At 40.6% G+C, this 545,816-nt stretch overlaps 3 protein-coding genes and 1 pseudogene across 16 annotated transcripts; 2 read left to right on the top strand and 2 right to left on the bottom strand.

Moving 5' to 3' along the window:
* Positions 1-34,980: 34,980 nt before the first annotated feature.
* Positions 34,981-49,180, bottom strand: LHX9 (LIM homeobox 9). Its single transcript, XM_036909443.2, has 5 exons — positions 48,515-49,180; positions 46,755-46,957; positions 45,592-45,947; positions 39,707-39,909; positions 34,981-36,210 (listed from the first exon to the last, which is right to left on the bottom strand). The coding sequence occupies exons 1-5, from the start codon at positions 48,686-48,688 to the stop codon at positions 36,154-36,156; spliced, it is 993 nt and encodes a 330-aa protein (XP_036765338.1). The 5' UTR covers positions 48,689-49,180; the 3' UTR covers positions 34,981-36,153.
* Positions 49,181-57,434: 8,254 nt separating this feature from the next.
* C9H1orf53 (chromosome 9 C1orf53 homolog) lies at positions 57,435-61,894 on the bottom strand. The gene is made up of 3 exons (XM_036909860.2): positions 61,632-61,894; positions 58,900-59,001; positions 57,435-57,669 (listed from the first exon to the last, which is right to left on the bottom strand). Exons 1-3 carry the CDS (start codon positions 61,848-61,850, stop codon positions 57,598-57,600), a joined length of 393 nt encoding a protein of 130 aa, XP_036765755.2. The 5' UTR covers positions 61,851-61,894; the 3' UTR covers positions 57,435-57,597.
* Positions 61,895-121,600: 59,706 nt separating this feature from the next.
* Positions 121,601-401,046, top strand: DENND1B (DENN domain containing 1B). 14 transcript variants are annotated; one of them, XR_008999472.1, is made up of 26 exons: positions 121,606-121,977; positions 128,936-129,000; positions 148,176-148,220; positions 193,084-193,127; positions 227,117-227,166; positions 229,114-229,233; positions 245,737-245,806; positions 262,493-262,573; positions 272,956-273,009; positions 275,519-275,629; positions 292,181-292,281; positions 298,418-298,463; positions 303,179-303,280; positions 313,856-313,981; positions 325,366-325,467; positions 346,321-346,411; positions 352,539-352,579; positions 353,279-353,347; positions 357,743-357,799; positions 359,006-359,113; positions 380,348-380,427; positions 381,245-381,461; positions 382,228-384,332; positions 394,393-394,593; positions 399,005-399,120; positions 399,488-401,046. XR_008999472.1 is itself a non-coding variant. In XM_057508156.1 (23 exons), the coding sequence occupies exons 1-23, from the start codon at positions 121,922-121,924 to the stop codon at positions 382,759-382,761; spliced, it is 2,370 nt and encodes a 789-aa protein (XP_057364139.1). In that variant the 5' UTR covers positions 121,606-121,921; the 3' UTR covers positions 382,762-385,429. The 14 variants fall into 14 exon arrangements, 12 of the variants coding, with proteins under 12 accessions (XP_057364148.1, XP_057364141.1, XP_057364143.1 ...); XR_008999473.1 differs by lacking the exons at positions 394,393-394,593; positions 399,005-399,120; positions 399,488-401,046 and adding an exon at positions 386,113-388,354; XM_057508156.1 differs by lacking the exons at positions 394,393-394,593; positions 399,005-399,120; positions 399,488-401,046 and having other exon boundaries at positions 382,228-385,429.
* Positions 401,047-467,955: 66,909 nt separating this feature from the next.
* Positions 467,956-468,483, top strand: LOC118924551 (guanine nucleotide exchange factor VAV3-like; annotated as a pseudogene).
* The last annotated feature ends 77,333 nt before the right edge of the window (positions 468,484-545,816 follow it).

Consider the following 545,816-nt stretch of genomic DNA (forward strand, 5'->3'; position numbering starts at 1 on the left):
CTCTGATGCCACAGTCACCAGGCAACATCCCACCTATTAATATGTCCTCCCTCGTGACTGACTTCCAGAAACCAGAACCCCTGAATGGCGGAAACAAATACCTGGATACTGGAAGGGCATATTCTCTGGAAATTAATAGATTGTCGCTTTTAGTCAAGTCAGATGTTTCTTGTACCTCTTGCTGTTCGGTCAGTTAACATGAGCCGACAAGAGCAGCCTGATTGTTTTGAAGACACAGCAAAAACCAAGACGCTCCGCTGTCAGACCAGGGGGCAGAGAAGCCCCGCTGGATGACTGTTTGCCTTGAAAACCTAACTGGCTGGCCGGCTCACCTGCCTGCCCCTCTCCACTCTGACTGGGTGTCACGAACATCAGCCATCAGCACGCAGAGGAATGGCTCAGCTTGATGGTTTTCAGCCTGATATGGTCGGCCATTAGATGCTGTTCTCCTTGCACACAGAAGGGGAAGAATCTCACAATAATATCACATATGTTGCGTAAGTCCCTTCCTCAAGGGTTAATGGAGCATGGATGAAAATCCTTAGTACCATCCTAGACTGACATTATCTCAAAACACTTTCATATTTACAGTCACTTTCCCCTACAAAATGTTATCCACTATTGCTAACAGACCAATAGTAGGAAAAATTACATTAATAATACCTATACAGGTATATTACCCTTGGTATATAATGAAACGACCTGCATACTTCATAAAGTTTTTTAATAAAATAAAGGACAGCTGTGCTTTATGTATCCAATCTGGTCCTCACTGAGATGCTCTGATAATTCACCCACAAGACACATTTTAAGTTGTTTAAAAGAAAATGAATCTAGCATTCAATTTTTAAAAGAGTCATACCAGCACAAACTAAATGCATTCCAAGTGTTTTAAATTAAAGAATTACAGAAAATGTCATGGTTTACTTCTTGGTTGAGGTTGGTTATCTCAAAATATGGACCATTTGGTTTTGAAAAGCCTGGCAAGATAAACACACATGCCAAAAGGTATGTAATACTTGAAGAAGAAAAACGAGCCCTGAATTTTACTTCCAAATCTACTAATTGAAAACATATATTATATTAAGAACAGAGAGAGATGCTCCCCTACCCATCTGACTCTCCAAAGGGGGATGTGTGAAATACCGCAGCCCCCAGGGAGCAACACTCAGCTCACAGCAGACTGCAGAGTTCCACACGTTTGTTACTCTACTAGTCCAAACAGATGAAGAAATGCACCGCCCCCGGTTCAGGAAAGAGTTTCTAGGTTACTTAGGAAATCCAGAAATCTTCCCGAAAAGTGCAAATTTTTTGTAACCATGATTGTAGCTTGTAAGCATGCTAGGAAATGGACCTGTGGTCACATTCATTGAAAGTCTTTTGTGCTGCAATTTCCTCAAGTATTTAAAAATGTAATGAAACTGATACATTTCAATAAATACTAAGTTAGTGTTAATATGTTCAGAGATAAAACAAACATGAACTCCACCTTAGTACCACCCATGATTCCGGTCCATCACACTCAAGACAGAGAGGGGTCCAGAAGGCAGCTGGACTCTTGTTTGTCCGCGGCGAGCTCTGCGCCTTCACACCGTGTCACCCAGAAGGCTGCAGATATGTCCGCAGGGTGACGCGCAAGGAGCGCAAGGAGCCAGACCGACCAGCGATCAGTGTGATGCGCGATGCTCCCCCCACCCCGGTCCCTCAGGCCTCGGGGAGAGGCTGCCCAACATGTCACAGGGACACAGTCGTGCAAAAACCAGCCGCTATGCAAACTGTCCATCTGCCAAAGTCCCATGCAAGCCCAGTGGTATGAGGCGCTCCGCACTCAGCCCCCCGGCTGCCCTGGCCCACAGCCTCCTCAGAGGACTTCCCCTGCCCACTCGCCACAGGAGAGGAATTCAGCCTCCCCGTTGGTGCCACTGAACCTGCCGCACAGGGGCAGCGCCAGCACCGTGGGCCTAACCCCTGCGGGCCTTTGGACTCAGGACAGAGGCCAGCCGGCCACTGGGGTGCCCGGTCTCAGCGCCTGCGCGCACAGGGCTGCGGGGCCTCCTGGGGACCGTGTGTTGGGCAGCAGGGCCGCCAGCTCCCCCTGGAGGAGGGGCGGGGAGAGGAGGGCCGCGCTTGGGTGGGGCCGGGAGGGCCGGGCGGGAGACGCGGCCCAGGCCCCAGCGCCCTTCCTCCTCCTGGTCCCGCAGACCTGGCGCATTGCCCTCCCGGCGCAGGGGGCACACCAGCTTGAGTCCCGTCTCTCTTCTTCCCGGCGGCTGCTTCCCGGCAGTTCTCAGAATTGCTTGAAAATGTTCCCATAGCTGTCTGACTGCTGCAGTGAATGAGGCAGCTTTGAAGTAGTCAGTGTGTCCTGACGTCTCTCTTGCGTGTGGGGGGGCTTTTAAGACCCTTCATTAAAAAGCGCTCGCTTTTCCAGCCCACTCCCTCTTGATCAGAACCAGGAACACACAACCAATAGGCACAACGATGTCCCAGCCACTCCGAGGCCCTAAGAAGGACCTGTTCTCCCTTCACTTGGTTTCTGGTTAGGCTCATGTCCCTGTTTCCAGCCTTTAAAAAACAAAAGAAAAGACCTTCTATCTGACTTGCCGTATTTTTTCATGATTTAGCACACCGACCTGCCAAAAGCCCAACGCTCAAAAACCCCCATAAGGCCTTATAATAACAGAGCTCCTCCTGAGCACGAACCTCCCTCCAGGGGACCCGAGCCGGCCGGTTCTCTGCGCAGCAAGTCCCCTGACACGCTGTCCCGCCACAAACCCCGGCAAAACCAGGGACAGGGCTGCGCCCCAGGGCGGGCGGCCAGAAAATCCCGCGTGCCACTCATGCCAAAGCTGACTCAGCAAACAGGCAGCTCCAGCCTCTGACACGATATCGGTTGTTTTTAAAAATATATTAACACTGGAATTTTGGAAATTTGAATCTTACCTTTTCTTTAGATGTGGGGCTCGTGGTTGTTCTGAGTAAGATTTCAGGCTATTCCTGTAAGTGGACGTAAAGGTCGTGAGGCCATTTTCTTTCTTGTAACAGGGACAAGTGAGGCAGCCCCACGTCAGCGCCGCCCTGATTCCTCACGCGACCTTGGCCCAGAGCCGTCTTTCTGCTGGGCGACACCTTGTGCACATCAGCGTCTAACTGGAGATGGCCTTCCAGTGATTAAGGGCAGGTAAGCAGATGACTTTGACTGGTTCTTCTCTCTCTCTCTCTCTCCCCTAAAGGAAAAAAAACGTACATAGGTTTAAATTTAATCAAAGCATTTCAAAATTAATTAAACATCAATATATATTATTATATATTTTAATATAAAATAAATATAAATAAATTTAATTCATTGATTTAAAAGTCTTTTTTTTTATTATAAGCTGATAGAGTTTTAGAGCAAAGGCCTGATCTAGCTGGTGGTGGCGTTTCTTCTCCAAGGTGTTTGAAATCGGTGGGAGAATGTGAGGTAATCTGAACCACGACCTCCTGAAGTCACTTCCAGGCATATGGTTTTAGTATTAATAACTTCCAGGAATATGTTAACCTCTTTATTTGCCTGCCCTCTGTTTGTGGAACTTGTCACAAATAGAAGTCACAGCCATGGGGTGCCTCGAGACTTGCTTTAAAACTTGTGTTAATTAATGGATTTTACCTGTTAGTAAAAGGCCTTTCTCTCAACTGGATTTTGGGCACTGGGGATGTGACGCACACAGTCTCCGCCGAGCGCATCTCACCCTGCCTCCAGCCCCTCAGCCAGCTCCCTGACTCGGGTGCCACGACTCCCGGGACATGGTGCGTGCAGGGGGCCCCACCTGTGTGCAAGGCGCCCAGCACCTCATGCCATCGCACGCCTCCTCCCAGCTCAGCTGCCCCTCCCTGGTCAGGACCACTCCCTGCACCCTCCCACTTTGTCTTCCTCCCTTGGCACAACTCCAGCCTCCTCCTGATCCCTGCTGGCACCTGCTCGGCGGGTTGCGCCGGAGACAGGCTGGGCTCTGTTTAAATTCACCAGCATGACCCTGCATGCGGCCCCTCACTGGCAGGCATCCCTGCCTTTCCTCGGCCACGCAGCCCCAAGCCTAGACCTCGGTTTCACACCTCCTTCTCCTCAAGCCTCTGACACCTCCATACCTATTTTCTCTCTCAGCTGATCACCTCACTTTCCTTTCCTCTGTCGTCCGTCCGCAGGGAATGCCCAGCAGCCCCCATCCCACCCCCCAGCCCTGCCTCTGGGCTGCAGGCATTTCAAAGAAAGGGCCTTTGCTCCTTCGGTGTGCTCCACGCCACTGCCCTCCCCTGCTGAAGAGCAGCTCACCTCTCCCACACCACGAGGCACCCCACTTCTGTGGCCACTGCCCAGGAGACACGCGTGGCCTGTTCGCCCCACGTAGCTGGATGTTGTGGGTCATCAGGGCAGCTGCCACCCAGCATCGCCACTCGAGCATTGGTGTGGGCAAACGCAGGCTCCCCGGCCCCCAGCCCAGTCCCAGCCTCTCTGCCCACAGCTTCCCCACCTCAGCAGATGGCATCTCCATCCCTCCAAGGGCTGAGATGATAACTTTTTGGATAATCCTTAATTCCTCTCTTTCACATCCCATATCCAGTCTGCCAACAAATCTTTTTGCACTTACCTTGCATGTACTTCCAAATCTGACTACTGCTTCTGCCCTCATGCTGGGGCCTGCTGAACCCTCCGCCATTTCTCAATGGACAATCACCACGGTCCCTACGGCCTCACCACGGTCCCTACAGGCCTCACCACGGTCCCTACAGCCTCACCACGGTCCCTACAGGCCTCACCACGGTCCCTACGGCCTCACCACGGTCCCTACAGCCTCACCACGGTCCCTACGGCCTCACCACGGTCCCTACAGGCCTCACCACGGTCCCTACAGCCTCACCACGGTCCCTACAGGCCTCACCACGGTCCCTACGGCCTCACCACGGTCCCTACGGCCTCCCCACGGTCCCTATGGCCTCACCACGGTCCCTACAGGCCTCACCATGGTTCGTACAGCCTCCTAGTCCCTTTCAGGTTCTTTTCCGTCACAGCCCACGTGACTGTGCTAAAACCTTAGACATTGGACATACCGTGTCACACCTCTGCTGCCGACTTCCAGAGGCTCACATCTCGCACAGTTAACACTAGGGTCAGCAAATGCACGACTGCCCGGGGCTTCTGAGCCTGTCTCCTCGGCCTCCTGCTCCTTCTGTGCCTGGAGAACACTGGGTCTTCTTGGGCCAGGACCCTCCCCAACCTCAGCCCTCCATGCTCCCGGTGTCCTCCTTCAGGGAGCCATGTAGGAAGTTCTCTGCTCCCTGCACCCCCACCCCTCCTTGCTGTCTGCTCTGCCCTGTGATGCAGCTGTCATGTAGAACTTGTTTGCATTACGCTCTTTGTCACACAGCCATTCAGTCCTTACATGGCCCACTGAACTGTCTTCCTCAGGCTTCGCACAGAGTAAACCAACTTCAGTTTTTCTTCGTGAGTCATGGTGCATGTGGGATTCAGTTCCTAGGATATCCTCTTGTTTGACCTCACACGCAATATCCTTTGATGGATATAATTGTGTTTTTCCTCCCTGATATGATTATTGTGGGTCTATTTAATGCTCAACTCTGTCATAATGTCTCATTCTCAAAAACAAAATTAAAACTCTACCTGGTAATTGAGTTTCAAGGCTTTACTCATGATCCAATTCCTTAGCAATAAACAAACGGCCCACTATGTGCAAGTGGCTATTCTCACCCCATGAACCATGACATGGACCAGCTCGTGCTGCACTCAGGCACGGATACGGGCCACAGGAGCCACCGCGGAAATAGGCAGCACTGCCCATGGGCGCAAGTGGCTTGTGGTCTCGGATGGGAGAGAAGATTTACACAGAGCACAAGCTAAAAGGCAAGACATGATGGAGGTAAGGCCAGCAAGATGCCACAGTCGAGAGCTGTAGAATGTCAGGCACTTCCTGCACAGTTTGAGCAAAGTGGAGCCGCTTGGTGGCATTGCTATGGATGAAAATAGTGTTGGTTGTTTAATCTCAGGGAACTTTGATCAAATACTCCATGTGAATTTCAAAAGAAACAAACCGTCTTGATTAGGAGAAGGAAACACCCCACACTGTTTTCTATTGCTGGAGAGGACGTGGGGACCCCTGTTGTGGCACGGGTTGGATTTAAGGGCGAGAAAAGGGCTTAGGCGGCTGCCTTTGACCGCACACCCAGCTTTTAAATTGGAACACAGGGGAATTTACACCTTAGACAAACCAGTGGCCGAGTAGGTATGTGGGAGGGCAGAATTTTTCCTTCAATATTGCTCTCACCCTTGGGAACTGCAATGGAGTTTTTGAAGCCTTTCAAGGGGGAAAAACATTTTTCCAACTTAACTTATGGGAACAAACGCAGAATACTCAGTCACTTTTGTAGTGTGATGCTGACTGTGTGACCTGCATGAACATGTGAGGTAAAACATGCCTGAATTACCCAATCCTATTTTAAAAAGCCCTATATTTATTTAATTGAATTCTCTGTCTGTTGAGTGTTCATTACACAAAGGAAGTGATACAAAATTTTATATTTCATTGTATGGAAAAATAACCTACTCATGAAATGACATATTTTAAAGCCAAAAACTTCCCCTGCGTGTAAGTACAAAGACTATGTTTTTGAAGATACTGACAAGCAGCTCTGTCAACAGTTTGCTGCTCCATCTCCTGGTTGTGAGTATGAGTGAGAGTTTTTGTCACTTGTCAAGGCACAGGACTTACTTATGACCTCAGTCCTTGTGTCCTAAGCAGAGCACATTCGGCAGCCCCTCGTAATTTGTAATTTATCTTTGAAAGTGGCTTGAGACGATGGCTCTAAGAATCTGCTCGATTAATGATGCTTTTAGCACCTTTAATAACAAAGCAGAATTTTAATAGGCTAAGATAACTTGTGCCAGGATCTGCTTTTATCACCCAAAAATCAAGTCCTATAAAAATTTTGACACTCTAGTTCCAAAATTTTGTTTCTGTCAACATCACACTAGAAATTGTAGTGATAGAAGTGAAGTACATACTAGCTCACAGTACCCACGGCCTTCAGAAGGAGTGTTTAGTTTTTCTTAGGATCCCTGTTACCCCATAAATGAGGCAGGTAATGAACAGGGAATGGAAAATCAATATAGACACACTTCGGCCCCCCACAAAGACTGTTACTAGTCCATCTTGTCTTACACGAGGGCTGTTCTCGCCGCTCAAAGCCCTCCCCCCTCCTCTCCACTTTCTGCCCAGCTGTACGCATCCCTTCACACGAATCCTGGGCTCCAGAGAAACCAGTTTATTCTCTCCACCTCCAGGCACAGGGCTTGTCTCATCTCCTCAGCACTACTGTGCCAACCGTCCCTCGGGGTCTCCCCATCCTGTGCCACCCTGAGAATTCAACCTCTCAGCCCTTCTTAAATCCCCTGTAAGCCTCACTTTAAATCCCATGAACTATTTCTATAATCATTTCAGTCTGAAATGATCTTTCTTTTTCATAAACACCAATAGCAAATACTGGCCATAAAACTGATGTAGCAATCAATTACAAATACCAACAACACAGCAGAACATGGCATGTCTTCTCTATTCCTGGCTTACACAAATTTTAAATACTGTATTTTTTTTACTCATGTTTCCCTTGCTTGCTATTTGCACCTGAACAAAATTGTAAATTTCTTGAAGACAGTGACTTTGTCACAATCGCATTTAATTCCCTAAAACAATGGTTCTCAAATTGTGGCCCACAACATGAGCATTGCCTTGGAATCTGTTAGAAATGTAAATTCTTCAGTGACATCCAAGACCTACTGATCAGAAATTCTGGAGTTGAGGCCCAGCAACTTGCTTTAACAAGCCTTCAGGTCGTTCTGGGGCTCAAGTTTAAGAACACATGCTGTAGAGCGTTTGAAACAGCGCCCTGAACATACTATTTATACAATCCACATTCATTCAATAAATATTTATGGAGTGCCTACTACATGCCAGGCATCATGCTACGGATACATGCACGAACAGAAATGTCCCTGCCTTCATGAGTTTGTAGGCTAGATAGGGACACAGACACTTAATTAAGTAATCTCACAAATAAATATAAAGTGGCAGCTGTCATAAGTTGTATAAAGGAAAGCCACGTGATACTATGAAACCTTATAGTGGAGAATTAGGCTTGTCTAAGCTGTGCTTCTGAAAAGGTGTCACTTAGGCCAGAAATGAAGGATGAGTATGTTTCGAACAGGTGCAGAGGGGCCAAAGCATGTTTGGGCTGAGGGAACGGCATGTCCAGGGGCCTGCGCCAAGGGGGAGTGTGGCGGCTGTGGCTGGTGCACAGGGAACCAGAAAAGCACAGGGAAGGGAAGACCTTCCCTCCCAAATTTAAAAGGTTTTTTTTTTTTAATGGTGGAGAGCAATTTAAAACAGGTTGAAAGAAGGACTGGAGTGGGTCAGTGGGTCAGGTTGGCGTCACGAGGAGAGTTATGTTTTGGAGGGATCACAGGGCATGGACAGTGAGTGAAAGGGTGCTGGAGGGGCCGTGGCAGGACCTGCCCCCCAAACGAGGAAAGACGCCGGCTTAGAGCGCAGAGGGGGAAAGGGCGGGAGGTGCATGCGAAAGACATTCAGGAGTACAGATTGCCAGAAGGGGACGGGGGCTTGGATATTAAAGAAAACGAGGCATCATGGATTCAGCATTTCCAGTTTGCACAATGGATAAATGATGATCCCATTCCCTAAAAGAAAAAAAAATTACTAAAGATGAGATCGGTTGACAAACAAGAAAGAAGATGAAGGAACTGTGTGTGGCTCTTGGAAACACGAGAGAACGCGGATCCACGCACGGGAGGGTCTCATACGGAGAGGGAGGCCGCCCGGGCAGCAGCCGGAGAGGAGAGGCCGGCTCCGCACGGCGCGAGGCGGGTGTGTTCCAGCAGGAGTCGGCTCGGCTCCGTCTCCCGGATCCCATTTCCCAGGAAGTAAGCGGGTCCTCTGTTCAGGGCGCGGGCATCCGGCTGGGTGGTGTCACTGGGATGGCAGAGGTTTGACGGGAGCGGGGCGGACCTGAATCACTGTAAAAGGTCAGCGGTCAGAGGAAGCACGGACGCTAACGCTGAATGCCTCCCTGCGGCCGCGTGACCTGTCGTCCGAGCGTCTCCGGCGGAGCGCAGGTGTTCTCCGGCGACGGTGGAAAGAACGCACTCAGGCCGTCGGAGTTGGAATGATTGCCACTCAAATGCGACGGAACGACGGGGTGGGAGGACCGGGGGTATCGGCGGAGCATGCGGACGGGAATGAAGGGCGGTGATGAGGAAGGATCCCGTCGCACCGCCCTGAATGTGGTCCCGGGAACGCGCGGACGTGCGGTGGCCTGCAGGGCCCTCTGCCCTGCTCGGGGCCCTCTTCTCGCCGCCCCGACCCTGCTGAGGATTTCAGGGCTCACCTCCCCTTCGTGTGCCATCCGACGAGCTGGACCTGCAGCGCGCGGGGCCCTCCCGTCGGGGGCTGCCTGGGGAGAGGCTCCCGGTCTCGCCCCTGGAGACCTGGTGGGCACGAAGGGGCCTGAGTCCCGTCCGTGGTGCTGGGAAGCCGCTGCGTTCCCCCAAAGCCCCTGCATCGGGCGGAGCTGAGAGCGCCCCCCACCCCACCCCTGCCTCACCTCCGGGACGGGCGCCCGCCCTCTGGGTGGGGCAGAAATGGGAAGGTGGCCCTGGGAGGCCCAAAAGCAGAAAGACCAAAATGAGAGTGAGAGTGAAGTGGCGAAACTTAGGACGCGGGGACCCTGACAGGCCGGTGGCCTGGGAACCCCTTGGGGAGTGACTCAGAAGCACAGGCACCGGGTCCCTGCAGGCGCGGCCCCGGCCTTCCCCTCTGACTCCTGCTCGTGAAGAGCCAGGTGGAGAATTATTTTTGAGAGACAGGGAGGGAGGAAGCCAAGTTGTGCGGCATTTCCGATGGATGCAGGGGCCGGGGGCCCGAGGCTCTGCGGGGCCATCACAAGCAGGTCCTCCCTGGGCGACCCGGGCCCCCAAGACAGATCCCGCCGTGATCCAGGCACCTCCCGACCGAACACCTGCTCCTCCTACGTCCTCGTCCCGGGGATCCAGGCGGGTGCTGCCTGCGTTCCCTTTCCCCAGATCTCAGACCTGCACTTGGGGCGCTGCGCACCACCCTCAGCTGGGCCTCCACCTCGACATTCCACTTGCACCCCTGGAAGCTCAACAATTATCCTACCATTTTGCTCTTACAGATTTCCTAAAGAATTCCCTTAATCAAAACAAAACTCAGGCAAAAACTTCCATTGAAGGGACTCATGTCACAGCTTCAATTAAATCAAAATACAGGAACTCAGAGAGGACTACAGGCTTTACAGGTGATCACTTTTCAAATCCCTGACGGACACACGTGTGAACAAATGTGGACAGGAAAGGAGGGGCCGAGAGTGACTGTAGTTCACCTGCGGGAGGACCTTTTGCTGTCTTGATGACCCGGTAGAGCACGGGTTCTCAAATGTCCTGGTCTGTCATTCTTACACTTGTACTATTTACTGAGGGCCCCAGAGATCTTTGCTTTTTTGTATTGTATCAGAAACTAAAGGTGATTCTCGTATCTGCTTCTGTTGGCAGTCTGTTCCAGTAAGTTGTTTGGGCTGTGGTTTATGAAGAAAGTGGCCTCATTAGGATATGTGATTGGAAGAGAGGAATGTTTAATAGCCTTTCAGATAATCGTGAAGTCTTCTGTCACACTACCCCAAACCTGCAGTAAGGGTCCTGGAAACATCACTGCAGACCCACCCTCCGTGCTCTTCTGGGAGGGTGAGAGTGTGAAGGGCAAATAGCGAGCAGTATCAGTGTGCATATGACTTTGACCTTGTGGAAGTGTCCTGGGAACCCCAGGCTCCCGGCGCCGTACTCTGAGAACCTTGCTTTATTCTCCCCAAAGAGCTGCATGACTCTAACGCAGAATAATGGGTGGATTCAATTATAATATAACGAGCTATGTATTACGTCTTCCATCTCTAAAAAAACATGTTTTCCACTGACTGAAAACTAGCATAGAATCCTAAAGCGTCAAAGTCGAGAGGCACCCTGAGATCCCCCATCTGAACCCCTTGTTTTTAGGGTGCAGAAACTACCAAGGAAGGTCCGAGCTGCGGTAAATGATTTGGGAGAGTCAGACTTAACGATTCATCTCCTCCGTGGACTGTGGGCGGGACGCCCGTGACCCCATTCTCATTGCCTCAGTCACTCTTATCACACCCCGAGAACTTAACACACCCAGGTGTCACTATGATCCTTCAAATACGGAAGGAACCAATATCCTTCCCTAAAGTTCATACCACTTTCCAGCCGTCCCCATTGTGTATGTCTGACCTCCTAGGGTTTTTCATGGCAATCTAAGGGAAAAATGTGAAAAAACGAAGAGGAACCTTTACAGTCCCCACAGTCTCTGAGGACAGTGCCCTTGGGTCCTGCAGTGCGCGGCTTGGCAGCCACATGTGACACCGCTGGCCAAGCCCCCAAGTAAAAAAATGTTTATGAAAAGGCAAGATGCAAAATTATCGCTTCCAGATGACCCCAGGGGCATGAGAACAGTGCCCCTGCGCGGTCTGACCTGCAGACACGCCCCCGCCCACCGCTCCGAGCCCATCCGCCCAGCCCGGGGCCCCGCGGCTCGGCCCGGAACCGGAACCGACCCGGTCCCTCTCGCGTCCGCAGCGCCCTGGCAGCGCTCTGTGCCCCCGGGCTCCCCCGCCCCCGCGGTGTCCAGTTTTCTATGTCTTTTGGCATCTTCGGTGCCCAGGTCCCCACCCCATCCCCCGTCCACCAGCACAGACCTTATCTCACCTGTGAGAAGTCCAGTGAAGTTTTATTTGCTCAAAGAATTACACAGAAAAATAAACGTGAAGATCACAACCATAACTTGTAGCTGTGCAGGTGGATTCGGGGGCCTTACACTGTCTTCTGACTACTCTTCATCTCCCAGGTTCAAGCACCGGGCCTACATCTCAGCCCCTCCTCACTTCTGATCTCACCAGCCACTGTGTTCTGTCCCCCCAGCTTTGTGCGCCTGAAGGCGTGATGGCCCTGACAGCTCTGTCCTCGAACTAATCTGGTAACAAAAACGTTGACTGAACGGCGTCCTTGGGCAAGCCCCTGGACACCTCCCGCGGGGCATATTAATTCATTGATTGGTCCCCTCAGGGATTGATTTTTCAAATCAGTTGTGCATCTACACAGCTATCTATAGTGGCTTTCTCACCCTGAGCCAGAAATGAGATTCAAATATGTCGAATCATGTGTGGCAAAGTGGACAGGCCCAGGAAGAGAAGATTTGCAGGAGTTAGTTGTTTGGGGACTTTTTGGGGGGGCTACAGGGAAAAAGGATGCCCGGGGTGAGGGGGGCGATGTTGAAGGGGTCTTTCTCCCACACACAGTCATGCAGGCTGGCATCAAGCTCTGGAATAGGGGTGGCCAAGAGCAGAAATAGAGGGAAGGCCTGTAGCTCCGGGCTTCCCACAGCACTGGTCAGGTCCCAGGTGAGGCCCGAGTGGTCAGGGAGAAGATGCCTCCTTCTTTAGGAAAAAACAGCACCTTTGCATTAAAGTTTCATCCCCAGGGTGGCACCTTGCCTAGCATTACCAGCCAAAGACACCGGGAAAACCAGAGCAGGGGGAACACACGGGTACCCCCTACTCTGTACCTGACAGACCCTCAAGCACCACAGGAGTCAGAGGCACTGACCCCCGTGCAGCCCAAAAGCCCCAAACAAGTTTTGGCTCCCCCGAAACTTAACTACAAATAGGCTAATGTTGACCAGAAGCCTTCCTGACCACATAAACAGTCTTTTAACACGTATTTCTTCTGTTATGTGTTTTTTATACTGCATCCTTACAATAAAGCCAGCTGGAGAAAAGAAAATGTGTTTTTCAAATTGTTGCAAATCTCCAAAAATTTTGCCAATATATTTATTGGATAAATTCGGCACCTAAGTGGACCCTAACAGTTGGAAACCATGTTGTTCAAGGGTCAGCTGGTCATCTGAAAGTCCCCTGCCTTCCAGACCTTCACAGCGGGGGTGTGAGGAGAGAGGTGGAGGCTGCCAGGGGCAATGAGCAGGGGACCATTGAGGTTCAGGGGCTGTGTGACGCCTCTGTGCCCCCAGACTGAGGGGGCCTGGAGAGAATCGCAAATAACGTATTTCATTACCCAGTGCACATTGCACCCAAAGGGTCCTGCAAAAATCCCCAACAGCTTATCGAACAAATATGGGCTTCCAACAACCAGCCTAGGTTTGCTTCCTTCTGAGATTCCTGACTCTGCGTGGGCAAGACTTCTGGGATCAAAATGCTTCCCAGCACGGCCACTGCTGCCTCCCACAGTTACGGTGCCCTCAGCGGCCTGAAGCGCCAGCCCTGCCACAGAGGCCGTGGAGAAGGAGCGGAGCCGCGCGGTGCCCTCAGAGAGGCTGGTGATGAACTTCACTGTGGGAAGTGTCTGAGACTGTTTCCCCACACTCACCCACCTGCTTGGGCGTAATTACGAAATAACAGGTTTCAGGCCTCATGCGGAATCGGGCTAGGGCGAGACCCCCGTTTGTTAACAAGCTCTCCAGCGAACATAAGGATCAAGAAAGTTTTAGAAGCAGCGATTTAGGGCAGCGTCTCTTTTTATGGGCGATGAAATTCAGACCGACAGAGTTTCAGGTGATCCGCTCAAGGGCACTCACACCATTTTGTCATGTTTACATTTTCCCTCATCTAACTGGTCACCGCAAGAGTATTACTTTTGTTCCTCTCTACTCTTCATCAAAATCTTTAACAGGATCTCAGGACTGGATCCAAAATAGTGTTTTCCAAAGCGAGCACCTAGAAGCCACCAGATTCCATGTCCAGGCTCAGGGCTGCTGCGTCACTGAGACTGGAGGCAGAAGGTGGAGCCGCAGCACCCCACGTGCCTTCTCTCAGCAGAACAACCTTATTCCTATCTGATTTATGTGTTCCATTCTGAGAAAAAGGTCGGCAAGCAAGGTTTTGTTATTTACAATAAGAATTTGAGAGCAAGTTGTCTAAAAGACTCCCATCTGTAAACTTGATCATATTTTGAAAGTTCACCTATCTCAAAAAAAAAAAGAAGGCTTCAGAACCTCTTATTTCAATGTTCATCAATCCTCAATGCTAGTAACACCTACATAGGTATATCTAAAGGTACTATTTATTTTATTAATGTAAAGATGGCCAATTACTGGTCACCATTATCTAAAAAAGTTCACTTGTAATAAGGACCATTAGTATAGATATGGTGGAGGAAATTAATAGCTGTTTTCTAATAGCACAACAACCCTCCTTGGAAAATAAGAAGATATATGAACACAGCGCACTGTGGTCTCTCGAGGGAAAACAGCATGCCACCTTCTACAACAGAGATTCTCTGCTGAATTGAGGCAGCGTGTGGAAGCTCTGTGAGCCCCTCACAGCTATGCTGTGAACACAGCAAAGGTTTGATGCCAAATTTCAATCAATGTGTAAAATGCATTTTTACTCTGAGTTTACATACTGATAAGGTAATGCTGTTGGTTGAGTTTTGTGAAGCCAGATACACGTGGCGCCTGCAGGAGGGGAAAATACAGCTCAACACTCAGTTGGCACCAAAGAAACACACCCTTCATTAAGTGTGAAGTTGGCTCTGCGCATGCGTGCTGTCAGGGCGGTGCACATTCACCCAAACTCAGAACTGAAGGGCAGGCACGGGAGCGGCCCGGCCTCTAACCGCCTCTGTGTGAGCGTGAGGCGTGTGCGGCAGCGTTTGACCGCATTGTTATCAGCAGGGACATGTGCCCCACTGAGTTTAATTATTTTAAAGTGTGCCTCTAGAACATAAGGGTTGTAAGTCTTCATAACAAAATGGAAAGAACTACTATAGTAACACAATCAAAAGATTTAGGGCAAGGAGACCCTGCACTTCCCAGTCAGGGAACTAGAAAAGTTCTCACATTTCAGACATTTACAGTGATGACAGGTGCCGTATATGCTGCGTTACATGTGCCCCATTCTGGAGATTGACTCCAAGCAGCACTATGGGTGTCAGAGAAGGAGAGTAAGGCTTGAACTAGTCCTGCAGGCCCCATGCCTGTAACCTCTCCCCTGACTTCCACCACGAGGACTATGACTGTCACTAGTAGCTCTTCATAATGAAAGCTTCTCTTTCCCCCAGAGTTCAAGACAAAATGCCTTCTTTTTTTATTGAAGTATTGTTGATATACAATCTTCTCTTGGTCTAAAACATACAACACTATGGTTCCACAGTTACCCGTGTTATTAAATCCTCACCGCCTCCAGTGCAGTCACTATCTGGCAACAAAGGAAGATGTTACAGAACCATTGGCTATATTCTCCATGCTGTACCACCATCCCTGTGACCAACTTATACTGTGATTGAGAATTTTTGTGCCCTTTTACCCCCCTACCCTCCCACCTCTCCTGCATGGTAACTACTAGTCCCTTCTCAGTGTCTATGAGTCTATTGCTGTTTTGTTCCTTCTGTCTTTGTTTTTATGTTTGAAAAATAAGTGAAATTATATGGTATTTGTCTTTCTCCACCTGGCCTATTTCACTGAGCCTAATACCCTCTAGCTCCATCCATGTTGTTGTAAATGGTAGGATTTCTTTTCTATGGCTGAATGACATTCCATTGTGTATATGTACCACATCTTCCTTATCCATTCATCCATTGATGGACATATAGGTTGCTTCCATATGTGGGCTATTGTAAATAATGCAGTGATAAACATAGGGGTGCATATGTCTTTTCAAATCAGGAATTTTGTTTTCTTTGGGTTAATTCCTAGACACAGAATTACTTGGTCATATGGTATTTCTATTTCTAGTTTCTTGAGGAACCTCCATACTGCTTTCCACAGCAGTTGCACAACTTTACATTCCCACCAAAAGTGTAGGAGGGTTCCCCTTTCTCCGCATCCTCACCAGCATTTGTTGTTTCTTGACTTTTGGATAGTGGCCATTCTAACAGGTATGAAGTGATATCTCACTGTGGATTTGATTTGCATTTCCCTGATGATTAGTGATGTGGAACATATTTCCACATACCTTCTTTAGAGAAATGTCTATTCAGGTACTCTGCCCATATTTTAATTGGCCATTTATTTTTTAGGTGTTGAGGCATATGAGTTCTTTATATATTTTGGATGTTAACCCCTTATCAGATGAATCACTTGTGAATATATTCTCTCATACTGTAGATTGCCTTTTTGTTCTGCTGATAGCAGAAGCTTTTTAGTTTGACGTAGTCCCACTTGTTCATTTTTTATTTTGTTTCCCTTGCCCAAGGAGATGTGTCTTTTCCCCACCATATATTCAAGACTCTTTTATTGTACTAATTGACCATATAAGTGTGGGCTTATATCTGGGCTCTATTCTGTTCCATTGATCTATGGGTCTGTTCTCGTGCCAGTGCCACACTGTTTTGATTACTGTAGCTTTGTAGTAGAGCTTGAAGTCAGGGAATGTAATCCCCCCAGCTTTGTCCTTATTTCTCGGGATTGCTTTGGCTATTTTGGGTTTATTGTGGTTCTATATGAATTTTAGAACTATTTGTTCTTGTTCATTGAAATATGCTATTGGTATTTTAGTAGGGATTGCATTGACACTATAAATTGCTTTGTGCAGGATGGTCATTTTCAGTATCAATTCTTTCTGTCCATGAGCATGGGATAAATTTCCATTTATTGGTGTCTTCTTTAATTTCTCTCATGAATGTCTTACAGTACAGGTCTTTCACCTCCTTGATTAGGTTTATTCCTAGATATTTTTTTCTTTTTGATGCAATTGTAAATGGAATTGTTTCCCTGATTTCTCTTTCTGCTAGTTCATTGTTAGTATATAGGAATGCAACAGATTTCTTTGTATTAATTTGGTATCCTGCAACTTTGATGAATCCAGTTATTACTTCTAATAGTCTTTTGGTGGAGTCTTTAGGGTTTCCTATGTATAATATCATGTCACCTGCAAATAGTGACAGTTTAAATTCTTCCTTGCCAATTTTGTTGCCTTTTATCTCTTTGTCTTGTCTGATTTCTGTGGCTAGGACCTCCAGCACTACATTAAATAAAAGTGGTGAGAGTGAACATCCTTGTCTTGTTCCTGATCTTAGAGGAAAAGCTTTCAGCTTTTCACCATCAAGTATGATGATACCTATGGGTTTATCATATATAGCCTTTATTATTTTGAGGTATAGGGTATTCTCTATACCCATTTTGTTTAGAGTTTTATCATGAATGGATGTTGAATTTTGTCAAATGCTTTCTCAGCATCTATTGAGATGATCATGTGGTTTTTATCCTTTTTGTTAATGTGGTATATGATATTGATGGATTTGAAATATGCTATTGGTACCATCCTTGAATCCCTGGAATAAATCCCACTTGGTCTTCATGGATGATCCTTTTGATTCTTGTTTGAATTGGTTTGCTAATATTTTGTTGAGAATTTTTGCATCTATGTTCATCAGGAATATGGGTCTGTAATTTTCTTTCTTTGTAGTCATTGCCTGATTGTGCCATTAGAGTGATGCTGGCCTCAGAGAATGAATTTGGAAATATTCCCTCCTCTTCTTTTTTGGGGGGGGAATACTTTAAGAAGGATGGGTATTAGCTCTTCTTTAAATGTTTGGTAGAATTCAGCTGTGAAGCCATCTGGTAATGGACTTTCGTTTGTTGGGAGTTTTTTACTACCAGTTCAATTTCATTGCCAGTGATTGGTCTGTTCAGATTTTTCTGTGTCTTCCTGGGTCAGTCTTAGAAGGTTGTATTTTTCTAGGAATATGTCCATTTCTTCTAGGTTGTCTAATTTATTGGTATATGATTTTTCATAGAATTCTCTAATAATCCTTTGTATTTCTGTGGTACCCATTGTGACTGTTCCTTCTTCATTTCTGATTTTGTTTCTGTTTGTACTCTCTCTTTTAAGTCTGCTTAGGGGTTTATCTCTTTCATTTATTTTCTCAAAGAACCAGCTCCTGGTATCATTGGTTTTTTTTAATTGTTTTATTCTACTCTATTTGATTTATTTCTGCTCTGATCTTTATTATGTCCCTCCTTCTCTAACCTTGGGTTTCATTTGTTCTTTTTCTAGTTTCTTTGCTCTGAGTTTAGACTGTTTATTTTGGATTGTTCTTGTTTTTTGAGGTAAGTCTATGTTGTTATGTACTTTCCTCTTAGAACTGCCTTTGCTGCATCCCACATATTTTGGACTGTTGAATTTTTGTTTTCATTTGTCTCCATGGACTGCTTAACTTCTATTTTAATTTGTTCACGGGTCCATTGATTATTTCGAAGCATTTTGTTTAGCCTTCATGTGTTTGTAAGTCTTTTTGTTTTCTTTGTGTAATTTATTTCTAGTTTCATACCATTGTGGTCTAAGAAGTTGCTTGATACAACATCAATCTTTTTTAATTTATTGAGGCTTTTTTTGTGGCCTAGTATGTGCTCTATTCTGGGGAACATTCCATGTACACTTGAGAAAAATGTGTATCCTGTTGCTTTGAGGAGTGTTCTGTAGATTTCTCTTAAGTCCATCTGATCTAATGTGTTGTTCAGTGCCTCCGTTTCCTTATTTATTTTCTGTCTGGTTGATCTATTGCTGTGAGTTGTGTTAAGTCTCCTAAAATGAATGTGTTGCATTCTATTTTCCCCTTGAATTCTGTTAACATTTGTTTTACATATTTAGGTGCTCTTATGTTGGGTGCATGGATACTTATAAAGGTTATATCTTCCTATGGGACTGACCCCTATATCATCATGTAATGTCCTTCTTTGTCTCTTGTTACTTGCTTTGTTTTGAAGTCTATTTTGTCTGACACAAGTACTGCCAGTCCTGCTTTTCTCTCCCTATTATTTGCATGAAATAACTTTTTCTATCTCTTCACTTTCAGTGTGTGTATGTCTTTGGATCTGAAATGAGTCTCTCGGAGGCAGCATATAGAAGGATCTTTTTCTTCATCCATTCTGCCACTCTGTCTTTTGATTGGTACATTCAGTCCATTCACATTTAAGGCAATTATTGATAGGTATGCACTTATTGTCATTTTTTTTTTTAGATAATTATTTTTTATTGAAGGGTAGTTGACGCACAGTATTACATTACATTAGTTTCAAGTGTACAACACAGTGATAAAACATTTATATACATAATTCTAGGTTCCAGCTATCACCCTACCAAGCTGTTACAATATCTTGACTATACTCCTTATGCTATACATTACATCCCGGTTACTTATTTATTTTACCATTGGAAGTCTGTCCTTTTTTTTTTTCTTCTGAGGGCATCTCTCATATTTATTAATCAAATGGTTGTTAACGACAATAAAATTCTATATAGGGGAGTCAATGCTCAATGCACAATCATTAATCCACCCCAAGCCTAATTTTCGTCAGTCTCCAAACTTCTGAGGCATAACAAACAAGTTCTTACATGGAGAACAAATTCTTACATAATGAATAAGTTACATAGTGAACATTACAAGGGCAGTCATCACAGAAACTTTCGGTTTTGCTCATGCATTATGAACTATAAACAGTTCAAATATGAATACTCATTTGGTTTTTATACTTGATTTATATGTGGATACCACATTTCTCTCTTTATTATTATTATTTTTAATAAAATGCTGAAGTGGTAGGTAGATACAAGATAAAGGTAGAAAACATAGTTTAGTGCTGTAAGAGAGCAAATGTAGATGATCAGGTGTGTGCCTGTAGACTATGTGTTAATCCAAGCTAGACCAGGGCAATAAAACATCCACGTATACAGAAGATTTCTCTCAGAACGGGGGGGTGAGGTTCTAAGCATCACCTCTGTTGATCCCCAATTTCTCACCTGATGGCCCCCCTGCGACTGTGCCTGTCTTAGGTTGTTCCTCCCTTGAGGAATCTTACCCGTCTCTGGCTAACCAGTCATCTTCCGGGGCCATACAGGGAAATGTAGAGTTGGTAAGTGAGAGAGAAGCCTTATTGTTTGAAATGGTTAGCTTTTTATTTCTTTGCATATTTATGCCCTGTAGCTTCTGTGCCCAGCATTTGTCTTGAGGTATCTTTACCACTTGGAAGAATTATGATACTCGGTAAATTTGATACGAGGCACGAATTCTATTTAAGGGTTGTAATTAGGAAGGAAGAAGAAAAGCTATAGAAGTAGCAGGCGGAAGAAAACATGGGAAGATTGATGATTTCTTTGACATTATCTTCTTGTAGAGTAACTTCAGCATGTATAGGTTTTAAGCTACTACTTAAATTGCGCACGCACATTAACATAATAGGAGTATAGTTACATAACCAAAGCATACCTGTAATTACCAGCCATCTCCAGTGAAACCAAGAAAACCAGTTAGGCACCTTAGGCATTTGTGAAAACTTATCTATGATATGGTGGATATTGTCCAACTGAACTTGAACAGTCTGAGAGAAATCAGACAAATTAAAACAACCCATTCCTGGGGAATGTTCACATTCCTTATGTTCTTTTAACAGTAAATAGTCTGTAGTTGTAAGATTTTGGAGCGCTACAATTTGCACTTCTCCTAATTCTTGGTTGAGTTCCAACAGTATAGATCCAGTCAAATTTGTTGTTTTACTGTATGCACAGGCCAGCTTAGATATCTCCTTCATTCCCATGGCAAGTCCAGGAGCTGGTGGGATGAGTGCATCTACAGCTGTAGCAGTGCGTGGATCTTTGTTGGGGTTTTTTGATGACATTCTTCTGGCATGAGTCTTCCAGAGAGTGCTGATGTTGGAAGTTCTTTTTCATATCGTATCTTAGTTCATTTTCGGGGTAGCCCAATTAGGCTTTGATCCTCTGTATAAACACAAACAGACCCTTTGCCTACACTTTTATATGCCCTTTATACCCTTGTGTAGAACTCATTGGAGGTTACCACACAGGAACTGCCCTTTTTTTTTTTGTTTTGTTTTGTTTTTGGTATCACTAATCTACACTTACATGACGAATATTATGTTTACTAGGCTCTCCCCTATACCAGGTCTCCCCTATAAACCCCTTTACAGTCACTGTCCATCAGCATAGCAAAATGTTGTAGAATCACTACTTGCCTTCTCTGTGTTGTACAGCCCTCCCTTTTCTCCTACCCCCCCATGCATGTTAATCTTAATACCCCCCTACTTCTCCCCCCTCCTTATCCCTCCCTACCCACCCATCCTCCCCAGTCCCTTTCCCTTTGGTACCTGTTAGTCCATTCTTGAGTTCTGTGATTCTGCTGCTGTTTTGTTCCTTCAGTTCTTCCTTTGTTCTTATATTCCACAGATAAGTGAAATCATTTGGTATTTCTCTTTCTCTGCTTGGCTTGTTTCACTGAGCATAATACCCTCCAGCTCCATCCATGTTGCTGCAAATGATTGGATTTGCCCTTTTCTTATGGCTGAGTAGTATTCCATTGTGTATATGTACCACCTCTTCTTTATCCATTCATCTATCGATGGACATTTAGGTTGCTTCCAATTTTTGGCTATTGTAAATAGTGCTGCGATAAACATAGGGGTGCACTGATCTTTCTCATACTTGATTGCTGCATTCTTAGGGTAAATTCCTATGAGTGCAATTCCTGGGTCAAATGGTAAGTCTGTTTTGAGCATTTTGATGTACCTCCATACTGCTTTCCACAATGGTTGAACTAACTTACATTCCCACCAGCAGTGTAGGAGGGTTCCCCTTTCTCCACAGCCTCGCCAACATTTGTTGTTGTTTGTCTTTTGGATGGCAGCCATCCTTACTGGTGTGAGGTGATACCTCATTGTAGTTTTAATTTGCATTTCTCTGATAATTAGCGATGTGGAGCATCTTTTCATGTGTCTGTTGGCCATCTGTATTTCTTTTTTGGAGAACTGTCTGTTCAGTTCCTCTGCCCATTTTTTAATTGGGTTATTTGTTTTTTGTTTGTTGAGGCGTGTGAGCTCTTTATATATTCTGGACATCAAGCCTTTATCGGATGTGTCATTTTCAAATATATTCTCCCATACTGTAGGGATCCTTCTTGTTCTATTGATGGTGTCTTTTGCTGTACAGAAGCTTTCAGCTTAATATAGTCCCACTTACTCATTTTTGCTGTTGTTTTCCTTGCCCGGGGAGATATGTTCAAGAAGAGGTCACTCATGTTTATGTCTAAGAGGTTTTTGCCTATGTTTTCTTCCAAGAGTTTAATGGTTTCATGACTTACATTCAGGTCTTTGATCCATTTTGAGTTTACTTTTTTATATGGGGTTAGACAATGGTGCAGTTTCATTCTCCTACATGTAGCTGTCCAGTTTTGCCAGCACCACCTGTTGAAGAGACTGTCATTTTGCCATTGTATGTCCATGGCTCCTTTATCAAATATTAATTGACCATATATGTCTGGGTTAATGTCTGGATTCTCTAGTCTGTTCCATTGGTCTGTGGCTCTGCTCTTGTGCCAGTACCAAATTGTCTTGATTACTATGGCTTTATAGTAGAGCTTGAAGTTGGGGAGTGAGATCCCCCCTACTTTATTCTTCTTTCTCAGGATTGCTTTGGCTATTCGGGGTCTTTGGTGTTTCCATATGAATTTTTGAATTATTTGTTCCAGTTCATTGAAGAATGTTGCTGATAGTTTCATAGGGATTGCATCAAATCTGTATATTGCTTTGGGCAGGATGGCCATTTTGACGATATTAATTCTTCCTAGCCACGAGCATGGGATGAGTTTCCATCTGTTAGTGTCCCCTTTAATTTCTCTTAAGAGTGACTTGTAGTTTTCAGAGTATAAGTCTTTCACTTCTTTGGTTAGGTTTATTCCTAGGTATTTTTTTTTTTTTTGGATGCAATTGTGAATGGAGTTGTTTTCCTGATTTCTCTCTCTGTTGTTTCATTGTTAGTATATAGGAAAGGCACAGATTTCTGTGTGTTGATTTTGTATCCTGCAACTTTGCTGTATTCCGATATCAGTTCTAGTAGTTTTGGGGTGGAGTCTTTAGGGTTTTTGATGTACAGTATCATGTCATCTGCAAATAGTGACAGTTTAACTTCTTCTTTACCAATCTGGATTCCTTGTATTTCGTTGTTTTGTCTGATTGCTGTGGCTAGGACCTCCAGTACTATGTTAAATATCAGTGGGGAGAGTGGGCATCCCTGTCTAGTTCCCGATCTCAGAGGAAATGCTTTCAGCGTCTCGCTCTTCAATATAATGTTGGCTGTGGGTTTATCATGGATGGCCTTTATTATGTTGAGGTACTTGCCCTCTATTCCCATTTTGCTGAGAGTTTTTATCATGAATGGATGTTGAACTTTGTCAAATGCTTTTTCAGCATCTATGGAGATGATCATGTGGTTTTTGTCTTTCTTTTTGTTGATGTGGTGGATGATGTTGATGGACTTTCGAATGTTGTACCATCCTTGCATCCCTGGGATGAATCCCACTTGGTCATGGTGTATGATCCTTTTGATGTATTTTTGAATTCGGTTTGCTAAAATTTTGTTGAGTATTTTTGCATCTACGTTCATCAGGGATATTGGTCTGTAGTTTTCTTTTTTGGTGGGGTCTTTGCCTGGTTTTCGTATTAGGGTGATGTTAGCTTCATAGAATGAGTTTGGGAGTATCCCCTCCTCCTCTATTTTTTGGAAAACTTTAAGGAGAATGGGTATTATGTCTTCCCTGTATGTCTGATAAAATTTCGAGGTAAATCCATCTGGCCCGGGAGTTTTGTTCTTTGGTAGTTTTTTGATTACCGCTTCAATTTCGTTGCTGGTAATTGGTCTGTTTAGATTTTCTGTTTCTTCCTGGGTCAATCTTGGAAGGTTGTATTTTTCTAGGAAGTTGTCCATTTCTCCTAGGTTTCCCAGCTTGTTAGCATATAGGTTTTCATAGTATTCTCTAATAATTCTTTGTATTTCTGTGGGGTCCGTTGTAATTTTTCCTTTCTCGTTTCTGATACTGTTGATTTGTGTTGATTCTCTTTTCTTCTTAATAAGTCTGGCTAGAGGCTTATCTATTTTGTTTATTTTCTCGAAGAACCAGCTCTTGGTTTCATTGATTTTTGCTATTGTTTTATTCTCCTCAATTTTATTTATTTCTTCTCTGATCTTTATTATGTCCCTCCTTCTGCTGACCTTAGGCCTCGTCTGTTCTTCTTTTTCCAATTTCTATAATTGTGACATTAGACCATTCATTTGGGATTGCTCTTCCTTTTTTAAATATGCTTGGATTGATATATACTTTCCTCTTAAGACTGCTTTTGCTGTGTCCCACAGAAGTTGGGGCTTAGTGTTGTTGTTGTCATTTGTTTCCATATATTGCTGGATCTCCATTTTGATTTGGTCATTGATCCATTGATTATTTAGGAGCGTGTTGTTAAGCCTCCATGTGTTTGTGAGCCTCTTTGCTTTCTTTGTACAGTTTATTTCTAGTTTTATGCCTTTGTGGTCTGAAAAGTTGGTTGGTAGGATTTCAATCTTTTGGAATTTTCTGAGGCTCTTTTTGTGGGCTAGTATGTGGTCTATTCTGGAGAATGTTCCATGTGCACTTGAGAAGAATGTATACCCTGTTGCTTTTGGATGTAGAGTTCTATAGATGTCTATTAGGTCCATCTGCTCTACTGTGTTGTTCAGTGCTTCCGTGTCCTTACTTATTTTCTGCCCAGTGGATCTATCCTTTGGGGTGAGAGGCATGTTGAAGTCTCCTAGAATGAATGCATTGCAGTCTATATCCCCCTTTAGTTCTGTTAGTATTTGTTTCACATATGCTGGTGCTCCTGTGTTGGGTGCATATATATTTAGAATGGTTATATCCTCTTGTTTGACTGAGCCCTTTATCATTATGTAGTGTCCTTCTTTATCTCTTGTTACTTTCTTTGTTTTGAAGTCTATTTTGTCTGATATTAGTACTGCAACCCCTGCTTTCTTCTCACTGTTGTTTGCTTGAAATATGTTTTACCATCCCTTGACTTTTAGTCTGTACATGTGTTGGGTTTGAGGTGAGTTTCTTGTAAGCAGCATATAGATGGGTCTTGCTTTTTTATCCATTCTGTTACTCTGTGTCTTTTGATTGGTGCATTCAACCCATTAACATTTAGGGTGACTATTGAAAGATATGTACTTATTGCCATTGCAGGCTTTAAATTCGTGGTTACCAAAGGTTCAAGGTTAGCCTCTTTAGTATCTTACTGCCTAACTTAGCTCGCTTATTGAGCTGTTATATACACTGTCTGGAGATTCTTTTCTTCTCTCCCTTCTTGTTCCTCCTCCTCGATTCTTCATATGTTGGGTGTTTTGTGCTGTGCTCTTTCTAGGAGTGCTCCCATCTAGAGCAGTCCCTGTAAGATGTCCTGTAGAGGTGGTTTGTGGGAAGCAAATTCCCTCAGCTTTTGTTTGTCTGGGAATTGTTTAATCCCACCGTCATATTTGAATGATAGTCATGCTGGATACAGTATCCTTGGTTCAAGGCCCTTCTGTTTCATTGTATTAAATATATCATGCCATTCTCTTCTGGCCTGTAGGGTTTCTGTTGAGAAATCTGATGTTAGCCTGATGGGTTTCCCTTTATAGGTGACCTTTTTCTCTCTAGCTGCCTTTAACACTCTTTCCTTGTCCTTGATCTTTGCCATTTTAATTATTATGTGTCTTGGTGTTGCCCTTCTTGGATCCTTTCTGTTGGGGGTTCTGTGTATTTCCGTGGTCTGTTTGATTACTTCCTCCCCCAGTGTGGGGAAGTTTTCAGCAATTATTTCTTCTAAGATACTTTCCATCTCTTTTCCTCTCTCTTCTTCTTCTGGGACCCCTATACTACGGATATTGTTCCTTTTGGATTGGTCACACAGTTCTCTTAATATTGTTTCATTCCTGGAGATCCTTTTGTCTCTCTCTATGTCAGCTTCTATGCGTTCCTGTTCTCTGATTTCAATTCCATCAATGGCCTCTTGCATCCTCTCCATTCTGCTTATAAACCCTTCCAGAGTTTGTTTCATTTCTGCAGTCTCCTTTCTGGCATCTGTGATCTCCCTCCGGACTTCATCCCATTTCTCTTGCGTATTTCTCTGCATCTCTGTCAGCATGTTTATGATTCTTATTTTGAATTCTTTGTCAGGAAGACTGGTTAGGTCTGTCTCCTTCTCTGGTGTTGTCTCTGTGATCTTTGTCTGCCTGTAGCTTTGCCTTTTCATGGTGATAGGAATAGTCTGCAGAACTGGGACGAGTGACGGCTGGAAGGACTTCCTTTCTTGTTGGTTTGTGGCCCTCCTCTCCTGGGAGAACAGCGGCCTCTAGTGGCTTGTGCTGCGCAGCTGCGCGCAGACAGGGTTTCTGCTTCCTGCCCGGCTGCTATGGAGTTAATCTCCGCTGTTGCTGTGGGCGTGGCCTGGCTCTGGCAGCTGCTCCAAAGTGGTGGAGTCGCGTTGGAGCAGGAGCAGCTGGGAGGCTATTTATCTCCGTAAGGGGCCTCCCTGCTCCCTGCAGCCCAGGGGTTAGGGTGCCCAGAGATCCCGGATTCCCTACCTCTGGATTAAGTGACCCGCCCTGCCCCTTTAAGACTTCCAAAAAGCACCTGCCAAAACAAAACAACGACCACAAAAAAAAAAAAAAGAAAAAAATTTTTAAATTAAAAAAAAAATTTTTTTTAATTAAAAAAAAAGGTGGTCGCTCGTTTTTCTTTATTCTCCAGTGCCAGCCTCGGGCCTCTGCTAACCGGTCTTGCTGCCCTGTTTCCCTAGTATTGGGGTCCCTATCCCTTTAAGACTTCCAAAAAGCGCTCGCCAAAACAAAGCAGCAAAAAGCAAAAAAAAAAAAAAATGTTCGCACGCTTTTCTTATGTCCTCCGACGCTAGGCCTCCGGTTCCCGCTCACTGTTCTTGCTGCCCTGTTTCCCTAGCATCCAGGGTCCCCTGGGCACGTACTGTGCACTCTGGCCCGGATGCCTGGGGCTGGGTGTTTGGCAGCCCTGGGCTCCGTCTCCCTCCCGCTCCGCCTGCTCTTCTCCCGCCGGGAGCTGGGGGGAGGGGCGCTCGGCTCCCGCGGGGCCGGGGCTTGTATCTTACCCCCTTCGCGAGGCGCTGGGTTCCCTCAGGTGCGGATGTGGTCTGGATATTGTCCTGTGTCCTCTGGTCTTTATTCTAGGAAGGGTTGTCTTTGTTATATTTTCATAAATATATGTGGTTTTGGGAGGAGATTTCCGCTGCTCTACTCACGCCACCATCTTGTGTGTCTTATTGCCATTTTATTAATTGTTTTCTGTTTGTTTTTATAGCTCCTCTCTGTTCCTTTTTTCCTCTCTTATACTCTTGTATTTTGGTGGTTTTCTTTAGTATGTAGTTAGATTTCTCTTTTTTTATTTTTGTGTCTCTAATATAGGCTTTATGTTTATTGTTACCAAGGTTCAAAGATAGCTCCCTGACTATAGAACAGTCTATGTTAAGTTGCTGATTGCTCTATTTCAAACACAATCTAAAAGTTCATTTTTTCTTCTTCTTCCTCTACACTTTGTGTATTAGATATCATAAACAAAACTATTTAGCCTTAGGAACACTTCCATCTACAGAAGTCCCTACAGCATATCCTGTAATGTTGGTTTTGTTGTTACAAATTCTTTGAGCCTTTGATTATCTGGAAATTGTTTAATCCCTGCTTCAATTTAAATGATAATCTTGCTGGGCAGAGGATTCTTGATTGAAGGTCCTTATGTTTCAGTACATTAAATATTTCATGCCACTCCCTTCTGGCCTGTAAAATTTCTGGCCAGCAATGGCAGGGCTGCGGGGTTAATGGGTGGGTGAGGCAGTCACATGGCAAGTAACATAGTGGCAGGGTGTGTGGGCATGCAGAAGCAGTGAGTCACAGGGTGGCAGAGCGCATGGGTGTAGGGTGGCAGGATGCACTGCCAGCAAGTTGCACGTGCGTCCCCTAGCGACAGGAAGGCATGCCGCACTGGGCCTGGCCACCCGCTGGGAGGGAGGGGTGCTGGGAGCTGCCTCCTGCAGGCACCTCTCTAACTGGGCTGAGACAGGGCCGAGAAGGCTGGGAGAATCTCCCTCTGCCTGCCAGGCAGCAAAGTCTGACACTGCTGGGCCAGGTGGGACGGCACACTGGTGGTGCACAGGGAATCCCCTTGAGGCTGAGCTGCTGGTGAGGGGGACGGAGCATCTGGGGTCCTGGGAGAACCCAAACTGCTGGGCTGAGGGAAGGCTGGGAAGGTACCGCCCCTTCTCTTGCAAAGAGGGCTGCACCTGACTTGCCCCACCGGCTCCCGTCCCACTGCTGGCAAGCCTTTCAAGCTGCCGCCTCTGTGTTTGGTCTTGGTAGGACCAGCAGAGCATGCCTGTTCTCCAAAGTGGACAGAGCCTCAGCCTCCCAGAGTGCCCAAGCTGTCCCTCGTGTCCAGCCCCACTAATCACCAGAACCCAGTATAACCTGGACTCATGTTCCTGGAGCAGATCTCCAGGGCCAGGTGTGCAGAATTCCTGGGCTCCTGTCCCCTCCCTGCCCTTTTCCTCTTCCTCCTGCCTGGGATGGGATGGGGGAAGGGATTGGGTCCTGCTCAATCATGGCTCTGCGCCTTTTTCCCTCTCTGCATGGTCTTCCCTTCTTTGCCAGGTGTCGTGGTCTGTTCTGCAGCCTTCAGGGTTCGTTGTATTTGATGTAGTTTCTTCCTTGGGGGGGGGTGTGGGGAGAAGATTCCAGCTTGCCTTCCTATTCCACCATCTATTTCCTCCTTCCAAAATGCCTTCTTCCACCTCTCCCATTCACTCATGCATAAAGCATTACTGCTTCACAACTCAGTTTTTTAAAATGGTCTCTGAACAACTACTATTTTCCTAGAACCTTCTGAAAGACAGTGGAGGGATGAGACACCATTCCTTTTCTCAAGCTGTAGTATTTGCAGGAGACATCAGAAATAGACTTGTGATGTAATGAAGGCCTGACACTGCCCATGTCAGGTGTATGGGACACACTGCGGGACTTGCACGGTGGTCCGGAAGGAAGACATGGATTATCCCAGGTGTTAAGGAAGACAGCTTTCATGGAGATACAATTAGAATAATTCAAATAAATGATAGTTTAGAGATTCAAACCAATTATCATTTACCGAGTGCTTATCACATCCCAGACTCCACACAATGAGCTTTTACAAAATCACTACAATTATGGGAAAAATACCAGGACTGGAAGAAAACTTGGAAAAAATTTATATACATGCCTTATGATAGTTTAGGGACTATAAGTGATTTTTATTTCTTCTGAAAAATTTTCTTTATTAGTATTATGTATGCAATAAGTAAAGAAGGAAAAAGAACTCATAAGAGTTAGGCAGACACAAAGTAAAGAACAGTGTTTTGTAATTAGAGGTGAGATGGTGCAAAAACATGGCAGTGACAATTTAACCTGAGCTTCAGACACTGCAGGGCAGGAGGTAGGAAGGAACAAAAAGTAGGTAAAAATGTCAAACACTCGTGACAAAGAACCTGACTGTCTCGGGGAGGGGTTTACATTTAATCATAGCCACCGTGTGACCCCATTAAGGCTCCTGAGAGAAACGGAGAGACTCCACTTAGAAAAAGTATCCTTGTTATGTACAGGAAGGATTTTAGCTAGAGAAATTAGGAGTAAATGGATCCACAAAGCTGCAAGTGCAGTAGGAGGACAGTGAGCGACCGTGGGCTTGGGACAAAATCTTGGTGGGAGAGGTAGGATCCCAGGTCTGTCTGTGCAAAGCCCAGGATTCTTCTGATTTTCACACCCCCTAAGGCTCCCCTAAGGACCTGGGGTCCAACCACAAACCAGAAGTTTCCTTGAAATAGAAGATTTTATCTTGTCAATTCAAACATCACTTTATTTTCTTCTACTGTGTATCTCCTTTGTTTTAGTATGTAATTAATATTCAAAATTTTTATCAAGTAAAATTAAAGAAGAGCATATTCTTTCCAATTAGACATAGATGGAGAAAGTTCCCCTCCAGGGCCTCCCAATAACTGACGAGGCTTTTTTTAAATCCCCACAGAGAATGTTCACCATCTTCTAGGTCATATGCTTTTACATTAATAAGAAAGTTATTTCAAATAACTAGTAAGTGTAATCTTTAAACATTTTCTGACCATTGGGATATTTTTATGGGGGAATCTTCCTACAGAGAATATCTTCCCACAAGTTAAGGAAACCTAGTTCTGAGTATAGTAGTAAAGGGCATGGCAAAAACAAAGAGGTAGATGAAGAGGGTTGGTCAAAGATATACAATAAAAAAGGATATATAGGACTTGGTAACAGAATAATACAGAGTAATTTTTTTTAAAGGAGAAAGCAATAGAGAAATTGATGACTCCATGACGCCCAGTCTGGATAACCAGGAGATGAGTAATCTCACCAGCAGAAATGGAAATGTTTTTCAGCAAAAATGAAAATGGAATGAAAAGTAAGGTTTGTCAAAGAGAAAAGAAGTCGCTCTATTTCATGTATGCTGCATTTCCACTAACAGAGCAGCCCAGAGGAGCCATCCCAGGAAGTCTACTCTAGTGAGTCATCGCTAAAAACCTGAACCCGCAGAAAGAAGGTGTTTCAGGAGGCACGCGCGAGATCGGAGCTGGACTTGGGCTCCCTTTGAGTCAGCGGAGCCCCAGGCCAATGCCATCGGGGACATTGTCTTAAAGCAAGTAATCAGGGTGTAAACCTTGGCTGAAAAGCAAAGGTGAATAAAGACAGGGAACATGCCATGATTTGGGTAAGGAAAAGATCGCTACTAACTTGAAGGAAAATGGTTTCAAAGTGTGCTGGAAACAGAACTGACGTGAAGGGGGAGTTGGCAGGGCTGGGAGGGGGCAGCTAATGAGCTGTGGGCACTGAACACTGGCAGAAACTTCCAAGAGTAACAACCGTCAGGGTTTTGCAGTAACCGCGGTCTTCCTCGACGGAATGTAATCGCAACAACAACGCAGCAATGAGAGGTAAACAGCGGCACGGCGCTGCTTCAGCAAGGGCAGAAAGGACAAAGGAAACCTCATAGACTAAACGGAAGCTCCTGATATCCGTATTTTCTAAGGAAGGCCCACAATTGCTTCTGAACCAGAAACAATACACATCTATCTGGGTATTTTCTGTTTTTCCAGCAAAAGAAAGTGAGGTGGGGAGTGTATTTGAACCTGACAACCTAGGAAGGCTGTCCACTGCACATAGCGAGTCCATGAGCTCACCCAGATCTGAGTCAGAACAAAAACAGGAACAAAGCCCATGGCAATGCCTTTTATTGGTGATACGTCAAACCCCAGATGATACCAACTCTCCACAAGCCAACATGAATAGGTATTCAGGCTACCGACACCGTGTCCGCGGGAGGGTCTCCTGAGCAGCCTCAGACCCCAGCTCTGTCCACAATGTGCCCGGTCAGTGAGCTGCAGGCTGACCGGGCCGCACGTTCACGGGGACTTGGACGCGCTCACTTCACGTTCACTGACGAGCTCGCTGAGGTCTGGCCCCCTTCACAGACTGAGCATCGCAAATTAAACCAAAAGTTTACAAACTTTGAATTGTAAAAGAAACTTTTGTTTCTAATGTGCCCGTTTGAATAGATGAAGTAAACTAAGCTATTTATTCCCACAAAATTTGCCCCATTTTGTTGTGGCAGTTGTTTATATTGACATTAGTCAAACTCTGGCGAACGAAAAAGTTGAAAACAGCAGCCTCATTCCAGTAAAAAGCAGCGACAGCCCACCTGCATACCCACAGCAGCCTACGCGGCACCTGGGGAGGTGGGCATCGCGGGAAAGCACACAGGCGGAGCTGGCAACGAGCAGGTCTGCCATAACTGGTCCAGCTGAGGAAAACTGCCATTTTTGCCTTATTTCTGCTTTTACTTAAGACTTAGTTTAAAAGACATGAGCCTTCTTTCTTAAAAATATGTATCTTTTCATGGGTGTTATGAAGAAAATATACAACACACACACACATACACACACGCACACTGGCTCTTAAGATGCTTGAGAAGAAAACTGAATAGAGATCGGAACCCTTGAAAGTATAAACATCTCCTTGTCATTAAAATATTGAGGAGACCTCAAATCTGGGCTGAAATATTAAAATAACTGTGTAATTGTATTTATAAAATAAACTGTCTCAATTTATATCACAGAAAAATATCATCAATTAATTATTTACATCATAGCATTTTGGAGGCTTTTATAGCTCTTTAACATTCCTGCAGAGCATCTAGGCCAGTCTGGTAAAATGCTACAAATATGGTATTTAAGATAATTTTCCACTGTATTTTCTTTAGAAAAACCACTGTTTGTAGAATTCAAGCAGCTTCAGCTCCTGAAATAGTGAAATACCTTTGTACCTTTTAAAAATTGCATTTCATAAATGGCATTTGTTCTGTAGAATTAAAGTTCACTGAATAATAACTGTAACTTTAAATGATGCAAGCTGTCAAAACCCCTGAATGTCAAGGTTAAAATAAATAGCTCTTTCTGATTTCTGCTGCTTCAGCAAAGGGAAAGAATCAGGATGAGAGAAGCCAAGACAATCTCGCCTGTGAATTTCTTCATCTTTGTGTATTTGTCATGAGTAACAATTCAAATATCCTTTGAGGTTAATATTTTCTGGTTCAATGGGAAAGTGCAGGAAAAATTAATATATTCATGCATAATATGAGGCAACAGAGACTGGAGCATCTCATTTGTAGCAAATTTTATTTCCAGTCCATGAAAGGTATCCAGTTCCTCTTCAGATTAATTTATAAGATCATGCAAAATGTAAACAAAGTTTCAAGGAAAAACTCATTCCTGACAATTCTAATATGTGAGAAAGTACACAGAAATGCATGCCAGGAATTTTCTACATATGGCTAATCCCTGGATCTTAATTTTTGCCCGCTTTTTGTCTTTCAGCACAAGATAAATGTAGTGCAAAGAAGCAAAAATTACTAATCTAAGGGAAGAAAGGCATGTTGATGCGATGCATAAATATTACTATATTAATAGTCACAAAGAAATGTTAAATGAGGAGAGATGTTAGATTAAAATATCTATTTTGCAACACAGTTAATAAGAAATCTAGTTGCAATGTTCTACTTACATCATATTCACAGGCATTTCCTTGAATACCATTCACAGTTCTGAACTTTTTTCCTTTGCTATGGAAACAGGGAAAATGAGATGGAAATCTTCCCAAAGGGTGTTCAGAAAAATGTATTAACCTAGAATTAAAATTTACTTTGAACACAAGGTAAGTGGTATAGTGTATGATATAATGGTAAATGGTATAATGGTATAACATCAACATAAATGAAAAAACTGTTTAAGGGCAGATTATTATAAAAATGTTTCAAAAATCAATAGCATACCATAAAGAAAATAACTTCCTTCTTTTGACATTACCTGTAAAGCAAAGACCTGTGGCTTACATCAGAGGGTCTATTTATTTGAATATTCAGGATTGGTTCCCAATTACTAAATTATACAATAGTTCTAAAAAACCAATCCAGAGTTCATCTATATTGTTTCAAAGAAAATACGATGCCCTTTCTCCAATTTGGACTTAGTCTTAGTGTCCTTATTTAACCCTGGGGTCCAGAGGCCATAAAGGGTAAAAGTAAAGAGCGCACAAACTCTCTACAAGCAAAGTTTTGTTTACAATATAGTTGAAAATTAAATAGCAAACTCCATACAAAATTAGGTGTTCACATTTATCTTCTGTAACAGTGGCATTACCTCTAGCATCCTCCTTAAGGACCTAGAATGACAGGACTCCAAGTTTCCATCCCAGAACTTCCAACTCCTGGTGCACCCCACCACAATACCCCTTGCAAGCTCACAGTAACAGAAAACGAAATGATATCGTATGTGGATTATAAAATGCTGTGACTCCACAGAAAGGTTATTGTGAAAGAAGGTACAGTAGATTCTGCTGGGGTTTTGTTAAATAAAGCTATCTATTTTTTTAGGTGATTAAAAATCACCAAGATCCTAAAAGTGTTCACCTTAGGTCCTTTATTGTGGGGTTTTATCCTTTTTTGAGGTATGAAAGAAGCCTACCCACTCTGTAAGTCAGCATTAAGGTGGTTAAATCAAAGCTGATGGATGCTAACTCTCAATAAAACTTTTTTTTTTTTTTGCCCAGGATCAATTTGCCAGAAGTTAGACTAAGCCAGGCATCTGGGAGATAGAAACTATGAAAATGCAGTGCCCTGCTCCCTACCAAGAAACCCATGTCCTTCCCCTCCATGCCAAACAGTAAGTGTGCAGATGCCCAGACTCCAAGACCCACACTGTACATCCAGGAAAGCTTGGCAGACCTTTCAACTCTGCATCACATGCTTTCTTCTCTTCCCACTCACTTAATTAGTGTGCCTTTCTTTTATTTTTAAAAATTGTGCCTGTTTCAAATTTGTATTATATTTTTCAGATGTCTAATTTCAGATATGTTTTTTCCCTCGTTAGTCTCTTCCTGCATTCCATATACCAGACAAATATTAAAGGTCTGTAAAGCCAGGCAAGGTTCCAAAATATTTCTAAATGAAACCGCCATAGGTTGAGAGCATAGCAGAAGAAGGCGAAGCTGTAGGACAAGGATTTGAACAAACTGGCTAGAAATGTATTGGAAAATCTATTTAAGTTGCCATAGCCATGGATGAGGTTTCAATGAGGCATAAACATCCAAGTTACTGACAAAAACAATATATTTCATGATCACTCGAAATAGTCTAGTTGTCATGGTGCATTGGTTTTTTTTTTATTAGTAAGTTGCTCCCTCTTAATTTTTGTTTCCTTTTTTAGTATTCAGGAATTGAAAGCATTTAAGAAAACATTCAAAATTCTGAGACTACATGTAAGTGAAATATTTAATGTATGTATTCATACAAGTTACATCATTTACATAGGCTTCATTTGTATATAATAAAAATTTCATCATAATGAAAAATTTTCTGGAAAGTTATAGGTCAATTTGTTTAACATATGCTTTGGATATACAGCTAAATAGGAATCATTAAAAAATTTTTTTAATATTCCCTTTAACGATTAAAAAAACCTCATTTCTAAATGTTTGTTTTTTCTTCCACTTGCTTCATTTGTAATCTATTTAATTTGAACTGTGCAAAGATTGGATCTTTTCATAGTTAAGAATATATTTGTATACTTCAATAAATTTGTTCATTGCATAGTGAACATGTAAACTTACAGAGGATCTATAAATTTTAACCTAATAATCTAAAAGTTGTGAAAGTTTATATAATAGTTGGTTCTAAGGTTGTTTTTGTTGTAATTTAGATTTACTTTGATTTTTTTATTTTTAATACATGTCTCAATTGAAAGCAACAAATAAAAAGTCATGAAAAGTTAAAAACCAAGTAATGTTATCCTGACTATGAGAATTTAACCTCACTATATTGTTTGAATTTTTCTCCTAAATGTAACGAGTTGCAAATGTATTGTGCTGCCTCTTAAGACTGTTCAAAATTAATTTCAACAGTGTGCATTTAACATAAAGTTAACTATGTTTGCATCAAATAAAATGTTTATTAATGAAAGCTATTTATCATACAAGAAACAGCAAAGATAAGTCATCATACAGAAATGTACACTAGAAGTGACAGATGTAAAAGTGCATGCAGAGATTTCTGTTTAAAAAAGGAAGTAATAAACAATATCACTAAAATTACTGGGTTTTGATCCCTATACTCTTAAATGAGTAATAGCTTTTCTTTGAATTTACAACTAGAAAATGCCATAACAGATAGGACTAATACACATTAGCAAGCAGGTGAAATGGATGTTCTTGGACTTTATCTTTACAACTACTGTGCTTGACAAATGTGTGGGGTTTTTTTTCCAATAATAACTTTCTTCAAATATGGGGTGGGCATATTACTGCCAGGTTGCTCTGGTTTATACATGGTTTATCTAACTTTGTTTTAAACCACAATTATTTTAGCCTCCATTTGTGTTAGACACCATAAAGAACAGAATTTTTGTTAACATTCAGTAAATGACATTTAAGTCTTTCTCTCTCTCTCTCTTATTTTTTTATTTTTGGCTCAATAAATTTTAAAATGTGTGGTTATCATAACCTAATATTGTCTTTGTCTTCACTGCAGTGGATTTCCGATCAAACTTTTCCCCTTCTTTTAATACTTTAGGGAATTTTCAAACGTCGGGATGTTTGGCTGTAATGCCCCAAGATTTGTTCTCCCTGAAAAAAATCATAGTGACAATTTATTAACTACAGAGCAACGTGGCTTTTAGGGGTCTGCAATTTCTATTTAGATTTACAAATAATCATCTGTGCTCAATAGACCTAACATTAAATCTTAATCATAGTTAAGGTTTCTTTCCATGCAAGTACTTTATCTGCTAATTATCTTTTTTTAAGTCTAAAAATTGGGCTGAGTCAAATTGGTGGGGCATTACTTTTATTATAAGAAAATATATTTAAAAGTAATTCTACATTGAATTACATTGCATATGCAATGGTGTGTACATTTAAAATGAATCAGAAGTTGGAAATGTAAAAACTATTTGTATGTTTGAATATTTAAAACTTTTGTATTACCACTTTAATAACTTTTACAGAAAGATATTGGAACACACTAGTACAGTTAAAACCTTAAATAAAACTGATGGGAAATAAAACTCCTTAGATTCAAAATGGTTTATTCACACAAATTTAATAGGATATATCACAATTGTTTGGTCCATAAATATTTAGGGGAAATAGTTTCTATACAATGCATTTATCAATAAACAAAGAAACATGGACAATTTTGCTAGACCACTTACTGTACTATAAACACGAAGCTCAATATATAAGATTATTGAATTTATCAACTATTTTTGAAAGAGTGCACAACTGCTTTCTATGACATGTTTGTCCCTCTAACAGGATACACCATAAAAAGAGTTTCAGAAATAAGAGGTAAAACAGTACAAAACTAGTGAGGTGTCAAAAGGGCTTAAAACAGTTAATTTAACAAACAACACATATATCCTGATTTTTCACAAACTTACTTCCAAGTTATATCATAAGGCACATAGGAGAACTGAGTTATAATTAGTCTACTTAATAAAGTAGATCTATAGTACCATACATTGTTCTGTCAAAGAACAAAATTTATAAGTATCAATATTTTACCTGTAAAAGTGTATTAATAAAATCTCAGCCTTACCAAGGTTGTTTGGTCTGGTTAGTGGTAAATGCCCAAAATGTAATAGAAATATGAAAAGTCAAGATTTAAGCTCCATATAAGATGATAACCACACTTGCTAAATATATAATGGCAATCACACCTTTCTTCTGTTACAGTGTTAACTTATCTTCCATCATCTTTTTTAAAAAATAAGCTACTTTCTGTGCTAAATTTCTAAAGACCCTGAGCAAAAGTTACAATAATGCACTTTAATGTGGGCAGTGAACTGTCAATATGTAACCACACATTTATACAGCCAGAAGGACACCTTTAAAGTCTATTAAATAGCCACTTTGACCACCAGAGGAGATTTAAGGGGTCCACAAAGTGGAGAATATGTGCAAAGTTATTCTTAACAATCCACTAAAGCAAGACATATATCTTGACTTCTTTTTTAGTTTTATTTTTTTTAGGAAATCCACAATCTAATCGGTACTTAACTACAACAGAAGCATATAGATGAACATTCACCACTGCCCAGACCATTAAGATTTTAGCTTTAAATTAAAAGAAAAAAATGCTACTGTAAACTAGGAAATATATTCAGATCAACATCCACCAGGCTTCTGAGTTTATCTAAGATTAATAATTTCAAATCTTAAAGCCAGAAAAGCTGTTTTTTCTGACAAATGTATCAACCCGTGCCAAAATAAAATAAAGCAAAACAAAACCAAAGAATTCTCGTTGTTGGTTTTAGTCCACTAAGTTTTTTTTAAATGTTATTCATATAGAATGCCAGATACAATATTATGGTACAGCTGAAGCCAATTAATAGAGCTCGCAATTAAATTATACTGATCTTTTTAACTTCTTAAAAAATTATATTTTGCTTATTTCCATTTTCTTGGGAAAAAAGCCAATTTAGAAAGAGTGGTTTTACAACTATCATTTTTAGCTTTGGAAGATTAAAAGTACAGAATTTCAAATTCTATATGGAATTTTCAGGATACACAGGGAGTTTTAAGTGTTTTTCAAGTGTTTAAAGGCAAATAGAGTTCTGTTGGGAAGTATCCCTAAGAAAGGGAAAGTCACATTCCTGGAATCCATCTCCCACCTAATTAATCCTAAATGTTTACAGTTGCTACAGTTAACGATTTTGTTCAATCATATTCTTCAAATGCAAGAAAAAAATAATCGAAACACTTGTTCAGTTTTAAAGTAAAGGAGTGGAGTTTTCAAAATTCCATAAAAACACAATTGCAAGATTTAAAGAATTACTTATCTGATTCTTTATTAACCTAATCACTTAACTGGGAATATGCTTATTTGCCTATCAAAATACCATCCTTTTTTGTTTTCTTCAAGATTCTGGAAATAAGCAACATACAATTTTAAGAGGCACTTAAGCTAACGGTTCAAAACTCGCTTTATCGACTGAAAGATCTATTTAATTTTTTAAAAATCCGAATACACTTTGTAGACAAAAAAAAAAGGAGGAGGAAACCTTTGTAAACTCATGCGCCAAGTGGCTGTAGATGCGACACATCGCGCTGCCGCCTCTATTTCCCAAGCATCTTGCGGGTTGGGGGAGAGCGTCTTGTCGGTAATAAAATAATAATGAGAGCGACGGCAAAGGGAGGAACAGTGGACGACCGTCGTTAGAAAAGGCTGGTGAGCGCGCGCGGGGGGCTCCCGGGCTCGCCGTCCCCGCGGCCCGGGCCGGCGGCCGGGGGGCTGGAGGGCGCGGCGGGCGCGGCGGGCGGCGAGCGGGCGCCGGGCGGGGGCGCGCCGGCCGCGGGGTCTGCGCCCCCGGTCTCCTGCCGCAAAAGGTTCCGTCTGAATTTGGCTCGTGCGTTTTGGAACCAAACCTGCAAACCAACCCCAACGATCTCTTTACCGGCGCCGACCCTCCCTCTCCTTTGCTGTCTTCGGGGGGCTCTCGTTTTAGGTGCGGCTGCCTCCTGGGGGAGGGGGGCCTTTCTGCTTTTGCGGGCTTTTTTTTTTTTTTTTGCTTTCTTTTGAAACAAGGCGCCTGGGCGCCTCCCGGGGCCGGGGCCCCGCGCAGCGGCGACGGGAAGGCGTCCCGCCCCGGGTGCCCTCCGACCCCGCTCCCCGGGGAGAATTCGCGGATTCCCGCCGGAGAGCGAGGCGGCCCCGGAGGGCCCCGCGGGCGGGCGCCCCGCGGGCAGAGGCGGCGCCCACAGCCAGAGGCCCGCTCGGCTCAGCAGGCGGCGGCCCCGGGGGCTCAGCGCGACCCGCCGCGGCGCCTCGGGAGCCGCGCAAAGGGCGGCCCGGGCGGCGGGTGGCGCGCGCGAGGCGGGGCCCAGGCCGCAGCCCAGCAGGCGGCGCCCGTCCGCGGGGCGGGGAGGCTGCGGCCCGTGTGCGGAGCCCCGGGCGCCTGGGCCCTGCGGGCGGCCCCGGGAACCCCAGTGCGCCTCGGGGAGACGACTAGGCGGGGCGCCCCGCGGCGGCCCGGGGCTGCGGTCGGTCTGCACAGGGAAGACACGGTTTCACCGGCAGGGGGAGGGCGGTGTACGCAGAGCCAACGAGGAGGTTCCTTACCTGCAAGACTCTCTTGGTCAGGCCCGTTTTCTGGGCGAGCTGCTTGAGGTCCTTGGCGTCCGGGTTGTGGTTGATGGCGAAGTAGGACTTCATGGTCCGGAGCTGGTGGTGCTTGAAGGAGGTGCGCATGCGCTTGGTCTTCTGCGAGGGCGGGTAAGGCTGCTGATCCCGGTCCAGGTGGTCGGCCTCGTTCTCGTTACAGCCTGTTGCGGTGACGGGGAACAAACAGCTCAGTGCAAGCTCTTGCATTAGCCCAGGTGCTGGCGGGCTGCATGATGATGCTGCCCTAATGAAGCGGCCGTGCAAACGGCTGTGGGCCCAGTTAGGAGCAGTATGTAGACAAAATAAAAGAGGTTACTGCCAAAGTCAGCCAAGCTAGTCTTAATATGGACACAATCAAAGTTTATATGTAATTTAAAAATACTAGATCAATCCTCTTTTGCTTAACAGTTGCTAGAAAAACTTGGGAAAATGAGTAAGCTGTGAGCCTGAGAGAAACCTCCTAGATAGAAAGAAAAAACGTGTGAATTACTCTTAGTCTATCAGCACACTGCCCCCACCCACACAGAGTGCTTGCAGACCCCACATTTTGTCTGTATTTGTGAAATGAGCCGCACTCTCTGAAGGCACCGCGTCTCATTGTAAGGGATGTGCAGGCAAGCGGCCGCAGCCCCCCAACACCTGGAGTTCCTGATCCCACCTAGTAAGGGAGAGTCCAGGTCAGTTCCGCCTTTCAGCCCTTCCGACATTCCTAGAACCTTCTCAACCAGGAAAAAGTGAGTGCTGGAGAGGGTGGAGAAGTTACAGACAAACATTTGTAGATTTCTTATGGAATCATAAGAGCATTATTTTGGAAAGCTTTTAGCTGCAACTGGTTAACACGGGGCTATGCCAGGAAGAAAACAGTTTTTCCTTAAAGAGTCATTTTAGTAAGTGTTTCTGGACGAGAACGAGCCCGGGCTTCTGCTTGCCCACTTCATGCCTGAGGCACTCCCCACAGCTCTCAGTTCAGAGACGCTGATGGGGCTTGTTTCCAGACTCAGCTATTGGCCCTTCTTGCTCAGGATGTGTGCGAGTGCGGTTTGAGCTGTGCCCCTGGCAGGCCTGACAGAAAGATTGTGGCATCTCCTCTCCCCTTGCCAAGCCCTCCTCAGTACCGAGGGCAAAACATCCCAGCCTTTGAAACCGGCCTGAAAGTCACTATCCCCAGGATGTAAAGCTGTGCATTTAAAAGGTCATTTCTACTAACCTACTGGCTCTGCCTGAGAAATATGATTATGAAATGAAAACATTTTGCTTAATATTTACTGATTCAGCCAACTTCACAACTTAAAGGGCATGGCAACTTCTTATTTCTTTAAACCCTTACTTCAGATATTTATCTGATGCACATTCAGATCTGACCATACTTCATTTTAGTGCATTACAATAAAATATTCAAAACCAACCTGATCATGTCACTGGGGTGGGGAGGAAAAAACTGAATCTTAAAGAAAGTGAGGAAAGTCTTAATGTTAGCTCTTCCATTCTGCTTGATACAATATTGGCCTGCTATGCTCTAGCTAGAATTACTTTTTACAAAGTATTTTCAGTAAATCAGCATATACACAGAAACACAGCAATTTTAGTCATAACCAAAAGGTCAGCCACATCACATCCATTTTACAGTTCTCCCTAATGTAAGAAGTCCAGGCATGAACTAATGTTTCCTTTGTGTATATTTCCCTAAGAGGGCACACATGGCAAAAGAATAGCTGAGTTGACCGAGGGAAAAACTATATCATGTTCACCTTCAATCCCCTAAGTCAAGCACAAGGCCAGGAGCTCAAGAAGCATTCAATCACAATTTTGAATCTTTGACTATTAATGCAAAATCAAATCAACTTGAAACAAAATCCAAGTTAGATACAAATTTTGGACATAGACTTCTTAGACCCCACCAGAAAGGGTAACATATCCAGAGACAAGAGACAGAATATACTTTACATTTTATCCTATTTCAGCTCAGTGGGGATATGTCAAGTTCAAATATTCTACAGAATTGCACTTTCATATCCTCAAATGGATGAAACAGCCTCTTATGACCTACTATAAAACTAAACTTATCCCAGTAAACTGAACTATACTTCACAACCAGACTGTGAATATACCCACAGCAAATGGTCCGGGAGGCACACCTTAGCCACTGAAGGCTTCTTCAAATAAGATTCAAGTCCCATCATATGTGGGTAATGTGAGTAATATTTTTCTTGAACAGCATATCAAACTGAATACTACACTTGGGATAGAAGACTTAAATTGGTGTTTAATAATGCCCTTAGCCATCTCCCCCACCTCCACCCCACCACACATTAAGGTAATATTTCTTAGAAATGAATATAATTCTTAATCTATATGCCCATTAGTATTTAAAATGAAGTTTATGAAAAATAATATAGAATGGTTTGGTAAAACTGCTGTTCTGAATATGTATTCTACATCCATTATTGCTAATTAAAAACTCAACCGAGAATTTTAATGCATTAAACACAATTAAGGAAAATGTTTCCACATAGTATACAATTCAGTGTGTAAGGAGTTAAAGTTAGCTCTTTATTGAACATATATTATTGTACATGATCTTCCTGTGACTCTTATCACTTGTATTATTCAACCTAATAGAGCAATCTGTTTCTCCTACAAAGTAACTCAGTGCATTATCTAAATTACTTGTGTTTAGCTACAAATGCATTATGCAAGATTGGAAGTCATTGTGTTTCCCTATGGTCTACTTCTAAAGCTATAGGAGTTTTTCCCCCTGAATTATGAGATGGAATGGGAACTCACTTAAAACTGTCTCAAACATATACCTATAAGTATGCATCTGGCATTATAAGGTTAATGGGAATATTATATATTTTAGTTTCCAATCACTTACAAAATGGTCACCTGTAACACTACAGAAGGTGTGTACCCTTCTGAGAGCTAACCGATCCCTGGGAGACCACTAGGGGTCAGTGCCAGGCTAATTTAACAGCTACCCGGAGATTTTTGAAGTTTAGAAGCCAAGAAAGAAGCTGAAGGAAGGGAGATTTTGAGAAGTGGCCAAAATTTGGTCTCTCAATTAATGCTAAATTACCCAGAGAAGAGCCATCTATTCTTCTCACCCTTGGAGGGCTGTATTTCAATCCAGCATTCCAAACAAAACCTCCCATGTCTTTCTCTTAAATATCTGCACCAAGAGGGATACAAATTAGGAATATTCTCATTAGAAGGCATTTGCCTTATGCCAAGCACTAACTGGTATTTGCCAAGTTTCACATCTTCTCTGGAGGTCTTTGAGCCATAAATGTATCGTGTGCACATGTTTTTAAAAATCTATCAATGTAGAGATCATATTTGTTTAGTACTCATGTTACTCTTTCTGAGACTAATTTACACTTAAACAGAGCTGCCAACATAAGATCCAAAGAAAGCTAAAAGGAAGAGCTAAAACTGTGGGTCTACTTTATTTCCTACCTTTTAACATGTTTTCTAATTCACTGAAGATTTTATTTTGCTAGTTTTGTATCCAACCAGCATTAGATCCACAAACTTTTCGTTTTTTTCACGGTGGGTTGATTTCTGGTCAGGCATCTATGACTCAATTTCTCCTGGTTATTTTCATCTGACCTTAAAGAAATAAATACTATTTACTTGTATCTCTGAGAAAAGTCCAGAAAGAATGGTGTGGATGTTAATTAAAAGGCATCCAGTCTGCAGTGTGTGATGTACAAGCCCCTTCAGGTTAAGGAGGCCTCCGCAACTTTTTCCTCCTGCGTGAGCAAGACAGCAATAACCTCCGAGCAGCATTTTAATGTGCAAACTAAAGACCTAAGTGGACGATTTTCATTATTTTTAAGAAGTAAATTTGTGCTCTCTAGTTCTGCTCAGAGAAGCAGGAGCTCAATCTTAATGTCCTTAAAGCTCTCTAATCTAACTTAAAGTAAGATCCCAGATGAAATCAAATTTAGTTAATTAGCTTAAATAAACGAGAGAAAACAGGCTTGCCGTTTGGCTGGAAATCTCCGTCCTTCTGGACTCTCTCCAGCTGAGGGATTCCCTCGCTCCAAAGGTTACGTGGACTCCCCAGTTTTCTCTCTCTCTTTCTCTCTCCCTCTCTCTCGTTAGAGGCTTGGTGAGTGGCTGGACATTCTAATGTCATCTTCTGTTCATAAAGAATAATCAGTGCCCTGCCTGCCCTGACCCGGGGACCACACGTCAGAGGACATGAAGTAAGCCCACTGGGCCAACTGGCCGCGAACCAGAGCCCCGGACGAAGCTGGGGACTGGAGAAACCCGAGGCTGCGCCTGCTGCCCCCACACGATCCGGCCCTACTGTGGTCTGCAGAGAGCCGACTGGCCCTTTCCCCCAGTCCACCGACCTTGGCATAATCTCCTAGGGACAGGTGCACAGGTGCGGGGCTCTCCCCTCCTAGCTGCCCTGGGGGTACTGCCCGCTGTGCCTGTCCAGAACCGATCCATCCCCACTCCCCTCAGTCAGGGGAGAACCCCAGGCGAGAGACGTGCAGAGGCTGGGGAGGCCGCTCACCCTGCACAGCCTTCCCTGCACTCCGGGCTCAGGGCAGGGCTCCTAGTCCGCATGGTCACACTGACTGTGTGACCTTGGGCAAATCCCTTATCTGGCTGAACGCTGTTCCTACGCCTGAGCAACAGCGGTCCTGCCCCACACCAGGCCCTGGGCACAGAAGAGAAAAACAAGCAAGATCTGGGCCCTGGAGTGCCCCTGCTTTGGCTGGAGTCTGGGAGGTGACAGTAACAGCCTGGGGCTGCACAGTCAGGTCCCCAAGACACACACCCCTCCCCCGCCTCCGCCAACAGAATGGACCCCCCTAGCCTGAGCCTCCTGCCCGCTGAGAGTCCCAGCCAGGGCTGGCTGGATAGGCGAGTCAGAGCAGCTGAGCCAGTCCTTAGGCCTCCCCAAGTTAGCCTAGGGCTTTTCGGACCCCTTTTCCCAGTGACCCGCAGGTTACCATCTGAAAGGCCTGTCGGCATCCTCACTTGGGGATGAGTGTGGGGGTGAGCTTGCCGGTGAGGGGCGAGACTGATAAATGGTAGGTGTGTCCCCCAAAGCCAGGGGGAAAGCTTGCTGTCTGGCCTGCCGCCTGCGTCTTGTTGGTGAGAAGGCTGGAGCGGGACAGAGGGCCTCCTGGGCGGGCCTGACCTGGCGGCACCTTCAGTCTTCGGTGTTGGGGGGCGGGGGTTCTGGATGTCCCGAAGGCTCGTTCCCCGGGGAACGGGCTGGCTGGACGTGCATGCTGACCCTCAGAAGGGGCAGGCCAGCTCAGCTGTGGAGAGCAATTCCCTCACAGCTTTTTTTCACCAAGATCAGCCATTTGTGGTTGCAACACCCTTGCCAACTGGTTCCTGCTCAACTCCGGGCTGGCACCCACAGCCTCTGCCCCCTCCACAGACTGTGGTTGGGCTCTCGAGGGTTTTTTTTGTTCAGTGTGTAGGAAAACCTCCTCCAGGACCTATGGTTTGGCTTCCACACAGGAATTGCCCTGGGGCTGTTCTGCTCCAACAGGAGTCAGAAACTAATGGGCTCATTAGCTAATGGGCAGCAAGGATTTGGCTCTGCCCGTTCGGGGGAAGTCATTGAAGCCCCATGGTTATGAGCGTGTTTTTGCCACGAGCTAAATAAAGGTCTCGCTCCTCCCCTCTGCCTCTCCCACCCCCTCAGCCCTTCACCCCATCTTCCCCTTCCTTCCGAGTGAAGCGAGTGGTGGTGAGAAGAGGCCTGTCCAGCGAAGCACCCTTCCTGCTACCAGATCTTGGGCGGGAAGGGGCTCCACGGACTCCAGCCCAGGGCGCGGGGGCTAGGCTGGGCGACACGCGGGGCGCACCTGAGCTGTAGTTGACGATGTCCACTCCCAGCGCCGGGCTCTTGCGCTTCCGGGGCCGCCCCTTCTGCACGGTGCCGGTGCCGTTGAAGTAAGGCAGGGCCAGGCCGCCGCTTTTGGCCGCCAACTCGGTGTAGCTCAGCTGCGCGGGGTACTCCCCTTGCAAGAGGGTCTCGAAGTGGGCGCGGCAGTACACCAGGCTGTCCTTCATGCCGAAGTGGTCCCCTGTGGTCAGGGTCTTGTTGCAGGTGGAGCAGGTGAAGCAGCTCAGGTGGTAGACGGAGTCTCGGGCACGCATGACCATCTCCGACGCGGAGATGCCAAGGTGGCAGCGGGCACATCTCTGCACAGAGAACCTTCTGGAAGAAAACAGGGTGCGGGCTGAGGCACAGGCGGGGCCATCGCCGCCTCGGTCAGCCGTGGCCGAGGCCGAGCCCCGCGGCCGCCGGGACGCGCCCTCGTTGCTTACGGGGCCCTGCTGGGGACGCAGGACCGGAGCCCTGACGTTAGAGCCGGGAGAGGCGGGCAGCGCCCCGCTCCCTCTCTTTCAGGCGGAGACGAAAACAAGTCCGCGCGCAGTGGCGCAGCCGTCGGACACCGAGTGCAAACGCTTCACCCGCCCCGCCGCATCCTGTGCGGCGGCCCCGGGCCGGTTACGGGCGTGTGAGCGTGCGCGGGGCGGACGGGGCCCGGGCGAACACGGCGCTGCTGCAGCGCACGCCCGGCTTTCCGGCCGCCTTCGGCCGAGCGGAGCCGGGCCCTGCACGGCGCTCCCCGGGGCAGAGGCCGCCGGCTCTCTGTGCGCCCCGCGCGGGTCTCTGCGACCGCGACCGTCCCTGGCACGGTCGTCTACCTGGTTTCCCGCCACCCTCCAGAAACGCGACCCCCGGGCCCTGCTGCCCGGCCACCAGTTCCGTTCCGGCGCACGGACGCTGCCCAGTTCGTGGCAAACGGAACGAAACCCGCTTCAGCCTCGGTGGCCGGAGACACGTTCTCAGCCCGTTCCCGGATTTCCCCAGGTGGCCTCAGGCGAGCTGCGAAGTGCTCGGGGGATCTGGCGCCCCTCCACCGCCCTCGCCAGGTGCACGGGGCCTCCGGTCTCGGCCCTGAGAACCGCGCGGCGGAGAGGGCGGGGGCCCCGCCGGGTGAGGCGGGCGCGCGAGTACCTGTAGTAGTCCTCCTTGCAGTAAATGCTGCCGTCCTTGGCGAAGCAGGTGAGCTCGGACTCGAGGGCCAGCTTGCATTCACAGCACTTCAGGCACCTCAGGTGCCACTGTTTGTCCACGGCCAGCAGGTAGTACCTGTCCGAGATCTTGCCCCCGCAGCCGGCGCACAGAGCGGGCTTCTCGGGGCTCAGCGGCGGCAGGCCCTGCAAGGCAAGCACGCGGCGCGCCTGAGACGCGCGGGGAGCCCCGGGGGTCGGGCCTCCGCGCCCAGCAAACGCCGGCCAAGCGTCCGCGCGTCCTCCCGGGCCCGAAGCCTCAGGGCGCGCCAGCCCCTCCGGCCTCCCAAAGCCGGCTGGGCGCGCGTTCCCCTTACAGCTGTGGATGTTCCCAGCTTGAGTGATTACGAGCCAAAAATTGTGGCTTTCAACGCACGCAAAATAAAACGACGGAAATTGTTGTGGGGGTGGAAAGGAGACGTGAGCGAACACAGGTTGTTTTTCAACACACGACGTCACGATGCCATTTCCCTGAACTCTCACGGGCAGCGCTGACATTAAAAGGAAGGCAGGGGCCAGACCTGCGCCCGGCCTCCGGTCGGGATGTGCCCGGCAGGCCTCGCCGCCGTCTGACCGTCGGGGGCCCCGGCTCCCTGCCTGGTAAGGGTGCCAGTGCCGGGCCGGCCCCTCCGCACAGCCCCCGCCTCCCTGGCACCGACACGCCGGGGGATCTTTGTCCTGGAAACCTGTCCGGCGCGCTCAGCGACCCCTGGCGTCCCTCCCGCGCGGCCGAAGCGGGCAAACCTCACCTTGACCACCAGCCCCGCCGCGAAACTGGGGCTTGGCGGACGCTCTTTGTTCTTAGACGACTTAGCCACGTTTAGGGGAAAAGAGCAGCTAACCGCGGGCCTGCCCTCCCGACTGGCGGGGGTGGGCGGACTCCCCCGCCTCTGGGCCTGGACAAGGGAAGGCTGTCTCGCCCCCGACCCAGACCAGGAGCGCCGCCCAGAATACGAGCAGCCGACCTGCACGCGTCCGCGTCGCCTACCCGCGGCCTCGGACCGCGCTGCCCGCCCGCCGGGGACCTGGGCTGCTGCATCCGCGCCTCCCGAGCGCGCGGCCCCGTCGGGCTGCAGCCGTTCCCGAGACTCTGCAGTTTTTGTCTCCGTTAGGTGAGGAAGGGAAGCGCATGGATTATTCATTGGTTTTCATTATTAAGCGGACAAGACGTTTATTAATATGAAGCGCGGCAACAGCTGTACTTATTCCTTCGTCTAAGGTTGGAAAGGCCCCGCTCCTCCGGATTTCTGCCAGGGCCCCCCACCCGACACCGCGTCCGGAGGCTGCACGCAGCGCTGTTCCGGAGAGGGGCCGGGCCGTGCCGCCCAGACCCGGGAACCGCTGGGCCGGTCCGCGAGCTCCGTGCGCCCGGAGGCCTGGAGGCGGCCCACTGCGAAGAGCCCTCGGGGCCCCGGGGCGGCTCTGCCGCCCGCCGCCCGCTGGCTCGCCTGCCTCCCGGCCGCCCACCCTCTCCGGAGGCCCGCGGTCGGGGGCCCGGGAGACTGGGAGGGCGGCGGAGGGACGCGCGCGCCTCCCCTGCTCTCCCTGCCGTCCCGGAACGGCGGCGAGGTCTCAGGAGCGCAGGCGATTCAAATCAGAAGGGGGCCTTTGCTCGCCGCGCAGACGGGCCGGAGGGAGCCCGCCCGCCGCCCGCGGGAGGCGCCCCACGCCCGCCTTCCGCCCGGCCGGCCGGGCCCTCCTTACCGCGTCGCGGCCGCCGAGCGCGGCGCCTTTGGCCAGGCGGGCCTCGGTCTTCGATCTGCGCTCCATCTCCTCCATGATGCCTTGGATGTGGCCTCCGGAGATCCCGTGGAAGAGCATGGCTGGGGGGCGGAAAGGACACGAGTTGTCTTCTGCTCGGCACCCCACTATTTCCATACACACTCGCCCGGGGCGCTCAGCTCATCCGAGTGAACCGGCAGACGGGGCCGCGGAGGCGCTCGGGGACGCAGGGCCGGAAGGAGCGGGAGGCGGATGGACACCGGTCAGCTCGGAAAGGAGGGCGAGCGCGGAGAGCGCGGCGGCTCCTGCAGGAGATGCGCAGGAAACAAACCCGGGCGGAGGGCGAGGAGACCGCGGAGGCCAGTCTTGCTGCGCGGAGAGATCGAGTTACTAATGGGAAACAACTGCAGCGGGGGAGGAAAACAAAGTCTGGCGGAGAAGAAAAATAGTTTTGAACACAAAGAAAGAAAAGAAGTGCTATTTCCAGCGGTCCCTGGCTGCTTGCAAGTTCCCAGCGCCGGTAGGTCGGGTCGGGGACCGCTCCTGCCGTAGCCGCGTCCAATTTGTTGAAGACTAGAGCCAGCCCATTTTTGATAATCTGGTAGGAGGAGTTCTCTCCCCGGAGCTCCACGGATTTTTATTCAGACAACAAAGACCTGTCATACTCCTCTCAACCCCCTGGTGATGGGCAAGCGGGGACAAACATTACTAAGGGGGGCGGAGGGGGAGGCAGTAGGGGGGGCATTCACTCCCCCCCAACACACACACACACACACACACACACACACAGTTCCCAGCAATCATGTTTTAAAGGGGAAAAGGAGCCTTTATCGTCCCCGCCCTGGCACAGGAGCCAGAGAGCTCCGCTATTTGGTTCAAGTTCAAGATCAGACTCCAGCTCAAGGCATAAAGAATGTCAGCTCCAAACTTTGGGTTTCCTCCTTGTAGACTTTCTGCACGAACCCGCCCTTACAGGGGACCCCCAAATAAAATATAGAGAGAGAGTACAGAAATTCTCTACTCCTCATCCTCTCTCAACGCACTTTTAAAAAGCAGGTTGCCTTACCTCCATAGGGGTCCACCTGGCCCTGTCAGGGGCTGAGCATCTCCCAAAGGGAAAAGGAGGCTAGAGGAGCCTGTTTCTGGAGTTCATTTTTGACAAAAAGATCTTTCAAAAATTAGTATCCCCAGGGCCTGAGCTTGTAGGCAGGAGTATGCAACTGAGCGGTGATCGCTCATGGGCGATGTGTTCTCTTACCCAATCCAGGTTTGCAGGGAATCTGCTGGCGATACTGTGCCCTGTTTGGAATTGGTCAATGTGGCCAGGGACTGGGGGCCCTACGGTGTGCTGTTTCCCACCGCCCTTGTAGGACAGGGGACTTGAATACTGGACGCCCCACACATTTAGGCAGATGTGAAAGGGGCTTCTCGCTGCGGAGGAGAGAAGGCAAAGCTGACAAGCAGAATGGCCGACCTGTGCCTCACAAGAGGCAGGATTGTTCTGTCTCCCTCTGTTCCCATTGCAACAGCCCCTCCTTGGCCCTATTAAAAAAGTGTCCACAATACTCTGATATTGTCGATTCATGCAAACCCTGCAGGAGCCCTAAGCACAAGAATAGAAGCAGCCACCAGCCCCGCTTTATCCAGAGAGAGGAGGAAGCCCACCTGCTCTCCCCTGGGATCCTCCCTCTCACCTGCCTCAGTTTCCCACCGCGCCCCAACGGTGGCTTTCCTAGGAACTGTGGCACTCGTCTCCTGACACCTCCTGGTTACCCGGGAGGAGTGCCTGGTGCAGACTCCCTGCCCCTGTGGGAACAGCCGGCGCTTGGCCATGTCTGCAAAGGTGAAGGGAGAGCAGGAAGGGAAGAGGCCGGCGTGAGGACGAGAAGGGGAAGGACGGAAGACAAGGCCCCAGGGAGGGAGAGGCTGCCCTGCAGCAGCCGGACTGCCCGTCTCCCAGCAGCGCCTCCTGATGCCGCTGGGGTCACCTCTCCCGTGAAACCCAAGACTGCGCCGCTTCCCCTTGCTCTCTCTCCAGGGTTACAAATGATGTTATTTGCAGACTGGACGCCGTTACAGTCCTCCGGGTGCCAGTACAGCTCATAAAACACAATTTCACACAAAAATGAAGCCAATCAAGTGAACTAAGCTGGAGACCTCCCCCTCACTTTGGCAGCCCTACCGGACAGCAGGGCTGCTATTTACTGTAAGTAATGTAATTAGCTCCTTTGGATGGAAATCAATGAGCTTTGCAAACCCACGTGTATAAATGAAGGGGCCCAGGGAGGGCCGGGGGCAGCAGCCCTTTCAGAGACAGCAGGTCCTCTCACAAAGGGGCAGAATGCCTTCCCACAGGTCAGCAGTGAAATGGACTCGGACCCCAAGAAGGGCAAGAAAGAGGAGGGAGCTCGAGAACGTCAGTCAGTTAACCCAAAGGAACTCCAAGGAAAACGTAAATATTGAATCTGAGGACCCACTTTGTCTAGTTTCTAAGCTAAACTCTCCCCCCTCCAATGGTGGCATTTGGAATTAGTTGGCTATTGTTGGGTTTTGACCCCAGACCACCACTCCCTCTTAGCAAGAGATGAAATTTGGAGACTTCACGAAGTGAAAGTTTAACAAACATCTAGGAAAAAGCCAGAACTTTCTGAAGAGTCTCCAGGGAAGCCCCACACAGAAATCCTGCCAGCCCTCCAATCTTTCATTCATTCGTCCGTCCCACACCTATTTGCTAACACTCTTTCAGGACCAAGCAGGGCACAGCACTTGCTGCACTCGGCTTCTGGGTGGGATCCCAGCTATGCCTGCTTTTCCTTATAAAACTCAGATGATAAATTCCTGCACCCAGTGAGATTTGCTACTTCCCATAAAGAAGCCAGCTGCCAGGATCCTCCCTTCTCCGCCAGTGCAGGAAGTGTGCAGAAACCTCGGGGTGGGGCACGGGCTCTGCGGCAGTTTGGGATGACCCCGTTAGTTCTGCAGAAATTGCTCCCCTTAGGTCCAGCCCAGCCACAGTCCCTTAAAGAGAAAGCAGAGGCCAGGGCAGAGGAGGAGGAAAGGGTGCCCCGAGAGCTGGGTGTGTGCCCTGGGCTGTCCTAACCTTTTGTCTTGGAGCCTCGGGAAATTCGCTAAGAGGGGCTCCCTCGCTCTCCACGGACAGTAAGCACGCTGAAGCGTCTTTGTGGCGCTGCCTTCTTTTGCCTTGCAGGAGGACGGCTGGGATCCCGCACCCCGGGATGCCCGTGGGCGCTCCACAGAAGTCGAGCCCTCGCCTCTCGCAGCAGGACAGGTGCACAGGGCTCGCCCGCCCGCCGCTCGGACACAATCTCCTCGAGTCCCCTCTGAACTCAAAGCTCCGCTCAGAGCAGCGGAGCAGGGCCCTGGCCAGGCACTGCCCCACCTCCCGGCCGCGCGACCGGACACAAGCAACCCACTCTTCTTTCTGCTCTGCAGCCACCCATCCAGCTACTGCGGGCGCTTCCAGGAAAGCAGGCGGCTAGATCCGGCGCAGCCGAAGAGTCGGGACTGAGGTCGCAGGGGCCGGGGATCCCCAGGAGGGCAGCAACGTTGGGCAGGCGGCGGCCCAAACTCCCCAGACGGGAGGAGGAGGGGAGCTGAAGGGAATGCAGGGCTCAGGGTTCGGAGGAGAAAAAAACCCAGCCGACCTGCGTCTGTTGAGAGCACAGGCCACTCAAGGTCTTTGGACCTGGATTTTGGAGGCCAAGATCTTGTGTCCCTTGATTTGTCCTCAAAAGGACAGGGGTCACCTTTCCTCCTGACCTTATTAAGTTGCTTGAGGAGCCCTGGGTCTGAAAGGTGCAGCTCCTGAACAGGTTTCCGGGTTTCGGCCCAGGAGTGAGCCCCTCAGGGCCGGGGACACCAGGGCTGGGAACCGCACGCCCAGCGCCCCAGGCCGGAGGTGAGCGGGTGGCCCCAGGCCAGTGTCCACCAGTGGGTTAGGGAGCCTCGATCTACCACCACCGAGGCGAGCAGGTCCAGGCTGAGCCACCAGTCCGCTGGGCTCCGTCCCTGTCACCCTGTATCTTCCATAGAGCCGCGCGCCAGACCAGATGGAGGGGCCCGCGCCCCGCGTCCCCGGGCTCACCTCTGCGGGCCGCCGCCCCACCCGGGCCCTCCCTTCACACCTGGGGCCCCGGGGGCCCTGGGCCTGACGGGGAGGCGCGCTTCTGAACCCGAAGCCCTGCACCTGACGGCCGCGAGGGTGGGACGGAGCCGGGCAATGCGGGAGAAGCCAGCCTGCGGCCCAGCTCTCCGCAGGTCAGAAGCCGCGTCTCCCCGCGGCCCTCTGGCGGCTGGGCCCCGCGGCTCCGTGACCCCCGGCCCCGCGCCCCGCCCGAGGCGTTCCCGGAGAGGCCGTGCGTTAGCGCCTGAGGGGCGCGACTCAATTTCCGAGACCAACGAGCATCCCTCCGCTTGCCACCCAACGAAGACGCGCACACGCACGTGCAGACTCGCACTCCCACGCGTGCGCTCCGGCCCACGGCGGAGGGCCGCGGACACGGGAGGGCAGCTGGCGTGCCACTCACCTGCCTCCAGAGGGGTGCCGGCCAGCATCCCGGGAGCGCGGGCGGGGCGCGGCGCGGCGGACGCTGCAGGGCGCGGAAGAGCCGCAGTCAGCAGCGGGGCCGGGCGGGCCTCCTCCGCGCGCCCCAGACGCGCGCCAACCGCCAGGCGCGCCGCGAGCCCAGGTGCCGAGCGCTCCGGTGGGGCCGGCCTGCCTCGCCAGCTGCCCGGCGCGCGTGCCTCCCACAGACGGCCGCTGGGGTCCTGCCTTGGGGTGCAGTTCCCCCCAGAACCCGGCCCTGGGCGGGCGAGGGCGGGAGGCGGCGGCCCGCAGACGGTTCCGCTGTTAATCCAAGTAAATAAAGCGATGGATGGAAAACAGTCTCCCCCTGGGTCTCTGTCGGATTGACCCGAATCCCTCACCTCTGACCCGCAGGCCCCTCCACCTGCCTTTTATTTTCTGTTTACGCTTCCAAACTGAAGGGGGGAGGCGGGGGCGGGCAGAGGGCACAGGCGCGGGCCGGTGCCGGGGACACACTCCGGGCCGCGCCCGGCCTCCCAGCCTCCCAACAGGCGGGGAGGTGTTAATGGGGGCCTGGGCGTCGCGCGGCCTCATAAAGCCCGGGGCGTCCCGAGGCTGCGGCGCCCCGGCCTCCCGGCCTCCCGGGTCCCGCCGCCTTTGCCCGCCCGGAGCCCGAGCCTCAGGGACGCCGCGCCAGCTGGGGCCGCATAGACGGCCGGCGGCGGCCCCGCGGGGAGGGATCCGAGCCGCCCCCTCCCCTTCGGGCTGCGCGCCTGCCTCCCGGGCCCGGGGACGCGCCCTGCGCCCGGGGCGGCCCCTCCGCCGGGTCCGGCTGGAAGGTGAGGATGCGACTCACCCAACCCGGGGCGACGAGCTCGCCGGGGACGCGGAGCGCCGGCCCAGCCGCCCGGTCTCAGGCTCCCAGGGCGCAGTCGAGCGGCGAGGAGGCGGAAGAGGGGCCGGGACGCGTGGCGCGGGCCGTTTCCCCGCACAGCCCCGCCCCGCGGCGCCCCGGCTGCGGCGGCCGGGCTCCGGGAGGGGGTCCGGCGCGGGCCCCGAGGGCGCGCGCTCTGAGCCCCCCCTTCCATCCCAGGTCCGGACCGGGGTTCGGGCGCGGGGCCGGGGCCCTCCTTCCCCAGGACACGGTCTTCACTGCGGTTGCCACCAGCCACCGCGGCCCGCGAGGTCACCTTCTCAGTTCGCCTCATTCCGGTGTCCGTTCTCACCCCGCCTCTAGCTGCGAGACGCCCCCCCAAGCCCCATTTCGGTCGTTTTCGCAGCCAGTCGTGGGGGGACAAGCCTCGGGGGCGGCGTCGGGGCTCCTAGCGAGGCCGTCGGGGGACGGGCGGCAACACCGCCCCAAAGCGCTTCACGGCTCCACTCTGCCCCGTGCGAGGCGGCGGGTTCCATCCTCTTCGGGCTCATGAACCATTTTAGGTATTTGATTAAAACATACATTCTGCACACGCACATACACACACACACACACACACACACACACACACACACAAGCACACGCACGCGCACACGCGAGCGCTCCCTCCCTGAGGCGACACCGAAGCTCGCACTTCAAGCACAGATTTCGGGTGGGAAGATGCGGCCGTCACGAGTCCCCATCCCTCCGGAGCCAGGATTCTCGGGTTTACCCTCCGTGACCCATTATCTCAGAAAGGGGCGCCATGAGCCCAAACTTGAACCCGTTTGTGGGGCGGGGACGCCCCGGCGCGACGCACAGCAGCGGAGACCCTGGGGCCGGGCTCTGCGGGCTCCCCGTGGGGCGCCGCCCACCCCGCACGCAGTCACACTCACACACGCTCGGGCATCCTTCTAACTTTTTCCTACTGGGAGGGGATAGCTTTGAAACCCTCAGAAATGCCATTTAATCGTTTGTTGCAGAAGAGTGAAAAACAGCCCCGATTTGTGAACCCTCCTTCCAGGACAGACGTCTGTCCACCGTCCACGCCTGTGCCCCGGTGTAGAGACGATTGAACGGCAGGTGTTGGCGCGGAGGACGAGGCTCCTTCCGAGCTACCCCGGGACTGGGAGGTCTCCACGTGCCCACACGACGGCCAGGGGCCGGTTGCCGGGTAGCGGGCCCCCTTGCCCAACCTTTGGAAACGAGCTGCGCCCCGTTGGTCTCCGGCGGCGGAGCAGGCGGACCGGCTAAGCACAGGCGCCCCGCCAGGGACCAGTTCCCTTCGCGCGGTCCCCTCTGTCCAAACACACCCGGTTCGGGAGCTCCAAGTTTCACGGGGGAGAAAATAAAAGCTCTTCCCTTCGTTGCTCCCAAAATCCTGGGGCCAGCGTGGCTTCTGCAGTCGGAAGTGCGCGCGGTGACCCACCTGCTGCGAGGACTGGCGGGCAGGGCTCTGCCCCTGGGGAAGGCCCACCTGCAGGGGCAGTGCCTTCTCCACCCCCTGCACCCTACAGGGCTCCCCAGCTTCCGTGGGTCCTTCCACGACAATATAGAAACCAGCCTCTCCTGATTTATGGTGCCTTGTGGTGGGAGTCCCCAGAAACTGTGGAAGTGGAACAGCATCGGGGTTCATTTAAATGGGGAGGTCTCGATTTCTCGGCATCCACGTGTTTGTATACACACACCCACTAAGAAACCTGGATTTTTACTTTACAATGTGCGAATACAATATAGTTTGAAGCTCCCGCAGCGAGCCCCATTTATGTGGCCATATTGTGTTTAATGTGGGAGCACCTGCCCGCCGGTATCCTTGACGTGATGCTGGCTCACCAGCATCTCCCCAGAACCACAGCGAACTTCAGACCTTGGCTGCCCGCCCCAGACGCAGAAAGACTACGAGGGCCGCCCTCCCCGCCAGAGGCTCCTTTGCTGTTACCAGCAAGGCCTGAAGTTCTGCCGGGGTGAGCCTCACGCGGGGGTCCTCCGTGATGGACATGGAGCCCTTTGGGGAGACCTGCACTGGAAGGAAGAAAGAGCCGCCTCCAGGCAGGAGGCATGCCGTGCTATTTCCGCCTGCCAAAGGGCTTTCTCAAAAGCCTGCCTCACATCTGGGCCCCTTTGTGAAATGAGTTTCTTTTCCTCTTTCTCTTGTTCCTCCAGAAAGATGGACTTCTAGGGCTCCATGTCTCTCTGCGCCCGCTCTAGACTGCTGAGGCCCCGACCCAGAAAACAGCCTTGGTAATCTCCAAAGCTAGTGGGAGACAGGCAGCCAGCTGTCTTATTGTTTGTCCTTGAACTGAGGATGGAAAGGAAATCGGCTCCAGGAGCTCGTCAGCCTTCCTGGACAAACTGCCTCCACAAGCACAACGCTGATCGCCTTCCGATTCCCCTCATAGTAATTCCTGGAGAGGACCACCAGCCGGCCACAGGGACTGCTTTTTACATCCTCGGGGGTTGGGCACATGGGCACCACAGAGTGCCTACCAAACCAGGGCACCAAAAAATGCCAACAACCTGGGGAACAATTTAATATTTGACATACAAAGAACGTAGGTCACAATCAAGGGGAAAACCAGACTCTTACTGAGCTTCTTTTTCACTTATTTTGCAGCTTAGAAGTGCATTTACATTGAGTTGAATGTGGGAGAATTAAGATATCTGAAACTTCAGGCCACTGGCAGAGACTCACACAGCCCCCCGAGATGTTTGGGAACCTTTTAGGTTCTGCAGGGAGAAAAGGCGGATGGTCAGGTCTGAGCAGAGCCAGCCTTCCAAGCAGGCAGCAGCCTCATGTTACCGAACAGCTTCCACTGGTAAGGGAAGGGTCTCCTGGGCCACAGCAGCCTCAGAGGACAGGGAGGAAGGTGTGCAGACAATGGTCCCTGTGAGGAACTATTGGCCCAGGCTGGAGACAGATGCCCACGGGGCTTCCATGAGGCTGCAGCGCTGGGCACAGATGCACAGCTACCCAGAATGCTCTAGGGATGGATTGGCTGGGCTGTTCCACAAGAAATGGAGGAGGTAAGTGTGGGAGGGAGAAGCGTCTAAGCGGCCTGACCCCAAGTCAGAATGATTTAAAGTTTTTATTGAGAGAACAGATGGAAGATGAGAACATTTCTTGATGCAGGATGGCACTTCCTGGGCACTCATATGCTGCATAGTTTAGCATTATATCAATCTCCTCACAGCTGAAGATAAAAATAAAATGAAGGATGTATTCGTAGCCTATTTGCCAGCAACCTCCCTCGGGTTGCTAACACTGAGGAGAAAACAGGAGAACTGAGGTTATGTGAAAAATCAAGAATGACTAATGTGACCTGATCGCTACTATTTATTTAATGGAACAGTCATTATTTTCTTTCTTCAACATATGTGTGTGGTAATGAAGCAAAAAGAAAGGGAAATAGCTATCAATGTGCCACTTCAGAAACACACAAACATTTGCTAGCTTTTTCATTTTATTGATGTTCTTTTAATATATGTACTTAAGATTAAACTAGTGCTCAAGGACTAGCACCCCACAGAGCATTCTGGATTAGGGTTTTATTTTATTTTTTTAAAATAAAGTCTCAGCTAGAAGGTGAAACAGAGATGAATTTGTGGTCAAACATAAAAATATGAATTGAATTGTTTCTTTTTAGATGGATCTTTAACGTTCACTTGACCATATGGACACTGCAAAAGAAACAGAGCAAATTATTATTGAATTGTATGACAATCATCTTTAAAAAGTACACTTCTCCTCGTGAAAAAAAGAGACTGCCAATGCTGTTATATAGATCATTTGATCTATCAGGTCCTGCAGACTAAGATGAGGATAATGGCAACTTCTGGCAAATGGTCCTAATTAGGGGTCAAAAATTCTTAAATGCATCCTTCCAACTTTATATCTTCCAATGATGATGTAAATAGAATGAAGAATTTCACTGTCAAAAACTCAGTCTCAGGAGATCCCCACTCCCTCAGTTATGTAAGCTCTTCTGCAGTGACCTGGTGTGCGGCAGGTAGGGAGAGACACAAGGTGAAGACTTAATTCTTCAATACTGGCCACAGTTAATGTATGCACTTACTGCCCATTCCTTAATTACAAAGTGGGTCACTTAAGAAAATAATACCTTCTTGCCCCAAAACATATAATCAAAGTGGTCTGTAAATAGAGGTTGTTATCTTTATAATCTTAACTCTGCAACAATTTATCCAACTAGTGTGCCATTAAAAAGGTATAGTGAATAACCCATCCCATACCTTTTTTTCTCAAAATAGGGAAGGATTAGTTAGTTCATCTTAATCAGTGAATACAGAGAAATACAGTCACTGAAATATACATTTTAGGTGATGCACAGCACTAAGTTTGGGGTGCTAGTTTCATGGTTATTTTAAAGGCAGAGAAGAAAACAACCACAGAAAGAATGAGAGACAGAAAAAGAGAGAAAGGAGGAGGAGAAAAGGAGGGAAGGAGGGAAGGAATAAAGAAAGAAAATTATCATTTAAATGAAACCTACTTCTCATTACTGGAAAAATACTCAGCTAATAATAAAGAAAAAATTTATTCCAGGATCTAATTTGCAATATTCTGGATTTCTTTTCCTGACTTCTTTGTGCTTGCCTAGTAAACACAACTTATTTGAAAACTCATGGAAAGTTTCCTTATATCAAAGAACTGCCATCATTTTCAAATCACAGCATTTCAAGAAATTGATGCTCACAGTGAAATGTTACAAAATTCTGTGAACTTTAAAGGTCCTATGTTGGTCCTAAGGACTTCGTTGTCCTTGACTAAAGTAGCTTGTGAAAAATGTACTCCAGGTCTACTTAGTTTTTTATTTGACTTGTTTTTCAACTAATAGGTATTTATGAAGTTACAGAAGCAGAACTACTGCCGTAATGAGAGAATTTGCTACTCACATGTCTGCAGGCAGAGCCACAACATCCGCCTCTCTCCAAGTGGGCGAGCTTTGTGAGCACCACGTGCCCAGTGGCCGGATCCACGTAGGTCAGCTGGCCAGCCTGAAGAATAATGAAATGAAACAATTCCTTAATCTCAGTCTTCATCATATCTCCTCACCACAACTTCTACTCATTAAATATTGCAAAATTTTCCTTAAACAGTATTTAACTTCTTCCCAGGCAATTTTGGTGGCACTTGCAATTAAAGACTGAATGTATTCCAACATTATACACAGTCCAACTTTATGTGACATAAGAAGAAAATACACCATTTGAGAAAAATGAGAAGTTGATGGAAAAACAAGAACTCCTCTATACCCAGTAACTATGTAGCCACTGCTCAGGTATTTTTCACTCAGTGTCTAGGTAACAAGTTTAAAACAAGTGATTTAGATTACTTTAAGAGCTTAAGAGGCTGAAAATGAACTTTCACTCAGAAGTTGCAGTTGCAATTTCACTACTTAAAATATGTGGATAATGATTTAAACATACAGAAGGTGCTAATTAAAACCAGCAGTCCTTATAGAAAAGCGTTACTTTTGCTATTACTGAACACTTTTCTTTACCTTCATGATGTCGCACATTTTACACTATTTTCTTTTTTTTGGATTGTTGTTTTTAAGTGAAAAAAGTACTGTTTTGACATATTAATACTCACTGCTTTCATAAATTTGATCAAAAGCAACTTTTGCTTCACCAGTGCAGATGTCAAGGAAGCACACTCTCCATTCGAGCCTGGTTTTACAAAAGTGTCCCACTACATTGGGTTAAATAAGTAACACAACCTTTTCTGTGGATTTGGGCCATGTGAGCAACATTATTTAGCCTTGATATTTCATAGAGGAACTTTCTCCTGGGCTTTTTATACAACCTTTTTACCATGCAGTCATCTGCATCGCCTTTGTGTAGGGTCGTTTCACTAAAATATGCATGAAACTTGAATGTCTTCTATCATAAAGTTTTGCATTTGCCACAAATTACTTGCTCAGAGTCTTCCTTAATGGATGAATATTTTATTCTGGTTGAGGTTTTAACCAACTATGTTTCATGAGTAAAGCGTGGAGCGAAAGGACAAACTAGTTCAAGTGTAGCTCTACCCTAAGGTGCCCAGCAAAGCCAGCCTCGGGCAGCAGCAGCCCTGCGGGCAGGGCCCAGGGCCCCCTGAGGGGCCTCCCAAGCCCTCGCGGAGCACAGAGGCGACGGCAGGAAACCAGAAGCACTGAGCACCGCCTCAGAATGACCGGTCGTCAAGGCCTCACTTCTTTACTTACAAAGCCCATATTTGAAGACCTGTTAGAAAGAAAACCAAAACAAAGCCTGGGAGCTCTGAGCAGCCTTCTCTTCCCTCTCCACAGCGCTGGGAGCCTTCGAAGGTGATGCTCCGGCACCAGGAGCCTAGCAGCCCGCTTCAGGCCCCCTGCCTGTCCTGCCTCTCGTGTCCATGGAGGAACTCTGAGCTCACTGGTGCCCAAACTTAATTCGTCCTCAGTAAATGAGCCTCAGGCAACGGTAGCGACCCACAAAGATGTGGCACGAGTGCTGACAGTCTGCGTGGAGAACCAGCTGTCCAGTGACAGGATCGGCGTGGGAAAAGGCCAGAGAGCGGCCGTTGTGAGGGGCTCTGATTTGTTAGAAAAGAAAAAACAAGAAACTTGTTACTGGGTTTACTTAGGGTCTGGGACAGGCATTTAATCTATGATCCAGACAACTGATGAAACAAGTGTGGATTCCCACTTGGGAGAAAAAGTTTCTTTCTTTTCCCAGGTTGATTGAACCTGTCTTCACACGCTGCTGGTGTTTGATCCAGCAATGAAAACACAATGAAAATAAAATATAATGGTGAACAAACTTCACAAGTAACTTCTAAGGGTATACACAAGAACAATCAAAAGCTGCCAGTCATTTCCTGATGAAATCTTTTGTGGAAGTTTGAACACTTGAAGGAGTCAGGCAGATTCTCAGGGCCGACTGTCGGTCGGAAAACCAGCCACCCTGAGGCAGCCTCCAGGGAGCTCTCTACCCGCTCGGCTCAGGCGGCACGCGGCGACGCGCCTCTGACACGTACTGCTCACACAGGTGTGAACTAGGACACTTGCACACCGTTTTTGTGTCTTTACCACAGAATTCACTTGCTTTCTCAATACAACAAAAAATATAAATATGCTACCTTTAAATTCACATAGTCTGAGGTGTTAGAAACTAGGAGGGGAGATGACAAGGTTTGGCTTCGGGACTCACAAGCAGCTGTCACACCCACAAACAGAAGAAAGCACAGCTCAAGGTTGCCCAGGAAGAATGTAAACAAACGCCTGATGCTAGTTTCCTTTGCAATTGTGCTTTGTCAGGGCGGAGGAAAAGGCTGAAAACGCGGTAGCAAGAATTAAAATAGATTAAAAATAAGTTTGTTTTATTTTTCATTAAAATCGGTGGATGGCGAGATAAACACACACCTATTGTTCCTGACTCCTCAGCCCCCTACCAATTCCCTGACACGCCGCCCCAACCCACGCACCACGCACGCGCGCCCGCCCATCGCGCGCACATGAGGCGGCCCCGACGCGGAAGCACACGCGGGTCCCGGCCCGCGCTCCCGGTGCGGTCGCGCCGCTCTGCCGGAACAGGAAGCCGCGGCGGGCTCAGGGCCAGGCCCGAGGCGGGCGCGCGCGCCGGGCCGGGCGGAGGGGCCTCACCGCGCAGGCTGCCGCGTGCAGCTCCGCGACCCTCCGCTCCGCGGTCGTGAGCCCCCCGCTCGCCGGAAGCCCTTCCTCCGCGTCCGGCCTGCCCGGCGGGCGGCCTCCCTCAGCGGCGGAGCCGAGGGTCACGCCGGGCTGCTGTCGGAGCCGCGCTGCCTCCCAGACAGGCTTCGGGGGCTGGGCCGCGGCGGGCGTCCTCCGGAGCGCGGCGCCCATGCGCGCGGGAATCCGCCTGGCCGCCACGGGAGGCGACGGCGGGGCGGGGCGGAGGCCGGGGGGGCGGGGCCAGATTGTGGGCGGGAAGGAGACTGTGGGGTCAGTGGCGGGCGGGACCAGAGGTAGAACCCGCGGGCCGAGCCCCCTGCGCCCACGCGCGGTCGCGAAGTGAGTTCTCTGCGCAGCCGACGCGGGGCCGCGGACAACGTGCGGCTCCTAGTCTGCGGGCCTGCGTTCTCAGTATCCCATTTTTTTCCAAGTGAAAGGTGACCGTTGGGCTCTGGGATCCGTCCGCAGAACCAGCGATGGGCAGGCCGCTCGCTGTGCCCCCAGGCTGCGCGAAACGCAGTTCTCGCGGTCGTGTCCGAAGGGCCCCCAGCGGCCGGGATCCCCTCCGGGGCCAGAGCGCAGCGAGCAGCGCGGCCGCCTCGCCAGGCTCCGGGGCGCGAAGACCTGCGCGCAGTGGGTTCCCGAGCCCCGCAGGAGGCCTGGGCCCGCAGACCCTCTCCGCCCGTTTTCCCGGTGTCCGAACTGACCGCACGACCCTGTGACCCCATCTGGGCCCTCTACGTAGGTACTGACTGAAACGACCCTATCGTCCAGTGTGAATCCCGTAGTGAATTAGTACATTGGGAACTTACTTTGCAAACCTGTTCCCTTTGTGTTGGGATGATTAATTAATTATCGGGATATAAAGACTGCTGGCTGCTGTGAGAAGCGTCTAAAACCTGGAAGGCTAAGGAGGGACCCTTGGGGGAATCTACACCAGAAGAATGATTAGAAACGGGGATTCTCCGTACATCAGGCGTGTATGTGTGTGTGTGTGTGTTTGCCAAACGAAGTTCTCGAATAAAGGAAGTAAGTTTGGAAGTTGAAGTTTATTGCGTTGTTTTTAAAATTGAGGAGGAAGACTATTAATGGGTCATGACTTTAATTCAAGGGTGGGGACCAAATAGAAGACAGGCGCCTTGTCTAAGAAGAGTCAGTATTGCCACGTGAAACTTGTTTCGGTGGGTGATGGGGTGGGTGTGAATGCAGAGGCTGGGGAGAGAGATCTCTGTGATAATACGATAGGTCTGTATTCCAGTCGTCATGGTTACACACATTATACATGCGATAAGATGTAGAACTACATACACCTTGTTCCAATGTCAAATTCCTGGTTTTGATATTGTGCTACAAGAATATAAGATGGATACACCGGGGGAAACCAGGTGAAGGCCAGCACTCTATTACCTTTGTAACTTACATTATTTCAAAATTTAAAAGCAACTTTTTAAAAAGGTAAAAATAGTATTCAGATTACTTGGTAAGGCAGACCACTAAATTAACCAGAACCTTTCCCTATCTCCTTCATTCCCAGGGTTAAAAATAATCCTGTTTGGTTAAGGCCTTTGGGCGTTTAGGCTGAGAAAGCTGCTTCGTTCTATTCACATGTTACCTGTGTATGCATTCTTACAGGCAGATGTCTTAAAAATATAATCAAAGATGACAATCTGCACACTTGAGTTGATAAAGTATTGTGGTACAGTTTCCAAACGTGATAATTATAGTATCATCTAGACATTGAATAGATTATCTGCCCCCTTCAGTTTTCATTTGACCTTCCATACTTTAGAGCCAGTGTCATTTCACATCAAGTAACTTTCATTCATTGTGTCTCTTGTTTTAAAAAGCCTCCTCTGGGCTTGACCCTTACCTTACTCTGGGGGTGTTGGTTTCTTTTCAGATTTGTCTGCACTCACAGAATGCAAAAACATTTGGAATTGGGGCACAAAATTCCCCTTTAGAATGCAGATTTAAGTCCACTTTATTTACAAAATTCTGCACCTAGGTTTGCTCTAAAAAGAGTTGCTTTGTGCTGCATCTCTGCACATAACATGTTATTAGATATATTTCATAATCCTTCCCATCATTTCAGGTGCTTATGTTGATATTAAACATGCTTGTTATTTTGAGGGGAGGAGAGGAGCTCAGAGAATTGCAAACCCAGTAGGTTTCATTTTTATTAATTTTTAAATAGGTTAGGCCTCTCTATGTTGCATGATGTAGATCATGCAACTTAATCTCTATATGATAAAAGGAATTTGCTCTCATAACCATGAAGCATGATTTGATTCAGAGCTCATGGTGGACCTGGGCTCATCCCTGCATGTTTCAGCCATGCCCCCTCACTGCTGATTCCCCGCCCGGCAGGCAGAGAGGTGCAAGATGGTGCAAACAGCTCCCAGGGCTCCATCCTTTCTTATCCTTGTCTAGCTGAGAAGAGGGTCTCGTTAGGGTGCTCCTGGACATGAAGAAGTCCCCGCAAGTCTTAGCAGCCTTCTCTTCACCATGTCTTCTTTCCTGAACCAGCCGTTATGGGTATAGGTGATCCTTAAACCTACTGCAACTCCACCCAAACCCATGGCTGAGAATGGCCTGTCCTGGGGGTGTGTTGGGGACACAGTTAACAAATACCCCCCACAGTGTGACTTGTGCAAAGGCAGAATAAATTCCACCAGCCCTCTCAATCCTTTTAGTATTTGATTGCTTATCATTTAAAACATTTTTTCATTTTTCCTCTGGTTCCCTCTAGATGACCTTCAATTTCCTGTAATTATTTGCTCCATTTTAGTTTTTTTATGTGTATTAGTTTTTTTGCATTGTTTTCCCAATATCATAAACAAGACAGTAGGGAACATGTCATCTTCATCTTTGTATCTCCACAGTCTACTTTATTTTTGTACATAGCACTGTAACACTTAGTGAATAATAAACAATGTTTCTGAATGGATAAATGAGTCAGCATTTCTTCATTCTCAAATATATATTCTTTATTGGACAAAAATTCTATATGAAAATTTAAAATTACCATTCTGTACATAATGCAGATTTGAAATTACAGTAATTGTTGCAAATAAATACTTGAAAAATGAGTTGATGAAGATAAATCTTACTAACCTATTTATTAAATAACATTGGGCATTTCACTGGCAAACAGTACAGATGCATACATTATCAAATTATCTGATATGAGCCCCTGAAATGCTGTTTTTAATTGACTTGAAGTGTTATTGTTGATGAATTATGAATGTTTGGCACCATTAGGGGACAAATTAGAGCTGGCGTCTCAGGGCTACCTACAGATTTCTTGTCCATATACTGCCTGTTTTGCACAGTTCTGTTTGGACACTGATTTATGTATTTGATGTTTTTCAAATAGCTGGACAGTGTGTGACATGTCACACCCCATGCAGAGCACATTTTCACTACCAACTCTTGTGATTGAGAGCAAATGTTCCATGCCTCTGAGGACGCCTACAGGGAGTCTTCGTTTCATTTAATCAGATAGCCAATAGCACACTGTTTCACAGAGCTGGTCTTAGAAAATTCTTCTGGGAATTATAACCACTTCTATTTGCAAGCCCTGCGACTCTCTGCTAACTTCACAGCGGACACCACATGCCCAGATCCCGCCATGTTGGCTCTTACCTTTCCACTTTTTGTCCCCGTGGACAAACTGTAGGTGGGCTACAGGATATGAAGTCCACTAGCACTTTTGCCTCCTCCTCCACCCTCTTGATCCATCCTGAGTAACTGTAGTCTGGCTTCTCTTTCCACGGCCAGGCAGAGCACCAGGGATGGTGTGAGGGTTCCTGGCAGCACGCCTCCGTAGCACTTACCTGACTGAGCTCCGTGCTGCACTCCGCAGCATCTCCCCATCAGCAGTCCTCAGCCCCGCTCACAGTACAGTACCTCCCTGAGGGACTTGCGATGCTTGTTTTTTGCCTTTTACCTGTAATGCTAATGGTCAGATCTCTGATCAGGGCCAATGCTTGTGAGAGCTGTCCATCCACCTGCTTTAAAAATACCCCTAAACGTGCCATGACCAAGGACTCAATCTTCATTCTTTTTGAAATACTCCGCTCATTTTCTACTTTAAAGGCATAGCTGTCCTCTATTCATCTCATTCAGAGATCTTCGAATGCTCTGCATATCTCCATCTAGACAATCACCAAACCCTCCTGGTTTTGCTTATCTGTGTCTTATCGTTGCTTCTATCATTGTTCTAGTTCAGCTCGTGAACATTTCTCCCTCCATGACTACAACTAGAACAGAACAGTTCATTGATGTAACTAATAAACAGTGCAGACTCATTCTGTACCAGGGCCCTGTGCTAGGGGCTGGAGACCTGTTGTTTATACTTATGTGCCATTTATTCCAACAAGAATATCCCTCATCTCCTTGGAGTGGTGTCCTGTCCTTGAAGCCTCAGCCCATACCTCCTCTGCTTGTTAACTCTCCTTGCTGCTCACGTTTCTGGCCACTTCCCCCATGTCCTCTGCATGCTGAGCTGCCGGCACTGACATCAATGCTCCCATGGTATCCAGAGCAGGTCTCTATTGTACCTACTGTGTAGTTTATGAGGACTCTTTACTACCAGACTGAGGTCTTTAAGGGTGAAGACTGTGGTGATTCTTCTTGTATTGGTAGTAGCACAACTACGTAGGGAAGGCCAGAAAAGAAATGCTTGTAGAAATGAGTGGATGAATGAACAATGGCAGCAAACACCCACATCTGAATCGCATGCAAATCCATTTTCCCTTCATATTTCATGGTTAAGAATCAGTATTGGGTTCATCAGCGTGCGCTGTTCTCAGGCTATCGTTCTGGACACAATATCCTGAGGTAACAAGGTAACTGTGATTTTATTTGGCAATCTATTTAGTAAGTTCCCCCAAATGGTCACTGAATTAATGACGAGTGCACTGTTCGGGCCGCATTTCAAATGAAGTAGGTTTATGTTGACAGTTAGGTGCTGCCTTGTTAACTCTGAACAATCATTCCAATTATAAACTACATGCACACAATCACTGTCACATAAAATATCCAGACTAATTACTTCTAGCCCTTTTGCTACGCAAGCATTAGAAATGAAATCTCCTTTTTTGCATATGCAATATTAACAGTGTAATTTCCAGAAAGAACATAGTTAAAAAAATAGCAAGAATGTAATTACATTTTTACCTTGTTACCATAAATGGATTAGTATTGTGCTTTTAAAATGTAAGGGCAACCACTGATTTGTAGGATTTCCCACATGCCAACATAGTTGTGAAAGGATCTTGGATAAGGCCATAAAACGACATACAAATCAGAGCGTTGTTCTCTGCAATCCTGTTGCTGCCTGAGGGAGAAATGCGTGTCCACTGTTCCATGACTGGAATGAAAGGCACACTGAGTCTCAGGTCAAATACCATGACATTGACACGTATGACTAGTCTACTGAGTATGACACGTGTTAATATTCTCCCAGCGGCGGGCACGCATGACATGCCTCAGTGATCAGCACAGCACGTATGACCCCAGTAGGTTTTCTGCAGGTGTAAAATGATTGCATCTTTGAAGTGCTATGGAATGTGAATCTTTTTCATGCAGAAAACTGTAATATTCCTGCCTGGATTGTATCTTATTTGTATGATCCTGTGAGGATATCATCACCAACTGCTCTATCTAATCACATTTCTTAATGGCATGTTTTGGATAGTATTACTGTGAGCTAAACCTGTTTGTACTACATCATGGGACCAATAATAACAGGAAAATTGAAGCATCATGACTGATAGAGCACTACAGAATAACAGTGCTCTATCCATATTATGATCTTTGAAATTGTGGTGCATTTGGAACACAATCAGGTAATTCATCCACCAGATTAAGTTCCATGATAACAGGAACATATATACTCTGCCTGCCATTTTATTCAGTGAATGAATAAATCCTTGAGTGGTTAGCACATCAGGGGAAGAGAGCATTGTCTTTGAGGGCGTACAGACCTGGAGCTGAATCTCCAGCTGTCTACTTTGTAGTTCAGTGACATTGAGATCATTTACATTCTGTAAGCCTGGGTTTCCTCTGTAGAATGTGAATAACACCTCAGAGCTGAATCACTGTGGACATTAAGTGAGATGCAGCACACAGAACCTCCAGCACGGTCCCCGGCTCACCAATGTCGGCTGTTATTATGCTGAACTAGGAAACCTCTGTGCCTTTTGCTCTCCTGGGTCTCAGCCCTCAGCCGCTTAGTGGTCCAGCTGCCTGTTTTACCATCAGCTCTTCATGGCATGAGGCTTAGCATGGTTGAGTGATTACTACTTTTTACTAGTTAACTTGTAGATATGTGCATAATTAAACAGATTTTAGAAAAGAAAAACCTACATCAAACTAAAAACCTTTTGTATAGCAAAGAAACATCAATAAAATGAAAAGGCAACCCACGGATAGGGAGAAAATATTCTCAAACCATATATTGGATGAGGAGTTGATATCCAAAATATATATGGAACTCAGAAAACTCAATAACCAACAAATAACCCAATTAAGAAATGGCAAAGGACCCAAATAGACATTTTTCCAAAGAAGACACACCAATGGCCAACAGCTATATGAAAAGTCCCTCAGCATCACCAATCACCAGGGAGATGCAAATCAAAACCACAGTGAGATACCACCTCACACCCAATAGGAAAGCTAATATCACAAAAACAAGAGATAAGTGTCAGAGAGGGTGGGGGCTAAAAGGATCCCCCGTGCACTGTTAGCAAAAACGTAAATTGGTGCAGCTACTATGGAAAACAATATGGAGTTTCCTCAATAAATTAAAAATAGAAATACTGTATGGTCCAGCATTCTCACGTCTTGGTATATTTCCAAAAGAAGTGAACAGTACCTTAAAGATATGTCTGTGCTCAGTGAGGCTTGTGCACAGCAGCCAAGATAAGGGAACAACTGAAGAGACGGCCAGCAGGTGAGTGGCTGAAGAGGCCACAGAAAAGGAGGGAACCTGCCATTTGTGACAACATGAATGAACTTGGAGGGCATAATGCTAAATGAAATAAGCCGGACACAGAAACACAAATAACATATGATCTCACTACATGTGGAATCTTTTTTTTCAAAAGTCAAACTCATAGAACCAAAGTGGAATGGTGGCTGCCAGGGGCTGGTAGGGTAGGAGAAGTGCGGAGATGTTGGACAAAGGACACACACTCTCAGCTATAAGAGGTAAGTTCCAGGGCTCTGACGTACAGCACGGTGACTGGGGTCAGTGACACTGTATCGCACACTGGAAATTTGCTGAGAGTAGCCGGCAAGTGTGTGCCGCCCCACCGCTTGCCAGCTGCCTGGTGAGGCCGGCAGATGTGCACAACGCACACCCCCAGCCTCCGGGTCTGGGTCAGGAGGGCCGGTGTTCAGTGGCTCCACAGGAACGTAACAACCGCAGGACAGCTGCTGGCAGGCAGTCCTTTCCAAGACACCGCTCAGAAAGTCGACTGGAATGCAACCTCAGTCTTGTTGTGAGAAAGGCCTAATTACTTAGCCTGGAGCTTCAGCCTGAGAGACAGACTTCAGGACACCCAGACGCCCAAAGGCTATGGAGGGACTCCTGGGGAGTGCAAGCAGGGAGACACTGTGCTTATGTCCCCATTGGCCTCACTACGACTAGACGAGACTTCTCAGAAAGGGGTTTGTACATTCATCTGGAGCCCTGACTTCCAAAGAATTCTTACAAAGAATTATAAGAGACTACTATGAACAATTACACAGCAGCAAAAAACCTAGAATAAATTGATAAATTACTAGAAATTTACCTTTCAAACTGAATCATGAAGAAATAGAAAATCTGAATGAACCTACTATGAGTAAGAAGACTGGAAAAGTAACCCCAAACCTCCCAACAAACAGAAGTCCAAGGTGAGTTCTACCAGACACTCAAAGATGATTCACTACCTGTCATTCTCAAACACTTCCAAAGAACTGAAGAGGAGGGAAAGCTTCCAAGCCCATTTTATGAGGCCAGCATTACCCTGAAACCAAAGCCAGACAAAGACACTACAAAAAATATATATATATATATTACAGGCCGATATCTTGGATGAGCATAGATACAAAAAAAAAACTTGAAAAGATATTGGAAAACTGAATTCAACAGCACATGAAAAGGATCACACACCATGACCGAGTGGGATTTAAGAGATGTAGTGCAACACCTACAAATCAATCAATGTGATAGTCTGCATTAACAGGAAAGATAAAGATCATATGATCATCGTGATAGATGCAGAAAAAGCATGACAAAATTCAACATCCATTTATGATAAAAACTCTCAACAAAGTGGGTATAAAGGGAAGATACTTCCACTTTAATAAAGGCCATATATGGCAAAGCCTCTGCTAATATCATACTAAACAGTGAAAAGCTGAAAAATAACCCACTTGTATTCAACACAGTATTGGATGTCCCAGCACAGCAATTACACAAGAAAAACAAAAGACAGAGAGACTGGAGAGGAAGAAGTAAAAGCCTCACTCTTTGCAGATGATATGGTGCTATATACAGAAAACCTTAGAGTCTCCACCAAAAAACTGCTAGAATAAATGAACTCAGCAAAATTGCAGAATCCAAAATTAGTATACAAAACTCTGTTGTTTCTCTACACTAATAACTATCATAAAATCAAGAAAACAATCCCATTTATAAACATATCAAAAGAATAAAAAACCTAGGAAAAAATTTAACCAAGGAGATAAAAGACCTTCAGAGAACTATAAGACATTGATGAAAGAATGAAGAAGGTACAAATAAATGGAAAGATACTTTGTGCTTATGGATTGCAAGAACTAATATTTTCAAAATGTCTGTACTACCCAAAGCAATCTACAGATTCATTGCAATATCTATCAAAATTGCAATAGCATTTTTCATAGAGTCAAAACAAATAATTCTAAAATTTGTATGGAACCACAAAAGACCTTGAATAGCCAAAGCAATCTTGAGAAAGAAGAACAAAGCTAGAGGTATTACACACCCTGATTTCAAACTATACTATGAAGCTACAGTAATCAAAATAGTATGGTATTGGCACAAAAACAAACACAGAAATCAGTGGAACAGATTACAGAACCCAGAAATAAATCCATGCATATTAGTTAACTAACTAGTGACAAAGGATGCAAGAATATGCAATGGGGAAAGAACATTCTTGCCAATAAACATTGTTGGGAAGACTGGGCAGTTAATGTAAAAGAATGAAACTGGACCACCATCTTATACAGTATACAAAAATTAACTCAAAATGGGTAAAGACTTGAATGTAAGACCAGAAACCATAAAACTCCTGAAAGAAAACACGAGCAGTAAGCTCCTCAACATTGTCTTGGTAATATTTTTTTGAATTTGACTCCAAAGTTAAAGGGAAACAAAAGCAAAACTAAACAAATGGGACTGTATCAAACTCAAAGCTTCTGCCCAGCAAAGGAAATGTCAGCAAAATGGAAAGGCAACCTCCTAACAGAGAAGGTATTTGCAAATCATCTCTCTGATAAGGAGTTAATATCCAAAACATATAAAAAGCTTATGCAACTCAACAACAAAAAACAGTCTGATTAAAAAATAGACATTTTCCCAAAGAAGAGATATAAAAAGCCAAGAGATACATGAAAAGGTACTGAACATCACTAATCTCCAGGGAAATGCAAACCCAAACCACAGTGAGACATCACCTCACACCAGTCAGAATGGCTCATATCACAAACATAAGCAATGACAAGTGCTGGTGAGAATGTGGGGAAAACAGAACCCTTGTGCATTGTTGGTAGAAATGTAAACCGGTGCAGTCACTATGGAAAACAGTATGGCAGTTACTCAAAAATTAAAAACAGAGCTACCATATGATCCAGCAATTTCACTACTGGGTATCTAGCCAAAGAAATTAAAAACACTAATTCAAAAAGACATATACACCCCTATGTTCACTGCAGCACTATTTGCAATATCCAAGATATGGAAGCAACTTAAGTGTCCATTGGTAGATGAATGGATAAAGAACATGTGGCACACATGTACACAATGGATTATTACTCAGCCATAAAACATAGAATGAAATCTTGCCATTTGCAACAATATGGGTGGACCTTGAGTATACTATGCTAAGTGAAATGCGCCAGACAGAGACAGATACTGCTAGATTTCACTTATATGTGGATCTAAAAAGCAAAACAAAACACAGACTCATAGATACAGATTACAGATTGACAGTTGCTAGACGGGAGGGTGTTAGTTAGGTGTGAAATGAGTAAAAGGGGTTAAGAGGTACAAACATCCAGTTATAAGAATAAGTCATGGGGGATGTAATGTACAACATGGGAAATATAGTCAATAATATTTGATTTTGTAAGGTGACAGATGGTAACTAGACTTATTGTGATAACTACTTTGCAACATATACAAATGTTGAATCACTATGTTTGCATATGAAACTAATAACACTATATGTCAATTATACCTCAATTAAGACCAAATATAATGTGAGTAAAATCCTTAAGAAAACAACTAAAATCTCCATGAGTGAGTGAAAGAGCAGATTAAACACAATTGAAGTGAGAATAGTTAAGTAAAATGAGAATTAGCAGATAATAATATATATATATTATGTATAAATTATCTAAATTGAAACAGAAAGATCAAGAGATGGGAGATTTGAAGTAGGAATAAAAAGATACAGAAGATAGAAAGAAGATAGAATTATAAGGTCTATCGTATATCTAATAGCAGTTCCAGAAGTAGATAAGAGATAATGGGAAATAACAAATAAAATATTTCCCTTGTAACTGATAGAAGGGCCAAACCTCAGAATCAGAAAGTACAATGAATCCCAATCAGGATGAATAAAACAGCACTAATGAACATCATGGTGAATGTGCAAAATATTAAACAAAGAGAAGATCTTAAAAAAAGCCAGAGAGAAAAGGCAGATTATCTGCTCAAGAATTAAAATTACACTAACAGCTGGCTTGAAATCAGCTGCAGTGCAAACCAGCAACAGAGGAAGAGTTTCAAAACCTAGAGGTAAACCCCTGTCTACCAAGCACCATAAACCAAAGCGAACTACCCTTTGAGCAGAAGGATGAAATATTTTTTCAGACAAAAATCTTAAAATATTTACCCAGTAGAAACTTAGTAAAGGAACTCCTTAATCACGCACTGCAGAAAGAAAAACAGCTGTGAGAAGGGAACATAAGCAATTAAAATGGTGTATCTGTGAGTAAAGCTCAACGAAGACTGATTATTTGAAATTATAATACTAATGTCTAATTAATGGGATTTAAAAACACTAAGTATTACATAAAGCTAAAACAATGGTCAGTGGTAGGATGTAAACCATGAGAGGAATAAGCTGAATTAAAGAATTCATTAAACTGCTACTTGACATATACAAACAACAAAAATGGCGGGAGGGGAAGCACATGGTGCGCAGGGCGGCCGCTCCAGTACGGGGTTCCCTCCCCTGTGCTGCTGCTGGGTCTGGGCCGGTTCCCGGGCCTGGAACCCACTGACTGAAGGGCAGCCAACTTTCTAGGAAGAAGAAACACGCAACCCTGGGACGCACGTACCCTGGAAGGATCCCCTTCCCTAACGGGACCACTTCCCTGCGTGCGGGTGCACTGGGCAGAGGTGAGGATCTGCAAGTACTGAGGGTCCGCTGCACGCGGAGTCCGAGCTGACGCTGGTCCTTCCACCTGAAGCAGCGCTGCGGCCGCGTGGACCGGAGCGAATAACCGGCTGGCAGCCGCAGCGGCTGAGCTACAAAATCCGTCGCCATATTCACGGCAAGGACGCGCTTTCCCTGCGCCGCTCCCAGCCGGGGTCTAAGCATGTGAGGCCTGACGGGCAACTGCTGGACGGCGGATTCTCAGCCTTCCAGCCTTCCTGCCCTTCTCCTTCACTCGGGGGTCAGAACTGCACGGCGGGCGGATATTTCTCCCAGCTTCTCCTGCCCCTTCTGTATTATTTCTCACACGTTTTCTCCCAAAATAAAGTTTTCACATGTCTAATATCAACTTGGTTTCTGCCTCAGGGGCTGAACCAATGCCCCCACCATGTCCCAGCAGACCCGATGGCGTTAAAGGTGTCAGTAGTGGGAAAAGACGCCTTGTGGTACTAATGGCAACCCCCCGGGGAGGACTGGCGCGTAGGCCTCTGGGATTATGGAACAAGGTAACGTTTGCAGCAGAGCGTGATGTCGTTTTGGAAAAGAGCTTCGGGCACATTCCTGGACTCTGATAGAGAAGCACCACCTGAGCTTGGGCACCAACGGAGTGAGCACCCAGGCTGCCCTTTATGCGCTGTGGTAGGTCAGACCCACCAAGTCCCAAATCAGATGGGCCCAGCAGCAGGGCAGTAGTGACACGCCTGAGACCAGCGTGAGCCCGCACAGGCATGAGCAAGCCGCGTGACCAGATCACCCAGACCTACGCCGCCACCGCAGTTGCACCTTCCACAGCTGGTACCTAGGCCATATAGCAGGTTTCATCTGACCAGATGAAGAACCTAAGAAGTCCTGAGAATTGTCTTTATTTATTTTTTATTTTTATTTTTTGTTTTCATTGTGTTTATTTATTTTTTTTTATTTTGTTATCATTAATCTACAATTACATGAAGAACATTATGTTCTACATGTTGCTGGCTGAGAATTGTCTTTAGATGGATCACCTTGTTATGTGAGTATGAACAGAAGATGGAGGGTGGCTACACTGCAGCCACATTTTAGGGATGGCCTTGAATGACAGTAAAGAGTAAAAATCTTCCTCAGGAGCAAAACTGTGCACAGTACACCTGAGGTGGGACTGTATGCAGACGCGGGGGCTGGCCTGGCGTCTGCTCGTGAGCCAAGAAGGGAAAGAAGGGAAGACTGGAGACAGGGAGACCTGGGCTGGAGGCCGTGGACGTAGGGAGTGAGCACGGAGGATGGAGGTCTTTTTACAATGACCATGAGAGCGTCCGGCAGGGAAGAGACCCTGAACAACCCAGCAGACAAAACGACAGCCAACTGATGGAGCTGGTGTGATGGGCACATGGCTGAGGTGCCGAGCTGGCGAGCCAGAGGCCATGCAGGCGGGCCCAGCAGGACACTCACAGGGCTGATCCCGCTCCTGGGGCCTCCGGGTGTCCAGCCTGTGGTAACAGACCAGCCTGAGACCCTGTTCTGGGCGTGAGCTTGCCTTCCTGCCCTCTGAGCCTCAGCCAGCACCCCATCCAGAGGCGGACAGAATGCCTGATCCACAGGCACGGACTCCTGTACAACACGGTGCCCAACCCAGGGACCCAGTTCACAGGGCAGGAGGCGCAGGGCTGGGACCAGAGACAGGACCCATCGGAATGGTCCGTGGAAGGTGAGCTGTGGGCCACCAGGTGCCACAATGGGGGCTAGACTTTGTCTCACTACCCTCCCTTTTCTAAGTTTACCCTTAGAAGACCCCAGGAAGCACGGACTAGCTGGCGCCTCCTTGAACTTGCCTGGAGCCGCATGCCTCTGAGGCACAGGGCTGGGCTGCTCAGCCATGGAGGTGGGCAGCTTGGGTCTCCGGCTGCAGGGACCACGACTGACTGACTCCCCAGGCTGCTGCTCCACTGAGCAGACTCCTGTGCTGGCACAGGCGCCACAGTCACCGCAAGTGCCTCCTAGCCAGTGACTGAGCACAGCGGACACAGCAAGGCGAGCCCAGGGCAGGGAGGCGAGGGGCCCCTCCAGCGCGCAGCCCTGGCCCAAGGACAGCCCATCAGCCATCCGAGCTCTCCGTGGAGCTGAGCTGCAGCCTTCCCACCCACTCCTTCTCTCTCTCCTTTCCCTCTAGTCAAACCAGCATCTACCCTCCCCCAATAAACCTCTCGCGCATCTAATTCGGCCTCAGCAGCTGCTTCTAGGGGCAACCTGAACCAGTGCGCCCACACGCACCACGCACCTCACAGTTCCACACACAGGCCAAGCAAGAGCTGACTTTCGGAGGGATCAGATGAGTCGCCTGTTGTCACTCAAGCCCAGATGCACCACAGACCTCTTTCCAGCATTCTTAGTTGACGTTTAAAAGAGGCTGTTAATGTGATAGAAACACCACTTAATTTGTTCAGAAAAATAGGATTCTTTTACCACTAATATGTCAGTAATTGGATGTCTTAAAATGAAATCTTGGGTTTGTTCCCTTCTGTACCTTCCAGTCCTGACAGCTTATGATGTTTTCTTATAGGTGAAGATAGGGTTTTTATTTTAATTTTTTTCACTATTCTAATAAATGGATCTCATTACTATAGACTAAATCCCTAAAATGACCCAGAAAAAGGAAGACTTCATTTCCAACACAATATAGTTCCATGCTCTGGTTTTCTATTTTTTTATTTTTGCTGTTTGGTTGGAGTGTGTGGTGTTGGGTTCTGAGTTATTTCAATGCAAGACAATACATAGTTTGGCACCTTGAATTAAAGAACTGAGAATGAACACACAGAGAAATGAGCGGTGAGAAAATGCAGGGTACTCAGCAAAGCTCCTTGAGCTCCTGACCTCATATTTGTGCAAATAATTCAGCAAAATAAAAGAGCTATAATGTTAATATGGCCTGGACTTCAAGGGAATAATTTTTTTACCCTTGCTGAAAGTGCAAAGGATAGAGAAAAAGTAAAAAACATAATACTGTGATATAAGAGATTATAAATGGAAAATACAACCTAAATCATAGGTGTTTTGTCAGTAAGAGGAATGCAGTTAGAGAAAGACCTTACATTAGTATATCCTTGCTCAACATTTGACTGATAGGCCAGGTATTTATCACTAGCATATTTTACTTCCCTTGCGCCATCTGATTTTGTTTTCCATTTGAATTTCTACTGAATCCACTCTTTTGTGAGAAATATGGCAAGTTTGGGTGGTTTTGATGAATGCTAATTTTCTTATTGTATGTTCCATGTATCCCCCATTAATGAAAGATAGTAACTGGAACATTATTAAACTTGTCTCTTGTGCCATACTCTGATTTGTCACTGTATTCCTAAAAGATTAATCCTTAGATATGTGAGATATTCTATGGGAGTCTTTAGAAACAAGCATTTCACTGATGGATTGCACTGAAACTTTGTAAAAATAATGGTATTCTATTAATCTTTCCCACTAATGTTTTGTATTTTAATGCTGGGTACTTGGTCCCTTCTCAGGAAATTTTTAGCCCTATTTCTTACAACGACTCATAGTGGCCTTGACTTGGGGCCTGTAATATGGAAGAGATGTGGACACTACCATTTTCTCACCCTTGCCATTGATGAGTTCTGTAAGCTGGTCTTTCTCAGGCTTCCATTACAGATACTCTGGTTCCTAGAACTGAGGACTAACAGAGAAACTCATAGCTACTATCAAATATTTGTAGTATTTTTCTATGAAAAAGAAGTTAGGAGAATTCATGGAAATAAGAGAAGTGGAAGTAGGAACAGTGAAACATAGCTACAGGAAGAATTGTTTAGATCTGTGTAAAGAAAAAGGGTTGGCATTCACAGCTTTACAATCCTGCCTCTGGGAGGCAGTAGGGGGCAGAGGCTGAGTATGGCAGGCCCCTGATTCCAAACCAAGGACGTCCTTGTTCCAGCCCTGTGATCTGGGTGGATCACCCGTCCTGTGAAATAGGAGCAATAGTAATGCCTCCCCCACAGGGTTTTTCTAAGGATTAAGTGAGATGCTTCCTGCTGGGCACTTTTAATTGTGTCTAGTACAGAATAGACATTCAATAAAAGTTAGTTTTATTATTATGGAATAGGCTGTCTGCTTTTGTAGGTTCCCCATTATCAGAATAATTTAAGCAGAAGCAGAATAATAAATTGGTGGGGTTTTACAGGTAAGATTTAAGCATTGGATAGCCTGTTCAAACCCTGAGATTCACTATTATTTTGTTTCCAGTGAATATCAAGTTATCTTTCATATATGACAACGGTGGTTTTAACCTATATATGGTCTCATGCTTTCTTGCTGGTATGTAGTTCCAGTGGCACAATGTCCTGTAGGTGACCTACGGCCACAGAGCCGGGCAAAGCACTTCCCTGCTTCAGTCCGGTCTGCACACCGACCACGTGGAGCAAACCACCTCTAGACTCCAGAGACCTAAACAGACAGACTGTGAATTCAATTCAGGGAAAACCCCAAGGAACGGTTCTTGTGATAATTTAGAATCTTTCTTCTGTGAATGTAAAATTTTAAAAGGGTCATACATTCATTGTTGGTGAGACATACATGGGAAAATGGACACTGTGATATATTGCTAGTGAGAGTATAAATGGCAAACATTTTGAAAAGAAATCTGGCAAATCTATTGTAATTTAAAATACACATTCTCTTCAATCTACCAACACCACTTTTGAATACCATTTCTGTAGAAATATAAGCATCATTTTTTTCATTTTATTTATTTATTTTTATTTATTTGTTTAGGTATCATTAATGTACAATTACATGAACAACATTATGGTTACTAGACTCCCCCTATTATCAAGTCCCCACCACATACCCCATTACAGTCACTGTCCGTCAGTGTAGTAAGATGTTGTAGACTCACTACTTGTCTTCTCTGTGTTGCACAGTCCTCCCCGTGCCCCCCCCACATTATACGTGCTAATCATAATGCCCCCTTTCTTCCCCCCACCCCCCTTCTCCCTCCCTTCCCACCCTCCCTCCCCAGCCCCTTTCCCTTTGGCAACTGTTAGTCCATTCTTGGGTTCTGTGAGTCTGCTGCCATTTTGTTCCTTCAGTTTTTGCTTTGTTCTTATACTCCACAGATGAGTGAAATCATTTGATACTTGTCTTTCTCTGCCTGGCTTATTTCACTGAGCATAATACCCTCTATATAAGCATCATTTTTTTAATGTCACATTAAAAAAATCTTTACTGTAGCACTGACTGTGGTGGATAAAAGGGATACAATCTCACTGTCTATCAATAGGGCAATTGAAATGTAGTACATTTTTACTATGGAATATTATGCAACTGCTTAAAACAGTGATTTAGATTTCTGTTTATTGACTTGAGATGTCCATGATGTATTGTTATTCTTTTGTAGATAAGATTTAAGCATTGGAAAATCTCAACAATGCCTGAGATTTTGTTTCTATCATTTTGTTTCCAGTGAATATCAAGGTACCTCTCATATATGAAAATGGTGTAGGTCTATCTATCTATCTATCTATCTATCATCTACCTACCTAACCTATGTAAATGTGTAAAGCAAGCCCCAGCATAATATTTACAGTATCATCTAATATTCTGAACAGCAAACAAACAAAAACCTTGCAAATATCCTTCAAATATTTTTATATATAAGGGAGAGGTGGAGACCTCCCCTGGCACCTGATGACAGTTACCCTGGACTAGATCTAGGAGGGAATCAGTGTTTGCATATATGTTAATGCCTTGATTTACATACTGCTTTTGGAATGAAGGAAACTAAAAAGTGTTTAAAGAAGAACCTAATAATTACAAAAATGTACCTACTTCAAGCACAATGCAAATTATTTGAGAAAAATACTCCTACTTTCCTATCTTTATTTTTTATTCCTTTTTTCTTTTTTTTCCCTCATGTTTTTCTTTGTCCTTTTTCATCCTCCACTTCCCCTCAAAAACAAAAGTATTTCTATGGAAATGGGACTGCATGGCAGGTCACGTGCTTTGCCAGGCGGGGAGGGAATGAAGCAGCTGCTCCCCCACCCATCCCACCCCAGCTCCTGGACTTCGCCATTTCCAGTGGAATGGGATTTCCTGCGACTACGCCAGAGAGAACACAAAACTATGCCTCCAAGATGCATGTGTAAGGAGGAGGGCAGGAGCCCGTCTTACGGGGAGCGGTAGTGGCAAGTGTTCTAAAAGGAAAGTCAAACCTTTTGACTCTGACCTTATGTGGACAAGAGCAAAAAAGAATAAACTATATTAATTAGTCAAAAAAAAAGGGACAAATAAAGCCAAGATTTCTCTCATACAGTAACAATTAGCTATTGTTAAACATTGGTGTAGATCAACCTTTTAAAATTTCTCTTCCTGAAATAGTATATCTTTAAAGTTTTTAATGAATTATGTGAATTCCATAGTTGAACAAATTTATGTTTCTGAAGGATCTGAGCCCTGGCTGGCCTCCTCGTTAAGACTGCTCATATAAACTTTTCTTTCCAGAGTTCTGTTGGTGTCCTTCATTATCTTAAACTATTCTTTGCCAAATATATAAAACAAATGCAAATATATACAGAAAAAATCTAATGACTCCCCCTGTATTCATCACCTAGCTTGACCAGCATGCACCTTGGCAGCTCATCTCACCCACAGCACATCTGGTCCTCCGGTCATTGTTTTGTAACCAGTGACAAATACAATAAATGTTTTAGTTCTTATGGCTAAAGGATGCGAACTCTTCCAAATACAACCACAAAGCTATTACCACACCTATAAGAAGGATATGTTCTGAACATCAACAAATATGGTGCTACTGTTAGAATTGCTGATTGTCTCTTAAATTGCACTTTTTTCTTAAAGTTTTTAATCTATAGGTTCTTCTTCAATATATTTTTCCCCTTTGAAATGTATTTGCTGAAGAAACTGGGTTGTTTAATACTTCCTGTGAATTGGAAATTGGATCTAGAGACTTGATCAGATTGAGATTACCTTTTTTTTTGCCAAGACATATTATGTTCTATTAGGAGGTACAAAATGCTTGATTGTCTCTCTTCATGATGATAAAGCTTAATATCTAGATTCACTAATTACTTGAAGTTGCAAAATAGTGAGATTCTAATTGTAGCTAGCATTCCTTCCTTATTTATTTGCTAGGATATTTCTCTAAACAGAAAATTCTACTTATCTATCATTTTAGTTACCCAGTGTTACAGTTCACATAGAGAAAGAAGGATAAAGGTTTGATGAAGGCTTTTCTTACCAGTTTTCAAAATAATAGGTGTGTTTCCTAGAATCATCCAACAGTGATCCATTAGGTTTTTGGATTTTTGTTTGTTTAGCATCACTACAAACACATGGATTTAAACATATTTGCTCAGTTTCAAGACATTAAAGCTATTGTTGTTTTGGTGCGCTGTGTGGCTAGTGTCCTAACTGGCTGACCCTGGTAATCTGTGATGTCTTCCCTGCTATTTGGTATGACAAGGTGTTCCCCACACATTGTACATTTTCTACTGTAGACTTGGAACTAGCCAAGGCCCCTTTAGGTGGGTCCTTAGTTTTGTGGAGGTGGTCATTACTTCTAGGCCTCTTCAGTGGACAGAATAGGGAAGATTTCCTCAGATAAATGTATCATTACATCAAGAGCTTATATTTATGTTTTAAATTCTAAGTGAGGGCTATCTTCTATCTGTATCTCTTGTATTTTATATCTATATATCCTTTGCTCTGCTGAAAATCCCAGTTCTCAAGGTCATCATGGATGATATAATTATCACATACTTGCCTAAGTGTTTGACCCACAAAACAGAACAAATATCAGAATAATGTACCCCTAGCAACAATAGTTACTGAAAACAATTAATTTTTTTTACAGTTTTAATTTTTTGCATTCTGGTGGTTGTGTAGAGGTATCTCACTGTAGTGTTCTCATTTTATCTTTAGTCTTCAACCCTCCAGCTTTTAGGATTTTCTCTTTTTCACTAGTTTTCAGAAGTTTAACTATAATGTTTTTGGTGTGATTTTCTTCATGTTTTCTCATTTTGGTTTCACTGAACTTCTTGCATCTGTAGACTTGTATTTTTCATTAAATTTGGGGAAATTTCTGCATTATTTTTTCATATTTTCTTCCTGTTCACCTCACCCCTCTTTCTTAGACTCCAATTACCTGTATAATAGATTGCTGAATATTGATTAAAAAATTATGAATACTTTCTATAATTTGTCTTTTGCATTTGTTTCATTTTAGATGTTCTTATTGCTATGTTTTCAAGTTCAGTAATCTTTCCTTCCACTATATCTAATCTGCTATTAGTCCCATGGGGCATATTTTTCATTTCTGATATTGTATTTTTTATCTCTAGAACAGCAATTTTAGTCTTTTTAAGTCTTTGAATATCCTTCTCATTAAGATGATATTTTTCTCTGTTTTCTTGGGCATAAGGAGGATATTTATAATACTTAAAAAAAATTCCTCTTCTGATGATTCTATCCTCTGTCATTTGAGGTCTGTTTCTATTGATAGATTTTCTCCTAGTTAGGGATTACATTTTCTTGCTTCCTCATATGTATGCAAATATTTTATCAGATGCCAAACATCAAAAATTACTACATAGTTAGTATTGTATTTTGCATCCTTTCCTTAAATGTTGTTGGATTTTGTTCTAGAATGCTGATAATCAGTTTGACCCTTTTGTCTTGTTCTTAAGTATTGTTAGGATGGGTCCAGAGCAGTGTTTTGTGCAGGGCTTATTTGATTCCAAACTGAGGTAATCACCTTCTAAGGACTTGACTTAATGCCCTAATAATTCAGGGTTCTTCCTACTCTGATTAGAATCTGAAATACTCCTCACCCTGTAAATCTAGAGGGAATATTGCTAGTCGTCCTTTCTGGCGGTCCTTTCTCAGTCTGTGTGTCCTTTCCTCCCATGCATATGCCGATCAGCCCTCAGCCATAGACTTGGACAATTTCTTGGTAGATCCTTGGACTATTCTTATGCACATGTCTCCTTCTTGGAGTTATACCCAGAGCATTTAGCCATTTTGGCCTCCCTTAATTTTGAACTGTTTCTTCCACTCAGCAAGACTGCCAGGCATTTTTTGGAGGCCTCTTCCCACGGCAGCCTGGGAGCTATAAGCAAGATGCTGGGATAATTGCAGGACTTAGACCTCTTGTTTCCCTTTTCTCAGAGATTTATTATTCTGCACTGTTCATTGTTCTGGGTCTGAAAACCAGTGTTTCATGCAATATTACCCAGTTTTCTAGCTGTTTAACTTTGGAGGGTGAAATTGGCTCTATTACTTAATTATAGTCAGAATTGAAATTTCATTAATTTTTAACACTGAACATTGAAGACCCCTCTAGCATTTTCTCTCTCTGCTTCTGTCTATACAGCTCCATATCCCACCAATATTCCTTTTCTTCTTAATAATGATTCTTTACCCAAACCAATAACGAAACTCACTTTTGTTTGTTTAAAGGCATGAAAAATCTGAAATACCCAGGTGGTAGCCGTGACTTCCGACTCAGTAGCGTCGTTTTACGTACCTAGAGGACACATTACTTCCTCTAGTCCTGAAGTTTCAAAAACATCAGACCCCCGATGCCCAAGAATAGGAGTATGTGTCACCTGCAAACTTCTAGTCCTTAACATGGAGGCTCCAACTAAGTTTCCCGCTCTGACCACCACCTTGATGATGGGACAGACTCTGCCCCTCCAGAACAAGCCTAGGAGGCAGAGATTCCTCAATGAAAGAAAAACTTGCATTTTTGCCTAAGGCTCTTTCTCCTTAAAGGCAAGTGAACAAGATAAACCATTAAAAGGATTTGTCTTCCCTTTCTCCCATGCATACTTTTTAAAGGGTTAACCCTGAAGGGAGGTGGGGTAAAGTTCCAGTTGTCCATTTCTGTTCTGTGCCAGCAAATTACACAGTGATACCTATAAATAAGGCTTGAGGTTCCTCTCCTGGTCAGTTAACTATAAAAAAGGCACCCCCCCTTAGATAAAAACAGAGATTGAGGGAGGGGCAGCAGAGCAAAACATACAGGCACGCTGGAAATGACAGTCAGTTTGTAATGCAATTTGTGTTTTTAGGGTCTGCTTCCATTAGGCCCATGATTTTATTCCCACTTCAAAAACAGGGTGGCACTGGGTAGGCCTAACTCTGACCAGGAAGTCAGATAAGCAGGTTCGTGACAGTGACGGTATCCCGTTGTCACCTGATGCTCCACGGTCAGACTTCCATACCATCAGGGACAAATCGCGTCAAGAGCTCTCAAAGGAGGGCTGTCACTGCTAAAGACATGTGGCTTTGCTGGCGGACCTTGGGAGCCAACCTCAGATTTTGCTCCAGTCCTTGACAAAAGCATCGTTAACTGGTCGCAGATTCCTGAGCACAAATGGTTCTGGGCCATAGGGCCCCTTGTGGTACATTTTCACTTAGTTTCCATGTGCTCTGGGACCCATTAAAACTATTCAGCCTTTTAGCAAATCTGATGAACGGGCGGGCAGGAACAGTACGCTTAAATGTGGTGCTAGAAAGGAAAGGAACGGGCCAAACGTGGGGGTCACTGTACTGGGCTCACTGCCAAGCCTGCCTGCAGTTCCCACCTCCCCCAGAAATGCAGCGCTGGTCAATCAAGAATCTTCTGACCAGCACACATGAGGTAATAGGGCGCACGAGCCCTCTGCATCCCTCCAAGATGATGAGGCGACCTGCAGGATGGGGCCCCTGCTCTTCCTCCAAGGGGAGGGCCACCTGGCCTGAAACAAACCCTCCTTTTCTTTGGTCAGTAACGTTTTACCCCACCCTCCTGTCTACAAAAACTTTCTTTTGTATGACTCCTTAGATCATCTCTGCTTCTTAGATGGGATGCTGCCTGATACATTAATCACTTAATACAGTCAATTAGATCTGTAATTCGTTTAACTGGATTGTTTCTTAACAGTGGTATATGTTGTCTCCAAAATCAAAATATGTTTACCAAACACAGTGACTCTTGTATTACCGTAGAGAGTGCAAAGGTGTAGAGACTTCTCTTTCCCTTTGGAAGGGGTATATAGAAATATTTAATTTCACTGCATCCCCAGTTTCACTCAAGTGGCAAATCTCTGTGTTTTCATGGAACTAACATCCTATCCTTGGAACCCAGGTATTTCATCACGGAATCGTGCACAGCCGCCCTTACATGCTGTGCATGTCCTATCAGCATATGGTCATCAGCGGGGAACCAGCATGAACTCCTATGGGATGATGAGACCATCACGGTCTTGCTGAATTTGGCAGTGGCACAGGACGGTGAGTCGTTACCACCTGGAGCCAGGCAGTAAAGGCGCCCTGCCACCCTGCCAGGTGAAAGGAAACCGCCTCTGCGTTCTGTTCTGTGACTGACGGAGAAATGCGTGGTGGTCCCAGAGCCACAGGCCCCATGCCGGTGTCAGTTTGTTTCAGAACGAAGGCTTAGATCAGGCAGCTGCTGTTTTTGGGGCCACATATCAATGAAAATGATGATTTACATATTACAGAAACACTCAAATGTGATAGGAATTTTAAATAGCTAGGTACTTGAATTTTTACTTCTTGACTTTTCTCTCATGCGTGAGACCATTAATTTGAAAGTTTTGAGAATAAATCACATTTGATAGAAATTGATAATAATTGAATTTAACAAATAGAAAACAAATACAGTCTAGGGCACTTTTATGTCATCTGTTCATATTTGTGTGACTCTGGAAGCCTTTTATAAGAGGCTATCTTTAATATCTCTTTGGAAATGATAACTAAATGTACAATAAATTGTATCTCACAATACAAAAGGATTAAATGATCTTTTCTTGCTTTTATTTTCTGATTAATTTTAAACATGTAATTAAAGAGTTAAAATATCAACCAGATAATGAACTTTAATTAGGAATTTTAAGAAACACTGTATTTTTAGGGCAGAAGTCTTTTGTTTCTGTATTCAATAATGAAAAATCTGGTTGTTATTTATCTAGACCTTTAACATAATGCAATTTACAACAGAATGGGTTTCTTCCCTGTGAAAGATGAATACATATCTGTGCCAATTTTTATGAAAATACACTGTAATCTGTAATACTTCATGAAAATACACTTTAACATGTAATATGACTGCTTGTACTTTGTTAAAAGACTTCTAACTAGATTCACTGGATTATTAAACAATAAGAAATCTTTCATTTTCTCTGTTACTAATTCTCTTCATTTCAATTGCAACTCATGGTCATGAAAATGCAAATTTAATATGCAAATTATATTCACTTAAAAATATATTCACAGCAGCTTTAGGTGAAAACACAACTGTCTTTCAGATAATGCCAAAAGTAAATCATGCCACTTCATAAAATGAGTATCTGTAATTCTTTTTTAGAAAAAAGTATATATGCCCAAAACAAGTAACTCTGATTTGTCTTGAGACTGTGACATTGTGAGCAAAAGGGCACAGGTTGAAAATTTAGGTGAATTGAACACTATGGATAGAAACTCTTGGCTTCAGTGAATCTCAGCACAATATTATACTTAATGTAACATTGAGCTGTTACAGGGATATAAGCAAGCAATGGTTCAACAAACATAAAATACCTAGAAGACAAAACTTCTATAAAAACTGCCAAATATGTAGGCTTTAAGGTGCTCTGAATAGTTTCACATGGTTATACTAATTACAAATATTTATTGAACACCTACTAGGTGCTGAACTGTGCTAGATGCTGGGGATTCAAAGATGAAAAGGCTGTAAGTTCTGGTTCTGAACAGCTTAGTTATCTACTTAGAGAAGCACGTAACACTTAGAAGTCAGTGTGTGCAACAGAGACAAGTGTTTGCGGCTGTTGGAGGAGAGACCAGCAGGTTTGCATTGGGAAGTTGGTGAAGGCTCTGTAGAGAATGTGGGTTTGTGCACTGGAGGATATAAAAATATGGTAAGTTGACTACATGTTGGTATTCACGAAGTTGCTTATAAGGTATGGGGGATGTGACATGGTGAAGTATATCCACCATTCACTGCTGCCTAACAAACTGTCACCAGCTGTGTGCATCGTGTTCTCTCCACCCTTGTCTTCTCGAAGGAAGGAATCCAATCAGACAGACTCAGGACAGTCTTAAGGGGCAGGAGCTTATTAGGCAAAGCAAACATACATGGGGAGGGTGGAGAGCGGCTGTCTGGAAACCAGAAGCACCCCGCTATTACAGTTAGGGCTGACTTTTAAAATGGTGGGAAGTCCCTCCCCAAGTCTTCATTTAACTGGCATGCAGATCGACAATTCCAGGTCATAGAACCTTACTCCTAGTGTGCAGATGCTCACCCCTGAGTACCCGAGTTAAACCCACAGGGGGTGGGGGAGCCAGACCCTGATGTATATTCATTATAATCACAGTACAATGAACTCTGTGGCAGTTCCGGTCACCTTCTGGGCCTTGTGTGCCTGGGGCCAGCCTGCGTCAGGGTCTGGAAGCCCTGCTGGACTTTTCACATCTTGTTTGGTCCTGATAAGGCAGGAGACTGAACCAGAAGCAGGAGGGATTTGGGGCAAGTTCTGCCACCTGGTGATGGGGGGCAGGTGCAGGGGGAAGACCTGGTTGGGACAGAGCAGGGCCCACTCATGTCTGCCTGGCTACCCGACCAAATCACCCAGAGGTCAGTGGCTGAAACAAAAGTCACTTATTCTTACAGGTAAAGTATCCATGAAGCCTGAATGCCCACAGAGAAGCAGTCACTCTGTTCATTGTGACAGCCTGACACCATGGCAAGTTCTTTCTCCAGATGAGGCTTAGCAAACTATGGTCCACAGGACACATCTGCTGGGCTGCCTATTTTTTGTAAATAAAGATTTATTGGAACACAGCCATTCCCATTTGTTTATCTGTCGCCTGTGGCTGCTTTCACACAACAGCAGATCTGAGCAGGAACCCCGCAAACCAGGCGGAGTGACGGGCAGAGCGGAAGGGCACTTGGAGGCCCTGCCCAGGCCCTACGGTCCAGTGGCCCACCCAAAGCGCTGGGCGGGTGGCTGCCGTGGCTGGATCTCAAGTTTTATTTGATTTTAATCATTTGAAATTAATTAGCTACATGTAGCTGGTGGCTACCCTTGGACAGCCTGGTTCTAGACATTAAGTTCCCTGAGGCTGGGGACAGGTTTTTCTTTCTTTTTTGCTCAGTTTTATCCCTTCATGCCCCAAATGCTGCCTCACACTTAGCAGATACAACAATCGTCCCAACAAATATTTACTGACTTAAATTTATCATGGTCATTTTCCCCTGTTTCTGTCAAATTTTATGAGAGACGTAAAGCTAAACTACTTTCCTCAGGATGGTCAGTATTGGGTGCAGTTCAGACGCCCAACGGCTTCTTCAAAGTATCTCCAAATGTTCTAGTCTAGGGATTTTTGCTCCTGAAGGAGGAGCCGTTTTTGAGGGTCTCCTTGTTGGCACGCAGAATCCCATCGCGGCTGGCTACCCGCTCAGATGCGAGGGCAAGGCCTTGGGGGGAAGGCGGCTCCTGGGGTCACAGGCCTGTCCCTCGAGACCAGGACCTGCCCCGGGGCTGCAACGACAGTTCTTTTTCTCAGACTCAGATGCTGTCGTGGGGCTGGCTTGTTCTGCAGGAACTTTACTTCAGGAGCTTGACCTCGGTGCTCTACTGCTGGGCCCCGGGGGGACCCCACGTCTTTTCCCACAGCTCTTGCAGACATTGAAGGCGAGGGAGTAGATCTCAGGTCAGTCCTTGGAGGTGCATAATGCAAACCGGTTTTTATGCATCGAGGGGAGAGGCAGCCTTGCCTCAAACAAAAGGTGCTGTTATGCTTTCTGACTCCGGGTACTTCCTCCTTCACATTCGTGTAGCTAAATGCTGTCGCTCAAGGCACGTCTGAAGGTGAAGGGGGCCCCAAGGCAGCCTCTTTTGGGTCTACGTTACCGATCGTTTACGGAGTGGAACACAGCTGCTTCTTTCATCCCAGAAAAGGGACAGACTGACAGAAGGGAGGAAAGAAGAGAAGAAGAGGGAAGGGAAGGAAAGGAAAAGGGAAAGAGAAAATTAAAAATACTTTGATAGGCATGTTCCTGTATTTTTCCCCATTTGGTGGGGAATACAACTTGTTTACTCAGTCCCTTATTGAGGGGCCTTTACTTCTTCCCCCCACTCCCACTTTCACTGCTAAAAATAACTGCAATTCTGCATGTATCTCTGTGTACTTGATAGGGATTTTCTATAAGCTACATTAAAAGTATGGACATTTTATAATTTTATAATTAAAAATTATAATTGACTTCCAATTGTCACATAAAAAACCGTATTTCTGTTTTCTTTTGGAAAATTGGAAGTTTGGCCATTCTGGGTCTTCAGTTCTACCAATTACAACAACCTGGGGTTAAGCAAGAGCTGCAGCCTGCAGGCTGGGCCTGTGCGGCCCGTCCCACCACTGCCCCAGGTCCCTGCCGCCTGCCTCTTTAACTGGAGAACCCACCAGGCAGGAAGAACCTCTTAGTTTGCACCCCCTGCCTTGGCACATGGCTGGGAAGCAACAAGTTCTAAATATGAGATTATTTTCTGAATAACTAGAAAAAAAGAAGGGTCTTTTACTCCTCCCTAACTTTACTTTTAAGCAATAGGAGAAAGTAGGTAAGTCCATAGATGATTTTAAAATTAAAACTTGATTTTGAAAGCCAGACTACTAATCAAGGAGGATATGGAAATTATGATTCAAGGGTCATGAGATAATTTACCTTCCATCAATTTACTACTAGGTAAATGTTGAAGTAAGGACTTCTCTGCTGTGGTCTGAGGAATGCAGAGACCAGGGGACTCACTGCCTACGAAGCAAAGCACTACAGTTATTAGTTCAAACTCAGAAGCTCTTCCTTAAAAAATTTGATTTATTTGAAAATGTAGAGTTATCAATAGTTATGATGCAAATAAATATATGTGGAAACAAAGAAATGAGATAATAGAGGATATAGAAAGTGCTTTTCCTCCCCACTTTACAAGTGGGCTGGTATAAAATTGTCACTTTTAAGGAGCTAGGAGTATATCTTACCTAGAGAGCAATGTTAGCCCATCTGGCAAAAACCTTCCTAATCCTTCGTAGTTGACTGAAGCACCGACTCTTAACTCTTGAGAGCCTTCAGCCCTTCTTGTTACATGAGTGAGAGCAGGTGGAGGCTGGCAGAGTCTGGCGGTGGGTCCTCTCCAGCAGACAGCACTGAGGGTGGCATCTGCAGAGGGCAGAGAGGAGTGAGAATATGGAGAGAGGTTGCAGGAGAGGGAGAGGAAGGGGTCACAGTAGTGTGACAGGAGAGCTGTAAGTTTCAGTATGTGTAGCCATGAACTCTGCTCAGATCTGCCTTTAAGAAAAAAGGTAATTTAGGTAAAAGGAGTGCTGTTAACTGCCAGCCTGCAGTCGCAGTGCATTCAGGATATCCCTCAGTAGGTGTGATGAGGCCATGCTCTTCCTGCGGAGCCTCCAGTTCACAGGCAAGCCCTACATGGGCACTAAAACCTTGACATTTCTGCCCAAAGTGGTCTCCCCTAACCAGGCAATGTCTCCTCCAAGTTCCCCGTTGGATTGGCCGACGTGCGGTCAGACCTGCCTCCTGCTTTGAGGTTCTTCCTGCCAAATTTCCTTCCTTTCCCCATTTCCTTGCACAGGTGTCAGATCAGCATTGTATTTTGAAGGCTTTCCCTGCCCAGTTTTCCAGCCGCCTCCTTTTATTTTTCCCTGGCATTATTCCCCAATAAACTGCTGGCTTTCCTAACTCTGTGTCAGCATCTGCTTCCTGGAAGACCCAACAGACACAGTAATTATCAGTTGTTCATAAACCCAGTGTTGCTAAGAAAGGTACTCCTTTTATATATACTTATAAATATTCACTAAATAAATCTAATGCAAATGCTGTGAGTGTAAGGGACTGAATTAATTGTATGCAAGTGCTATGGGCATTTTTTCCTGAATTAATCATATACTTCTACTTAACACTGTTTAATTTCTCTTAATGGAAGAAAGAAAATAAGTTCATGTATTTTCAGTTTTCCACTGTAATTTCAGAAAAACCATTTACATAATGTTTTATTCATATTATTTTTTTAACAGAATATGCTTGATATGTTGCTGATGTCTTAAATTGCATAGATTAGCATCCTCTGATTTTGAGATTGTAATATTTACTGAAATGAAGGTTTTAGATCTGTATTTTGCTATCCTTTAGAATTCATGAACCCAATGTCTCCTAATAATTGGATTTGAATCCCTAAGACATTTGTTTATAATTTTTTTCTCTCTTGTTCTAATGAGTTTTCTATTTCTTTATTGAAAATATTAGAGGTATTCTATCACTGGCTCATTAAATAAGCAACTAAAGGATTGATTTGAGAAAAATTACAATGAGATATCACCTCACACATGTCAGGATGGCTTTTATCAAAAAAACAAGGGATGAAGGATGTGGCGAAAAGGGAACACTTCTGCACTGTTGGTGGGATGGTACATTGGCGCAGCCATTACAGAAAACAGTAGGGAGATTCCTCCAAACATTGAAACATAATTACCATATGATCTAGCAATTCTACTTCTAGGTATTTATCCAAAGAAAATGAAATCATTATCTTGAAAAGGTATCTGTACCCCATGATCACTGTAGCATTATTTACAACAGCCAAGACATGGAGGCAACCTAACTGTCCATTAATGGATGAATGGATAAAGAAGATATATCTCTCTATATAATGGAATATTATTCAGCCATAAAAAGGAAATCCTTCCATTTGTGAGAACATGGGTGAACCTTGAGGGTATTATGCTAAGTGAAATAAGTCAGAGAAAGTCAAATATATATGCTGTCACTTATATATGTGTAATGTAAAAACAAAAACCTAAACTCAGAAAAAGAGATCAGATTGATGGTTCCCTGAGGTGGGGGGTGGGGACAGGGAATTGGAGGAAGGTGGTCAAAAGGTACAAACTTCTGATTTTAAGATAAGTAAGTACTAGGGATGTAAAGCACAACATGAAGACTACACTTAACACCACTGTATGATACAGAGGAAAGCTGGTAAGAGAGTAAGTCCTAAGAGTTCTCACCACAAGGAGAAATGTTTTTTATTCTTTTTTTGCTTTTTCATTTTATTGAACCTATAGGAGGTAATGGATGTTAACTGAACTTACTGTGGTTGTCATTTCACGACCCATGCGTATCGGACCATTATGCCGCCCACCTAAAACTCAGTGATATGTGTCAATTACATCTTGATAAAATGTGGGGGAGAAAAGACATCCTCAAGTAATTGCCTATTTTCTGTCAGCAGGTAGTTTGGTCTTTTTAAAAAGATGTTGTGTTTGTGATTCTTCTCAGCATATTTTAATTATTTGGTACATGGTACATGTTTAATATAAGTGGTGATTTAAGTGTCAAATCATGATTTCTGTTATTTCTTTGGTTTTTGTGTGCCATTTTTATGTGTATATGTACATCTATGTGATTTAAGCTATTTTGACATAGTTCAAACAAGAACAGCTAAAAATATTCTGTTAAAGAACAGTATGGCTAGCACAGAAATATTTCTATTAAGTCATTTATCATTTATTTACATGGTCTTTGAAGTAACTTCTGTATGTATATTAGTTTCCCAAGGAGGCCCTAGCAAAGTACCATGAACTGGATGGCTTAAAAAACAGAAATTTATTCCCTCACAGTTCTGGAGACTAGAAGCCCAGGTCCAGATGCTGGCAGGGAGACCCCTTCCAGAGGCTCCGAGGGAGACGGTTCCAGGTGTACATCCTAGGCTCTGGCGTTGGCCTGAGAACCCTGGCAGCCCTTGGCTGACACATGCATCCCTCCAGTGTCTGCCTCTCTCACCAAGGGTGTTTTCATTTTCCTCTGTGGCTATCTCTGTGTTTCTTCTCTTCTTATAAGGGTATGAGCCAGATTGGGTCCAGGTCCACCCTGATTCAGCGGGACCTCATCTTAAGTTGATTACATCTGTGAAGATCCTATTTCCAGACAAGATCGTATTCACAGGTGTCCACCAGGGTTAGGACTTCAACACATCTTTTTGAAAGACAAGATCCAACACACAGCAATATGTAAAACTAAATTTTTGTTATTACTTTTAAGTTTATAGATGACTTTACCTCATATTTTATTTGCTTCCAAATATATCCCTTTTTTCACATTACATGTTTCTTCTCATGATGACTTGAAAATAATTATTGTGACTCATGTTTCATATTTGATCCTAGAACCATTAATATTTATTATCAATATGTGAGATACTACTACTTAACTAATTAAAATAGTACAATGTGAAGTAATTTAAATATTCTGAACAATTACATCCAAAAAATGTTAATTATCTGATACTCTAACCTAACACAGGACCTGACAATTATGTCTTACTATTTTCAATTTCCTAATTCTGAAAGATCCCAAAGTCATGTAGGTTTTAGATAAAACTTCATGTCCTATTATAAACATGGCTTTCTTATTAACACAGGAGCTTGGTATGTACTCACGAACACATGCAAGATGGTGTGAGTGCAAAGAATACAGGCTTTGGACAGAACTTGAATTCAAGACCTTGTTCTTCTATTAACTTTTAACATTGACCATATTTAAGTTCCTCTTTAAAATGGTGCAAGTTGTTATGTGGCTTAAATGGCAATAGCTAACAGAGCTCACTGCATTATATATTAGTATAGTATATAGCTAATATACCAGTTTCTGTAGCACTTATTTGCCAAGCATTGTTCTAGGTGCTTCACATATACTAAGTACTTTTTTACACAACTGTACCTATGAAGTAAGTACTATTACTACTCCCATTGTAAAGAAGGTTTTAAAGAAGACATGAAAAGGTTCAGGAACTTTCCTGAGGTCCATTAGCTAGTAATGATACCGCTGGAATTTGAACATGAGCATTCTGGTTTCAAAGTCCACACCCTTAGCAACACCATACTGCCTTTCCAGTAGATGCTTTTGTTGCAGAGCCCGCTCAGTGGTCTGTGTGCCTACATCTCATGTAGAGACGTAGTCATTTACCTCTGAATCTGGATTAATGGAAATTCTCTTTTTACTGGAAAACTTGAGCTAGCAAGGCACTGAAGATCCTGAGTTCAGAGAAAAAGCTTTACATTAAAAAAAAATCAAGCATAATGTCTTTGGAATAATCTAGAAACTGTTGTCTGCCTCTGACCAGTACTGATTTCTTTTTAATTAATTTTGAAGATGCACAACTTCTTCCAGGCCCTTTGTGAGCAGCTACCAATAGAGTACTTTATAGTTTTTAATATGCAGTAATGAACATAAGGGGGAGAGAGAGAGAGAGAGAGAGAGAGAGAGAGAGAGAGAGAGAGTGTGTGTGTGTGTGTGTGTAAACCTGGCACTGGGAGGACAGACAGTCTGCGTGGGGGATATTTAAACCACTCTCAAGGGTTGGAAACTGTTAAGAAACACTTAAGCGGCCTGATAACACTGTAAACACAACAGAACATGAAAATATTCTCATCACAGGCACAAGATTGAGGTGTATACTCTAGGAATTAAACACTGTCTTTGTTGACTAATCTTGTAACTTCAGCATCCCCAGGAAAAAAATGTAAATTGGAAAGGAAATGTGACTAGAAGTGACAGTCTAGCCACTCATACATGTGGAGCAGCAGAAGTAAGCCTTGTTTGTTTAAATGGATGTGAAGAGTTAATTTCTGGCTCATGGCACCAGAGTGGGGGTCCACTATCTGGGGAGGAGCAGAGGGAATCTGGTAGGAGGGTAAATCAAGTGTCTGGCACACGCAAGCAGCAGGCTGTGGGAAGCCCCAGTCTCCCTGCCGATAACTTATCTCTCTCCTTCCTCTGAAGCTTGGTCATGGTCTTTAAAATATAGTCAGAGTATATTTTATGTTTGTGGCATGATGGAGGTGCTCGTACAAATTTAAACCTTTAAATATTTTAAATTATGTCATATTATAAATTTACCAAAATATACAGAAAATATAATGACACTGAGTTAGATCTAACAGATGTTAAGCCATCTAGTTAGAACATGTTTATTTTTTTCTTGTGTGCTTGCATTTTTCCTTCCTTCTCCTCCTCCTCTAAAAGTAACTTATTTATATACAATTTCAAACACATAAAAGAAGAAATAACAATCTTGTTTCGTCTACACCTCTACTTGCTTCCCCAACTCCCTAGATGATTTGGAGTCAAGTCCTAGGCATTGCATTACTCCATTCATACATTTTTTAACATTAATATCAAAAGATTAAGATTATTTAAATAGTCCGATCACTTCATCACCTCACATGAACTATTAATAGAAACTCTTTAATATCTGTATGTAGTCATTCAGTAGTCAGACTTTCCTGTTTTGTCTATAATTGCAATTGTGGAAATTAGAACCAAAGGAATTAATGTTCATACATTGCAGTTGACAGATCTCTTCCCTCTTTTAATCTGTAGGTCCCTCATCCCTCTCTCTTTTCTTCCTTGCAATTTTTTTGAAGAAATCCATACTGTAGATTTGTTGATTACATTTTAGGGACTCCATTTAATATTTTTCCTTGTCTGCTGTTTTTCCATACATTAGGAGTTGGTTCCAGGAGCTTAAGCAGATATAAATTACATTTTTTAGCAAGAATATTTCACAGTTCTTTTGTGTACTCCTATCAGAGGCTCATAATGTGCATTGTGTCTTCTGTGATGGTTTCAGATTGCCATCTTCTCTTTAGAGAGGTAAAATGTTACAGATGTTAAAATTCCATTGCCCCCTCATTCCCTCCTCAGAGGTAAGTACCATCCTGAACTTCTTGTGTTTTATTTTCATACATATTCTTACACTAATTATATATGCATATTTTAAAAACTAGACTTAAAGTGTTTGTGTGTTTTAACTTTTTACACAATTAGTATCACACTGCATGAATGTATTTACAGCTTTCTTTGATCTATGGTGGTATGAAGATCTAATTCATTTTATTTTAACAATATTGCCTTGTATGAATGAATTCCAGTTTATTTATTAATTTACCTATTTATGGACAGGCGTATCATTTTCACTTTCCTCCCTTAAAATCAGCACTGTGATGAGCGTTCTGTGCCTGTCTCTGCGCGTCTGCGCTGACATGCCCTGGGTGAGGCGCCTGCAAGGGGGACCTCTGGCTCGTGTGGGTGCCTTGCTGCCGACTTGCGCTGGCTCAGGAGAGCCTATTGTTAGGTTTTCAAAAATTTTGTGAGTTTTAATAACAGGCTTTATTAAAACCTAAATTATATAAACTTACGATTAAAAGAGTTATACTGCAAACAAAAGTAATAAATACCAAAAGTTCATCACTTACTAATTATTTTACTATAATTTACTATGTTGTTACTACACATACTATGATTATCTATGCTCTTGAGGTTATTTATGCCTGTTTTATCCGAATGAGGAAATACTATATAATAGTGTGATACGGCTTATCTCTTTCCAGCTCTGCTCCAAGTGGCACCACATTAGACTGAAATCAGTCATGGTGGGAGTAGTCACAGCATAGAAATTGAATGCTACTACAATCAGAGCTTAATTTATTGCTTTATTGATGGTCTAGGCTTAAGAAAGTAAGGGGAAAATGTTAATAATGCAGATTGGTCTTGAAAGTGTATTGTGTCTACAACACTTACATTGTGAATAGCCCAAAAAGTGAAGAAACACTCTTCCAATATCCAGAAACTATTACCCAATAACACACCCAATGTCACATTAAATGGTCACATTAAAATTCTTTGGGACGTGATGTACTATTCAGTGAATGCTGCAACAATTTAGAGGCCTAACTCACACTGTATTCAGAAACAAACTCCTCGTGGATTAAAAATCTCAATACACAGAGCACTTTCTTTTGAAAGAAAATGTAAGGGATTATCTTTGTGGCTGAGAGAGGCACCACCCAGATGCATTTTCAAGAAAGGGCTCATGTTGTACAAGCAGTGAGGACAGCTGTCTGCTGACGGCTGTTAGCCTTGCCTGGATCCAGCTAGCTGCTCCTGAGGGACCACCAGCCAATGACTGAGCAAGGTGGCACTTCAAGGTTCAGGCCATTCCCACCCAACAAGGGACCCCTTCTAGGGGGGGCCTTTGCTCTGAAGCCCCCACTGGACTGCGGGCGACTTTGTCTGATCTGTGCTGTGGTCTGACAACCCCCTGCTCTCTCTCTCTTTCTTCCTTAGATACTAGCCTCCAACAAAACATGCACACCTGACTTCATCTCAGGGCTGCTGCTTGGGGAACCCATCTGCAATGCTTTGATGACTTTTGATTTAGGAAAAGCTCTACAGTGAGTCCATCATATTTTTGTTGCAATTACTGATTATGGTATGGTTTGCATACAAGTGCACTGAATTTGGAATTCTCAATGCTGAATTCAGACTGGGCTCTAAAAGGACAAATTTGCTGAAATATTAAAAGTGGTTGTCTTGGGGGTGGTTAGGTATGGGTGAAACTTTTATGTTTATCTGTATTTTTTCAATTAAAAAAACATTTGCTGAGAAACCTATGCGTTGCCAGGCATTGCTCTAAAACAGCAGAAATTTCAAACCTAAGATTGTCGTTGCTCTGAAGGATCACACAAACGAGGACAAAGCAGGGACACCCTACAGGAGTGTTTTGGTCAATTGGTTATATCCTCTCTTAATTTGTTTTGGCTAAATTAGCTTTGTTGAGAAACTTTTTAGGTTTCAATTGTGGGTGATAGAATCATTAGCTCTAGAAACTTACCTTTCAATTGATTTGAGGGGAGAAATCATTCATTTTTTGGTAACACGGGTCTTTCTCACCTTATTTCAAAATGGTACTACAATGTATCTATTGTGCGAATGGGAAAATTTCTGCCAGCACTTAGCTGATTAGCTGGCCCTCACCTGTGTACATCAGCCACATCCCGTTAGCTGGGGGCAACACGTAAGAGTGGCAACTAAGTGGAAAGGCTGGGCGAACGCGCAAGTGCTCCCCCCTCCTACCCCACAGGCGCTTGCCCCATCCGCTCCTTGATCTCTGACAGGCAGTGCTTTTTTCACTACAGCGGGAAGACGAGCACCATATGTCTAGAAATTGGAGTAGGAATGAACATTGCAGCTATTCTGACTCCTCATTGCAGCATTACTTGGCCGTAGACTGAGACAATTTTTAAAAAGCTATTTAGATTAATATTGAATGAAGAATGTGTAGGAATGAAAAGGAAACAGTTGTGTTCTGAGACTTTGAAATAAGCTGGCTCAAATCCCTTCTGACAGAGAGAAATATGTGTCTAATGAGGCCAGTGGCACTAGACTAAACTCAGTGATAACGATGATTTAGAATCTGGCGTTGCAAAGTTTTGAGTTCTGTGTGAATTGTAACACCCCCCACGTCCACTAGTCCTGACTTAGAAGAGACACTAACTCATCTCAGCCAGCCTTCAAAGGACCCCTAATTGGATGAGGGGCTGGGGGGAGGGCAGAGGACTAGCTTTATGTGCAACCTGTCAGGGATGTAGTCTCTGAATTTAGTCTTTCCAAACAGAAAAGATTGCTTACTGTTTTCCTTGTGAACCTATCACACATCTGGCAATGTCCCAAAGACTCAATTTATTCTCTAGGGTCTTAGAACCAGAAAAAGACAAAGAAGATACTTTTCTCATGGTCACTCAGAGGAAATGGAATGAAATCTTGTGCAGCTGTAGTTAGAAAGGAAAAGCCTTAAAGACTAAGAAAATGTCTATGCCATTTGGGTTATTTTTTAAATTTAAAGTGGAGAGGCCTGAGAAAAGACAATAATAAAAATTCTTCACAGTCAGTTTAGTTTTGTTTTATTTTATTGAAACTCTTATGGCCAGATATTTGGGGAAGAAAGAGGAGACTATGTGAAGCCATGATTTCCTAGGCTTTCTGTAGTGCCCATGGGAATCAGAGTAATAAGCTCTCATACAGCCACGCCTGAAATCTAAGAACTCAGGGCCTGAAATCCTTAAGCTAAGGGCTGCCCTTGACCCACTTCTTCACACCATCTCCTTCTCCCAGACCATGGAGACTCCATGGGAGATTAGCTATTCTGACTCCTCATTTAGCAAAACTAGCATTTTTTATCTAAGCCGCTTTTTTTTACAACTTTATCTGAATATTGAATATATCATATCTTGGTATATAATTGGCAGCATTTCTTTCTTTCTTGGTGGTAAATAAAATAATGGGCCATTGTATAATATATTCAATAATGACAGCTCCTTTTTGAGGACCTTCTATGTACTAGTCACTCTGCTAAGTGTTCTGCAATCAGTATTCCACCTAATGTAATTCTCACAAAAATGTATGAGGATTCGCTAGATCTTATGTGTGAGAAAGACGGGAGACCTAACCCTGAAGGAAGGCGTTCAGCGGGCAGGTCTGCCTGAATCCAAACTCCGTCCTCTCCCCCCAGGATCACCACAGCCTCTCTGTGCCCAGCTCAACAGCGGAACAGCCACGGCGCAGTGATAACAGCAGAAATACTCCCGCGGCATCGACATTGAGTGTGTGTAGATTGTGAAACAACAAAAATTCAGCTGAGTAATTTCAGAGATCAAATTGGCTTTACTGAATGATTTATGAATTGGGCAGCATCCCATCCAGTGAGCAGGAGGAGCTCCAATGAGCTGAAGAAAAGAAAGGGTGTTTAAATGCAGAGAAGGAGCGGAAAAAAGGAAATCATGAGCCAAGAAGCATTGCTTCAGATAAGGTTGCCCTCCTGAGGGGATGGAAATGGCCTGTCAGTGACGATCCTCTTGCTGGCGGGCTGGCGGTCACACTTCTGGGGGGCTGGAACTAGTCAGGTCAGGTACTGAGTTTTGGTTTGCTGACGTGGGGCCTTCACATGAGTGACTCTATTTTGGGACTGTGGTTATTTTTCTAACCAAACACACACACACACACACACGCAACACGGCGTGCCTATAAAGCAGGTATTCACCATCAGCACTCATGTCACAGAAGCGGCAGCACAGAGACACTGTCCAGGGCACACAGCTCACCGGTGGCAGAACTAGCGCCGGTCCAGGCGGGCGGCTCCAGGGCCCTGACGGAGCCGTCCTGCCCCCACGCCGGGATCGACAGTTGACACCGGGAGCTCCCCTCCCAGTAAAAGCTCAGGGCCGAGTGTCCATGGGCTCTGACCACGATTCAGTCCTGCTCCCCGGAAGCGGGTCGGTCTGCGGTCTAGTCCATCAGCCCGTTCCCTCAGGTCCTCCGTGCCTCACGGCACAGCAGCCTTTCTGTGGGTCGCAGAGGGAGGTATAGACGTGGCTCCTTCAGCATTGCTCACTGAAGTGCCAGGGCCTGGCCGTATAAGACACTGAAGTAAATGACAGGGTAAAAGAGAATGGACCTCACAGTCTGTACCAGACAGGAGCCAAGCATTTTGCTTAAGTTACCCATATAATCCTCACAATAATCTGTCACTGTCCTCTTGTCATAGAGGAAGCTGCTGAGTGAGGCGAGATGTGAAATAATGCGAACCAAGTCACCTTCGTGATGACAGAACGGGTCTGTCTGTGGGCCAAAGTCAATACTCGGTTATGGGCCAAAGCTTAAGTGGTCAATAAAGGGAAGGAGAGGAAGGGAGGAAATCTGAGCTGAAATAGAAAATGAGCCTGCGCTGCGGCACACACATTGGTCTAGAGGTCAGGGGGGATGTGCTAGGAAGCGGCAGAAACTGCCTGAGGAAAAGCACGGGAGCAGGAGCGACCTGCCGTGTCGGGGGGACCATGGCCCTGGAAGGGGAGAAGAGGATCACATCTCATTTCATAATGCTCAGCTTTAAAAGGCCATAGGAAAAATCTGAACCTGGCCAGGAGCTAGTGGGAGGCCAAGTCCCCAAGAAGTGTCTGAAGGACAATATCATAATTATTAAGTGAAATGATTAGTGAACATGCGAAAGTATATCCCATTAAACTGCAGTTGAGATTAATGAAAATCCTACAGTTAAAATTCAAACCCTGGCAAATGATATAGAACATTTAGCCAAGCTTCTATCACAAATCTGCTGCTTTTAAAAAATACTCAAAAGATCTCCAAAATAAAGCTGCGGCAATGGAAAAAGCCAGCGTGTGATTTACAATATGCCATTGAATTTGAAGAGCATTGGAGGGAGGTTTACTTAAACCTCATGAAGACCATGATTTAGAGCATGGGATGAGCCACCAGTGTGGGCAGAAGTGAGAAAGGTTATTGAAAAAACAGCCTGTCTTCTCTTCCGTGGAAAAAAACCAGAAGCAGGGAGGATCTGCAGTCAATCAACACGTCCAAACGACTCCACCACACTAAAACACGCAGGTCAGCCCCGGCTCTCAAAGGTAAGGTGGGTTTCACCTCCCCCTGCCCACCCCCAAGACTCTGCACCACCATCCTTTGTAATCACTACAGGATAGATTCAGCAATGGGCTGAACTGAGATTTGGAACAGAGCACAGAGAAATCATATCACCAGCTGGAGCACAAAGTCCAAGAAACATAAATTTCTTGGAAAATGGCCCTATATTTTGGCAATTATCACTGTGAACGAGAATATTTTAGAATCTCAACTTAGAACAAAGTAGCAGGATTTTTTTCCTCCAAACTCCTCAACAATATGTTTTATTCTTGTGTTTACCCCTGACTCACAAGTGCAGGAATGTTTTTATGTTTATTCCTGAATGATGTAAAGCATTCTATTCTGTAAAGTAATATCAGACTTTATTGTAAACTACTTATTGAAACTTTAAAGTTTTTTTCTCCCTATAAAGGCTTTTCTTTTGAAAGAGAATATCGTAAATGTATTTCTGTAAAATGCATTAAGAACACAATACTACCAGAGTTGAATCTATTAATGTTGACAGTTTAAACATTTCCATTTTCAAGCATAGACTTGGTATAGTCAGTCAGCCTAACCTAAAACCTCCTGTAATTATGAGTCCATCCAATAGAAAACAGAGACAAATGATAAGAGAAACACTTCTGGCATTATTCCTGGGTGTACAGTAAAGAACCTGAACAATTCCAGCTCATTCTATAGTAAATAGACTGTGCGAGCTCTAGGGTCTTGCTCCCACAGAATTTAGTGTTCCTCATTAAAAGTCTGATATGATTTGGTTGTGACCTGGGGTCTGGGCAATCAGACAGAATAAAAGAGCCATTTCACATTTTTTCAGTGTGGGGATTTCATTTTTTACCACTATGTAATCTTGTATTCTCTCAAACAATCTCTGAGAAGCAAGTAGTAAATATAAATGGAAATAACTTGGGAATGGGAACTCTTCTTGGAGTTAAAGACCCAAGTTCTAGTCAGACTTCTGCCATTTAACACTTGGACAACCTTAACCTCTTAGCCTCAGTTTTGATTTTTTGGATTTTTTTGTTTTTTGTTAGCTCATTTATTCAAGCCAATTTTACTGTGTGTCTGCTATTGTGCTAGACTCTGGGTTAGACACTGGAGGTACAAAAATTAACCCTGTACCCACAAACTCTGCCCTCCTGAAACTTAATAGATCATCAAAGAAAACAGACATTCAACAAAAAAATTGCACTAATTGTTGACTATAGTTTGGTAAGTGTTAAGAAGGAACAGTCGAGTATAGATGGCTAACTAATAATGGAGGTTCCTAATCTTCCTTTTGTGGGTCCTAAATGACGAAATGTGGCTGGTGCATAGAAGCTTCAATAAATGGCAGCTGAATCTGAAAAGGTGTTTCTAAACAGGAGAAACTGGCAAAAAAACCAGCATCAGAGTCTCTGATTCCTATTTTAGTCTTCTTGCCTATTAGAAAACTTGCCTAACAAAAACCTTATCAGTGGGTTGGCAGAGGGAAAAGGAGAAATTTCTTTCAGCATATGTTTACCTTGAGGAGAGAGAAATAAAACATTTCAAGGACTCAAATTTAATGTATCTGTTGGTATATATAAACCTTAAAGGATTCATGTAATTCGTTTCTTTTTCTTTTTGCATACTGCTTTGGTTTCTCACTCTTTTGACAAGTGATTTTTTTTTTTTAAGAGGCAGAGAACATCAAGTAATGGGTCAAGAACCGGTGGGTAAGGGATTTAACTGAAATGAATGTAATTTAATTTTGTGCAATTCACCACATTTTGATGTAGAAAAAAATAAAAGGAATCCGGGCTGCTAACTGAATGGAGCCTTGTTCTGACACCATTCATCACATACGATGACGATTCTGCTACAAGCTAAACTAAAAATGGAATATTATAGACCCCAGAGGCAGCTTAGGAAGTTTCATAATGGCTTCACTCCATGACCTCTAAATCTTAACAGTAAAAATATCACTTTATATGCAATGCCTCTATTTGCATATCATTGGTTGAGATACTTGTATTACTGTAGCCATCTTTAAGATCAAGAAACTAAAACAAAATAAAGGAGGAAGTTACTTCCTCAGGGAAATGTTATTAGTCAGAAGTAAAGCCAGAAATACAGCTGCCTGACTCACCTCAGCTGGGCTGGGCTCCAGGGGACAGTGGGGTACGAGGGGAAGGGGCAGCATGAAGAGCGGGGATGGGAGGAAAAAAGCCCAGATGGAAAGAGAAGGGGAAAAAGAAGCTGAAAGGGAGAAACTGTAAAAGGAGTGCTTCCTCCATGCTGATTAGGAGAGGCTGACGATGCTTCCGATGCTTCTGTAGACATTTCAGGGAAAATACAATCTTGTGAAAGGTTTCCTTTGTTTGTTTTGAATGAAAATGCAAATTCTGATAAAGGTTCATAAGATCAAAACCTGGAAGGGATAACTCAATAGGATAGAAAGTAGAAATCAAGATTCAAAAAATTTTACAGATTGGAAACTGGGTCAAAACAAAGAATATACAATGTAGACCTGATCAGTTAAAATTCAACATTTAGATTCTCATTCTAAAGACAGACCCTTGCCCAACACCCATGGCTAAAGAAAACTGGATTTGTCCGTACATTTGTTAACTCCCTCCCAACAACCTGAAATTAGTATAGGTCAATTTGCCAGAGGAGGTGCCACATTATAACCATTAAGAGTATGGGCTTTGTTTTTAAAAGAACTTTGAGTTCAGGATCTATATCCTGACCTTGTAATTTGCTGTATGATCTTGAGAAAATTGTTACGACCTTTCTAAGTTGCAGTTCCCTCATCTAGAAAATGTGCATAATAATAGTACCTAACTTAGAGGGTTGCTGTGGAGATTAAATGGGGATAAACACTGTAGTTAAAAGCAGACTTTGGAGTCAAAGTGCCTGAATTGAATTCTAACTCTGCTTATTATTATCCATTTGAGTCTACATAAGTTGCACACCTTCTTCATGTCTTGGTTTCATATGCAATATAGGGGTGATGTATATTGTCTACCTTATACATTGTAAGTGGTAAATAAATGAACACAAGTACTTAGAACAGTGCCTGGTATACAGAAAGCATCTGGTGAGAAATATTACTATTATGTAATTATGTATAAAATTAGCTACCATCATGTGTCTTCATTTTTAATATTATTATTCCCCCAACTCGTGTCACCTCCCTGAGCACTAGTGGGAGCAGTGACCCAAAGTCTCCCTATCTAATGACTACATGGCAAATTCCAAACATTTATTTCTGATTTAAATTCAGATGTCTTCTGTCCAGCAGCCTTGCTGTGAAGCTCAGTTCTTGTTCTCTCTGTTTGGCCAGGATCTCAGTTTTCCTTATCCCAGTTCCAGATGCTAATCTCAGGGTCCTCCAACCATGGGTGGGCCCCACACCCCTGCAGACAGATTTCCGTGGGACACTGAGCTCATACTGTTCCTTCCAACCCAATCCCATTGCCGTATAGCTCATTCCAGCCTCTGTCCCTGGCTCCTCTGCAAACTCCCACTTGAGAGTGAGAGGCCTGGGTCCCTACACAGACATCTTCAAGTCTTCAGCTGCAGTGCACACGAGCACCTGTTCAGAATTGTCAGCCTGGACCTGCCCCCTCCTCCTGGCAAACAATTTGATAAGTGAGAGCATATATAGCTCGTAGTTCCTCTTGACTCTAATCCTACAGACTTGTCATGCCCAGAGATGTTTAGAGCAGTGCCTTTCTCCTCAGCCCTTTCAGTGAGGCTGTTCTACACATTCACACTCAGTCTCTTTCAGTCACATTCTGCAAAAGGTTTTTAAAATTTGACATCCGCGAAGGTTCACTCTTTGTGCTGTAAAGTTCTATGGGTTTGGACAAATGCAGAGAGTCATGCACTCACCATTACAGTATCATACAGATCGGTTTCCCTACCCTAAAAAAATTCCCATGCTTCACCTACTGACCCCGCACCCCCATGAGCCCCTGACCACCACTGCTCTGTCTGCCATCTCTACAGCTGTGCCTTTTCCAGAATGTCATATAGATGGTATCAAACTGGGGAGCTTTTTTGGACTGGCTTCTCTCCCTCAGCAACACGCATCTCAGACGCAGGCCTGTCGTCTGGCGACAGGACTAGTCAGCACTTCCTGGGCATCGTTTGCTCATTCACGTTTCGGTCTCGCCCATGACACGGTGAGAGGACAAAGACTGTCTTTCTTGTTCCTCATTTTATCCCCAGTGCCTAGCACATGCCTAGTAGATTCAAAGAAAGATCAGTAGCTATTTGCCGAATGAATGAACCCATTCAAGTCCTCTTGGACATTGTTGTGTAAAAGCATTTTGCTCACATCTACTGCACGAATATTAACATCATAATTGTTTATATCTGGATTAGAACAATAGAATTTGTTGTCCAATTTATTTCCTAGTTCTTAAAAATTTCTTAGAATTTCCATACATTTCATATTTAAAGTCTTATTTCTCTGTAGCCTTATTTGTGATTAGCATGAAACTGCAATAGTTAATTTGTTTACTTCTCTTGGTATAATTTGAATATATAAAAACAGCATTTAAAAAGTCTAAGTAATAACCTTTGGCATTAATTTTTACAACCTGAGGGAAGTCTTTCTGTGTATTTACTTACATTTCAAGAAAAATGAGAACATTAGTTTTAAATTATGTAAACTTTATCAAAATAAAAAGTACACACAGAATAATGCATGAATCATAACTATACATCTTGATAGATTTCCCAAAATGAACATATTCAGGTAACTTTCCCTAGACCAAGAAATAGTATATTATAGCCAGAACCTCAGAAGTTCCTGTCGCTTCACTACCTCCTATTAAGGTTAATCACCATTCTGATTGATTTTACCTGTTTTTAAACTTTATATAAATGGAATCATACATTACATATTGTTTCTGTGTTTGACTTCTTTTGCTCAACATGAGCTTATGAGATTCGTCCATGTCAAGGTGCATATGTTTAGATATTTTTCATTACTAGATAATAATCCCTTGTGTGATTATACTGCTACTTATTCATTAAATTGTTTGTGGGAATTTAGGTAGTTTCTAGTTTGGGGCTATTATTTACAGGGCTGCTGTGACCACTTAAGTATATGGTTTTGATGAACGTAACATACATAATGTTTTAAGCATATCCTAAGAGTGCGAAGGTGGGGCCATAGAGTATGTGTAATGTTGTGATATAATCTGTTTTCAAACTATCAGGACTTTACTGATTATCCTTGAAAGCTCGAGTTGAATGTTCAAAATTTATAGTATTTAATAAAATCATATTGTATTTTATTTAAGAATATGAATATACCTGTGGTGGGCAGAATAATGATCACCCTTCCACAAAGATTCTGCATTATAATCCCCAGGATCTGTTTAATATGTTGCCTTACATAGCAGAAGGGACTTGACAAGTATTATCAAGCTAAGGATGTGGAGATGGGAAGATGGTCCCGGGTTGTCCAGGTGGCCCCATGTGATCACCAGGGCCTTTCCTAAGGAAGCAGGAAGGTCAGAGTCAGAGAAGGAGACGTGATGGCAGAGAAGACATCAGAGAGAGGGGTAGATTCAAAGGCGTTACACTGCTGGCTTTGAAGACCGAAGAACGGGGTCATGAGCCGAGGGGGCTCTGGAAGCTGGAAATGAGAGGGACACATTCTCCCCAGAAGGACCATCGGCAAGAGAACAGACTCTCCCTGGAGCACCCAAGAGGCAAGCAAACCTGTCAACACTGATTTTAGCTCTATATGACCCATTTCAGACCTCGGATGCCCAGAACTATAAGATAACAAACTTACGTTGCTCTAAGCTACTAAATTTGTAATTTGTTACAGCAACAATAGGAACTAATACAATATCAAGTGTGGTCTTCTAAAAATGAGCTATGTTAAGTTCTACTTATATATTTATTTAAAAATAAAATCTACTTAATTTTAGTACATAGTTTCATTTTAACACTAAAGATGACTTATATTTTGTATTTTAATTCTATTGCATGAGAATAGACAGGTTAATTTCAACTAAGTACTTATACAAGCTTTTTAAATGTCACTATTTTAGTGATAGCTCATTTATCACTAAAGCTGGTCTTTCTTACCAGCTTTATTTTCCCATTTGCTCTTTGTTCTTTATTTTGTTCTGGTACCCATCATTTTTTAAGCTCTTTCCATCTAGTTCACTCTATATTTCAAGATCACATTTTTTTCTTGGGAGAGGCAAGTTTGTGCTGAAATTCAGGAAACCAGTAATTCATGGGTCTCTTTTACTTACATTTGAAAAATGTGGTTTAGTAAATTAATTAGTGGACATATATCATGTAGAGAATTTTAGATGACAAAAATTATTTCATTAACCTCCTTGATCTATTTTAATTAAACTTGTTTTTTATCTAAATTTGGACAAGATCCATTTGATCAGCTAAGTAGATAGAAAAAAAGGACAAGAACAAACAAATATAAAACCTATTAATGTTCTCCGGATTCCATCTTTCCCTGATTTCCCTAAATATTTCCATCTATGTTCTATGATATTCCTTTTTCACTAGAACATAGCCCCCTGTTAGCCTAGCAAAGAAACATTTAACACATGGATTAGGACCAGAAATATAAAAAAGCCTGAGAATCAACTGAAAGTCCAGGAATTTTGACTACTAGCAAGCGATTCCTTAAATTAGAATATGGCCACAGCCCCCACTGTTAAATCTGAACTCCCACAGCAGCAGCATATTAGCAACTGGGTGGGGATTATCCGATCCTGGGGTTTATGTGGAAATCTGTCCCAGGGAAATTAGATCCACTTCAGAGACTCTGAGGCCATGTGTAAACTGTAATGAAGACTCTAATAGCAAGATTTAAAAAACTACAAATATTGTACTATTTTTGTATAGATAGGAAATATTTAAGCTCTGTCTTAAAGTAGAAAGTATGTGAATACTTTGACCATTACAATATTGCCAGTTCTAGATCTAATGTATCAGTTGTACAGATGAGTCATAAAATTGTAAAACACTATGTATAATAATTTATGAAAGAGATAAATCAGGGACTGATTATTTGTGTGCATATTATATATATATATATTTATTTATTTATATACACACACACATACTTTTGTTTTACAAAAGGATTCATAGAAAGTCAGATATGTTTGAAATGTGACTCTTGCTTAACTGGAAAACAGCATCTGAAACTCCCCTTCCCTGTCTTTCCTGCTCCTGGGCTTGCCGTCTTGTCTCCCATTGTGGGCTGGTCAGGGTGAGCGTGCGACCTGCTATTGCACACTAGCTCTAAGTTATACCCCTGAGATGTCCCCCTGCTCCAGAAGCATCTTGTTGAATATGTAGTCTTGGTCAAAAGGAGAAGTAACAGGAGGACAGTGTATCAGGGTTAATTACTGGAAAGAAAATGTGTAAATTCAAAGGAATATGAATGAGTTACCAAGTTGGGGGAGAAACCAACAAAATCAGGAGGAGAAACTCTAGAACATCTACTTTCTCTGAACCACAGAGATAAAGTGAGCCAAATATCAAAGGAGGTTAAGGTTTCAGTAAAGGTTGAATCAAGAATCCTCTGTTTCCAGTTGCCTTGGCAGAGGCCCTGTCCCTGTGTTAATGACACAAAAATGACAAAAAATAAAACTGCAGCATTATTCACATAGATACGGAAATAACCTGTGTCAACAGATGAATGGATGAAGAGGATGTGGTCTGTATAAGCCGTGGAATATTATTCAGTCATGAAAAAGAATGTTTGCCACAACATGGACAAAACTTGAGGGCGTTACACAAGTGAGGTAAGTCAGACAGAGACAGAAAAATACTGTATAGTATTACTTCTATGTGGAATCTAAACAAGAGGAACTTATAGAAACAGAGAGTAAAATAGTGCTAACCAGGAGCTGGGGTGAGGGTGGGGAAATGGGGAGATGTCAAAGGGTACAAGCTTCCATTTATAATACCAATAAGTTCTATGGATCTAATGCACAGCATGGTGACTACAGTTAGTAATACTGCATTATACGCTTGAGAGCTGCTAAGAGTAGATCTTAAATGTTCTTACCTCAAAAAAGACACATGTAAATTAAGTAAGTAGTAACTAGAAGCAGAGCAATGTACGGTTTACTTAGCTCCATCCTGGGAGAGTCTTGGTAGCAGAGTGAGTCTGAGAGAGGGTGGTGCTGGGTGCTGCAGACAGAATATCAGATCATGAAGCAAATAATTCAGGTTACAGATAAAGAGGTAAAATGAAGCCTGCATACTCAGGGCCTCTGGGATACTTCAGACTTTGGCTAAGGAGTATTAATAACAAATCTTTTGGTTCAATATGCATATACTGGCCTGGTCTGGCTATCTGCATTGCTCTTTGGGAGTAATCCCCTGCTACCCCAGAATGAAACAAGCGTAAGAATCATCTCACCCTGGAAGACTTGGGTATTTTGGAAGCCTTGCTGGGCTGGGTAAGCTGCAAAGTATCCTTGAGGGTCATAGCAGACTCTGTGGTGATGGTGAGACCACAGAAGGGACAGAGAGCCTTGGAAAAGCCTCACAGGGACAGGTCAAACTCCACTGAAGATGAGGGAAAATAAAATGTGTAACAGTGTAGGAAGGAAACAATTTAAAACTATAGACCTTAGCTAAAACTTCTTCCCATGTTCAAGGGACCAAACACTATTTCCTACATTCAAACACTGAAGAGTTGACCAGTTTATCTAGAGTACCTTGAGGATGCTCTCAGCTCCTTACTCGAGTGTTTTCTGTCCTTGTCCCCTGCCAGAGGGTTTCTGTCTTTTAAATTCTGTACTAAAACTTCACCTACCTTTTGAGAACTCCTGATCTCACACTCACCAGCTCGTCATCACCCCAGGATCTGGTCTCTTTGGCCTCGTAGTCAGCCCCTGCAAACCTGGTGTCCAGTTCTAGAATCTCAGCAGGCCACGCCGGCATAGGCTCTGGCCCTCCAAATCGCACCAAGACGCTGGAGTTGAGAAAAGCTCACCATGAGTATGAGTGCGGTGCAGGCCCGAGGGTGATCGCTGAGGCAAGGCGAATGTTAGTCTGAAGGAGTATAGCTTCTTGAACCCTCAGTGAGAGGAGAATCACCTTACAAGTCGCCTCTTCCTTGCAAAGCTCTCTACTCTGCCTTATGCAGTGGGCCTTCCCCATGAGTATGCAGAAGGCTGAAGTTACTCATTTCCTCCTTCCCCAAACTATACCTCTGTCCGTTTCCACACTGACCTCAGTCCTACCAGGATGAGGACCACACTTTTTATAGAGTGATGTACATCGTAATGGCTATTTTATTAGACACCCCCCGCCCCCACACACCCCTAAGCTCTGATCTCAAAGCTTTTAATCTCAAAGTCCTATGTACTTCCAAACTTACCATGAAAAACAGCAGTACCTGTACCATTACTCCACCCGCTATTCCCATCCCCTCAGCACCCCTTTTCTAGCTGCTTTGTCTTGTGCATTTACCTAATTTAGTCTGAAATTTCTGGATTTTCCTTTATCCAGCGTTACTGATTGTGGACACTCTGATGATCTGCTCCTTTTGGAGTGAAGGACTTAGTCCCCAAGTGCTGCTGGCAGACAACCCTTGGGAATTGTCTCTGCTGAGAGAAACGCCTCCCTGCCGAGGACACAGCCCCCTCCCAAGGAGGCCCCATCCAGTGAGCTCTACACACAGGGCACAAGCCGTCAGCCCCCTTGTCCTGACATGGCTCACACACCTTTGAAGGGCTGTCCAGTGTCAGAGCTCCCCGAAGGGTCGGCTCAGGCCTTCTTTGAGACTCCATTACAGCCTGACCTCTTCTGCCCATCCTCCTCTTCCTCCTTTTCCGAAGAATAGTCCCTAATACACTTCCAGCAGCTCGTCCCATCTCGGGGGCAGCTTCTGGGGAACCCACCCAGAGCACTGCCCATTCTTCGGGCTATGACTCCACTGAGGACTTCTCTCCCTGCACAGCTCCACCCTGTCCCTGTCCCAGCCACCCCCACTTCACCTTCCCCCTGGTTACGTCACTACTTTTAGATAAATCAGTGGGCAGAACAATGACAACATAGCCATTATTCACAGCTAAGGCATATCATTTACTATATTTGTCTCATCAACTTTTTCTTTCTCCTGATGCCAATAGCTGCCTCGCATTTTTATTTCCTTGGTTTTTTTTTTTATCAATTGTCTCATTTCAATCTTAAGACTAATTCTCCTTTGAACATGGTCACACATATTAGCTAGACAATCAGTCCTATACTGTTTTTAGAAAATACTCGAACAGTCTTCCACCACTCTTCTTGCCCTTGGGGGTCTCTCTGCTGATCTGGCTGTTTCCTGTGCCCGATGATGGCCAGTATCTTGGTGTTTCTGTTCACTGTCATTCTGGGAACACCTTTTCCCAGTGCTGTTACCCGTTTCCTGGATCTGGTATCTTCCTCTTTCTTGCTTTACTCCTGCAGTCCAGTGGGGGCACACGCTCTAGCAGCTTTCTAGAAAGGATGTATGGAGATAAACTTTTTAAGACTTTGCAGTTCTGAAAATGCATTTTCTCCTCATATGTGGCTGATAGTTAGGCTGAATTTAGAATTTTAGACCAGGAATCATTTCCTCAGTGTTTTGAAGGCATTGTTCTTTTGTCTTCCAGTTTCTGGGGATGCTGGTGGGAGGATCCTGTCCTTTCTGTGTGGTTTGCATTTCATTTGTTTGCGTTCTGATCCCTGAAAGCTTTTAGGATCTTCACAGTGGCCCTGGTGTTCTGAATCTTCCTGGTAATGTGACATGAGTCTCTAGTCTGAACTGAGAATGAGCCTCCAGTTTTGAACCTCATGTTCTTTAGTTCTAGGAAATTTTCTCTCACTATTCCTTTGATAGTTCTTTCCATCTTTGTTCTCTGTCAGATGTTGGACTTCCTGACTTGCTAGTCTGGTGTTCTTGTCTGTTCTCTTTCTCTTTCCATTTCTGACTTTTTAATGCTAATTAGGGATATTTTTTCAACTTTTTGTTCTAATCTCTTTGCCGATAACTTTTTCACTTCACTTTCACTCTTATTTCCTAGTGTTCTTTCTTATTCTCTGAATGTTCCTTTTTTTTTTTCAAACAGTACCTAGTTTTTATTTCAAAGACTTGTAACTTGTCTGAGTATAACTGTTATAGGGTTTTTCTTAGTTTTTTTTCCCTTGTTTCTTTCTTTTGCTTATGTTGCCTCTGCCTTTAATGTTAGAGACTTTCGGCAAACACTGGTGAAACTTGGCTATCCAATTTTGATTACTTTTTATCTTTAAGAGCAAGACAGTAAAAACTGATCAGCTCAGGTGGAGCTTGTCCACTGGTGAGCTTCACCACCTGGCTGTTTTGTGGGGCTCGATAGAGTACCTGTAGTTCTTCCTTCTTGGGCTAGTCAGTTTTCCTGGAGAATAATCTTCCCTTTTTCTGCTTGGAGGTTTATATATCTTGGCTGCTAGAGCTGGGGTAAGGGGGCTGGCGACACAGTGCTCAACACGCGACTTGGTCAGGTCCTCCCCCTTCTCCCCTCTCCCCAAGCTGGCCTTGCCTCGGCTCCCCGTGGGTCATGCTTCGGAGATGAGATGTTTGAGGAGGTGTATTTGCTTTGTCGCCTGAGGTGGAGAAGGGTTAGAACACCATTTGTAAAAGACTTTCAAAGAGTGCTCTTTTCAGTCTCACCCATGATGCTGTTTCCGGCAGTTCCATGGCCACTGATCCCTTTGTCCCTCCACAGATGGGTTGTGGGAGGTGGTGTGCATCAGTTGGACTTAGCTGCTTAGACTTTGGCTCTCTCTAGACTGCAAAGTCACCCTTTTCTGTTTCCAAGAAGAGTTCTTCTTTTGTATGCTGGCACCTATTTTCCTAGGTCAATGTGTGTGTGAGTGTGTGTGTGTGTGAGTGTGTGTGTGCCGTGTTTCTTCTTTGCAATCACTGGTGTAGGCTTTGGGGAGGGAATAGAAATATGTTTTTAATCTTTCTTCTATGACTAAATGAATTTTCCTTAGTCCCCCTTTCCTTCCATATTTAAATGACAGTCTGAGGGAGCACGAGGGACTCTCATTCTTTCAGCTACATGCACACAAACATTATAGTATCATTTCCATTGAAATGACATGGACACTAAGAGCTGGTGACCAGCCTGGTGACACAGTATAACCCAGTGTTAGTTAACTGTTACCCAAGAAGGCCCAGAGGTGGGGAAATTAAGCATCAGTGGAGGATGGCATATGTTTGACATTCTTTGGGTGATTCAAATGAAGTGTATGGGGCATGGGGACACAGAAATGGGAAGGGCAGGTCGGGCCTGAAGAGACATATGATCACGCATGCCAACAAGACTTTTTGCCTTTAAATGCTTTCCCTGGGGGCTGCCTTGGTGATGAGTGGAGAGGATGAAGGTAAATGAGTAAGTGTGTGGCTCCTACTCAGTTTAGATTTTAGGATTTATAGCTTGTCTTCTTCAAAAGGATAAGAGACAGTTCAGTATGATTGATAACAAATGGGTGGAAGGGCTGAGTGCCTTCCGCCGGTCCCTCCAGATCACTCCTCCACGATTTGCTCTGCTATCGGCCTTGGGAGACGGCTCGGACAGGCTGCCCCAGCCCAGCTCTCAGGCCGGCTGGCTTCTGCTGGCTCCGAGCCAAGGAAGCTACAGCGGGAGACATAAGGATGGGAGCAGAATGAGCTCAGGGCCCCTCTTCCCCTGCGTCCCCCTTTGCGATGATCTTCATCTTTCTCACCAAAATGGCCCTTCTCCAACCACTAAACCTACATGACTCCCTCCTTGCTGGCTACTCCCCTTTCCCTTACCATGCAGCAGGGGTCCCCTCTTGCTCTGTGATTTTGGTACAGCTATGATTACACCTAAACTTCCAGACAGGATGCATAATGTCAAAACATAAAAATACAAGTTTTAAAACAACCTGAGCTGTGTGCCTTTGGGGCCAACGTGCTAAGGGGAGTGGTTTTGTTTCCTTCACTGTTTGTGCCACTGGGTTCATGGCTGAGGGGTTCTACCTGCTGGTGTGTGAATCTCCGGCCACTTGGCAGCGTGAGACTCACTGACGTGGCAGGACTACAAGGCCGAGATGTCTCTCTTCTTGAGAATGTGTCCTATTCCAATGAGGAAGTTTTTCCCCTATTTCCATGTTCACTGTCTGCTTAGAGGCTCAGAGGGGAGGCTGGACACTCACTGACCCACATCAATTATGTGGTGTAGCTTGAGGTTTTACCATGATGATAATGAAGCAAACATATTTATGGATTGGTCTTTAGGCAAAGAAGTATGAGCGTATAACACAGGGTCATGGGAAGGTAAGGTCGGGCAGCTTAAAATAAAACAATGGTAAAATTGCTGTGAGCTCACAAGTTATTTAAATCATTAAATACTATTTCTGTATTTAAAATATGCCTTAAAATGCCTGTACCTTAAAAACTATTTCATGTTATTTTTCTAGGCTCAATTCAGTATCACAGTTTTTTTTTTTTTAAGTGTTAATTTCAAAAAATTTCCTAAAAAATATCTGGTAATTATTAAGCCCTAACAAATCATCTAAGAGCAGAAAGGGTAGCATTAAAATTGGTAATTTTCAGTCTGAAAATGTTGAGTTCAGGCCCCAATAAAAATACTGCTTTTCAGGGGTGGTTTATTAAAGAAACATTGACAGGAAAACACCAGGTGTCTGATACACTGTTTTTGCATGGTAACCTGATGGGTGATGGGTTAAGAGACTGTATTCATCCTGCCCATTTGTGAGCAGATACTCCACTGACCTTACACAGGAGCTGTCGGCGCGCAAGGGCTTTGAGTGTTGGTGTCAAGCACTGCAGGCCGCAGGGGCGCTGGAAGCGTGTCAACAGCGGGACCGGCCTGGCCAGAGGTGGGGGCTCCTGGGCCTTCTTGTTGGGCCACACGGGCAGCACAGACTCAGCTGTAGCTGCAAAAGAAGGTCCTACATAGTGAAATGCTGAAGAGGAGGTGCTTCGGTGGCACACTAGTTGGCACCAGGAGGACTGGCGTTTTTGTGCCTTAAGAACAAACCATGTCTATGTCAAGGCCCAAACTGCTGTTGGTCATATTGGTCAAAGTTATGTGCAGAAATGTGCCACTTTAGCGAAATCTTAAACATCAGGGCTAAACTACTCGATCCTAAACTCACGATTGTCCACAGGAAACCACGAAGGAAAAGCTGCTGCGAGTTCTGAGACCCAACTTCATGAACGCCCTGCGAGGGGCCGGGGGGCCGCAGGGCGCTGCGGGTAATGCCCGCGGGACCGGAGGAGGCCGGGGACAGCGCCGCCTCCGCCCACGCCCTGCCCGAGAGGCTTACGGTGCACTCGCTGCTTATGGCGATGCACACAAGCTACTTTTCAAATAAACGTGACTGTTCTCTAAGACCAAACACTACCTCTGGGCAGTCTGGTCACCGTGGCCTTTACATACGAGAAGCTAGAATAAGCACTCAAAATATTTGTTGAATAGATGAGTGAATAAATTAGGAAATAGGTTTGGTAAAATCTGGGGGAGAACAGGAACAGGAGAGTCTGGGAAGCACAGGACCTTCCATTAGATGAGGTTGGTTCATCTGACACCCCTTGGAAAATCTATTACCTGCCGAGGGGAGCCCTTCTCCCATTCCCTTCCTCAGATTACTGGAGTAATAAAGTGACTCATCAAGCACTCATATTCTCAGCTGTTTAAACTTTCTTTTCATAGGAAAATTATTATTCAGTTAATATTAATGTTAAATTATTTTTCATTTCCTCTTTTAGCTTTTTATTCTTTGTAGCATAATTTTATATATTGAGCCAAATACCTTTTCTCTATGAGGATCTTACAGAAACAAAGTTTTATAGATGAACCCACCCTGAAAGTAGTAAAATCCAGAGCTTAAGACTTCTAGACTGACAATAATATGCAGTTTATCATTCTTCCCTTTTTTACCTGTGGTCATCCCATCATTTACTAATTAGTAAATACTTATTGAATACTAAATGGCCCCCAAATTACATGGGGGTATTACAGAGGGGACACACACACACAAAGTAGAACCCATACTTCCTGCCCTTAAGGTATTTATAGTTGGAAGAGCTTAAATTACTATATGTAAAAAAAGCAAAAAGCAGTTAAATAGTAAACAGCTGGAAATTGGCTCAAAGTGCCGTGGAAACACCAAGGAAAGACATTATTGTGGACCAAACCCAGTGGGGGGGGATTTTCTGAGGCGGCAGGACTTGAGCTGGACTTGACCTTGAAGGACAGGTAGGAGGGAGATGGAGTCTTCCAGATGGGACAGAGAAGCAGGAACGCAGCCATAAAAGCTGGAGGGAAAATGAGGCTGACACCTGCTTACATCCCAAGTTAAGCCAAAGGTGGGACTCAGGTGAGCACCAGGTTGCAGGTACCAGGCCCGCGTTTCTTGAGGAGAAGGGCTGCCTCAGGACCCAGACGGCGGCACTACTGTAGGGTTTGCGTCCTGATGTTTCGTGCCTGCCGGGGCTGCTGCAGGGACTTTAACTGGACGATCAAAGGACCTTATGGGAAGTAGCTGAGCAGCTGGGGATTCCTGTTTAAAAAATGGTTAGGATGGTCAGAGTGCTGGCAAGTTTTTAGGAATTTAGGGAATCTATTTCTTAATTTTTGCTACAATTTGACTTATTTAGTCTAGCTGTGCTGCACCTAGTAAAATCCTGTCCTTTGATAGCTTAGCATCCAGAAAGATGTGAGTTTGAAGCCCATTTGTGTGGCTGTGGGAAACTTATCTTTCTGAATCCAGTCTGTAAGAGAGGGAGGAAAATGGCCTCAGCGACTACGAAGTGAAAAAGCATATCCAACGTATGTCGTGATTCCTTGGCACATATTTTTCCTCTTTCCTTCTTTCCCTTTCTCAGTTCAAGTAATAGGCTGCCATAACTTGTGGCTTCTTGGAGCAAAAGGAAGCATTACTGAAAATTACACTGGGCACAGTAGTAAATGGACACCAACTCTTACAATATTTCTCTATGAAAAGAAAAAAAATCCAATAAATCATTGAAAAAGGAGCTTGCATCACAAGAGGTGTTCTTGGGTTTTCTCTACATGTCTCAAAGTCACAATCTTCTTGCAGTGTACTTGACGGTGTCAGTAAGACAGTGACGCACACGATATTAGATATGCAAACGGCCACTCCTGCTCTCTCATGACAGTCACATCTTTATCATAATCTTCCTTGACAAACTTCCTGGCTGATGCATTCTGGCTGTTCAGGGAAATTCAGGAGACAAGTGACTGGGCCTAAAAGGGCCAGGTTTATGTACATCTAGATTCCAGAGTGAGTAAGTTCCAGTGGGGGTAAAACTGAATTCATGTGATGGCATTTGTTGAGAGGTGGTCCCAGGGGTGGCACTGTGGCACAATGTGTGTGATAATCATGGGAATCGTTGGACTTGTCAGTGGAGAGTTTTCGACACTTCATCATTTTAAATTACTTTATTTTAACGCTTTGAATTCCTTCACTAAAAGGTGATGCTGGCATTGAAATATTACTACCCTCTTTCATAGGTGACTTGAGCCTCATCTATGCAAGCCTTAATATTTGGTAACAATTAATACCGTGTTTGCAACTTACCCTTTAAACTTGATTCTAGACTTGCAAACTAAATGGAGAACCTCAGCCCAAGAAGTTTCAGTCCTAACACATTAATTCGCACATATTCCAGTCTGATTGGATAGCCTAGGGCAAATTGAATCAACAGAGCTTGAGTTCTAATCTACTCTAGGCTTTCTGCAGGAATCATTTGTAACCAGGGACATCTATTACAGTGGGGGACTGCAGGGAAATGGACATTCCACAGCCAGGATCCTCACCTGGCCCTGGTCTGCTTGTCCACTCAGCATGTGCAATGCTTGCAGGAGCAGAACTGCACACATGTGGGCAGTGAGCTATTACTGACTCTATGTAAAGAGCTCTGCTTGGGGTTCTGGGATTGTAAGGCTGTGGAGAGTCTCAGAGGTGGCACTTGGCTTGCTGCATTCAGAATTCCCTGGAGGAGACAGGATTCTAACATGCAACCTGTCATCACGAGAATGAAGCTTGGTGCAAGACCTTTCACCCCCAAACCATTCTGTTGTCATTTCTTGGTCCCACCAAATCCAGAGTGAACTTGCCAGGGGCTGAAACCCTCAGGTGAGACAGAGACGCCCACTGGAGTGCTCACGGGCCTTCAGGTGAGTTAGTGGTGTGTTGCTCTTACATGTCATTACAGCAGTTTTGCAGATGCTGTCCTGGCCTCACTGAGCTCCCAGGCTCCTCCTGCAGGGCTCCTGAACCAGTGACACAGAATGTGACAACTTAATGCCTCCCTGGTGAGTGTAAGGATACAGCTCTCCTCTGGTTCCATTTATGCACACTTTTCTCATGGTTTAGACTTTTTGGTACATATTACCAAAATAACAGGACTCTATTTTTCACTTCTGCATAGAGTCTTCCAGGGCAATGAGTTATTAAAGGCCGAAGATGATGAAGCTGGTGACCTAGGCTTGAAGTTCATCATGGGGCTCCCGGCATGCCAGTCATCTCTACTCATAGGTGGGCTGAGAGCATGCTGCCACAGCCTTCGTTGTCTGACTGGGTGTGGTGATGGTGATGGTAAGGTTCACAGGGTACAGGTGATAGACTAGCTCCTCCAAGCCTCAACTGCTGAGGTGCCATCTCCACCTGGGAGTCTGATGGCCACCTCCATGTACCCTTTAATGGTCAATGCAGATCAGCTCCCTCTTCACCCTAACATTTGTCCTTCCCTCTGTCCCTCACCAAATGACCATAAAGCTAATGGCCACATGCATTTGAAACCTGACAATTTCTTATTGTTTCCACAACAGTGATGCTTCTGCACTACCATGATTTGTCTCCTGGATTACAGCAGCTGCCTTATGAACACCTTCCTTAAATCCCTTCTTTGCTCCCATGCTTATTTTCCTCTATTATCATCCCACAGCAAGGAGAATAAAATACATAGTCTTTGCTATGCTTTGCAAACACCCTCAATCTGGCCCCTGCCTATCTTTCTAACTTTACCTCCTACACTTCTGCCAGCCACCTTAGCTTTCCTTAAATGTGCCAAGCTTCTTCCAGCCTCAGGGACTTTGCATGACTTATTCTCCTGTCTAGGAAGACTCCCTGGCTCTCCACACAGCTGTGGACTTCCCACTGTAGCTACAGTTCAAATGTCCTCATCCTGGACTGCCTTGTGGATCCTAGCTAAACTCCACCCATCACTCTATCTCACTGTGTTTATTTTCTTTTTAACACTCATTATTAAAGATATTAGTATTTACATACTTATATGTTTATTCTCTATTAACAAGACTTAGGCCCTATGAGGGCAGGAATGGTATGTGGTCTCTAGTGAAAAAATATTAGTCAAAGAAACTGATATTCACTAAACAGTAGTACTAGCCTTTACAACCAGCTAGAGAACATGTGCCAGGTATTCCACCTAAGTCAGTATGAGAGCCAAGACATCAAGTTCTCAAAGTGGAGGCATGCAGGAAACGTGCAAGATACTTTAAAACAATAGGACACATCTTTGAAGGGTTTGCTCATTCAAAGGAAGAGGGTAGGTCTAGACAGGAAAATGGTGACTGTACAGCAGGAGACAGCATAGCCTGGAGCCAGAGGCAGCAACCTGGAGTAGAAAGCACATGTGTAGACGAGAAGATATGATTTGAATGTAGGTTCAGGGGGCAAGGGATGGAGCCCATAACAAAACAATTGCCCAGTCAAATCTATCCAGGAAGCTGTTTCTCGCATTCATTCCTTATGTGTGTAGCTTGACTGCAGACACCTTATCTTCATCAGCATTGTTTTATCTTTCTCTAGGCCCCCACCTTGTGTGAAAAAATCCCTACCACATAATTTTTTTCCCGAAGTGTAGTTTTAATGTAATGGGTTAAAAACTATACGTTAAATGGAAACTCCTACCATGCATATATATAATATAAAATAATTAAGAATCATAATGTAAGGTTGATGTCAATTTTTATGAATGCTCTTGGAGAATTATACATTAGCTTTGTTTCTTCATCTTTGGGAATCATAAAATCCAATTTCCAGACCAAGGCTTTCCCTAAAGATGCCATTTGTCTGTTGACTAATTATGTTAGGAAAGTTTATTTCAACTTAGTTTTTATTATCTGTAAAATGAGAGAATAATAACAAGTCTTTTAGTTTCAAATAAGAAATTCTTTGTTGTATAAATATTTTTGTTTATTCTACAATTTGTAAAAAGGACTTTAAAGAAAGTCTACAAAGACTACAAAAATATTTAATTCTGCTTGTAATTTGGGTATTTAGACATATCAAGGGAGATGCCATATGATACTTTTGAATTGATCTAAAGACCTGCTTGAGGCTCACTCACTTTTGTTGAGCAAGTGAGTGAGAGAGATAAGACACGTATGTGTTTTATGAAGAAAAAGACTTCTAAAAATGGCTCAGCAGTATTCTGCAGGCTATTTCCTGGTGCCTCTGGCAAACAGAGGAAAGTACATTCTTCCACACAGGCATTCTTGAAATAAAATGTCCCTAAAGAGTTCATTTCCTGCTTCATCATACATAGTACCTGTTTTATCTACTGATCTATATATACATCACTGGACTATGGAGAATTGGTTAATAAAAAAATGATCATAAAGCATGTGGCAAAATCACAACAACTATAAAAAAGGGTACAGGCAAATGTGGTAAGGCTTGTTTTTCTGGTAAGTATGTGAAGTCCTTATGTATGAATGACACAGTGATTCAAATGTCGAGTTTTTTTCACTTCCACAAATTGGAAGTAGTTTTGCCCAGTTGGTTTGCTGGAGTGAGTTGTTTCTAACTCAATATTAGGCCACTTAATTTAAAACCTTCCTTCTAATATTAGGCCTCTCTTCATAAATTCATGCACACATTACTTAAGAATTCATGCCTGCTTATTTAAAGGGGAGGAGCAACATGTTTGTGTTAAAAATCATAGAAGGAAATAAATGGGTGGTGTGATCAATGGCTTATGTCATCACAGTGGGAATGAGTAGCACCTGTCTGGTAGTTTTCTTAAGCAACCATACTAAGAACATAGTATAATTACTGTGCACAGTGCATACTAAAGTCTGATCCAAATTCAACCCAAAAGGAAGGGAAGGGCAGGACCCAGGAAGTGCTGGGCAGCACATAGGAGGGCAGTCAGTGCACTGATGCGGGGATTCCAAGTCACAGTCTGCCAGGCCAAGTCATGGTGCAGATGCCCCGTCCCACACACGCCAAATTCAGTATTCTGATTAGTAGTCTGGAGAGGACAGAAGACTCCTGGAACCGTGCACAGTGAATGAAGAAAGGCAGGCAAGACAGTCCTTTTTACAGAGGAAGCAAATTTCCACCCAGCCACTTTGATCAGTTTCATTCTGCTGCTCCAGATGACAAGCAGAGGTTGTCTTTCCAGACACTTGCCTATGTTTTGGGTCTGTGATATCAAAAACAACAGCGGAGAGATAACATGATGTCCATACCCTAAGCCTAGGAGACCTCTAAGTCATTGTTTAGTTTTCTCTTGTCCTTGTTTGCAATAATAAGGAAAGGGGAACTGGTCAAATGTTTTGGAATTTTAAATCTCTGTTTATCACTCCAAGGAATTTTGCTGTGGAATTATACTTTTTAATCTGGTATTTAACTGAGTTCTATTAACTGGCATGTAGTGTTTTTTCCTTTTCCCCCTAGAATTGATCAGTTGTAAGTGCATATGGTGTTTGCCTAGTCATTCTCTTCAATTTTAGGAAAGTAGAACTTGGAATGGATTTATTTTGATTATCTCTCTGTTTACATCAGGATTAACATTGCCTATTGGGGTTACTGACTTGGTCTAATTATTAACATCATGTTGTCTTCTTATATTTCCTTACAGTGAATTCTAATGTCATTGCTCACTGGATGTAACTACTCACTCTCCTGAGAGTCTTAGGTGGGTGTGAGCAGAGTTGCCATGCAGTGGTAATGTTTTCATTTATGTGGGGTGTCTGGAGGGCAGAGTTAGATTCTTGCCCATGCAGAGCCGCAGGGCTACACAGACACTGCTCTGTTTCTTAACCCAGCGAGGCTCTCCAAAGGGCCCATGAAGAAAATCTGTCTTCTCTGATTAGTCTGTTGGTGCTACTCTGCTTGAAATACTTTTTTCTTAACTCCAAGGACTCTGAAGTTTCCCAATGTCTGGCAGATTGAAGACCAAAAATAAAGGTGAACTAGGAGAAGCTGGTTGGAGGTAAGAGAATTTGATTCTACAGTTTTGGGCAAGTCACCTAAAATGGGGGTATGGGGGTGAATGAGAATCTCTTTGCTGTTGTATTTTTGAGAATTTTACTATTTTACTATCTTAAAAAGCTTAGCAGCAAAAGAAACAAATATCATCACTTCCCAGTTGAATTTTATAAATATCTGGATATTTTCAGAGGAGGTAAAATGATGTTAAGAATGATATGAAACTTTCTGTCTCCAAACTGGAAGATGGCTTTTCCCTCGGGGCTGGCTCTCCCGTAAACACAGGCTGCTGACTCCAGATGCCACAAGGTGCGGAGGCGGCCGGGAGCGTGCTTTCCGGGATACGCGAGATGCTTTCCAGGAAAGACACTGCTCCCAAATCTCCTCTACCGTATATATTAAACGCGTTTCATATGTCATTTTGAAGAATTTTACCTTTAGATTAAAATTCATCATATTGCTGCTAAATGTAAAATAATATACTTGGGGAATGTTCTTTTAACAATACTATCTCAGACGATACTAAAAGGCAGGTTCTGCTAAAATATTTTCCAGGTGGTTTTTTAAGGATTTCAAGAAATTTGACTTGTTAAATACTCTCCATAAAGGATTATCCTTCCATAATAAATGAAGGCGGTGATGCTTTTGATAATTTCACCCGAGAACAATAGTAGGAGGCACTGCAGATTTAGATTCTAGGGGTGCCTGACTTGGATACTTGCCGACTGTAACTCACAAGAGAGTTGTCTGAAAGTTCGTTTCTAAGTTACTGGTTTGGAACTCAAAACCTTGATATAGACTGGTGACTCTCAGAGCCCATATAAGTCTAGCTAAGTTATACTGAACTGGCAGCATTATTAATGGTATTATTTCAAAAAAACCATTCTAGAACTTACAATATTGTTCTTCTTCCCACACTTAACATGGAAGGAGCTGCCAATTAGTCAGGTACTCGTGGGTAGGTAACTCTTCATTTCTGTTTAAGGCATATCTCCACATGGATACACTGCACAGACGAGGGTTGGGGACCAGGGGTCACCTTCGTGGCCATCACAGAATGTTGGCGTGCCGGACAGTTGGCTCACTGAAGGTCCTTGGGTTTCCCTCATCATTGATACATAAGGATACATAAGCAGGGACTATTTGAGTATGGCTTGAGGAAGGTGGATATTTGGTGGATAAAAAGTTGTTACTAGTTCATTTTACATGACAGTATACAGTCAAAATGAGGCTATCATGATTGTCTAGTCAAAACTTCTATTGAAATTAATTGAAATTAAAGATCTATTAGTCCAAGAGTAGTCAGGGAAGTAAGGAATACTTAGTGATGGTGAGGGATGTTGTCGGAGGAGCAAGTGAAAGTAGCCCCCAGAGTTGCCTTTCATCTTGAGGGTAATTTAAGCTGGATGAACCAGAGCTTCTATCACAGCCTTACCGGGCTTGAGGCCCTTCCGAATGTGAGGAATCTAATAGGATATTCCTTGCAATGTGGCACTCCAAAGGGATCCAGGGGAAATTGTCTCAAGTTCTGGAACAGAGTTAAGGGGGGAAATTCCTCCTGGAGCATCATAATACAAGCCAGGTTTCACAGGGGTGGGCTGAATGATTTCTGGCTGAGAATTTAGTATGAAAGGATCTTAAGCAGGTAGTGCCCCCCGGACATCAATCTACCAGCAGTGAATGAATATTGTCTCCTGGGAGCTCACCTTCCTTTTAGATCTCACTGAACTTCCACATATAAAGCTCCAAGGATCAGGTAACAAAAAGAAATTGCCAAATGTAGGAGAACACAAGGAACCATAAGTAAAGAGCCAGCAGAAAAAATCAGATAGTAGAATCAGACCCACAAACGCTTCAGACATGCAAATTATGAAAATAGAATGTAATATATATGTTAAATATATCTTAAGAAATTAAAACAGGAGGCTTAAAATGTGAATTAAGGGAAAGCAGATTTAAAAATAACCAAACAGAACTTCAGAAATAAAAATAATACAAATCAAAAACTAAATGAATGGCTTTAACCAAAGAGAAGACAAAGCCAGAGAAAGAATTAATGAACAGGAAGATACATATGGAATTATCCAGAATTAAGCCTTGACAGTAAAGAAAAAAAAAAACTATGAAAAAATGTTAAGAGACATGGCGGGTAGAACAAGAATATATGCATAATCAGAGTTATAGAAGGAAAGGGGAGGAAGAATGGAGTTCAGAATTTTCCAGAACTAATGAAAGTCACGAGTACAGAGTCAAGGAAACTAAAGAAACCAAAAAGGATGGATTAAAAAAAATCTTTACCTAGATACTTCACAGTGACAAACTAAAGACAAATGAGAAATCTTAAAAGCAGTCAGAGTAAAAACATTACATTTCAAGATTACTTTCAAAATTGATATTGACTAGGGAAGCTTGAAGACAGTACAATGATATTGAAAATATACAGAAGGAAATAATTGTTGACTTAGAATTCTTTATCAGTGACAATATTTTTCATGAATGAGGGTGAAATACATACATTCTCATTCAAACAAAAAGTGAGAGAATATGTTGGTGCCTGTAAGCATATGTTTTAGGTCAAAGGAAAGTAATCATAAATGGAAGATTAAAGATGAAAGAAGAGTAAAATAGATTGTAAACTTCTGGGTCAACCTAAGCAACAACGATTGTACAAAACGATATTAATGATGTATTGTAGTTTTGACAGCTAGGAAGGTGGTGTACAAGTAATAATTCCCATTTTACAAATGTGGGAACCGAGAAACTGAAGGGCCTCACCCGAGTGAAGTACGTTGATGGACTGGTAAACTCTGGATTTAATCAGTTAAAATTTGCCTGTTGAAATCTCTGGGATAAGCACTAAATGAAGAGTATATAACTTCTAAACCAGAGTGGGGGAAAAGTAAAAGGATTAAAAAAAAAATCAATCAATCAGTCCTTAAGAAAGTAAAGGTTAAAGAAAAAAAAACTCCACAGGATCAGAAGAAAACAAATGGGTAACACACAGAGATGGCAAACATAAATTAAAATATATCAGCAATTATAATACATGCAATGGTCTAAATGCTTGATCTAACAATGATTGAGACCAGATTAAAACTCAAAATTAACATTAGATAAATCTGAAACATAATGACTTAAAAAGTTTTCATGTAATAGGAAAAGAGATATATGAATGCTAGGTAAACTAAGGAGAAGAAAGCTGTTTAGATGCTAAGGCAAAAGCCTTACTAGAGTTAAAGTCACAACATAATGATAAATTCACCAGGCCAATATAACAATGATCAACTGGTATGCATATTATAACACAGCCCCAAACTATACAAACTAAAAATAGACAGAAATACAGGTTGAGATAGACAAATCCACCATCGCATTAGGAGATTTTTACCTCATCTCTCCCACTAGTTGAATTGTGTCAAGAAGATACAAATTCAGTAATAGGAGGTAACAACACAATCATAATATTTGATCAAGGACATATTTTAGGACACCTTACCCAAGAGCTGTAGAGTATACACAGTATTCTTTATAAACACATGGAAAAATTTTAAAAGAAGCTCAAACCATTTCAAAAGATCAATAGCTTACAGACTATGTTCTTTGACTATTGTGATCCTGAAAAATGTTAATGTCAGTTATTGGGTAGGAAATATTATTGCTGAAATATGATCTTGTGAAGGTCTAACAGCAACTTGAAGGCTTGCCCTTTGTACACGTCCATCAGTCGTATCAGAAGTTCTGTATGGAATGAGTTGCTAAAACTGTATCATTGGTTTAATAAGCCTATCACCAAGAAGTGTACAACCATTCTTTTTCCAGTGATTTTTAACAAATCATGCAAACTGCCCATCTGTGCTTCTATCCCTTTTACCTCAGTAATATCAGAATAAATAAATCTCTCCAGTATGGTCAGCCTAATAGCTGTTTTAAAAAGATTTGTTTTGTGTGGGCCTGTGGAGTGTTTTCTCCTCACATGCCTAAACCAAAATGAAAAAATAGCAATGTTATATTATGCAGGGGTATGACCGCCACTTAAAGCAAATGGACAGGGAAAATCATTGTGTCAATGTTTCCTCACAACAGATTAACCGCTCCTGATGTAGGAATCCCAGGCGGGGTTCCTCTCTCTGGAGAACTACTAATTATAATGAAAGAAGAAGTTTGAGAAATTTAGTTACACTTGGAGCAGAAGTGGTTTTTAGTTTACAGAATTTTTTTCAAGAGTTGGTCTATGGTGACTTTTTAAGCAGAAAAAAGTCTTGTTTGGAAGAAGAATTTAGTGGTGTGGAGTGCCTAATTGTGAAACTGAAATCCACAGTCATTTCTCCAAAGATCACACAAATTTATAGCACTTTTCAACGTCCATGTCACATTATTCATGTGCCGTCCAAGTAATAATTCCCGTTTTACAAATGTGGGAACTGAGAAACTGGAGCGCAGCCAGGGAAGCACCCGATGCTGAGACTCAAGGGCGTCGTTCCCCCTCCAGTCCCGCCCGCATTTCCGCCCGTCGGGTCCGTGGCAAACGTCTTTCGCCCCCCGAGTGACACACCTGTGGTAGGAAGGGGAGTCTAGGGTCGGCCCTGGGGCCACTTCCAGGCAGACTCTGAATCCGCGAAGGCCGAGACTCGCCGTCCGACTCGGGCGCGGACTCTCTCCTCTCACCTCACCTGCTCCCGCCGCCTCGCCTTCCGCGGGACGCACGCGCGCCGCCGTCCCAGCCCGCCCCGCCCGGTCCGCAGTCGGCCCCGCGCGGGAGGCCGCGGAAGGGCGGCGGGAGCAGGTGCGGGCGGCGCCGCGCACCCCGCAGCCCACGCGAGGCCCTGCCCGCCCCTGAAGCGCGGCCGGAAGCCGGGGCCGCAGGTGCGCGGGGCGGGGGCGGCGGGGCTTCGGAGCTCGCGTCGCGGGGCTGCGGCCCGGCCCGGCCTGGGCGGGACCCGGCGCGCCTCCTCCGCAGGCGAGGCGGCCGGCGGCGGCCCAGGTGAGGTGGCCGCGCGCGCCCCGCCCCCCGGCGACTTCCTCGTTCGCGGGCGCTGCCGGAGCGGCTGCGGCGGCCGCGCTCGCCGGAACCCAGAGGCGCGGCCCGGCGGCGGAGGGCGGAGGGCGCCGCGGTCGCAGAGGCCGCGGGGGGCGGGGACGCGCCGGGCGCCGCCGACACGGAGCCGCCGCGCTCGTAGCCGCCTTCCCGCCGGGCGGGCGGCGGGCGGCGCGGGACGGACCGGCCCGACATGAAGCCATGGACCGCAGGACCAGGTGAGCGGGCGCTAGGCCGCAGAGCGCGGCGGGGCCGTCGGCCCGCGCTGCGCGCCCCGTCCCGGCGCTGCCGGCGTGCGGAGGCCGCCCCCCGCCTCCCCTCGCGACCGCCCGGGCTGCGGGCTGCGCGCGCCGAGCCGCCCCGGGTCCCCGGAGAGCGTGTCGGGTGTCGGCAGCAATGGCCGTTCTGCGGAGGCTGCGTGGTAAAGGCGGTTGGAAGGAGCCTGCTGGTTTTGTTTTGGGGTCCCAGGGGCACGAGCCCTACGTTTTCTTCCCGAAACTTTCTTTGCAAAGAGCCCCCCGCCCCCGCCAGCCCCCGCGCCTCCCCCTGTTAAAAATAATGCCTATCGTGTAGATTTGTATTAGCGTGAAAGGCGTTTTGAATTTCACAGTGTAATTGAATCGGCATTTCATATCTAAACTTAAGAAAGATTTGAAGAATATTAGGAAAATGACGTGATTCAGAATTAGTTTCTCCGGTGTCAGGCATCATGCGTGGGTGGGGCTCTGAGGCTGTGGGGTGAGATAAATGATTTTAAAAAGACGTACTTTTTTTTTTTTTAACGTAAACTGGATTATGAGGGAGAAGGTCACTTCAGTCCATATTATTCCCATAGAAACAAGATTGATAGTCGGAGGGCTGAGGCAATGTATATTTACAAAGTAGCTTATGTGGCTTGTCACTTCTTACAGTTTTAGATTCTTATAATAAATTTTTAAAAAGTTAATATTTAGAAGCCATAAATGACATTAGTTTCTTGAAGGAAGTACATGCTAAAAATAGCCAAGATACAAAGACACTAAGGTCGTCTTAGCAGGAATAACAAATATGTTAACACTTGGGTCATATGGACGTTGTGTTCTAAGACTTTGCTTCACCTTTTATCTTCTGGCAAAAAGATTAAAACAACTATTTTTTTTTAAAAAATGTGTCTCAATACGTTTCAACTTGCATTTTAAACCAATGAATGGGTTGAATGTGTGAGAACTTAATAAAGAAATTAAATGAATGAATCAAGACAGCCTTATTTGTTCCAAGTGGGAAAATCTAATTTTGAGATAAATGTCCCGTTTCCCTAACGATAATTGACATAACACAAGGCTTTTTTTTAGCCTTGGAGTCTGTGTATAGTTTGCCACTTTAAGCATAATTGGTAGGTGATTCCATCAGAAGAAAAATGTATGCAGTGTTATCACATTGAAGGAGCGTTGACTTTTATGGTGACCTGGAACGTGGCAGGTGGAACCGCATACTCATCATTCACCCTCACATTGCAAGTCCTCTGAAGAAACCAGAGAACCAGCTCTGTTGGCAGGGAAGCTAGAAACAGTTGGGGATGGATGGCTTCCCAATTTTGATTCAGTACGATAAGGACAATGCTTTACATTTTTACAACGCTTAATACTTCCACACATGTTATTTAACTTATAATCCTCAATTATTCTGTGATGTGAACAAGACACTTTATAAGTAAGAAAGCAGGCGTAGAGGTTAAATGTTTTGCCTCAGATCTCAGAACTCATAAGCCTCGGCATTCTTAAATTGCCGAGCTGAGAAAACTGGTTTTTCTGCTACGTTGTGCTCATGTATCTACATGGAATTGAGACAAGAATAAGATGAGTTTTAGAGTTAAGAAAATACAGACTTTAAATAGATGCTTATTTATTTGTCATAGGAAATAAATACAACAAAATTTGTTTTCTTTTAGGGAAAATCCAGAGAGAACCTTTGACTTGGTATTGAAAGTGAAATGTCATGCCTCAGAAAATGAAGGTATGTATTTTATTGATTCTTAAAGTGATAGAATCTTTCAAAACAAATGTTAGTGTTGTAGACTACTGGAACACCGTAGTATCAGGATATACTGAGCATTTATTTTGCATCTTGTATCTCATGTTGCTGGTGATAAAATAGATGCTAGGTCTTCTCCGTTAATTCGTGAGGAACACAAATGTTATCTGTGCAGCTTAAGTTTTACGCATGTGTTAAGGCCATTAAGCTCACAGCTCAGCTCTGCCTTCATTAAGAGTTAAAAGCTAGTTTTTGGGGAAGGGCACACCTTTTTCATTTTCTTCCACTCGTCTTTGAAAATTCAGCTCTTTTTCTAAACATTAGTAAAAATTTTCCTGCCAATACAAATGGGAGCCACACCAATTCCCTTTGAATGTTTCCTGAATGCAGAGTGAGTGGCCCCTTCTTTTGGATTTGCTCCAGAAGCATAGCACTTCCAGAGGGAGGCAAACAGTAAGCGTGACGTGACTTGGACGTGCTTCAACTGTCAGTTCTATGTAATTTCCTCAAGATAAGAACACTTCAGTATCGTGATTTTTGTCAGTTTTCCCCTCACTTTTGTCCTATGTATGTATGTGTGGGGTAGGCGTGGGGATGGGTGGTAGAAAGACTAAGGGCTGTTTGCTCCTGCATTTTTCCTTGTTACTGTGTCCTGGTGTGACGTCTCCATGGCTCCCCAGTGTATGACTGTACTTGCAGTACTTACACCCTAGAGAGCACACGTGGATTGTGTGGTGTCAGAGGTAAGTTGTCCTCACCAAAGGCTTGCTGGAAAGTCTGCTGACATGCTTCACTCCAGAAATTTCCCAGCAAGGGTAGTTTAGCAGTTTGGAGCTGCACACCTTAAAGTAGGGGAGCCCAGCCCAGCTGTGGTGAAATGGGCATGTCTGATTTCAGGTAGGGAGTCACACACTCCTGCTTTACCAGCCTTGCCTCCTGTACTTCTGGCCTGTTTGAACTACAGCTTTTGTCAGCTTTGTCCCTGGTCAGGGAGAGCCTAGGTTGTAGGGAGCTCTTTCCAATTACAAAGGTTCTCTTTTGTTCTATGTGTATTAAAATTACTCTGTTTACATTCTTCCAGGCTAACCAAGTTCTCTTCGAAGACTCACATGTATACCTTACTTTTTCAGCTCCAATTAAATCTATTCTGTAGTGTATTTATGATGTGAATAAATCTTCAAAACACCTACCATAATGTTAGCTAAGGCTTGTGAAGTAATGCTCCCCTGATGTGTTTGTGTTTGTAAAAAGGGTAAATTCCTCTGGAAAACGTGGTTTCACCCTAACTTTAAATGCATGCTGACATGATCTTGAGAAAAGGATCAGTTGACTTCCTATGTCACCTGACCTGTGTAAGTGTCAGAGAGACTGAGGCCTTTCCATCTAGACTTCTGAGTCTACTTTGTTCCTCCCTCTGCCCTTTTCCGTTTTTCAGGAACTTGTTATTCCAGTTTGTATCCTTTACTCCTGACCTTTTATTACTTTGACTTTCGCTGTTATTCTTTAAGTCACTGCTCATTGGAAACACTGTATTTTAACAATTTGTCTAGCATAGTGAAATCAGAAACATGTTAAATGGTTAAAATAACCACTTTTGCCCCTCTAGGTTGCAGTCAATCCATTCTTTCCATGTATCCGATTAGTATGGCTCATTGGCAGCACATTCTGAAGATTTTTTAAAAAGCTGAACTCAACTGTGAAAAGTATTAACAAGTTCTTTTGATTGTTGCTTAATAGTGTGAGTATGACTAGTATTTTAGGGTCCAACAAGTTGACTTTTTTATATTCTAAAAAATAATATTACTATATACCTAAAATTTTATGTCAAATTGAGTTTGACGTCTCTAAATGTTTTTATTAATTTTCTACTTCATTGATAAGTATTAAAGGGAACATGTCCAGAAATTATTAAAGAAGGTTATTGGAAATTCTTAACTGTCAATAAAACCTTTTATTTTAATGAGCCTGGTATGTGCATCAGTTTGTTTAAAGTGGGATACTTTTTTTTTGTGGCTAACCTTTAAGTGAAACAGATGACATTCTCATGTGGGAATAGGCCTGGAAAAAAACCAAAATATGTGGATTAGGATGCATTAGGGTACAAATATAAAACCAATTTCAGTCATAAGGAAACTTGATAGTTCATGTAAGAGGAAGTCAAGAGGTAGGTATGTCTTGGCTCTGCTGCCCAAGTACTGGCATCCTGGGGAAGCTTAGATTGCTTGTGGCTGGAGAATGGCTGTCAGAGGAGAAACTCTGCTTTCCATGTATGCCTAGGAGGGGTGACGGGGAAGGACTTTCCACGATGCTGCCTTCAGAACCAGGAAGTTTCTTTCCCAGAATCCCCCACGACATTGGATCCCAGTGGCTCGAGTAGGCACGGGCCTGACCATTTGTAAAAAGTCATTGGTGGGGGACCAGTAGATGTAGACGGGCGAGTGGCAAGATTATCATGATTGATTATTACTAAACAACTGGCAAGGAATAGATACTGGGCAATTTGCATTTCTCAGAATATTGACTGACTTTCTGAATGGACTGTTTCTCAGCATATTGGTTTCTTTGTTGATAACTATCTGATCTTGTGGAAAATAAATGCTCGAGGCAAACTTGGTTTATGCTAAGTTTGGTAACATTACATTAAGATATTTGGGATGTTTCTCTTGTTCACTTTTTAATAGGGAAGTATTGAATACTTTCCTTCATCCTGAATAATTTAGATCATAGCAGCCTTCAAAGACAAACTATTAACTAAGTTTTAGTTAGTGATTTGAAATGGTACTAGTTTTTGAAATGTAGCTTGACAGCTCTGGGAAGGTGATAGGGACTTGTTTCAGAGGCATTACATTGATTTGTTGAACACAACACATTTTAAGATGCTGAATTTCACATAGAGGGCTCCACAGACTTCAGAATTGCGGTGAGAGGGATTCATAGTGTTTCCTGCTGGTCCCTTTGTGTTGGACTTGGCTCTGGTGATGTCCCACAGACTGCTTGGGGCTGTTTCCCTGGCAGGACCCCTCCCCTGTGACTTCTGCGAACACCCAAGACTCAAGTGCCCACAGTCTGGATCCTAGTGCTTGTCCCACTGGTGAGCACCAGGCTCATGGCTGTTGTCTTTGCTGCTGTTCTGTGGGCAACAGGGGTGGCCTCTCCTCAGTCCTGGCAGCAGAACTGTTACCACCACCGGCTGTCCCCTAGTGATGCAGGATCTCAGGGAAATGAGAAGCACTTCCTCGGCGCAGGACTGGGGAGGCCTCCTCTTAGGGCCTTTCTCTCAGGCAGTGGCCTTGCGGCTCCAGCTTTCTCATTTGTATTTTGTGGGTAGCTTACCCCGAGGAGCAGCAGCTGTGAATACTTCCGTTGTACCTTGTGTCACGCACAGTCCTGGGTACTTTACATGTACAAGCTACTTGAGTCTCACAGAAATCCTGTGGGACAGGAAGTATTTATCTTCATCTTGTGCATAAAGAAACTGAAGCACAGAGTGGTCTGTCTCTCGTGTTTGTTTTAATTTATTGCCTTTTATAGATTAATCTGTTTTTTTAAAAGTCTGCTCTGTTGCCTCCCATTGTTTAGCAACCTCTCAAGATCAGGATAGGCTGCTTTATTATCATGTGAGGAAATATTGGAGTGTAAACTGTATGTGGTTTTCCTTAAACAGGAATGCAGTGTCTTCCCTGAGATTACTGAATTGAGAATAATTCCACATAAAATAATTACTTAGCCTTTTCCTTGTGGTCCTTGATGCTGACTCAGGAGACACACCCTCCCCCCATCCTTTCTAGGATTTACAACTCCGTATTTAGTGAATATTCGATTTTACAGTTTCAGCTATTTATTAGTAGTTTTTAATACATCTTTAGCAAATCTTTTTTTCTTCATTCCTTTTCTTTAGTTAGAATAATTTCTCATAGGAACAAATCCCTCCTTGCTATTGACTTTCTGTTTTTATCAGCCCATCAGAGCCAGTATCAAATTATCAGTCTTCCTGATTTTTAGCTTATATTCATAGTTTAACTGCTTTACTCTTCTTAAATCAGAACCTTGGGCCAAAGAATCCTAACTTAGTATCCCCCATGACTGTCACAAAAAGTTATTCCTATGCTCACTTTTCATTTGATAACTGTTTATTTGTAGCAATGCTCTTCACACAGAATTTGCAGCACTTCTGCATTTGAGTGCTTCTGTGTTCTTGGAGACAGGTCTGACATAGTGGTGTGAGGCGTCTGAGTGTCTGTCTGCCCTGCTCAGGGTGAGTCCTTGAAAACTGGGCCATACTTTATTAACCTGTATCTTTAAAGAAAAGCTGAACACAGTGTTTGGCATGTCTGATGAATATTTACAGCATGAAGAAAAGAAACTGGGGCTAGCATAGTGCCTGGTCATTGATCAAATGAATGTTTGTCAAAGTGATTCAGAGATCTGCTTTTTACAGATGCGATCTGAAGCATGTGCCACTATGACATTAGCAAGGGCATTAGAAATAAATGACCATATATGTTTTGGACTGCTGAGCTGTTTTGGGATACCCTGTGGTCATGCTCCTCCCATTTGGGATCCAGTCAGCACTCCTCTCTTCCCATATTACAGGATTTGTTGTGACAGTTGCTATGTATGTATGTTTGTGGAGGCTGCCTTACCACTTTTACACCTGTCCACATATTCCATAGGCCCAATAAAACCCTGGCATTGTATAAAGTGGAACTTTGACGAATCACACCTACAATAAAGTGGTTTAGGAGATTTTACATATTGCCCAGCATGGAAAAAATCTGTGAGTAAAATGTGGTTACCATGTTCTCACTCTAGTTTTGTGTTCATTAAAGAACTCTTTCTGAGCTCCTCTCAGTCCAGAGGCAGTAGAATAAATTAATCTTGACTGACACTGTCAACATTATATCTTAGGTTGCAGAATAAAGTGAAACATTTATTTTCTTAGTTGCTAACCAGGGATAAAGCAGCATGACTCTGTAGTGCCCAGTCTTTGAGATGTGCTGTTTGCTTGACACAGAGAATAGTTCTGAGCTTTGGAGCCTCCTGTCCTTCGTGCGTCGCCCGCTGTGTAGGAAGCTAATCAGATTCCAGTTCAGTTTGCTGTCACTTTGCTAGGGATGCTGCGGAGTGCGCACCTTAGTAGCTTGACTCGGCCCTGTCTCATCAGCTGCTTGTGTTTACAACTTCTCTAGCTATGTCTGCTTCCTTAACCCAGGCGACCTCCTGGTTTTCGATGTTAGTAATTCCCACTGCTCCACGTGAGAGGCGGTGCCCACTCTGGGTCTTCGTGGTGATGTGCTCTCAGACTGTTGTGTGGCCACCACCGTGTTGCCTCAGTCACAAGTTTGTTCAGGTTTTTTTCTTGGAACTTTTGTTTTCTTGACTTACAAGATAATATGGTCCTGGTACTCTTTTGATGCTAATCTCTCATACAGAGGATTTATGGTCAAATAATATCCCCCTTTGTTTCCCTTCAAATTTTAATTTTCAATTTGCAAGTTAGAGGGCAGAAATTTATCTTTTAAAGTATACATTTTAAAGCATATATAAGATATTAGCAATAAGCATTTTTGGGGTGCCTTGAGCAGGTAACCATAGTATTATTTTAGATAATTATGACAGTGAAAGGGAGTAAGTAGGAAGCATGTCCTCAGTCCATTCCAAAACAATCCTTCCCTGGAAATAAGTTTTAACATGAACAGTCAAAACCTTTTCCCATTTTCGAACTCTGAGGCTCATATTGACGAGACATTATGGGAACTAGGAGAGGTTTCTGTTTTAACGTTTTTATTTGAGCTATAGAAAGCATTAAAGATAGCTTTGCGAAGCCCCTGAAACACCATGCTGTTCCTGTGTTCTGAGTTGAACGGTTTTCCTGTTACTGTATTTCCTTTGGGCGTAGTTAGACTCTTAGTTTATATTTATTCCAGGTAGTGATTTAATATCTATGGAAAAGGTGCTTTGTTTCGCATTTCTGAGGCAGTTCAGTCACTGGCCTTGTGGGGGACCCTCCCCCCAGATGCTCTGAAGTGATCCTTACAGATATTTCAGAGGTCAGTGGCCCCTGGGGTCTGGGGCATGTTATAGAACCGAGCAGCAGGGTAGTGGAGCACTGGAGGGGATTGCTCTGCTATCTGCCGCCCTCCCTGAGCCCTTGGCTCCCACACGCAGTCACCTTGCTGCCCTGCTGCGGGCCTCAGCCTCTCCAGGGAGAATCACCCCAGGCCTGTCCCACGCCAAGCACACCCGGCCTCTCACTGCTGTAGTGGAAAGATCTCTGGACCTAGAGCTCAGTTGTACTTCTCACTTTCTAGTTGGGTTTTACCATTTTCCCCCATCTTTGTAATTTGTTATTAACAGCTTTACTAAGTGTGTGAGAATATTTAGGGTATTTGTTTGATCAATTTAATTAAGACTTTCTTTTTGTTTTCTGTTAAGATCTCAGTTAATGAAATAAAGCTATGGCATCATTTTTGTAGAGACTTATTTATTTATTGTCTCTGATTAGGCTTCCAGATAGATGTTTTACAGAAATAGTAGTAAGAACTACTATTTATTTACTATTTACAATATGTCAGTAAATGTGCCAAGAACCTCTATTTCCTGTTTATCTTCACAGCCATATGAAGTAGAGACTCTTTTCATAAAGATGAGACAATTGAAGTGCAGTGAGTTAATTAAAATTAATTAAAGTTAAATAACTTGTCTAACCCACACAGCTGTAAGAGGTGGGACTGGGATTTGAGCCTGCTTTTCTGCTTCTGGAGCTGAACTCAACCATTACATTGTGCTGCCTTTAAAACATATTTTTTGAATAGCGCTGAAATTTTGTGCAGCAGTTTCAGATAGCCACCCTTTTATAAAACCCCTGGCTAATTCTGAGCTTGACCAGAGTTGTGAAATTCTTTAATTCTTAATGGACATCAGAAAATGACAATGGGAAGAAGAACGTAAATACCACAGAGAATATCCAGCCCTCTTTGATTCATTCACTGAGTTTCCTGAGTGTCAGTTATATGTCAGGCACAGATGAAAAACAGTTAACAAGATGATGTTCTCAGTTCCAAATCTAAGATCGTGGTAGTGCAGTGAGGGCTGTTAGGCTGCCCGGTAGATAGCCCTGAGCATGAAGAGGGCCCTAACTCAGCTCTTGTGTGGGGCACGGTGGTGCAAAGGGGGAGAGGCGTGGAGAGTCGGGGGTCGTCCTGAGGTGATGGAGGGAGAGACAGATAACCTGTCTGCTCTCAGTTGGGCACCAGGTGGTTATCTTTTTTTAAAGTCACTTGAAGGTTTATTTCATACTCAAAATCTTGTGTAAACAAGTGTATTGCTTTTGGTATAAATATTTATATCTCATGAAGATGATCAAGAAGCATTCTCTCTGCTACAGTGTAATCTGCGTGGCAGGGGGCTGTTGGGTTTAGTTCTGTTTACTCAGAGCCTAAAACAGTGTCTGACCCAGGGTATGTGTTCAGTGAGTATTGAATTGTTGAAGCACTATTTTAAAGGTATCAATATGGCTTTTAAAGAAATGGAATGGAAATTGTAAGGGGTCTTGAGAGTTTTCAATTCATTTCTTCTTTAAGGGAACAGGTGAAATTTGTAAAAGTGAAGATGAAGAAGTAATAGATGAAGAACTTGCTGAGTAATAATCCTTTAGATTTCTGCCTGGGTTATATTCTATGTGAAACTTGGTTTTCATCACCCTGACTTACACTTGTTGCTTTTAGGTTTTGGAGGAGTAATATCTCTTCAGATCTTGTAGATACATTTTCAAGTGTCTTCTGTGTGGATGATATTCAGTAATTACTTGTTAAGTTATACTGTTATTAAAGTGAATTAATAGAAAGTTGTGCTGATTTCCAAAATCAGATTTAGATTTCTTGAATCTTTTAAAAACCTTTAATGTGAAGAGCTTTGAAAGGCTGTAGGCTTTTATCGTCACAAGCAATTATTTTAAAAAGATTTTTAAAGAATAGAACTCTTGATAAACCACAAACTGTAGCTTCATAGGCAGACTTGGTAAAGATCAGATAGGGCCTTTTCCTCTTTCAGTTCCTTCTTATTTATCACTTGCATCTGAAAATAAAGCATAGAACTATCAGTGCAGTACATCTGATGGTCTTCCGTAAATGTATAAGCATCCAGAAAGCAGTCATTTCAAAAGTAATTTTGTCTTGGTTTGGTAGCAGATAGTAGCATAAGATGTGTTTAGTATTCAAATGTATCATCAGGTTAAAATTAAGGAGTCCTTTAAAATTTTGTCACCTGGCTAGTTGTAAAATTTAGAATTTTTATTTTGATAAAGATTATTTGTGTGCAGAAAACATTGATTGAAATGAAACTCAAAGAAATCCAGATATGTTTTAATATACTGAGTATGGATACTGTATGTCCTCAGGTTTAATAGGCACTAAAAATACAGTTGCTCTGAAATAAACTTTTGTGGAAGTGTTTCAGAAAGGATTCTTTTTTTTTTTTTTTTTTTATTGAAGGGTTGTTGACACACAGTATTACATTACATTAGTTTCAGGTGTACAACACAGTGATTCAACATTTATATACATGATAATTCTAGGTACCAGCTATCACCATACCAAGTTGTTACAATATTTTGACTATATTCCTTATGCTATACATTACATCCCAGTTACTTATTTATTTTACAATTGGAAGTGTGTTTATATATATATATATATATATATTTTTTTTTTTTTGTGAGGGCATCTCTCATATTTGTTGATCAAATAGTTGTTAACAACAATAAAATTCTGTATAGGGGGGTCAATACTCAATGCACAATCATTAATCCACCCCAAGCCTAATTTTCGTCAGTCTCCAATCTTCTGATGCATAACAAACAAGTTCTTACATGGAGAACAAATTCTTACATAGTGAATAAGTTACATGGTGAACAGTGCAAGGGCAGTCATCACAGAAGCTTTCGGTTTTGTTCATGCATTATGAACTATAAACAGTCAGTTCAAATATGAATATTCATTTGATTTTTAAACTTGATTTATATGTGGATACCACATTTCTCTCTTTATTATTATTATTTTTAATAAAATGCTGAAGTGGTAGGTAGATACGAGATAAAGGTAGAAAACATAGTTTAGTGTTGTAAGAGAGCACATGTAGATGATCAGGTGTGTGCCTGTAGACTATGTGTTAATCCAAGCTAGACCAGGGCAATAAAACATCCACGTATGCAGAAGATTTCTCTCAGAACATGAGGGGGGAGGTTCAGAAAGGATTCTTAAGCGTTTTTTTTTTTTTTTGAGATTCCTATGTATTTTGGATATGATGTTTAGAAGGGAAAGTTGTGTAATATTTGGGGAATATTTTTTCAAGGTCTTGATCATTGTTGCTCTTTTATATAATTAAAATAGTATTTTCTGTTTAATACTTATAAGCCATGAGGTTAGTTTGTTTTTTAATGAAATAATGTATTGTTTTATTTCATTTTTATTACTATGAGAACCTAAGCTAAATTTTGGGAGTGGTAGTTTTGCTATGAAATGTGTGATTTTTGAGATGAGTATCTCCATAATAATCATTGACAATAAGGGGCAACACACTTTCATCAGGATTACATGTTAGTTTTTTTTCACTGTGTGCATGTCTAGACTGTTTACAGAAATGGTAACCTGAGAATTGTTATGTTAAAAAACTAGTTTCCAAGTTTTTAATGGTTACTGTTCTGTTTGTTAATGACAGTGGTTGCTCTGAAAAGTGGAAATATTAAAATGAATACTAATTAAAAGCCAAAATTTTAATTTGTAAATATTTACTTCATTTTTAGTTTGATAATTGAAGGCACAAATGAATCTACAGTATACTTTGTGTATGTCACTGTCCTAAATTTGACCTTTTAGGCTAATGTAGCTGTACAAAATTCTTATAAAGCCATTACAAAATCCATTTTGAAATCCAATTTGGGGATTTATAACATCTCTTGATAATTTCACTCATTTCCCTCAAATACTGTTCAGATTCGCAATGAACATTTTGTTTATACATGGATGTGAACAGAAGAGAGGAGATGGCCCTCATATCAGATCTTCTACCTGAAACCTTGTATCATTTACTACCACTTTCTTAACTGCAAATATTTGAAATGCTGGTCAGAGTATTAAAAATGAAGTCGCTAAGCACTTCTGAATTGCCTTCTAGATCGTCATAGTAAAACTAAATTATATTTGGCATAGTTTGCCATTTACGTTTTTATAGTATTCAAATACTTTGAAAATGTATGGTTTGTATTATGTTTAGTATATATGATAGATTTAACATAATTTATATCTAATTTAAAACATAACTTAAAATATGACTAGAATTTAGCTTTTTTAGATACAGCTAAATTTAATTCAGTCAAAATACAAAGATTATGTATTGTTATTCTGAGTTAAAACTTTTAATTTAAAAACTAGCATTGAGGAGAGTGGATGATGGGTGTTCGCTCTGTGGGTTGGAGGAGATGACTCAGCTGGAGCTCGGAGCTCTCTTGAGAGACGTCTTCCTCCCACACAGACACTTTAAACCAAGGACAGGATGGGGACAGACCAAAGGCCCTGTTTTCTGCCTCTGGGATCTGTTGGCTCAGTGGGAGTCTGTGGGCTGTTGGCCCCTCATGCTCTCTGCATGGAGGTGTTAAATTTTGGAATTTGTGTTTTTGCCTTGTTTCACTTTTACTTTTTGGTGTATGTGGTGTTTATTCTTTCATACATTAGTCATTTAGTATTTTTATCTTCCTTTGAACTGTTTTAGCTGATTTCTTTAGTTTTTAATTCTACCTTTAATTGTACTTTGCTTTTTTATTATTTCATTTGGTTTTTGAAAAGTTTTTATTTATTGTTTAAAAAATCATTTGAAGAAATTCTTTTGTCTGGAAAAAGGAATGTTCTTTCTTGTTCTGTGCCCATTGAACCTCTTTTCTTTTTCTAATGAACAGACAAGGAAAGCTAGTAGAGGAGGGTGAATATCACAAAAAGTGATTGTTGTGGAAACTCTCAGAGTCGACATAGTCCAGAACTAATGCTTACTTTTTGATTGAATGTGAAAAGGTAGTTTGTTTCTAAGTGAACAGAAGGAGATGGGTTTGGTGACGTGATATTCTCAAAACCTGGAGTGTGGAATCTTTCAGAATGTCTTACCTCGTAGACATCATGGTGGAGTGGAAGGATGTTGCACTAAGAGTTGAAACATGGCTTTTGTCCAGGCTTTACTACTTAACCAGTTGTGTGACTTGGTCATGTCATTTAACTTTTCGCAGTTATAAAAAGTTTGCACTGTGTATCTGCAGAATTGCTGCCGCAGTCAGATACAAAACAGCATGGAAGTGCTTTGTGAACAGCACAGTAGCGCTGTTCAAACTTGATTTGGTTTCTGTATCGAGGTCACAAAGTATTCAAGAAAAGGCATGATTTCTTCAACAGAAGTTAGGTGTCCATGATGAACATTCCTGCTGCTGTGATGCATGTGAATAGTTTGGGAGAAGGACTGCTGAACGGGAAGGTCCCTGGTGACCTCCAGGTCCCCCATTCAGATTGAGAGAGTCTGAAGCAAGGAGGGTGGAAGATGCTGATGTATTTTGGGCTGATGGGTTAGAAGGTTTGGTGGAGAATAAAAATTTGTAGTCCTGGATCTGTATTCATTGCTAGGCTGGTGGCATCTCGGGGGAGGGAGTTACAATGTGACCTGACTTTGCACTCCTTCCTTCCACACATTTCACATGCATGAACTTTAGCAGGGAAGTTGGAATTCCACATATGTGTGAATGTTCAAACTTCTAAGAGTAAATGTTGACAAGCTAGAAGGTTGTTAGAATGGGAATAAAATAAGGGTTAACGTCTCAGGGAATGATGACGGGGTGAGATTAAGGGTTGTATTGTACAAGTGCAGGTTCCCAGTGGAAAGGGCTATTGTGCACTTAGTTATGAGTTCTCTGTGAACTGATATTGAGTATTACAATGTGTGAATGGTTAAAAGTTACAGCACATCCAAGCTGTTCTGTAATGACGTCTCTGTTTCTTATTTGCATTCCTGTATAACTTTCTTGAGTGAGTGCTGAAGAAATAGTGTAGCTATAGTTACCACTAGAAATGGTGTGCACACCACAGGCTGTCTTATCAGTGTGACAGAGTAGAGTAAGCTGCTCTTAGGGTGATTAACAATCTCCCCAGGTTTAATTACTTGAAAATGTTATTTAGACATTGTGCATAAGTTAGGTTATGTGCATAAGAGTGTATTGTGAATATGAACATTGTCTTTTATATGAGTAGCAATGTATACAACTTGAGAATCACTGTGTTATAGATTTAAGTCCAGCAACTAACCTTGAAATGGAATTCTGTTATTCCATTTATGTAAATCTCCTTTTTAAAAGTCATTTGATAAAGTTTATGAAGGTTATAATTTTCAAACTATAAGACCATTCTATATATTCCTGAGCTCTCAGTAGCAGTATTTCTCAACTTAAAAAAAAAAATTGAGGTATCGTTGATGTAATGTTTCTCAACTTTATTCATGTTATGACACACAAAGAAAATAACAGTATTTGTATGGACATCTGGCCAACTGGACTTCATTTAGGGGTAAGGAAGTAACCAGTGTGGTAGTTCCCAGGATTGAGGGAATCATCATATTCTCATTCGTAACCATCAGAGGGACTCAGGCTGGGATGTTCTCTTTATGGTGTTTTGTTGAGAAGAGAATCTGCTGTTTTATTCACCACTTTTTTTCATTGCTGTTTTATGCTAGCTTGGATGGCAGAACTCTAAAATTATATTGGATTTAGAAGAACCTGGTTGGAGTTCTAGCTTTGTAGTATAACTCAACCTCTGAGCCTCAGTTTCTTCATCTTTAAAATGAGAACAATAACAATCCTTTTCTTTCTACCATAAATCTGTGATGATCAGTAGAGATAATAAAAATATGAATATGCTTTTAAGCAATGGTTATTTTTATTATAGTTTAAGCAAACTGTGAGTATATGCCTTTAATAACTCACAAGAGGAAATAATCCAGTGGTTTTGTTTGATGTGTATGTATATCTAATATACAGTGATGAGTGTCTATCAGTGAGGGCCTTTGTCTCTAGAGCTGGAGAGTAGATGGCAGGGTTTAAGGATGACTCTAAAAATCAAAGATTAATGAGGGATGTAGAACATTTATCCAAGTATTGCTTTCCATTTCAGGCTAAGGCCTAACATATTCTTTTAATAATTAGTTTTAATTAGGAGTTTAAATATAAACAATTTTCATATTTATCTAGTTTAATGAATTTTTTTAAATAAAAAGTATAATAAAATTCACTGTTAGCAACTCACACTTACTGAAAGTCTGGATATTCATACCATTTTTTCCCTAAATAATAAAGCTAAGTGTGTAATGGCGGCATATTTTAATTGCTGGGAAAACACTTAGTAATAAACAGCTGCTGGCCTTGCAGACTAAAACCAGAAAGTAGCAGGTGAATATGTAAATTCTGTCCATCACAACTGACTAATCAAAATACTCTCCTTTATCATGTTAAGACTCTAGGTTTAGGATAATTCCTAGTACTTTCATTGAAGAATTAGTCTGATGCTGTTGATGAAAATGAGGCGCTTGGTTTTACCATACATCTGTAGTGTTCCTGCGGAACCTAAGGGAGCCTCACGCTCTTGTTACAGGAGGCTGGCCGTTCTGACCATGTGCCCAGTGTATGTGGCAGTTTTGTCCAGCCAAGGAGCTTTTAATTTCTATTGCTAACTGTACTTTTTCTCAAACTGGGGACTGCAAGTTTTTATGTTTTAAGAGACCCTGATTCCCAGAATAAGGTCTACATTTAAGTCTAATATTGTAGATCCTCCATGACCTGGACTCAGATGACCATTTCAGACTGATTTTATTGCCCCAGATCACTCACCACTCAAATCTTAGATGATTCTATACCATGCACTTTCTGCTAGAGTGCCACTATGTTCCTCTTCTTTACAGTCTTCTTGTACTCGTAATTAAAGCTCAGCTCACAAGTCTGCCTTCATGATGATTGTATCAGGCATCTCTAAATGCGTGTTAGTGTATTAAACCTAATAAAATCAGGCTATGCATTTGTTTTAATGGTATTTATATTTGTTTTGATGACAATTATTTAAAATATTTTTTATTTATGGTCTTTTAAATAAAAAACACAAATGATAAAAATAATTATTACCATTATACAAAGAGGATTACCAAAAAAGCAAGTCTCCTGGCACCTTGGATCTAAGTACTGTGAACCCCTTCCTAGAGAATACATAGCTAACTGTTTCCTGTACAGCCCTTCAGAAAACTTGAGGGTGTTTGCTAGCATGATAGATAAATGTTCCTGTAGACATATATGGATACATTCCATGCAAACTGTTTTCTCTTTGCTTTATTTAACTGAGCTTGCAGATTCTTCTAATTCAGCACACAGAGCTCCAGCCAGTGCTACACAGTTACGCTCAGGCTGTGATGTACTGTGAGCTGCTTCAACTTTCCAATTTCTTCCCTGTATATACAACAGCTTTTCCATCTTAGGTTAACTTTGATGTAAGTGATGTGTTAAAATTCTTGAAGACTTTTGTTTTCACTTTTTCCCTCTTTGTTCTTAATGCCACTACTTCTATAAAGTGGAAATGCTTACCCTTGCTTTGATGAATAGAAAAATTTCACTTGCCTATCTCTTATTTATTTTCTCCACAGTATATGTATATATTGTAAAGACCCTTTTCTACTAAAATTACACTTTGAAAATATTATGCTTTCATTAATAGCATTAATTTATTATAAAATTTGGAAAATCTAGGTTCAAAATCCTTGTGCTTCCTCTATTGTCTATGTGACTTTGGTCAAAAATAGTATTTGTCATCAAATTTTTTCTCTTCATTTTCAAATAGTGCACAGCTATTTATTTTTTACCTTAATGTCCAACATAACTTTTAATGCTTCTCCATCAGTTCTGAAAGTCAGTTGGTAAAATGGTTTGTGTTATCCTGGGTTTAATTTTTTAATAATGCCAATTCTCTTCTGCATTTGTGAACACAGCATACTATTTTTATTGAGAGAGCCATTATTAAATCCTTAATAATATTAAAAAAAAACATGTCTTTTGCTCTGAAGACGTGTAAGACTGCTGATTATGTTTAGATTTCTCAATATTGCTCTGTTTGCTTTTAATGTCTCAACTTGTTTTGTCTTTTTGCCTGTTTTCCTCCATTAGTTCACGTTTCTTGTATCTTCCTCCTGACCTTCCTATCACCTCCTTTCTGGAGCAGAGGCTATGTTGTCGTGATCACCTCTTTCTCCCATCCATTGTCTTACACATGCCATGTAATTTCTATAGTCCCAGAACCTGTTTTTAATAACCAGTTTGTTTGTCTCCCAAACATTCAAAGTATCCTGTTAAACTTAATTTCTGTGACATGCATCTATTTGTTCCATGGCTTATTTGTCTCTATGTATACATATATTCATCTGAATGTTAAAAAGGAATGTAGAGTTGATACCAGCTCCGGCCATCAAGGAATTTACAATCTAGTGAGAGAAGACATATATAGGATTTATTAAATTTGTTAGATTTTGGACTCTTTTTAAGCCCCATCTGTGGCTGCTACTCTCAGTAAAAAATTGAATGCTTGAGAATCCGGTAACCAGATATGATAGTTTTAATTTTGTTTTTACTTTACGGAAGTGCCTGGATTAATATCTGCTCTGAGTGTGATCACTTCTAATTTGAATTCATTTATTAATAAGAAGGTATTGAGAAGTGCTATTCTGAATCAGTCAATGGAAAGTATTGGGTCACAACTGGTCTTTGGTTTTACCAAGTTTTTTTTGGTTTTAATATATATACAGAGAGAGAGTTTTTGGGAAGTTCTCCAGGTTGTTAAAAAAAGTCACCCCTTCAACCATTTTTTTTTTAAATGAATGCATGAGTGAGCTCAGTGTCAGGCTGATAGAGACAGCTATTATTTCCTGATGACTTCCCTTTCCTGTCAGTTTTGGCAGCATTTCAGCAGGCGTCCAACATTGACCAGGTGGTATACTGAATGACTGCTTACTTATTGTTTAATATACTATTGCCAGTGAAGTAATACCCTGGCCCTGTCATGGTCAGAGGCAGGAGGTCCTTTGCCCCATTTTCAGAGTCTGTGTTCCAGCATCTAGTTACGCTTACTGCTGGCACAACGCAGATAGAGAGGGGTGACTCAGCATCTCTTATTCCTGGGTTATAATTCCATTCTTCTGCTGTCTGCCATGTGTGCCCCAGTTCTACAATTGGTTTTTGTTTGTGTTGGTACTTTAGTTCCTTCCTCAAATAAATTGTGAGTTTTTCAAAAGCAAGAAATAATGTCACATATACCATTGAGTTCCATATACCTAGCATAGTTCTTTGTGTTTAGTAGGCATTGAAATGAATGCATACTAAAAGAGGGTGATAATGTCTATTTATATTTTATAGAGTAACCATAAGTTCCTTTGATGGCCGGTGCCAAGTATCACTTCATCTTATTCATTAAAAATGTAGAAGATGCTTTTTATAGGGAACTTAAATTTGAAATACTTTAGGTCTCAACATGTGATGTATCAAACTTTTTATTCTCTATTTTGCCCAGTTATAAGTTATTATTATTTTTTCTTCGAGGAGATACATTCAATTATCAGTTTTTTAAAATAGAAATTCGTATTAGTTTAAGCTCATTTTCTTTCCTTAGTTTCTCTATATATCTATTCATGTACTTACCTGTTACTGATTTTCTTCCCATTTTTAAAAGTCTGATTTCTTCCCCTTTTCATTATTTTGGTATCCTGTGACATCGTATTTTTTGTTTTATAATATATATTCATTGGAAAAGATTTTAGAAAGTATTTTCCACATGAATTACTGTCAAGATCAAATAATCTTGTGGCAGGGTGCATACTAATATTCTCACTTGACTGTTGAGGAAACTGAGCACAGAAAAGCGAGTTGCCAGGATCACACAGGTGATTGGCAGACCTGAACAAGACTTAGACCCTAAAACCCTCTGTTCCCAGTACACCTGGATTGTGTATAGGAGAAGTAAAGTGAGGAACTTGCCCCAAATTACAGAATGACGTGAATGGTTTCTTAGGCAGAACGGACTTTGTCCTTAGCAGGGTGCATGGGAGTGAGGAGAGCTGAGGCAGCCTGTGTGCCTCAGTAGGGCTGAGGGTGTAAATTCCCTTATGTTTCAGGAAGGGAGATCCAGGCCAATTGTAAAAAATCATCACCTCTCATCACCTAGAGAATGCCATGATTCATGCTGTGTCTGTCCACCCACGACACATCTCTGTGTGGCTGTGTGTGCATTAATATTACCTGCTTCCTCAGGAGCTGGCTCATCTGTTCAAGTATCCTATAATCTGACCTTTACCAATTGACAGTTTATCATGAATGTCTTCCTGTGTCTAAAAATAGCAGTCTACTTCATCAGATTTAATAGTTTCATAGAATTCCATTGTGTGGTCAGCTGCATACATCTCATTGTACTTCTGTTATTATCTACTTCAAACAAATTCTTAGACCGTTTTTGGACCTTTGATATGTATGGCAGATTGTCATACAAAAAGATATATATTCTTATCACTCCTGTTAGACAATGTCTGTCTACCACAGCTCTCAACAATACTAGGTATTACTCTTATTAAGAAAATTAACAATGTATTTTATTGGTAATGTAAACATATCCAAACCATCTTTATTATAATATACAGTCAATATTAAAACATTATCAAGATAATTTATAGTGTTTTTTCCAATTTAATCTTTGAAGTCCTATATGTATTTTTTTAAAAATAGGCTGTATTTTAGAGCAATTTTAGGTTTATAGCAAAATTGAGTGGAAAATATAGTTTCCACCCCTCTCCCACTCCCCCGCTTCCTCCTTCAGCTTTCCCCACATCAACATCCCCAGCAGATGGTACATTTGTTATTGTCCCATAAGTGAACCCACATGGACCACAACTATTATTGCCGAAAGTCCACAGTTTACGTTAGGGTCCCTTTGGTGGTGTGTATTCTGTGGATTGGGAGGGATGTCTAATGACACGTATCTACACCCTAATGCGCACATGGTAGTTTCACTGCCCTAAAAATCCTGTGCTCTGCCTGTTCACCCCTCTTTCCCCCCAGTCTCTAGCAACCACTGATCTTTTACTGTCCCCACAATTTTGCTCTTTCCAGAGATATCGTCACTCTTTTAAATTTTTGAAAACATTTTTTGCCTATCTAGATTTGTATTTCTTTTGGTGTTTAGAAAAGTTGGTTATTGGTTTCTTGGCATTAATATTTCTTTGGTGCATTTCCTGTGCTTGTCTTTTGCATATTTGATAAAGGCTTTCATTGCACGTATATCAGTCATTTGTCAATTATTTTTTTCCAATTTAATGTTTACCTTTTAATTTTGTTTATGAAGTCTTTTATTCAAAAATTTAGCTTTTTTTCTAGTCAAATTATTTTTTTTAATGATTTCTGTTTTTGGTATTTTTGCCAAAGATCTACTGAATGCAAGGTGTCAGTATTTTCAGTACATTTCTGATATAAGTCAGCTTTATTACAATTACATTCATATTAGGACATAGAGAAAAATCAAGTTAATTGAATTACACTGATATTATTTCCTTAAGTGTTTGATAAGAATTCACCAGTGAAGGCACATGAGCCTGGAGTTTTTATGTAGGAAGATATAATTATGGATTCAGGTCTGTTAATATAAATGGCTATTCAGAGTTTTTGGTTCTTGTTAGTTTTGATAACTTGCATCCTTCAGGGGATTTTTCTTTACATCTAATTACAAAATGTATTTGCACAAGGCTGTTCTTAATGTTTCTCATTATCTTTTTAATTTCAGCACAATCTGTAGTGATTAGCCTCTGTTTTCATCAGTGTTGGTATTTGTATATTCTCTCTTGTTTTTCTTGTTCATTCTCGCGAAGAGTTTACCAGTGTCAGTGATATTTTCATAGAACCAGTTTTGGATGTTGTTGATTTCTCCATTATTTGTTCATTTTATTTTCTGATTTCTGCTCTTTATTGCTTTCCTCTTACGTATTTTGGATTTAATTTCCTCTGGCTTCTTAATGTGGAAAGTTAGAGTGTTGATTTTTGAACCTCATTTTTTCTAAAATAGGCACACCTTGGAGATGCTGTGAGTCTGGTTCCAGACTACCACAGAGTGAATATTGCAATAAAGTGACTCAAATGAATTTTTGGTTTCTCAGTGCATATGGAAGTTATGTTCACACTGCAGTCTATTAAGTGTGCAATAGCATTATGTCTAAAACAAAACAAAACAAAACAAAACAGTGTACATGCTAGAGAATGCTGCCCACCTTCTGAACTCTCAGTGAGTCATAAACTTTTTGCTGGGGGAGGCTCTTGCCTTAATGCTGACGGCTGCTGACTGATCAGGGTATTGCTGAAGGCTGCGGGGCTGTGGCAACATCCTAAGACAACAATAAAGTTTGCTGCATTCATCGACTCTTCCTCTCACAAAAATGAATTATGTGGCATGTGATGTTGTCTGATAGCAGTGTACCCATAGTAGAACTCAGAATTAGAGTAAATCCTCTCAAATGATGCCCTTGCTTTATCAGCTATGTTTGTGGAGTATTCTAAATCCTTAGTGGTCATTTTGACAATTTTAGATGTCTAATTTTAGAAAGTTGGATGTTCATTTTCACAGCGTTTTTACCAGGAGTAGATTTCATCTCAAGAAACCACTTTTCTTGCTCATCCATAAGAACTCCTCACTCATTAGAGGTTTATCATGGAATGCAGCCATTCAGTCCCATCTTCAGACTCCACTTCTAATTCTAGTTCTCTTGCTGTTTCCACCACATCTGCAGTTACTTCCTCCATGAAGTCTTGAACCCCCTCAAAGTCACCCATGGGGTTGGAATCAACTTCTTCCAAACTCCTGTTCATGTTGGTGCTTTGACAAAACTTCCCAAGAATCACAGATGTTCTCAGTGGCATCTAGAGGGGCGAATCTTTTCCAGAAGGTTTTCAAGGTACTTTGCCCAGATCCATCAGCGGAATCACACTGTGGCAGCTGTAGCCTTACGAAATGGGTTTCCTCAGGGAAAACACTTGAAAGTCAACATGAGTCCTTGATCCATGGGCCGCAGAACTGACTTGTGTCAGCAGCATGAAAACAGCAGGAACCTCACTGTCCATCTCCATCCGAGCTCTTGGGGGACCAGGTGAATGGTCAATGAGCGGGAATATTTTTAAAGGAATCTTTCTGAGCAGCAGTGCTCAACTGTGGGCTTAAAATATTCAGTAAGCCATGTTGTAAGCAGATGTGCTGTCAGCCAGGCATTGTTGTTCCACTTCCAGAGCACAGGCAGGGTAGATTTAGCACAATTCTTGAGGTCCCCGGGATTCTCAGAATGGTCAGTGCGCATTGGCTTCAACTTCAAGTCACCCTTTGCGTTAGCCCCTGACAAGAGAGTCAGCCAGTCCTTGAAGCTGTGAAGCCAGGCATTGACTTCTCCTCTCTAGCTGTCAAAGTTCTGGGTGGCATCTTCATCCAAATACAAGGCTGTTTCATTACACTGAAAATATGTTGTTTAGTGTATCCATCTGCATTAACGATCTTAGCTGGATCTTCTGGGTAACTTGCTGCAGCCTCTCCATCAGCACCTGCTGCTTCACCTGCACTTTTATGTTATGGAGACGCTTCTTTCCTAAACCTCATGAACCAGCCTCTGCTGGCTTCCAACTTTTCTTCTGCAGCCTCCTCTCCTCTCTCAGCCTTCACAGAATTGCAGAGAATTAGGGCCTTGCTCTGGATTAGGCTTTGTCTTAAGGCAGAGTTGTGGCTGGTTTGATCTTCTATCCAGACCACTAGAACTTTCTCTGTATCAGCGATAAAACTGTTTCACTTTCTTACCATTTGTGTGCACTGGAGCAATTGTAATTTCCCTCAAGAACTTCTCCTTTGTGTTCACAACTTTGCTGAAATGTTTGGGCTAAGCGGCCTAGATTTTGACCTGTCTTGGCTCTCAACACACCTTTCCTCACTAAGCTGAATCATTTCTAGCTTTTGATTTAAAGTGAGAGGTGTGTGACTTTTCCTTTTATTTGAACAGTTTGGGTCCACTGTAGGGTCATTAATTGGCCTAATTTCAGTATTTTGTCTTGGGATAGGGAGGCCTGAGGAGAAAGAGATGGGAGGACGGTGGAGCAGTTGAAACACACACAACATCTACCAAGTTTGCCATCTTACACGGGTGCCCCAAAACAGTTACAATCAGTGATCAGAAATATAATAGTAGCGAAAAGTTTAAAATATTGCATGAATTACCCAGATGTCACATAGATACATGAAGCGAGCAAATGCTGTTGGAAAAATGGGCACCAGAAGACTTGCCCAGTGCAGGGTTGCAAACTTTCAATTTGTAAGAAAGTATAATAACTGCAGAGTGCAGTAGAGCACAGAGCAATAAATTGTGTTACGCCTGTATAATCATAAATGTATAAATTTGCCTTTATGCATTTTAGCTTTGTCCCACAAATTCTGGCATACTATGTTTTCATTATTATGTTGAAAGTATTTTCTACTCTCTGATTTCTGTCTTGATCATCAGGTTATTTAGACATTGTTGCTTAATTTCTAACTTGGGATTCTTTCTGATATATTGTGTTTATTGATTTTTTTTTAAAGTAGCACCTTTAAGAATTATTGTTTTTATTCTCAGCTACTTTGTAAATTCATCCAAAACAGGCACTTTAAACCTCATTATATCGCCATTGCTCTGTATATCACTTTTCCATAATTTTAAAAATCCCAGCCCCATCTCCGGTAACACTCCACAGCAACTGTGTTCACTTTGTCCCGGTCTGTGTGTCTCAGGTGATTCAGGACAGCTGTGTGGTAACCATTCGCCTTTGGACTTGGGAGTCAGAATTTTTGACTCCAGAATGAATTATGTAACTTAAACTAGACTCTTTTATAAAATGAGAAAAACCTTTCAGATTCGTGGTAAAGCCACATGAGACACTTGCAGAAGGAGCTGTCACAGTCCCAGTCACGTCGTGCCCTTGTGAAGGCCAGGTTGGTTGAGGAGCTGCTTTGCAAGTGGCCCTTGAGTGGAAATGTGAGCAGGGTTCCTTGCTCTTGCACTAGTGCCCTTTGCAGTCGGCCTCTGCTTAGCCCTACAGTTGCCACCCAGCCTGCCTCCCTGCCCAGTTCTGCTTCCAGACCCTGAGTCAGTCCACCGCAGCGAGTCCAAGGCCAGACGTGGACTGAGCGCAGAGCTGCCCCTAGCAGCCGGAGTGCAGACTCCACTTATTTTTAAGTTACCTCTGTTTAGGTCAGAGAACATATTCCATATGACTTCAATACTTGAAAATGCAGGGTTTGGTTTACGGCCTGTAATGTGGTCAGTCTTGGTAAATGTTCAATGTGTGCTTAAACAGAGTGTATATTCTGCAGTTGTTGGATGTATTGTATAAATGCCAGTTAGGTAAAGTTGATCGATAATGCTTTTTAAATTTCTTATGTCTGTACTGATTTTCTGTGGTCTCTTTCTTTCAGTTACTGGAACAGGAGTGTTAATATCAACTGTAATTATGGATTTGTTGATTTTCTCTTCATGTTTTTTGCTTTATGTATTTTAAAGGTCCATTGTAAGATACATAGACATTTTTTATTATGTCTTCTTTATGAAAAAAGCCTTTAAACATGGGATTTCTTTGTCTCTGGTAATGCTTTTTGTCTTTAAGTTTACTTTGAGGAGTAGAACTGTTCTACTTTTCTGATGACTAGTGTTTCCTTGAAATTCTTTTTCTCTTTTTTAAAACTGTCTGTATTTATATCTATATTTAATATCTACAGCCTTAGGTTTTCCTTTTGTGCCCAGTCTGACCATTCCTGCCTTTAGAGTGTTTAGCACATTCAATGTAATTATTGATATGTTTAGGTTTAAAACTGTCATCTTGTTTTCTTGTACTACTCATTAAAAAAATTTTTTCTTTCCTTTTTTTCTTCCTTCCTACCTTCTTTAATGGTTTTAAAAAGTATTTTATAGCTTTCTCTTCTATTGGCTTTGTTTTCAGTGGCTCTAAGGATCATGTTATACATTATTAAATTATCAGTCTATCATAAATCAGGTTAAAGCTATACCACTGAGTGTAAGAACCTTCTAACAGTAAAATGATGTTCACTTCCTCTCTTCCTTTTTACTTCTACATAGGTTATAAATCCCACAATAAATTGTTATTATTGTAGTTTAGTCAATTGCTCTTTAAAGAAATCAGAAAGTATGAAAAACAGTCTTTCGTATTTACTCGTATTGGACACCCTTTTTCTCTTGGGGCTACAATTCATGTGGGTGTCAGATTGTTTCACTGATCACAAACTGTTTTTTATTTCTGAGTGTTTTTTCCCTCTCTGTACTTCAATTTGTATAATTTGAACAATTCTGTACTTAGGTTCTCTAATCTTTTATTCTTGTAGTATCCTATCTGCTGTTAAGCCGTACAGTGAATTTTTTGTTTCAAAAAAATGTATTTTTCAGTTATAGATTTTCCATTTGGTTCTTTTTAGTAGTTTCTGTTTTTCTACTGAGATTCTCACTTTACTCATTCTATCTTTTCCTGTAAATCCTTAGACATATTTTTAGTAATCTGTGTTCATTTCTTGCTGCTGTATCAGATTACCACAAATATAGTGCATAAAACATCATAGATTTATTATCTTTTAGTTCTGGAGGTCAGAGGTCTGAAATGGGTCTCTCTGTGCTAACACCAGAGTATCAGCAGAACTGTGTTTCTTCCTGGAGGCTCTGGCAGACAACCTGTTCTTTGCCTTTTTAGCGCGTGAGGGCTGCCTGCATTCCTTGGTTCATGGCCTCTTCTGTTATATTGGGATCACCAAATAATCTAGGATACCCTCCAATTTTAAGGTCAGCTAATTAGCAACTTTAATTCCATCTGCAACCTTACCCTTTGTCTTGTTACCTGACATATTGACAGATTCTAGGGATTAGGACATAGACATCTTTTAGGGGTTGTGTGTCTTCCCTATAGCTATTCTAAAATTTTCTGCTAATTCTAATATCTGGTTCATTTTGGCATTTGTTTCTACATACTGTCCCCTCCCATCTGGTCATGGGCTACATTTTATTGCATTTATGCATATCTGATAACTTTTGATTATATACTACTATGCATATTATATCATTGATGGTTTGAAAACTTGTTAAAAACCTTCTTTTAGTAAATATTGAGTTTTGTTTTGTAAGCCATTTTGTGATGAAGCAGCTTGATCCATTCAGCATTTGTTTTTAATCTTTGTTTGGGTGCGTCTGAAATATTTTACTTCTAAGGTTTATGTCCAGAACTGTGCAGGGTCTAAGATTTTACCCTATTTAAATGCTAATTAGTTAACCTGTTGTAGTTGTTGGGTACTCTGAGATGACATGAGTTCCTGAGTCAGAAACAGAGGACTGTGCTACTTGAGGAAGATCAAGCAGCATCAGCGTCGTCATGTTTACATCTGTTTTCCTTGCCTCTGAGTTACATGAGGGTGGTGTGCATGGCCTATATGGATGACCTGCAAATGCAGTTTGCACCGTGGGAGAGGAACCCTGAGCCTGTCGGACACAAAGAGTATGTAATATTCAGTAAACTGTCCTTTGCTCTGCTCCCGGAGGGAGACACTCTGTCTTCCAAAGCTGTGAGTTAGCATGGCCTTTGCTCAGTCTCTGTCTTCCAAGGCTTTTTGCTTTAATCATATTAGTATCAGGTTAATAGTTTAACGGTTCTTAAATGTTTACTTGCCTTACTAATTGAACATCCTGGAAAGGTGGTCTGTAATAAAACCTAATAAACAAAAAAAGCCTCTGCTTCCAAGAAATGACAAAATTTGAGAGACTTCTGGGATTGTCTCCCAATGGTGTGCCCTCTTTGGGGTAGTCTCACTTGAATTTCCTATGTCCTCTGTGTTTTATCTGTGTGCTGTATCTCTCAGTACTACGTGATCTAGAATCTCTATTCAGCCAGATTTTGTGGAGTGTCACTTGGCACACTTGCAACCTAATGTTGGCTAAAGACTTAATATGACCTCACGCACATTGCTGGAGCTCCATGCATTTGGTATCCTGTCCCCAATTTTGCTGTATCCTCCAACTTTATTTTCTGCTCAGCAAGATTGCTGTGCTTTGCTCATGTGCTACAGTCTTGAAAATGACTATAAACAGAAAGCTAGGGAGATTGGAGGGCTCTTTGTGTATATTTTTCCCTTTTTCTCAGGGAAAATCCTGCTTTGCTTATTGCCAACGTCTAAAAACATTTGTTTCAGACATTCTGTAGAGTTCTTTTTAATTTTACATTGTTTGTGGTGGGCTGGCTGGTTTGCATCTGTTCCTGCCTCTTGGCCAGCGGTGGACGTCCCCTATCATTTTAATTGGATGGCTTATGCGTGTACAGTATTGTGGCATCCAGACTGTGAGACTGCTAAAGGCAGGCATGTTACCTTTTCTGCGTTTTCGTTCTGCAGGCTATTACATAAGTAGGTGCTCCTGTGTCATGTTCCCCAAAACATATGGTAGAAATAGAGACTGAAGTACAGAGTTTGTTCTAACGTACAAAAACCTGTCCCTTGATATTATTGTTACTATAATGTGAGAACAAGGATGTTACGTGACAGGCTAGTTAATTAGCCGCTCTTTTGGACCTCATTTTACTGAGACTTGAAATAGTGCCTTTTTATTATATTTAATATTTCTCTGCAAGTGTAAATATAGTAATTTACATGTCACAAAGGAATTTTATATACATTTAAGTTACTTTTGACTTTCTCAACAACTCTCTTTGTAGGTTCAGCAGCTATCCCATTTTACTGATGAGGGAATTAAAAATTGTTCAAGCTTGTTCATTCTTAAGGTTCCAAAGCTGTGAAGTGGAATATCTAGGACTGAAATTGGGTCTCTAGATGAAGTTTAGTGCTCCTTCTGCATGCCATACTGTGGTCAATGAGTTTTATTTATTCATTTTTTTTTGTGTGTACAGTTTGTGCTTATTTTATGTACTCTGATTTGTATATGGGGTCATGGAACTAAAAATGTAAATTCTTAATCTGGTGAGATTGTGAGGCTCTAATGTCAGCTTTCTCTGTGTAATTGCTAAGCATTCAAATGACTCTTAAAGGCTTTTATTAGTAGTGAACTCTTGTAAAGGCACAAAATATGTTTTGTATTATGCCTAAATAACACAATTTCAGTCCATAATTATTTTAAATTGTAAACTTGATAATTAGGCTCAAACTGTGGTACAAAATATATTAAGGATTGTATATTGACATGTTTTGGCTCATTCCACTGTAGATATTAGTATTCCAACATTGGAATCTGCTATAAAACATGTTAATAGTTTAAGACTGCTTTAATAATTATTCATTTTATTAATATGTATAAATAAAGATGGCATCATTGTAATCACCTTTTATACCTGCTTGGATAATGTGTCCTTAGTTGGATTGAGTTGGAAATGCTATTTGGAATATATACTTGAATTATATTGATTACTCTTATCTCAGGGTATGTCAAAAGTACTACTACTTCAGTGAGAGGACTTTTTGGCATGAGATGTTGTTTTTTACCAGTCAGTGGTGTTTGTACTTGATTTGAGAGAGACTAGCTCTATCAACATATAGGATAATGATTTGCTTGCCTTATCCTTTTTCTTTGTAGCCCTGAGAAATTCTAGAAAACAGAGTCTCTTTGTCAGGGAGAAAATACAGTCTTTATTTGAAAAGCTTTGAATGCTTTTCTTATCAGAATACAGAAGGCTCTTTATCTTTCCATCTACTGGATTTACTTATCAACACAGGTATCAGCTTTGCTTTTCACTCCTCCCTCAGAATTATAGGGCAAATCTTTGGGGCAAGTGAGCAGCTGGGTTCTTTGGAAATCGTAACAGCAAGTCAATGTGAAATTGTTTATCTGGTTTGCAAGAGTGCTTTATAAAGGTGGCCTTTTCTTCAGCTCATCCTTCCTTCCATTGCTGTGCTGGGCTCTGAATGTAAGAAAACTTATTTCTAGTTCTACTTGAACTAGTAACTAGTTATACACTGTGCATAAGTCATTCTCCCTTTCTTGGTTCAGTTTCCTTTGGTTAAACAAAGCTACAGACTAACGGACCTAAAGCTCCTTAACTTTTGTTATTTTGAGGGTATTTGTGTTTTACTTCTTCAAATAGATTATCAGCTCACTGTGGCTTTTACCTTACTTTTGGCAATTTGCACATTGGACAGAGTAACAGAAACTTGTCCTGTAAACCTCATTTTTCCAGGAATCGGCTTTCCCATACAGGGGGTCCTTCTCTTAGTGCTCTTTTCTCCATCCCTCTGCTTTTCAGATCATTCACATAAAAACTAAAAACCTTCGAGGAACCTACCAATGCTTTATATAATCTAGTTCAAATCCCTTCTTTTTAATCTTTAACCTTACCCTCTACCATTCTTTCTTCTTACTCCAACTACAGCCAGACTGGCCTCTTTGCAGTCACAGAAACGTGAAAAATGTCCTTCAAGCCTGTGTGCTTTCTGTTTACTCTGCCTCTAATGCTCTGCCCCAAGATACCTGCATCACTAGTTACTGTAGCTTCTCCATCTTTTTTGCTCATTCTCCATGAGACCCACTTTGACCAACTTAATCAAAATTAAGCACTTCTTTAGCACTCAAGATTAAGTTATGTGCCCATGCCCAGTTCTGAATCAAACACAAGTTTGGGGCTGTGGTGATTGGATTTGCTAATATAAAATGAAATTTGATAGTAAAAAATTCCTCTATGATTGAATGGAACTATTAGCAATATCTTAGCACATTGCACATTCTAATTTAGAAGTAGAGTTCTGATTTCCTAGACATTGGTAGATGCATTTGTGGACTCAGTATGGTCTATTGGAATGGACTCCATTCCTGGAATTGGGAGTGATGCTAGCTTCTTGGGACCACATGGTTCCCCAAATGGAAATCAGGAGCCTTTGGAAAGGACGTTAGGGGTTCTGGTGACAGAGCTATAGATGTCCTCACATCTCCACATGTATGTGACAGTTAAGAAATGCTTTTTCAGTCATGAAGTTGATAAGAAATTTGAGATGCTGTTTACCTGATGAATGCCATAGTAGGCTGTATGTACATACATATTTACATATATATTCATATTCTTCATTGAGTTGCTGATATAAAATGAAATTTCATAGTAGGAAATTACTTAAGGTAATTAAATGGAATTGCTAGCAGTAGCTTATTAGCACATTACCCATTCTCACAAATTAAGTCTGATTTCTTAGAGATTGGTAGAAGCATTTTGGAGACTCCTCTGTAGGAGGTGTTGCATGTCTCTTGGTATGTGGCCTGATATCTGGCTGCAGGAGAGGGCGGTGTCTCTTACAGTTCCTTCTGTGTAACTGAAACAACTGGGGTGTGGCTGGGGATTGGCAAGGGCTGAGAGTGGCTAATAGTATCATGTAACAAAGAGGATTTAGTATGGTTTGGAGTGATAACAGGCCTGTGAATGGGTAACTAGGCAGTCTTGGGTGATTTTCAAGAGAGATGGCAACAGATTTTTGATGTCTTAAGTGAATGCTAGTATTGAGAAATCTCATTTATGAATTAAGTCTTAAAGACATTGAGAGGGGTAGAGGCTTGGGTGTATACTCAGCAGTTACAAAAAAAGAGGAAGTTTTTTTCAGAATGAGTGGTACAAAAATATGGAAAGCAGTCGAAGAGACAATTATTCAAGATCAGTTTGTTGAAGCTAATCATCAGCCATTCTAGTACAACAGGCCTGGTGTGTGAGCATTTGTAGAGAAAATACAACAAATTTTCACTAACAAATTTATCACTAATCATCTCAGGGATAATTTCTATGACATATAGAATCTTATCACTGTGATTTAAAATATGAGAATTAGGCAAAACATTTAATCTCCTGAGTCTCAAAATGAGTGGATTAGATTAGGTAATATATTTAGTTCCCTTTAACTCAAATGTTTTGCTATTCAAAGTCAATAAAAATTTAACCTGTAGCTGACGAATTCTATAGGGTGAGTTGTTTTACAGTTACTCCAACCTATATTTTCTAATATTTTTTAAATTAATAAGTCTGAATACTCATTGTCAATTGAGCACAGAATATGCCCCAAGAATAAATACATTTCTTTTGTTAAGCATGTTGGTTATGACCTCTTGAAGTTGTCAGGTTAATCATCTTTATAGGCTTAAAGAGAAAGCACATTTATATTTCTCCTAAAACAGTGAAATAATTTATATTCCTATGTGGGTTATCTAACAGAAATGATTGATTCCTTAATTCTAAATACTTTATACAGTCGTTGTACACCTGTTATTAATTGTTATCCATTTGTAGTCTTTTGAACTACTCTGATTATTCTGCAGTTTCTTCTATTTCTTAAATAATATACTATATTATGGATAATTTTGAAAAAAGTAAAAAGATTATTCTTTTCATACCAATAACATAAAAACATCTATTTTTGTGCATTCCCTTTCAGATTTCAATATGAGCTTACCTAACATGATTGTAATCATATATAATAGTTTTTACTAAATAATTTTCAAACTGGTTGCTGCCATGGATGTGAATTATAAGATTACGTTAAATTAAATATTAAATTAAATATATTTAAAAAACTGCACTCCTTCCCACAGCCATTGTAAAATATTCGTGAACTCACCCATAAGCTAATATGCTTGAGAGAAATCTTTTATTGCCATGGTAGGACCACATATAAACTTGTCTGATATGTTTAATATTTAGAGGTTAAAAAAATATGCAAATAGTTTTTATAAGTATGACTGGTCTGTGTACCATTATACTTGCATTTCTAAATTTTAATCAAGTACTTTGTGGTTTAGTATTTCTTGTTTGTTCAACATTTAAAAAGTGAAATAAATGTGAAATGTGAAAAGGTATGTTTCATTTTAACTTCTGCATTTTGAACAGTTCCTTCAGTGTTATATTTATTAGTAAAATTTCTAATGAGAAATAACTAACACAAAAATTGCAAATACAAAAATAATCTATTGTAATTTTTTTGATGTGTTCTTTAGTAAGGCAAATTTTTAAATGCCAGAGATTAGGATGTCATAAATGAGCTGCGCATCATTGTAAGAGACTGTATAGAGGGAAGGGGTTGTGTGTTAGTAAAATGCACTTACTGACCCATGTGTGAATTGGTGACCAGGGCTGTTAAAGCATTGAGTCTAACAGTTCTTCTCTTACCTTTATGTGAAACAATGCAAAGTTTTACCGTATGGCCAAATGACATCTTCATCAGGTTCTCCACAGGACACTGCAGTAGTTTTCAGCTGAGTGCCTGACAGGATTTTCTCCTCAGCTAGCTGGTTGTATGAGAGTCAAGACACAGAAGCCAGGCTTTCTGGGGCCTCACAATATTGTTTCTGTGCCCATTGAGTGGGAGCAGCTTCCTTGATGTTGGGCTCCCTGCCCAAACCGTGGGGACAAAGGCACAGCTTTTGTTCTCAAGAGGGACTAATCCAACCACTGCACACTGTGAAAACTCTTTATGAGAGAGGAAAAAAACTTTCCTGGAAGGTGAAGGGTTAGCATTTTAACCTCTGACCATAAAATAAAAAGCCAGTAAGGGGGAAAAAGTATTGGGAGTGGGGTAAAGGTAACAGAATAGAGGAGAAACACTCATTGAAGTCTGTATGCTGTTTGTAAAACAGGTCAAGCAGATGACTGTCAGAGATGGATACTTGGGCTCTAATAGTACCTGCATATTATAAATGTGTCTTGTAACAATGTTCTGAAACATAGGTGTTTAACTTTTTATTTGAAGATTAAATCTTGTGGACCACAATATAAATGCAGGAAACACTAAAAGTGTAATATTTTTCTTTTACTCTTCCTCCCTAAATTAGGAAGCTCCATTACAAACTTATGCCAAGTTCTGAATATTTATTTTCTTGCTCTGTGAGGATAAGAGCCTGTCATTCTTTTTTCTTGGTTGTTTTCCCTCCATTTCCTTGTTTAATATGAACATGTATCTTTACAGACATAGAGAAGTAGGATGGTGCACATCTCTGGTACCTATGAAGGCTCCCTGCCATTTGACCTGTGGCACTTTGTGCCTATTTTGTTAATACACAGGTCTTTGGGTGGCCAGTATTCCTGCACAACTCCAGGGGAGAGCTAAGTTGTCTCCAGAGAAGTCTCCAGATCCTCATGTAAAAAGCATCTGAGACTTCTGTCTCCCAGGATTATCAATACAGGGAAATTAGGTATAATGCACATGGAACGGATGGAAGTTAAATTGTTATTTAATCATTGAGTCACCTGCTTTCTAGGATTTACCAGCCTGGACCACTGGCTTCCTCTTCTGTCACGCAGATGTCAATCCGGGATAATAATTATGGTCTTAGGCATCTAGGCTCCTTGCCTGACTGTGCTAATGTATATAACTTATTCCTGAAAATAATCAGGTGTAAAACGGGTGAACAGCTGCTTACATTGTGCTATGTGGTATATGTTCTAAGGCTCAGTCTGCCATGGTGTCATGTTTTAATTAAATATTTCTTCTGTTACTTGGATTTCCTTTGTTAACCAGTTACCCAGCTCCACTTTTACCCTGACAGAAAACTGGGAAAGAGATAGGGAAGGTGTGAAAAGAGGAGAGAGAGTGTGCTGGCTAGACAGTGATAATGAGGTAAGGGATACGTGAGAAGGTTGGGAAGGAGAAGTCGAGAGTGAGTTGAGGGGGAGAGAGGAGGTTGAACAGAAGTGGCAGGAATGGGTGGTGAGCTATGGTGCCCTGCTCTCAGTTTGAAACTGATAAATAGTTGAAGACCATAAGTATAGAAATTTGATAGGAATTATTCCTTAGGACAGAAGTATAGAAGGGTTGTGTTACAAAGCAAGTAACCAGACTTGGGAAGGTCCTTGATGAGGGGAGTAGATTAATGTGAAGAGAAAGAAATAGCTAGTAATAGGCTATCATTTTGGCAAATGCATTATCTTCAGCACAGCTCACCATGGCCACGTTTCTGCACCTGTATCTGCCTTACAATAATGAATACTTATGACGTCTTATACTGACCTAAGGTTTCCTGTGTTTTAGGCACTGTTGTAAGCAGTGTGTGTATGTGTGTATGTATGTATGTTTGTAATCCTCATTCATCCAGAGAATATCCCCCCAGGTGGATACGTTATCATCACTGCTTTTCCGGGAGAAAACAGGCCCAGAGCATTGAGTACCCGAAGAAGGGCCCCCCCAGGCCAGTGTGTGGCAGTGTGTGGCATGAGAATTTAGCCACTTAGCCTCTTAACTACTATGCTAAATAAACTTCTTTAAAATTTCACTAAAGGTGTGATTGTATACCGCCCAAAGTCTTACCCTGATGAAGATCCCCCAGCCCTTTAGTGTGTTACGCCTCCTTAGTACTTAAAGAGTAACCTAAGCAGGAATCAACTGTCGACTTTCTTACTGGGGAACCTGGTATTCAGGTACACAAACAAATACAAGTACACTTTTGGTCTGTATGTCATGGACTTGACTTTTATTTTTTTCTTCCAGTTTGTCTTTTCTTCCTCCTATAGTTTCTCAGTTAATTATTTTTCTAAATATGTAATTCTGTTTGTTCCAAATGACATAATTCTCCTCTTTCTGATTCTTCTATTAATCTGTTTTAATCTTTGGCTCTGGTTTTGTCATTATTTCTTCCACGTTGTGATGTGAGTACTCTGAGGAAGTTACCAGAAAAGCAGCATCTGTGTTCTTGAGGTAGCTGGTACCCTTCTGAGATTTCAGGGGCCCTTCATGCTGAACTGTGGGGTTATCAGAGGGTGACATCAACATTTATGAGCTTTAGTAAGTTCCTTTAAAAGCACTTAACTGTTCTATTTTGAGACTGTATTTTCTTTTCATAGTGTGCGTATAAAATCCAGACATCTCAAAAACAAATATTTATTATGTTTATATGGACCGGTTATGATTAAACAACCTATATCTGAACTTGTTCTGAAAAAAAAAACAACTGTGGTTCTTATGTTCAAGGAGACTGGCATGTTGATGCCATGCATTTTCATTTTACTTTAAAATATTACCTTGGAATCAGTGAAATTAGGAGGTATTCTACATTTTATTGTGGCACACCTGGGCTTTGCTAAACGACAACCGTATGGATTCTAAAAGCTACCAGAACAGGTAAAACCATTTCTAAGTAGTGGTTTACTTTAAACATATGCTTAACCTTAAAGAAGTTTTTTCTTTTCTAATTTAAATCTCATGCCTCTGTATTAGGTTAAAATTAAATTAACCTCTGTATTAGGTTAAAAAAATAATGGCCCCCTGACACACCTTATTTAGCTCACACAGTATGGAATGTTCAATTATTTTTCCCCATTTAAAATAAGGAAACTTCTTTTTCATGAAAATGGTGGTTTCTCTTGAAAAGAAGAGTATCTGTCAACACTGAGCCCACATTCCTCTGGAGAGGGGGCCAGGGGTCTGTTGGTCACGACATGTCCCTGCATTTCCTCTTGTCCTCCTATGACTTCACTCATTGTATTACCTGTATATCCCCTGAAGGCCTTCAACCTTGAAATACAATTTTCCCTTTTATAAAGAGAGAATATATTTGTGTAATGAATAATTATGCTTTGACTTTTTCTCAGATTTTTAAGAACATTTAAGTTTTTTTAAAGCTTTATGCCACATTTAAACATTGGCACAGATGCTTGGTCCATTATATTCCCTTTCAATCAGAGTTAATCAGGGTTATGTTAGACTAGGCTGGCTACTTCTCAAAATAAGCAAATTCATGAAATTTACTCTGAAGAAATTGATACAATAGGGAAGAATTTTATATGCAGTATGTATGTACATTGAATGGAGAGAATGAAGAATTAATAAAGAACTGGAAAAGCTACCTTTATGCAGTGTACCTCAAGAATCTGAAACATGATTTCCGCCTTCAGGAGCTTTATTTAAATGGGGAGTTTAGTAGTAGTGTAAAGCAGTGTGTTTCAGAATAACTGGCTCAGATATGTTGCCCAGAAGTGGGACAGTCTGGGTAGTTGTTGTAATGTGGGCAGGCCTCGTTGCCTAGGTCCAGACTAGTGCATAGATTTTGGAAAGATGGAGAGAAAGAACATAGGGTTTCAGGAGATGAGTAGAGCATGTGCTGGAGCATGTGAGGAACTGCGTGGCCTTGGGAATCAACTTCCTTTGTATGGAAGGCAGGAGGCCTGGAGGAGTAGACAGTTTGTATTGGCCTGTGGTGGGCAGGATGTAATCGGATATGCAGCGCAGACTTCTTCAGGGACTAGTCTTAACATATGGAGCTCTTTGTTGTGTTAAAGTGGAGATATTTTGTTTGGGCACAATTTGAGGACTTGGGTTGTTCATGGGGAGCTGCTGAAATGTTTCTGGGGAGAGAGACTATGAAAAAAATTAAAGTTCCTATGGCCAGGATTCTCACCTGCCCCTGGTTGGCTAGCTCACTACACATGTGTGGGCAATACGTTGCTATTGACTCTGTATAAAGAGCTCCGCCCAATTCTCTGCATGACATGGCAGCACGGCTGCATGGCTGCATGGCTGCAGGAGAGCGGAACAGAGGCTGGAGTGGTGGCAGTGCTGAGGATAGAGACTGGGACATCTGTGCAGGCTGAGGGGCCCAGAGGCAGAGACCAGCGTGCAGACTCGCTCTGAGTGGATGCGATTCTAGTGATTGACCTGCCACCATGTAAATAAAGTTGGTGTGGATAAAATGAGAGTTCCTGTGGCCAGGATTCTCACCTGGCAATGGTTGACTAGCTCACTGCACACCTGTGGGCAATATGTGGCTGTTGACTCTATAAAAAGAGCTCTGCCCAGTGCTCTGCCCGTGACACGGTGGCAGGACTGCAAGGCTGCAGGAGAGCAGAGCAGAGGACAGAGACCCAGGGGATTACTTTGCAGACAGCTGTACAGGACGGCTGTGCAGAGAAGCCCAGAGGACAGCTGTGCGGACAGAGGGGTCCAGAGGCAGAGACTGGCTTGCTGCAGGCAGACTTGCTCTGAGTGAACGGGATTTTAGTGACTGATCTGCCACTGTGAGAATAAAGTTGGGTATAACCCTTTCAGCACGAAAACGTTTTGCTGTCTTTTTCTTTGGTCACACTGAATCCATAGTGGACTTGCCCGGGGCTGAAACCCATTGGCAAGACAGTTGGGTATAACTCTTTCACCCCAAGAATGTTCTACTGTCATTTCTTTGGTCATATTGAATCCACAGTGAGCTTGCCTGGGGATGAAACCCATTGGCAAGACAATTGACGACAGTTGGCCGGGGTCATTGGTGACTGAGGAATGGAAGAGGCTCCCCTCATGGGAGGAGTGTTTCAGCGGCTGCCCCTATGGATGAGACACTTGGGTGTCCCCTGTAGACATGTACTGGGAAGGGGTGGAGGACCAGAAGAAAGCTGACTGAAATGGCATCACTATGAAGTGCTGTGGCCTGAGAAAGCACTAGAAGCAGCAGCACGCAGGCTGCCAGGTGCCGTGGGGCAAGAGAAGAATGTAGTGGAGCCGTCAGCCCCAGAAATGGGGGAGCGGAGGTCTGACGAACAGGTGGGGGTGGAGGCCCTGCGGTGCCAGAGGCATCGGCCCCTCCTCAGTTGAGACCCCACCTGGCTGAAAGCTGGGGGAGAGCCAGAAGGACTCTGCAGCCGCCGGTTCCTCCAGGAGAGGTACGGCCCCTCCTCAGGCTGTGGAGCATCCACGCTCTGCTCCCATCCTCAGGCTCAAGCACAAAGGAACTACGGTCTGCTTCTCAGATGAAGGATTTAAAGGGCCCCATGAAGGTCGTGAGGACCCAGATGGGTTGGTTTGAAAAGGCAGGAGCAGACAGAAAGAAATTGGACTGGAGCTGTGGCAGTTGAGACCGGAGCAGCGGTTCCAGCTGCTGAGGACAAAGCAGAAGGCAGAGGTAAAGCAACAAGATTGGCCTGTGTGTCTGCCAGACTTCCTGCAGGAGAGGCTGTAGAAGGTGGGTGGTGTAAGCCCCACTCATTGTTCTCTTGGGTAACTCCTTTGAGCGGAACTGGTTTGAATGCAGGATGCAATGGAGCTCAGGTTTGAGGGTTATTTTAATTTGTTGTAATTTTTGTTATTTGTATATTGTCATAGCTTCTGTTATTATGGAATTTGGTTACAGTGCTCCAGCTTTCTCGCACAGGGGCCATTGCAGAGGACTGAGGGCACATAGATTGAGAAGAGAGAATCCTGGAGGGGTGGAGTGTGGATAAAATGAAAGTTCCTGTGGCCAGGATTCTTACCTGGCCCTGGCTGGCTAGCTCACTACACACACTGCTGTTGACTCTATATAAAGACCTCTGCCCAGGGTTCTGGGTGACATGGTGGCATGGCTGCAGGGTTGCAGGAGAGCAGAGCAGAGGCTGGAGTGGTGGCAGCACCGAGGACAGAGGCCCAGAGGACAGCTGTGCAGGTAGAGGCCCAGAGGCGGAGACCAGCTTGCTGCATGCAGACTCGCTCTGAGTGAATGGGATTTTAGTGATTGACCTGCCACTGTGAGAATAAAGTTGGGTATAACCCTTTCACCCCAAGAATGTTCTACTGTCATTTCTTTGGTCACATTGAATCCATAGTGAACTTGCCCGGGACTGAAACCTACTGGCAAAACCTACTAGAGACCTAATAAAGAAGTGAGTTTAGTGGTAGTGGGTTGAGAAGAGCTGAATGGCAGGAAAGCTGGTTAGGTAATAAGGTGTGGAGTAGGATGAATATGGAGGAGGAGGAATGGAGGAGAGCTGAATTTCAAAGCAAGAACGGGCATGATTGGGAGGTTGATGAGATACAGAGGATGTAGGGAGCATGTTAAGGCCAACTCTGAGGTTTTGAGAAAGTTTGGTACCTGGGTTCTATTAATAGGATTCAGCTTTAGGTACTAGTTTGACATGCCAGTGTAATGAAGTCATTGGTAAAGTGGGACATAAGATACAGAATTTTGCTTTATTGATGCTTATGAGCAACTTCATAAAGCACTTATGTATTACATATGTCACTATATATTACATTCTAATTATGAGTCTGTTTGAAACAGTATTTGAAACTTGAAAAAAGCTGGAAGATTTTAAGAGGCTTGAAAAAATTTCTTTACAGAAAGATTGAGGCAGTGATTCTTAGCCCAGGTTGCACATTGGAGTCACCTGGGGAGTCTTAAAAACATGCAGATACCTTGTATGGTCTGGGATGTGGCCAAAGGATTCATCTTTGGTTGTTAATGTTCCTTAGCTAACTCTGATGAGCAGGAGTTGAGAACCACATTTATATAGAGGAAATACTTTATGATGGATGGGAAACAAAGTGTCAGTCACAGTTTTTGAGTTTTTGTTTTGTTTTGTTTTAAATTATATGTGGAGATAACCCATTTTTTCCCAGCTTTTCAACAAGAGAGAAGTTCTCTTATGAGGGATTTAGTTGGACATTGGGAAGAACTTTGAGCTGTTAGGTTCATTGGACACTTTAGGAGGGAAGCTAGGAGATTTGGGGCAGTCCTTGTGTATGTGGAGAATATTAACATGTATGTCTGTTTCAGTGGAACGTAAGGGAGCCTGGCATCCAGGGAGAGGAGACGAGGCCCAGCCTGTGACCCGCACGCGTTTGTCTGCACTCTTGCAGGACATGTCATCCTTGTGAGACTGTTTGCTCCTCTAGTCTACCTAGAAATAGAATCCAGCCCAATTGGCCCCAAAACTAGATTGTTGTTTTCTATTTGAAATAGACAGCTAAGTCTTTAATACATCCCCAATAAATTGATAATTATATGTTTTAAGGAAAGAGAGTGAAAATTGCTCTAGGACTTAATTATTTGCAAGCAAGTTCAGACTAATAGCTTTCTGCCCCTTCTAGGAAATGTTTCTTGCCATTATTGGTGTTATATTTACCAATCATAATATTGACCTCAAAGGTTAATGATATGTAGTCATTTTTAGTTCAAGGAAATTTTGGATACCATCAGGGAAGACTTCAGAAATAAAACAACATAATTCAGTTAAATGAAATGTCTATTCACATCTCTACTTCTTTCATTTTTTCTTTCATAGTTTATCAAGAAAGACCTAAAATTTATCTCTTGTAGTTGAAAACTGAAATGTAGTTTCAAGATTATGCCCATTTTGCTTATCATTACACTTCCTCATGAACAAGTTTCTTAATTTTTACTGTGGACATTTTAAAGGTGTTACCTAGAGGTCCTTAGACAGGTACAGCTGCTGTCACACTGATAGTTAGCCTCAAATGTCGTCTGGTATCCCTATCTGAGAAACTTCCAGGTCTCTGTCCCATTTTAAAGTGTTCATCCCTTTAAAATATTTCTCTGGGTCCCCCAGATATCAGGTGTTGAGGAATTGCCCATCTGCCTTACCTGCTTTACTTCATCCCTGTGTTCTTGGTGTCTCCCTGCAGTCACTTCCTCATCACTGATGCAGTCATTTCTCCAGGCCTTTTAGGGCTTCGCCTCGGATAATGCTCTGGTGCGGTCGATGCTGACAGGGACAGGGACAGGGACAGTCGCTCCCAACCTGGGCTGCTGTGGGCTCCTGGACTGCCTCCATTGCCAGTCACAGCTCTCGCCACTTTCAGTGTTACCTGATTTTTCACAGCCTGGATCTATAGTCTGCAAACTGGGTCAGGAGGTGGTTCCTCATCATCTGTGTTAAAAAGAGTACTGCAGAACTAGAGCTCATTTCATTTTTATAAAACTGATCTCTCCTTCTCAGAGTACCCACATGCCACCAAGACCACTGGGTCAGGTTAGGTTCATAAAGTGTCCGCTACAATCTGTTACGAGATTTCCTTTGACTCTTAGGCCCTGTTGCATTCTCTCAGGAGTAGAGGTCATCATGTAAGTTTTATTTCATCTGCATCCTTCCCTTCTATCTTACCGCAAATTGTCCACATATGTCTGACTCTCAATTCCAATAATATATAAGATCTAAGGTCTTTTCCTAGGAGTTTCATTTTATATGTTATCTGAATTATTGCAGTAGCCCCTTACCTGGTTTCATTATTTTGTTGTCTTTCAGTTTACACTCAGTACAGCAGCCAGGTGATCCTGTTAAAATACATCAGTTTCTCTGCTTAGATTTTCATATGAATTCCTTTCCAAAAGTGGAAACCAAGTTCTTTTTTAGGACTCATCAGGTGCTCATGTTCTGCCTGCTCCAACTTGTCTCTCTGCCCTCATTTTGCCTCCTTGTCTTTAACACCTTAAGAAATTTTCTTTTCATATGAACAAATACAAAATTTCCAAGACTTTAGTCTTTTTTTAAGGCTGCATAGTATTTCATAGAATAATAATATAACCTTTTGCATACTGATGGACATACAGCTTATTTCCAGGACCTTGTTAGTGCAGTGTTTCAGTAAATTGTTGTACATTTTTATCTGGTACGTGAATATCATTTCTTGCATTTCACACTCTCCTTTTAGAGAATTATGCTTTTTTTCTGATGCTATAGTCCTTAGATTAGATGTTTCCTCAGCAAGGACCTGTTTTGGCTAATCTCTGTTTTGTCTTTCTAAAAATATTATGTCTACATTCCTGTTTATAGAGTTCTTAAAAGACATACATACTTTTTCAAAAGTTTCAAATATATTCTTCCACTGTCTTCTGGATTCCATTGCTGCTATTAAGAAGTCTGCTGTCTATAATGAATATCTGTATTTTTAGAGATTTAGAGTTATCTTTGTCCTCTAGGATGATTTTAAGGTTATGTATGTCTTCTTGTACCATGTAATTTCATTATAATGCCTCTAGATGTGTCTTTCTTTAGATCTTTCTTGAATTTGTTGTGATTTCTAACTCTAAAGATTTGTCTTTCACTTTTCAGTTATTTCTTCCAATATTATCTGTGTCCTTCCCTTGTTTTTTACACTCGAGTCTCTTAATTTTCATCTTTTAGAACTCCAAGTAGACTTATCATTCTAATCACCATTTTTCTTAATCTCCTTTATATTTCTCTTGATTTTTGGGGCTTTCTCTGTGCCTCATTCTGTATAATACCTTGTGTCTGAGTCAGTTCACTGTGTCTCTCTTCAATTGTATATTATCTGTATATTCCATCTAATAAGCTCTTAATGAATAGATTATATATTTTTTATTTCTTACAGTTCTAGTTTCCATGATTTGATTTTTTTAAAAAAATCAGTTTACTCAAGGTTTGAATCCTTAGCTTATTGTTTAACTATTTAAAACATCCTTATATATGCTGTTTCAGATAATTTTAGTATCTAAGCCTTTGAATGGGAGGGACTCTAAATTTTTTTGCTTATTTCTGAACATTTAGGCTTTCTTTAGTAATTTTGAATTACATGCTCATGTTTGGCAAAAACTGGGTTGAGTGTTTCTCCTTCCAGAGGGCAGACGTGCTCTCCTCTGTCTCATGCCTGAGGGTGCTGTCTCTCTGGGGTCACATGATCTGTTCCTAGGTGCAGGAGATACAAAGATAAGTAAGATAAGGAGTTACTGTATTGACAGTAAGTCTAGGTGAATTTGTTTGAGTCTTAGACTACATTTTTTTTTTTCTGAAGAAGTCTTAAATTTTAATGTCAGTTATCAGTTTTCCTCTGTCCTGCCTTTTTTTTTTTTGGTATCATTAATCTACAATTACATGAGGAACATTATGTTTACTAGGCTCCCCCCTTCACCAACCCTTCACCAAGTCCCCCCCACTAACCCCATAAACTACATTTTTTTACATTTGATTCCAACTTGAAAACATTCTGAAAAAACAGATGCATGGTTTAATTTGGTTTTTAATATTTTGTTTCCTAGTTGTAGGGTTTAAATGTTTTTAGTAGTTACTAATAAAGCTTACACAGTTTCATTTTGTGTCATTTTTTGTCATTAGTATGTTCTACTCATAATTTTGGCTTATTCCCAAATGATGAAGAATGTGTCCATTATATCTGAGAGTATTACTGTACTTCAAGCTGTTTATTAAACCAGAAAGTTTCCCCTAGTTTGCACTTCTCCTAGTAATTATTTTTGGTGTAATATGAAAGTTATTTTAAATTAAATGAAATGAGACTGTCTTATAAAGTTCAATTAATTATGTATTTCTGAGGTTTTATATTGTTTCCACAATGGTTTATATTTCTGAGGTTTAGTATTAATACTGTTATTTCTTGAAATCTTAGTTTAAAGAGTTAAATATTGAATACTGTTAACATAAACATATCTCATTTACTTATGTAATTGTAGAAAGAATATACAAAGACAGCAGTCTCAAATGCTAGTCTGAGAGCCAACTTTAAGCTTGGCCTTTGCTTCCTCTTTATGGAGATAATAAAAGCTACTGCTTTAGGGTTATGACAAACATCTCAGATGACTAAAAGGCATTTCAGATTTTCTAGGAAAGATCATCTTTCTATAAGCAACTGATGAACCCTCCCTGTGTTCTTATAAAAACTTTTGTGTTGGCTTTTAATGATTGGTATCTGAAAAACGTCAAAACATTGATTCTCAGTTGTAAGTTCCTTGTCAGAGATTAATCAAGGTGGAGCATCTGTGGTACAGCGTTTCAGCTCTCCTGAAGGGCCCTTGGGACAGACGGCCCCTCACGGCTGGTGGGCCGGCTGCCGTGGTCGCCCACAGCTTCTGAGGAGTGCGAAGAAAAGAAATTGCTTTCTTTGTCAAGGTGTTTTCAATTCAATTCTCACCCATTAGCCCTGTTTGGTTAAGTTTGGAATTAGTCTATCAGGTGATTGATGAGTTTTCTTTTTATTATAATAGTATTGCTTAAAAGGCATGGATGTAACAAAATGATAAATCTTAACCTACTATGGATTATATTTTTTAAGATTCTTTGAAGTTCCATTTTCATTACCTTAGCTAGAATTTTCTTATATATGAGCAAAAAGAGCTTCCTCCTTTGAGTTTGATGCTAATTTTAGATTATTCTGGGAAGAGACATTTAGAAAGGCTAGGATTATCCATTAAATTGCTTATGGTGTTTGAGTTTCAAAAAGCACCAAAATAATGATACAGTAGGAGTTGTTTGATTCTCTATGCGAAGATGATCACAGTGGGAACATTGCATTAGATATTTCTGCACCACTGTTTCATTTTTACATTTTTAAGAGGGTGAACAACCTGACGAATTTCCAAAATTGTGTGCTTTTAATTTTAAATGTAAAGCAATAGTAGCAGCACTATCTTTGCTGTTTTTGCAACTTATTATAAAATAAAACATCTTGAAATAATAATTTCATGTCCTTAAGGTGTTTTGTGTATATAACCTAAACTCAAATGATTAAGAATGGTTTTAATTTTATAATGAGAGGAAATTGATTTGAATGTATTTGTAATTAGTATCCCTTTCTAAGTTTCTTTGCATAGAAATTTCCACAGGTATTGTTCAGCGGCAGTTTATAGGGTTTAGGCCATTATTATTATTACTATTATTATTTTAATTAAGATGTCATTGATATACAATCTTATGCTTAGGTTTCACGCAAGCAACATTGTGGTTACTACATTCGCCCTATTATCAAGTCCCCACGACATACCCCATTACAGTCACTGTCCATCAGCATAGTAAGATGCTACAGAGTCACTACTTGTCTTCTCTGTGCTATACTTCCTTCCCTGTGCCCCCCCTATATTATGTGTGCTAATCATAATGCCCCTTACTCCCCTTATTCCTTCCTTCCCACCCACCCTCCCCAGTCCCTTTCCCTTTGGTAACTGTTAGTCCATTCTTGAGTTTTTGAATCTGTGATCCTGTTTTCTTAGGGTAAATTCCTAGGAGTGGAATTTCTGGGTCAAGTCGTATTTCTATTTTGAGTTTTTCGAGGAACCTCCATACTGCTTTCCACAATGGTTGAACTAATTTACATTCCCACCAGCGGTGTAGTAGGGTTCCCCTATCTCCACATCCTTGCCAGCATTTGTTGTTTCTAGACTTTTGGATGCTGGCCATCCTAACTGGTGTGAGGTGATATCTCATTGTGGTTTTGATTTGCATTTCTCTGATGATTAGCGATGTGGAGCATCTTTTCATGTGCCCGTTGACTATCTGAATTTCTTCTTTGGACAAGTGTCTGTTCATATCCTCTGCCCAGTTTTTAATCGGGTTATTTGCTTTTTGGTTGTTGAGGCACATGAGCTCTTTATATAATTTGAATGTCAACCCCTTATCGGATATGTGATTTATGAATATAGTCTCCCATACTATAGGATGCCTTTTTGTTCCACTTACTGATGGTGTCCTTTGCTGTACAGAAGCTTTTTAGTTTGATATAATCCCACTTGTTTATTTTTGCTTTTGTTTCCCTTGCCCAGGGAGATGTGTTCATGAAAAAGTTGTTCATGTTTATATTCAAGAGAGTTTTGCCTATGTTTTCTTCTAAGAGTTTTATGGTTTCATGACTTATATTCAGGTCTTTGATCCATTTTGAATTTACTTTTGTGTATGGAGTTAGACAGTAATCCATTTTCATTCTCTTGCATGAAGCTGTCTAGTTTTGCCAACACCAGCTGTTGAAGAGGCTGTCATTTCCCCACTGTATGTCCATGGCTCCTTTTTCATATATTAATTGGCCATACATGTGTGAGTTTATATCTGGGCTCTCTATTCTGTTCCATTGATCTATGAGTGTGTTCTTGTGGGGTTTAGGCCATTATTTTATAAAAATTTTTAATACTTGGTTTGCTGAAATAATCTTCCTATAGATAATAAGGAAAATTTCTAAACTTGTGAATATGCCTTATGCTACTATCTACTCAATGAACAATAAAATTCAGAGATCAATAAAGTTGAGCAAATTAGGCTTATTTATAGTGTCCTTTTATAGGCAAAGGCATATTTTAGAAAGGATGTCATATTAGGAATAAGAATATCTGGATTTCAGCCATAGCTTCAATAGTTACTATCTCCAGACATGGAAGACAATGTAACTTCCTGAGTATGGGTGGTAAAAAAGAGTCCTTAAGGTCTTCTTCCATTCAGAAAGCTCTATGATTCTATTCATACATAATGGACCCTTTTTGTATGAGTCAAAAAGAAAAAAAAAAAACAGAGAACAGAGGGCTCAGATAAGTTGTTACATTCACAGACATTGGCATTTATTCTTTCTGTTTTTCAAATTGAAATTGCTTAAATTTCCATGAAAGAAAGCATTGTAAGAAAGCACAACAAAAAATATTTTCTTACAGATATCTTATATGGCAAGATGCAAAAAGACATATATCTTAATTAGATATGGACTACCAGTGTGTATATACGGCATAGAGAAGGAATAATAGTATATCTTATGTAACTATAGCAATAGTTCCCCAACATTGTTCCTTAAGTCATATAGTTCCAGTGTTATAAAACACTGAATTTTGAAATAAAATTATTTCCACCGTGATATAGAGGTAGAATTATGGCATTAATAGCAATTAGTAGCATAGAATGTTTTTTTGAAAAATTTGTTAACATTTTTCTGGCTTAAATTTCCTCCCACTGTAACCATCATGGTTGACCTTTCTTTCTAGCCCTCTGAAGATATTCCTGTTGCCAAATAAAATATATATGTAATAAAGGGAATTGTGAATTCTTCATTGTCATATTTTAAAGAATATTTTCAGTCAACAAATATTAATTTTTTTAACATGGGATACATGATGTTAATCATTGTGAGCAATATATGTCTATGCTCTTTGTTCCCAAAGTAGCCCTTAAATCAATAGCATCTATATCACTTGGTAAGTTTTAAAAAATTTAACAGTCTAAATTTAATGTTTTTCAGCAATGAATTTATTTTTACTTTCTTTGTTGCTAGTAAAGTTTGTAATGTAATATAATCTAAAATACTATCTTTTTGGGTGGATCAGTAGATTTTTATTAATATCTTGTTGGAAGGAGTGGTATCTTTCCACCATTGCTGTAAATCTGTGTTTTGCTGGGGTGCAAGCCAAAGAAAAATGACAAAATATTGTTTTTCTGGATCTCTGTCTTTGGCCCTAAAACGAGAGAATGCATTCCTTCCTTAAATTCTTTTTTTGCAGTCAGGCTGTATATAGAATTACAATAATTAATGAGTTTGTAACTATTTTCACAGATGCAGTGAAAATTATAACTTAGGGGTATGTCTGCAAGTTGGCAGAGTAGGAGACTCCAGCCTCCATCTCCCTCCATGAAGATCAACAATTAGACAGCTGTCCATGAACAAAAACATCTTTGGGAGAGCTCTGGAGTAGACTTAAGAAACTTAGCAGCACAGTGGAACAAAAGACTTGAGAATAATCACACTGGGGAAACTAGAACAGCTTATTTTACCAGCATCATCCCATCGTTCAAGCTGTCGCTGCTCAGTGTCTTGGTGGGGTGAGTGACCAGCTTCCCCAGCCTTTTGGGGCACCACACAAATGTCCTGCTTCAGTCTCACCCCATCCAGAGACTGGCAAAGCTGAGGCATCTAGAGATGATTAGGGTAGGAGGAAAACAAACTGCAGCAGCAGCTGTGCCGTGGGAGCACCTGCAGTTCCCAGTGACTTGCTCTGCAGATCGCCCTGGCTGGTCTGAGCCCTCTGTGGATTTTCGCTGATGCCAGGTGCCTGAGTCCTTCCCTGCTCCCCTCATTCCATTCCCTACTGAAACCCAGGAACCAGCTCATCCCAGCAACCAGCTCAGGTCTCTCTGGCTCTGCAAGTGTACGGTACCAGCCTGCACCCTCCACAGCTGTGTGAGGGCTCAGGATTAGGTCCTCAAGTTGTGTACTTACATTCCAGTGGTCTGATGCTCATCTCCGGCACCCACTGCCACGCACGGGCCTGGGGGAAGACTGCAGCCGTGGAAGGACATGTCGAGAGCCAGAGCTCCCACAACGGGTCGTGGGCTCGAATTAGGCCCTGTGTAATGTCATCAGCCTGCACCATTATGCTCAGCTGGTGCTAGCCCGTCCAGCTCTGTACCTGTGTGTCCTTGGCTAGACCTGTCACCACCTCCCCACCTCACTGGTGTGGAGGTGAGACCCAGCACGCCACTGGTACTGGCCACTGCTGCTGCTTGCCCTGGTCCTTTGTGGGTCCCCCATAGCACTTGCCAAGGACAATGCAGTTGTAGCTGCTGTTTACCTGAGCGGCTGAGCTGATCAGCCATCATGTCCCACCAGACCTGGTGGACACATGACCCTGCACGTGGTACCCTGCACCACTACACCTGGTCACAGCACATCCAATGTGCTCTCACCTGCAGGTAAAAGCCCTCCCTTACAGAAGTCAGTCTGTAACATTTGTTAGAAATCACTGCTGCTTCATGGGCAAGGCTACAGGGGTCACAAGGAATCAGGGGAACACAACTCCACCAAAGTCGTACAGTAAATGTTCAGTAACTGGCTCCAAAGCACTGGAGACTCAGGAACTGCCTCCCTAAGATGTCAGAATAATTGTTCTAAAGTGTTCAGAGAGCTAAAAGAGCACACAGGTGCACAACTCAGATATATCAGGAAAACAGTATGAGAGCAAAATGAGAAGTACAACAAAGATAGAAAACCTGAAGGAGGACCAAATAGACATTTTGGAGCTGAAGACTGTGGTGAGTGAACTGAAGAATTCAGTAGAGGGCTTCAGCAGCAGACTAGACCAAGCAGAATGACCTTGAAGACATCATTTGAAATTAACCATTCAGAGAAAAGAATGAAAGGGAATGATGAAAACCTATGAATCTTATGAGACTACATTAAGACAATCTATATACCACTGAAGTCCAAGAAGGAGAAGAGGGAGAAAGGCGTAGAAAACTTAAAATAAATAGTGGCAAAAAACTTCCCAAACTTGGGAAAAGATTTGTACATCCAGTTCATGAAGTTAATAGGTCACCCATAAATTTCAATCCAAAATGATATTCTCTAAAACATAATAATGAAACTCTAAAATCAAAGATAATGCAAGGTTTTTAAAATGCCAAGAGAAGAATATTGCCCTCATGGGAGGACTGTCAGCTGATGCCTTGGCAGAGATCTTACAGGCCAGCAGAAGATGGAATGATATATTCAAGGTGCTGAAAGAAAGACTGCCAACCAAGTATACTTCACACAGCAGAGCTGTCCTTCAGAAATGAAGGCAAGACATCTTCCCAAATAAATAAAAGTTAAGGCAGTTCATCACCACTCTACCCACCTTACACGAAATGTTGAAAGGACTTCTTCAAGCTGAAATGAAAGGATACTAATTGTGAAAACATTTGAAAAGAAACAACAGTCTGATAAAGACAAGCATATAGTTAAATTCAGAGTGCTCTAATACTGTAATATGGTGGTATGTTAACCACTTAACTCTAGTATAAATGCTGAAACACAGAAATATTACAGATAGCTATAGCTTCAATAATTTAATGGATGTGCAATATAAAAATACATAAATCGTGACATCAAAAACAATGTGTGTGGAATAAATGGGTGGATTTTTTGCATGTGATTAAAGTTAAGTTGTTATCAGGTTAAAATAGACTGTTGTATCTCTAAGATATTTCAAGTAAGCCTTAGGATAACCACAAAACAATAATCTGTAGTAGATACACATAAGATAAAGAGAAGGGAATCAAAGTATTCCGTTATGGAAAATCATCAATTCATAAAAGAAGACAGTAAGAGAAGTATAAGGGAACAACCAAACAACCAGAAAACAATTATCAAGATGGCTATAGTATGTCCTTACCTATAAATAATTACTTTAAATGTAAATGGACTAAATTCTCCAATCAAAAGGCATACAGTGGTGAAAAAATAAGAAAACAAGAGACCTAATTATATGCTGCCTACAGGAGACTCACTTTAGCTCAAAGATATTCACAGGCTCAAAATGAAGCAATGAAAAAAGATATTCAATGCAAATAGAAACCAAAAGAGAGCAGAGGTAGTTATATTTATGTCAGATAAAATAGACTAAGGCAAAAACTGTAACAAGAAACAAAGAAGGTCAGTATATAATGATAAAGCGGTCAATTCATTAAGAAGATAGAACAATTTTAAATATGTATATATGCATCCTACATCAGAACACTAAAATATATCAAGCAAATACAGATCTGAAAGGATTAATAGACAACAATGTAATAATAAAGGTCTCCAGTACCATGTTTTTAACAACGGATAAATCATCCAGACAAAATCAATAAGGAAACGTTTGACTGAACCATACTTCAGATCAAGTGGACCTAACACGTACAGAACATTCCATCCAATAATGGCAGTATATGCATTCTTCTTAAGCACACTGGAACATAGATCATATGTTAGGTCAAAAAATGAGTCTCAGTAAATTTAAAAAAGGTTGAAATTATACCAAGTATCTTTTTCAACCTTAATGGTATGAAACTAGAAATAACAAAGAACAAAGTTGAAGGCATCACACTTCCAGATTTCAAACTATATTACAAACTTGTAATCAAAACAGTATGGTACTGGATACATAGATCAATAGAACAGAATTCAGAGTCAAGAAATAAACCTGTGCATATTTGGTCAACTAATACTTGACAAGAGAACCAAGAATGTACAGTGGGGAAAGGACTTCTCTCCAATAAATTGCATTGGGAAAACTGGATTGCCAAATACAAACAGAATTAGACTCCTGTCTTATACCATTCATAGAAATTAACTTGAAATGGACTAAGGACTTAAACATAAGACCTGAAACCATAGAACTCCAGAAGAAAACACAGGTGGTAAGCTCCTTGACATCGGTTTTGGCAATGATTTTTTTGGATTTGACACGAAAAGCACAAGGAATCAAAGCAAAAATTAACAAGTGGGACTACACCAAACTAAAAAGCCTTTGCACAGCAAAGGAAACAATCAGGAAAATAAAAAGGCAACCTACAGAATGAACAAGATATTTGCAAACCATGTATGTGATAAGGGCTTAGTATCCAAAATGTTTAAGGAATTTATATAGTTCGTATAATAGTAAAAAAGAAAAAACAAAAAACCCTAAATAATCTGATTGAAAAATAGGCAGAAGACTTTAAACATTTTTCCAAAGCAGAGATACAGTAGCCAAGTATATGAAAAGGTGCTCAACATTGCTAATTTGATATCATATGTGCAAATCAAAATTATAATTTAATATTATCTCACACCTCTTAAAATGGCTGTTATAAAGATAAGAGAGAACACATTCTGGCAAGAATGTGGAGAAAAAGGACTCTTGTTCACTGTTGGTAGGAATGCAAATTTATACAGCCACCATGGAAAACCATATGGAGGTTCCTCAAAACATCAAAAATAGAATTGCCATATGATCCAGCAATCCCACTTCTAGGTTTATGTCTCAAGAAGATGAAATCACTATCTTGAAGAGATGTCTGAGCTCCTACATTCATTGAAGCATTATTCACAATAGTCAAGATATAGAAACAACCTAAATGTCCATCATGGATGAATGGTTAAAGAAAAATGTTATATGTATACACACATACACATATATGTACACACAGATGCACATACATACATGCCATGAAATATTACTCAGCCCAAAAAAGATATATTGCCATTTGCAACACATGAATCTTGAGGGCATTATGCATATGAAATAAGTCAGATAATGAAAGACAGATACTGAGTGATCTCATCCATCTGTGGAATCTCAAAACTTAAAAACACAGAGTAGAATTGTAATTGCTGGGACCTGACAGGTGGGGGTGGGTTGGACCAGAAAATGTTGGTCAGAGGTTCTAGACTTTCAGTTATAGGTGCATTCCAGGGGCCTACTGTACGGTGTGGTGTCTGCAGTTAACAATGCTGTATTTTGTACTTGCAAGTTGCTATTAGAATAGAGCTTTAACATTCTCACCAGAACAGCAACAAAAACAATCAGTTAGTACTTATGTGATGTAAAGGATGTGCTAACTAACCTTACTGTGATTATTTTGCTAAACATTTTGCAACATGTATGTTTATCAAATCGTTGCATCATATTTCTTAATAAACTTGCACAATGTTGTCAGTTATATTTCAGTAAAGCTGAAAATATAATTTTAACTGTAGTCATCTAATTCTATGCCTTTCAATCTTTTTCACATAATAGCCTATGTAAAACATGATATTTATATAGTAAACTCAGTTAAACAGATGAAACTTCTTTTTTTAAAATATATCATTGATACACATTCTTATGAAGATTTCACATGAACAACACGTGGTTACTACATTCACCCATACTATCAAGTTCCTCCCACACCCCACTGAAGACTGTCTTTCAGCATGGTAAGATGCCATAGAGTCACTATTTGTCTTCTCTGTGCTGTACTGCCTTCCCCTTGCCCCCCCTATATTGTGTATACCAGTCATAATACCCCTAAGTCCCCTTTTCCCTCTCTTCCCACCCACCTCCCCAACCCCTTCCCTTTCGTAACTGCTAGTCCCTTCTCTGAGGCTGTGAGTCTGCTGCTGTTTTGTTCCTTCAGTTTTGCTTTGTTGTTATATTCCACAGATGAGTGAAGTCATTTAGTACCTGTCTTTTTCCACCAGGCTTATTTCACTGAGCATATAATACCCTCTAGCTCCATCCATGTTGTTGCAAATAGTAGGCTTTGTTTTCTTCTTACTGCTGAATAATATTCCATTGTGTATATGTACCACCTCTTCTTTATCCATTCATCTATTATTAATGGGCATTTAGGTTGCTTCCATATGTTGGCTGTTGTGAATAGTGCTGCGATAAACATAGCAGTGCATCTGTCCTTTTGAATCAGGGATCTTGTTTTCTTGAGGTGAATTGAAACTGTTCTTTCAAATCATCCTAGAGAGAGGGAGCGTGGGGGAGAGAGAGGGGGAGGAGAGGGGAAAACTGATTTTATCTTTTTCAATACCTGCCTCTGATCACAGACAGAAAGCATTTTTATTCATAGGTATAAGACCAGAGAACTCAGGCACCCAATTTCATTATTACAAATGCACCATATATTTATTTTACCTTTTTCTCTGTCCTGCAGTCTTCAGATACACAGTAGATTTTCTACTGAAAGTATACTGTTTTAAATACATTAACATGATTTGGTATAACATCTAGTTGTAATGGATTTTACAGAGAAAAGCCACTTCTCTTTTGATTAACTTTAGATCATCAGTTCATATCTAGGTTAACCACTCTTGTGTTTAAATTTCTTTTCATCATACATGCCACACAAATGCCAACCCTGACTGAACCTACCAATTATCTCTTGCACCTAGGCTGTTGGATGATGGAGAAAATACCACATTGTTGCCACTAAACACTAGGTTGGACACCTACCAAATTAAGTACCCAGCAGTGCCTGAAATAGTTATTTCATACCTCCTTAAACTTCCAACAACCTTTTTTTTTTTTTTTTTTTTTTTTTTAAATAATTATTTTTTATTGAAGGGTAGTTGACACACAGTATTACATTACATGAGTTTCAAGTGTACAACACAGTGGTAGAACATTTATATACATAATTCTAGGTTCCAGCTATCACCCTACCAGGCTGTTACAATATCTTGACTATATTCCTTATGCTATACATTACATCCCGGTTACTAATTTATTTTACCATTGGAAGTCTGTCCTTTTTTTTTTTTTTTTTTTTTTTTTTTGTGAGGGCATCTCTCATATTTATTGATCAAATGGTTGTTAATGACAATAAAATTCTGTATAGGAGAGTCAATGCTCAATGCACAATCATTAATCCACCCCAACCCTAATTTTTGTCAGTCTCCAATCTTCTGAGGCATAACAAACAAGTTTTTACATGTAGAACAAATTCTTACATAATGAATAAGTTACATAGTGAACAGTACAAGGGCAGTCATCACAGAAACTTTCGGTTTTGCTCATGCATTATGAACTCTAAACAGTCAGTTCAAATATGAATACTCATTTGGTTTTTATACTTGATTTATATGTGGATACCACATTTCTCTCTTTATTATTATTATTTTTAATAAAATGCTGAAGTGGTAGGTAGATACAAGATAAAGGTAGAAAACATAGTTTAGTGTTGTAAGAGAGCAAATGTAGATGATCAGGTGTGTGCCTGTAGACTATGTGTTAATCCAAGCTAGACCAGGGCAATAAAACATCCACGTATGCAGAAGATTTCTCTCAGAACGGGGGGGTGAGGTTCTAAGCCTCACCTCTGTTGATCCCCAATTTCTCACCTGATGGCCCCCCTGCGACTGTGCCTGTCTTAGGTTGTTCCTCCCTTGAGGAATCTTACCCGTCTCTGGCTAACCAGTCATCTTCCGGGGCCATACAGGGAAATGTGAAGTTGGTAAGTGAGAGAGAAGCCTTATTGTTTGAAAAAGTTAGCTTTTTACTTCTTTGCATATTTATGCCCTGTGGCTTCTATGCCCAGCATTTGTCTTGAGGTATCTTTACCACTTGGAAGAATTATGATACTCGGTAAATTTGATATGAGGCACGAATTCTATTTAAGGGTTGTAATTAGGAAGGAAGAAGAAAAGCTATAGAAGTAGCAGGCGGAAGAAAACATGGGAAGATTGATTATTTCTTTGACCTATCTTCTTGTAGAGTAACTTCAGCATGTACAGGTTTTAAGCTACTACTTAAATTGCACACACACATTAACATAATAGGAGTATAGTTACATAACCAAAGCATATCTGTAATTACCAGCCGTCTGCAGTGAAACCAAGAAAACCAGTTAGGCACCTTAGGCATTTGTGAAAACTTATCTATGATATGGTGGATATTGTCCAACTGAACTTGAACAGTATGAGAGAAATCAGACAAATTAAAACAACCCATTCCTGGGGACTGTTCACATGCCATATGTTCTTTTAACAGTAAATAGTTTGTAGTTGTAAGACTTTGGAGTGCTACAATTTGCACTTCTCCAAATTCTTGGTTGAGTTCCAACACTATAGATCCAGTCCAATTTTGTTGTTTTACTGTATGCACAGGCCAGCTTAGATATCTCCTTTCTCATTCCCATGGCAAGTCCAGGAACTGGTGGGATGAGTGCATCTACAGCTGTAGCAGTGCGTGGATCTTTGTTGCGGTTTTTTGATGATCATCTTCTGGCATGAGTCTTCCAGAGAGTGCTGATGTTGGAAGTTCTCTTTCATATCGTATCTTAGTTCATTTTCGGGGTAGCCCAATTAGGCTTTGATCCTCTGTATAAACACAAACAGACCCTTTGCCTACACTTTTATATGCCCTTTATACCCTTGTGTAGAACTCGTTGGAGGTTACCACACAGGAACTGCCCTTTTTTTTTTTCTATCACTAATCTACACTTACATGACGAATATTATGTTTACTAGGCTCTCCCCTATAAACCCCTTTACAGTCACTGTCGATCAGCATAGCAAAATGTTGTAGAATCACTACTTGCCTTCTCTGTGTTGTACAGCCCTCCCTTTTCTCCTACCCCCCCATGCATGTTAATCTTAATACCCCCCTACTTCTCCCCCCCTTATCCCTCCCTACCCACCCATCCTCCCCAGTCCCTTTCCCTTTGGTACCTGTTAGTCCATTCTTGAGTTCTGTGATTCTGCTGCTGTTTTGTTCCTTCAGTTTTTCCTTTGTTCTTATATTCCACAGATAAGTGAAATCATTTGGTATTTCTCTTTCTCCGCTTGGCTTGTTTCACTGAGCATAATACCCTCCAGCTCCATCCATGTTGCTGCAAATGATTGGATTTGCCCTTTTCTTATGGCTGAGTAGTATTCCATTGTGTATATGTACCACATCTTCTTTATCCATTCATCTATTGATGGACATTTAGGTTGCTTCCAATTCTTGGCTATTGTAAATAGTGCTGCGATAAACATAGGGGTGCATCTGTCTTTCTCAAACTTGATTGCTGCGTTCTTAGGGTAAATTCCTAGGAGTGGAATTCCTGGGTCAAATGGTAAGTCTGTTTTGAGCATTTTGATGTACCTCCATACTGCTTTCCACAATGGTTGAACTAACTTACATTCCCACCAGCAGTGTAGGAGGGTTCCCCTTTCTCCACAGCCTCGCCAACATTTGTTGTTGTTTGTCTTTTGGATGGCAGCCATCCTTACTGGTGTGAGGTGATACCTCATTGTAGTTTTAATTTGCATTTCTCTGATAATTAGTGATGTGGAGCATCTTTTCATGTGTCTGTTGGCCATCTGTATTTCTTTTTTGGAGAACTGTCTGTTCAGTTCCTCTGCCCATTTTTTAATTGGGTTATTTGTTTTTTGTTTGTTGAGGCGTGAGAGCTCCTTATATATTCTGGACGTCAAGCCTTTATCGGATGTGTCATTTTCAAATATATTCTCCCATACTGTAGGGATCCTTCTTGTTCTATTGATGGTGTCTTTTGCTGTACAGAAGCTTTTCAGCTTAATATAGTCCCACTTACTCATTTTTGCTGTTGTTTTCCTTGCCCGGGGAGATATGTTCAAGAAGAGGTCACTCATGTTTATGTCTAAGAGGTTTTTGCCTATGTTTTCTTCCAAGAGTTTAATGGTTTCATGACTTACATTCAGGTCTTTGATCCATTTTGAGTTTACTTTTGTATATGGGGTTAGACAATGGTCCAGTTTCATTCTCCTACATGTAGCTGTCCAGTTTTGCCAGCACCACCTGTTGAAGAGACTGTCATTTTGCCATTGTATGTCCATGGCTCCTTTATCAAATATTAATTGACCATATATGTCTGGGTTAATGTCTGGATTCTCTAGTCTGTTCCATTGGTCTGTGGCTCTGCTCCTGTGCCAGTACCAAATTGTCTTGATTACTATGGCTTTATAGTAGAGCTTGAAGTTGGGGAGTGAGATCCCCCCTACTTTATTCTTCTTTCTCAGGATTGCTTTGGCTATTCGGGGTCTTTGGTGTTTCCATATGAATTTTTGAATTATTTGTTCCAGTTCATTGAAGAATGTTGCTGGTAGTTTCATAGGGATTGCATCAAATCTGTATTTTGCTTTGGGCAGGATGGCCATTTTAACGATATTAATTCTTCCTAGCCACGAGCATGGGATGAGTTTCCATCTGTTAGTGTCCCCTTTAATTTCTCTTAAGAGTGACTTGTAGTTTTCAGAGTATAAGTCTTTCACTTCTTTGGTTAGGTTTATTCCTAGGTATTTTATTTTTTTTTGATGCAATTGTGAATGGAGTTGTTTTCCTGATTTCTCTTTCTGTTGGTTCATTGTTAGTGTATAGGAAAGCCACAGATTTCTGTGTGTTGATTTTGTATCCTGCAACTTTGCTGTATTCCGATATCAGTTCTAGTAGTTTTGGGGTGGAGTCTTTAGGGTTTTTTATGTACAGTATCATGTCATCTGCAAATAGTGACAGTTTAACTTCTTCTTTACCAATCTGGATTCCTTGTATTTCTTTATTTTGTCTGATTGCCGTAGCTAGGACCTCCAGTACTATGTTAAATAACAGTGGAGAGAGTGGGCATCCCTGTCTAGTTCCCGATCTCAGCGGAAATGCTTTCAGCTTCTCGCTGTTCAATATAATGTTGGCTGTGGGTTTATCATAGATGGCCTTTATTATGTTGAGGTACTTGCCCTCTATTCCCATTTTGCTGAGAGTTTTTAACATGAATGGATGTTGAACTTTGTCAAATGCTTTTTCAGCATCTATGGAGATGATCATGTGGTTTTTGTCTTTCTTTTTGTTGATGTGGTGGATGATGTTGATGGACTTTCGAATGTTGTACCATCCTTGCATCCCTGGGATGAATCCCACTTGGTCATGGTGTATGATCCTTTTGATGTATTTTTGAATTCGGTTTGCTAATATTTTGTTGAGTATTTTTGCATCTACGTTCATCAGGGATATTGGTCTGTAGTTTTCTTTTTTGGTGGGGTCTTTGCCTGGTTTTGGTATTAGGGTGATGTTAGCTTCATAGAATGAGTTTGGGAGTATCCCCTCCTCCTCTATTTTTTGGAAAACTCTAAGGAGAATGGGTATTATGTCTTCCCTGTATGTCTGATAAAATTTCGAGGTAAATCCATCTGGCCCGGGGGTTTTGTTCTTTGGTAGTTTTTTGATTACCTCTTCAATTTCGTTGCTGGTAATTGGTCTGTTTAGATTTTCTGTTTCTTCCTGGGTCAATCTTGGAAGGTTATATTTTTCTAGGAAGTTGTCCATTTCTCCTAGGTTTCCCAGCTTGTTAGCATATAGGTTTTCATAGTATTCTCCAATAATTCTTTGCATTTCCGTGGGGTCCGTCGTGATTTTTCCTTTCTCGTTTCTGATACTGTTGATTTGTGTTGACTCTCTTTTCTTCTTAATAAGTCTGGCTAGAGGCTTATCTATTTTGTTTATTTTCTCGAAGAACCAGCTCTTGGTTTCATTGATTTTTGCTATTGTTTTATTCTTCTCAATTTTATTTATTTCTTCTCTGGTCTTTATTATGTCCCTCCTTCTGCTGACCTTAGGCCTCATCTGTTCTTCTTTTTCCAATTTGATAATTGTGACATTAGACCATTCATTTAGGATTGCTCTTCCTTTTTTAAATATGCTTGGATTGCTATATACTTTCCTCTTAAGACTGCTTTTGCTGTGTCCCACAGAAGTTGGGGCTTAGTGTTGTTGTTGTCATTTGTTTCCATATATTGCTGGATCTCCATTTTGATTTGGTCATTGATCCATTGATTATTTAGGAGCGTGTTGTTAAGCCTCCATGTGTTTGTGAGCCTCTTTGCTTTCTTTGTACAGTTTATTTCTAGTTTTATGCCTTTGTGGTCTGAAAAGTTGGTTGGTAGGATTTCAATCTTTTGGAATTTTCTGAGGCTCTTTTTGTGGCCTAGTATGTGGTCTATTCTGGAGAATGTTCCATGTGCACTTGAGAAGAATGTATATCCTGTTGCTTTTGGATATAGAGTTCTATAGATGTCTATTAGGTCCATCTGCTCTACTGTGTTGTTCAGTGCTTCCGTGTCCTTACTTATTTTCTGCCCAGTGGATCTATCCTTTGGGGTGAGTGGTGTGTTGAAGTCTCCTAGAATGAATGCATTGCAGTCTATATCCCCCTTTAGTTCTGTTAGTATTTGTTTCACATATGCTGGTGCTCCTGTGTTGGGTGCATATATATTTAGAATGGTTATATCCTCTTGTTTGACTGAGCCCTTTATCATTATGTAGTGTCCTTCTTTATCTCTTGTTACTTTCTTTGTTTTGAAGTCTAATTTGTCTGATATTAGTACTGCAACCCCTGCTTTCTTCTCACTGTTGTTTGCTTGAAATATGTTTTTCCATCCCTTGACTTTTAGTCTGTACATGTCTTTGGGTTTGAGGTGAGTTTCTTGTAAGCAGCATATAGATGGGTCTTGCTTTTTTATCCATTCTGTTACTCTGTGTCTTTTGATTGGTGCATTCAACACATTAACATTTAGGGTGACTATTGAAAGATATGTACTTATTGCCATTGCAGGCTTTAAATTCGTGGTTACCAAAGGTTCAAGGTTAGCCTCTTTAGTATCTTACTGCCTAACTTAGCTCGCTTATTGAGCTGTTATATACACTGTCTGGAGATTCTTTTCTTCTCTCCCTTCTTGTTCCTCCTCCTCGATTCTTCATATGTTGGGTGTTTTGTGCTGTGCTCCTTCTAGGAGTGCTCCCATCTAGAGCAGTCCCTGTAAGTTGTTCTGTAGAGGTGGTTTGTGGAAAGCAAATTCCCTCAGCTTTTGTTTGTCTGGGAATTGTTTAATCCCACCGTCATATTTGAATGATAGTCGTGCTGGATACAGTATCCTTGGTTCAAGGCCCTTCTGTTTCATTGTATTAAATATATCATGCCATTCTCTTCTGGCCTGTAGGGTTTCTGTTGAGAAATCTGACGTTAGCCTGATGGGTTTCCCTTTATAGGTGACCTTTTTCTCTCTAGCTGCCTTTAACACTCTTTCCTTGTCCTTGATCTTTGCCATTTTAATTATTATGTGTCTTGGTGTTGCCCTTCTTGGATCCTTTCTGTTGGGGGTTCTGTGTATTTCCGTGGTCTGTTCGATTACTTCCTCCCCCAGTGTGGGGAAGTTTTCAGCAATTATTTCTTCTAAGATACTTTCCATCTCTTTTCCTCTCTCTTCTTCTTCTGGGACCCCTATAATACGGATATTGTTCCTTTTAGATTGGTCACACAGTTCTCTTAATATTGTTTCATTCCTGGAGATCCTTTTGTCTCTCTCTATGTCAGCTTCTATGCGTTCCTGTTCTCTGATTTCAATTCCATCAATGGCCTCTTGCATTCTATCCATTCTGCTTATAAACCCTTCCAGAGTTTGTTTCATTTCTGCGATCTCCTTTCTGGCATCTGTGATCTCCCTCCGGACTTCATCCCATTTCTCTTGCGTATTTCTCTGCATCTCTGTCAGCATGTTTATGATTCTTATTTTGAATTCTTTGTCAGGAAGACTGGTTAGGTCTGTCTCCTTCTCTGGTGTTGTCTCTGTGATCTTTGTCTGCCTGTAGCTTTGCCTTTTCATGGTGATAGGAATAGTCTGCAGAACTGGGACGAGTGATGGCTGGAAGGACTTCCTTTCTTGTTGGTTTGTGGCCCTCCTCTCCTGGGAGAACAGCGGCCTCTAGTGGCTTGTGCTGCGCAGCTGCGCGCAGACAGGGCTTCTGCTTCCTGCCCGGCTGCTATGGAGTTAATCTCCGCTGTTGCCGTGGGCGTGGCCTGGTTCGGGCCACTGCTCCAAAGTGGTGGAGTCGCGTTGGGGCAGGAGCGGCTGGGAGGCTATTTATCTCCGTAAGGGGCCTCCCTGCTCCCTGCAGCCCAGGGGTTAGGGTGCCCAGAGATCCCGGATTCCCTACCTCTGGATTAAGTGACCCGCCCTGCCCCTTTAAGACTTCCAAAAAGCACCCGCCAAAACAAAACAACGACCAAAAAAAAAACAAGAAAAAAAATTTTTTTTAATTAAAAAAAAAAAAAATTTTTTTTAATTAAAAAAAAAGGTGGTCTTTCATTTTTCTTTATTCTCCGGTGCCAGCCTCAGGCCTCTGCTCACCGGTCTTTCTGCCCTGTTTCCCTAGTATTGGGGTCCCTGTCCCTTTAAGACTTCCAAAAAGCGCTCCCCAAAACAAAGCAGCAAAAAAGCAAAAAAAAAAAATGGTCGCGCGCTTTTCTTATGTCCTCTGTCGCCCAGCCTCCAGTGCCCGCTCACTGTTCTTGCTGCCCAGTTTTCCCAGGATCGGGGGCCCTGCACTCTGGCCCGGATGGCTGGGGCTGGGTGTTCGGCAGTCCTGGGCTCCGTCCCTCCCGCTCTGCCTGCTCTTCTCCCGCCGGGAGCTGGGGGGAGGGGCGCTCGGCTCCCGCGGGGCCGGGGCTTGTATCTTAACCCCTTCGCGAGGCGCTGGGTTCTCTCAGGTGTGGATGTGGTCTGGATATTGTCCTGTGTCCTCTGATCTTTATTCTAGGAAGGGTTGTCTTTGTTATATTTTCATAGATATATGTTGTTTTGGGAGGAGATTTCCGCTGCTCTACTCACGCCGCCATCTTCCGCCCCTCCCCCTCCAACAACCTTTTTTTTAGCAGAGCTTTGCTCCTACTATACCGAAAATAATTAGCGACTTTTACTCAAAACTCTGATCTTTGCATCACAAATTTTGCAATCTCCTTGAATTCATATTTCTCTCTTGCTTTTTTTCTCCTATAACAATGGAAAACATTTTCCAGCTTCTACTCAAGGCTCACCTAACTGTCTGGATGAGAATCCCATTCCTGCCTTGTGGTGATAGCATTTCCCTCTTTTCTGGCTTTCTGGTGTCTCATTAATTCCCATTATCATTTAAACTCGTTCAAGTCCATGCCAGTTTAAAAGAGAAAAAAAAAAAGTCTGTCTAGTTCCATCTCTCTCCTTCTACCTTATTTCTTCCTGGTACAGTCTTTCTTAAATAAGTTGCCTCCATACACTCTGTCTTTACTCATACTCATTGCGTAATCTTTTAAAATATGCCTTCTGCTTCCCAACTACCATTGTAGCTTACTTTACTGTGGCTTTATGCTTTAGATATAGTTTCCACTTTTAAGTCATCATCTTGCTTAATGTTTAACTACATTTGTTTGAGAACTTTTTAGATACGTTCTGTTCCCTTGATTTTTACAACACTGCACTCTGGATGTGTACTTTGTACATTTCTAGTTGTTTCTCTTGGTTTATGTCACCGTCTGCTTTCCGGGCTTCCTGTTATACTTAGGACACATTTTAAATTCTGGTCTGGCTTCTGCCTCTCCGGCTTCATCCCCTGACATTCTTTCTAATCTCCTATACATTCTAGATATATTTCATTTTTTACTTTTGGGAGTTTCTAAAATGTATTCTGCTTTCTTTTTACCTCCAAGACTTCATGCATTTGGTCTGACCCGTCTGGAATGCTCTTCCTTGCCCACATTATATATAGCTCAGATCAGCTTTTTGCTTGTCTAACTTAAGTGTTAGTTGACATGTACTTTCCTTCCTGAGTAGTTTGGTGACTCTAAATTAGATTGATTTCCTTATGTTGTCCTGTATGTAGTATCCTGTCCTTTTAGTATAACACTCATTAGATTAGATTGCATTATATGTTTGGATTCCCTTGTTTATTATTATTTGTAGAGACCCTGTTTTGTTTAGTTCACTGTTCTATTTCCATAGGTGAAAGAATAAAAATTACACATTTTCAGTAATGATTCTTGCTCAACTATATTCAAGAGACATTATTATTCCTTCATTAGGAACATTTTTTGAAATTATTAAACCATTGAATTTTCAAGTTGAGTTCAAGTGTTCCTGCAGGGCACCTTGTTTAAAACAGTACTTGGACCAAAACTAAATGGGTCTTTGACATTTTTCTCTATGTAAGCTACAGGGCTTTGGATACAAGGAATCTCCCAGTTTTCTTTAACACTGCATAGAGTTTTGAATGAAATAAGTTGAACTAAAGTTAATTGGGACAGGAATTATGGAAATTTAAAATAACTGCTTTCTAGGTCTCAACAAAGGAGGTTCTAGTGTTCGACATTAGCGTTAGGGCTAAGGCAAACCTCATTGTTTTGGCTTCAGCTGCTTCATTCATACAGTCCTGATTCTGCAATGTGGGTAGATTAAGCACTGAAACCTGTAATCAAACAGATGACTTACAAATGTTAAATATTCTTCCTTTTTAAAAGCATATAGTCTCTGAACTATGATTCTGCAAAAGCATAATTTTAAATTCATCTATTAATTGTACAGAATTAAGTAATTATTATTCATTAATGCAGATTAGAAAGTTATCCCTGCATTTTTTTGACAGTGTAGTTGAATCATACTAATATTTTAAGTTTTTTTATTTTTGTTTTCAATTAAGGGCTGGAAAATGTGAAAGGTCTGATTGATTACAAAGGACAATATGAACAGAAGTTATTTCACTTTACATTTTTAAAAAGCCTTAATTATGAATTTGGAATACTTGTGATAGTGATGTACAAATAATACTTTAAATGTTCTCCTTCAAAATTCTCTGATTTAATAAAAATTTGTAGATTTTTCTTATTATACTGTCACATCTCTTACTAGGAGAGATTAACTATATGTAAAAATCAAGTTACTTATTCTTCCTTTCATATTTGGTTTTTAGACTGTTGGTGGCAAAGGTTCTTTTTTAAATTTAAGATATGGAATCTCCTTAAGATACTGGGTCTCTTTCCTAGTAAACACTGGAAAGAAGAGAAACTGTCTCAGCCAATCACTGGCTCTGAGGATTCCCGCCAACAGTTCTCATTCTTCACCCATAAAATCAGCATAAAATTGACCTAACGTTGCCAGATGAGATCTCATGTCTGGAAAGTAATCCTTCGGGAACAGAATATTCAGTCTTTGTGCATAAATTTGACAATCAGATTATTATTATTTTTTTCAGAGCCCCTTTGTTTCTTCCTTTGCAGAACTTTGAAAAGTTGCAACAAACGTGTCAAATGTGTGCATCTAACAACATAGGCAGTAACTAAGTCCATTTAAAAATATGGTTGCACTTGATTACAATAAATTTTTGGGTACTGAAGTGTAAAATTCATGTAATGAAAAGAAAAGAAATAGGTTATTTTCTACTATGTGACTAAGCCAGTAGATGATATTTGCAGGTATTCACTTGCTGGTCCTCTGTGAAAGAACAGATAATGCAGGAAAAAACCAGGATAGTAAGGGGTGAAGAAAAGTGAGGTAGCAAAACATAGGTAAATGCTACAGACAATAGGAGCAAACTGTTAGGGCTGTTCAAGAAGGTAAGTGTCCTGGTTTTAAGTTAAAGGTATAAGAAATTTGTTAACATTTTCTCAAATGATAACTGTAAATTTGAGGTTGTTTAAAAGGGATATTTTAAATATTCACACTGAAACTCTAACCCTATTTTTTTATAAGAAAGGACTATTCTACATTTCTGCATGGTGATTTGTTTATATGACTGTTAGTTGTAATAACTTGTTTAATATTCATGAAGATTCCTTCATATACTTTTGGTTTGTGAGAGTCACATCTTAATAATACCATTTTGGTAAAACTGCCACACACACACACACACACACACACTTGCCAATAATAGCATTTTGGTAAAACTGCCACACACACACACACACACACACACACACTCTTGCCAGTAATAGCATTTTGGTAAAACTGCCACACACACACACACACACTCTTGCCAGTAATAGCATTTTGGTAAAACTGCCACACACACACACACACACACACACACACACACACACACACACACGCCAATATAATCTTCCACAGGACATTAATGTCAGTATTCTTAGATGATCTATAATGCATGTCACATTCATTTTAGGAATGTGTACATTTTGTTTTACAGGAAGGCATAATTTAATATTACATTCATAAATTTGTAATGCATTATTCTTGTATGTTTTAGCTGATGTATTATTTATTTTAATTTATATAGAAACTTTTTATTCATTAAGGAAAAAGGTTAATTGTAGAAAGAAAGCTTTCCTTTCTCTTTAAGTTAGAATATTTGAAGAAAATTCTTTTGAACTTAATAAGTAATACAGCTTATGAAAGGAACCAGCTTATGCTAAAAATGTTGCTAGGTGATTATTGAGTGTTGGAATAAAAAACTTATACAGAAATTATACATCTTTGGACTATTTTTTGAAAACAATATGAAATAGTGGAAGTCTTGTCATATTGGTGGTACTTGTTAACTTATATTATCTTGTTATATTGTTATATTAGGATCTCAAAGGTTTTTCAGAAGTATTATTACCCAGCATACACTATTCTTTTAAATCAAATCTGCAAAAGTTTGTTTTTGACTGAATTAAAAAATAAGTACATGATCAAAACATTTATTAGTGTTAGCTTAAAGGACTTCTTTTTATTATGCTAAGTAGAAGAGAAATAGTGTGAGAAATAATGAAAATGAAAAGCCAATAGGAATGCTTATAAAACAGCATTGATTTTTATATGTAAATATCTAGATTAATATTAGAAAAACTTCTCTGAAATACACTGCAAATATCATTTGTGTTTTAAGTAAACTTGAATCCTTACACCTTCCCACTTATCTATTATTCTTAAAAATGCTTTATACAGCTACAAATAAGGAACTTCAAAAGTGAACTTTGATATAAAAAAACTTTATTACAGTCTGTAAATTTTTATTTAGGATTTTAAATGGAAATTTAGGGTGATATATTTTTGTATAACCTCTGAGGGCCATAATGTATTTGATTGCATATTTACCACATTTATATTTTCTTTTCAAATTAAAACCAATATGTTAAGTGTGGTTAAATCTGAAAATTCATTTTCCAGAATCTTAAAATCTGAAGTATATAAACAAAGTGAGTTGGTAAAAGGAATGATTTTTAATAATTTGACCAAGTTCTTTTATTTGTCCCTGTTTCCAAAGGTCATTAAAACCCTTACAAGATCAAAAGACTTAAGTTTGAACCTCATCAATGTAAATGCTTAATGAAAACCTTAAAAATTATTTAAAAATTAGCTTTGACAATTTGAAGAGTATTTTAAAAAGACTGTTGCTGTAAATGTGTTCTTTTGCCTATGTTTAATGCAATGTGTCAATTATTTACAGATCCGATGGTTTTGTGGAAATTTCCAGAGGACTTTGGAGATCAGGTTGGAACCACGTAATTTTTAAAAAAACATTTAAAATTGGAATGTTATGATCATTATTATTGTTACTGCTGCTATACTACTACACATGAATTGCTTAAGTATTTTCTATTGATCAGCTGTCAGGAAAAAAGATGTGCAGAATATATGTGGAAAATCTTGTAGTACCAAGTAGATGGGTGAAGAAGCCCTAATGTTGAAACTAAGAAGAGCTGAATGTTTACAGTTTCAACATATTTAACACTCTTTTATTGTCGATGGAATACATACTTGGAAACATTTAAAAATTTGCCCATCAAAAAACCTGACAATACCACACTTTGTTGAATACCCACCTATTATTTCTGTCTACTTAGAAGTAAATAGTAACTGCTGTAAATAAGCAATCAGTTATCTCCTGTTATATCTGAATCACTTATATATGTAAGTTGAATTGACAATATTTTATTTTTAAATAGTTCTTATCTATAGCTTTATTTCTTAAAAGAAAATGGGAGAATTCAGAATGAATTTATACCATTTGTATTTTTAATTAATCTTTATGGTTCCTTAAGTATTTAGTATGAACAAAATTATTCATACTTGTATGATTAATTATTTTGACATGATGTATGTAAATAGAAAAACCTTTAAAAATTATAGGCTTATTTTAAAGTGCATTACATAATGGTTCACAGTACAAATTTAAATTTTTGTAGAAATAAACACTATCTGGAAATCTGATAAACAGATACCTTTTTTGTGTGTGTCTACAAAGACATGGGATAAAACAATCCTGTCACTGTTAAAATTATAAAATTGTAATAGTACAAGCTTAACTGAAAGCTGATAGAAGTTTTGTTTGAAGCAGTTCAGAAATAAGTATACAGATGTGATTTCAGTATACATGGAAGAAGAATTTTCTACATGTGAAAATCAATATATAAGACTAGGAAATTACACTGAAAAAGTCAGTTGAATGGGTGTTAAATTAATTAGATCTAGTTCAATCCTGGACTATTGTTTCATATAAAAAGAGGGTATATACTCTTAATTTGCTTTTTAGCCCTTTAGAGAAGAATAGATTTTTTAATATGTTAGGTATAAAAAAGAAGCCCCTACAGTGAAGACCTAGTTTGGACATATGAAGCTTAACTGGTTTGTTTCCAAATAATGTGTGCTTAGGTTAGAGCCTTACTGACTCATTTTGCCGTTTTGAAATACTGTTTTTCTTGGTCTTCTCAATACTCTCTTGTGCACTGATCCAAGAACAAACCTCCTATCCAGGTAGCCAGGTCTCTCTCTTTCTTCTTCTTCTTCTTTTTTTAATCTCTACCTCTTAAACTACGCCTGTGAATTCCTAGGGGTCTGAAGACTCCTGAGCTCACACTCCTGTGTGGGCGACAGTGCACATGTCCAGTTCAGTCACGGGGATTCTCAGTGAGACCGACTATTGCCATTCCTCATTGTGACTCATGAGCTAGTGATAGGAATTTTTTATCTGGGGCTGCATTATTTCTTTTTTCCCCAAATTGTGAGGTCAGTGGAACATTAATAAGCTCTCACACACTTAGTAAAACACAAAGTAGTTAACCATGTGATGGTGATGAACATTCTTAAAGACTTTCTGAAGGTACACACTGACAAGAGCTTTAGAAACGTTTGTCTAACTACCTCACTTTAGATTTAAGAAACCAAACTGAATATAGGATTCTAGCCAAGGGCCTTGAAGAATGGCTTTGCTGTAACTTTTTGGTGAATAATCTGAATATGCAGGTAACAAAAAGACTGTGTATTTCTCAACCTGCTTACTACCTTCATGAACTGCTCCTTCCCCAACAGCCTTTTCACTGGATCTGAGACTGCTTTGGTAATAATACTATTTAGTAGGCTCTTTATTTAGCTCTCACCATGTTCTGGACACTGTACTGGGAGCTTTATGTGTGTAATTCATTTTATCTGCAAATCCTCCCAGTACTGCTAGGATACGAGATAGTACCATTCTTGAAACTAAGGCTTCAGTTAGGAACTTGCCTGAGCTCACGCTGCTTGTAAGCGGCAGAGCTAAGATCTGAAGGCAGGTGTCTCTCACTGGAAAGCAATTAAGATACATTGTTTTCTTCTGTTTGGGATGCTGGCCCAAACCCTACTCATTTATTTTAGCTCTTTAAAAAAAGTTTATCATAGTGTTTTATTCCTCAGTATTTTTGTAATATGAAAGCAGTATGTTACTTTATCCAAAGAAATAGTACCAACCCACTGCCATTTGGTTCTACCACTTGGAGTTACAGATCCATCAGAGGCACTGGCTTATTACATGCCTCTTTGAGTATGTTTTCCTTCTTTTGGAAATAGGAGAAGAGCCCAAGTCACATTTCAGGAGTAGTAATTAGAATTTTTTGGGTGGGAGGTACAGTGAAGAATTGTGTATAGGGTAGTAGAAGATTATAAATGTAAATGGGGCTGTGCCTTGGCAACAATTAAAGGCCTTGCTGAAAAGTTGGTCCCTTAAATGAACTTGGGGAGAGTGTGATACAATAAAATTAATCTGTTAGGAGGACTGATCTGGCAGAGATTTCAGTATGGGTTGGTCGTGGGAGAGACTGGCCGAGGAAATCCCTTGGCGTTGTAGTGGTTGAGCTGAGGCGTAAGGGAAGAGTTGGTTACACTGAGAATGAAAGAGGATGAGTACGAGGGGCTGGAGGGAGACTGCATGCGAAGGTGTTTTGGGGGCCTGGCGTGGAGTAGAGTAATGACGAGGGGATGAGTCTGATTTTTTCACTTCAAGAAATGCTGAATGGTCTCCACGCAAGTGATGGGAGGGGATCTGAGGAGTTTGAGAAGAATGAAGAGTGTTACAGCCTCAGGGAACACAAAGGTGTGAATGAATTAGGGCTGCTAAACAGACTTACTTGAGGTCAGATTTGTGTTTTATGAGTATTTTCAGGGCCCTGCTGAGATGAGGGCCCTGGCCCTATCTTCCCATCCATGCCCCTGATATGCAGTACCTCGTCTTACATTTGCAAGAGGTTTACTGCTGCTATATAAAATGAGTAGTTTTGTTTCTTTTTTGCTGCTGTCAAGTTAATCTCTCCATTGCACTTATTTCCCTATAGTTCACACTACGCTTAATGGCTTGAGGCTGTTTTTCAGAATACTTATTTTCCCTGCTCTGCTTGTCATTTTCGTGCCTCGCTTTTCTGTAGTATTTCCGCTTTGCACGCATCGCTTAGTCTGGTTCTTAGGTGAGAGAAGTCAGCCTTTGTGAGAAAAAGACTTTTAGAGAGGGGATTAGTAGTCAAGTCTTACAAACACTGGAGTCAGATTTGTGTTTGAATCATGACTGAGTTTACAGATTGTGTGAAGTGTTGCTTTGGAAAAGGGATCTAATCTCTCTGAATTCCTCACTTACAAAATGGGGCTGATTTTATTGATCTGACAGATTATGATAATGAAATGATCCAAACACTATAGAGCACTCAGCATAGCGGCTGACACATAGAAAACCAGTAGCTTTATTATTACATTGCAAGGCCATGAATGTTCATTAATTTTTGATGAGGACTAGATAATGCTTCTTTATGTGAATGGTTTAATGAAAGTTTGAAAATTTCACTGCTTTATGGACCTTCAGGAAGATTTATAATTTAGTAGCCTAAGAGGTACTAACATTTAAAAATTCTTCTCTAATTTATGCTTTCTGGCTTAATTTGTTTCTGTGCCATTAGTTGATGACTAGAGTGGATATATTCTGTGTAATTGGCAAACTTTGTTACAGCTTTTAGTTAGTTATTCTTGATGAAAATCTTAAACTGTATTTAAGATTTCTTTTTTTCAAGATGGCTCCAAGCAGAGGTCATAGGACCATGAGCATAATCTTTTAGTAATGGCCAAGACCTCAGAAATTAAGACTATTTGCTCAGCTTTTAGATAGGAAAAATATGATTATAAAGAACTGGCCCAGGGTCATACTTCTTATTTACTTTTAACCCTTCAGTCTTACAGTACTTTTCCCATTTTCACACAAACTATAGGACTTTCATGCTTCTGGGCCATTTCATGAGCCTCGGATACCTTTCCCATTTCTCTAGTGTACTTGCTCCATAATGCAACTTAAATGTTTATCTGCTGTGACAAATTTAGGCATTTCTGTTTTTGTGTTCCGTATGCATTCCATACATGGAGTCATTGTTTCTGTGTGTCTTATTTCAATGAATGTTCCACTTATGATGCTTTCCCAAGCCAGGGACTTTATATTATTTTTGACTTATCTTCTTTCCACTCAATTGCTGTAACCAATCTGTCATCAAATCCTATTGCTTGTACCTCTTTTATCTCTTGTAAATCTATCTACTTCTCTTTATTTCTAGGGTCCTGTCCTTAATTTACATCCTCCTAACCCTTCCTTTCCCCTCCATTTTCATCCTTCTGTACTCTCCACATGAAGCTGGGGTGACCTGAAAGACAACAGGCCGATCCCCAGAAGACAGCTCAGTGCCCCCACTGTCACTGGTCCCTCGGCGTGCTGGGCTGTTTGGAGTGTCACCTACATCAGGCCATTTGATCCTCGTGATACCCCTCTAAGTTCAGGGGCCACTGTACTTCCCGTTTTACAGAAGGAGGAACAGGCACAAAGAACTTACTTTACGTGGCAGAAGTCACACAACTAGTAAGTGGCGTTGTTCCAGACAGTGTGGTGCAGAGCCTGCAGTCTGGATATACTTAAACTCAGTGTTCCCCATTCACACCTTCGCAATACAGTTCAGCCTTCTTAACATGATCACATCCCTGTTTCAAGTCCTGTGTTTACATCTTTAGTCTCATATTTGTCAGTCTTCCTTTTTTCTCATTTTAAAAAATAGTCAGTACTTCATAGTGAACTTTTCCTTATATACCATTCATTTACATTCTCTTTGAACATATGAGTCTTTCTGTCTGAAAAGCTAATCTCCAACTGACACTTCTCTGTTTGACTATCTTTCTGATATGTTTCCCACATTATGGCACTTATTAGATCTGTTAGTCTCTTTACTTTCTATTTTACCCCATTAACTAAATATCTCTAAGATTAGTATTAAAGAATAACTTTAAAAGAAGATGTAATCATGACTTTAATACAAATAAAAGATTTTATTTTTGTTGAGGTTTTTAAATTCATTAATTGATGAGGATACCAGTAAAATGTTACAACCTATTCAAAGGAGAGTTCAAAGTATCACACTTATATAGATAAATCTGGAGTGCTGTAAGAAATTTACAAGTAAACATAAAAGTAGTTTTTTTCATTGGGGGGCTGAAGAAGGAGGGAAATTTGTTGTCCTTCCACCAGACATGTCTGTGGACAATTATTATTTGCTATCATTTAGCTATAATTTACAGAGTTGTAAAATCGCTTAAAGACAATGAAAGGCACAAGAGCCCTTTCATTAAGCACAGAACACCATTTCAGAAGGGTGTGCCTGACTAAGGCTTGCTTTCCATTGAGGACAACCATTCATCTTTTGGTCCATTTCAACCTTTAACAGTTTTTCCCTCTAGTCTTCCTCTCCCTCTTGCAAGCACAATAATAACAAAGAAAGGTTATTCTAGATAACAAGACAAGTCCCTAATGATCTGGCATGATTATTTACACGGGTACCTCAAGAGTGTTAATTTAGCTTGTAAGCCTCCATGAATTTAATTTACATATCTAGAACCATGCAGTATAAAACAATTATTATAGCTACACAATTAACTTCTTTTTGGAAGTTTCATAAGGAATTTCAGATTGGACTTTAGTAACTCCTGTTATTTGCTATCCCAAAGCTAGAAAACCAAGTCCAAGAAAATAATCTTTCCCAGATTTTTACATGTATTGTCTATAATTTCGGTAGTTCTTCTCAAGGTTCGCAAAATTTGCTAAGGGCCCTTGTTTAGTACCTACCTGTAAGGCTGGACCCTGTCAGCCAGGCATCAAGCCAGTTGTCCTGGGAGGGCTTTGTAGGCTCCATAAGCATAGCTAACCTTTGTTCCTTAAGCATGCTTTGACGTGGCTGATTAAACAAGAGTCTTTCTCAAATATGATGCTTGGTTGTGTGATTGGTTTTTCCAGGTATATTCTGGTAAAGGAAGGACAGATTTTTATTGAACTGATGCAAATGACTGTGTTGTCATGAAAAGTAAAGGGACTTGGTAAAAGTTTCTGATTTGGGGAGGGAGGGAATTGGTGAGAATCAGATATAATTTAAAAATTATATTTCAGTTTATAGAAGCAAAGTTTACTGAGTTGTTTTTGGGTTACAGACAACGTAGGAGGACATAGAAGAGCTTCCTTATGTGTCCAGAAAATCAAACATTAAGACAGCATCGACAGCATTTTACATAACGTTTACGTCATTAGTTTACTAAGTAGAGGGCATTCAATCATTTTTCTCCTGGACCTGGCTTAACAGTCTCATGAAACTTTCTGCTTCTTGACTGAAAAGGGAGTGTTGAAGTCCTTACTCCATCCCTGGAATGGCATGGAAGTTGCCTCAGTGATGTTAGTTCAAAGGCCTGGACCTGTCTACTCTTCGAGGTGTCAGGAGTGTGAAATACCTGATGCAACCACTTTCCACAGGCTCTCTGAGGCTGAGCCACTCTGTTGAAAGCAGTGGCCTGTAGCTCTTAGCAGAGCCTTCAGGCACGTATCAGAAGTTAAACTATCTGTATATAACAGAGATTTAATGGCTATATGATTAATTTATTACTGATAATTTTCAAGTATGAAAGATCTGATGAGGGTTCATAATAAAAATAAAATGTGGAAAAGGAAATTTGATTTCTTCTATTGTATGAGAAATGAAGAAAAAAGCCACTCAAAAAAAGTTTTAGACAAAATGTCTCCAAGAAGATGAGTAAGCCTATTTTCAAAGGAGTTGGTTAAAGTTATATTTGATGTGTAAAAAAGGGTGAACAAAATTTGTATACAGAAACATTAAAAAAATACAGCATGCAATAATCTGAGACATATTATAACAAAAATATACCAAGAATATTAAGTAAAGAGATTAAGTACATGTGGAGTAAGCCTGGAGAAATGTTATTTTTTTTTTTTTTAACTTCATGGGTAAGTCTGATGTGCATACAGTTGAGAAACACTGGCCTAGAAGATGCCAGGGATTTAAGATAAAGAAAGTCACAGTGTCTAAGCACTTTGGTAATAACTGAAATTATAACTGGCAATATTTACTTTGGTTGCCTGTTGTCATCAGGCAGAGCAGTGATAAGTATGGAACATTCAACAGAACCATTTCATGAGAGTTTTGATGACTGTTGTCCTGGAGAGTAAAACATACGATAGCAAGGGTATTGGCATATCTTTGGGAACCTCCCATAAAGCATATGGTTTCTTAAGTATTCATATTCACAGAACTTCCATATACAGATACAACATAGGGCAATCTGAGCATCTCTTCTGATTTGTCAGCTGTTTGTATGCAGCTCATATAATAATAACATATCAAACAAACCAAGTTATTTCTAGCATCTCTGCTAGATGAAAGAAAAGGTAAGAGAAAAAATCCCTGTGATTCTCAGGGAACATCTAGGAAATCACCAAGATAGTTTTAATTATAAAACATAGTCTAGCAGTTTAAAATTTTTTTCTATATTCAGAATCTGAGTTTGGGAAGGCAAAATTGAAGAAGTTGAAAGATTTGGATATTTGATTCAGATGGGATCCATAAGTGCCTAAGAAGCAATATTTGGTTCTGTTTTTTCAAAGCGACAATAAATTATTTAACAAATGCAGACAGTGACATGGCTGGATAGTTCTTTCATAAATGAGGAACTCTTGTACTTTTTCCATCTTTAAATAATAGAAGTAATAAAACCAGAATCACATATTATTAAATGACAAAATTTACATTTTAAGTTTTATTTCATTGTGCTCTCTCATATTTAAGAACAAACCGACCCTTAAGACATATCAGAGATCTGCAAGTTCAGACTGATTTCATCATCATCATCATCTTAATTACAGTATTGTGTTAATATGCTGTGCATTGGTGATTGCTATCATTGAATGAATTCATATATCTTTTGCAAATGTATTAATGTTAATTTTTAATACAATAAATTTTAGTAGTTATTATATAACAGTAGCCTCTCACCATCCTCAGTAATAAGTCCCAAGAATATAGAGGTTGGAAATAAAAAGCCCAAGAATTGCTGTTTTAGGATAAAACTATTCTTGGGGAAGAAAAGTATAGACACATATTTATCTGACACAATCGTTGCTAGTTTAGTCTTAACCACTGATGTTAACTGTAACTTTTAACCTTATTAACTAGTTTCTGTCTCACAGAAAAAGGAAATTAAAAATAAAATCCTGAGGGGTGAATAACTGAGAACTTTCTGTCAGGCACATGCATTTAACAGGTTGACAGACCTCATCAGTACTCACAGTACAGCTTTGTAAAGCCACACATCCATTTACATTTTCATAAAGTGTGGAAAATGAACACATCCATTAACATGACCCAAATTCTAGCTTTTTAATAGCATACAAAAATGAGAAGTATATAGACTAAAATTATGCCTACTAATCAATGTTCTAGTATTCTTAGAAATTAGGTATGCAATGATTATACATTAATTAACTCAGTATCAGTTCAATATTTTGGTTACTTAAAGATTTTGGAAATTATGTGTTAAGTGATATATCATAAAATATAATTATTGTTGAAATATAAGTTTACAAGAGTAATGATTCAACTTAGTTGAATAGAAAGTTACATTAAAACCTATGTTCAGTACACCTGTGTAAATTCAGGAACAACAAACCCAGGTAGAAGAAATGTGTGCTTATATTACACTTAACACTGATGAATCAGGGAAGAGACAGCTTTATTTATTTAACCAAAATGATACAACCAAATGAGTTTGCAGAAGATCTACCTTAATTATGTGAATTTGAATTCTCTAGGATTTTTTTTTGAAGTTTAGCCCGTTTGAAGTATTAGAAGTTTGATTTCTTTATTTTATAGGACTTTTAAGAATATTCAGTTTATGTACATTTTATGAGCTAAGCAGAACAGAACCCTTTTAATTTATTGGAAAGTTTTTTTTAAAGGCATCATTTTTCAGAGGAGTTTAAGCTTCATGATAAAATTAAGAGGAAGGTACAGAGATTTCTTCCTCCCCACACAGGCATGGCCCCTGGCCATCAGCATCACTCACCAGGATGGAGCATCCTTACCAGGGGTGAACTGTACGGGCACATCGAAATGACCCAGAGTTCATAGTTCACCATACGGCTCGCTGCTGGAGGTGTGCCTATTACCTGTTTGGACAGATGTGTGATGACACAGAACCATCATTATATGTCATACAGATATTTCCACTGCTCGGGAAACCCTCTGCGCTCTGCTGTTCACTCTTCCCTGGAACGCCCACCCCTAGCAATTCCTCATCTTCTCACTCTCCGTAGGTTCGCATTTTCCAGAATGTCATACAGCTGGAATCATACTGTGCAGCCTTTTCCGAATGGCCTCTTTGACTTAGTAATATGCATAAAAGACCTATCATGTCTTCTCATGGCTTGGTAGGTCTTTCCATTTTAGTTCTGAGTGATACCCCGTCGTCTGGATGCACCACAGCTTATTTATCCATCACCTACTAAAGGACGTCTTGGTTGCTTCCAAGTTTAGTAATAATGAATAAAACTGTTAAAAATATCAATGTGCAGGAGTTTCTTTAATTTGTAAGACTTTATAATCTAGTTTATTGATATTCTCGAGAGATAGGGAACCATTTCACCCTAAGTGAACAGCAGCAAAGGTCTTCCTAAATTACAGTCATATAAACTCACAGACACCAAAGTTTGGTGGTATTTTTTGGTATACTCTATATTGTGCACAGGTAGTGTAGATATGTAGGAGGTTGAAAGATACATTGTTAAAAGTAATGCTATATTTTGCAAAGCCTTTTTTTATGTTTCTGGTTATTATATCAGAGATGAAAAATTTTGCCAAGTATCAAACAAATGAACTTCACTGAGGTGATTAGCATGTAGCTAAAGGTGTCTTAAAATTACTCATAGAACAATTTTTTCAAGGTACTGGTCTGGCAAGACAAGGCTGTGAACATGAAGAGGTGTGGTCCTTGCCTCCCAGGAGTCTTACTAGAGACAGGATGATGAGACTGGGAGTAAGACGTAGACGATCGCTGTCTCTGCCTCTCCTGTGAATGTATGACTTAAGGAAATCATTTTTCCTCTCTTAATTTCAGTATTCTCTGTAAATGAGGGATTCAGGAGGGAATGGCCATTTGTTGTTCTTACAGTATTCACTTCTACATATAATTACAGCAGAAGGTCAGGTATAACATGTGCCGTGAACATTACTAACAGTGTAATGTGTACGTTCTGGGAAGGAAGGCATCACAGATGTAAATGAGCTAAAAGGCAAGTGGTTAGTGAGGAAGAAGAGGTAGTAAGTTTAGACTAATTGTCCTTGTGGTGGCAATGTTAGGGTGTTTTGGTAGCTTCAAGGACTAAAAGGCTTAAGGAGGGAAGACTATGCTTATAGGGAACAGCAAGAAACCGTTTTAAAAGGAAAGGTTGAAGATAGAAGCTAAGAAGTTGAAAATTTATATAGTGAGAGTTACTAGAGATGGCAAGATGACAGGTATTATCTGAGTACATACTATGCGTAATTTTTCTAACACTAGATGAGTAAAGCTAAATACAGAAAGTTCCCAACTCAGAAGGACCTCATAATCACAATGTAATGCTGTCTGTGCTGAAATATGCAGGCTGTAATGTGGTGCAGGGAAAATTGCATCGCAGCTCCAAGCGGAGGGCTTAGCTTTGGGTAGCGGTGGTGATGTGTGCTCCTTTGAGAGGCAGAAAGGATGCAGAACAGGTGGCAGGCGCTGGGTTGATAGAAGATGGCATTCTGGGAAGACTCAGTTCAGGGATATTGAAGTCATCTTTTGGATTGTCATCCTTAGACTGAGATGACTTGAGAAAAAAGGAGTAATGGCATGTGAGAGGGGAAAGTCTGTCTTAGGTATCCTGCATAGGTCCTGTCTGCATTGCTGTCTCTGGCTTCCCCAAGAATCGCTGTCAGTTGGTACATATGGAATAATGACAGTTGAATGGTGTACTGGATTATTTCGGGGTTTGAGAGTAATTAGAGACCAGCATTGAGGGTACCGCTAAATAGAGATTGGTTTCCAGGTCTCTGAGCTGGTGTAAGCATAGCGCTTAGGAAGAGGGTGTAGTTGTAGCACTGGCTGCATTTTTTGATCACAGTGTGCGGCTCCTGCAGACATGCTGGTGGTCAGGAGTGCATGTGAGGTGATCTTTAGGCCTCGTTCCATGGTCCTCTTTTTAGGATAAGAGTGGAGGACCCTGCCATACATAGGTCACTGAATAGACACCCTACTGTTATTGGAAAAACAGCATTGTTATTGAAGTAGAGAGACAGCTAGAGACTTTAGAATTTTATTTCTTGCATTAAATAGAAGACTTTTAAAATAGTATAGATTGGATAGTGTATATATGATTACATCTGTATGTGTGTGTATATATGTATATATGTAGTATAGATTGATGGAACAGAGCATACAACTGACAGAATTCAATCAGACAAGTACCCCATGCGATGAGTGACATGATAGTTACTCACAGGATTCACTGTGAAGTTAAGGTCTGTTTGAAGCACTGAGTTAGGCATTCAAAAATGAGAGGATATGGTCAAATTTCCTTCATATTCTATCCCTATGTTTTCCTAGTTTCTGTTTCTTTTTTGTGTGTGTGTATGTGGTATTTCTGTTTTAATTGCTCATTTCCATTCTGTGTGTGTGTGTGTTGGGGCAGAGGGCAGTTCTACTTCCTCTTAAACCTTAGCTTGAAAATTAATCTTTCTTTGAAGTCTTCCCTGACCTGTAGGGCAACCTATCTGTACTTCTGGGCATATTCCTGTCATAGCCTCTTGGTTATACATTTTCTCTCCCACCCTCTCTTTTGAATGTTTTTTGTAGCCTCTAGTTGTGTGTTTCTTGAAGGAAAAATTTCTGAGTCTTCTAATTTTTCAGTCCCTAAATTGAACTCAGTGGCTGGTATATAATAAGATATGAATAACTGCTTTTTGAAAGACTAGATGAATGAGTGGTGGTTTAAAGGAAGTTAAAGGTTATCGTAACCTTGGAAAAAGAGGAGCAAGAACATCTCAGAAGATTGGATGTATGAGTGGTGTGAAATATTAAATTTAGAAAGATTTCAAACTGGTGTTATGACAGGTATAATAGGAATTCATCAAAATGTGAATGAGAAGATGCAGCTTAGACAGAGGGCTGGTCAACACGAAGGTTTAGTAGGTCCATGGCCGTTCGTTTATGATGAGTACCTCACTGTGTGTTCCTTCTCTCTGGTTCACATTTCTATAGAAGATTAAAAAGATTAAAATTCTGTGTATATTGACAACCCACTATGTACTTTGATATTAGTAAAAATACACTTAGAAATGCTTTAATAAAAGTATATGTTACATAATTTTTTTATTTTTCATTTTGATTTTTTTATTAAAGTATTATTGATACACACTTTTACGAAGCTTTCACATGAGAAAACAATGTGGTTACTACATTTACCCATATTATCAAGTCCCCACCCATACCCCAGTGCAGTCACTGTACATCAGTGTAGGAAGATGCCACAGAGTCACTACTTGCCTTCTCTGTGCTACACTGTTCTCCCTGTGATCCCCCACACCATGTATACTAAACATAATACCCATCAATCCCCTTCTCCCTCCCTCCCCACCTGCCCTCCCACACCCCTCAACTTTGGTAACCGCTAGTCCCTTCTTGGAGTCTGTGAGTCTGCTGCTATTTTGTTCCTTCAGTTTTGCTCCATTGTTATACTCCACAAATGGGGGAAATCATTTGGCACTTGTCTTTCTCTGCCTGGCTTATTTCACTGAGCATAATACCATCTAGCTCCATCCATGTTGTTGCAAATGGTAGGATTTGTTTTTTATGGCTGAATAATATTCCATTGTGTGTATGTACCACATTTTCTTTATCCATTCATCTACTGATGGACACTTAGGTTGCTTCCATTTCTTGGCTATTGTAAATAGTGCTGCAATAAATATAGGGATGCATACGTCTTTTTGAGTCTGAGAAGTTCTATTCTTTGGGTAAATTCCAAGGAAAGGGATTCCCAGGTCAAATGTTATTTCTATTTTTAGTTTTTGAAGGAACCTCCATACTGCTTTCCACAATGGTTGTGTGAGCTTACATTCCCACCAGCAGTGTAGGAGGGTTCCCCTTTCTCTGCATCCTCGCCAGCATTTGTTCTTAGTTTTTTCGATGCTGGCCATCCTTACTGGTGTGAGGTGATATCTCAATTGTGGTTTTAATTTACATTTCCCTGATGATTAGTGATGTGGAGCATCTCTTCATGCGTCTGTTGGCCATCTGAATTTCTCCTTTGGAGAATTGTCTGTTCATATCTTCTGCCCAGTTTTTAATTGGGTTATTTGCTTTTTGGGTGTTGAGGAGCGTGATTTCTTTATATATTTTGGATGTTAACCCCTTGTTGAATATGTCATTTACAAATATATTCTCCCATACTGTAGGATGCCTGTTTGTTCTGTTGATGGTGTCCTTTGCCATACAGAAACTTTTTAGTTTGATGTAGTCCCATGTGTGCATTTTTGCTTTTGTTTCCCTTGCTCTAGAAGATGAGTTCAAGAAGAAGTTGCTCATGCTTATATTCAGGAGATTTTTGCTTATGTTGTCTTCTAAGAGTTTTATGGTTTCATGACTTACATTCGTGTCTTTGATCCATTTTAAGTTTACTTTTGTATATGGGGTTAAACAATAATCCAATTTCATTTTCTTGCATGTAGCTGTTCAGTTTTGCCAACACCAGTTGTTGAAGAGGCTGTCATTTCCCTATTGTATGTCCATGCGTCCTTTATCATATATTAATTGACCGTATATGGTTGGGTTTATATCAGGGCTCTCTAGTCTGTTTCATTGGTCCATGGGTCTTTTCTTGTGCCAATACCAAAATTGTCTTGATTACTGTGGCTTTGTAGTAGAGCTTGAAGTCAGGAGCATAATCCCCCCAGCTTTATTCTTATATCTCAGGATCGCTTTGGCTATTCGGGGTCTTTGGTGTTTCCATATGAATTTTAGAACGATTTGCTGTAGTTCACTGAAGAATGCTGTTGGTATTTTGATAGGAATTGCATTGAATCTATAGATTGCTTTAGGCAGTATGCCCATTTTGACAATATTAACTCTTCCTACCCATGAGCATGGGATGTGTTCCCATTTATTGGTATCTTCTTTAATTTATCTCATGAGTGTCTTGTAGTTTTCAGAGTATAGGTCTTTCACTTCCTTGGTTAGGTTTATTCCTAGGTATTTTATTCTTTTTGATGCAACTGTGAATGGAATTGTTGTCCTGATTTCTCTTTCTGCTAGTTCATCATTAGTGTATAGGAGTGCAACAGATTTCTATGTATTAATTTTGTATCCTGCAACATTGCTGAATTCAGATATTAGATCTGTTAGTTTTGGAGTGGATTCTTTAGGGTTTTTTATGTACAATATCATGCGGTCTGCAAACAGGGACAGTTTAACTTCTTCCTTGTGAATCTGGATGCTTTTTATTTCTTTGTGATGTCTGATTGCTGTGGCTAGGATGTCCAGTACTGTGTTGAATAGAAGTGGGGAGAGTGGGCGTCCTTGTCTTGTTCCCGAACTTAAGGGAAAACTTTCAGCTTCTCACTGTTAAGTATAATGTTGGCTATGGGTTTGTCATATATGGCCTTTATTATGTTGAGGTACTTGCCCTCTGTACCCATTTTCTTGAGAGTTTTTATCATGAATGGATGTTGAATTTTGTCAAATGCTTTTTCAACATCTATGGAGATGATCATGTGCATTTTGTCCTTTTTGTTGATGTGGTGGATGATGACGTTCATGGATTTTTGAATGTTGTACCATCCTTGCATCCTTGGAATAAATCTCACTTGATCATGATGGATGATCTTTTTGATGTATTTTTGAATTCAGTTTGCTAATATTTTGTTGAGTATTATTGCATCTATGTTCATCAGGGATATTGGTCTGTAATTTTCTTTTTTTATGGTTTCTTTGCCTGGTTTTAGTATTAGAATGAGTTTGGAAGTATTCCCTCTCCTTCTGCTCTTTGGAAAACTTTAAGGAGGATGGGTATTAGGTCTTCACTGAATGTTTGGTAAAATTTAGTGGTGAAGCCATCTAGTCCAGGAATTTTGTTCTTAGGTAATTTTTTGATTACCAATTCAATTTTGTTGCTGGTAATTGGTCTGTTCAGGTTTTCTGTTTCTTCCTGGGTCAGCCTTGGAAGGTTGTATTTTTCTAGAAAATTGTGCGTTTCTTCTAGGTTATCCAGTTTGTTGGCATAAATTTTTTCATAGTATTCTCTAATAATTTTGTATTTCTGTGGTGTCCATAGTGATTGTTTATGTGTGTAGACTCTTTTTTTCTTGATAAGTCTGGCTAGAGGTTTATCTATTTTATTTTCTTGAAGAACCAGCTCTTGCTTTTGTTTATTTTTCTATTGTTTTATTCTTCTCAATTTTATTTATTTCTGCTCTGATCTTCATTATGTCCCTCCTTCTACTGACTTTGGGCCTCATTTGTTGTTCTTTTTCTAGTTTCATTAATTGTGAATTCAGACTGTTCATATGGGATTGTTCTTCTTTCCTGAGGTAGGCCTGCATTGCAATATACTTTCCTTCTTAGCGCACCCTTCGCTGCGTCCCAGAGATTTTGCGGTGTGAATTATTGTTGACTTTTGTCTCCATATATTGCTTGATCTCTGTTTTTATTTGGTCATTGATCCTTTGATTATTTAGGGGCATGTTGTGAAGCCTCCATGTGTTTGTGGGATTTTTCATTTTCTTTGCGTTATTCCTTTCTAGTTTCATACCTTTGTGGTCTGAAAAACTGGTTGGTACAATTTCAATCTTCTTGAATTTACCGAGACTCTTTCTGTGCCCTAGTATATGATCTATTCTTGAAAATGTTCCATGTGCACTTGAGAAGAGTATGTATTCTGGTGCTTTTGGATGTAGAGTTCTGTAGATGTCTGTTAGGTCCATCTGTTCTAATGTGTTTTTCAGAACCTCTGTCTCCTTACTTATTTTCTGTCTGGTTGATCTGTCCTTCAGAGTGAGTGGAGTGTTAAAGTCTCCTAGAATGAATGCATTGCATTCTGTTTCCCCTTTTAATTCTGTTAGTATTTGTTTCACATATGTAGGTGCTCCTGTGTTGGGCATGTATGTATTTATAATGGTTATATCTTCTTGTTGGATTGACCCCTTAATCATTATGAAATGTCCTTCTTTGTCTCTTGTCACTTTCTTTGTTTTGAAGTCTATTTGTCTGATACAAGTACTGCAACTCCTGCTTTTTTTCTCCCTATTAGTTGCGTAAAGTATCTTTTCCCATCCCTTCACTTTTAGTCTGTGTATGTCTTTGGGTTTGAAGTGAGTCTCTTTTAGGCAGAATATTGTGTTTTTATCCATTCAGTGACTCTGTGTCTTTTGATTGGTGCATTCAGTCCATTTACATTTAGGGTGATTATGAATAGGTATGTACTTTTTGCCATTGCAGGCTTTAGATTCGTGGTTACCAAAAGTTCAAGGTTAACTTCCTTACTATCTAAGAGTCTAACTTAACTCACTTAATATGCTATTACAAACAGAATCTAAAGTTCGTTTTTTCTTCTCCTTTTTCTTCCACCTCCATTCTTTATATATTAGGTGTCATATTCTGTACTCTTTGTCCCTTGATTGACTTTGGGATAGTTGATTTAATTTTCCATTGCTTAGTAATTAACTTTCCTACTTTCTTTAGTGTGGTTTTATTACCTCTGGTGACAGCTATTAAACCTTAGGAACACTTCCATCTATAGCAGTCCCTTCAAAATACACTGTAGAGATGGTTTGTGGGAGGCAAATTCTCTCAGCTTTTGCTTATCTGGAAATTATTTAATCCCTCCCCTCCTTCAAATTTAAATGATAATCTTGCCAGATGAAGTAGTCTTAGTTCGAGGCCCTTTTGCTTCATTGCATTAAGTACATCATGCCACTCCCTTTTGGCCTTAAGGTTTCTGCTGGGAAGTCTGATGATAGCCTCATGGGCTTTCCTTTGTATGTGATCTTATTTCTCTCTCTGGCTGCTTTTAATAGTCTTTCCTAATCTTTGATCTTTGCCATTTTAATTACTGTATGTCTTGGTGTTGTCTTCTTTGGGTGCCTTGTGTTGGGAGATCTGTGGATCTCCATGGCCTGAGAGAGTAGTTTTCAGCAATTACCTCCTGAAAGACTCTTTCTATCCCTTTTTCTCTCTCTTATTCCTCTGGTACACCTATAATGCCAATATTGTTCTGTTTGGATTGGTCACACAGTTGTCTCAATATTTTGTTCTTAGCGATCCTTTTTTCTCTCTGTGCCTCAGCTTCTTTGTATTCCTCTTCTCTAAATTCTGTTTCATTTATCGTCTCCTCCACCGTACATAATCTGCTTTTAATACCCTCCATTGTGCTCTTCAGCAATTGGATCTCTGTCTTAAATTCGTTCCTGAGTTCTTGAATATTCTTCTGTACCTCCATGGGCATGTTAATAAATTTTATTTTGAAATCCCTTTCAGGAAAATTCATGAGGCCGATTTCATTTGAATCTATCTCAGGTGTTCTATTTATAATTTTACTTTGAACCATGTTCCTTTGGCGTTTCATATTTGTATATGACGCCCTCTAGTGCCCAGAAGCTCTACTCTCTGGAGCTGCTTTGCTCCTGAAGCAATGTCGGGGGTCGCAGGGGAGCAGTATTGGTGCCTGAGGGGAGGAAAGAGCTGTTTCCTGCTTCTAGGCTGCTATGCCTGCCTTCACTGCCAGAACCAGTGGGCTGAGCACACAGATACAAGCCTCTATGCTTTGTGTTTGTAGTTGCTGTGGACAGGTCTTCCCTCTGTCTGGCCTAACATCAGGGTAGGGTTTGCTGCTTTGTGAGCCTGGTGGGGCTGCCTGGGAGAAAGGCACAGTAGGCTGCGTTTCACCGAGGGTGTCCTTCAAGCTGTGTAGCCAGCCAGGGAGCTGGAGCGCCTGAAGATTGAGAAAGTTCCCAATATGCTTGGCAGAGTGCACCTGGACAGTTTTGTCTGCCTGTCCTTTCTCCTGAGCAGTAAGCTCTGTGCAGTCCTTGCCCCTTTAGCAGCCCTCTTGCTGTTAGGAAGACTCTCAGACTGCCCGCCTTTCTTTTGTCCCACTGCAGCTGGATATGGATCCCTGTTTTCCACAAGTGGCTGGAATCTCAGTCTCTCCAGGTATTCTGCCTGTCTTAGATTTCCACCCCCCTAATCATGAAAGTACTATGAAAGCACCATGAAATGCAGGTTTGTACTCCTAGAGCAGATCTCTGGAGTTAGGTATTCAGCAGTCCCAGGCCTTCCACTCCCTCCCTGCTCCGTTTCTCTTCCTCCCGCCAGTGAGCTGGGGTGGGGGAAGGGCTTGGGTCCTACTGGGCTACATTACCCTGTTCCGTGGGGTTTATTCTTTTCTCCAGGTGTGTGCAGTTTGGTGCAGTCCTCTTTCCTGTTGTTCTTTCAGGATTAGGTATATTAATTATATTTTCATATTATATGCAGTTTTAGGAGGAAACCTCTGTCTCACCTCTCATGCTGCCATCTTTCCATGTTACATAATTTTTATTTATAACTAATAAAAATTCCATTAATTAAGTAAATGTTGGTAGAAATGATCTGGAAACAGTTAATTTACAATTCTAAGAGTGAATAATTTTAAGAACCTATGTATTAATAAAAATAAAAGAACATCTTCAATTTTGACCCTTCTGTTTTATCTTCATTGGTGTTTTGTAACTGTGGGTAGCCAGCTCGTTAGCTGATCCCAAAACAAATATAGTCAGCGTTGAATACATTTGTCTTTTCATGTTCAATGATGTCTCATGGTTGGTATGCATTGTTTAGGAAAAACGCCTGTTCTTTATTTTAAAAACATTTTTTACACATGCATCATTTCAAAAAATATTTTTGTCAATAACTTTAAAGGGTTTTGATCAGAATGAATGAAGTCATGTTTTTGAAATTGAAAAAGATTGATAGCTGGATATCTTATAATTTTGCTTTTATTAGTCATAAAGATTACTATGTTATTAAAGTTTATTAAATTATTTGGAAATCTTTTAAACCTGAATACTTTCAAAATAAATATTTAAATGATACCGGATATTTTAAAAGGCTGGATTTTTTTGCTTGTTTGGGCTTGATTTTGTCATTTTTAACTACCAGTTGATTGCAACAGATACAGAAAAAAATACTTTAATTACCTTCTTTATGAACCATTGTTTTTCCAGTTAGGAAAAATGAAATATCTTGAACCAATTTTTGATGTGTGATGGTTAATTTTTATTTAACCACCCCATGAATATACACATTATACATAAACATGTTTCTAAGACAAATTGATTTCTTAATTTTTAATGAAATAAAATTTTGTAAAGAGAGATGATTGTTAATGTAAGAGAGTTATAATTTTATCATGACTGCATACTTTGTTTCATATGCCAAACATTTTATCAGTGATGTATCTTAATAACCCAAAAATATCAATTATTTGTCATCAGTTTGCTTGGTTGATTACAATAGTGTTGTCTTTTTGTACATTCTTGTGTCTAGAAAAGGAGAGTCAGAATAAAAGATTATAAATGGTAACCATGTGGAAAAGTACTTAACACTAAGTTTAAGATCATCCTCATAGTTGCGTCTTTCTCTCTATCCACCTTTCTTTACATACACAAGATTTGTTGCTTTTGTAGATGTGGTGTTAGAAAGTTCAGGGCAAAATGTGATCATGTTCTCATTTCACCTGCCTGCTTCTCTTCTATTTTCTGTTAAATTAAAAATTTTATTACAAACAAGGAAACTAAATTGGAAAAACAGTGATATTTTAGAGATTTTGCTTTGTAGTTGAGGTATTGATTGGAAAACAGAACTTTGTATTTTAGTAAACTTATTTGAAAAGAGTAATTTGCATGTATTTTAGATAGTAAAATTTGGACCTCTGAAAAAATGCCATTATTTTTCTGCTGAAGGGTGAACAGGTTTTACTATAATGAATTTTTTGAGGTGAGGTTTTTAAATTTAATTTTATGACAATGAAATGATTATAATCTAACTATGATTCAGACCAATCCTAGAAGATCTAGCATTACTCAGCAGCCAGTAGAAATTACGTATTAATAAATGATGCAGATTGAATGCGATAAATGTGGTTTCACAAAAACTTACTTTTTATTGAGCAGTAAACATCTGATAAAAGTATATTTGGAATTTAGTTCTATAAAGGATTCTGAATCTTTGAGAGAAACAGTTAAGAAATAATTTTTTCAAGGTTATATAACAGGCTGATGAATTAGAAACAAGTCTGAAGTCAGGAGAAAAAGAATTACAATATAGAAACATGAAAGTCTGCCAGTTCAGAATGTTACATTTCAAATTTTTCTTTATTTTTGGTTTAAAGAGAAATTAAAATTAGCACTGTGAAACAAAGTCTGGAAACAGTTTTTCCATTTCAGATGTTAGTAGAAAAATTAAAAAATTTCAAAATTGGCATAAAGTTAATACTAATTCACGTGGAATATGTTACTTGAAATAATCTTGCTTATTTTAACTGTATACTGCTTTAAAAATGCCTTTCAGGAAAATTTTTCTTTTAGAATAGGTATGAGTTTTCAGTGAGGTTTGTGGATTATAAGAATCAGTAACTGTAAATTGTCATCTTACCTTTTTGTTTGGTAATTTTGATTCTCTCTTTTAGTATATTATTCATAACTAAGCTCTTTTAAAGTAATATTGATCGGTTGTTTACTAATGCTTAAAATTTAAGCTTGAAATACAATTGGAGAAAACAAGTAGATATGAAGGCACTTCACTGTTAAAATTTTGAAGTTTAAAAATGCTCTCTGCTGGCTGAAAATGTTGAACTTGATCAACATATGGTACCAGCTAGCCTCATCCCCACCCGTTCTTTTGTTATCTTGTTATTGTTATAAGGCTTAATGACAGTTGTAAGCCATAGTTCTAGATGTAGGGGTTAGTCCACCCTGGGGAGGAGAGGAGGAAACAGCAGTGTGGATTATGGAAATATGGATTGATCTAAAAGGAGACCTCTTGTGAAAGAATGGGGCTCAAAGAAAAGCTAGGAAAAACTGATGAAAAGATGATGGAATATGATGTGAAAATGATTATTTGAAATCTTTCCATTCATTCCCAGCTGCTAAGTTTTGGAGAAAAGGAATGCATTTGTATGTTATGGGAGAGCTAGAAGAGGCCAGATGAATAGTATTATTTACTAGGTATATTTTCATTTTGAATGAGATAAATTATGTGCATTTTAATAGACTTTGCATATGTTAGACTTTAGAATTTTAAAGACATATGGTTAGGTATTATATTTCATAGAAGTGTTTCAAATAATATACAACATTTGATTAATATTTGGTTTTTAAACAGTCCTAATTTCAAAAATGAACTTCATGGTTGTTAAATATTAAGTCTTTTATCCAAGGATGGTGAATATTATATTGAAAGTATGAATTATTTTCAGTGACTTTTATAACAGTTATTCAAATACATAGTTACATGTTTATCCAGATTTCTTTTTCTAGACAAGTGGGTACATTGTAGCTTATTTTGGCAGGCTGGCACTAAGTGATAATGTGTATCTTTACCCTTAGCCTATTTGGCCAGAAAAGACAACAGTGCAGTCTAGTGGTCAGTTCTGTGAATGCAGACACAGGTCCACGTGGTTTTAACTAGTTTCTGATGTGCTCACATATAATACAGGAAAAGCTGTTGACTGATCTAAAGTTTGGAGAAAGACTGGGGAAAAGTTAGCATGAAAAGCATAGAAGTAAGGCATTTGGGAGGAGGGTCATGTTTTGCGGGAGGAGGATGTTTCTAGTTGTATGCAGGTCTTCCGGTAGGATGGCTACTAAGTAGTAGGAAACCTTTGGTTGAAGTTCAGGAGAGGAGGATGGTGTGATTTCTCACAGCCTTATTATAATAGGTGCTGACCAGGTTCTGAGCCTCGCCTTCTGGCTGGAGAGCCGAGGCTTTCATCCATTGTGTGTAGCAGTGAGATTAGATTCTCTGTGACAGGTGAGGGCTGAAGGCAGAACCCTGGGGAATACCAGTGGAGAGACTTGTGGAGGAGTTGTGAAGTAGCCCAAAGAGAAACGGCAAAGACAGGAGGAGAGCTAGACAGAGTGGACACGGACGTCTAGGGGAAGATGCTATACACAGCAGGCGTTCAGTCTGAGACCTTGGCTTCCTCAGGTCAAGGGGCAGATGGCTTTCATCTTTTAATCCCAGCTGTTTCATACATGGTAGATACTGAATAAATGTGGCAGGTACTGTTAAATGAATGAATGAACCAAGTGTTGCACACTGCAGAGAAGTCAAATATAAGACATCTGGGAAAAAGGCTGTTTAATGTAGAAATCAGGTCACTGATGGCATCAGGCTGAGAAGACTCAACAGCAAGAAGTGGCAGAGGCTTGCTGGGTGGGTTCATGCTTCCAAGAACATTTACAGTGAAAGGAAAAACTGTGTTAGTTCTATGTTTTATCTGACCTAAGGTTGAATCCTGCTTTACAGGATTTTCCTTAATTTGCTTGTACAAATAAGTCACTCCTGTTTTTATAATTACTTGTTATGTTCCATGTATTCCAATACAGTAATTTATTATAAAGAATAATTTATTCAAGAGAGTTACTGATTCTTAACTGAGAAAGTTTATCAAATAACTATATATTTATATATTTGGTTTCTGGTTTATTAAGAAAAATCTTTTACAAGAGATTCAGGAAATTGTGTTTTCTCTTTTAAGGTCATTTATGCCAAAGTGGACTCAATTAGGTGTGATCAAACTCACTGCTGTTTGGTGAGGCCTGTTTGGTGGCTTCCTGTGTGTGAAAAGAACCAGTGTTCACTGTTCGGTTTCCCCTAGGAAGAGCTCTGCATTCCAAGACCTAAGACCCAAATGGGCACCTTTACGTACAGTCTCAGCAAGAGGCCAGAATTACATCAGCGGGAGAGTGAACTTAATTTTTATTCCAACAGGTTGATGTTCTATAATGGCTGGGGTCGAATAAGCTCACAAAATAACAGCGCACAATATTTCTACTTAGAAGAAAGACTTCAAATTTAATTGTAGTTTAACATATTAAAAATTAGGCGTATATGCTTTTTTTTTTAATAAAGGAAAAACCTAGTGTAACTTAAGGTAACCTAAAAAAAAATATCACAGCTTCTGGATACTTGATTTTTAGTTCTGCTTACTAACCATATTCAAATAAGGTTTTATTTTAATTAGTGCTTTGTTCCTGCATTAAATTGAAGGGGATTAAAAAATGCCTAGAAACCTTCATTGCATAGAATCGCAAAAGGTGTAACTGACTCCAGAGTATTCACCCTCTGAGTTACAGTTTTCCACGTCTTTATCTTCCCACTCAGTAGACCTTCCCACTCAAAGACAGCTTTGACCTGTCTGCAGATTCCCACTCTTGAGCCTAAGATAATTAAATACGCTCCCAACCCTAAATTCCTCTATTATTATTAACTTCGTTTAACTGCATCCTGCCTTTGTTACTCTAGTATTATTCACTTGTTCTGGTATGACCCTAGTTCTGGATATGTGACATACGATTTTTCAGATTTTAAATAATATGCTTCAAATTTAATTATTTGGTGTTTTGCTCATCTGAAAAAGAATCAACTTAAGCCCTTACTTATACGCCTGCTATTTGAAAAGAGTAAGGTATTCTTACTGTAAACCTAATGTTCTTCATAGTAATAAACACTTACAGACACAAGTAGCACTGGTTCCATTTTTTTTTTTTTTTGCCCCAGGACTTAATTTCAAGGGAATAGAACAGCCTAGGGCTGGTAAGACCCACACTGGTGATACACGTATCACCCCATCTCTCCTCCCATGCCCCCTCACATCCTGGAGTCCTGTATTTTTCCGTATGTGGAGTTGAGCTTTGGTTCTGAAGTATTAACTGTCTAATCTTAACCCTTCATGTAATGGACAGTATCCACTCTGTAGAGACCAAGTGGGCCTCAGGTTTAGGCATCTCTGATTATGCATTGGAACCTATATGAAAACAAACAAACAAAATTACATAGGGTGGGGAATAATGATTACAATTAAAGACTGAGTTCAAATCCTGACTGACATTTGCTAGCTGTGTGACTTTGGACAGTCTGTTTTACCTCTGTTGTTATTTTTTTCACATATAAAAGGGAAGGAAATGGGTTGTTGTAAGGATTAAATGAGATAGTATATATAAAGTGCTTAGATCAAAACCTGGCACAGAGTAAGCAATCATTAGTATCATATCTTTATTTAGGAAGATAATAAAAAAGAATGTATGCAGACTCTAAAGTGATTTCCTTGAACTGTCCCCAAGGCCAGTTGATCTTGTGGTGCTGAAACAGGGTCATCTCACATGAGTAGGACACATTTTTTCAGAGCATGAGTGATATGCCAGGTGCTGGTTAGACATTAGGGGAAATTCCAAAGTTGAATAAACCCATGGAGATTTTAGAGATTCATTTGTGCCACTCGATCAATTATAACAACTGGGACTTTCTGGTTCACTGTTAACTTCATTGATCTCTGGTTACTGACTAATGTCATATTGTGATTAAAATGCCAGAAGTGGTTGAATACTCTATAACCTATATCTTGATACAAATCATTAGGAAAGTAGAGATATGATAGGTTTTCGTCATTATATGAGAAAATTTAGTGATGTTGTGAGTTGGGAATATTGTAATAAAGTTGCTGGTTGAGGGGAATATAAAAACATGTTGGGTGAAGGCTACATGAGTATGTACACATGTCAGAATTCATCAAGCTGCACAGTAAGATTTGTGCATTACATTGTACCTCAATAAAAAACATATTTTGCAAAAACTTATGAAGAATAATATTGAGCTTCCATAACAATAGAGAATGATAGTCCTGTCTTCTCATGGCTTCCCTATCTGTTGATCAGTGCCATTTGGATCCTTTGTCTTCATCTAGTCAGATTCTCCTTCTGGGGCCCCAGCTGTGATGTCTAACTACCTCCTGGATATCTCCATTTTTACTCTTGCATCTCCTTAATTTTGAGCTGGTTGCTGCATTTCTGCTGCAGCTGTCTTACTCCAGGCCACCACCACTCACCTCGAATATTGTGAAAGTCTTCTTTCTGATTTCCCAGTCTTCAGTCTTACTCTTTTTAAATTGATTCTGCATACTACAGCCACAGTGATCTTCCTAAACTTCAAGCCAATCATGTCCTCACCTTGCTTTAAGCTCTTCAAAGCTTCCCTATTTCTCTCAGGTAGGGTGAGCATGACTCATCGTCCAAACTGCTATACTCATTTATTAATTTAGTTTTGACTGCTAATTTCTAATGGTGCAATGCAGATCTCAAGTGCATGATGGAATGAATTCTGAAAGGTGCATACTCCTGTGTAACCCACAGTCCTTTACAGGTATAGCCTGTCTCTCTTACTCCAGATTGTCCCCTCTTGCTGCTCCTGGCTATGTACTCTCTGTGCCCCCACCTCACTCCACAACCCCCGGCTACCTCCATTTTGTTTCTATTACAACAAACTGTAACTTGGACACTTTTAAGAATGAAAAGGAATGCTCTTAATAATTATACTGACAAGATACATATAAAGTGTTCTGGGCAACCCAGGAAGTATTGTTTCCCTACTTTGCATCAAGTTCCAACTCCCTAATTGGCAAAGTCTTTACACTCCATCCCCTGCTTATTACTGAAGCCACATTCTCTTATCATTCTTCCAAACTTTGGACTTGTTCTGATCTCCAGATCTTTCTTTATACATGTTCTTTCCTGTGATGGGAAGGCCGCCTTGGCTCTGGGGCATCTCCCAGTCCTCCTGCTGTAGCCTGGCCAGCTTGTTATTCTTTGTTCCTCTGTTTGCATCTGATTCTTCCCTTGGGAATTTGACCACATGCAGAAGTACCCTTTCTAAATTTGTTTACATGTCTATCTGCTAGTCTCCCTGGTAATTTTTACTTTTTCCACCAGTTTCTTCTTACATTATATTGTGATAATCTGTGATTGCTATTCACACATTAAATATTTGCTAAATGAATATGCATAAACATTAGTTATTCATATAAGTTCACATTGAGTTTGAAATATTGAGTTAGTACTGATTAGATTTTATACCTCTTAAAATTAATAGTCTTCATAGAACAGTCTACATTTTATAATTGTGTAATTATAATTTAATTCTTCCAGACAACGCCTCCCAAAAGCTAACCAGACAATCATGATTTTTCTAAACTTCTAAAATACACCTTGATTTGCCTTTCTACTAGGTAATCTTACAGGCTCCAAGGACCTTCAAGGCATAGAAAAAAATTAATACATTTACCATTGCTCTCAACATATAATAGCCATCTAAAGATTTTTCAAACACTTAAAGTGGAGGGTCTCTGATTTATGCTCTAAAACTAAAGGTTCTGTTGTTTCTTAAAGAACAAATGACAAGATTCCCATCTGTTTTAACACAGGATTCACTATCTAGGGAAAATTAAGCTGCTCAGTATAGTTCTGAACCAGGTTCAAAGTAGATCCTGAAAAAACAGATAATTGTAATTTAGTACTCTGGAAGATCTCTTTGTTAATTGGTAACAAAAAAATCAGTTCTCCAGCATGTGAGCTTCACTGTGAATGGAGAATATTTGCGTGAACATCATGACAGATTAAGTGCACATGGCTTAGGTATGAAGAATAAGAGAAGTGATGTGAATCAAGGGTCCACTAGTCTGTGAGACTGGGGAAAACCATAAAGATTAACAAACAGCAAAGAGAGAGTGCCTCAAAATTAAAGAAAATAGAAAACAATTCTGTAACAGAGGACAGTTGTAGAAAAAGGTATGTTTTCTAAGGGAACAGTGTTTCAGCCAGGACAGTTGAAGAAAAGGCCTAATCTGAGGCTGTGGAAGATAACTTCATTCCTCAAGCTGGTCAGTGCATTATACACAGAGTTGGTAAGTAACCTTTATTAAGTGGATGGATAAAGTACATGGAAAGGAATTTTATTAATAACCATCCCTTAAATAAAAAAGGTCTGCTAGCATGACTCTGAAGATATTTTTAGTTCAAAGAAAGTAGCCAATGGTAGCCCAAAGTAAACTCCTGTACAGACAGAAGCCATCAGACAGCACAGAAACATGGTTGCAGATTCTGCTTCTGCTGTGTTGGTCAAACAGAAGGAGTTGAATATATTCAAATGTATAGATCTATATATATATGTCAATATGTGCCTATGTTACATACATTAAAATTTCAAAGGAGTCAGATATGTTATTCAGTATAATATTTTTCATTTTTTATGTCAATATGTTAATGTTTTGGCTTAGGTCATTGGACACAGGACCTTAAATGTAGTTATTCAGTAAGTATTTGTTGAATAAATATCTTCTTGGAATTCATATGACATTTGAGAGTTCTTAAAACACGTAACTAATTAATAAAAGAGCTAACAGTTGCTGAAGGTTTTTAAATCTGCTTAACATTGTATAATCATTTTACATGGACTTTTACTTAATTCTGACTTACATCTTCATGTAAATCCCCAGTTAGTCCTGTAAGATAGGTAGTAACCTTTGCCTGTTTTCTGGGCGAGGCGGCTGCCTGCATAGACCGTAGCCACAGAGCCGCAACTCAGGCCAGCTGCCTGACCCCAGAGCACCCTGCACTCAACCTGGTCTGCCTCTGAGTGCATGTGCCTGGTAGCATGTGGGCACGCACCACTTTTTTATTTTTTGAACTTCTCGTTTTGAAATAATTTTAAATTCAGAGAAATGATGGAAGAAGAGTGCATCCTATATACCTTTCACCCAGATTTCCAGTTGTTCAGATTATTACCACAGTTGCTTTATCATTCTTGTCCTGATACACATGTGTATGTACGTGTTTTGTTTTTGTTCTTTCCCATCTGAATCAACTGAAGTTAAGTTGAAAACTCCTCAACGTTTTATTGTGTATTTCCTGAAAGACAAGGACACTCTCCTACCTAATCACAGAACAACTGTCAAAATGAGAAAATTAATATTTATATAATATTATTATCTAATCCTAGGACCTCATTTAAATCTCACCATTTATCCCAATAATTGCCTTTATAGAAGGAAACAAAATCTTTGTGGTCCATTGTCCACTCCAGGATAAGATGTTGCATGTAGGTACCACATCTTCCTGTGCATCTCTCAGTCTCCCGATGGTGGAATACTTCCTTAGTCCTTTCTTGTCTTCTGTGACTTTGTGTGCACTTACTTCTGAATGATCTAAACTCAGGACTCATACTTCCTTTGCTCTCCATCGCATCTGACTGTGGGTTGGAGTCATGGTAGCTGGCCAATTGACTGACATAAAACTTATTTCTTCCTAAAAATCAGATCATTTTCCTATTTATTTCTTCTTATCTTGATTTAAATGATTGATATTCATTTTTAAATGCCTTAGTATATATAAATGCAAATAAATATAGGCAAAAAATGCAAAACAAAGTATTCTATCTTACTATATATTTCCTTTGATCTAGAAAATGTTACTAGTTAAAAGGGGTGAATGAGGCAAATTATAAACATATTAGTGTAAAAGGGGTGGGAGGTTATATGATATTGGGGGAAAAAAAAATAGCAAGTCTTCCTAAATGGCTTTTTCTTTGAGTTGGGTAATTGATATTCAAATCCTTGATTAGAAGTTAGTGTTAATCTAGGGATAAAAATTTGCAGGCAGTTCATAATAGAATTTTTTGCCAAAAATGTTGGAAACCCATTTGTTTATATACATATATATATGTATATACACACACACATATATATATATATACACACATGTATATATCTACACACACACCTTACTTTAATGCTTTTTAAATGCTTCTTGTTATCTTAAATTAATGAAGGAAATCTATGTACCTTGCATTTGCCAGGCAAACCACCTATCTAATTGTAAATATGCATATTTTTCGTAACATCAGTGTCCTTCTTTGAATCTAGGCTTTTTTATTGGCATTGGATTAAATGACAGGGGTCAATTATAGACTGCAGAGGTCTCGTGACCTGTCTGATACACATAGAACCAGAATCCTCGATACTTGTATTTCATCACCATAGCTCTTTTTATAGCACATTGTATTTGCATCATGGCAGTTATTTAAATCTGCCAATTAAAAAATCATTTTTAATTTTTGAGAGTGAAAAATAACTTCATTACAGTTGAGAGTCTCAAAGATTTTAGTGTCAGAGTTCACAGAATTACAGTGCTTCTCCTAATTTAGGAGGAAGGATGAAAGAAGAATTTATTTCCAATTGAAATAGTATGTAAAAATAAAATAAAAGCCAAGAGAAAAATCCCACAGTGGGCTCAGTTATTGTCAGTTATAACTTGACTCTAAGTTTAAAATAGATTCTCTCAGTTTAAAAAATTTCTTTAAAAAAATCAGAAGATGTTTAAAGGAGTTGTTATATGTGTAAGTACCATGTTAATGTAGTTATACCTTTTAATAAAATGCATAGTGAATTAATTACCCTGTTAGGACGGCTGTAAACGTTAAGCATCTGGCAGTGCCTCTGTGAGTTCCTGTGGCGTCCTGGACAGCTCAGTGCACAGCTGGGGAATCTCAGCTCTGCACGGGGCTACCTGCTTGTGATGAAGTAACTCAGAGCATGTTTCCTTAGGGAAAAAAAAGCTTATCATTTCCATGTGTAAAGCACAAATAGATTGAATATATGTATTAATTTCTCATTTACTTTGGGAGATAATATTCAAAATTAAGTAATCATCTTTTTAGAAACTGATGGCCTTTGTGAAAAATTTGGTTAAATCTGACAAATAGCCCCCATGTTACAAAATGATTTTGAAAGTGTTAATTAAATGAATAAAATTATGGATAATTGAAAATTACCCTATGCCATAAAATTGCTTTATATTTTCCCTGAAACCTTGGGCATAAATTTGATTCTTATCTGATTAAATTATTGTGAGGAGTCAAGTAAATATGACACCTCACTCAACCCTTTTTATAATTACACGTGTCATGGTTAGCAGATAGTGATTGGGTTTGAATTCTGACTTTTCCTCTAAGTAGTCTAAGGTAAGCCAGGCATGGATAACCATTTCCCTTGCCAGTGATTAGTTTAGGAGTGGCTGTGACCTTTTTGGCTAATTATATATAATGGAAAATCATCCATTGGGGCTTCTGGGAAAAGTTTTCTGACTGATAGAAAAAGACTCACAGAAGAGATGCAGCTTTCTCTGCACACTGTCTCCGCGGGCTGTGCTGACCTCTGGCAGCTCATTTTGTGACCATGTATGGAGATAGCTGAGGACACACCCAACGAGCTCAGATAGCAGAGCAGGATTGAAGACTCCAGAGTCCTCCAGGAGGGTGTTGAATTAATCAGTCCCTGAGCAAGTCTACCGTATCACTTTTTGTGCTGAAAGAATAACTATTTCTTACATATATTAAGCTTATTGATAAAGTTAGTCTTATTTCTTAATTATAGGTGCTATTCAAACCAAGTTAAGAGTCAAGACCCTAATGGGTCTATAGTGTAGGCAGTCAAATGTGTGTTGATCTTTCTAGGAATCCTTTTTGCCCTCCCCTTGAGAACTGCTGGGGCAAGGTAGCCATGAAGTTGAATTAACAGGACTTGATGAATGATTGGGTGCATATGAGGGTCAGGGAAGGAAAGGGGTCTGCCACGTTTTTGGTTGAGTTACTCGGCAGATAGTGCTGCTATTCTAGGTGATAAGAACTATAACTAAAAGAATGACTTCAGTTTTGCACATTCAGAATTTGATATGTCTGGGGGAACATCCAGAAACTGGTACCAGAGAGTAGATATAAAATCCTGAAGTTCACAGAAATATCTAAAGTATGAGACCAAGAGATTTGGTAGTTACAGTTGAACCCTTGGGTACAGATCAAATTGCCTAGGCAGATACACTTTATTAAGTATGGAAGAGAGGAATATATGGAACTTCAGAGTACCCCAGTTTCAGTACTGGGTCAGAGATGAAGTAGTTCAGAAAGAGGGAAATGGATTGCTGACATCAACAATGACATATCTCCTTTCATCTTAGATTTTTCTCAGAGAAATTCTAAGACCTTTGTAGTTACTGAAATTTTAATCAGGAGGTAAACTTCACATATTTTAATTTTTAAAAGGTATTCTTAAATGCTGTTTCCCCTTTTGTTTGACCAACTTATAATTCTAACTGGTAATATACCACTCTGACACCAGTAGTTTACTCTCTTTTGCCAGATCAATTTGATGGTAATGCCTGTTAGTATAGATTCAGAATATGGGACCAAAAAAAAACCACAAATGAATGAATTTTCATCAATCTTTGTTTCCAGTTATTTATATGATGTGTTTAGGAGATATGTTTTAGGAGATATGTTGTTTTTAGGGCATATGCAGGTGTATTTGTTATTGACCCTTGTATTTTGCTATTCCTAATTTCTGTTATTTCTGTTTTTAACATTCGACATGTTAGTGTGTTCTTTTTGTATAAATATTAGAAAATTAAGAGGTTTTGAAAACCCAAATAATTTTTCTTGGCTAAGGAAATTAAATATTTCATAAAAACAAAAGCCTGTAGGAAACAAAGAACTGTAACTTTTGAAGAGTATTATCTTAAACCTTTCACATAATCTGTGGATGCCCATCTAGAATTGCGTGTGTGTGTGGGGGCGCACATGCATGTGATAAAAAAAACACTGTATAATGGAAATGTCAGACTTTATGAACACTTCCAGTAAATATCTAAGTACAATTTACAATTAGCATTATTGCTAAAAAGATAGAAAAAACTCTTCACATGTATTTTATTCCTCCAGCTGTCTGTCTTTTCTTTTTTAACTTCAGTTTGAGTAGCACCTGTAATTAAGGAAGAAAACCAGCCCTGGGAGCTAGGTAGGGCTTCCAGCTATTGATCTGTGTAAACCCGGCTTATACTGTCAGGGGAGAGACGGCCAACTGCTGGGCTGCTTTGTCACCGACATAAGCAGAGAGGGTTTTTTGTCTACACTGTTTATACACTAGTCTATAGACCTGCTGGCTGGCTGAATTTTAAAGAGTGCGGAGGTTTAAAAACGTGTCCCCTGAGGGACGCTTCTGCCAGTTGGGACGCACTGAAGCTGTTTCGCAGCCGTGTGTGCGTGTTGCCTGTGGAGGAGGGGAGTGTGAAAGCCTGAGCAACTCACAGGAAAGTCTTCTTAATTTGAATCTTAAAATTGATGTAAAATATGTTAGGAATTTGGGTATATTCAGAAGCAGACAATTTTGAATATACATCTTTATTGTTACAGAAATTCTATGAGCAGCATTCAGAGGGGACAGCTAGTGCTCAGTGTGACTGGCTTCACTTTCTGCAGCACAAGGTGAGGACTAGCCATCCTCAGAGGAACTGTTCTCGTAATAAACTGCTTTCAGTTGAAATAATTTAAATTATTGCAAGTTTAGCAACTCTTTCAACAATAACATGTGACAAAATATTTTCAGGTAGAAAGGCTAGCTTTTTCTAAGTCTGGGGTCTGTGCTCATGCCAAAGTAGAGGCACATGTTCACCAACAAAGCAGGTGCCCTGCCCTGAAGACTGAGGAGGCCTTACTGTTGCTTTTCTTCCTGCATCAGGGACTTAGGGCTGGATGCGCTTTTAGGTGTTCGCACTGGAAGTTTACAGTGTTTTATTTTTTAATGAATACCTTACTGCAGTCTACATTTTGAAAGAATGTGAGAAATTCTCCTTTAAACCACTCAATCCTGTGTTTCTGGACAGGATATAAATATTCATGTATTGATGATTTTTTGGGTTTAGTTTTATTGGCCACGTGGTACTGGATTTTTTTTTTTTTTGGTGGGGTGGCTACTGCATCAATATACTTGCTCTTTTTTCTCTGTAATTAGGAACATCCTCATAATTGCTGCTTTGTCTTGTAAAATCACCTGGACTTGTATGATGTTATCTTCAACTGAATCAGAGCTAATTTCAAGTTTTCCATATATGACAAAATAGTTCTTCAATACTTTTTTGCCACATGAGTGACAATTATTTGCATTTTGTTGTCATTGTTAACATGTGATTTCTAAAATCTTTTTAAATTATTTACAATGACTAATATCACTTGCAGGTTTCAAAATCAATCAGGTTATTTCTATACTTCATTAAAACATTGATCTTCATATTAGGCCATTATAAATGAAAGTACACAGAAGAGAAGCTATGTTGTTTTAAATTTAAGAGCTGTTTTTGATACACATTTCTTAAAGAGTGTTATTTGAGATAAAACTTTGTGTTACTGTTGTTGAATTTACCTAGTTGAAATATATAAATGTGTTTTTTTTACCTATAGAAAGTCCTTTTTTTAAAAAACCTTTGTACGGTGGGACATGCAGAGTTGTTAAACCTCCCAGTAATTCATTCTGCTGCCAACTTCATTCCCTTTTCTCGGCCTGCATTTTAATTGAAACAACATTTATATCTTTGAGCCAGGATCTGTCAGAAGTCCCTGTGGCTAGTCTGTGGTACAAGCAGCTAACCCATATGGTGTGGTGCTTCTTGTAGAATCCATATGGCCTTGTTGAAGGGAATCCCAGCGGGGATGTGAAGGGTGTTAATACCCTTCAGGCCAGGCCGTCCCCTCCTGGGGGTTCTATGGTATTGTCAGTGCAATCTGCCAAAGCACACACTTAATTCCTTTCTAATCATCAATTATTTCAGTCTAGGAACTTGTTATTTTTCTTAAAAAACAAAATGTATTTTTTCCCCTAGAAAAATATCTCAAAAATATTTTAACTGCATCTTTAAAAATATTCTAAAATGTTTTTTAACTTGCATTTGCAGGAGGTACTACAGACTGTGCCCAAGTTCTGCTTCCCCTTCGACGTTGACAGGTACAGTATGAGTCATTTAGAATAACTTGAGCCCCTTTTAGTGAGCACTTTAGAGTTATCACATGTGTCTTTTTTAATGAAGTGGACTCTTTTCACTGCTTCTAACAAAGCAGGCTAGAGGTTCAAAATTAAATAATATTTGGAAATAATAACCATTCTGAATTATTATCTTTTGTTTTCTCCACTGTGGCCAGTTAGGACAAGTCTTGCGGTTCCATTTCTCCCTTTTGTACTTCAGGTGCATATTGTAAGCACAAGCAGGGAAAAATATCACCATGTCCTTGATCAGAGCCTTAGAATTGTGTCTTTTAAAATTAGATGTATGTATCCTGGCTTCTATCTCCCTTCACCCTGATTGAAAAGACCATCTGTGTGATATTGTAAAACTCCTGGCTAGATGTCTCCCAAGAATAGCTTTATAGAAATAGTGCAATATTATGGGGGCTACAGGGAAACCCTCCTAGCACTTTTGAAAATCTCATTATGTTTGCATTTTACTGAACAAATGCTGAATGAATAGAGTATTACCTGTGTGTAGTTGGAATTTCACAGAATATATAGTCCTTTGAGCATAATAACAGATCATTTATTGTTTTTCATGTGATTTTCACACCCTATTATCAGTTTTCTTAAGAGTATAGTATGAAGGGATTTTAAAAGAAAATTTATTTTAGGAAAATATTTTGTTAAAGTAAGGATTAATAAAAATCTGAAATTTTGTAACATTAAAGATAATGCCTTCTGAGTGATGGGCTGATACTAATAAGCACTGATGATGAATGACACCTTGTTTTACTTCCTTCTGGGGGATCCAGTACTTGCTGAAGTTGCAATTTTCAAATTAGTAGTAAAGATACACTAAAGGAGGAAAAGCTGTGCAAGTACAATGTGAGCATTGGGCACCACTGGGCACATGAGCCACTAGAAGTTGTTTTTAAAGTTTGTAAAGTTTGTAAAAACAACTGTCCATTTAAAAGGGTATTTGTTAAGTGTTCAACATTTGAATGCAGTATTTCCTGACAATTGAAAACAATTTGTAATATTGACACACTAGTAATAAAGTAACTTGCTTCCTTTTACATAATTTCTGTGTTTATTTCAAAGCCAAAATTCAGATGTCATGGATATTTTGTCTTGGGGCAAGGAAGCCGATGTTTACTTATGGTTGTCTAATGGCAAGATTATAGCCAGTAACAGGAAATATATTTATATACTTTAAATAGTAATAAAGGTTCAGTGTAATGATTTATATGCACCTTACACTGCCATGTGCCACAATTGTGGCACTATGATCCTTAGTCAGAATGAGCTACAATTCCTTGCAGTATCTTTTTTTGTAGAAATTGCATTCTTACATCGTGCTTGGATATTTATTCTCAGTGTAAGGGTGGCTGTAGAGGAGCATGCTAAACAAAAGCCAGTAGTAATCTGTGGAGTATGTTCCTGGTGAGAATGTCAGCAGAAGAAGCAATTACTCGCAGAGTTGGTGGTGGCTGCCCTTATGGTCTAAAGCAGCGTGATTTGCTATCTAAGTAGTGTTAGAATAATCAGGAAAGAGAGCCTACAGCTGAGCAGACTCAGTCACCATGTCCAGGACTTACCTAGTTTCTGTACTGATATTTTCATAATTTATGAAATATTTTGTAAGTATTTCTAGTTTTACCATGTGAAAACTGACGCCAAGACATCTTATGATTCCCTAGTAAGGGAGTAGTAGGTGCTCAATTGCTCAGCCTATAAAGTGTTACAACTTACTTTGATATTTGACTTGTGATTTGGTTCACACATTTCAAACTCCTTATACTTTTAGGACATAGTTCTAACTTTGAGAACTAACTGATTGCAAGGTAAAACCAATGCCCCGTAAAGATATATTCTTGCTTTTGTTTTTCTTTAAGATAATTCTCGTACAAGGCTTAAAGTCTTAACAATATTACTGTATTGTAGAGTGTCTCAGAATCAAGTTGGACAGCACTTTACCTTCGTCCTGACAGACATTGAAAGTAAACAGAGATTTGGATTCTGCAGACTTACATCAGGAGGCAGAATCTGCTTATGCATCCTTAGGTGAGCACTTGTAGGAGAAGAAGCTGCATCACAGGAGATTAACTGTGTCTTTCTTTTGTACTTTGTTATGCTCGGGGTGTTAAAATATGCTTTTATGTACTTGTATATTTTATTTGTTTTCTCTAAATCAAAGTAAGTTGAAAAATAATTTTATTTACTTTCTATGTATAGCATTGGTTAGGTTTAAACATATACCAGTAAAAATATTTCTTGAAAGAATTGGTTCTTTTAAAGATTAGTTTTTGTGGGTTTATTTTTGAAAAAATAAATATTAAGATCTGAGTTCAAATAACATATGTTTTACATAGTAAATAGGATACAAAAAAATTTGGTTAAACTGATATTTTCTGTCACTGACCCAGAATTTGGGTTTTTAAAGTAAGTTACTGCCTTAAAGCTATGGTTGTAAATTGGTGATTCTGGACAGAAATGTTTAGAGAGGTGTTTTATTTGGCCACATGGTATTTAAAATTCAGAAGATATTTCTAACCTTACAATTTCAGTGAAGTTTTGCATGTAAATTAAGTTTCTAATTCCTTTCGCTAAATGGGAATAATTGCTGACTCTGGGCTTGTATTCCCCACTAGCAGTAATGATCTGGAAGCAAGCAGTAGGTTTTCAGTTGTGCCATTTGCTAGTTTGACATAAATCCTGCCTGTCCTGCTCCAAGCGCTTACATTATCTGCCTTGACTCAGTGTATTTAAATTAAGAGCTCAGAGTGTGTCTTCTGTGTGTGAACCTAGAATTTGAACTGCTGGCTGTTGAGGAAGAAGAGTCCTGAAAGTTGGCTTCCCTTTAGGTCCTGGTGAATCAGATATCCAGATGCATTCCACAAAAACAGTATTCTGCACTCTGATTACACTATGAATCTGGTCAAGGTAGATTCTATAGAAATGTTTATAGGAAAAGAAATAGTGTATAATTTAATAATTAAAATACTGCAAAGAAAACTGCAAAGAATAACATTGATTCACTCTGTTCATTTGCTTATGGAGCTGCAATCATATTATTCTTTGAAGGTTAGGCTGTAAATTCACTGGGAATGTTTGTTAGAGTTGGGTAAGTTTTTCCAAATCTTTATTCACAAGTAAATGTTTCACTGCTTTATAAGGAGTAGAATGTGCCCCCACTCTTCCTTCAGGAACAACTTTTTCATCTGGTTAACAGTTGTATATAAAACTTATGTTTTATCCCGAAGAGTATTATGCTTCCAACTGTAGGTTGATTCTTTTTGTTTTTTTATTTTTTTATTAAGGTATGATTGATATACACTCTTATGAAGGTTTCACATGAAAAAACAATGTGGTTACTACATTCACCCATATTATCAAGTCCCCACCCACACCCCAATGCAGTCACTGTCCATCAATGCAGCAAGATGCCACAGATCTATTATGTCCCTTCTCTGTGATACACAGTTATCCCCGTGATCCCCCACACCATGTGTACTAAACATAATACCCCTCAGTCCCCTTCTCCCTCCCTCCCCACCCTGCCTCCCACACCCCACCCCTTTGGTAACCACTAGTTCATTCTTGGAGTCTCTGAGTCTGCTGCCATTTTGTTCCTTCAGTTTTGCTTCATTGTTATACTCCACAAATGAGGGAAATCATTTGGCATTTGTCTTTCTCCACCTGGCTTATTTCACTGAGCATAATGTCCTCCAGCCCCATGCATGTTGTTGCAAATGGTAGGATTTGTTTCTTTATTATGTCTGAATAGTATTCTATTGTATATATGTACCACATCTTCTTTATCCAATTATCTACTGATGGACACATAGGTTGCTTCCATATCTTGGCTATTGTAAAAAGTGTTGCGACAAACATAGGGGTGCATATGTCTTTTTGAATCTGAGAAGTTGTATTCTTTGGGTATACACCAAGGAGTGGGATTCCTGTGTCAAATGGTATTTCTATTTTTACTTTTTTGAGGAACCTCCCTACTGCTTTCCACAATGGTTGAACTAATTTACATTCCCACCAGCAGCAGTGTAGGGGGCTTCCCATTTCTCCACAACCTCTCCAGCATTTGTTGTTGTTTGTCTTTTGGATGGTGGGGATCCTTACTGGTGTGAGGTGATATCTCATTGTGGCTTTAATTTGCATTTCTCTGATGACTAGTGATGTGGAGCATCTTTTCATGTGTCTGTTGGCCATCTGAATTTCTCTGGAGAACTGTCTATTCAGCTCCTCTGACCATTTTTTTATTGGATTAGTTGCTTTTTGTTTGTTGAGAAGTGTGAGCTCTTTATATATTTTGGATGTCAACCCTTTATTGGATCTGTCATTTATGAATATATTCTCCCATACTGTAGGATGCCTTTTTGTTTTATTGATGGTGTCCTTTGCTGTACAGAAGCTTTTCAGCTTGATATAGTCCCACTTGTTCATTTTTGCTTTTGTTTCCCTTGCCCAGGGAGACATGTTCATGAAGAAGTTGCTCATGTTTATGTCCAAGAGATTTTTGCCTATGTTTTTTTCTAAGAGTTTTATGGTTTCATGACTTACATTCAGGTCTTTGATCCATTTTGAATTTACTTTTGTATATGGGGTTAGACTGATCCAGTTTCATTCTCTTCCATGTAGCTGTCCAGTTTTGCCAACACCAGCTGTTGAAGAGACTGTCATTTCCCCATTGTATGTCCATGGCTCCTTTATCGTATATTAATTGACCATATATGTTTGGGTTAATACCTGGAGTCTCTATTCTGTTCCACTGGTCGGTGGCTCTGTTCTTTTTTTTTTTTTTTTTTTTTTAGATAATTATTTTTTATTGAAGGGTAGTTGACGCACAGTATTACCTTACATTAGTTTCAAGTGTACAACACAGTGATAAAACATTTATATACATAATTCTAGGTTCCAGCTATCACCCTACCAAGCTGTTACAATATCTTGACTATATTCCTTATGCTATACATTACATCCCAGTTACTTATTTATTTTACCATTGGAAGTCTGTCCTTTTTTTTTTTTTTGTGAGGGCATCTCTCATATTTATTAATCAAATGGTTGTTAACGACAATAAAATTCTGTATAGGGGAGTCAGTGCTCAATGCACAATCATTAATCCACCCCAAGCCTAATTTTCGTCAGTCTCCATTCTTCTGAGGCATAACAAACAAGTTCTTACATGGAGAACAAATTCTTACATAATGAATAAGTTACATAGTGAACATTACAAGGGCAGTCATCACAGAAACTTTCGGTTTTGCTCATGCATTATGAACTATAAACAGTCAGTTCAAATATGAATACTCATTTGGTTTTTATACTTGATTTATATGTGGATACCAGATTTCTCTCTTTATTATTATTATTTTTAATAAAATGCTGAAGTGGTAGGTAGATACAAGATAAAGGTAGAAAACATAGTTTAGTGTTGTAAGAGAGCAAATGTAGGTGATCAGGTGTGTGCCTGTAGACTATGTGTTAATCCAAGCTAGACAAGGGCAATAAAACATCCACATATGCAGAAGATTTCTCTCAGAACGGGGGGGGTGAGGTTCTAAGCCTCACCTCTGTTGATCCCCAATTTCTCACCTGATGACCCCCCTGCGACTGTGCCTGTCTTAGGTTGTTCCTCCCTTGAGGAATCTTACCTGTCTCTGGCTAACCAGTCATCTTCCGGGGCCATACAGGGAAATGTAAAGTTGGTAAGTGAGAGAGAAGCCTTATTGTTTGAAATGGTTAGCTTTTTATTTCTTTGCATATTTATGCCCTGTAGCTTCTATGCCCAGCATTTGTCTTGAGATATCTTTACCACTTGGAAGAATTATGATACTCGGTAAATTTGATATGAGGCATGAATTCTATTTAAGGGTTGTAATTAGGAAGGAAGAAGAAAAGCTATAGAAGTAGCAGGTGGCAGATAACCTGGGAAGATTGATTATTTCTTTGACCTATCTTCTTGTAGAGTAACTTCAGCATGTATAGGTTTTAAGCTACTACTTAAATTGTGTACACACATTAACATAATAGGAGTATAGTTACATAACCAAAGCATATCTGTAATTACCAGCCATCTCCAATGGAACCAAGAACACCAGTTAGGCACCTTAGGCGTTTGTGAAAACTTATCTATGATATGGTGGATATTGTCCAACTGAACTTGAACAGTCTGAGAGAAATCAGACAAATTAAAACAACCCATTCCTGGGGAATGTTCACATCCCTTATGTTCTTTTAACAGTAAATAGTCTGTAGTTGTAAGATTTTGGAGTGCTACAATTTGCACTTCTCCTAATTCTTGGTTGAGTTCCAACAGTATAGATCCAGTCAAATTTGTTGTTTTACTGTATGCACAGGCCAGCTTAGATATCTCCTTCTTCATTCCCATGGCAAGTCCAGGAACTGGTGGGATGAGTGCATCTACAGCTGTAGCAGTGTGTGGATCTTTGTTGGGGTTTTTTGATGATCATCTTCTGGCATGAGTCTTCCAGAGAGTGCTGATGTTGGAAGTTCTCTTTCATATCTTATCTTAGTTCATTTTCGGGGTAGCCCAATTAGGCTTTGATCTTCTGTATAAACGCAAACAGACCCTTTGCCTACACTTTTATATGCCCTTTATACCCTTGTGTAGAACTCATTGGAGGTTACCACACAGGAACTGCCCTTTTTTTTTTGTTTTCTTTTGTTTTGTTTTGTTTTGTTTTTGGTATCACTAATCTACACTTACATGATGAATATTATGTTTACTAGGCTCTCCCCTATACCAGGTCTCCCCTATAAGCCCCTTTACAGTCACTGTCCATCAGCATAGCAAAATGTTGTAGAATCACTACTTGCCTTCTCTGTGTTGTACAGCCCTCCCTTTTCTCCTACCCCCGCATGCATGTTAATCTTAATACCCCCCGTACTTCTCCACCCCCTTATCCCTCCATACCCACCCATCCTCCCCAGTCCATTTCCCTTTGGTACCTGTTAGTCCATTCTTGAGTTCTGTGATTCTGCTGCTGTTTTGTTCCTTCAGTTTTTCCTTTGTTCTTATATTCCACAGATAAGTGAAATCATTTGGTATTTCTCTTTCTCCGCTTGGCTTGTTTCACTGAGCATAATACCCTCCAGCTCCATCCATGTTGCTGCAAATGATTGGATTTGCCCTTTTCTTATGGCTGAGTAGTATTCCATTGTGTATATGTACCACATCTTCTTTATCCATTCATCTATCGATGGACATTTAGGTTGCTTCCAATTCTTGGCTATTGTAAATAGTGCTGCGATAAACATAGGGGTGCACTGATCTTTCTCATACTTGATTGCTGCATTCTTAGGGTAAATTCCTAGGAGTGCAATTCCTGGGTCAAATGGTAAGTCTGTTTTGAGCATTTTGATGTACCTCCATACTGCTTTCCACAATGGTTGAACTAACTTACATTCCCACCAGCAGTGTAGGAGGGTTCCCCTTTCTCCACAGCCTCGCCAACATTTGTTGTTGTTTGTCTTTTGGATGGCAGCCATCCTTACTGGTGTGAGGGGATACCTCATTGTAGTTTTAATTTGCATTTCTCTGATAATTAGCGATGTGGAGCATCTTTTCATGTGTCTGTTGGTCATCTGTATTTCTTTTTTGGAGAACTGTCTGTTCAGTTCTGCCCATTTTTTAATTGGGTTATTTGTTTTTTGTTTGTTGAGGCATGTGAGCTCTTTATATATTCTGGAAGTCAAGCCTTTATTGGATGTGTCATTTTCAAATATATTCTCCCATACTGTAGGGATCCTTTTTGTTCTATTGATGGTGTCTTTTGCTGTACAGAAGCTTTTCAGGTTAATATAGTCCCACTTATTCATTTTTGATGTTGTTTTCCTTGACCGGGAGATATGTTCAAGAAGAGGTCACTCATGTTTATGTCTAAGAGGTTTTTGCCTATGTTTTCTTCCAAGAGTTTAATGGTTTCATGGCTTACATTCAGGTCTTTGATCCATTTTGAGTTTACTTTTGTATATGGGGTTAGACAATGGTCCAGTTTCATTCTCCTACATGTAGCTGTCCAGTTTTGCCAGCACCACCTGTTGAAGAGACTGTCATTTCCCCATTGTATGTCCATGGCTCCTTTATCAAATATTAATTGACCATATATGTCTGGGTTAATGTCTGGATTCTCTAGTCTGTTCCATTGGTCTGTGGCTCTGCTCTGGTGCCAGTACCAAATTGTCTTGATTACTATGGCTTTATACTAGAGCTTGAAGTTGGGGAGTGAGATCCGCCCTACTTTATTCTTCTTTCTCAGGATTGCTTTGGCTATTCGGGGTCTTTGGTGTTTCCATACCAAATTTGAATTTTTGAATTATTTGTTCCAGTTCATTGAAGAATGTTGCTGGTAGTTTCATAGGGATTGCATCAAATCTGTATATTGCTTTGGGCAGGATGGCCATTTTGACGATATTAATTCTTCCTAGCCACGAGCATGGGATGAGTTTCCATTTGTTAGTGTCCCCTTTAATTTCTCTTAAGAGTGACTTGTAGTTTTCAGGGTATAAGTCTTTCACTTCTTTGGTTAGGTTTATTCCTAGGTATTTTATTTTTTTTGATGCAATTGTGAATGGAGTTGTTTTCCTGATTTCTCTTTCTGTTGGTTCATTGTTATTGTATAGGAAAGCCACAGATTTCTGTGTGTTGATTTTGTATCCTGCAACTTTGCTGTATTCCGATATCAGTTCTAGTAGTTTTGGGGTGGAGTCTTTAGGGTTTTTTATGTACAGTATCATGTCATCTGCAAATAGTTACAGTTTAACTTCTTCTTTACCAATCTGTATTCCTTATATTTCTTTGTTTTGTCTGATTGCCGTGGCTAGGACCTCCAGTACTATGTTAAATAACAGTGGAGAGAGTGGGCATCCCTGTCTAGTTCCCGATCTCAGCGGAAATGCTTTCAGCTTCTCGCTGTTCAATATAATGTTGGCTGTGGGTTTATCATGGATGGCCTTTATTATGTTGAGGTACTTGCCCTCTATTCCCATTTTGCTGAGAGTTTTTATCATGAATGGATGTTGAACTTTGTCAAATGCTTTTTCAGCATCTATGGAGATGATCATGTGGTTTTTGTCTTTCTTTTTGTTGATGTGGTGGATGATGTTGATGGACTTTCGAATGTTGTACCATCCTTGCATCCCTGGGATGAATCCCACTTGGTCATGGTGTATGACCCTTTTGATGTATTTTTGAATTCGGTTTGCTAGTATTTTGTTGAGTATTTTTGCATCTACATTCATCAGGGATATTGGTCTGTAGTTTTCTTTTTTGGTGGGGTCTTTGCCTGGTTTTGGTATTAGGGTGATGTTAGCTTCATAGAATGAGTTTGGGAGTATCCCCTCCTCCTCTGTTTTTTGGAGAACTTTAAGGAGAATGGGTATTATGTCTTCCCTGTATGTCTGATAAAATTCCGAGGTAAATCCATCTGGCCCGGGGGTTTTGTTCTTTGGTAGTTTTTTGATTACTGCTTCAATTTCATTCCTGGTAATTGGCCTGTTTAGATTTTCTGTTTCTTTCTGGGTCAATCTTGGAAGGTTGTATTTTTCTAGGAAGTTGTCCATTTCTCCTAGGTTTCCCAGCTTGTTAGCATATAGGTTTTCATAGTATTCTCTAATAATTCTTTGTATTTCTGTGGGGTCCGTCGTGATGTTTCCTTTCTCGTTTCTGATACTGTTGATTTGTGTTGACTCTCTTTTCTTCTTAATAAGTCTGGCTAGAGGCTTATCTATTTTGTTTATTTTCTCGAAGTACCAGCTCTTGGTTTCATTGATTTTTGCTATTGTTTTATTCTTCTCAATTTTATTTATTTCTTCTCTGATCTTTATTATGTCCCTCCTTCTGCTGACCTTAGGCCTCATCTGTTCTTCTTTTTCCAATTTTGATAATTGTGACATTAGACCATTCATTTGGGATTGCTCTTCCTTTTTTAAATACGCTTGGATTGCTATATACTTTCCTCTTAAGACTGCTTTTGCTGTGTCCCACAGAAGTTGGGGCTTAGTGTTGTTGTTGTCATTTGTTTCCATATATTGCTGGATCTCCATTTTGATTTGGTCATTGATCCATTGATTATTTAGGAGCGTGTTGTTAAGCCTCCATGTGTTTGTGAGCCTCTTTGCTTTCTTTGTACAGTTTATTTCTAGTTTTATGCCTTTGTGGTCTGAAAAGTTGGTTGGTAGGATTTCAATCTTTTGGAATTTTCTGAGGCTCTTTTTGTGGCCTAGTATGTGGTCTATTCTGGAGAATGTTCCATGTGCACTTGAGAAGAATGTATATCCCGCTGCTTTTGGATGTAGAGTTCTATAGATGTCTATTAGGTCCATCTGCTCTACTGTGTTGTTCAGTGCTTCCGTGTCCTTACTTATTTTCTGCCCAGTGGATCTATCCTTTGGGGTGAGTGGTGTGTTGAAGTCTCCTAGAATGAATGCATTGCAGTCTATATCCCCCTTTAGTTCTGTTAGTATTTGTTTCACATATGCTGGTGCTCCTGTGTTGGGTGCATGTATATTTAGAATGGTTATATCTTCTTGTTTGACTGAGCCTTTTATCATTATGTGGTGTCCTTCTTTATCTCTTGTTACTTTCTTTGTTTTGAAGTCTAATTTGTCTGATATTAGTACTGCAACCCCTGCTTTCTTCTCACTGTTGTTTGCTTGAAATATGTTTTCCCATCCCTTGACTTTTAGTCTGTACATGTCTTTGGGTTTGAGGTGAGTTTCTTGTAAGCAGTATATAGATGGGTCTTGCTTTTTTATCCATTCTGTTACTCTGTGTCTTTTGATTGGTGCATTCAACCCATTAACATTTAGGGTGACTGTTGAAAGATATGTACTTATTGCCATTGCAGGCTTTAAATTCGTGGTTACCAAAGGTTCAAGGTTAGCCTCTTAAGTACCTTACTGCCTAACTTAGCTCGCATATTGAGTTGTTATATACACTGTCTGGAGATTCTTTTCTTCTCTCTCTCCTTGTTCCTCCTCCTCGATTCTTTATATGTTGGGTGTTTTGTGCTGTGCTCTTTCTAGGAGTGCTACCATCTAGAGCAGTCCCTGTAAGATGTTCTGTAGAGGTGGTTTGTGGAAAGCAAATTCCCTCAGCTTTTGTTTGTTTGTCTGGGAATTGTTTAATCCCACCGTCATATTTGAATGATAGTCGTGCTGGATACAGTGTCCTTGGTTCAAGGCCCTTCTGTTTCATTGTATTAAATATATCATGCCATTCTCTTCTGGCCTGTAGGGTTTCTGTTGAGAAATCTGACGTTAGCCTGATGGGTTTCCCTTTATAAGTGACCTTTTTCTCTCTAGCTGCCTTTAACACTCTTTCCTTGTCCTTGATCTTTGCCATTTTAATTATTATGTGTCTTGGTGTTGTCCTTCTTGGATCCTTTCTGTTGGGGGTTCTGTGTATTTCCGTGGTCTGTTCGATTATATCCTCCCCCAGTGTGGGGAAGTTTTCAGCAATTATTTCTTCTAAGATACTTTCCATCTCTTTTCCTCTCTCTTCTTCTTCTGGGACCCCTATAATACGGATATTGTTCCTTTTGGATTGGTCACACAGTTCTCTTAATATTGTTTCATTCCTGGAGATCCTTTTATCTCTCTCTATGTCAGCTTCTATGCGTTCCTGTTCTCTGATTTCAATTCCATCAATGGCCTCTTGCATTCTATCCATTCTGCTTATAAACCCTGCCAGAGTTTGTTTCATATCTGCGATCTCCTTTCTGGCATCTTTGATCTCCCTCCGGACTTCATCCCATTTCTCTTGCGTATTTCTCTGCATCTCTGTCAGCATGTTTATGATTCTTATTTTGAATTCTTTGTCAGGAAGACTGGTTAGGTCTGTCTCCTTCTCTGGTGTTGTCTCTGTGATCTTTGTCTGCCTGTAGCTTTGCCTTTTCATGGTGATAGGAATAGTCTGCAGAACTGGGACGAGTGACGGCTGGAAGGACTTCCTTTCTTGTTGGTTTGTGGCCCTCCTCTCCTGGGAGAACAGCGGCCTCTAGTGGCTTGTGCTGCGCAGCTGCGCGCAGACAGGGCTTCTGCTTCCTGCCCGGCTGCTATGGAGTTAATCTCCGCTGTTGCTGTGGGCGTGGCCTGGCTCGGGCAGCTGCTCCAAAGTGGTGGAGTCGCGTTGGAGCAGGAGCGGCTGGGAGGCTATTTATCTCCGTAAGGGGCCTCCCTGCTCCCTGCAGCCCAGGGGTTAGGGTGGGTGGCTCTGTTCTTGTGCCAGTTGATTGTAGTTTTTTTAATTAGTTACTTATTTCTTTATCTGGAATATATGAAGAATTTTGCATATGCCAAGTTTTCATACCTTGTCCTTGAAGTTGTGTCTTTTGTGTAAGATAAGTGCATTTATGTGGAAACATACTACATTTTTAGAAATTCTATTATGAAATAATGTTGGATTGATTACTCAGGTCATTTTCAGAATCAAATGATATAAGATTCTTAGATAGAAGTTAGTATTTTTCCTGTTGTCTTTACAATGTCCTATAAACACTTTAAATTATTTTCTATTGTGGTCAAGTGTATTTTCACAAAAAAACCTTTTCATTTATGTTACCATCTAATGTTTGATGATATAAATTTCAAAAGAAAAGTATTTATAAATGTCTTTTGAGTTTTTGTTGTTATTGAGCAGTTTAAACTATTTGAAGTCCTTAAAGAGTAGTCATAATGAAAATAAAGTACAATTAAGAATGTTTGAGATTTTTTTTAATACAAATAAGTACAAATTAGTAGTAAAGTTCAATTAGGAAAGCAAAAAATAAGTGTTTCTTGAATTTCTTGAATAGCAGAGCCTTTTAGGTTAGAGATGATAATAATACTAATAACAAATTAACAGCAACATCATTTAGTTTGCTTACTATAAGGGAAGCACTCTGCTAGATGATTTATACGCACCACTAATAAAGACTATTCCTAGAGTTCTGAGCTAGAATATTTGTCCATAGTGCTTTAAAACTCCTTTTCTCCATTCCTGGATGATGCTATTATAAGACTTGAAAGTAATTTAGATTTACCTTGAGAGTTGTAAGTTAGAAAATCTGTACATGGTGCTATTAAAAAAATGTGTTCTTTTTCTGCTGTATTTTTGCTATTGTAAGATTTGAAAGTAAATGTATTTGATTCCTATTTGTTCTGTTTACTTTTTAGAAGAAATACTAGAATTGAGATTTATGTAATGTAAAGGTTGATATGTAATTTTGAATTTCAGCCACTGGTGTATGCTTTAGCTCTGTGACATGTCTATACTAGTTTAACGAGATTTCAGAAATATCCCTGAGATATTACTAATTTAAACCTTGCTATTATTTGTATTTAGAATTATTTTCATGAGCTAGCAAAAATGCAAGAAATAGCTTATTGCCCCTAATTTGTTTAACATAATCTTACAACTATGAAATTGTTGCTGAGGGCTCAAAATGCAGTGTCCTGCCCAGGAAGACTGACATGTGGCCTTTGTGGTCCTCCTCCGCCCTTCACCCCCTGTAATTCATACCAAACTTGGAACTTCCACACTCTTTCTTTGGGCAAACCTTTTAGAAGCAGAACGTTTCAATTTCACACATTTTGTGTCAATTTTCCAGACAGGAAAACAGTCTTTAGATATTAGACGTTTTTGTACGGAAAGGCTGTTTCTTTAGTTTTATTTGATTAAGGTAAGTTAGTTCCTGCTGGTAACTTGATTTGTTAGTGGTTACCTATTTGACAAAAAACATTTCCTTTCCTTTATTTAACCTATGACTCTCGAATGTAAAAGTTTTATCAGCTTTATATTGGAAGCACAAGTGTGGGGGAAGATTTACTGCCACAAAAAATGGGACTCATGACTTTATATATACAGCTGTGTTTTGCCTTATGTCTTTATGAAAAATTAAGGAAATAGTCTTATAACTACTTTTGAAGAATCTCCTGCATTTTGTTTTAAAATAACTTGTCCTAAAGTATTTGTTTTATATTTATATATGTTTACAAGACTACCCTATACCAGCATACCCTATTCAAAGAACAAACAGCCTGGTATAGGATGAAATTCAGTAAAGGTCAGTATACTTAGAAATTATAAAAAATAGAAAGAATTATTTAGATATCAAAAAACCTAGCACAAATAAGAATTGTTGAATTTTGAAAAGTAACCTAAATATTAATCATTTACTAATTCATTTTTCTTCATTTTCAAAAACAGCTAAGTAATCATACAGATAAATTGCATTTATCTGTATAAATTAGCTCCTTAATGAAAAATTGGGTTCCAGTTCATCTTCACAGTAAGAAAAAAAATTGAAAAAGATAACCAATGAAAAATAATAGTGTAAAGATGAGAAAATCAGAACTTCTAAGAAAGTTTTAGGGTGTTTGGTCTAGAAAAAGAGATTATCTCACTTTGTAATAACTTAAAATTGTGAGATATTTATTAGAATTTTTATAGTGGGCCAGGAAAGAAGAATTAAGGTTATAAAGGTTTCACATTATTCGAATAAGGCAAAAATGACAGTGTAAGAATTAACAGGTAGACAGGCAACCACCTAAGATGAAAAGGCTTTGCTTTATTTAAAGATTTCTTGAGAGCAAGATAGAAACAGATTAGCAGATTAGGTCTCATCTTACCAGAACATACAGATCTGAACTACATGACATTGAAATTTTCTTGAAATAGCACTTTCTTCAGGCCATTAAAAGTTGAAATGTGAATATGATATGACTACAAATGAAAGAAATTGGACTCTATCCAAGGAACTATAGTGTGTCTTCATAGAAGGACATTCATGAAAATTATTTCATTGAATTATTGTGATACAGAAAATACGATGGTGTGTTTTGCATGATATTGAGTTTATAATTTAAAAACAGTGTTATTAATCTTTGAGGGTTCTTTTTTGCCGTGTTTTGTAAGTGAAAGACACAGTAAAATAGCCATGTAAGCACAAAGGTTAAAGAGTTGAATAACTTAAATGTGAAAATTGAGATTAGTGATACTAACTTCTCATTTTCAGATTTCCCAAAGGCTGTCAAAGATTTATCAGATGCCTCCCCAGATTTTTCCAGACTCCCACAGGCAGCTGTTGCGTGCTTGCTGTAAACACCCCGCTTCAGCCTTTCCTCCTGTTGCCCTCACTCCTGTTTGGGTTGAGGCTGTTCGCTCTCTAGTCCTGTGCACAATTTAGTCTCAAGTCTTACTGTTCTCCCATGGGATTAGATTTCTTGTCTCCCAGATCCCTTCATTTCTCTTTTTTTGTTTCACTCTCATTTTCTTGAAAGAGAAATTTAGTGGCTTTCCTGAGTAGCTTTCCAAAAATAGTACAGAAGGCGTCAATGTTTGAGTCCTAGCAAAACTGAAAGTGCCATTAATTTATTCCCACACTCAGCTGAAGGTTTCCCTGGACAAAGAATTCTAGGTTACAAGGCATTTAACCTCTGCAGCAGTTTGATGGCACCTTCTAAGGTTCTGGGTTGCTGTTGAGAGCTTCATTTTGAATTTGATTCCTCTGTATAGCACCCTTTTGTCTCTGGAAGTTCTCAGGTGCTTTTCTATCCCATTTTGGAATTTCACTGTGATACTCTGGTTTGACTTATTTATTTTAAAATTCAAATTCATTCAGTGGCACTTCAATCTGGAGACTTTAAAGGTCTGGAAAATTTTCCAGTAATTTTTCAAAAGGTAGTTTCACTCCTTTCTCCATTTCTCCCTCCCCTCCCCCTTCCCTCCCCCTTCCCTCCCCTTCCCTCCCCCTTCCCTCCCCTCCCCTCCCCCCTTCCCTCCCCTCCCTCCCCTCCCCCCTTCCCCTCCCCTCCCCTCCCCTCTCTCCCCTCCCCTCCCCTCCCCTCCCCTCTCTCCCCTCCCCTCCCTCCCCTCCCCCTCCCCTCCCTCCCCTCCCCCCTCCCCTCCCCTCTCTTCCCTCCCCTCTCTCCCCTCCCCTCACCCCCCCCCTCCCCTCCCCTCTCTCCCCTCCCCTCTCTCCCCTCCCCTCACCTCCCCCTCCCCTCCCTCCCCTCCCCCCTCCCCTCCCTCCCCTCCCCCTCCCCTCTCTTCCCTCCCCTCTCTCCCCTCCCCTCTCTCCCCTCCCCTCTCTCCCCTCCCCTCTCTCCCCTCCCCTCCCCTCCCCCTTCCCTCCCCTCCCTCCCCTCCCCCCTTCCCCTCCCCTCCCCTCCCCTCTCTCCCCTCCCCTCTCTCCCCTCCCCTCACCTCCCCCTCCCCTCCCTCCCCTCCCCCCTCCCCTCCCTCCCCTCCCCCTCCCCTCCCCTCCCCTCCCCTCTCTCCCCTCCCCTCTCTCCCCTCCCCTCTCTCCCCTCCCCTCACCTCCCCCTCCCCTCCCTCCCCTCCCCCCTCCCCTCCCTCCCCTCCCCCCTCCCCTCCCTCCCCTCCCCCTCCCCTCCCCTCCCCTCCCCTCCCCTCTCTCCCCTCCCCTCTCTCCCCTCCCCCTCCCCCTCCCCTCCCCCTCCCCTCCCCTCCCCTCCCTCCCCTCCCCACCGCTCTCTCCCCTCCCCTCCCTCCCCTCCCCCCTCCCCTCCCTCCCCTCCCCCTCCCCTCCCCTCCCCTCCCCTCCCCTCTCTCCCCTCCCCTCTCTCCCCTCCCCCTCCACTCCCCCTCCCCCCTCCCCCTCTCCTCCCCTCTCCTCCCCCCTCCCCTCCCCTACCCCTCTTTTCATTTTGGAGCTGCTATTAGTCAACTACATGATAGTTGAGAATGAAGCCCTGATATGTTAAATGTTTACTCTCTTATCCGCTGGTTTGTCTTACTGTAGTTCCTAGGAGATATTCCTGACTTAGTTTCCAACCTTTTTATTGATTTTTTTAGCTTTTATATCTCAAATCTCTAGAATTCTTTTAGTCTAAAAATTTGTTTTTTCACTTCTTTTTTTTAGATTTCATTTTGTTTGATAGCATCCTGTTCTTTATTCAGCTCCCAAGGATTTTAATGATAATATTTTGAAGCTCACCTGTTGTTGTATTGGCTGTGTTCACTTGGATTCCTTTTGGGTCTGTACTGACTATTTCCTCAGCATTGCGTGGTTGGAGTGCCATTCTGTATCTAAGATGGAGGCACTGCGCCCACCTAGCAACGCTGCAGGTGGGCGCTGGGGGCGTGGGTAGCCCCAGAAAACCGGCCCTTGGAGAGATTCCCAGATGAGTGTTTCAGGTGCTGTGGGGGCAGATCCGCTGGCTGCTGGTCATTTCCCGCTCTTGGGGCAGAGGCTTGGTTTTCTCTGCTGCCAGGTCAGGTTCGTACTGCTTTTGCTCTCCGTCCGTACAGATCGTTTTCCTGGGCCCCTCTCTGTTGCAGTGTCTCGACTTCTCTTGTCCTCGTTCACTTACACCCTTTTTATTCATTTGCTGTCGTCTCACTGGCCTCAATGAGATAAATGCATGTATTCCATATGCCAGATTTAACCAGAAGTTGGAGGGTATTTAGATATCATAGGCATCTTTTATAGAATTACTTAGTATTTGTAATCATCACCCTCAAGAACTATGTAACATTCTGCTGAGTAAAGATACTATGGTTGATGTAATTGTTCGTCTGTTGTGACTTCAGGTTACTTCTGATTGAAAAAGCATCATTCACAGTCACTACTTTGCCATTAGATGAAAAAGTGCAGACAGATGGCTGTTTTTTTTTAGCTCTGTTTATTGACTTTTTAATTTTGTGTGTTACATGTTTAGTTAGTACACAATTAGGTAATACAAGTATCACTATTTTCTCTTAAAAAGTAGCCTGTGTAATAATTCTTTGAAGAAAAAAATGAGTCGTTGTTAATTGATAATTAACTATATTGGTGTGCTTTGTGATTTACTATTTATGAAAAGTGTACATTTTAATAAACAAAAACTTTGGATAGAGTTTAAATATACTGATACTTTAATTTGTTAATGAAGAGTACAGATTTTATTTTGTACAATTGATTTTTTTATTTAGTATTTTGCTTTCATAAAATTTAATTGCACTCATATCTAGAAAAATGAATCAAAATGAATTTTAAATTACATATGTGTTTGATATCTTAAAAGCTATTTACAATTAAAAAATAGGCTTTCTGTTATTTGTATTGATACTAATTGATATTTACCATTCTGCTTAAGCATCAGTTTCTAAAGAATTGATTAAGCACATAATTGTATCGTATACTGAATTCAATAATATTTAAAAGGAAATCATTGTATCTCTGTTTTAAAAACTTTTAAAAATCAGTTTTGTTTCATATTGTGTCTTATTACAGTGGTTGATCTTTATAATTCAAGAGCCTTTGGTGCAGTGGGGTCAAATAGTTTTAGATGCTTTTGACAGAAAAGAGAAGTGTGCAGTGAAAACTCTTTAAGAGAACTTTGGGTTCTGATTATTTTATGAAAACAATAGATAATATGTAAAATCTTGCTGTCACAGTAAAGAGAACATGGATATAGTTCTTTTCTGCCCTCTAGGATCAAGCTGCTTGAAATAATATAAACTTAATGTTTATTTTGTCATCTCTTTTCTTGATTCTAAATAATGTATATAAATACATTTTAAAGTTATTTGTTTTTTTATAGTTACCTGCCTTGGTTTGAAGTATATTACAAGCTTCTAAATACTCTGGCAGATTACTTGGCTAAGGAACTGGTAAGTTATGTTTTTTTTCCCTATTTTGTTTTTATTGTGGTTAAATATACAGAACATAAAATTTACCATTTTAACTATCTTTAAGTGTACAGTTCTGTGTCATAAAGTACATTCACATTGTTCTCCAACCATGAACACCATCATGTCTAGAACTTTTTTATCTTCCTGAAACTCTGTTATTTCCCATTTCCCCTCTTGAGTCCCTGCCAACAACCACTGTACTTTCCATGTGAATTTGACTGCATACTTCACGTAAGTAGGATCATAACAGCACTTGTCCTTTCCTGAGTGGCTTACTTCGCTTAGCATGTTTTCAAGGTACATCCACGTTGTAGCATGTATCAGAACTGCCTTCTTTTTTAGCCTAATGCTCCATATTGCATGGACGCACATTTTGTCTATCCATTCATCTTGGACACTTGGGATTCTTTGACCTTTTGGCTGTTGTGAACAAGGGCATGCAAATACCTGAGTCCCTGTGTTCAGTTATTTTGGATATATGCCCAGAAGTATAATTGCTGAATATGTTAATTTTGTGCTTAATTTTTGGAAGAGCCACCATAATATTTTTTAAAGTGGTTGCACCATTTCACATTCCCACCAGCAATTGACAGGGTTCCTATTTCCCCATATCCTCCCAACGCTTATTACCTGTTTTTGTTTTGTTGCTTATTGATATTGCTTTCAGGTGTACAACATAAAGATTAGACCTACACTGAAAAGTATCAGTGCAAAAGTCTGGTTACCACCTGTCATCATACAGAGTTACACGTTGTTTTTTTTTCTTATAACGGGGATTTTTTAAGATTTACTTTCTTAGCATCTTTCAACTTACAATGCAATATTATTTATGATAGTCATCATGCTGTACATTACAGCCCCTTGACCTGTTATTTTATAAGTGGAAGTTTGTACCTCCTGATTCCCTTCACCCATCTTGCCCTTCTCCCCAACCTCCCTCCCCTCTGGCAACCACTAATCTGTTCTCCATATCTTTGAGTTTTGTTTTGTTTGCTTGTTTGTCTTGTTTTTTTAGACTCTATGTATAAGAGGAATCTTACAGTATTTGTCTTTGTCTCACTTATTTCATGTGGTAGAATGCCCTCAAGGTCCATCCATGTTGTCACAGCTGGCAGGAGTTCATTCTTCTTTATGGCTGAGTAGTATTCCATTGTATATACATATCATATCTTCTTTATCCATTAATGACACTTTGGTTGTTTCAGTATGTTTGCAATTACAAATAATGCTGCAATGAACATGGAGTGCATATATCTTTTTGAATTAGTGTTTTTATTTTCTTTGGAAAGATACCCGGTAGTGGAATTGCTGGATCATGTGAAAGTTCTATTTAAAAATTTTTGAAGAACCTCCACAATTTTCCACAGTGACTGTACCAGTTTACATTCCTACAAACAGTGTACAATGGTTCCCTTTTCTCTACATCTTCACTGACACTTACTGTTTCTTGTATTTTTGATACTAGCCATTCTGACAGGTGTGAAGTCATGTCTCATTTTGGTTTTGATTTGCATTTCTCTGATGATTAGTGATATTCAACATCTTTTCATGTGCCTATTGTCCATCTGTATTTCTTTGGAAAGATGTCTATTTGGATCGCTCCAGTGCCCTTTATAATCAGGTTTGTTTTTGTTGTTGTTGTTACTAAGTTGTATGGATTCTTTATGTATTTTGGATATTAACCCCCTATCAGATATATGATTTGCGAATATATTCTTCCATGAAGTAGGTTATTTTTCATTTTGTCAGTAGTGTCCTTTGCTGTACAGAAGCATCTTAGTTTGATGTTGTCTCATTTGTTTATTTTTGCTTTTGTTTCCCTTACCTTTGGAGTCAAACTCAAAAAATAATCACCAAGACCAGTGTTAAGAGCTTACTGCCTGTGTGTTCTATGAGGACTTTTATGGTTTCTGGTCTTCTGTTCAAGTCATTAACCCATTTTGAGTTAGTTGTTGTTTATAGTATAATAAGTTGTCCAGTTTCATTCTTTTGCATATGGATGCCTAGTTTTTCTAACACCGCTTATTGAAGAGAATGGCCTTTCCCTGTTGGATGTTCTTGCCTCCATTGTCATAAATCAATTGACCATGTCTGCATGGATTTATTTCAAGGCTCTGTACTCCATTCCATTGATCTTTGTATCTGTTTTTATGCTGGTACCAAACTGTTCTGAGTGCTGTAGCTTTATAATGTAGTTTGAAATCAGGGAATGTGGTGCCTGCCGCTTTGTTTTTCTCAAGATTCCTTTGGCTATTGGAATCTTTTGTGGTTCCCTACAAATTTGGGGATTTTTTTTTGTTCTAATTCTATTAAAATCTTCCAATTCACAAGCACAGAATATCTTTCCATTTATTTTTATCATCTTCATTTTTCATCAGTGTCTTACAGTTGTCAGTGTAGAGGTCTTTCACCTTTGTGGTCAAATTTATTCCTAGATATTTTATTCTTTTTCATGCAATTGTAAATAGGATTGTTTTATTAATTTCTTGATAGTTCATTGTTGTGTATAAAAACACAACAGATTTTTGTGTATTGACTTTGTACCCTGCAACTTTGCTGAATTCATTATTGGTTCTAACAGTTGTTTTGTTGTTGGAGGCTATAGGGTTTTCTATATGTAAATTGTGTTGTCCACAACATCTTCTACTTAGATGCCTTTTTTTCTTTTTCCTTCCTAATTTTTCTGGCTAGGGCTTCTAGTAGTATGTGAATAAAAGTGGTAAGAGTGGCCATCCTGCCTTGTTCTTGATATTAGAGGAAAAGCTTTCAGCTTTTTGCTGCTGAGTATGATGATGGCTGTGGGCTTGTTAGATATGGTCTTTATTATATTAATGTACATTCCATTTATACCCACTATATTGAGAGTTTTTATCGTAAATCAATGTTGAATTTTGTCAGATGCTTTTTCTGCATCTATTGAGATGATATGATTTTTATCATTCTTTTTGTTAATGTGGTATATCGTGTTGATTGATTTGCAGACGTTGAACCATCCTTGCATTCCTTGAATAAATCCCACTTGATAATAGTATCAGATCCTTTCAGTGTGTTGTTGAATTTAATTTGCTAATATTTTGTTGAGGATTTTTGTGTCTGTGTTCATCAGAAGCATTGGCTTGTAATTTTTTTTTTTTGTGGTGCCCTTATTTTGGTATTAGGATAATGCTGCTTTGTAAAATGAGTTTATGCATATTCTCTACTCTTCAGATTTTTGTAAGAGTTTGCAAGGGATCAGTATTAAATCTTTGAATGTTTGGTAAAATTAACCAGTGTAGCCATCTGGTCCTGGACCTTGTTGGGAGTTTTTTGATTACTGATTCAGTCTCCTTACTTGTAATTGGTCTGTTTAGATTTTGTTTCTTTGCAATTCAGTCTTGGAAGATTGTATGTTTCTAGGAATTTATTCGTATCTTCTGGGTTGTCCAATTTGTTGGTGTATAATTGTTCATAGTAGTTTGCTATGATCCTTTGTATTTCTTCATGCAGTCCTTTTTGTTGGTTGTAACTTCTCTTTCATTTCTGATTTTATTTATTTGAGCCCTCCCTTTTTTTCTTAGTGAGCCTAGCCAAGGTTTGTCAATTTTATCTTTTTAAAGAACCTATACTTAGTTTCACTGTTCTTTTGTATTGTCTTTTTAGTCTCACTTTCACTTATTTCCATTCTGATCTTTTGTTATTTCCTTTCTTATAATAACTCTGGGCTTCATTTGTTTTTCTTTTTGTCGTTCCTTTAGGTGTAAAGTTAGATTGTCTGAGATTTTTCTTGAAGTTAGATTGTCTGAGATTTTTCTTGTTTCTTGAGGGAGGCCTGTATTACTATAAAATTCCCTCTTGGAACTCCTTTTGCTGTATATTCCACAGATTTTGTTATGTATTTCTATTTTCATTTGTTTCAAGGTATTTTTTTAAATTTCTCCTTTGATTTCCTTGTTGGCCCAGTAGCTGTTCAGTAGCATGTTGTTTAACCTCCATATATTTGTGATTTTTTTCCAGTGTTGTTCTTGTAATATATCTCTAGTTTCATACTGTTGTGGTCAGAAAGGATGCTCGGTATGATTTTAATCTTCTTAAATTTAGTGAAGCTTGTAACCTAATGTATGATCTATCCTGGAGATTGTTCTTTGTGCACTTGAGAAGAATGTGTATTCTGTTTTTGGATGGAATGTTCAGTATGTGTCTCTGAAGTTTATCTGGTTTAATGTGTTATTTAAGGCTGATGTTTCCTTATTGATATTCTGTATGGATGATGTAACTTGGGTGTTAAATTCTCCTGCTAATATTATATTGCTGTCAATTTCAAACTTCAGGCATGTTTAGGTGCTCCTTTGTTGGGTGTGTAACTATTTTTAAATGTTTTATCTTCTTGCTGGATTTACATCTTTATCATTACGTGATGCCTAGCTTTGGCTTTTTTTATAGCCTTGTTCTAAATTCTGTTTTGCCTGGTATTAGTATAGCTATGCCCAACTTTTTTTTTTTTTGGTTGACATTTTCATGAAACATCATTTCCACCCCCTCACTTTCAGTCTATGTGTGTCTGTGTGTATCTTTACTTATGAAGCAAGTCTCTTGTAAGCAGCATATAGGTGTTTTTTATTTTTATCCATTCAGTCACTCTGTCTTTTGATTGGAAAATTTAGTACATTTTCATTTACAGTGATTATTGATAAGAATATCATTACTGCTATTTTATTAATTGTTTCCTGGCTCTTTTGTACTTCCTTTCTGCTCCATTCTTTTGTTTTCTTCCCTTTTGGTTTGATGACTTTCTATAGTGTTATGCTTAGATTTCTTTCTAATTTTCTTCTGTGTATCTTCTATAGTTTTCTGCTTTGTGGTTACCTTGAGGCTGACATTTAACAGCCTATATACATAATCTGTTTTAAGTTGCTAGCAAGTTAAGTTTGAATGCATTCTAAAACTCTACACTTTCACTTCATTCTCCTACATTTTTTTGATGTCACATTTTATACCTTTTTACTTTGTGTATCCCTTGAATGCTTATTGTTTTTATAGTTATTTTTACTTCTTTTGCCATTTAACCTTCATACTAGCTTTATTAGTGATTAATCCACACTACCTTTACTAAATATTTACTTTCACCAATGAAATTTTTACTCTCTTATGTTTTCTTTAGTTCCTGTTCTTTTTAAAGAAGTCCCTTTTACATTTCTTACAGGGCTGGTTTAGTGGTGAGGAGCCACCTTAGCTTTTGTCCATCTGGAATGCTCTCTCCCTCCTTCAGCTGTGAACAGTGGCCTTGCTGGTAGAGTAGCTTGATTGGAGGTTTTCTCTCTTCAGCCCTTTGACTGTGTCACTCCCTTCTGGTCTGCAAAGTCCCTGCTGAGAAATCTGATGTTAATCTTACGGGGGTTCCCTTGTATGTAACAAGTTATCTCTTGCTGCATGAAGCTTCTCTCTCTGTCTTTACTCTTCTCATTTTAATCACGGTGTATCTTTGTGGGGCTTTCTTTGGGTTCTTCTCATTTGGGGCTTTCTAGGCTTCCTGGATCTGGATGTCTCTTTCCTTCCCCAGGTTTAGGGAGGTTTTCAGCTGTTATCTTTTCAAATAAATGTTCTGCACTGTACTGTCTCCTTCTCCTTCTGGGCCCCTTGTAATGTGGATGTCATTCTGCTTGATGATTTTCCATAGGTCACTTAAAACTTTTATTTCTATTTGCTGCTTTGATTGGGCAAGTTCCACCCCCCTGTCTTCCAGGTCACTGATTTTTTCTTCATCTAGCCTGCTGTTGAACTCCCCTTGTGCATATCTTGGTTCAGTTATTGTATTGTTCAGTCTGTGACTTCTCTTTAGGGCTTTCTTATATTTTCTGTCTCCTTGTTGAAGTTCTTCTGTGTTCATGTGTTCTTCTCCAAGTTCAGTAAGCATCTTTATAACCATTACTTTGAACTAATTATCAGTTAAATTACCTTCATTTTCTTGAGGACTCCTTTGTGTGTACTTGAGGTTTTATCTTGTTCATATTTGGAACATATTCCTTTGTCACTTCATTTTGCTTGACTCTTTGTGTCTGTTTTTATGTATTAAATGGAATGGTCATTTCTCCCAGTCTTATGTAGGAGATGAATTCTGTCATTGAATCTTGCCATAGCTCTTTGTTGTCTCTTGAATCTTTGTGTTTGTCTGAGCAGCCTGATTTATTCTTGATAGGTCCCTGTTCTTGAGAAGTGACAAGTCCTGTGAGTCTTCTAGAGAGAGGGATCTCAGACAGCCCCTAATTGTAGCCTTACTGAAATCTAGACCCTCAGGCAGCAGCTTCTGAGGTATACAGACACATGCAGTCCTGTGGGCCTGCAGTAGAGACCCTGCTGACCAGGTGACCTGGAAGTGGCTCCTTGGCAGCAGGTGCAGAAATCATTGCTCCAGAGGAGGGTGTGAGTACCTTTCTGGGAGGTACTGGCAGGGTGTGCAAGTCCACGGGAGAGTACAAAGGTGGGGACCCCAGCTTATGTTGTCTGAGAGCACTCCATAGCCTCTAGATGTGTGATGATCATGAAGCATGCCCCTCAGGTGCTCCAGCACAAGTAAATAGGCCTTTTTCACAGGAAGATTTGGGAGTGTTTTAGTCTGTTCTCTGCTTTTGTTCCAGACTGGTGGGGCCCAGAAATGCAGCCCTCCCTGGCCACCAGAACAAGGTGCTCATCGGGCACCCCTGTGTGGGCCATGCACTCTCACTGGCTCTGGGGTACTCTGTGGGCAGCATGGGGTGGGGCACTCGGCCACTGGACTCCGGCACAACCGAGATGGTGGCATGGGGCAGGGCACACTCATGGTTGCTGGCAGGTCAGAGGGACAGTGCAAAATGGGTACCCACCAGTAGTACCTGAGTCCCTAGAGAAAGTGCTTTCAAGCTCTTGACTCTCTGACAGATGCTTTAAATTTAGCAAATGAATCTCTGTCATGTTTGTTCCAAGAGCTTTTGAAACTGTTGCTTTTGTGACTGGTCCTGGGGCAAGTGAGTATGTATACCAATGCTTAAAAGAGTGGAATCTCTGTTCTCCAGTCATGTGATTCTCCTGGATGTAGGCCCTACTGGCTTTCAAAGCCAGACATTTTGGGGGCTCATCTCTTCTGGGGCAAGTCCAGGTTGAGGTATCTGATGTGGGACATCAAACCCCTGCTCCTCAGGGAGAAACTGGTGTGATCCCTCCCAGCTGTGGGCCGGGTCACAGTGGTGGGCATGGAGCTTTTGACAAGACTGCCTCCATGGCTGTACTATCCTTGTTTGTGGAAGAGCTATTCAGCTAGTTTTCTGAGTGAATTATTTCACATGTAGCTGTAGATTTTTCTATCCGTGGGAGGAGGTAAATGCATTGTCTTCCTAGTCCCTCACCTTGAACACTTTGAGCTGCCTCATTTTGTTTTTATAATAGCTATCCTGATGGGTGTGGCATCTGGTTGTGGCTTTGATTTGCATTCTCCTAATGAATCAGGAAGCAGAGCTTTTTCATGTGTGTATTGGTCATTTGAATATCTTCTTGGAAGAAAAAACTGTTGAAGTCCTTTGTCCCATTTTTATTGTGCTTTGTTGTTGAGTACGAGTTCTTTATATATTTAGATATTAATCCCTTATCAGATGTGTGATTGCAAATATTTCCTACTATGCTGTGGGTTGTCTATTTTTTTTTGTTGGTATTATTAATGTACAATAACATGAGCAACATTATGGTTACTAGACTCCCCCTATTATCACAGCCCCACCACATACCCCGTTACAGTCACTGTCCATCAAGATGCTATGGAATCATTACTTGTCTTCTCTGTGTTACGCTGCCTTCCCTGTTTCCCCCACCGCCCCACTACATTATGTGTGCTAATTGTAATACCCCCTTTTCCCCATTATCTCTCCCTTCCCACACATCTTCCCCAGTCCCTTTTCCTTTGGTAACTGTTAGTCCATTCTTGGGTTCTGTGTCTGCTGCTGTTTTGTTCCTTCAGTTTTTTCTTTGTTCTTATACTCCACAGATGAGTGGAATCATTTGATATTTGTCTTTCTCCACCTGGCTTATTTCACTGAGCATAATACCCTCTAGCTCCATCGATGTTGTTGCAAATGGTAGGATTTGTTTTCTTCTTATGGCTGAATAATATTCCATTGTGTATATGTACCACATCTTCTTTATCCGTTCATCTACTGTTGGACACTTAGGTTGCTTCCATTTCTTGGCTATTGTAAATAGTTCTGTGATAAACATAAGGCTGCATATGTTTTTTCAAACTGGGCTCCTGCATTCTTAGGGTAAATTCCTAGAAGTGGAATTTCTGCATCAAATGGTATTTCTATTATGAGTTTTTTGAGGAACCTCCATACTGCTTTCCACAATGGTTGAACTAGTTTACATTCCCACCAACAGTGTAGGAGGGTTCCCCTTTCTCCACATCCTGGCCAACATGTGTTGTTGTTTTGTCTTTTGGATGTTGGCCATCCTAACTAGTGTGAGGTGATATCTCATTGTGGTTTTAATTTGCATTTCTCTGATAATTAGTGATGTGGAGCATCTTTTCATGTGCCTGTTGGCCATCTGAATTTCTTCTTTGGAGAAGTGTCTGTTCAGCTCTTTTGCCCATTTTTTAAATTCACTTATTTGCTTCTTTGTTTGTTGAGGTGCATGAGCTCTTTATATAATTTAGATGTCAACCCCTTATCGGATATGTCATTTATGAGTATATTCTCCCATACTGTAGGAGATCTTTTTGTTCTGTTGATGGTGTCCTTTGCTGTAAAGAAGCTTTTTAGTTTGATATAATCCCACTAGTTCATTTCTTCTTTTGTTTCCCTTGCCCAGGGAGATATGTTTATGAAGAAGTTGCTCATGTTGATGTCCAAGAGATTTTTGCCTATGTTTTTTTCTAAGAGTTTTATGGTTTCATGACTTACATTAAGGTCTTTGATCCATTTTGAGTTTACTTTTGTGTATGGGGATAGACAGTAATCCAGTTTCATTCTCTTACATGTAGATGTCCAGTTTTGCCAACACCAGCTGTTGAAGAGGCTGTCATTTCCCCATTGTATATCCAATGCTTCTTCATCAAATATTAATTTACCATATATGTTTTGGTTTATAGCTGGGCTCACTACTCTGTTCCATTGGTCTATGGGTCTGTTCTTGTGCCAGTACCAAATTGTCTTGATATCTGTGGCTTTGTTGTAGAGCTTGAAGTTGGGTAGTGTAATTTCCCCCACTTTATTCTTATGTCTCAGGATTGCTTTGGCTATTTGGGGTCTTTTGTCGTTCCATATGGATTTTAAAATGATTTGTTGTAGCTCATTGAAGAATGCTGTTAGTATTTTGATAGGGATTGCATTGAATCTGTAGAATGCTTTAGGCAGGATGGCCATTTTGGCAATATTAATTCTTCCTATCCATGAGCACAGGATATGTTTCCATTTATTGGTTTCTTCTTTAATTTCTCTCATGAGTGTCTTGTAATTTGCAGAGTATAAGTCTTTCACTTGCTTGGTTAGGTTTATTCCTAGGTATTTTATTCTTTCTGATGCAATTGTGAATGGAATTGTTTTCCTGATTTCTCTTTCTGCTAGTTCATTGTTAGTGTATAGGAAAGCCACAGATTTCTGTGTGTTAATTTTGTATCCTGCACTTTACTGAATTCAGATAGTAGATCTAGTAGTTTTGGAGTGGATTCTTTAGGGTTTTTATGTGCAATATCATGTCTTCTGCAAACAGGGACAGTTTGACTTCTTCCTTACCAATCTGGATGCCTTTTATTTCTCTGTGTTGTCTGATTGCCATGGCTAAGACCTCCAGTACTATGTTCAATAAGAGGGGAGAGAGTTGGCATCCTCGTCTTCTTCCCGATCTTAAAGGAAAAGCTTTCTGCTTCTTGCTGTTAAGTATAATGTTGGCTGTGGGTTTGTCATGTATGGCCTTTATATGTTGAGGTACTTGCCCTCTATACCCATTTTTTTGAGAGTTTTTGTCATGAATGTATGTTGAATTTTGTCAAATGCTTTTTCAGCATCTGTGGAGATGATCATGTGGTTTTTTTCCTTCTTTTTGTTAATGTAGTGGATGATGTTGGTGGATTTTCTAATGTTGTACCATTCTTCAATCCCTGCAGTGAATCCCACTTGATCATGATGAATGAGCTTTTTGATGTATTTTTCAATTTGGTTTGCTAATATTTTGTTGAGTATTATTGCATCTATGTTCATCAGGGATCTTGGTTGGTAATTTTCTTTTTTTGTGGTGTGTTTGCCTGGTTTTGATGAGTGATGATGGCCTTGTAGAATGAGTTTGGGAGTATTCCCTTGTCTTCTACTTTTTTGAAAACTTTAAGGAGGATGGGTATTATGTCTTCACTAAATGTTTGATAAAATTCAGCAGTGAAACCAGCTGGTCCTGTGGTTTTGTTCTTATGTAGTTTTTTGATTACAAATTCAATTTTTTTGCTGGTAATTGGTCTTTTCAAATTTTCTGTTTCTTCCTGGGTCAGCCTTGGAAGGTTGTATTTTTCTAGAAAGTTGTCCATTTCTTCTAGGTTATCCAGTTTGTTACCATATAATTTTTCATAGAATTCTCTCATAATTCTTTGTATTACTGTGGTGTCTTTAGTGATTTTTCCTTTCTCATTTCTGATTCTCTTTTTTCCTTGATAAGTCTGGCTAGGGGTTTATCTATTTTGTTTATTTTATTGAAGAACCAGCTTCTGCTTTCATTAATTCTTTCTATTGTTTTATTCTTCTCAATTTTATTTATTTCTACTTTAATCTTTATTATGTCCCTCCTTCTACTGATTTTGGGCCTCATTTGTTCTTCCTTTTCTAGTTTCATTAATTGTGAGTTTAGACTGTTCATTTGGGATAGTTCTTCTTTCCTGACGTAGACCTGTATTGCAATATATTTCCCTCTTAGCACAGCCTTTGCTGTGTCCCACAGATATTGCAGTCTTGAATTATTGTTGACATTTGTCTCCATATATTGCTTGATCTCTGTTTTTATTTGGTCATTAATCCATTGATTATTTAGGAGCATATTATTAAGCCTCCATGTGTTTGTGGGCTTTTTCATTTTCTTTGTGTAATTTATTTCTAATTTCATACCTTTGTGGTCTGAGAAGCTGGTTGGTGCAATTTCAATCTTTTTGAATTTACTGAGGCTCTTTTTGTGGCCTAGTATATGATCTATTCTTGAAAATGTTCCATGTGCACTTGAGAAGAATGTGTATCCTTTTGCTTTTGGATGGAGTGTTCTGTAGATGTCGTTAGGTCCATCTGTTCTAATATGTTGTTCAGTGCCTCTCTCTCTTTACTTATTTTCTGTCTGGTTGATCTGTCCTTTGGAGTGAGTGGTGTGTTGAAGTCTCCTAAAATGAATGTATTGCATTCTGTTTCCCCCTTTAATTCTGTTACTATTTGTTTCACATAAGTAGGTGATCCTGTGTTGGGTACCTAGATATTTATGATAGTTATATCCTCTTGTTGGACTGACCCCTTTATCATTAAGTAATGTTCTTCTTTGTCTCCTGTGACTTTGTTTGTTTTGAAGTCTATTTTGTCTAATACAAGTACTGCAACTCCTGCTTTTTTCTCCCTATTAGTTGCATGAAATATCTTTTTCCATCTCTTCACTTTTAGTCCGTATATGTCTTTGGGTTTAAAGTGAGTCTCTTGTAGGCAGCATATAGATGGGTCTTATTTTTTTATCCATTCAGTAACTCTGTGTCTTTTGATTGATACATTCAGACCATTTACATTTAGTGTGACTATCAATAGGTATGTACTTATTGCCATTGTAGGCTTTAGATTCATGGTTACCAAAGGATCAAGTGTAATTCCCTTACTATCTAACAGTCTAATTTAACTCACTTTGTATGCTATTACAAACACAACCTAAAGATTCTTTTTGCTTTTTCCTCTTTTTTCTTCCTCCTCCATTCTTTGTATGTTATGAATCATATTCTGTACTCTTTGTCTATCCCTTGGGTGACATCTATTTAGCCTTAGGAATACTTCCATCTATAGGAGTCCCTCCAATATACACTGTAGAGGTGGTTTTGGGAGGTAAATTCTCTCAGCTTTTTCTTATCTGAAAATTGTTTAATCCCCCCTTCAAATTTAAATGATAATCTTGCTGGGTAGAGTATTTTTGGTTCGAGGCCCTTCTGCTTCATTGCATTGAATATATCATGCCACTCCCTTCTGGCCTGTAAGGTTTCTGTTGAGAAGTCTGATGATAGGCTGATAGGTTTTCCTTTACATGTGATCTTTTTTCTCTCTCTAGCTGCTCTTAATGGTCTGTCTTTATCCTTGATCTTTGCCATTTTAATTATTATATGCCTTGATGTTGTCTTCCTTGGGTTCCTTGTGTTGGGAAATCTGTGCACCTCCATTGCCTGAGAGACTATTTCCTTCCCCAGATTGGGGATGTTTTCAGCAATTACCTCCTTAATGACACTTTCTATTCCTTTTTCTCTCACTTCTTCTTCTGGTATCTCTGAAATATGAATAATAATCTGTTTGGATTGGTCACATAGTTCTCTCAATATTCTTTCATTCTTATAGATTCTTTTTTCTCTCTGTACCTCAGCTTCTTTGTATTGCTCTTCTCTAGTTTCTATTCCATTTACCGTCTCTTCTGCTACATCTAATCTGCTTTTAAATCCCTCCATTGTATGTTTCATTTCAGATATGGAATTTCTTAATAATTGAATCTCCATCTTAAATTCGTTCCTGAGTTCTTGAATATTTTTCTGTACCTCCATAATCATGTTTATGATTTTTATTTTGAACTCTTTCAGGAAGATTGGTGAGTTCAGTTTCATCTGGCCCTTTTTCTGTGGTTTGTGAGATTTTGGTCTGAACCGTGTTCTTTTGATGCTTTATAATTCTATGTGGTGCCCTCTAGTGCCCAGAAGCCCCAGTCTCTGGAGCTGCTCAGCCCCTAGAGTGACTTTGGGGTTTGTAGCAGAGTGACGCTGGTGCCTGGGGTGAGGAAAGGTCTGTTTCCTGATTCCCATCTGCAGTGCCTGTCACCGTGTCAGAGCCAGCGGGTCACGCACACAGGTGTAAGCCTCTGTGCTTGGTGTCTCTAGCTGTTGTAGGCGGGGCCTCCCTCTGGCTGGCCTGACGCCAGTGCAGTGACTGCTCGTTTGCAAGCTGGTGCCAGCTGGCCAGGAGGAAGGCTCGGCAGGCTGCGTGTTGCAGTGGGGGGCCTCAGTGTTGAGCAGCCAGCCCCAGGGATGGGTCACCGAAGCTTGTCTAAGTTCCCAACCTGCTGGGCAGCGCGCCCACACATCCTCGTCCAGCTCTCCCCTTCACTGCAGAGCAGCTCTGTGCAAACCCCGCCCCTTCAGCAGCCCTCTGGCTGCTAGGAAGCCTCTCAGACCGCCAGCGTTTCCCTTGTCCCAGAGTGGCTGGGTGTGGACCCCCTCCTCCACAAACGGCTGGAATGTCTGTCTCTCAGGCACTCCGCCTGTCCCAGCTCCCCATCCTCCAGAGCACCACGCAGTGTAGGTTTCTGCTCGCAGAGCAGACCTGCAGGGCTGGGTGTTGAGCAGTCTCAGGCCTCTACTCCCTCCCTGCTCCGTTTCTCTTCCTCCTGCCGGTGAGCTGGGGTGGGGGAGGGGCTTGGATCCCGCCAGATCAAGGCTTTCATTCGTTACCCTGTTTCGTAAGGTCTGTATGCAGTCTGGTTCAGCCTTCTTTTCTGTTGCTGTTTTAGGGTTAGTTGTATTATCTATATTTTTGTACTATCTGTGGTTTGGGGAGTTGTTCTCTGTCTCACCTCTCATGCTGCCATCTTGAGTCTTCTGCTGTGGGTTGTCTTTTTACTTTGGTGGTAGTGTCCATTGATGCACAAAAGTTTTTAACTTTGATGGAAGTCCAATTTACTATTTTTCTTTTGTTGATTGTACTTTTGGTGTTAGGTTGAGAAATAATTTCTAAATCCAATGCCATGAAGCTTTTCCTGTATATTTTCTTCTCAGAATTTTATACTATTAGCTTTTTTGGCTCTTCAACTTTTTTTTCTTGAAAATCAAAGCAAAAGAAAAAGTGAAGTTTGCTATTGAAGTAATGAATTTCTCTGGAATGATAACTTGTACAGTTTTCCTTGTATTCATTTTTTGATGTTTTTAAAAGGACAAATTTATGAAGATATTTGCTGTGCTATTTGATATAACTTAATTCAAATAAATGTTCTTTTTTTAAACTTTAATGATTGCCTATTACTTCTTTCTAATTTTCAAATCCATGGTATATTTTCCTTCATGGTCATCTTTTAAAATCCGCATTTGATACTCTCCCACTTTTGAGATCACATTTTTCTTGATTGTCCTGACATTGTTTTTCATTTGTTTTTAGCTATATCCTCAGCCTTTGGCTTTTTACCTATCTACACATAAAATTTTCATGTTCTCATGTTCTTCATTTTCTCTTCTTCCTAGACATTATTTGTGGATACCTCATACACACTCTTAGCTGTAAATACCACTATGTTCTGAAATCTAGGAATCATCTTTCTTAAGCCTGATTATATCATTCCACTACTTATGATCCTCTCAGGGGTTTCCTTTTTTCCTTAGAACGACATCTAAACTTGTGTGTAGCCTGACATAAGAAGCATCATGGTCTGGCTTCTGATCTGGCCAATCTGCTCCCTCTTTCCTGTATATAATGTACCATCCAATTATTTTGAGCTACTTAAATTTCCCAGAACATACATAACTCTACATGGTTGTCTTTCAAGATTATAGATCACCCACTCATTACTGGTAATACTTTAATCTTTTAATATTCAGTTTAAATACCCTTAAGAACAAACCAAAATTCAGCACAACTATTACTCCAGATACTTTTTATTAAATAGAATTAAAATGCATTATTAATAAATTATGGTGCTTGCTTTACTCTTCTAGTTGGCAATCTCCTAATTTGGCAAAAAAAATTTATTATAATGACATAGTAGTAAGTTTTAAATGTTTGTTAAAAAGTCCAGGTGTGTGTGTGTGTGTGTGTTTGTGTGTGTAAATATTTCCTTCTCTACACTTGGTGCTATTAATTCTGTGAAATATTTACTAGGTCATTTTAACGTGAAGAATTTTATGTTGAAGCTATGCACTCATTCATTTTCCTAAGAAAATAACTGGAAATAAAACTGTTTAATTATTGTAGTGAAAACTAAAACCAGGATTCCACATTATGATAATTTCTCCTTCTTGTTTTTATGAGTGTACTTATGGAACCAACATTCATTGTATTAGTTGTCCAGATTTTGAACACTTTGCCTTGGAAACTCTTATTGATAAATTAACACTTACGTACTTATTTGTCATATTGCCCCTGAGACCATCCATAATAGTAGACTACATAAAAGAAAATACTATGTGCAGATCCATATAATTTTGGTTTTCTGATAAGAGTAAATAAGGGATACTAATTTGTGTTCTTAATTAGAGGAAAAATATTATAAATTCACAGTATTACATAACCAGAAGGAAATCTATAATTAAATTTTTTTTGTTTTCATTTTTAATCTAGTGCCACATGATTAAAAAGTAGATATTTAGATAATTCAAACTATACTAGTATATCTAACTAGAAATAAATGTGATCAAAACTCAAAAAAAACCAAACTATTCTTACCTGAGCAATGTCAGGCAGGTACAAAGGATTTTTAATAGCTAGACTTTAAAAAATTTATGTAGCCACAGGAATTTTGTATAGATAAAGCATCAGTATCATTCAGAATATTCTGTGGCCCATTTCATTGTTTAAATGGTCAAAAAATAAATTCTTTGTAGTTTTCCTTTTTGGTCCTTCTAAAGAGGGTTTCAGATAGGGAATTTTCAGCGTACACTTTTGTAAGCATTTATAGAGATCTGAATTATTAAGTTTTGATACTTAAGTTAGGAGAGAAATTATGAGAAGTCATGTGTTTCATATCCAAATCTCTCAAAATTAATTATTAGCTTTCCTTGGTATATTCTCCTAACATGAACATTTCAAGAGACAATAAAAATTACATATATAAAAAGCTACCTTCATATATTTATTACTGGATTTATATGTGTAATTCAGAAAAGTGAAGGTATACATCAAGGTACATTATTATACAAATTCTATAAAGTAGATGTATTATGTACTCTTTTTAATCCCATTCATTGTGGGTGAAGTAATGACTAATAGCTATTTAGGAAAGAAATGTTATCTTTCTAGAATAATCTCTTATGTTGCATCTTAGTACAGTAATCTTACTAGAATTTATCTGTTTCTTAAAAATTAGGTTTAAGATTTTAAAATTAAAATGGACAATGAACCATTCAATGATCACATAATTGTATTGCTATTTTTTATTCAATCTCATTTTTTATTGTATTTAATGTTAATGATTTCCTTCTATAGATACATCAGTGTATTTTATAATAATTAAGTGTTGCAAAATACATATTCATACCAGATAGAAATATTGCTATTCTTTCTGGATAAAGAAATGTGATTATTTTTTCCTATTTATTAGATTTAGTTATTTTAATTTCATTTGTTTGAAACATTTCTATGGGAAGCAGTTATATAAAACATGTATAATATAAGAAGGCACAGTATATGATTTTATTAAATAGTTTTAACAGTATTTGCTTAGTATAAATTTCATTTATAAATTGTACTTTTAAATTTACCTCAGGAAAATGATTTGAATGAAACTCTCAAATCCCTGTATAACCACCCAATACCAGAGGCAAACACTTCTGTCCCCTTGAGTGTGGTAAGTATTCAATCAGCAACTTGTTACCGAAATTATGGCAGTTTCTATGTAAGAACTCAGGCACCTTCAACAAACTGTTTAAACAGCCCCTTCTGCTCCCCAGAGACTCAGTGCCCGCTGTATGGCACCAGGCTGTCCGACATGCTTCAGACACCATAACGTAGTATGTCAGATGTGTGTTTTGGTACTTGTTAAGTTATAGAGGTATTTTTAAATTTTACACTAAAAGTAACTAGGTCTGTGAGAATGTTCTGATTGTGAGAAACATTTTAAGATTTTAAGGTGAAATCTGTCTACAATAAGGAAATGCATACATACACACAAACAACCCCTCCCACACACATAAAATACCATAAACACACATGAAACATCCCTTCTAAAATGAAAACATTCTAAGAATTGCAAATATAGCATGTAACTACATGACAAAAATTCTGGGTTAAAAATTCCTCTTTTCCCCATACTTCAGTACATATTCTATATAGGCACTAAATACTGAAAGTATGATTACAGTTTGTCAAAACAGTAAGCCTGTGGAGTATAGATTATTTACTGTGCCATCTATATCTAAAAATGCTAATATTTTGGGAGGCTTAGTAAATGTTCAAGGTTAATAAAAAATTTTGATTTCTTTAATATTCTTCATTAATTTGGCATACCAAATAGAATGTTGAGATTTATTTCTATTGATTTTTGTTCTTCCAAAGTAACAATAAACTGTGCTAAAAGGAAGAAAGATACATAATGATGCAAGAGAAATTGAAAGAAAAATAACCTGAAATTTAGTAATATTATGGCCTTTTGCTTTTTTGCAAGATAAGGAAATTGTTATCCTTATATGCTTTCTTTGGTAATAACTTTCTTCTTGCTTAAATTCTCCCCTATAATTTTGTTTAATAATAGTGTTTTCTTACAGTATCGCATTCTTTATATTTCTGTCAGATCCCTAGTTCAGATGCTTGGCACTTCAAATAGTCCTCAGTCTAGAGTCTCTCTTTCTGATCCTTTCTACAAAAGACAGTCTAATTAAATTTCCTTAAACTATACAAAGTTCCTGTCAAAAACCTAACAGCTCCCCATTTTCTGAAGAATTTGTCCAAACTTTTGGTCAGGATTTCAGGACTATCCACTTCTTACCCTCAAGCCAGCATTTCATTTTTCTGTCTCTTTTTTTTCTAAATTGATTCTCTATCTAGTCACATTATTCTGTTCATCTTGAATGAACATTATGCTGTCTCACTTGCACACTTTCTTTTTTGTAACTAAAGCTTTTTTGTAGACTTATCTTTAGTCTAGAACTAGCTCAGTTCAGTAAGTTCGGAAACTTTCTCTTCTCAGAACAGCTTAAAATGTTCTTTCTTTCCTGTGATCTCTGCACCTCTATGTCTGCATCCTCTTGCTGTGTACTGCCAAAATGGAAATGTTAGTAGTCATTTTAGTCATTTGGAGATTGGGAGCTGGAGTGCTAGAGATAACCTAGATTTTAAACCCAAATCTGCAGACCTCGAAGTAGGAATAATTGAGGTATTTAAAGAACATAGAGAGGATAGAGCAAAAGTTAAGATCTTGAGGAGAGAGGATTAAAGGTGGCATGAGAGGTGAGACAGACCTCCTCCTAAAACCTCATATAATATGAAAATATAATTAATAGAACTAATCCTGAAAGAGCAACAGGAAAGAAGGCTGCACCAGACTTCATACACCTGGAGGAAATAAGAGACCTCACACTACAGTTTAACATACCAAAGCTGTGACCTGGTGGGACCCAAGCCCGTCCCCCACCCCAGCTCACTGGCGGGAGGAAGAGAAACAGAGTGGGGAGGGGGTGGAGGCCTGGGACTGTTGGACACCCAGCCCTGAAGGTCTGCTGTGGGAGCACGAACCTACATTGCATGGTGCTCTGGTGATTACTGGGGTTGGAAAGCTAAGACAGGTGGAATACCTGTAGAGACAGAGATTCCAGCTGCTTGTGGAAAGCAGGAATTCATATCCAGCTGATCTGGGCAGACAGTCTTAGAGACTTCCTAACAGCAAGAGGGCTGCTAAAGGGGCAAGGATTGCGCAGAGCTTACTGCTCAGGAGAAAGGACAGGTAATTGTCCGAAGGCACTCTGCACAGCAGGTTGGGAGCTTTCATGATCCTCAGGTGCTCCAGCCCCCTGGCTGGCTATGCAGCTCTAAGGCCCCCCCACCATGATACGCAGCCTGCTGTGTCTTCTTCCAGGCCAGCCCGCACCTGGCTTGCAAACCGGCAGTCCCTGCCCTGGCATCAGGCCAACCAGAGGGAAGCCCCGCCTGCAGCAGCTACAAACAAAAAGCATAGAGGCTTAATACCTGTGTGTTCGGCCCACTCGTTCTGGCAGTGGAGATAGGCAGCATAGCAGCAGGGAAGCAGGAAACAGCTCTTTCCTCCCTCAAGGCACCAGCACCGCTCCCCTGTGATCCCTGACATCCCTCCAGGGGCTGCGCAGCTCCAGAGAGTAGAGTTTCTGGGCACTAGAGGGCACCACATACAAATATGAAATGTCAAAGGAACCTGGTTCAAAGCAAAATCTCAACAACCCCAGAAAAAGGTTCAAGTGAGACTGAACTAATAAATCTTCCTGAAAGAGATTTCAAAATGAAAATTGTAAATATGCTCTTGGAGGTACAAAAAAATATTGAAGAACTCAGGAACGAATTTAGGATGGAGATCGAATCATTGAGGAACACAATGGAGAGTATTAAAAGCAGATTAGATGTGGTGGAGGAGACGATAAATGAAATAGAAATTAGAGAAGAGGAATACAAAGAAGCTGAGGCACAGAGAGAAAAAAGGATCTCTAGGAATGAAAGAATACTGAGAGAACTGTGTGACCAATCCAAATGGAACAATATTCATATGATGGGGTACCAGAAGAGGAAGGGAGAGAGAAAGGGATAGAAAGTGTCCTTGAGGAAGTAATTGCTGAAAACTTCCCCAATCTGGGGAAGAAAATAGTCTCTCAAGCCATGGAGGTGCACAGATCTCCCAACACAAGGGACCCAAGGAGGACAACACCAAGACATATAATAATTAAAATGGAAAAGATCAAGGATAAGGACAGACTATTAAAAGCAGCCAGAGAGAGAAATAAGATCACATACAAAGGAAAACCCATCAGGCTGACATCAGACTTCTCAGCAGAAACCTTACAGGCCAGAAGGGAGTGGCATGATGTACTTAATGCAATGAAGCAGAAGGGCCTCAAACCAAGAATACTCTACCCAGAAAGATTATCATTTAAATTTGAAGGGGGGATTAAACAATTTCCAGATAAGCAAAAGCTGAGAGAATTTACCTCCCACAGTGTATTTTGGAGGGACTGCTATAGATGGAAGTGTTCCTAAGGTTAAATAGCTATCACCAGAGGTAATAAAATGGGATAGACAAAGAGTACAGAATCTGATACCTAATATATAAAGAATGGAGGAGTAAGAAAAGGGGGGAAAAATAAAAAGAACCTTTAGATTGTGTTTGTAATAGCATACTAAGTGAGTTAAGTTAGACTCTTAGATAGTGAGGAAGTTACCCTTTAACCTTTGGTAACCATGAAACTAAAGCCTGCAATGGCAATAAGTATATACCTATCGATAATCACACTAAAGGTAAATGGAATGAATGCACCAATCAAAAGACATAGAGTCACTGAATGGATAAAAAAAAAGACCCAACTATATGCTGCCTAGAAGAGACTCACTTCAAACCCAAAGACATACAGATAGACTAAAAGTGAAGGGACGCAAAAAGATATTTCATGCAACTAATAGGGAGAAAAAGGCAGGTGTTGCAATACTTGTATCAGACAAAATAGACTTCAAAACAAAGAAAGTCACAAGAGACAAAGAAGGGCATTACATAATGATAAAGGGCTCAGTTCAACAAGAGGATATAACCATTATAAATATCTATTCACCCAACACAGGAGCACCTATATATGTGAAACGAATACTAACAGAATTAAAAGGGGAAATAGAATGCAATGCATTCATTCTAGGAGACTTCAACAGTCCACTCACTCCAAAGGACAGATCAACCAGACAGAAAATAAGTAAGGAGACAGAGGCACTGAACAACACATTAGAACAGATGGACCTAACAGACATCTACAGAACTCTCCACCCAAAAGAAGCAGAATACACATTCTTCTGAAGTGCACATGGAACATTTTCAAGAATAGATCATATACTAGGCCACAAAAAGAGCCTCAGTAAATTCAAAAAGATTGAAATTGTACCAACCAGCTTCTCAGATCACAAAGGTATGAAACTAGAAATAAATTATGAAAGAAAACGAAAAAGCCCACAAACACATTGAGGCTTAACAACATGCTCCGAAATTACCAATGGATCAATGACCAAATAAAAACAGAGATCAAGCAATATTCAAGACCGCAAAATCTGTGGGATGCAGTGAGGCTGTGCTGAGAGAGAAGTATATTGCAATATAGGCCAAATCAGGAAAGACAAACAATCCCATATGAACAGTCTAAACTCATAATTAACTAAACCAGAAAAAGAAGAACAAATGAGGCCCAAAGTCAGTAGAAGGAGGGGCATAATAAAGATTAGAGGAGAAATAAATAAAATTGAGAACAATAAAGCGATAAATAGAATCAGTGAAAGAAAATAAACAAAATAGATGAACTGCTAACCCAACTTATCAAGAAAAAAAGAGGTCTGTACACATAAACAGAACCAAAAATGAGAAAGGAAAAAATCACTACAGACACCACAGAAATACAAAGAATTATGAGAGAATACTATGAAAAATTATATGGTAATAAACTGGATAACCTAGAAGAAATGGACAGCTTTTTGGAAAAATACAACCTTCCAAGGCTGACCCAGAAAGAAACAGAAAATCTGAACAGACCAATTACTAGCAACAAAATTGAATTGGTAATCAAAAAACTACCTAAGAACAAAACCCCTGGACCAGATGGCTTCACCACTGAATTTTATCCAACATGTAGTAAAGACCTAATACCCATCCTCCTTAAAGTTTTCCAAAAAGTAGAAGACGAGGGAATACTCCCAAACTCATTCTCTGAGGCCAGCATCACTCTAATACCAAAACCAGGCAAAGACACCACAAAAAAAAGAAAGTTACCAATCAATATCCCTGATGAACATAGATGCAAAATACTCAACAAAATATTAGCAAACTGCATTCAAAAATACATCAAAAAGAGCATCCATCATAATCAAGTAGGATTTATTCCAGAGATGCAAGGATGGCACAATATTAGAACGTCCATCGACATCATCCACCACATCAACAAAAGGACAAAAACCACATGATCATCTCCATAGATGCTGAAAAAGCATTCGACAAAATTCAGCATCCATTCATGGTAAAAACTCTGAACGAAATGAGTACAGAGGGTAAGAACCTCAACATAAGAAAGGCCATATATGACAAACCCACAGCCAAGATCATACTTAACAATGAGAAGCTGAAAGCCTTTCCTTTAAGATCGGGGACAAGACAAGGATGCCCACTCTCCCCACTTCTATTCAACATAGTGCTGGAGGTCCTAGCCATGGCAATCAGACAACACAAAGAAATAAAAGGCAACCAGATTAGTAAAGAAGAAGTTAAACTGTTACTGTTTTCAGATGACATGATATTATACATAAAAATCCTAAAGTATCCACTCCAAAACTACTAGATCTAATATTTGAATTCAGCAAAGTTGCAGGATACAAATTAATGCACAGGAATCTTTTGCATTCCTATGCACTAACGATGGACTAGCAGAAAGAGAAGTCGGGAAAACAGTTCCATTCACAATTGCATCAAAAAGAATAAAATACCTAGGAATAAACTTAACGAAGGAAGTGAAAGACCTATACTCTGAAAACTACAAGACACTCATGAGAGAAATTAAAGAGGTTACCAATAAATGGAAATACATCCAATGCTCATGGATAGGAAGAATTAATATTGTCAAAATGGCCATCCTGCCTAAAGCAATCTACAGTTTCTGTGCAAACCCTATTAAAATGCCAACAGTGTTCTTCAACGAACAAGAGCAAATAGTTCTAACATTCATATGAAACCACAAAAGACCCCGAATAGCCAAAGCAATCCTGAGAAGGAAGAATAAGGCTGGGGGGATTACGCTACCCAACTTCAAGCTCTACTACAAAGCCACAGCAATCAAGACAATTTGGTAATGGCACAAGAACAGACTAGAGAGCCCTGATATAAACTCAACCCTATATGGTCAATTAATATATGATAAAGGAGCCATGGACATACAGTGGGGAAATGACCGCCTCTTCAACAACTGGTGTTGGCAGAACTGAACAACTACATGGAAGAGAATGAAACTGTATTATTGTCTATCCCCATACACAAAAGTAAACTTGAAATGGATCGAAGACCTGAATGTAAGTCATGAAACTATAAAACTCTTAGAAGAGAACATACGCAAAAATCTCCTGAATATAAACATGAGCAACTTTTTTCTGAATGCATCTCCTCAAGCAAGGGAAACAAAAGGAAAAATGAACCCATGGAACTACGTCAAACTGAAAGGCTACTGTACAGCAAAGGACACCATCAATAGAATAAAAAAGCATCCTAAGTATGGGAGAATGTATTTGTAAATGACATATCTGACAAGGGGTTAACATTCAAAATATATAAAGAACTCACACGCCTCAATGCCCAAAAAGCAAATAACCCGGTTAAAAAATAGGCGGCGGATATGAACATACATTTCTAACAGGCACTTGAAAAGATGCGCCGCATCACTAATTATCAGGGAAATACAAATTAAAACCACAATGAGATACCATCTCATACCGGTTAGGATGGCCAACATAGCAAAGACTAGGAACAACAAATGCTGGCAAGGATGCAGAGAAAGGGGAACCCTCCTACACTGCTGGTGGGAATGTAAACTAGTTCAACCATTGTGGAATGCAACATGGAGGTTCCTCAAAAAACTCAAAATAGAAATACCATTTGACCTGGGAATTCCACTCCTAGGAATTTACCCAAAGAATATAATTTCTCAGATTCAAAAAGACATATGTACCCCTATGTTTATTGCAGCACTATTTACAATAGCCAAGATATGGAAGCAACCTAAGTGTCCATCAGTAGATGAATGGATAAAGAAAAGGTGGTACATATACACAATGGAATACTATTCAGCCATAAGAAACAAATAAATCCTACCATTTGCAACAACATGGATGGAGCTGGAGGACATTATGCTCAGTGAAATAAGCCAGGTGGAGAAAGACAAGTATAAATGATTTTCCTCATTTATAGAGTTATAACAAAGCAAAACTGAAGAAACAAAACAGCAACAGACTCAGAGTCCGAGAAGGGCCTAGCGGTTACTAAAGGGGAGGGGTGGGGAGGGAGGGAGAAGGGGACTGAGGGGTATCTTACTGTAGTGTTGGTCAGTGACTGCAATGGGGTGTGGGGGAACATGATAACATGGGTGAATGTAGTAACCACATTGTTTTTTAGGTGAAACCTTTATAAGAGTGTATATCAATAATACCTTAATAAAAAATATGTATATATATATATTTATAAAAAATAAAAGGTATGCTCTAAATACCCAAACAGGCTGTATGGATAAAGAAAGCAGATAGAGTGATAGAGTTAGAAGGGGAAACTAAAGGGAAATTCAGATTTAAGTCATTGAAGCCAAAAAGATGCAAGGTTTATGTTTAGTTGGAATGAAGTATCAGTGTAAAGACTGAGGAAGAATGTCAAGAAAATGAAGAAAAGTTCTGATTTTTCTGAAAATTAGTGTCTTTCTTTGATAGAGTTGTATTTATAAAATGATTCTAACACATTGTTAAGGGCTAAGAAAATATAAGTGCTAAGATTATAACAGAGGCAGTTATTGTAGAGTAATAATGAAAAATAAAAATATATTCTTTCTTAAAATTTGGGCATCATATGTGTTCAGGAGTAAATAAGTATCTTATAAAAGTCCATTTCAAAAATACTGGATATTGAAACATTTCACCTTCATTAATCAGAAACTTAAAGACTGTGAGGCTTCTTAACACCTAAGATCAGAAGATTTTGGCTTAAGTCAGTTACTGAGTGTTAGACATTGATAATCCCATTTCTCCATTTGAAAAATAAAGCGAGTCAATATTTGAGAAAGTTGTTTGGGGAATCACATGAATTGGTGTATGTAGATAGCCCATAAAAAGCTATTCACATGTTAGTTGTTAGTGAATTGATGTTTCACTTCATATGGAGAAGGTATTTTTTATTGTAGCTGAAATAATCTTGTTAAAGGAATTTGACTATGTTCTCTATCCACATTTGATAGTTATTTCTATTGAGTCTGATTCTTGTAAGCTTTTGAATCAGTAGTCTATGTAATAACTTTCAAATCTTGTACATATGAGTATAGTATCTTAACTATTGGTACATTAATAAATTCAGCTGGTTGATAAAATATTGCCTTAACTTTGTGTAAAGTCTACTTAGTACTTTCATTTGATTTCAACAACAGATTACTAAAGTAATATGCCCAGTCCTGTGCTGTTAATGAGTGGTAAAGTTGTAATTAAAACTCTTCTCTTCAGTTGCTAGTAGAGGTTTCAGTTTTATGAAGCAAATTTAAATTCGTAATCATGGGAATTTTTGTTCCTTCACAAATGGAAATAAATTTTTTGTTTGCAGAATTTCTATTAGAAAAATATGACAGGTCTTCAAAAGTACTAATTTTCTTACAATTTCATCTTTCATGACTGCTCCAGCACTAGTTCAGTTTTTCAAGACTTGGCATTACAACCAGGAGACTATCACAGTGATTTTACGAGAAGTTAGTATCTATTGTAAATGCTGATTTTGAAACTGTATTTCAAAATCATTACGTTCTCATATAGAGAATTCTACAGCATTCTCTACTCTGAGTTGAGAATGAAAATACTTCAAGATTTTTGTAGCATAAATTAGCAAATCAGCACTTAAAATAACATTTATAACTGATGTTATTTTCAGTGGATTGGACAATGTGGCTACTAGGTGAGTCTCAGACACACAGTAAATTGTGTAAACTTACCCTATGAAAGTAAAATATTCATTTTTTCTTATATGAGAACCAAGAGATATTTATTGGCAGTGAACAAGTTCTGAAAGATCAGCCCTTCGTGCTACCAGTGAGTTAAAAGGACATTTGCTTCTAAAAGTCACTGCTGAATTGGTAAAATGATCACTTATTTCACTATGACTTTAAGAGTCACCCCGGTTCTTTTGGAAATGGTAAATGTTATTCTTTTAAGAAAATTAATCATTTGGAGTATATTATTTATACTACCTTTTAAAGGATAGTACCATGAAATACAGTACTATTAAAAACCCCTCCAAATATAAGTAGCCAAGAGAAACCAGATCTATGCATGTCATCTGTTTAGTTGAAGTAATGTTAAAGTGCATTAACAGCATGAGATTCATTGCACATTTTTTATCACAAGGTCTCAGGAAACCTTATTTCATATTGTTCTTTTACCTTGGAAAATATATACGTTATGACTGTGTTAATTAGCCTTGTTCTGACTAGTTCAACTGTGCTCAATACTGTCTAGAACGTTTGTTTTCCAGTCTTTAATTATGAGACAGTATTAAATACATCCTTAAGTGACCAAAATAATAAAATAATTTTGGAGATTAATATGTATAGACAGTGAGAAAAATGTTGGTGATTTTGGTTGTACTCTGATTCTAGGCGGTAAGATTTGTGTATATAATGAAAACATATAGTTACATACACACAATGCTTTTTATATAAATATATCAGTGAACTATTGCATTGCTCTATTATAGAAGACTGATATTTGTTTAGTGGGTATATAACGGTCATATTTTGGGATGAGCAATTCCATTTTTAAGAAGTTTTAAGTATTTAAAAGTCAAGTTTTATTGCTGCTCTCTAAATAATATAGTGAGTGATATGTACAAGAGAAATTTGTTGTGACTTACCAGGTAAATTCAGGAATCAGTAGATTTTGATATATTCTTAGGTAAGCAAGCCTTATATTTCCAGTCTTTCTAAACTAAATGTATTTTAAATATAATTGTATTTTTCAGTAAGATACTCATTTAGTCCTAAAGTTTTTTCAGGATTCTTACTTCAATTTTAAAACTAAATATTTTTAACCACCATTTAACTCTTAGTCTAAGAAAGTTACTGCTAAAACTCATATAAACCTGCTATTTCATTAATCTCTCAAATTCAACAAATCCTGAGTGTCAGTCTTTGTTATTTGTTAACTTAGTTGATAGATTTTTCTTATTTTTATCTCAAATTATATACAAAGCTATCAAATTTTAATTCTCCTTTCCTTATGTGATTTATTTCTCTTGATTAGCATTCGTACTTCATTGCCCCTGATGTAACTGGCCTCCCAACAATACCTGAGAGTGTAAGTTTTTCTGTTTCTACATTCTTTACACCACTAATATCATGAATGTTATGTACTTTGGTCTTAATGTTTAAGAATTCCTGTGCAGGGAGGTAGAATACATGTATTGTAAGTATTTGTGTTTGTGAGAAACAATAAAGAAATGAAGAATAATGGTGTTATCTCTTTTCTTCTTTATGTACCTGCTACTTTGTCCTCTTTTACAACCTGGTTGTAGGTAAGGAAATTAAAGAGAAGAACAGTTTCTGTCATTTGGGGCAGTTCAGTGCAATCCTGTGTATCCAGTTAGGTCCTGAGTGCCCCTCGGTGGGGCAGGGGGACGTCTCGAGGTGACTTCTGTAGGTGGGGAAGGAATGCTGGCAGCCGGGGATGTTGCACACCAGTAGTTACTTTAGTGGCTGACATAGCATTTTAGATTCCTAGTATCTCTCTTCAGGTCTCAGCTGCCTTGTGTGCTTGTTTTCCTGGTTTTTAAGTAACATATATTTTGTAAGGCTTGAAGGGTAACTTACAAGAAATTATACAAAATGCTAAATTCTGCATTTTCCTTAGAGTCCTATAATTGTAGCCTAATATACTACAATATACTAGCCTAAAAAATACTAAAAATATTTTCAGTTTCTAATAGTATCACAAATTAATATTCTGTAGAAAAGTTTATGTAGGTATGTGGAAGACTTTGACATAGTTTCAGATGCTGGGAGACAGTAAATACTCCATTATGTCATTTTTTTCAGCTTCCCTTGGAAAGAAAAAATAAATAAATCAGTAGAAATAATCAAAAGTGAAGGAAACATCAACAGGAAAAAAATGTTTCCATAAATTATTATTACTTTCCTCAGAATTCTTACTGTTCTTCCAAAGACATCTCATACATCCTGGGTGTCTGGTTCCCAGAAGCATGTGGGTTTTGATTGAATAAAGTCTAGGAAGACAACTGTGCATTTTCTCATATCAAACCAAGAATATCAGTGGTGTTTTTAGTACAGATGAGTCCAGATAACTCCTATGAAAAGACTACATTAACTTGCTCATAATGTGGGCCTGAGATACACCTTCCAAACTCACAGGTCTTAATAGGGTCTGAAGTCCCGTGCTTGTGCACCGTGGGGCCGGCGCCCCCACTCCCCCTCTTGCATTTTCCTTGAGGTGATTGCCTTGACATACATGATCCCTTCATTTCAGAGTTTTTAGTACAAAGTCAGTTACTCCCTCTGCTTTCTCCTCTATTTGTCTTTATTAACATTTACTAATAAACAACTAATAGCTTTATTTAACAAGCCTTACATTTTTTTTGAAGGATATTACATTGAAAGTTATAAAGAACTATTCTAAGAAAAAAACTGCCACTGAGAATATACAATTTTATATCTCCATTAAGCTATTGTATTTCAAAAAAGTCCTGTTTGGAGGTGGGGGAAGCAAGGCTATGAACATAAAGCTCATTCTGTGTTGAGGAAATTACCTTTATTTGAAATTATAGGAAACATTTTAGTGTTGAGTGCTGTAAAACAGACTTTGTGCAGAGTGGTGTTGGAAGGTGCTGAGGTAGGCTTCCGAACGGAGACAACAGGAAATGAGTCTGTCCTGCCACGTGCAGCACTGCTTGCTGACGGCTGTTGGTCCTGTTTGGACACCCTGCCGTGATTGCCAGTTTGTCCTGGGAAGGTGTCTACGTTTCACAATTCAGAGAAGCAGCTGGGCTTGTCACTGTCCTGCAGAACTGAAAGTTCAAGCCTTCCAGGCGGGTGGTACCTGCTCTGCATTCCCATTCTTTATTGCTCATTCAGTCCCTCAAGTACTTTGTTGCTTTCTGACATGCTTAAAATTTTAAAACATTAAGGAGAGTTAATGTAGCTTATCCCAATTTTGTTCTAATGTAGGGGAAATGATTTAAAGTGTTAAAGGAAACAAATTAGACAAACACCAAATTTGGTTTGGTTTTGGTACAAAACAGACCCAATGTTAGATACAAACAAGGGATTTTCCTCAAGGAGCCAAAGATCTGCTTTGTCAATCCTCTCGTCTTTGGGGCGCCTTGTACATAGCACAGAGTTTCAGACAATGATAGTGGCTGCCGAGTGATTGGCAAACAGAACAGCTCAAGTGTATTTTCTGGAGCAACAGTTATCAAAGTTTAGCATGTGTAAGAATCACCAAGAATTAAAACAACACATTCTTGGGGCCATACTCTGAAGATCACAATTCAGCAGGTCTGGGTTGGGGACCATTAAATTAGCTTCATAAGTACTTGGGGAGGGAGGGTGGGACTAGGTGATCCTTTGATTGCTGTCTGAAAAGCGTTTTCCTGGAGTAGGATTACATTTCAAATAGTAATAATAGGTTGTTAAACATGCTTCACGTGGTAGCAGAATATGACTAAATTTAATTATTTTAATGCATACCATTTTTAATAACATCCTTTACGCTTGAAGTCTTTCGGTAAGTGTGTAGAATGTTCTCTGTGGCTTCCGTGAGCTGTCACTCACACAGTCTCTCACTTGTGCAGAGAAATCTCACGGAGTACTTCGTCGCGGTGGATGTGAACAACATGCTGCAGCTGTACGCCAGCATGCTGCACGAGCGGCGCGTCCTGGTCACCTCCAGCAAGCTGAGCGCCGTGAGTACTTCTCACCTCTCCTCTGAGGCAGCAGGTGCTGAGCACTCACAGAAAGGCCTCCCAACCTCTGCAGATTTAGAGATGTTCTCTATGTGCTTGCAAGACAATATCTACATGCTTTTTTGAGATATGGTTTTAATCTTGCTCTTGAAGTACAAAAGTCTAATTTATAGAAGACCTCCTCAGATGCATTAAGTCAGGTTAATTATTTTTTCTTATCAGGAGATGAGTGTGTGTTTTTTTTTTCTTTTTAACCCTCCGGAGTTCATTTTAGTGCCTTCTACAATATAAAGAATTCTTAAGAGCTATTATGGGATCTTTATTATTCACTTGTGTTTTTTTCCATTGGAGGTACTTGAAAGGAACCAAGGGGCCGTGATAATAGCTGCTATCCTAACCTAGTAATAGGTAGATTCATCTTGTTGCCAAGTAGTGGTTTGGGAGTAAATTCTATAATAGTTCTGATTTGGAGAAGCTCTTCATTCTGATAATAACTTAAAAGTCCAAGTAGCTTTTTTTTTTAATCACAGATTTTATGCTGCTCACTAAAATGTTCTCTTGTAAGGTCTTCATGACAATGGGAAAGGCAGTGAGAATAGGAGTTTTCTTGAGTCGTTGAACATTTTTCCAAAGTATTTTTCTAGATTCCCTAATTTTTCTACTGTAAGCATTAAAATTTTAATATTTTTTACTTCAAAAATTGTAAATGTAAATATAGTTTTGACTGATATATAAGATAATTCTTAAACACAGTTATTTAATATTGCATGAATTTGCTTCCTTACAAATTTGGCTAATTGATAAAAGACACTATTTTTATGTTTTGTTCTCCTATAGTGGAAATCAAAAACTCATTCTATAAAGTTTTGGTATTTTGAAGTAGAGGGGATTCAGATTTCTCTAGGGTATCTATTTAGAGAAAGGTCTTGTCAGAGAGACTGAGTGGCCACCGACGCCAAGAAGCTCAGTGGAGCAGGTAGGGCGGCCTGATGGCAGGTGATTGGGGGTTATTTCCATTACTCTACAACTGAAAAAGAATACAATTTTGAGATTTTGAATTGCAATATCAGTATGCCCACTTTTCTCTCGAATTCGCAATATATTATTTTACATACATATTGGAAAATATGATGTGCTTTTAAAGGAGTAAGTGTAGAGAAATGACGTACAGTTGACCCTTGAACAACACAGGGATTAGGGGTGTTGGCTCCCATGCAGTCTGAAATTTGCATGTAACTTTTGAATCCCCCAAAATTTAATCACTGATTGCCTACTGTTGACCAGATGCCTTACTGATAACACAAACAGTTGGTTAACACACATTTTGTATGTTACATGTATTACATACTGTATTCTTACAATAAAGTAAGCCAGAGAAAAAAGTTTTTCAAGTGGTTGCAAGTCTCCAAAAAAGTTCCACTAAGTCACTGAAATAAACCCTCAGCGAAGTGGATCTGCGGAGTCCAGACCTGTGCTGCCCCCGGGCCAGCCGCAGCACCGCTGGAGAGCAGGGACTCGGCGCACGTGGAAGGGTTTGCATTTTCTCAAAGTGGTGTCGAGAAATTCACTGTGGATCATCGGGTGCTTTTTATAGGTTTGCTTTCCTGCTGTTTTAAACTTACCTTTGAAGTAAGACCATTCTTTCTTCTCCCTCTTCTCTTCCTCCTTATTTTTAAACCTGATTGTTAAAATTTTATAAAGTATTTCTACATGGGTATTGTTCTGAAGATTAAAAAGATTGTACAAACTGTCTTGGAGGCCTAGGAACTATATTCTCATCAAGACTAGTTCATGTGACAAATACTCCTATGCACCCACCATGTGCCAGGCACTTTCCATGGTCCTAAGGGTTCAGCAGAAGCAAAGCAAAGTCCAGCCAGTCTTGGAGCTTTCATCCAACCGGTGAAACTGATAAGTGGATGAATACATAGCGTTATGTCCTCTGTGATGAGTAAAGGCATAAGGGATAAAGTGAGTGCCTGTGTGGGGTGTGAGGTGGGTGAGGTTTTTCAGTTTTATGTGGGTGGCCTGGAAGCCCTCCCTGTGAGGTGATATTGGAGCAGAGACCTAAGAAGGTGTGGGAAGGAGCTCTGTGACTGAAGGTACAAGCCGCTCTGCCCAGGAAACATTAGAAATAAGGCTGAGTTTATGTTTTTGTAAAATACTGGTATTTCTCTTTGTTGTAATTTATTAACATCACTTAATGGCTGGTAACCTTTCTTTGACTCAGTTTGTTCATGTGTATACTGGAAGAATGGGAGTGGTAATAGTCTGAATCTCATAGGGTTGCTGTATATACACATACACACGTTTGTATATAAAAACATGTATACTATATACATATGTATAATACATATACATGTTTACACATGCATGTGTATATATACACACATGTACATCTACACGTATATATGCACACATACACTTATGTACACATGTACATACATGCACATATATATACATATTTATATATACGGAGTCTGTAGAATTGTATCTGCATATGACTCAATGATTATTCAGTGATTCTTAGCTATAAATTTATAATAGACTTGCTCTGCAATTTAGAGTAAAAATAAACATGCCAACCCTTTAACTTTATTTGAATTAAAAATAAGTATTTTAATAAAGGCTTGGTATTATTCAGGGAGTTGTTTCCTATGTTTGAGGCAAAATACTACCAGTTGTTCATAACGTGTCATAAAATTCGATTGTGCTGTCTCTTTCAAGTTGTGCTTTGGTTCCCCCTCCGGGGCAGCAGGGCTGATAAACGAAGTGTGATTCAAGTGTGTCTCATGATCTCCTTACCCTTTCAATATGGGGGAAACTGCTTTACATGATTTTATCTTGGAATTCATATATATTTATATATCTGTCAAATTCCATGCAAAGTAACATTTAAGGTCAAAGACTATTACTATAATGTAAATTAGAAATAAATTATTTTTTAGGAAGTGCTTAGTGAAATCTCTGAAACATCCAAGGGAGGAAAAAGTATCAGTGAATTGACTTACTTTTAAGCTTTTTACATTCTTGTTATTTACATTCTCATATTAATTGTACTCATTTTGTTATATACACCATATAGTTTATAATGTACTTAATATTAATGTGAGAAATTATGTTTTACCCATTTATCATTTTTTAAATATATAGCCAAAGTTTAAATTTTACTGGAAGAACATATAAGTTAACTTTGCATTCATAATTTTATTGTTGTTCAGGAATTTTGCTTGGATTTACTCTTGACATTCATAATTTTATTAGAATCATATTGGTCAACTTTACAGCTTCCTGGGATTTTAGTGTTGATACACTGGTAGGGCCTCAGCTACTTTAAGGTCCCTTAGGTGCTGCTTTTTTAGGTAGCTAAAATTGTAATTTGTAATTATCTTGATAAACTTTAAAATAAAAAAAAATCTGTTTTGAGATGTGTTAGCAAAAATATCATGAGTATTGTTACATTTTAAATATTTAATGGGTATTTTGCCCATATATGGCATAGTATTTTATTAGGGCCTATAGTGTATTTTATGGGGTTGAATTTAATGAACTGGGACATAATCAGATTTGTGTTTATTCTATTGTATGTATGTTATCAGGTAAACACAGAAGGGTTCCTGGTAATTCCGAACGAGAAAACTGATTTTATACATGCTGTAGGCAGGCCCTAGCTGTGTAAGCCCCACGTGAACCTAGGGCAGACTAGCAGAATGTATTCAAGCACAGGAGTAAATGGTGTCACGGAGTCCACCAGCTGACTGACTTCTGCTCTGTGAGCAGGGGCAGGAGCAGGGGCAGGGAGGAGGGCTGCACAGGCACATCCTACCAGGGCCCTCAGGCGTGACGTTCTGTCACACCACTCCGTCACTGCACCTCACCAGGCCATCTCTGACTAGTCAGCTAGGGCTGTGCATTTTGTCTCGAACACCCGCCGTCACCCACCCCCAGCATCTGACAGGAGCTTTCTCATCATCCTGTCAGTAATATGTTAACTACAGTGTATCTTTGTGGCCTGTAGAAGCAGGTGGAAGAGATGCTTCTCTTTCAAGCTGATGTCTAAATGTTAGCTACTATTTTGACCAACATATAGTTGGTAAATATCACCTCTTAAAGTCTTACAAGCACGTTAGTTACAGAGATTTGATTGTGTAATGCACATTCTTTCTGGGGTATTTAGAGCATGCAATATGCTCTGAGGACTCGAATTATGTTAATAAACTAATTTCTCCCTTTGTTATAGTTGCCCCCAGGCATTACAGCGTATGTTTTTCTCTCCTCTTATTAATTCCATCAAGGGCATATGCAAAAAAACTTGGGGTCCCCAGAAAATAAGCTATTAAAATGTAGATTTTATAGGCTTAGTTAGTCTGAAGGGGAATCCCGAGGATTTTCACCCCTCCATCTGGATTTTATATAGCCTTAATTTGGCTCCTGTGTCACCTCTGTTAGTGTTTAATCTGAGACCTGAAGCACAGAGAGCCATTCTGGAGACTGAGAACTGAGCGGTTGGTGAGAGAACAAAGATTACCCAGGTCTGCTTCCCAGCTCAGATTGTTAAGGTGTTTTTTTTTTGCCCCTGTGGCTTAAAGCTGCAGCAGAGTGGTGCAGTTAGAAGTTGTCATCAAGATCTCTTCGGGAAAGAGATGCTAGGAACAATTTTTAGATTGTTGATTCTTCCCAAAGCCCATGGCAACCAGTTATGTCAGCTGAAGCTGCACATATGATTTCACTCAGCAGTGTAGTTCTGGACATGGGCACTGCCATTCTGAACATTGTATGTTCATTCAGTGCTGTGTGACTGTGACTGGAGTGTGGAAATAAGGCTGTTGAGGTCATCATGTAACATGTCTTTCGGAGAAATGTAAGGAGGTGAGGAGAAAACTTCTGAGAAAGGACAGCTGAAGGTGTTTGTATCTCTGGCTCTTGTGATAAGAGTTTAAAAGATGAAAAATGTAATACAACAATTACAGAGTTAACTATAGTCATATCACATGTATAATAGTTATATTGGCTGTCTAATGGATATATTAAGTTATCATTCACTACATTCTGTAAACTGTTCTTATTAGCTATGCTGGTCTCACAAAAATGGCCTCAGAAGATGGCAGCTTCCTGGGGTATTTTCTGTACAGAACGACTGAATTTTGTGATGCTAGTACTGTATCAGCATTAAATATAAGACAAATTACATGTGTTTCTGTTTCTTTAGTAAAATTGCTATTGAGAGCAGTGTGTTTACTTAAAGTTTTAAAGGTACCTTTCTATTTGTATGTTTTTAGACAGAACAGGTACTTTTTCGTTTTGCTATTAGGCATCTTTTTCTGTTCTTATGAGCTTCCTTCCGTGGGTTCTGTGCTGCAGTGTGACTCGCCGTGGACGTCTTACACGGGACTTAGTATCTTCCTCCGTGATCTCCTGCAGGGCGTCGGCGATTCCGTCCTGTAGATCCCACCTTTTAACTCTTTCTTCTCTGACTCTGTGATCCATTCCAACTGTCTACAGGCAATTATCATGCCCCACAAGTGTTATTTTCAGACCACATATACTGAATACTAGCATTATCTCCATTTACATAAGGTGATAATGATTTTAGAGGTAAGAATTATATAGTGCACATTGGGAGCTAGTCACCTCTCTGAGCACTTTATTTAGGTTAATTTAATCATCATTTGCTGTGCAGTAAGGACAGTTGTCACCCACAGTGAACAAATGACAATGAGGATTTTGAGAGCTTAGAGAGAGTGCATCGCCCAAGGCCTCAGGACTAGTACACGGCCTGACCAGGTCCTTCTGACTCCAAAATACACGTTTTCAACTGCCGTGAAATTTTTCCTGTCACAGTGACATCTTATAAAACCAAATGCATGTTTATGCTCTGCCCCAATATTGTTCCTCCCCTGTAAGAGCTTCTAATACCTATACTGAAGCCTCTTTTTTCTTCTCTTTCCAAGTCTAGTCAGTTGTCCATCAGAAACTCTCATTTGTCCCTTTCTTTCATTTTTAATATGTGTTACCACATATCTTCTGTTGGGACTTTCCACTTTCTCATCCTTCCTATTCATTCTATATACAATTACTCAGTCCTTCAGAATAGAAAACATCTATTGATAATTATTTATTCTCTATAAAACCCCTCTATCTGGTATTACAAGCTGCCTATTTTCTGGCCCTAAACCTTTTTTCCTACTTTTTTCCACTGCTTACTTGTCCATTTAGGTTTCTAGACAATGAACCCCTTGACAGGGTTCTTATTTGATTAACTCCCTACAGTACACCTAGCTCTTAGGGCAGTGCTGGTATATTGTAGGCTTTTAGCAATAATTTTTAGTCAATGCATGAAATTGCATTTTCTGCTCTTCTTCAAATGTGTTGTGAATGTTCCTGTCTCCATTCCTCTGAATGTTTTCCCAAATCTAGTTTGCTTTTCAGAGGCCTAGTTTCTTTCTGTAACTCCTGTTAAATCTTTCATCCCTGAACTACTGTAGCACTTACCATATACCTTTCTCTCAAGTTATAATTATTAGTGAGTTTGTTGGATTATAAATAATTTAAATAAATAAAAAATAAATTTAATTTAAATTATGGATATCAGAGAAAATTTCTCAATGAAGTTTTTATTAATTATATTATGGCATGCAATATGAAGTACTCACTGAAAAAGCCAGAGTGGAAACTCACCTCCTTGACAAGTAAGACTTTGTCTCTGTCCCTTTGGCATCTCTCTCTTGTAACAGCAATAACAACAATAAAAGTTTCTTCATAAATTCTGAACTTAATAAGTTAGAGGCTAATTTCCATGTAGACTTTGTATTTAGCTATTTACTACTAGAGAATGTTAATTCTTTAAGAAGTCTACACCAAGTTTGTAGTTCCTTGGGGAAGAAGTTACTGGTCCATCTTGAACTCTTCAGCTTCGTTAATTTCTCCTGCTATACTGACTCTTGTTCAATTTATACAGGAACTTGTTTTGGTATCTTCCGGCCTTCATGTAGTCCTAAGCAGAGAATGTAATGTTTTTTTCCTATGAAAGGTGTTCATTTATTCATTCATCCAATCAGTCCTCACTTCCGGAACACCTAACTTAAGCCATGCAGTGTTCTACAGGCAGGGCAATGAGGTCATGGCCACTCTATCAGTCTGGGTCCAATCAGGAGAGAGAAACTGCACAGTAATTTGAACAAAGAAAGTTTAATGTAAAGAATTGAAAGCTGTGACATGGGATTGGGGTTGCAAGGGATGGGCTAGCCAAAGTGGGGAACCCTAAAGAACATAGGCACCGTAGGTAAAAGGCAGCCCCTGACCTTGAGGCTGTGATAGAGCATCAAGGAAGATGCCCCACCCGGGCCTGAGGTCCAGGCCTGGTCGGAGAGAGCACCACTGTGGCTCCCTGGCTGGCAGAGAAGTGGCTGTGCCGGGGTCCCGCTCCAGTCGAGGCGTGGGTCCCGAAGGACAGGACAGCGTCGGCGAGCGAGGTGAATGAGGAGAGGACCCCGGCATGGCTGTGTGCCACATTGGCAGACTGTGCTGAACACTTGCCCTGTGGGGGGCCTGGAAAGCTCCTCGCAGAGACACCATCTCTCAGCTTGCCGGGAAGCCACCTGCTGGGAAGCTCTCTGTCGGAGATGTCTCCCTGGGGGCCCTCCCTGAAACGCCCACTGAGGGAGGGTGGAACTTGGGGGGCTGCTGGCCACAGGACTGCTGGTAGGGTGCACCAAAAGAGGTGCTGGAGAAGCTCTCTGTGCTGCAGGACGCAGCAGGGAGAGGCTGCATGCACTGGCTGTACCAGAGGCACTCCTGAGAAGTTGCCCATGGCAGGGGATGCTGGGGCACCCTCTGGCTACCAAACTTGCAGGAGCCAGGTGCCATCATGCCAGCTGTTAAATGGTAAAAATATCTAGAGGGCACAGATCCAGTTTCACTGATCACACAATGAGAGGTACATTTGGAGCTGAGAGGCAGTAACTGATAACTGGTACAGCCCACCCCTTTGGACACTCAACTTCCATGCACACTCTTCTGTATACATTCATACTTCCTATACAACAAAGCACATCTGTATGTCTGCTTAATAAGATATAATTGTCCTCTTTATAAATGTAAAAGGTTACACCCTTTCCCCAAGATAAGCACAATCTCAGGAGTCATTGTATCCTTCTCTTTTTAAATTCAGTTACAACCACATTTAATTTTCTGTTAATTGTTAACAACCTATACATAAAGTAAAAATGTGATGTAGAAGAAAAAATGGTTAGCAGATAAAAATAAAGATACAATGTCAATGGTAAATTAAAATATGTGAAGCTACTATAGCTCTTGTTTTCTGTAACTGATCATGATCATATTGTTATTTATGGCATCCTTCTTTTATTACCTGTTCCATATTTCCCTCTCCTTCAGCCAGAACCTCTGCTGGTTGGTTCCTTTACCAGACACAGTTATGCAGATTTTCATACTTGAAAGGTCTGAGTCCTCAATAGTCTTCCTTTTTTTAAAAAAATTTTTATTGCTGTAGTTTCCCATTAACCTTTGTTATTAGGCATGGAAGTACCCAAATACCCAGAGGTGCCCCAGAGCGTTCCCTGGTTCCAGACACATTCCTCTCCTTGCCTCTATTATGTAGAAGCAACTTGATTTCCCTTTGATCATTGAGATCAATCTTCCTAGCCAGTAGAGTAACCCCAGTATTTAGTCTATTGGTTCAGTGACATAAGGGACCCAAAGCAGCCTGGTGGCAGGCAGTCTCACCTTCAGATCCACGTGGAAGCACTGTGTTCTTCTGTTAGGAGACAAGGTCTCCAAGTCAGAAGAGCTGTAACTCTGGGACAGGAAGTGGGATTCTGCAGGTGGGTCATTGAATGTAACAATGAGAGGGCCCCCACTTCGACCCCTTGATCCCTGGTCCCCTGTATTCTGGCTGTGGGAGAAATGACCATAAAAATGTCTCATTCAAAGCATGTTCTGCATCATATAAAACAGAACACTACACTTTAAGGGTGTTACTTCCTGACTGGTTCCAGGATTGATTGATCAGTAAGCCACTCCACCTTTCAGTTAGGCCAGTTGCTTGTGTTTTAAGTCTAGGTAAGACCAGTTTATTTCACAGGGTTTACTTACTTTGCTGTTAAATAGTACCTTGATGAGAGTCAGTGCCACAGGGAATGCCATCCTGACAGCTTGTCATTCTGTGAGTCTGACAGTAGTGATACTGACAGAAGCATTAAGGGCAGAGAAGACAAATCCTTTTCCAGAATATTTATTCCAATTGAATTTATTCTCCCTGATGGAAGAGGTTTAATGTAATTAACCTGCCACCACATAGCTTGCTGATTGCTGTGGGCAGTTATTGCACAAGAAGCCTTCCGCTAGGAAACCACATGAAGAAAGTGCCGGGTCTTATGCTGGGTGTCACCAGTGCTGTGGGGGCCCAGATCCATTATGACAGATAGGCAGCAAAGGGTGAATTTGCTGAGAGGCAGTAAATTGAAGGAACAGAGTCCTTGAATCTAGTATCTTACTGTGATCTACTACAGTGATAAAACAGTATTGTGGAAAGAGCAAAAAAATAGTCATCTGAGAAGAAAAGAAGGACCTGTATTTGATACTGGTAGAGTTTTCCAAAGATAGAGCATAAAGGTATTGATTCTTTTGTGTATTGATAAATATTACTATTTTCCAGGTGTTATGTGCTGTGTGTTTCAAAGTTATTTATGATTCTATAATATAACTTTGATTCTAAAGAATCATAAATTACATTCAAATAAATAAAATAATAAATAATACAGTGTCAATGAAACAAGGCCAATGTGATGGACTTAATATGGTAAAAGGGAGAGTGGTGAAGAGTTGACTTCAGTATGACACCTGGTTCTTGAAAGGAATTTATGTTCTGTATGGGAAATATTTACTCATTTAATGTTTTGGTGCGTGTGTGTGTGTGTGTAGAGTGAGAGAGAGAAGTCATGTTACAAAATACAGTCGGAGAGAAGCAGGACCAGATTGTGAGAAACATGTTTGCTAAGTGAATGGCTTGGATCTTATCCACGAGCTTGTAGGGAGACACATGAGGTACACGCTATGACCAGTTTTGTTTTGGGGAAGGTAACACTGCTGGCATTATGAAAGAATGAATGGAGTAGGGAAATTCTGATTGATAGGAGTGTAGGTAACATGCTGTTGCTGTAGTAAAAGCAGGAGGTGACTAGCTCCCGAACTAGGCCAGTGACCATGAGAGGCAGCTGAAGTTGGATTTTAGAAACATTTCTAAGGAAATACTGCTGGATGTAGAGCCTGCTTGAAAGTAGGTAAGGAAGAGGGAGAAGTGTAGAATGATTACATGAAGGACAAATCTTCGTCGAGTATGTATTAGTATCTGCTATATAATGAAACAGGGCTTCCTGTCATTTACTATCAGTAAATTGTAACTATATATAGTGTGTGTGTGTGCATGCTCGTATAAGTTTATGTGTAAATATTTACATATATTTGCATGCTAAATAGACATTTATGCATGTCAAATATATATATAAAGGAACATTACATATATTTTTAATGTGTATAATTATTTGTTCTCATTTAGTCACATGTAACTTACAAATTATTAGAGTTGTCCAACCCCATATCTAAGAATTTAGAAGTTACTTTGTCATTGCTTCTAATGGTTTTTGTTAAGTTTTACTTTGTTTCTAGTGAGAGATATTTTAAGTTATGGCTTTCAGAGATGCCTAACAGTTAAAAAATACTTTCAATCAATTGGATTTTATTTAATGGTTATATAAAATATTGTCTCCAGGTATGGTGATAGTATGATTGTATCAAAATATCTTCTAAAATTAGAGATTTGCATTTCAGCCCTGCCTACTGAACCAAATAATTGGATGACTTCATATAAACCATTTTATTTCTTTACCCTGAAGTTCGTTGCCTAAAAAAAGGAAAGAATTTTAACAGGCATGATCTGTAAGTCCCTTTCAATTGTTAAATGCAGCAATTCTCTAATTGTACTGTTTATTTCTTAACTTCCTAAATTATGTCATCTTTATTAATTCACACAGACATCCTAACCCGTAGTCCTCTAGCGTCTGAAGTCTAGAAGTTTGTGAGGGGAGAAGACAGACAGAGTTGAGCGATGGTACTGTTAGACTCCTGAATTTTGGTGGAAAGGTAGATGGGCCTTCCCTAGGAAAAACAAACTGCTGTTGAGTTAATTTTGAGAGTGAGAAGTAGAGAGCAGTGAATTTAGAAGTAGGGGGAGGGTCTGTAGGGAAGGAAATGTGTTCGAGGGCCCTGGCGTGCGTAAGGGGATAGCTCCAGAATCCAGGAGCTGAGATGGGTACAGAGGGTACCTGGGATGTAAGCCCCTAGAGGGCAGAGGTTTTCATCTCTCTTGTTCATTGATTACTGTATCCCAGGACCAGTAATAATGCCTAACACGTTTGGTGTCCCACTTGACTAGTTGTGTGATCTTGAGCAACTAGTTGAACTTTGCCTCAGTTTCCCCCTCTGTAAAGTGAATGAAAGAATGAATATATGAAAGAAGCAAGCAAGGAAGAAAAATTCAGTATATTCTGTTAAGAAAGGCTAATGGAACAGTGACCGAATATGAGGTGATTAGAACTTTGCAAAGGCTTTATTACTATGGCAAGAATTAGGATGAATTTTTAGCAATGAAGTAATAGAATTTACCATCCTATTAAGATAAAGAAAGAGAATGAAGTGTAAAATAATATTTTAGTATAAAATACTAAAAAATAAAAATATACAGCCAAATACTTTCTTTATTATATTGCTGTTTCTCCAAACATTCCCTTATAGCTATCACTTACTTTGAATATTGGAATTTTGCTTAAGTAAGAATATTTTATAGTTGGGATAATTCTGTAGTCTCCAAATACCCTGCTGCTACTTTTTTTGGCCTAAACTTTTAAATGTGAGTGTAAATCAAGCATGTTTAAACAGATGGTTTCTTTATGCTTTCCACTAATTTTTTTTTCATTCCATGAGGAATTTATCACATTCCCATCTGTAGCAATTTATTCTGTATACCTATAGCTATTTATGGTGCTTAAGTTTCTTAATTAAATACTGATTCAGTTGAAAATCAAATGACGTCTCTCATCTGTTCATGTTGGATTTTGTGCTTAAGTACATTCTTAGGGAACATATATTTGCAATAACTCAATAACTTATACAGAGCTCAGTGGAAGTGCGTAGGGCTTCTGTGTAAGACTGAGGCAGCCTGGCTAAGAGATAGGAGACCAGGACGCTGTAAACAGCGATGCTGCCAACGCGGGCCGGCTTGGAGAGCGTGCAAATCACAGTCTTGTGGCTTCTCAGTGTGGCCGTCACACCAGGTGGATTGCTTTCCTTCTCTCTCCGTGGGACTCTGATAATATGTTGTTTCCTGTTTAATTGCTTAGTTTTATTGGTAGGCTGATTGCCTCTCATAATACAGTTTAAGCAAAAAGGAATACATGAGATTTCGTATCACAAAGGGAAAGAGCTTTCATTTGGCTTCCAGACAAATATACTTGCAAACATGGATTGAAACAGTAACTTGTAGAACTTGTATTGATTATATTTTTAACATTTTCTGACAGAATCTGTTCTACTGTCTTTTCACACTGTTTCCTTATGTACTTATTTTATCACTGGAGTGTATGAGAATAAATATCCCCAGTGACTTGAATTTGTATTTGCACCATTTCAGATCAGTTTGTACAGTAAGCTCTGTGAAAGTTAAACGTTCATATGCATTTAACAGAGGTAATAAGGAATTTTTTCTTTAATCTTTATGTGGTAAATTAATTTTTCTCTGGAAATTGTAGCCGTATTATGTACTATTCCTTATGTATTATTCCTTTAGTGCAGGGTATAGTGGCAGGGATATGTTCTAACTCAAACACTGAAGCTCTTTGCTTTTGTGAAGAACAATTGCGGTATTAAAGAAGCCACTGCAGAATATTAGAAAAGCAATGTGGAGTTCTGGTTGTAACATGAACCAGGCTTAGAATTTTGGGTGATTCTAGTCCAAAGAATAGGACTGTCATTTCCCTTTAAGTTTAAATATTCAATATATCATAAATAACTTAAAGGCTTTAAGTTGCGTCTTCTTACTTGACTTGTAAAATAATCCCACTTTTTTATAATACTTTGTTGTGCAAACCAAACTTCTAAAATATATACAGTTTATTTCCTGTATGTGTATAGTTTTCAAAGTGTTCCTGGTGAATAGTTCGCTGTGACAGCTCTCTCTGCAGAGGTATGGACAGGTGTCATCCAGAACAGAGCTGGCGCCTAGGCCGCGTCCCAGAAGGCTCTCCGTGCTGAGCCTGCTTTCCTCCCGACTCGCCGCCTGCAGCCTCCTACCTGCTACGGTTCCATCACACCCACCTCCCGGCTGCCCAGGGAAGATGCCAAGCATGTGTCCATCACGGGGCTTTGGGGGGTTGAGGGGGGCACTGTTTCATCTGCCAGAATGCTCTTCTCCCCAAATCCATAGTAGTTGGCTCCCTTGTTTCATTTGGGTCTCATTTGAAATGTCACCAATCAGAGTTTGTCCCTGATACTCCTACCTAAGTGCCTGTTTCACCCTCAGTCCTCTTGCCCTGCTTTAGGTTTCTTCATAGACCTTAGCTCTGACTGGCATGTATTTGACTTGTTCATTGCTTGCTTTCCCCACTAATATGTAAATCCCATGACAATAAAGGCTTTGTTCAGTACTGTGTCTCCGTTGCCTAGTAGATTTATGACAGCACATAGCAGATACTCAAAATTTTTGTTGAATTAAGCAAAAAATTATTACAGTACTTCCAGTTGAAGTTACCTAATGTGTTTTAAAACTTTTAGAGACGGTCTTTAGATAAACTTTGAAGGGGGATCTGAATTATAATCCAGTTTTAACTACATGTATGGGGGGAGAAAAGCGCTTAATGATTACTAAGAATATAAGAGGTTAGAATTGATTTGATCCAAGAATAAAGAATGTTAGCTCTCTCAGAGACAAGGCTTACAGGTCATTTAGCATATGCTGCTTATTTTAAGGATTAAGAGGCTGAGATTGGGTTACATGCAGCTATGCCAGGGGCCTTACAAGAGTCTTAGTGGCAGAGATGTAACTTTGTCTATGATATACCTCATCCTTACTATCTAACCAGTATAACTTAAGACATTTCTAGTAAATTTATTTCTTCTTAATTGTACTTTTTATTTAAAAATTTACTATCTCCTTTACAAAGTGTATGCTGTAATAATATTTCCTCTGATTTCTCAACGTATAGTCATTGCATGCTGCTAGGTGGATATGCTTCTTTCTTCTCTGGAAGTCTCCGTGTGTCTCACAATTAGCAGAATGAGTATTTGCAAAAGCAGATTCCTTACAGTTCCGCCTAAATCTGGTACTTTTTCTATATAACTTTAAATAATTCATTCTAGTTGCTTAGTCCAGGGACTGTGGCTAGGGAGGGTAGTGTTTTTATCTCTGCCTGTCACCTATCCTGTCTATCCAGAAAGCTGCCAAGTCCTATAGCATTCCCTTCTTCCTGGTAGGACTTGGTGAGCAGTGATAACCCTCTGACAAGTGCTGGCTATTGAAGAAATTGTGTGACTCTGCTTATCATCACAGAAACCATCCTCTAAGAAACTAGCCAAACTCATCATATAATATTGCACCTTATTAGCAAATAATTCATAACTTCATTTAAAGATGGCCATTAGGGCATAGGAAAAGTGTCTGTATAGCATTTATAGAGTGCTCTGGACTCTGGGTGTACCCAGTAAAATAAGTCAGCCTTATTATAATTCCTCATTTTGAGAATGTATTTTTCCTCTCATTATATTGTTAATTATTTTCTCAACAATAAAAAAAGGAACACTTTTCTTTTTTTTAGAGGTCTTAAATGAGCTCTTTTAAAAATCATCTATGTGTGGATGGAGATAATTGAGTAAATTAGCTGCCTTTCAAAGCAGCTTTAATTACATAAAGTACTTTTAGCCCATTGGGTTACGCCGAAGGAATGGAAAGAGTTAATATAGCTTTAAAGATGCCTGGTTCACAGCCAGCGGGTATCTGAAAGGTCTTGGAGAATTTGACAAGAACTAGATCAACCCCATTTTCATTTCCCTCTAGTTCAAATATGTAAGATAAAAAAGTCTATGGTCTGTAATGTTAAATGGAAGTATTTGAATGCCTCCTAGTGGCTTTCATTAAGGAATTGTAAAAATGATGTTTATTAAAGGAATACTGTAGATAAACTATTAAATCTTTTAAATGCAAAGTAGTAAAACCCTTTAATGATAGCATCCTAAATGGAATCAAAATATATTGTTTGCCTTACGAAATTGATTAAAAATATAACTGGAAAAAAAAATTTGACAAAAATCAGATTATTTTATTTTATTTTTTTATTTAGTGATAGAGTGTCTAAAACATAGACAAATGTTACTATTAAATTTGAATTCTTTGTATACATTTTTCCTTTATATTAGATTACTATGTGCAAGCTTTAATTTCTTTATATAATAAAATAGAAATAATGGTTTATAGGAAGTGTGATTCATTCCCAAATGATGTTATTTTTCACTTCTGATTTTCCAGTTGAATAAAAGGATTTTTTTAATAACATTAAAATTTGGACCATAGCAAAACTTTAAAATGATGAATTTAATCATTGCTTTAAACCTTAATTAAAACTTGCAGAAATTTAATTGAGAATGTAAAGAAACTTGCATGGAAAGAATTCTGTTGAGGGTCAGTAGGAAGGAGAAAAAAGAAGTGATATCTCTTTGTTATGCATTAAAAAATACTTAACCGCTTGCCAAAACAAAACAATTAAAATGGCAATTACCTTTAAAATAGCATCCATGTATTTGCAGCTGTTGTGATATAAAACTAGGAAACAAAATGTTAATCTGAAATGAACAGTTTAAATATGAAATTATGATATACTTGGCTTCCTGCAGTACAGTTGTCAGGCTTGGGCAGTTTGCTGGTCAATAGTGACATTCTATGTGTCAGTGAACAGAGTCTCCTGATACCGTAACCCGCAGTTCACACGTTACCGCAGCTCCAACTGTCGAACGTTCAAGTCCCCTGGTATTCTCGCCGCTTCCAGACTCTCCTGACTGGCTCATGTTTCATTCTTTGGCAATTTGCCCTAATGATATCCCTCGGGGGCTTTCAGCCTCTCTCCCTTTCCATGTTTAATCGTGGTGTATGCATCTGAGTGAAGCACACATTGTGCAGCACAAATATATTTCCTTCAATTTCTTCTTCAGTTTTACTTTATTTATTGTCCCTGTTTTGGCCCCAAACACTGTATTTTCAGTTAATTATAATTGCCAACATAAGATGCCTGAGAAGTTGATTTTGCTGTTTATGTATTTTTCAGAGAGTCTTTTGAAACAGGACATTCTAATTGCAGAATTGGTGAAGATAGGTGACTTAGAGCATTAAAGAAATTGTTTTATGATTATCATTAATCCTCGAGAACTTGAGTGTGCCCTTCTGCTTGCAGGGACAGCCGCTACTTACTGTTGTCACCTTTATGATTTTAGTTAACTGCCTGTCTCCACGGATCAGCTGCGCTGCTCTATCCAATGTATTGGCAGCATATATACATCCCGGTGCTCCCCCCACACCTGCTGGACTACTGCTGGTAAGCTGACCCTCAGACGCCTCCAACTGCAGGCTTGTGATCAGAAAGAATCCATTAGTCTGTGGGTTAGGTAAGCCTGGGGTGTGTGTGTGTAAAATATCTAGGACGGAAATCTCTGAAATTTGACTTAGGGATTAGTAAGAGGCATTAAAAGGTGCTTTTTTAAAGGGCAGAGTGGTTCCTCCCAAAGGTAACAAAAGCGTATACTTGGCAAGGAGAGTTCTTTGGATTTTGTGTTTCTTCTGCAGTCATTTAGGTAATCAAATGCATAAATAGAAACAAATAAAATCTCAGTTGTAGTTACGAAAATGGTATGGAAGTGAGAGTATCGGAGAACTCGGCATCCCGGGTGTCAGAATTTGTCTGCAATCTGTCAGAAAGCAAACTGTCTCTGTAAGGGCACACTTTCCTTTATCCCTCTTCCCCCAGTAGCACAGTGAGCCCCAAATACCAGCAAAGGGGCTGCCTTTCATACAGCGACTCCCTGAGCTTCTGGTTTAAATCAAAGTCTCCGCCCTAAGTCACTCTGCAAAGCAGTGCTGGAAAGTGTTGGGAGTGGTTCTGAAAGGCCTCCTCCCAGTGACCTCACCCAGTCTGAAGGCCCCGATGCTTCTGCAGCTTCCCTGCTTTTTCCCCTGGAGGAGTCTGTGTGCTGCCAGGGAGGCTGGGTAAGGCCGAGACGCCCAGGCAGCAGCCTGAGGGCCCTCTCCGGGCTGCGGGGCACAGGGTCACTTCACTGCACAGGCAGTTCAGTGTGATGCTTGAGGAGTGCGTGAGATCTTTTTCCTCTAAACATGTGCATGCACATACACACAGAGGAGGTAATTTTTACCCTAACATGTTTGTTTATAGCACAACAAATGTTATTTCTTAAAAAACGCTCTTTTAGAATCAAAGTATTTATTTAACTTTATTTCATGAAAAGCAGATCTCTTAAAGTATTTGAAGATTAAGATGATTTGAGTTCATACATCGAGGTTTTTTCACTACGTTTCTATGACTAGCTCTCTTCGAAACAAGGGACTGTAATGGCTGCACATATACTTGGCCACCTGTTGTTTACGCCATCGTGCTGGGTGTCACCACAGCAAGGCAATAAGTTAGTATTTGTAATGCTGTGAAGTAGGTTTCCGGTGATCTCCCACTGCCATTCTGCCTTTGAGTACTGGAAAGGAGAACCAGGTTGGCAGGAGACTGTAGATACACAGGTTAATATTTTAAAGTGTCAAGCACGCAAATCTAAGGGTAAAGCTAGATCTAAAAATAGGCTGTTTTGGTATTCATTTTAGAGTTCTTTCTCTGACCGTCATACCTAGGAAATACTAGCATCCTTGAAGGCAGGAATTGCAATTTATTCACATTGACATATGCAATAGATCTCTGCACAAAGTGTTCAGTAATTAAAACTTATTTTAAATAATTTTTACAAAAGCATTTGCAAATATATGGAAATGATTTTTAAGAATATAAGAGAAGTTAGTGGTTTAGAAACTAACACTTCCAAATTATGAGATTCAGAATTATATTTTGTGATATGTAATGTTAGTGCCATTTAAATTTTTCTATTAAGATGTCCTGACCTCACAGGAGGTAGTATCCCTTTAGCTTCAATGCTCTGTAGTGGTCACATATTTAAGACATTCTAAAATACTGTTTAGGAATGACCCTGTGACGTAGGTGGTTCTGCCGATTCTTTGCCGAGATACCTTCCTCATATGTTCAGACTGCCATCAGGTCCTCCTATTGTTACTTCCACTGTAAGGGAGGAAGCTGGTTTTATATTTCAGTCCCTGGAATTTCTTACTGGCTTCTAACTTCTGAAATAGCCTCTAGGACAAGTTCTCCCTGCCTCCATGTGAGACATTTCCCTGTCCAGAGAGTGATAATCAAACAAGGAGTTATTTGAAATTTCTTGTACCTTCAGGTCACTGTGAAAAGCTCAGCTCCTATCATAGGATCTGGCAGTATATATATATTTTTCTAGAAATAGCTGACTGAGGCTTTAGTTCTCCTCCATTGTCAGAAAATTCTATGGACTAAACTACATCCTAAGGAAAGTGGTTCTCTTCCCTTTGCATCCTTGTGAATGATCCTAGAATCACACTGATCATATGCAAAAGGGAGACAAATATTAGAGATTATTCCTTCAATCTCCTGGTTTTTGAATAAAGAAACTTTTTTATTCCACTTCAAAAATAGCACCAGGAAGGTTTGATAGTGGTCGATGCATAATTGCCAAGTCTTCATGGTGACCGGAACTTTCTAAATCCTGAGGGAATCCTAGCTTCTGAGAGTGTTTTTGTTTTCACATCTGGCATCTCTGTTGTGGTGTGGGCCGTGGAGGGCCAGAATGCCACCTTGTGACCATGGATGAATATAGCACCTTGGTCTCCTGATGAAGCCTTGCTCATTTGTTCACCCGTTCATCCATTAACCCACCAGTTACACATCAGACATTTAGTGAGCGCCTGTTTCCCACCCCAAGAGTAGTAATGTGATGAGTAAGACTTAGTTTCTTCCCCCACAGGATCCACAGGTAGGAAGAAATTCATACATGTGCACACGTACGCACACATTGAATGTGCCCATACGTGCACACGCGTGCACACAGGGAGCACGAGAGTAGTACTGTGGTGCTCTGAGGTTTACATCGGAGGCACAGAGAGAAGCATGGATGGGACACATAAGAGGATGTGGCCCACACTGCCTGGTAGGATGGGAGGCTGCTGGCAGGATGACACCACCTGCATTCCCCCTTAATCTGTCATGTAGGGAGAAATGGGAGCTTCTACTTTATCGGTATAAAGTTTCAGTTACATAAGGTATTAAGTTCTAGAGATATTCGTACAACACTGTGCTCACCATTAACAACACTCTCCTGTAGACCGAAAAATTTGTTAAGAGGGCAGATCTCATGTTAGGTGCTTTTACTGAAAAGGTCAGAGAGAGAGAGAAAACCTCAGTGTGGCAAGTCTGGTCTTGCTGCACACTCTGAGCCTTTCTGCCTAGGAGGCAGTGGACTCCAGTATCATAGAATTACAGTCTTTCATTATTCGGTCAAGAATTGTTGAGTCACTTTTTATTTAGGCTATCTATCTTCTTTCCATGAAAGGAGATTTAGCTTCTAAGAGAATAGTTTAAAAAAAAACAGAATTATGTTGTCTGGACTACCATAAGTCAATAGTCTATCCCATGGGTGATCTCTAAGAAAACCTAAAAAAGAAGAGAGAAAGCTATTACATAGAAATTATTTTGAGAAAAGGTTAAATGCCATCCAAGAAAGATAGCCATATTAGAACCTTCCATACCCCGTCTTTGCAAAGTGACTTCACTGACAGAAGGATCTGGAACAGCTTTGCATATGGATGAGAAAACATCTCTGTTGCCAGGAATCTCTTCCTGACTTATTAATGCCATAATCTAATTAGGGGATTTCAGCTAGGTTGCAAAATTACTTTCCATGAGATTTGGCTGGTTTAATATTAGGATGTACACAATCCAGTTTTCATGAGAAAGAAATAACTATTCAATTAAATCTATATTCTACAAAACATCATAATTTTTTAAGGAAATTATGATCTAGATTAATAATGTTTGCAATTCCAACATCTGTATATCTTGAATTTTTTTAGAAATTAGTGAGGTAACATGTAGAGACACCTGGTGACCTCATATAAAAAGTTTCAAGTTACTTTATTATTCAGTTCTGCATTGGTTTAGAATTTTTATTCTAGTTTAACAATTTCTATAAAATTATTGTTTATATTTCAAGAGACTACTAGCTTTCATGAAGTTTTAAAAGCGTTATCATAGATGTATTTCAAGGGACCTCAATATGTTAGTTACTACTTTTGACTCCGATTTTTGAAATCGGGTCTATTTGGTGTTTCTCCACATCTATAAAGTGAGTGTGATAGTAATTATTTTAGGAAGGCTTAAATATCTTGATTAGCAGTCATTCTGTTAAATTAATGTGCTTTGATATTTGAGATATCATGGACTTTCTATATCACAAATCTTCCAGGCAGGATAACCTAACCTGAGATGAAGTTTGCACAGTAATTAATAATTTTATACTATTTTGGTTGTGGGGATGGCTTGACATACTTAAAATTTTGGGAGTTGCCTATCCTGTTTGTGAAAGTTACTGGGAGCCCAGAATGGTTAGTTACATATATTTCATGTCTTCTGCCGAGTCCCAGAAGTAGCTCTAGAGATGAGAACTCGGACTCAGGAAGTAACCGGCTTTTCCTTATCGAAGCAAAGGTGGAGCAGACCACCTTCATTCCTCCTGTTCCCTTTTGAAGGCAGAAGAGCTGTTAGGTCTTAAGGATATCCAGGCCTCTAAATAGTTCTCAGTGTCAGTCAAACGAAGTATCCAGAATGTGAGATCAAGTCCAGATGGTCTGCTGCATAAAAAATTATGAAAAAGGAGGGAACAGAGCAACAAAAAGCAAAGACAGCTGGAATCAAACTCTAATACAATAAGAAGTAACGAACAGGATAATGAGCAAAACAAGAACTTCTGTTATTTCTCATCAATTCTGGGTGCATAAGTTAGTGGTCAGCCATGTTCAGATAAATTTGGAACTGTTTGAGGTTACTTTGAAAACCGTGGTCCTGTCTGTCTATGTGCCTGTTTTATCTATTACTGGTTTTCAGTAGTAAAGTGGACATGTAGGAGTTTGGACAGTCTGTTTAATGACAGTGATATTTGGAAAAATACACAAATCCTTTGAAAAGAGATGATTATCTGTTTTTATTAAGAGAACATGTTTGCATTAAATATAATACAAAGATGTCTATGAATGTCAAATGTTTTATTTTTAAATAGCTATTTATTTGCATATCTTCTGTCACCTTTGTACATATCTGTCCACTCTCATGTTTCTTATTTTTAAATGATATTTTAATTTTGAAATATCAGGTTGAATAATTTCCTTCTTGTATTTCATGAGAAATATTTTTGAAACAACTACAAAGTGTGATTTTATATGCAGTTGACCCTTGAACAACATGAGGGTTAGGGATGCCAACTCCTCTCTGTGCACTTGAAATCCACGTATAACTTTTCACTCCCTAAAAATTTAATTACTAATAGCCTACTGTTGACAAGAAGCCTAATAACAAAAACAGTAGATTAACACATTATATGTGATGTGTATTATATACTGTATTTTTACACTAAGTAAGGTAGAGAAAAGAAACTTTTTTAAAGTTGGCACATCTCCAAAAAATTTGCCAATACATTTATCGAAAAAGAGCCACATAAAAGTGGACCCACACAGTTCAGATCCATGTTTGTTGAAGAGTTAACTGTATTGCAAAAATTACTTAACGTCTATATTCTCTGTTGGAGTAGATGATACACAAGGGAATATATTCTGTCTGTATTGGTTATTATTGTACCATAGCCTGGAGCTCAGGGCCTAGCACCTGGTAAATCCAGATACTGTGTTGAATTAATTAATTCAGTGTCATGCTTAAACTTATTGAATATTTTAAAGTTATTACAATTATTTTATTAATAAAAGTGAAAGTTTGATAAATATGAATGTGTAAAATTTAAGTAAGAGGCATGGTTCATGAGCAGAATAAGCAGTAGAGGAGGAACTTTGCTTTGCACCCAGTTCCCAAAAAGGGCCTGGCACATCGCAGGCTTCAGTAAATATTTGGTGACTGACTCAAAAACTTAAGGCTACATAGTAGGTGTGAACAGTGATGATATATTAGGAAAGTCATAGACATAAGAATCTGAACAAAAAATGGGGTGTAAAAGAAGTGTGAATAAATCTGACGATTATCTAGGGTATATTTGGCATGAAATATATGGAAAGGATTCAACTCAGACTACTGTGGCCATTCTTCAACAAATGATTTTTTGGATATTGCAAATCTTGTTTTAATTAGGTATGATTTTGTGAGTTTTATATAAATCAACCTTAATTTGAATATATTAATGGCCTATCAGATTAAATTTGAGCTTTATATATTGAATAATTTTAAATATCTATAATGTGCTATGTTATAACTGCACATTTAATAAATTTAATTTTTTAAGCATTATGAATTACTTAATATTGTTTAAGTTTTAATGAACTATATGAATATATATATATATATATTTTTAATTTAGTGCCCCAATGCCATACCTGATTGGAATACACTCCAGCCTTATAGAGGTGAGTATCTTCCACACATGAGATAGTGATAAACTGATATATAAAATAATGGTTAAAAGTTATATTTTAAAAGGGTATCCATTAAATTGCACAGAGCAGTGAATAATTTCATATTTAGAGTATATTTACATGATCATTTTCAAAAAGGTATGATTTAATTAACACAAAGTGACCATCTTCAATGGCATCAAACCCATGAAAATAGGTTCTATTTGGTCAAAGTCATATGGTAAGTTTTAAATCCTAAAAAGTTTAGTCCTTGATGAACCATCTTCTTTATGGTAATTGGGGTCATTTTGTATTTATTTCTTTTTTAACCTGTATTTTGAAAGTCACAACTTATATAATCATGAATCATAACGGGGAAATGTTTTTATTTTGCAAACTTCACTATGATCCAGTTTATCAGTGTGCTTTTTCAAGATATGGTTTTAATACACTAATCATGAAATTTTAAATTAGAACATAGCTTTTAAAAAATATTTAAATTTAAGTCCTATTAGGGATTTAAAATATAGTTAACTTTTTTATACTGTCATCACTTCATTCCAAAGTGACTTTTGCTACTTATCATCACAATAGTGAAAGACCCTGAACGTGAAACTTTGAACTTGAAATCAGTGAGATTTCCAGAGGACTTCTTACAAGAAGATTAACTTCTAAAAATAAAAAGCAAAAGACTTGGATCAAAACAATACCCTTGAGCCAGTTGCATGGCATTATTATGCCAGCTGACTTCAGTTTTATTCAAATAAATTTCTTTTTTGGCTGGTTGTGCATATTGTACTTTAACCCGATTTCCAATGAGCACCCACATGAGTTAGATTCAGCTTTCCCATTGTTGTTAGGTAATTGTTTAATTACCACTGCGTAGCCACCAGTCCTCACCTCACTGATCCAGGAGGAGCTGTTGTGTGACAGCTCCTGGGAACTGCGTCTGAGGGCCACGCTCCCCTAGGCGTCCTGAATTACGGAACGCTGTGTTTGCTCTGGTGCTGGTCATTTTTTTTCCTTTTTGCAAAAATGCTACGGCAACATTTTTTATTCATTTAACTATTCATAAAGAATATATTGTAATGAATTTCTCAGTAGGTTTAATTTGTTTTTAGTTTTGAAATCAGAGTTGGATAACATTATGACTCTATATTTGTTAGTTTTTAGGAAAGTTGTTCTTACGTGCCAAGGTACTTGCAGTGAGAGGTCAACCTGTATAAAGTCAAACATGAATGAATAGGTATTTAGTCTGTTACTAGATTGTGGAATATATGACTGGCATTTTGTTCATTAGTAGTTTGACTTTATAAAAGATCTAACCAGGGTTGGTTGGTATGGTTTCAAAAGAGTCATCAAATTTGACTGACATGAGTGCACATATCTCTCCTTATTTAATGCAGCTTATACAATATGGAATTTTTATGAAATATTTATTCATGCAGATGAAAAGTATTTAAAGTTGTTGATTATACCTGTTGGTGTTGTTTCATGCATAATGATTCTGTATCAACTTTTAAAACAATGATTCCACTTTTCCAAAGCATTGTAGAAAGAGGTACATGTTTTAAATTACTCAGTTACATGTATCCCATAATTATTGGACACAGAGAAAATCAGTACTGTTTTTCAGGAGCAAATTTAAGACTTACTTATTCCTTAAAGTACTGCCTTAGAGAAACAGTCCATTCTAACTTTAGTCTGGCTCTCGTTAAGTGAGATGTTCAGGGCCATGGTTAGATTGGCTGAAGTCGCTGCATCCTTTTTGCTCAGGACCGAACTGTGTTAACTGTATCACAGTCAGCCTCATTTGGTTCAGCAGTGGATGGGAGTGGAACAGGAACTTCAGGAATGTCTTTAAACCAGGTTGGGTACCATGTAGTAACTTTCTCCTTAATCTGTTACAAGATGATACATATGCTGTAATTCCATTCTTAGTATGTCATAATTAAGGAGATTTTTTTCACCAAAATTTCCATCTTTGTGCTTTTTAAGTTTTATGTAAATGGTACTATAATTAAAATGTGGATATATCTGTTTAAATATTTTATATGTGAGACTGAACTGATTGATTGTTTTTACATTTTGTTAGGTTACAATTACAACTAACTTTGTTAAGGAAAAATCAAATATTATTCTCTCTCTTGGTCAATACAGTTTCAATACACTTTGTCAGTTTTTCAAAGACTTCTACACATAATTGTTCAAAGACATGAAATTTATGGCTTTTAATTATTTTTATGTAATCACGAGTAAAAGATGGCTAGAAATCTCTTTTAATGTAAATTTGCTCCTAATATAAAGAATAAGGACATTTTATTCTCTCTGAAAACTAGACTTTGGGGATGAACTCAAAGCAGACTATGGCCTTTAAGTGATAAGAATAAATTAGCAGAGGCTACAAATGTGAGGATTACATTATTCATTTTAATGTAGAAAGGATTTTTATAAAGCGTTGACCCAGATTCATAAGATTCTGTGACTGCTGCCACCCTCTCATTTCCGAGCATCAGTGTGCATTGTGCACACTGTAGTCTCATGGCATGGAAGGGCTGTACCCAGAGGGTGTGACTTAACGACTTTGACACCTGAATGTTGTTCGTAGTAAGAGTTTCAGCCTATATCCTATTTTCTTCTTTGTGAAGAAAAAGGCAAATTCTCTTATCACATTTTCTTACTCTTTTCCCACCCAAGCAAGTTTATGAATTTTATGGGATATGAAAGTATGAGACAGAGAAATTTGTCTCATTTTACATGTCATAGGGCTTTCCACTCCTTTTTAGAAATAAAAATAGCTAAAGCTTGATTTGGAGGGAAAACATTGATAAAATACTGACATTTAAAGCAAATTTTTCAAAAAGAATTTCAATTACATACTACTTTTCCCTTTTTGTTTATGTAGAATCTTCTAACTTAGGGTCCCAGTGTATTGTTGAAATGAATAAATACATTCTCCATTCTTATTGAGTGGCCAATTAAAATAATTCTCAGCTAGTATCAGACTATTTTAAAATAAGAGCAACTTTGATAAAAGTATACATTCCATATTAATGCTAATTTCCTTTATTCAGAGTTTAGTGTTAATGTCGTCACAGACCATTTTAGGGTCACACAGTCATTATTCTAGGCTATTTAGATGAGCTTGTTTCATCCTTTAAAAGATAGATCATGTTTCTGGATTATCTTTATAGTTACTGTTGAAAGGACAGTTCAGAACTGAACATAGAAATAAAAATTAGTGCATACTTTAAGTATGCATACAAATGAATACTTCCACACAAATACGTTTAATGTGAAGATTTTTTGCTTATAGGTTATTTTTGTACTTCTAGCACAGTTAATTTATATATAACCACATATGTATGTAAGCCATTTTTACATGTATACACATGGAAAAGAAAGATGAGTTGTAAATATTTCGGCAATAGTATCACTATTATAAATTATTATCTGTTAATTTCTTTGAAATAGCCATCTTAGTCTTAACTTTAGAATAATGATAATACCCTTTACAAGACAGATTTTTAGAATCACATGTGCCCTTGATAATCCATATTACACATATTCATTATGGCTTTCTTAACACACAAAAAAAATCCCTACTAGAGAGGGAGAATTAGTACAATTAGCATTCTACTTAATTTGATTTGAGATTCTAAGTGGATCAGAGAAATTTCAGTCTTAAAACAAAAAAAAATTGTTTTGGTCAATTTAAAATTTAAGGTATTTAAATAATAATTTTCAAAAATGGTTATCATTCCAGAATGTCACTTTTAAAAATTGTATGCAGAAATTTATTTACTTATTACTAGTTGACCTGTACAGTTATGGAACTCTGAGTTGTCGGATGTGTTTCATGAAGGAGCACCATATTTATTAGCATTAAAGAACAATACTATTTGCTGTCATTAAGGTAGATTTGAAGTATATGACTTATTTAAGTATACATATTAGTTTAAATAGGAAGAATAAACCATAAATACTTCCTTTCTTTTAGGGTGAATTTTGATGAAATGCTCATCAACTATTGTTTGTCCACATATTGTGGTAATCTGACCATTCAGCTAAGCTCACATGAGTCAAACAGCCAGTCTCATAGGCCATTAAATTTGATCTTTCATGTTGAAATTCATGAGATAAGTGTTGCTAACAATAAGTTCCACATTACTGCCCTCTCTGTCATTTTTTCTTATTCAACTTTCAGTCCTCATTATCAACTCAAACCTAATTAATATGGAAATATAGAGAAAATATTTATTAATTTAAAACTTAGTTCACTACTGTAGTTATAATCATTGGTTTATGTTAGCCCTGCGATATGATTTATGCTAAAAACAGGTATGGTACTGGCTACAAGTTGCTGTATCATAGGATAGCAATTCAATTAATAAAATTGGAAGGATACAAGTTCAGTTTAATGAAGCTGTGCTTATTTTGTGAGGCTTTGTTGTAATGTCTCTTTGGTAGTTAAATTATATTCACTGTCTCCAAATGAATTCAGTATGTCTAGATGAACATTCTATTGTAAACATTTTTTACCCAATCTTTTTGAATGGTTATGGACAGTCTCATAAGGCAAAGTTTTTATATAATGTAAGATTTTCTTTTTTTCTTATACCAAAGCTAATGCATTAAGATAATTTTCTCTACATTTCTAAGCTCATTATAGTTTTGGAAGGAAAATAATACTAAGATGTTTATTTATAATTGTGTTTTTTAAACAGAGAGTGAAAAATAAATCATTGGAGGATGTGGTTATGTTAAATGTTGACACAAACACTTTAGAGTCACCATTTAATGACTTGAACAACCTACCAAGTGATGTGGTAAGTCTGAAGGGTATTTTGTGGTGAACATCTGTATGTTTTCTCCTGGACCCTTGAATCTCCAAAAGTTATTTTTCCACCTTTTTTTTATGTGAAATTAAAGGGTTGAGTTTGTGCCTGGGGTGTGAGAGGAATCAGTGTAGACTCTGTATTTAATATTTTTACCTTTTGGCAGTTGAGGGAATGTTGAATGGAGCATCAGTATTCCTCATTGTAAAAGTAGGATCATAATTAAAAAGCTAGATGCATTCATTAGGCAGAGTTTCTTTAAATACAAGTCTCTTCATCTCATCTGAATCGTTATATTACAAAGTAGGCATTTCTGTCTGCCTAGTGGCATGTCTTGCAAAAGAATGAGAGAGTTTTTGAAGGCAAGAAGAAGAAGGGGGCCAATTATCGGCTTTTGCTTCCCCACCACCTGCCAGCACTTTTCCTTTTAATTAATGATCTGATGGCACTGGTCAATATAATAAGAAATGCTTGTACAGTTGGGGTCAGAAAATTCTGGCTTTGATCTCCCTCAACTTTCTGAAACATTTATTTGTTTTCTCTAAATTATTTCAGTTTTATTTTAATCTCTTCTGTCCTGCTGAGGACTGTTTGTCATTCGCTTTGGCAGAACGAAGACTGCTTACTTAGAATTCTATTTGTAAATTAAACTGCAAACCCAGTTTGTCATAAAAAGACATCTGATCCTTTTGAAATGACGAAAACTGTCTTTGTCTGTAAAGGCTGATAAATTAAGTGCCAGTTCTCTTCTGGTCTTTGATCTTCCAGAAGGTTTGTGTGTATGTGTGCATGTGTGTCTGCAGCTTATAATAGGATATATTCTATACTTCATGTTAAATAGTCTACAGAATTGCATATTTTGGCCTTGTATTCATTCAAACAGGGCAAGAAAACAAACTAGTACTGTTGCTGTCGATATTTTAATAACTACTTAAAAATACTTCTATGACATAGTTCTAAGATAAAATAATTCCCCTTTTAAAAAATAGTTTTTTTCAAGGATATTAAAATTTGATAATAAAATAACCTCAAGAATATATTTTTCTGTAATCTTAGAAGTGCTTTGAAATCTTTATTGGGGAGTTTAAAAAACGAATTTAAAAAGCCAAAGCAATTCTACTAGGCTTGATTGTTTTTGTGGATAGTGTTGGGAAAATATGATTTTAAAGTCAAAATCAGATTATTAATTCCCATTAATAACCTAAGTACTTGCTGATCTTGAAGCAAATTAATTGAACTACTTTTATCTTACTGTAGTAAAATTGATGCTATGTATGAACAAATCCAAATCCAGGCCAGTGAAGAATAAATGATGCTTTTTTGGCTCATTACAACTGGGTTGCCTCGTTATAAAAATTTTGCAGAAGTTGCTAGTTGTTCATTAGAAATCCATCAAAGTATTCTTCGTTGGATAGAGAAATAATTATGAAAATAAAGTCCCAACTTGTAAGAATGTTTTCCTTATATGCACATACATCCTACTGTTAATGCCCTAAGGAGAAAGGATTGTTTATTTTAAAAAAAAAAAGGAAGAGAGAAAAAAGGAGAAAAAAAATCAGCTTTTTTAGTGTCATATTAAAATTTTTGTATTAAGCTTCAATGATAGCTGATTCCTTGAGAAAAAAAATCTTTAATAATTTTTTTTGATGGGTGATTTTTTAAAAATTAAGTACAACTTTCCTAGTAGATTTAGTTTGATAGTAAATCACTTATTTGAACATATAAAGAAGTTAAACAACATTCACAAAGCATAATAGCCTAAATATATAAAATGATAAGAGGGACCGTCTCATTATTTGTTTACAGATAACAGTTGCCTAAACATAACTGAAATTGAAAAAAAAATCATAAAAAGGAATACTGCAGAATTGTGTAAATATAACTATATGTATGCTTGAAATTAAGGACCACAGACATATGGACACATTTGAAGAAAGAATAAATCAAAAGTGGCTCTGAGGTGAAACTAGGGCAGTTTACTGAAGCTATGAGATTCTTAAAGTTATTGTCAGTTTGTAAAAGTAGTTTATGTGGTTATTTAATCCATCTCTAATAAATTTAGCTTTTTCATCCGTTTTCCAAAAGCTGCCTCTTATAGTTCTGAGGAAATATGGTGAAGTGTCACATTATACTTTCTGTAATTGTAAATGTTTTGAATGAGACACATCAAATCACAAACGATCTTACTGAGTTTTTTGTGATTTGACTAAAATATACTTGAAACTTGAAATATATTACTGTTGCTATTGTTTGATTATTTAATAAATTAACTGATATTTAAATGGGGGCCTTTTAACATTCACCAAAGCATTTAAATTATACTTACAGGCTAGTTGACTTTCTATGCATATGTACTCTATTATTGTGTCAGCTTGACCAGTGGTCTAGGCTGTTCAAAGGTCAGTGGTCACAGTTGTCCTGAATTACCATTTCTTTTTTCCTGTGGACCCTCTGCTGTGTTTCATGCTGTAATCTTCTTAATGGCTTCATTCCAATATTCACACATAATATTTTAGATTTATTGACTGTTAGAAATACTACCATGCCAGTAGCAGTTCCGCTACTCTGAAGGTATTTAAAATTGGAAAAATAAATCAGGGCAAAGCTTTCAGGAGCCCTTTGTTTTCCTTAAGGGAGAGGAAAAAACCCTCTTCCTGTCTTCTGACAAGAACACTTGTTTTTCGATTTCATCATTTCACTAAAGATTTGGATCATTAAAAGAAAAAAACATTTTATTGGGAGTGATTTTAATGATACTGATCATTACATGGAATAACTTTTAAAAGCAGTATATCCCATTAAAATGTACTTTTGTAGGCTTTGTCTATGCATATGTTATTTTATTTTTAGTGGCTATGCCAAATATTGATACTTTTAAACATGTAGCTTGAGTGTTTTGAAATAAAAAAGTAAATTTAAGGGCCAGTTAACAATATCAATTACAGTTAGTGTTATTAATGTATGTTGCTAAGTATCGGAATAAAGAACCAGTTGGATCAAATAAATCATTTGAAATCTAAAATGAGTTCATTTTATTTAATAAAATGCACTATTGAGACGCCCCCATTCCAAACATACAAATTTAGTTTCAATTACATGATAATTTAAAATGCTATATTTTTGAGGTATTATTGCTCATTTTAATTTCTACCATCATTAACATTTAAAATAGTGATTTGGAGAATTGTTATTATTTCAAAAGTAGGGAAATCCACTTGTTGGGAAATTAAGCTAATTAGAATTACAATTGGATTTAGGAAATTATCTGTGTGACTATTCAAACAATTATAAACTAACTCTTAGATATGAAAGTATGTTAGAACTGACATCTGAATAGGTTACATGCATTAGGTATTCATTGCTAGGAAAATAAACTTTGGCCTATATTTCTTAACTGTCTTTCAATATTATAACCCATTAGATTGTGAAAAATAATATACACTGAGAAGTCAATATATATGTATCAGTATTTTAGATAAGATGAAGGCACAGAGGTCTACTGTTAATGGTGTTTCTAAGCTTTAGTTCATGTAGGTTGATCCTCAGACTTATGTCCCAAACACTAGACTGTGATCCCTCTCATATAAAGGTGATGACACTGTGTGATGAGCAACTCTTTTAGAAAATTTAATGCAGAAATGTACTTTCCATTCCATTTTTGTTAAGGAAATACCAGCATGACTTACTTGATTTAAATTAGGATTGTCAGCACTGTTTAAAAACTCATTTTCATCTTATATATAATACCATTAGGAAATGATTTTCTATTTTCTATTGTGAGGGTGTGTAGAATATATAATACACTTAAGAGTTATACAATTCACTGTACACCACAGCATATTATAGGATAGCTACATTTAGTATAATGAATATTGAATTACTAAAACATTGAAAAAACCTTATAAAATGGAGTTATCTAAAATACTGTAGAAGTTATCACATGGAGGAATAGGCTTATGGTTTTGTGATAGATAAGGAAAGACGCAAATTGCTCTGAATCACCAAATATCAAAAAACCCTAAAGAAAAAGTAGAGAAAAGCTCCAAAACTCTGACTTCCTTAAATAAAAATTATAAATATCTACATTCGAGTGAGTTAATTTGGGAATAAGTTTGGGAAAGTATTATTGGCTTTTTCAGAGAATTTTTTGAATCAGCTTTTAAAAAAAAATTAAAATATATTGAACAAATTTAACTTTCAAAACCATGCAGATAGTCAATAGATATGTTTAATTCATTGTATATTTTCTCTAACATGAAGGTTTAATATGTCAAATTGTCATAATATATGTTTTAAAGAAAAAAGAAGGCCCCAGAGAATTTTCTATTAGTTCCAGGTTTGCCACAGTGTCGCTCTGATCCTTGCTGTGTCTAACAGTACACCAAGTGCCCCCTCCCCAGACCCCAGCACATTTCTAGAGCGGCCGGTTAGAAAGCTAACAGCTTCATTCAGGTTCCAGAGTCATTTAGAGAATGTTTTTCAGTTTAACAGAGTGGACTTCAGGAGACAAATGCTGCCTCTGGAGAAATGCCTTCTCTGCTCTGCAGCTGTCGGACTTCAGGCATCTGGGTGGTGCCCACCGCCCCTGCCAGCCTTGGTGTGCGCTTGTGAATAGGGCGTCAAGTCAAATGATTGTGCAAGGGAAATATAGCTGCCTTTCTTTTATCTTTTGTCATAGGAGTCGCTCTGAATGTCCTTGTTTAGAGTTACTTTCTAGCACATTGTATAAGGGTATTTTCATCTGACTTTCAGAGTAATGGAAGGCATGTTTAATATATACCTTTTTGGCTATGAGGGCAACGTTTTATTTCCTTTCTCTGGAAAAAATAGTAATCATTGTCCTTCTGTATACAACTTTGGGTGTCTGGAAACTCATTCTTTTAAGTAGTTTTCAGAGATGTGATTAGATATAAAAAGTTTTTTGTTTATAAGTAAACTCTTACAGGTTTTGCTATTTTTCCTATTTTCTTGGTGTTAATTTTTTAAATATAAACATTAAGTACAAAAGCAAAACACAACAAAAATCCCCCAAAACTTCAAAACCTTAATAACTGGGCTTCCAAACAATGAAAAAATCTGTTACTTTCTCTCAGCTAAATAACAGAATCTCTCCCTCCCTCTCACTGCAATGATCCAGGCTTTAGCAGTCCCTCCTTATGTCTCTGTACTTTTGCTGTTTAAGGTTGATATATAGTTTGTAACTCTCAGTAATTTTAAGTGCTCGTGAAGTTTTTGTTTTCTCAGGGTTTTTCATTTGCAACTAAATTACCTAGTCTTTCACCTAAAGGCCCTTTTTTTTTCTTTTTTCTGTGTCATCTTAATTGCATGCTTCTCTCTCTTCTTACTGACATTATGTATATATTCTGTAAAAAAATGTAAAGACCTTGATTTTGGCTTTAAAAATCATTTCCAGTTTGTTTCTAGTCATTTAAGTTTTTGACTTTCCCGTATTCAGGAGGGTGTGTGAACAATATTATGAGCAATGTCCCAGTTGTGTTTCCCAAATTTTGCTGAAATCATGTTGAACTTTTGAGTGAATTACATTTCTGGGCCCCATCACAGATATTCCGATCAGATAAACTAGATAAACTAATGTAGAAGTGTGCCTGGGACAGGTTGTTAATTTGTACATCATTCATTAGTTGAACGAATATGTATCGAGCACCTGCTGTATGCCTGTGTTGCATTAGGAGGCTAGTGAACAGGAAGGCATGTGGAATGCACCCTCCATTTGTCTGACCCCGGTCACATGGCCCCACCAAGTCACAAGGGATGTTGGGAATTACTGGGTTAACCCAGCAATAGTCAAAACTGGGGGGTCTGTATTACCAAAGAGAGGAGGGCAGGTGCTGGTGGACTGTCCGTAAGCTGAAGTGAAAGTGATTTCAGTCAAGCTGACCGTTCTGTGAACTTATACCAGCCTTTGGTGGCCCTGCCAAACTCAGTGTGGAAACATCTCCTTGCCGTTCAGAATTGGCTTGAATGTGAGTAAGCCGTGCAGTGTGGGAGGAGGAGGAAGAGCATGGACAGAGGTTCTGCAGTGGGAAGAGGTTGGCAGATTCAAGAGGTGGAGAGAAGACCTGTCTAGCTGCAAGGAGAACAGAAGACAGAGTTGTGCAAAATGAGATTGTTGAGGTAGACATAAGGGAGGTCATAAAAGATCTGCAGTTCTTGTTAAGGACCTTTGGACTTTATTGGAAATTTGCTGGAGAATTTTAGCAGAGGAATAGTGTGGTGCACTTTGACTTCTGAAAATAACATCTTGGGTTTTTGGTCCTGAGGATTACTGGGATAAGAAAGAAAACAGGGAGATCAGTTGAGAGACCCTTTACAGGAGTCACACGAGAGATGATAGCTGCTTGAACTTGATAGTGGCAGGGATTTAGAGAGAAGTGGACAGATTTGAAATCCATCTGAGGTTGAGCTGATAGGGCTGCCTTGGTGACAGACCGTATGTGGGAGATGAGAAGGGTGAAGAGTTGCAGAGGACCTGCGACTCGTGAAGGGAAGTGACGTTGATATTAGAGACACTGGCGTGACAGTGGGCTTGAGGTGGGGGTAAGAGCAGTTTTGTTTTTCTTATTTGTAGGATGCCCCTGAAAGGAAATTAGTTGTAGACAACAAGGAGCTAGTTAGGATTTGATAGGTAATTTAAACATATAAAGCAGCAATGTAATGATGCCCTCTGGGAGTATATCATGCTTTTCATTAATACATCTTGAAGGTTACTTTTCAAATCCTTAAATAGAAGCTTGTTAGAAAATTAAGTGGAAAGGGTTAGTTTTGTTTCTTAAAAAACTGAGCATTAGAAAGACTAAAGAAGTTCAGGCAGTGATTTAATATCTGATCCAAATGATGACCAAATCATGTTTCATGGGGGGATAAACAATTGTGACTTTGTAGCTTTTTCCTAAAGGAGATGACTATTTGAAGCATTAACTTTTCTACACGTAGTAGTTTCTAGAGTACAGGTTAGTTATGAAAAAGAAAATTTTGAAGCATCTTAGGGATGTTTTAGGTTATATAAGTTATCTAAATATTATTTCTGAACATTTATTTTTACCCTTTGTTCTTTACCCTGTGGTGTTTCTCTTTGCAATTCTAAAAAGTAAAATTAAAGTTTCTGGGTTTACTGGCTAATTCATTTTCCCTGAAAAAAATGCATCTAAAAGTCAAGTAAGGGAAAATTCTGTAACTTCTCTGAAAAACTCAGCACCTTTGTATGCTTTCCCCTCCTGACTCCTGGTTGGCATAATTACTTCATTACTCAGACTGTGTGCACGTGGCCTACACTCTTTAAATTCATACCTGTTTGCCATGTTTGCTCACTTAAAAACCTCCTTTTATTCATAGTGAATTTAGTGCTAAGGGGTAAAGGAGAGAACTGGTAGTAATATTATGCATGCTGCAGTGAAATCCCACTGTACTAAAACCTAGGTTATAATTCACCTGTGGATGTCCATGTAGAGGCCTGTGTTCTCACTGTATGAAAGGAATTTACACATTTGATAGGAGCAATGAAATTTCTTTCATTTCACTTATTTCTGAAGTGCTTTTTACTGTTTGACTACTTTCTTTGGTGTGGTATAATACCTAATTAGACTTAGATAACTTATTTACAGACTGTGTCATGATAACATGTCAGTTTTGAAGTACTCTAGCCATTGGAGACTGAAGCTTGCTTTACGTACTTGAAAATAAAAAGACAATAATTGATACTTCTTCAGTAACATGTGTGTTAATACCCATGTGTCTAAGGTTCCAAATGCTTTTCTGAATTCAGTTATATGTGAATATTAACTTAAAGATTTCATGAAAAGATGTACATTTATTTCATAACTAAAATTAGAACATGGAACTTAAAGCACAAAATGTTCCCCAGACCAAGTATTGAAAAAGTACAGCAGAGACATCACCCTTTTTATAGATTAAAAACTGGTAAAAACTAATTAGCACTGCAAAGGACAGTGGTAAGTGGAGATAATTTACTCCAGTGATCTAGAGGATAGGAAAACAGCAAGGCTGACGTAGTCATTTTACACTAGAGGAATATCCTATATCTAAAACTGACTTTTAAAACCAATCTCATTTTTACAAGCTATTTTTGAGCATTCATTTGTACATACAGAAATACTGAATGCAGCTGCCTTCTGGTCTCTGAAAAACAGGGACACGCTTGGATCTGCTGACAGTCCAGGCCTGCCTAGACTAGGTCCGGACAGAGCTCTTTCCATGCACTTTGTAAAGGTTGAAATAATGTAGAAATTAGCAAAGAAAGAATGTAACCATATTTCTTGCTAGACAGCTTTTTACTCTTAGATGTCTGTATGAAATTAGGTACTGTGCTCCTGTAGAATAGTGCTGTCCAATAGAAATACAGTGCAAGCCACATATGCAATTTAAAATCTTATGGTAGCCATGTTAAAAAGTAAGAAGAAAGGTGAAATTAACTTTAATAATGTATTTTATTTAACCCAGTAAATTCAAAATATTATTTTATCATGCAGTCAATGTAAAAATGATTGAGATATTGCCTTTTTTGGGTACTAAGTCTTCAAAATCCAGTGTCTCTTTTACTCTTATGGCAGATCTGTTTGCACTAGTCACATTGCAGTCAGAACTTGGGGTAAAAAGGCTATGTATCCTAATACTTGATTTGTGGAGAACTGAATTTCAATTTTATTTTTTATAGAAAAATACATGGAGGAATTTTCTTTTGCAAAGTTTAAGGCATGACATTTTTAAACATGCTTTTTATTTTCTAAAGTAAGAATATTAAATCAGAAGGTTTGTTTTTGCATCCTTCAGCTATATTTAGTGTTCGAATATTGGGTTATCTAAAAATGTGCATTTTTTGAGGTTAGATTTTAACAAAAACTTCTTCTTAAATGAATTCTGGTTTATGCACTTTGGGTGCTAAATGTATTGGGCTCTAAACTTTTATCTGAGTTTATGGAGCTTGGATATAAATTGAAAAGATCACAGCTATGTGGAGGGGGAGACGACCTACCCTGGAAAGGCCTTTCTGCATAGATTATGAACATCATAACTCAATAATTTTTTCAAAACTGTGGTTATAATTGGACCCAATGGGGGTCCTCTCTTTGATCAGATCACAGTAACTATGACTTTACACTGGAAAATGTCACTACTGTGAAGGTTTATCACCTGTAGAGCCAGTCTTTCCTCTGATGCTGTGTTCATTTCTCATTAGCATTATTCAAAGTTTAGTTGTTAATTAGGTTGACACTTCAGTTACAGTCATCATCTATCTACAAGAGTAGTCATTGCAAAAAGAAAGAAAAGTATTCCTTCTTGCATATATATGTAAAGAAGAAGAAGTATTATTTTGTTATCTGGTCATTTTGTAAGGATAAGAACATGTTCTTTTAAAGGAGCAACTGGTCAGTTTGCCCCATGAGGTTATTTTCTTAGAATAGAATTTTAACATGGCTACATGTTCCCATGTAAAGCACTGATGAAGAAAGCCTGTGTTTTAATTGTAAGGAGTGTAGTTTTCTATTATGTGTGAAAGGAATTGGCCAAGTGAATTGGATGCATAGAAACATCACATCACCTCCCTGAAGAGGAGTAAACATCAGGAGTATGATCACACTACAGATGCTCACCTGCGTGAGGGCTGGTCATAAGTAATACGCATTCTCTAAAACATACAGAGCCTGAAAGTAAAGGATGGAAAGGCATGGAAAACTGTTAACAGATTCAGGTGCTTTTTAAAATTATGCAAATTCCTAGATAATGTTTTCTTTGACTTAAAAACATTAATATTTATTCTGGTTACTGGTTCATAGGGCAGTGACACTGGACTTAACCCTAGCATGTGGTGGTAGAAAAATTGGACAGAGCTGGGTTTAAATCTCAGTTTTGCCGCTTTTTGGCTATATAGTGAGGGTAGATTGATTCACATCTTTGAGTCCCTGTTTCATCACTCATAACCAGTAAGATGAATACCTTTTTTAGAAGACTGTGAAGATTTAGTGTATAACATTTGCATAACACAATTCTCTACGCATGCATGGTAGGGTCTCAAAACTTCAACTTCTTTCCTCTGTTTTAATCTAATAATGGTGAAAACTTTTCAATAGATGACTAGAAAATTACATATACAAATGAGGCTTCCAAAAATAAAATTAAATAGTAAGTGATCCCGGAGGACCTGTAACAAATAACCTTACATAGCAGAAATGAACAATACCCAACCGGTTTCATCTCAACACAAGTAGACTCTTGCTGTAATTGCTAAAAATCTGCAGAAAAGTGGCTCACAAGCAGTTTACTGTAAAATAATTAAAGCTATTTATGTCAAAAGGCCTTGGGAAAAAAAGAGCATAAACCAATTTGCATTAGCACCTTACTATCAGCTCCTGCTTTCGTTTCAATTAGCAGACCAGCAGGTGCTCTCTGCAGTCAAAAAGATAAGCTATCAGGGAGGAGGATGGGTTTTTGGCTGGCCTGCCGGCTCTGCGGTCTGCCTGCTGATCGGGTTCGTACCTCGCTGGACCAATTTCTGAGGTGTTAATTTAACTGTTCCTCTCTGTCCTGCAGGTCTCGGCCCTGAAAAACAAACTGAAGAAGCAGTCTACCGCTACTGGGGACGGAGTAGCTAGGGCCTTTCTTAGGGCGCAGGCTGCTTTGTTTGGGTCCTACAGAGATGCCCTGAGATACAAACCTGTAAGCGCTTCATTTCATCGCTATTTTAATTTGCTTTTTTATGTTTCTTTGGAATGGGGCAGAAAAAGAAACATTTTATCGCACCTTAAAAAAGCGTCATAAAGGTCTTCTACACTGTGTCCCCTCTCCAGTTTCTTGACTTTTGGTTTTTGGTTCTTTTAGCAGCCTTTAGTTAATATTTCCCACATTATTTTGCATTACCAGCTTTTTTGTTCTAAAATTTGAGTACTTATCTCTTAACTAATTAATGAGTTGTATTAATGCATTTTAAATTAACTACCACTCTTATTAAGATCATTAAGAATTTAGCATTTTGTTTATTAATGTGTTTAGAAATGACAGGTACAAAATGAAAGTTTTAAAATATTATAACTTGAAAATTCTGTGATATTTTCTGTGATATTTGGAAATTTATTGTCTTCCTAATACATAACACTTTTCTAAGTGGGCTTCTCTGTTTAGCATATCCTAGCTAGTGTCATTTCTTTTTTCTTTAGTACCCTTAAAATGATTATTATATAGAATTGTAGCCACCATTTCACCTTTTTAGATGGTCCGGAAAGGTATAAGTCAAAATATATTTGTTTCTCTCCCTGAAATATTGGTTAAGTGTTTAGTCTGACTTTATGAAAATCATTACACTGCCCTTCCATCGTGAGATAAGTTGTAATGGATAAAAAACATTGAGTTAGTATTATTAAGTAATATGACCTTCTATCTAATAGGCAGTCCTGCCATTATTAAGCTGTGTTACCATGACCTCTTTCCTTAGTGTCTCTAGAATTCTATCTTTCTTTGTAAAATGAGAATTTCTGTACCATCCCTGTCTATCTTTCAGGTGTGTAAACCCTATCATAAATTAGGAAGCTCTAATAAATGTCCTTTCTAAATCAACTCCAAATCAGTGGTTCACATCCTGTGGTTCTTATACTTCTGAGGAGTTACTGAGTCATTAGTATGAGTCCTTAAATGTATAGGCAGATCAGCTGTATAGATACATATGTCTAATTTGCATGCTAATCTTTTAGAAATACTGTGTATATTTCTACATCAGTAGAAAGCATCATAGAACTTGTACATATATGCATATCTGACATGAGGAATCTTAAAAAATTATTAACAGTTAGAGGGTCTTATTCTTTAAAAGACTGAAAACCAGTCATTCATACTACAGTAAGTATAATCATACTCAAATTATTGAACATCAGTTAAAACAAAAATGAGTTTCAAAGACAAAATTAATGATTAATTTTAGTTGTTAAATTTTTTTTTAAAGGGATTGATTTCAAGTTCATAGGGGAAAAGCCAAAAGTTCCACTTCACCTGAATTTTGCCACATTTAAGTACTCAACTAATCTTTATAAGCGACATTTTTCTTTTCATTTTCCTTTTAAATTTGTAAAAGATTTCATTGAGATTTGAGGGAAGTGAATTGAAGAGAAAACTTTCTTAAATGATTTAAATTATCAGTTGAACAGATTGGGGTGCAAGATTTCAGTGACTGACTGTTCTTGCTAATATTTTGAAAGCCAAATTCCCACTGTAGTGCCATCATAGAATATTTTCCCAGATTACTGATTAAATCTTACTAAAACATATCAGGCTGTCTGCGCTTCCTTTTCGTGACTGACTTTTCTCCTTCTGTTTTGCTTCCCGCTCCCTGGGGCCTGGGATGGTGTTTCATTCTGTGCTCCTTTATGTTTTTCTTTTAACTCAGTCTTGAAATGAATAGAAGCCGAATTTTTAAAAAATACTGAAGTGTATTTGGACAATTTAAAAAATTTATTTTCAAAAGAAATAGTTTTTAAGGAAAATGTTGTATTTCTTTATTGTGTATAAAATGCATATATTTGTTTTAGGCATTATATTTACAGATTACCCTGTATTCTAATGTATTAAAAGTACATTTACTTTTAATTTTATTAACTCTTTTGGGACATTTATGTAATAGGCATATATCTTTGATATATTTGCTGACTGATATAAAAAAAAGAGCTGAGTTTGTAAGTTAAATTCGTGGTTTTGTCTCTTCATAAATATATTTCAGTTTTATCTTATAGCTATTCAAGTATAATTGGAAAGGGAGAAATTACTAAATAGCTTTAAATGGACATGAATTCTTTAGGTATTACTTTTTAAAGCTTCATGATAGTTTATACACATAAAAACGAGCCATTATTTCCCTTCCACCTGACAAAACCTGTAGATGAGGCCTGAGCCCCCTGGAGCCTCCCTGTCACCTGGCGTGCAGGGCCCTGGGCGGGCAGGCGGTCTGTGTCTTCCTCTGCCTCTTTCCTAAACCCTGGCGTCAGTTCAGCGACTTCTTGAGGCACCCAGTTCCCCACTTCTGAGGCTTCCAGGCCTTTCTGACACCTGTCTTCCCGGCAGGGCTTGACCTTCTTCGCCTTTAATGGCCGCCCCGCTCCTTCCTGGTCCTTGAGGCTGTAGCTCATGCTCACCCTCTCTTTGTAGGAATTGATCATACTTTTTTTTCTTTAACACATTTTTCTCTCCTTTTTATATTATAGTTCTTTTACTGTTTTTCTACACTCATATTTATTAATTGCTATTAAAATAATAACTGACCACTGAGCACCCACTGGGTACCAGGCATTGATAGGAGGCCCTTTAGGTAAAGTTATTTAATCTTACCAAACTTCAAAATATTGCCCTTTTCATTTTAAAGGTGAGAAAAATGATCTTCATAGAGTTTAAATAATCTCCCTAAAGTTCCCCAGCTAGTAAATAAGGGGCTGCCTCTTAGTCTGTTCTTCCCACCACGTTGCTCTTGCTTTAGTGGGGATGCTTCTGTTCTGTCTGACTTCATCGTTACATCATACCCTCCTTGAGATAAATTTCCTCAACTTACATTTCTTCTAAATGAAGATACATGGAAGGTATTTAATACAGACCTATGGAAAAACTGAATACATGGTTCAAGCTTTTACAAGTTTTCTCAAAAGGAGCATCTCATAGCATGTATATAAATTGGGGGTATAATTTGTTATGCGTGCGGTGTGTTCCCATTCACGGGTGTCTGCCTGGGGTGACTGCCCCTCTCAAACTGCCTCTTCCTCCCCCTTGTCTTCCCCAGTCCTGGGGAACCGGCTGGATGCGGCTCGGGAGGGAAAGCCCTCGGGATGGTTTGAATATTCACTTTAAAACGCAAGAACTAAATACGTAGGCCAAATGCAGCAAAAAATATCTTACTGTATAGATGAAGCACTTAGAATGTCTGAGAGACAACTCTTAATATGTTGTTACTTTTCTTATAGTGGCTGATTTACACTCTCTAAATGATACAAGGCGTGACTGACAAATTTGTATCTGCTCTTATTAACAGAGAAAAATGTAAAACTCCTTAAAGCTGTTAGAAAGTGATTTAAATAAGATAATGGATATTTTGCTCCATTTGGATTTTAGCCAGCAAGCAGGTTAGCTACTTTAAAAAAATTAAAAAAACAGGAGATCAAACTAATATGCTAAACAAACTAAAGAAAAGTGTTAAGAGCACAAACTCCAGACAGACTGCCTGCATTTGTACTCCTCGCGTAACTCATTCTGTGGCTGGCTAGTTTGTATGGCACTTGGCAGATTCACCTCCTAGTGCTCTTCTCTCATGTGTTAAAAAGGCATAATATTTCTTGAGTTGCTAGAGGATAAAAGGAATTCATAATGTAAGTTACTTAGAATAGTGCCTGGCATATAGTCAGTGCTCTCTGTATCTGCTGTTATTATTAAAAGTGACAGTTTAGAAATAATATATTTGGTAAGGAAAATCCCTTTAATATAATGAAAATATCCTCCTCTGATCCTTCAAGAAGAAAACGTCTGTCATAAGTTAGAGAATACGTCTAAATGATTACATTTAATACCAATAAAGGGTCATCAGTTATTCCTCTGTGTATCATTTGTGTCATGAGGTATTAATAATAAAAGTCAAATTTTTGACCAACAGCTAATGCTAAAGAAGTGTTTGCCTGAGTTAAAGTATTACTTATTATATTCAAAGGCATATGCTTGGTTATCCTGTCTGAGAGCATAGAGGTAACACTCGAATCTCCCCCTTTGAATAGTTAAGGTGCTGTCATTTGTTTCCGTCACTCAAGTCTTTCTGAGCTGCTGTGAGTCTTGCTAAATGGATGAAAAGCAAATTCCTTTTTAAAATAATGATTGGTTAGTAATCTGGACCTCTGCTTAGTAAGTTGGTAGAGTCGTCCTCCAGACATTTTTTGGATTATATTCCTTTAAACTTTATCAGTAAATAATGTTACATTTTGTGATTAAACTCAAGCAATTTAAGCACAGGATTGGTTGGCATTGATAATTTTAAGTGACCGTTCGCTTAATCTTTGCTTTAATGCTTCTACTTAACACATTTGTAACTGTCAAGTTGTTAGAGATTTAAAAAGCCAAGTAGAAAAATACACTTACTCTCCCCTTGCAGCTTTGTGGCTGCTAAAACATTTTAGGCTTCCATTCATGTCATTATCAAAACTGAAGTATGCACCTTTTGACTTCAGAGATGTTTGCTACCAAAGAAATATTTCTTATGCATTTGGCTTTCTGATAGAATATGGGTTCTTTAATGGCACTTTCTGCTCTTGAGTCTTTTAACTAATAGGGAGTTCTGCTTTATTGCTTTAGCAAAAATAATCTGCACAACTACTGTGGGACAGGTAGAACAAAGGACTTGGCTAGTAATGTCTCCATCTTTATATCCCTGGTAGTATGTTTATAAGAAGAGTGTTTTTCCTTAAATTGTGGGTAGAAAAAAATGTATTTTTCTGTAGTATGTATAAAATTAATACATCAATCTAGTAATCTTTTTAAGTGTTCACATTTAACCAAAGTGCTAGAATAGCTGTGCATAATTTAGAAAAATCAATTTCTTTTCCCATGTTAACTTGCTGAATCATAGGCAAATTGAACATTGACAGCTGTATTTCTTCAAAACAGATCTAATAACTTCAGGATAAATTCATATATACAGAGAATATTTTGCTGTTAATGATTAAAATTTGTGATTTGAGTATGAGACTCTTCAGTTATTTTCAACAATGCAAGAAATATTGTTATATTGTTATCATGGTTAATAAACTCTGAGGAGACTTGCAGTACCTTCCATAGCATTGGGACATGTGGAAGAAAAATGCTGTGTAACCTGAAAAACCTTTTTTTATTATTTTCTGTCAGAACCTGAATATATTTGAATATTCCCATCAGAGAACTGATAACAGAGTCTTTCAGAGATCTAAAAACTTAAATATACCATCGTCATGCAGACATTTGTGCTTGATTTGTTAATGCTCCTGACATGACAGTGACATCACACATTAAGGATGCGCGGAGCACACTTAAGGGATCGAGTATTATGTTAATGTTTTTCATTTACATTTTTGTGCACTATCATTCACCTGATTCCTTAATTTTCAATATGAACTCTTGCTAAGTTATATACATCCTTAAAGCATAAAGATCTAGTCTGTTTTAACTATTTTCTTGTTCTTGCAAAATTTCCTATTCCAGAAGACAATATAGAACTCGAAAGGTATTCATTCTTAAAAACAAACTAAACCAGAATATATTGATAATGGTAATTACTCTGAAGCTGAACATAAAAGTACAATAGGAAAAACAGCGCCATCTCATCCTTATCTTACCTGTGCTCTCATTATCCTGTAAAAATAGGTCAAACAGTAACTGGATATTTATTGAACACTCAGAATGCAAGGTATACTATGTTGGGTGCTATAGGGAATGCAAAGATGTGTAAGGATTTAGTCTCGGACCTCAAGAATGCACAGATAAAATATATAAAAACAACTTTTAATATGATGCAGAAAGTAAATGCTGAAAGAAAGGTGCAAAAGGCTCTGGATATTCAGAGGGAGAATTTTCTTCTTTCTGCTGAAGATAATCCAGGGCTCTGCGAGGTGAGTCATGTGCCCTGTGGGCCAGGCTAATGCCACTGCAGGGCAGTTCTGAGTCACTCTTCTGCCACAGCTAGTTGATGGGTCTCACTTAGCTGTAGCTGGGACAAGTGACATGCAGTTTCTAGCCCAGTGACTCTAATGGTGCCTTTCCCTTCCTACTTAGTAGTCATTATACAAGTGACTAAGTGTGACATTATGGATAATCTTGAATCTGCTCTGATTTATGTTGTAAAAGGTAAATCACATATGAACTTGGTATTTTTACTATTATTAAATAACAAATTACCTAGCAAGTCTCATTCTAGAGTGCCTAATATGCTGCTGATTCATTCTCAATATATTTTTTTGACTGGCACGATGCTTAAAAAAATGTACCAACAAGTAATATTTATGGGTCCTTTATGGAAAGTCAGCTTCCTTCTTTGTAATAAAGTCATTCCTAACACAAATACATTTATCTTACATTCATGTCCCTTTGTATGATATTCTGTCAAAATGATTTTGGTCTTGATTCTTTTCTGTTGTCTCATCACTGTTCACAGAGCAAAAGATTCCATTGCTTTACCATCGCGTCAGAACTTTCCTGTGAAGACTTTTCCTTTTTCATCTTTTTTATGATTCTACTTGATTATCCTGTTGTGTCCCCACAAACTATACATTTACTTACTTTTTCTGTCAGTGAACAATATAACTTTTTAAAATTGAATTACAAATGAGTATTTCTCAGTTGCATAAATCTTTTTCCATAAGTAAGGTGATCAGCTTAACTTTAATACTTAGCTCTCTGCAGGTAATTCCCAACATACATTAAATCACAGGTTTCACCCACTGAGTCTCCAGTGCTGTGCTGCTCATCTCCATGTGCCACATGTCACTTGTCTCAGCTACATCTAAGTGAGACCCATCAACTGCTGCGCCTGCGTGCCTCTGCTGTGCTGCGTGGGCACTGCTGGGGCCTGCCCTGCCCAGGTCCCTATCCTGGCTCATGCCCTTTTTCAGAGAAGAATTGCCCTTGGCAAAATGGGAAGCACCTTGCCAGGCACCTGCCACTCCTCCCACCAGACCATCTCCATTACTGCCCAGTGATCAGGTACAGGAAACTGGCCTCCTCGCCTCAAGGTGGGGCCACCTCTGCCATGCACTTAGGGCTTCTCCTCAGGCCGACGCTGACCTCCACTGGAACCGCATGCTTGCCTGGCTTTTTTCCCCTGCCCTCTCCTCTTTCCTTTAGTACCTGTTTCTGAGCATTCTCCACCGACCCATCACTTGAACAAGAATCCCTGTCTCAGGCTCGGCTTAGAATCTGTCATAAAATGCATGGGAAAATTGATTTTATCAACTTCCTCTTAAACCTGGTTTTCTTTGTGTATTTCTGATCTTTAATAAATGAAATCTTCTGATCCTAATGCTAGAAATATGGGTCATCTTTGGCTCCTGTTTGTGTTGTTCCTGTGTATCAGTGGTTCTAAACCTTCGGTGTCCAAATGTCTTCACATTCTTTAATTAATCACGGATATCAAATAACTTCTGTTGATGTCAGTATATCTATCACTGCTCACCATATTAGACACTGAAAACACTTTAAATGTATATTAATATATTTTAAAAAATACAAACTTACTACAGATAAGCATAAAACATAGTTTTATGAAAAAATATCTATTTCTAAACAAAAATTTTAGAAGAATAGATTGTTCTACATTTTTTCAAATTTCTTGAATAACTGCTTTAAAAGAAGTTGGCTGTGTTCCCGTATTTGATTCTGCTTCCAGTCTGTCACAATATTCAAGTCATGTAGCCTCTGGTAAAACACAGGTCTCACAAGAAAGTCAAGGTGCAAAGGGCAAATACCATCTTAGCATCATTATGAAAATAGTCTTGATGTTGCCCATCCTGTGAAAGGCCTGAGTCCTTGGACCACGCTTTGAGAGGCCCTGCTCTGCATCGGTTGACTTTGCCATGAAACGTCTGGCCGTGTGGTCGACCTCATGAACTTCACACCCTCACAACCCAGTTTAATCCACTTACATTCTCTGACCCTCAGCTTCCTCATCCTTAAAATGAAATAATCATCAAAGCCCACTGTACTCTTGGAACTAAGGAACAAATAAAACATTCACATAGTCTTGGATACTCAGAAATGGCATGACTTGTAGTTTGAGAGCGTAGACTGAGTTTGAATCCTGCGTCTACCACTTAGATGCTGTGCAGTCTTGAGGAAGTTACTTAACCCTTTTCCATGTTTTAGTTTACATGTAAGTATGACAATAAGTTTGAAGCTTATATGAGTTAATATGTACAAAGAAGTATTTAAGAGAGTGCCTGGCACATAGTCAATACTGTGTAAGCATTAATGTTGTTATTACTATTAGGAATAGTAATAAGTGCCCTATAAATGTTAGCCTAGTATTAGTCATTACTGTTTCTTCATTTCCGCAGCCTAGTTCATCCTTTCCTGCTTGATTTAATTGCATTATGAATCAACCTGCCCGTTTCCATTGTTCCATCTTGCTTGTTAGCTCTCCATTCTAAAACATGCATCTTGTCACTTCATTGAGCAGATACATCTGTGAGATTCTTGATGCCTTCAAGAAAATCACCAACACTTGAGAATAGAACCTAGGCCCTTCTTCAGTATGACTCCGAGCCCTACCTCTCTTCTCCCTCTGGTGCTTTCTCTAATTTATACCCACTCCGAACACACGACCATTTTTGGTCCATGTCTGTGCCCTCTCAAGACTACCTTTTCCGTCTTTGTTTCATAAAGCCTCCATTAGTTTCAAAAGCAGCTCACATTTCCTCTATGAAGCCACAGAGGCTTCTGAAAGAAATCTTTCATGCTATACTGTAGGCATAAACTGGGAGTTTACTGGGCAACACTGAATATAGTCACCGACTTAGGACAAGAAATTTTTTGAAAAACCACTCAGTACTAATACTGTTTTTCAATCAGATCTTTAAAAAAAATCAGAAGATCCTAAGCAGAGTTTTGTCTTATCATGCCACTCAACTTGCCTTGGATTTAAAAGAACTCATACTGAGGAGTCATTGATAACGTGATTCTTAGCATGCACCAGCGAGGATGACAGTAATTGAGACTCCTGTGTATTAATGCATAAGGCTTTAGAGCACTGTTAATCAAGACTTAATTTTCTTTCCCCAGGAGAAAATTCTGATGTGTCAGGGCTTTGTCACAGATGTTATCAAAGATTCTTCATAAACAGACTGTGTTAATCAGTTGAAGGTTCTGTTCAAAGCTTTCACCATGATTGGTATTAAAATGGATGGACAGACAGCAAATCTGAACTTGCTCTTGAAAGACTGAAAGCAATGGCTGAAAAATTAATCAGAACAGAGTTCTTCCCTCATAACTCCCACAGGCTGATAGGACTAAGTCGCGCCCGGCTCTTGGCCAGCACAGGCGGACTTTGTTCTCATCCACTTTCCCCACTGGAGTCTCTCCTTCCTCCTGCCTTCCATGCCAGTCCACACAGTGCTTGCTTGTAACCTGGGAAGTCTAAACTTTTCATTCGAGATACAGAACCTTATTTTTGAATTGAAGGCTATTTCAGTTGATGATAGAACTTTATACTTGAAGACTTGTGCAATGTTAATGGCAACTTGTAGACAAATCTAGACAGTAATAACATACATCTCACATGTTTGGGGGAAAATCCACATAAAAACAATAGCATTGATCACTTTGCAATAGCAGTGAGTAGCTGGAACTGTCATTAGAGGCAAGATTTTATTTTTAAACTTTGTATTTACTTTTGAAAAGATGTCTTACAGAGCAAGGCTTAGCTTGCTGTTTCACTTACTTTAAAACATTTATTGGGCTCCCAGTGTAACTAGATGTGGTGTTAATGAAAGGGATACAGAAACAATAGACCTTAATCTTTAACAGGATCGCCAGTTTATTGTGTCCCTTCACTGTTAGATTCTAAGTTCTGTGATAGTGGAAATACAGAGTGTTTTTGATTATCCAAAATATATTTATGTAAATCCAATTTTTAAAATACAAATTTAAGAATTATGTATAACACTTAAGAATGTCAACAGTCAGTGTAAAAATGTATAATGTCACTTTGATGGATCATTGGCTGATGATAGGTGACAGCAATTATTGAATTGTCTTCTCTAATCATTTGTTTAAATTTTATTTTCTTCCTTTTATAGCAGTGCCATCCAAGAAGACTTTTTGTGATAAAGGAAATGCTCCATATATGTGTTAATACAGTGACCACTTGTCACTTGTGGCTCCTGAGTATTTCAAATGTGGCTAGTACAACTGAGGAACTGAATTTTTAGTTTTATTTAATTTTAATATATTTTAACTTAAATAGCTACCTATGACTAATGGCTACTGTATGAAACAGTGTGGTCTGTAGTGTTGTTAACTCCCACGAGGCAGTGGTAAAAGTTGGATTATACAGACTGTCTTGTTTTTTTATTCATGCAAGAACCAATTTTCACAATTTACTTAAAGGTACCTGTAATCAAGGCATTTGGTCTTTCTTTAAATTATAATTAAAAATTTTTCAAAGTTCTATTAGAAGGTGAATAGGCTCACTTTTTCCTTCTTTTTGCAACATAAAGATGCTACAAGATCCATTATAATGAATAAATCATTGTCACTAATCCATTTTCATTTTGATCATAAATTTCAGTCCCTTACCTTTATATGTATTGAATGGGCAAGGGGACTATTTAGGCTGTTGAGAGAAACAGCAGGGGGTAGAGAGAAGCCAGTGAGAGATGATTTTCTCAGGTCATGCATGGTAATCAATAGAGTGAGTGGAATCTATGTTCGGAATTTAAGTTCCCCCCGATTTGGGGGAGGAGTATCTGGTGGAGCATAAGCTGCCATAAGACACTTTCAGATTTATGATTATTTTGCACATAGGATAAATGAAGACAGATGCCAGGTGGGACTTACCCTAGAGAGCATCCAATCAGAATTATATTTGCAGTGATGACAAGAATGTGACTATAGACCTGTTAATTAATTTAAAAAGAAATTAATCATAATGTAAATGGCAAAAATCATGCAGCAATTTTTATATAAGAATGTTTTCTAATCAGGATGAAAATATAATTGTTGGGCTTTTTCAGATATGCATGCTGTTTTTAATACTCATACTTCAATCTAATGATATGAAATCTTTGTTTACAGGGGATTTGTTCTTACTTTTAGGGAAAGCAATTGAGCAATTTTAGAGGCCATGGGACCCTTGGTCAGGAAGTCCTAGCAGGGACTTGTTGGTAGAGTATTTCTACTGACTTGAAATCCAGCTGTTACTTTTAAGGGTCTGTTTGACTCCTCCTGGACTTTGAGCACCTTGACGTTGACTGTCTTACACTTCCTTTGTGACTCTTGTGCCTCTTTAGAGAGACTGGTTCTCTCTTTCTGTTGATACCCTAAAAAATGCTTGTATTTCTATCTAGGGCGAGCCTGTCACATTCTGCGAGGAGAGTTTTGTAAAGCACCGCTCCAGTCTGATGAGACAATTCTTGGAGACTGCAGTTAACCTCCAGCTTTTTAAGCAGGTGAGAGTGGACCCCACCTGCCTTTTGGAACTTGGCTTCCAGACATGTGACAAAAATGTTACTGGTTTTCTCATTCCATCTGTGTGATTACAAAAAGTCTCTTAATTTGGGCTTGAGTTTCTGTTTATCTAATTTAAATTAAGTTCTTAACACTTGATAATCTTAAGTGTCACGTTAGTTATATGAATTCAGCATTTAATGAGGATCTACGGTGTGCTATAAACTGTGCTCAGGGCCAGAATATAAGCATGAGTAAAAACTCAGTAATACCCTTAAGAAGCTGACAGTCTAATAGAAATACCTTTGGACTGTTGGGAAGAAAAAACTATATAACTCAAAATAACCTTCCAATTTGGTAAGTAATTTAATTTGATGGTGATAAATCTAATACCTTTATCTATATGCTGAGTGTTCTGAGGAAGTTGTAAAGAATAATCAGAGTTAGAAAATACCCTGTAGGGGATATAACTGCCTTCCAATATGTGAAGGTTTACCTTAAAGAAAGGGTTAGATGTACCCAATACGCAGCCTTAAGGAACAAAACCAGGTTTGGTGTATTTCAAGATCAGAGATGTCTTGTGAATTTCCAAAACTGAAGTGGGTTACCTTTGGAGCTCTTTGTCCCTGGAGAGCTCCAGTATAGACTGAATTTCTTCTTAAGGTTGTGACAAGGCTCAAGTGAGAGTCTTTATAAATGCTCAAGTATATAGCAGTTCAGTCCCAAACGAGTCTTCCAGTGCATGCGTGCTGAGACAGGTATTAGCACTCTTTGTATCTTTATCCGTCAAGAAGAGACAGCACTACATCCCATTGTCAAAACTGAGTTGTGAAGATCAAATTATAAGGGGTCAAGGATGGAATGGGTAGAATATCTAACTTATTAATTTCCTTTAACCATAAGACCCTGTAAGTAGAGTCTTATTGTTAGATAAAGTTTAGATGCAGTAAAATATTTTAATGTAGTTACACAAAGCATGTATTTTTAAGGAGTCAGGTGGAGTTGGGTTTAGTCTTGGCTTCGTCACTTAAAGCTGTTTGTTTGTTTGTTCGTAATTGTTTCTTTTGCTTTAAAACAGAAGTATCCCCATCTACCTCATGGGGCCACAGCAGAGTTTATGTGAATTAATGTGTGTATATGTCAGCATGATATGTTGTACTGTAGAGGCTCAGTATATTTTAGTGTCTGCCTCATTCTTAGAGGAATTACAACAAAATACAAGTCTGTGCAGGATTTTTTAAAGCATAACTTGGTCAAAAAGACTAAATGTAAAATATGAAAATGGTCAGTCAAACTAGAATCCCATATACGGACAACTTGGATAGTCTTACATGAGCCACCTGGCCGTATTCTTGAACTTGTTATCATGTTATGACCCTTAAGCAAGTGGTCCTTGAAGAGAGCCCTGAAAAGAATTAAAGATTCCTGTTAAAGAGTTTCTGTTGTTGAATAAAACCTTCCCTCTTTATTTGATGTTTATATGCAGCTCTAAAACATCAAAGAGGGAAGGTTGTTTAAATAATGAGAAAAGATAGGTTACCTTAAAAGGAGCCATGTACTGACAGCCAACTTCACATGAGCAATAATGGAATCGAGAGGATACTGCCAGTTAGTCGGTGTGTTGAGGAGAAATACCTAGAGTTCTGTGCCAGGGAAAGTACCTCTTAATTAAAAGAGCAACATGGAAACATTGCCCATGAAACGCTGAGTTTGCCCTTGTGTACGCTTTACCAATGAGTCTGCTTGGTGAGGTTATTCAATCAAAAGCGAATCTAGTTGTTTTTACATACGTAATTAAAACTCCTATTCATTTGAGTTTTAATAAGGAAGATCATCCCAGATTACCCTAGATAATCTGGGTAGGCCTGTCTGAGTCAGTTGGAGGTCCTTGTAAAAACGACTGAGGTTTCCCTGGGGAAGAGAAGAAATTCCACGTGCGGACGCCAGCCTCAGCACCTGCCTGTGGGTGCGGCCTGCCCACAACTTTTCCTTCCTGACCACCAGTCAGTCCTATGGATTTCAGACTAGCCTAGCCAGCCCCCATAATCATGTAAGCCAGTTCCTTGTAATGAATTTATAAATGTGTATCTTTTTTTAAAACTTAAAGTATCATTGATATACAATCTTATGAAGGTTTCCCATGAACAACATTGTGGCTTCAACATTCACCCATATTATCAAGTCCTCAGCCCCCCTTGCAGTCACTGTCCCTCAGCGTAGTGAGATGCTATAGAGTCACTACTTGTCTTCTCCAGGCTGTACCGCCTTCCCCTGACTACCTATATTGTGTGTGCTAATTATAGTGCCCCTTAATCCCCTTCTCCCTCCCTCCCCACCCGCCCTCCCCACCCCTCCCCTTTGGTAACCACTAGCCCCTTCTTGGAGTCTGTGAGTCTGCTGCTATTCTGTTCTTTCAGTTTTGCTTTGTTGTTATTCTCTTCAAATGAGTGAAGTCATTTGGTACTTGTCTTTCTCTGCTTCGCTTATTTCAGTGAGCATAATACCCTCTAGCTCCATCCATGTTGTTGCAAATAGTAGGATTTGTTTCTTTCTTATGGCTGAATATTATTCCATGTGTATATGTACCACATCTTCTTTATCCATTCATCTACTGATGGACACTTAGGTTGCTTCCATGTCTTGGCTATTGTAAATAGTGCTGCGATAAACATAGGGGTGCATCTGTCTTTTTGAATCAGGGATCTTGTTTTCTTTGGGTAAATTCCTACAAGTGGAATTACTGAGTCAAATGCTATTTCTATTTTTAGTTTCTTAAGGAACCTCCATTTTGCTTTCCACAACAATTAACTAATCTACATTCCCACCAACAATGTAGGAGGGTTCCCCCTTCTCCATATTCTTGCCAGCATTTGTTGTTTCTTGTCTTTTGGATGTTGACCATCCTAACTGGTGTGAGGTGATATCTCATTGAGGTTTTGATTTGCATTTCCCTGATGATTAGCGATGTGGAGCATCTTTTCACGTGCCTTTTGGCCATCTGAATTTCTTCTTTGGAGAAGTGTCTGTTCAGTTCCTCTACCCATTTTTTGATCAGGTTATTTGTTTCTTGGGTATTGAGCCTTGTGAGCTTTTTCTATATTTTGGATGTTAATCCCTTATTGGATAAGTTGTTACAAATATATTCTCCCATACTGTAAGATGCCTTTTTGTTCTGCTGATGGTGTCTTGCTGTACAGAGCTTTTTAGTTTGATGTTGTTTCATTTGTTTATTTTCACTTTTGTTTCCCTTGCCTGAGGAGGTGTGTTCAGAAAAAGTTGCTCATGTTTATATTCAAGAGATTTTTGCCTATATTTTCTTCTATGAGTTTTATGGTTTCATGACTTACATTCAGGTCTTTGATCCATTTTCAGTTTACTTTTGTGTATGGAGTTAGACAATAATCCATTTTCATTCTTTTACATGTAGCTGTCCAGTTTTGCCAACACCAGTTGTTGAAGAGACTGTCATTTCCCCATTGTGTATTCATGGTTCCTTTATAGTATATTAATTGGCAATCTATGCTTGGGTTTATATATGGGCTCTCTATTCTGTTCCATTGATCCTTGGGTCTGTTTTTTTGTCAATACCACATTGTTTTGATAAATGTAGCTTTGTAGTAGAGTTTGAACTCAGGGAGCATAATCCCCCCAGCTTTGTTCTTCTCAGGATTGCTTTGGCTATTTGGGGTCTTTTGTGGTTTCATATGAATTTCAGAAATATTGTTTTAGTTTGTTGAAGAATGCTGTTGGTATTTTTATAGGGATTGCATTGAATCTGTGGATTGCTTTAGGCAGGATGCCGTTTGACAATATTAACTCTTCCTATCCATTGTATTTCCATTTACTGGTGTCTTCTTTAATTTATCTCATGAGTGTCTTTACTTTTCAGGGTGTAGGTCTTTCACCTCCTTTGTTAGTTTTATTCCTGGGTATTTTATTCTTTTGGATGCAATTGTAAATGGAGTTGTTTTCCTGATTTTTCTTTCTGCTAGTTCGTTGTTAGTGTATAGGAACACAACAGATTTCTGTGTATTAATTTTGTATCCTGCAATTTTGCTGAATTTAGTTATTAGTTCTAATCATTTTTGGTGATTCTTTATAGAGTTTTTATGTACAATTTCATGTCATCTGCAAATAGTGACACTTTAACTTCTTCCTTACTAATCTGGATACCTTTTATTTCTTTGTGTTATCTGATTGCTGTGGCTAGGACCTCTGGTACTATGTTGAATAAAAGTGGTGAGAATGGGCACCCCTGTCTTGTTCCTGATCTTAGAGGAAAAGCTTTCAGCTTCTCGCTGTTCAATATGATGTTGGCTGTGGATTTGTCATATATGGCCTTTATTATGTTGAGGTACTTGCCTTCTATACCCATTTTAAATGAGAGTTTTTATCATGAATGGATATTGAATTTTGTCAAATGCCTTTTCAACATCTATTGAGATGATAATGTGATTTTTGTCCTTTTTGTGATGTGGTATATGGTGTTGATTTATTTTAGAATATTGTACCATCCTTGCATTCCTTGAATATATCCCACTTGATCATAGTGGATGATCTTTTTGATGTATTTTTGAATTCGGTTTGCTAATATTTTGTTGAGTATTTTTGCATCAGGGATATTGTTCATCAGTATATTGTTCATCAGGGATATTGGTCTGTAATTTTCTTTTTTTTGTGGTGTCTTTGCTGGTTTGATATTAGAGTGAGGCTGGGCTCATAGAATGAGTTTGGAAGTATTCCTTCCTTTTCTACTTTTTGGGAACTTTAAGGAGGATGGGTATTAGCTCTTCTTTAATGTTTGATAAAATTCAGCTGTGAAGCCATCTGGTACAGGCATTTTGTTCTTAGGTAGTTTTTTGATTACCAATTCAATTTCATTGCTGGTAATTGGTCTGTTCAGATTTTCTGTTTCTTCCTGAGTCAGTCTTGGAAGGTTGTATTTTTCTAGAAAGTTGTCCATTTCTTCTAGGTTATCCAATTTGTTGGCATGTAATTTTTCATAGTATTTTTTAATAATGCTTTGTATTTCTGTGGTGTCCATGGTGATTTTTTCTTTCTCATTTCTGATTCTGTTTATATGTGTACACTCTTTTCTTCTTTATAAGGCTAGGGGTTTATCTGTTTTATTTATTTTCTTTCAGAACTAGCTCCTGGTTTCACTGATTCTATTGTTTTATTCTCAATTTTATTTATGTCTGCTCTGATCTTTATTATGTCCCTCCTTCTACTGACTTTGGGCCTCATTTGTTCTTCTTTTTCTAGTTTTGTTAATTGTGAGTTTAGACTTCATTTTGGATTGTTCTTCTTTCTTGAGGGAAGCCTATATTGCAATATACTTTCCTCTTAGAAGTGCCTTTGCTGCATCCCACAGGTTTTTTTGGGGTGTTGAGTTGTTGTTTTCATTTGTCTCCATATATTGCTTGATCTCTGTTTTAATTTGGTCATTGATCCATTGATTATTTAAGAGCATATTGTTAAGCTGACATGTGTTTGTGGGCTTTTTTGTTTTCTTTGTATAATTTATTTCTAGTTTCATACCTTTGTGGTCTTAGGAACTGGTTGGCACAATTTCAATCTTTTTGAATTTACTGAGGCTCTTTTTGTGGCCTAGTATGTTATCTATTCTGGAAAATGTTCCATGTGTACTTGAGAATAATGTGTATCCTGCTGCTTTTGAGTGGAATGTTCTATAGATGTCTGTTAGGTCCATCTGTTCTAATGTGTTGTTCAGTGTCTCTGTCTCCGTACTTATTTTCTGCCTGGTTGGTCTGTCCTTTGGAGTGAGTGGTGTATTGAAGTCTCCTAAAACTAATGCATTGCATTCTGTTTCCCTCTTTAATTCTGCTAGTATTTGGTCAGATATGTAGGTGCTCCTGTGTTGGGTGCATAGATATTTATAATGGTTATATCCTCTTGTTGGACTGACTTTTTTATCATTATGTAATGTCTTTCTTTGTCTCTTGTTACTTCTTTGTTTTGAAGTCTACTGTGTCTGATACAAATACCGCAACTCCTGCTTTTTTCTCCCTACCATGAAATATGTCTTTCCATCCCTTTACTTTTCATCTGTGTATTTTCTTTGGGTTTGAAGTGAGTCTCTTGTAGGCAACATATAGATGGGTCTTGTTTTTTCATCCTTTCTGTGACTCTATGTCTTTTGATTGGTGCATTCAGTTTATTTACATTTAGGGTGATTACTGAAAGATACATACTTAATGCCCTTACAGGCTTTAGATTCGTGGTTACCAAAGGTTCAAGGGAAGCTTCTTTAGTGTCTAACAGTCTGTCTCAACTCACTTATTACATTTTTTAAACATAATCTAAAGCTCCCCCCCCCACTCTTTATATATTAAGTATCATATTCTGTACTCTGTGTGTATCCCTTGACTAACTTTGTAAATAGGTGATTTAATTTTGCATTTGCTTAGTAATTAATTAGTCTACTTCCTTCACTGTGGTTTTATTTTCTCTGGTCACAGCTATTTAGCCTTAGGAGCACATCCCTCTACAGCAGTCCCTCCAAAATATACTGTAGAGATGGTTTGTGGGAGGGAAATTCCCTCAACTTTTGCTTATCTGGAAATTGTTTAATCTCCTCTTCAAATTTAAATGATCATCTTGTGGGATAGAGTATTCTTCATTGGAGGCCCTTCTGTTTCATTGCATAAATATATCATTGCCAGTCCCTTCTGGCCTGTAGGGTTTCTGCTGAGAAGTCTGCTGATAGCCTGATGGGCTTTCCTTTATACTTGATCTTTTTCCTCTCTCTGGCTGCTTTCAGCACTCTCTCCTTGTCCTTGATCTTTGCCATTTTATTTACTATATGTCTTGGTGTCTTCCTAGGGTCCCTTGTGTTGGGAGATCTCTGCACTTCCATGACCTGATAGACTGTTTCATTCCCCAGAGTTTTCAGCAATTATTTCCCCAAAGAGACTTCCTATCCTTTTTTCTCTCTCTTCTTCTTCTGGTACCCCTATAGTATGAATACTGTTCCGTTTTGGTTGGTCACATGGCTCTCTTGTTATTCTTTCATTCCTAGAGATCCTTTTTCTCTCTGTGCCTCAGCTTCTTTGTCTTTCTCTTCTCTAATTTGTATTTCATTTACCATCTCCTCTACCTCATCTAATCTGCTTTTAAATCCCTCTATTGTACATTTCATTTCAGATACTGTATTTTTCATAGTTTCTATCTTTTTTTTGAGGTCTTCTCTGAGATCTTGAATATTTTTCTGTAGCTTCATGGGCATGTTTATGTGATTTTTGTTTGGAATCTTTATCAAGAAGTTCATTTAGCCCTCTTTCTGGCGTTTGTTGGATTCTTGTTTGTAGAAAATTTTTATGCCTTTTCATATTTCTAATGATTACTGTGGAATAATAACTTTGTGTTGGCAGTGCCCTGTAGTACCCAGAAGCCCTACTCTCTGGATCTGCCTGGCACCTGGAGCGATGGTGGAGGCAGCAGTTGTGTGGACCAGTGCCTGCTGGGAGGAAGGAGCGGCAGGCTGCATACAGCAGTGGGGGCCTCAGCTCTGCGCTGCCAGCCACAGGGATGGAGTGTCTGAAGCTCCTGAAAATTCTCAGTGTGCTGGGCTGAGTGTGCCAGGATAATTCTGTCCACCTGCCCTTTCTCCTGAGCTGGGAGCTCTGTGTAATCTCTGCCTCTTAGTGCCCCTCTCACTGTTGGGAGGCCTTTCAAAGTGCCTGTCTTTCTTTTGTCACAGAGTGGCCAATTGTGGATACCTGTTCTCCACAAGCGGCTAGAATCTCAGTCTTTCTGGGTATCCTGCCTATTTGCTTTCCAACCCCACTGGTCTCCGGAGCACCATGTAATGTGGGTTTGTGCCCCTGGAGCAGATCTCTAAGGCTGGGTGTTTTGCAGTCCTGTGTTTCTACCCTCTCCCTGCTCCTTTTCTTTTCCTCCCATCTGTGAGCTGAGGTGGGGGGAGGGCTTGGGTCCTGCTGGATCACGGTTTTGCTACTTTACAGTTTTCCATGAGGTCTTCTCTTTTCCTCACAGGTAGGCAGTCTGTTCTGCAGTCTTTGGGTTGCTCTTTCAGGATTAGTTGTATTTGCTGTATTTTTGTTTTACAAATGGTTTTGGGAGGAGGTTTCTGCCTCACTTCTCATGTCGCCATCTTTTTCCTCTCTCATAAATGTGTGTCTTTTTGTCTCTCTGTCTATCAACTCTTCTTCAGGTTCTGCTTCTCTGACTGAACCCTGACCAATAGCAGAATGAAATCCTTAAAGGGAGTACTTCAGGGAGAAAGAAAGTTTTCTCAAATCCAGGATGGGCAGTCTGAGATACAAAGAGGAAGGAAGAGCAAAATGTGAATATGTGGATTAAATTTAAAAAATATTTATTGTATGAAACAGGCAAGTTCTTCCACATATTTGAGAAACAGATGGTCCCAATTCAGAATCCAAAAAACTCCCACATTGATTATGACAGAAGGGAGACCCTCTTCAGTTTATTTGTAAGGCTAAGATAATCTTGATTCCAGAACGTAAGACAGCATGAGAAGAGGACATTATAAGCTAGGCTCACTCATGGGCACAGATGAAAAAAATTAATCAAAATGCTTGCAGCAGTTTCTAGCAATAATAAAAAGGACACCACTTCATGAGCAGGTCACATTTATCCTAGACATTAAATGGCATTAGCACATTAGAATCCACGATTGTAATTCACCACATTAACTTACAGGTGAAAAATCATTTGATCATCTCAACAGATGCAAAAAATTTTCATAAAATTCATGATACAAAAATTTTTAAATGGATGATTAAAGATTCTCAATAAACATTGTGCTTAACATTGAAACGCTGAAAGTTTCCAGCAAGAAAGATGGCACCTATTACCATAGGAATTCCTAGCATGTATAATTTAGCTAAAAAAAGAAAAAAGATCAGGATTTAGAAAGAAAGATGTGAAATTGACATTTTTTTCATTACTTTGACAATAGAGACAAGTTTCTTAAGACAAAGAAGAGCTTAATAAATTTGACTTCATTGAAATTAAGAACTTGAGATCACCCAAGATACCATATTTGCAGTATTTATGAACCATCCACAGATTTAGAATCTAGGATACTAAAAAACCCCACAGATTCCTTCTTGTTAGTAAAAACATCCAATGTAATTGTGCAAAAGACGTGAATAAACACATGCAAATAAAGATACATGAATGGCTAATAAAGATATGCAAGATACTCAACCCCATTTTAATCAGAGAACATCAAATAAAAACCACAATGAAATACCACCTCAAACCACAGTGTTGCTCATTTGATTGTATATTAATGATACCAAAATTTAAAAAAAGAAATGCCACCTCATACCACCAGAGTGGCCCAATATTAAAAACCTGACAGTATCAAACATGTGGCAGAGGCATGAGCAAGGACCAAATGTAACTGTTTATGGGGCTCTAAGTTGGCACAAGTTGGTTAGAAAATACTTTGGCGCTACTGTTTGAAGTTAACATGCAAATTGTTTATGGTCCACCAGTTTCACTCTAAATTGTGCACCAAAAATCTTTGACCAAAATTGCTATAATAGCAAAATACTTATCTTGGGTATTCATCAGTAATCTTAGATATTTGTCAGTATTAATATGAATGAATTGTTACATTCATACAGTAGAACACTGTGCAGCAGGGAAATGAATGAGCGAGTGAGCTACAGCCAAATGGGATGTGAATGAAATAAACGAAAGGAACAAACCATCAACGAATTAATGTAAGGAGTCCTTTTATGTAATGTTCAACAGCAAGAAAAATGAAGTAGTGTATTATTTAGGGAAATGTGAATTATAAAGACAGACGAGGAAAGGATGAGCTGAAATGATTGTGGTCTTTCCTCGGGGGCGGGGCACTTGGGGAGGGACCATCAAGGTAGGGCTGTTCTGGTAGTTGGCTTTAGCATTATTACTTAAACTATGAATTACTTAAATTATTGAAGTAGTATATAAAAACATATCTTTAATGTTTCTGAGTTGGCCAATAATAGGCTGTGTTTTCATTGATGGTTGACAACCTCTTTAGGCCTCGGTTTCTACATCTGTAACAAGTTAGGCTGAAAGGTCACTAAGTTTGCGTTACCTTTCAGCTCTAACATTCCTTGATATCATGAAATAAACACAACTTAGACAGATGACAGTAGGTTCCATTTGGATAAATTCCTCTTTAGATAGTGGATTTGGAAAGAATCCCAGAAACAGCTTCTTAAATCCTCAACTCTGACATCGCCATCTCTCTAGCAAGCAGCTTTACGGAGTTAAGCCATTATTTTTATGTTTCTTTCCTTTATCTCATATTGCACTAACACAATAAGGGAATTTATTTCTTGTGTGTCTTGTTTGTTATTAAGGCCATGGGAACTAAAGTCTTTTCTACTTATTTTGTTAACACTTCCAATGCTAACGATCATGACTGAGTTTAGCATGTTAACCCAAGAGCCTCATCTGCAGCTGCAAGCTTAAGGGGTTTCCCTGAGTAGAAGTCCTCTTTTAGCTGGCAGCCTACATTAGTGTTAAGAAATGTGTATAATAGTGAAGAAGCTCAAATATATTACAATAGATACATTATTTTCCAAAATAAATTCTTGTCCATATTCTAACAATATTGTTATTTATTATCAGGGAGGAAAATGTTAGGGTCATTCAAATTCGTAACATCTCTTTTAATGTTCCTCTAAAACCCTTCCCACCTTTCATTAGATAATATAAATGTGTCTTTCTCAAAATTTTCCATTAAACAAAGTACCTACGTGGCAGAAGAAAACCCATTTTTTAGAAGAAGGATGTGGCTGGAGGAGTCCCCCAAAAAGCACAATATTTCATGAAGCCTTCTGTATTTTTCTAAAACATCCATACATACTGTGCATTCTGTACCACAGTATAGCTGTGTTTATCTTAAGTGAAAATATTTAAAATAAGCTGCTAGTTAAATTATCCCCCTCCTCCCTTCATCTTCAAGGAAAATCGTTTTCGGTTAGATCCCCTCCTTCGACAGAGCTCCTGGTCTCACCACCGTGTGTCCCTACTTACATGCAGCCCCGTTGTTTGATAGTGTTGGCTCTGGAACTGAACAGACCTGGGTCTCTAACCTGGTTCTGCCATTTTCTCAGGTCACCACACACTCTAAGGTGCTTGGTCTCTCGCTGGGCTTGAAATCCTTGCCCAGTTTCTTATCGTAATACAATGTCCAAACACACTGAATATTCCTTCAGACACACCATTCACAAAGCGAGGTTTAGCAGATGCTGTTCCACACCACGAGTATTAATGTCCTTCCTGTCATTCCTTCATAGCCTGCTCAGATGTCAGCCCTGATGCCAGCCCGCCCTTACCTTACATCCTCGCCGTTCCCTTAACACTTTGCTCAGTTACAAGTTTCCACATTTATTCAGTGTCAGGGTAATTCATCCCTTTGATGTCCTCCCTCACCGCTGACTGTCCTCCCCTCATTGGGTCTGCACTCCTGTTTTCAGTTACTTGGAACACATTCTGTTTGTCCATCCACTCTCACAGTCATCGCCTGAATATCTGTCCTGTGTCGGGCACCTCTGTGTTGTCCTCTCCAGCCTCGGTGGGTGGCCGACCATAGGTCCTTTCAGCTGGCCTCCCTTTCAAGCCTTCCTCCATTCTGCTTGGAGAGTGTTCTTTCTGAAAAGCACATTTCTTGTCTTTCCCATTAAATTTAGGATGAAGTTCAAGTCACTGGCCTAGCACACAAAATCCTTCATCTTCTGGCTTCCGCCTCGCTCATCTTTCCTCTCATACTTCCCAGATGCCTTTCTGCGGCCATTCTGAACAATCTTCTGTGAGGTCTCTGAAAATGGTTTCATGTCTTAAAGCTTCTGAACTTGGATTGTAATAGATGCTTAATAAATAGTGAGAGATGAATGACAGTAATTAAATAAGACTTTTGACTACTGACTTATGCTAAGTGCTGTTTGAATGTTTTATCTAATCTCATTTAATTTTCACGATAACCATTTTACAGCCACTTTTTAGGTCATAAATCTAAATTAGTAATGGCTGAACGTTTACATAGTAGCTAGTATGTGACAGAATCAGGATCAGCATCTGGGGAGCCATGCAGATTTACTGTCCCTCCAGGAATAGATGAATAAATGAATATGTGCTTGTTCTCTTCTTCCTCCCTGGTTTGGGTACTTTCTCTCCCTTTACATTGTCCAGCTCAGCCATCCTCTCAGACCCAGTTCACATGTGCCTTTCCGGTTTATTGACTCGCCCAGTCTCCTATATATTCCTCTCCTTTTAGCAGTTGAGATGTGCACCACATATAATGTTCATTGATTTGTTTAACTCCTTCTTGAATTGTAGGCTCTGTAAAAACAGGGATCATTTTTAAAATGTTTTGTATCCTAATATCTAATATCTAAAAGACACTTAATATTTTTAAATAAATTAAATTAAAAACTGCTGACTTACTTCCTTCATAAGGAATAGGCATGAAAGTGTTTTGACAATTTTAGTAGATTAAGAGATTTTTTTAACTAAATATAATGGTACTCATTTTGTGATAAAACTCTGGATTTAAGTGTTACTGTTTAAATTAAGCTATATCTATAATTTAAGCCTGAACTCACACAACGGTGTGTGTAAGAAGGGGAACTCCGTGAGATCCTGAGCACTCTGTATTTGATGTTTTGACCCACTTTCTCTGACTTAATAAGATACTGGATAAAAGAGTGGGTCAGAAGCCAGATGTTTTCCTTTCATGTTAGCTAGAGATTTTGGAAGATTTTAGAAAGCTTTTAACATAAATAATAAATTCTTATGAATTTCCACATTTTCCTATTAATCTTTTTTAAAGGAAGCATGATAGTTATTTATGATATGTAATCTATAGCTAAGGATCAACACATGCATCACTAGTACTAAAGATTCAACAGTTTGGGAGTAGTGGGAAGCATTTGACATGAATGGATGGGAAATGGTAATTGTATCAAGCACATATTTCATAACATGAAAAAGAATGAAAATACAGTGTGACGTAGGGAAGATACAGAGACTGGCACAAGAAAGGTGTGCACAAGGGAACGTGGCTAATCAATATAAAGAATGTGTGCATCTTTGTTAACTAATATAAATTAGTATCCTAATTGTGGTCTCAAGCTATTGCCTCAGATTTACCTAGAAAGTCTACTACAGATGTATTTTTGAGCCTTAGCTTCAAAATTTCTGATTCAGGAGGCCTGGATTAAAACCAGGAATCTATATTATTTCTGAAATACCATAAAAGTATGCACACTAAATTTTTAGAAATGCTCAGCTAAGTATTTTTTATTCATTCCTATTCAGTAGTATAATTTGAGTGTCTACTGTAAACTAAATTGTGTTCTGGGTGCTCGAATACATTGGAGAACAAAGTAGAAAAGACTTTCTGACTTTGTGAAGCTTTTATTTCTAGTAGGAGGGGAACAGACAATAATAAACTCTTTAGAATGTTCAAAGATGATAAGTGCTATGGAAAAATAAACAGAACAGGGGAGGGAGAATACCAGTTCTTAAGGTGGAACTGCAATTTAAAGTAGTGTAGTCAGTGTAGGTTTCATGGAGAATGTGGCATTAGAGCAACTTCCTGAAGGTGGACAGAATGGGAAGCAGAGAGATTTAGAAGGCTATTGCTGGAATTCAGGTGAGAAGTGGTGGAATTTTGGAACTGGTTAGTAGAAGATATGATAAGCACTGGTCAGATTGTGGATCTGTTTTGAAGATAAAGTCGGTGGATGTTCTGAAAGATTTAATTTGAAGTGTGAGAGAAAGAGGAGTCACAGGTGAGTCCATGATTTCTCATCTGAGGAACTGGCAAGTTATAGCTGTCACTTTATTGAAATGGGGAAGATTGTGAGCAGGAGAGGTTTTGGTGGGAAGAAAGGGTTCAGTTTTGGGCATTTTAGTTTGAGATGTTCACTTGACATCCATGTAGGATATTGGTTAGGCAGATGCCGAGGAGAAATTAGACTGGAGATAGAAATTCGGGAGCCCTCTGCATGTAGATAGTATTTAAAGGCATTAGACTGGAAACGAAGTGCGAATGCTGAGTGAGTATAGATAGAAATGACAAGAGGCCTGAGGTCGGACAACAGCAGAGGAGGCCAAGAAAGAGTGAGTGGCCAGTGGGACAGGAGAATTGAGGGCGGTCGCCTTTGTAGCCGAGTGGAGAAGGAGCAGCAGAGAGGAAGAGAGAACACTGTCAAGTGCTCATGACAAGCTAATTAAAATAAGAACTCAAACTTGACTATTGTATTTAGTAACGTGGAGATATGGTGACCTTAGCAAGAGCAATTTTGCTGAATGGTTAGGGAGGGAATTGTGGTCGAAGCACGGGAGGACGTGGTGTGGAGACCGGTGCTGAAGCTCTTTTGCGTTTTACTGTGAAGAGGAACATAGAAGTGGACCCAGCTAGAGGTAAATGGGGTCAAGAGGAGAAATAACACACTTACAGGCTGTAGGGTGATCTAGTAGAGAAAGAAAACTACATTCAGGAAAAAGGAGGAAAAATCTGATCTTTGTGAGGAGCCAGATTCTTCTTATGCAACAGTAAAGAAGGCAGCATGAGGGTAGATGGGATGCGTAGGGCTGGCGGAATTTCTCTTTTAATTGCTTCAGGGTTTTTGTGGGGTTTTTTTTTTTTTTTTTGGTCTGAATTTAAGAAGCAAGTTCATCTACTGAGAGACTGGGGGAGGTGTTGGACATTTAAGGAGAAAGAGGATATGAAATGGAAGAGTGAAAGGACTAAAGGGAAAATAGAATTGTCTGGCAGTCAGAGTGTGGAGATGGCAGGTGGTGGGTTTCAGTGACAAGAGCCGTCATGGCCGATGGTTTTCTCTGGGCACCCGGGGCTTCCTGCGCCTCTGTGACCACATGCTGACTCCTGCGCTAGCACGCTGTGGGTGCTGGCGGTCCCTCTCCTGGGCCCTCTCCTTCTGTGCACTGCCTGGCCCACCCCCTCGTGTTCTCAGGTCTGGGTTCAGACGCCGTCTTCGTCATGATGTCTACCTGACTGTGCCATTGAAAGTTCCTTGCCTGACACTCGCCAGCTCCCTTAGGCAGTTCTGTCTTCTTTTCCAACACTCCTTATACTAACATATTACGTAAGTTATTACATTTCTTATTTCATGAGATTACTCTCCCTCCATTAGATACTTAAGCATCATAAGGGCTTTTTAAAAACTGAATTATAATTGACATACAATATTATATTAATTTCAGGTGTACAAGTGATTCAATATTTTGTAATGGTCACAGTAAGTCTAGTTACCATCTGTCACCATACTAACTTATTACAATATTATTGACTATATTCCCTATGCTGTTCATTACATCCCTGTGGCCTATTTATTTTATAACTTGAAGGTTTTACCTCTTAATCCCTTCACCTATTTTTCCTATTCCCTACTCTTCTCCCCTTTGGCAACCACCAGTTTGTTCTCTTTATCAATGAGTCTATTTCTGTTTTGTTTGTTCATTTATTTTGTTTTTTAGATTCCATATATGAGTGAAATCATACAGAATTTCTCTTTCTCTGTCTGACTTATTTCCCTTAGCATAATGCCCTCTGGTCCATCCATGTTGTCACAGATGGCAATTTTTTTTTTTATGGCTGAGTAATAATCCATTGTGTATGTACCACATCTTTATCCATTCATCTGTTGACAGACACTTAGGTTGCTTCAATATCTTGGCTATTGTAAATAGTGCAGCAATGAATAGAGGCATGCATACATCTTTTCAAATTGTGTTTTTAATTTCTTCAGATAAATACCCAGAGGTGGAATTGCTGATTCATATGGTAGTTCTTTTTTTTTATTTTTTGAGAAACCTCCATATTGTTTTCCATAGTGGCTGTATCAGTTTACATTCCCACCAACAGCTCATTGGGGTTCTCTTTACTCCACATTCTAACACTGGCTATTTCTTGTCTTTCTGATGATAGCCACTCTCATAGTTGTGAGGTGGTATCTCATTGTGGTTCTGATTTGCATTTCCCTGATGATTAGTGATGTGGAGCATCTTTTCATGTGCCTGTTGGCCGTCTGTGTGTCTTCTTTGGGAAAATATCTATTCAGGTTCTCTGCCCATTTTTTAATACAGTTATTTGTTTTTTTGTTTGTTATTGAGTTGTGTGAGTTTTTAAATATATTTTAAATATCAACCACTTGTCAGGTATATAATTTGCAAATATGTCTCCCATTCAGCGGGTTGCCTTTCCATTTTGCTGCTGGTGTTCTTCTCTGTGTAACAGCTTTCAGTTTGACATTGTCCCATTTGTTTGATTTTGCTTTTGTTGCCTGTGCCTAAGGACATACAGGTCTAACCTCAAGAAACAAGAAAAATCTCAAACAATTTAAATGTTCAAATTTTTGTTGTTTAAATCTTTTATTTAAATTGCCAAAAATTTCTGATTCATTAAAACTTTTTTTTTTTAGCTCTACTTTCTTTGTTATCTTTGTGCTCAGAAAGGGTTTCTAATATGAGATAAATTTTTGAGATATGACAATTTTTCCTTCAGGCTGAAAAAAGAATTTGAGTGTCTAGGTTTGTTCATTGTGTTGCTCCTGTGCCCCTGCAGCTCAGCTTCAGGAAAAAGGCTGTCACGTCAGCACAGAAGCAGTTCCTCATCTTCCCTCGTCCCGGCTTGGTAAAGAATTGCACCATTGACCCTTTCTGTCTAGAACAATTGTCTTTATGAGCTTTTCTTTAAAAAAAATCAAATATTTCTCTAAGAACCATATAAGAATTTTGGAATTTAATTGGCATCTTCAGAGTTTTGATGGATTGACTGTAATTAAATATTTATATGACATATGTCTAGACCACTGAAGGTATTTAGAACACTGATTCATAGCATAACTTGCCTTGCATTTTTAGTTTAAATGTCAGAAATTCACTGACTAGTGAAGAGTTAAAGCATTGTGGAAAGCATACAATTTATCTCTAACAGGAAAAAAATATTCCTACCACACCACTGGTGGTGTGTTCACATTTAATATGTAAATCTAATCAGAGCATATTATTTATACTTTTATTCTAAAGTTTACCATCAAGTCTATTCTTTATATTTTATTGCCTTTTTAAAACATTCTTTTTATGTTTAATTGTATTTTAAGAATTGAAGGAGCGAATGGTCATTTCCATTTAACAATATTGCTTATTGAAGTGCATTTAAAGCAACAGATAATATCTCTAAATGGACTCAAATTTTAAGATGATTATTTAACAATAAAAATGCTTTCAAAAACCTAAGTGATACCAATATCAAAAAGCAAGAAGCTGTTTTGCTGCTTAAAAACATTTGTCTTGTAACCGTCATACTACTTTAAGATCATGTCATAGGATTAACAAATCCAGTTCTTGCAATTATTGATAATTTACAGGGAATAATTCTATTGATCTTGAGAATCTTATGATCTTATATTCTTGTTTAAAGCAATTTTATCTAGTTATAATCTATAATAAAATTATGGAATCCACATATAGAATTATGTCTATGAATTTTTTTGAGATTTCTAACCAAGAAATTTATGTTTTGGTATGACTGTTCAGCATATTTAGTTCCAGGCTTTATTTTCACTTTTAGAATAAAAAGCAAAATATTGTTTTATGTAAAAAGTATCATCTTAAAGCAAACTGTTAAGTTCCTTTAAAAATCTGTTTGCACCCTTGTTTTCTGTGTGCTGCACTCACATAGTTGTTAGCAGTGTTTGTGACTTTCCATTACTTGAAATACCAAATTAATTCTTCTAAAACTTATGACTTCCACTTACTTAAAGATACGTGTTTACAAAGTGATCTAACTATAGATCAAGTGACAGGTTACAACAGTACTTTATAAAGTCATAGCTTTTCCAACAAGTAATATTTTTCAGTTCAAAATTATTTCCGTGCAACAGTAGCTAAAAATGTTCTTATCTTTTCTAACTATGAAATGCTTCAGAGTTATTAAAATGTTATGACCATGAACCACCTCCAGCTGGGAGAAGAAAAGCTATATTGAATGAAAAATGGAAAAAGGAGTTGAGAGAACTATTACCTTCAGCATTCCACTCCTGGTGTCTGTATTTGTATGTGTATATATATAGTATGTGTGTATATGTGCACAAAATCAATCTTTTATTTTAAGAACAAACATTTTCATTAAGTACATATGTTGATAAGTGTCTGATTGTCACTGACAGGATTGTTTGCAAAGTCAGTGATAATGTGACATTTTACCAAGTGATTAATTTCTGTTGGCTCAAATCACTAGTTTAGTAACACAGTCTAGTTACTCATGCTCAAAAATGCATAATCAGTAAATACTTTCAGGATTTATCTCTTTTTAGACTGAACTGTTCCACTCCAACTAAAATGGATGGATTATTTCCAGTAAACATAAAAATGAAAACCTTTTAAAAAGTCTTGTAGTCGTAATCTTTTAAGGCAAATTAAGTCCTTTAAAAGGATGTCTTAGTTTGTTTCATTTGTCAGTAGTATATTGCTTTTAATTTATCATTTTGCTTTACCTTATTTTTTTTCAAAATGATACTTAGTCTATCAAATTAGGTCACTTTAGTTTGATTTATTGCTGTGTTGAAAATGTGTGCAAGTCAAATTTTGCATGCATTTTCAATTGCTTCATTTTCAAATTAGCCATTTATTGTATGTAGCAAAGACACAACATTGTAAGTTACTGCCTTTTATCTCAAGATAGAATGAAAGGAACAATTCCATACACTTAACTATTTAACTGTAAAGCCTGGCAAAATGTATGATCATTAGCATTGTTTCAGTGTGCTTCTCAAGCAAACATTTCTTCATTTAACGCTGTATGTTAGGCATCCTGCCAGGTGCGGAAGATGCATACATGAGGAAGATGGTGATCCTTCACTCAGGAAGCTCTGCTATTGATAAAGGTTGAAGGGAAAAGAAGGCTCTGTTACTAACATTTTTTCTGTGTTTACAATATGGGTACTTCAGGTTATTTTAATTAACTCTCAAAAAACTCCCATGGGCTATTTATTATTATTCTGCGTTTCCAAGGGGGGGAAGCAGAGTCTCAGAGATGGCAAGGTTGTAAAGCTAACAAGTGGCAAAGTTGTGAGGCCGGCCTTTCCTGCACCAAACTCCATATTCATTTTCATTTACCCTATTGTAAACTTTGTGCAATGCAAGCATAATGAGGACATAAAAATGGGTAATCTATTGTCCCTGTCCTCAAAGACTTTTAATACTTGTGAGATCAACTCATCCTGTAAAAAAAGGAGCCACGACTGTACCCTTTAGGCTATGTCTGTTTAAACCCATCTTACCACATTTTTGGTCAACCATTCTGTGGTAATAAAAAGGTAGTTAAATGACATTTTGAATAGGAATCCATTGATTCATTTGCCATTCTTTCCTAATTTTGTCTGCAAGAGATTTGTGTCTTAAAGTCTTGTAACTGGTGTAACTTATGCCCTAATTATCGTAACCTGCTGCCTGAGGAATACGGTATTGTTCTGTATAACTCCTCTCAATTAGTTTTGTCCATTGACCATTGAAACAGAAAACTAGGGCACAATATAAGAATTTTTAAAATTCAAGTTACTTGATTTTAATTCAGCTAAATTTTAACTTTCTAGGGTGAAAATATTGTGGCCAGGATTAATTAATTCCAGGGTGAAACTGAACATGTTGTGTTAATCCCCAAATCTTCAAGTCTCCCCTGCAAACCTCACTCAGACCTTTCCTGTGGGATCTTCTGCCCCTTATGTAGTGGGCCTTAAAGGGACTTTGCCTTCATTGTGAACAGAGAAACCTCAAGACTTTTACAAGATTTTTCATAATCCAATAAATAAAAATTTCAGATGCCGTTGATCAACAAAATAAAAAATAACGAAGAGCTAGTACTAAGGTGTATGTAAAACATATCATCAGTTCACACCAGGGGTTGGCCAGCACAGTGATCCCTTTAGGGGTGCTTTTCAAAATGCAGTATCAGTGCTCCAAGATTTTGATCGACTGTGTGTGTAGGAACAGGGTGGAGAGGGGGCAGAATAGATGATAGGAGATTGTCCATAGGGCGTCTGCGTGTGGAAAAGGATCTCGAGGTGCTTCTGATGAGCATGTTCCCCACTCCAATTTCTTCTTTAAGAACACTGAAAAAAAGTATTATTTCACATAACCTTGTGCAAGTCAAGGCAATATGTGTTTATCTGAACTATATTTGAATCCATACTCATAGTTCTGATCACTCAGCCAATACATCTGCGAATTATGTAAATTGTATTTTTTGTCCAAGGGTCAGAATTATCTGGTGTTTTATTATGCTTTAGGACATAATCTCAATGAGGATTGTTTCCTTTTGCTAGATGAAGTTAATCTCAAAACAGTAATGTCTTATGTTTGGTAGAGACCCACTGTGTTGGAGACTGTGCTTAAGCACATTCCCTAGGCTAATCTAATGTGATGTTTGCAGCAGTGCTCTGGGGCAGGCCCTGAAGGAGCTGCGGCCGATGAGGCAGGACACGGCCTCGTCTGTTTGTGTGACCTCCTCTGCAGAGGCTTTGGGTTGAGTTGCCTGTGCAGAGCCCATGATCTTTACTACTGCACTTTCCTATTTCTTGCTAATGAAGCTGGAGTCTGTACTATATGTTTGTGATTTAGCTAATTAGCCACTGGTCACTGAGCACCTGCTATTTCAACTGAGAATTTTCTTGCCATACATATGTATATGTTTGTGTGTGCACATTTGTGTGTAATTTATAGTTATATGTCTGATATTAATATTTTTGATAAAGTAAAATTTTAATCTTTTGAAATAAATGCAAATTAACATATTTGACACTTTTTAATTTCAGTTTATTGATGGTCGACTGGCAAAACTAAATGCAGGAAGGGGCTTCTCTGATGTGTTTGAGGAGGAGATCACTTCAGGGGGCTATTGTGGAGGTAAAGACTAGTCCCAGTATGATTATCCATTTTCTGAATAACAATTATCTTGATTTTTGCACTTGTGTGATGTAGTCTACTTCATAAACAACTATTTTCTCCTAAACATGTAGTGTCTTAAATACATTTTTCCATCCTACAAAAGCTATGGTATTATTTTATCTGATAACTGTTATTCAAGGCATTAAGATTGTCTCATAAACTGGTAGTTGTTTGCACCAGTTGCAATCACAGAAATGCAATTAGTTTAAATCTTCCTGTCTGTCCTTCTGACTAGTGTTCTCTGCTAGAAAACTACTGCAGTGGCCACCACTGAGTAAGAATTCAAGAACTGAGATTATAGTTGATAGAGATTATAATTTCATCCAAAAAGAAAGGTTTGAATACAACTCCTTCCACATTTTTATGTGTGTTAACTGTACGAGTCTACCTTTCTTTGCACAACAGCTGCAGCACTAGGAAAACACCTTGGTTTACCATCCCATGTGCTTGCAGTTGTGAAAAGCATTCACTTAAGGCAGTGGAGGGAGTCATATTATTTTGTATGTGTGAAATACCAGTTAGGTGAGATCCCATTTTATTTGATACAATTAACTTTAATATAATTTAACTATTACATTGTTTGAAATGTAGATATTCAAACCATGTTATAATCACCTAAGCGATTAATGACTTAGAAACCAATGCTTTGCACACAGTTGCTCCGGTATGTAGTCCTGTTTCTGGCAGAGTTCTCCTCGGGTCCTTGAAATGTCTCGCTCATTCAGCCAGGAATTGTATGAGACCTGTTGTAGATAACAGGGTGAGCTAAACACGCAAATATCCTTGGTGTGCTCATTTTCTCCTGGTATAATAATGGATGTTTCCACTTTATTGTAGATTTAATTTGGAAAAAAAGTCTTTAGTCTGTGTATGAATAAATCATTGCTAGAATTGAGAAATAAAACATGAAAAGAGAAATAGTAATAAGTACTCATCTACGAATTTCCCCAAACTTAATTTTATTCTTAAATAACATTTATTTTTGCACCATAAAAATACGAAAACCATTTTGCACCAAAAAAACCCATGAAAACCACAAAATTGTAAAAAGTATATAATCTGTTCATTAAAAGAGGTGCAAATGATGAACAGTTGTGGATCTTTGTCTGATGTAAATACAGCCTTTCATTGACAGCATTTAGCTTTGGGGAAAACTTAGTTTACTTGACTGCAAGTAAGCCGAATATGGAATCGTTCAGCGCCTTGCTTTCTCAGCTCATGGGTAAAAACTGAGCTTCAATAGAACTTTTTGTGTTAAAATAAGGCTTTTGCTTTTTAACTCAGACAAGCAAAATATTGTTAGCTCATGGTCAAACTGCTTGAGGCGTCTCTTCAGTATTTACATCACTGCTGCCTCATTATCTTTGTGGCCCGTGGGGTTAGGGTCTTGTGTGGAGTTGAAGCTGACATCTTGTGACAGTAATGGGCTAGAACTGCGATCCTTTTGTGTAGTTAGATTCTGTGTCCTTACCACTGGTCCTGATACCTCTGTAAATAGAGGGTAGAGGCTTTTCTGGTGGGAGGTGGGGTCACTAAAACTTTTCAGTAAAGGTCATATTGTTTAAAAAAGGAGAGGAGAATTTGATTTCCATTTGACTTAGGTATGTCTGCATTTTCAACACAATTTATGCCAACCACTTTGTTGTTCCTTCTTAAAATAAAAAAGGGTTTTGACCTCTTATTTAATTTGAGGGAGCCAATTCTCATCCAAAAGAAAAGCCTCACTCAGCAAGTGTTCATTTCACCATGTCCAATAAGGAAGAACATGAAACATGACGGGCTGTCAAGTATTACTTTTTGATTATTATGTTTTAGGTTATTAGAGGTACATAGTGATTACTATTAGGAGAATATAAAGCAAAATTCATTTGGATTTGAAATAAAAAGATGAGTAGTCCAATAAAAATTAGTAATGTTCTTATAAATGAGGATATACATATATAGTTCCAAAAACAGTTCTTAGAGGTCAGCTCCAAACATTCGTCAGCTGGATGACATTTGTGGGACGTCTGTGTCAGCGTAGTAATTATAACGATCATTCATGCTTATGGAATTTTAATATGTGGCAGCATCTTTTATAGGAGCTCCACAAATACGGTCTCATTTAACACTCGCCCCCTTCGAGGTACTTTGACCATCTCCGTGTTTAGGAAGGTACTCATCTCTGTCTGCCCAAAGTCATGCAGCCAGCATTGCTGGAGTCTGAGCTCGACATTCCCCTGCCCACCCTCAAAGCTGTTGCTCTAGTGGCTGTAATACGTCACTTTCTTACGAGAAGACATTCTTAATTAGAAGACATTCAAGAAGCAAATGCAGCACTCAGGCCTTCTTCACCCCAACTGGACACGAGTGAAGTTCCTGTCTCTTCTAAATATGTAAAAGATTTTCTTACATGAGATTTTTTACACATATCTGTTGAAGAGCACTGTAGGCAAAATTGGTACTCACTAAAGCTGAAGAAAAAATTATCTTCCTTTAAGAAAAAATATTTGGGAAATTTCAGAAAAGCATCTAATTTCTCCCCTTCCTATGACATTGTAGCGACAGCTTGTAAAATGTCTTTGCTGCTAATATGCTTGGTTATGATAAAGTGGATGAGTGTGGTGAAGCTCTGTAATTATCATGGCTCTGATTAAAATGCACAGTGCAGGACGGCCATACACAGAACACCTAGATTCAGACTGAAGTTAGGAATGTAATTAAAGACTGCAAATATGTGCAAGTTTTCAAGAACCGTCTGCTGTTGCTTTGAGTCCTGGTGCTCAGGACCGTTAGACCTGTGTGACTGACTCATCTCACGAGACCCTTGTAGAGTATGTGGCCTGGACTTAGGGGGGAGTCATGAGAACATCGACGTGAGGGGAGATGACCCACAGAGGTTAAAAGGTAGTAAAAGAGAACATGAGTAGAGCAAAGGGTGCCGTTAGATAAACACAAGTGCTGGTCTGTGATAAGGCAGCTAAGGAATATCAGCTCGTTAGGAACATGTGAGGTTTTTTCCCTGTATTTTTTCCCACTTGAAATAAAACTAGTTCTTAAATCTACTTCCAATTATCTAAACTTAAAAAAGGAGAAACATGTTCAGATTGATTTTACCTGCACTTATTCTCCATCAGTAGCATTTGTTTCTTCATTAGTTTTCTGAAAGATCAGTCTTATATTTATTTAGTTCTTTTTCTTTTTATTTCTGACCAAGGAACCAAAGGAATTTGACAAATTTTTTGGATAAATTTTTATATATATCTGATAAATAACTACAGATACACTGGAATTTAAATACATTTGAAGAGAAGGTCCTTGCAGAAGTGTGACACGAAGGTATTTGCCCTTGACTGTGATGAAATCCTTGGCCGACCAACAAGAACCGTGTTAAGAATTTCCCTTATAATGTTTATTATTTCTACAATCCGGTTGCTTTAATAGAGAGAAGGGGATTTTTTTGGTATTCAGACTCATATTTCAGAAGAAAAATAGCCTATAAAAACATTTTCAATGAGTAGTATGCTTGATCCATAAATTTTGTGGAAATAGGAGCCTTCAATATAAAAAGTAATGTATTTAGGAGACAGGTATCCTGTAAAAATCTTTAGATTTGGGAACCTACCTAATTTGTACCTGTCTCCCTGTCCGCCCCACACCGTCCGAGTCCAGGTACTGGTGACGGTTCTCACCGTCCACGCTTGAGGTGCTAGTGGTGAGCCCTCCTTCTTCTTCTGATGTCACTGCTCTGAAGTGGCACACAGGGGACCTCGCTGTAAGTCAAGTCTTACCACATTTTATTTAGCAGTCTTAAGAAGTAGTTTTTCAGAGTTAAAGGGCTAATGAACCAAGAATTAAAATACGTAGATTCTAACTCTCTCTATTGCTGTCTTTGTGAACTTGGCTAGTAAAGGATCGCCTCAGAGCCTCGGTTTCCTCTTTGGCATTATTTCTAACACTAGCCAATATTTGTCATGTGTCAGTGGTGTGCTAGACACCAGACTAAGTGTCAGAGCAGCAGGTTGAGGACCGAGTCCCAGATTATTCGATTATTTTCACAAGGACAGAGTGGCCGAGGCCTCAGACCCCGGACTCCAGCCCGCCTCCTCCTTGTCGATCTGGCAGCCTCGTCACAACCTCCTTTATTTAGGTAGAAAAGTGCAACTCAAGAGAGTGTAATGTAGGTAAACAACATTTTGTGGACTGTAAAGAGCTGGATAGGAGTGCTCTTCCTCACAAGTCTAAATAAGACACTGACCTTTCTGTAACTGTGCTGAAGTTTTATGATAGCTATTTTCTTTGTGGTTCAGAAGTTTTGAAAAAAAATTGCTTTCTGGGTTGACAGGAGTTCCAGAATGCTAAACAGTTATCATGTGGAGGTTGGTGTTTCTCTTTCTGCTTTGTTAAATTCATTTTGAGAAAAGAATTAAAACACTTTCGAAAATACTATGAATAGTAATCAAGTTGTAAATATGTGATTTCCACCCAACTTTTTAATAATTAAAAAGCATACGAACTAAAGAGGACTTTAAATAGAGAAGCAAAAGTATATGAACAATCTGTATATATACATACTATTTATTTTATTGTTAATAAAGTCTCCTTGAGAACTAAATTAATCGAATAATTTGCATTTTTTCACCATTTTGTGAGGGAAATACAATTTTTAAAAATTTGGGCAGGCCAAATACCACCTGAAACTGATGCCTTTTAAACAGTGTAAATTTTATTAACATAGGCCATTTTAGGTGTATGCATTTTGCTATAATCATTTCACAAGGTTAGAAAAAGTATTATTTTCCCCATATTTCTTCTTCCAGAAAAGGTGCAATGCAGTGTGAATAGTAAGGGATACTTTTCGGAATGGAGGAGGTTCCTTCATATTTCCTTTAAATTAGGGGAAGGATTTAAGTCCCGGAGTGAATCCAGCACTCTACACATTTTGCCTGATGCTGGTGAGGGACACACGGTAACGACCGGAGAGAAGCCCAGGCTCAGACCGCCTGCCCTGCTTTATGGCAGTGAGGTGGTGAAGTTGTAAAAAGCCACAGCCACACACTGAAGAGTCCCCATGTATGGTGATGGGTATGACGAGACTTACAGTGGTTGGCATTTCACAGGATGGACAGATAACGAGCCATTATGTTCTACAGCTAAAACTGATACAATGTTACATGTCAGTTATACCTCAGCTTAAAAAAGGAGAACATGATCTGTTTTAGGGGGTCTGTGTAATGGATAGCTTCTGAGTAGCTGTTGTGACTTTTGTTTTTTAAGCAGTTAAACAATTAAGAAGGTAGATGAAATCTAAAGTCACTTGATAGAAAACATTAGTTGTATGGCTTTTTTCTTTTTTTTTTTTCCTTTCTGATGTCATCCTGTTGACTACATTTATCACATTTGGAGCTGAATATAGATTACCAGCTTTATTAGAACTGTGTTTTTCAACAAGTAAGCTTTCTAATAACCATGAGGTTCTGTAGCCTACCAGCTGCATGTACTTGGGTAATAACTTTCAAATTTGGATTTACAACTAGAGAATATTTCCAAAACTATAACTGCAATTTAATTGTATTAAAATAAAATTTGCTATCAGTGTTAATATTTAACATCCATAGAATAATATTTTTTGTCCTCATAGTCCTTTGCATTTCTGAATTCTCTTGTTTTTTTTTCTTTCCTATGCATTTGAAATATTGTCTTAAAATGAATCTAATTGTATAAAAGAGACAAATTTTTACAAAATAACAAACGTAAAACATTGAAAAATCAATTTAAAAGATGTAGGAATTTTAGATTTCAAATAGAGGTTATGTTTTCTTCTCTGAAAATAATATTAAAATGAAAGAAAGTAGAATACTTTAATATATTATATGTGAGTATAAAGGAAAAGTATCTATTCTAATAAATACTAATTACTTAAAATGCTAATTGCTGTGTTCCTAAGAATTAGAGCAGTTTGTTAGTTCTTAAGATGCTATTCCTTCTTTCAGAACATTGCAGATAAATAAAATTTGCCTACTAAAATACTAGCCCTTGATGAATTTTAGTTTATGGATTCATTTTTGATCAGCTACTCCTGACCTCTTATTTTTATATATTCCAGGGAGCCCGAGGTCCTATCAGCAATGGGTGCATACAGTCAAGGTAACAGCAACCCGTCAGTGTGTCTGCTTTCACTCAGTATTAGAGAAATACATACTCAGTAAAAGTACCCATTTGTACTTAACGCTGTTCATTGGCAATATTTGAAATGTTTTTTTATTTTCTCACATTTTAAATATTTTTTATTTTGTGTCTATTTTTTGTTGATTGTCACACATGATTTTAAAATGGAAAGCTTTTGTCCAGAGATTTTGAAAAGCAAGATTTCACTGTCACCTTATGTCATCTTCCAGAACAAGTAATTAGATGGAGTAGTAGGATTTAATGGGAGTTTTATCATTTCTGGTAATATGCTTTTGTTAATGTGAATTTTTAAATATAAAACTCACTTACACAGACTGAGACCTTTTTTGCCCAGCATTATAACAGTTGGTAAAACAGTTGACTGTATGTCTTTTTTTATTAAGCTTTAAATTTAAACATACCCATTGCTGGTCATATTGCCCAAGTCTACCTAAAATGCAAAGATGAAATGATTTTTAAATGATGCATTATACCAACTAAACAAACAGAGTAGAATATTTACATTTTGTGTGAAACTGCAGTGATAAGGAAAACGTGAAATAATTTTTGTAGGTCTTTGGTCATCCTGTGAGTAAAGCCCCTTCTGTGCACCAGTGATGACGCTTTCTTTTCAGTGCCTCTGCTCAAAAGCTGGAGACCTGTGTCTTTCCTTTGCAGAGAGGGGGCGCGCTGCTCAACACGGCGGTGACGAGAGCCACACCTGCTGTGCGGACAGCATATAAATTTGTGAGTTTTCTTCTGGTATTTAAATATTCTGTTGATAAAATTTAATGTTTTTCCTAATGACAGACATACAAATCTAGAATATTTTCTATTTTTCTTCAAAATAAGCTTAAAAAATTGAGTTAATATTGACCAAAGGGAATTCGGTTATTAAAATTACATCATTGTATAGAGAGGATATTTCCCTCATGTAATCGAAAACGGTTCTTCATTTTCTTTCAAAGGTGTCAGCAAAATTATGCACTCAGACTGAAGCAGTCCATGACGAATGCCATTTTTTAAGATTTGATTATTTCATTTAATGGCATTGTTTTCAATTTTCTTCTTTACTTGTTTTAATTGAAGTATAGTTTGTAAGTGATATTATACTGGTTTCAGATGAACAGCTCAGTGCTTCATCAGTTGTGTACATTACTCACTGTTCACCGTACGTGTGGTCACTGTCTGTCCCCACAGAGATTTTCCAGTATTATGAGCTGTATTCCCTATGCTCAACTTCCATCCCTACGACTGAATTATTCTATAACTTGAAGTTTGCGCTTCTTTATCCCCTTCCCCTATTTCAGCCCCACCCCCATGGTAACCAACCACTCATTCTCTTTGTTTACATTTAACATTTTGAATTCTCGTCGTGTATGTGACTCAAGTAGAAAAAAATAGTAAAATATTGCAAATTCTCTTCCCTTGAAGATTCTTTGACTTCAAGTAAAATTCTTCAGTGATGCCCCATGGCTTATAGTAAAATAAAAATAACAACACCAACAAATAAGTAATTAATAAAATTAGAATATCTTTAATGTCATGAGGAAGACCCTCGAGACCTGGCCGCTCCTGTGTTTCTTTCCCCTCCACCCCTGACCTGCCAGATACCTAAAGATACCGAGTCCGTCCCTGCTTCACGGACGCAAGATGTTCCCTTCCTACATAAGCCGTTCCAGCACTTGGAACATCAATTTCTTGACTTTTATCCATCTAGTAAACACCAGTTCATCCTGTAAGACTTAGTTTAGGTCCCAGTTATCCTGAAAAATGTTCCCCAACCCCACACAAAAATAGTTTATATACCTTCTCTGCCCCCTAGGACTTGTAGACATACCACTGTTCAGCCCATCTGTGTACCTCTCTCTCTAATATTAGACGAGTAGCTTCCTGAGGGAGAGGGGGTGGGTCGGCATGGAATAAAGGGTTGTTTTGTTTTGTTTTGTTTTAGTTCAATAGGCCATATATATTCTATGTTTCTAAAAAATAATCAGGGAGGTATTGTTTTTATAAGAATTTTTCTTCAAATGTTTTCTCAGTAAATGAATATATGTGATTGAATTAACAATAGAATAGTATATTTTAATAAGTTTAGAATTTGTATTCTTTTTTTGACTTACAGTTTTAATATATCTGCAGCTACCACTTCTGTTAAAAAAATCTTCTTCAAAGGTTACATCTTATGTAGGGAAGCTGATCCACAGAGTGGATTCAAAAACACAATGCCAAAATACCGAACGTACCGTCAAAGTAGGCAGAGGTGACCGTCCCCCCGGCACTGGTGGCCTCTGCCTCTGGTTCGGCTGCTCGTGGCTTTGCTGGGAACCTTCTCTGAGCAGGTCGCTCTCTCACTGTAGTACTGGCTGTTTGATTTACATACAGCTTTTGAAGATATTTTTGGTTTTTCACAATGAAATAGCACATGGCTTCCAGGTGACAAATCAAACTAATGTTGAATCTGTTTCTCACGTTCATGTGAGAGTCTAGAAAGGTTTCACTGTGCCCTTCATTTTATTCCATGGGCGAATACTCAAAGTTTTTCTTCAGGCTTAGGGAAGTTATGTTGTAAATGTATGTTTTTCTCCTTAATTTCATTCATATATTCCATGAAAGCACAGAGGTAAACATGCTCAAAACCTCATTCATTACTTCCATTTTTATCCTTCTAATCAGTACTTTATTTTGAATCCTTCTTTGCAGAACAGCAAAATGTTTCCAAATTAAAAATTCTGCTCTTTAGAAGACTTTTCCTTAGGATTTCAGGTTGAAGTCTTCAGAGTAACTTACTTATTTTTGTTACTTATCTTGTGATCATGTCAGGAAATTTGGGGCAAATAAATAAGTCAGTTTGTGACTTTCATAGTTGTACCTAAAACTCACCTATCTAGACTGCTTATACTCTGAAATAAACTCTGAAATTCCTCCTTTTGCCACAAATAGTTGTGAACAAAACTCCCAAATTCTCTTCTGTGGGTATAACAATTTATTTACCTTGATTCACTATACAGAGTAAATTTGTTAAAACTGAGAACCATAGTTAACTCTTCCATTCATTCTGCTAATGGAAATCGCTGGTCATTGGAGTCAGACCAGTGAGTACACAGGCCGATGAGTAGATGTTTGCATTCGTGCTGCCGTTACCCTGTGCTTTGCAGTTGCTGCAGAAGTCCCGAGTATCTGTGTGTTGAAGGAAATAATGGTTTTGTCCTATTCTTAGAATATTTTTTCTGTGCTTACATTTTTCTATGTTTCTGCTTTTTGGTGTTTATAGGGGCCATAAAGAAAACCAGAGTTAACATGCATGCTCTCTCATAAATCTTAAAATAACAGCAAACTGAATATAATATTCGATTTGGCTAAAAGATTTTCTAAGTCAACTTTCTTGTTAAGTCTTTGCATTTTAAATTATGAGCCAAAGCCATTTGCTGGGTGCTTTCCTGAAGAGAATGCTTGTTTATTGGTTAAGTTTCAACTTGGCAAATGAAAAGGATAGAATTTGTGCCCCATCTTCCAGATGGTCTGGAAGAGGTCAGTGGAGGACGTGGGCAACAGGTACTTAAATGAGTTGTTACATAAGTCACAGAACCAGAACTAACCCCAGATCCGACTCTAAACAATGATTAGCATCCGAAAAGGTAGGCGAGAATCAGGTGCATCTTGGGAGGGTGAAGAATGTTTAGGTGAACTAGAATATAGTCCAAAAGTGGGTAAAGATGGGTACAAATTCTAGGAGATGGGAACAGGAACTTTAGGTAATTATTTCTTTTTATCTAATGGAAATGTAGAGATTAATAGAAGACCATTTAAGTAGATTCAGTGGCCTTACCAATAACATAATGAATGTGAAAATGCTTTATTAATTCTGAAGATCCGTGAAAGTGTAACTTAGTGTTACTGGCTTTTTTGGTTATCTTCTACTGTGTGTGATTTAGCTTAGTTTCAGCTCATTTACAACAAAGAAGTAATTGCTTAGTTCAGTTTAAGACATTTCTGAGCAGTTATTGTATATGTCAGATATTATCCTGGGTACTACAGACATTAACAGGAGAGAAATAAGACGCCCCCCCCTCCACCGCAAGTGAACGTGAGAGATGTGTATTTACTGTTTCTAGAAGTAGTTCGGCAAAGCAGTATGGTTTGCTGGAAGGAGCCAGGGCTTTGGAGTCCAAAGTCTTAAGTCCACATGACCGTAGTTTCCGTGTCTGCAAAACGAGACTGACAATGCCTTTTCTCTCATGAGACTTAGGTTCAGTGGGGCTCTTCCTTCTCTGAGATGGGAGGAAGTTGGACGTAAGAACTAAGTAGCTGTGGATTTGAATCTAGGCTATGCAGACTTATCCCCTCTGAGTCTCTTTCCTTATTTGCAAAATGTAATAATAGTAGTAGTAACGTCATAGAGTTTGCATGATGATTAAATGCTATACTGCATGCTAGGTACCCAACACAGACAAATACTGAGGAAACACAAAATAAACGTGAACTTCTTTTCTTTTTCACTGTGGCCACGTGAATGGGGATTTCCAGTGGCATAAAGGTGAAGGCTTCAATGAAAGCCTTTAGGTGTGTTAGGTGAAGTCGTACCCCGCAGGCCTGAGCTGTTCAGTGCCAGGGCTGGATTCCCTGTGGAACAGAAAGGACTTACAATTTTTGCCAGAAAAACTGTATGTGAAATAACCATGACATTAAGATAGCTCTGCTAATAAAAATGCACGCCTGACTGTAAGAGCACTTTGATAAGCTTCATAAAGTTGCCGGAGTTTCTTTAAAGTCCACACATTTGCCCAAAAAACCTGCTGCCATGATGTTTTCTCTTTTTCTCCCCCAATTAGTCACAATTTCCAGTGAAGACTAGTTGTTAGCAATCTGGTTGTTTCTTCTGTGTTTTTTATAGAGTAGGAGGCAAAATAGGCCAAATGTTATTTAGTCTTTGTGTGATATTTGAATGCAAATAGAGACTAATCATGTTTTCACCAACTAATTTAAGTATAGGAGTAAGTGTATGGTATCCCTGAAAATAATTTTATGTTATAATTTGTTCTTTTTCCAACTAGCAGTTTTCATCAAATGAGGTCTCATATATTTATTCCTTAAATGGTGGTAGAACCATGTTGAGCAGACACTTGTATTATTGTTTTCTAGGCAAAAAATCACGCAAAGCAGGGAATAAAGGAGGTGAAGAGTAAGCTGAAGCCCAAGGTATGTCACTCTTCATTCTGCCTCAGTTCCTGCATTAGTTTGAAGCTTATAGTTTACAGATCACGAGATTTATGTTTTTAATGGTGTTTGAAATATGCTTAGCCCTTTGTTCAAGAATGTATTTTTCATAAGAAGCCCTCTGGCAACTACCTGCCATTCTATATGCATACACTGGATAATCTCTTCATTGTTTGCATATTTTATCACAGAACTATGGAGATCTTCAAGGGTGCTTTAACGGATGTATGCTTTCATAAAGTTGATTGCCTTGATATCACAATTGAAATTCTTGCTTCAAGCTGAAAATTTTTTAAAAGATGATCTCTGGTGTGGGATTAAGCCAGGGATGCTGTCCTCTGGTTTTATAGACTCTCTCCATAAAACTGCTGCACATTGAAGCATAGTCTTCATTTTACAAAACATTGTGTTTGAGGGTGTACGTGTTTCAGTCTGTGACTGCTGCATGTATATGAGTGTCTGTGTGTATCTGTGTTTTCTCTGATCACATGTCACCTCCCCGTAGACTCTATCACTTATGTTTCAAATTTCTACCTTTGGAGAAAAAATACTGCTTAAAACTTCCATTTTGGTGATGGAGAGTAAATGATCTTCTTATTTTAACTCATAATATAGAAAAATGTATCTTCTTCCTAAAAATAATCTTTTATTTATTTTATTTTATTTTATTGTGGTATCATTAATGTACAATTACATGAACAACATTATGGTTACTAGACTCCCCCCTATTATCAAGTCCCCACCAAATACCCCATTATAATCACTGTCCATCAGCGTAGTAAGATGCCATAGAGTCACTACTGGTCTTCTCTGTGCTATACTGCCTTCCTGTGCCCCCCCACATTATGTGTGCTAATCATAATGCCCCTTTTTCCCCTTCTTCCTCCCTTCCCACCCATCCTCCCCAGTCCCTTTCCCTTTGGTAACTGTTAGTCCCTTCTTGGGTTCTGTGAGTCTGCTGCTGTTTTGTTCCTTCAGTTTTTTCTTTGTTTTTATACTCCACAGATGAGTGAGATCATTTGATACTTGTCTTTCTCCACCTGGCTTATTTCACTGAGCATACCTAAAGAAATTCTTTAAATTTATACTTGAAGTATTATTCTGTTACTTAATCTGTACCAGAAACTTGCCTAAGAATGATAAAAGGAGTATGTTTAAGTCATTACTTGTGTATTTCTTCATATGTAGGAAAATGAGGAAGATTATGGGACCTGTTCTGGCTCTGTACAGTACACACCCCTTTACACGTTACATGGTGACAAGGAAGGAAACCTAGAAAAGCATAAGCTTGCCCAGGTAAGGTTGTTTACCCTGTGTCTCCAAACTCCAAAATGGTGTAATTCCAATGAGTTACTCAGGCACGCTTTTTTTTTCATTAATCTTTTGTCATGTGATAAGAAAACCTGAAATTATGGTCATGGAAATGACTCATTGGCATCTGGTCAGGCTCAAGGGGATCGGGAATCAAATATTCCAGACACCAGTCTCTACATGCCTTGTGTCCTCAAATAGTTCATCGTCCATTAAGGGGAAGGAGACAGTCAAATGTGTGCTATATATAGAAAATAGTGTGAGAGCTTTCTGATGAGAGGAAAATCACACATTTCTTTTACTACAAAAGTAAAGTGAAACTTATACATGGGAATTTGACCATTACAATAATTTATAGAAATTAGAATATGAAGTAATCTATGTCTATCTTTTTCTAAAGTTAGATACTTTAGTTGCTCTCAATATTTAAAGCTTCTGCTTATATGCTGACACTACTTAAAAATATTGTTTTCAAGTGGGAAACTGTCTATATGTGTCTCTGATTTTGCATCATTGAATGCTTCTGAAGATTCTAGTGAAGCAAAATTTGTGTATACCAAATGTTATTTTAAGTGGCCTTAGAAAACTAGCTTTTAAAACAAATTCTTGAGTAGATCGTAGTGGCAAAATGATGGAACTGGAAGCAGCTGCTGAGCTTCATTTTTAGAGTCTCTGAAGTTTACAGATGAGGAAGTGACAGCCAGAGTGGTCACACCTGTTACTGTGATTTCATACCTACTTAGTGGCAGAATGGGACAGACCGTGTCCAGCTAGCTCTCTTGCGTCTGCAGACAGTCCCGGAGAGGGGGCCTAAAGTGCCCCCACAAGTCTTTAGGACAGGGAGACAGCCACGAGGCTGTGCCGATCCCTAGCCTAGTAAAGAAAACCTGCTAGTCCAGATACCCAGCACCTGCTGTGCACCAGGGACTATTCCAGGCATGCTAGGAAAAACAAGGTGTCTGCCTTCACTTTTAGAGCATACAGCGTGCCTTCTCTATGATCTGTGCACTTAGGAAGCTGTGCTTTCATGTGTTAGTATTGCTTACTTGCAGCATGTTAGCAGTACATGTCACTGTACACCTGAAGTAAGACTTTCAATAAAATAATTATTCTCCAAGTATATAAACCTTCTCTGGCTACTACCGTTAACTGGAAAACATTTAACTTAAAACTGATGACAGATTTGTAGTTGATTCTCAGTTTTTTACCCATCTCTAATATGTTCAATTCCTATCTATACTCAAGTTTTAACATCTTAAAACTTTTGCAAAATGTTTACTGTCTTAATATTGGAAAATTTAGGTTATATTTCCCATGGTAAATAGATTTTTATGTGAAGAAAATATGGGATCTTTGTTACCTACAGGATGCTTTAAGCTGAAAACACTTAAACTGGAGAATCATGTATCCTAAATGTTCATTTTTAAGTTAAGAAAACTGTTTTCAGCTCTTCATATTTAAATTTTTAAATTGACCTTTAACATGGCATAGTGTTTCTATCATAATTTAACTATAAAATATGTTACTGATTTCTATTTTTGTTTTCTGATAATTCCTAGAGATATAATACCTGAAAATTGTATTAGGTTGTAGAAAACTTTACAGGATAATAGGTTGCATTTGTTGTATACTTATCCTGAATTCTCATGATTGTCATTTATTATAATATCATTAATTCAGTTATCTGCATTCATTAATGAGTGTTTGTGTGCTTTTCAGGGGGCATGATGAATACTCACTCTAACATGAAGTAAGAGAAGTAGGGCTTATTCTTTTAAGAGTTATAATATGATCTTCCTATTTGGCATATAGGTATTTACTAAACCAACATATTTATAGATGTATTACGCCGATGCTGAGATGCTGATAATGTCTGAATAACAACCTTTACTTTTCAAGTGATAAATATCTGTGTTTCAGGGAATGTGCATACCTGGTATGTATGTTCTTTATATATGTATGTCCTATTATATAAATAGGTGTATATATCTGTGTAAATATATTTTAACAGCTAAATAATTTGAGTTCATATTTCCAGTAATATTTATCATGATTTAATATTTACTTCTGCTTGTATTTTTTCTATAATTGAAATTTGATTGTTTAGTTTTAGATTCACATATACACTTAACAAAGAGGTAAATTTGAGGCCCTTTGGCAATTTTTCATTGCTCCTTCCCACCCTTCTTTCACGCCAAAGTTACCAGAATGCACATTTTCATGCAACACTGATCTTACTTCTTTGGGTGGATAGTTACAGCTCTCTGAAGTGATAGCACTTGCGGTCGGCAGCCTGTTCATAAAAGCAGACCATGGTGCATCCACATGGAAGCTGTCGTGTAATCCCTGATTTGAATTATTTTTAATTTCATAATGTTAGCAAACTTGAGCAAATGAAGTAAGACAGTATTAGAGTACTTATTACAAGGATATAGGCATCCTTTAGGGCGCCCAAACGCAGGAAGGTGTGGAGGCCTCTGGTGGGACTGGAACCACAAAACGCAGAAAGCAGGCTGGGCAGAGTGTCAGCACCACGGCGTCGGTCCCCACAGCCCCTGCACCGGCCCCGCCTTCTCTTGGTCTCTTCCTCCCGCCTGCCCTGTCCCCTCTGCGTGCGTGTTCACCGTATGACCTGCGCACTGGCTTTCTAACCTTCTCTGCCGGCTTCCAGCTGCTCTGCTGCTGCTTCCTCCCCTCTCTCGGCCTCACAGGGTGGAAGAGACTTGGGGCCTTGCTCCAGATGAGGCTCTGGCTGTATTTGAGGCAGTGTTGTGGCTGGTTTGATCTTCTCTCCAGACCATGAGAACGTCCTCCGTGTCAGCCATAGGGCTGCTTCACTCTCTATCACTTACGTGTGCACGTATCAAGCACTTTTGATTTCCTTAAAAGGGACTCTTTCTTCGCATTCACAACTGGGTTCACCGGTGCAGGAAGCCTGGCTTCAGGCTCGCTTGGCTGTTGACCTGCCTTCCTCACGAAGCTTAACTGTTTCTAACTTGTGATTTAAGTCAGAGAGGGGGACTATTCCTCTCACTTGAACATTCAGAGGCTATTGTTGGGTTACTAATTGGCCTAATTTCAACACTGTGGCCTGAGGAGAGGGAGAAACGGGGATGGTGGATCACACACATGTATCGGCCAAGCTCACTGTCTTAGATGGGCATGGTTTGTGGCATTACAGTAGTGGCATCCAAGATCACTGATCACTAGTGATAGTAAGAAAATCTGAACTATCGGGAGAATTACCAGACTGTGGCACATGGAAACACAGTGAGCAAATGCTGCTGGAAAAATGGTGCCGACAGACTTGCTCAGTGCAGGGCCGGCACCAGCCTTCAACGTGCACGAACGCAGGGTCCACAAAGCGCAGGTAGGTGAGATGTGCCTGTTTATTGTGGGGGAGACAGAAGGCTGGTGCTAGAACCATGAGCACAGATTTTCAGTTAAATAAGTAAGCATTTCTAGGAATAGTTAGATGTGATTAAAGGCAGAATCTAGATTTTTATAAATATGTCAGAGATATTATTTTAATTACTCACATATATATTTTAATGTGATTATGTAATATATTAATACATATATAATGTATTAATTACTCATATATATTCTACCTGTTCCAAAAATAAATTTACATCTTACAAAGAATCATAGAATGAAATATTAAAATTCATTTAATTCAGATAAAATTCAAAACAGAGGGAAAGTGTAGTAAGAAGCTAAGGGCTTAGCAGCCAAAATTAGGAGAAAAACACAACCATGATTTTAATGCACAAAGATTTTTTTTAAAAGGCTGTGGAGGTGCACAATGCTTCAAGGAAATGGGTTGTCCAGGCGGATGTGCAGGCAAATTGAGGTCCCAAGAGCTCCAGTCTGTGCAGGAACCCAGCGGAGGCGAGAACCAGCGTTTCAAGAGACAGAAATTTGCTGCTCTGTATCTGGTGTCCTCTCTGCAGTTCTGTTATCTAAAATGCTCAAGTTCATTAATACTCTCTCAAAGGCAGCTTGCTTCCAAGCTGTTGCCTTAACTTTCACAGGGGAGTTGAACTGCCTTCAAAAAATGAAGTAGGCTACAGGCAGAAACAAGCTTAGGGCACTTGCTCTCCTTTCTGTAAGTCTCCCTGAGTTGAAAAGCGTAGCACCACTTCCTCCTGTTATAACTGGCCTCTTGGTGGAAGCACGCCTAGGCCCCTTTTTATGCTTGATTATTCAAATAACCGTTAGAAGTCTTGCAGTGTGGTAAATTCAGGCACCTAAAAGCAGGATTCTGTACAGATCTATGGGATTTGGTAATCCAGGTAAGTTTGATATTTTTTACTATGATTTTCCAAATGTCAATTTCTATACAACTGAAATAACATAAAGCACATGAGAGCAGGCTTGGAAAACTGATGAATAGAGACAGTTCCTTGATTAACAGTGAGGATGGCTGTGTATGTCTGTGTGCATTACATGACTAATTTAAAACTCCCAATAATCCAAGCAGAGTGAGAGCTGTTATCCCCATTTTTAAGATGTAGAAACAGGGGAGCAGAGATTAAGAAATGTGCCTAGAGCCCTACAGGTAATAAATAGCAGGGACAGAGATTGGAAAACGGGCCCGCTGATTCTGGAGGTGGGGTGCCTGTCAGAGACAAGGGGATGGAGCTCATAGCCAGAGGGACTTGACTTTGGACAAGGTTGACGTTTAGCACTGAACCAAGCGTAGCCACCCTGGGCCTGGCCTTCTGCGTTCTGTGAATGGCAGTGACAGTACATGTCATCTTCCTGGGGTGCTGTAGGCATTATAGATGATGTATGTGGATTATCAGCCATTGGCAGCCACCCACTTACGCCTCCACACGTGCCCCGAGCTGCAAGTCTCTTACTGCAGAGGCACAAGCATCCGACTTTCCTCCGCGGACTTGTGTCCCACAGACGTCACTTTCTAGGGGCCTCTGGTCACCAGGCAGTGGGACCTAAAATTGTCCATCTTCATTCTCACTAGGCATGACTTTACATCCTAGTTTAAATTTGAAAATAAATATACAGCTTATTGTGCTGAAAAATCTCTTGGGTTGTAAGTTTATGAGACCTCGAGTGTGTCATCCGATTGTCAGTTAAGTTATCTAAATGAAGAATATGAGCTTGACTCACCCGTTCCTAGCCCATTTGCTCATCTGTTTGACAAGCTGACTCAGCTGTATAAAGAACCTTACATTTCCAGTTTTCAGCTAGACTTGTGTGAATGAAACACCTGTATTTTCATCTGTTCTCAAAAGATGAAAATGAGATCATGATAATTTAAATTCCAAGAATGTGTTTTGAACTGAAAAAGTTTCAGAGTCTGGGTATACAGAAAAGAATAAAAATGAAAATGTGTGTTGTTTTAGGTCTGTGTTCCGTTACTTAGCTTATCTTTGGAATAGATGGTGAATCCACATCTATCCCCCAACAAATAGTAATTTGTGCACTAGTCTGCTAATTAGTATGGTTATTTCCTGTTTTGTTGATGAGGCTTAAATAAATGTCAGGAGTACAGCCATGAAGCTCTCCCAGTTAGGCTCTACATTTGTAAAGCCCAGCCCTTTTCCCTTTTGTGTGGAGATGACAGCTCCAAGAGCAGCCCCCGTCTAACAGGGCTCCAGGGAAAGGGTCCTCCTCTGGTTTTATTGAAAACAGAGCTGGTCGTCTCCAGGGAGAATACTGCCGGTGGTCATGGTGCAGAACATTTTAATCTTGACACATACTTACCTTCTTTCATCAATTTTATTTTAGAACCAAATACTGTAGACTTAGTGAACAATGTTTAGATTAAGTCTATCATCTAAAATTGCTTAAAATACTTACCAGTAAAAATTGATTGTAATTTTCTAAGAATGAGAAATTCTTCAGATAATATACAAAATTCATATGAATCTAAGCACCATTTAAAATAACACTAGCGATTCTTATTGTATAATTATAATGTGTATGTATCTGTGTGTCTGTGTGAGACACACATATGCACACTCACTAGACCGGCAAGCCGCAGGCAGGAGTGTTGCTGTGCCACAAGTCGGCCTTAGCAGATGGACGGCCCTGAGCAGGCACAGCCCTGGGGCGGGACCAGTGAGAGCAGGGGATCGGGGGATCGGAGCTTTTCTTTCGTTGTCAGCCCTATTGAAACCCCGGCACACACATCATTCTTAACCATTTCATGTCTGGGACACATAGCAATGCCCTCAGATTTACTTTCAGCCTATCCAGTTAACTGTGTAAAAACTACATGAGAAACTATGAATGGAAGGTTATTTTTCCGCTTGTAATATGATAGAAAGCAGGGTGCCTGTTGATAGATACCCACACGTGGAACATAGTCAAGACCTTAACCCAAATAGAGTGTTTACAAATAGAAATATGTGTAGAAGTTGTGATTTCTACTAATGAGACCAAGTACTATTAAGCTAGTGGTCATTTATTGTTTTTAAATCTGTTGACATATAGAAAATAAGGAAGAGGTTTGCACCATAAAATATGATGTGAAATCTGTGTGATTTTCCATTTTTATACATCATGTAAGGTGAAATCCACACTAAGAATGAAATTTTGCCGTCTTTTTGTGTGCTCGTGTACTTGATGGTTTATAAATCGTCCTAATGGATTTGTAGAATCTAGTGCAACAGCAGGGGGTTCGTTTCATAATTGATAAGAGATGTAATTTCATCAAAGAATGCACTTAAAAGTTACATATACCTTTTTGGCATGTAGACACTTGAAAGTAGGGCATTTCAAAGCCAAGTTTTGGTTGAATGGGAAATTAAAATAAATCCCAGTATGTAAGTGTGTTTTAAAAAATATGAGCAGTCAGGTGGTTTAGTTTACATCTTACAGATAATAAATCTCATGTTTTAAATGCTGCAAATGACATTTTTGTGAAATTTAGAGAATCTTAAGTTTTTATCTTATAAATTATTTCCTAAATATATTAAATGATGGAATATTCACACCATTAGTGTGTGGCTTCTAGTATGGTATTTCTGACACTTTTCGTCATAGGAATTCAGTGAACTCTGGGAATAAAATGAAAGTAATTAAAAGTAGTGTTTCTTGCCCAGGTTGGCATAACAGGTCTCAGAAAATGGCACACTTGTTGGGATCTTTGGAAAAATACAGCCCACTGAATGGCTTTGTTTTATTGGTCAAGAAAGAAATGGTACAGTCATTGTTTGCAGAGGGTAGACCCTGCTGCTTCTGACCAAGAAAAAGCGATTCTAAGCCACAATGAGAAAGACAGTTGTGAGCTGGGAGGAGAAGGAAGGAATATGCATGGTGGTGGCCCAGATAACTGGGAAGAATACTCAGTCATCAGTTTTATAAAATAATAAAAGTATGCTTAACCAAGTCATGATAAGCAAAAAGCCCTTATTTTTTTACTTCTAGCATTTTGTTTAATTTTGACCAGTATTGAGAGCACTGTTATTACGGTCACGCTAAAATGTTGAATTAAAACGATAAGGAAATCTATTATTAAGTCTCAAATGATAGAAATTAAAAAAAATAAGTTAGGTAAGTGTTTCAATTAAAAGATGCCCACAAAAAATACTGCCTCAATGAAAACACATTGTTAATTTAAAGAGAACTATTCTTTCTCTGTTGTTCTGTTGAAATAATATTAATTTCTAACATGTCAAATTTGATTATAGTTAAATCTGTGCCCTGCCACCCCCCACCCACCCAAATTCAGTATTGGATTACAAAGGTGCCCCCTGGTGGGCATTGTAATACTTTATTTCTTTGTCAGCAGACAGTTACCCAAAACAAAATTTATAATTATAAAATCTGTCTTTCAGAGTAGTAACTTTTAGGAACACAGTAGAGGGCACATTGAAGCATTTATATCATCATAAAACTGTTCAAGAGCATTATTCTTACAAAGAAGTAACTCTAAACCAACTTCCTTCACTAACTGACCAGGGCTTCATTTTTAAATGTTTAGCTGTGCTGAATAATACCTAGTATACTAAAAAGATGTAATAGAAGATGGCCTCGCTTATGTGAACAAGTCTAGTATATATTATGAGATGCTTTTACGTTGAAACATATCTTTTTAATGTTATAATTGTACTTCTCAAATTTATTGCCACAAATGGCTGTGTCCTTTATTACAAAGTCTTGAAACAAAAATAAAGGTACTCAATTTTTCCATTTAGTAAATATGAATGTTACAATTCTACTCTTTACATCAGTAATCAGATTGCTGATATTTTCCCTCACTATTTTCTGTTCTGTTTAACTTTGTGAGTTACCCCCATTACCACTTGAATTATTTTAAGGGCTTTTGTGAAATTAACAGGTCTCTATTCCAAAAATATTTTAGACAGTTTTTTGTTTAGATTTTTATAGACAAATTTTTATTTTGTTCCAGGAGTCCTGGATAAAGAAATGATGATTTTCTTGCTATTTTGTACATAGAGAACTGCTTTTAAGGTTGGTCAGAGATCAGTATGAGCATTGATGAAAGGAAAAGCCAGCCTTTCTTTGTAAAGGTTCCTGCTGCCCTACTGTTAATGTCCCTCAAGAGAGAAATTGACCGGAATATCATTAGGTATAACTACAACAGTGCAATAGAATCTTATTATAATTTGAACTGGATTTATATCTACTGTACATTGTTATATTTCCTGATTGGAGCATAAAGTATTAGAATAATATATAAATATTTTAAGTTAGCGTGTGCCCCCATACCAATTACAAAACAGGACTGTTATGTTTGCAGCCTTCTCTGGAAGTTCTTTATGTTCTTCTAACATTTGGGTATAATACTGGTCATTTCACAGAAGTCTGTTCTCTCTTTGCTTTTATCAGTATCTTTGACATTTGTGAAATAATGCTTTTTGAAACCAAAATATAATTGCAATTTCTGTTAAGATTCTTGCTACATTTAATACAGAAACAATTTTAAGACTCTTTCCACACACATACATTTACGCTTATTATATATTGATATGTTAATCTGAAAAATAAAATCCAATTATAATTATTTTATAAATCAAATATTTTAAACTTTAGTTAATGTACTTTTTACAGTTTATTAAAATGATTGGAAATAATATGGTTCTGTTCATTAATGTGACTTTTTAATTGTTTATCCCAGCTAGAAAATTCATCTCCACCTCAGTCAGTAAAAGCAACCAAATTCTGTGTTTTTTAAAAATACAGTGGACTCATTGTGTATCAGAAACCTTTTTAAATGTTGAAATATTGAAACCCTGTCAGCAGAAGAGAAATTGCAAATAGTTTGCCATTTATCAAAAGATTACGTATTTATTTACTTTGCTTTGAGAATAATATTTTGGTAGTCATGTAACTTGTATTCATGCTGCTGCTCAGTAATCTCTCCGTGCTGAAGAGTCACTGCAAGAGCCTTGTTACATTTTGCATTTTTCAAATACTAAAGAATAGAAAAAATAAATAATATATTTAAAATATTTATAGTTAATATAATTACTTAGCATGTGAACAGTTCTTAAAAGCTGGCTGAAGACTATTAATTCCTAGTCATGTCGCTTATAATCACAGGTGGATAATGAGCCCTGTGAATACGCGGTCTGCCCGCCACCCATCAGCACACTTCGGTGAGAGGACCTGGAGAATGGCTGGTACATTGTTGCCCTTGGTTAGGTTTTTATAGCCTCTGACTATACAAAATGGAAAAATGAATTCTACAGTACCGTCTTTCTCTGATGATTTTGATACAATACCTTGCCAAAATAAATTTCCTAAAGGAAGTAAAAACTTCCTAAGGGAAACTTTGTAATGTCAATAAAAAGAGTCTGTCAGGGGGTCCATTCTGATATTCTCTCTCCAAAATCTAATACAGAGATTTCTTCAGTCTAATTCTAGAGGAGTCCCCAGCTTGATTTTAACTAAAATAAGCTCCCTCTAATGCAGTTAATGGTACAATGTGGACCAAATGGAAAAACCTCATGGAGAGTCTAATTCAGTTGACAAAAACTACCGGATATCTACAGTACTTTCCTCCTGCCTCACTGATGACCCTCGTCTGCCATTTCCGAGAGACTTCACTTCACTGACCATTGTGTTCATTCTCCCTTTTCACTTCTAGACCTTACTCACTAGAAGGGTGCCGCGTAGGGGTGTGAGGACCTTAGGCTTCCGAGTACAACGGGCCGGGGCTAGAGTATCGGCTCTGCCGCTTGGCAGTATTTCACCTTGAGTGACTTCCTTAACCTCTCCAATCTACGGAGCCTTCAGAGATATAAAATTATAATAGTTATGTCTGTCTTTGTAGTGTTATAGCAGAGATTGAAATTAGCATAGTGATAGAATTTGTTCTTTCAGCACTCACTGTAAGTTTAATAAAATCGGGTAATGCTGTTTCTGTTCTCTCAGCTACCATAGCAACCCCACAACAATCTAGTAAAAAAGCTCACTCTGTGCCGGGAGCGCAGTGGGTCAGACAGGTGACAGCACCCCCGACTCCTGGTTGCTCCATGCTGTTCACTGCTGTTTCCTGGCTCTCATTTCTCTTCATGTTTGTTTAGATAATTTCTCATTTTTTAAATTTAGTACATGTATACATTGCAGAGTGTTTACCACAATAAAGTTAGTTAACTCATCTTTCATCTCACATAATTTCCATTTATTTGTTGTGGTGGTGGGAACATTTAAGTCACTCTCAGGAACTTTCAAGTGTATTACACAGCACTGCTCACTAGAGGCACTGTGTTGCACATGAGGTCCCAGAACTTAGAATTGGAAGTTTGTGCCCTTTAACCAACATCTCTTTTCCCCACCCCTAGCCCCTGCCACCACCATTCTGCTTTGATTTTGGCTCTTTTAGATTCCACTTGATAATGAGATCATGTACTATTTGTTTTCTCTGTCTGACTTATTTCACTTAGCATAATGCCCTGTAAGTCCATCATGTTGTCACAAATGGCAGGATTCCCTTCTTGTTTATGGCTGGATAATACTCTGTTGTATATATGTGCCACATTTTTTAATCCATTCATCCACTGGTGGACATTTAGGTGTTTCACGTCATGGCTGTTGTGAATAGTGCTGCAAGTTTGCATGGGGTGCAGGTACCCTTATGAGAGAGTGTTTTCATTTCCTTCTGAAAGTACCCAGAGGTGGGATTGCTGGATCATATGGTATTTCTACTTTTAATTTTTTAAAGAAATGTTCATATTCTTTTCCATAGTGGCTATACCAATTTTACATTTCTCCCAGTGGTGCACAAAGTTTCCTTTTCTCCACATCCTTGCCGGCATTTGTTATCTCTTTTTGATGACAGCCATTCTAACAGTTATGAGGTGATTTCTCGTTGTGGTTTTGCTTGTGTGAGTTGTATGAATTCCCTATATATTTTATATATTAACCCCTAATTATATATATGATTTGCAAATGTTTTCTCACATGAGAATGGGGGGAAATTTTTCATTATGCTGATCATTTCTTTCACTGTGCAGAAGTTTTTCAGTTTGATGTCGTCCCACATGTTGATTTTTGCTTTTGTTGTTTGTGCTTTTGGTGTCATATTCAAAAAAATCATCACCAAGACTAACGTCAACTTTTCCCTATTAACTTTATGATTACAGGTCTTAGGTTTAAGTCCTTAGTCATTCCAAATTAATTTTTGTGAGTAGTGTAAGATGAAATTCATGCAGTTTTATTCTTTTGCATGTGAATATCCAGTTTTCTCACCACCATTTACTGAAGAAGAGATTGTCCTTTCACCATTGAATCTTCTTGGCCTCCTCACCAAATATCAGTTGACCATACATGCACGGGTTTATCTCTGAGTTCTCGAGTCTGTTTCATTGGTCTGTATGTCTGTTTTTATACCAGTACCATACAATTTTGATTACTACAGCTTTGTAATACTGTTTGAAATCAGGAAGTGTGATGCTTCAGCTTTGTTCTTTGGTGATTTGGCTATTTGGGGTCTTTAGTGGTTCCACATGAATTTTAGGATTGTTTTTCATATTTCTGTGAAAAACGACGTTGGAATTTTAGTAGGGATTACATTGAATCTGTAGATGGACATTTAAATAATATTAACTCTTATAATCCATGAACATAGTGTATCTTTCCATTATTTTTCTGTCTTCAGTTTTTTTTCATCAGTGTCTTAAAGTTTTAGTTGTATAGATCTTTATGGTTAGATTTATTTCTAATCATTTTATTATTTTTTTGTTCTTGTAAATGGGATTGTTTTCTCTATTCCTTTTTCAGATAGTCATTTTTAATGTATAGAAATGCCATTTTAGATCATTTCTATTGACTTGCTTTAAAATTCACTGATTCTTTCTTCAGTCTGCTGATGAGCCCCATCAAAAGAATTCCTCATCTCTTATATCACGTTTTTTTTTATTTCTATCATTGCAACTTGACTATTATAAATTCTCTCTCTCTGCTATCATCTGTTTATGCATATTGTCCATATTTAATTTTTTTCTCACTGTTTTATTTCTGGTAGTTCATGAGTGCTGGGTCCTGTGTGTAAAAAAGGAGTAAAGAGTCAGTTAATAGTACATACACACAGAAATAACCCAAACTCTTCTTCTGTAATGCTGGTAACACAAGAGGTTGAGTCCACACAAGTTGAACTGCTTTGGATTTTGTTGATGTCATTACCTGCAGTGGGCTGCTATCACCTTGTTCTTAGAGTGAAGCACTTCCAGCAGAGGTACAGGAAAGTTTTTCTTAGTTTTCCCCCTGTGCCCTCAGCTGTCAGCAGCCCTGGAACCCCTCAGCCACACACAGGATCCCCTCAGTGTTCCCGCCTCTCCTCCGGCAGGTGACCTCTGTCGCTGGTTGCTTGGCCCTAGCTCCCTGGGTTCACTGTGCTCTGGGCCATTCTCAGTCCTAGCAGGCCATGTGCTCCTGCCTCAGGTGTGGGACTTTCCTAGCATCCCTCCTCTCCCTCCCCATGGAAGATGAACTCCTTATATCTGTGATTAGTTGTAGCAGATTGAGGGCTGCCTGCCCTCTGCTGATGGTAGCGAACTTCTGCTTGTTTCTAGTGTAGGAGCCTGTGCTGAAAGGTCTCCTGCTCCTCCCTGGGGTGTAGAGTTTTGCTCTCACACCTCCCCCAGCATCTTGGGATTGAGTTTGCTGACCATCTGGCAGCAGCTTAAGGTTTTTGTTACATATAAATGATTGCCTTGAACAACAACTGGGCCTTCATATCTGCCCCCCTGTACCAGCATATCACCTCCTACAGGCCTGGCACCATCAGGGAAGCTCTTTTCGGTCTCCTGTTTGCCCCAGTCTTTCTCTGCAGCACCAAATGGTAGGGTTGCCTGATTTAGCAAATAGAATTATAAGATTTTGTCTGTGAGAGAGCTTGGGAGTGCAAGTCCTCCTTGTCTTCTAGACTCTTGGCTGTTCCAGGCTGCCATGTGAGCCCATGCTTGGTGTTTAAGACTGACATTTTAGCAGATTTCTTCCCTGCTTATATGTTAGCTACCTCTTCCCTTGTACTTTGCAAAGAATGAAATAGATGTTGCCTCTTATCTCTCCTTGGAGGGGCTTATAACTCAATGGAATTCAGTTCACTTGGTTGCATTACAAGTCAGCGCTCTGACAGGTTCAAGAAAAATTATGATTTTTTTTTTTAGGTTATCCAGCTTTGTCTCATTGTTAGGATGATAGGAGCTAACATTCTTTTGCTGCTTTTTTGCACTCTAAATGTAAGTGGAATTAGATGCAAAATGTATGAAAAGATAGGATTCTTGGTCTCAAGGACTTGGTAAGACAGGAATGTAGTTAAAATGAAGCACTACCTTTATATGAGAGCATATATCAGGTGGCAACCAAGTGATAGGGAATAAAGTCAATGAAGCTGAGAAAGACAAGGTCCCTATGGACTAGGAGAGTCAGTAATGGGTTCTTGGATGTGTCTGGACCACTTCAAAGTCTTCCCTCCTGAACTAGACTAGTGTATCACCCACCTGCTCAGAAATATAATTTTGATGCTTCTAAAAAAGCTTATAGTAATGCCCTTCATCAGCTGAATCAATCAGACCTCACCACACATGTATCTTGTTAATTCTTCCAGTCTCCTCCTCTGTCCTGGCAGAAACGTCCGTCTCAGTGCCTTTGGCCTCTTCATCTTGCCGTCCGCTTACCTGGGTCGTCAGCACTTTTCTGCATTCTGTAACTCCCACCTCCATTGAAAACAAGGAGGTTGAAACTCACCATCTTAAGTCTTCTGAGGCTAACTCTCGGACGTTTGTTTCTTCAGAATCTCTCGGGACTTCCTTCTCTGCTGTAATCATAAGGAGAGCTCTTTCTGGGGAGGCAGAGCACCCCTGGGGTCCTCACTGTCACTGACTGTCTCTTCTCACCCAAGACATTTGCTTCCTTAAGCTTCTGGTTTCCTGATATGTAAAGCAGGGAAAATGTTCACCCAAATTTGTGGTAAAGTTGATATTTAATGAATAAAAGTTTAGTATTTAAAACATCTAACACATTGAAGCACATCAGTCAGGGGTAAGCCACTCAACTGTGCTTCCATCAACACCTGTAAAATCACAACACATGACATTAAAGTTCTTTCAAGTTATACTCCACCATGTGTGTCTTAGGAATTGCCATTGTAATTCTGTATAGTAGAGTTTCTTTAATTATTCTGTTCCATGCATGTAAGTTTAGGCTGCAAAATGCGTAAGCTCAGAGGTTTGCTGTAGACTTTGGGTAGCAAGGTAACCCTTCTGACCTCAGTTACTCCAACCCTGAAGTGGGGAGAGTAGCACAGAGGTACCTATTCTCAAAAAAACTCATATGTGACAGGCATGTTAGTTTCAAGAAGCCTAACAAATTTATTTTCCCATTTATCTGCCTGCATCCTTATTTTTCCCCACCCCTGACCCTGCTGTGAGTTCAGACTCCCCAGCATTTTGCCTTATTAGTAGTTGTCTGCCATCTAGTGACCAAAATGACAACTGCAAGAGTCACAGCTGCTGGGCATCAGAACGGAGTCTCACGGTCCTGTATCCACAGACTTTTGAGGAGGAGCATTCGCTGTGTGTCGTAGCTGATGCAGACTTCTCTCCTGACGTCTCTTCAGACGGTTGGCTGGGTGCTGCCGGGACCTGGGCCTTCTGCCTCTGTCTCTGTGTCTGCTCACAGTGCCTCCTTCATGTGGAAGGGGTCACAACCAGTCTTCATTCCTTTGTGTGTCTCCCTTCAGTAGTACGGTATCTTCTTTAAAAAATTCATTCCAGGCTGATAACCTTTCTTTTGCATTAATTTACAAATTTTTTTCACATTCTTAGAAGCATCCCTTGCTGTACAAGTGCTTTATTCCAAAATTATATGGATTTTTACATATACTGTGTATGCACTTTATTATATGTGTTTAGGGCCTGGTAGGAACCTGACTGAGAAGTATGGCGTCCAGCTCCCCATCTGACTTTCAGTTGTTTGCTTTGTTGATGTCAGACTCTGCTTGCGTTGTTTTCTTGGAGTGTCCTTCTGCAGCCAAAAAACGTACCCTCTTTTCATGATCAGCTGAGGCGCCCAGGAGATTTGCAGATGCCGTTAGTGACTTGCTGACTTGTACAGCCTCTGGGTTACCAGTGAGTGACCGTTACTAATGTCACAACTGCACCAAGTCTGTACAATTCTGAAACTTCTAAGCTTCCTTATTTTGTCCCAGAATTTACTGTTATTTATAGTTTGTAATTACAGTTCTGTATTGTAAATATTATTAGTCTGTTGACTGAACCTACTTGTTAGAAATACTAATTTGACATTAATCATGGCCAGTATTAATGATCATTTACCTAAGTTTTCATCTGTGATCAAAAAATTTGAATTCAGTTATATTCAAACAATGAATAATAAATTTATATTTATAACTGCTGTATTTATTCAGTATTTTGTCATTTCCACCATGTAATTTTTAGAACTCTCAGGAGGAGGGAACATCTTCTCTTTTGTGTGACTCACAGCATGGAAAACTCCAGCACACGTAACACCAGGTGCCTATTGGATATGTGTGGAATGAAGAGACAGCAAGAATTTTTTTAAGAAATGAGAAATGGCTACTACTTTATTTCAAGGAATGCACAGTAGCAGCTTTCAGTAGGTTCCCAAGTATTTTTTGAAGGAAAAACAAATAGTAAATGGCTTTTTGTTACCCGCCGTTGCAAAGGTCTGCTAGTCAGGGTCCAGCCCCTGCGCGCGTCCGCCCACCCGTCTCCCATCTCCCTCTCTTTGCTGGAGACCCCGGACTGGCCCACTTCTTTATAACCTCCATAAATGTAAATCTTCCAGCCTTTCATCTTCTTGGTGTCTGTGTACCGCCTAGTGGTGAGAAGGGCAACTGCAGGACCACGGGCTTGAGAGCTGTGTCAGCCTCCGGGCACCAGCTGCCTCCCGGTGGGTCGCAGGGGGTTCTGTTTGCTCTCGGGATCACCTGCTGAGCTCAGGGCTCAGCACAGACCTCCCCCGGGGAAAGACTGCCCTCAGCTCCCTGAGGAGCTCGGGCTTCTCTCAGCACTTAGTTTCCTGGGGGCGTTGCAGTCATGTGACCACCCGCTGTGGTTCAGGCTTGGTTTATTAGGAGGCGACCCCATGAGCACAAAGCCTGTTCTTGGTCGTCACTGTGCCCTAGCTTACAGCCCAGTGCCTGGCACACACGGGGTATTTCTTGATCTTTGTTGAGTGAATCAGTGAATGTAACGTTCTTTTGTGCTTTGTGGACACTGACAATGTTTGTGTTAATTAGTATTTTCTTCTTTACATTATGTATTTTATCAGTTCTTTAAATTCATTTAAGCAGTCAACAGAAACTACCTAGCTGTATGGAGGATGCACAGAGTAAAGGTGCCCACTTTAAAGAACGATTCTCTGTTGGAGGGTAAGACTGTGAGTCCCCTACTTCACTTGGCTTGTTAGCTGATGCAGGAGCCGGTGAGACGAGAGGGACCGGTGCAGAGGACAGTCCAAAAGCCGACACCAGGACAGTCAGGACCAAGGCGGACATGCCGGCGGGTACCGGCACCACTGACGTTCGCTCCAGGACGGCTGCGTCTCGGCCGGACAGCGTGTCCTTGCATCTCCCTGGAAGAAGTGTTTCTGCAGGGTCATAGTACCCGGACACCGTGGATGGCGCAGGCGTCTGTGATGTCAGATGACCCTGAAAAGGGGTGCTGGACGATGCCCAGTGTTCTTTGGAAGGACACCAGCCTTGTTTGCCCATTTCAGTCTTCCACGGTTCTCCTGATAGTCCCCCATGTATGATCCTCAGAATCGCACAGGTCGTCCTTATCTCAGAGGCCAGGCCTGACTGTTGGCGTCGGAGCCGCAGGAGTGTCGGCCAGCCCGATAAGCCGCCTAGAGTCATGCAGTGTTGACCAGCTAAGGCCACAGAGTTAACTTCTTTCTGGAAGTTTTTGTAAGAATTCTCACATTGGGCTTAATAAATTCTGTTATTTGCTATCCTGACTTTAGGAAACTAAGCCAAGGAAAGTTTTCCACCATATGTTTTACCTGAAATGTTTACGCATGAGGGTGAATTTCGCTAGAGGTTTTACAGATTTGCTAAGGGTCCAGGCCTGCTAGAAAGTTAGGCACCAGGCAGGTGTTCCTGGAAGGACGTCGCAGGCACTGGCCCCATAAATAGGGCCAACCTTTGTCCCGTAACAGCGGCTTGTCCTAGCCCCGTTCAGACAGGCCTGTGGGCGCACAGTTTGTCCCGTCATCTCCTGGCAAGGGAGTTAAAGGCCGTGAGAGACGCGGCCCCAGAATCAGGCGGCCTTGCGGAGTCTCCTGAGCAGCATCCGGAACCCCGCTGGCAAGACATCCGTGACCTTTGTCCTTTCTGTCCCGCATGGTTTCCCCGACACTGATGACGTGCCGCACACGTGTGGGCTGAGGTACACCGGCAGGACGCCTGTAAGTGGGGAGAGAACGTCGCCGTGACCACAGCGAGTGCTCGAGCCCCGTGGGCAGGTGCTGCGGGCGCACACGCGACGCACAGGCTGGTTAATGGGTGGGAAGCGCTTCCTGAGAGGGGAACTCGGGCCACGGCAGGAAGGGTGCTTGGAGAAAGGGGAACAGCCAGGGAGAGGGGAGTTCTGAGACACATCAGCGTGTGGGAGACGCAGGAGGCACTGCGGAGCGTGCGGGAAAGGAGGGCGGTCGGGTGGGACCGGAGCCGACCTCCGCGTGGCCGGGCAGCCTTCTGAGAGGCCAGCCTAGGGAAGGGGTGTGAGGTGTGTCCCGGGAACTGCAAGGAGCCCTGGGAGGGTGTCCTTAAGGAGCAGCGCAGCCTCGCTACACGGCCTTCCGAGACTGCAGCATTCTCTAAGGCAGGGTGATTAATAGGGCCCGGGTACGGGGTCGCCCTTACTGCAGATTTTCAAGTACAGGCACAGTGGGAATAGGAAGAGGGGTAAGTGTAAGAGAAGAGCTTCTCAGGCAGAGAAATCAGCATGTGCTGCAAACGTCCTGTGGTGAACAAATGAGGGCAAATACCAGGGATTGGAAGAAAGCCTTGTGGTTCAGAACAGAGTGACCAGGGATGCAGGCAGGCCCGGACTGCAGCCCTAACGGGAGAGCAACAGAAAGGGCGGTTCTGGCCGAGGCCGCCTGGTGACCGGTGGGGCGACGGTGACCCCGTGTGGGGGGCCGGCCAGTTCGCGTCGGCTGCCGTAGTGGGTGCTGGCCAGCTGGGTGTGAGAAAGAGTAGGAAATCAAAGCAAAAAGGTAGATCCTGACCGTGATGGGTGGGAAATGCCAAGAAGTGTGACCTTTTTGGGAAATTAATGCTCTTAATTAGTCGAGAGCATAATTACCAGATAGAGGTTTTTAAAAAGTGGCTTACCAAGGCATATTCTGATGCATGAATATTTAAGTTTCATAAAAATTTTATGATGATAATTTGAAGGATGGAGAGACATCATCTTAATTGTATTTTTAAATTCTAGGTATATTGGAAAATATTTGATGGTTGAAATGGTTGCATTTCACTTGGTAGAAACAGCATATGTGCATTTTTATGAGAGTATTGTTTACTAAATAAGGTGTTGCTTAAGTGCATTTATTAATGCCAAGTTAGATTTGATTACTAGTGTCAATATCCATTAACAAACCCATTAAATGAACTTTGAACAGTATCCATTAAAGAAATAACAGACCAAGGGATTTTTCCTGAGACTGTAAAAATCAGTGTGATAACCAAGGAATATAATATGTACACTGTAACTTTTTTCTATTTCTGTGACTTAACCATTAGCTATAATACCTTCATTTCCTAAAATCATGTTGGTCATATTTTTAAAATATCAGAATGTGAAAAACCTGAATTTCGTAATGAAAAGAGGCTGTTATCTCACTTTTTGGACACGAGAAAATGTTACAGTCTAATGCTTCCTGAAGATTCCAGTAGCAGAAAAGTGTTACAATCTTGTTTCTTACGGCAGTGGGTACATGTCACATTGCTGACCAGGACTTCGAAGCGAGTACCTCCAGGGTTTTTCTTTCTGGAAGTCAATTCTTTTTCTTTCATTTTTTTTCACATTGTTGACTGTTTCTAGCCTTCTCTCTTGATCCATTTCTTAATCACTCTTTTTAAAAAGCATCTGTTCCCAAATACAGGCCATATTATAACTATCTGGGTGCCTGCTTCTGGGAGTTGTAGATAATAATTTATGAGGAAAGTGTTTATTGACCCTTAGAAAGTTTCCCGATGTACACTTATTACTGTGTGATTTCTGTCCAGATCTGAAATAGAATAAATACTGTTTTGTCTAAATATGTACAATATGAAAAGTTCATTCTATTAAATCTGCATCTGTTTACTATCTTTGTAGATAAAGAAGATGTGCACCCCATCCCAAAAGTTAGTCAGTTGTATTGTTAAAAATGTATTTTTTTTACTTGTATTGTGTGTATTGGGATTATTTTTCCTAGTCATTTATATTTCAGTTTCTGTCTAGTTTAATGTGCAGGCTTCTAATACATGCCTGTGATTAATGAATCCAGATAAAGATGTTCTGTTACTGGCTGAATATTCCCACCCAAACAGTAGGCCATTTGTCCTGCAGCCTAAGCTTTACTGCTGCCGACCACCCGCACAGAGACTTCCAGTGACAAAGCTGTGCCCAGGCCTTGCTGCCCCATGGTGTGTGTTCTGGGCATGGTGCAGTCCTTCCTGAAAGTGCTGTGCCTGGGTCCCAGGGCACTAGGACAGTAAGGGAGAGGTGATCTAGATTCATATAAACTCAGAAATTGATGATGCTTCTATTAAATATGCTACCATTTTTCTCTATCTTAAATGTTGATGAAATTGTAATTTTTTTCTCTTTACTTTTGTTTTTCTTATTTTGTGACCTTAACAAATTAAGTAATTTGACGTTATCAAGCAGTTGCCACATTCACTGTTTGAACATTCTTACTTCATATATGGAGATTGAGGTTCCTAATGCTTGATACATATTCAGTAAGTTAATTAGAAGCTTATTTATTTCAAATAGCCAAGTAATTTGTAAGCACATTTATTATGAGTATAGGTGGTACAAAGCTTAACACCCACAGAGAGGAAAACATTGTATTAATCAGTTGTGTTTCTGATTGGTTTTAATTCTGTTGTAGAAATTCATTGTAAGATACATCATTTAACAACATCCTGATGTAGAAATTGACAAACCTTAGCCTGGCTATGAAATACAAAACTATACTGAGATGTGCCTGTGAAGCTCGTATCATGGCTTAGGTGATTTAGATCACTGCAGGAAAAAAACCATAGCATCATAAAAAAAAAGTTAGAGTTGACAAAAAGGTAACTGAGAATCTGTGGTCCCTGCACACAGGCACAGAGTAAGGAAGTAGCTTTAAAATAGTGAGGAGGTGGGATAAAAGAAACAAGATTGGCAGATACTGGTGAGTTTTGAAGCAGGACAAGCCATGAAAATACGATTGATTGTAAGTCAGGTTTGCCTAGGTGATCCACAGACTGGTGATTTGTACATGTGTACAAAATACTCAATCCAGTGACTCGTTTTTTATTCATTAGCTTGAGGTGTGAGTGTTAAAATAAACATTGTATGGTTCCCTCCCCTTCTTCCTCCCCAGCTTGTTAAGTTATTGGCAATATTACAAAACCCTAAATGCGTATTTCTTTTTAAGTGTCCCTTATCAAATCAAACTGTTCTTTTAAAGTGTATGAAAGAGACTTATTGTAGCCCTGAATGCCAATTTGCTATCGATCCCTCTCTCTAGGCACGCTTGAAAGGACCTCTGAAGAGCATTGACGGTGCTCTGTGTGGTGAGGGTTGTGAGGACCCAGAGAGAGCAAGCAGGTGAGTAGGGGGCTTGGTGTCCTGTTAGCGTGTGGTTTGATGGCAGGAGCTTTAGGTCATGAGAGCTATTTCTAAGAATATGCACCCGTGAGACAGGAAAGCAAGATGGACCTGAACTGCCATGTTCCTGGAGAGCTGTGGTGCAGAGAGATGCTGTCACTGGCGCCGGAAGGGAAGCGGGCCCACCTAAGGCTCCTCCCGGCTGAAGAGGGGCATGTTGAATATCAGGAGCAACGATGGTCATGAGTTGATAGAAACTGCTTTGGGGGAAGAGGGAGCACCTACATCTATGGTAGAATCAGAAGAAATGTGTTAAGAGTTAATTTAATATAGAATGAAGGCAGTAATAATAGTTATGTTTAACTTGTTACCTCTAAGGTATATGACAAAACGGACATTCTTTTTTTGCAGTAAGAATATCTTTGCCTATATAAAGGAATATGCATTCTTCTCTGAAATAAGTGAATAAATAAGTATAAGGAGAACCACATTAAAAATATTGAAAATGAACTGGAGCTACAGCAGATTTCTCAAGTGTTCAATCTAATATTTCTAAGGCTTGTGTCCTGAAACCTACATAATTACACTATGTGAAAAGCCTTGCTTCTGCTCCCAGATTGATTAGGGACCATAAACTGTTCTTAATGCATGATTCAAAATTTTCAGTATTTGAATTGACATATACAACATTATAAGGAATTCAGCCATGAACCAATTACCCGTTTTGTTGTTCATGGTCTTAAACTCCTCCATTAACGGAATGTGACTGGGGAGAGGCTGCTTACTCAGCATGTGTGCGTGTTCCCCTTTTCTCCAGATTATCTTCTGAAGATGGCGAAGACGCTTCTACGTATTTTTATGAAAGTGATGACTCTGTTGAAATGAGAGTGAAGACTCCTTGCTCGGGAGAGATGGACTTGCTGGGAGAAATCCTGGACACCCTGAGCACACACAGCTCGGACCAGGGGCAGCTGGCAGCGGCCAAGAGCTTGGATTTCTTTAGATCCATGGATGATATTGATTATAGACCTACGGTTAGTGGATTTTTCAATTTATAAGACCCTGCTGTGATTACCCAGTATTATAATCTTAGTGGTAGAAACATTTATTTAATTTGTATGATGTGTCAAATATTCAAAAATAACATAAAATTTCATCTTTGAGGATTACTTCTAGTAATAAATTCCAGTATTTTTCCTTTCATTTAACCAAACCTGATGGTTATTGTCATTGATTGAGGTTCTTTGGTCACGTAGTAATAGTCACAATCCAGTTTTACCCTTGTCTTTTCTGGGAATTCTTTAAATGTGAAATGTTTCCGCTTATTTTCTAAATTTCTTGGATCTCCAAAAAAATTTTATTAATGCATTCAAGTAATTTTTCATTGTATTGCCCCAAAAATAAACAATGCTTTAAACAAGTTGAACCGAGTGCTTTAAAAACTCAAGGTGCAGGTCTGAGTGACATCAACCAGGTTCCGATTCTCAGCGGCTCCGGAACTTGACATTGATTATACGACCTAGTTTGTTTGTCTTTGGGTTTTTTGGGCAAATACTTCTATTTTTCAGCTTTATTGAAGTATAATTGACAAATAAAAATTGTATGTATTTATATATTTCCCTGTAATAGAGCTTTGGGAGGTGTTCAGAATTAACTGTCAGTGCTCTGTTTCCTCTGTGAGGAACTCCGTGTCCCAATATAAAAGATGTTCATACTGATTTCCAAATGGGAAAGAAGGTTTTGCTAAAGTATTACTTTAATTTTATTAAAATTTTCTGAATGTGCTGTTTCTTCTTCCAGAATAAATCCAATGCTCCCAGTGAGAATAATCTGGCCCTGCTCTGCAGCGGTTCTGGGGACGCAACAGAGCAGCACCCCGGGCAGAACAGTGCCGCGCCCTGCGAGCGCCTCTCAGCGTCCCCCAGGGGGCACACCTCCCCCGGCAGGCTCACGGAGTCCCTGCTCATCCTGAAAGAGGAGAACAGCGGAAGACACCTCCGTGTGGGCAGTGTGAGCGGGCCTCCTGGGGTGGGAAAGGCAGCCGGTCCTCCTGGGGTGGATACCCAGCCGGCCCCACCGGAAGTTTCCTGGACTGAACGAGGAGAGGCAGAGCAGAAGGGAGCCCTGGGACAGACTTCAGGAGACCCGCCTGCACCCAGCCGCGGGCGACTCCCGCCTGCTTTTGTGCCTTGGGAGAGAGAGGGAGAAGAAGCCGCAGAGATGGCCGAGGATGGTGGCCTGCTTCACGAGGTAGCATCGTTGTGCCACTTAACATCTGCCTTCCAGCAGGGCCTGAACGTTTCAGAGGGACCCACGAGTGGGCACAACGTTTAAATCAACAGTTGGTAGTCAGTCACTTGCATCCAAGCTTCTGTGGAAACATTGTAGGATTCCACATGACCTGCACAGTAAACGATTATTTGTAGGAATGACAACTCTTACTACTGTCTAAAAATCATTTTTCATTTGGGAAATACATTCCCTCTGCTTGTTTGCCTTGTGGGTGTGTAGCATCCACTGGCATTACATGTAAAGCTGACTCGCCTCCTGTGCGCCTAAGCCGGGCACCAGTTTGTTTATGTGTCGAAGTATGTATCGAACATGTGACTCCCCAGTATTGGTGCTTAATGCCATTCATTTTATTCAAACTACGCACGCACGTCTAACCCTTGCACATTGCCGACGACTGCTGTGCTGACCTGGTTGAGCATGAACTAATCAAGATACTAACACTCACCAGAACTAACCGGAAACTGCTGAAATTGTTGACCCCCTAATTGCCTTAATCTTAAGCCTGTGTTAACCATACTTAAATAATTTATGGACTTACAAGTATATTTTGAAAGATAAGTGGGAAGAGCTCTGCAGAGCAATAATGCCTTTTTCTATTCATTGAATCAAGGGCAAAATTCATTTTTTCAGAGTCAAAGCTCTCTTGCGGACGCTGCAGCCATGTTTTCCAAAAAGCATTCGGGCACAACTGCCCTTTCAGTCAGTGGGATGTGTGAGATGCTGCATCGCAGCATGAAGTGAGTGACTGCTGTTACAAGTGACATGGCCTCGGTTGCCTTCGCTGGCTGGGAATGCGCCCTCAGAACGTCACCTGTCCTGATGAAAAAGTTCCACTTTTGTTCCCAGCTAATTTTTATCAGAATGCTTCATCTCATCTTAATTTACCTTTTACAATAATTGACTTGATGTTTTACAAGTTTTTAATTAATGGCAAAGTTGTGAAGACAGGGCAGGATTCCTGCATGTGAACACGGTTTCCTGCTCTCGGTACCGCATGTCAGCCTGGCACGTTCTCCACAGGTCGGTGAGCTGGGACATATGCTCCAGGTCTACTCAGAGTTCCCTGGTTCTCCCCCCAGGGGCGTGTTCCGGCCCCAGAACCAGGATGATGCACTGCATTTGGATCTCGAGTCTTAGATCCTCGGGGCAGCACCACTTTCTCAGACTTCCCTGGGTCTGGTGGCCTTGACAGTCGTGAAGAGTGCTGGTCGCATGTGCTGCAAAGCAAACCTCCCCTGGAGTCTGTCTGGTACTTTCCTCACAGTCACACTGGGACGATGGGTTTCGGGGAAGGAAGGCGGCAGAAGCAAAGTGCCATTGTCACGACATGGTACCGAGGGTCCGAGGCGCCACCACGCCTGGTGAGCATGGGTGCTGAGTGTGGCCACCTGCCGAGGCAGCGGTCGAGTTCCTCCAGCTGAAGCCCCTCTCCGCCTCCCTCTCTGCGCTGTGGTCTGGGAGGAAGCCCCTGTGTGCAGCCCCACCCGAGGAGTCGGGGTTCACGCTTCCTCTCGTTGAGGGCAGAGAACCTACATACATAATTTGGGATTCTCCCAGTAGAAGATTCATCTCTTCTCCCTCAAATATTGATTCATGACAGACTAGATCAACAGGTATAATCAGGAAAAAGACAGTGATGTTGTGGTTAATTTATTATTAGTATGTTCAATGTATATACTTTATGCATTTCTAACCATGATTATGTTTTTAAAATGACCATTTTAGAAAAGGTGTTTAAGAAACTACTTAGGAACCCCATCAGGACTATACTCTAAAATATTCACTGAAAGAATTTAATTTTCAGCTTTAAAAAATTCTGAAAAGGGTTTTGTTAAAAACATTGCCTAAAAATATTTATTCAGTTCAGTCTTTAAATAATTTAAAGAAAAGACCAAGTTTTTCATTTTTTTGACTACAGTCCAAAATCTGAATGATTGTTTTATTTGAGACGCTTATAAACAAAAGCAAACCTTGTTTTCCTTATCATAAGGTTGGACTCTATATATTAAGGAAAAGTGTGTTTAATCATTATTATTTTTAACACAAAAGTAAGACTCAAGGTTCCTATCAAATTTTGCCTTTATATACTAATTACAAAATTCCATTCTACTTTATTGAAGTATCTATAATAAAAGGAGTCCATTTATCAGAAGAGCTGTTTTAAGTGAGACGGGCAAAAGGTCAGTGGTGTTAATCTGCTTGGCAAATATTCCTTGACAGTTTTTGAAAGGACTGTAATTGGGATGAGGTATTTTTTCCATCAGAATTCAGTGTAAACATTGAGACTATCATTTGTATAATGAAAGCAAAATTTGGGTTTTCGTCTACTTAATAAACATGGCCTCAGAAGTGTTGTAGGTCCTCTGATCACATCACCTCACATTTGACTACAAAGTAAGGTGGTGTTTTGAGGCTAGTTAGCCATCACAAGGGACATTCACATCAAGGTATTTTAAACTGAATTTGTGCCTTATTTCAACATATAAAATCAGCTGTTATATTCCACATTAAAAACAAAAGCAAAAACAGAAATTCTACAAGTTTTTCTTAGAAAAAATCCAAAAGACTAGTAGCAAGAATGAGCATTTCAAACCATTATAATTTTGAGTATTCAGTGTCTGCTCTTAGTCTTCCCCATATTATGGTGGAAGTAGAGAGAATGAAGTGAAATTGAGTGAGTTCTGAAATAAAAGTGTTATTTCCTTTCCTACTATGTTCATAATTTCTATTATAACTGATCAAATATTTGTAAACTCCCTGCGGTTTGGATTTTGTTTTTCAAAGAGGCAACACTTGTTCTTCCACAGAACCGAGTAAGCTGATGCGCCTTGTGGCCCTGACACAGTGCTCCTAGTGGGGCCACAGCCCCCCGAACCTCACCCTAGCTTTTATTCTTTCACCCTTAAGTGCTCCATCCATGGTGTTTCAGGGGTAGAAGAGCAGTGTGTGAACTTAAGAACTCTTGCTAAGTCAAAGTATTGGTTAAGTGAAATATTTTGATGGTTACCTACTTTAGCATATTTTAGAAAGACACCAAAATATAGCATGATTATTTTCTAATGAAACTAATAACTCATCTATTTAGGAAATATTTATTTCCTCTTTGTACCAGGCATATGCAAGGTACAGTAACTGAGGATATAGGGAAATAAAATAATTGATGTGGCCTGCTTTGAAGGAACCAAATAAAAAGAAAAGGAATTGCAAACTGCTGTTAAAAATAGTAGTAGTAGTAGTAGTAGTAGTAGTAATAACATATTTTGGTTATTAACCCAAGATTCTAACACCAAAAAAGAACTTGTTCTAAAGCTGCTTAATCTAGAACATGCTCCAAGTCCAGAACCATAGTACCATTTCTAATTTCATTGACTTTTTTTCTCTTATTACACACAGTATAATAATGCTGCTACCTAAGGTATCTACTTTTAAAGAACAGACTCGGAATCTCTCAGAAAGTACGTGTCCTTGCTTGTCTGATGCCCAGCCACCACTCTGTTCAGCCTTCCCCAGGGAGCACAGGGCTCTCGGTCCTGGAGCGGTGCCCCTTTTTTGCTCAGTTTGGGACTCACTGAGGGTGTGGGTGCGTGTTGCTGGGAATCTAGTTTTTACTGCCTTTATCCTGAAAGCAGCCTTCTCTGGAAACAGCCCCTTCTCCCTGCCTTGCTTGTGAATCAAAACTGTACGTGTCAGTGTGGCTGGTGGGATTCTGTGCTGATCCCCTAACAGTAGGATTCAAGAATGCTCGCTAATTAGTTAAATGACATGAAGAATTAGACTCCTGATCCAGAGGAGAAAACTGTGAATATTCTCACAATCAGTATTTCTTCTTTCTCTCCTAGAAAGTGTGGATTTTCAGGAAAAGATTATTTTCATGAATAAATTTTTTATGAGAATTCCATTTGGTTTAGCATAAGAGACTCTGCTTCTGGGTAGATACTTGTAACTCAGAAGATAAATTTAAGAGTATAAAAATAAATACCCAAATCTAATTCCCAAAGCACTTCTTGGTATAGAAAATAGTTTTTACAAACTCTGTCAGTGCTGACATCTGTCCTGTTTCGAGCCCAGTGTTTATTAGTGTCTGTTTCTTAGAGCTTATTTAAGAGCCAGCATTGTTTTGAGCAAACCAGTTAATATTTTAATTTGGTCAAGATAGGGAATTATGTATCGTTAGAAAGAAGTGTATTTTATTTTCAAAATAATAGGAATTTGTGCAATATTTTTTCCTTGCATTATTTAGTTTATATAAATACACACATCTGCTTTTCTAGCAGATTCTTTAAGGTCATGTTTTTCAGTGTTTGTGTAAAACTGTGTAGCAATGTTCTGTGTGATTTTAGAAAAAAATATTCTTTATATTGTTGGCAAGAGAAATGTTTTTGTTTATTTAAAATGATTATGGATACCGCATTATTGTATCAAAACTGCCTCAGCAACAATAAATATGCAATAAGAAAATTCTGAACCTTAGATAAGTATTGTTAATATCGTTACTTTAAAAATGTATATAATAGAGAATGCTGATCCTACATGTACACATTAACAAATACTGAGCTCTGTACCACGCAGATCTACATGGCTTTTGTATGTTCATGGCCACATGTGTGGATGGTAGTAATCCTTTGTGCTGAATACTTGGTAAGATTTACCAAGGGCATCGCCAATACTTTTTGACTGTAAATTAAGTTAATTTTTGTATGATGTACAGTTTGTTTAACCTTAGAGCTTCTATAGATTTCTACTTATACTTGAATGAGGCAGAAAGCACTGTGGAAAATCTGTAGTTCTGGATGCAATAGCAAACATACCAAAAATAAAAATGAAACAGGTACTGGAGAACAGTGATAACTGGATACTTTATATCCAGAAACCTATGTTTTTTCAACCATACTTAAGTGAAGTAGTTTGAAATACATACCCTTTTATCTTAAAAGGTCGCAAAGTGACAGGTGGTCACCTCTGATATGATGAACCTCCAAGGCTGTGTCTGTGTCTCAGTCCTCTGATGGGAACCTTGTCAAGGTGCATGGACTGATCCACCCTCTGGTTCATCGTGTGATGTTTAGGGAGGGACAGAATTAGAGTCTGAGCAACGCATGTGCCATCACCATCCCTCAGATAGTGTGACTTCCTGTGGTTATTTTGAAAACCATTTAATAATCATATACCAGAAATGAGAGGTCTTGAATCTGTTATGATTTAGTATTTACAGCAATGCCTAAAATAACAAGTATGAACTGCATGGAATCTAATCTTAAAATGCATAAAAGCTGGTTTCATAAAAGGTATGTGAGAGGTTCAAAATTGAATTTTCCCAAAGCTTATTTATTTTGCTTTAAACTGTTCAGGAGTACTAAAAATCTTAGCTTTTTGCTGGGCTTGGTGATGGGTGTCTGCAGAGAGCTCTCCGGCACCCTGGCCTGCTTCATCATTCTCGTGTCCTCAAGGCTACAGTATAAATCGTCTCTAAGGTAGGCTACTTATGGGGAGGACAGTGTATAAAAAAAGTGTTGTTTGGGGATTTTTTTTAATATGCAAAAATAAATATGGGATGATCTACACATCACCGTGAAGAGCCCAACACTGCAGTCACAGAATAAAATTGGTCATAACCAGACTTCGCCTAGTGGTGACCCTTCTTGTGTAACTGGCCAGTTGTCATCCTCAGCGTTCTAGGGGGACTGCCGCGAGGGCCCCACAACCATCCTTGAGTTTGTAGCCCCTGCAGGGTGGATCCGAGCCTGAGTCCTCCTGACGGGGCTGCTGGACAGGTGTCCTTTCTTCCTCTCTGGAGAACTAGTCTATGAGGCTCCTGAACCGGCACAGGTAAGTACAGGCTCCTAGGAGAGCGGCCCTATTCAAGTCAGACAGCTGCATGTAGTGGCCTCCTTGGAAGAGTCAAGAACAGTGAAATGCAGAAAGGGGGTGCGTGGTGCCCCAGAGGCTGGGAGCACGCGCTCCTTGTCCCGGAGCTGTGACGGCTCCACCCGCAGCAAAAACCAGATTCCTATTGGAATAAGCAAAGTTTCTCTTTGGTGCAGAAACTTGGGAAATAATATGCTTAACTTCCCTTGTTTCCATAGAAGATGCAGAAGTCTGAAAATAAGAAAGATACTATCCTTGTAATTCTAAGGTTTAGCTAACTTTTATTGATCTTGATGTTCAGCCCTTGGCCTGCCACCTTCCCAGGGTGTCTGTATGTGAGTCATATCTTAATTTTATAGATGTAGAAACAAAATATCCAGTTGGATTTTCCTGAAGTATAAATGAAAGAAGTCATCCTGTTTGTAGCAGGATTATATAGTGGGTCTGAGAGTTTTCTTGCCCTGCATTAACAGTGAATTACAGGACACACAAAAATTTGTGCATACATGAGAAATATAGCCTGAACAGCATAAAAATAGTGTACTGTGGAAATTTCCAGGTGAGTTAAAAACACCCAAGTTCTGCCATTGATTTGGGCCTGTTAATTTATCCAAATCTTTATTTCTATCTATTGAAAATAGAAGTGTCTGTTCTTAGAATTATTTTTTGACAAACTTTTATATACATAGGACTCCCATATAATTTTAGGGATAGAAAATATTCCTAAATATCCAATCTCATTTGAATTCATGGGCTTTTTTTTGGATTATAAAGCCATAAAGTATAACTAAAAAAATCTTAGAGCTTATCTAATCCAGTGGGTCTTAAACGTAGCTTTCATTAGAATTAATTGCACAGCTTAAAAAGGGGTGGGGGGGGGGAGCCTGAACCATGCTTCTAGTCCCTGGGGCCCCTGAGGTAGCCAGTCCTTCGTAAACTCGAAGAAGGAGGGGTGAGCCTGACACCCTGGCCCCAGCCTCCGTGCCCCTGTGCAGAAGCGCGGGGCAGAAACTGCGCAGCACGTGCTCCCCATAAGACCCTCTCTTCTAGCTCGGCCTTCTCATCGAAGTATCAGACGACGCTTTCTTGACAAAATGCAGGTGCAGGATTTGATTTTGAATACAGAACTCCCTAGTATCATTTAGGAAGATCGTATTCACGTCTGGATTCTCCTTTCCTCCCCCGCCCCAGCTCGGGTAATTCTGTCTCAGCTGATGTTTGCCAAACATCATCCGTATGTTCTCTATGGCGTCTTCCCTTTCTCTTCATTTTATTGGCAGGTTTTGGAAAGTGTGGGTGGGGCCCCCACCTCGATTACACGTGAGAAGTGCGAGAGTGCTTGGGGACATCGATTTTGAGGAAAAGGAAAGTCGGTAACTTGGAAATATTTTAATGTGGAGACACTTGCTGATACATGAAGCTGTTGACAGCACATAAACATCATTTTCAGTATCTCTGCAGGCATTTCCTACTTTTCTCACACTCCAGAACTTACCCCCTCTTATGTGCTATTTTAGAATCGCACCTACTCTAAATATGAGCTGTTTCATAATCACGGTGTTTTGTTGTAACACCATGTAAACATTACTTTAATTTAAAATATTTATTTAAATTTTAAGAATTACCTTTTATAACTCCAGCTTCTAATTTGAGGACTCATTTTGAGATATCAAAATGCACTAATGGTATTCATTTAGCATTTTATTCAATTTCCCTTCCCCCCAAATTTAAACTTAAAAAAATATTTTTAAGTAAACGCTAAGCTTTCAAAGACTTGACAAATGTCCAAATTGGATAAAATCCATTAGGCCAAAATTCTCAATCTGTGAAACAATTTGTCGGGAAATGCTCTGTTCTGTAGTATAAGCTCCTTGCATAAGCGACATGCTTATTGAGAGACAGAAAACCGTTTGAATTTGTAAGCAGATGACAATTGATAGATACTTGTAATTAGTCTGTTTAAAGCTTTCTGCTAGAGAAACATAAGCAGTTATTTCTCATCAATAAAGATTTTGTTTAAAAAGGGTAATTGTACACATAACACAGAGTAACATTCTGTATGACTTGAAATAGTATTCTGGGGCCTGTTGCAAAGTATTCATTTTTAATTTGCAATTGTAAAGTGAACTAAAAGTCCCTGGACATTTTGATTTCGAGATTTTTAAAGGACTTTCAAGTTGCTTTGCTAACACTCCTTTAGTCCAAGATGTAGATAAGGCTGTTGAAAATTAAAGTACTACTGTTTTATGTAAAGATGCTTTGCTTTCGAGGTACGTCTTTTACATTTTTTCCAATCAGCTTTATTGAGGTAAAATTTACATCCAACACAATTCACCCACTTTAAGAGTATCATGAGTTTTGACAAATGTATGCAGTCATACAACCACCACATCAATTCAGAACACTTCAATACCCCCAAAATTGCTTTGTTCCCTTTTGCTCCATCCCCTCCTCTTGATCCTGGCTCCTAGCCAACATTATATATTTTCACTACAGTTGCCTTTTCAAGAATTTCACATAAATGAAATCATACAATATGCAGCCTTTTGTGTCTGGCTTCTTTACTTAGCTTAGTGCTATTAGATGTATCTATGGTGTTGCACATACCATTAATTTGTTCCTTTTTACAGCTGAGTAGTAGCCCACTGTGTGGCTATGAAACAATGTAATAATTGATTTACTCTGTGAAGCATATTTGTTTTCAATTTGGAGTCATTTTGAATGAAGCTGCTCCATACGTTTGAGTGGGAGTTACTGTGAGGGACACGCTTTCATTTCCCCTGAGTTAATAGGTAGGAGGACTTCTGGGTTCTATGGTAAACTAAATAACCATTAGGATGCAGGAGAGTCTCAGTTCTTACATTCTTGGCAATACATGATCTGTCAGTCATTTTGGTTTCAGCCATTGGTGGGTGTTTGGTGGTGTCTCATTTGGTTATTAATTTGTATCAGGTCTGAAGATGTTGAGAAACTTTTTATATGCTTATTGGTAATTCACATATCTTCAATGGAGAAGAGTATGTTCAAATGTTTTACCTATATTCATATTGAGTTGTTTCTCATTACTGACATGTAAGAGGTTTTTTTTTTATTAAAGTATTGTTATTATTCAATCTTATCTTGGTTTCAGGTATACAACACAGTTGTTCAACAGTTACCCATGTTATTAAATCCTCACCCCCTCTAGTGTAGTTACTATCTGTCAACATAGGAAGATGTTACAGAATCATTGACTATATTCTCCATGCTGTACTACCTTCCCGGTGACCAATTTATATTATGTTTGAGAATTTTTGTGCCCCTTTATCCCCCTCATGGTACCCCCATGACCCAGGCCCTCCCCCGTGGAAATCACTAGTCACTTCTCAGTGTCAGTGAGTCTGCTGCTGTTTTGTTCATTGTGTTTCATTTTGTTTTTAGATCTCACAAATAAGTGAAAACATGGCATTTGTCATTCTCCCTTGCTTATTTCACTGAATATAATTCCCTCTAGGTCCATCCATGTTGTTGCAAATGGCAGGATTTCCCTTTTTTTTTTGTGGCTGAATAACATTCCATTGTGCATATGTGCCAGGTGACAGATATGGGTGTCATGCGAGCTAAAATCTGGCTAATATTCTCGTGGGCTCAGGAGGTGTAACGTGTGGTCCATAAGAGTTCTGGATGAGAAATTAAGACTCATGTATCAGGACTCTTGGAGGAATATCTGATCTACTGGGGCAAGAAAATTTCCACTTTCAGACCCAGAGATGTGACAAAGGATCTGTCTGGATGTGTACAGAAAAATAAACCCAGAAACAAAGTTTTTGTATCAAGTCTCAGTATTTGCTTCATGTGGTTTTTGTGGTATATTATAGTGTCCCTCGATTCTGTATACTGTGCGCACAGCACACAACCCTCCAAGAATACGTCATCATAGCACACAGTCCGCACAGGCCGCGACTCCAGGAGACCTACACACACAAGGTCATTCTGTGGGTACAATTCAAAATTCAGAGCACATACAGCTCCCACCATCGGCAATTTAGAAAAATAAATCACATGAAGAAATTTTGCTCTTTGAGAACTAGAAAAAGTAAAGCACTCCACACTGACTATACAATAAACATATTTAAAGATTGGAGAACAAAATTGCCATTAGGTTCACAAGATGGAATTCAAGAAGACAGTGTGAATAGGAAGTCATTTTCCTGGATATGCAGAGCTGAAGGGAGCTACCGCTCTAGAAATCATGACTGATGATCCTGCATCTTCTGAGAAGAAGTCCCGCGTCGTCCGGGCACAGTCTCTGTGGTCAGGCTCGTCCCCTGTTCTGTCACTGATCGCTTGTCTGCAGCCTTAGCTAGACCCAGTCTTGCATGCAGCTCAAACAGTTTGTGTCTATTGCTCTATTCCTATTAGAAATCAGAAGGAAACCAATTTTTAAAAATTAACTAATTTTCCTGTACATGAATTAACTTGATTTCCACACTGAAACAGCCAATTCTCATTCATTCCCTTGAAAGCGCAAATCTTGTTAATTGTTGAATCTCCAGTGCTGAGCACAGCGCTTGGCTCAGACTAGTTGTTTCTTAGCTGTTTTGAGAGGAACTGAGCAGAACATCACTTATTCAAGGTGGCAGAGCTTAGGAAGGGCCTTCCAGGTCTGCTGACTTGAGGAGCATGATAGACGGTCCCTCCTGTGGGAATGACCTGCCACCAAATATTAACATCAGAAATGCCAAACTGGAAGCAAAGGAATAGTGTTGAGTTTGGTGGTAAGAAAGGTAGAAGTCCCAGAGTAACCCTGGAGACATGGCGGCACGAGGGCAGGAAACACAGGCAAGCGGCCAGGGACCGCTACCTAACGTCAGACCCTGGGGGAAGTTGGTTTCTGCAGGAATTATGAGTAGAAGTTCTCAAAGTAGAAGGAAGTATTGTATGTAATTTCAGAAGATGCATAAGCCAAAAGATAATTTAAACATTTGTCTGGCCCCTCCTGATTAACAGAAGGGGCAAAGTTTAAATTTTTTTTTAGCATTACCTCTTTATGTATTGTTGTCCATTAATGAAGCCCACTGTTGACAGTAAAGACCATTATGAATTTAAGATTACTTTAAAATTTAAAATGAATAACATACAAACAACTGACATTCTGCACATTTGTTTAATGCTTTTGAAAATGTTAGCATAGCAGGAAGGAATTTAGAGGTCATTTAAAGATTATATGTGCTTAAATTATTTGGTAGACTCCTGGTCAAATCTGACCCTTGGCACATCGCAAAGCAAGTCAGGGTCCCATCTTGATATCGGAGACATTGACTGACAGCCAGACCCGCTGAGCTCCAGGCCGAGCAGCCGCGCTGTACTGGGCGTGTCGGGCGCCCGTGGTGCGGACTGCCCTTCTCCATTTCACCTTTCTCCTCCAGCCACATTTTAAATGTCACCAGCCCTGTGTTTATGTAACTGGCTTCGCCTTTTCTTGTCTTTTTCACCTCTTGCTGCCTCTCTCCACACAAGAACATTTCTTCTGGAGCTCTGCTGCTCTCTCACCCTGCAGAGTAGAGCAATCTTTCAGGAAAATCCTCTCCTTTGAGAAATTCTGCATTCTGTGTTTTGTACAATTTTCCATCCACCACCATTCCTCCTCCCAGGTAAGATTTCAGGTGATGTGTTTTGTTTCACTAATTATATTGTACTTGGCACTGAATGTAAGAAATCTGGTGTTTTTTTTTCTTCATTAAATGAACTGAATAGCTCTGTTTAGAATAAATGTGAGGGAAGTACTATGATACGTACTGGTTATAAAGTCAAATTTGTATTTTGCAGGTATGTTTGAGTGATGCAAAAAAACATGCACTTTGAGCAACCTCACGTATGTGGGAAGTGCTAAAGCCCTGGAGGTGTGGGCATCCATGAAGCTGTGTGTCTGCAAAAGCCAGCCTGGGGACGAGGGGGATGAAGAAGAGACCCTTCAGGGGGCATCAAACCCCGTGTTTAATTTAACCTTGGTAATGCGATACATACAAGGTAAGAGAGTCCTGGCTTCACCAGGAGCTCAGTTTTCTGCCTTGTTTTAGGTGGAAAAGGCAGCATGAAAATGATCAAGAAGTAGGCTTTAAACTCAGGAGAATCTGTGCTGAGAAGTAAGTAGTAACGAGCAAGAACAAGTTAGGTCAGATTTCCTCTTCACAGCACACAAAGGGAGATCGTGCTGGTGAGCAAGAGAACTCTGGAACAGAACACAGATGGGGAAGGGGCTCAGTCTGCCTGCGGACATTGGTGCTAACGTGGGAGTCTGTTGCTAGACAGTGTTCACCCTCCATGCACTTACCAAGGTCGCCAGTGAGAGATGAGCTCACGTCTGTCTGGAAGAATCTTGGCGTGGCAAAGCCTTGCTGTGTGTCCTTAAACTGGCCATCCTTAGGAGCAGGTGGAGCGCTTTGCCCAAACTCTAGGGAGCCCGCACGCTTGGGCGAGGTGTGTCTGGAGCGGGGCGAAGGGCCCTGCAGAGGCGCGTGTGGCAGCGGGCGAGGCCTAATCTGATGCACCTGAGGAGACGAGAACATTCTGGAGAGCGCCCAGAGGCACAGGAGCTCAGGTGCCCTAGGATTGCTACCTGCCGCTCCACCCTAGGCCAGCCAGGCAAAGGATGCCTGTCTGTGTAGCCCAGGGTCGCACAGTGGGGCACACAACGGGGCGCGGGGGAACACCCCACCTCTGCGACAGCCGAAGAGCCCGACAGAACGGGATCCTCCTCTCATCAGTGGTTCTGGCCACAACGTACTTCAGACGAACAGTTCATGTGTATCAAATTGATTCTTTGTCCTTGAATTTGAGGCGCTTATGTCCTGTTACTGCAGATTCAATATTTGAGCTGAAGTCATACTTGGTTTATTAAGGGATGTCGAAATTCTTGTTTTGTTCAGATCACCAGTCAAGAGGACTCTCTGGCTTTCCTTCTATCAGAGAAATAAACAACAATGCATTAGGAAAACAACTTTCAGGAAAGACTTCTGAGCCTGCCTTCGTGTGGGGATATCTGTGTTTGCACCTTGGAGACTTGATGATTTGGGGAACCCCATGAACAAAAAACCCTGAGAGTTAGGCTGAACTGAATGTGTCTGTATGACTAAGCACTTGCAAATTAAACCTATTCTTGGTAGTCAGTGTTCAGTTATTTATCTTTTTGCAAAATGAAACATCCCTAACTTATTCAAGAGAGCAGTTTCTTTTCTTAGGAAATAGGACTGGCTTGTTGGACAAAATAACTGAATTATCTCTGTTATGGGGAAGCTAAGCTGGAAGTTGTCTGTGGATAGCGGCCCCAAGCAGTAAAAGGCTTGGTGTTGAGCCGGTCACCGGACAGACTGACCCACCACAGGCCCCGACCCGTAGCACGAAGGGCCGCGCTGCCGCCGGCTTCTGGAGCAGCTAGACTTGGGTCCTATGGCAGTACATACATGTGCTTCCATTCGGGGTTTGCTTTATTTCGGCCCCGAATGAGCTCAGTCTTGGAGCCTTGAGCTGTGAATTGTGAGCACCTCCCAGGAGCGATCCACGTAGAGCTGGAAGACGTGGATCGGGGAGCAGGTGTCAAGGGGAGGTTCTCTCCCAACATATTAGGAGACCCTGTGACTGTTCTTAAAGTAGCTGCCCTCAGGAATGTGTATCTGATGGATGTTCCCAGGTTTCTGGAACATATAGAGCAATGCCTGGGTCCCAGGTCACAGAAGGATGGGCTTACATCACACACAGGCTGTCCAGTCACCACCATCAATGCACAGCAGTGCGACTTGCTGGAGAGGCTGAAATATGAAAGGTCAAAGGTCATATTCACCCCAGAATCAAGAAAACTCCATCATCTGAATCATACCCAAAGCATTAAGCCAGGTGAAGTCGGCTTGCTGATCATGATCAAAAGCATGATCTAAACCAAGAAACACGGTCAGTCTTCTTTCCTATTGATGACTACAGATGTTTGTGATTCTTTGACAAAAGAGGTTTAAGTTAGAGTAACTTAAAGCCTACAAGCCTGGGCCAGAGAGAGAGGTCACCACTGTGAAGTGAAAATAATTTTTTAAATTATTATCAGTTGTTTGGGGGACTGAGCCCGGAGACCGTCTGGGTCATTCTCTGACATTAAGAATGTACGAGCACTACTTCATAGAATCCATGTCAGTCTGTCCTCAGATGTGGTCAGACGTCCCCAGTCAGACTGAGGCTCCCGTCACAGGCGGTCCTGAGGCGTGGGAATTCTGCACAAAACCTGCTCATCTTACAGAGTCATGTAAGCCTGATGGGAAGGGGGAGGGAGCGTCCCTGCGGCTTGTTGCACAGAGAGAGCAGGAGGGGAGGACATGTGGCCTCCGCTGCTCGTCCCAACTCCCACCTGCTCTAAAGGACGATAGATGCAGCACCCTGAGTGTCTACTCGTGATTAAGCGTTTTGCACTAATAATCACCATGAGGTGCCCGTGAGGCAGAGGTGTGAGTCCCATTTCCCGTCACACCTGCTGCCTGGGGCAGATCAGAAACAGACCTTTGCTTCCTTGTCCCACCAGGCTCTTAACTGAGGATGAAAGTCCCTCTCTCAGGGAGCTAGGGCAAGGCTTCTTTCAGACAGAACGTGCAGCCCTGGCGCTCAGCAGGCCCTTCCTGAAGGGTTACGATCAGGATTGCCGCCGTGCCGTGCCCTGACTCTACCTCCACAGTTACTCCCCGGTTCTGCGGCCCGTCTCTCCCGGGCCAGAGGAGCCATTCGCCAGGTGTCAGGGGGAGATGATTGAAGGAGGGAGAAGCGGGGCAGATCTGACAGCTGATGTAAATTGCAGTCATTTGTCATTTCCTGCTTCTTTGCACCCCTGTGAGTACAGAAGCTGCTCCAGAGCCACTTGAAGGTGCCTCCTGTCACTCCCTGTAAACACCAGGCACACCCCATCCTGGGCTGCCCAGCTGGAGGTGGGCAGCCACATCCACTCTCATCCCTCCACAAAGCCTGCAAGGAGGTGCCCGGCGGGACTGCAACCCCCAGGCCCCTGGAGCTGTGTCTGCATTTAGTGGATCCTCGCCCTTCCTTCCCACTCTGGGGACCAGGCGCACATTTGCCGCAGTGGTGATGCACTAGTCTTGGTCACCATGCCGATGAATGCTGCATAGCCCACCAGCTCCCCCAGCAACAGTCTTGGGAGCACGGAAATTAGACCGGGGGAAGTGCGGCATGTGGCCGTGTCCCTCAGATTGCCTCCTGGCTGTGAGTGAGTCTCAGGAACCTATTGCTGTGTGACAAGCCGCCCTAACCCCTCGTGGATTCAGGTAATGGTTTATCACTTCTCTTCATTCTGTGGATTGGCCAGCTGGGCCTTTCACCACGTGTTTCTATTCCAGGCTTCTTTACGGCAAGGAACCCTCAGGGCTGCCCGCCACAAGCCTCTGTCACCGCCCTGGCATCCTGCCAGCCTCCGCAGACCCCGGGAAGGCAGGCCCCGGCCGGCGGTGGCACTGGAGGGGTTGTTCTGGCCACTTGGAAACCAAGGTAACGCAAATTGCAAAGTACACCGATGTGAAAGCTGCACCAACATTGATGATGCAGAAAGCAGACTTTCTGACCTAAGGTGAGTGGGAAAGCACATGAGTCCCTCACCTTAAGGACAGTTCATTGCAGACACTCCACGAGGCCCTCCCACAGGGGTGAGTACCTGATTTGGGGCTTTTGGGGGCAGGGAGTGGACTGAATGAGCTGGGTCTCGGCAGGTCCCGGACCAGATAGACCGCAGCGTGCTCGTCACGGCGGTTCCACAGTCTCTGCTCTGAACCGGACTGAATGGCTGTAGGAACACATGAGTGGGTGTTGAGCCAAACATCCAGAACAGGCGGCCGCAGGCGGAGCCCGGCCAGGGGCACTGCACCCAGGGCTCGCGCGCTGGCTCACACACGTGTGTTTGACGTGGATTTCACTGTTTGCCAAGCACTGTCGAGCAATTGGTAACATGAAACAGATTTAGCTGCATAGAAATATTGAAGGCAGGAAGCAGCTCACCTAGCTCACGTCTGACCCTTCGCCAAACCAGCCCACTGATACCGTGAAATCCTCGTCTGTTTGCTTGAACATCCTCAGGAATCCAAGTCCCTTCACCCACCTTAGGCTTCCATTTGTTTTGCCCTGTGCCTTGGTTTGAACCGTTACTCACTCCCTGTGACACTGTCCTTGGGCGACCTCTCTGTGGGCCTTGCTCAGGGTGGCCACTCTCTGACCGCCCGCTATCAATACCTTACCGAGCTAGGAAATAAAAATACAAGGAGAGGTCAAAGTTCGGAATCTGGAGCTCAGATTCTGGGGATGGGAGAAGAGGACACACATGACACATGTATATACAAATCATGATACATTATAAATACATGTTATGTGGTGTCAAAATGAACTGTCTTCGTTTCGCACGTAGGTGGAAGAATCTTGGAATGAGGCATGTGATTGTTCTTTTAAAGGATGAGCAGACATTCAAATATTTCAAGCAGGAAATCCTCCTTGAATGAAGCAATTTGAAATAAAAAGGGCAAGGTGGGTATAGACGTCCTTAGGGTTTGGGGGAGACGGTGAGAAACCCAGAGGAAGCAGCGATGTTGTCAGGAATGTGTATGTTTGAATTAGGAAAGGATTTTACAAGCTGGGGAGAGACAGACTGTATATAGATTAATCCTGAGAAGACATTTGAATGAATGCCACACTGACATTCGGACTGTGTCCTGTAGTCACAGCGGGTGCAGGGCCACTGAAGTTTAATCAAGAGCACGATGCGCTCATGATGTGTTTTATTCACCTGGCGCTGGTTACAGGTGGCAGAGGGGCAAGAGGAGAGGTGGGGGAGAAGCTGTAGGTAGAGTTTATCAGTCATGATATGAGATGACCTGGATCTGAATTTTTCCAGGAACCAGAAAGAGGAGAGGAATAGTTGAGACAGATTTCTGAGTAGTCTCTGCAAGTTCAGTGGTGGGAGGCCGGACGGTGGCAGGAAAGGTCAAGGCGGCTGATGACTCTGCAGGGACTGACCCTGAGGCCCACATCGACCTGGTCAGGTATGTGGGCAGAGAGGCAGGTTTAGAAGGAACACTGAGCTCAGTTTGTGAAAAGCTGGTTTCAGTGCCTGGGAAACATTCGGGTATGTGGGGCTTTTAGACCATTACTCCTCTCTCCACTTCCACGTCACTGTGAATGATCCTGGGTCATAACAGCACATCATTGCCCAGTTACAGGAGCTTTAGGGGTAAAGCATATAGAGTTTCACAGAATTCAGTAATTTTTGAGAAAAATAGTTTTCCTTAACTGGAGAGCAAGCTCTCAGGCCATCCTCTGTGAGTAATTGCGTCTTTTACCTCTGGTGGTAACTGTGAGCTGAGAAAATGAATGGAACTGTAGACTTGGCCTTGAGAGGTCCACGGCCTGGGATGAAGAAGGGGCGATGGAATCTGACTGGCAGAATCCCTGGTATTTCCTGTACGCTCCTGTTCCTGGATGTTGCTTTAATCGTAATCTGCAAAGTAACTTGCGTCCCCGTCCAGAGTGAACGCTGTTCTCCTGAAGAGGGAGTGGGCAGGGCCGCCCCAGGCAGAGAAGGGGGACATCACTGGGCCGGCCTGTTTTCGGAGCTTCTCTGGGCCCTTCAGAACCGGCCGGAGACCGATGACCCTGGGGAAGCTGACACCGCCCACACACCCTTGTCCGCTGCCTGGGGAGGGCAGAGGGATCCTGGTGCAGGCGCCGCGTCCCTGCTGGACCCACCGTGGTGGCGGGACCACGCTCACATAAAAATATTGGTCACCATTTTTAATACGCCATGTATCATTATCACCCTCCTCCCTAACTGCATTTACTAGAAAAGAAGCTACAACTCCCTTTGCCCTTCACAGTGCGACCAAGGAGCCGACCTATAAAACTGATACTGCCCTTCTGAGCTTCAGGTCAAGTTCCCGATGAAACAGTCGGCCAACCCTCATCAGACAGGCCCTGTCATTGCCCTGCGAGGAAAGCTGGGCAATGAAATCGGGTTTGAAATGAGGTTTGAAATCGCTTCTTGAGGGCCTTTTGCTTTTGAATTCCCACGGTTGAAAGGCCTTTTCGCTCTGCTGTTCTTCAGCTGTGCTTAAAATACGCAGCACTGGAATGGATCTTTTAATAATTGAACCTGCGGTGCACACGAACTGTTGGCGGCCCTCGGGTGCTGGCCTGTCCTGAAAACCAGCAAGAACCGGCGCGGATTGGCAGCCAGCCCTGTCCTGGTGAGCTGTGCTTCGAACACGCGCTTGTGAATAAGCTTTTTGTGAAAAGATTCATCCCAAATTAATTACAAATCAGTGCAGGATTGTTGTAAAAAAAAATGGCTTATGCTGCAATCTGTATTCAGTTATTATGTTAACATCTTATAAATATGTATGTTTTATATGTGATTAATTTGTGTGCAGAATAAAATAAATAGGTGGGGTTTTTTTCTTCCCCAAAGAGGATTCATCTGAAACACTACTGGTTGTGGCCCATGTGTGACCCAGTGTCACACTGGCACTCTGAGGCAAAACTCAAACCAATTTTGAACGTTTTCACTTGACAGTTTGCCAGGATATGCTGGAACCATCCTGTTTTGTAAAATTCCAGAGAAGGAATTTTATGCTGTATTTCTTCTGAATGGAGCCTGGAGAAGTATACACTTGCTGAACAGAAACGGGCGTGAATCCAGGTTTGCCCCTGGTGTAGTAGAGCTCGCGCGGGCCACGTGGGCCCCTTGTAGCACAGGCGTCATCATTCCCGGCGCCGAGAACCGTCCCGAGGTGACACCGTGCGGCTCTCACAGGGCCCCTCGTGACAAGCAGGTTCCCAGAGACTCCCTCCCTGGCTGCATCCCTGGCGCTGGTCGGGTCAGAGCTCCTGCCCCCCCGCCAACCTGCTCCTGTGAAATGTCAGCACTCAGAGCCCAGTGGTGGGGGGCACCTGGCGTCACCCCCACCTTGCAGATGTGGACCTGCTGCTCCTTCACTGACTGATCGCTGAACAGTTCATCTAATTTTGAAAATGGAATATATGAGCCGGCTTGTCTGGAAAGGAAAAGAAATTAGACCATTTCCGTCCTCAGCATCATGCTCACGATATTTAGGGCCGACGGCTCCATTCGGGAATGTGGGGTCAACACACACGCAGGAAGGAGCCTGGAAAAAGGATAAGGCAGGACAGGGTTTCTTGGGAGACTCGAACTCACATTTCCAAGTGGAAGGAGGTGAAAACACCGAAGTCAGATGTGAAGTGAGGAGAGTCGGGGCTGATGTTTCGGGACCACCTTGGGTTCCGGGAGACCCGCGTGTCTGGTCAACAGCAGCGCCAGTTCGGGGGCTGGAAGTTGGCTCCTTGGAAACACCACAGTGGAGTGAATCCCTGCAGCTCCGCCTTGGGGCTTGGTTACGGGCGGGAGCGGTGTGTGTGGACCACCCCACACGGGAAGTCGGCGTGTTTAAGGTGCCAGGTGATTACAGGTTAATCCCAGCTTCAAAATGTGAGTTTCTGAAACGAGAGAGAGAGAGAGAGTCTGTGTGTGTGTGTGTGAGACCATGTGCCTCATGTTACGTGAGTGGCTAAGACCATTATTTACTAATAACAGTTAACAATGGAAAAAGTACTTCAAAGATGTTTTTTTAAAGAACTAGTTACAGTATTTATCTTCCATCTGTATATCCAAAGCAAAACGGGGACATTTCTTTAACTCTAATCCCACAAATCTATGAAGAAAACCAAGGGGAGAGGGAGAGACCACTGCGGACTTCGGAGGGCACTTCCCGTGGATTCCCGCCGGAGCGGCCGCCGTTTGGTGGGTGGTGGGACCGCCCACACAGAGCCCAGTCCCTGACCTCCATCCTATCAGCAAATTGCTGGGAACAGCCATTTCCGTAGTAATCGGAAAATGTGCCAGACTCTGTTTTTAAAATTCTGATTGCAGCAGCAGCAGCCAATCCGCAGCCGCAAGGACACTGCCCTCTGCAGAGGGGACATCGGGACTGAGAAGCCGGAGGGAGGGCGTGGACGTGTCCCGGCCCGAGGGGGCGAGTCAGCCGGGTGCTGGGAGCGGGGGCGGAGCAGGGAGGGGTGCCGAGCCTTGGGCCGAGGAGCCCCTGCCCCTGGGCTCTGCCCCCGCTTCGGGCAAGGTTCTGCTGCTCCCAGAAAACACAGGCCGGCGGTCCCTCCCCGGAAAAGGGGGACCCAGCATAAAGCTAGACTTGTTACTCTCCCCAGGTCGCCTTCGTCCCTGTGACCATCCTGACGGGGGGTCGTCGCGATGCCCGTGGATGGAAAGCCGGGCCGAGACCGGGCAGCTCGGGGAGCCTCGGCGCGGGAAGCCGCCACCCTGCGCAGGAGGCCAGGCAGCTGCGGGGAGATGGGCCCGGGCGCGCGGGAGGTGAGCCCCGCAAGGCGCCGAGTATCTGCGGTTCTGCTTGGAGCCGTCAGCCTCCGGTGCCCCAGCCCGAGCGCAGCACAGGCCGTCCGTGGGCCTTGACGGGAAGGGCCCGGTCACTCCGAGGCAGGTGCGCCGGGGCAGTGGCCGAGAGAGGACCCCGTGTCCCTGCAGCCGAGAGCTCGCTTACCGGCCCGCAAGTCCACCAGGCCCGCCTCCTCGGGGCGCACATCGCCCCGAACCGCGGAGTCTTGAGCCCTTGACTGGCACGCCTGCTCCTCTCCGTGGCGCGCCGGGGGTCTGCAGCCGTGTGACCGCGTGCAGGGGACGAGCAGACGCGGCCTCGGACGCCCCTGAGCTCCGCAGGGAGGCTGCGGGGAGGGTGAGGCCGGAAAAGGTGTTTGGGGCAGAAGGACACTTGTGACCCGGCGGCAGGGAGAGCAGAGCAGGGTCAGGGGCCCAGGACGTCTCTGTCTGGGCGGCTCTCTGATGCTCGCGTGGGGCCACGAGCGCAGGAGAAGGGGAGCAGCAGGAGCACCTTTGCCAGGACAGTGATGCCCAGCCGGGCAGGTGAGCCACCGGGTGCCACGCGGGAAGCCCCCTCCGTCAGCGGAGCGGGGCCGGGCTCACAGGGGCAAGTCCACGTGTGTCCCCTGCCGGCTCCGCAGCACGTAGGACGCGTGCCCTTTATTAGAAATGGTCTCTCCTTTGTTCTTTCTATTTATATGCCAGGAGTCCTCTACCAGCCTGGAGTTTTGGAGCTGAAAAGGATCTGAATTTCTTTACTCCCACCTCTGCCATAGTCTTAAGAGTTTAGGAGGTGGTTGGCAAATACATCAATTGATTTTATACGTAATTTTACAAGAGAATATTTGGCAAATGAGTTGTAAAGACAGGGACTTTTAGGATTAGAAGATACTAAAAAGACGTGTCAGCTAACAACTAAATGCAGTTGATGTACCCTGCGTCAGAAAAGATCTGTGAAGGACGTCACTGGGACAATCGGGAAGTCCGAGCGTGGATGACGAGAAGTTCCGTGAATGCAGCGCTGATGTTGTGGGTGTAGGAGGGGGTCCCCTTCCTTCAGAGGCACTTGCTGGAACACCCACTGCTGAAGTGTCACGGCGTCTGCCCGACTTCCAGAGACACAGTAAAAAATGTGAGAATAATATGAATGGGTGTAAGAAGGGTAGCAGTGTTAAAACTGGAGAAGCTGGCCACAGGTGTTCATGGTACTATAGTTTGCTGGTTTTCTGTACATTTCAATTATTTTCTAATTAAAAATCTAGGAAGAGTAACATTTTTAAAAATGACTTTTATAGTGAAAATAATTCCTTTCAATCCCAAATTTGCAGATCTGGCTTCCGGTGTCACCCCTTCTCGGATGCCCTTGCTGGTTTCTCTCTGTGCACTTCCTGCCTGCTCATCTTGCCCCCCTGGCGGTCTGTCGTCCCTACTAGACACTGAGATATTCATGGATTACATCAGATGTAATTTCCTCACGTATCTGGCCAGCACCGTGCCTGCCAGTGCCCAGCACAGTGCCAGGTGCACAGTGGGTATTCATTGACTTTCTCATGATCTGCTGGTACCACCGTTCTTGACCCAAAGCCGTGCCGTGGCTCTGTCCTCAGATTTCTTTCTTCTCAACTTCCTTTAGTTGGTCAAAAGCTGCTTTTAATTCATTCTCACATTATGCAGGAAAAAGAAGGCCAAATCCCCGACATCCTTACAGCTTATCGCGCATCCTCCTGGCAAAGGCAATCTCGTCTGTGTCAGTGTATTTACTGCCCTCAAATCAGAACCAGTCGCCAAAGTAATGAAGGTCTATTGGTTTGTGTTGACTTAATCCACGTCAGAGGAGCTTTAGGGGCATATAAGGGTAATTTGACCGGCAAAAGGAAAGCCGTAAAAATGATCAAAAAGCCAATAGATATGCCGAGAACACCAAGCTTATTTTGCTGAGGATTTATGACCAACTTATCAGAAAATTATTTGGTCCAAGTCTACATTCAAAAAAGTCCCTCAGTAATTCAGCAAAGATTTCAGCCTCTGAAAAAAACAGCCTCCCCTAATGAGGTGCCCTGGTAACCCCTAACTTGCAGCATATGCACTTTAATTTTCAACAGTTGTGAGACTGCAGTAAATCCAGCTCATGAATAACCAGCTCCCTATATACCTCAGACCTGCATTAAATTACCAGAGCATCAAGGGCCAACTGCACCATCCTTCTGATATAGCTGCCTAAGTGGGTATTCATCAAATTGAGCCCCAGTGCCCAGCTCGCCCCAGATGGCAGCCGTGCGGTGCCCCAGCAGGAGTGCGCCTCACGGCCATGCTCTGCCGCGCCATGTCAGCTGGGCCCCAAGGCCCAACTGTGGAGGTTGAATTTTATTGACCAGACTAAATTGCCTTCCCCTCGTGTTGGTGAGAAAGTGCGGCATCAAGTCACCCTTGTAAAATAGATTACTTTAACTCTGACAGCTTGTCATTGAAGTCCTTGTTTGTATAATCTATTGTGCCATTTACTCTATACTTATTTTAAGAAGCAAACATAGAAATAAAAACCCTTTCTTCCAGTATTTCATTGATAAATGTCTATACCCTGCACCTTCTCTTAAATAATCTCAGAAGTAGCTATTTCTGTTGCCACTGTAAGTTTACATCAAATTATCAGACTTTCAGTTTTGAAGTCTGCCTGGTGGAAGGTGAAGGACACACAGCGTGCTCCGGTGGGAATCCGCGCGCCATTGCACGGCCTGGGCCTTTAGAACAGCTGGGGGCTGGATACGTCCAAACAGGAAGAGGTCCTGCTAAACTGAGGTTGGTCAGATGAAAAGTGAACATCACCAAACCTATGAGCCAGGAGTGCCTTAAACACCAAGGTGTCTTACAACCAGCACAGATAGAAGCCTTCACATCATGAAGACTTATTGAAATAATATTTTACTTAGAAATACAGAGTTTTCCAGAAGTCATGCTTTCAAATTCCAAATAAGCCATCTGGTAGAAGTCTACAGGTTTTAAAGTTGTCAGGATTAAACATCTACTCCACACACCCCGCTTATGTTTGAATTTGTTAACAATTTACTTAAATACCCAAAAACACAACTGGGGAAAAGGGTATGTTTACATTAGTTTGAGGAATGTAGAGCATTCTTTCTTGGAAGGACAAAAATAAAGTCTAACGGCATTTTCCTATTAGTTTAAAAATACTGTTGACCTAAAATTGCTGTTTCTCTAGGTATAAATTCAGTACAGAATTTAACAGTCTGTTGTAAAATTAGATCAGACAATAGAACCGAGATGGTTGCCTTATACTTTGGACTCTAAGTCTATGTGTACAGTAATTATGATGTTCAAAATGCTGGATAGTATTTCGAAATAATAGTTGAGGACACCCTTGCCCAGGAAAAGGTGGGACTGAGAAGTGCCAGGCTCCATTCGGTCCCTACAAAGGCGCAAAGGACAAATCACGAAAAGACTCCTTTTCTCCTCTTGCCACTAGGTTTTAGTGACTATTTTAGTAAAATAAAGGTCAGATTTCTGTTTCCTACCCAGTTCCTACCCTGTTTAAGAAGAGCTGAGATAACCCAGGTGAAGTGTTTGACTCTATTTTAATTGTATGATTTGCTATTAATATTCTCAAAATGCAGGGTTTTCTGTACAATCTTCATTGATCACACATTTCCTCATATTCTGTATTCTGTGCCATGTTGATGCTTGAATTATTCTTTTTTCCCCAAATTTTTAAGGATTGTTAAAAGAATATTCCTTTTACTGAAATCATCTGAAACAGGGAAATTTTGTTTTCTAAACTCCCCAAGAGACGTAGAACTGTGTTCAGCTGTAGACTAACCCTCCTCCATGCGTGGGGCCGGCCCTTCTCTTCCCACACCTCAGAATAATACTCCTCTGCCCCGCTTCTGAAAACCACTTCCCTCGGGTCTGTGACTCCTGTTCAGTCGCCACGTAGATTACTTGTCCTCAGGGATACGCCTGTGTTAAGCCTCAGGAAGAAAACTGTGATTAGTCACAAGGCTTGAAAAATCCTCCCCGATTCTTTTTATGAGGATCGAGCCAGTTCTGCAAATGAGCTCAGTCCTCATGTACTTTGCAGGGCCGTTCTGCCTGCACAGCACAGATTAAACACGCAGCCGCTACGGTGACGAGACGCGTTTACATTCCACTGACAGCGTGGGGGGGAAAGGGAGCCTCTGCTGCGATTTTACAGCACGCACAGCAGCTACAAGCTTGAGAAGAGGCAAGGAGGCCCAACATGGCCCAGCTCCGTCCAGCTTCTTTGCAGGGTGGCCTTGAGGAGAAGTGGCCTCCACATTACGGCATCTTCATTCCTAAGGGGCTCATGGGTGTTGGGACTTACTAGATGGTTTCATTGTCCTCTTTTACTAACATTTGGTTGCTATTTTTAGGGCTCTTTTCCTAGGCTCAGGAACCTACAGTAAGTGTGTGATTTCTACTAGGAGATGACACCGAATCTCTGGTTGGTTGAGCGGCCTCCCTAGGCAATAATCTTTCCAGTGTCTAGTTCATTTCCTGCAGTGAGGTTACTTGTAAAATACTTTGGAACTAGAAGGTGGTACAGAGGGGAAAAGGAGAAGTCACTGAAATCAGAAGACCTAGTATGTTCCTGCATCTTATATGCCCTCTCGTTTTCATCTCCACAACAGCCCAATGATAGAGAGATGACTGTCCTCCCTTCAGGGGGAGCTGAGCAATCTGTCCAGAGGACCGCAGTGGGTAGGCAGCAGACGGGACAGAGTCACACGCAGATGCCACTGGACAGTCTGGACAGATGTGACCCCAAATCTACCCTGAATTTCCCCCCGTGTTACCCTTACTTACCGTATTCATACAGCAAAAGAAGAGTAAGAGGGTTATTTTATATTTTGGATCTTTTACTATGCCTGACGCTCATACAACCAGCCATGCTTCCCTACTTATCAGTGTTTGTTTAGTGTTTTCAAGGATTTTGCCTGTGAAAATAAGCTTCAATAATGTAGGCTGACGGGTGGAAGGATTTCGCCTGTGAGTTCTAGGAAGGTGGCTAGCACGCAGTAGGCGTCTGGGAGGTAAGCCGTCTCCACAAACTGCACCTATGTGGATCCTGAAAAATTCAGCAGGAAAACAAAGAAAAGGACCCATAATTCACAACTCTCAGTCCTAAGCTTTTCACACCCCAGCATATTTACCAGGAAATGAGACAACTAAACTGCAAGAAATCTCCCAGGGCTGTTGCTTGAGCCATGTGTTCCCCTCCAGCTTCAGCACGACGTTACCAGGCGGTGGTAAGAAGGTAGCTGTTCCCTGCCTCACAGTGTCAGGAAACATGGTATCGCGCCAACAGCCCCCTTTCCGGGTGCAGCATGTACATTGCGGCCATGAACTGCTTCCAACTGTAAATATTAGCAGTGAGGAAAAGTAAGCAGTCTTTGCTGGCTGTGGGCTGCCTGAGCTCAGCGTATTGTAAGACACTGTGGCATTATTTGCTGAGATGTAGGTATAGCTGTACTTCTTGTTAGCAAATTTCCATGTATTTTTTTACTCCGTCAGCAGGTTCTTGAATCAATGCCTAGATTAGGTTTGACTAACATCAGCACATTTTGACTTTGATGGGAAGTTCAAAATTCATGCATAATTAAAAATTGTGCATCAATCTGCTAATTTCCAAGTAAAAGTAGCTAATCCTTTTGGATGCATAGTGTTTACATCTGGTTCCCCAAAATAAATTGGTTCCTTTCCCTCTGAATGAATGAAGGAATCCATAATGACTTTAGGACCCGAGGAAATGCTCAGGAGCAGCTGGGGCACCTCCCATGTCGCCCGAGGCCGAAGGACCTACGTCCCCACCGGCAAGGGGCAACTGCAGACCTGTTCTTACGCTGCTTTTGAGACGCTTAGTTTCAAGACTTTTACCTAAGAGCTCCTATTTTCTTGTGGATGTAAAACAAAAATGGCCTGGACATTTATTTAAGTGAAAACATGCACACACGCATACTTCACTAAGAATTTAGGTGTGTGTTATTTACATGCTGGAATTCAGTAGATGCCTGCTGAAGAGGGTGGCGCGCACACTGCCGGCTTGTGTGACGGCCATTACTCCCCATAGAAAGTCTGACGCACAGGGGGTCCTGCACCAACACGCAATCGAGGAAGACATTGAGTGGCTATGAAATGTTATGAAGACTAATTACTTTTTTTATAAGAGAATGTATTTTATTAGTTATTATTTGTTATTGTAATTTTTAATCTTTTAGTTTGTAATTATAGTTTGTGTAGCAAAAATTCTGATTGGCATATTTTCAGCCATGGACTCCCATAGTTCGTGGCATGCTATACTTCCCTCTTAATACATTATTTCAAGATCCATAGTTTTCTATATTTGGAAAGCTGTCTTTAAACAGAATATACCACCTTTTCTTCTTCTGTTAACTTCAGACTTCATGACATAACGTAGGTGCTCATTTTTTTAATTGAACTGGTAAGTTAGTCCACATTGTAAAACATTCAAAGATGAACCCCAAGTGTACATGATGAGCAGCTCCTCATACAGCCCAGGGGTACTTGGTGTATTTACCAGCTACAGAGGAAGGTTCTAGGTCTGCGGGTCAAGCCCAGACGGACCTCACAGGAGCCTGTGATCATGACTGCACCTGCGTTCACTGGGGCGTGTAGACTGGTGAACAAATCCTTCAAGGGGGCTTGGGCGGAGCAGGCTGCCCTATGACACCACCCTGGCAGGCTGCCCTGTGACCCCCACCCTGGCAGGCTGCCCTGTGACATCACCCTGGCAGGCTGCCCTGTGACCCCCGCCCTGGCAGAGTGCCCTGTGACCCCCGCCCTGGCTGATGGTGTTCTGTGAGCTGACACGCAGGACTCAGCACAGTCTGCCTCACAGAAACGCTTTGTCCTTGGTGTACATGCACAGCACCTGCACGGTCTCATCGTGCATCCTAGGCTCCTTTCATCCCAGAATATGCCTCCTTACAAAGTGCGCTTTCCCTCCAATAGATCAGCGGCCTCTACTCCCCACCGTGGCGGGGTCCTGGGGAACACGGCCATTTCTGCTTTGAGGTGGAAGATTAATTGTGCAAATTACCCAGAACCTGAACCTGTTCAGTCCACTCCACGAGGGGAATATGAAGCTCAGTGTCATTAATTAAGGTTCTGCAAGTAAATGTTGTAATATTTAATGCTCATATTGGTTTCTATAATTCAAGAGCATTTATATTGATAATTAAGTGGCAGTGGAGTCACTGCCCAGACACACACAGCCTTCAACCCGAGAAGCTGAAAATTAGGATAATCTACATAATATCAGCTGTGAATATCTTTAGCGTTCACAGGGCAATGGTAGAAGTGGATTCCAGGTCCCACCAGGGCCGTAGAGCAGATTTACAATCTTTCTCCCACATTCCTCATTTGCTCCCTGAATTGCCCTTTAAAGATTCCACAAGGTTCCCTAGACATAGTCTCTTTCATGGAAAACTTGTGTTTTTGTAAACTATCCATAGTGATCCCTATTTTAAACACCCACTTTACAGTTAAGAAATGTCAGCATTTCTAAAATTTTCAGGTAGGGCAGTCTGTGTGAAACAATCTCCACAGGCTACATTTTACAGAGTAGGAAATGGAAACCCACGATTGTGCATTCAAGGAAAAGACGCGGAAGTGAGTTGAGGTAAACTGCGTGGCTCAGGAAATCCCTTGTCTTCGTTTTTGCATCTGTAACGTGGAAACAGTGGCACTACTGATGGTTCGCAGTAAATGACGTGTCGTCGTAAATACGTGCGTCACTAGGACAGCTCGATACTGGAGGAGGCACAGCAGCAGAGACACCATGGGAACCTAGTCCTGGCAACCTCCAGCCGTGAGGTTCCTGGTGCCAGGGCTTGACTCCCCTCAGGCAGCAGGCAGCTCGCTTCCAGAATCTTCTGGCTTCCTTAGCTCTGAAAACAGATTCCACTGATCATAGAAGTATTCAAACCACCTACTGCCTGGTATAGGGTACATTTCATATTGATCGGTGTGACTGAGACACTTTTTAAAATGAGTAGAATTTATTTCTTAATTTTACATACTTTAGGATGATGAAAAATATAGCAGCATCAGTCTATTGCCCCTGAAGAGTTTTTCAGTGGTGCCCATCCAGGAACTTGGTCGAATTTTCGTGAAGGGAGACGTGATCTGACTGTACTCACACCTCCTCAGACCCAGGCACACCTGGGGCGTCACAGGCCTGAAGACTGTCAGTTAATGACGAAGAACTTTAGAAAGATTCCGATAATGTAAAGAAGTGCTCGAAGCAGTCTGGTTTTGTAGTAACACAACTGTGCCTAGAGGAAATTAGCTGAAATCAAATATCGAGTTAAAGAATGTGTGCCTTTAATGAGATAGTTAAAAAACTGAATCTGTTCACAAGCTTCCTCCTGCACATTATATAAAAAAAGAATTTCTGGAACAAGGAGCAGTTTGTATTGGGCTCCAACAGGAAAGAATAAGTCTAAGAAAACCGCTGGGAGTTTTCACTGAAGAAACCATCATTAAAGAAAGATGCTCCCGGTTGCGCTGTAAGGTCCCTTCTCCCAGAAAGCAGCCCCCAGGAAACAGGGGGCAAGGCCCAGGCCTAGGTCCCAGGCCTTCCCTTTTCCGGCCTAATTTTACCAGCAGCCCAGGCGCTTTAACCCCTCGTCCAGCCCTGTCCTGATGCAGCCCATGTCCCATCATTTCCTAGCATTCTTCGCCTGTTCCAAAGTTTTTCCACCATCACATCATTGCTTACGGCCTTTCTTCTCTCTTGACAACGCTCCCATTTTCTGTCCCCCAAATACTCTTTCTCACATTTCAAGGCCGCCTGTAATTCCCACGACCTCCTTGAAGATGTTTCCTCTTGTCAGAGCTCATAGAGGCCACGCTGGTGTGGTTGCATCCTGTGGTTTTCTCATTATGTGACATGATGAGACATAACATAACATGAACTGGGGGTTGTTTTCAGCGTGTCTTGTAGCTTCTTGCTCTTTTTTCTAAAACTAGATTGTCATCGTCTTGAAATTATTTGGTGGGGATCATGGATCATACGTCCCTGACTGCCGCCCTGCCTCCGCTCCCCGTGCCCTGCAGTCGGCGCGGTGCAGAAACGAGGGTGCGGAGGGATGGTTACCGGGATGGTTACTGCCCACACCCTCCAGTGGCCCTGCGGGCGGGCGGGCGGGAGGCCCCGACTGCTGCCCCTCCCCGCTGCCCGGGGGCCTCGGACGGGCAGGCGCCGCACGTCCCGCCCCAAGGCCCGGAGGTCTGCCCCGGCCACCGGGAGCGTGGCTGCGGGACAGGGCCTGGGGGGACCCGGGCCTGGGGCGGGGAGCACAGGCGGCCTGCTGGGTCTGCGCGGGGAGGACGGGCGCTGCCTTGCAGGGCGTCCCCGGCTGCCAGCTTCGTGGGGAATGAGCCGTGGCGGCCCTGACGGCGCCCGGGCCCTGCCCCCCATGCGCCCCGGCTCCCCCGGGACCCGCTCGCCTCCCCGCGCCCGTTGTCCTCGGCGGAGGCCCGCCTGCCAGCGCCTGGTGCTCAGCAGTCCGCCTGGGGTCCCCCCGCTCAGTGGGAGCCTGGGCGCCCGGCCTGACCTGCGACTGAAGTCCTTCAGCGGGAAACATTCCATAGCATAGCACTTTGGTTAAAACATCCTAACCGACCGAAAAACCGGGAAAATGTGCTGTTTTGTTTGATTAAGGCCCGGGCCGGATGCGCTCCGCGTGAGGTCGCTGCCCTCCCGCCCCGGACACGCCCCCTCCCCTCCCTGCGCCCCGCGCGCCCCCGTCACCCCTCGGTGACACCGGGCACCCCTCCCGCCGGGCACGCCCGCCAGGCCCCAAGGACACGCCTGACAAGGTACCTCGGAGCTGCCGTCCTGGGGGGGCACTTACCCCGTCTGACTCCGTGTTCCTATCAGTAAAATGGGAAACTAATATTACTGAAGTCTTGGTATATTTGGTGGGTAATAAATAAGATAATGGTGCCGTGACCTTAGCGTAGCGCCTGGCCCGAGCACCACCCCGCAAACACTAGCCGTGGGCAGCATGTTGGGGCGGGTGAAGGGCGATGAGGCGCCGAGTCCCCATCGTGATGTCGGTCCCGGGCGGAGGCGCAGCACCTTCCTGCGCTCACAGACGGTGACCACACTAGTCGGGGTGGGCATCTAATGGTGCAGATGACCATTGAATCGCTGTACACTTGGAACCTGTGCAATATTGCACGTCAACTACAATTAAAAAAGAGAACTGTCACGAGGTGTGTTTAGGGTGGTGGGGGACGTGAAGATGCCCCGGTCCTGATGGGGGGGCGGGGAGAGCAAGGGAGGTGTCGCTGGCATTTTCGAGAACATACATATTTGACCCGACAGAAGGGATGAGGTTTAAGGCTCAGGAGCAGCATATCCTTCAAAGCGTCTTTTTCCAGAGTTGGAGCCGTGGAAGCGCACGCCGGCTGTAGGGGGTGGAAGCAAAGGACATGGATGTTAACAATTCACCCACTCTTACCTTTGAAGAGAGGGAAGCTGCCCCTCTCCCGGTCACTGAGGCTTTGAGGGGCCCTGTCCATTCTGACATAACGTGATGCTTTCCTGAAAGCAGAGAGGAAGCCGCAGTAAGTCCACCCCGGAGGGCTGCTCCGGCGGTGTCCCCGGCTGTCCACGCGGTCACGTCGCAGGTGAGAGCCGGGGTCACTGTGGGTCTGAGCTTCCCCTGGAAGGGCCCCAGGAAAGAGCGGTTTATGCCAGACTCCATTCAACACGAGTAATAGGGTTCCTGTGCAGGTGGTCCATACCTGGAAATAGCCCCCCTCCGCAGCGTGCAGCTCACCTGTCACCACCGAAGGGTCATTAGGTCCTTACAACCACATCTTGCCTTCATTCTGTGAATTTGGTGAAATGGGCTGACTTCTTGTACTTATTAATAAGTCCCATCATTTTCATCTTTATCTCAGAAACTGTGGGTCAGGTTGAATACAAGCATGATTCTCCAAGTTAGAAACTGCCTGTGTGAAATTACCTCAAAAACACTTTATTATATCAGTAAGTTAGTTAATATGTATTGACTCTCTGCTCTATACACAATGTGATGCAGGCTATTGAAAAATTCAAAGGAATGTATTAGTTTTAAAATGTAATTTTTTCTGAGTTTTAGGTGTCCACTTTGGTGATTTCAGTCATTTATCAGGTGTTAATATGTACTTTGCTACTTTGAATAACAAATATTCAACAACAAAAAAACTGGTACCTCTGTTTTCCTTTAAAACAGTGTCAGCGTGAAATCATTAAATAAACGTCATGGAAGCCGGGGGAAGAACTGAACCACCGTGAACCCAGGCAGGCGTGAGGCGGTCGTGAACGTGCTTCCCAAACAGTCAGATGTTCTTCACTGCAAACAGCATATTTGGTTTTAGGTGAGTTATGCTTAATATGTTGTTTCTTATCTGTAAACAGTCTGTGATTCAGTGATTCTAATTGTGAGGAAAAGATAATAGCCATGGTCTCTGTGCCCTTTTAGAAGAATTCCTTTTATTTATATGAAGGTTAGGGACATTTTATATATGTATATATAAATATTTTTATTTATATAAATATATATAAACTATATGCATATTATATATTATGTATTATATATAAATTACGTATGTATAGAAAACTCATAAATATATACTGTTTCACAGAAGTTTTAAGTAGAAATAATTTTAAGACAATTAGCAATTTCAAGTTAATTATCTTGATATTTAAATTTGTTTGAATATGAAATTCCCTGAGTGTCCCCATTTTCTGCATGTCATTCCATTTGCTCTCACAGGAAAAGATCAGTGGATTCAGTGAGCCGTGGCCTTGCTTCTGAAGGCAACGTGGCTCATTCGGAAGGAAAACCTATATGATGTAATTATCCGTCCACTCCATTCTTGAAAATTAAAAATGAGGAGAAATTAAATTCATGACATGTTCAACTAGACAACAGCCTGGTATTAACTTGATACCAGCAGTTTTCAGTTTGCTTGATCACAACTCTATTTTTAATAGATGGAAGCAGTGGCAAAGCTCTTGAGTAGAAAACAGGGAAACAAAGTGTAAGGAATAAGCCAGTCACTGAGTCCGTAAGGCGGGGACCGAGCCTCTGAGACGCGCGCGGGGGGCCGCAGCTCCGTGCACCCGGCGGGACAGCGTGTTTCCCAGGGCAGTGTGACTGGGATACTTCTCAGTTTGCCAAGAGCAGTGATTGTAATAGTTCTTCCTCATTCTCAGAGCATTCCTGTTGAACAACAGATAATACGGTCATCTTGTCATAACCAAAATACATCATGATGGGCACATTTGAAATTTCTTCATGATTTGTAAAATTGGGAAACTGTGGGTGGGCAGCACGTGGAGGCCACCCACGCTCCTGGGGACGGGACTCACCCTTTGTGGATGTTGTAGCTGCTCCCATGCTTGGCTCAGAATCTTGCCTGACACAGACCCTGGGTAAATGGGGGAAAAATGGGTGAATAAATTATTGTTAAAAACAGTTTCTACAAAGTGCAAGAATGCAATGATCACTTCAGGGAGATTTTAAAGGATGATGAGATCTATTTGACAGGCACCTGAGAAGCAGGTCTGTAGATTCAGCAGCCACTTCAGCCTTATTCCCCAGGGCTGTGGCCCAGCACCGACCGGGCCCCTGAACGTGCAGCCCTGGAGCCCCGCTCTCTCCTGCTTCTGCTCTAGTTTGGACACATGAAGAAATGTGTTCTGAAGGTGAAAGTCTACCTTACATGGCTTCTGGGAAGCTGGTGGCAGTGACCTCACGTTAGGAAATGAAGAGCATTAATTATACTTGGTGAAGCAGAAATCTTAATAATGTTTGAAAATATGAAAGGCAAACAGATTAGTGAACCAAGTCAGATCTGGGTTCAGAGACTGAAATATATAAAGCAACATTTAAGAACTGTTTCTATGTTAGTGCTCTATTTACTCCTTTCTGGATGCTAATTAGTATAAACTCAATGATAAAATGACAGTGATTTTTAAAACAGTCATCGAAGAGAACTTCATTCGGGCTGTTTCCTAAGGCCGGCTGAGGGCACAGCGACCGCTCTCCAGGGGAGGCCACCAGTGCCCCGGGCCCGCGCCCTGAGGTTTCTCCCGAGAAGCCCGAGGGTGGGGCCTGTTGGCATCGTCCTGCACTCCAGCCTTTAGGATTAAGCGCGACTCAAACCCTTGCAGAAATCATTTGTGACTGTCATTCACAGATGACCCTGAGTCTCTCCTTGGTTTATTTTTACTTTCTCCTTTTCTCTCCTAGTTTAATGAGTTCTGTAAGTTTACTAGTGTGAAGGAGAGTTTCCCATCACTTGCTGGACTGGCTCTGTGTCAGTGAAGCTGAGACCTTGAATACATCCTGAAATTCTGGGACCTTCTGACCAGGTCCCCTCAGTCAGGCCATCCGTCAGTTTACATACCTGTTCTGACTCTTCATTTAGCTGCGATAAAGAGTAACTGTCATTAGACTTCTCTGCCCGCTGCTCAAATCCCTTATCCTCCATCGTTCTAGTGGTGCTCCTTTAGATGGTCTTTACTGTGTCCCTCCTTCTAGAGACCTGATAGCCAGCCACAGGCACCAGTTTTAGGACTGAACTGGAGAGGGGTCCTGTTCATTTTTCCAAACTGTTCCTGATGATGGCTAACATATTTTCGGCCAGTTTGGACCACATAACAAGAGAGCTTCTATTAGTACCCCGATTCCTTTCCTGGGTCCTTACTGATATATCACAAGCCTTTCTTTAGCATTAGACTTGGAAATGCAAGACTGGATGAGCCCCACCTCCGATGCTCCCTGGGCATTCGGCCTTCAGCCACTCAGGTGCCCTCATCTTTAAGATAAAGACAGTAGTGCCTCTCAGAGTTATTGGGGGTGGGGGAACTGGACTTATGAAAAGGGGACCTGCCTTGAGGGGAAAAGTGCTGGTGTAGGTTTATGTGTCATGTATTCTCAATTTCAGTGTCATCTATACATTCTCTGCCTTCTCACAATGATTTTGGTGGTTTACCTCCCAACAAAGAATATTCCAGGGCAAATGGCTTCACTGGTAAATTCTACCCAACATTTAAAGAATTAAATCCAATCCTTCTCAAACTTTTCAGAAGAATTTTAAAGGAGGGAACATATCCAGACTGGCTTTATAAGGTCCGCATTACCCTGGTACCAACAATGCCAGGCAGAGGCACTGCAAGGAAAGAAGGCTGCAAGCCAACATCCTTGATGAGCATAGGCTCGAAACTCTCAACAAAATGCAAAAAAACAAATTCAGCAGCGTATTAAAAGGCTCACACACCATGACCAAATAGGATTTATTCCTGGCGACAGGTCAGCATTCGAGGTGATGCAACACATGACAGAATGAAGGCTAAAAATCACACAATCATTTCAACTGCTACAGAAAAAGCACTTAACAAAATTAATACCATTTCATGATAAAAACAATCAACAAAGTATGAAAGGAAGGAAATTACCTCAACATAATTGAGGCCATATAGGAAAAGCCCACAGGTAACATACCCAGTGGTGAGAAACTGAAAGCTTTCCCTCTGAAACCTGGAAAAAGGCAAAGATGGTCCCCCTCACCACGCTCACCAGCAGAGCAGCGGGCATCCTGGCCGCAGAAATCAGGCAAGAAAAAGGTATGAAAGTCATTCAAGTTGGAAAAAAGTAAAATCTGTCTTTTTGTAGATGACATCAAAAATGTAGAAGATCCTAAAAAGTCCACAGAAAACTTGTGGAACTAATAAACAAATTTAGCAAAGTTGGAGGATAAAAAATCAACACACAGAAATCAGCTGAGTTCCTGTACACTAACGGTGACCAGTCAGGAACGGAAGTGATGGAAACGACTCCACCTATGCTGGACCTAAAAGAATATAATAATCATAACCAAAGGATGAAAGACTCGTACACTGAAAACTGCAAAACACTGTTGAAAGAAATTAAAGAAGAGATAAATCAACAGAAACATAGGCTATGTTTATGGATTGGAGGAATTAATATTTTTTAAATACCTATACTACTCAAAATTATCTACACATTTAATATAATTCCCATCAAACTCTCAATGGCATTTTTTTTCAGAAATTAAAAAAAAAACACGAAAATTCATTCAGAATCTCAAAGGACCCTGAACAGCCAAAACAATCCTGAGAAAGAACAAAGCGAGAGACCTCAAACTTGTTTCAAAATATATTACAAGCTACCATAATCGAAACATCTGGATACTAGAATAAAGAGACATACAGACCAATGACCAGCACAGAAAGCTGCTAAGTAAACCCACACATATACGGTCAACTGATCTTCACTAAGGGCTCAGAGAATGCACAGCATGGAAAAGACGATCTTCAACAAATGGTGTTGGAGAAACGGGACGTCCACACACAAAAGAATGAAATTGGAACTTATCTTACACCAATGCACAAAAATCAACTCAAAATGGATTAAAGATTTAAACATAAGACCTGGAGCGGTAAAGCCCATAGAAGAGAACACAAGGAAGAAGCTTTATGAGGTGAGTCTTGGCAATGATTTCAAGGCTGTGACACCAAAAACATAGATCACAAAAGCAAACAGACAAACAGAACGACATCAAACTTAAAAACGTCTGCAAAGCAAAGGAAACAGTCAGTGGGTGAAAAGACAGCCTGTGGAATGGGAGAAAGTATTTGTAAACCATGTATCTAAAGAGAGGTTAATATCCATGATACATAAGGAACACCTACAGCTCAGTGGTGAAAAAAACTAATAATTAAAAAGCGGGGAAAGGGCTTGACTAGACATTAAGTATGAGGCAGATCCTCTCTGAGCCTTAGCTTCTTCATCTTTTATCTAAATAAGTTGGACTAAATGATCTATGAAATCCTTTTTAACCCTTCTATTCTTTATTCTACAGTAATAGTCCAGACTTTCGGGATGCATCCCGGCATATGTCACACACTTCTTACGTAACAGCTTGAATCATACGAGATTGCTGTTTCTGTAGATCTAAAATGTCGAATATATGTGCAATCTCATATGTTCAGTCTAATATTTCAGTATCAAGTACTTCATTTTGATGGTGGAAAGAGAATTAACTTAATTTTCTGTACAGCACACCCCACAACTGACAATAGAATATTTTTCTAATGTCATTATTTTACCATAAGATTTAAAAAAGAAAAGCACCACTCACATAAACTTCCCAAATGCTCTGTTTTCCTGGCTTTCGCCCTGAGTCACTGAACATCTTGCCTGGAGCCGACTGGCTGTGCAGACCTTGCAAAGCTTCTGTCTGTACGTGAAGCACGGGACGAGTCCCCCATCCCTGCTCTGGATGACAAAGCTGCGTTTCAGGTGGTGAATGGCCTCAGCTGATGGTGTTACCGTTTCAGTTTCAAGTACTGTATCTAAAAATACATTCTCAGGAATTCTTCCTTCTCAAAACCTTCATTATAACATGGTCCAATGTGTTAATGACTCCAAATTCCAGAGGAATCCTTTCCAATCCCTTTCTCCAAAGTATCAGGCTATCTTAGTCAAATATTTAGTCCTTTACACCACACTTCCCTCACTGAAAGATACAAATGCCATTTCTAAACCTACCCTGTAATCCTGCTATCATGAATAAGTAAGCAACGATGTTGAGAAGTTCTATATGTACAAAGTGCATTAATCATGCTTAGGAGTGGCCAGGTCCATGCATCTCAGTCAGGGGCAAATATTTTCTGTGTGTTTATGACATATGGTCACTTATATTCGATTTGAATGCCAGTGTGCTACGTTATTGAATAGTTCCAAAGTTGGATTGCTTTCCTTTATGCTGACTTGAAATCTTTCTCCTCTAAATTCTATTCCTTAATCTTTTTTATATTCTCTGTATTAATAGGACAATTCTACTTTTCCATTTTCATCATAACCATTCAACATCTGAAGGCAGTTTCAGACTTGCCTGAAGTGTTCTCTTTCCAGAGAAAACCTTGTCTTATCCCTACACTGTTTCTAACATGCCTCTCCAGGCCCTGGAAGACACCAGCGCTGTCTGTCCAGCGTGGTGCCCGGAGGTAAAACCTGCTGCTCCTCAGTGACCCAGTCAGTGCCCAAGTCGGAAGGAAAATGACATCCCTTGTTCTGCAACCAAACTCCAAACTCAGTCTAGGATCCCTGCTTAAAGTGAGGGTTTCTGCTTCTGGTGACACAGCACATTTCCTATTAAACCAGCCCGTCAGCAGGTAATAACTAACAACTCGGGATAAAATAGCGGCGGCCTGAGGGTGCTGGTGGCAGCCGCAAGGGGTGTGAACTGCATGGAGGGCACCGGGCGGTGCTTCCTGGGTGCAGGTCCCAGTAGGTACCATATGACTGATCAAAACCAGGAGAGAAACTTGGGATCGCCCTGGCGTGAAGAACCGGAGGGAAGATCAGAGTCTCCCACAGCGGCTGGGGAATAAGGCAGGAACTCAGCAAAGGAAAGGGCCTCAGAGCTGGGGCCTCAGATTCTGCAAATAATGTTACTCACACTTCTGCTACACCCGCAGTATTTGCTGGTGGGGCAGACGGAGCCGTCCAGCCAGAGGCGAGGGAGCCAGACAGGATTTCAATGTGGCCCGCGGCCGGCACTGCCGCAGAGCCGGGAGTTTGATTTAGCTGATTAGCTACCTGCTAAGGCAAAATAATTAATATTTTTTGGAGGACTATAAAAAGCCTCTCAACCCAAAGTGCTAGACAAAGAAACAGAAAAATGAGCCCCGTATGTGCTAGGGGGAAATCCAGTCAAGGGAGAGTGACCCGCCGATGACCCGGGGGGTCAGGATCAGCAGAGCTTTTAAAGCAGTCACTCATGTGACTAAAGGGAAACAGAAGTGCAGGCGAACACAGGCGGGACTCTTCTGACACTGTTACACCACCAGGAGCACGTTCGTATTTGTATTATCAGATACCTCACACTTCCTCCCTGGTTACCAGTATAGCATGACAAGTGTCATCTTAAGTAGAGTAAGCATTTATTCTTTTGAAAATAAAAATATTTTAGAAGGGGCAGAGGGATGAACAGGTGGAATACAGAAGATTTTTATGACAGTGAAAATATCCTATATGATATAATGATGGACACAAGTCACTGTACGTTGGTGCAAACCCACAGAATGCACACCTGAGGTGAACTGTCAGTGTGGATCCACCATCTGTAACAAATGTGCCACTGTGATGGGAGACACTGGCCACGGGAGGGTGATACATGTGTGGGGGCAGAGAACTTCTGCTCGATTCTCCTGTAAGCTCAAAACTGCTCAAAATTTTTTAAGTCTTAAAATACAAACAAGCAACAAACAAACAATCTGATTAAAAAATGGGCAGAGGGGTTGAATAGACATTTTTCCATAAAAGACATACAAAAGGCCAACAGCACATGAAAAGTTGCTTCACATGGTTAAACATCGGGGAAATGCAAGTCAAAACCACCATGAGATATCACCTCACACCAGTTAGGATGGCCACTGTCCAAAAGACAAACAACAACAAATGCTGGTGAGGATGTGGAGAAAGGGGAACCCACTTACACTGCTGGTGGGAATGTAAATTCGTTCACCCATTGTGGAAAGCAGTATGGAGGTTCCTCAAAAAGCTCAAAATAGAAATACCATGTGTTCCAGCAATTCCGATTTCTGGGTATGTATACAAAGGAAATGAAAACAGGATCTCAGAGATGTCTGCAGCCCCATGTTTATTGTGGCATTATTCACAGTAGTGAAGATAAGGAAACAGCCTGTGTCTGTCAGTAGATGAATGGATAAAGAAGAGGTGGTTTATATATGCAACAGGATATTATTCAGCCACAAGAAAGAAGGAAGTCTTGCCATTTATGGCCCCATGTATAGATCTTGAGGGCATCATGTTAAGCAAAATAAGTCACAGAAAAATACTGTACGATCTCACTCATATGAGGAATCTAAAAATACTGAACAAAACATAGAAACAGAGAGTAGAATGATGGTACCCAGGGGCTGAAGAGTAGGGAAATGGGGAGATGCTGGTCAAAGGTACAACCTCTGAGCTATCAGACTGAGTTGCAGGGTTCTGATGTATGGCGTGGTGTCTGTAGTTAACAGCTCTGTACTGTGTACTTGGAAGTTGCCAATAGAGTGGATGGTAAATGATCTCACCGCAGAAGAGAACTGGTAATTATGTAACAAGATAGAGGTGTTAGCTAAAGCTGTCATTTTGAGATACATAAGGATATCAAAAAACAGGTTGCACACCTTCAACTTATACATTATATGTCAATTATATCTCAGTAAAGCTGAAAAAAGTACTAAGAAAAGATACAAATGGGTCACAGATACGGAAGCTGGAATGCAGAGGGCCAGTAGATCTAATATGACTTCCAAATTTGTACACTCAGTTCAGCTATGTCTCTTGGACTCCAGACTGGAATAGCCACACTAATAACTGGTCCTGGATACCCCACTGGGCCTTACACGTATTCGGCCAACAAATATTCTGAAAACAATTCTCATCAAGTTTAACTTTGCACCCCTCAGCCCCACGCCTCCAAACAGCATGAGGTCTCGCCGCTTCAGGCTTTGTCAGTCCGACCCCTTCTCCACGTCCTCTTTGCCTGTACGAGGGGCGCAAAATGTCCCTCCTTTGCTCTGTATCACCACAAGGGCTCCCTGAAAGTGACTTTCTGGGTCCAGCCTTGAATTTCCTTAACCCACCCTCTATGTGGAAGCCCCGGTGACATTTCTACAGTGCAAGTGTGACCCCATTGCTTTTCTGTTGGGGCCCCTTGGAACTTCCACGGCTCGTAGGGCGAAAGGCGAGCCCATGGCACTCAGGACTTGCTTCCCCGCTTCCCCAGCCGCAGGCTCCCTGTGCCCCTCCGCGCTGCCCAGGCTCGGCCCGAAACACGCTACGTTCCCTCCCCCGCCACAGCCTAGCACCTGTTTGCCCTCAAAGCTCACTTCAGGCCTGGGGGCTTCCTTTGACCCTCCACATTCACCTTGAAGGCCAGGCAAATCCGTCGGGGGTGCCCCCCACAGCTGGCACGCAGTGCGGCCCTGACACCGACTCGGGACCTGTCCTGTTACCTCCTCACTCTGAGACCACAGCAACCCCTGAGCGAGCCTGGTGTCTCCCCGACAGTTGTATGTCCAGGTCCAGGGCAGGGCACATAGTAGGTGTTCATTAAGTGCTTGTTGAATCCAGCAAAAAGGTGGAGAAGTGAAATAGTAATAATTCTGGTAGTCGAAAAGCATGGGTTTCTTCTCGTCACTGGGGTCCTACGTGAGTCACTAAGCGCTAATGTCATGTATTGCCATTTCCCGAAATTCCCCATTTTAATTTTGCAAAATCAAAGCTGAATAACTTCTGTTTTGAAATCCAGAAGTGGCGAAATGCTCTTTAAACACAATTTAGTGAAGAATTTGGAAGGTGAGAGATTTTAGTTGCCTTTATATTGAAAAGCTTATGTATTTAAAAATGGCTAATCACAGTGCCTGATACAGAGTAGGCTCTCCATAGTGCTACTTGAATTTAATTCATTCTTCACGCTGCCCAAACCTGATTTTTCCAAAGCTCCTTAGTTTCTCCACCTTCCTTTCCATAAAGGTGGCTGATAAAAACCACTTTCCATGTACACACACACACACACACACGAGGCCCGGCCAAAAACAGGGACAAAGCCTTGTTTAGTTCAAATGTTAAATCTTAAAAATGAGCAGAATGAATTATGTTTTTGTTCAGCCAACTACAGGTCATGTTTCAGGAGCTTGCTCCAGAGGAGTTTGTGGGGGATCTGCCCTTCGGGGGAGGCAGCGCCTCCCTGGACTCGCAGCCAGTGTGGGCAGGACCCCAGGTGTGAACCGGCGGTAAGACGGGCAGGGACGCGATCCGTTCCGGAAGGCGGCCGGGGAGCCCGCAGAGGGAAGCGCGCTCACGGCCGGGTGGTCGCCCGAGGGCCGCGTGGGGAGAAGAGCACCGCGCTTCTGCCTTCAACCTGGCGGGGGTGGGGGGGGCACCCCACGTGCAGCAGCGTCAAGGCCAAAGAAGACAGTCATGGGGGATTAGACACAGAGACACAGAAACAAAGGTTTTATTTTTCTGTGCAAATGTGTAAAAGTCACACACAATACAATCGAAAATACAGAACAAGGAGAAAAGGGACTGTTTTTAAGTCGGATATCTCCTGACAAGACATTTGAAAACAGAAGCAATTGACAGTTACCGTGACAACAGCTCAGTAGGTACAGAGACTGAGGCTCGCAGCGACTCCGTATTTCTGGGAGGTAACACACTACATTTGCAGTGGCCGTATCTCATCACACATACGTCCAAAGGGGAGCAGTGCGAACCCTGTACATACCGTCTCTGGCTACGATCTGTTCAATGCTTATTTCAAATATTGGGGAATGCAAATATTTGTGGGAAGGATTCCCCAAGTCTCACCCACAGTCCAACTTTGGAACAGATCATCTGGGAAAGCAGCCCGGCTCCTGCCTGGGTGCAAGATGAATGGACAAGGAAGGAAGGACGGCCATCAGCATGCGCTGCTTCCAGTTTGAAATGGACTTGCATGAACTTGCTGCACAGAATCTTCTGTTACTATTGAGAAATAAAATTGAATGTATTTGCTTTCCTAGTATACTGTTTTGTCCTTTTGTTTGAAGGGTATATTTAGGTTTAACTTGGACATTTCAGGTAAACAACTTTCTTAAATATAAACAACTTTCTTAAAATAACTGGGACCAGGTCAGTATTGGATATCACCCAGGGGGTAAGTACCCTCACATGTTCAAACGAGGGCAGCTCCTAAACACACAGGCACATTTACAAAATACATTGAGCAGGTCATGTTATTGTAGTTGCTCCTGAATTAATTCACAGGATCAAACTATTTTCCCTTTAAGTGCACACAAATAATGTCTCCTTTGGAAGCATATGTCCATACAAAGATACTTAGCATAAATGCTAACATGCCAGTGGAAGCAATAAAAAATATTATCAACTAAAGTTTTATTCTAATTATTTTTTAATATACTCCACTGAAACCTAAGACTATATACATTTTTGCTTATCTTCTTAATTTACTATTGTGATTATGATAGATACTATGCTTTTATCATTTTTTCAGAGATAAATAAAAATGATTAATTTACTTGCAAATTTTAGGAAAATATGCCTCCAATAAATTCAAGTTTTATAATATATGTTTTTGATGTATGCATATGTAATAGTACTTATTCTTTATTGAAAAGCAATTCTAAGTAGTGCATTTGATAGAAGTATACAAGCTCATAGATTTATAAGCAATTGACAAAAATTCATTGTATTGAATAGAAAGTATTGCTGGGAAAAAAATGGAGAAAGTTCATCTGTCACTTTGCTGGAGAAGAGAAGGTTTTACAGAATTGGAAATGATACTTGTGAGGCATAATTTGAGTATTGATATTAATTATATCAGAAAATGTTCTTTCTACATTTTTAGGGACTTTATGTAATTCCCTGCTTTTTAATATATTTTTTAACTTACCAGACAACTGGCAACACTTCATTTGAATAGCTGTATATAAAAACATAGATGGTATAAAAACAGTTCGCTCAGTATTTTCAAATTGTTGTGGGACGGGAATGAAAGAACGTACGTGACTTAGGATCAGGTGAGTGAGGGCGTTTTGCATTAAGAATGTCCGTTGTAAACACGTCTCTCCATTGTAAAAGAACATATAGGGGTGAATATGGCTTCTTATTGCAGTGGTCGCTCAAATATGGAAGCACAATGACAATATATTGGTACTAAATATCCTCGATGAGATTTTCTGGTTATAGTAGGAGCAACTTGTTTTCACACTTAAAGCCAATATAGGTAAATAATTGATGTACTCATAATGCTTGTGATATGCTTTAAAGAGTCCTTGAATTTATTTTGATTTTCAAGATGGTTTTTAGTTTCTGTTTTAGAGATCTGAAACCAGTGAAGGCATTTCTTGAAATGCCATGGCTGTTAAGTTGGGGAATGGTCAGACGTATGTTAATGAGCTTCCTGTTCCCTCCACTCAACAGCCGCCTCCGCGCTCACGTGCAGGACGAGGTAAGAAGGAAGCTGCAAGAGAGATTCTGCCGGAGGGGAGGCCGCGGGCCAGCAAGGCCGCCCACAGCTGGCATCCGTCGGTGAGTCCTGGCTCAGGCCTCCGCCAGGAGCAGGGATCAGAGGCGCGCTCCTCAACGTCCTTTCCACACCCCGAAAATACACAGAATCAGCAGGAAGCGGGGTCCCTGTTGAGTGAATCTGCTGTGGAATTGGGGAAAGAAGAAATCTCCCCCTAGGGTCTATATATACTTGCTAATGTGGGCGATAGTCTGTAACAGGCCTGTGACAAACTTTGGTTTTCACGGAAATGACTTGTACACATACACACGTACACACACAGCTAGTTAGAATGAGAACAGGGGCACGAATACTTAGAAACTAAGAGAAAACTGGGCCGTGAGGAAACCAGCTTCTTCCTCAAGGGCATTTGTATCTTTGAGTCAGTGTTCATACCTGCAGAGGGTCTGTGCCTCAGGCTAAGGGGAGAGACCATCAAAACCAAAAGACGTTTGGTTTATTCTGAGAGAATCTGGATTTATTTCCTTTTTTTAACAAAGAGCAAAAGTACATCATAGTTGAGCGTACTTTTGAACATTCAAGTAGAATGACTTTGAAAAGTCAACTTTTCCAAGACAAGTGATATCGGCTCTAAAGTAAGTTGAAATTCTCCTCTTTCCTGGGACACAGTCATTTTTCAGCTAATTTTCCACCATTTTTCTGTATACTCACTGATGACCCATCAATCACTTAGTCATTCAGCAGATATTTATTCAGCACTTACCGTGTGTCAAGCACTACTTCAGGCCTTGGACAGGAACCAAGGTGCCTCCTTTACTCTGGAAATTTATATAAAATCTTAGCTTCAAAAACCTCTGCATAGCAGCTCATAGTGTTGAAGTCTCATGTGAAAACCTTTTTACTCCAAAAGGGGAAACTTGCAGGTCATCAGCTAGTTGCCAGGCTGAGAACGAAGGGGGTGAGAGGCCAGGCTGGACAAGGCCAGTGTAAGGTATACGGGAAAACACGGTTTCTTCCCAGAAACACAGCTGCTTATCCCATTGGATACCAAGCATAGCTGAGATATTTCATTTTCCTTTTTTGGCTTAGGTTTCTGGGCTGGAAGGAGACTACTCTGATTAGATCCGAGCAAAACTTGACAACTTCCAGGAGCCTGCCAAATGCTCTGTCCTGGGTGGCCAAGTGTTCACACCATCCATCATTTACAGCCCGCCAGCAGGACACTGTAAAGTTGGGGGTTTAACCAGGCAGAAGAGAAGGCGATTTGTTAGAAGACAGCTTCTAGGTATCTTTGGACATCTTGGAAGTCACATTCCATGGGGCCTTGGGAGGCTGCCCAGAACCCTCTGGATTTCTTTCTTCTCTTTTGCACTGAATAGTGCACAACAAATGTACATTCATCACAGACATTACTTCAGCTTTCATTAGAGGTCAGCTGATAGGCGGGAAATCAAGACAAGCAAATCCCGTGGCCCTCAGTAGATTCAGTGATGACAATTAAGGATGTTTGAAAGTACAGAAACTACTGAACACGTGTTCACTATTTTAGAATTCTGTTCACAGCAGAGAAGTTTATCCAGATGAAAAGACTCCCAGGAGAGGAAGGACCACTTTGAGCTTCCTGTTTTTACATTTCAAATCAATAATTTGAATTTAAACACCAGATATGTTGTTTTTAAACTAAAAAATGTTAGCTGAAAGGCAAGTGTTTCTTGCACACAGGACAATGTGTGAGTAGCAGAGAAAAGTAATTCCAGGCCTCGACTTGCCGCTGCATGCGGGCAGGGTGTGACGCAGGTGTGTCTAGAGCACCTGCATATTTCACAGCTGTATCTGTGTGATGGCAAGAGAGCCAGCTATAGAAAAGAAAATTCAAAGTATGCACACTGTTATTGTCACCAAGACAAATGTACTCCCTATTCTATTAACATCACTTTGGGAAAAATTACTTCCGTCCAACTCTCTTTGTCAAATATGTTGGACTTTATCTAATTTGTTCAATGTAGGAGGTTTGATCAGAGATCAATATATCTTATCCTGGATGGTATATGAGATGGCGAGTACTTTTTCCATTTTCTTTTCATTGTTGCATGCAGAGGTTTATACATACGTTTATGCTGGCCCACCCAGTAGATGAGCAGAGGCTTGGAAGGTGGCCCAACGTTACCGCAGCATAAGCGGATTGGCCCCTCACCTGTCACTCAACCTCTCAGCCTCAATTCACAAATGCAGAATGGAAATCATAATTAGAGATAGTGCTTAGCAAACGGTTAAGCATTTATTTTCTGCGTACATCGTATCTACACCATATTGAGCCCTGGTTTATTGCTTGGGGGACATTTATCCCTTTGAGACTCTGACAAAAGCTATGGAGTGTGTACTCTTTACCCTGGCCTCACCGCCAGTCAAGGGCACATCCAAGTTTGCCTGAATTTTCAGTGGGTCACAGACTGTCTGAAACCATTGGCCAACTACCTATCAACAAGCCCTGAATTTGGTGGAGTTTAAGAGTTTCTCTGGGAAAGGTAGACTCGTGTGGATAAGCTGTATATACTTCTAGGGTTCTAGGTAATTCTGTGATGCAATCTTTTAGGTTTTTTCTCTTTTACTTCAACAACAACCATATTTGCATTATGTACTAGAGTTAGTGGGAAAAACTTGAATCCAGAAGGACTTATCAGAAAGAAAAATATCCCATATTACATATTTCAAAAATATATTTCCCTATTTGAAGTCCTGGCTAATATAGTGTTCTCTACTTTGACCTAAACTGTAATTTTTCTTTTTAATAGTTTGACTCTGGCTGGACCTCTATTTCAACATAGATTTTCCTATGGGAACTGAGATGAAAAATTGGAGGAGACATAAATTTTGGGTGATCCCACTGTTCTCCAGGCCAGAATTTTGATCCTCGAAGTCCCAGTGTGCCTCACCTTTCGCCGGCACAGCCTGGCTGGCACGTACACTGTGGTCCCTCCTGGACCCCAAGTTGCCTCCGTGGTAGCAGGTGGGATTCGCCTTCTCATTCCCACACACTGTCCCGGGGAATCTGCGTGTCTAGAGAGATAAGATGAGCGGCCACAGCTGTACATCTCACTCATTTCATTTAGGAAAGCTTTTTGGAAAAGTTCGTACATGCAGTCACTGCCAGACTAATGAAGGACTCAGGCTGGCTGAGCTACAAACGTGTAACCGTGCTGCTTTATGCGAGAACCAGTTCCTCAGGAAGCAGCTCATGCAGGAGGCCTGGGGACCAGCTTCCATTTCTACCCAGACTTCGTTCGTGGGATAAGATCTATGCCAGGGTAGCAATAAATTTAGGGTTGGAAGGAAACTAGCAACTAGCCAAAGCTGGGTTTGCCAGCTTTGCTCGTAAATCAACACAAGCCACAGGAAAATTGCATCTCTGAAGGCCAAGAAGACAGGACAGCCCTCTGTGGACTTCTGGAGCCGAGCTCTGCCTGACCCGCCAGTGATCTAAGTTTCTCCCTCTCTAGTACCTCCTGGCGTGCAGGATGCAGGCCAGAGGCCCTCCGGCAGGTATGCACCCAGCAGTCAGTGGTGACTGCATGAGAATTTGGTGCAGCTCTTGTGCATGACCACTGAGCTGTGTGTGCTAAAGAATCCTTAGAAAAGGCAGAGCTAACTGTTAGAACTCTTGGCTAAGCACGACAGATGTAGTGGAGGGACCAGCAGAGGCTGTAATGTTGGTCCAGATCCTTTGACCCCTTGTGTGTGTGTGTGCTATCTGATACGTGATTAATATTCAGGAAAATTACATGAATTAATTCTGTCCTATTGGTGTGTGTTGCTAATACGGAGAAACTAGCCCATGTGATGGTTAAGTGCATCTCTTCCCACAAGAGCTAATCAATTTGCCATTAAAAAGAAAACATCCTCAGGGCTTTTTAAAGAAGTAAAAAATGCCAACCAGCTTTGAAAGAGGTCAGTTAGCAATGCAAATATGAGGCTTTGTAAACATCTTATGTTAATAATTTTTTAATCTCTTTAGGAGGTACATTTGAGAACTTTAATCTTTAAGAACTTGACTTTGATGAATTAGGCAGAAAAAAATACTAGAGCAATAGTTACTGGGGCATATTATGTTTATTTTACTTATCCACAGTCATTGTGGTTAATATTTTTAATTTTGACCTTGAGTGTCTTTGCTGTTTTTAAAATGTCTGTTGCTTTTAAAATGGCAGTTTGCCTCCTGGCAAATGAGTCAGTTAACTCAGGCGAAGGGGCAGCTTAGTGGAATGTCGACAGTCAGCGCCCTAACACTGCCTTCATGGGGTCTAACAGTAAATGTCCCAGCAAGGAACCCATCTTATAGTTCGTCCATGTGCTACGTGGGCTTGGAGATTCATTCAAGATTCCCCTCTGAATAGTGTGATGTCTGCAGGCTGTCAGCCCACTCCAGCCAGGTGTTCTCACCAAGGTCTGGGAACGTATTCCTTGTTAATAATAAGCCTCTCACCTCCACATAAAAACTCAATTGTTTAGCGAATTTAAAAGCAGTATAAGGTATAAAAACAATTAAATTGTACTTCGGTGGAAATATGGAAGCAATGTGACTCAGCAGGAAAATATCGGTTCTTCTGTAGGTGGTTACTGAAACTAAAATACTGCTTTTGTAGTTCCAGAAGAAAACTGTGAAATACTTTGAAACGGGCAGAGGAGATCAGTGGGCGTCCTTGCAGCGGAATGCTGCGTGTTATATGGGATTATCTGACTCCGCAGTGCGTATGTGTGCCTTACATCCTCTTTGCTATTTTATACTCCGTAAGTTGTAGAAAATGATATTAATACAAATGGATCTTGTTCATTTAAATGAAAAAGAATATGTAGCAGCACAGTTGTCACCCTATAGAAAAGATAGTTTCAGACACTAACTTTGTTGCCCTAATGGGTAGTAAACAGTTTTGCATTTATTAGTAAATTCATTTCCTCATCTTTAGGTTTATATTTACATTTATATTTATCAAAAAATATATACTATTATTACATATAAAAACATATGTGTATATATAATTAGATTGTCCTTTGAACTGGTTTTTATATCTCATTGGTTCACTCACCAATTAATGACAAAATCATCAACAATATTCATTTATATTTGTCTGAGAGTCATAATTTCACCTTTTTTGAAATTACAACAATTACAAATTTAACAGGGTCTTTTTCTGGATTTGACAAGATTCGCCCGCCTGCAACAGCACAGGGCATCGCTTCAGGGGCAGCCACGCTCTTTCAAAAGAAATTCAGCTTCTGCATCTGTTGTCAGTGCATTTGTTTCCTGAGGACTTAAGGCTGGCAGGCTCTGAGGCCGTAGTCCAAGAGACACATTCTAACTAAAAGGCCTGAGAAAACGTTCTGCTTAAAGTCTGGCCAAGCACCACCATTCTTCTCCGTGGCATGTGCCGTGTTCTCATGGCCAAATTGTGATGCCACTGCTGGTTGGTAGAGCCATCTGCATGCCTGAAGAGAGGGCTTTCCAGTCTGACAAGGAAGATGTAGGGCCTGGCTCCAGAGAACTAGCTTTATAGGGACTCTACACTCACCTGCACAGTTTTCCATAGACTTTCCGAAACGCTGGCAAGAACAGCCATTGGTACCACCAATGCAGGTGGCCCCATTGCACACTGATGACCTGGCAGCTGTCTGCATCCCCTTTGCAGGTAATACCAGGGACCCAGGCTCACACCTGCAGCGATAGGCATTCCTCTGCAGGAGTGGTTGCTGTGGATACAAGGTGTGCAAAGCATTCATCAACATTGCTTTCACGGTGTCCCTGACCATTCCACGGACAGGAGCAGTGATCAGACTATAGTTGTCCTCACGATTCCCTCCATGCAAACATGCATTTAACTGCAAACTCCCCACAACCACTGAATGTACAGAGATTTCAAGAAACTGCTCTTCCTGGGGTTTGCTAGTGAGACCTTGAACATTTTCAAAGTAAGAGAGATAAATGCCACTGATTTCTATTGTACTTAGACACCTGCAGGCCCTGCTATTGCCAATAGCTCGGTCACCCACACAAATGTCTGTATCGTCCTTCAAAAAGCAGAGGCTCCCGGCAGCAGCTGCACTGGTCTTAAAAGGTGTTTGGATGTCCACTTCCATTTGCCACCTGGAGGCCTGGGCCAATGGGTCTGTCATGGAAAAAGTCACTTGGTACCGTATGCCATCATGTACTGAAGGCAGACTTCTCAGACTCAGCATATAAAAACTGTTGCCACTTTGCAACTGAAATGGTACTCTGGAATCTTGAATGCTGATCTTAAGAAATTCAAGCTCTTTCTCTGCATGCAGTAGGATCACATTTGCATCCCGTGTTCTGAAACCAAATGTGGTATTGGTGAGCTCTCCGGGAATCTTCCCATTGCTCCTGAATAATATTTCACTGCTCTGTGCATTTAAAACAGCATTGGCAATCCAATCCCTAAGGAGAGAAAGCAAAATCAATGAGCAACTTTATTAAACCTGGAATGTTGCTTAAGTGCCTTTATTAACATTACTGATCATCAGTGTTACTACCAAATTTTGGTTGTTTAATCTTATATCTTGGGTACAGCCTTTGAGGAAGCCACCACAAACACCAGTCCCTTTTCCATCAGGTAGGCCATCCATGCAGATTGATTCTCCTCTTTGGATTTTCCATGTAGATGCAGAAATAAATCCTAGGTTTCATGAAGACTGACATAGTTCAGTTTTATTTGGCTTGATTTTCAAAGATACCTGGTGGACATTTCCATCACCAATCGTTGCTGATTTGGGAGAACTCGGATGCAGCGATGCTGGCTGCCATGCTCCAGCCAGACATGGAGGAAGTGGACTGCCATTTCCAAAGCTACTCGTAAGCCTGATGGCTGATGTGTTATAACAATCATGGAGAGGGTGGAGTTCTCCATGACTCTTGTCAAGATTAAAAACAGCATGTATTGTGGAATCCTCTGGGCCAAATCTGCCTGCCACATACTCTTCAATGTCAAGATAGAGGAAGGGAAACAAAGAAACATTTTAGGACTAACAAGAAGAGGCAGAAGATGAAATCCATTTGTAGTATATAAGTACACACACACACACACAAATACACACATATTTTTTGAAGTTTGGGACATGCTTACTCAATAGAATGATTTGGCCCCATTTTCTGAACTTGTGAGTTTACCATATTCTGAAAATACCCACATTTTGGTTTAAAGTTTATAGTTGAGGCCCGTGGATCACAAAAGAGAAAGGCATGGCCTCTGCTAAGAACCTCAGCACCACTGCTCCACGATGCTGGGCCTTGATGGCAGTGCTCAGGTGCCACTGTACCCCAACCTGTGGGGGAAATTTGAACACGGGTTTAAATTTCCTGCAACATCTCTAAGCAGAGTCTTCAGCAGTTGCTGATGCTGAAGCAAATGCCATTAAATCAAATTTTTTTTCTTTGTAAAGGACAGAAATCAAGGATTAGATTTGCAAGTCTTCTTTGGGAATGACACTCCAAATAACAAGAGGCTTGGCAGTTGAAGAAAGGAAGGGCATCTACCTTCCATGGTCCTGGTTGGGGGACCTGCAGGAGACAGAGAATGGGGGGCAGAGCTGAGTGCTGAGCCCCTCTAGCATGTCCCGTGGTTGGGGGAGTGATGCCCCGACAGGGCAGTACTGTGTGCAGGAAAGTCTTGAGTTGTATAAAAATGAACCCTGATCTTCCAAAGCATTGATGCTATTGCAGAACAAAAGTTCCTGGCCTCCTACAGCTTGTGTTCTTGTTGGTGGTGACAGACCTGATGCAAGTAAAGAAGCAAAGTATATAGTCAGTCAGGTGGCAATAGGTCCTTTGCCACAAAATCAGCCAGGTAGGGAAAGGAGATCGGAAGGCGGTATATGTAGGAGTAGAGCTGTAATTCTGAATGGAGGAGTCAGAGATGTACTCTCGGAGAAGGTAACATTTGAGCAAAACCCAAAGAAGGTAAAGGCAGAAATTCGAGAAAGAAGTGATGGTGGCTGCGAAGGTGATGCAAAGCGATCAGAATTTGGACATATTTTGAAGGCAGAGCCCATAGAATTTTCTTGGGCAACTTCATCTCCAAGGTTTTTGGCCCAGGCAAATAGTGACATTGAGTTTCCACTTGCAGAGATGAGAAAGAAAACAGGAGGAGCAGATTCAGGAGAGAAGCAGAGAACTCAGGGTGCCCTTAGCAGCCCAGGCGGAGACGTCCAGTGGGCTGTTAGTTCTGGAGGTTCAGGGAGATGCTCTGGGCTAGTGATGGCAATGTTGGATTTGTCAGTGTAGACATGATATTTAGAACCACAAGACTGGATGAGATCCAAGAAGATGAATATAAAGAGAAAAGAATGAAGAGGTCTGAGAGCTGAGCGCTACCAGACCCTCGGAAGTCAGGGAGACTGGCAGAGCGGTCAGAGGGCGAGGGCCGTGCAGCAGGAGGTCCCCGGAGCCTAGTGAGGAGAGTTTTCAGGAAGAGGGAGTGTTTACCCGAGAGACCAGAAATAAAAGACTTATTTCATCATGTTGAAATGCTGTCATGGTCCAGTGGAAATTTGGGCCAAGGTAAGACATATTTTAGTTTAACTGAACTACAGTAAAACTTGCTTGGGCGGCCATCTGTGTTTGAAGACCTCCTGCGCGAACGGCGGCACCTTCAGCTTCTGAGTTGTTCTCCTCCAGGACACCCCATTCCGAGTCTGCGTTTGGAGACCACCTGCCCCAGGTAGCCGCAGGTAGCTTTCAAACTGTCCTTAAACACACTCGCCCATTCGAAGAGGTTAACATCTCTGAGCACTGTGGCACTTCCACAGCAGATAAAGTGCCTACCAAGAAAGCAGGGCTCTTGGAGCCTCTGAGGTCTGAGCACAGGCACAGGCTCACTCGGCCTCGCGGTGGCGGGCCCTGCTGTCATCCTACAACACGCCCGCTGCCTCTGTGCATCCAGATCACGAAACAGAACACAGAGCTACTTTTTGCTCAGAAAGCCTCCCTCCCCGGCATCCCGTTCTTTAGAGACCACCAGCAAGTAGCCAGAAGGTGCGATTTGCTCATGACATGCCTGAAGCCGTATGTGGGCCTGGAAGGGGTGGTCCTCATATGTGTTGGTAAGTCATGAAGAGGGATGACAAGTGACTTCAGGTTTTCATGATTGTAGACAAAATGTATACAAATAAACAGAATCCACTAAATGTACCCCATTGGGTTAGGGTGGAAGGACCAGGGCTCCGCGGCACCGTGAGTGCGAATAAGCCCAAGTAAGCCGATAGCAGAATGTGGCTGCCGACACGTCAGTGCCATGTCGGGCCGTGAAACGGAAGAGCGAGGTCCAGCATGAGGGAGGCGTCGCCCCACCTCGTCGGGCCCGTCCAGGAGCCAGATGAGCAGATGGATCCCAAGCAGGAGAGCAGCTGATGAAGTGTCTGGAGACTATGTCATGTGGGAGGCACTGGAAGAAACTGGCTGTGTTCAACGTCGTAGAAGTGATAGCTTGGATGCCACAAGAGATTTTTCTTCAAATGTTTACGTGCACTCAAGCAGAGATTAAGACTCACGTCAGCATGGCTTCAAGGGTTCCAGCGCTTCCAGTGGATGAAGGCTATGAGGAGGTGTAGTTCACTCCAGTGTAAGGGAGCAACTTTGGGGGAGTTTCTGGCTTGACAGAATGAGCAAGTTCTCCATTCCTGAAGGTGGGTAAGTGGAGGTTTGAGCCACTACATTGGCAGGCACAACAGGGTGAAAAAGAGTCACGGAGTGAAACCCCTTCTGTGTCTAAGAAAGTGTAATTCTAAGAGGATAAGATTCTCTAAGTCTAGATATATGACTGAAGATAAAATATACGTAAATTCCTCTACAAAGCAAATATTCTATAGAAGGCAAGAGGTTGGTAATACATCTATTCTGAACGATGTCTTGGAAGTCCATGTTTTTATATGCAGCCAACACAATGAGGCGTGAAAGCCGAAGTGACCCTACACGCAGCTCTGGGCACCGAGCTTTGAAAAACTCTTTCAGAGCGCTCCTTACTGAGACACCTGATCGCTTGTAAAAGAGCAATTTAAAAATTCTGGAAATCTCTGTGTCATTCTTCTTTAGTCAGCCAACTCCACCCTCTGTCCAACTGCTCAGCCGCTGTGGTGTGTGCCCTGGAGGGGGGACTCCGAGCAAGGGCCCAAGCTGGGTGGGTTTTGCCCTCGTCCTGTTTGGTGGGTCTCCATCTTCTTGGATATACATGTACAGTGATAAGATTCCATGTTCTTACTGCAGCTTGTAAGCATCTTTGGTAAAAGGAAAAAGCTCCCCAGAGAATAATCCTCATAGATAATGGCAAATACAGAATATTTTAATTGTCTGATGAAAATATAACTTTCCTTAAACTTATACCAAGAGTTTTCAAAGGAGAAGATTTCCCTCTCTATAAAGATAATCTTTGAAGTCAAGCATTTTCATGAGAGGCAGTTTCAAATGTTGTGGGGAATAAGGAAGGTGGAAAAAGTGGGGGTGGGTGACCAGTCAGGAGCATGGTTTAAAAACATCACAATTTTCCAAGTTGGAAAAATGAAGAAAACCAGACCTCGCTGGGCTGGCACCTCTTGTGTCTGTTGGCAGCCAGCGCCCTGCAGCCAGTGGAAGCCTCCTGGGCCACGGCGGTGGGGCCGGTCAGGATGAGTCAGCACCTGCCTGGTATTTCCTGCGTGTTGTAAAAATATTACCTCAGGTCGATTAGATGTTTCTTCAAAAAGTGAACATTGCCTTAGCATAATTTCCCCTTTTATCCTTAAAAAAATCACGAAACAACTTGCCATTGCATTTGAAATACTACATAGAGCGAGTAGGTGCTGCAGCTCATTGTCAGACAGGCCCAGGGTTTGTTGGGATGAATATTGTTGTTGGGGGGGGGAGCCTGTGAATAGCTTCCAATAATTCTTCACCACTCATACATGGAATAGGGTTAGGCTGAGACTGGTTTTAATTTTGCCTCATGTAAAGCAGAGAAGACTATTTACCAGATGTTGTCCAACTGCAAGTTACTCTGAAACCCGAGGGTGAATTACAACTGGACTTCAAAGCAGTCTTGCAGTCACCTCTCAGACATTTACAGTGAAACCATCATAATAGGAAGAAGCAGGTATGTATTGATTACAATCATCAGCAATCTTTGGAGTGATGTTGGAAGTTAAGGATTTTGAAATACATTTCAAGCTATGATTTGCTAGAGACAGTAGATCAATTTGTTGTGGCAAATACCAAGTTTCACTGCTGTGACTTTCCATGTTGTCTTTTCTTTTTATTTTTCTTAAGACACCTCGGAAAAATACCAGTTTTCTGTAATGGAATCCTGGAAAACATATCTCTGGCTGAAATTGGTGGTTTATAAAAGTGCTAAGCTTAAGCATGATTTTGGAGCAAGTACGGAATGCATGGAAAGGGTAGCAAGGAAGTAAATATTTACCAAGAATCTACTGTCTCTGACAAAATAACTACCAATGTCCTTTAAAAATAAACAGAGCAGAGAATTTAGTTTTAATATTTGCCATCATGGAAAGAAACAGAAAAGTAATGGAGGAGAGAAAGCCTGTGTTAAGACAATAGTCTGAAGACAATAAGCAGAATTAGATATTAAAAATAGAATAATAAACAGTAAGCCAAGCCTTTACATTGTTTAAAATCAGCTCTCTTGACATCTCTAATGGGAAATAAGGCCCGACATATTTATCTGATGAGCCCAGAAAACTAAAAGTGGGAGAAAAGATCGAAACTTCTTTTATTGACTGTTTTGCTCCTCAGGGAATAAGATGTGTCAATCAAAATAAAAGGATTAGGCAATATTTTGGGGATTACCTGTGTCAGTCAGTCTTCTTAATTGGGTATTTTAGCTGACAGTGAAGTGGTTGTTTATGTCCATGTATTTCTAGTATGAGGTAGATTATTTGAAGCTTACTGTGATTTTGTTTATGTGAAATTAATTCACTTAATTAAAATGTCACTTCATTTTATTTTTCTAAAATTCTCTTAGTTTAATAACTGATTCTATGATTAGATTGTATTTTTTAAAAACCTTGATAATAGAGAAAGTTTCTACCATCCGGTATATCCCACATATTCATCAGAATAAATTATATTACTGTGTAAAAAGGACTTGGACTCTGTGTTTAATATAAATATCATTGGCTATTAAAATGACTGGCTATAATTCTTACTTTATTGAAAGTCAATATCTAATAGAAAATAATGTCTACAGAAACTTATATACAAATAAGTACATTTCATCTTCCTCTATTTAATTGACTTAGGTGTTTTCCTTATTTTAATAAATAGAAATCCAAGAAAAAAGTAAATAGAAAGACCACAGGCTCAGTGCACAACTATTTCCTTTGCTCACTACTTTGAGTAACTTTCTTTTTCTCAAAAGTTGTAATTTTCATTTGATAGTAATATCTATTATAGCATCAACATTAGTGGTTAAATAAACATCTTAAAATTCTAAGAATGGTACCAGTTTACTAACACAGGTAATAAGAAAAGAGTGAGTTACCTATGAGCACTGCCTTTAAAATGTGAAAGCTTCGTATCTTGGCTCCAAATTTGCAGGCAACAGGAACTTACTGAGGGTGCTGCCTGACTGAAGCCACAACGATGGTCACTGACCAGCAGCCCTTCCGCAGCCCATCGACCACCTTCCTTATGCGCAGAACAGGCCCCACACCATGAGGGATGCCACGGACAAATTTATTTCTTCACAGCTTCCCTGGCAACAGCTGGGGCACCAGACATGTGGCCCGGTCCTGGTCTGCAGGGGGGGGGAGGTGGGGCTGTGCTGGCGGCCCGGGAGGGGCTTTCCTGCCTGCTGTGTGCTCCGTGAGCTGAGTGTGTCTCGCACACATGTGCTCCTGGGGCAGTCTGAAAGTCCAGCCCTGAATTTCATGTTTCTCCTGGTTCCGTCAGGGAAAACAGGAACCAGTGGCAAGATGCGATAGGATGTTGTGTTTATTATGCTCACTGTGCAGAATCCTCTAGTAGTCTATGCTGCTCAAGCATAGAATCAGCTATCTGGGGGAGGCGGGAAGTTCCCTGACACAGAAGGCGTGAGAATTCAGAAAGGACCATCATTCAGCGTGGATGCTATGGATGAAATGTAAGGAAAGGCGGGTCAGAGAGTCCAGTGGCCCATGGTGAGGCCTCTTCCCGTCCTGCATTCCCATCCTGATCTCTAAGTACAGAATAGCTGCATGCATGATTTCTAAGGAGAAAAGCAGAGGGTTTTTAAGTGGAGACTATGCTGAGTATAATGAGCTCCTTTGTCACAGTCTTTACAATCTGTAAAAAGCTGTAGATTCCATAGAAGGTGGCTACCAGGGTTAAATGAGACAATTACTCAGAGCATGTAGTTCCAGGTCACAGCAGGTGCTTATCAAACACTACATATCTTTCCATAATTCCCTACCTCCTTTTTTTATTTATTTAAGAGGATGGTGAGTTTCATGGTTGCCATAATGGTCTCTGTGTTGATTATATTTGTCTTACTTTTCCAGAGGTCACTGTAAGTGATCTCAACTATCCAGAACATAATGAAGAATAAAGATATTCTAAAAGTGTCTATGTTTAAAAATAGAATTTGCAAAGCTTATTTACTATTTCCTAGGCCCTAGTTCATCATTTAATATTATTTTAGGCACAATTAAAATAAGCTTGATTATCAAGTATCACAGCTTGCAATGGAATAGGCACCCCAAGGAGAAGGGAAAGGGACAGTCAGCATATGCATTTGCAGCAGCCAGAAATCATCGCTGGGAGCTGGGCAGGGAATGTGAGCAGCTGGAATCCACACCTGACCGAGTCCCCATCTGCACCAGGCGCCGCGCGGACCTCATCTCTGTGGCCATTCAGCTATTCCAGGAGATGATAACTGTGTTACTACCTTCATTTCCCAGACGACAAAACCAAGCCGCGCTGGGACTGGGCCCCGGCTGCCTCCAGGTGAATGGGTAATGACCTGGCACAGAACAACATGAAGAGCAGAGCAGTTTGGAGATACTGAAGCTAGAAGCAGTCAGGACCTGTCTGAAGCCCTCGTTGCAAAACAGCACAGGACAATGACATAGGTCAATAAGTCATCAATTAAATATAAAATTACTGCCACATTTTTTATCCAGAAATGGAAGAAAATGTATATTTCTAAAATATTTTAATGCAAAATGATAAAATAAATTTTCCCACAAGAATTACAAAAATGTTATGTCAAAAACTCTTTTATGTGGGCCACTTCCAACCTTAGTGACACCAGAAAAATGAGGCGTTACTATTGGGGATTCTGTTGTTTATTAAGGGTGCGTACGTGTATAGCATAAAGCATGGGATTGTTTCTTCAGCATCCCTCCTTGTTCTAGTTATAATTAGACTACTTGAAAGTTATGATCCAAGAGACACGTACGCACACTTTCTAGCCCTGACATTTGTTCAGAACCACACGTGGCTCAGATACAAATCCTGAGCCCAGGGGTAGATCCGACTCAGTCCACTGCATGGAAAGTGTTCTGAGACCGTCAGATGAAAGGCAACATAGCCCAAAACAGCTTCGCATTTCAGTTTCACATTTCACTTGATTTTGCACTTCAAAAGCCATGCTTTGAAGCTCAGTGGGTACAGGTAAGTGATGTTGGTTATTTTACGGCTAACAAGCAGAAAATACAGCAGTGCCCAGACTCACTCTTGGCGTCCCTACTTTGAAAGTAATTTCAGAGGAACGCAGCCAGTTCAGTCAGAACCATCCTAATGGGCTCTGATCACTAAGTCACCAGGAATGGTCCACGCTTGCTTCATCCTTTTCCTCTCCTTGTCAAAAGTGAGTGGCTCAACGCTGGAGGGACGGCGAACACAGAAACCGGCTTCGCACCGGCTGGATGTCTGCTCCCTCTCGGAGGTAAGAATGGCTCCACATTCCTTAGTAATGAGGATGGTCTCTGCTCACAGATGTGTGAATGTGTTTGTTCTGCATGAATATAATGTCAAAGGCCAAGTAAATCACCAACCTAGTGAGGCCTGATGTACAAGCCTCAACACAGCCTGACATTTTTTATCCCCCGGATTACCTCCGCTCCCCATCACTTCAATGGCCCGTATTAAAGCATGCTTGCTCTCGGCTTAGTGCCCACCCTTACGGAAGTGCCTGGTGACTCGGCTGCTCTGTCCTCAAGCCCCAGAGGCTTGTCTGCATGGACCCCAGCAGAGACTACATCGAATTGCTATTGTGTGATCTTGTGATTTGCTTTCCTCTAAGTGTATTATAGGCTTGTAAGTGTGAATGTCTCTGTCTAGCCCTACTGTCTGGTGTAAATATGCTTCTGTATATTGTTGAGATGAACTAAACAATGGTACAGAGCCATGTGTACATATTTGATGAAGTGTGTGCAATTCTGTCACATTTCCAAAATTAAAACAAACATGCATTCAGTCTGCTCGTGCATGAAAAAAGAGTCCAGTGCATCCGGAGGCAGCTCTAGGACCTCAGTAAGTCCCACTGACAGAGAGTGTGTCCCCTTGATGTGATGTGATGAGAATGGCCCTTCACTTCTGTATCTCCCTTCCAGATGCTCTTTATCCCGGTTTGATCTTGAGAAAAACATCAGACAGGGCCCAGTCGAGGGATATTCTATAAGACACCTGACTGGCATTCCACGAAACTGTCCCAGCCAAGAGCCTAAGGAGGTTGAATTGCATATATGTTTTATGTATAGCTATATAAAAGATATGATATATATCTATATTTTATAGGTGTATATGTACACATAATGTATCACATATATAATAAATATATAAAGCATATAAAATATATATGTACATACACCTTGGCTCCTTTCCTGATAAACAAACTGTGTTGTAACTGTTTTCTTGACAGGCTTGTCAAACTCAGTGCTGCCCAAGCTGGAATAAGCACTCTGTCCCCAAAACTTGTCCCTTCCCCTGTGTCTGCTGACTTGTTGAGTGGCTCCACCATTATTCAGATTGTCCAGAATACAAAACTGGTCATTCACCCAAGACTCTGCTTCCCTGTCCCCTGCCCCTTGTCCACATGCCCAAGCCCTGTCCCTCCCGCCGTCTGGCTCTCCCTGCAGCCTGTCCCTGCCTCCTCGACCCACCTCTGCGGCCCAGTCCCAGTCTCTGCCCCTCTGCCATATGATCTCCCAGCCTACCTGCCTGCCTTTACTTTTGTGTTTTTTCAAACCTGTCCTCCAACTGATGCCAACGTAAGGTCCTTGAAGTGCAAAATTCCCTTGTTTAGAATGCTCAACTTCACCTTTAAAATAAATGACTCATAGATGAAAAGAGAGAAAAGATGGCTAATGGAGGGGACATCAGTGTTTAAGGGGTGGAGGGGCCTCTGCCTCAAACTAAGAAAATGTGGTCAGGAGAGACGGATGTGGAGGACAAAGGGGAAGCTACCAGGGAGGAAGCTGTTGATGCTGGTAAATGGTGAAAAGTCTGTCTAATAAAAACTGGAAACAAATTTTGCAGTCAGAATATCATTGCTGACCTTCACAAAGTCTGCCAGGGGGGTAGTAGAGATGGAAGTGGACTCCAGCGAGGGCAGGAGTGAGACGGCAGGATTCAGATGGGCCTCTCGGGGCAGCAGAGGCCCAAGTCACGTCCATTCTTTAAAGTAAAATTTATTGAGGTATAGTTTATGTATAATAAAATTCATCTCTGTTTAGGTTTTGGGTGGGAGTTTGCTTTCATTCTCTTGGGTAATTACCTAGATGCCAGATTACTGAATTTTGCAGTTAGTGTGTTTTTTGTTTTATAAGAAAATGCCAAACTACTTTCTGAAAAAGTGCCTGTACCATTCTGTATCCCCACCACCAGAACACTAGAGTTCTCCACATCCTTGCCAATATTTGGTATTGTCACCTCTCTCTCTATAATAATACTCATGTATGTATTACACACATGTATATAAGTACATAGTCTATGTTATAGTATATAATATATAGCTTATATATGTGTTTAATAGTTCTGTAGTAGAATCTCATTGTGTTTTAAATTTGAATTTTCTTAATGACTAATGATGCCGAACATTTTTCCATGTGCTTACTTACCATCTTATTTGATGAAGTGTCAATTAAAATCTTTTGTACATTTAACTGGCTTGTTTACATTATTGCATTTTGGGGAGTTCTTTAAATATTCTGGATTCCAGTCCATAAGCAAACATATATTTTGCAATATTTTCACAGTTTGTAGTTTGTCATTTTATTTTCCGAATATTGTCTTTAAAAGAGCAGAAACTTTAATTTCAGTGGAGAGCAATTTATCACATTTCCTTTTATGCTTTTTTTGTCCAATTTAAGAGATCTTTGTCAAGATGTAGGTCATGGAGATTTTCTGTGTTTTCTCTTAAAAGTTTTACAGCTTTAGGCTTTATATTAAATCTAAAATCTAATAGTTTTGTCAATGCTGTGAAGTATAGGTTCAAGTTAATTTGCTTGCATGTAAGCAGTGTGCAATATTCTCACACCTTTTGTTGAAAAGACTACCTTTTCTCCACCAATTTGCTTTTACATCTCTGTCTAGAATGAATGAATCATATATGTGTGGGTCTGTTTCTGGGCCCCTATTGTGTTGTATTTACCTATCTGTCCTTTACCAATACTGCAGTGTCTGTTTGTTGTACCTCCTTGGGTAAAATGGGTCCTTCAACTCTGTTCTCCTTTTCCAGATTTGTTGTGGCTATTTTATTACCTTTGGTTTTCTATATAAAATTTTGGAATCAGCTTGTGAATTTTCTTCAAAAACTTCCTGGTATTCTCATTTGGATTATATTAAATGCATAGATCAAATTTGGGAGAATAAATACCTTAACAGCACCGAGTTTTTCCAATCAATGCACATCACATCACATACCTCATTTATTTGAGTTTCTACGATTCCTTTTGTCAGTGTCTCATCATCAGAATGCTAATTGAAACTATTTTGTTAGATTTATCCCCAGATATTTCATGAATTTTTGTGCTATTATAAATGATCCTTTAAAAAATGTTTCAGTTTCAAATTCATGTACAGTTCTAGAATGTATACAATTATTTTTTGTATGTTTACTTTGTATCCTATGACTAAACTTATTAGTTCTAGTCTCTTTTTGGTAAATTCTTGGAGATTTTCTATTTAAAAATCATGTTGTCTGTTAACAGAGAGGATTTTAATTATTTTTTCTAATTGGTAGAAATATTATTATTAATTATTATTATTTTGTCATTTTGCACTGCCCAGCCAGGACAGTGAGAATAGAAGTGGTGAGAGTGGACATCTTTGTGTTGTTCTTGACATTGGGGGAAAATACCTGTCTTTCACCATTAGTATGATATTTCTTGTAGATGGTCATTATCAAGTTGAGGAAGTTTCCTTTAATTCCTAGTTTGCTGAGAGTTTTTATCATGAATGATGTTGAATTTTGTTAAATACATTTTTCTGTGTTTATTGAAGTGAACACATGGATTTTCATCTTCATTCTGTTATGGTGAATTACATTAATTGATTTTGAATGTTGAATGAACCTTGTCTTCCCAGGCTAGTCCCATTTGGTCTGATTTTATATCATCCTTTATAAATATTGCTGAATTAGGATTATTTATATTTTGTGTAGGATTTTTGTGTCTATGTTCATGAGGAATAGTTGTTTGTAATTTTCTTTTATTTTATTGTCTTTATCTAGTTTTGATATTAGGGTAATACTAGCCTTATGAAATAGGTTGGAAAATATTCTCTCCTCTTTAATTTCTAGAAGAATTTGTGTAAAATTGGCATTAATTCTTTCTTAAATAATTTGTAGAAATCACCTGTGAAGCAATCCCAGCCTGGGATTTCCCTGTTGGCAGATTATTTTTTAATTAATATATCATTGATATACAATCTTATGAACATTTCACGTGAGCAACATTGAGGTTTCAGCATTCACCCATATTATCAAGTCCCCCCACACCCCCTTGCAGTCACTGTCCATCAGCGTAGTGAGGTGCTATAGAGTCACTACTTGTCTTCTCCAGGCTGTACAGCCTTCCGCGTGACCCCCCTTCATTATGTGTGCTAATCATAACACCCCTTAATCCCCTTCTCCCTCCCTCCCCACCTACCCTCCCCAACCCCTTCCCTTTGGTAACAGCTAGTCCCTTGGAGTCTGTGAGTCTGCTGCTGTTTTGTTCCTTCCGTTTTGCTTCATTGTTATACTCCACAAATGAGGAAAATCATTTGGTACTTGTCTTCTCCTCCTGCCTTATTTCACTGAGCATAATACCCTCTAGCTCTATCCATGCTATTGCAAATGGTAGGATTTGTTTTCTTCTTATGGCTAAATAATATTCCATTGTGTATATGTACCATCTCTTCTTTATCCATTCATCTGCTGATGGACATTTAGATTGCTTCCATATCTTGGCTATTGTAAATAGTGCTGCGATAAACATAGGGGTGCATATCTGTTTTTGAATCAGGGATCTTGTTTTTTCAGATAAATTCCTAGGAGTGGAATTACTGGGTCAAAAGGTATTTCTATCTTTAGTTTCTTGAGGAACTTCCATATTGCTTTCCACAATGATTGAACTAATTTACATTCCCACCAGCAGTATAGGAGGGTTCCCCTCTCTCTGCATCCTTGCCAGCATTTGTTGTTCCTTGTCTTTTGGATGTTGGCCATCCTAACTGGTGTGAGGTGATATCTCATTGTGGTTTTAATTTGCATTTCCCTGATGATTAGCAATGTGGAGCATCTTTTCACATGCCTGTTGGCCATCTGAGTTTCTTCTTTGGAGAAGTGTCTGTTCAGATCCTCCACCCATTTTTTGATCAGGTTATTTGGTTTTGGGGTGTTGAGGCATGTGAGTTCTTTATGTATTTTGGATGTTAACCACTTATCAGACATGTCATTTATGAATATATTCTCCCATACTGTAGGATGCTTTTTGTTCTGCTGATGGTGTCCTTTGCTGTACAGAGCTTTTTAGTTTGATGTAGTCCCATTTGTTCATTTTTGCTTTTGTTTCCCTTGCCTGAGGAGATGTGTTCAGGAAAAAGTTGCTCATGTTTATATTCAGGTGATTTTTGACTATGTTTTCCTTTAAGAGTTCTGTGGTTTCATGACTTACATTCAGATCTTTGATCCATTTTGGTTTACTTTTGTGTATGGAGTTAGACAATAATCCAATTTCATTCCTTTACACATAGCTGTCCAGTTTTGCCAACACTTGAAGAGGCTGTCATTCCCCCATTGTATGTTCATGGCTCCTTTATCACATATTAATTGACCATATATGTGTGCGTTTATATCTGGGCTCTCTGCTCCATTCCATTGATCTGTGGATCTGTTCTTGTGCCAGTACCAAATTATTTTGATTGCTGTAGCTTTATAGTAGAGCTTGAAGTTAGGGAGTGTAATCTCCCCAGCTTTGTTCTTCCTTCTCAGGATTGCTTTGACTGTTCAGGGTCTTTTGTGGTTCCATATGAATTCTAGAACTATCTGCTCTATTTCATTGAAGAATGCTGTTGGTATTTTGATAGGGATTGCATTGAATTTGTAGATTGCTTTAGGCAGGATGGCCATTTTGACAATATTAATTCTTCCTATCCATGAGCATGGTATGTATTTCCATTTATTAGTGTCCTCTTTAATTTCTCTCATGAGTGTCTTGTAGTTTTCAGGGTATAGGTCTTTCACCTCCTTGGTTAGATTTATTCCTATGTATTTTATTCTTTTTGATGCCATTGTAAATGGAGCTGTTTTCCTGATTTCTCTTTCTGCTAGTTCATCATTAGTATATAGGAATGCAACAGCCCCTCTGGCTGTTAGGAAGTCTTTTGAAGTGTCCTCCCTTCCTTTGTCCCAGAGCAGCCAGTTGTGGGTACCTGTTCTCCACAAGCAGCTAGAATCACAGTCTCTCCAAATATTCTTCTTGTCTTTGCTTTCCAACCCCACTAATCTCCAAAGCACCTTGCAATGTGGGTTCATGCTCCTGGAGCAGATCACTAGGGATAGGTGTTTAGCAGTCCTGGGCTTCTACCCCTCCCTGCTCAGTTTCTCTTCCTCCCACATGCGGGCTGGGGTAGGGGCAGGGCTTGGGTCCCACCGGATTGTGGATTTGCTACTGTACCCTTTTCTGTGAGGTCTTCTCTCTTCCCCACAAGTAGGCAGTCTGTTCTGCAGTCTTCAGGTTGCTCTTTCACGATTAGTTGTATTTGCTGTATTTACATGTTACATGTGGTTTTGGGAGGAGGTTTCTGCCTCACTTCTCATGACGCCATCATTTTCCCTGTTGGTAGGTTTTAACAATGCATTTGATTTATTTAATGAATATTCAGGTTATCTATTTCTTCTAGAGGAATTTTTGTCATTTTTGCTTTTCAAGGAATTTCTCCATTTTATTCAAGTTGTCCTTAACTTTGAGTACACTTTCAATGTCTGTGGAATTTCTAGTGTTCTCCCCTTTCACTTCTGATATTGCTAATTTGTGTCTTCTCTTTTTCTTGATCAATCTGGTATGATATTTATCAATTTTATCTTTGTTTTCAAACACTAGCTTTGGTTTATTGTCTTTTTCCTATTGATTTTCTCATTTCAAATTCTTTGTGTTTAATTATACATTGTCTTTAATATTTCCTTATTTCTGTTTTCTTTGGGTTTAATTTGCTCTTCTTTTTCTGGTATCTTGTAGTGGAAGCTTAGATTACTGGTTTGAGATCTGTTGATTTTTCTAATACAAGCATTTAATGTATAAATTAGAGATTGGTAAAATTCTGTTAATCAGGGCCTGATAGTCACCATTCAGGCTTTGTGGTCACAGGGTTTCTGCTACGAGCACTCCACTCTGCCCTATAGTGTGAAAGCAAGAAGTAAAGGGTGAGTTTAAAGGAAACTTTATCTACAAAAGCAGGTAGTGGCATGAGTGTGGCCAGTGGGCCACAGTGTGCCAACCTCTGCCAGGAGTTCTGAGATGAAATTACAGAGGGACTGTGGCTTCTATCCTGGGCTCAGTCTTACTCTCTCTTGGCTTGTCTGCTGGGGAGGCCAGCTGCCATGTTGTGACCCAGCCCTGGGGAGAGGCTCTTGTGAGACCTGCCAAAAGCCATGTCAGTTTGGGTCCTCTCCCAGCTAAGCCTTGAGATAACTGGTCCTAGCTAATACCTTGACTGCAGCCCAATGAGATGAGTTAAGCCCTGATTCCTGACTCAGAAAATGTTACATTAAAAAAATATTTATTGGTTCAAGATGTAGGCTTCAGGTTGTTACTAGTGGGTGGAGAGTGTCCCTACCTAACAGTACTTCTAGTTGACCCACCTTTGTGCCATTTTTATCAAGCATTTTCCTTTTATCTATATTTTGGCATCCCCAGTATATTATCACTGTCTTAGCTTTCTCTTTCCCGGGCTCTTGCTCCCTGTGAAAGAAGAGTCTGAGTTGGGGGTGGCATTTGTTTTCCTCTGCGGTGGTTGCTGACCATCTCCTGTCGGCCTGAACCAGGAAGGCTGCCCCTCTGGTCTGCAGCCCTGCCTCCTAGTCTGGTATTTCTAGGGTGTTCCCACCGAAGGTCTGTGGAATGGCCGTGCACGTCGGTGCGAATTCCCATCACGTCACAAAGTTGTTTGTTCTGTATTTTCACAGGAGCCTATGCTTGGCCTTTAGAGATTTAAAATATTTGGTTTTTCTCTTCCTTTTGCACAATTACTGGTATCTTTTCCTCCCATTCTTTATCATGTTTGAGCTGATCTGTGTGATTGTCCTGAACCTGTCCCTTCTCTGAGTTCAGTGTTCTGGGCTGGCTTTTACCCAATTCTTTGGTGATTCCAAGAAGAGTTATGATTTTGCATCTTATGTTTGTCTCATAATCAGGTAGAAGTGATTCTTTTCCAGAATCCTACATGGTAGGCAGAAGCACAGCTGCTTTTAGCTTCTGAAATTCTTGGTATATTGCAAAATGGAAAACTATGAAAGCCGTTGAAGAACTGAGTTAAGAACTAAATGCTGATATTAATCAAATTAATGCTTGAAGACCAACCTACACAAGCAGCAGACTCTTGGTGATAACTTTAAAAGTCTTAATTTAAAGCTTTCCTGAATGCAAGGCCGGGTCTGTGCTGTGATGTGAGCAGAGACCTGAAGTGCAGGAAACAGGGCGGGAGAGATGGGCAAGGAGCTGGAACCGCTGGACACTTGGGAAAGATTTATTGTTTTTGTTGCTCTGCAGCAGGGACACAGGAAAAAAGAGAGGAATGGAATGAAAATTCAGCTTAGGAGAGGAAACTACAGACATGACCAAATCCCTTGTGGAGATGAGAGGAGAAAGGCAGATTTTCAAATGCTGGTCTCTGAACCTGTGCCTGACAGATTATTTGTCTCCTTCTCTGCAAGCCATCCCTGATGACCACAGTGTACAGTGACCATTCGCTTCTTTCACCTCCTAGAGCGCCTGTCGCTCTTGCTTCTCTCCCTGCTGGTCAGCATTTTGTTATGTGACCTTATCTTTCCAAGGACAGGCTTTATGAGAGGACATGAGTCTCATTTTTAATGCTCCTCCATCTTTAGCATAGTGTAATCATTAATTAAGAGATTGACAGAAGGCAATTCACTATCTTTCCAGGGTTAGCAACCATTTATTCAATTTCTCTAGGTACATAATAATTTTCTGGTATTCTCTGACAGAAACGGATAAGCCCAGAAAACACAGCTACCTCTGAAATTTTTCTCAAGACCCAGATGGCTCTTAGGCCATAGAACTTCTAAACTCTGGTGAGGTTCTAACTTCATGCATGGATTATGCAGACACACTTAGATAGTTCAAGATATCTCCACCCTTGACAAGGTGGAGATCTCCACAAGGGATTTGGTCGTGTCTGTAGTTTCCTCTCCTAAGATGAATTTTCATTCCATTCCTCTCTTTTTTCCTGTGTCCCTGCTGCAGAGCAACAAAAACAATAAATCTTTCCCAAGTGTCCAGCGGTTCCAGCTCCTTGCCCGTCTCTCCCATCCTGTTTCCTGCACTTCAGGTCTCTGCTCACATCACAGCACAGACCCGGCCTTGCATTCAGGAAAGCTTTAAATTTAGACTTTTAAAGTTATCACCAAGAGTCTGCTGCTTGTGTAGGTTGGTCTCCAAGCATTAATTTGATTAATATCATCATTTAGTTCTTAACTCAGTTCTTCAACAGCTTTCATAGTTTTCCATTTTGCAAACTCCACCCAAGACAGTTGAACTGACAGAACATTGACATTTTCTCAGTTCTTACAGGCTAAGAGGGCAGAAGAGGGGGCTGTTCATGACACAAGCCCCTGGTCTGGTGTCACCTATCCATTCACCCACCTGCCTGTGTGTACTTCGGTCCTCTGTCAGTCACACCTTCAGCCCCTGCTCTTCTCTACTTGTTTTACGTGATCTCTGCTCTCTCTCAATTTTTGTCTGATCTGGGTTTCTTTCCAGACTTTCCCTATATGCTTAGCTCCCTCGGTTTGTTGACCACATTTCAGGCCTAGTAACACGTCCTTCAGGTCCTCACACTAAAACAAAGGCCCGCTGCACCCACGCTGTTTCTCCTGTTAGGTGCTCTCTATCCCCACTAAGAGGAATCAGGCACACGGGATCCCTTTACCTGGTCTTTGGACCAGCAAAAATATCCCTTTTTACTCAAGGTAACTATTTGGCACCAAGTAAAGAACGAAAAGTTCACCTAAGCTGTGAGTGTGAACGTGTGCAGGACCCGGACGGTCGGTGCCCCCGGGGAGAGGATATTGAGGGGGTAGGAAGGAAGCAGGAGCACAGAGGAGATCTGGGGGGTCTTTAAAGAAGAAAAAAGGCAGGTGTAGAATCATACACCAGTTTATTTTGATTCAGTATTTCCCTCATGTTCCAGCTTAGGGCTTTATCTCAACGCAGTCTTCTCGGTTAATTTTTATGATTCTTTAGTGAATGTATGCAATCTCCTAAGTAACTCACCAAAGGCATAAACCTAAGGTGGGAAAATATTTCTGGCTTATTTGTTTCTTGCTCCCATTTACAGGATATTTCAGGGCTTCTAAGAGTTTCATATGTAATGTAGATGACTTGGGATCAGAAGAAACCCACTAGAAAGTTATTTCATTCGACTACCACTTCAAACAATGTTGGAGCATATAAAATTTATTAGGTAATCATCACTGATGGAGTAGGAATAGTAATTTCTTTCAAATGATTTTTCTGCTGCATGTGCTCTGGGACATCATTAGCAGTTATGTTCTAATTTTAGCTTCACCGGGAAGCTAACCTCAGGCAAGTTACTCAGCCTCTGAGCCAACCTTCCTTCTCTGTACAAGGCTGATGGTAGTAACTACACCCCAGCATTGGCATGAAAACTAATGGTGTAAACAATGTTCCTTGATTGCCAGGTGAGTCTGAGCTCTTTATTTCTCTAGTTGCCTTAGGAACTAACCAATGTATAAGACACAGAGATGTGCCTTGGAGATACCCCATCTCACTTGAGCACAACCTAACATATGTGCTCTTAAAAGGGGATTTCTGTGAATGGTTTAGACAACCTGTCACAGGCAGGAAAAGAGCTGAGCCCCGCGAATCCGGAAGAGCTCAAGGCCAGTGCGTGTGGTCAGCTGGCAGGACAGGGTAAGAGGAAACGAACCAGCTAGTCTAGGAAAATAACCGATGGCAGGCAGAATGCAGCTTCCAGCCGGTTCAAACCAACTACATTCGGGATGGGGAACGGAAATCATCAGCAGTTACCCCACAGCCTATTATGGGCTCATTAGCATGCTGAAAATCACACCCCTGGTGCTTCTTCCTGCTTCCCAGGAACCCCTTCCTCTGCCGAGGAAACCCCACTCTCCCAATGAACATTCCCTCCCTGCTCATGAATAAAAGTGTATCACCATTTGTTCTGCCAGTGGGTTTCATCCCCGGGCAAGTCCACTATGGATTCAGTGAGACCAAAGAATGACAATGGAACATTCTTGGGGTGAAAGGGTTTATACCGAACTTTATTCCCACGGTGGCAGGTCAGTCACTAAAATCCCATCCACTCAGAGCGAGTCTGCATGCAGCAAGCTGATCTCTGCCTCTGGGACTCTCTACCTGCACAGCCATCCTCTGGGCCTCTGTCCTCGGCGCTGCCACCACTCCAGCCTCTGCTCTGCTCTCCTGCAGCCCTGCAGCCATGCCACCGTGTTGCCCAGAACCCTGGGCAGAGCTCTTTATATAGAGTCAATAGCAATGTATTGCCCACACGTGTGTAGTGAGCTAGCCAGCCAGGGCCAGGTGAGAATCCTGGCCACAGGAACTTTCACTTGATCCGCACCATTTCTGGAGAAATAGACTGACAGCTAATCCTGTCATTGACCAGAAATGGTGTCCCTGTGTTGAAAGTGGCTTTAATGAAAAAAAAAGTGACTTTAATAAAAAAAAAGAAATGTATTTTATTTCAAAAACAAAAAAGCACCTTTTATTACTATATACTCACTTCTCTTTGTTCTGTCTTCCTAATGCTTATTTAAATGTATTTTGTAGAAGTAAGAGGTTTGGAAAAAATAAAATAAAAATGCAGACCAATGTGATTTAATCTTCACAAAAATTCCATTCTTGCTCATGGAAATAGGATTTATAAAGTACTATGACTGGAATAATAAGTTATTACCCAAACATCTTAAATACTATTGGGTGAAACAGGGTCTGTAGTAATAGTTTGAACTATTCAGATAATACTTTTTTTGTGAGAGTTTAATTACTTAAATTCTTTAAGTCCTTAGACCTTTTCTAGTAAAAATAATTGTATTTTTTCTCATTGATGTCACCTCTCAAATAATGAATTTTTACCCTTTGAGAAAATGACCAGTTTTTAAAGCAATTAGCGGCGCCAAAGGTACCTGCTGCGTTTCTCTAGAATCACAAGGGAGAAGTGGACGCAGCCCAGCCATTTAACTGCACATCTGAGCCGCTCAGCAGCGGCGGTTGCCCTTCTTGCTGTTGCCAGGCTGCCCTTCTGCTCTTGTGGATTCTGTGACTGGCACGTTGAGAGGTTGGGATCCTGATGGTTTGATTCAGCAGCAGCAAGCCTGGTTTATATTAGTTCCCATGATGACTTCTAGAAAGGAAGATCAAACATTGAGCAAGCAATACTATTTTTTGTCTTGTGGTCATTTATCTGCACCTTTTGCATGTGCTTTTTAATTTTAATCTACATTTTTGACTCTTTGAGAGGAAGTTTATTTAATTTGATTTGCAGTCCTAACTATATTTGTGCTGTAACAGAGGCGCTCAGCATAACTATCTATACGTGTGGATATTGCTGCAGAGCATATTCATTAATACACACATATGTGCCCTGGGGCACAGAAGGTTCCTTCTCCCTGGACAATATTTCATCAGGTGCTGAGTTTAAGGCCTACCTGCATTTGTGACCTGACGCCCTACCTGGCTCCTGTGCTGGCAGCTTCAGAAATGAAATCCCTGACTGCACTTGCTTGTTACCAGTAGAACTTAATTTCCTTTCGAGGGCAGCTTCCCTGGTCCACTGCAGATCTGTCTAACTTATATCAGTTGCACATCTCATATTTGATCCATAGTGTTTCTTAAAGTTATATTTTATTATAAACTCTCTGTAGTCATACTGATTCATTTAAGTGAGGCTTTAGAGCTCTGGTGTTTAATGGTCCACGTCCTATGAAGCAGTAGTTTCATGAAAAAAGTTCATCCCCTTCCCTTTCCTGAGTTCTTTGGGTCTTTTCTCAGCATTTAACAGTATGGCTGGCAGAGTTCAGAGTGTGAATACCCAGTAATAGTACCAGGAGAAATAATCATATCTGATGAGAGAAGGTAACATTCCAAATACCAGTGTGCAATGGATGTGTCCATTTGAACTATTTTCCAAAAAAAAATTAAATATACACTATTCAATCTGGCCAGCTCTGAAGTTGTTATTATTTTTACATTGTGCTTAAGCCCATAGTTCTGTATTTTTCTACATACCTATTTCTTTAAGAGTGTTCCTAAGTAGAAAGGGTTGAAATACGGAAATTATGAAAGCAAATTATGTGAGCTGCCTTCCTAGAGTCGGTGCCTGCCCAGCCCAAACTTATCCCAGCCGTAATCATCAGTAAACCCACAGGCTTCTTCATCAGGCTATGCTGTCTCTAAGGCCTTAGCTAGAGCAAGATATTAGGAACTATTTTCCTTACTTGCCTTGTCAATCAGAGAGAAACCTAGCATTGCAGGTGCAGAGGCAGAGCAGAGCAAGGCCATTGGGTGTCACCCACACCCCCTGGGACCCCTGACTAAATGTGCTGAGAAGCCACTGGAATTCTTAAGTCTTTCTCCCTGGGATTTGGGCACATACTGAAGGCTGTATCCTGTACGAGCCTTGAAAACCCTGGCCTCATCTCTTATTTCTCATGGTTTCTTGAATACATTCCTCAGGCTAACGTGTGCCTTTGCACTGGGACTCCCAAGTCTCAGCGGCAGCCTGTGTACGCAGCTCCCTCATCACACTCAGACCTGCTCTGTAAGACTTGCGCTGGATGTGCGACCCTGGCATCTACAGCTGTGGGAGGGTCTAGCTGCCTCCTTCCGGACTGTGGGGAAAATGGAAGTTCCTATGGCTGGGATCTTCACCTGACCCTAAACTACTTGATGATGTAACTGGCTTGCTGCTAGGCTACTGCTCCCACACTTGTAGGCAATGAGCTAGTATTGACTGAGTCGCTATATACAGAGCTCCGCCCAGTGCTCTAGGCAGAGGCAGAGACAGGGAGGATTGCAGACCTGCTGGCTGCTGGGCGCAGACATGATTCTAGTGCTCTACCACCGGGAGACTAAAGCCAGGTAAAAACCCTTTCACCCTAAGAACATTGCATTGTCCTTTCGTTCTCACTGAATCCACAGTGAACTTGCCTGAGGCTGAAACCCTCAGGCAAGACCCTGACATTTTTCTTAATCCTTGTTTGTTCCACCCACCGTCTGACTCTCCAGCACCTCTTAGGTGGCCTTTCCATCAGGGCAGTGCTCTTCCAGGAACTGGTTAGGCTCCACTGCCATGAACAAAAGTTGGCTACTTGGATGTGCAAAACCCAACAGTAGAATTTTTTATAAAGTTTCAGGATGCAACTCTCAGGAGCCCAGATGTCTGCTCGTCTGTGGAGATAGATATGATTTCCACTTTCCTTGTTAACAGGGCTCTGCGAAGCAACTACAAACATCCTTTTCCATGTGAACTTCTGACGTGATCATCTTCCATTATGGTGACAGCTTCACACAGAAACTCGGTCCGCTTTTTTATACTCTTCAAAATGATACCATTAAATGGCTCTTCTGAAGAGATCAGAAGAGACCACAAGAAATTTATGAGACTCTGTCCAGCTGTAGGCTCTTTGCCCCTCTATCAGAGTTGGATGAAATTAGCCTGTGGGATCAATACTTATTTTAGGAGGTAGACAGACAAACAAGCCAAATGATTTTATAAGGTTTCTTTCCTGAGGATACCACACTAAAAACAAATTTGTTTTCACTCCAGTGACCTCTTATGGGAATTTCAGAATGTTAGCTGTTTGATGAATACCACTATTGAGAGAGATTGGGATGCTTCTCATAAGCCATAAAAGGAATTGTGTTTCTGGTCTCTAGGTGAATTCTCTTGCTTGTTCTAATTGCAGTTGGCATGTTATCCCTTATGCAGCTCCTATGAAACGGTTTCTGCCTTCAACTCTTGCCTGGGGACATAGTTTCTCGGGAAAGTATTTCAGCAATTCCTAGGAATTTTTTTAAGTTTTTGCTCCAAATATATGACTCTGCAAGGAGAAGTGGCTATGTTTGCATAACCTTATCACAGCATATTCTAAAAGACTTGAGCTAGAAAACGATAGTGTTAACAGGAAATGTCTCTAAAAAGATATTTGATCACTAAGAATCAAGAAGACACTCTTGGGTTGTTTTTTGCATGAGAAAAAAGGGATTTAAATATTAGCTTATTTTCTTTCTTCCACTTTTATTGATATAAATTAAATTTAAGGTGTACAACATGATGACTTGATATGTGTACATATTGTAAAATGGTCACCACAAGGTCAGCTGGTACCTCACATACATACTGTGTCTGTGGTGAAAAATTCTAAGATCTGCTCTCAGCAACTTCCAAGTATACAGTATCATTGTATGCACATTACATCCCCAGGACTTAGTCATCTTAACCCAATCCAGGAGAATTAAAAGTTGTATGAAAAGTATAATATAATACTACATGTTCATAATATAATAACAATGGTATGTTCATAATGTTTTAAAATTAATGGAAAATAAAAGTATGTCATTTTAATAATACATGTGATTGATATCAGTATATTATATATAGGATATATATTATAGTATAATATATTCTAATATATTGTTATATTTCTATTACAAATAACCTATTGAGCTTGGCACCCTGCGGAGTTGTGGTGACCTGGGGAAAAAGACTGAAAAAAGAAAACAGATCGGTGATTGCCATAGGGGAGTGTGTGGAAGGATGGGTGAGATAGGTGAAGGGGATAAAGAGGTACAGAAGTAAAATTTAAAATAAATTATTCATAGGAACATAAGTACAACATAGAGAATATAACTAATAGTGTTAATATCTTGGTGTGGTAACAGGAAGTAACCCCACTTACTGTGGTAAGCTGGTGAGCATTTAGTAATATATACAACTATCAAGCCACTATATCATACACCTGAAACCAATAAAATCTTTCATGTCAACTGCATCCCACTAAAAGAAGAGAGAAACCTGAAACGTTACTTCCAACTTCACAACTTTATGTCCTACCTTCCAGGCATATACTTTCCTGATAGAATATCAAAAAATAACAAAGAGTAGTTTCAAGAAATGCCTTGCTTATCTCTTTGCATTTTCAAAAAAAAACATTGTTTTGGGGAAAGCCATCTTAAACTGCTTTTTTATTTAAATTATAATTTGGGAATGGATAATACAATTTTAACAAATGATAAAATACAATTGTATAACTGATTCAACTAATTAATGATAGTGGTTTGTCTCTGGGGTTAGAAGTTGTGATATAGAAAAATAGCAGCATTTCAGAGGAAAAATCCCTTTTTAGAAACAAGTTACCTGAATTAATGAGCTTAGCTGACTAGCTAGCTAAATCATATCCTTTCCTCCCTGGAAACTCCTCAGATAGAAAATCCTTCAAAGGTTTCTGCTTATCCTCTGAAGTACAGAGAAAGTCCCATTTTATTAAAAGTCTCTCCACCTTTAATGAAGGAGATTAGTTTTACACTTACTTTTTTCTATCCAAGAACATTTACCGAGCAGGTGGTAGGCAAACCTTTCTAAAGCCTCAATTACTGCAGACAGGGCAAATGAGCAATATGAATATGCAAATGTGGCTATTCATGTCCCTATTATCTGTAAATGCCCAACAATCAAGTGTGAAATGCTTTGGGGAATAATTTAGATAACACTGCTTTTATGTGCTGCACGACAGTGAAATGTATTTTTGTTCTCATTTGCCCGTTTTATTGTCATTCTTGAGGTCTTCCCAGGAAGCTCTCAAGGCCTCTGGGACTCATGAAAGTCAATTAACTTCGAGCAAAGACTGCATCTCCAGAATGCAGAAAATGCATTTAAGATGCAGCTCCCATCTCAAGATTATATGCTCTAAATTTAGAACGAAGGCAGGGGCCATAAATAAAATGCCCACACACACCCTGACCCTCTGAAAGGCATGGCTAAGTTTAGTTCCAGCTCCTGATGCTAGGCTGTCAGGTGGGAATGTGGGTCCAGGCCTTAGGATTTCTCTCTTCACATGACAGCATGGCCCACTGGCAAGTGTTTAGACCCTGGCCATCTAGGTTCAGGTCCCAGCTATGGCGTTTTTTAGCCATGTGAACCTGGAAGACAAGTTTACTGAATCTCTCTACATCTTTATTTCCTCACTTGTGAAATTTGGATAACAAATCCTCCTTCAGAGGATTTTTGAGATTAAATATTAGAACAGCATCTTGATACAGAGAGCAATTATTTACTGTAGTCCATTATTATCATTTAAGAGGAGCTAGAAATCCAGGTTTGTATCTGAAACCTTCTAACTTTTAAATGCTAGTAACTAATTTTTTAAAAAAATGACTGGGTCTGCTAAGCCACATCCCAGGTAAAAATCTGACCCTCAGTTTGTGACTTCTGCATTGAACTTCTTTAAGCTGTTTTGACTTTCTGCTGGTTTCAAGGTTCAAGAGCAATTGTTCAGAATTACTGACTTGCTTACACAGTCTCCCTATATTTGCAAAAAGGACTTTTGGTAGCTTATACTACAAGCCGTAGTTTCAACTAAATTGGTAATCAATAAAATAGTAAATACCTAGGGCATTTTAGTAGAGTGGAAATGCATAAGGTGGAGAATAAATGTCCTAGGAAATCAAAGTTCTGGAAACTTACCAACATCCAAGAGAAAAAAGGAACTCAAGCTTCGTGGCAGCCAAGCCAAAAAGAGAAAAACCCTCATTTGTTGATGTTACACAGCCCAACACCAGGAAGAAGGTATCACATTGTCAAAAGAATTCCCTGCAACTTTGACCTCTAAAATTTCTAGAAAGGGTCCTTGTAAAAGGGACAGTTGACAACAAACAGTCACTTAAGTAGAAATCCTGTTTTTAAAAAGGTAGAGAATTGCTCTATGGAACAGCTCCTTAGTTCAGGCCTCAGGACCAGCTCTGGGCATCATGAATTATGTTTGCAAAAGGCTGGTAAAGAGAGGGTGGCCCATGCAGATGTATCATATCTGAGCTTATCTGATGAAGCTTAGAAAATCCCAAGAAAGGAATTCTTAGTTTGTTCCCTAGCTTAGCTTCCCCAAGTATTACCAATTTTAGTTTGGGTTCACATGGAAACTCTTAGCAATATAGACATCTTACATATTGCCTGAAAGAGCCATTTACTCCACAAGCCGAGAATGTGTGTCACTGGGGGCGGGGATGGGGGTGCTAGGCAAGTGAGAGTGGAGAACAGCTGAAGGCCAAGAGCCTCATAATATAAGTTTGGGCCTTTTCTAGCCCTTGAATGATTCTGGAACAGAACTCCAGAATTCTGCACCCAAAATAGCAGACGAATAACCTTAGCCTAGGAGATTTTTGAGGGCAGTTAATAATTTTCTACCTCTGTTACAGAAGAATTTTAACTTCTGTAGAATGGTTGATTTGGAGCAGGCCTGCATCCTGAGAAGTCAGCGGCTTTTAAAAGTGCCAAAATGTACCCTGAAAATGAGTTCTATGAGTGTTTAATGTGTTCCTCCCTCTGTGAAATACCGGTTCTGTGAAGCAGAGGCCACTGTCTGTTTAGCATTTGCAGGACAATAACGCCTGGCAGAAGGTCAGCTCTTAGGAAGTATTTGTTGAGAGCATGATCAGAATTGTTACTGAACATGCAGATATATACATGGATGGTTTTTTTCAATGACCATTTTGGTTTTGACATATTTTGAAGCTTCTTTTGGATATTATAGACAAACAGGGTCATTTGATACTTGAGAACAGGATGCTGTTGTACACAGATGGTTCTTTGGAAAATGTTTTGCCATCTTAGATAATCATTATAGTATCTTCTCTGAGATTTACTTTCTTTTCCACTGCATTCATTCATCCATTCATTTATCATATACTTTACTGGTTATCAAGTGTGCACCAGGCATGGTGGGAGGCACTGGAAAGAAAAATCATGAAGCCACAGTCCCTGTCCTCAAGGGCAACACGTGTCAACAGAAAATACTTCATTGGGTTTTCTCTGCACCAGGAGCTGTCCTAGGCATTTTGCATCTATTAACTAAGTTAGTTCTTATAACCACTCTATACATTAGGTTGTTTATTATCCATATTTGTAAATGAGGAAATAGAGGGATACAAAGAATAATAGGCTTCTACAGCAAGGAATTCTAGCTCCACAGTCCTTTGTAATAAATTCTCCAGCTGTAATGTATAAAATTGTTTAGGTCAAACCAAGAACCTATCAAAAATGATTAAATGCATGTAGCCTTCCATTTGTCAGATGACAGCATAAGCCCCTGCAGTATCAGTAATGAGCATTGCTCCTCTCTTACATTAATATAAAAACTCTCCTCGGCCATGCTTCCATCTCTGAGAAGTTGCACTTCAATTTGCTTAATGAAGGAAAGCCCAGCACAGAGATGGGCACACAATGTACATCGAAAATCAGCATTGAGTCAAACCCCTTTTGGCCTAATGGAGGAGAGGCCGTTTGGAAAGCATCAAACAGGTCTGCAGGGAAGTGTTACTCCCTAAAGCCCATAAATTATTTGGTTCCCTCACATTAAAGAGTGCAGAACATTTTTAAGAAGTTCAGCTATCTCTCTGTTGGTATGTATTTGATTTTGCTGAGCAGTGTGTAAATTTAAATTCTTTTCTTGTGTATGAAGTGGCCGTGCAAAGTATATCGACGTAGGGCAGGAACCATGCTCATTACAGCTGCTACGATGACTCACGCTATCCTCTGAAATCGAAGGCCACGTGCGTAGCCCTTATGCCTTTAATCATTTTCTATATGTTCTTGGTTTTACCAAATCAATTTTATACATTATAGTGAGAGAGTTTATTACAAAGAACAAAAAATAGTTCTGTTCTTTAAGGAATTCCTTTTAGTTTCACATACACAAATTAAATTGATGTCTGAATTATCCGTGGAAAAACCTTTGTAAGATGTCAATAAAGAGCCCTAAAAAATTACTTTTTCTGTACAATTGAAAGAGTATTTCACTGGTTTATTTTCTCAGTATGCTTGCCTTGGTCTAAATTTGCCTATAAAATATGGAGTGAATGGGGACTATGAAGACAATCTGAGAGACTCAATAGAGTCATAGTCTAAAATCTTTTTTTAAAATTTTTATTAAAGTATCATTGATATACAATCTTATGTTGGTTTCAGATATACAACACAGTAGCTCAACAGTTACCCACATTATTAAATCCTCACCCCCTCCAGTGTGGTTACTAACTGTCAACATAGGAAGATGTCACAGAGTCACTGACTATATTCTCCCTGTTGCACTTGCATCCCTGTGACTAACTTATATTGTGATTGTGAATTTTTGTGCCCTTTTATTCCCCTTTTCCTTCAACTCTTCTCCCTTGGTAACACTAATCACTTATTGTCAATGAGTCTACTGCTATTTCGTTCTTTCTGTTTTACTTTGTTTTTATATTCCACAAATAAGTGAAATCGTATGGCATTTGTCTTTTATTTCACTGAGCATAATACCCTCTAGATCCATCCATATTGCAAATGGCAGGATTTCTTTTCTTTTTATGGCTGACTAATATTCCATTGTGTATATGTACCACATCTTCTTTATCCATTCATCTACTGATGGACACTTAGGTTGTTTCTATAGCTTGGCTATTATTAATAGTGCTGCGATAAACATAGGGGTGCATATGTCTTTTTGAATCTGTGATCTTGTTTTCTTTGGGTAAATTCCTAGGAGTTGAATTCCTGGGTCAAATGGTATTTTTATTTTTAGTTTTCTGAAGAACATCCACATTGCTTTCCACAGTGGTTGCACCACTTTACATTCTCACCAACAGTGTAGGAGGATTCCTATTTCTCTGTATCCTCACCAGCATTTATTAGTTCTTGTTTTTTGGATAGTGGCCGTTCTAACTGGTGTGAGGTGATATCTCATTGCAGTTTTGATTTGCATTCCCTGCTGATTAGCGATGTGGAGCATCTTTTCATGTGCCTGTTGGCCATCTGTATGTATTTCTTCTTGGAAACGTGTCTGTTCAGATTCTCCACTCATTTTTTAATTGTGTTATTTGTTTTTTGGGTGTTGAGGCGTATGAGTTCTTTATATATTTTGGATATTAACCCCTTGTTAGATGAGTTGTTACGAACATATTCTCCCATACTGTAGGATGCCTTTTTGTTCTGTTGACGGTGATCTTTGCTGTACAGAAGGTTTTTAGTTTGGTGGAGCCCCACTTGTTCATTTTTTCTCTTGTTTCTCTTGCCTGGAGAGACGCACCCAGCAAAAAGTTGCTCATGCTTATATTCAAGAGGTCTAATCTCCTTTTATTTCTCTATTACAGTTTACTTCTTAAAATCATTAAAAAATTGTCTTTTTTCTCCAATATGTATTGCCTGAATAGACTGAATTATCAGAAGCAGGGGAACGATGGTGACCCAGAACGAGGGACCCTCTCAGTAAAGCCGACTGCGGGTCCTAGTGAGGTATTGCTTGAATGAGGGTCATGAAGCTGATATTAATTCACGATCTTTCAGGACCTAAGAGTGGTAATTCAAACAGGAATGGCTGTCAGAGGAGACACTGGAATCGTGAGAGGAAATCTTTCACTAGAAACAGGGAGGAGCTGAGGAATCTCTCTCCTTTCCCTGCTGATTTTGGGGATGATTTGTGAGCTAAAAAGTCCCTCCAACAAGGGCAGGCCGACAGGAGCTGTGCTGCTCCTGGGCCTCGGCGGTCCCGCGGGGCTGCTTCCCGCAGCTTGGCGAGGGACATGCTCAGGCAGGTGGATCAAAGCACCCTCGTGCCAGCCACAGGGACTCACAGGAAGGCTTCGGATGGTCTGGGAAGCGTCTTGGTGTAAAGCTTCCCGGTGTTTTAATTTCTTGTAGCATTTCACCTTTGGAGCTTTGCAGAATTTAACTATGATTGAAGTTATGTGCCCAGCTGGGCACCTACATCTATCGTTTTTCCTGATGCATGCACTATGAGACCGTGGATTCTCTTTCTTGAATTTCCTCACCTATTTGTCTAAGGTGTTCAAATCTTTTCACTGGAGCAAATTCACTGAGTTCTTCCTGCTTCTGTAGTGGAATAAGATACAACGGTGCCCTGAACTGCTAGATAAATTAGCTACTTACGTGAAAGACCACAGCTGGAAGGGAGCTCCAGCAATATTATGAAAGTGGGTTAAGACAAGAAATATAGGGCCTTATTAAAGTTTCAAGTGCAATTGAGACAGGCAAGAGATAATGAATGGTACTGGAGCTAGGCCAGGTCAATGGTATTAAAACTCACTGAAAGAAATAGATAAATCCAGGGCCCTGGCCTTTGTTTAACCTCCCATCCAAAAAAAAATTATTCCTCTTTGCAAAACTTTTGATGATATTCCAGAATATTTGTTTAATAGGTGACTCAGAAGGAATACTGCCTTCAATTTAATCACCTTGGGCTCTGTAGAACCCAGGTGTTAAGTAGAAATAAGACAGTTTTTATCTTTATTTGCCTTTTTTTTTCAATTTATTAAATCACTGATGCAAAATAGCATATAAAACATTTAAGTCACAAAATGAAATGGTCACATATGAAAGAATATTAAAGACACATGTCCTCCTCATGAAGAAGTGTACAAAATCAATATCTTAATTGTATTATTGAATTTGGGATGCACAGTTACAAAAATGTTTCATAGTCATCATCCAGGAAACATTTTTGTGTTAAACTATGTTAGCTTTAATAAGGAGAGACATAAAAAATTCACTGTTTGCCAAAATTCACCCAAAGAACAGGATTAGATATAAATCTTCCATCTTATGAAGACTATTCTAACCTTCTACCCCAGACTTCACTGATAGGATTCTGAAAATATTCTATGAATGTGAAAAACAAAACAACTATCCCACTATTCATTCAATGTACTTACTGAATGAACTTGAAAAATCATTTTTAAGCATCTTCTAAGTATCTTCACTGATGACTAGAAAACAGAATTGCATTTATGCATATTTATAATTGCCTCGATGCTACTGCTAGGACATTGATCTTCAGCTTGTGTTTAGATTCTTAGAGTTGAAAAGAGTCGAGTTGTGTCCAACCTCCTGCTCAACGCAGGATTTCATCTTCCCTATCCATGAACAATTCCAACCCTGCAGAAACCCTTGCTTCTTCCCAAAGATGCTTGTCCCACCAGTAGATAACTTCACTCATTTGGAAGGTGTTCCTTTTACTGAACTGAATTTTGCCTCTGTTACCATCTACACTGGTTCTAGCTGCCTCTTTCAGAAGAAAGTAGCCTGCACTTAATCATTGTGGCCTGGGTCCTTGAGGCATGAGACTGCTCCCTTTATAGGATTTCTTGAGCTATCCATGAATGACATGCCCGCTTCTGCTTCATGTTACACCTCAGTGATGTGTCTCTAGGAAACAAAAACAGGAAAGAGGCTTCATCATATGTGGGCGACCGTGTTCTTTCAGTAGACAGTAAAGGTGTGGTGTTGAAGGGGTGGCTTCGAAGAAGACCCACTGAGGAAGGTAATAAACATACACAACATCAAGTGTCATACGTCACCCTCACAAAAGGCTTTGTTCAGACCTTCCTTGTCAGCATCGGACTCCCAGGAGAGAAATTGAAAACAAGCTGGAAATTTCTGCTGCTGTGTCTCAGAAGCATCCAAAGTGAGTCCCATTTCTCCTTTGTCAAGAAGGGTTGACAGAGTTTTGGATTAGGGATCCTTCATATAAAATGTTAGTGAGTGTATTAAGACATTATAAATGAGAGAAGGAAAGAGTCATGAACAAGAGCAAACAAGGAACAGGCGCAGAGATGGGAGCGAGCCAGCCTCATCTATAGAGTAGCTGTGCATGTGCCTAAAAAACTCAAATGGTAAGCAGATCGTGGTCTAAATTGTGAATCCAACTTAAATGAGAACCAACTTCTTTGTGGAGAGCTGGCGATTTTGCTTGGCCAGATTTTAAAAATATTAAATAATTGTTTAGCATCTGCATCATGTGTGACGCTTGGAAAGAATTAAAAGTCACACATGTGCCAAAAAGGGCCTTCCCACCCAGGCCGTGCCCTGCTCCCCTGGAATTCTTTCCACACACTCTGGGAGGAAAACCAGAGAGGCCGACATGGAGCCAATAGCATTCTCATGGGCCAACAAAACCTTGTGACCCTGCCTCACCAGGGATGCCGCTGCCGGACCGTCCAGCTGATGGGGTCCCTTTGTCACCAACAGCGAAGTGAAAGGGCTCGACGCAGAGACCCGGCCAGGTGAAGCCCAGCCGAGCTCAGCATCGTGACAAGTGGTGGTGACCACCTTCCCAGTAAGAACTCCAGCAATCGGTGTGAGCCACTGAAAGGAGATATCATGAAATTAGAAAAAAGGTTTTAATCAAATGTTAAAGGATTTCTCACAAAAATGAGAGCTCTTATAAGCATTTGAGTTTGCTTTGTAAATCTTTAAATTCTTGAAGGAGGTTGGAGCCTAGAAACATAAAGATAAGATGTTAGATGCTTCTGAAAACTGAAGGTCAATCAGAAATAAAGAGAACACACTTTTCAGATTATGCTGTCAACTGCCATGGTAAACTTAATTTATCCAAATTGACATGGACCATAATTGGGACAAGAATTCTGAACCTCAACTAATTATATTTGGCTTAGGAGAATGTAAGAGTCTTCCTAAAGTTCATTAATGTTTTTAGCTGCTGAGAGCAAAACGTGGCCTGACATGTGAGTTGATGATCAATATTTGGCCACCGAGAGTCCTGAGATGTGACAGAAGCTTCAGGTGAGTGAGCTCTGCATCTTTATATTTAATGAATATTTGCTGGGCCTCCTGCTATGGGCTAGGCCTGTGCTAGGTCCTGGAGTTCTTGTCCCAGCCAGATAGGCAAAGTCTCTTTCATGGTGGACAACTGTAGTCAGGGCCGGGAGGAGGGGGCTGAACAACACACAGAAGTATGTGTGTGTGCGCACGCATGTGTGTGTGAGCATGTGTGCACACACATGTAAGATCAGGTAGTAATAAATAATATGCAAACTTTAGGATAAAGAAATAGAATGTGTGTATGTGTTGGGATGCAGAGAGAGGGGCATCTTATTTAGGGAGGTCCTGAATGACCTTTCTAGAAAAGTGGCATTTGAATGAATATCTAAAATAGGTAAAGAAGGTACCATACAAACATCTGGAATCTTCTAAGAAAAAGGAAAAGTAAATGTAAAGCCCCACGGCGGGAAGTGAGTTTGGAGAGGGAGGCCAAGGCCAGACGGCGCAGGGGTTTGCTGACATGTCACTGCGTGCGGGCCTCGCTCAGAGCGTGGAGGAGCCGCTGATGTTTGGCTGGGAGCCTCAGAGGGTCTGACGAGCATTGGACGTCACTCGGCAGCTGTGCAGAGAGCTGATCAGGGCCCAGGGGCAGAAGCCCCCGAGCTGAGCCGTCACGAGCAGAGGCGAGACGCGGCCGCGGCGTGGCCCGAGAGAGGTGGTGGAGGTGGTGAGGCCAGGTCACGCTGGGGGCGCATCGCAGGAGAGGCGCGGTGTCACTGCCGTCCGTGGCTCCGGTTCTGTGGCTGGTCGGCTTTCCTGGGGCTCCGCTTTGGAATGCATGAAGGAAGGAAACAGGAAACATCATTTTAGCAATCTAAGTGGGAAAGATAAAGGAAGCGTAGGAGAGAGTCTGGACTGTAGATAAAAATTCTGATGTCATAAACATAGTTGCATATATAAAATTTAAAGTCAGGACAGTACATGCAATTTCCTGAACAGCGAGTGTAGACATAACCAGGATGATGCCCAAGGACTGTGTCCTAGGGGCTGTAGCAGTTAGACATTAGAAAACAGAAGATAAGCGAGCAGTGGAGTAACAATGAGTGGGAAGAAGAGGCAAACCTGTGTCAGGAGCTGGGAGACAGCAGATGACGTGAGGGGCTGTTAGGTGACTGCAAACTGAGCTCTGACCTGGCAGGCGGAGATTGTCCGCAGGGGGTGTTCACAGAAGCAGTGCGAGCAGCGTTTGGAGAGAGTTAACGGGAAGGGAGGACGCGTCCCCTTCTCTCCGGAGGAGGCTGCCCTGGAGAAGACGTGGTACCTGCAGCACGCAGGCATTCTAAGGGCCACTTTTTTCTCAAATGGGAAACAGCCAGTTTGATGAGAATGATTTAAATAGAGTGGAAATCAATGGCTCAGGGTTTAGAAGGAGTAGTGCTAAGGGCAAGCCCCTGCAGCCCTGAGAAGTTGTAGGATCCAGGGCATACGGAGAAGGAGGTGGTCATGGGGAAAAAGGGGGCCAAAGGTGGGCAGACGTGCGGAGGCGCTGAGGGATGAGCAACCGTCAGGTGGGTGCTGGATGGTCTTCCTGCCCTGGGTGCATGTTCCTGCTGGGTGTCCTGAGAAGGCAGACCCTAACCAGCCTTCACCTGGGCACATACTCAGGACCGATTTTTGTGGCACACAGCTGTGAAGGATGAGGTATGTCTCCAGACTGGGGCACAGTGTGGGCTGGCTGACTGCTTGCTGTGGAAACAGTGGATTTCCAAGCTGTTGACCCGCAGCACCATGCTGACCCACGTGCACACATCTGCAACCTGGCGACAGTATGTGGGCTTTTCTCATAAGGGCCACCCCATAATGGGCATCCCACACACCCTAGTCATTTTCTGATGAGGTTGCTAGTACCATTTATGTGTGGAGTAGACGTTTGAAAAATCAGCCCCCAAAATATCTGACTCTATCTCCTTCACCTCTTCCTGGTCCACACACCTCGCTAAGGCTCTAGGGCATGAAGCAAAGCTGTTGCCAGGAAAGACTGGTCACATGTAGGCCACCCCTGGGTGATGGTCAGGGTGAGAGGGGTGAAAGGTCGTGCAGACAGAACAGAGTCTTCTGGGAAAAAGGGATCCAGCTTTTCAGTGAAGGACTTGGCTAATGGTCTCGGACTCTTCCCCTGGGACTGGGACTGGGGCTGCTCAGGGCTTAGGCAACGTCCAGGCAAACATGTGCCTGGGGGCAGCAGGGATGCCGCTGAAGTGTCTCTGGAGTTAGTGTCACAATGGAAAGATTGCAGGCAGAGCCTGAACTTATTAATAGGGTGAATAGTTCTTACCTTGTGAGGCATGGGACCAAAGAGTCAGGAGAATATGCAATAAGCATTAAGTATAATAGGGAAGCAAAGCACATCAAGATTTTAACAAGAGATGGCTTTTTTCACATTGCAGAAAATAGAAAATTTTAAAGTTTAGTGGAACTCGTGGAGTGCTGCAAGCACCCTTCTCTTAAAGAAGGCTTTAGAACCCTGGATACAATTCTACAGTTCCCGCCCAAGGGGCCGAACACTCAGCGGGGCAGAGGGGTAATAGGGCAGGCCACAGCTTGCTAAGCCCGAGAGTTTTGGGCATTGCCATCGCATGGCATGACTTCTGTGCAAGAGACATGCGGGAATTGTCCTTGTTGAAAGGAGATGTGGTGAAGATTTATACGAAGATGAGCGCCAATGGCTGGTGGAGAGGGGAAGTAAATGGCAGTGCGGGCTGGTTTCCATCCATGTATGTGGAAGAGGATGAGTAAATTCCAATTCAGCATTTCACCCTGTTTTTTTTTAATAAGCAAGACATTTAACCTTTATTAACAAAAGTGTTAACTCTCTTCCATTAAGAAATTAATTTTGCCTTCCAAGACCATAAGCATTCTTTACACTGACAGAAGACAGACATCATTCCTTACCTACCTCTCCATAAATCCTAAAACTTAAGTATGAAGAATACACACCAGTTCTAAACCCTTGACTTAAATACCTAAGGAAAAGCAGAAATGTATTTCTTTTTGGAAGCCTGCCACCCTACCCTGAAGCTAAACAGATAAATCTCAAAGTAACTTTGGAGAAGTGCAAACATGGGTGACAGTCTTAAACAATCTTGTTAAATTCTTGTCAATTCCATTATGGGAGAATTGGAATCAAGGGGCAATGCCAAGAACCATCACAAATTATGTCACAAGTCATGTCACAAGTCAGACTCTCTCGGCCAACCACCGCCGAAGCAGACTTTGGTAGAAGGGCTGTAGTTGCAGACTGTCAGAGGAAGGGCATGTGTGTTCTTCCTGATGAGTAGCATGCTTACAGAGACCTGTAGGGGCCTTGGGCAGCTGTGTAAAGACCTGGGGTGGTGGATGACCATCCTCACAAGCAGAGAACACAGCTGACCAGGTCATACGAGGGTTTTGCAGCACAGTTTGCTGGTAAGCACCTTCTCTGAACATTGTTTTCAGTTTCTTGCTCCAACAAACACCTGACTATGATCAGAAAATGTGACTTCCCTCATAGCTCCTTTACATGGTGGCCCACACCGCCCACAGGAGAATGGAATCGTGAGTTGGAAATGTGCTGTTCAGCTCCTCTAAGCTGCAAGGACAGCCTGTAAATGTGGCAATGCAGATTACTGAGAACTTACTTATCGATTTCCTAATGAAGAATCTATAAAGCATTATTATTTTGCTTTGAAAACTAATTTTTCTAATACATGTTAGCCAAAGTACTCAGAGCTGGTATCTGGCTGTTGGTCATTCATCTGAGAACTTTTTCCCTAACCTGTAAAGTCACAAACGCCTTTGACGCCAGGTTTCCTCTCCACCGTGCATGTCACAGACATGCCATCTCTGTGTTTGCTTGGTATTTGGTCTCCCGAAACATGACCATTAAATTTCCCTACCAGCTGCAGCATCTCTTAGGTGGTTGGCCCACGCACAAACATGATTTCAGGCGAGCCTGTGTATGAGGATGTGGCAGCCCTCTCCTGACTGCTGTGGCTGACATCACAAAACCACACGCAGTACAAGCAGAAACGCACTCATACACACGGGCAATGGTTCTGTGTGTATAAGTTAATATGCATCGTAAAGGTAAAGGAAAGTGAATTAGATGAATTATTTAAAACACATCTTTTAAGTAAATAAGGGTTGAAGCAAAGTTTGACCTTTTAGAGTTGTAGTTTTATATGTGTATCTTATACCTGTCCAAGTTCCTTAGGATTTGAACTCTTAAAATTGAAATTGTAAGTATGAGAAAAAAGCATCTCTAGGAACAGTAACAAGCCTAAAACATAAAGTCTGCATATGAACAAACTCTTTGGAAAATTCCTCAGTAGGCAGGCGATACCAACTGACCCATATGTCTCATTGCTTCGTGAATACATGACACTTTCAATGTCATATGTTTGGCCCTATATGGCTATTTCAGTTGGATTTAGGTAAGGTGACAGGATTTAATTTTTAAGGAAAATGAACACTTCATTTTTAGCAACATGCTCGAAGCAGATGAACCAGAGAATGACAGCTCCTGTGGTATCACTTGGCCAGGTGGCTCTCATCGGGGTGTTTGTTGTTAAGAACCCCACTATTTCTGCCTGCGGTTTGAAGCCAGGACTTCACAGGATCCCCTGCTGTACCCCTCAGTTCTTTCCATGCAGAGAGCAGATGGGTGCAGCAGAATGAAGTCCCAGCCTCGGAGCAACGGGGAAGCAGCCCGGAGACCAGTGTTGGCTTTGCGTTTAGATGGAGTAAATGCTGATTGGGGCTGGTGGGTCCAAGTTGGAACTGAAAATTGGACTTGGTTTATGAGACAGTTGGGAAACTTGGTATAGCTATTATCACTACCTTGTTTTGATAAACAGAAATGAGATATTAACATTAAAAACATTAGTCAGTTCTCAATTTAGCTTGTTTGGCTAGAACAGAATACTTCAAGGGTAAGCACTGGCTGTGATAACTGGCTGTTCTTGGTGGGAGTCCCAGAAGAACCCCCGGATAAAAGCCAGTCCCCTCCGGGGGCCTCGGTCCCCCTCACCAGCGGCTCCCCATGCCTGTGTTTTTGCCATTTCCCACTTTTCATGGTGCCAAGTGCTCTTTTCTCCTGTCTAACTGAGTATCCCCTCTTGGGGCTCTCTACTAATTTCTACTCTGGTATATTTCACTCTTCAATTGCAAAAAGTTAGAAAACTACATTACATATGCAACCACAACCATTTCAATGTGGAAGGTGCACATATAGTGAAGGATAATACATGCATCCTTAATTATAATTTAAAAACTGGGAATAACTTGTAGTAATATTTAACAATACTAATGTTTCTTTGAATGGAGCTCTGTTACTAAATGTATTATGCACAATCACACTTTTCATCATGATGGAGATTTAATTTTAACCCAACAAATGATAGAACTATAAGTATGTATAGCTTGTAAAAAGGGAATTGTGTCATTGACATCAGTAGCAGAGACGGGAGCCCTGGCTGCACGCAGACAGAGCTGACACAGCGGTGGTTGAAATTTAGCCGATTATTGGTCCTACAGCCACGAGGTAGGTGGTACCTGTGGGCCCGAAACTAAACAGGGGACTGGCCGCCTGCTAAAATTTCAAAAATTCAAACAAGATTCAGTCTCCTAACATAATATCCAGGATACACCTGAAAATCACTCATCGTACCAAGGACAAGGAAAAGCACAGCTTGAATGAGCAAAAGATGAACAGATGTCAACACTGAATTGAATCTGATTTTGGAATTATCTGACAAGGATTTTAAGGCAACCATCATAAGATGATTTCATAAGCATTACGAATTCTCTTGAGGTGAAAGAAAATATAGAGAACATCAGCAAAGAAATAGATGTTACCAAAAAAAAGAACAAAATTGAAATTATAAAATTGGCAAGTATAATAGGGGAAATAAACAATTCCCTGGATGGGCTCAATAGTAGAGATGAAAGAGGATAAAAATCAGTGAATTTAAGGACAGATCAATAGAACTTACCCAATCTAAACAAAAGACAGAAAATAGACTGAAAAAAAAAATGAATAGGGCTTCAGGAACCTGTGGAAAAATAGCAGAAGATTCAAAATTTGTATGATCAGAGTTGCAGAAGCAGAAAAAGAAATCAGGGCTGAAATAAGATTTAAAGTAGATGACAAAAATACATGCACTGTATACCAAAATAAAACAATTTAGAATAAGAAAAAAAAGGCTGCTGTAAGAAACAGGAAATTTAAATAATCCCAGGGACACAGTAAGTACATATGTCCCAGAAAATCCTGTATGTCTGTAGAACCCACATTTACCTGTAAGATTTCTAGCAGCCTACATGATTAGGAAATATGCTGTATTCCAAGAGTTATTTCACACTGTTTGTCACTTATGAAGATTTATTTGCATATCTCTTATTGAGGGAAAAAGCACACAAGCTAGAAGTTGTTCAGGAAAAACACTACTTCTCCTGACACTGACCCCAGCGGGTCCTCTCTTCAGTGTTCTCAGAGGGGACCGTGAATGAGGAAGGCACCCCTACGGCAACTCAGAGAAAACTGTGGCGAGTCAAAGACCATTAAACTTCTAAACTGAAACACCGAAAGAAAGGAACACGAAGTGACAATGGGCCACCCCCGTTTATCTTATTTCTCACTTTGCTCAGAAATCCCAGTAACACATGAAATACTTTCCACGGATACCACTTAATCTATTGAGAAAGGAATTAGACAGACATCAGATTGTGATCAGTCAGCTCAGTGGTGTCTGTGCGATTGTAGGCAAGCTGATACTCATCACCAACTGTGGGAACTGTCTCCAAACCTCTGAACCTTTTCAAAACACAGAAGCAGACACAAACTGAACTGCCCATGGGGAGCATGCATGCGAATTTCCCTGCGTTTTAGAGTAAAAATGCTGTAGGAAAAGACAGTCATTTAAATTTGATATACGGCACAACTTTAGACATAGAAGAAGATGACTCGAGACTAGTTAACTGTTCTCACGGTAAATATAAGTGCATTAGCTTTTTAAAAGCAAACTTCAGTGGCAAATTTTAATATCATTACAAAATTTAATAACATAAGAATTCCAATATTTTCTGTTCATAAGGTAAAGAATTTGAGTCAGGCTCTGTTTCCCAGTATAATGTATAAAAATATTTTTCCATTTCATACACTTCTATACCTATTTTTGACATTTTCCTCATGATTTGAAGAATGACGTTATGTAGAACAAGGTATTTTTAATGCCCACAAGGGGGACCCTTTGCAGCACAGCAACGGAGTTGATACAGCACAGATTTTACTACTAACACCGTTTGGCTTAAATGCATGAGCTGCCGTGAAATGCTAGAAGTCAGGCAGGTGGTCTCCCCTCTCCTTGGCCTCACCTGCGAGTCCAGGCTGACAGGTACAAACAGCCTCAGGCTTCAGGCAGCTAAGTGAAGAGGCAGCTGAGCCGTGTCCATACTGTCCCTCGCAGGACAACCCCACACGCCCCCATTAGACGGGCAGAGATGGCTATCACACCCCCATGTCAGTCTCACGCTGGGCGCCGTGGAGCCTGGTCAAAGCCAGGGAAGCTGCCGAGTCAGAGCTCCTCAAGCAGCGTGTGTGCCTGAAGGAGGCTGACGGCTGTGTGGCACCGATTAACAGGATGACAGGCTGTCCCCATGTCGCTAGTAAGGGGAGCTGAATAGACGAGGCGCCCCACAAAATAAATAGTAGTAGCAGTGGGATCACTTGTATAATATCGACAAACATTTTTTTGAAAATTTAATAAAGATTGAAAAGGAAACTTCAGGATAATCTTGATTTAACCTGAACATTTTAACTAAAGACTCCATTCCCTCAAATATTCTGATCATTTGAATTTTGAATTAGCAAGAAAAAAATGAAAAAACTTAAGGCCAACCCTAAGTTTTTCTCTTCAAACACAAAGTAAAGGTAAATGATTACTCAGTGAGACAGAATAAAAACTTACTTTGTATTTGAATGCATTTAGCTGGGTCATTTTTTTAGGGCCAAGAATAAAAAGTCAAGAAAACATGAATGATTAGTCTTTATGAAAAATTTAATTATTAAGTATAAAAGAAACTAGAACTATTTCTTTGTTTTACAGACATGTGAAACAAAAAACCAAACTATTATGTAGTTTTATCATGTGTGTTAACATAACTGGAATTGTATGCACCCTCTGCTTGCTTTTTCAGTCCCTTGCACAACCTGTGTTAGCAATATAGATCTGACTCCTCAGTCCTAACTACTGCCGAGTGACGTGGATGTGCGTGGTTCAGCCATGCTGTTAGTGGGTTTATATACATTTCGCTACACCAAATAGGTTGCAGGGAATATCATTCTCTATGCATGCTTGTGTAAATGACCAGCACCGGGGTCTATGCCTAGAAGTGGAATTTCTGAATTCTAAGCTACGTATGATTTTTACTAACAGGTACCGACAAGCACCTCTAGAGTAATTGTACCATTCGCATCGTCACCAGCACTGGAGGAGTGTATACATGACTTCAAACCCTTGGCAACATTTGCTATCACCAAGTGGACTTTTTAACCAGTTAGATAAAAAAATAGTATCTTGTTGCTAGTTTGGTCTACATTTTCCCCAGATAATGTTGAATTTAACATTTTTTGGATCTTATTATCATTTCATCCTTTTCCTGTGTTTCCATTCAATTGTTTTTCTTACTGATATATGAGTATTTAAGTACTGTGTATAGTGCTTGTTCAAAAATGTAAATTCAGTAAGTTGCCGATCTAGTGCTGAGAGTGAGACGAGAGAACGAGAGAGCGTCAGCTTCCTGTCCTGAGGCCGTGAGGGGCCTGTGAGGCTCTTGGAGGAGCCCCAGGGCTCAGGACACCAGAAAGCTAAGGGTCTTTGTAATGTCACTTAACTGCTGAGAAGTATGCTTTTAAAACAACATTTACAACAACTTGGTATGGTGATAGCTGGTACCTAGAATTATCATGTATATAAATGTTGAATCACTGTGTTGTACACCTGAAACTAATGTAATGTAATACTGTGTGTCAACTACCCTTCAATAAAAAAATAATTATCTACAAAAAAAAAAAATTTCAAATGCTTACTCTAAAATGCTTTTTTATTATACAGCTCCATCCTATTTCTACATTCCTCTCCCTGGAATGTTTTCTACCCCAGGACCTTTATAACATAGTTCCCTCTCCTAGAAAACTCTCCTCTGAGCCTGTGTTTGGCTGACTCAGTGTGAAGGATTTATCTTGTATGGCTTTTTCAGAATGGCTTCCCCTTGTGGACAGATCTACATAAGATCCCCTTATTTTCTCTCATGTTACCCAATTCTTTTCTTTCATTGCTCTTATACTAAACTTGAGTACATATTTACTTTTATAAATAGTTGCCTCCCTCAATAGACTACAGGCTCCACAAAATCAAGGAGTGTGTTTTATTTACACACCATTCCAGGACTGAACACAGCATACCTAGTAGACCTTCAATCAGTGTCTGAAGAGATTCAAATAGTACCAATCAGCAACTGAGATTATGGTCCTTGTTTGACAAGTAAACCAGAGAACAGACCTACTATTAATAAGCATATAACAGGAATATGATGTAACGATTCATTTTGTAATTTTTAACAAAAACCTGAGTAGGGTCATATGTCAGATCATAACCACAACATGAATTCTGTTGCCCAAGAGTGTAGTCCCTTTGTCACATATGACCTGGGGGTTTTTGCCAACCATCTGAAGAAGAAACTTACAGCAGGAAAAGGAAATAAACACACGTGTCCATCAAGGCCCCACTGCCCTTTGCAGGGACCTTCCTCCAGGAGCCCCGAGTCTCTTAAACCTGAATGTCTATTTGTTTCATACTTGAGGATATGTAAATATTCATCCCATGATGGTTTTCACAGCAAGTTTTTATAAGCTGGGTTTGCTGTGCTATGTGAATTTACTGAAGAACACCCTGAAGTGCACAAGCCAGGTGAGGAAGTGACTCAGGAGCTTCCTAAATTCTCTTTTGCCTTCTGGCTCATGGATTATTTTATTCCTATTGTGAACATTTGGAAGGTTCTGATTTATAGTCTTACCCCTCCTGTGCCCACCACTGGGCCAGGTGGGGATTCTGTTTGCTGTTCCCTTTAACTGTGTGTATAAACAGGCTCCTTCAGTTAGGGCTTTGTTCAATAGTTTAACAAGTTTTTCTACAAAACTCTGTACAAAAAATAATATGATATTGAGTCAAGCCCCCAGGGCTCTTATATATGTGTGTATATATGTATATATATGTATATATATTTTTTAACAAATCCAATCTTTTCTGGGAAGTAGGGAAACTTTAAGACAAGCATTTAAGGTGACTGACACTTCCTGTAATTCCTGTTGCGGTGAGGACCCGGGCAGTCACAGCAGTGGACTCTAGCCATTGCTCCCCGGGACAGTGCTCTGGGGATCCAAACGGATGGTCCCCTTTCCTCAGACGGCGGGTAGCTGGTAGCATCAGCTCTTCTCTTCCTATATAACAATGGGAATAGGTGTCAAGACATTCTGAATGTTCTGCAGGCAAAATTAGATCCATCCAGGGGCCCAGGGGAAACTCAGAAGCAGAATTGTCCTGGGCCTGTGCTCCTTTCTCATCTGCACACGTTTCCGCCTCCTAAATGACTGTCCCGTCTGCCATCCCTGCGTCTCCACCCCGGCCACTGCAGTCTTAGTTCTGGAGAGAGGTTTCTCTCCTGCTGAGACCGCGGCAGGGCTCCACCACTGGATTCCCTGCAGGCAGTTTCATTTCCATCACCTTCCTCTAACATGCAGAGACCTTTGTTTAAATTAACAGGCCAGAGTATGTTTCTTTCCTGCCCATAGTTTGTGGGCAAACAGCACTGACTTGGCTTCAGTCACGTCCTGCTCCTCAGCCTGTCTCTGCCGCCAGCCTGACCTTGTCCACCATGTCTGAAGCATCTCTCAGACCCTCGGGGCCCCAACACTCTTTCCCACACCTGCTTTTTCTTCCTTCTTTTCCCTCTCCTCCTCTTTCCCTAAATGAGAAATGGATGACTATGCCAGCCACAGGGTCCAGAATGGCCATCTCCTAATCTGGGCACCTAGTTAACATGTACTGAGTGTTTCCTGTGGTCTAGGCTGAGCCAGGAGCTTCGTATACATTACTGGGTTTCTCTCAAGAACTACTCCATAAGGTGGGAATTATTATTATCTCTGCTTCATAGCTGGGGAAGATGAGGCTCAGAACAGAGAAGTGACTTGTCCAAAGTCACACAGCTAACAAGGGCATTTCTGGCATATGCTCAGTGTCCTCTCCAGATTTCTAAAATGATGCTCCTCAGCCAAGCTATCCCTGCACTTCCTCCCTTATTCCCTTTTAGAGTATTTGAGGTTTTGACTGAACATAATGTTGTACCATATGTACTTTTCCATATTGTTTTCCTGCTAGAATTTAAGTTCCTTGGAGGAAGGGACCATGTCTTTTTGATTCCCAGATCCTCTATGTGTAGCTGGCACTGAAATCCATGTGTGTTGAATGATTGAATCCATGAAAGAATGGAACCCATGCTGGTTTGTCTTGTTTCAGGCAGGTCTCCCCAGCTGCCCAACTCCCTGCAAACCCACCGGACAACAGAAACCATCTCTCCCACAAAACTCCCCGTCTCAGCCTAGACTCAGTGCATAGGAATAGCTGCCTTTTATTGAGTCTCTAATATGTTCCAGGCTCTATCTTTATAATTTTACTCTTCACAGTAATACTACAAGTAGTTTTTATGCCTCTTTTGCTGAGAGACTTAAGAAATAAGTCAGTAAATTCACTCAGTCAATAAATGGTGTACTTGTCCTTCCACACCATCTACTCTACCCTGTGTCTGGACAGAGGTCCTATCCAGGGTTTTGATTAGTTAAGTGGTGGTTGATGATGACTGGAAAAATGTCAGCATTTAAGTTAAGCTAGTGACCCAAGGATAATGCACGTACCCTCCTTACTCATGGCACACAGATTTCTGAGCCACAGAATTCCAAACTTTCCTTTATACTTTCACATATGTTTTTTTACCTACAAAATATGTTTAACCAAAGAACGTTAAATGTCCCATAGGCAGTGGGATGCCTTTCAATCAGATGCCACTACTCACTGGACTGACCCGTCTCCATGTTTTCCCCACAACCACAGGATTCCCTTTCTTTAGACAGAGCCAGTGAGCAGAGGGACGCAGATGGACAGTAAGCTCATAACAGCTGGATGTTTAAAAATCAAGATTTTTCCTTTTTTTCAGTGGATCAAGAAAGAGGAGAAATGAAATGCTCCTTCATTTCTATCAACAAAATCTTAGTGAAAATTAGGTTAAAAATATGTTAAGCTGGCTGTTTGCCAAAATTAACATCGACATTTCCAGGTGGTCTGACCCAAGGGTCACATACGCCCTGCTGTCACGCCCACACTCGTCTGACTACTTTATTGCAAATTCATTTTATGGCCTAGATACATTTAGCTTGTGTTCTCACTTACATTTTAAATGCTGAAGAGAACACTCCTATTTCTGAAATAGTGTTCTGCATCCTCTCTCGGGACCATCATAATCACGTGGTCCGACTCTGTGAGCCGTAACACAGGCTCCTAGGATTTCAGTATTGTTTCACCGATGTATTCAATATATTCCAGGTGTCAAAGAAGACATCTTGGAGGAAAAGGAAGCATCTTCCAGTGACTCTTTCCATGAAGGCCATCCCGAAACTGTTTCTCCCACTGGTAATTTTTCCTCTGTTTCTTGTTGTTCTGACGATTGGGCAGCTTTAGACAAAGCATAATATAGCAACAGTCATGTGAGAGCCCTGAAGAGTGCAATTAAATAGTGACAACTAGAAGAAAGAGTTGGTTTAACCTTTGACAACAAGAATTTTTAGTTTATATTTGCCATATGCAATTTGTTTCTATTCTAAGCAAAAGTAAAAATTGGTGGAACATGTTTTGTCACTTGCCAGTCCAGCAGTGACAAGTGCAATTGTCAGCACTGCCCTCACCTGGAGCACCAGGGTGACAGGGTTTGACCAACACAGAGCATTAAGGTCTCCTAGCGTGTCCCTGTGAGCCCGAGACCCATGCAGTTCAGCCACAGATAGAGAGTAAAAAAGAGTTTCCACATCAACTCTTGGTCATATGAGATCAAATATCTTCATCCTGTCTCTTCACCTGTTCATCAGTCGGAGACTCAGGGCATGGTTTTAATACTTATCTTAAAAATCCTGGGGAATTATCTCTGTAAGCCAGAAAGCAGTATGTTTCCATGTTAGTATCTTACTATCTTTTCAAATTTATAGTACAGTTTCATGCAGCATTATTTTGAAACCATGATTGTTTATGTCAGTTTCCTCATCCATAAATTGCAGATATGTTATTTATGTCACAGAGTTACTGTGATAATTAAATGTGTGTATAAAAATAAACAGTGTCTCAAGCATCAGAGAACACTGAGTACATTACCACAAAATAGTACCAAGTAAACTTGTTAGTATTTGTGAAGACTGTAGAGAATGATTTGTACCTTCATGCTACTCTTCCCTAAATAGAGCCCATTAATACAGTCTCTTATGAAAAATGAAATAACAAATTATGAAAAAAAGCAGGAAAAGCCCTCATCTTATGATTGTGAGTTATATATACTCTTAATTTTAGATACAAGAATATTTTAGTCTTGCTGTTTCTAATCATTCATTAATTGACTGGGATTCTCTGACAGACCCAAATACAAATCTGATGGGGAAAGTTGTTGACTTTATCAAGAGTAGGCTTTTTATTTAGCTGTCATGGCCCCGAGGATTTAGTATTGTTAACACACAGGCTTGCACACTTGGCTTAGAAGAAAGGAAAGTCTGGGGGAAAGAACACCTATGAATTTATAAAGAATTAGAGTCTTGATTACCATTGTTGTGTGTGTATTTACCACCAAATTACAGATATTAAGATTTCACTGAGGAAACTGAAATATTAACAAACATGATAAGTGACAATAATTTTTCAACATATTGCTAATTAGAAATCCTCTATTCACTATTTATTTGTTTAGTTAGAAATAGTTACTAAAATTTTACTCTGGGTGAGACCCTGGAGGCTGGAGTCCTGAACTCAGAGGGGCTGGCAGGCAGCACTCCGTTCGCACACTCCTCTGGTCCGGAGGGACCTTCTGGGGTGTAGTTCTGACTCCCCCACGTACCTCATATATATGTGTTAATTTTTTGTTGTGGGAAAATAAGGTCAGGTTGTATTTGTTGACTTTGTGATTATCTCTCAAAATTCAGGTAATAAGAGAAAGAGCGTGAAATAGAAAAACTACTCATGGCCCATCAGGTGGGGAGATGAAAGGCGGCAGGTTTCAGCCTTGTTGTGTCTCCATTTCCACAAGAACCAAAACTTTGTGTAATTTCTGCCAGGGCAGCATGGAGGGCCAGCCTCCGCTGCCCTCTGAGGGCCTGTGGACGCTCCCGTTCTGGCCGGTGTCTGCCTGCTGGTCAGTACCTGCCTCCAGGAACATAGGTTCGCATCCCCAGAGAGTGTTCGGTTATAACTGAAGTCAGAGGCCAGACCTGGCAGGTGATTGAAAGTCATGCTTTATAGTTCACAAAAGGAATGCACCACCTCATCACTCTGTTTAGAACCCCGTTATTCTGGTGGGTTTATGGGAAGTGTAGGTGCCTTCTCTTTCTCTCCTTTTGAGCTGCTTTCACTTTGAGACTCAGATTTGGGATCAGTTATACTTATTCATAAAGAAAGTTGGACTCATCCTCTCTTCACAAAGAATTAACTGTGTGAACTTGTGGGAGTTGCGTGACTTCCCTTATTGTGATGGGGGAACATTGAGGCCCATCTTGCCTTCCCCTGAGCTGCTGAGGGACTCAACAGGTGCTGTTAAAAATTGTTACGCATTTGATGACTCAATCCTTGTGGTTTAAATAAGTATCAGAACGTCCTTCAGAAATATTTTATATGAACTTAACTACCATTACCTAAATTTATTATATGTGTCACACTAGAGTGTAATTTGTTTAGTTTTTGTTTTTGTTCTGACTGAAAAGCCAATGATAGAATCTTATTCCAAGCAGAATCATGAGGCTGCTTCTCACCATTCTGCTTTCACAAGTATTTACCCAATTCCTGAAACACCTGGAAATTCAAGATGTAAATAATTTAATATTGTTACCCTTCCCAACACTTTGTATAAAATCCCTAAAGGATTTGTTTTTAACCACTGGATTTATATGCTTGTTATTGCATAAATGTAATCTTCTATTCACATACAGAATAATCTCTAGCTTTGTTTTTGTACCTTCCCTACATACAGTTCTAAACTATGACAAGAGTGATTGGAAAATCCTCATCTTGAAACAAGTGATCTCCAAAGGATACATATTTTAGTAAAAGCTGAATATTACAACTTTTTGTCATTTAAAGTATACAACAGTCTGAAATATTTAAGCTAAGGGTGTGAGATGTCCAAATTCACCAGATGGCACCAGAGCTCTGGCTCACCGAGGGGCCTCTTAGCCAATCACGCAAGCATAGGGGAGCTCACGCTGGTGGCCGTCTGCACACTGCCCACCACGGGGACAGGGCCAACTGGCACACTCATCAGTGGGAGCTCACAGTGGCCACCTAGGAGCCCAGGGGCACAGTCCCTGAAATAAGCCCCCAGGGCATCCTGACAAGTCACACCATTTAGGCAGGGCTGGGACCAATTTTCATCAACCTGCAATCCACCGTTTTTACCTTTTAAATAGTACAACAAAAAGGTTTCAGTAAAGCATTAATATTTTAGCTCTTTGCCAATGCTTTGTTTACCAAAGTTCTTGTCAAATGTTATGTTATCCAAAATAATTTTCCTCCTTAATTGTAACTGATACTAAGTTTTTGGCAGTTTGTGGGAAGCTGCGCACAACACAGCAGCTGTTACAAAAAGCCAGTGCACACAACAGCTTAGGGCTTCTTGGTCTGTGGGAACAAGTCACTTTTAGAGCAAAGTTATTGTTAATGGTACTTTTGGAAGCCTAAGAGGGACTGTTCAATGTTTTTAAATCATTGTTAAAAGCTCAGCTTAGCTAAGTCTCATGTGGAGCAGTGGGTAAAAGCCTGAGTGGGGGCTTGGCCCCGCCGTCCCCTCACTGCGTGAGCCCAGGCAGTCCCTTATTTTCCATTTGTTTCTTCTCCTGAAAAATGGGAGCAACAGTTGTGATGACCTCATTGAATTATTATTATAATCACAATGTGTTCTAGAGTGTTTCTCCTAGAATCTGGTACAGACTGTTTGCAAGAGAAAAAACAAGAACAATACTTGCTCCTTCCACAAACATCTGTGGTACAAATATAATGTAAAATTCTTTCCTTAAGTTCTCGTTTTGAATAGACATTTTTAAATTTGTTTTGCATAGCATTGTAAAATACTACCTTTAAGCAGAAAATCAGTTTGTGACTTAAACAATGTAGTTATATATCACTAACTATAAATATATATATAAATAACTCTAAATATACATATATACAAACATATTTCCTAAGCAAAATGTTTATGATTTACAAAAATAGTCACACTGAGACACTGCCCTACTGATTCTGTCAAAATAATATTTGATATAGAACAAATTTGCATACAAGTTTTAAAAGACAATGAAGGGTGGAATATCTGTATTTATCTGTATTTCTGTTCTATAACCCAGGACAATAAATTATGTATTAAAGTGAAATTGAGGGATTTTCAAATAAGTGAGAAATTGTTAGTTTGATTGATTTGTTCCCCCTTTCCTGAAAGAAAATGCAGCAGGATATTCTAACACTGCCTGCCATTCACAGTTGTGATGAGGTTCCACAAAGTGGGATGCCAGCATACTAAATTCGATTACTTATTGAGGTGGAAAATGACTTAAAATTATACATTAGTAAAAATAGAAAGTTTGTAGAACAGTATTCGTTGCTAGGTTAATGTCTTGCCAAACACAACCTGGCTGTTTCTGACCCATTCTCTGCATGAGGTTTTCCATAAAACAGATAATGGAAAATACCAGTGACGTCGAGGCAAAGACCCTGGGCCTGGCCTGCCCGGGACCTGTGTCCGCATTCTGGTTCTTTCTCTGAAACCGCTTTTGGCAATGTTTTAACATTTTTATTTCTTCTGTGTAAAACAATACAGTAATAGATACCTCTTTTATTTTCCAAGAATGTGTGAAAGACATAAAACATTATTTTCACGTAATTATTTTTTAACTTGCGTAACAACTGAAACTATGTGTTAGTGTTCAGCGTGTGAGGCAGATTCCCTTGCAGCCGGTCGGTCTGCACCCCCCACAGTGCCCGCGCGGCCTGGATTCCCACCCGGCTCCCTGAGCGGAGGGCCACGCGCTTCCCAGGCACCGACATGCAACACGCACCTGCAGGTTCACCGGTGTGCCTGTGTCCCTCAGCTGGGAAATGCTGCGCTCCCGCGGGTCCTGTGCCCCCTACTCTGGGTGTTTGCCCTCTGCTTTGCTGAACTGCTCTGCCTGTATGACACGGAAGGATGTCCTTTGGCGTCTTACCTATATTTACTGGAAAGTATTAACATATACAGCCCAAGTAGTGGCTTAAAAGTTATTAGTTCTCTAAAGTTTACTTCACAATTCAAATAAAATTCGTAGTCATCAGATCTACGCCCAGATTACATCATAATGTCAGGAAATACATGATAACCATTATTTAAATACGGCACCTCCATTCGTATGTTGTTCAGATACTTCAGGCTTTAAAGTGATCCTGATGCACATAACACAGCGTGTTTCAGTAACTTAGACACAATTTCAACTCAAACAGCTGTTTACTTTGATCGCTTTGTGTTGCTCTCAGTGTCACATACCAGCATGATCCCCAACTGCAGGTCACCGCCGCTGCCGACGCGGACCCAGGTGGTTGGGGCCATGTGTGCGCGATGCATAACGAGGGCAGGGGCGCGTACGCAGGCATCCCGATGTCCGTGCCTGCAGATGCTCGGCCTCACAGATCACAACCCCGGGGTGGCCAGCTAGGGTTTCATTTCTCATTCGGATTTCAGCGTCCCGCACTCACCGCCGTTAAACACATAGTTCATTCCCTGAAAACGCACCGTGACCTGGGCGGCCGCGCTGCTGGGGGCCGTCATTTCTGCGTCCCCGAGCTCGGCGCCAGGTCCTCAGGACCACGTGCAGCAGCAGGAGGCGGTACCGGCCCCGGGTGGGGGCCCTCCCCGGGGGTGGGGGTGGGGTGGGGGTCGGGGTGCGGCCCTTCCCTGGCTGTGGCCTGAGAGACGGAAGATGCGCGGCCGTGAGATCCGCTCACAGGAAACCAACCGGGGACCAGACCGACCTGTCGACGTCGGTCTGAAGTTCACATGAAACAAGGGATTGGGAGACGCAGGGGAGGAAACACCGACAAGGAGGCCTCTGCCCCCGAAGGAAACGCGGGACAAGGACCCGATCCGGCCGTTGGCTCCGGCGGCCTCTCTGCGCCGACGCGGGGGACGGGGGCGCCCGACGCCAATCCGGACTCGGGACCCGTTCTGCTCCGAGCTACTCGGGCTCTGCCACGTCTCAGGAAGATCAGAAGTCACCTCACAACCAGATAGCTTATAAAATACGAATTTGGAGGAGGTTTGGGGCTGCACGCGTTTCCCGAAGGGTTCAACGAGAGGGCGCAACGAGGGGCGGCCCGGGGCTCAGCGCGGGCCTGGCGGGGGAGCAGCGCCGTCCCCGCGTCCCTTCCCTCCCAGGCACGACGGCGGGACGGCAGGGCGGGGGCTGCGCCCCTCCCCGCGGTCCCCCCGCCCCCCCCCCGGGCTCGCCGCCCTCCCTCCTCCTCTGCGCCCCCCTGACTCGCTGTGCCATTCCTCCGGCCCCTTCTCCTTTCCCCGCGTGGGAGGATCGTGCTCACCGCCCCGAGGGGAGTCCTCGTCCCGGAGCGCCCTCCGTTCTGTCCCGGAGCCCCGGGAGGAGGCCCCGGCGGTTTCTGCGCCCGCCCCACCCCCCATGTACCCTAGTCGTCCCGTCAAAAGACACCATTGCCCAAGTGGAAAGCTGTCACGTCAAAACCCATGAAAAGTGACGCCAAAATACTAGCTTTATGTGCAAAAAGCGTCAGTCCAAATATTCTGGGTCATCGATGGCAGCGTTGGCACTGCTATCACGTCTCCCTAGGATCCCCTTTGCTTCACAGAGACGCCAGGAAGTACGTCTTCCCAGGTCTCCCTCTTCGAATAGTTCATGGTTTGAGTTTGCCAGTGAGTGGTGCCCACGGGTTTGGAAGGCGGCAGAGAGCCGGGTGCTCTGAGGATGGCTCAGGTCGGTCCCTGCAGGGCTGATGTGACCCACGGCAGCTTCCCAAGGAGCCGGGAGCCGTTCGTTCTGTGGCTGCCAGAGACCGCTGGAAACGCAGCACCTCCGCTGGGGTTTCCAAGAACCACCCTTGCTGGTGCTTTGGGTTGAGATCCTTCCCGGCAAGTTCTGTGTCCCTCCTTCACCTCTGCCAACCATCGTGGGAGCAGGCCCAGCGCCTGGGCCCCAAGGCATGTGACCTTTGCTGTCACCCAGCAGGACCCACTGCAACGAAGTGCCAGACACTGAGTGGCTCCAACAACAATCTCACTGCCTCACAATCTCGGAGGCTGCAGGTCCAAGAAGAAGGTGTGATCAGGCCTGGCTCCCTCCGAGGAAGGATGTGTCCACCCCCCACCCGGTTCCTGGCAGCCTGCTGGCATCTTTGGCTTATAGAGGCACCCCTCAGTCCTGTCCTCATCGCCCATGGCGTCCTCCTGATATGTGTCTGTGTCTGAATTTCCTGCTTTAAGAAGGAAGCCAGTCAGATGGGATTGGGGGCCCCTCTGCTCTGATATGTCCTCAGCCTAACTCATTACATCTTCAGTGACCCTGTTTCCAAATAAGGTCACATGCTGAGGTACCTCCACACAGAGGTCAGAACTTCAACACAGGAATCTGTGTATGTGCGGTGGGGGCTGGGGGTGGTCTGTAATGAGCTCCTGTGTGGTTTAGGGTTTCTCTGTCGCCCTCTTGAAATTCTCAACAATTTTTGAACAAGAAGCCCCACATTTGTATTCTAAGGTAGGGTCCACGAATGATGTAGCCTCTTCTGTGCCCAAGACTTGAATTCCTATACTAAACTCTTTATATCTAAAAGACAGAATGACTTCTTCTTTCCTGACAGAAACACAATCGCTGCACGGACCTGAGAGGAGAGGTTTGAGTCGAGTACTCAAAAGGAACTGTCCAGTTTTTGGTTGAACCTCAGGAGAGAGGAGAGGGACAGAGTCAAAAACAGAGCACAGTGAAGTGGGGGGGTGGTCCCATGCCCCGCACCCTCACTGTAGGTGGTCTTATCCCCACCTAAGTGCTGGGGGCCCTGGAGAGAAGCTGTCAGTGTCCCACTTTCCTTACAGAACTTTGAAAAGACATCAGGCCACAGATAATTTCTAAGCCACCCACGTGTAGATGGTGGCACAGAGAAAGCTACGTGAAACCTGGGTGGATGGAGGTTTAAGAGCTTTGCAGAAAATGCTTGCTGAGACGCACAGCACCAAATGCTTTCTCAATGAGCGAACAAGTGCCTTCTGTATGGTGTGGAGCTGGGAACTGTAAAAGGTGCACCTGCCACCATTACTGTCCTCCTAGTCCTCTTCTTTTGTCATTCATCATGGAGAAGTAGAAGAACATGGATTTTGTAGACAGCTCACTCAGAACCAAGCTCTGCTCTGTCCCTGCTATTACCAAGTTTGGATTATAGTAAATGCTCAATAAATGGTAGGTGTTATCTATAACCTATTTGTTCTTTCCTGTACTCCTTCTTCAATTCTTTAGCATAAATAGAATAAAAAAACAGTTGAAGAGTGATTGGAAGCAAAGATAACTCTGGAAGAGAATTGGTATAGCTTCAAATTCAGTTAAATACAGATGACATGCTGAGAGTATCAGAGCTAGAGATGGAAAAATTTGGAGCAGCCACTACATTAAATATGATAAAAAATCTACACCTGACATATTAAAAGCTACTGAGCAATAGAAAGTACATAGCTAAAATTAGTATGTGAGCTGGATCAATAGACTTCAAATCAGGAGAAAAGAAAATGCACAGTGGTGCTTCCCAGGAGTGGAGAGTTGCAAGGTGTTAACTGCAGGCGAAGGGTGACAAGCCTTCGAGAACAACAGGCACGTCAGCAAGAGTTCCGGGAAGTCCCTGCCTGTCAGGGGACAGCAGAGGGGGAGGAAGGCCAAGCGACAGATTCTGCTGGAGATAACATGAGAGTTCAACAGAAGCGGGGAGATGAGACACTCAGCTCCTGAGAACTTTGGTGCTAAAGTCTTGAATGATGAGAGGGTCTAACCTGGAGTGGTGTCAATATATGGCTAGGGTGGCACAGAGGTGGAAGCCATGGAAAATAAGCTCAAGATATTCTGGAAGCATAGTCCACAAAATTCTGCAACAGCTCCTAATTGGATTTGGATAAAGTGAAAACTTATTTTGGCTTAATAAGAAAACCTGATCAAAAGCCTTTGTAATGTTTCCAGTTCTATGTCCCGTCACACTCTCACCACCCTACCCACCACTCCTATCAGACCATCTGCTTCCCACCGTCTACTTCCACTCTTCCAAGGGTCGGGACCCCCTGACCTCTCTCTCAAAAGGTCTCTCCCACCTGCCCCCTGCTGACGCCATCCCTTCGGGTGTCCCACCCCGTGGAGCCTCCCGGTTCCCTCTGGCTCCACCCTCATGTTTTAGCAGTGCCAACAGCACTGCATGTGGCTATGTGCTGCTTGCTTACCTCCAACAACTGCTGTGAAGAGTCCTCACTTGCCATTAACATCAGCAACTGGCATTTGCTGAGAGCTAGTTTCACACCAGCTTCAGCGCTAAGCATTTTAGGTCAATTATTTGATTTTGTTTAATCTTCAAAAGATTATCCATGAGGTACTATTATTGTGCCACTTTATTAATGATGAAACTGAAGTGCAGAGAGCAGACCAAAAAGCTAGAAAATGGCACCACTGGGTCAGGTGACTGGTAGTCTGAATTCGGGGCCTGAGCTCTTAGCCACAAGGCTCCCACAGCCCAGTGCACCACGTTGTCCAAGGACACACATCCTCACGTCCCAGCAAGCACCTGCCCGGTTGCAGGCATTCAGTGAAGTTTGCTGAATTGAACTCAGTGTGTTGACTGGGCAAATGAAGTCATCAGGGACCCCAGGAGTGGCTGAGAGGTCCGGAAGAATGGCTCACAAGGAAAAGAAAAGCGTAGCATGAAGGACGCCTCAGGGGCCTCTCGGGAGCAGTGGGCTCAGTGAGAAGCCAGCCCTCCCTCCTGGCCCCGGGAACTGAGAGAGGAGCCCTTACACAAAGGCTGTGTGAAGATGGTCGCGTTAGACGGATGCCAGGTTCCATCACAGGCTGAGGAATTAAAGGAGCATTGGGAAAAAAATCAAATGTTTTGTTCACTTACTGTGTTTGAGAAAAGACTATGGATAGAGAAGCAGGTGACCATCTAATGGAATCAGGACCTCTTTCCTGTGATATTTCACACAAGCTGTACTTCCATGGTCTGTGACCCCTCTGAACCCAGTCACCTGTAGGGTGCCTGCTGTAACTGTCCCCAGCACGACTCTCTCATCACCACCCTCTCCAGCCCCCTAGGTCCCCCTCCCTGCAGAGCCTGCCTCTCGGTGAGTGGGCTCAGCATCCAGCCAGCCTGTACCAGATTTCTAGGAGCTGTCATTGTTGTCTTTCTCGTTATTATTTCCCACATCCTAATCGTCATGGAATCCTGTCATTTCTCCCTGGGAACTGGACCTAAGTAGTCATCTCCCCCCATTGCTGCAGCCTTACTCAGACCCCACCACCTCTCATCTGATCTAATTGCTACTGGTTTCTCTTTTCCAAGGTGTTTTGTACATTTCTGAGAGTGACGGTCACAAAGTACAAATCTGATTATACCATGTCTGTACATTTTTAAATAGTTTCCCCTTGTCTCAGGGATAAAGCACAATTGCCTTGAGATGCTGCAGAGGCTTCTACAAGACGTGCAGTATGGGGCCGCCTGCAGTGACGTTCTTGGGCTCTGTCACCACTCATGCCTCTAGGCGGCCCAGAGGCGGCCCCTTCCTCACGCCCTGGCTAATTCTGACTAGCTCTCAAAGATTGAGTTCAAGTATCACATGATCCTACAATACTGAACCCTTCTCTGCCTTCAGTCCCACTCCATCTTCTCCCATAATTCTCTGTAGTATAAAAGTATGTATTTTACCACAAGTGCCTATTTGCCCACTTTACCTACAAAGATGGGAGCGTCCTTCAGCACTGAGATCTGGGCACCTGCACACATTCTGGAATGCAAGAGGTGCCCAGTGGACTTTAACTGATGGCCCATCCCAGCTGCGGAGCAGCCCATCTCTCCCAGAAGGCGCCCTGGCACCCCAGGACAGAGCGGCTCAGTGCTCGGTGGCCTGAGCCCTTTGCAGTCAAGACCATAAGGCAAAGTTTATGGCTTTGGCAAATGTTAAAACAAAACATTACTTCTGAATGACATGCCATAAATACATCAAATTTAGAGATTTTGCCCTTCGAGATGCATCTTTCAACATTAGAGGTCAGTGCTAACATTCTGGCCACGAGGTCATGCCGCCGTGTGCTGTCTGTGACCTTGTCACTGATGCTGGGCCGGTCACTCGTCACATGGGCAGAGGCACGGTGCACACAGGCTGCGTGGACAGGCCGCTCTGAACACACTTCTCTTTATCAGCAGAGCCCATGCTTTGGAAGTAGCTGTACTCTAGCTTTGGGTTATTGTCCTAAATTGCGGAGTCCACCCAGCAGGTTCAGCATCTATCAGGCCTGTATGCAAAATGTGTCCCTTTGAGTAAGTTATTTATGCTGTTCTGGGAGACTTGAGGGATGGTGCCGAGTGCATCAGTGAGTGGTGCAGGTCCGGGGTGCTGCAGTGTGGTGCCCCTTCAGTGGCAGGTTCGCGGTATATGCTCCTGATCACCATTGTCCAATCTTTTCAACATCTGAGAGCAAAGCCCAAAGTTCAACAGAAAGGCGCTGGATGACTTTGTGCTCTGGTCAGTGGTGTCAAACAAGCATAACTGATTAGCAAGATTGCAAGAGACATTAAAGGTGGATTCCTCATTTTCAGTACATCTCAGGTTTCTGCGTGACGAGATTTCTGGCTCGTACACTGAGACACGTAGTCTGCGGAGTGACAATACCTGCTGTGAGGTTATTGTCGGCTCCACCCGGTTAAAGTCGGCTCCACACCCCTGCCTGCGGCTCTGTGGGCCAGCTGGCCTCCATCGGCTCAAAGACTGCACTTCACTCCCTCCTGCTTTTAATATCTGGGAACCAAGATGCGCTTTATAATCAACAGTGTCCTGGCTTTGTGGTACATTTTCGTCACAGAATTTTTCTTTCTCAGTATAAATGAAATCAATGTAATTATCAATGATGAATTAATTCTGATGAAATATGAAATAGATTTCTATTTTTATTATTTTATAATATATTCTTTACATTTATTATTTATAATTATAAATGATACTTTATTGTCATTACCACAGAGTCCTCCAGTGACCCAGCCTCCTCTGTCCAGGCCCCAGGACTCCCTGGGCCTCCCCGTGGAGGGTCCCCTGGCCAGCTACCCACCTGGCATCTCCCTGCTGGGACCCCTGGCCAATCCCTGGCTACTGGGAGGTACACTGGGCAGCAGGTACAATCTTTGGGCCTATGGGGCATGGCTCAGCCCTGCATCCCCGGCATCCTCCACACCCAGCTGTTTACTCTCAGCTTAAACTGGAGTTTTTGCTTACACACGGCAGTTCTCCCTGGTGGCTTCAGCACCTCTGAGCCTATTTCTGCAGTTCATGAATCACGGCTTCAGAAGCAGCGTGGACGGACGGCACAGAGAAGGCTTCCCATGGTGTAAGCCCTCTCTCCATATGGTTCTGCTCTTTCTCTCCTACCCTCTCCATCTTTTAAAATTTATTACAGTTTCTTACTTTGCTGCTCAGAGGAACACAGGCTTTTCCTGGGAGCCAGTTTCCTTACGATCATCCTAACTTTGGAGGGAGTGCACAGCAGCCAGGCCATGGTAATGCAGTTTCCAGGAATCACGGGGGGCCCAGGCTGAGCAGGAGCATCCTGCCCATGCTCACTGCCCGTGGCCTTCTTTTCTTCTCGGCTCCGGCTTCTCCTCTGATTTGTACACCTCCTTTGTGTTCTCAGAAACTGGCCTGAGCTACCCAAGCACTGGTCATCATGAACAGCACTGCAGTGGACGGGCCTCCTTGTGCATCTCAATGACGGGACAGTGCAAGGAAAGTTTCCAAGTTAAGTTTGCATAAAGTTGATTATTGGCTTCCAGCCCTAGCTGTACTTACCCAATTCAATTCGCCGTCTGAGGGCAGAATGTGAGCATCTCTGTCTCAGGTGTCCCTGGGGAACTGCTCATGGGCACCAGGCTGAGAACAATGGATAAGCTCCCAGAAGGCAGGCTGTTCTGCCCGTGGATGACTTGCTGGTCAGGCCCAAAAGCATGCCTTCATATCTGAACAAGGCTAACCAGCTAGTGATAAGTGCTGATTCTTACTGTCTTATGAGTCTTTCATTTAAATTCTGTTTGCAAGCCACTTGCATATATGTTACCTGAAAAAGCTGAGATAATAAAATTATCTGATTTCTTAGAAAACAGGAAGAGAATATAATCAAATAGGGAATGACACTATTATATCAGGGTTTGAGCCAGGGAAGTGTCCTCAGTGTGGACTGTGAGTGTTGGGGTGAGAGAAAGGGGGTGGCGCTCACAGGGCCCAGCGAAATGAGACACAGCCACAGGGCGATTAATTCTTTGTAGGGCGAAGGGCCTGATGATGGAATTTAACTGCATTCACATTTGGAATACACCCTGACATCATTTATGCCTAAATTTAGGCCACTGAAAGGATTCATTACAATCCAGTTAGATTTAAATGTAAAAAATAAAAACACATACATTATAAAACATAATTTTTCAAGCTGTGTTTTGCAATTGTAATACTATTTCAGACCACTATAGTTAAAATGGCTGAAACATTCATTTGATCTCATCTCTGTTCCTTTTAGACCACATGATTTTGTACTAGCAGCAAGAAACGGAAGATACTATCTTCATAAACTATAGTGGTTTGTAAATGCAACATTAACAAAAGCAATCCCAAAACAGCTCCACAGAATGTGTTCCTTATTTTTATCCAAAGTTTTGAAAATTGAAATTCAACTGCCATAACTCAGCTTAATTAAAAAGAATGGACATGAAAATGCAGCACATAAATAGGAGCTGTTCATGGATAAATGTTGTCTTATAAGCTCTTTACTATTACTCATAACTTTTAGCTGAGTATTAGTAATTAAAAGGCATTCTATAAAATAATTCTCCCCTGCCACGGCATTCCACCATCATAAAGCATGCATCAGGTCATACATAAGATAAGCTATAGTTTAATGTCTTTTTACCTCAGCTTCATTTCCAGAAAGAGTGCCCAGAAATATATGGAAGAATTTAGAGAATTAAAACAATTCAGTAACAATGTATTAGCCAGCCCCGTGCACTGTGCTAGGCACTGTACACTGTAGTGCCTTCTCTTCTGAATAATTAAAAAGCATTCCTATAATAAATCCCAAAGCACATACAGTAAATATCCAAAAGGCACTCATGAATCAGAGAATAAATATAAGACATGACTTCTGTCCTTTAGGAACTAACACTTTCATGGAAGAACACAGAACACAGGCATCTGAAGAACAGGACAGAGTTCTTTATGTGGAAGTACTGAATAATTAGAATTACTACAGCAGTTTAAAAATCTTATTTCAGTTGACACTTAACCAGAAATGCTTCTTGAGTTGGAAGTATTGAAAGTAGAGGAGAACAGTACAGAGGAGACATTGTGAATTGAGGAAGACATTCCAGAGGGAGAGAAACCACTTCGAACAAAAAATAAAGACAATTCAGGGAAATGGAATGCTTTGGCAGGAGGATGTCTGGAGAGAAGACTAATATGCATGGGACGAATTGTGGAGGGTTTTCAGAGACATTAAAATTATCCTCTATGTAGGGGGCAGCCTTCGAGGCTCTTCAGAAGGGGAGACAATCAGATCTATTTTACAAGGATTATTTCAGAACAACCTGGAGAAGGCAGAGGCTCTAAGCAGAGTCTGGGAGGTTGGAGAGTAATCGCCACACACCAGGGATGCCGAGGGCCCGGGACAGCGCTCTGACGGCAGAACGGAAGAGCTCCACCTGGAAAACGACTTGCTGTCAACACAGCTGATTTTGAATAATGATTGTAAGTAAGGGTCAAGGGTTAGGGAGCAAATTTCATATCCGAGCTACGAACAAGATGTGTATTTTGTAGAATAGATATTTCCAGAATGTGTAATATTAGCAAAGTGATGCTGTAGGGTTCTGGTATAAATATTGAAGAGGAATATTTTCCAAATAATTATATTGCTTAACATACTTGGAAAAAGAGCGATCAGACAAAGGGGTAAGTATGAAAAGGTTGAGAGAAGGCAAGTTGGAAGCCAAACACGGGGTACGAAAGTGGTAAGAGGTTAGGCGGAAGGAGGTGTTCAAAGCGAGCGATGTCACAGGCAGGAGCCGGCAGACACACAACGAGTGAAACGTGGGGAAGCAGAGACTGCATGAGCTGCCCCCTTACAGCAGACAGAAAATCCAAAAAGCAAAGCAGTTCAAGAAAGATGGTCACGTGAAGAACTGACCTCCATGGGTAAGTGGCTCCGAAGGATGGAGAGGGTGAGGAGGGGCACGGAGGCAGAGAACAGCATGTAGCCTTGCAAGGAGGACGCTGTCAACTTGCTGCTCTGTGCTCAAGTAGTAACAACAGAAACTCTGTGAACAGATACGCCATTTCTAAGGAAGTGACTTCTTTATTAATAAAGTCACGTTTTATCACGTTTCCCGTCTCCAGCAGCCTTGCTATCATCGATTTGTTGATCCTACTTAAGCCCTGGAAATCCAACCGGGACCGGCCTCCGGCGGCCTGCCCAGGAGGCTGCCGCTCTGGGCCCTGGAGGGCGCACTTCAACGGGACCAGAGGCTTCTGCTTCAGGCAACCTCAGTGCCCTCGCCTGAAAGGTGAGCCCCCCAGAGCACGTTGATCCTGCACTGAATCTAAGATTTGAATAATGTAGAGCTCCATTTATGACAGCAGCAGTGACAGCACACAGACCTCAAGCCCAGCAGATTTTTAAGTTTAGAAGCTTTCCATCTCGGGTTAATTCCTGTCAAGACCATTTTCATAAGCAGTTGGATCAGACACAGATGTCCCCTCTGCTTCTGACGTATTAAAGAAAGAGAAAACTGACTACATCATCTGGTCTTCAGTGGTGCTCACACTACCAGAATAACTGCAGGACAAACACAGGTGTACCTCCTACCCCGTGAGGCTGTGGCTTCACTCCTGCAGGGATCTGACACACGCTCATCCACTTCCAAGTCACAGTGCCGCCGTGGTTCCGGGCGTAGAAGTAGGAGTAGCCATCAGCTCTGCCCTGGCGCTGGCCCCGCTGCACAAGATCCAGCTCAGAATCTCCCAGCACATCCAGCAGATGCACAGGCAGGGTGAGTGGGATACTGATGGCAGGTGCCCCGCGTGGGCAGGAACCGGTGCCACTGGGAGCTGTTATGGGTCCACAAGTGGTCCCACCAGCCCCAGGGGGACGTTTGCAGTGGAAGCTTCTTTCTCCTGGGGTGCTCACCCAGCAGCTTTTCCTTGACAGGGACCGGAGAAGCTAGAACAGCTCAGGTTGTCACCTCCTCTGTCCACTTGCATGACTGTGCCTGGACAATGGCAACTGTTGTCTTTGAAAAATCTCTGCATGTAGAATTGTTTTGCCAAGGATTTGAGAGGCACCTGGCGGTGTTTTTATTGCAGAAGGAATCTATAAAGAGATAAAAACATCAAGATGAAGCTGACAAAGAAATGGTTGATGATGAAATTAAAGGAAGACTCATTAATAAAATGTAATTGGCTACATGCTAATCATTTTTATCAAATGATTTCTAATGATGAAATTTTTAATCAACGATTTGTCAAGTCTTTTCTTGCTAATTTTTAAATTATTTGCTAATAAGAAACAAAAATGTCTGACCAGAGACTCTTTTGCTCTGTCTCCATTTCCTGCACTGAACAGTGGGGTGAATTGAAGCCATGGTTAAATTGCCCACACACACAAGGCTTTGAAATTCACACTCTCATGAGGATTTTAGGATATATTGGAAGATGAGATATAAAATTGTCTCTGAGTATACTGTCTAACTGAAACTAATATTTAAATGAAGACTTAACTTGTTTTATGGCTGCTCTATCACAATCATCATTTGTGCTCTAAAAAGAAAATTATAGAAAAATGAAAATACAGAAATAAAAATGAAATACCAACTACTTATTTTTCATAAGCAGTTGGATCAGACACAGATGTCCCCTCTGCTTCTGACGTATTAAAGAAAGAGAAAACTGACTAACTACATCATCTGGTCTTCAGTGGTGCTCACACTACCAGAATAACTGCAGGACAAACACAGGTGTACCTCCTACCCCGTGAGGCTGTGGCTTCACTCCTGCAGGGATCTGACACACGCTCATCCACTTCCAAGTCACAGTGCCGCCGTGGTTCCGGGCGTAGAAGTAGGAGTAGCCATCAGCTCTGTCTACTGTCTGTACCAAACGTGTCAGAGATTTCATGTATGTTATTTCTAATTCTCATAGCACACGATGCTACTATGTGCAGTCTACAGATGACAAATTTAATCTCAAAAAAGGAAAGAAATGAAGTAAAGGTTATGGGCTTTCACTTTCCTGAAAGTGTCTCTGCTCTAGGGATACATTTTTGAAATTCTATTTGGAATAATAACCTGCAGGAAAATAATAATTCTTTAATTTTTTTTGCCAAATTCATTGGATAGTTGTATGTATATAAAAGCAAACCATGGTCAGACCAGTGATGGAAATGTCATGAAGAGTTATGATTATTCCAGTTTTGTGCACTTAAATTTTAAAAATCTGTCATATATAACATTATATTGTGCATAGCATATTGTGTGTACACTCAAAGAATAAAATAATTCTTATAGTGATGATAACTTTGGAATAAGATTTAAATGGACACACTAAAAAAAACCACACAGGGCTACTTAAAATTATAATTGGAATTATGACCACTGAGAATTTTCCCCAGCTTTCATATGTGACTTAGATACAAACGAACTCTACTGGATGTGAAGTGTAATTGACATTTTCAGACCAATTTATATAGGCTGCCAAGTTGTTTCCTTGCAGTAAAGGTTGCCATCTACTGGACATTATAAGAAGTTCTAGAAATGGTGGGTTTTGAGCTTTGTCATCTTTTTAAGTGCAGCAAAACTCCTTCAAGGAAAATGTCATGAGTAATCCAAATATACAAAATTAGAATGCGCACCAGCTCAGCTGAGAAGGGGAGAGACCTTGCAGCTCAGCTGCGGGGCCTCCTGCCCTTTCTCTTTCTGGAGATGCCTCCAGAGCCCTAGGGGTCGAGGAGAGCAGTTTGAAACTCTGTTCAGGAGAAAATGGTTTGTATATTTACTCAACTAATTCTTTTTATATTTGTTATTTTATATTTGCTGAGAAATGTAATTAACTTGACCAGCTTTAAAGACGTTGAATATCCAAACATTAATTGCATTTATTGTGTGTGTGTTATGTGCATGTATTTTCTAATAATTTGATTTGCTTGGAAAACAGCCATATTGGTAATTTAGCTAAGTTATAAGGTAGAATATGCTTATTCAGAGCAACAAAACACTACAAGGTGATTTCAGGGAAGAACATTTAAGTTTTCCAGAGATTACTATAAACAGTACTTCTCAATGCAATTTTGATACAGTGAGGGAACTCTGGAAGGGTCGTGTCTTTGGCAATACCCAAGAAATACTCATTGAGTAAATTCTTGAGTGTAAGTACTTCTCTTTGTCCTTGATGGTATCAATGCACTTAGCTTGCTCACAGGGATGAAATTCTCTGATTTAAAAATCCACAGTTAAGAATCTGAAAACTTTGTCAAGTGGTTTTTTTTATAATCATCATTTTTTTGGTGGCCTTTGTGTTACTAGCCAGCCATAGGAGATTTGCCAGAAAGAGAAGGGTAGTGTGGGGAGCGAGTCGCTGTGGTGAGACACGTACTGAGCCTGGCCCTGCCACCCTCAGCCTGAGGGAAGCCAGCAGAACCCACTTCTTAGCGTTCTTCTAGGATTAGGTCCATAGGTTTAAAGGCTTGGCAGACATGCCATAAGAGCTCAGTATATGTTAGTTTTGATTGTTACAAAATGTTCAGAGAGAGTTTGGGGTTCCTAATAGAAAATTTACTGGATTAATACAAAATACAGAAATGACAGTAACAAAAAAATGTTCAATTCACTTACCACATTTCCACTGCAGAAGCTTTATTTTAGGAAACAGAACACAAACCCACGTACCTCTCACACGAAGACCCTGTCCACGGACTGGTTCAGTGCGTGGAAGAGGTCTGCCTGTCAAGTGCCCTGGCTTGCTCAGGATCGACGATAAACACCGGTTAGATTTAGAAAAGATCTGTCCTCCGGGGCGTTTTTCACAAGAAAATCTTTTCACATCTCACTACATATTTTACACACTGTTTACATTTTTGCCTCAGAGAAATATCTTATGAAGTGAGAGTTGTGATATGTTTAACTGCTCAGAGATCTGCCATAGGCCATGTTCTGCTTGGTGCCTACTTACACACAAGAATTTACTCAAAGAGTATTTCTTGGGTATTGCCAAAGCCACAACCTTTATCTTAAAGGGTTCCCTCATATCAACATTGCATGGTATGTACACATATATGTATAACTATTGACTTTTGTTTTTTGTTTTTATTTTTTATGTAAAGGTACCCTCTTATCACGACTATTCTTAATTTTTTCCTTAGGATTTACTAACCTAATTCTTCCCATGTAACTGTCTAACCATCTCTTGTTTCCAGTTCTCATTTTTTATTGATATTAACTTGAAGAATCAAATTTATCCTGTTAGCAGAAGGAAAGGATTAAACTATTGTTGTTTCTCATATCTGGACCAAAATAGCTATTTTTAGTATGCCTCTTTACATAGATTTTTTTTGTTTATATCTTGATATTTTTAGAATTGAATTCAGGCTTCTATGTTTTATTAAAATAAATAAGTTTAATAAAATAGAGAAATGTGGCTATCTCAAAAACCACTATTGATTTCTATAAGCTGAATCAGCCATTAACTTAATTCAGCTGTCAAAGAAAAAAATGTATTTTTTATTCAAGATTTAGTATGTCCTCAGTTTCATTCAGAAATTTGACAGATTGGGTAGCCCTTGAATGATGGTGAATTACCTAACATTCTCAATCATAGTTTGGATTTCAAATGGCAAATGTTTGTGATGTTCCTGGTTTCCAATCATACGCATAATGAATTGCTGTTAGAATGAAATACAAGTACAAACTGGATTGAGAATAGAAATTTCCAGAGCTAAGAATTTCTATTTATAAAAGTGGCTTTTTGAATTTTCTTTAGCCTGGCTCTCTGCAGAGAACAAAATTTAATCCCAGGGGTAGAGCCAGGTGGGAGGACGAGAAGTGTTTGCAGGGGAAGCATATCTTTATTCTGGATGTAGCCAGGATGGTTAATACATGGTCAGTAGTCAATGAAAATTTGTTGAATAATGAATGAATGAGTAAAAAACCTGAATTCTCGTTTAAACCTTGCTGTGAAGTTCTTACTCTTACCTTTTTGAGAAAATCAAGCAAGTCATCAGGCAAATCACTGACTTTGACATATGGTACCATAGGATCCACATGAAGCCGTTAAAATACATAGATGGATGCTTTAGAACCATTCCTTTCCTTTTCATTCATATGGCCTCTAAAAAATAGACATTCCCTGTTTTATATATGATTTCTACGTGTGTGATCTTAAATACTAACCTGAGGCCAATTTAATGTAATGCCTAAAGTACAATTTTATAGTCCAACAGAGGTTTCGATTTTAGTTCTGCTATTTGTCATATCTGTGGTTCTAGCACAATCAGCGTCAGTGAGGCTTAATTTCCTCATTTCTAAAGGGGACGATGCACAGCCGTACGCATAGTGCCTAAGAGCAGCGGCTTGGGAGCCAGGCTTTATTTAAATCTTGGCTCTGCCATGAAACTCGATGAGTTTTATCAAGATGCTTAAGCCCTCTGTGCTTCAGTTTTCATTTCTCTAAAACTGATACCTACCCCACAGGTTTATTATGAAGGTTAAATTAATGTGCATAAAATCCGTAATGGCACAGAGTGAACATTCGCAGCCATCGTAATCGTTATATTGTTACCACCATGAGGGATGAAAGATAACATACATCAAGTTTCTGGTGAACGTCTGGAATAAAGTAATTACTGTAATCCTTTCCTTTCAATGCTGGGTCCAAAGCAGGAACGTCTCGGCGCCCTCCTGCGGACGAGCGGGGCACCAGGGGCGCAGCGGTCGCCCGCCGAGGCGCGAGAGGCGTGGCTGCGGGGAGCCGAGGTCGGGGCACTGGGAGGAGTGGTCGGGGCGACCCAGGAGGCGCGGGGGTGTCAGCACGCGTCCCCGAGAGCCTCTCCTCCGTCCGACCGGGGTCCCGCCGCGCCTTCCCCGCCGCCACCCCCGGGAGGGCCAGGGGCGCGCCGGCAGACGGGCCACCGGTGACAGGGCCCCGCGCGCCCCTGCCGCGTCGCTGGGCCGCCTCTCTGCGGTGTCCGGCACCGACGGGCCGCCTCCCCGCAGCCTCTGCCCCCGAACCTCCCGGGAGAACCAGCCCGGGCCCCGGGGGCGATGCCCGCCCTCAGAGCGCGGCCATGCACTGAATGCCCATCGTGGAAAATTTTAATAAGGGTCTGTTATGTTCCTTTGACACCAAATTCATTTAAAGCTAATCAGGCCTGGATGCTCTGACCTTATTATAATCCATGTATATTTTAATAACGACAGGCTTTTAAATGACCCTTTTACTTACGGAATAGACTTATATTTTACCTTCTCCTTTGCCTCTAGCACACTGAAATTCCCACAGTAAAGCTAAAAATATTCTAAATGAAAAGAAACACAGAAGTTTTTTCTCATTCCCTAAAGCTACCATTTTTTTAAAGTGATCAATGATCAACAAATGTAATTTGAACATCAATTATAAAAACATTGTGTGGACTAATATAGCTGCATGGTACCTTTATTCTATAAAGAGGTCTGAAACTTTTAATATTTTCTGTTAGATTCTTACTAGAATATTAAGTGTATTATATATAATTAAGGTTAAAGAAAGAAATAACAAAATTGGTAAAATAAGTGAAAACAGCCCTTTAAACTTTAGCTCATTCCACTCTACACCAAAATAATATGGGCAATATAAGAATGAAAAAAATTAGAATGATCTAATTTTTCAGTTTTATTATTGATATTATAAAAATACCTCTTCAGTTTATTGGTTCCTGAGGAAAAGTGCTTAACCCTTAGTGTCTCATTTAATCCCTATAGGAAAATTATGTGATTGGAGATGCTATATCCATTTTATAAAAATTGAGGTTCAGGAATGTTAAATAACTTGCTGAAAATTACGTAGTTAATATGCAGTAGATCAGGAGGCCCAGAAGACGGCGAAACATTTATTTGAAAAAAATCTAAGTTAAAAGGGAGAGAGAATCGTTAAAAAGAAAACACCATAAGAATATTAGATCAGCACCTCGCAAAGGTCACTGTTCATGAACCACTGAGGATTTCTTTGGCAGGTCTGGGGTGAGGCCTGAGGTTGGCATCCCAATCAGCTCCCCAGGGACACTGACTATAAACAAGTGTCTCTACCAGCTTGTCTCATAGAAGTATAATGGGTATGTAGTGTTATGTATAACACATGTAATGTTAAGTCTTCCAATAAAAAGTAAATTAAAAAGTCAAAATAAACAAAATTAACTTGAACATGTTATTTGCCCAAATATAGTTAAAACATCATTTCATGTGTAACTGGCATTAAAAATTAGTATTCACCTTATTCATACAAAGTCTTTGAAATCCTGTGTGTATTTTACACCTATAGCACACCTCAGTTCCAGATAGCCACAGCTCAAGTGCTCAAAGCCACAAGGGACTCGTGGCTACTCTACTGGACGATGAAGATCTTGACAGTTTTCTCACGTTTTGGCACAGGAACTAAAGCCTAGATATATAATGTGTGGTTACAACTGTTAGACATTGGTCCTCTAGGGTTTAAATTTTCTCCATTTATGACATGACTATAGTACTAGCCACAAATAAAGGCATTACAAAGTACTTTCTAAGAGTTTATTGATTATAGTGCAAATTCAAATTGTGTACACCCTTACAAGCCTACTTTTTCTATGAAATTTTCCCACATCTTCGCATTCTTTTGATCTCCTGGCCTGAGCACCTATGGGGCTTACCATTGTTAGGACACCACTTCACACTTATCTATGTATTTCCTAAATTTTCTGTGTTTCATGTGTGGAGACTTGTCTTTACAATTAGCCAATAAACTCTTTAAGTTCAGAAACTACAATGTAAGGCTTCTGCGGTGCATCCATATGTACACTCTGTATTGGGTTTCGAGCATACTTGCCACACTGTCTCCCGAATGGTGCAACAAATGCGTACTGGTTGTTTGCTTTGTGGGGATAATTCACTGCAGGAAAATTTGTTCTTTTCACTTAATGGCTCACTACACTTGGACAGAGAGAATGATTTCATTCTTTTGGGTCACTCTAAGTTATACTGCAGGTTTAGGGAAATCCCAGGTTACTGTGGTTACTGAATAACTTGGAAGCCATTGTGAATATATTTCATTTTCCTTTTATTCAGCTAAAAGCCCACGGCACTGAGAAAGTACAATGCTATGTGCCTTTGATCTGGATAAAATTTTCAGATATGAGTGGCTCCCTGCCCAGCGTGTTCCGACCATGGAGTTCTGCTGGGCTTGGAGCACATGGACATGCCTCAGCTCATTTGCACAGCCCCAGACACACGTGGAGAGCAGGTCTTGATCTCCCAGGGACCCATTTGGCAAACTCTACCCCAGAAGGCTATGGCAAGTGCATACGTAATGAATTCTGAGGCTTCATTACTGAGCACAAAACGCCAGGGAAAGAGAACACCGCAGTACTGTCTGAAAACTCAGAGGGAGACACATGGTTGCTGACATCCTTCTGAGAGTTGAAAGAAAATATCTCATACTTGGAATTGGCAGCTTAACTGGATAAAAAATAATTAAAGCATAAGGATAGCTCCATTGTAGACAATGCACGGATGTGAATTTCATCGTCGTACCTCAAATAAAACTATCCTTGCTCAATATGCCCATAATCACTTATTTTAGGAAGGCATGGCTTTGCCTTTGCACTTAAAATATTTGAGGCATAAGTGGGGAGAGAAGGATAAATTCGAGCAAATAATTCATTAATTTCAAATCAATAAATCAATAAGTAAATTAATATTTGCTTAATAATACAAAGTGTCTTTTACTTGATATAGTTTTTAAAATAAATACATATATTATTCATCATTGTATATTCTTCCCATATCCAGCATAGAGTAGATAAATCAGTAACTCATTGTTGAACTGAACCAAGCAAGCTTATCCCCATCTGCCTAAATTTAACTGATTGTGTGACTGAATTTAAGGTTTCCATATTTTTTTCTTTTGAAAAATTATATCCATCCTCCCACCATCCATTCCTGCATGATGTGTGTGTCATAAATCCCCATTGACCTCTGACTTAGGGGGCTCCTGAATGACACGTGTGAAATGGAATCCTTCATTTTCCTCAATGTGAATTTTCACAATGCTAAAACTTAATAAATTCAGAACAATTGCAGTAAACTTCACTTAATAACACCTAGTAAATTATTGGTCAAATAGGAGCCATGCCCTTCAAAGCATACTGAAGGGCATAACAAAGGATGAGGATTCAGATGCCATTTGTCAGAGCAGAGAGATCACCACCTATCAGGGAGCCCAACAGGTGTAACAACGATATGTGTGAGGTTTCACTAATGCAAGAGCCTTCAGGTGATCTGTGAGGAAATTAATAGTGAGGCATATTTACTGCTTTCCACATTTTGGGGTAATACAATGAAAGAAGTACCTTTACAACTATTTCAATTTCATGGTGCATAAATAGAGTGGAGCTATCAATTATTTTCCAAAATGAAGAAGCCTAAGATGCTATTGGCTAAGTCAGTCTTTATAGAAAATCTAAATATTCAAGCTTTACAAATTAAAGCAAGATTTTTCAGGCTTCCATCAGATAACCCAAATAATATTTATCCTCCAAGAGGATATTAATCCTGTGGTATAAAAGGGGTTAAGAGACCCCTCAGGAATCTAGTTGCCTTAGGTTTATTTCTAAAGCACACTATCATGTTACAGAGACTGTTAGTGGCTGAAAAGCACCCTTCATGATTGTTGCCATAGTAACCACCAAAGACAGTGCCTGTCATGATTGTTGCTATAGTAACCACCAAAAAAAAGGAAGCTAGCTTTTCATCCATTTGCCTTGTCTCTCCATCCCCAAGACAGTTTTGCTTCTAAATTCTCCTGTGTTGCTGGAAACAAAGGAGAAAAAAGAGTAAACAAGTTTAGTGGGGGAAAAAAGAAAGAGGAAGAAATTAGGGCAACCCCACAAGCAATAAAGAGATCCAAGGTATTTAATTAATATTTTATAGAGAAAAGAAATTATAGTTAGACAACCAAAACAGCTGTTAAATTGGTGACCAATGTCTTTGTTTCCATATTTTCAGACTCAAAGTGAGTAATAAAATATTAGATGTAAGATTATTGCTGTTCTCATATTTTTAAAGCCACTTTTGGACATTTCAGAGAATTTACCAATAGAATACATACTTTAGTATTGCCTCTCCTAGTTTAAGTCAAATTAAATATATAAAGTAATTTTTTTGTAATACCTTCTTATAAGACACTGTTAGATTCTAATATGGTATCATGTTTGTGGGAAAATGGAAGCTCCTATGGCCAGGGTCCTTACCTGACCCTAAACTACTGATGATGCAACTGGCCTGCTGCTAGCCTAATGCTCCCACACCCATGGGCAATGAATGAGCTAGTATTGACTGAGTCACTATATAAAGAGCTCCGCCCAGTACTCTGGGCAGAGGCAGAGACAAAGGAGGGTTATGGACCTGCAGACTGCTGGATGCAGACCTAATCTTACTGCTCGACCACCAGGAAAGAAAAACAGATATAAACCCTTTTACCCCAAGAATGTTCTGTTGTCATTTCTCAGTCTCACCAAATCCACAGTGAACCTGCCTGGGGCTGAAACCCTCAGGCAAAACACTGCTACACTGAGAGACCCTAGAATTGGAGGGCACTGTCAAAAGTAAAGAAACAGCACAGTTAAAACCACCAAATCAACAAATAGTATTTAGTAAGAGTTTATTGTGCATATGAGAGCAGTTCATGGGGGGGAAGATTTTAAATTCAAAGACTCATGAAGTTCAGAGGCATGACATTACAGGATGGCTTATACAGTGAAAATGAGGAAATTTACACTTTACAATGATGGATTAAGATGAGGGGTTTCCAGGTGGCAGGGGATTGGCTAGAAGTGATTATCTTATGTGATTTTTAGGAAGATGACTTAATTTTATTTTGTGATTGTCAGAAATTTACAAGAAATAACCTAAGCTTGACTTTGGAATAAGCTTAACTAAGTTTTGCCCATGTGGTTTGTAGCTCAGGGAGTTTGTAAGTCTGGTCTGCATTTCGTATTTAACAGCTGCAAATGATGATAATAGGAGAGGAGAGGGTTCTGGTGTTTTCTTTTATAAGAGAAACAATGTCATTATCTCAGGTGAAAGTATCTTGTTTTTATTTTATTTTTGAAGTTTACAAATGGAACAAAAGGTGCATGTTGATGACCAGTCAGCATGCATAGTAACATGATTTTTGCTACCCAACAATTTTTGAGAACCTTTTTTATTTTAGGCAGTTTTCTACTTTGTAAACTTTATCTTCCCAACATAAAAGTCAGACTTCTTGGCAGCTAGAACACAGGCATGATATCCAGATTCTGCCAACCAGATATATACGCACAAAGCTTGGGCTGGGAAGTAGGAAGATGAGATGGCAGCCCCGCCAGTGTAAGTGGTGGAACTGTGTCCTCCCAAGCACCACAGAACCGCCTGTTTCCCCTCAGATCAGGATTCTAGCGTCTGGCACTGAGTCCCTGAGGCCTCGCTGTGGAGCCGCGCATCCCCTGGGAGCAGGGCTTGCGGATGGCTGCCGTTGATCTTTGCTGCCACCAGAGCCAGGACCTCTGACTTTCAGGATCGGCTTGGGGCTGCCCAATATTCTTTAATAAAATGCTTTTCTCTTTAAAATGGAGAGGATTCTGCAGTTGGTGCTAAAACCCTTTTCTGATCAATTATCTCTCATTAATGGCTGTATTTTCCCAATGATCTGTCATTGAACCTCCATTGATACATGTGGTTCTAAATGAAGACTTTCCTGCCTGCGTCATTCTTTTCTCTACCCCTGTGCCAATCCCACATTATACTGATTATTAGAAATTTTCGTATGATACTTATGGCTTTACCCAGTATCTGTGATTATGGAGTTAAACATCTTTCACATGGCTGGCAAAGGCTGTGGAAAATCCTCTGTGATTCTGTCCATTTTTCTCCTTTTCAGCTTTGATTTGTGTGCACACAAGTCCATAATTATTATATCTTTCTGTGAATTGCTTCACTTGCAGTTATCCCTTTTTAGTCCTGGTAGCATTTTTACACAGTCTGATATTAATTTGGGTACACCAATTTCATTTTGGTTTATAATCTTCTGGAGTGACCTTTTAATTCTTTCACTTCAACCTTTGTATCATCATGTTTTATAGGAATTTCTTGCACACAAACTATAGCTAAATTTCATCTTGACATTTAATTTAAAGTTTTCTATCATTTAAGATGTGTGTTGAGTTCATTTAAATGTGTTTTGATTATTAATATATTTGGACCTTGTTTAGATCTCTTACCTATGCTTTCTGCTCCCCAGGCTTTCCCACAGTCGCGCTCCCCCCGCCCCTTTACTTACTATTTCGGGGTGATGCAGCCTTTATCCCTTTCCCACACCCAGCTTCCTCTCTGACAGCATCATGTATCTCCCTCTAGCCTCCGTTCCTTTGCGGTGCTCTCTACTCTTTTGGGCCGGCAAAATATGTCCTCTTCTATATAGACTGTGCCGTGCCTTGTTTGGGAATTTATTTATTTTAGTCATTTCATTTATCACACTCAAACTTTTGAGCTTCTTGAATCTGAATTTCACAATCCTCAGGGGTTCTGAGGAAACCGAACCTTTTCTCCCCTTGAATGCTATCTCTTCCCCACCCGCTCTGGTCTCTGCACTCCTTTCAGATGAGTATTGAGCCTTTTCTTCTATCCTTGATATCAGTTAACCTTGCCAACATAGCTTTTTTCCTTTCGCTGTGTTTAACTTACTGGTTGAGTTTTAAATAGATTTTTCTATAGTTATTTTTATCAAGTTATGTAAGCTACATTTATTAGTCTATTATCTCAACCACTGGGATTTAGCCTCCTGTTTATTGCTTCTATAACTCATTGCTTATTTATTTTCTCCCTTGGTTTTTTATTCTTTTATTGTGAGCCTTTCTTTGAGAGGCTTTTTAGAAGTTTTATTTTACCAATTTTATGAGAACATTTTGTGACCTGAATCATGGGGGCTTTCCTCCAAACACTCTTTTATTTGCCTTTATCAGGTGACCAAGAGAACCAGTGGCTCAGGACCAGCTGTTCCTTTGCTGGTGTGCGTGAGCGTGTGTGTGTGCAGGGGAGGGGGCCTCAGTTCATGTCACGGATGCTCAGGTGGAACAGATGCACAGTCTCAGGGCTCCGGGCTCTCGGAGATCTCTGGTGCAAAGAGCAGGCGCTCGTTGGTCTCGTGGTCACACCCCCGCCCCCACTCTCACACCGGATAGCGGGGAAATGATTCGCTAGGACTTCTTTTCACTGAAAACCTCACATCCTAATCCCCCAGTTTCTTTCCACAGACATTAAAAACTAAGATCCTTATGTACAGGATCCATTTTTTTCCTCTCTTCCCCTCGGTTGATGAATATCATACGATGTTGACAGACATAAATATCCTGCTGATTTTTAGCTTCCTTTGTGTCACCTGCTGATCTGTCCTTAAAAACTCCTTTTGAATTGGGATATTAATGAAAAAATTGAAATATGCGACAGAGTGGACATGTGTGTTTTACTTCTGTCCTAATGAGTTGGGTTTTACTCTCCTGTCCTCAGCGAGGCTCCTGGCTGTAGGAGCTCCTGATTACCACAAGCAATCAATGCTGCATAACAGATCACCCCCACAACTTAGTGGCTTAACATGACACCCCCCAACCTGTAGTTGTGTGTGTTGGGAACCCAGGAACCCTCACTGGAAACCTCTGACCTGAGGTCCCTCCTGAGGCTGCAGCCATCCTGGTGGCCGGGCTGCATCTCAAGCTTAACAAGGGAGAATCTGCTTCCCAACTCACTTATGTGGTCTGGGTAGAAGGCGGTGGTTGCTTGCATGCTTTGGGTCGAGGGACTCAGCTCCAACTGGCCGTCAGGCTGCAGCCTCTGGTCTGTGCCCCATAATCTCCCCCACTGGGAAGCTCTCTGGATGAGAGGCGGCCTCCCTCATAGTGAAGAGGAGAGCGAGAGGAGACCCTAGGGTGGAAGCCACAGGTTTGCTGTGACCTCCCATCAGAAGTGGCATGCATTTCTTTTGCATTCTTGTATTCCTGAGGAGCCAGCTTCAGCCCATACCCATGGAGGAGTTTTGCAAGGGCATGGAGACCCAGGGTGGGGGACACCCTGTGCCCCCTCAGGCATGTCCATCCCACTGGGCAGTGCTCATCTCTCCCCACACCTAGTCAAAATTCTATCCTGACGTTTTGTAACCTATGAACTAGACTATAGTATTTGACACCAAAACATTCCCAGTATAAAGTAGAACAGCAGTGGGAAAGACAGAAACAAATTTATATGGAATAATGAGGTGGTGATGATGACATCTAGGAGCCCAAGGATTGTGTGGCTTTGATAACTATACTGGGAGAAACAAATACGAATACAAAGGAGTCATCCACTTCAGGAGGAGTAGGTCACTGCCCCCTCCCCATTAGAAGTGGGGCCAATGTGCTTCAGATGCCTCACTAGCTCCCCAGGGCGAAATACTGTCCTTCTTATCTTTGTTCTATATGTCCTGTGTATTTTCTCTGACTGCCTTTAGGATTTTCCCTTCATCACTTATTTTCTTTTTTCTTTTGGTATCATTAATATACAATCACATAAGCAACATTGTGGTTACTAGATTTCCCCCCATTATCAAGTCCCCACCACATACCCCATTACAGTCACTGTCCATCAGCGTAGTAAGATGCTATAGAGTCACTACTTGTCTTCTCTGTGCTATACTGCCTTCCCCGTGCCCCCACCCCCTTTGTTATGTGTGCTGATCCTAATGCCCCTTAATCTCCTTCTCCCTCCCTTCCCACCCCTCCTGCCCAGTCCCTTTCCCTTTGGCAACTGTTAGTCCATTCTTGGGTTCTGTGAGTCTGCTGCTGTTTTGTTCCTTCAGTTTTTGATTTGTTCTTATGCTCCACAGATGAGTGAAATCATTTGGTACTTGTCTTTCTCCACCTGGCTTATTTCACTGAGCATAATACCCTCTAGCTCCATCCATGTTGTTGCAAATGGTAGAATTTGTTTTCTTCTTATGGCTGAATAATATTCCATTGTGTATATGTACCACCTCTTCTTTATCCATTCACCTACTGATGGACACTTAGGTTGCTTCCATTTGTTGGCTATTGTAAATAGTGCTGCGATAAACATAGGGTGCATATGTCTTTTTGAAACTGGGCTCCTGAATTCTTAGGGTAAATTCCTAGGAGTGGAATTCCTGGGTCAAATGGTATTTCTATTTTGAGCTTTTTGAGTAACCTCCATACTGCTTTCCACAATTGCTGAACTAATTTACATTCCCACCAGCCGTGTAGGAGGGTTCCCCTTTCTCCACATCCTCACCAACATTTGTTGTTTGTCTTTTGGATGTTGGCCATCCTAACTGGTGTGAGGTGATTGAGGTGATATCTCATTATGGTTTTAATTTGCATTTCTCTGATAATTAGCGCCTTTGTCACTTATTTTGAGCAATTTGATTATAATATGCTTTTGTATAGTTTTATGTTTCTTATGCTGCAATTTGTCAAGTTTGAGGTTTTCTCTGAGGGAGAATAGTTGAGTTTTCTCTTTTTTTTTCTTTATTCTTTTAAATTTTTGGCCATTATTTCTCTAAGTGTTTTTTATTCTCATTCCCTTTGCAGAGATTCCAAAATACATACATTAGACCCCTTGAAATTGTTCCACAGCTCATTAATACTGTTTTGGTGTGTTTTTTTGTTCATTCATTTGTTTTGTTTTTCTTTGTTTTTTAACCCTATTTTCTGTGTGTTTAATTTTTAGTAGTTTCTATTTCTACATCTTCAATTCATTTGTCTCTCCTTCAATGTCTAACCTGCTGTTAATCCCACCCAAAGTACTTTTTGATTCAAAGAGTTTATCTCCCATGACTATACTTAAATTCTTAAACATTTGAAATATAGTTGGGATAATTGTTTTAATGACATTACCTGCTCATTCTAACATTTGTCAGTTTATGATCAATTTTGGTTGATATTTCTCCACATTTCTGTCTTATTTTCCTATTTCTCTTTTGCATGCCTTTTTTATTTCTTGTGAATTTTACCTTGGTAGGTTCCAGTTATTTTTGTATTCCTATAAATATTCTTGAAGTTTATTCTGGGATGCAGTTATCTGGAAACAGTTTGATCCTTTTAGGTTTGCTTTTAAGATCTGTTAAACAGGACAACAGTAGGCTGAATCTAGACCTAATATACCACTACTGAGGCAAGATCCATCTCCTTACTCTACCCAATGTCTCACAACTCATAAGGTTATCTAGTCTTGCCAGTGGGGAGCCTCTGTGAGTGCTAGGCACTCTTATCTCTAATCATTTCAGGTCATATCCTCCCCAGGTCTTGGGAAATTTCTTCACATGCACGAGCTGGTCAGAACTCAGCTGATACTCTACAGGAAGGCTCTGCAGATCTCTGGCTTTCTGTCTGTGCATCAGTCTCCTCTCAGGTGCTCTGTCCTGTGCTTACTGTCTGGGTCTCCTCAAACATTCAGCTCTGTCCTTCACTAGGAATTCAGTGGGCTCAGCCTCAGTTCCCTTGCGTAGACTATTGCCTAGACACTCAAGGTAGTAAGCTCAAGCAAATGCAGGGCTCACCTTGTTTATTTCCTGGGATTGACTGTCCTTCGTTACTTGATATCCCATGTCATGAAAGCCATTGTTTCATATATTTTGTCAATTTTGCTATTGTTTCAGACAGGAGGATAACTCCTGCCCCTGTTACCTTTTGATCATAAAATTAGTCACAGGGATGAAAGCACGACACAGGGAAGACAGTCAGTAATGTTGTGATGTCTTTGTATGGTACTTAGTTACCTAGGACTAATCCTGCCCAACCCCCAAGAAAACAATTCCTGATCTGTAGTGTTTACCAATACCTATGATGCAAATTATTTCCACCATTAACTTCCTTTTATAGGGCATCAGTTATAAAGTGCCAGGTCTGCTTTGTAAAAGTGTGAACACAACAAAATACTTTCTTCTCTGGGTGACCATTGCAGTCTCCTGCTCACCACTCAGTGGATTAAGACACTTTTCTATATCTAAACACTTATTGATATCATGGAATCAAAAAATTGTTCACATTAATGCACCACTGATTTGTTTAACACAGGACACTTGCTCACACCATATTCTTTTTACTTCTTTTTAAAACATTATATTCTGTAGAGCATGCAGCATTATGAACTCTTTGCAAGAAATATTTAAAAGCCAGGAAAAACACCAAAAGGTCAAGGAATGGAAAAGGCTTACTTTTTAAGTAGATGAGCAGTGAGAAACTAAGGTAGCAGACAAGAAGGTAGCTGATTTTCCTATGTGCCGTGGTCTTGTTGAGAGCATACAGTCTCATGCGCTGCTGCCAGTCTGGTCCCAGCCTGTCTCCTGACCCCTCTCTGACTCAGAAAGGAGCAGGTACCCCAGAGCCTCTGGAAGCCATCACCGCCTCTGCCCCTCTTACAGCCCCTTCAAGGAAAACACGTGGACTTAGATTCAAAAAGCAGTCATGCTTCTAAGCATCTTACTTACCTGGGAGGAGGGGTGGCTTTCAAACCTGGTGTAGACTTTTCTTCATGCTGGACTGGATTCATCTCTCCTGTTTTCTTCCACTAGCAATGCATCCTCAGAAGGGCCTGCATTAGGTCAGGGTCTTGAATGCTCTAAAACAGAGGAATTGATTTCTGATGACTGTCTTGGGCACAATTATTATGATCTGGCAACTACTAAAGGGATGTCCTGTATATCGGTATATTTCCTTTTGTCTTCAGAGCACAGTTCACAGACATGTAAGCATTTGTTTTCAAAAACCCTCCTCCCACAGCTCAGATTTCTGTTGATAAAATGGACAGAGTTCTAGAGATTATTTAGTAGTTTTTCTCCCATAAATCCAGAGCCCATTTTATACCCTGCTCATGATGTGCACATTCTCTAGAATTTCTTGAATTTTTGTTTTACCATAATTATTGGATGCAAACATGTCTGCTTATTTCTTATTACGCTTTTTCTAAATACTACACTATTTTTTCTCAGGCTAAATTGTTCAAGATTGCATTTCCTTGGACACTTCAAGGAAGCTTCCATCAGTTAAAATCAGAATGCCATATTCTTTGCCAGGATTACTGTTAGCACGTGGCCTTGTCCATTGTTAAAACTGATTCCTTGTTACACTTGAAAGGCAATTTATATGACAGATTAAGCTTGGTAGTGTATCAGATATTTATATAATTTAAAGTATTTATATTTCCTACATTTGTGTCAAAATGGGATGTATTTTCAAAGCTTAATATTTTCTGCTAATGTTACTTGACCTCCCAGAGGATTTGACTGGCTGTAGTGTGGAGGAGGGGGGGGGTTATCTGTTTAAAATTTTTATTCTTACAGAGCTCATGATAGTTATTATTTTAAAAGATTTTCCCCTATCATCCCACCAATTTGACATGGACAGTTTAACTGTCAAGAGTAAAATAATTTCAGACTACAAAGACATTATTAATCCTCTATCCTAATCTCTATATTTTATCAGTTAGAAAATTGAGGTGCAGAGCAAAACTGCTCAGAGTCACAGACCAATGGAACAGACTAGAGAATCCAGACATTGACCTAGAAATATATGGTCAATTAATATTTGATAAAGGAGCCATGGACACACAATGGCGAAATGACAGTCTCTTCAACAGATGGTGCTGGCAAAACTGGACAGCTACATGTAGGAGAATGAAAATGGACCATTGTCTAACCCAATATACAAAAGTAAACTCAAAATGGATCAAAGACCTGAATGTAAGTCACGAAACCATTAAACTCTTGGAAGAAAACATAGGCAAAAACCTCTTAGACATAAACATGAGTGACCTCTTCTTGAACATATCTCCCTGGGCAAGGAAAACAACAGCAAAAATGAATAAGTGGGACTATATTAAGCTGAAAAGCTTCTGTACAGCAAAAGACACCATCAATAGAACAAAAAGGAACCCTACAGTATGGGAGAATATATTTGAAAATGACACATTCGATAAAGGCTTGACGTCCAGAATATATAAAGAGCTCACACACCTCAACAAACAAAAAACAAACATCCCAATTAAAAAATGGGCAGAGGAACTGAACAGACAGTTCTCCAAAAAAGAAATACAGATTGCCAACAGACACATGAAAAGATGCTCCACATCGCTAATTATCAGAGAAATGCAAATTAAAACTACAATGAGGTATCACCTCACACCAGTAAGGATGGCTGCCATCCAAAAGACAGAGAACAACAAATGATGGCAAGGCTGTGGAGAAAGGGGAACCCTCCTACACTGCTGGTGGGAATGTAAGTTAGTTCAACCATTGTGGAAAGCAGTATGGAGGTACATCAAAACACTCAAAACAGACCTACCATTTGACCCAGGAATTGCACTCCTAGGAATTTACCCTAAGAATGCAGCAATCAAGTATGAGAAAGATCAGTGCACCCCTATGTTTATCGCAGCACTATTTACAATAGCCAAGAATTGGAAGCAACCTAAATGTCCATCGATAGATGAATGGATAAAGAAGATGTGGTACATATACACAATGGAATACTACTCAGCCATAAGAAAAGGGCAAATCCTACCATTTGCAGCAACATGGATCGAGCTGGAGGGTATTATGCTCAGTGAAACAAGCCAAGCAGAGAAAGAGAAATACCAAATGATTTCACTCTTCTGTGGAATATAAGAACAAAGGAAAAACTGTAGGAACAAAACAGCAGCAGAATCACAGAACTCAAGAATGGACTAACAGGTACCAAAGGGAAAGGGTCTGGGGAGGATGGGTAGGTAGGGAGGGATAAGGGGGGGGCAAAGAAGAAGGGGTGTATTAAGATTAGCATGCATGGGGGGGTGGGAGAAAGGGGAGGGCTGAACAACACAGAGAAGACAAGTAGTGATTCTACAACATTTTGCTATGCTGATGGACAGTGACTGTAAAGGGGTTTATAGCGGGGACCTGGTATAGGGGAGAGACTAGTAAACATAATATTCATCATGTAAGTGTAGATTAATGATAAAAAAAAAAAGCAGTTCCTGTGTGGTCACCTCCAATGAGTTCTACACAATGGTATAAAGGGAATATATAAGTGTAGGCAAAGGGTCTGTTTGTGTTTATACAGAGGATCAAAGCCTAATTGGGCTACCCCGAAAATGAACTAAGATACGATATGAAAAAGAACTTCCAACATCAGCACTCTCTGGAAGACTCATGCCAGAAGATGATCATCAAAAAACCCCAACAAAGATCCACGCACTGCTACAGCTGTAGATGCACTCATCCCACCAGTTCCTGGACTTGCCATGGGAATGAGGATGGAGATATCTAAGCTGGCCTGTGCATACAGTAAAACAACAAATTTGACTGGATCTATACTGTTGGAACTCAATCAAGAATTAGGAGAAGTGCAAATTGTAGCGCTCCAAAATCTTACAACTACAGACTATTTACTGTTAAAAGAACATGAGGGATGTGAACATTCCCCAGGAATGTGTTGTTTTAATTTGTCTGATTTCTCTCAGACTGTTCAAGTTCAGTTGGACAATATCCACCATATCATAGATAAGTTTTCACAAATGCCTAAGGTGCCTAATTGGTTTCCTTGGTTTCACTGGAGATGGCTGGTAATTACAGGTATGCTTAGGTTATGTAACTATACTCCTATTATGTTAATGTATGTGTGCAATTTAAGTAGTAGCTTAAAACCTATACATGCTGAAGTTACTCTACAAGAAGATATGTCAAAGAAATAATCAATCTTCCCATGTTTTCTTCCGCCTGCTACTTCTATAGCTTTTCTTCTTCCTTCCTAATTACAACCCTTAAATAGAATTCGTGCCTCATATCAAATTTACCAGGTATCATAATTCTTCCAAGTGGTAAAGATACCTCAAGACAAATGCTGGGCATAGAAGCCACAGGGCATAAATATGTAAAGAAGTAAAAAGCTAACCTTTTCAAACAATAAGGCTTCTCTCTCACTTACCAACTTCACATTTCCCTGTATGGCCCCGGAAGATGACTCGTTAGCCAGAGACGGGTAAGATTCCTCAAGGGAGGAACAACCTAAGACAGGCACAGTCGCAGGGGGGCCATCAGGTGAGAAATTGGGGATCAACAGAGGTGAGGCTTAGAACCTCACCCCCCCTGTTCTGAGAGAAATCTTCTGCATACATGGATGTTTTATTGCCCTTGTCTAGCTTGGATTAACACATAGTCTACAGGCACACACCTGATCATCTGCATTTGCTCTCTTACAACACTAAACTATGTTTTCTACCTTTATCTTATATCTACCTACCACTTCAGCATTTTATTTAAAATAATAATAATAAAGAGAAAAACGTGGTATCCACATATAAATCAAGTATAAAAATCAAATGAATATCCATATTTGAAGTGACTGTTTATAGTTCATAATGCATGAGCAAAACCAAAGGTTTCTGTGATGACTGCCCTTGTACTGTTCACCATGTAAGAACTTATTCACTATGTAAGAATTTGTTCTCCATGTAAGAACTTGTTTGTTATGCCTCAGAAGATTGGAGACTGACGAAAATTAGGCTTGGGGTGGATTAATGATTGTGCATTGAGCATTGACACCCCTATACAGAATTTTATTGTTGTTAACAACCATTTGATCAATAAATATGAGAGATGCCCTCACCAAAAAAAAAAAAAAAGTATACACTTCCAATGGTAAAATAATAAGTAACCGGGATGTAATGAATATAGTCAAGATATTGTAACAGCTTGGTATGGTGATAGCTGGTACCTAGAATTGTCATTTATATAAATGTTGAATCACTATGTTGTACACCTGAAACTAATGTAATGTAATACTGTGTGTCAACTACCCTTCAATAAAAAAATAATTATCTAAAAAAAAAAATGCTCAGAGTCATCTAGGGAGTGGTGCTGACATCAGTTCAGGACTAGAGTCTCCCCGCTGATTTCTAGAACATTTTTCCTTTAATAAGCCCTATGGTTTCCTTTCCCACCTTTATTTCTATATATTCCATTATGCTTCTTGCAATGTGGGCTCCGGGAAGACCACACACTGCACCGACCTGGTCTTCCTTCTGTCCTGAACGGGCCTCCAGGGGAAGCTTATAAGCAGGGCATGGAGGGTTTTAGGGCAGTGAAAATGCTCAGTATAATATTGTGATGACGGATGCATGTCATTTTGCATTTGTCCAGACACATGGAGTGTAAAGCACCAAGTGAACTTTAGGTGATTTTGATGTGTCTGTGGAGGTTTATCCTTGGTAAAAATTACACATTCTGGTGAGTGACGCTGATAACAGAGGAGGCTCTGCATGCGGGATGGGGAGTATATGGGAAATCTCTGTACTTTCCTCTGAGTTTCCTTGTAAACCTAGAACTGCTCTAAAATAAAGTCTTTTTTTAAGAAAGGCCTCCAGCGAGGACCTCAAGGCTAAGGAGGGGACAACTTATAAGGCCAGCTGCTGGACTGGAGAGGAAATTAACCACTCCAAGCACAGAGTCTGAAGGTATTACAAAACTTGTGTAAAGTTGTGTTGGTTGAAAGTGTCACAAATAGACAAAAGTAGAGTATTTTGAAAAACAGAATATCAAAGATAACCAATGGTTGGGAAAACATATTACACAAAGATTGGTTAAATGAATGGTATATGTTTAGCTTTAGTATAGGAAGATTTAGGGACATGGCCATTAAACAAATGAGTGAAAGGCTACTATATGTCAGATTGGGGCTAGTCAGGAAATCTTTACAAAAAATGTCATATTTAAGATGCATTTTCAAGCCTAAGTGTGAAATGGCAAATAAATGGAGGGCGAGTGGTGTTTAAGGGCACTGCAGGAGAAGGACGTGTGTGGAGAGAGCCAGGTGGCAGGCAGATCAGGGCAGCAAATATTCTGATATTGCAGAAGCATGAGTGAAGAGCAGACGTCAGCACAGAAGACTCAGTAAACCATAAAATTAAGGCAGTTTAGCTTTTTATATGAAGAAAGGGAGCCATTGACAGATTTCAAGTAGTGGATTAGCATAATCAGATTTGCACTTAGAAAGATAACTCTAGGGGTAACATGGCAATGGTTGGAAAATGGCAGATGGGAAGCATGGAAACCATGGAAAGGGTGTTGGTGTGGCCCGCAGGAGAGATGATGACAGCCTGGACTCAGGCAGAGCTGGAGGGCAAAGAAAGAACAGAATAAAAGTAAGCTAGATAGATCTAAAGGACCATTACAGAGAATAAGGCAGCAGGAAGCTATAATATTGCTGTTGTTATGTAAGTTTCAGGTGAACGTCATAATTTGACATATGCTTACACTACAAATTATATTCCCCAAGTCTACTTACATTCATCACTCAACAGCTGACCCCTTCACACCTCTGCCCACCTCCCAACCCCTTACCCCTCTGGACATCACTCATCAGTTCTTGGTGTCTATGAGTTTGTTTTTGTTTAGTTTGTTCATTTGCTCTGAGGGTTTTTTTTGTGGGGTTTTCTTGTTTTGTTTTTTAGATTCTACATCTAAGTGAAATCATGTTATTTGTCTTTCTCCTTCTGTCTTACTTTCACTTATTGTAATACTCTGAGGGTCCATCCATATTGCCACAAATGGCAAGATTTCATTATTTTTATGGCTGAGTAGTATTCCATTGTGTATGTCTATGGTGTCTTCTTTATCTATTGATCTACCAATGGACATTTAGGTTGTTTTCATGTCTTGGCTTCTGTAAACAATACTGCAATGAACATAGACATACATGTATCTTTTGAATTAATGTTTTTGTTTTTTTCAGATAAATACCCAGTGCTAGAACAGTTGGATTATATGGTAGTTCTATTCTTAACTTTTTTTGGAATCTCCATACTGTTTTCCACTGTGGCTGCACCAGTTTACACTCCCACCAACAGTGAAAGAAGGTTCCCTCTTCTCCACATCATCTCCAACACTTGATATTTCTTGCCTTTTTGATAATAGCCATTCTGACTGGTGTGAGGTGGTATCTCACTGAGGTTTTGATTTGCATTTCCCTGATGTTTGGTGATATTGAGTATCTTTTCATGTGTTGGTTGGCCATCTGTGTGTCTTCTTTGGATAAGTGTCTATTCAGTTACTCTGCTCATTTTTTAATCAGGTTGTTTATTCTTTTGTTGTTGAGCTGTATGAGTTCCTAATATTTTTAGACATTAACCACTTATTAGATGTATGATTTGCAAATATATTATCCCATATAGGTGGCCTTTCATTTTAATGCTGTTTCCTTGCTGTGCAGGGTGTTTTAGTTTAATATAGTCCCATTTGTTTATTTTTGCTTTTGTTTCCCTTGCCTTTGGAGTTTGGTCTGCAAAAATACTGCTAAGACTGATGCCAAGACACTTGCCACCTGTGTTTTCTTCTAGTAAATCTATGGTTTCAGGTACTACATTCAAGTCTTTAATCCATTCTTAGTTCATTTTTTGTGTATGGTGTAAGATAGCAGTCTAGTTTCATTCTTTTGCATGTGGCTGACCAGTTTTTGCAATCATGTTTACTGAAGAAATTGTCCTTTTTCTATTGTATGTTCTTAGCTCCTTTGTCATAAATTAACTGTCCTTGTATATTTGGGTTTATTTCTGGGTTCTCAGTTTTGTTCCATAGACCTTTGTGCCTCTTTTTCTGCTAGTGCCATACTGTTTTGATTACTATTGCTTTATGGCATAATTTGAAATCAGGGAGCAGGATACCTTGCTGTATTCTTCTTTCTAAAAATTTTTTTGACTATTTGAGGTCTTTCATGGTTCCACACAAATTTTAGAATAATTTGTACTATTTCTGTGAAAAATATCACTGGACTTTTGATAGGGATCATGTTGAACATGTAGCTTGCTTTAAGTAGTATGGGCATTTTAATAATATTAACTCTTCTAATCCATGAGCATGAAATATCTTTCCATTTATTTATTTTATTTATTTATTATTTTTTTTGTAGATAATTATTTCTTATTGGAGGGTAGTTGAGACACACAGTATTACATTAGTTTCAGGTGTACAACACAGTGATTCAACATTTATATACATAATAATTCTAGCTACCAGCTATCACCATACAAAGTTGTTACAATATTTTGACTATATTCCTTATGCTATATATTACATCCCGGTTACTTATTTATTTTACAATTGGAAGTGTGTACTTTTTTTTTTTTTGAGAGGGCATCTCTCATATTTATTGATCGAATGGTTGTTAACAACAATAAAATTCTGTATAGGGGAGTCAATGCTCAATGCACAATCATTAATCCACCCCAAGCCTAATTTTCATCAGGCTCCAATCTTCTGAAGCATAACGAACAAGTTCTTACATGGAGAACAAATTCTCACATAGTGAATAAGTTAAATGGTGAACAGTACAAGGGCAGTCATCACAGAAACCTTCGGTTTTGCTAATGCATTATGAACTATAAACAATCAGTTCAAATATGAATATTCATTTGATTTTTATACTTGATTTATATGTGGATACCACATTTCTCTCTTTATTATTATTATTTTAAATAAAATGCTGAAGTGGTAGGTAGATACAAGATAAAGGTAGAAAACATAGTTTAGTGTTGTAAGAGAGCAAATGTAGATGATCAGGTGTGTGTCTGTAGACTATGTGTTAATCCAAGCTAGACAAGGGCAATAAAACATCCACGGATGCAAAAGATTTCTCTCAGAACAGGGGGGGGTGAGGTTCTAAGTCTCACCTCTATTGATCCCCAATTTCTCACCTGATGGCCCCCCTGCGACTGTGCCTGTCTTAGGTTGTTCCTCCCTTGAGGAATCTTACCCGTCTCTGGCTAACCAGTCATCTTCCGGGGCCATACAGGGAAATGTGAAGTTGGTAAGTGAGAGGGAAGCCTTATTGTTTGAAAAGGTTAGCTTTTTACTTCTTTGCATATTTATGCCCTGTGGCTTCTATGCCCAGCATTTGTCTTGAGGTATCTTTACCACTTGGAAGAATTATGATACCTGGTAAATTTGATATGAGGCACGAATTCTATTTAAGGGTTGTAATTAGGAAGGAAGAAGAAAAGCTATAGAAGTAGCAGGCGGAAGAAAACATGGGAAGATTGATTATTTCTTTGACATATCTTCTTGTAGAGTAACTTCAGCATGTATAGGTTTTAAGCTACTACTTAAATTGCACACATACATTAACATAATAGGAGTATAGTTACATAACCTAAGCATACCTGTAATTACCAGCCATCTCCAGTGAAACCAAGGAAACCAATTAGGCACCTTAGGCATTTGTGAAAACTTATCTATGATATGGTGGATATTGTCCAACTGAACTTGAACAGTCTGAGAGAAATCAGACAAATTAAAACAACCCATTCCTGGGGAATGTTCACATCCCTCATGTTCTTTTAACAGTAGATAGTCTGTAGTTGTAAGATTTTGGAGCGCTACAATTTGCACTTCTCCTAATTCTTGGTTGAGTTCCAACAGTATAGATCCAGTCAAATTTGTTGTTTTACTGTATGCACAGGCCAGCTTAGATATCTCCTTCTTCATTCCCATGGTAAGTCCAGGAACTGGTGGGATGAGTGCATCTACAGCTGTAGCAGCGCGTGGATCTTTGTTGGGGTTTTTTGATGATCATCTTCTGGCATGAGTCTTCCAGAGAGTGCTGATGTTGGAAGTTCTTTTTCATATCGTATCTTAGTTCATTTTCGAGGTAGGGCTTTGATCCTCTGTATAAACACAAACAGACCCTTTGCCTACACTTATATATTCCCTTTATACCATTGTGTAGAACTCATTGGAGGTGACCACACAGGAACTGCTTTTTTTTTTATCATTAATCTACACTTACATGATGAATATTATGTTTACTAGTCTCTCCCCTATACCAGGTCCCCGCTATAAACCCCTTTACAGTCACTGTCCATCAGCATAGCAAAATGTTGTAGAATCACTACTTGTCTTCTCTGTGTTGTTCAGCCCTCCCCTTTCTCCCACCCCCCCATGCATGCTAATCTTAATACACCCCTTCTTCTTTGCCCCCCCTCTTATCCCTCCCTACCCACCCATCCTCCCCAGACCCTTTCCCTTTGGTACCTGTTAGTCCATTCTTGAGTTCTGTGATTCTGCTGCTGTTTTGTTCCTACAGTTTTTCCTTTGTTCTTATATTCCACAGAAGAGTGAAATCATTTGGTATTTCTCTTTCTCTGCTTGGCTTGTTTCACTGAGCATAATACCCTCCAGCTCGATCCATGTTGCTGCAAATGGTAGGATTTGCCCTTTTCTTATGGCTGAGTAGTATTCCATTGTGTATATGTACCACATCTTCTTTATCCATTCATCTATCGATGGACATTTAGGTTGCTTCCAATTCTTGGCTATTGTAAATAGTGCTGTGATAAACATAGGGGTGCACTGATCTTTCTCATACTTGATTGCTGCATTCTTAGGGTAAATTCCTAGGAGTGCAATTCCTGGGTCAAATGGTAGGTCTGTTTTGAGTGTTTTGATGTACCTCCATACTGCTTTCCACAATGGTTGAACTAACTTTCATTCCCACCAGCAGTGTAGGAGGGTTCCCCTTTCTCCACAGCCTCGCCAACATTTGTTGTTGTTTGTCTTTTGGATGGCAGCCATCCTTACTGGTGTGAGGTGATACCTCATTGTAGTTTTAATTTGCATTTCTCTGATAATTAGCGATGTGGAGCATCTTTTCATGTGTCTGTTGGCCATCTGTATTTCTTTTTTGGAGAACTGTCTTTTCAGTTCCTCTGCCCATTTTTTAATTGGGATGTTTGTTTTTTGTTTGTTGAGGTGTGTGAGCTCTTTATATATTCTGGACATCAAGCCTTTATCGGATGTGTCATTTTCAAATATATTCTCCCATAGTGTAGGGTTCCTTTTTGTTCTATTGATGGTGTCTTTTGCTGTACAGAAGCTTTTCAGCTTCATATAGTCCCACTTGTTCATTTTTGCTGTTGTTTTCCTTGCCCACGGAGATATGTTCAAGAAGAGGTCACTCATGTTTATGTCTAAGAAGTTTTTGCCTATGTTTTTTTCTGGGAGTTTAATGGTTTCATGACTTACATTCAGGTCTCTAATCCATTTTGAGTTTACTTTTGTATATGGGGTTAGACAATGGTCCAGTTTCATTCTCCTACATGTAGTTGTCCACTTTTGCCAGCACCATCTGTTGAAGAGACTGTCATTTTGCCATTGTATGTCCATGGCTCCTTTATCAAATATTAATTGACCATATATGTCTGGGTTAATGTCTGGATTCTCTAGTCTGTTCCATTGGTCTGTGGCTCTGTTCTTGTGCCAGTACCAAATTGTCTTGATTACTATGGCTTTATAGTAGAGCTTGAAGTTGGGGAGTGAGATCCCCCCTACTTTATTCTTCTTTCTCAGGATTGCTTTGGCTATTCGGGGTCTTTGGTGTTTCCATATGAATTTTTGAATTATTTGTTCCAGTTCATTGAAGAATGTTGCTGGTAGTTTCATAGGGATTGCATCAAATCTGTATATTGCTTTGGGCAGGATGGCCATTTTGACGATATTAATTCTTCCTAGCCACGAGCATGGGATGAGTTTCCATCTGTTAGTGTCCTCTTTAATTTCTCTTAAGAGTGACTTATAGTTTTCAGAGTATAAGTCTTTCACTTCTTTGGTTAGGTTTATTCCTACGTATTTTATTTTTTTTGATGCAATTGTGAATGGAGTTGTTTTCCTGATTTCTCTTTCTGTTGGTTCATTGTTAGTGTATAGGAAAGCCACAGATTTCTGTGTGTTGATTTTGTATCCTGCAACTTTGCTGTGTTCCAATATCAGATCTGGTAGTTTTGGGGTGGAGTCTTTAGGGTTTTTTATGTACAGTATCATGTCATCTGCAAATAGTGACAGTTTAACTTCTTCTTTACCAATCTGGATTCCTTGTATTTTTTTGTTTTGTCTGATTGCCATGGCTAGGACCTCCAGTACTATGTTAAATAACAGTGGGGAGAGTGGGCATCCCTGTCTAGTTCCCGATCTCAGAGGAAAAGCTTTCAGCTTCTTGCTGTTCAATATAATGTTGGCTGTGGGTTTATCATAGATGGCCCTTATTATGTTGAGGTACTTGCCCTCTACTCCCATTTTGCTGAGAGTTTTTATCATGAATGGATGTTGACCTTTGTCAAATGATTTTTCAGCATCTATGGAGATGATCATGTGGTTTTTGTCTTTCTTTTTGTTGATGTGGTGGATGATGTTGATGGACTTTCGAATGTTGTACCATCCTTGCATCCCTGGGATGAATCCCACTTGGTCATGGTGCACGATCCTTTTGATGTATTTTTGAATTCGGTTTGCTAATATTTTGTTGAGTGTTTTTGCATCTATGTTCATCAGGGATATTGGTCTGTAGTTTTCTTTTTTGGTGGGGTCTTTGCCTGGTTTTGGTATTAGGGTGATGTTAGCTTCATAGAATGAGTTTGGGAGTATCCCCTCCTCTTCTATTTTTTGGAAAACTTTAAGGAGAATGGGTATTATGTCTTCTCTGTATGTCTGATAAAATTCCGAGGTAAATCCATCTGGCCCGGGGGTTTTGTTCTTTGGTAGGTTTTTGATTACTGCTTCAATTTTGTTGCTGGTAATTGGTCTGTTTAGATTTTCTGTTTCTTTCTGGGTCAGTCTTGGAAGGTTGTATTTTTCTAGGAAGTTGTCCATTTCTCCTAGGTTTCCCAGCTTGTTAGCATATAGGTTTTCATAGTATTCTCCAATAATTCTTTGCATTTCCGTGGGGTCCGTCGTGATTTTTCCTTTCTCGTTTCTGATACTGTTGATTTGTGTTGACTCTCTTTTCCTCTTAATAAGTTTGGCTAGATGCTTATCTATTTTGTTTATTTTCTCAAAGAACCAGCTCTTGGTTTCATTGATTTTTTCTATTGTTTTATTCTTCTCAATTTTATTTATTTCTTCTCTGATCTTTATTATGTCCCTCCTTCTGCTGACCTTAGGCCTCATCTGTTCTTCTTTTTCCAATTTCGATAACTGACATTAGGCCATTCATTTGGGATTGTTCTTCCTTTTTTAAATATGCCTGGATTGCTATATACTTTCCTCTTAAGACTGCTTTTGCTGTGTCCCACAGAGGTTGGGGCTTAGTGTTGTTGTTGTCATTTGTTTCCATATATTGCTGGATCTCCATTTTGATTTGGTCATTGATCCAATGATTATTTAGGAGTGTGTTGTTAAGCCTCCATGTGTTTGTGAGCCTTTTTGCTTTCTTTGTACAGTTTATTTCTAGTTTTATGCCTTTGTGGTCTGAAAAGTTGGTTGGTAGGATTTCAATCTTTTGGAATTTACTGAGGCTCTTTTTGTGGGCTAGTATGTGGTCTATTCTGGAGAATGTTCCATGTGCACTTGAGAAGAATGTGTATCCTGTTGCTTTTGGATGTAGAGTTCTATGGATGTCTATTAGGTTCATCTGTTCTAGTGTGTTGTTCAGTGCCTCTGTGTCCTTACTTATTTCCTGTCTGGTGGATCTGTCCTTTGGAGTGCGTGGTGTGTTGAAGTCTCCTAGAATGAATGCATTGCATTCTATTTCCTCCTTTAGTTCTGTTAGTATTTGTTTCACATATGTTGGTGCTCCTGTATTAGGAACATATATATTTAGTATGGTTATATCCTCTTGTTGGACTGAGCCCTTTATCATTATGTAATGTCCTTCTTTGTCTTTTGTTACTTTCTTTATTTTGAAGTCTGTTTTGTCTGATAGCAGAATTGCAACACCTGCTTTCTTCTCTCTGTTGTTTGCATGAAATATCTTTTTCCATCCCTTGACTTTAAGTCTGTGCATGTCTTTGGGTTTGAGGTGAGTTTCTTGTAAGCAGCATATGGATGGATCTTGCTTTTTTATCCATTCTATTACTCTGTGTCTTTTGATTGGTGCATTCAGTCCGTTTACATTTAGGGTGACTATTGAAAGGTATGTACTTATTGCCATTGCAGGCTTTAAGTTTGTGGTTACCAAAGGTTCAGGCTTAGCTTCTTTACTGTCTTACTGTCTAACTTAACTCACTTGTTGAGCTATTATAAACGTGGTCTGATGATTATTTATTTCTCTCCCTTCTTATTCCTCCTCCTCCCTTCTTCATATGTTGGGTGTTTTGTTCTGTGCTCTTTTTAGGAGTGCTTCCATCTAGAGCAGTCCCTGTAGGATGCCCTGTGGAGGTGGTTTGTGGGAGGCAAATTCCCTCAACTTTTTCTTGTCTGGGAATTGTTTAATCCCTCCTTCATATTTAAATGGTATTCATGCTGGATACAGTAGTCTTGGTTCGAGGCCCTTCTGTTTCATTGCATTAAGTATATCATGCCATTCTCTTCTGGCCTGTAGGGTTTCTGTTGAGAAGTCTGATGATAGCCTGATGGGTTTTCCTTTGTAGGTAACCTTTTTTTTCTCTCTGGCTGCCTTTAATACTTTGTCCTTGTCTTTGATCTTTGCCATTTTAATTATTAGGTGACTTGGTGTTGCCCTCCTTGGATCCCTTGTCATGGGAGTTCTGTGTACCTCTGTGGTCTGAGAGGCCATTTCTTCCCCTAATTTGGGGAAGTTTTCGGCAATTATTTCGTCAAAGACACTTTCCATCCCTTTTTCTCTCTCTTCTTCTTCTGGTACCCCTATAATGTGGATATTGTTCCATTACGATTGGTCACTCAGCTCTCTTAGAATTCTTTCATTCCTGGAGATCCTTTTATCTCTCTCTGCATCAGCTTCTCTGCGTTCCTGTTCTCTGTTTTCTAGTCCATTAATGGTCTCTTGCATCTCTTCCATTCTGTTTTGAAGTCCTTACAGAGCTTGTTTTATTTCTGTATTCTCCTTCCTTAGTTTTGCATATTTCTCTCCAAGTCCGTCAGCATGGTTATGACTTTTGTTTTCAATTCTTTTTCAGGAAGACTGGTTAAATCAATCTCCCCAGGTTCCTTCTCAGGGGAAGATGTAGCAGATGCCGAAGCTGTCTGGGTTAGTCTTGTCTGGATCATATTTTTTTGCCTTTTCATGTTGACAGGTGCTATTGACTGTCAGCTGGGAGGGCCAAACTTTTCACTTGCTACCGGCCTTTCTTTACTGGGACAACTGCGACCCCTAGTGGTTTGTGTTGGGTAATTGCGTGTAGACTGGGTCTTTGTGTCTTGCCTGGCTGGTGTGGAGGAATCTCCCTTTCTGTGGGTGTGGTCTGCCTTAGGCTGCTTCTCTGCTTTCGCAGCACCCAGAGGGGTAATGGATGCGGGGGGGCTGTTTGGCTGTTTACCTCCATGAGGGGTCTCAGAGCTGTTGCCCAGGGGGTTAGTGTGCCCAGTTTTCCCTGTAATTTCCAGCCACTGGGCTGTGACCTCTGTTATTTCCGTCCAGCTGTATGTCCCTGTCCCTTTAAGACTTTCAAAAAGCCCCTGCTTTTCTTTGTCACAGGGGCATCAGCTTCGGCACCCGCTCAGAGGTCTTGCTGCCCTATTTCCCTAGTTTCCAGCCCTCCACGCATGCACTGTGTCTGCACTCTGGTGCGGGTGGCTGGGGCTGGGTGTTCAGCAGTCCTGGGCTCCCTCTCCTTCCCGCCGGGAGCTGGGGGGAAGCATGCTCGAGTCCCGCTGGGCTGGGTGTTGTATCTTACCGCTTTCACCAGGCACTGGGCTCTCGCACGTGTGGATGTAGTCTGGCTATTGTCCTGTGTCTTCTGGTCTCTCTTTAAGGATTAGTTGTATTTGTTGTATTTTCAAAAATATATATGTTTTTGGGAGGAGATTCCCACCATCCTACTCATGCCGCCATGTTGGCTCCACCTCCCCCTTTCCATTTATTTTTGTCTTCTTCAATTTACTTTGTCAATGTCTTATAATTTTCAGAGTATAGATCTTTCACTTCTTTGGTTAGATTTATTCCTAGGTTTTTTATTCTTTTTGATGCAATTGTAAATGGATTGTTTTCTTAATTTCTCTTTTTAATAATTCATTGTTAGTGTATAGAAATTCCATAGATTTCTGTATATTGATTTTGTAGCCTGCAACTTCACCAAATTTATTTATTAGTTCTAATAGGTTTGGGGTGGAATTTTTGGGGTTTCTATAAATAGGATCATGTTGTCTGCCAACAATTTTACTTCTTCCTTTCCAATTCAGATGCTTTTCTTTTCTTGCCTAATTGCCATGTCTAGGACCTCCAACACTATGGTGAATAAAAGTAGTGAGAGTGGGCAATTTTGTCCTGCTCCTGATCTTAGAGGAAGAGTTTTCAGCAGAAAGCTATAATTTTACTATCTTAGGTACTTAGACTAGTAGTAATGCCACTCATAGGGAAGAAGAATATAGACAACAGCTTCTAGACAAGAAGCAGTAAGCAACCTCCCCCAAGTGAAACACATTGAAATATGTAAGATATATATATATATATATATATAGAGAGAGAGAGAGAGAGAGAGAGAGAGATGATAGGTAGATAGGTAGGTAGATAGGTGGATGGGCGGCAGCTGAGTGGTGATAGACACATAGATACACAGAATCATGAGGATGAGAGAGGGAGACAGGATGCCATGAATGATGAGTACAGGGACAGAGGTGCACTGCTGAGCAATGATGCTAGCATGTCCAGTTTGCTTTCTGTTCCGGGTTTGTGTTGTACCCAATAAGTTTCATTCCTGGCTCCCCCAGCCTCTCCTTTACTGCAGGCTTGGTCTCTAATTAATAGTCAGCTATGAAAGCTGAGGGAATGTGCACATCGGAAGTCTCTGTCTCTGTCTCTCTCCCTCCCCAGGTAGGGAGATCCAGAATGAATGCACTGCTGCCACATGCAGTCTCTGGGGCAGTGGGAGACACTGAAGCCGGGCGCTGAGGCTCCTGCCTGTACTCAGCGCACCTGTGGTTGTTTTGCTTAGTGTTCAAAAGTATGAGCTCCTGGAAATGTTCAAGGATCTGTATAAGCACCATTCACAAAATAAGTAGCTTTGTATCAATCTTTTCTAATTTGAAAATATCATGTTTTATGCACAAGATTATTATTCACAGCTTCATTGCAATGATAAAATATTGAGAAAATATAAATGTCCATCAGAAGGGGCATATAGGGGACTGGTTAAAATGTATCATCTAAATATTTGATAGAATGCTTAATAGCTGTTTTAAAATGAATAAAAATGTTATTTATGAACTTGATCATAAAATTCTCCAAAGGATATTGCATAAAAGCAATGTGGAAAATGGTACATTGAGTACAAATGTAAATTTGTGCTGCAAAAAGATTTTAATTACATGTGTCCACTTACAGATGCAAAAATGTCATTCAAAGAATGAAAAAGAAAAACCAGTAACTTTATTTCACTTCAGGAAGGGCATCTGGGCAGCCGGGGAACTAAGGTGAGATGGAGATTTTTTGTAATATGCCTTTTTTATAGTTACCATTTTTAATTTTGAAATGTATAACTATAGTACTTGTTTAAAAATTAAATTAAGGAAAGTTTCATGATTTTCTCTGAGAAATCAGTTTTGTCTATGGCTTTTAGTCATTTTGTTTAAAAAATAGCATTTTGCTTTAATCCTGTACCAAAGTTTAATCGTTGTGAAGATAATTCAATCAATAATGAAGATCTAAATTAACATTAAAATTAAAATTCACCTACTTGTGGGGATTTCAAATATGTAGGCAATGCTAATTGTATCATAATTTAATTCTTACCTGATTATTTTCACCACTTATTTTAACAGAATCATTAAAATGTAAGGTAATCATAATTTTGTCATTGTAAGAAATACAGAATTTTTAAGACTGAACTCAGATCTCAACTCCAGTAAGCCTTTGCCCATCTCATTTATCTCCTTCTCTTTTGGTGTTTTTCTGTATTTGAGATATTTACTACACAGCCTGGAGTTGGTTTCTATAATCACTTTTACCCAAAACTTTTATTCTAACCTTGTATGTTAGGTGGTATTGCATATTTCACAAACAAGGAAACCAAGACCCAGCATACTTAAGTAACTAAAAGGACTCAAAATCAGGCTTATCTAACATTAGACCTGGGTGCTTCCCACTCAGTTATATTTTGTTTTGTAGAATCTCTAATTATTTCATTTGCCTCTTTTGTTTTGTAGAATTTCTTATTATTTCATTTGCTAATCTTATAACAGATTGGCAGTAAGCCCAGCTCAGTTTCATCTTTCACAACACCAAACACAACTCTGGGAACGTAATCATTCTTCGTAAAATGGCTTCACAGGATGAGGGCATGTTTTTTTGGACACTGTGACATTGGGAAAATAGCCATTAAGTACACATTTATAATTACAATGTGAAAATATCCTTCCAGGCTTTGATGTCACAATATTTTTAGATGGAATATTTACAAGAGTTTATACATGTAAAATCACTACCTAGTTGACAGCAGAGTGTACCCCTGTGCTGTGGATTCCATATTGACTGAATCATCAGCTGGATGATTTAAGGTACAGATCAATGTGGTGGTTGTTTTTCGAGACCTCCAACTTTTAAACTGATTTTCTTCAACATGCAAACTTCCCCTGAGCATTCTGCATTTTTCAGACCAAACAAATGGATTCCTATAAGATGCTGGTGCGTCTCTGGGGAGCCCCCGAAAGCCGCAGAGTGTGAGGTGGTTACGCTTACTAGATGATTCCTCCACGAAGAACGTGTTTTCTCTGCCTTGCCTGTGGTTGACACCCCCAGGGAGTAATTCTGCTGTCACCGATGAATGCTAGCTAGGTCAGACCTTGTCAGTGCACATGAAAGCCGTGTGATTAGTATTCTGTACCTTCTTACTAATGAGCCTTCTAATCATGAAATCTGTCTGTACTTATAATCTTTTTCTAACTGCTAAGTGCCCTTGAAAGGTTAGGTAAGTGGAAAAATGGTACCATTAGGTGTGTATGGATTTTTTTCTTGCATCATGCCTTTCAAATTTAGTGTTGGATTTACTGGTTATGACTCAAGATTACAACTGGTCAGCATTGTGACAGTGACAATGTGGTTGCGCAACTTCCAACATGCAAACAGAAGCCACAAACACACAAAAACATGTGCAATCATAAGAAACATTTGTTGGAAATATTCAAGCTTCTTGGGGAACATTCTGACAGTAGGGAAAATATGTAAGAGTATTTGTACCAGATTTTGCTACAAAAACATTAAATTAGAACAAATTGTAAATGAACAAATTATAGGTTTTACACTAAGAAGAATTTTTAAAAGTAACTTTGAGGCCCTTGTTAAGGAGAAGTTATTCAATATAACCTGAGTAGCTTTCGGCTTAAACTCAAAAGCATATATATTCCTAACTGCACAAGGATTTGTGATTGCTCCAATCTATTACTCATTTCATTAAATCTAAGACATCAGTTGTAAGGGTCTTCATCATTTTATATTTCACTAAGAAAATATGCTGCCAATTAAACTATAACAAGGTATTCCTTGTAAGTCACATCTGAGATGTTAAACTGTGGGGTAAAGTACTTCTTAGAATGGATGAAATAAGGATCGTTGTTAAGAATATGGTACTAGGCCATAGGGGTGCAGGACACCTTTCTGGCCAGCACCTCAGCAAGACTCGCAGTCAGGCAAAAAGCTGAGTACAGTCTATCTGACCTCACACTTCCTTCTCTATTTTATTTTTTCTTTATTTTGATTGACTCAGCTCTGTTAAAGAATGCTAGTAATTTGTTCCATTATGTGATCCAGGGGTCAGCAAATTTCTACAAAGGATGGGGTAGTAAATATTTCAGTGTTTGTGAACCATGCAGCCTCTGATGCAACCACACAACCTTAGCATTAGAGCACAAAAGCATCCATTGAAGCTTTGTTTATAGACACTGAATTTTGAATTTCATGTAATTCTCAAGGGTTATGAAAATTTATTCTTCTCTTGCTCTTCTTTCAATCTCACAGCCACAATAATCGGGTTATAGTCACACAGCCTCATTTCTGCCCACGTGTTTATACTAGAGTGCCTAAGAACACAGCTGTGTGGTAATTTCAAGAGCTCCAGGCTTGGGTGAAGCTAGAAGCAGGCAGGGGTGGGCGGCTTGAAGCAGGCTTCCAGGGCATGGCTTCAGATGGGCCTGACACAAAATAGGAAAGGGGTCCTCAAGATTCACTGGTGATGCCCAGTCAAGTCACCAAAATGGTAGATGAGAAAAGGATTTCATTTTGAAACTCTACTAATTAATAAAAAAAGAATGTCCATTTTCCTGGAATGATCTTGGATCACAATGCATCTAGGAAGGAATGACAGCAGTACCCTGGTCTCCAAAACCCTTCTCCTTGCAAATTACTTCTTGTATCCTTCACCCTTGCTCTGTAATGAAACATTCTAAATCTTAGGTACTTAGGACAACAATCACTTATTTGACTTATGATTCAGCATGTGAACCTATCTCTTTGAAGCCACCTCTGCTGGCTTGCTCAGGCTTCCACTGCATGCAGCTGGGGGTTTGGCTGAGGCTAGAAAACCTAAGAGAGTCCCACTCATGACTGATATTTGGCAGCTTATCCACTGGGGCAGCCTGGGTGACTGGACCACGTGCATGTCACCACAGTGGGTTAACACAGCCTTTATCACGTGGCATTCCCAGGATTCCCAAGCCTGTAAGTGAGCCTCGCTTGGCACACTAGCACATTCCAAGCCTCTGAAGCTGCACCTCTGCTTGATGATCAGGGTGAATTATCCCTGTCAAGATGCTGACGTCTGTCCTTGTCTGCTTGTCCCTCAGTGAAAGGAACCCAAAGCACCAGGGACTAACTGTAGCTTATAGTTACAGGACCCAAACTAAGCTGTTCCCCTTCGAAATGAGGTCCTGAGAACACACCTCCATGTCTCAGAGTTGTAGGGACAGAAAGCACAAGCTCCCCAGCTGGGAACCTGAGAGGAGGGTAGATTAGGCCACACCTGCTGGTTCCCATGTATTTTCCCACTGGTGACACAGCACCATAGATTTTCATTGACTTAGAATGTACAGTAAGTCCTGGAGGATGACGCTCCACTCTTGAGAGGAATCGTTCATGAGCTGACTCGGTTGTACCTCTGACAGACTTTTCCATCATTCTGTCAGGCAGCAGCTGCTCCGTGGAGTGGGATATCGTATGACTGACAGGACCTGTGGATTCCAAGGGCACATGCTCACTCCTGACCCACAGAAGAAGGGGTCCAGTGAGGCTATCCTGCTGCTGATCGGCTGGTTGGTGTCCTCATGCAATGTTCTGTGTGTTCTCTGCTGCTGTCACTTTGGACATCCAGGTGCAGCAGGAAGCAGGTAGGGAAGCCTGGTGAGCTGGACCTCGTATTGCTGGGACCATGAGTAGCTTCCACCCCTGTCCCCACGGCTCCTCCACTCCTGCACCCAGCACTAGGGCTAGGGTGGCTGAGGGCCCTGGGCAAGTCCTGCATCTGTTGAATGCATCTTCAGATGTGGGCACTCTCAGGGGGTCATTTGCAAGTTTGCTTTTCTCTCTTGCTGGTAAGTCCTCCCACCCTCGGCAGCTTAAAACAACAAGCCTTCATTACATTGCATCGTCTTATGTCCAGGGATCCAGTAGCAACTGGATCTTGTTAGGGGTCCCTCGAGAGGCCTCAGTTGAGCTGTTGCCAAGGGGCTGAAGGACCCATTTCCAAGGCCTCTGCTCCTCACTTCGTGGGACTCTGTGGGTGCCCTGCCTGTCCTCGTGACTTGGCTCACTGCAGAGAAAGTGATACAAGAGAGAAGAATCAGGGTGCTGTCATGCCTTTTATAAACTGCCCCAAAGTTGCACACCTTTCTTTTCCCAGGATTCTATTCATTAGAATTAAGTCCAGCCCAAACTCAAGTGATGGAACCAGGCTCCACCTCTGAAGAGAGGAGTACGTATCAAAGAATGTGGGGCATTTAAATCCACTGTCACAGGTGGTACAAAGGTCTTCGTGCCATGTGCTCACTGCCACAGGTGTGTTCATATGTCTCCACCCTACCCTACCTCTTTGTAGGGTCTCTGGGAAGCAGACACTGGGGTGGAGTTAAATGACAATTTGTTGGGAGAGGAGATGTAACCTCTTGAAAGACAAAAGGAAGAGACACAGATTGGCAGGGGATGGATGAAATCAGGTTGCAGGACAAATTGTCTGCCAGCTTAATGGGGAGTTCTGGAGCAAAGAACTCAGAAGAACCCCTAAGAGGGATCTTTGGCAGAAATGGCTGGGCCCAGGTACCACCATCTCACTCAGCCATCATCTTCCCTGAGAAAAGCACAACCTTGGCTCAAAAGTTGAGACAGACATTGAATAAGTAACAGCTATAGATTGTCAGCTAAGCACACCCTAGGAGAGTTGGAGGGAATATGTTTGACTTCTACCTACATGGCTCTTGATACATCCTTGACTGATCTCGATGGTAGTGGGCAAGTTTAACAGCTATACCCTAAGAAGGGCATGGTGAGCCTCGTAGACAAGGGTCTGGGCCATGTCACCATTAACACTGGGAGCAGCTGAGGGGGAGTGTCATACAGAGGTCATTATGGAGGAGGGAGGCTAGACAGGTCACTTACATCCCTGTGAGTAGCTGCAGGGGATGGTGCAGTGGTTAGCACCACTCATGTTCTCCTTCAAGATTCCCCCAGGAGAAAAGGCCCTCTAGAATCCTGCAGGAACTGCTCCTGGAACTTACGTGAACAAATGGATCATGTAAGTCCCAAGCCCCATGAGGAACAGGCTGGAGATGACATGGGGCTTTTGAGGTATCTGTGTCCCCTGGCCCTGCTGGTATCTAACCTGCAGTGTAACATTTCCATTCCGAAATGGGCTGCTGCTGGGTGCCCTGGCTTTATGACCTGGTGTGTCTGCTGGAGTCTTGCTTATGATGGCAAGCCCTGGCAGATGGTCATCTAACCTAGCTCTGCCAGGCCCTAGGAGCCCATTAGGATCTCCAAGTTATGTTATTCTCCACTGCAGATGGCACAGACTTGCTCCAGAACTCCAAAGGCTTGAACTGTGAGTCTTAAACTGGAATTTGAACACAGATGCCACATTGCATCTTTTCTCATTGTGTATCTCACAGATACATCCAACATAATACAGTCTGCTGCTTGTATGGTCCATGTGGCAAAGTCAGATCCATCCTCTGCCGGGCTTGCTTCAGAACCCCTTTCCACTCTGGACCCCACTCAGACCGTCAGCCTTTCAGGTCACTTACTATACACATTGGGGTGGTATTTCCAAGTCTCCCTTCAGAAGCCAAGGAGGCCTGCCAAGCATTATGCCTCACTTTTCATGATGAAAGGTATAAGTTGCAAGAATTTTGTCCTTTACTATGAAGAGGATCCTCACATGCCTCAGACAACTGGACTTCCAAAAATATTACTATGTATTAATTTTAGACTACACATTATTACTCTGTGTAAAGTCTAATAATGGGCTAAAAAGAGTGCTAAAGAAAAAACTGCAAAAACTTCACTATAATAGAGAGTAGCACTATATTTCTCCTCATTATGATTCACATACATTTTTGAAGTACTTATAACCAAGACAGCCATACATAGTTTTCAGGAAAGAGAATAGAAGAATAAAATATGCTTAGCTTATACATTACCTGATCTTCAATAAGTATATTACAGAAGATAGCCAAGATTCCTGTTAGTGAAATTTCATTTATTCAAAGTTTCATCCCATCTACTCAGCATGCTACCTTAGTGTCTTGTAAATAATCAGCTCCCTGATATTATTTATAAAGCATACTTATTAAAGGAGCTGTGGAAATCTTGATACACTGACAAACTGCACCCTCCAGTGGAAAAAAAAAATTATCCATAAAAATCGCGTGTTTCTACATTGCAGGTTTGGTGTGTTAAAATGCATGTCCACCTAAAAAACTTTTAATGTAACTATGCTTTATGACCTGCACTAAGGTGTATCTACCATTGATCCTTTCCTCTAGGCCCCTAAGAAGTTGCTCTGAGTGTCAGAGTCTATTCTGTAAATAGGACACTTAATGTGGGAAAGTAAAGGAGGTTTAAAGGAAAAACCTAAAAACAAAAGGTAAAATTGGATCACATGCACATGCATATATTGAATATTTTCTAAGACTATCCTTAACCATTTATTTAATATAGAAATATTTTAGAAATTTAAGTAATAAAAAATTGCCACATTTTAGGCAAATTTCATTCTACTTCAAAATACATGACTTTTTCAATGTAAAAAATGTGAATTGCCATTAGTAAAATTACAATTTTTTTTAAAAATTGAAAGACTGAGCAAATGTCTAATTTTCACTCTAGTTTGAGATGCAAAAAAGCTGGCACTTAGCAGGATCTGACAAGAGGTATGAGTGAATACAGTTCAGTTTGACTCCAAAGCTGACCTTGTCCCACAGTATGCTATGCCAATTCTGCAGCCTCTTCGGACTCTTCAGGTCATGGCTTCACAGTCTTCACACACAACCTTGGTAACTATCTCTTGCATTCAAAACAAGCATTGACTCAGAAATGTATACAAAACATTTTGTCCTAGCTGTTCAGAGTAGGAGAATTGGTTCAAGATACTTAATGACACTATTACTAATGCCAGAACTTCTACGTGCAAATATGTTGTAAGTTTATATGGTTGATTGAAAAATTATTTTCCTTTCTTTATGAATTCTGATTCATAGAGAAACATTCCCCATTTTACTGTTGTTCGCAAGTTTGTGTTTTGTTACAGTACTTTTATGGTCTCAATTTTTCCATTGAGTATTTTGATCCATTTGGAATTTATTTTGGCCCACTGAATTTTTTTAAATCAAATATACATCACAGTGGTTCGACAGTCCCCCTTCACCTCCCCCTGCCCCTGCCCACTCCCATCTCCCTTGGTAACCACTAGTCACTTATCAGTGTCTTGGAGCCTAATGCTGCTTTGTTCCTTCTGTTTTGCGTTGTTTTTATACTCTACAAGTAAGTTAAATCATATGGCATTTGTTTATTTCTACCTGGCTTATTTCACTGAGCATAATACCCTCTATATCCATCCATGTTGTAGTACATGGCAGGATTTCTTTTCTTTTTATGACAGAATAATATTCCATTGTGTATATGTACCACATATTCTTTATCCATTCATCTACTGATGGACACTTAGGTTGCTTCCATATGTTGGCTCTTGCAAGCAGTGTGGCCATAAATGTAGGGGTGCATATGTCTTTTTGAATCAGGGATTTTGTTTTCTTTGGGTAAATTCCTACGAGTGGAATTACTGGGTCAAATGGCATTTCTATTTTTAGTTTTTTTGAGGAACCTCCATACTGCTTTCCACAGCGGTTGCAACAATTTGTAGTCCCACCAACAGTGTAGGAGGGTTCCTATCCCTGCACACACTCACCAGCATTTGTTATTTCTTGTCTTTCGGATAATGGCCATTTTAGCTGATGTGAGGTGATATCTTATTGTGGTTTTAATTTGCATTTCCCTGATGATTAGTGATGTGGATAATCTTTTCATGTTCCTGTTGGCCATTTGTATTTCTTCTTCAGAAAACTGTTTAGGTCCTCTACTCATTTTTTTGATAGGGTTATTTGTTTTTTGGGTGTTGAAGTATGTAAGTTCTTTATATATTTTGGGTGTTAACCCCTTATCAAATGAGTTGTTTACAGATATATTCTTTCATACCGTAGGATGCTTTTTGTTCTGCTGATGGTGTCCTTTGCTGTACAGAAGTTTTTTAGTTTGATGTAGTCCATTTGTTCATTTTTTACTTTGTTTCCCTTGCCTGAGGAGATGTGTTCAGGAAAAAGTTGCTAATGTTTATATTCAAGAGATTTTTGCCTTATGTTTTCTTCTAAGAATTTTATGATTTCATGACTTACATTCAGGTCTTTGATCCATTTTGAGTTTATTTTTGTGTATAGAGTTAGACAATAATCCAGTTTCATTCTCTTAAATGTAGCTGTCCAGTTTTGCCAATACCAGTTGTTAAAGAAGCTATCTTTTCCCCATTGTGTATTCATGGCTCCTTTTTCATATATTAATTGGCCATATATGTATGGGTTTATCTCTGGGCTCTATTCTGTTCTATTGCGCTATGGGTTTGTTCTTGTGCCAGTACCAAATTGTTTTATTACTGTGGCTTTGTTGTAGAGTTTGAAGTCAGGGGAGCATAATCCCTCCAGCTTTGTTCTTCTTTCTCAGGATTGCTTTGACTATTTGGGGTCTTTTGTCATCCCATCTAAATTTTAGAACTATTTGTCCTAGTTCATTGAAGAATATTGTTGGTATTTTGATAGGAATTGCATTGAATCTGTAAATTGCTTTGGGCAGGATGGCCATTTTGACAATATTAATTCTTCCTATGCAGGAGCACATGGTAGATTTCCATTTTGTGGTGTCTTCTTTAATTTCTCTTTGAGTGTTTTGTAGTTTTCAGAGTATAGGTCTTTCACTTCCTTGGTTAGGTCTATTCTTAGGTGTTTTATTCTTTTTGATATAATTGTAAATGGAGTTGTTTTCTTGATTTCTCTTTCTGCTAGTTCATTGTTAGTATATAGGAATGCAACAGATTTCTGTGCATTAATTTTGTTTCCTGCAGTTTTGCTGAAATCTGTTATTCTAGTAGTTTTTTTGGTGGAGTCTTTAGGGTTTTCTATGTATAATATCATGGCATCTGCAAATAGTGAGAGTTTAACTTCTTCCTTACCAATTTGGATGCCTTTTATCTCTTTGTGTTGTCTGATTGCTGTGGCCAGGACCTCCAGTACTATGTTGAATAAAAGTGGGGAGAGTGGGCATCTGATCTACTGAGAAGTTTATATACAACTTACTTTTGTTTCTGATGCCCACCTCTTTAAATATTTCCATATATAGGCAGTCTATCTTTTGTCACAGACTTGAAATTTTGCCTTTTTGAATAATAAACTCCCCTGTGAATTTGAATCTCTGGGCTTTCTGTTTTTCTATTGTTTCATTGTATGTCTCTGTTCATGTATCTTTGTGACGTTCTTCTTTTGTAATGACTTTATTTTGAATTGTTATGCAGTACACTGCATGTATTTAGAGTACATAATTTGATTAGTTATGATATATGTAAACTACTGAATCCACTCCAACAAAATAATGAACAAAAGTTTTCTTGTACCCTTTTTCATCTGTTACAAATTCTGATTCTGCTACTATCACCAAGCAAAAAATTGATTGACTCTCTGTCAATATAATTTGCAGTTTCTCGACTTTTGATAAATGGAATCATATAGCAATATTCCTTTTGTCTTTTACTCATCTTGATACTTTGTCTTTTAGTTATCTTGATACTCACCTGTGTCATTGCCTTTATCATTAGTTTGTTCTTTTTATTGTTAAATATTAGTGTTCTATATTAAGAATACACAGTTTTGTTTACCCTTTCATCCATTGTTGGACATTTGGGTTTATTCTAGTTTGGGGCTATTAAACATAAATAGCCAATACAAGTAAGGCTGCTTTGAACTTTTGTATGTAAGACTTAGTGAGGATATAATGCTCTCATGTCTCTTGAATGAAGATGGAATAGTTAGCTTGTATAGTTATGGGTACATTTAACATTTTCCAAAATTGCTCAACTATTTTCCAAAATGTTTATACCATTTTACATTCCAACAAGAAGTATGTGAAATTTCCTGTTGATCCACATCTTCACCAACACTTGATATCGTCAGTCTTTACAACTGTAGTCATTTTAATGGATATATAGTGGTATCTCACTGTGGGTTTAATTAGCATCTCCTTTAAAATGTGATTTAAAGATAAGAAAAGACCTTATGTGCTTATCTTTCTTCATGAAGTGTCTTCAAATATTTCACTCATTTTATGTGTATTTTTTTCCTTCTTGTTAGTTGTAAGAGTTCTTTTTATATTTTGGATATAAGTTCTTTGTCAGATATATGTATATCACATGTCTTCTCCTACTCTGTAGCTTGCTTTTTATTTTCTTGTCTTTTGAAAACAATTTTTAAAAATATTGATGAAGCCCAATTTATTGATGTCCTTAAATCTATAGATCAATTTGGGAATAGTTTACATCTTTATAATATTGATTCTTCCAATCTACAAATATGGCACATTTCTTCAATTATTTAGGTATTTTTCAATATCTCTGTGTTATGTTTTAGGGGAAGGGCTCAGAAGACAATGGCCAATAGGCCAAATTCAGCCCATGGCTTGTTTTGGTATGGTCCGTGAGATAAGAATGATTTTTATATTTTAAAGAGTAGTCAAGGAAATGAAGAATACAATGGGATAGAGACTATCTGTAGCTCACAAACCTAAAATATTTACAGAATATTTACAGAGAAAGTTTGCCATTCCTGTTGTAAATAATTCTGTTTAGAGGTCTTGAATATAATTCATTAGATTAATTCCCAGGTACTTTTTATTTTTAATGCTGTCAAAAAACATCTTTTTATTTAAAATGTTACATGCCTGGTACATAGTAGTTGTTCAATGGATACTCAATGAATAAATGAAGAAAACATTTGTGTTTTAAATAGCCTGTTAAAGGATGCTAAAATAACACCATGACACATCAGCAGAAGGATGACAAAGTGAACAGATAGATTCTGAAGAGATGTCCTTTCTTTCTTGGTTTTCTAACTCTGTTCTCTTCTTATGGACCTTTGACCCACCTGCTACCTTTTCTGACAAAAACTTCTGACATCTTAGGAACATGGATGTTGGCACTCTATGATTGAGGAAATTACAAAGGCATTATTTTTGAAATATTATTTTCTTATTTTTCATTGGTATATTAGAGTTTCAGAAAAACAGAACAGATTGGACAGGTAGTTAAATGATAGATAGATGGTAGGTAGATAGATAGGTAGATAGATAGATAGATAGATAGATAGATAGATAGATAGATAGATAGATAGAAAAATAATTTTATGGAATTGGCTCACATGATTGATTGTGAGGGCTGTTAAGTCTGAAATCCACAGGGCAGGCCTGCAAACTGGAAACTCAGGTACGAGTCGATGCTCCAGTCTGGAGTCCAAATACAGCAGGGCAGCAGGCAGGAAACTCAGGCAGAGTTTCTATGTTGAAGTCCTGGGAAGAATCACTTCCTTGGGAAAGGTCAGTCTTTGCTCTTCAGGCCTTCAAGGGATTGAGTAAGAAGATTCTCTCCTTGACCAAACTTTAATGAGGCTTCTAAATTCTCAATGAGGCCCTGACTCTTTGGTGTCTGTGTCTATCTATGTATTGTTCAATTTTAGCAGTAGTCCTACTAAGTCAGGTTAGCCAGAATTCCCCACCCTTGATGTCCGATATATGGTTCCTCACCCCCCCATCCAGGTGATGTCCGATCACAGTGTCCTGCCTTCAGCAAGACCCCTGTTAGGTCAGGTTTAGCCAGAATGCCCCCTTACCCTTTACCTTATTAAAATTCCACTTAGTAATGTTCCATCCACTGACAAGCCTGTCCAGGACTATAAATTTCCACTTTCCCTTGTATCTGAATTGAGCCCAATATTTCTCCCCTAGTACAAAACCCCATTGCAGTAGACCCCCTGAATACAGACAGACATACTATTTTTCAGCAAGTGTCAGAAATAATTTTTCTTTGACAGGTCTATCTACATTATAGAGGATTATCTGCCTTAAAGTCTACTAATGTGAATGTTAATCACGTCTAAAAATTACCTACACAGCAACTCTAAAGGGGTATTTAAGCCAGCAGCTAGGCACCGTAGCCTAACTAAGTTGACAGATAGAATTAACCATCACAGCTGGCATAGTGATACACTATTTTATTTAGCACTTCAACTTTGTATCCTACAACTCTATTATATTAACTAACAATTTGTCCATAGCTTTTTTCCCTAAATATCCAAACATGTCTCCAATAAATGATATTTCTAATCTTTCTTTCTAAGCCTTATACCTTTTCTTACTCAAGCTTGTTTTCCTGGGTAAGATCTCCATTGGTGTGTCAAGTCGAAGTGATGACAGGTGTTCGTGACATTCTCAAATTCCATGGAAATCTTTAACATTTTGCTGCTAAGTATAGCATTTGCTGTTTGTTATTTTTTTTGGTAGATTCTATTTATCATATTAAGAAGACACTTCTATTCCTAGTTTAAGATTTTTTTAAACATCATGAATACATGTTAAATTTATCAAATATTTTATGCATCTTTTGAGATCAATGGATTTCCTCTTTTATTCAGTTAATATAAAGAATTATATTAGTTTCTTTTCAAATTTAAACAATTCTTGCATTCCTGTATTAAATCTAATTTAGTTGACTTATACCTCTTTCTCCCTTTCTTCCTCCCTCCTTGTCTCCCTACTCACATACACATATACATACAACACATACACACACCATTTGGATTTGATTTTAAGATTTGTGCACCTAAGTTAATGAATGAGTTTGACTTCTAATTTTCATTTCCTGCAATGTCCTTATTTTAGTATTACAATTATGCTGGCCTCATAAGGCATACAGTACTCCCTTCCTCTTTTTTATTTTCTTTTTTATCTTTTGGTATCATTAATATACAATCACATGAGCAACATTATGGTTACTAGATTCCCCCCATTATCAAGTCCCCACCACATACCCCATTACAGTCACTGTCCATCAGCGTAGTAAGATGCTATAGAGTCATTACTTGTCTTCTCTGTGCTATACTGCCTTCCCCGTGCCCCCACACCTACATTATGTGTGCTAATTATAATGCCCCTTATTCCCCTTCTCCCTCCCTTCCCACCCACCCTCCTCAGTCCCTTTCCCTTTGGCAACTGTTAGTCCATTCTTGGGTTCTGTGACTCTGCTGCTGTTTTGTTCCTTCAGTTTTTTCTTTGTTCTTATACTCTGTAGATGAGTGAAATCATTTGGTACTTGTGTTTCTCCACCTGGATTATTTCACTGAGCATAATATCTTCCAGCTCCATCCATGTTGTTGCAAATGGTAGGATTTGTTTTCTTCTCATGGCTGAATAATATTCCATTGTGTGTATGTACCACATCTTCTTTTGCATTCACCTACTGATGGACACTCAGGTTGCTTCCATTTCTTGGCTATTGTAAATAGTGCTGCGATAAACATAAGGGTGCATATGTCTTTTTGAAACTAGGCTTCTGCATCCTTAGGGTAAAGTCCTAGAAGTGGAATTTCTGGGTCAAATGGTATTTCTATTTTGAGTTTTTTGAGAAACCTCCAAACTGCTTTCCACAATGGTTGAACTATTTTACATTCCCACCAGCAGTGTAGGAGGGTTCCCCTTTCTCCACATCCTCACCAGTTCCTAGTCTTTTCTATGTTGGCCATCCTAACTGGTGTGAGATGATATCTCAGTGTGGTTTTAATTTGCACTTCCCTGATAATTACTGATGTGGAGCATCTTTTCATGTGCCTGTTGGCCATCTGAATTTCATCTTTGGAGAAGTGTCTGTTCATATCCTCTGCACATTTTTTAATAGGGTTATTTGCTTTTTGGGTGTTGAGGTGTGTGAGTTCTTTATATATTTTGGATGTTAACTCCTTGTTGGCTATGTCATTTACAAATATATTCTCCCATACTGTAGGATGCCTTTTTGTTCTGCTGATGGTGTCCTTTGCTGTACAGAACCTTTTCAGCATGATGTAGTCCCATTTGTTCATTTTTTATTTTGTTTCCCTTGCCCAAGGAGATGCATTCAGTAAAAAGTTGCTCATGTTTATATTCAAGAGATTTTGCCTATGTTTTCTTCTAAGAGTTTTATGGTTTCATGACTTACATTCAGGTCTTTGATCCATTTTGAGTTTACTTTTGTATATGGGGTTAGACAATAATCCAGTTTCATTCTCTTTCATATAGCTGTGTAGTTTTTCCAACACCAGTTATTGAAGAAGCTGTCATATCCCCACTGTATATCCATGGTTCCTTTATCGTATATTAATTGACCATATATGCTTGGGTTTATATCAGGGCTCTCTGTTCTGTTCCATTGGTCTATGGTTCTGTTCTTGTGCCATTACCAAATTGTCTTGATTACCATGGCTTTGTCGTAGAGCTTGAAGTCAGGGAGTGTAGTCCCACCAGCTTTATTCTTCCTTCTCAGGATTGCTTTGGCTATTTGAGATCTTTTGTGGTTCCATATGAATTTTAGAACTATTTCCTCCAGTCTGTTGAAGAATGCTGTTAGTATTTTGATAGGGATTGCATTGAATCTGTAGATTGCTTTAGACAGGATGGCCATTCTGACAATATTAATTCTTCCTATCCATGAGCACAGGATGTGTTTCAATTTATTGGTATCTTCTTTAATTTCTCTTATGAGTGTCTTGTAGTTTTCAGAGTATAGTTCTTTCACTTCCTTGGTTAGGTTTATTCCTAGGTATTTTATTCTTTTTGATGCAATTGTGAATGAAATTGTTTTCCTGATTTCTCTTTCTGCTAGTTCATTGTTAGTGTATAGGAATGCAACAGATTTCTGTGTATTAATTTTGTATCCTGCAACTTTGCTGAATTCAGATATTAGATCTAGTAGTTTTGGAGTGGATTCTTCAGGGTTTTTTATGTATAATATCATGTCATCTGCAAATAGGGACAGTTTAACTTCTCCTTCCTCTTTTTAAATACATTTTTTGGAAGAATTGTATAAAATTGGGTCATATTTCTTCCTTAAATGATAGAATTCACCATCTTGGTTCTTGTTTGTAGAAAGAGCTTTTACAATGAACTTATTCACTAAAAAAGTTGGACTATTTTGATTCAATTTTGGTAATTTATGTTCTCCTAGGGACTTGTCTATTTTACCTAAATTTTGGAATTTATTATAAAATTGCTCATAATACTCTTATTCTTTAAATGTCACTAGAAATTATAATGATATCCTTTTTACACCTCATGTTATTTGTTCTTCCTTTTGTTCTTGACTGTACTTGGCAGTAACTTATCAATTTTATGAGTTTGTAAAAATAATTTTTCCATTTTCCATTCTTGAATTTATGGGAATAACATTGTCTTATTAACTTTTCAGAATTGTAGGATATGCAATGCCTTCCTCCTTTCTGATATTGTTTTTTTTTTGTTGACCAATTTTGCTATAGGTTTATCAATTTTTTTTTAAAGAACCAACATCTGCCTTTACTGATCTCTAAGTATGCTTCCTTCCTATTTCATTGATTTCTATATTTTTTTATCACTTTTCTCTTTATGGTTAATTTACTTTTCTAACTTCTAAATTCTTGAGAACTGTTCATTCATTTTCATTTTGTTTGCAATATTTTAATTTAAATACATAAACTATCCATAAATGGTTTTAGATAGATCTCACAGTTTTGCTATGCTACATTTTCATCATCATTCAGTTCAAATTACTTGATATTTTCTATTATGATATCTTCCTTAAGTCATAGGTTATTTGGAAGTTATATTAGGTTCCTACATATGGAAGTTGTATGATTATCATTATTATTATTGCTATTCATTGACAATCTCCCCTCACATTGTGCTGGAGAACTTATTTTCTGTCACAATTTCTTTGAAATTTCTTGATATATGCTTTGTGGCTTGATATCTGATCAATTTTTGTGAGTGTTCCAGGTGTAAACTGTAGTTGTTAGGTGAAGTATTTCATGTGTGCCATTTCAGTCAATTTTGTTAATAATTTTTAAAAATTGGTATACACTTTGAATAATTTTGTCTTCTGATCTAGCCAGTTATTAAGAGGTGTGTTAAAAATTTTTCCACCATGAATTTAATTTGTCTTTCTTCAGTTCTGCCCATTTCTAAAAAAACAGGTTGATACTATTTTGTTAGAGGATTATATCCTTTTAAATACCACTGCATTCACAGCTATATTCTCTTTATATTGCTAATATTTGGCTCTTCATAGAACAGATTAACTGCTCAATTGTGTTAAGCAAGCAGTGAGTAACAGGTTAAAGACTGGCAAATTCCATCAGAACAGTTAAACCTTTTTTCACATATACAGACATGATTAATAATGGAATGTTTTGGGAATTCTTAAGATAAATTGTAAAAAATATTCATCTGAATAAATGCTAAATATGCATAACATGCATTCAACAGGATTTACAAAGTTAAGAAAATAAACTCTTAAACGTCTATATTTGCCTTTTTTATAATAACCAAACCTTGCTAGAAAGTTCTCAAATTTTAAAATATTCGAATATTCAGATTTTTGCTCTATGGTTTCTATCATACATTTCACTAAAGTTTTTTTTCCATTTCTTTGGATACATTCATTTTCTATCTTGTTAGCCTTTCTTCTGTTTTAATATAATTTATAACTATACATTTCCATCTATGTTCTAAGTACCAATATAATGATAACTTTCACTTCTAGATTGTTTTCTTAATCTGCTTGGTTATTTTAAATAATTTATCATTTCCTTTTTAAGTCCTTCTTTTGTTTCTCTAAATATTTTAAGTATACTGTATTTTGTTTTTCAGAATTCCAGTGTCTTCAGGCTTTGTGTATCCGAAGTCTACAGATAATTGCTTTTGTAGTTTTATCTGATCTGTACATTTACCTCCCTCTGACAGCTAGTTTTGTAGGATAGATCACCCAGATAATATGAATGCTTGTCCGAATTCATGTGCATGTTTTTTGCTAGGAATTTTAATGAAAAGTTTTAACATCTTATTTTAAAATCTCGAGAAATGTGAGACAGGCACGTTTTCTCAGTTTGTTTAGGAGGATTTTCGCCATTTTTCTCCCCTGGGAGTGCGGCCCTTCTATATTTCCAGATGCCCCCGTCTGGGGGTGGTGGGCAGGGTGGGGTCACCGATCTGGTCACACATCCTGTCCGGCCTCAGCCTGACTTATTTTCCCTGTGTATGTAATACTACATGGTCTAGGACTGTCCTACTCAACATGCGGTCCTCAGACCAGCCACACCAGCGTACTGGCACTGGGAATGCAAAATCTCAGGCACTGGCTCAGAAAGTTGTCCTTGTGATTTTTCATTTTTGCTTTGGCTTCCTTTCCTGTCCTACAGATTGTATAATCAAATACACATTTTCAATGTTTTCTGTCTACATTAAAAAGTTAAAAACTAATTTTAGGAGCAAGTGCGTTAGCCTGTTAAACCAGAACAACGAGACGACGTCAACGTCAGTCTTTTCGGTGCAGGGCCTCGTGTTCGCGGGACTGTACTGTCCTCCGCTGCGTGAGGACGAACATTAGCTACATCAGTGATGACGCCCGTGCGCGCCGTGGGGCCTCTGCCAGTTTCTACTAAGCCCGCATCAGCGCGGTGCTCTTTACGCCCAGC

This window comes from Manis pentadactyla, chromosome 9 (genome assembly GCF_030020395.1).
Source record: "Manis pentadactyla isolate mManPen7 chromosome 9, mManPen7.hap1, whole genome shotgun sequence".
Taxonomy (NCBI): Eukaryota; Metazoa; Chordata; class Mammalia; order Pholidota; family Manidae; genus Manis; species Manis pentadactyla.

What these genes read in the sequence shown, in the direction of transcription:
- LHX9 (XM_036909443.2), bottom strand. Translation starts at nt 48,688, where the DNA reads ATGGAAATAGTGGGGTGCCGAGCAGAAGACAACTCGTGTCCTTTCCGC. An exon ending in CGCTCGGCGGCCGCGACGCG is followed by an intron (nt 46,958 to 48,514) that starts GTAAGGAGGGCC and finishes CTTGCCTTGCAG; the next exon opens with GGCCTGCCGCCGCTGAGCCC. An exon ending in TGCAAGGAGGACTACTACAG is followed by an intron (nt 45,948 to 46,754) that starts GTACTCGCGCGC and finishes GTTTTCTTCCAG; the next exon opens with AAGGTTCTCTGTGCAGAGAT.
- C9H1orf53 (XM_036909860.2), bottom strand. Translation starts at nt 61,850, where the DNA reads ATGGGCGCCGCGCTCCGGAGGACGCCCGCCGCGGCCCAGCCCCCGAAG. An exon ending in TGCACGCGGCAGCCTGCGCG is followed by an intron (nt 59,002 to 61,631) that starts GTGAGGCCCCTC and finishes ATTATTCTTCAG; the next exon opens with GCTGGCCAGCTGACCTACGT. An exon ending in GTGGCTCTGCCTGCAGACAT is followed by an intron (nt 57,670 to 58,899) that starts GTGAGTAGCAAA and finishes TTTCTTTTGCAG; the next exon opens with TGTCCATATGGTCAAGTGAA.
- DENND1B (XM_057508156.1), top strand. Translation starts at nt 121,922, where the DNA reads ATGTCTGGCAGATTGAAGACCAAAAATAAAGGTGAACTAGGAGAAGCT. An exon ending in TCATGCCTCAGAAAATGAAG is followed by an intron (nt 129,001 to 148,175) that starts GTATGTATTTTA and finishes TTTCTAAAATAG; the next exon opens with GCACACCTTGGAGATGCTGT. An exon ending in ACAACCTACCAAGTGATGTG is followed by an intron (nt 303,281 to 313,855) that starts GTAAGTCTGAAG and finishes TCTGTCCTGCAG; the next exon opens with GTCTCGGCCCTGAAAAACAA.